General features: G+C 47.5%; 3 protein-coding genes across 13 annotated transcripts; 2 read left to right on the plus strand and 1 right to left on the minus strand.

Moving 5' to 3' along the window:
- The first annotated feature begins 71437 nt into the window (after positions 1 to 71437).
- MTG1 (mitochondrial ribosome associated GTPase 1) lies at positions 71438 to 79973 on the plus strand. Of its 3 annotated transcripts, XM_078605559.1 has the most exons (12): positions 71441 to 71573; positions 72461 to 72525; positions 73476 to 73580; positions 73986 to 74072; positions 74617 to 74673; positions 75235 to 75325; positions 75477 to 75538; positions 76067 to 76163; positions 76734 to 76815; positions 78411 to 78523; positions 79356 to 79462; positions 79810 to 79973. In XM_078605559.1, exons 1-11 carry the CDS (start codon positions 71480 to 71482, stop codon positions 79451 to 79453), a joined length of 951 nt encoding a protein of 316 aa, XP_078461685.1. In that variant the 5' UTR covers positions 71441 to 71479; the 3' UTR covers positions 79454 to 79462; positions 79810 to 79973. The 3 variants fall into 3 exon arrangements, with proteins under 3 accessions (XP_078461686.1, XP_078461685.1, XP_078461684.1); XM_078605558.1 differs by having other exon boundaries at positions 71442 to 71573; positions 79356 to 79973; XM_078605560.1 differs by lacking the exons at positions 78411 to 78523; positions 79356 to 79462 and having other exon boundaries at positions 71438 to 71573.
- Positions 79869 to 116423, plus strand: LOC144726722 (lysine-specific demethylase 4C-like). Of its 4 annotated transcripts, none has more exons than XM_078605556.1 (23): positions 79869 to 79888; positions 85215 to 85394; positions 87577 to 87752; positions 88295 to 88409; positions 89240 to 89433; positions 90146 to 90195; positions 91524 to 91627; positions 92391 to 92528; positions 97279 to 97499; positions 99096 to 99229; positions 100392 to 100672; positions 101096 to 101251; positions 101847 to 101955; positions 103352 to 103527; positions 104600 to 104813; positions 105105 to 105181; positions 105784 to 105839; positions 106494 to 106602; positions 109139 to 109327; positions 109979 to 110149; positions 111870 to 111989; positions 113994 to 114086; positions 114609 to 116423. In XM_078605556.1, the coding sequence occupies exons 2-23, from the start codon at positions 85224 to 85226 to the stop codon at positions 114780 to 114782; spliced, it is 3228 nt and encodes a 1075-aa protein (XP_078461682.1). In that variant the 5' UTR covers positions 79869 to 79888; positions 85215 to 85223; the 3' UTR covers positions 114783 to 116423. The 4 variants fall into 4 exon arrangements, with proteins under 4 accessions (XP_078461682.1, XP_078461681.1, XP_078461680.1 ...); XM_078605555.1 differs by lacking the exon at positions 79869 to 79888 and adding an exon at positions 82018 to 82257; XM_078605554.1 differs by lacking the exon at positions 79869 to 79888 and adding an exon at positions 82250 to 82398.
- A 10030-nt stretch (positions 116424 to 126453) lies between these two features.
- On the minus strand, positions 126454 to 468112 carry LOC144726724 (receptor-type tyrosine-protein phosphatase delta-like). Of its 6 annotated transcripts, none has more exons than XM_078605563.1 (36): positions 467289 to 468112; positions 370381 to 370571; positions 319465 to 319610; positions 314672 to 314825; positions 260089 to 260277; positions 250286 to 250303; positions 242640 to 242750; positions 219461 to 219730; positions 217076 to 217185; positions 215934 to 216408; positions 212572 to 212702; positions 210388 to 210532; positions 208127 to 208561; positions 202660 to 202853; positions 201290 to 201316; positions 190422 to 190539; positions 188184 to 188762; positions 185794 to 185888; positions 183668 to 183924; positions 181684 to 181774; positions 180009 to 180377; positions 178898 to 179058; positions 174604 to 174725; positions 163752 to 163849; positions 162774 to 162897; positions 161126 to 161301; positions 152831 to 152950; positions 151689 to 151843; positions 142937 to 143027; positions 141178 to 141372; positions 137158 to 137336; positions 133857 to 133983; positions 131917 to 132042; positions 130808 to 130962; positions 129481 to 129616; positions 126454 to 126939 (listed from the first exon to the last, which is right to left on the minus strand). In XM_078605563.1, the coding sequence occupies exons 2-36, from the start codon at positions 370469 to 370471 to the stop codon at positions 126871 to 126873; spliced, it is 6039 nt and encodes a 2012-aa protein (XP_078461689.1). In that variant the 5' UTR covers positions 370472 to 370571; positions 467289 to 468112; the 3' UTR covers positions 126454 to 126870. The 6 variants fall into 6 exon arrangements, with proteins under 6 accessions (XP_078461689.1, XP_078461688.1, XP_078461687.1 ...); XM_078605562.1 differs by having other exon boundaries at positions 185794 to 185885; positions 319456 to 319610; XM_078605561.1 differs by having other exon boundaries at positions 319456 to 319610.
- Positions 468113 to 576716: the final 108604 nt, after the last annotated feature.

Below are 576716 nucleotides of genomic sequence, written 5' to 3' on the forward strand. Positions count from 1 at the left end.
ACATGCGTATCGTGATTGATTTCGGTTGCGTATTAAACATTAATGGGACACGTCGCGGCTCGGAAGGGGATTGATGGGTCTACGGTCAACAATACAACAACAAGTTTCCGAGTGGGTAGCCAAAGGCGGGGGGGGGGGGGTCCAAGCAGGGAGATGGAGCCATACAATCCGCTCATTGTACAGCTGCTTGCTCATTGGGTTGTTCCATCGCGGAACAACCCAATAGATGGCGAAGATTTGTCGGAGGTTTTCATCCACCAGCGGATTGACCATGCTTTCTACGGCGGCGGCGGCTGCTGCTGCTGCCGATGATGATGAGTAAGCATTTGCAAACAATTTGTCGACGTTTCGGACGACTGATCTAAAGCACTGCATTCACAATCTGTTGACAAACGGACTTATTGTGGCTGAGGCTATATCACATTCATATACGCCGTTCGCTGTGTCGTTTGCTTTAATTAAGCTGGCTATTAACGGCACGGATAAGCGTATTTAATTTGCTAAGCTAAGCACACAACCACCTAAACATATTAGACTGTTGTGGCAAATGCTGTTTGCGAGCACCTATTAAGGCCGGAATGGCGTGGGTGGCCGTGGCTATAACCACCCCTGGCAGCCTCTGTCTCCCCAGTGCTGATGTTTACACACAGCAGCAGGTATTTATTTACGGCTGAGTCTACCTAAGGGGAGAGGGTCCGGGACCGGTTCTCATATACAGTCCTATATGCAGTGTGCATCGCTCGCTAGGGATGCCCAGCAGTCGCGGCCGGCAACCGAACTCAGGTTTGCCGTGTTCAGCATCGCGCGCGGTGTGCTAACCACTGCGCCACCGCTCCTAACCGCCCCCCCCCTCCGCGTCCCCACCCAACAACACACGCTCACATGCTCACACACGCACACAACAAAACAACGGTGTGTAATGCTCACAGTGCGAGTCGCGCTCATAAGAGGCTGCATAAAAAAGGGGCGGGCGGGGGGGGGCGGGTTTTAAATCAATCGTCCGGAAAATCGGAGTATCTGATGGATTGTATCTTTAATTGAAAACAGGATTGGGAGTGTTAAAATCACGTGGATATATCAAGGGTCAATCGATAGCGCCTGGCAGTGGCGCCTTCATTCATCACTCGGCGGCCGCTCTATCCGTTTAAAGCGCAGCCGTCTATGAAATTGGCGCAGGTAAATTCCGCCAGCGGTAATGGCGAAAGTATTGATTTGTAGCGGCTATGTGTTTGTTATTTTGACAAGTTACCACCCACCAATTCTCTCGCTGCCTCTCACTCCCTCCCCCCCCCCATTAGCCCCCCACTAACTTCGCCTTTTCCATTTCGTGCAATCCCCCCTCCCTCCCTCCAGTGCACGCAATGCCTCCGAGACAGAGAGGACCCCCCCCGCTCTCTGCTATGTCAATAATAAACCAATGAGATCTTAATTGGGATAATGAACACACAGCCCTCACGGATATGATGCGATGGGTGGGGTGGGCGGTCAAGGGGTGGAGTGGAGGCGCAGCGGTTAGCGCACTGCGTTTAGATTCCGTCAGAACCTGAGTTCCATTCCTGCCCACGTGCTTAAACTTCGGTGATGAGAGGGTTATGACCTCGTCACTGAGCGATCATCTCACTTTGTAACCCCCTTTGCAATGGGTCGTGCAGTATCAGGAGTAAACTCATGATTGCGATGGTACACCGGTATTTGGCACATCTGACCAGCATGGTGAAGTATGGTCAAACAACGGCTAGTAGTAGATTAGCAAAGGTCTGTAGATTGTAGCATGTGATAATAATAATCATTATTACGATGATGCAGGTTCTTGTACGCAGCTGCTGTTCGAAAAGAAACGTGTGTCAAGCGTAATCGTGACTCTGTATCTGACACAATGAGTGGCGTCGTGTTCTTTTTTTAACGATCTCCTAGGGCGCTTCGAACACCGCATCGCAGGACACGAACGCGGTCTTGCAGAGTGCGTGCGCCTAGCACGAGAGCCATCGGAGCATCGACTTTTTCGGATCTCGGGCCTCAAAAAAATGTATCGTCAGGAGTTCGGCAGGCAGAAGGGTCATCCTGCAGCTCGCTCTTCGATTTCTCTGCGTCGCCAGCGAACCAAGTCATTCGCCTTCCGTGGAGTGTGATGCTCAGACCGATAAAAAAAAATTGGACAAGGCCCAGTGCCAATGACTCGTACACCATTTATTGCACGCTGGTTGTAATGCACAGAATGGTGAACACGTGGATTTAAGAACGTTCGCAGGTTAAGTACATCATTAACGCTGTGAAATAAAAAAAAAATAGGTTCGCGGACTCGGGCAGGACGCGTCGCTTGGAAGGAACGACATCCGCGGTGATCGTGAAGAGAGAAGGAACGGCAGCCGCCGTGAGATGGAGCGTTGGGAGTCACTCGCCATGAGATGGAGCGCTGAGAGTCACTCGTGTGCACGCGCTTGGGTGGATTTTTCACACGGCAGGGAGCTTGGGAAAGCGTTCATCCAGCAGTGGATTGGCCATGGCTAATGATGACGATTTGGAGCTGCATGAGACTGAACTGAGAATCATATTTTTTTTTCTTACACGCATCAACAGAAATGTGGAATTATCATCACTGGCACACTGTTGGTTTTTTTGCGTGTGGGTGTGCAGGGAGACACTCTGACATGACCCGGGTATGAACACCCAGGTGGCATTGTGCATGTCTACTGTTTTTATCACCTGCTATAATAACACATGCATTGAAAACTTGGATAGTGACAAACTGAGTGGAATATAAGCTGAGAAGTGTGTAAAGAAGCGTGGGGAGGGCACATGCTTGGAATATCACTGTCAACCCATAGAGAGGAACACATGGATCAGAGAACACATGCGAGTCAGAGACAACTTCTCATTGACCGATGAGAAAAGTTCGTACGCCTGGGCAGTCAGCACACGTGGCTCGTAGGGATGATACACGTGGCTCTGTCGTTTGGACTAACGTCGGAGTGGTCACCAAATGGAGGGAACAACTCTGAATTATGTGTCCACCACGGAGTTGGAGCGGTTAAACCAGCTCGTGTGTAGGTGCTCGATGGATTGTCGCATCCCAAGAAGATGAGAGATGGAGATGGCTCGGTGGGTTTCTTCACCCAGCAGTGGGTAGATCATGGCTGCTTCATACCAAACAAAGTCATTTAAAAATGGCGAAATGACAGTAGCAGTTGAAAGAGAAGAAATTCCCGAGTGGGCGTCCGTTATGGAGATGGAGCAATGGAAATCCGCAAGTGTGTAGGTCCCCTGATGGATCGTTGTGTCGCGAGACCCTGAGAGAAGGTGAGAGGCTTGGGGAGGCTTTCATACAGCAGTGGGTAGATAATTGTTGATGATTATGATGATACATGGTTCAGTAATTTGAACATAAAATCATATTTTTCATCTCGAGAAAAAAAATACCTTAGCGTTTAAGCCATTTGGATTTGATCAAGATAATGTCCTTTATTAAAAGCTAACAATCGTTCAAGAAAGATCTGAGCAGTACAAGAACACGCTCAACAAAAATCAAACTTACAACATTTACATACCACAGAAACTTAAACAATATGCAACTCGAGAAATGTAACAATCATAATACACTCACAATACGGATTGAATGTATAAATTACATCTGGAAATAATTTAAAAACAAAGATCACATTTTCGAAAATAAATTCAGAGTGCAAATTTAACGTTTGAAAACAAAAACTAAACGAAAGACAAAAAAAATATCATGTAAAAAAAATCATCAAAATATAACTGCAATAACACATGAAGAAGGTAACATGCCCGTTACGTTACATTTCAATGTCCACAATCAATCGAGGCAAAAAAAAAACATTTTTGTCGCGGTAGAAACCCATTTCGTATAACCGGTGTCATATCGCAGAATCGGCGGGGATCATGACGGATTGTCGACGAGTACCCATTCAGCAGCCGATTGACCACCACGACCACCGCTGTCAAATTGGTGTCGAGCCGAGCTAGCGGCCGCGACATCGGCGGCTCTCCACTGGGTTCCTTCCGCCTTCGGACGCCGCACGTTCAGTCGGCCGCCGCGTTGCAGGCAGGCGCACAATTATTGTCTGCGGAAAATTACAAAAGCACGATAAGAGAACGAGAGAAGAGAGCGATGGAGAAATTATGTTGGCGAGTGACCCCCCCCCCTATCCTTTAACGCGGCATCACGGAGCCCGATCGATATGCGTCCCATCGCCTCGCACGCTTCGCGCTTTTAATAAACACTTATCGATGAACGCAACTATCGGAAAGCGTAAGCTTTAGCAAGACACACGCAATACTGACCTCCTCGGTTTTACCGGACGAACCGCTTTCCAGCCAATGCGACTCCACGGAGGGCCGATTCCCAATCGCTTCAATGTAACGCGTACGTGCACGAGTGAAAATGCAATCACCAATCATTACACCTTAGGTTAACTTCAACGTATAAAATAACAGCAAAAACAGGTTTCATGTTCACAATGATAATACTGTCCTTTAATACAGCGACGTTCATGCTAACAACATCCCATAATGCTGTACATTAATTATAATCAAGGACAAAATCCCATATCTAGCCACTACCAAGCAGACGAAGACCCTACTACTAGATGAAAATGAAAAAGAAGAAATAAACGAATAAATGCCACCAAAACAACAAGCACAAACGGCACTCATCAGCGAGCCATAGCTGGCAATACGGCTGCCAAAGTGCAGTACCTGCTGTGGTGAATTGTACCACTGAATGAAATAGATCGATGGTCCAGGATTACCTTTCCTCTTCATTCTTGCCGTCTTCTAAGTTGCTCGTGGAATAACACTACTAATTCAAAAACACGCATTCACAATTCTCACGCAAGAAGACCGTGTGGAGTTACTCATCTTCAACTATTATTATTGCTGACCAAAATCGTGGAAATTCCACATTCCCCACGACGCTGTGGTTCGCTCCGGCACATCAGCCGCCACCGTTGCAATGTGGGCACCACGCAAGGCTCGATGGGCACAGCCCGACAGCCGACCCGGATTCGAACTTGCAACCTTCTACCCGCGAGCCCCACGTTCTAACTGCTGTGCCGCTCTAGCCCTGCGGAATAGTGCCGTGGGGTGGAGGGGGAGCGGGGGGAGCAGAGGGGGGGGGGGTCGTAGCAGCGGGCCAGAAGGCAACGCTATCCCCTCGTGTGGCCAGCGGGGTTTCTCCAGGTTCTCCGGTTTCCACCCCACACCAAACCCGAGCGCTCATTATTGGAATTGGCGAAACGTCCGCAGCAGTGCAGGACCATTCTGAAAAAGAACTCACATTCAAAAGTCACCGAGACTCACCGCGACTTTAATTGGCGGATGTTGTCGTTGTTGTTGCTATCATTACTGTTATTATATTTACTTTATTATACTTAGTGTATTTTTGTTTCTTCCTTCGCTAATCGTTGCAAGCGAAGGGAAAAATTGGCTGTCGCGTTGCGGGCAGTGGTGGGTGGGTGGATGGGGCTGTCCAACGGCGGTGGTGGTGGCGGGGGGGGTGGAAATCCAGATGATTCACACCACAATGTGACACTAGCTTACGTACAATTAGATATAGTGCACAGACGCACACAGAGCACAGCGTCCACTGTTTTAAATTTGTAACTAAAAATCCTGGATTTGTAAAGCGTCTAAGTGTGACCGCGTCTCAAAGCGCCGTTTGGACATTGCGCAAACAGTGGGCAGGCGTGTGATTAATTCGTAGATGGACGAAGGTCAAGTCATTGGCGGAGATGACTCGACAAGCACGGATGGCAGAGGGAAGCCGAGTTGCAGAACTTTGGTGCAGCAGAGGACAACGAGTGACCTCTCACGGAGAGAGGTGGTTGACTGGGTTGGCCTCGACAGAAAAAGTCTACGTCGCTGGAGCGGAGAGTGGAGGTGAGAGGTAGGAGACAGCATCGAGGGTGGTAGAGTGCGACGAGATGGGATAGAGGTAGGCAGTTGAGGGTCCATGGAGGATTTTCTAGACGGTGAGTGTGATCTTGAAATGTATCCGGCTTTGGACTGGGAGCAGGCGGAGGGATTTGAGTATTGGGGTGATGTGGTATCGAGTCTGGGTGCAGGTGCAATGTCTGGCATAGATTAGGATGTTGGCATTGGGTAGTATGCTGCACTATGAACCGGCAACCTGAGTTCAATTCCGGACCACGGGTGATATCACCGGGTGAGCGATATCTGACCCAGTGCTGTTGGGCCCACGCCCTTCACCAACCAGCACTGACCAGCGTGGTGACATGCGGGGCAAACAACTTCCACCCAGCAGTAGCATGGCTAAAGGCGGTAGAAAATAATTCCTATTATTAATATTATTCTAGGGCTTTTGAGACGGATACAAGAGGAAGTCACGGAACGCTTGACTGTGGACTGACTGAAAAAAAAATGCAACTCCCACCAAACGTTTGCAGCGTTCTTGACAAATCTTCAGATAACACATCATCAAGTGTGAGGGCCGCCACACATTTGACATCACGATGATGATGATGGGGGAGGGGGGGGTGTTGTCACGTGTTGTCTATTGTCGGGGGGCCGCACGTCAGAGGCCGCACTAAAGGCCACCAGGGGCCGTCAGCGGCCCACGGGCCTTGCGATGGAGAAGGCCGGTGTAGAGCGCGGGGGGGGGGGGGACAACCCCAGCGGCTCAGCCCAGATCTCCCCCGCGTGGCTGTACCCCGCGTGAGCCACGTCGCCACGAAGGTTGATGTGACATGAATCCCGCTCGAAAAAAGAAAAAAAAATCTGATATTCTCAGAAAAACATCGAATTTCACCTTGAAAATGTGGAGCACTATCTTGGTAATAAACACGGCCCAACACTTCTCAAGTTCCAATGTATAAGTACATTTTCTACAACGGTACACCGCATTTCAGTTTGTGCGATATGATAAAGCCATGACGAACGCACCGGGATAGGAGGGGAGGGGGGTAGGGAGGATGCGGGATGGGGCGGGGGCAGGTGGGAGCGGACATCACCGCTCCGCCATAGCGTTGCCCATGTCTCCGTATGGTGAGAAAAATACGTTCAACGTACAGAAGCAACGTTTTTTGTGCTACATATTTTATATTGACACGTATTCATATTGACACGTTCTGTACTCCCCATTAATGTACCTGTTACGTTGTTTATTTAATAAATTATTTGTCAATATACTGTCTCATTCAAATTTTTATTAACCAAGTGTTCGTTAACGTTTGAGACTGTGCTGACTGTGTTTGTTTATTTGCAAAGTTTGGATGCGGAGTGAAAAAATCGCATCTCGTGCGGGAGGTGCCTGGTGGATTACACTGGTCAACAAAAAACAAACATTTTGTTCTGGCCTGGACTTTTGCAGCTGCTTTAGACTAATTTCAGGGTGCTGATTCCAAGTCTGATCTCAGATTTGCTCTATCACATGCCATTTTTATGCTATCGGGATACCCCATTTTCATTGATTTTACCCGAAATTAACTCTGTCACTTATGATTGCAAGTTGTTGCGAGTCAGTGACTGCTTTAGTGTTAAAATATGGTGCTGTATTTTTAGGATAGTGTGTTTATAATATCATTTTATGTAGATATCCACATTTATTTAATATTTTTCTTCTGCAGTTTTTATTTAAAATGCAATATTTGATATCTCAAAAATCTGATGTGATAGACAAAAACTGATGCCAGATTTGAAATCAGCACTCCAAAATAACCGTAAAACCGTTGGAATACCTTATGCCAGAAAAAGTGTGTTGACCTGTGTTATTGCATCGCGGCGATTGTGTGGGGTGGCCTGCAGCTTGGAAACTTCTTCATCCAGCAGTTGATTGAGCATGTCTGCTGCTGGTGCTCATGACGATGAAGATAAATGACTGTCAGCTCAGGTTCTCTCTGGCTGCATTGGTGAGCGAGGCGTCGCCCCTATTGATTAATGTAATGTTCACCTCCATTTACACGGAGATAAAAGCTCTGCAGTTCAACATCTGCCAGCGTTGACGAGATAGGAAATCCACCTCGATTGGCATTCGACTGGGACGAAGAATGAACGACGATGGTCAGAATGGTTGACCCTCCCCCCCCCTCCACCCGCCAGCACTTGCTATGAAACAAGGTTTAGAAACACGGTCATTCACAAAAAAATAAACACAAAATAGAGTAGTCCGCAGAGAACCAAGGAGAAGATGCATACTTGTAATTGCCTTGGGAGATAGAAAGAGGAGAGCAACAATTAGCACGAATTATAGAACATGCACGGGTTAATAATTACACTGTTCTGCCCCGTTCTGAGACAACAGCGCTAATTTTATTTAGAGAGGAATATTGCCGTTGTTGTTAGAGACATTGCGCTCACCGCAGAGAACTGTAGCGACACGACCGCACTCTCCGATAGCCGGCGCCGAACTGTGCCACACGTCCTCCCGCATGGCCGGGATAAAGTTTTATTTAACTTTTAGTACGGCATCGGAATGGAATCGGGAGAAAAACTGATGACGTACAACTACGTCATCGTTTTGGGAAAGGGATAATGAGTGGGCTTGGGCAGAGCCTGTCGCCGCAAGAGATGATGACTGATGGTCAAGAAAAGTGACAGAGTCACAGCCGAGGAATGTAACGCATCCGAGAGGAAACGTCCCCCTCGGAGATGGAGCGGTGAAATCACCTGGTGTTTAGGATTCCAGGTGGAATTATTAAATCGTATTGTGGGAGGTGGTGGCGGTGGCTTAGATACACGTTCATCAAGCAGCAGATTGACCATGGCTGCTGATGTTGACGACGTCGCGTTGTACCCGCCGTTTATTGATTTTGGCATCACACTCTTCAAAACAAAAAGTGAACAAAAATGTCAACTTAACAAAACCTGGTTTCACTTGTTATACACAACTGTGCCATATTCCAGCTTGACAGCGAGCACCAGTCACTCAGTCATTCAATCAGACAGGCACGATTTGAAACATCTTGTTATAATACATGTGTTTGTTGTATTTGTTTGTATGTACAAAATAATTACATAACAGGACCACGAGAGATGGCGAAGGCTTCGGGGGTAGGTGGGAGGTGGACCTTCGTCCAGCAGTGGAACGATCATGGCTGGTAATTATGATCAATTACAATATTGCAATGTGTATGCCGACAAATAAAAAAACATTGTTCCCAACTGATTACCGCAGCAATGGTAATAAATGATAATTTCATTTCGCGCAGATCATAATGGCAAAAGGAACTTGCGAAAGGAAAGGTGATCCCATCAAGGGTCATCTTACAGGCCAGCAGGGATAAAGGAAACAGGAGGAGAGAGGGGGGGGTACAACCACGGAATCAATTGGATGACGAATGAAATAGCGTGGACTGATAAGCTAGCACAGCACCAAATGATTACGAAGCACTTGCAAAAGTGGATCGAGCCGCATAACCACTGCGGGTTTTAAGTGATCGCAAATGACGATGATGATGAGGATGACGAGGATGATGAGGATGATGAGGATGATGAGAATTAATGAGAAAGAGAAATGAGGGTTGAGCAGCCGGCGCGTTCGCTGATTTCGGGCTCTCCGCTGTGGTTTTTCGGGTCGTGCCGTTCGTATTCTTAGTTTTTTTCGGTAAAGTCACGTAGGTTTCATCTTCTTGGTTTTTTCGGTAAAGTCACGTAGAAGGGAAGTAATAAAATAATAAAAATAAAACATGATAAAAATAATTCTCACGACGTTTCGGCCACAACGCAAGCAGCCGTCCTCAGGTGAAGACCAGGTCTGTCGGAGAGACAGCATCTGAACTTTTTTTTCTCTTTCAAACGCTGTCTCCCCGACAGACCTGGTCTTCACCTGAGAACGGCTGCTTGCGTTGTGGCCGAAACGTCGTGAGAATTATTTTATTATGTTTTATTTTTATTATTTTATTATTTCCCTTCTACGTGACTTTACCGAAAGAACCAAGAATATGAGTCCCTGCAGTCACGAAAGCTTTAAATCGACAAATCACGTCGGTTTGTCAGGGGGAGCCGCCACCACGTCCGACGTGTCGCTCCAACCGTGCCGGAGAGAGCTTCACGCAGTTCCCGAAGAAGCTCCGAATGGTTCGGGTTTTTTTGTTGTTGGCCGAAGAAGCTCCCGCGGCACTTTGAGAACGTGAATGTTGAGACGCGCGTCGTCACGGACGAACCGTGTGAACCCATCGGGTAGAGGGGCCGCCCGCGCAAAGCGCGACGGGGCTAACAAATAAAAAATTCTCCACCAGTAGTGGCTTTTAGCGAGTAGATTACCGGGCTCGGCCACAATGGACCCGTTTCAGACACAAAGATGCATTCGAAGGGGTTTCCCCCCCCCCCCCGGCTCGCCTGACTACACAGAACCACCCACGAAAGTGAGCAAACAGCCAGGTAGCCGGGGGAAAAAAATGCAATCGTTTTCTCTCGCTACTGCTCATCGAGGAGAGAGGCTGGAGTGGCTTGAGAGTGGAGCGGCAGGTATTCACGGCCGGGCCGATCGCCCCCGGCTTGCTCGCCTCTTAACGGCGCTCGGGCACCTAAGCACCTTGGGTATGTCCACAAGGTAATTCTGGGCCGTCGTCTGTGAAGTTTAAAAAAAAAAGAGTCCGCCGTGTTTTGTGTTTTTTTTTCTCTTCCCTCCCCTCCCCTACCCGCCCACCGCCAGGGTTTTTTACGTTTTATTTTTTACGTTTTATTTTTAACGTTTTATTTTTAACGTTTTATTCTTGACGCTTTCTTTTTTACGTTTTATTTTTTTACGTTTTATTCTTGACGTTTCATTTTTGACGTTTCATTTTTAACGTTTCATTTTTAACGTTTAATTTCAAACGTTTTATATTTACGTGTTATTTTTTACGTTTTATTTCGCCCCCAGCTACGACTTTAGATCGCTGCATCGCGGCAATTGTCAGTAATGACGATGGCTCATGGGGAGGCTTTCATTCAGCAGTGAATCGATCACCGCTGGTAATGCCGATGCGAAGTCGTGTACCAATAGTTGCACCGACGGCGGCAGCCGAAAGGAGGGAAAATCGCTCGGGATGGATGCTCTGCCGCTAAGGTGGAGCGATGAAACAGACTCGTGTGCCCGTGGCTAAACAAATCGTTGCATTGCAAGACGGTGAGAGATGGCGTCGGCTCGGGGAGGCCGTCATCCAGAAGCGGATTGATCATGCCTGGTGACAACATCGAAAATGGCGTCATCGGAGGTGACTACTTTGGATAACACAATATCATTAAGCCATGAACAGATGGTGATATAATTTTTTTTTTAAACATTAAAGGTGTAACAGTGCATGGTGCAACATCAGCTCTTCAGACCATGACACGCGCACCGAATCACGTGTGGGAAGATTCAATGTTTTTAAATTTTCCTCTGTTGCTGCAGCCACAATTGCGGCGCTATATTCACCCCAATGTTTAACAAGGGAAAGGTAAGAGGCGCGGCCCTCGCAATGACTTGTTCACGCCTGCCTACAGAAGGGCCTTCCACTGCAGAGGAAGGGAGAGCTCTGGGCAGCATCACGGGAGGGTATGTTGGCCTTCTCTTCCACGCTGGCCAGAACAATTTGGACGAGGTTGCGGTACCGACAATGTACCCCACTACACGGGATCTGCCCGTGTGCTGGGGTGGTGGGGGGGGCGGGTGATTTTAAGAATCGAACTGGCCACCTTCTTGGATTGCAGGGCCAGCGTGCCGGTCATCTGCAGCACGGCAGCTACGCGCCGCGAGCGTAGATTGATCGTGAATCTTCCGACAGACAGTGAATTCGCGGTGGAGAAATCCAACCCCAATCGAGTGGTAACGTTGAGTCTGTTCGAGCAGACCTGCCCTTGGCAGCCTTGGGCAATTGTGACGGATAAACTTCCCTGCCCAGCCACATGTCACCTCGCTGGATTATTAACCCTGCGCGGGCCATCGATCAGCCGCCCAATTTTTAATGACCTGTGAAATAAACTATAGGGAAATAAACTTTTTTTCTGTGCGCGCGCGCGTGTGTGTTTTCCCCCACTTTATTACTTTCACTCAAAGTGTTTATTTGGAAGGAAGATATATGACCTCCTGTGCACCATAACCCAACGCACGCCTTCGCGGCGGGTGATGGAGATGCTTGACCGCGGAGGTGATGGAAGAGGAGAACAGCTTTATTGATATTACCCCAGTATTATTAGCAATACACTATTATTATTATTATTGCTGCAGCGGTACTATCATTATTACGTGGGAGCACTGGTGCACTGTGCTGAGTCCCCGGCCACGGCGAACATCAGTGGCGAGTGCAGTGGTTCTGAGCTCCCTCAACCCCCCCTCCCTCCCCACCCCTTACTTGACCAACCGTGCACTGACCTGCATGTTGAAGTAAAATAACAACCCCCGTGAATGACGCCACTTTGTGGAGAGGCATTTATCCAGCAGTGGATTGAGAAAGGAATTATTCAGTGGGGTTTTCATTGGAAGGCCACGGATTCAAATCCCGGTTCTTGGGTCCAACTCCACATGCCTTTAACATGCAATTACACGTGACTTGGTGAATGAAGCAGCACTTGCTGTGTACGCTTGGTTCATGTCAGCTTGTGTCTGGTTACACCACGTAGTTTAGCGCTTCCAATAAAATGTATTATTTATTTGTTTTATAACACACACACACACACTTTGAACTTGAAAACACATTAAGAGGTGATCTGGTCAGCGGTGGCTGAGTAGGCCAATATTTTTTGGAAGAGTAGGCCAAATACCCTCCAGCAGGTGGCTGAAACAAGTATATAGCATGGGCTGCACCTTTAACCAACTTTACCTCTTTACACACTACTGTCTCGCTTCGAATAGACAAATCCCTTTGATCCATTTAGGGAAGCGTGTTTGGTTTGTGCGTGATTGACTGCGTGGCTTAGACCGCGCTGCCGGGCAGTCCACTTCTAAAGTGCAATCGACGTCACAGTAGAAATGTACTTAAAGGGGCTTTTTGCTACTCCGTGAAAGGCTGACCAAAATATACACCGCGTGCCAAACATCAGCTCGCCGGGGCACGCGAGTCAAAATCCTCGGCTTATCGAGAGCTCAGCTGTGAATTCAAACAAATGCCTAATAACTGCAGAGCCCCCCCCCCTCCCCCCAATAAAAATGAAGCGTTTCGTTATCTTTTGTAAACTAGCAAACATTCGGAGAGAGAAAACTAATGCGGCAAGAATCGACGTTGGAACTGAAAAAGAGGCAGAACTGGGGAGCGGGCATGAATTTGCGAAAATTTAATGCAAGATTTAAGACATCATTGAAACCGATAATAATAATAATAATAGTGAGTGGGCTTTGGACGGGACACATGGCGAGAGGGAACGATGGTTGAAGGTCAAGAATAATTAACGGGAGTGGGAGCCAAGAAACAAGGACGCCCATCGAAAAATACACGAAGCGATAAAATCATCTCGTGTACAGGTGTCAGGCGGACCTTTACGTGGCAGTATCGTGAGAAATGGCAGCGGCTTGGGGAGGCATCCATCCAGCAGTGGATTAATTGACCGTGGTTGATGATGGTAACCTTTGGCTTTTAATTGGCTTGTCATCTAAACAAATTGGTTGGCGATACTGCTTTGGCAAGAGTGCAAAAGCACACGTGACGAAACATATGAACTCGATACGTGTATCAATAACAATACCTAGGCGATGTTTCAGACAATGGCCCAAAATGAATGCGGTACGCTGAAGGGCCATAGCCCGAAACGTCGCTGATTCCCACCCCCCCCCTTCTTAAGGCGACAGCGTTATTGACAAATCCGTCGATTATTTTTTATTTCATAAAAAGCTGATATTTTATTTGCATTCATCACCATTTAAAATCTACGTGCACAAACATCCGCTAGGCGCACGTTCACAAGAAAAACAACAACAAGAAGGGCGAAGCCTTCATCTAGCAGTGGATTGAGCAAGGCTGATGACGACGATGCTGGGCCCCACATTTGTTTCTCCAAATCCTCTGGAAGGCATCAAGCAGGCGGGGGGGGGGGGGAGCTGCCTCTTCGTCGTTCAGGGGCGCTCTTAATGGGGCGCCCGGCGACAACGTGGAGAGCCGTGAAGAGAGGCTCTTGACATTTCACCGAAGCCGCTGGCTGTGTGCGTCCAGCGCAAGCAAACGCCAGCGAAGGGTGGCGCGACTCTGGATAGAGAGAAAGTGCTTCTCGCTGCTGATTGCCCACTCGACGGCAAGCAACGCAAATAAACTTTCTTTGTTCACCAGCAACAGTTTTGCCTTTGTTTGGAGGCGATCGCTTTGTCGTGTCCAGATTTCTGCCAACTCCACCACCACCACCCCAATCCTCCCACCACCCCCCCCCCCAACTTATGTAACGCTACATTACATGGATTAAAAACAAACAAAAACATTATTTACCTGCATCATTAACACCGACCACAACAGTGAAAGAAAATGTCACGGAACTTTATAAAAACAATACACCAAAGTCAATTCGTTAATATACATAGAGCGGACGATGAGTGACTGATGTACCATCATTCTAATGATGTTCGAGACAGCGCTAGAAAAGTGACTCGCCTTATGAGAGAAAAACATATCGAGGAGGCTCCTCGGTAGGTTTTCTAATTCATGCTGGAAAGTTTCCCCAGCAACTGAATGTTGAGTTCCTGAATAAGCTCCCAGCACGTGGTGTGAAACGTCGGACATCACGCCGAATAACACCCGAAAAGACGGCACAGAACTCTGGAAGGCTGATGTCTTGGCCGTGTTCCTTCTTCAGGGCAGAGAGGGAGAGGACAAATCCATGAACTGGCTTGAAGTGTGGTGACGGTTTAAGTTGAACAAATGAACAGTTTTGAATTGACATACGAGCGGTTTTCTATTGCTTAACATTGAATATCAAATAATCATTCGGAATAAGCAAAAAAATATGAATTTATTAAAATGTAGCAAAAGAGGTAAATTAACGATGAACTACAAACTGCCAACAATTATAAAGTTATCAGGTGAGGCCCACTGGGCCTGTTTAGCTCTTTTTGAGAAACGACCTGGTCACACAAATGATAGCTCAACGAAGTGGCAGCAAAACAGCTCGGAGGAGTGAATCGAATTAGTTGAAAATGTAATTGATACAATTTTTTGAGATGAAATCAAACCAAGATGCACACTCGCACACATTCAGTCACGAGGGCACGAGTAATGCTGTGTGTATCACGCCAGACTGCCGTTGCCTCCATTAAGGCTGAGTCGACTTAGAGGAAGGCCCAAGAACCCCTTCGAATTATCACGACTGCTGCTATCCACCGTCACCCGTCATCCAAATGCACCTTGCACACCAATCGATTTCATTGCTCCATCTCTTCGGCGAACGTCCTCACGGATACGTTCCATTCCATTGGCTGCCCGCGCCCAATGCCTTCGTCTTGTGTCTCTGTTTCTCCAATTCCTCGCGGATAACCGAGAGTAATTGGAGTTATAAATGAGTTTTTTTTGCAGACCCATCTACAGCTCCCGCAGATAATGGGAGCCGTGTGTAATAGGGGTCATGGATAAAAAGTTCTTCTCCGGTGGATGCATTCGGATGGGATCAAAACAATAAATAGCTGGAGATGTCTTCTTCACACATATAGATGGGCTACATGAGATGCGTTCATCAGGTTAGAAAGGAGTACGACGGCAGGAGATGTGTTAAGTGACATTCAACAGACGGCTAAAGTCATATTCTTCAGAAGACAGAAGAGTGATGTTGCTGCATTGGGATGAAAGAACGATGATGAGGTGTGTGGTTATATTCAGAGAGAGAGAGAGATTACAGTAGAGTAATTAGAAGACGGGAGAGATATACTTTCAGACGACACGAGAGATGTGTAGAGAGACCACGAGGCTTCGTTACCATATTATTTTCTGTTTCAAGGTTTAAGCACCCCACCAACTCCCACCCAGCTGTGTCAGGTCATCAGAAACATTATACGCTGGGGCTAGGTATACAGATTAAGTATTTCGTATCGTTGTGTGAAATAATTAGGTTAATGGACACACATTGTATTTCAAATAATATATATATTTTTTACAAATTAGTGCTATTTGTACGATTTTTTGTTTATTCCTATTAGCAATCTTAATTTCAGTTGATATTTGGAGTAGCCATATATATTTTTCTCACCAATCTAGATCCCCTTGCGTGTGTATTTTTAACTTCTTTCGCACTGTACGTAGCCAACCGTGCTAATCGTAGGTGCCGGGGGAAGGAATTCGTTTTCAATCTAGATGATTTGAAAGTGCATACCTCTCGTGGATTCCTAATGTTGGAAGGAAGAACGTTCCAGACGGCCGCAGAAGCGCATCTGAAAGCGTGCGGTGCGGTGCAGCGAGAAGGACCGGAGTTCCCCGGGATGGATGGTTCATGCTGTTTGACGAGCTCAGAAAGGTATTGTTGTTCATTTGTGGCAGGCACTTTGCGTGTAATGAGTGCGACCATATCCTACTTGAGGCCTTGCGCGTCTTCCTTCTTCTCCTGCTGCTGCTTATGCACCGCCACTCGCGACGCAGGGTGATTGTCACGGGTGTCGAATCCCCGGCTGGAACTTCACGGCGTTCCTTTTCGCCGATCGAAACTCCACGGCGTCAGCGTCTCGCCGTTGTGTGATGTTCTTCATTTTTCCATTTTTTCTTTTGAGCTTCGTATTCGAATGCCATCCGGCAAGGAAACAACGTGACAGCACGGCGCAAACAACAGGTCCAAGTAGCACGTGTCATGGCAAAGGTGCGACGACGATTAGGAAATTGATGGTTATGACCAAATAAACATACGACAGACATGCGTTCGATGGGATTAGTACACGTATGAATCAGGTAAGGCAAAGGTGCAACATAGTGGGCAAAAATACCCACTAGAAACTCCTTCTACAGGAGGCCTTTCCGCCCTATTCTTTAATGCCAGCCAGACATCTTGAAAGAGGTGGGGAGGTTACCCACACTTTACCCCACCACATGTAACTGCGGGGAGACTAACTGCGGCGTACCCATTTGTATTGCCGAGAGCACAGAGGCTGCGGCGAGATTTGAGAAACTTTCCGCATTTTATGTCAACTGCGGCGCCAATAGATCGAATCGAACAGCGCGCTGACCGTTACACAGCAGTGGCAGCATCGAGACGATAACAAGGACACTCGGGAGAAAACTCGCGCTTACAAGGAAGCTTCGCATGAACCTCTAAAACAAACCTACTCGCTGTCCTGACTTTAACGGGCCACCTCGTGGCTCCACAGATGGACGCCGCCCTCATATGACGACGACAATGATGACGATGACCGCCTTACAAACCACAAATCTCACTGCCAGAATCATGGATTGCAGGAGCGGGCCACCCCTTTCCTGGCATGAACACACGAGGGTGGTTCGCGACAAAAGCGATGCAATTTTTTTTGCCGCGCAAAACTCATTGGGGCTAAAGAGATCCCGTCATTTGGCGGTGGATAGAGAATGAGCGAGAGTGCGTACGCACCTCGCTTAACACAATCACAAGTAGAATTTGATCTGCTTTTGCCGTCCGGGTCACCGTGTGCGTCCATCACGGTGATTAATGGGTACAATTCGGGCGAGCCATAGCAACTGTGTGCGAGTCACTTTGTTCTAATGAAAAAGACAAGATTTCCATCGGTGGCTTGTGCAAATTTTCCACTTTTATAAATTACTAACGCTCACACTCATCGGCAAAGCACAGCGATACACAGGCAAAGATACCCTGCTGTAGCCTTCAATGTTGAAGCAAGTGCTGTTAGCGAGCACCTATTGTAAAGGCAGGCACGGCACACGAGGGGGTTTTTGGCCAGAACCATGTCCGGCCGTCTTTGTCTCCCTGGTGACGATGTTCACACACCGCGCCAGCTATTAATTTGAGGCTGAGTCGACTGTTATTGGTCGTGGGTGGGTGTTGAACTCAGGAAACCGGGTTTGAGTGCAGTACGCTAACCATTGCCCCACCGTTCCCAATAGACAAACCACACACATAATCCACACAAATGCAAAAACCACTCACACACAAAAAACACACAAACAAAATCTACACCAAAAGTATACGCATACACAAATCCCACAAATCACGCACACAGAAACTACACACACAATCCACACACAATCCACACACATCAAAACCACATATGCAAAAACCACCCAAACCGTATACACACAAAAACCACATGGGAAACATAAAAAAAAATACATTTTAAAATCAATTATTTTACATTGATTACATTTTGCAATCATTTACTACGTTAAATATTTCTCCGAACCACACACATCATTTCGTTAATGTAAGCAAAATCCAATCCTGACGGGGTGTCCAGTTTCAGTGACTCACAATTATGTTCCGCTCACCAGAGAACGCCATGCCGTTGTTGTACACAACAGACACAAACGAATACGCAACGCAGTTTCAGCTAAAATATCAACGATGTAGTTGCGAAAATCTCGGAGTATCAATCTTTTGGACAATCGTCTTGCCAAAATAAAACGGTCAAGTGGCCCAAAAAGCCACTACGCGATGCGAGAGGTCTTTGAAAAGAAGGTCCCTATTGACCTCTGCGGGATGCTGCCAGCGGTGAAACGGGTTGGCACTCTGGACTTGCAAGCTATTGAGGTCGCTGGTTCGGTCTTCCGACGTGGCAGTTGACACACGGGGCAAGTTTATTTAATCGCCCCCCCCCCCCATGACCCTCACCTCTTGTACACCCAGCCGTACGAGTGGCGATTACCACAGTTTAGTTGATGGGAAGGTCACGTGTGGTGGATGAAAGTGTGGGTAAACCCTCCTCTTCCAAGACACGGTGGTGCCGTGCTGACGAGATGTTAACTACCACGCCTGGTATGAAGAAGGTTGTGGGTTCGATCCCGACCCTGAAACCTGCTGCATATTTGGAGTTTGCGGTGTCTCTTTCTCTCTCTCCCATCATCACGGTGGCTAAGAGATGATAACTACATCGCCTGGTATGAAAAAGGTCGTGGGTTCGATCCCGACCGTGACGCCTGCTGCATATTTGGAGTTTGCATGTTCACCCCATGGTCGCGTGGATTTTTCTCCGGGTCCTTCGGTTTTTCCCTCCACATTTAGAATCAACATCATGCGTTCGAGTATTTGGCTGCTACAAATGTCCACGCGATGATAAGCGACTTCTTTGAACTCTCATTTGTGGCCAGGTCGCTTCTGATAAAGAGCTACGTAGCTCAGTGGGCCTTACACGGTACGAGGGCAAACGGACAGTCAAGAAGCGTGTTAAAGGCCTCCGCTTGGTACAGGGAGGCCTCAATGAAGACTCATTAGGGCCAGATAATTGATTGGTACAGAGATTCAAACGTAAAAGACGAGGAAACGAAGGTGGACTGTCGGGTAACGGTTGACAACCCGTTAGAGAAGGAGGTCGAGGGTTGGCTGAGTTTAATGGGGTGAGCGAAGTTTCTAGAAAGAGGGCTCGAGGGATCTAAAAGGGGATAACGCAAGGGCAAGGGACGCTTGGAGAGAAGAGGCAGGTTCAAGCATCAAGAACCGAAGTCGGGGCCTAGGGAGAGTGTCGGTGTCCACAATAAAGGCTCTTGGTAAAGCAAGATCGTGTGTCGGCGTCACTACACCTGGTTAAAATAAATACAAAATAAATTCTACGTCTGGCAAGCGTGGAAAAGTAGGTTAAAAACAAGTAAACCCTTAAAAACAAAGTTTTTCACTCTAAATCCTTTATATGCGTGGCGGCTAGAGTCCTCTCGTCCTCTGGCTTGAGATGGCTGCAATCTATGGGTCAGATGATTGTTTGCCAGTACTAAGCAATTGGTAATTAAATATTTAATTTGTTTTCCCTAAACAGTGTAAAATTTTGGAAAAAAATTTTCAGGAAAATTAATTGTCACACACAACGAGTCTGTGTGGAAAATGTCAGCTCGATTGGATCACGGGAAGTGGGTTAAAAAACGAGCGAAAGATTTGCACGGTCCTAAGCAAGCAAGCGAACTTAATATAAAGGATTCAAAATATATTCGCCTGTGGAGGACGCGGGGATCGATCCCGCGACCTTTGGCATGGGAAGCGAGGGCACTACCAACTGCGCTACTCCGCCACGGCCTGTGGAGGGGTTACGCTCTGGGCTCTTATACTGTGACGTTCAGCCAAAGTTCTATTTGAATAAATGTAAAATAAAATTTTTTTGCCTAAAAAGTGTAAAATTTTAGCATTTTTTTTCACGAACATTAATTGTCTGTCACAACGAGTCTGTGTGGAAAATGTCAACTCGATTGGATCACCGGAAGTGGGTTAAAAAACGACCGAAAAATGTCCAAGTCGTAAGCAAGCAAGCTCGCAAGCAAGCACGCAAGCAAGCAAGCAAGCGAACTTAATATAAAGGATTTAAAAAGGTCTGGAGGGGCTTTTTAGAGTTCTTTCTAGCGGATGACTTCTCGCCAGCAGTGACGTGAGCGAGTAGTTGCAAGGCTGCACCTTTATTATGAGTTTGAGGTTCATGGTCAATTCTGGCTCATGATATCAAGGTGAGACTTTAGTAAAAACAAAATGAGCAAGGACGGTGTTTTCCCAAAGCTTGTGAAATATAGGAAAAAATTGGAGACATTTATTTTTTGTAATTCAAAATATAAAGCAAACACTGCCACGATGTTATTGTTCGAGCTGGATTTCTTTTCGCGTTTGATTCGGCCCCAATGATGTCCACCCCACCCGCCCACCCTCCCGCCTCAACGACCGCACTTGTTCTCACGCCGCGAAATGTCAAACATCTCCGTCAATTTTAAAATAAATAAATAAAACTTGCTTGGGTTTTTCTTTTTTTTGGGAAAGAACCCAAATCAAAGGCTCCGGGACGGCTGAAAAAAAAGAACATTTCTGCCTCTCTAGAGCACTCGCCGAGTCTCCGCCACTCGGCCTCGAAACGGCCGTTACGGCAAGAATTTAAAGTGTGAAAAATCTCGCGGCACGGCAACAAATACGAAGTTCATAAACACGAACCGGGCGGCGCGCCGTTAGAAACCCGCGGCGCTTGCGGTGGGTGGAGGGGAGACGTTTTGTTTGAGCCCATCGCTTAGGGGCCATCCATTGAGTACTACGCATGGAGGGGAGAGGGACGGGTGGTTAACCCAAATGCGTACGCTTGCGTATGGCGGCGGGGGGTCTACTGACAATGTACGCATAGGAAACGAGGGGGGGGGGGTGAAGCCTCGATAATAATTTGTCTACATTGGATATCAAATGAGTTAGATAGTCCGGTGGTGGACGATCTGTTTGCTTAACACACGTTAATATATTAATCCTTGATCGTTTTTGCGTGTATTAAATATTGGCCGTTCTATAGGATTCGGGGGTGGGGGGGGTTCGTCAGGCGTACTTACGCAGGTGGGGGGGGGGGGGTGAAAGGTCCGCGTGCGTACAGGGAGGTGGGGAGGGGTCAAGTTTTGACAGATGTTTGCGTACCTACTCAATGGATGGCCCCTTAGCAGACACACGGGAAAACGGTGCGAAGTGAAACAACGGCAGACGTCAAGAGTTCTGACCCTCTGACATTTCTGGGTTAGAATCGAGCCGTGCATCTGGTTATGACGTCCCAGGTGACCACCACTGTGCAGTCTTCATCCTCAAAGTCCTTTTAACCAGATCCACAAAAAAATCTCAGGGAGCTCCGAACTTGGCCCATTCCCAGGCAACAACCTCAGAATTGCCCTCTCTGCTCTTTGAAAATAATATCGGCGATTACTACTAGTTTTGGTGACACGTCCTTCCACGTTACTTCCCCGCGTGACTAGATTGCCACTTTGTCTCTCGGCTCGGGTTCGGATCCCTGCCTCCCTTCCCCACACCTCCTTCCACAATTTCATATTACTCCTAGCTCAGGAGCAGTCAATGAGCCCATTGCCCTGGTCCTGGTTCCCTCTGTAACAATCTCGGCGGACACATTCGTGAAGCCCCGTCAAGTCCCTCGTGACTCCGAGACTGCTTCGTGAATTCTGGTGGCGACATTCCGCAGTTGCCCGGGCGGAGGAAGATAGAACATAGTAGTAGGTGTTTACCCTTTCAACTGGTACAAAAACTGACACCTTTATACAAGGCATCATGTTTGCAATAACCACAACACAAGCAGTCAAAATGCAAACAAAAAGAAACAACTCTGATGATGATAATGATATGCACTGTTCTTGAAGTTGATTGGTCCACACCCGAGACAGCTTTTCTTAGAGCCTAGTCTCCATTGGTGTTGGACCAGATGACGCCAAAATGCGTACAACTCAATAACAGTGCACTATTAGAGTATTGAGAGCTCGGGATAAGCATTTGCACTATGAGACATCTCATTTCCCAGTGGCAAAATATAGTAATAGGTTTTTACCCTTTCAACTGGTACAAAAACTGACACCTTTATACAATGCATCATGTTTGCAATAACCACAACACAAGCAGTCAAAATGTAAACAAAAATAAACAACTCTGATAATGATAATGTATGCACTGTCCTTGAAGTTGATTGGTCCACACCCGAGACAGCTTTTCTTAGAACCTAGTCTCCATTGGTGTTGGACCAGATGACGCCAAAAGGCGTACAACTCAAAAACAGTGCACTATCGGAGTATTGAGAGCTTGGGGAAAGCATTTACACTATGAGACATCTCCTTTACCAGTGGCAAAATATAGTAATACGTTTTTACCTTTTCAACTGGTACAAAAACTGACACCTTTATACGAGGCATCATGTTTGCAATAACCACAACACAAGCAGTCAAAATGCAAACAAAAAGAAACAACTCTGATGATGATAATGATATGCACTGTCCTTGAAGTTGATTGGTCCACACCCGAGACAGCTTTTCTTAGAGCCTAGTCTCCATTGGTGTTGCTGACAATGCGCTCCTCCGTCCAAGAGTTCATCATTGTGCACACAACAAAGACAAAGATCCCCCATATAGTCTTAACAGACTGTTGGGGCAAGTGCTGTTAGCGAACATCTATGAATGCTACGGTGGTGTGGTGTGGCCAACACCACACCCAGCCACCTTCATCTTCCCAGTGCGATGTTTACATTTCCCACCGGGTGCTCTTTGACGACAGAGTCGACCGAGAGGAAGTCCGCAATCTGTTCAGATGATTCGCCACTTGTGATGGCCATGAGTGCGAATTGAACTTGGGTCACCAGGTTTTAAATAGTTTTTTGAAGTCCCACACGGCACACGAGGGGGTGGGACGGTCAGCACCATGCCCGGCCGCCTTTGTCTCCCCAGTTGCCATGCTTACACATCGCACCAGGCACTCACGTGAACACACACACACAAACGATATGTCACCTGATTTAAAATACAGGACGCGTTGACGTGTGTTCAACTCTACACGTTACAGCGCGCGTCTGTGTGTTTGTTTTCAAAGGCAGACGGCCCTTTTGCCAATCCACTGCTAGACGGTACAGCATTCGAGGGGGTGGTATGACTAGCACCATGCCCAGCCACCTTTGTCTTCCCAGTGTCGATGTGTACACGCAACATCAGGCACTGAATTGAAGTTGAGTGGACTTCAGGTAGACCCAGGAGGACAATTTCAGATAATGATTTGTCACTGATGTGCGCCACGAGCCGGGATCCAACTTGGGTTCGCGAGGGTTGTAGCCCAGAGTGATCAGCAACTTCACACACACACACACACGCGCACACACACGCGCACACACACGCGCACACACGCGCGCACACACACGCGCGCACACACGCGCACACACACGCGCACACACACACACACACGCGCACACACACGCACACACACACGCACACACGCGCGCACACACACGCACACACACACGCACACACACACACGCACACACACACGCGCACACACACACGCGCACACACACGCGCACGCACACGCGCACACACACACGCACACACACGCGCACACACACGCGCACACACACACGCGCACACACACGCGCACGCACACGCGCACACACACGCGCACACACACACACACACACGCGCGCACACACGCGCGCACACACACGCGCACGTGTGTGCGACCGCGCTCCGAACGGTAGAACGCGCATGAGATGATAAGCGGCCGTAGTTTGCATGAATGCGATCAAATGCTTGAGCGCTCTCTTATGCTGGAAACATTAAACAGCCATCACTCACGCGTGCCGGCCCTCACGCGGGAGACAGACGTCCTATTCGGTGGCCTAGAATTACGTGGCACTTCCCGCAACAAACGCCCCAGGAACGACTCCCGAGGCAAACCCATCCACAATTTTAATGTTGCACCCGCTAACACCTGGAATTAGATAGTTTTCCCAGAGCAGGGTGATGTATATGCAAAGTACGATTTTTTTCCGTGGTTTGTTTTTATTGTAGCGGCCCCACGACAATGTATGTTGGCAGATACAAACTCGACGGGGCTATTGCTACGAGAAGTTGCAATAGCCCCGTCGAGTTTGGGGGGGGGCTGGAGGGGATGAGCCCCCCCCCCCCCCAGGCCGCCCCCCCCTCGCCACCCGACTGCCCCCTACTGCTGAAGACTCAGCCCTCCCATCTAAATCTAAATTCTTATAGTTGGGTCAAAAAACGTCGGTGCAATATCTGCATAGGGGGTGCGAGCGAGAGCAGAATGCACGATAGACGAAATCAGATCGTATCGTTTCCCATTCTGTTGGGCGTTTAACATTTGTTTAAAGTTTTTTTAAAACGTTGATTGTGTGCCATGCGTGTGCCCACCCTGAGTTTTATACGCTCCGCTCTAAACAAGGTCATGCTAGAGGGCTGAGTGGCATAAACGGAAGATTTGAGACAAATTCGTCATCGTTTTGGGTTCGGATGCCTCGAAAATGCAATTATTTTAATTTAACACAAAAACTGCTCCCTATGCGTGGTCTACATGCAATAACTTAGCGGTCACAATGGCACAAAAATGATAATGTTTAAAATGTTTGACATTTTATTTTCGCAAGAAAATTAATTGGTGGCGTTTACTTGATTTGCAGCGAAGAGAGCCCCCTGTAAAAAATACTGTTGGGATGAATGTTTCCCAAACATAACTTACCACTGTAAGGCAGAGATGACACGTTCTGATTGTGGAACTGTAAGCTATACGTTATTGGCAGAACACTTAAGATCACTCCGTGTGATAGTTGGTGTCTGAGGGCCCCACTATTTTCTTGATAAAACAACAATTACCGTGCGTTTTCTTGTACATTTTCACTGGAGAAGTCGAAACTCGACTTGAGAACATAGCAAACTGCGCGAGTGATAAAAAAACTCACAATGGAATCGAAAAATAAGTCGCGTCGCACCATCACAGCATGAGGCGCGCGCTGTGATCACAGCACGAAGCTGCGATGCTTCTGTAAAAGATCCCCAGTTGCCCAAGACCAACAGTCGCCTGGATGATGCCTCCAAACCGCTCACCGACATGAAAGTCCAGATTATGACTCAAGTGAGTTATGTGCCCACCCCCCTCCCCCCGTCTCCCCCCCCCCCCCCCCCCCGGGACTAATTATCCAGCAACGAGAGCAGACGTCTGCCGATGTAGCCACAAGGTTAAGGGTGCCCGAGCGAGCAAGGAGTGGCGTTGACTCGCCGCATTTATTCCAGCGCCATCGTAGTCGTCGCCACCACCACCGCCACCAGCACGGGACGTTACATTTGCGCCGACGCCCATTTGGTGCCCGTGCGGCCGCAAAAACTTGACACCAGCTTTGCGCGTTTTGTGGCCGCTGGGCCCCTTAATGTGTCTTCCGTAGCATTTTACAATAATTACAGGGGGGCGGTCGACGCAGGAGAGGGAGGGACGATGAGGTTCAGCGTTGCGCTGCGCGGCACGGCCGGGCGCTTCAATGCCCGCGGAAAAAAAAACTAAAACCTTCCGAGACCTTAATTAGCATCGCTGCCGTTTGAGAAGGAGCCGTGGTGGGTGGGGGTGTTGCTCTTTAATTAATGCGTCGCTGGTTGCTGCACACCTCCCCGTCCATCGCGCCATTCGCAAGTTTCCCTCGCAGGTGTGAGACAACGTGCCCACCGTCCAGAGGCGTTACGCTAATTCCGTCTCGGATGGCTCTCACGAATTCTCCCCCCGGCAGGCGAAGGTGTCGCTTTTTGAAGAAACGCGCCCGGCGAAAAGGCGGCGGCAGCGGCGGAGGCGGCGTTGGAGGTGGCGGTGGTGGAGGTGGTGGAGGTGGTGGAGGTGGCGGTGGTGGAGGTGGTGGAGGTGGTGGAGGTGGCGGTGGTGGAGGTGGTGGAGGTGGTGGAGGTGGTGGAGGTGGTATAGGTGGCGGTGGTGGAGGTGGTGGAGGTGGCGGTGCAAGTGGTAGAGGTGGCGGTGGTGGAGGTGGTGGAGGTGGTGGAGGTGGTGGCGGTGGAGGTGGCGGAGGTGGTGGCGGTGGAGGCGGTGGAGGCGGTGGAGGCGGTGGAGGTGGCGGTGGTGGAGGTGGTGGAGGTGGCGGTGGTGGAGGTGGTGGTGGCGGTGTTGGAGGTGGTGGAGGTGGTGGAGGTGGCGGTGGTGGAGGTGGTGGAGGCGGTGGAGGTGGTGGAGGCGGTGGAGGTGGTCGTGTTGGTGTCGTCTCGTCTCGTCTGGCGCGACACCCCGGCCAGCGGGCGTCCTACACGGAACACTTTGGAGAAACTTCGTTGAAAATGACCGGCGACTTGTACGGGATGAGTTGTCAAACTAAACTAAGAACTTTTTTTTTTTTTACCAAGTAAGGCCCAGAAGCGTCCTGGTCACAAATGATAGCCCAACGAAGTGGCTTATCATCACGCGTAAATGTATAGTAGCCAAACACTCGAATCGAATATATATTCTAAATGTGGAAGACAAAAACCGCAGGACGCGGAGAAAAGTCTCACGCCACCACGGGGAGAGAGACATGCAAACTCAAAATATACAGTCGTCAGGGTTGGGATTGAAACCACGACCTCCTGCATGCCAGGCGAGGTAGTTAACATCTCGCGATGTCCAGCCAGCGGTTTTGGCTTTGCTGACTACGTCCGTTAAAAGGGAAATGTAGTTCGTTTAAGATTATATTTCAAATGATGGTTAAAACCTCAATCTGCATTTATCACAAGATTTACAATTCCATCGTTAAGTATAATACAACTGGAGAAATATGCACAATAATTTCTGTCAACCGCACAGAGTACACAAACTACCCAACCTGGAGATACGGAAATATAGTGGCCAAATTAAACTTGAAACGTGTCAACCGTCCACTCCGAGCCGCCCCACGTTTCGCAATTTTGCAAGAAAAAAAGTTGAAGGCGCAGCGCGGAAATGCCTTGCTCACGTCACTGCTGGTGGAAGGGCCCCCACGAGCGGGAGTTCTGAGCTGCTACTCCAGAGGAAGTTTGGTCTACTCTGCCAGGCTCGTCTCGTGAGCACCCACAATTTACCCCACCACACGCATCCTGTCGTCAGTCACACTGGTGGGGAGGGGAGGTGGGCGCTACCCTTTTCGCCTATTATAACCAGAGGCATTGTTCTTTATACACAAAACCGCACGGATATGAGTGTGGCGAAGTATGGTCAAACAACCCCAAAAACCGACATGGCGCGGGAGAGACCTTCTGCCCGCAGTGACTTGAGAGAGAGTTGGATGAAGGCCTCCCCATGAGTCACGTGGGTTTTATTGATCATACTTCAGTTCAGGTTGTTGAAAGTGGGGGGGTGGGGAGGTTAATACATTTTCCGCATTGTTTCAACCGCAACAGCACCGGAGGTGGAATCGAACCGGTGGCCTCGAGATTGCCAGTCCGGTGTGTCAACCGCGACAGCTCGAAATCCAGACCACCGTTTGAACCCGACAGAATGGCCCAGATATCCTGGCCTTCGTGTGCGGGCTCACCCAGTTGACTCTGTTGGGCAACGTGTGTAAGGGCAGCCGGCCGACCACGTGGCTCAGCGGTCGAGCTGGCAATCGCAAGATCACGAGTTCACGTTATGGTTTTTTAAAGGGGTGCGGTGGTGGGTGGTTGACTCAGCCCATCATTCCTTTCGGAGTCGATCAAATTGGTACCACCCCCCGCCATACGAATGTGGAATTTCCACGACTGGCTCAGTGCTGTAAACGGGAGATTAAAACAAAATTCCCTTGAAAGGCGTATTAGTGCAGCAGATAACTTAGACTTTTTCGACAATTGCAATGATTCAGTGTGCAAAAACCCATCGCACCATGGCAGCATCCCACACACACACACACACAAAGATATTTTCGTACTTTTTTAATGCCTCTGCCCCACGAACGCCGCGAGAATTTTCTCTTATCTCGGGTGCCAGCCTCCTCCGCCGTAGAGAAAGAGAGAGAAAGAGACGGAGAGACGCAGCAACCGCGGCGAGAGCGGCTGTTTATGTGCCCGCTAGCCCGAGCCGCGTGCTCGCCCTCGGAATGTAAGCAAGGGTGCACGCCACCGGCTGCCGCTCCCGTGCCCCCTCTATCTCTCGCTCGCATCGCCGCCTCTTGCCCCTATGCCACGCTCGTAGCATTTTCACTCAAAATGGGGGGGGGTGGGGGACGGTGGGTGGGAGACAACAACAACAGAGACCGCGGCTCCAGTGGCGGGCGACACGCTCTGCGTCGTGGTCGCGGTTATTTCTCTCTCGGTGTTGGTGCCTGTGAGCGCGTGCGCCGGCAAAGTTGACGGTTGCGTCGGTTTTTTGGTTTGTTTGCCGTGCACCTGGTGAACTTGGCTACGTACGGTGCGAAAGAAGTCCAACAACTCGTTCAGCGTGAGACCTAATCGCCCAGAATGAGCCCAATCGCGTCAGGCGTGCGTATGTAGGTTGAACTTCTTTCGCACCGTACGTAGCTAACCGTCTCGCAAGCTAAGCAGGTCCGAGCCTGGTTATTACTTGGATGGGAGGCTGCCCTGGGATTACCAGGCAGTCGGACTGTCAGAACTCCAGGAGGTGGCAGTTCAGTGATGGACAGAATCTATCTTCGTGGATCTTGCAGTGTTAACCCCCCCCCCCCACCCCTTGCTAAGTTTGGGTTTGATGATGATTGCTTGTGTTGAGGTCGAAACGTCGTGAGAATTTTTTATTGTTTAATATTTGTATGATTTTATTATTTCCCTTCTACGTGACTTTACCGAAAGAACCAAGAATAAGTGTGGGTTTATCTTCGACTCCTCCTCCAGTTTCCCGTCACGTGAAGCCAAAGTGCTCATTCAACAACAACAACAAAAAAAGAACTAAACATCTAACGGGATATTTTCCGAGTCATTGGTCGGCCGGGGTAGGTTGCACGTGACTAGAAGTAGCCACGCCCATGAGGATGGGTATACTTGGCGTGGTGTGCCGGGTGCGGGACTATTATGAAATTAAACCACTTTGTTAAGTATCCTGAGATAAACATTTTAAAAACATATTTCGGTGTCATAGGCATTATAAAATAGAATCGTAATTACGATTTTAGGTTTTATTTCTTTAGCATTATTATTACTATGAAGTCGGGAAATGATATTAATTCAAAAGAACAACTGAATTGTTTTCTCCTACAGGCAGCTGTAATAAACCGTTCCCATCACGTGTCCACGTCCTTTTGCTGATTGGACGATGATAATTTTGTTATCAGTATCAATACGCTGAGCTTTACATCCATTGAGGTCTTGACGTGTTTGTATGCCAACTTACACAAAAACACATTTTACAATATGCTTACACGGCCTACAAATATTACCCAAAATTGGTCATTGCATTATCGTTATTATCATTATTATTATTCACAAAGTTGTCCCATTGCCATCCGACGGAATTGATGATTCTCGCCCCGTATGGTTATTAACTGCGTCTGTGTCCGAAGGAGGCCCGAAAAACGATGTCCATGTCTATATCCGGGGACAATTCGCGTCTTCACGAAAACGACAGATCTGTATGGTTTTTTGGGGGGGGTCAGAACGGCGATGTAAATGGTTTCAATACAGTGTGTTCTTACGTTTAAAAAACATAATTTAACGCGTACAAATGTGATTAGCACTCGAGTGTTAGAGTTTAGAGTTCACGTAACCTTGACACGCGCGTTAGTTAGTATGTGTGTGAGCGTCTGTGTGTTTCCATGTACACATTTGTACAGTTTAATCCCCGAACAAAGCGAGGCTTCCTTAATTGGCTGGCTTATTAGCTTGCCGTTTAATCGTAATTGCTTCTGATGTCCAGGCCACAGCACTGAAATAAGGAAACAGCATTTCTGTAATCAGTTAATGTGACTGATGCCTTTAAACACCGGATATAATTGTGCTAATTTCATTTTTTTTACTTTAAACAATTTTTAATTCGGGTCTCTGTGAACCTATGAGTCTCTGTGTGAGACTGTGGGTCTCTGCATGAGTCTGTGGATCTCTGTGTGAGTCTGTGGGTATCGGTGATATGGAGGAGGATGCTGCGTACACGCTGGCTGGCTGTTTTATCCACTGCTGGATGAGGTCGTCTTAAGCTGAACCCTCCTGATTCATATACAATTAGATTGCTAAAGACAATTTGACTGTATATTAACATCCTCGGCCGTGGCTGATCATTGTTTTAATGCGGTGGGCTCACACGAAATGTATTTCTCTAAGACGAAGGTACTTTGCAAACCCACTGGCTATCAACAAAGATTCGTTCATGAAGCCATCCATATATACAGACATAGACACAATTTCAACCGAGAAGATGGGTACAAACTCAGCAATCACTGGAAGGACGTTATAAACCAGTTTAAGTCATAACTGTCTGTAATGTTTCTATTTTAGACCTGGCATCCTTTTAATTGGTGGAAGCCCACCACTGGGACCATCACTGCCCACTACTACCACCACCACGAGCAGTAGCCCTTTATTGGTGAAAGCCCACCCACCACCAGTGGCGTCGTGGCCCTCTACAAGTACCATCACCTCTAGCAATGACCTCCGACCTTCAACAGTGTGAGTGTGTAAAGCGAGGTGCAATGATTACTTGGCAGCCCTTTGATTGACGGAAACCCAGCACCAATGCCGTCGTTGACTCTACGAGTACCATCACTCACATTAACATCAGCTGCCCCGCCCACCACTTACATTAACATCAGCTGCCCCGCCCACCACTCACATTAACATCAGCTGCCCCGCCCACCACTCACATTAACATCAGCTGCCCCGCCCACCACTTACATTAACATCAGCTGCCCCGCCCACCACTCACATTAACATCAGCTGCCCCGCCCACCACTCACATTAACATCAGCTGCCCCGCCCACCACTTACATTAACATCAGCTGCCCCGCCCATGCTGCTGACACTTGGGCTACGCCCATTTTAAACCTTTATAAACAGTTTGCCTTTAGAGGCGAACCCCCTTTTCCTGATGACGACCGCTTGTGTTTCGATCGAAACGTCATAGTTTTTTGTTATTTTTTTTTAACCTATCTACGTGACTTTACCGAAAGACCCAAAGAATATGTATATTAATACTTTTCACCTCGTCGTGTAGGTATTGTCCAAATGCAATCGCCGTGTAAAAAAAAACATTATTAATAATCGGTGTTATTTGACAATAATTTAACCACCGTACGCACTATGTTCACATCGTACATTTTTTGGTGGCAACATCCACATCGCTGCCAAGCGACGGCATGGAGGAGACGCCGACACGGCACGCGTTGGCGCATCTCTCCGACGCAGCACGTGTTGGAGCATCTCTGCGACACGGCAAGTGTTGATGCCTCTCTCCGATGCTGCAAATGTTGACGCGTCTCTCCGACGCTGCAAATGTTGACGCGTCTCTCCGACGCTGCAAATGTTGACGCGTCTCTCCGACGCTGCAAATGTTGACGCGTCTCTCCGACGCTGCAAATGTTGACGCGTCTCTCCGACGCTGCAAATGTTGACGCGTCTCTCCGACGCTGCAAATGTTGACGCGTCTCTCCGACGCTGCAAATGTTGACGCGTCTCTCCGACGCTGCAAATGTTGACGCGTCTCTCCGACGCGGCACGTGTTGGCGCGTCTCTGTGACGTGACACGTGTTGGAGTGCTGCTCCAGCCGCGTATTTTTCCACTGTCGGGTGACCGCGGCCCCAAGAGGTGCCTCCGTTGCCATTAACCGCTCGACAGCGCACAATATATATTTATTTTTTTATTCTCCCTCCAGTGCAACATACATTTTTCCCGATGTTTTTCATCTTATCTTTGATTTCGAGTGAACGCACACCATTACAAACATGCTGCAGCGCGAAAGGAAAGGCGAGATGATGCAAAGCGGTGGAATCATCTAAATGATGAACAAAATAAAAACGGTCTTTTTTTTACCCTCTCTGGCAATAAAGATTGTCAAACACCAAATGGATACCCGTGTTTGCATGTTTTTGCCACAAGCGTGTGTGGTAAATGCAGACTTGATGCCTCGCTAGGTGTCGATGTGGTGTTTGAACATCTTCATACCTCCTGTTTTATTGCCAGAAAGGTTAACGCCTATTCTTACATCACTTTTATGCTGGCAAAAATATACCATTGATAATTTAATACTACAATAAGCCAAGAATGTCTGTGTGTCCCGCGCGTGACGTCACTCCACATCGAACAGCCCCCCTCATTAATAATCATGGCCAGGTTACGTCCTCCACATGGACCCCCCCTCATTAATAATCATGAGCGGGTGACGTCACTCCTCGGCGTCAACTTACAACCCTCACTACAAAGGCAGAACCCTCACGTCACGCAATCTCCGTAACGCTGTTGAGACATCGAAGTAAAAAGGACGTCATGATGAACAAGGGATTACAACTTTTAAATGAAATAGGTTTGCGTCACCGCGCCCTTACAAATTGCACACGCATTCACGCAATGAATATCACGTCGCGGTCTGCTTTTCGTTTGCAATTTTCAGATTTGCTGTCCTTGGACGGGCAAAAAACTAGTAATTTAAATGTTTACTCAACGTCCTCCGGATAAGGCGTATCAATGTTTACGCGCATGTACATGTTTACAAGCTTACATGTAAGCACGTGTGCATACGTACGCAGCCTTTGGTGGCTGCGTGCAGCTCACAGGACACAGACGGGAGCTATCGCTGTCATCCAAGGAGGCTGCTAACCTGCGGTTACGCAAGTCTCCATTAATGTCGCATTTATTACATGCGATTGTCGTTACTGTGCCATACTCCGGGATAAAGTAAGGTTGGGGGGGGGGGGGCTGGGTCTTATATAGCTTTGGGGGGCTCCTCTTTGCATTTTAGATTTCATCCCTTGACAGTTTTCTATCACCCGTGGCCGATGATGCCAAACACTGCACTGTTAATCACCTGGGTTATATAATTGCTAGTAAAAAAAATAGGGAATTCACGAACTGTAACGCAAAATCAGAGTTAAGAACGAACAACGCTGACGAATTGCATTCAGCGCGTAGCTCGGTCTCGATGCAGTGAACGACACAGCTTTAAATGCCAAATTACCCATTTCCGTCCTGCCCCCGCACCTCCGATTAGCACGGTTGGCGACGTACGGTGCGAAAGAAGTTCAACGTAACATTTCAACCATTAAATTTCGATGTAAAGCTTTCGTGACTGCAGGGGTTCATCTTCTTGGTTCTTTCGGTAAAGTCACGTAGAAGGAAAATAATAAAATAATAAAAATAAAACATCATTAAATAATTCTCACGACGTTTCGGCCACAACGCAAGCGGTCGTCCTCAGGTGGAGAACAGGTCTGTCTACTTCTACGTGACTTTACCGAAAGAACCAAGAACATTTCAACCATTATGAAGCGGGGCGTTTGAATCTTTGTTGGGCGAGCTTCTGCTCAGAATCCGAGGCCCTGTGCTGTAGCCCCTAAGGCCCTGTGTGAACCTGACCCTGGCCACGCTGCTGTCTTGTTATCTTAGCGAGCGTCTCTACGACAGAAGCGCATCACCGTTCGTCCCAGAGGGCTTTTAAAACCTATTCGCTATCTGTCGCTCACGAAAAGCCGCACCTATGAATGACGTACAATTCCATTTCTGTGTACAAATCGCCATCATCATCATCATCATCCAGTTTTTTTCCATTTTATTTATCAATATTTGTGTTTCTTATCCACAACGGGTAATAGACAATGGTTGAAAACTGTCCTTTCTTGGCACATTGGAGTTTGTCGTTTGTCATTATTAAGTTCAGTTTTACAAAAGCACTGGCTATTCCGGTCCAGTAAGTAACCCTTCCGGTACGCATGCTCTGATGTGTGTTTCCATTTATATTTATGGTTGTAATAACATGCATCATAAAATAACAAGTGAAAACGAACTGCAAGGAATGCACGAATAACTTCATTCAAAAAAAGGCTGCAAAGTTGAAGTCAATATACATATGGTCACGTAGAACACGATCGTTACACAAACGTGAGATGTCTGTTGGAGGGACCCACCCGGATGGAAGAATACAATTAAAATAAATTATTATAATACATCACGCATTTTTATGAATACATTATGATTATTGACTGGCCTTTGTCAATCCACTGCTGAACGAGGGCCTCTCGACCCCGTGTTGGTCGTGACAGTTGTGTCACCTCATACTTCACCGCACTGGTCAGTGCTAGGACTCGTCACCAATATTTGTGTGTTGTTAGCCCTGCCTGCTAATTATTCAGCTTCACATCGCTGAGCGCTAACCACTCTCCCACCGCTATCAGCCCCGCGGGAGGAACACACTCTTTGCCGTAACCCGAACCAACCTCCCAAACAGAGCGTTATGTATTACCCTCGACATTCGTAAACAACCTCAAATGTCAAGTGAACGTTTAAACGTTCATCCGCGTCAATTACGGAAAGGTAATTTTATTTAAAGGGCCTTGTACCCAAAATTGGCGTTTAACAGCTTGTGAGCATGGGCAGCTGACCTCCCCCCCCCCCACACTTAATTATAACGGCCCCCCAAACAGCCACACAGGAGAAAGACGTGTTGTGGGCAATGCTAGGCAGGAGGAGGGGTCATGTTTTTGCGCTCGCTCTTGTGAAAGGTGAGATGCCCGTTGGAAGGGTGCTGCGTAATGAATTAAACATCAGGATTTTATTTCTTTAGGGGCCACTTACCAAATGAATTCGAAGCCCCGCGGTGTTTACGGCGACGAGCGAATGTCACCAATTCCGATCGATTCTTGCGAAGGTGGCGAGGCACGCCTTGGGTCCCGCACACGCGAGCAACAGAGAACGGAACGTTTTCGATTTGTATTCCGCTTCGAGCTACGCAACCTCGGTGGTTGGGGAAGGGGAAGCCACAATAGAATAATGTATTCAATAAATACATTTATTCCAGCCATTCTGAGTCCACAAATGGATGTAGGCTTCCCCGTGCCTCGAAGATCCGGAGGGCTTTCTCGACCACTTTGGTCACTGCGGGTCGGTTGGTAAACACTGGGAGCATAGACTTGGGAGCATAGTACAGTACAACAATGGATGTTGCTGCAGTGCCCTCTGTTGTCCACAACGTAGGCCTCGCAGCAGCCTATAGCACCTGTTTTGTGCATGGTATGCAGGAGGTATTGGGTTCGATCCCGATCCGGGCGCCTGTATATTTGGAGTTTGCATTTTATCCCCGTGGTCGCATGGATTTTGGTCTCCGGTTTTTTCCCTCCACATTTAAAAACATACATTCAGGTTATTGAGATTATTTGGCTGCTATACATTTCCACGTGATAAGCCACTTCGTTGAGCTTTCATATGTGGCCAGGTCGCTTCTGAAAAAAAAGCTAATGGCTCAGTGGGCTTTTACTTGGTAAAATAAAAAAAGTTCAGTTTTAGTGACTCGTCCCCACTGGTCATCTTTGAAAAAGAGCTTAATAGCTCATCGGATTCCTCCAGTTAAAATAAATATTCTGAAAAAGAAGGCGAGGGCAGAACAGGCACCAATATCGTTTGCCATTGATGTTAGCCGTGGCCGGGAATCGAACTCGGGTGGCCGGGATTCACAGCACACTCCAGGGGTGGTGTGTGCTGTGAACCCCTAAAATGAGTTGTGAACCCCAGTGACAATTGTTGGAGGTGGCCCGGACACACCACTATGGACTTAAGAACAAGGATGGAATTGGTTCAAACAACAACCTAAAAACTTAATTTCATTTCGAGAAGAATATTACCATTCAGACTCTGTCTTCTCGACAGACCTGTTCTCCACCTGAGGACGGCTGCTTGGGTTGTGGCCGAAACGTCGTGAGAATGATTTTATTATGTTTTATTTTTATTATTTTATTATTTCCATTCTACGTGACTTTACCGAAAGAACCAAGAAGATGAATATTACCTGTGTTAATGTTCATGAACAAATGTTTGAGGCTATTTAGTTCCATAAAAAAAAATCAGCTCCATAACTGACTCGCACGCAAAAAAGAAAACATTGCACGCAAACACAGCCGCACAAAGGCAAAGTGCTTTGCAATTTGTCTAATTGGCTTTGTGAAGAGGCTCAGTTTGAGATAAGGGGCAGCTTAGGGAAGGGCAACCATTGCTGATTGATTCTTTTGGCTCAGAGCCTCAGGGCTACACATGTTCACAATTACCAGGGGCCTTTTCATGGCCCTTTAAACTGCCTCGGTCTCACCCTACCCTGCCCACCGCCACCACCCACCCCACCCCACCCACTCCCCGGCTCCATCAGTCGCCCCGGGGCGATGCGTAGCTCCGCTTGTCATCGTTTGAGCTCAATATTTACTGCTGTTATGTGTCCATCCTTCTTCTTCTTCAACACAATTACGTATACGAGCCGAGTGTTTCCCCCGTAATCAAACTCGGATCATCTCCGTTTGCACTGGAAATTCCACATTTCTATGGCGATTTGTTGGTATAGTGGTCACAGTACAACGTCGCACATCCTGCTTTACTCGTTGTCGAGCGAGGAATATGCGGTCATGTGAAAATCTCGGGCATGTGAACGTCCGTATTGGTGCACCATTGGGCGGTTAATTGGTCACAAGGGAATGTTTTGTGTGGTGACGACGACCTGCACGACCACCAAACCACTCCGAATGTGCCGGAACCGCATCGGACCTCGGAAGGTGAGCAGGGTTGTGGCTGGTTAGTACTTTGGTGAGAGCCTGCCAGGGAATACCAGGTGTTATGTACGTACCGTACGTTGAACCTCTTTCGTACCGTACGTAGCCAACCGTGCTAATCGGAGGTGCGGGGGAAGGACAACGAACTGAACACAAACATTGGGCTGTGAGGTGGCCAAGCGATGGCAGCATAGCAATAGATTATTGCATCAATCTGTGCGGAGCTGTGGGTGTTGTCCCCTCGTATGCGTGGTGGGTTTTGTCTGGCTTCTCCGGTTTCCTCCCACACGAAACGAGATTCTCTCGTGTAGGGGATCGGCCAAACATCTCAGTGTAGCCACTCCTGAAAATTATCCACGGTGTCCAGGCGACCTTGCGAGCGTTGTGAGATTCACATGCGTTTGTTAAGTGGCCCCAAGACATATAATTCTGATATTTAAATTCACCGCGTTTGTACGCACGCTGAACTTCTTTCGCACCGTACGTAGCCAACCGTGCTAATCGTAGTTGCGGGGGAAGGACAGCACACTAGATACAAAACATATTTCTAAATACATGTAGCTTCATTAAACTGTTATCACCATTCAAAGTCCCCATCTTCATGTTTTGGTCTTGTCATCAGAGTGAAATTATGTGCAGTTCTGACAAATGATGAATTGTGGCCTGACTATTTAACACACTGCGTTTAGAACGACGCATCGGCCGTGTCCGGCGTAATGCCTTGAGTTTAATTCAGTAATGGTCGTCAGTTGAGCGGCAGTCAGTTTCTTTATTTTGCAAATAATATATCTTTATAATTGATAATTGCCCACGTGCGTCACGTCAGGCTGCAACTGAAGCTTTTGCCATGTCAGCGAGAATTTGTGTTCTAATACCTGGGGTGTTTGTGCTAAATCTGACCGGGGAGATCCATCACTACAAAGCGCCGTGCGAGCAAAATGTCAAGAGGATAATGTTTTAATTCATGCTCCTGATTACGATGTGTGGCTTCACTCGCCCGGACTGCATGATTTCCCAGTCATATGGCACCACTGCCAGCTTATATGTGTAATTATCTTTTTTGGTACAATTAAAATAATAATTTAGGAAAACCACACTGAGTCACTGGCCTCTTTTTCAGGAGGATCATTGCTGCTGCGGTGGCGAGATGTTAGCTAGCTCGCCCGGTACATAAGAGGTCGTCGGTTCGATCCCGACCCTATCGTCTGTATATTTGGAGTTTGCATGTTCTCTCCATGTTCGCGTGGATATTTACTCCAGGTCCTCCGATTTTTCCCTCTACATTTAGAATCGACGTGGCTGGTATAAATTTTCACACAATAAGCCACTTGGTTGAGCTATCATTTGTGGCCAGGTCGCTTCTGAAAATGTATAATCTAATATCTCAGTGAGTTTTACTTGGTAAAATAAAATAAAATTGTTTCGTTTAGTTTAGCCGCATTGGATTTTTATTTTCAAATGTTTTCAACCATTTAATGGTGAGTGTTTACGCAATTGGAATGTGGCCAGAGCGCCCGGAGAAAACCCAGCAATTGCCTTTCAAGTGGGTGATGTCTGCAACGAGAAGTAAGCTGGCACTATTTGGGCACATGTGTAGGATGGACAACAGCGTTGAAAATCAAAAGTGTGTTTTTTTTCGGGGAAAAATGGAAGGAACCGGAAAGAGGGGAAGAGCTCATAAGAGAACGGCTTGACGACGACGACGACGACATAAGAAAAGATTGGTGCCAGAGAGATGTGGCACGACTAGCGAATATTTGGCACAAGACCCGAGGAAAGTGTGGAAACAAATAACGGCCTATCTGCGCATGGATCGTGATGATGATGATGATGACTGCAACGAGACGTTGATGGCCTTTTGCGTTATTCGATGGTGGTTGATGAGGTGGCTGTCGTAACAAAAAAGGCACACGACTGTCGATCCCGTACGTATATACAGGGTGCTTCAAAAGAATGTCAACACTTACATGGGACTATTGTTTTGAATGGGAAAAGAGCGGATTAATACACTGTAACATGATAACAAATGTATGTTAACAGTTTAAACATTTCAAAGAGTCTCCACTTGTTCGCCATCATTGTCAACACATGCCTGGAATCTTCTCCAGCTGGTCTTCAGAGCCCACAGGCAGAATTTCTTTGTTGTATTGTTGCAAATTATCAGAAGTGTTAACATTTTTTTGAAGCACCCTGTATATAAAGTACAGGGCAGATTGCATATCCAACTTGCTTAGGAATGATGTATAAGCACGATGTGTAAAAGGGACGGATTTGTGAACGTCGATTTAAAGTGACAGTTACGCCACGCGGTACACAGATTACGTTTTTAACAAAGCCTGCCAGCTGATGCAGAGCAAATATATTTGATATCTCGTGAAAATCGTCGGTGCTGGTTCAAAGCCGAAGATGCAAACTCATAACGTTACGGGCAAATTGCAACATAACAATTCCCATTTAAGTGCCCGTATTTATGTGAAAAGTCTCGATTTTTCTCGAAGTTTAGTTTCTTCATCACAATGTGCGTCATCTGGCTAATAGATGCGAAGATATTCACACTCTTAGCGATTTGATGAATTATTGGGATTCGATTTGTGAACTAAATATTTCTATAGTACTGATAAACTCAAAGGTTACCCACAAACTACTTGATTGGGATTAGGCATTGCGATCATTGTCCCCTGCAGGCAGGCTGATTGGCAGGTCAGGTGCCGAGTCACCTTGAGCTCACAGGGAGAGCTGCACCTAGGGGTTTCAGTTTAATTTATTTGGTATAGCCCTGTGAGCCATTCGGCTCTTGAATCTGGTGCAACCGCAACAAAAAAATAAACAAAAACATGATAAGTGACTATGCGCAAACAGAAAAATCCAGGAAAAAATTGCAAAGTCTTCCAGAAAAAAAGCACCGTACACCAACTCTGTGCAAAAATCCCAGTGGGATGCAAGTCAAACAACAACAACAACCACACGACAACTTATATTAAAGCCATCATTCTAACTCTGTACTACAACAAACATGGCCAAACCAAAAAAAGTTTTCTAAATCACCAAAATAAAGCCATAAGCAATGTAACAATGATAATAGGAACTTTGGCCTAAATTTCACAATAAACGACATAAACAACATGTACCACCAAACCCTGTATTCATAGCTGGCTGCATAAATCACTCCACAACAGCAGGACCATCAGTAGAGTGCCCTTTCGAATAGGGGCTCCACGGTGGCGAAATGTTAACTACCTCGCCTTGTATGCAGGAGGTCGTGGTTTCAATCTCGACCCTGACGCCTGTATATCTGGACATTGCATGTCTCTCTCCCCCGTGGTCGCATGGATTTTTCTCCAGGTCCTCCGGTTTATCCCCTCCACAGCTAGAAACATGCGTTTAAGAGTATTTGGCTGCTATACATTTCCACATAAAGCCACTTCGTTGAGCTATCATTTGTGGCCAGGTCGCTTCTGATGAAAGAGCTATATAGCTCAGTGAGCCATACCTGCTAAAATATAAAAAATAAGTTTAGTTTAATAGTTTCAAATGTTTGCGAGGGGATATGATGTAGGGCACTACACCAAAATCAAATCAGTATCTCAAAAATGTTAATACATCCTCGCACCTATGATCCCAGAAGTTCAACGTATACATGCATGGTTCATGTGAACCAACTAATCCCCAATCCGTCGCCCAATCAGGTGTCCCAATGGCAGGGTGAAGAGCCTATCGCACACAACATTTACCAGTCGATTCCAGCGCGCGCGCTGCCATGCATGTACGGTGGGTGAGCTCAAGTTTCCATGTCAATCGACGAATCGATGCAGCCTCATTCCGACTACGCTACTTAATTTTAACGAATTCCATGATTTGAGATTATTATTAATAAAATAAAAAGTATTTTTTTACAAACAGCGCTTCGACGGAGAGCAAGGGAACGTTTTGAAAAGTATGACGAATCTGCAGCCGAGGGTTCACTCCTAACACCCCCCGCCCCCCCCCATCTTCCCGTCACGAAAGTTGATGAATTCATCAGCCGATGGCCCCCATCAGCTGCCCCGATGCAAGGGTCAAGTCGCTGCTCCCTTGAGTGAGGTCATTAGTTTTGGTGCCGTGCTGTTAGTGTCCAATAGATTTCAGCGGATCGTAGCTCAATGTCGCGAAAAATGCAATGCTACCTGCCAACGGATGGACATAAAACAAAACTAAAAGTCTTTATATCCCCCTTTGATTCGCCCGTCTCCAAGTGATTCAGGCTCACGAGCATCGATTTGTGCAGTGCTGCCACGTGTGTGTTTCTATTATGGCTCTCTCCCAATGCAATATTTATTTGAAGATTTTATATTTTTTTACGGCGCTGCCGGCGTAAATTCAACCCTGACCTCCCCCCTCTCTTTCCCCACCACCCCCCGACACTTCCTCATTGCTTTTTTTTTATTTTATTTTTGTTTTACCTCTTCCACTCACAACACTGCCCCCCCCACCACTCTCCACCTAGCCCCTCCGCCCCCGTCCCCACATCTTCTCCCCCTGCTCTCCCCAGCCATTGCCGTTTCGTCCAGGCCACCACCGTCCACCAACATTGCATTCGTGCAGCGATTCATCACCGCTCAGGAATTTACGGCGCCGGTGCTCGTGAAAAGCAATGAAATAGTTTTTTTTTTGTTTGTTTATTTATGCCTCTCCGCTCATTTCCATCACCGCACGGGGAGTTTATGGCGTTATTTTACCCGGCGGTTTGAAAGATTTAACCTAAGCATCCAAGTAATAACCTTTTGTGATATAACCATACGTGATGCGAGGAGTGAGTAATGCTTTTATAACCCGTGTCAATCCCAAAGTGGCAGTTCGTAGGATGGAAAAGTGTTTTATGATGAGCAAAGGTGCACTCGAGTTCCCGCTTCCATGAAAGAGTAGAATGTTTTAGCGGTTTGTTTATTTATATATAGAGAAATCCTACAATGAATGGTTGTGTAATGTTTGATTACAATTCTTCAGAATAACCCAGAAAATGAGCGCTACGTGAGAGAAACTACAGTACATCTGCATGTTGTCGTTGTTCATAGTCGTCGTCGTCATCATCGACGTCAGCCATGATCAATCCACTGCTGGGACGAAGCCGTCGCCCATCTCTCGCGATCGCCTGCGATGCGACGGTGCACCGAGCCAGCGACGCGCGGGCCGATGTCACCGCTCCGTCTGCCCGGCGAGAATCCTTTTGGCTGCCACTCGTGACCATCGGCCGTCATTCGCCTTCGAGCGACGCGTCCTGCCCAAGCCCGCCGCGCTTTCCCCTAACCTAGCGATTGACTTCGATCACCCGCGCGCGTTGTCCTCGAATTACCACGCGTTCCATCCGAATTAAAAGCGTGCGTGGGATTTACTGCACACGGGAACACCTCCGAGTCTTAATATCAAGGTGGGTATTTTTGGCCAACGCAACGCATGGGTCTTTGACGTGCGGGTAAGAAACTGTAGGACCTGGAGAAAACACGCGGCAAATCAGAAGAGATGAAATCAGAGCTCAGCACCATCTCCTGGCCATTCTCTCCGCCCAAGGCTACAAATAACCGGCATTCCCAGGTAGTCTCCCAACAAAGTACTCACCAGGCTCATACCTGCTTATCTTCTGATATCCGATTAGCTCAGGCACACTCAGGTTGCTTTGGTTGTAGCGTGAAATTACTTGCGTAGGTACGTAGATAAGAATGTATGCATGTTGAACTTCTTTCGCACCGTACGTAGCCAACCGTGCTAATTGGAGGTGCGGGGCCCGTGATACGTACGTAAGTAGGTAATGTAAAGGAGGGCGAATAGATTATGATGCATGCGTTCTTATTTAAATGATGTGGTGATAAACGCTGCATCGTATTCACGGAGCGCCCTGTGCCGTATTTACGATCAGCGTGTGTACACTTGTGTTCGGAGCCATCTATAGGATGGTGTCAGCTGAACTCATTGTAGTAATTGCCCCGTGTTATTTGCTTCATTGCCCCCTGCATTGTTTTAATTCGGAGACCACGACAGAAACATTACAGCCTTGTGATTTATCGCGGGGGGGGGGGGGGCATTGATGCAAACAATTCCATTAATATTTGTCCAGATTGTTGTCATGATATTTAAGTGGTCGATGGTTTGATCTAATTTAACGTCGGACATTACGGCACCGGCAGAAGAAGAAAAAAAAAATACCGAACGGGAAACGATGACAACAAATGAGTAAAAACAATCGGGGCATAAAGCACCGTGCGGAGGAAGTCACTTTCATCAGTGTTAGCATTGTAATAACGCGAACGTCATAGATTACGCCGCAGAAAAACTCCGTGCGGCAATGATCGCAGATAAATACCGCACTTAGACGAGAGCAAGTTTTATCGGGATTTGTTTTTTTACAGCCAAATGGTGGCGCAATGAAACGCACGGCAAATATAATTTTTCGCCGCAAATTCCGTCGCTGAAATCAGTTTGCGCGCCGTGCTGAGTCGTTTTTAAGAAAGTGCAAATCACGTCCGCAGCCGGAATACATTGCACAGAAATTACGTTTAAAAAAAAAATGTCAAGATGAAATAGATCTAAAATTAAATGTACAAGAACTAATTAATCATTCGCAATTATTTATAGGTAGAAAAAAAAGTCTACGGCATACAACAGAGATCTAAAACATTTTTAGGAAGGGAGCAATTGCCCCTATTGCCCCATCCCACCCCCCCACCACCAAGTCCTCCCCCCTACCCCCCTCGAGCCTCTGGCTGAAATTTCGCGGCTGCTGCCACTGCGGATTCCTTTCCGATTGCGTTTCGTTGGCATCGGTGTCTCTCCCACGTGGGTCGCACGACGGCTTTTGTCCGGGTGCCAGTCGCCAACACCTGCGAACTGGGGCGGCCCTACCCCTCGAAGATTTGATAAAGCGACAATTTCTAACGAAGCGCGACTTCACAACACACAGCGAGCGTGGGATTTGTGACACGTCAGGTGTTAATGCCCTCATCGTGATTGGCGGCCTGCGTTTGCGCGTGCAATTCGCCTTCGGTGTGAAATGTACGTGTACGTGCGTGTGTTTTGTGGGGGGGGGGGGTGGCGCGGGAGCGGTGGCGCAGCGGTTAGCGCATGCCCCCCCCCGGCCCAACTCCCAAGATGTGTCTCTGTGGAGAGAACTCTTTTGTTGAACAGTCACCGCACACAAGCAAAGATAAACTCTCCAACCGTCCCAAACACACACTTAATGACAAAGATCTCCCTCCAACATAGGCTTTCGGGACAAGTGCTGTTTATATTTCGATTTAAAGCTTTCGTGACTGCAGGGATTCATCTTCTTGGTTCTTTCGGTAAAGTCACGTAGAAGGGAAATAATAAAATAATCAAAATTAAACATAATAAAATAATTCTCACGACGTTTCAGCAGGACGGCTGCTTGCGTTGTGGCCGAAACGTCGTGAGAATGATTTTATTATGTTTATTTTTATTATTTTATTATTTTCCTTCTACGTGACTTTACCGAAAGAACCAAGAAGAAGTGCTGTTTAGCGAGCACCTTTGTGGGCCAGCACGGCACTCAGCGGGCTGGTGATGCCAGCAGCACGCCAGGCCGTCTGTGTTCTCCCCATTGCTGATGTTTACACCACTGAGTCAGTTACCTATTAAAGGCTGAGTCGACCTTGGCGAGGGAAGATGGGTGCCTGGACGAGTTAGGATAATCTCTCAACTCGAGCTGACAGTGAGTGGATTTCGACGCGGGTCGCCAGGTTCGCAAAACTAATTTTTTTTTTATTTTGTACCAGGTAAGGCCCACCGAGCTATATAGCGCTGTCAGAAGCGACCTGGCCACGAATGATGGCTCAACGAAGTGGCTTATCACGTGGACATTTCTATCAGTCCAAACACTCAAAACGCACGCCTCTAAATGTGGAGGGAAACGCCCGGAGAACCCGGACAAAAATCCACGCGACCACGGGGAGAGAAAAAGAGAGACACGCAAACTCCAAATATACAGCATGCGTCAGGGTCGTGATCGAACCCACTACCTTCATGGGCGACCCCTGAAAATTAAGCTCTGGTCCGCTGCCAGGGTTATCCTGGATGGCTGATGGGAAGCGTGGAGGAGGGGGGAGGCATTAAATGAGAGCGATGGGGGGTCGGCTCCATCTGTGGCCGCGGCTGACAAATCGTGCCGCCCGCGTGCTCCGTGTTGACCTCACTCGGATCCGCGTCGCTGCCCAGGTCATCGTTATTTACCGACACAGACATCGCGCATATATATTATATCGGCCCGGGCTGAGCCGCAACGCCACCGGGCACCTCACCTATAGGCGTCGCCGATATGTGTGTGTGTGTATGCTAGGATTAAGGATGATGGCTGAAATTTCTCACGGAATATTTTTTGGGTTAGCTGGTCAGCTGGGGGAGGTGGCACATAAACTAACAGCGGTGGTACCGACCCAGATAATGCCCTGCTGAAATTTAGCCGTGATTGTGTTTGCAGAGTAGGCACACACGTGAAGCCTTCTCTGTTCATCTATTGCTGTTGGCGGGGCACCCCATACCACGCGGGTCAAGGAGTTACGTGACCATCCCTCACCACACTGGGTAAGTGTGGTTTAAAGAGGGCACATCTTTAACAGGGGGAACTGATAACGAGGAAATTTGACTCAACTAAACGATTCTTATTTTAGCAGTTAAGGCCCACCGAGCTATATAGCTTCATTTTTTAGAAGCAACCTGGCCACAAATGATAGCTCAACGAAGTGGCTCATCATATGGGAATTTATAGCAGCAAATTACTGTAAACGCATGTTTCTAAATATGGAGGAAAAAAACCGGAGGACCCAGAAAAGAATCCACGCGACCACGGGGAGAACATGGAATTCCACATATACAGGAGTCAGGGTCGAGGTCGAACCCATGACCTCCTCTATACCAGCCGAGGTAGTTAACATTTCGCTACCGCAAAGCTCTATAGAGATATATCCACTCAAAGCTCTATAGAGATAAATTAATAGATCTATTTATGTAACTGCCACATTCTGTCTAATTCACAATTTTTAACAAGCAGGTTGAGAGGTTTCGCAAAATCCGTGATCCACCATCCCTTGCCCCCAAGGCGCCAGATGGAGAGGCGCGCACCGCCATGTTCATTGTGTAGAGGAGTAAAATGGGGACGTGACGTCAGGTGTGCCGTTCAGTGCGATGACGTCACGTCTCCTAGGGTACTTAAGGGAGACCCCGTGACGTAAGCGGGGTCACTGTGGGAACGGGTAGAGTAAGCAGGGTGAAGAGGGAACCAGGGGTAGAGAGAGGGATCGAGTGGTGAGTCTGGAGAGAAGCCCGTGGTAGCCGTAGAGGTGCTTCTCTCTCCGCTCGGTGGAGTCGGCAGAGTCCCCGATCCGACACGAGAGAGAAAGACCGGAGCTAGCCGGCAGGGACCCAGACTCAGAGTAGGAGCCCTAGCCCCTGGGAGTTGTGTACCCTGCTGTGTAGTATTGATAAGCTTTAATAAACCCTGGCGGAAGCCCTTAACTTACCTCCGTCTCCGAGTGCGTCCGTCGGAACTTCTCTACAATTGTTAAGGGTTCTCTTTATGGGGGGGGGCGATGATTTGATGCGTGTGGCATGAAGTGTGTTCAGACTTCGTGGGGAACGGTAGTGCAACGGTTAGTGTGCTGCACTTCAAACCCGACGACCCGTGTTCGATTCCCGTACACAGCCAACGCCAGTGACGATTATATGAACCGGTCCTGAGCCTCTGGTGGGGTCGACTCAGCCTCAAATGCGTGCCTGGTGCGATGTGTGTGTGTTGAACTTCTTTCGCACCGTACATAGCCAACCGTTCTAATCTGAGGTGTGGGAAAGGATAACAAACTAAACACGAAAACAAGTTTTAAAGGAATGAGTTGTTAATAACGATTAAAAGTCCATATCTCGGGTGGCTTCCTCATATCAGAAGGGAAGGGCGCATTGAGACGGACGCAGAAGCGAGCCTAAGGCCGCTGCGACGATGGCCGGAGTTCGCGTGATTTGTGTTATGCTCCTTGACGAAACATCGCCACTAGGAGAGAGACAAAGGCGGACGGGCGTTGTGGTGCTGGCCACCCACCCCCTCGTGCGCCGTGCCGGCTTTCAGATGCGCTCGCTGACAGCACTTGCCCCAACGGTCTCTCGAGGCTATACGCGAAATCTCCGCCTACTTTAGAACAACATTTCGATATAAAAATGTAACCCCCGACGAAAATTTCACACGTTCACATTTCCTTTTAAGTTCAACGTTGCCCGTCCGTCACTGCTCGCCGTTACAAAGACTTAAAAGCCTCGCTTGCCCAACTACAAGGGGCACAAAGCTTCGCCGCTAAACGAAACAGACGAGACCATTCCAAACTTTGTCGGTGTCTGGAACTTAAAAGAGCTCTATATGTGCGTGTTGTTTTATTTTTTGTCACAAAGATTTCACCACCCCCCCCACCCCACCCCCCAAAAAAATGACTGTGCCCGCCTTTGTCGATGGCTTTATCCTTTATATAAACTAAAGCTGTTCGGAGGAGGTTTGAGTGCATCAACCGCTTTCAAAGCATCACCTCTCCGCTTTGTTACATGGGCTTTAAACCAAAAAAAAAACCCCGTTGATTGTCGGCCACGAGAAGGAGCCACGTACTGAGGAGGAGCTGCCCCCCCCCCCCGTGCTAAAATACCCACGACGCCAGAGAAGTCCTCCCGACATCGGAAGAGAGTGCGCGCGCGTGTGTCAGTGTGTGTCTGTGTGTGTCTGTGTCTGTGTGTGTGTCTGTGTGTATCTGTGTTGGGGAGGAGCGGTATTGTCGCGGTTGGCGCTACGAACCCGGCGACTCGGGTTCGATTCCCGCTCACGGCCAACACCAGTGACGATTTTCTGAACCGGTCCTGGGCCTCCCCTAGGTCGACTCAGCCTCAAATGAGTACCTGGTGCGATGTGTGAACATCGCCACTGGGAGACAAAGGTGGCCGGGCGTAGTGTTGGCCACCCACCCCCGCGTGTGCCACCGTGCCGGTCTTCATAGGTGCTACTCGCGAACAGCACTTGCCCCAACAGTCTGCTAAGTCTACACGGGGTATTTTTGTCTTTTTTGGGCGCTCCCCCTAGGGCCCCCGTCGGACCCTTGAAAAGGGAACCCTCTCTGTCTCTCCGGTCGCCGGTTTGGCTACAGTGAGTGTTTGTTTGAGTTGCCCGTTGTCATAACTTAGGAAGTGAGCGCCCATTGTTGTCTAAAGCCTCCAATCCATTGCTCAAGGTACACGTTTTGTTGCGTCCAGTAGCCAAATTGGTTTAGCCAGATCCATAATCAATTCATGCGCTGTATTTTTTGTTGTGTTGTAAAGGACGGTTGCTCAGCCATGGGTCGCAAAAGCGGCCGGAACGTCAAGTAGCCAGCAACAGACGCTACGATCGAAGGTTTAATTAAGTAGTCGTGAGAGTAAATACGTTTATTGAACTGCGCCAAGGTATGATGCATTGTTCTCAGATTTTTTTTTTTACGTAGACCGAATATACAAAATAATTTCTAGACGAAGCTTTATTTATTCATATGTATATATATATACAGCAATATGGAGTAAGCATAGACTTCAACAAACACAACATTAATTTTGGAGCGAGTGATGGCTAATGAACCTGACCACTCGAGTTGTATTCCCATGCCACGGCGAATATGAGTCCTGGATGCGCGCGCTACTACCTCCACCACCACCACCATGCGAGGATGAGCAGGCGCGACGTAGATCGTTCTAATCGAAAGATGTAACGATCCACCATCTCTCTCGATCCACCATCTCGCCAACGTAGACGCCGCGGTGGCGAGATGTTAACTACCTTGCCTGGTATACAGGGGGTCGTGGGTACGATCCCGACCCTGACGCCTGCTGTATATTTGGAGTTTGCGTGACCCTCTATCTCTCTCCCCGTGGTCGCATGGATTTTTCTCTCGGCCCTCCGGTTTCCCCCCTCCATATTTATAATCAACGTGCGTTTAGGGTGTTTGGCTGCTGTACATTTCCACGTGATAAGCTACTTCGCCGAGCTATCATCTGTGGCCAGGTTGCTTCTGAAAAAGAGCTAGAAAGCTCAGTGTGCCTTACGTGGTTAAATAAATAGAACATAGTTCAGCTCTCATCAAAAGACCGTGAGATCGAGATGAAGACAGCTTGGGGTGGCCTTCATCCATCATCATGGCGACTGATGATGATCAAAAGAACTCAAAATCCAGCGATTGTAGTGCGTGCGGATTGCTAATTCGCTGTTATTGCCCACGGAGCACGCTAGACACCACGTGGCGATTGACGCCGCCGGCACCACCACCACCATCATCCCCACCACTATTATTATTATCACCATCATAACGCGAAGTGAAACGCTGTTGGGCGGGTTGGGAAACACGAGCTGGCGCGGCGAGTCTGATTTTGTACTCAAAAAAAATATTTGGAAACAAGTGTAATTACTCCACAGCGGTTTCCGTGGCTTGAAGCTTTCACACAATGAGGGTTGAGTGACTGGGACGTGCCCTCTGCTTGAGAAAGTACCTGTTTGTCGACAACTCGCCGATGAAATTCCTCCTATTTCCTCCTCCACTACCGGCCTTCAACCTGGCAGAGCTGCTGCCCGAGCGCTGCTGTGTTTACTGTACGGCTCCGGTTTTGACTGCGGGAGTCGTCTTAGCTGCGAGCTGTAACAATCGAGCGCCGAGTGCTTTCGTGGCTAAGCGTATCGCGCCGAGAGATTCCCCATGAAGTTGGAGTCACCGCGGCTGTCCGCTTGAGTACACGGCGGTTGGGTCACCTCTTGGTCAGAGGAGTCTTGTCGCCTTTGAAGTCACCGAGCATGAGAGTAGCAGAGCGCTGGGATGAAGAGTTTGGTGCACTCGGCTCATCGGATAACGTCAAAATTATTGTGAGGGGGGAAACAATGTCAAGAGCTGGGATGTTTATATTACTTAAGATTTGATTGCTGTACCGATAGCACGATTTTATTACTCGATTAATCTCGTGAAAAGTGATCATTCGTGAATTCTACAAATGATAGGGGAATCATATCATCATGCTACATTTAAGATAATGAAGTGAATACAGCTGTACGAATAAGATGGACAGTTGAGAAACAATACCACCGAAAAAGTATAAATGATATGAAACAAAAAAAATCGTGATTCATGAGTCGACCCACGACCCAGGATCGGAGCGTTAATCACTCCGAACCTGAGAATTTCTCACCCGTAAAACTTCCCTAAATTAAACATAAAGTCACATAATTGTTCCCACTGCAAATACATTCCATAGTCTGCAAATGTCCTGCAACACAATACAAACCAAAGCTCTGAACCCCCCCCCCCTCCCAGAACCAACAAACAACACACACCAAAATGTTCTGGCATGCAATAAACATAACCCCACAATTTTCTAAATGAGTCTATTTCCAATTTTTTCACGGGCGGATGAACTCGCGGCTCAGTCTAATTCCACGGGTCTGTCAAAAAAAAAGGTGGGTGGGTGGGTGGGACTCTGAAGGTGGTTAAAATCGCGATCAAATCACTCGATTTTGCACGGGTCACTGGGTGTCTGTGCGCGCCGCACCACACCGCTATGAGTTTTTATCTTGGGAGGGGGGGGGGGGTGAAGCGGGGGGGGGGGGCAAAGTAAGGACCGTGGACATTTGTAGACATTCCATACCGCCCGAGTGTTACGTGCGATAACGTACATTTTTTTTTTTAAGCACCAGGCACGGACAAAAAAAAAATGTCAAACAAAAGTTTCAATTACGCTGGTCGGCGAGCGCGCACTTTATCCGAATGAGCACTGACAATTGGATTTGCAAGCTGTTTAAATTTAGACCCCCGAGGTATTATGTTCCCGATTAATGGTGCCAGCTGCAATGTGGCATGTACTTATTATTGAGGAAGGACGGGTGGTGCTTTGCTTTGGTGGGTTGGTGGGATTGGAGGATGAAGGCAGGAGAGAGGAGGGGGGGGGGGTGGGTGGGGGGGGAGTTAGGTGGTGTGAGGGGGGGGGGAGTTCTCCAGGTACCCATTGCAAGCGGTCTGTGGGGGCAATTTAATGGGAGGAGCCGATTGGGCATGAGGGTGGTAGGGTCACACAGTGAGCAGCACCTGGGTGAACAACGCACCATAGGAGGGCGGCCTCGGCGTTATAATAATACTTATATAAAATCATTATTTATTTACCCATTGACTCAGGGTCCTGCATTGTGAGTCACTTATTTATTTATTTACCTGCCTTCTTATTTGTGCCGGAGAGCCACGCTGGATCGTAGGAGTCTTTTTTTCAGCAGGGACACACATTTCATTTTTTTACTTTCAGATGTTTTTAGCAAATTAATAACGACGAGTTGCGTTTATTATACAAGTGGGGGGAGGGGGGGGGACCCCGAAAAAAAAACCCGACGTGTGCGAAGGGCAACACTCAATCCCCGTACAGATTGAAACAGATGGCGATTAGTCCACTTGCTGTACTGCAGTCTCCTGGCGAGCCAGGGTACGGCACCTCCCCGACACCCGCGGGAAAGGGAGGTTCCCAACCCTCGCTGCTGCCTCCACAGTGCTGGATTGTAGAGGCCGTGTCATGTAGCCACCATTGCCCGCCTATGTTTGGCCAACATCAATGACATCGCATGTTTTTTTTCGCGATGAGAGAAAACTGGATAACGTGACCGAAATCCATGCCGATGAAAGAAAAAAAGGTAAGTGACGGGAGGCACAGTGGCGCTGGTTACACGACCAGATGTGAGAGTTGCACAAATTGTTTCACAAAAAAAAAAATCAGCTACGCTGCATCGTGGCACTCGGTGGCTTCGTCGGTCTGGACCACGTGTCGGTGTGCGCCACGCTTTTGCTCCACGTGCTGGGAGCTTCCTGCAGCACAGCCGCCAAGAAACGCTACGCAGTACAACGCGTATCATCGTCAGCCATGCTCGATCCGCAAGATGTCCGTCACCTCTCACGACCCTGCGACGCGATGATCAACCAAGCACTTGCTCGCGGGGCTGATTTCATCGCTCCATCTCCTCCGTGGGAGCTGTAGACCGCCGCTCAATCTCCTCTGTGAACGTTGCGTAAAGCCGCGTGAAATGTAATTTTGTAAGAAGACGAACATCGCAGCGTCGTGAGAGATGACGGCGGCAGCGTGGGGGTGTCTTCATCCAGCGGTGGATTGCTCATGACCGACGATGACGTCGACGGATGGAAGCTTCTAGACATCTCCACTCGAATTGAAAGACCCGGAGAGTTTCCCAGAACGGTGAGGACACCTCGGATTCAATTACCGCTCTTTAAATTAAGCAAAACAACAAAAAGCAACCCCCCCCCTCCCATTTAAGGGGTATGCATCCAATGCCCCTTGTGTGTGCGGCTCGTTTGGTCTGCGTGTCCACACAGGTCAAGCTCACAGCAAAACAACCAGCACCAAACAGCGTGGCGGGTCGACCGTTCAACTGCGGCGAGGGAAGCAGCAGAAGGAGAGGAAGGAGGAGGTGGCGGTGGTGGTGGTGGAGGTTGAGATGGTAGCTTCAGGAGGTGCGCGCGCGGGATGCTAGGAGATACGCGAGGGCAAGGACGCGCGTTGAGAGCGAGACGCATGCGGAGGGACAGCCACAGGATACGCGCTCTTCCTGGCGGTTTGTTCTCCGCTGTCGGCGGCGACAAAGGGCAAGTGTGTGACTTGCGCTGCTACTTTGAGGATTACACAGCCCCTGCGCGTTTGGGCTGCGGAATGCGCTAAGGAGCTTTGGAGGCACCCGGAGAACACACACAACACACACACACACACCACACACACACACAAAAAAGCAAAGCACCATCTCATTATGCGCTCCGCTCATCGCGGGCCGATTTTGTTAAGTGGGATTAAGCGAGCGGATTGCGGTAGTTTGGAGAGGGGGCGGAGGTGGCGGCTTGCAGCAAGGAGGGGGTGGGGGAGCCGGGGGAGTGTGGGGGGGGCTGAGACAAAAGGGGCCCCGAAAACAAAAGCGGCGACGGGACGAGCGGCGCTTTGACGACGTGAAAACCAACACGAGGAGCGCTTTTATTCGCTTGCGTTTGAGGGCTGCCCGAGCGGCCCCCTCCATCCCCCCTTTGAATTGTGTCCATAGACGCCCGACCTGCATTCACCAAAGATACTCCATGTTGCTGCGCATTCAAGCCGTGTTGCCTGTCTTCACAAAAGTCTTGCGTAACTTCGAGTTTTCAGAAGGGCCGTGCGTGCGCGTGTGTGCTTATTGTGGTGGGGGTGGCTGGGGGGTAATAATAATACCCCCTTTTTCTGGGTGAGCGTCTATCTGTCGTGATAAGTCCCCTGTGTTTTGTCTGAAAAGTCTCGTGTATCTGATGGAGATGCCCTGTTGAGACACAGGACACAAATATGGACACATGATATAATAATGATTTTCGCTCCTTTTGTCAATCCACCGCTGGATGAAGGTCTCCCCCACGCCGTCTCGGTCGTGGAGGTTGTTTGACCATACTTCGCCACGCTGGTGTGTGCGAGTCCGTGAATGGGTGGGGGTGTGGGCACCCAGGAACGCCACTGATGTTATCCGTGGCTGGGATTCGAACTCAGGTTGCACTGCCACCCCCCCCACCCGCCCCATGGTCGCATGTTGGCACGTCAAGATTCATTTGCACAGGGATTGTGAGCTGTCCGGACAACCCCGCATTACAGAATCTGCTCACTGTTTACACTAAACTGCAGGGTAAATACCACTCTTCAGTTGAAATATAAAGCGATGTAATACTAGCATTTAATGGAATGTTGCATTCACTACGAAAGCTGCCCAGCCACACGAAGAGTGATGGCGATGTGATTGCTTTCGGAACTTCCCGCATCAAATATTTAGACTTATTCAATAATCAGTTCCATGTAAAGCCACGTGAGAGCCTCTAAATGCTATCATCCCCCCCCCCCCCCCCAAAAGAGACCTGAGACAAAGAAAGATAGCAACGCGGTGAACGTGTCAATAAAATTTCAACAGCAACTAGAAGCATGACGATGCATCGATTCGATACTAAATATCGCACCTCCGATTAGCACGGTTGGCTATGTACGGCGCAAAAGAAGTTCAACATACATCGATTATTAAGCTCATGGTACAGCAGCGGATTGATCATTGCTGCTGCTGCTGATGATGATGATGAACATGTATCCTCCTTCACAGTGGAACCCCGGAGACAAGTCGGCGAACCATTCAGATTCCACACATCCCAACGGAACGGTCAGAAGAGGAGGTGTCTTCTCTTTAGAACCGTGCGGTCACCTCCTGAACCGCCCCTCCCCCCACATCCCCTTCCCAGCAGCCCCCCCCCCCCCGGCCCCCAGCAGCACCACCTTCCGGCCCCCCTCTCTCCCACCACTACCCCACCAGCCTCCAACCTTCGTGCGTTGCATATTTACACTGTGCAATTCACAGTCCGAATATATTTACTGCCCCTGCGCATTGCTGTTGTTTTGTGGAATGTGAAATATAGACTCTTCTGAGCTGAAGTTTAGGCAGAAGGTGGCATAAAATACCTTCGAAAGTGCCTTTAAATCCCCGCCTTTGTTAATGGAATTGGACGACAAATACCAATGAAAGTTGTCAGACCGAGGTGGAAAACTTTACCTGGGCTGAACCGGTAACCAATCAGGTGCACGGCCCGAGTGTGAAACCACGCAAGCTGTACACACACACACACACGAGGGAACACCTCACCTCTTCTCGCATTGAAAGTTTACAGGCTATGGTCAATACACTGCTGGATGAAGACCTGCTCCCCAAGTCGCGTCGGTCGTGGGTGTTGTTTGACCATACTTCACCACGCCGGAGAGTGCGGGGTGCTGAAGGTGGGAAGGAACCAAGGCCGGTGGAGATATCACTCACCGCTGATGTTTAGCCGTCGCTGCGAATCGGATCAGGTTGGAAAATTTAGAGCGCGACATGCTTAACCACTGCACCACCAACCCCATTCTCACATTAAACATTCACAAGTTCATCTTTTGAAATGTGCTATTTTTTTACCCTACATTGGTATATATTTTGTAAACATCTACATAAACAATAAGACCAATAATAAATACATATACAGATGGAGCGGTGGTGGAGTTGTTAGGGCACCTTTGTATTCATTGCGAACATAAATGGCATTGTGGTTGTGAAATGATGCTTGACAAAAAAAATCCCATATGCTGAACTTCATCATCACCACGGTACTGAAGTGACACATCTACATCGAATGCACCGGCATATACGTTCAACTAATCTAGCATGGTCTCATTCACTACCAGATAATGGAATGTGCACCTTACAAGAAAAAAAAATTTGCAACCCCCATGGGATAACTCACTTATCTCAAAATTATCGCGGGGGCCATCTGCACGCATGGCATTGTCAATGCTCGCCGAGCACGTGACGCGGATTGGCGGCTCCGGTCACCGCACTCCGAGCCGAGCGCACGCGCACGTCTCTAGCGGCCGAGGTTCGTCTTACCCAGTCGCTCGATACGGGCCGTCGGATGAATGAATGGTTTCCGGATAAATCGCGCACGACTCAGGCTCAATGCAGACATTGGGTGTGGGTTACGCGACACTTGGTCTGCCGCAGTATTGGAAGACGAACTACTCTTGGACGACGACACGAGGTGCGATTGCAATTGTGCAGATGGAATTTATACAGAAAATTCTAAATATCGACAATACCGCCACCGAGTCTCAAGACTCGCTAATTTTGAGGAGGCCGCTGCATTGGGATGAATGGCCGATACCACTGGTGTGTGTTCGTTTTCATGTGGGAGGGAACGGGAATACCTGGAGCAAACCCATCGCACGTGCGAGGGGGCAACGCTCGATGCTCCACGCATTATTTAAGACATTCATGGCTGTTCTGCCATCTCACTGACACCTCGCAGCTCAAGCCTCCAACGGCTGGTGATTCCAATGAATCTCCCATCTAATCACCGAGCGGGGAAAATTCTTCTTAGCTTACAACCTCACAAGATCGGGCGCATTAAGGGTGATTTGGTTGTGGACAAGACAGCACGTGGTCTCGGGCAGGACACGTCTCTCGAAGAAACGATGGCCGGTGGTCGAGACGAACGATGGATTGGCAGCCATAGGAAGAGGTTGCGTGCAGGAGCAAGCGGGATTTTCGCAAGACCACGAGATTCGTCAGCAACCTGGGAAAACCTTCATCCAGCAGTGGATAGGGCACGACTAAATGATGCTCGACGGTGACGTTGACCTAATGCACGTTGTGTCAAATTGTTATACTGCGCACTCACGGCATTTCCTTGCGCGGCGACACACAACTCGCTTTAAAAAAAAAAAACTATCAACATTATTAATCCAACCGACCAATTTAACGCTCGGCGCCTTTACCATTGTCTTCCTAACGCCTGGGCCACGGGACGCAAATTTGCGCGCCCATCTGCCCGGTCTATTGTGCGCCAACACCGCCACTTATTTGACCCTCTTTTGACCTTGCAGCAGGGGGGTTCGAGGGTTTGGTGGGGGGAGGGGGTAGAGTGGTAGAGGGGGCGGGGCGGGGGTGGGTGGGGTGTGTGGGGGGGGGTTAGTGGGGGCCGACCACATAAGGGTTCGCACATGAGGCCAAAACACTTAATATCACAGCTGGGTGCAGCAGTCAGCTTCACAAAACACACAGGCCGTGCGTGATCGCATGCGGCCGGCGGAGGGGGGGGGCTAGTGGGTGTGGGGGGGGTGACCCCTCCTTACGTCTCTCCTAAAGCCTCAAATTCCAGCGCAACTTTGGTGCTCGCTTCAGCGTGTGTTGCCGACGGGTGTCTATTTAATTTATTTATTTCTCTCCACCCACCCCCATTTATAAAGCACCTCCTTTCAAGGGCGCGCTAACGGCTTAATTCTTTGGCAGAGGGTGATTATTCGGGTTTTTTTGTGGCTGCCATGCCTACTTTAAGCAGGGGGGGGGGGGGAAGGAATAATAATAATAAAATAAATCTCGTATGAAAGCGTGCCCACTGTTGCCTCGGCTATGCTAATAGGAGAATTGTATTTATGTCCGAGTTGTAAAACAAGCAATTGACTTCCAATTACCACTCGACGCCGAAAGGACCGTTGCTGCGAGCTACAAAGCACCGAGGGTTGAAAACAAGTGCATTGTGATTGCGGTTCTATCGCGACACAAACAGGGGTCGCGATTGCGAGAAAATGTTCACACTCGCGCGTGCATCACCTCGAATCGGGAAGAGAAAACATTACTCTTAGGTTTTTTTCTGTAAGGTCACGTAGGTAAAAAAAATAATAATAAAATAATAAAAATAAAATTAAATAATACTAAATGAAAATAAATCAATTAAACATTGCCAAGTCCGTGTGACTCACGTCACCATTGTAGCGTTGACCAGTGGTATCATTTAGCGATGCATGTTCTTGCATTGTCATCATAAACACGCGTACGTGTACATACACACGCACACTGAGTCGTCCCGTTTTCTCTGAATGTTCTTGATTCATACGATTCTTTAATAACATACCGTAATTATCTATTTGACATGTATGTTGTTGCGGCAGAAACATGGTGCTCTGTAATGAATTCTCACGGTCACGCGTGCTTTTTTTTCTTGAGCGTGACAGACAGCCATCGCCTTGCACTTGCTATCGTATTTATTTCGCTGATTATTTATGGGGGGCGGGGGGGGGGTCCCTCTCAGCGTGGAACACACTTGACACAGCGGCCATGCAATGCGAGCTCGCCGGATAAACTCATCGACGGTGCACAGACAGCAGGGAAGGGATCTTTGCGATCTTAAACTACGAACGATTTTTTTTGGTTAAAATATTCTACCAGGTCAGACCCTTGTGAGCTATACAGCTCTTTTTCAGAAGTGACCTGGCCACAAATGATAGCCCAATGAAGTGGTATATCACGTGGAAATGTACAGCAGCCAGTAAATACTCTGAACGCATGTTTCTAAATGTGGAGGGCAAAACCAGAGGGCACGGATAAAAAGCCACGCGACCACGGGGAGAACATGCAAACCCCAAATATGAAGGCGTCAGGTTCAGGATCGAACACACGACCACCTGTATACCAGACAAAGTAGTTAACTTCTCGCCACCGCGATCTTCTCTGCACGGTGTGTGAGGTCCTTCGCTCGCAAGGCCCAGCCCGACACCGGCACGATTTTTAACTAAATTCGCCGCAGATATAGGCTCCCAGGAATTTGGCGGTTTCTTATCTCCCTATCGTTGGCTTGGTTGTCGCCTCGGAAGGCATGTGATAGGGGATGGCTCATGCCCCCATGGAAAAGGTACCGTCTCACCTTTCCCACCTGCAATGAGCCGCGCCGGGCAAAGGCAGCCCGGCTGAGCGGGCCTTTGGGTGACGAGAAGAAAAAAAATGTTGGTTGAGTAACAGTTTCTTTTAATTGTCATAACACGTAAAGAACAACCGCAAAGGTGACTGAGCGCCGAGTAGGCTGAACGGATAATTGTAAATCACACGCGCCGGGCGGGATTGATTCAGCGGGTAGGAGCGGGAATGCCAAAACATCAGGTCGGTGCGGTGAAAACGCGTGGGAAAAGATGTCTTAAATCGGAAGGATTTTCGTCAATCTTTGGCTAAACGTTTTCGCGCGGGGGGGGGGGGGCACTGGAAGGTTTTCAAAATAATGTTTCTTTAGAGATTCACATGGTCGGGCTGTGCGAGCCCGCGGGTGAATGTTCTCGGGATTTTTTGGCTCCGTTTGAAAATGTTGGCATGACGGAACTTGCGTTGATACTCGTTCATTGTGCCTTGAGCTGCTGTCTGCGGGTTACGAACATGATTATTCTTTTGTCATTTTCGTCGAACTGGGGGTTTTCTTCCCAAATGCATTAATTTCTCTGGACTTTTTTTAAAAAAGATGTAGCATTACTCTAGATGTAAGAAAATAATACTATATCTCTGTAAACAAAAAAGTCGACATTAACGATTTTTTGTTAATGCTAGTATTCTAAATATTTTTGTAAGCGTAATCATAAAATTTAACGTAACTGGTGTCTTAAGCGACGCAATCGTTGCTCAAGCAACTTTCCAAACAAACTGGCAGACATCTGAAGCATAGCACTCGTGAAGATATTTTTTTTCCTAAACCCGAGTTGTGGCTTCGACTGCCACAGGTGACGAGCGCTTCTACAACTCCAGAAGCGATGGGCTCGGGGCTTTTTGTTGCTGTTTGTTTGTTGTTTCCGATGCCCACATTTAAAGCCACATCGGTGCTCTCGTACACGCTTGCCTCAGGTCACCTCAAGCTCGACTCTACCTACAAAAGAATCGGCGTGCCCCGAGTCGGCGGCGTAGCACGATTGGCCACGTAGGGTGCGAAAGAAGTTCAATGTACGCGCGTGCGTAGCTGTTGGTGAACTTAGACCAGAGGGGCCCTCGCTCCGGGCTGCATAGAGGGGAAACACAGGATAGGAGGTAGCGGTGGGGTGGGTTCCATTTCATTTCTTGCACCAGGGCCCATGCCAACCATGCTACGATACGGCCTTGATGGAGGATAAAAGGGGCCAGACAAAACTGTCTACGTAAGGAATTACGACGTAATTCGCTACTTGTTTCATACATATGTTATTTTATCTGAACCCCCACCCCCAGTATCAATTAAGCAAAACAAATGTTAACACAGGGCTTGCGGTGAGGGGGGGGGGGAAACATGAACTCATGCAGCCGGACGGCGTTTTTACAAAAAAAAAAACATTGTGAAGACCGCATTGGCAGTGGTACAAGAGCGCCCATCACAGAAACTCGACACGTTCATCAATAGCACTGCGCCAAAGACGAGGACATTATAGCTCTCTGCTATGATGAAGGGCCATTGCCCGAAACGTCACTTATTCTATTATCTTTCCTCTTTGGGACAGTGGGTCTTACCTGGTAAAATGAAAAAAAAGCTGACAGTTGTTCACAAAAATGTTTGTTGTTGTTGTTGTCCTTGATTATTTCCCGAGACTTCACCGGCTTTACTCTGCAACTCCCAGACCCCCGTGGTTCCCGAGTGCCCCGCGGTGAGATGGCGCACACTGCCCCCCCCCCCCCCCCCCCGTTCATCCCCTCCTCCTTTGGGGGGTTCCCAGGCTTTGTTCTCAGGAGGTTCCACCACACACACAGGTGCGGCCCCTTTCTCCTGCCCCCGTGGCCTGCGGCGGGGCCTCCGCCGCACTTGCCCTTGCGTTCCCTACCCCCGGGACCACGAAAGCCCCCTTTTTTGCTCTCCTCCGCAGGGGGTGTGGGTGAGGTTGGGGTGGGGGGGTTGGGGATGGAGGTGGGGGGGTTGCCTGAGGATGAGGGTAGCCGAGTTACTCGTCTGAGTTGGCGGCGTGACTGTTGAGCGTGCAGATTGTGAAGTTGCAACGGAGAAGCCCTGACGCCGAGCTACAGCGAGAGGAAGCATTGTACGGGGAGGGCATTTAATTACTTCCACCAGAGCCCATGCCAACTAGACTACTATATCACTTGTCCGGGTGATCTTCCTTTGTGTTTAAGCGACGCCGTTCAGACGCTACCCTCGAGTAAGGGCCCAATGAATGCGCGTGTTGTTGTTGTTAAATCATCGGTGTGCCTTCACAATTCGGATCGACCCGATCTCTGAAGCAAAATTCACGAAAAGAGTTCGGCGAATCGTCGGGAAGTCGGCTGACCAACAGCGTGCGATGTCCTGATTTGCGGATCGGATTCTACTCAGTGTCAACAGGTCTTGTCGGATGTAGAACAGTTGCAGACGTCACATTTTATTTGTTAATTTATTTAGCATTAGAGTTGTCAGGAGCTGCAGGAGTCACCATTCCATTATTGTAGCACCTGCCAGGGCTTAAGGATTTGCTCGGCTGCCATTGCAGTCGGGTCTCGTTAGTGGCATAATGGTAACGAGCTTCTGATAGGGTTACCACCTGTCCTGGATTTCCCAGGATCTTCTTTTTTTAGGTAGGGTTTCTCGGAAATCCGCAAGTTTTACCGGGACATAAAAATGATTTTTAATTGTCATTTCCAGAATAATTCACCGCTCAAGACCACACATTTTCATGCAATCCTCCCATGTTCCAGGACTTCTGAGATACTCTTCTGCCTATAATATATCCTGGCTTTTTGTAACTCAAAGGTGGCAACCCTCGCTGTTGTTGACTCTGGCAGAAAAAAACTAATTCCACATGTATGCAGGGCTTTTGGGAATGATCACTTCACAATGCCTGGCAGATGTAACACAAACAGGAGCTGGACTGATGTTGTCCGGGTGGTCGAGGGTCCTTATAACGTACCAAAGCGCTGAGCCGGGAATGCTGGGAACCTGGCTTTCAATCTGGGCAGCTTCCCTCTGGTCAATCAGGGTTCTCAGGTCTCCTGGGCTGGTCTCAGTCCAGTGGGTAGTGACCGAACAAAAAAAACCGTCGTAAGTCCAAATTTTGGTTCGACACTTTGTTCAATTTATTTGAGATCTGAGAATAAAGAGTTTCCCTTTTTGGTGGCTCAGAGGTCAAAGCACTGAGCTGGAACGACTGGGATCTGGGGGTTAAAAACCAGGAAATTACATCTGATTAAAACTGGTTCTCAAGTGTATTGAATTTATGGTCTCAGCCTGGTCACAATTTACTTTTAAAAGGCCATTACATTAAATTTGGCTCTGCACTAATATGGTTCAATTCCAGCTCAGATAATTAGAAATTATCAGGTTGTCCGTCATGCAATGGACATTACTCCGTGTAGCAGGGTGAGATGGGAGGGGGAAGCGTTTTCCCCTATTGTGTGGACCAGAGGTCACTGGATGGCATCTGCGAAGTAGTTCTGTGAAGTCTGCTTCTGTGCGGCCATTTTCTAACACAGAGTCACACTGCTGTGCGAGAGACACAATTGCATTGTTTGACTCGTGACGCGACGCTGACAACACCCTTTAGTATAATATTGTGGGGTATGTATAGAAGGTGTGTATCTCTCGCGTGAGTAAATGGGGGCCCATTGATGTGGCTTGAGAAGTAGCTCATGTGATGTCATCCTCTGAAACTGTGCTCTGACATAAGGTCGTATGCGTGTTGCTCATTTTGGGAGTTTTGTGTGGAAAAGTCATCATCCCGGGGACGTGATTCAAGCAGCAGAAGTATAATTGTGAGGATAAACAACAAAGAAAACGACCGTGGTAAATTCGTTGAAAAAAACCCCCCACCTAAAACCATCACACCCAATAAACATCCGAAGTGGCAGTGAGAATTGCCACACACACGCACCGCATATAAACATGTGGGGAGACAAAAAAAAGTAAAGTAGAAAATTGACAAAGGGAAAAAGAAAAGTCATTCACGGCAACTTTTAATAAACTGCGATATCGGCGAGATTCCGTCTGCTGTATCTGCGCACATAACGCGTTTGTTTGCTTTCTCACCGTAAGTTTACAAAAGATACCTGTTTTCTTACTGGACGCCTCGGTGAGAAAGCTGGCTTGTTTGACAGGCCCTTACCCCTCGTCGCGCACCGCCCCCTCGATAAGCCCCACGCGCGCTCTCGCAGGAAGGAGGCGATAATTATCTCTCGCCGATAATAATCGGCTGCGCTATTGCGAGCCACACACACGCACACGCACGCTTGCTGTGGCGACTGCGAGCATAGGTGTCTGCTGGGTCCAACGACACGCGGATCGGCTGGCGGCTGGCGGCGGTTGTGGGTGGGTGGGTGGGGTCGTCAGGTTGCCTGGTAAGGGGGGCAGACAGGACAAACACGGACCCGTGTAACCCAAACACGCCCCGCGGACACTTTGTTTTCTTTCGCATTGCAAGAAGAGTAAATTCGAACGCGGAGTTCGTGGCGCATTCTTGTTTTTTTTTGCGGAGATGATGCGCTATTTGGTAAATAGCGAGTTGCCATCGTTCTGATTTGCTGTGTTTTTTTTATTTGTTGAGGTTATTTGAAATTGCCGGGGGTTTTTTTGTTGCTGAACACAGGCGCCGAAGGCTCAGAACGCCTTGCGTTCAGCAACAAATAGCACTGTTGGAGGTGTGACCGATAAGAGATGATACGGTTAGGGTAATTCGTTTTTTTATTGCCGGGTCTTTATTTTCTTTTGGTTTATTTGTTGCTACAGAACCGATGATATGCACCTTTAACAAATTGCTTTGGGTGCGGTTTCAGACAAGGCTGCACTTTAAACACCGCACATCTTTAAACAGAAGTTTGCTTGCGAAGTGAAAGGAACAATACATTTAACGAGGAAGATCTGTAATGCACTAATAATAATGTTATCTGATTAATAGCTTCATCTTGGCATTATAAAAAAAAACATAATTATTAATGATAATAATAAGATACATTGTTTGCCTATCTATAAAATCTAATATTTTTTGTCTCTTGGAATTTATTAGTTTCAGTGAAGCAGCAAATTTATACATTCAGATAATTAAATTGTGATGATTAATTTGACCACAGAATGCTGATAATAAAATATATATTTATTGAATGTACATTAACTTCCCCCCCCCCCCCCCATATTTATAAAAACAATGCAATTATAATGGTATGTTTTTACCCTTTTAACTGGTACAAAACTGACACCTTTATTATTATTTTAATAAAGGTGTCAGTTTTGTACCAGTTAAAAGGGTAAAAACCTACCATTATATTTTGCCACTGGTAAAAGAAATCTCATAGTGTACAATGCAATTAGTTCGTTTTAATATAGAGCACCTATTTTCAACCACTTCTCAGAAGACATTGTGTAAAACAGTGGTGAACGATTAGGAATCTAGTTAAACTATTGTTTGTAAACAATAATAATACTAACTTACTGCCCTTTGGCAATCCACTGCTGGATGAAGGCCTGCCGAGTCATTGGAATTGTTTGACCAACCCGCTGGTCAGTGCGGGTTGCTGAAGGGGCGTACGCTGACCGTACGCTGGTCAGTGCGGGTTGCTGAAGGGGCGTACGCTGACCGTACGCTGGTCAGTGCGGGTTGCTGAAGGGGCGACCATGACTACCTCACATATCACTCGACACAGATGTCAGCCGTGTCCAGGAATCAAACTCAGGTTTTCTGAGTTCTTGGTGCAGTGCGCCAAACCACTGCGCCACCTCTCTCCCGTGTATCGTGTGCATAAATATAGTGGGGTATCAGTGAACCACGGTGGAGAGATGTTAACTACCTCGCCTGACATACAGAAGGTCCGTGGGTTTGACCCCGACTCTGACGCCTGTATATTTGGAGTTTGCATGTTCTCGCGTGAATTTTACTCCGGGTCCTCCAGTCTTTCCCTCCTCATTTATAAGCATGCGTTGAAAGTATTTGGCTACTATACATTTCCACGTGATAAGCCACTTCGTTGAGATATAATTTGTGGCCAGGTCGCTTCTGAGAAAGAGCTCTAACGCTTAATGGGCTTTCCCTGGTAAAACACAAAATTGTTTAGTTTTTCGTTTTAACACTTTACTGATACCCCCACGAAAATAACAAGAGGTAAGGTATGGAGAAAACAATTACAATTCTTTAAAAAAAATGAGCACAGCTCCCACTGATCTCAATATAAGCTATCTTATATATAAAGACTCTCCACTATGAAGCTATCGCTTTCAAAATATTAAATCATCTTTTGAGAAGAAAGTAAAGACGGGCATTATCAATCAGGGGCGTGTCTATAAATTGGATCACCCTGTCTTATAGACGAGATAAATCAGTTATAGGGATAGAAATATTGGAAGGTTTTGATACGAGCCTGCCCTGGAACGTTAAGCCAGTTGATGGGAATGCACATTTGGGTCATGGGATTGTTGATTTTTTTTTATTTGGAGCCACGATTGGCCCTGTAAAACATCGCTCCCACGGGTGCAGATGCTATCAGCACTGCTACACCAGTACTATGACCGCGTTGGGCAAAATAGTACGAGGCATTTACTGAGAAATCAAAGATATTGCGCAAGTTAAACCATCACTAGTCACGAATAATCATAACCAAGCGGGTGGAAAGATCGCCACCTGGAAGAATATGGATCTGCAAATGATAGGTTACTAAATAAATTACTTACAACCATTGTATTGAATCAACTTTGCACAAAGACACGGTTGTCTTGCATGCCAATCTAACCGACTCCATATCTGCAGTCTCGTATGTTTAAAGTGTGAAGGTAACTTATACCCTTTAGCGGGATTCCAGTGATAGAGATGTGGGTTTTTTTCTTCTCTTACAAGAGCAGCAGATGACGTTAAGAATTACAGAACGGGCATTTGGTCTTTCGGCATTTAAAATAGGGAACAGCTTACCCAGGAATATAATTAGAGCACCCACGATTAACCAATGTAAGACTTTAGTCTTAAGCACAATCGATCTTTTCGACCGTATTTATTCTTGGTTGTGGTGCACATCGTAAATACTATTCTTTTTGAACGTTGTATTCAGTCTGCAATCTCGATTTAAAGCTTTCGTGACTGCAAGGATTCATCTTCTTGTTTCTTTCGGTAAAGTCACGTAGAAGGGAAATAATAAAATAATAAAAACAAAACATAATAAAAATAATTGTGAAAATTATTTTATTATGACTTTACCGAAAGAAACAAGAAGATAGTCTGCAATCACTTCCTTTGCTGAGTAATTGTCAAAAAAATAGATACCGCTTTGTTCTGATGCCTCGATATGTCCTGAATGGGAGATTCGTTATAAATAACTGAAACATAAACAATGATGATGATGACTTTGGCACAAAACCTGACACGGTAATTGACGGAGCTCGACCGGCCAGCATAGGATTTTGGTTGTGACTGCAACGACAATCTACCACACGATTCTATTCGTTGTCTGATTTAACAGACAGTCGAACGTAGCTCTCACTTTGTATATGCGGGTCTTGGTCAGGTCGAGTTGAGACGAAATGGGGAAGGAATGTCTTGCGTGGAGGAACTGCTAAACAAGCGTAGGCTTTTCTTGAGAATGTATTTGCAACAATAGAAACGAAATATGGCATTGTGCCATCAGGTATATTTGAATAAAAATGGAAAGCACGTATGCTTGTGAATTTGTATGTGTGTGTGTCCGTGTATAAACAGCATATACGCAATGCAACTGACTTGTTGTTGCAATTGTGCGCAGTCTCATCACTCACAAACCCACCCAAATGACACAATCATTGACATGGTTAAGGTTATACTTGATGGATTTGAATGGTTAGGTCTGTAACAATTAATTGATTAATTGAATAACATCGATACTTATGCTTGCAATATATGCATTGAATCGTGCGTCTAAGAATTGCTTTTTTCATATCATGTAAACAAAATGATAACGAGGTCCTTGCAGTGACAGAAGTTACTGAGCGCAATTGATTTGAAACACAGCGTCGTTAGGTGGAAATATATTCCCCTTTAGTACACCACTAGTGTGGCTACGGCCCTGGCACTGATGGATACATTATTAATTGTGGGCCCTTTCGAAGTGGAAGATTTAATGTGGCCGCAGGCCGCCTTAGGTCCACGGGCCACAGATTCCCCACCCTGTCTAAACGGAAACCCAAACACAAGCGCACACACACGCACGCACCTCGTATCGACTCGTGTATCTAGGCCGAGACCCTTATTCAGCCAGAGAGCGCGGGTTATTTGCCTATCACATGGGTATATAGATATTTTTTTTTCTCAGCTAAGGCAAAGTTGTCCAGCTTTAACGCTCACATTCGATGGGCGTTATGGCACGCTCTAAAACGACCCTTGTGACAGGTGGCCTGAACACGTTCGGTAAACACTGCACACCTTTTCACATGAGGCCAGCTTGTTTGTGAACCCACCTTCACCCGTCACATCAATTCACACACACAAAAAAAGAACCTGATGGAATCTCTTCACACTAAACCTTTAGCGAATGTCCCTTTTGTGACGCATCCTTAGTGGCAAGTTGGTGCAGAGCGCAAACAGCTTAGCAAGTGTCAAATAAAAGTGCTTCTGCTGTATACTTTGTGCATTTTGTTAAGCATAAAAACCCGGTAGGCGGCTGTCAAAGTGATTTTGGATAAAGCTCTGCTTCTTTGCACATTCTTGGTCATGGAAACTCTGTTTAGAGGTACTCCATTTTAGAAATAGTATTTTGATGGTTAATGTTATAATAATAATGCCAACTATTTACCCAGACAAGTCGCCTCACTGACTCTCAAGACATTTTCAGAAGTGCCCTGCATTTGGATGTTTGGCCAATATCACGAGTGAGTCTTTAGCATGTGAGGATATCCGGAGAAAACCCACCACGCATAGGCGGTGGCGACACTCAGCATTGCCATATCCTGGCCTCACCTCGCGCGACTCCATGCCTACAACACCTGTCCAGCTCCGTTCGAGTACGAACCAGACTCAGTACTAACCAGACCCTGATCAGATTCTGAAATGTAACTAGATCAGGTGCATTCGGGGTGATTTGGTTGCAAATATATTTTACGATTATTTTCACGATTAAAATTGTATTCTTGAATGCGATGTGCTCTAAATGAAAGCGTATTTCCGTATGATCTTTGATTGCATTCTCAAAACTTTTAAAGGCCTCAAAATTTGTTTGTTTCATTTTGTTTAATATGTATTCTGTACTGTGGGGACAGCAGTAGTGGAGTAGTTAGCGCACTTAGCTATGGATACGGCGACCTCAGTTTGATTTAAGGCCATGGCTAATATCATTGGCCTGTAAGTGATACCTGAACCAATCCTGGCTTGCGTGGTGAAGTATGGTTAAACAACCCCCATGGCCGATATGGTGTGGGGAGATCTGCATCCTGCACGCGACTAAAAAACAGCAGTAAACGAATATTAGTATTACTACAGTAGTGTAAAACAGTAAAGCAGCTGTTCTGTATGGCTTTTTTTCCCAAGCTGTCTCCAGACAAAAACACTCAGAGCATTGGCCTCAGAAATATGATGAATTGTCGTGGTTCAGGGTCGCGATTGATTCAAAAATCGATTCTATTTTTTAACAATGTAGTGACATGTGGCGGACTGCTGCGGCTGCAGGGATCGCATGACAATCTTAAATTACAACATTCGGATCGTAAAACACCGATTTATTCTTTTTACACACGAGAATCAAGGCACGTATTGTGAGTTTTAAGGATTGATATTAATCAGTGAATCCATGCATCATTACACCGCCAATGTAAATATAGAATAGTAGTGCATGGCTGGGTATGAAGACATTTATTTTGCATTCATAATAACAGTGAAGCAGACATAAGGACTGCATGTCCCCCATTGCCCTTGAGTTCAGCCAGGTTAGGACAATGTGAAAACAAACATTCAGAATTCGTTTTTTTTTTATCTGGAAACTATCATCTATGTTTCTCTCTGTTCCTCATACCGCATTTATTCTGTCCCGTTTATTATTGAGTGTATGTAGTTGGTTCATCCTGTGACGTTTGAGCAATTTACTTCTGGGTCTGCCGTTTCAAAAGGAAGGGATATTTTTTTCGCGGTTGCACAATGCGTTTTAAACGCAGACGCTTAAACAAACTTCTGAAAGTTGAAAGGACACGCTTATTGTGTCCGGTGCAAGGACCTAGCAGCCATCGCTTGTCTGTTAACGTGCCAACACACTGCGCGGACGAGCAGACCCCAGGCAGGCACGCACACAAACACCGCTCTCTGTGTGTGTGTCTATACTCCCTGCTGAATTTCCATCCATTTCAAAGCTTGCAATGGGTCACTACCGACATTACAATGGATCGATTGCACTGCAAAGCAATTTATGCTTTTCATTCATCGTACCTTTTGTACTTCTTTAAGCAAGCATTCCGTAGATATGTACCGAAAGCGCTTCAATAACAGCAACATGACCACCTGAACTGGTATCGGATGGGTATACCTGGTTATTCCTAGTGTGCCAGAGTTCACTCTGGTGCGGGTAGTGATTTGAATAAACACAAAACATACAATGATGGCAATGTGTCACACGGCAGATGACACTTTTTCCGATGTGAATTCAGTACAGTTAAACTGACTCCGTGCACACAGAAATGCTTGTATGGGTGAATGGATTGTTTGTTTAAATTAGGTCGTCAGAAAGTCCAGTAAACGGGTATCCACTTGGAAGTGAGCATGGGACAGTGTAAACATTTTTAAGCAACTCTGAGCTGGTGATGTAAATTTCACATTCTTGTGGCAGGGACCAATCTCTTTAAAGGGTACAAATATAAAGTCGTGTAAATGGGCAGTCCGGCAAAATTCAGTTGTACTGCACTTCTATAACACCGCACCTATGATCCACGCCTTTACCAACCCATACTGGCCAGTGTGAAGTACAGAATAGTCAAATAAAATCCACGTCCCGCACAGCGCTCATCCAGCAGTGGATTGACAAACGGATCAATGAATGAGTCAGGCTACTGGTAACTGAACTGAAACATGGACATGTAAAATAAAATTGGAACTGCGTTGCTGGTTTTTTTGGTGTCAATTCCACATTCCTATGGAAAGAACCAGTTTGTCACAGGCCTACCTCTAAGATTTCAAATAGTATAAATGAATGAATGCATACATACATGGATTAATGAATACATGAAGATATACGTTCGTTGAACTCATGCACTTCATGGTGATGAACAGTATGGTAGTTAAGGGTCCATGTTATTATGGCGAGAACCAGTATATCCAACACGCCACCATGCAAAACACAATAAGGTCCTCCATAACCACCAGGTGTGAGCTCGTTGAGAATCACTGTGTTTTAAACACACTCTTGATTAAGTGTATCAATACATGAACAATTCAGTGCTCTGACACATGCGTTCGTAGATCATTAAAACTCATATGAATGAGTAAATGTAGAGTACCGTAGTTTGCTATGGCTAATGGTTAATGGGCTGTTTGCCCGTATGAATGTGTCACTCGTGAGAAAATGTTTCTGCAGCTCAGAGTGGCGCTCTGGCGGCCTCTACAGGCAATACAAATGGCAAGGGACCACTGGGAGGCTGGGTCAAGGGGATCCCGGGATACTGGGTCAAGGGGACCACGGGGAGGCTGGGTCAAGGGGATCCCGGGAGGATGGGTCAAAGGGCTGGGTGGGGAGGGGCTGGTCACCCCGTGGTGCCCTTATAAAACTCAACGTTTGACCTACTCACGCCGGCTTGTGCCCGCGCTCACAGTCGGGCATATTTGCGGAATACACCACGCCGCCATTGACCCTGGCCATTGACCGAGCATCCCAACGTTCCTACCAGCTCCCTCTGAAGGACAATGTGTTTGACGTGTGCAAGCGCGTATCGTGGGGGGCCAGGGGGTGCGTTAGCTCCCCCTACGAGTTGGGGCCCCCTTGACAACCACCATCAGATATGTTTTCAAGAACAGTGGAAGAAAAAAAACGAAACTCATTTAAAACCCTGTTTAAACAAATTTTTTTTAATGAAATTGCGTCCACATAGAACTTTTCTGGGATATTTATTGTATTTGATACCGGTTAGTTATATTGCAAAAAGAGGTAACTAACTGAAGTGGCTGCATTTTTGCGAAGACGGAGCGCCCCCTACAGCGTTAAATGATCGACACCGTGGGCGCAACGACGACGTGGACTGTGGCAAGTGGAGCCGCGATATATAATTGCCTCTCGGTGTGTCCGTGCGAGACAAATCACAACAATGGGGCCCCATCTCACACGTAATGCGTTGAGTTTGTTGTTGTTAGTTTTGCTGCCAAACCCCATATATCACCTTATGACAGACCAATTCACACCTTATAGGTCACTCCGTGCCCTTATAAATCTCAACGTTCATCCTACAATGTCCCATCACAAGGGAGAAACGCAAACAAATAGACAAACAAAAGTGTGTGTCCGTAATTGACACGGCTGTACGCCGTGTGGACCTGAAAACTCAATTTCCCTGTACAAGAACACGGGGAAAACCCGTACGGGTTGACAGCTATTAGATTGACTACTTTTATGTTTTTTCGGCAAAGTCACGTAGGTACAAATAGATAATAAAATAAAAATAGTAGAAATAAAATAATAATAATAGAAATACAATTTTAGTAATAATTTTATTTCTATTATTATGAATCCTTGCAGTCACGAAAGCTTCAAATCTAGAATTAGATTGACTGATTGCCGCACACCCCCTGGTCTGATAATAGCGTGACGACGCCACTGGACGTAACGAGTTGAGTTTGTTGTTGTTAGTTTTCCTTGTGCCCCACTGCCACCCCAATACTGTATCACCAAACAGATTCTAGATTTGAAGCTTTCGTGACTGCAAGAATTCTTACCCTTAGGTTTTCTCGGTAAAGTCACGTAGGGAAATAATAAAAATAAATAATAAACAATTATATTCTTAGGTTTTTTTCGGTTATTTTTATTGTACTTTTATTAATTGTAATTTTTACTTACGTGACTTTACCGAAAAAACCTAAGAATATGAATCCTTGCAGTCACGAAAGCTTCAAATCTAGAAATAAACAAATATTTTATTTCTATTATTTTTTCTTATTTATTTTTATTATTCATTATTTACCTACGTGACTTTACCGAAAAAACCTAAGAGTACCAAACAGATTGTCTAGCAGCGGATCGACCATGGCTCACGATGACTCCTCCCCCTTCTCCATGTGCCTCCTCCCACTCCGAAGCCCGCACCGGGAGGATGAGGCTGATCGCGACTCTGCGCTCCTTCAGGGAGGCCTTCGACTTCGGCGGACGGGACGTGGCGTCGTGGTTCCCGCGGCACATGGCGAGGGGTACACATTCCACATTCTCGTGTCGGGGCCGTGATTGTCCACAGCGGCGAGGACGCGTCTGTGGGGGGTGGGGAGGGACGCCGCCTGCAGCCGGGCGAGGCGCGCCTATCGTCGGCATGAGTAGCTAGGAAAGGCCGTAGGCGCCAGTTGGGCCTGCTCCGGATGATTTTAAAAGAATAAAATGTCGAATACTTTTAAACTTTGTGACAAGTAACGTGTGCTTCTCTGCAAAGCTGGGATGCTGTGAGACTTTCAGAATTCAAGAACCGAAGTATTAAATATGAATTTGTGTGATGCTGTTCATTTGCCCTCTGGAGTAAGCATGCTCGCAAAGATAGTTTAAGTTAATTGATTAGGTATAGCCCTGTGAGCCATTCGGCTCTTGAATCGGGTGCAACCGCAAAAAACAAAAACATGTACAAGAAAACATCTTAAAGTGACTATGTGACCAAAGTGCAAACAGAAAATTCAAGAAAAGACAGCAAAATATTGCAGAAAAAGCACCGTACACCAACACTGGGCAAATATGCCAGTGGGATGCAAGTCAAACCACAAAAAACACAAGACAACTTAGATTAAGGCCATCAGTCTAAACCATTGCCAGCCAACATCACCTACTTTTAACATGTGCAATCCTTTTTGTCAGTCCACTGGCTTAAAAGGCCTCCCCGTTTTGCGGGCTGAACGTGTAATTTGACCATACTACACCACAGTGGTAAACGCGCGTTGAAGGATGGTAACATTTGCACAAGTATTGTCCACATTGATCTCAGCTTCGCTTTCCAGATCTGGCGAATTGCGTGTGAAATTGGTCAAAGTATTGTAATGCGTTGCTCCTACCCATTTGTGTATGCAAAGTGTGTTGTGTTATTTTTTGTGCGATACAGGTGTGCGCCAGATGAAGTCCATTCTACACAAGGTGGATTGTGTGGTGGAGGTGCACGATGCGAGGATATCCTTATTAAAGAACGACGCTTGTTATCATTACCCACACAACATAGCTCAGACACGTAAAATGTAGCATAGCAGAAGTAGTGTGGAGTATTAGTTCAACATCACTGGGTTTCCAGTGATTTCAACCAAAGGATTTTGAACGTAATTATAATGGACTGTTAAAGAACATTTTAACACGGTGAATGGGAATAAGAAATGTTTATATTTTAATAAACAGGCAGGTGCATTCTACTAATTCTAATCGGGAAAACTGTGTGTGACGTAGCATTACACTGTTTAGCTTCATTCAACACAACCTGGTACATAAGCATCAAAATGCAAGTTCATGAAAACGTATCTCAAGACACTTAAGAGGACACTTTATTGTGTCCGACGTCTGTATATTTGAAGTTGGCTTGTTCTCCCCGTGGTAGCGTGGATTTTTCTCTGGGTTTTCTCTCCACGTTTAGAAAGATGTGTTTAGAGTATTTGGCTGCTATACATTTTCACATTATAAGACACTTCTTTGGGCTATCATTTTTGACCAAGTCGCTTGTGAAAAAACTATTTAGCTCAGTGGGCCTTACCTGATAAAATAAAAAAAATAGTTTAATTTGGATATTCAGACAATTCACATGTTAAGTATTTTACATGTTGGATGTAGACAACAAAGGACACTGATGCATATTCAGAAATAACCACTCCAGGTCAATTTAATAATCAGTTTATTTACTGCTGTATCTTCGCCACTTTTGCAGCGCAATGGATATGGGAATTCTACAAATCTGTGGTATACCAATGCTTGCCCCCAATGTGCTGGATTATAGATGTGTGCTACTTGGCCTGGCAAAGCAGATGGATGCATATATTTCCGAAGTTGAACTGGTGAGTTCCTGCCAGATGAAAATTACAGTTTAGTGAGTAAATGTGGAATCTTAGAGTAAAAATATTTCCTTGACAGGAATTCACATTCCGCTTTCTGGCCGGAACCTGCCTCTTCAGGAGGACCTTTCTGTGCGTCCACACCTGCTTGTTCTGAACAAAATGGACCTAGCAGACATGACTCAAAAACAGGTGAGTCATTCTACAAACTTATTATTTTCCAAGCAACAGTGCAACTGGCTGTGCAAATGAAACTATGGACCATATCGTAAACCATTGTAGTCTGTGCTCCTTCATTGTTGGAACAGCAAAACTACAGGAACTCTTTCCTGAAGTCTTCTCGTGGCTAGAAAACCTTGACATTGGCATTAGCTCCTGAACATATTGCCATAGGCAAGAATATAAATAGAAGTGGGTACATGTTATTTCATTAATCTTTTGCTTTTATGATTGCATATGTATTTTCACTTGTATCCAATTATGTTTTTTATAGAGTGCTCAAAGATATGATTTCCATTTCTGTATAAGAATGTGCTATGGTTACAATGCGTAACATTAACTCTTGTAAGAGCATTATTGCATGCCTTGTGCGTGCAGAGGGTCTTGCAGGAACTGGAGAAACGAGGTGTATCCAACGTCTTATTTACAAATTGTGCTGATGAGACAAGCTTCAGCCTGCGTAAGGTATGGTGATGTACAGAGACATTCAGAAGGGCAGGACACATATACTCTTATATTTTGTTATGCTTTAATACTGTGTAAGAGCAGTATGAGCTGGATTTGTTGTGAGGGTTATTTTTAACAAAAGTTGAAAGCTTTAATGCATTCGCTCTGGGACATGGGGTCTAGATAACTCGTAACGCTCCAATGTGAACAAACCTTCTGCTCTCAGGGACATACCCTTTTTAAACCATTCAAATTACATCAAAAGGTTTCCCAAACTTTGGAAACACCAGAGCCAAAATTACTGTTTGCAAATATGCGAATGTATTTTTCCTTTATGACAAATGAATGTTAAAAAGCATTTCATAATCCATGCATCTGCATGTATTTTCTTCATTGTTTTAACAGGTGCTTAATATGCAATTTAAGTAAGATGAACATTATTTGTTCATTCGTCAATTTTGCGTTCATTTTGTCATGCATCAACGATTGCCACTCAGTTACTATTACTGTACTGCGCTCCAGCAAGCCCCGTTGCCAGTTGCAAATTTTCGTTGTGTCCCAGGTGGTGCCGGCGGTGAGCAACCTGATAGAGCTGAGTCCACGCTTCAACCGAGTGGAGGTGCGGAACCTGTCGTGCCACATTCTCACAAGGGACTCGAGCGGGTGGAACAAAATATATCTAATTTTAATGCGCATGCTCCCCTGTGGTCAAGTTGTTGCAATGGAGATAAAAACATGGAAAATGCGTTTCTTCTGTGTAATTGTTTAAAATAAATGAACATGAAAGTGAATTCAAATGATCTCAAATGTATGCATGATTAATTGGTAAGAAATTAATGAGGACCATTTTCATGTTTTTGTGTTTATGCAAGTGAAGATTTCGCTAGTTAGGATGTTTATAATGCTTGTGTTCTATTTGCATATGAAAATACGTTGTTCATACAACGTGTAATAGTGCCAGCTCCCCCAGATGCATGGCCATTCGGTGGTAATAGGTATTTGAACCGAGCCTGGATCTTTTCTAGGTTGAGCCAGCCAAAATAAGTGTTTCATGTGGCTGAGCACCATTATCACTCATTATCTCCTTGTGTCACGTGAAGGCTGATGAAGTGCCTACTAAACAGCAATTCCCCAATATGTTGTCCTGGCTAAAAGTGATGTTGTCTTTTGTATCTGTCAGGAGCAAGACTATAGTCTGATGGTGATAGGAATACCCAACGTTGGGAAGTCTTCATTCATTAATGCACTGCGAAGGCGTCATTTAAAAAGAGGTAACATTCATACTTGCAATGATTTTGTTGTGTTAACTTACATAATATTACGTGCTTTTTAGTCTGCTTAATGAGTCGATTAAAAAGTTACAACTTTTAGAAAAACGAGCTTTTTTAATTTTAATGCTCTGTTTAATTCTTTGTCTCTTAGGAAAAGCATCTAAAGTTGGTGGGGAACCTGGAATTACAAAAGCTGTTCTCACCCGCATTCAGGTTGTTTTTGTTATTCATATCTTCTCCAGTTAGAACCAGACTTGCAAATGCATATGCACAGCCAGTGGAATGACTTGCCTGCTCAACAATCACGATTGAAGAATCCATTGTTTTTCTTTACATGTGAACGGTAGCGCCTCTAGTTGGCTGCAGGAGTTGATGTGTACGTATGTATATTGAACTTGTTTCTCACTGTACTTAGCCAACCATGCTAATCAGAGGTGCGGGAGGACACCAAACTAAACACCAAAAATGTCAATTCAATACAATGTGAAAATTGCAAGAAATATATTTTAGCACACTTCATGAGTTGAGGTTGATAATATATGAATGCATCACCCCGTTGTTCCACTCCTACATATCGATTGACAACTAATTTATTTAGCATTGCTTTTTATGTTTAGATTGTTGTCCTTTCCCCACCTCCAATTAGCATGGTTGGCTACGTGTGATGCAAAAGAAGTTACATAGAGTGCATTCATGCACACGTGTAAATGTGGGCTGGCTTTGATGTGTGTGTTTGTGCAGGTGTGCCAACAACCACAGATTTACCTTTTGGACACACCAGGAGTGATGTCACCACGTATCAAAAATGTTGAGGTCGGCATGAAGCTCGCACTTTGCGGTAATAAAGCTTTCAGAACCAAAGTATACTCTTTTTATTCTGTTCTTGAAGATGGTGAATCTAGCATGTGTGGAGTGGTTTTAGGTCCTGTTATATACCTACCCAAATAAATTAAACTCCTTGGGCCACCATCTCTGAAGTAGGTCTGCATATGAAGGACGTTTTTGTACATGAACCACCCTTTTTTTGAGTCGAGTGCTGGATGAGGGCCTTCCCCCCACACTGCGGTTCATGGGGTATTTTTGACTACACTTCACGCTGGCCAGTGAGGATTGGTAAAAGTGGGGAGCATAGACTTGGGAACTTCGAACAGCACAACAATGGAGTTTGCTGCACTGTTCACTGCTGGATACCTCATCCCCAGAGCAGACAACAACCTGATGTGCACCCAAACAAGCACTAAGCACGCTCTCAACCCTGACTAGCTTTGGATTCCTCATGAGCTCAGGCAATGATTGGGCCATAGGCAAGGGAAGGGAAAGATGGTTATTATTATTAGCAAAATGGTGACTTGGTCGATGTGTGATGTGAATCTGCATGCTTTTTGTACCCCCTTTGCTGTTGGAGTAGGCACCATTCTGGACCACCTGGTGGGGGAAGATGCCATTGCAGACTACCTGCTCTTCTCGCTCAACAAGCATCAGCTGTTTGGGTGAGGTCATTCAGCATTGTTCTTTGGGCTGGCACCATGGTCTAGATTAATCGTCAACACAAGGCATGTGATGATTGAATGAAATGACTATTTGATAAACATTTTTTTTTATCTTTGTCTTGTTTTTTCCCAGCATTCATATTTTTTACACGTCTACACATTTCAACATTAGCATACATGTTACAGCATATCATTTGTCACTGGGGTGACGATTCACTTCAAGAATCGATTCTTTTTTTGCCACTTCACTGCCTCTTATATTGTTTGTGTTATATCCCACATGCACTTTGTTTTCTCCATTCGTCAAAATGTTGGATTAACATCTATAACTAGCTTGTTTGCCCGTCCTAGGATGGACGCTGTAATATTTACTAAAAAATTGAGCAGAGTATAATTGTATCTTGCGTAAATGTAATGGCAGTGAATCTTGCACAAAAGTATGTCATCAAACACTTAACTGCATTTCACTGCAGCACTGTATATAACTGACCTTCAATTTGTTCAAATTCACTACTCTGATACTTTATTCTCTTCTGCTTTCGGTCACTGGGGTTGAAATAAATTGGAATTCGATCAAATATCTGGAAAATCACCGAGAAATGTCTATTTTACCATAATGTAGAAGAATGAATTAGACTTACCTTTTGTCTCAAGTGCTGAATAAATAAATAAAGGCACGAAATCCACTTCGTTGCTGCATATAATTATTTACTAGATTCACTTTCAATAAAGAAACGTCAAACTTAAAGCGCATTTGCAAAATTATTTCCGCTCGACCTTCTGCGAGTGTAAAAATCCACCCGCTCATGAATATTAATGAGGGGGGGTGCGGCATGTGGAGTGACGTCACGCGCGTTACACACAAACAGACATTCTTGGCTCATTATAGTAGTAATGCATTGTTCATAATTGATTCTTACATGCACGATTCAATACATTTCAAGCCTAGTTCAGTTGGCAACTTGAGCTCATATTCCAGGATATGTGAAAAAATAAATACAACATAAAAGATAGTCTTATTCATAAAGTTGTCTGGTTAAGTTTGATTCCAAACGTATAAAGTTTGACTTAACTTTCCTGACTGCAGGAATTCATATTCTTTGGTTCTTTCGGTAAAGTCACGTAGATAGAAAAAATAATAAAAATAAAGTGAATAAAAATATCACAGAGTTTCGATCGAAACACAAGAGGTCGTCATCAGGCAAAGGAGTTAGCCTCTAAAGGTAAACTGTTTATAAAGGTTTGGGGATGGGCGTAGCCCAAGTGTATCAGTAGCACCAGGAGCATGGGCAGTGCAGCAACAATGCCAATGCAGCAACAATGCCAATGCAGCAGCAATGCCAATGCAGCAGCATAAAATAAATCATCAGCAAAAATAATCCTTTTTTTAAATTAAACTAAGCTAAAATTACGCAGGCCTTTGCTTTGTTCTGGAAATGTTGTACCAGTCCAACCTGTATCTTTACAAACCATTTGGTTGTAGCTCAAACTGGCATTAATGGCAAACAAAACACCGACATTTGTAATTGTACTGTAATGTTCCTACATGGTAGCATTATGTTGAATGGTGTTTTGGCCATGTGTGTGGTGGACAGGTACGTGGAACATTACGGGCTTGGGGAGCCGCAAGATGACTTACAAACCGTGTTGAAGCACATCGCTGTGAAGCTGCACAAAACACGCAGGATGAAGGCCCTAACAGGCGTGGGTGAGTGGTGGCACGCACCGAACTGCCACATCACCCGGCGCTGCATGCCTTCCCGTCCCTCCGAGGCACAGCCACCTGCAGTGTGAATTGTAACTCTTAGGTGTTACAATATAGGCTTAATGACGCTAACCTATTTAAAGACCACGGGATATTCAGAATCTTTTCCTGGAGAAATCCGGTGAGCAATGAAGCTCTTTTTCACAGATATCCAGTCGGGGCAGGTCAGAGTTTCAACAACAAAGAATACAAAACAACTATAGGACTGCTAAATGTAGGAAGGATAAGCAAATCACAAAAAAACTTCTATAATAACAAACAGGCTTGTGTTATTAACAACGTTTAGTTTGCCTCCTGACATGGTTTACGATTTTCTGTAAAACGAAATGATCTTCCAAACACTAGCCAAGTTAAATTGTATATCACAGCATATCCATAGAAGTTGAGTAATGTAATTTCAATAATTGAATTGTATTCCTTAACAGCTCATTGGTGTTTGTGTACTTTGTGATATATGCCTTGTTTCCACCATAATCTATTAATTCAAGCTTTTTACGATTCTATGGAATTTATCAAATGAAAATTAATCTTTCTCATTCACAAATCCACCACAAATGCATTTACATGAGCAAATCTAAAATCCTGTAAAAATGTTTTATCCCAAGGACACATTTTTTCAAAGGACTTTATCCAAACCATGAATCAAATAAACGGCAAGTATTCAAATAAAAGAGTGAACCTAATATCAGGTAACTGTGTACACTGTCGCTGTTTGCTTTTTCATGTTAAAGTGACGTAATAACAACATTGAGCACTTCCCCTTTTACCGTTGCAGGAAACATCACTATCACAGTTCCCAACTACAGCTTGGCTGCATTCAATTTCATCCGGGCATTTCGTAATGGGCTGCTGGGACGTATCACATTGGACTGACATTGGAATGTATGTGGTTCATACTTAATGCAAATGACCGCCTCCTGTGTGAGCTGCATGGACTTTTGTATGATTGTTACACGTCCCTGGAAGGGATGAAGATATAAACTACGGAGTGGCAGGCAAAGGATGGAAAGCATGGAAAGCATTCCAGAGTACATCCACCGCGGAGTGTGCAGTTTCCGCGTGAATTATTGCAGGACAAATGATGGTGTTTGTTAGCAAAGGGAGACCATCATTCAGCTTTGGTGTGATCCTAGCTGATGGTGATAATTAATGGTTTGTACCTTTCTGCTTCTGCTGACGTGACTGCTTTTGGTAGACATCTGAATTTTAAAATGTTTCTCCGGTAATAGAATCCCGGTGCTGAAATATAAAGTCAAGAAGCAACACGTGGAGAAAGGCTCTGTGACAACTGATGTCTTGCATTGATTGGTAAGATCATAGATGGTTTTGGTAAGAGAATACTTGTAAGGCTATATTTATTACAATATATTAAAGCGAATTTTTTTTACATTCACAGTTTAATGCGTACATGTTTTGGCACGGTGAATGCACGTGAACAAACGGCACAAGCGTTGTGGTGACGTCACCGCCACTTAGTGGCGAATGGCGGTTGTTGCATATTTTGTAAAAGATAGAATCTAAATAAGTTAAATCACATTTAAGTACAAATCAAACTTTTAATCACTGTAAAAAGAACAGTCCACTAACGTTCAGTGCATAGGAACGTAATACCGCATTCGCATAACACCTTTCCCTGTTTTTTTATTCATTTGGGAGTGTTAATTCCGGTCGGTGGGCGACACATTTTTAAATCCTTTATCCTTTATATTAAGTTAACTTGCTTGCTTACGACCGTGCAAATCTTTCGGTCGTTTTTTAACCCACTTCCCGTGATCCAATCGAGCTGACATTTTGCACACAGACTCGTGCGTGACAATGTATTTTCGTGAAAAAAAATTCCTACATTTTACACTTTAGGAGTTTGTTTTCATATTTAATTACCAATTGCTTAATGGTGGCAGGCATGCATCTGACCCATAGGTGGCAGCCATCTCAAGCCAGAGGACGAGAGGACTCTTGCCGCCACGCATATAAAGGATTTATAGTGAAAAACTTTGTTTTTACGGTTTAATTTTTATAACACCGAACTCATGCGTTGTCGTAGAGCATCAAGGTTACAACAGTACAGCACACGTGTAGATTTGAAGCTTTCGTGACTGCAAGGATTCATACTCTTGGTCACCTACGTGACCTTACCGAAAAAATCGAAGAGTATCACACGTGTAGTCTACTGTAAGCAGAAATAAGTTGTTTTATTATGTTTTATTTTTATTATTTTATTACTTCCCTTCTACGTGACTTTACCGAAAGAACCAAGAAGAGAAATAAGTTCGTCTCCATTAAAAAAATCCTTTTTAAAAGTAACAAAAATAGTTTTATTTTGAAGTGCACTAAAAAGTAAATACAGTAACTCTATTGGACAACGGGAAGCGGACGACATCTTCATTACAAGAGACACGTGGCCCACGCCTGCTGCTTGGGCGAGGCGATTCCAGATTCGGGACCACAGCGTTTTTCACCTCCACACAAAAATATATAATTAATATGCCGTCCATGAATTGTTTTTTATTGCTTGAAAGGCAGCAATTATTGACGAATTGATGCCGATCTTAATACAGGCACGTATTGTCACCGAATCTGAAGTACGTGCCAAATTTTGAATTCTCCACACACCTCCACACAAAAATATATAATTAATATGCCGTCCATTGATTTTTTTTGTTGCTTGAAAGGAGGCAATTAATTGACGAATTGATGCCGATTACGTGTGCGTGTGCAAAATTTTGAATTGATTGGACAACAGGACGTAGACTAACTTTTGATTATAAGGTTTGATTTCGAAGTTTTAGGTTTGGCCATGTTTGTTTGTTGTAGTACGGAGTAAGACTGATGGCCTTAATCTAAGTTGTCTTGTGGTTGTTGTTTGACTTGCATCCCACTGGGATTTTTGCACACAGCGTTGGTGTACGGTGCTTTTTCTGCAATATTTTGCTGTATTTTCTTGGATTTTCTCTTTGGACTTAGTCACATAGTCACTTTAATATGTTTTCTTGTTCATGTTTTTTTTTGTTGCGGTTGCACCCGATTCAAGAGCCGAATGGCTCACAGGGCTATACCTAATACATGAACTTGACCACGACACAGCTTTCAAGTTCAGTAAAACCTTTGAAAAAATAACCATCTGCCTCGGCTTTCGCAATATCCATGAATTTAATTACATCGGGCACACGTTCAGGTTTGAAGGTGCTTATCTCACGCAGCATTTTGAATAATGGAATCCAGAAAAAAAAAATATATAACACAATTGAATCCAAGCGTACCACTGAGTGTGTACAGGAATGTTCACACGCAAAGCATGTTTAGTCACGTGACCCCCATCCGCAAGCCACGTGACCCACCAAAAAAACCGAAACGGGCATTGGCCTCAGCGCGCGCATGCGCAGTGCGGCTCCGTGTCGGTCGGCGGAGGGATATAGTTCTGCGTAAAGCGCCTTCCTATTTATCCTCCATTATCCGACGCCGCGGCTTGGTTCGGGTAGGTCCTGAAGGGTCCTAGACCACCATCGTCCCCCCACAAAATTAACGTTAAAGTATTGTGTTCCTCGTATATAGACGATTCCCTCACCCAGGAGTCGCCGCCGTTGAGGCGGATAATTCCCCGAAGAAGCTGCGGTACCCCTTTGGGGGGGGGGGGATTAATTCTCTCGTGCGGACGGACTCGGTAGCGTCGAGTGACGGTAAGTGGGCGCATCTATCAACGTAGGCGGCGTGAGCTCGCTGTCGTCTTCTGAAACGTTCATCGTCTAACACGTTTTCATTTGAACACCGTCGTTTGAATCGGAGCTTGAGGACGCGAGTCGAAGGCGACTTGCGGCTAGGTAATAACATCGAGAGACGCCCAAAGCGGTTGCAGTCTTCCTAAGTCGAGGTTGAGGGGGGTTAGCGGACTAGGCCTCTACGGCCTCCTCCGCGTTAACTCCTCGCGTTTGATAAATCGACCCAAGTTCAAACGTTTTGCAACAATCGCGGGGCGACGCGGCTTATTTGCGTCGCTGTCGTCTCGCCGCCGTTACTTTGTCACTTGAGAGAGAGTTGCCTTTTTGTTTAACGCTTTTTGGTACGAGGATTGGACTGAGGCCTCCAGGAAGAGGCTTGCGAGTGCCAGCCACGGGCCCTTAACGGGAGATGTTTTAAAAACGAAAACCGGCGGCATCGCTTAAGAGTGCGCGATTTGTTCGGCGACTTTATACGCGGTAACGTTTCGCGTTTGTTGAAGAAAATGTCATTTGTTTTTGTTTGTTATCTAGAGCGTATAGAGTCCATATTCCTGGTTCTTACGGTAAAGTCACGTAGAAGGGAAATAATAAAATAATATAAATATGAAACAATATTGTTTCCCTTCTACGTGACTTTACCGAAAGAACCAAACATATGAATTCCTGCAGTCACGAAAGCTTTAAATCAAAATTTAGTCTCGAGTCCCTTTAAACGATTTGGGGCTCGCGGCGCGGCCGCCATTGCGAGCCGAACGTAAACACGGCGAGTTCAGTGCCCACCCACTGCGGATCCACTGCTTGATGCCCAAATCCCCTCGTGTTTTTGCGCATCGTGTAGGTTGTTTTGTTGGCCGTACCTCGTGTCGTTCTTTGCAGGTTGAAGTACACGTGTTCTCTTGCCTTGTACGAAGGAAAGTGACTTGTTTACACGCGTTTGTAAGGGGGTATGTGACCTTATAAATACGTGTTAACAACGTCCATGCTTATTAAAGGATTTTCCTTTAAGATGCCCATGCAGTGTATGTACATTTTAGCGTGTGCGTTATTTTTTATTAGATATGCTTATCCATTCATTAGTTTACAGTGTGTGTAGTTTTGTGTGTCCACGTTAAGCGTTACAGTTTAGTGTATTTGAGTTACTTATTTAACATTGGATGTAACATTTGAAGACTTTGTTTTGTTGACCAATGAGGTTGCTAGATTTCAGTGCAGCCCATGGACTATAGTATATACAGTAGTAACGGAACAGTAAATGTGGGCCCATGTCCTTGACCACCAGGATCTACTGTGGAGCTGATCTGCCCAATGACCACCGGCTTCTAATTTCTAAGACTCGTCCACTGCGGTGGTGGGCGTTCACCTAGGAGCGCATTCAAACCTGGTCTCGGCTAGCTGATTAAAGTTTCAAGCAAGATTGCCATCATTTATTAATAATACGGCGCCAACAGTTGCAGTTGTTAATTTCGTCGACAAATATGTACCAATTTAATTCCCAACTATACGATTAATTTGTTTCCCTGAGGAAATTCGATTCAAATATGTATCCTCGCGAATACAACGGCCTCTTGGCAGGTGGAGGGTCACGTGTATCTAAGTACAGTATGTATAATCTACATACATTTCGCTAGGCTGAATAGAAATTTTTTTGTTAGCGTGGTTTGAATACTATCGAGTACAGTGTATAAATTGGCGGCTTTAGCTTTGTTAAGCTAAAGCTAACATCGCCATCGGCCATTGTCAATCTACTGCTGGATTTAGGCCACGCCACCGAGCACCTGCCGTATATACGAGTTGTTTTAATAGTTAATTTATTCTGCTAATACTCTTTACGCTTGATTTACGAATGATTTTGTTTAACGCAATGCGCAGTGCTTGTGATGCAATGCCCCCCCCCCCCAACTCGGCTCTATTGCAACACGGCGTGTAAATATTTCAGTTGTGTTACAAACGTAGGGAATACTAAACCCACAATAGTGAGTTATGCTGTTGTCACTTTTTCACACCATTGTGTGCGAATTTGAACAGAGTAGCTTGAAACAGTTATTTAAAGTTGTGCTCAGAACTTGCATTATCCAGTGACCCCCCCCCTGTTGGGTTTTAAACGCCAGAAAAATTGTCCATGTATTTATTGAACAGCCCTTCGGTAGATGAAAGGACATCAAATGTATACGTATTTCCAAAAACGTTTCGTATTCCAAAAGAGGCTACAAATGTACACATTTTTTTGAATAAATGCCTTTTTAGGACGCAGTTGAGTAAAAAAAATAAGGTGCACGTGTAAGGGATCCCCGTACAGGTCCCATTTTGATACTTTCAACAAGGTCCCAGGTCCCATTTTGGACGCATTGTGTTTGATACAACGGGTCTATTGAACGGCACACGTTTTCAGCCCCTCTCTAAGTTACGTACCCAATGTCCTTATCCAGTCCATTCAAATCGCATTGAGGGGCGGAATTGTGATGCAAAGTTGTGCAAGGCCTGTTGGCAAGAAGAGTAGCTCTGGAAACGTTGTTTGACAAAGGACCAGTGGCGCCACTTGGTGTGCGGTGTTAGCATATTTACTTGTGTATTAGAACGTCTTGCGTGCACCGTATGTAGCCAATTGCTAATTAGAGGTGCGGGGGACGGACGAGAAACTAAACACATAAAACAGATAATTGATTGATAATGATTACTTTGATGGCTTGGGGGGAGGGCCCTTCATCCAGCAGTGTACCGGTCATAGTTGATGATAATGTTTATATACTCGCCATATTCCCAAGAGAATAAGGCAGGATAAGTAAAATAACATGACAAAATAGTTCAACCAAACGTTGCTGACTAGATAAGTAATTTAGGGTGGTGATGGGTAATGTGTATTTTTTTTATACATGCCGTGCATTTGTTTTAATGCTTCTCATCCTCGCCGTGTTTTACAGGAGGGAGCTATGGCGTCGACAAGTGCACCACCGAGCACGATGGTGCCGGAGAGCACTGGCCCACCCAATCCCAACTGCAAGATCATGACGTTTCGGCCGACGCTTGAGGAGTTCCGCAACTTCCCACGCTACGTTGCCTACATTGAATCGCAGGGCGCGCACCGCGCCGGGCTCGCCAAGGTACCCACCCAGGAAGTTTCCCCCCCCAGCCTGAGTTGAGCATGGATTGCTATGTCCTCCATGCGTACGTTGGACTTTTTTCGCACCCTATGTAGCCAACTGTGCTAATCGGAGGTGCGGGGAAGGACAACAAATTTAAACACACTGAGCAGTTCTAAAGAAATTAATTTTCAGTCTAGATTTAAACGTGCATAGCTCCAGTAGCTTCCTAATATTGAAAGAAAGAGTTCCAGAAGGCTGCAGACGCAATCTAACACAACAATTATTGTCAATCAGGAATCACTATGCTGGTCTTTTAAAAATGCATTCTGTTAATTACAAAAGTTTAATCAGAGTTACATTTAGCTAGGGTTTAGATCCATGAATTGAGTTTGGACACAATAAGAACCTCATTACCCTCAAGTCGATTTGCATATTATCTCCTATGCATAAAAATGCAAACTCTCCTTGTGCCCAATTAAATCCATTACCTGACATCACTGACTACCCAACTTCAACTACCGAAGCTTGAATATTTTCTTAAGAGTGCTAGTTCAGCAATATGTTCAGATTTACCTTTGATGATGGTGACATTGCAAATACTGCACAATGTCATATCTATTAACTGTCTGCTCTGTCTTATAATAACAATATACACAGGAAAGCCTCTCTTAAGTATTAAGACTTTACATTGTTCTCAATTTCATTAATTAGTGGCAAATGGTAGTACAGTAAAACCTTAGATTGCAAACATAATTCGTTCCGGAAACGTGTTTGTAATCCAAAGCACTCGTATATCAGTTGTGATCACGTGACGCTCGGCAGACAAAGCATATACACGTACTACTCGTATTGCAAAACCTCGCTCGTTTATCAAATTAATATTTTAAAATTTTGCTCGTCTTGCAAAACACTCGCAGACCAAGTTACTCGCAATCCAAGGTTTTACTGTACTTGCTAAATCCATAAAACCCATATGTTAGGGAATAACACTCAAAGCTCTGTTTATTCATGTATCCATTACTATAATGCCATCTGGGCACCATACAACGCAAGCCTTAAGCATGTGGTATTCCCAGGCAGTATTCCATGGTAAGTACTAATCAGACCTGCTTATCTTGCAAGATCTGATGAGATTAGGCACATGTTTATTTTGGTCAAAGTCAAGGTAATGTTACTTTTCAGAGTGGTGATTTCTAACATTTTCTTTCATTTACCTATAAAATGAAGGCATAATACAAGGCAATGAATGAAGATGTTATGTTGTGCTCTATGGCGTGACTGTACAGTTGAACACACTTAATATAGCTCTAATGTCCTGGGATTAAATGAGCATCACTTGGGATAATAAAATGAGCTTGCGTGCTTTTTCCATTCTGCCCAGCCTGTTGTGCCCAGTAGATTTTAGTTAATTGCATGGAAATGCATCCCTTCACATACATATGATATCTGCCAACTTAATCAAAAAGAGTTTCTTGTATTTTTGGTCACCCTCAATTCCACTAAACATCAATTTTCTGTGATTTTTATCCGCAATTTTCGAAATGACATTGAATTTATCGTGGTTTTACTTTGCTAGAAATTGTGTTTTTTACTCTACTTTAGAAATAATACTGTAGACCAGAAGCCCACAATTCAAATGATGGTGCGTTTTATTGGTAGAATATCTGAAGTGCAGACTGTCCAATATAAAACACAGATGGAGTGGTAACTTACAAAGAACGATATATTTCACTGCACCAACACATAAACCACCAATATTGTGAAAAACTATTTTTTATATGAATTGTGGTCAACTGATAGCAGATCACTGTGGTATAGTGGTTGTGACAATCACTCAAGCACTGGCTTTTAAACGTTCCACCACATTGTGCCAGACCTCATGCATGTATGCAATATATATTTGGATGTTTCTTTCCGATGTTAATTTTGTCACGTGCACTTTTTGTCAAGGATTTTAAAAACAGTAATGATTATTCGCATAATTGGGTGTGCTAAAGAAATAAAAAGTAATTGTCATCGAGTACCAGAGAATTGTGTTTTAAAGATTTGGTAGTAATATAGTGGTGAATTTTGTCAGTGCCACGTAGAGGTTGGTGTGCAATATTCCGTTACTTGTGAGAAAATGTTTAGGAAAGCTGCTTGCCCATTTGTTTCATAGCTATATGGATTATAATTGTATTTATCTGATCCCGTTTCACAGGTGATTCCTCCCAAAGAGTGGAAACCTCGAAATAATTATGACAACATTGACGACCTGGTCATCCCGGCACCGATCCAGCAGGTTGTAACAGGCCAGTCTGGCCTGTTCACACAGTACAACATTCAAAAGAAGCCCATGACTGTTGCAGATTACCGCCGTCTCGCCAACAGCGACAAGTGAGAAAATCTTCAATGTTGTCCATAACTCATTGAGTGTTCTTTTTATCATAGCTGCCTTGGGAATGAGACACGTAATTTGTTTTTTGCTGCTGAAAGTCTGTCATAATTCAATGTTGTGTTCGCAATGCAGTTGATGAATTGTGCTGCATATAACAATAGTTGGAATTTATTTCCTAGGGCTTTTTTTTACATGTACAGAAGGTTTTTAATCCGAAAGTGAGATTGAATCCTAGCACATATTACACGAGCAGGCAGAACTTGGTGTGATAAGTCACAATGATTTGTGTGTATATATTAGTCAGTCTCAGAATTTAATCTCGGAGGATTGTAAAAAAAGGCACAATAGAAAATTTTCACGTATTAAAACGTAACTCTAGTCTGTTAAGAATGTGTGCATCAAAGCAGTATGATGAAGGTTATTAATAATAATGTTTTGTATCGGGCTAAGATGCTCTGGAAAGTAAAGTATGGATCTAGATGTGTGGCACTTAATCATTTCAAATGTCATTGCTTAACGGTGCTCTCCTTTGCTGTTTCAGGCACTGCACACCAAGGCACCAAGACTACGATGACCTGGAGCGGAAGTATTGGAAAAATCTTACCTTCGTGGCACCAATTTATGGTGCCGATATCTGTGGGTCTCTTTATGATGAGGTACCTGTGCAAATGCATCGCAAAATTTTCCTAAACATGTACCTTTTGAAATTAAGAAGTTCATCTTATATCATCTAGGATGTTGTCTTTCATCAAGGATATGGGTAATTGAGCATCAATGCACCCACTAACTTCTGACCCTCTAGAACAAATACAATTGCAACTTTACAGGGTAATGGTTAACAATAACTCCATTAAAGTAAAGTGCAATTCAAAGCAAATGCAATCGTCTCATATTTTGCATCCTGGGCTCTTCGTCACAACTTTAAAGCTTTGTTAATGGGAAGAAGACTTAAACATTAAAGCCATGCATATTTTTTTCTGCATGAGCTGTCTTGCTGTGAGATTTTCATATGGTGACTACAGTGACATCACTGTTGTGAGCTGTGGCAGTTGTACTTGACTAGATTTTAACATCCGAAAAACTAATCTTTCATTTAATTAGCTAATCCACGCATGTCAGACAGCATGGGAATGCACAACCTACTCATATATTTACCAGGAGGAGCAATTCGTTTTTTTTGGGTTGCATCTTCCTTAAAAACAGAAACGGTACCATATTGAGTTGTGTATTAACCATGCTCCCTCCAGTAATACAAGTATCATGATGCATGGACACCATTATGTTAAATAATCAATTCTATATTATGTAATATTTACCGTCTTATTTATTTAAGTTTGTTCCATCACATTTGTACACTTTGCTTCATTTGCATATCCATCATATTTACAAAATGCATGCATCATCAGTAAAGAACTTGCGAACGCCCAATTTCATGCATCGTGGGTAAGAATAATTTAATAATTGAATCAATGTTTTGTCATCACAGGATGTGGAGGATTGGAACATTGGTCACCTGAACACAGTCTTGGATGTTGTGGAGCAGGACAGTGGAATCACCATTGATGGTGTTAACACACCCTACCTTTACTTCGGCATGTGGAAGACCACATTTGCCTGGCACACAGAAGACATGGATCTGTACAGCATCAACTACCTGCATTTTGGGGAACCCAAGTCCTGGTACACAAACTTATTGCTACTTTTTGGTTGCCTTTCTTACATTTATTCCAGTTGTGTGATCAAAGGCATTTCTTGAGATGGAGAGTATCCAAAACTGAGAATGGCCCGTGGAAATAGATTGTAGAACTGCTAAAATCCGTTCAAGTCTCATCTTTATCTAGATTGTCTATTCACGTACACTCTGCTGCAGAGTGTTTATCTCATCAACAAAACGTCATCTATTGATAAGATATCCGGTTTGTTTGGAGGGTTTATACTGTATCTGAACACTGATCTAGTACTGCTGAGGTCTTGGGTTGGAATCTACAACCAATCTGTTTTCATTGTAGTGAGTTAATGGCCTCTCCCGTTGACATAATTGCATGTACTACATTTGTCTTTGTTTCATAATACTCTACATCTTGGGGATTAAAATACTGGGTTTCGTTGCCATGTGGCATACAACTGTTGCAACTATTTATACTATGATGTGATGCACAGCTTTCTGTGCAATTTAGTGGAAATTGCTTCTCGCAACATGACGTTGATATTGCAATTGGACCACCTGGAACACAAAGCTTAGTTGTGCATCTGCAAAATAAGAGCATCCCTTTTTTATTATGCTGTTCTGATGCCGACAACAGCAAGTGTGTAAAGTTACGTGTTGTGGGAAGCTGCTTTGAATTTCTGCAACCCAAGGCTCACTTAACCCCCTCTCCTCCCCCCCTTGCAGGTACGCCATTCCCCCAGAGCACGGGAAACGACTGGAGCGTCTTGCTAAAGGTAAATCAAAAGCTATCGACATTCCTCCTCTGAAGTGGTGGTGTACTCATTGACTGTTATGGGTGTAATGTAGACCTGGGATATCCAATTATTTCAGTAGTTTATTACTACATTAGTGGTCCGCTGGATGGGAGGTGATGGAGCAGGACATGGATCTGTCATTGGCAATGTCGGACGCATCGCAGGGTGTGACTTACAGGGGGTTTCCTGCATTCAGGAGAAAGGATGTTGGGGCAGCTGCCATTTTTAAGGGGGCTCGAGTAATTTATCACAAAAAAGTAGTCGATCAAAATGTTTTCTTGGATCGACTAAATCCTCATCTATCGTCTTGTCCTCGTCATACTTTTGTGAGCTCAATTGCAAGACTTAATTCCTGCAAGCAATGACCTCGTAGTTGGTTGAAGATGATATTCGTTTTAGGAATTCAGTGGTGTTCTAAGTTACTGTGAATCCCATGGGCAGCACATCTAACCAATTAATATGTATAGTGCTCAATCACCACACAAATCAGGACAGAAATTAGGACTTAAGCCAGCCAGCACTGAATAAGACTTCATTGCATGTGGTGCATCAGACGTTACAGAAACCCATCTAGAAAAAGAGGATGCCCAAGGGGAACTTAGATTAATAGCATAAGACTGGGCGTGCTTTTATGTTTAGTTTTGTTGTCTTTCTCCGCACCTCCAATTAGCATGGTGTGCGAAAGAAGTTCTAGGTACATACAAATCACAACCACCTGATCTATAAGAATGAGCACCGGACAAGGTGGAGGGAAATCAAAACCAGTGTCCTGTCGGTAGACAAGACGTGACCTAGCGGTAGCGTATATTTAAGCTAACCCAGCTTAAATATACGCTGCCAAGCTTGGCGGTGTTCATTCAGACGCTGTCTTTCCGACAGACCTGTTCTTCACCTGAGGACGGCTGCTTGCGTTGTGGCCGAAACTTCGTGAGAATTGTATTATTTTATTATGTTTTATTTTTATTATTTTTGTATCTCCCTTCTACGTGACTTTACCCAAAGAACCAAGAAGATAGCAGTAGCATGTTTATCGCTTGTTGCAGCGGTTTACGATTCTTATTCAACGGCTACCTTATTGCAGGTGTACAAATATACGTGTCGTCTCCTTTACAATGGGATTATCATATTAATAATGGTAAACAATAACAACTTAAAAAGTATGCTCTTCATCAGAGGGAATGTAATGTGCGCTTAAACATATTTTGTAGCACATTCACCGATTTCAGCATTATCGTTTGGAGTAACCATTAGTTCATATTCATTGATTGCTAATCGTCCGCGTCAATTACTGTTTGCCGTGCATGCAGGGTTTTTCCCTGGCAGCTCACAAGGCTGCGATGCCTTTCTCCGCCACAAGATGACGCTCATTTCCCCTTCCATCCTACGCCAATATGGGATCCCCTTCGACAGGGTGAGCATTTTGTTCCACTTACTCATTCTGCCTGTTTTTATACAGCGTGCACAGCTGCTTTGTTACACTTGGTGAAGTGCTGTCTTAAGGCAGAGTACTTGAAAACTATGCATTAGTTAATTTGCTTCACAGCTGTGTGCTAAACTCCTTGTGGTTGAAAATGTTAAAATATGCAGGCTTTGGTTTACTGTAAAAGGTGCTCGGTGTGAAATAAACTTTAATAGTAATTTTCTTTGCATAACATCTTGCAGTTAAGATGAGTTGAGTTTTTAAATGGTCAGTTTAAGTGATTCCATTATGTTTTTGTAACTTGATCATTCAAATAATGTATGGAGCACAATTATTTCAGTCTTATTTTTCACAAGTGAACTTTTAAACTGAACATATATATTGTGTTGTTTTGTCTGCTTATTTAACTTTTGAATGTAGTCTATATTTATATATATGAATAATAAATGTCGTCATGCTCTTCTGAGGATATTATACCACATTCACCATTCATTTTTTTCCCCTTTACATTGCCAATTGAAATTGTCACCACGGTAATTCATCAGCAGTTATGTAATTTGAGCAGTTATTATTAGGACAATCCCCCATGGGGGAGACCATTTTCAAATGCATTGCCTCTTAGTTTCATAATATAAGTAATTCGTTTAGCATTGGACAGCCAGTTCTTGTAAATTTAATTGCAGAACATATCCCGGCATATAGGAGTGCTTGCGATTTATTCCTGGAACCAATGTGATATATTTTTGTGTGACAGGTGACCCAGGAGGCGGGCGAGTTCATGATAACATTTCCATACGGGTACCACGCCGGCTTCAACCATGGCTTCAACTGTGCCGAGTCCACCAACTTTGCCACATTGCGCTGGATTGACTATGGCAAGCAGTCGACGTTGGTGAGTGTGGGCCGTAGGTGTTGGCACTGTTAGCTATTTTTTTTGGTGGTTTCACATTTCCTTTGCCAAACAATTGTGCAGAGCTGCTGGTGCACAAAATCTGACCAAGCATGCAGATGTGGTAATTGCTGTGAGCTAACGTGAAATTATACGGTCAATATCATGAGCAGCTCGCTTTCATTTTTGTGCTGTTCGTGTTACAGTGGTTGCCATTGCAGCACTTGTTCCCTAATGCAATAATTTTTTTCACGGAAGTAACTACTATTGAATATCAGGGAAATATACGTTAGGTTGGTTTAACACGTAGGCTTTCGCGACCAATATCCATAATACAGTTTTTTTACAACATTTACGCAAGATTATTTTGATTTATAGCTTTCGTGACTGGTGTGTTGCAGTCGAAACGTGAGAATTTTATTGATTTTTATTATTTTATTATTTCCCTTCTACGTGACTTTACCGAAAGAACCAAGAATATTATGGATACCTTTGGCTATATGTGTGCAGCATTGTACGGGAGTTAAAAGTGAAAACTATGATTGTAATATACTCCTGTGGATGGTTTTCACAGTTGTGCTGTTTTGCTCCTTGCGCTGGGGGAGCTTTGGGAAACATTGATGCTAATATTTTACATTTTGATTTGTATTTGAGATGCAGTGAGGGCATTTTCCCACTGTGTGGCAGCAAACACCACCGAATGGACACGTGCACTTTAAAATAATGGCAAATGTGTACACCATTCTGTCTTGAGGCAATATTGGCATTCATTTGTTTTGCTGCTTGTTGGCGATTATGCCGAATATCATATTTGGGGTTTGGGAGCTCAAATCAATCAGGTTTGGAGTCCTGGGCATCTTGTGAATATTGCTCACAAGTTCTTGCTGCTATTTATTCTCTTAAATTATTGTTTGTTGCTCATTACTACTTAGTTGCTGTAAAAATATTAACTAATTATACTATTATATATGAACACATTGAGCCTTGTTTTATGTGGGTTATTTTCAAACTTGTATATATATTTGGTTGATGTGCCACTTTTCAAAGTCCAAATTTTAATTGGTTGATGCTTTGTTGCATTGTGTATTGCGAGTGTTGTTTGTGGCCGTATGTTGCCCTTTCCATTGAGTGTGTTGATGTACGCAATGCTGATCTGTGCGTTGCCGTTAGTAGTTTAAAGGGATCCTCCCTGGGGAGGTTTCGTCTTGCCTGGTTGCAGACCACTGCTGCAACCTGAACCCCCTGGTTTGTGCTTTTAGAGACCTCCGTTACTTCATTTACTCGCATATCTTTTGCCCTTTATTTCCTCAGAGAACAAGTGCCTCCTGGATTATTTAATACATTATAATACTTCCAGTGACCATTTTTGTCCTTTTGAGATGATGCGTAAAAATGTGCAGGCCTGCCCAGCACACTTTGACGATTATATTAATTCGTAGCATGTGCACCACGTGCGCCATTCAACACAAATATGGAAATTGTACTGATTTAAATAAATTAAAATTCATTCAGAATGTATCAACCACCATTGCACAACATGAATACAATAAATAGTCATATCAATCATCAGAATAACAATAACTTGGCAAAGTTTAACGATTTCATATGCTCATAAGCTTCATTACTTGCAAATCCGTTGAATTTTGAACTTGATTTTCAAAGCTCATTGGTTTCTAAGGCTCCTTAAAATGATAGATCGTTGTACTTAAAAGCACAAGCAATGAAATGGAATTGAGAATTTGCTCATTCAAATGTGATACAAACTTTGATTCATGCAACTATGTGAAATGAGAATGACCAAAATGTTTTCACATTTTAATCCAGTATGGTTTGATAAGTCGTTCGTGATTTGCTTTTGATGATTTTTTGGAGGGGGATGGGAAATAAAAAAAACATCATAAATGGTATTATGAACTAAATGAAAATTTTAAATCCCATTTTCGGTAAGTCTTCTCAAATGAATAAAGGTCCCGAGCCAGCCTGTCAAGCAAAGTGTTGCACAATCAATAATGTTCAGAGCTTGGAGCAGGTGACATAGTTGCAAAGCACTTAATGTGGATCACTTTGTTGAAGTGAAGTCTCTAAAAATGAGAACTATGGTAATTAAATACCACAAGATCTTGGAATTTCATTAATGTGGAATATTGCTTATTTTAGTTGCTCATAAAACTTGAGGTAATTTGCACAAGGAGAGGATACGAATCCAACAGTGTCGTTTTCATATGTTAGAATTAAAACTGCAGTATTGTTACTATATCTTGCGACATATTTTTCATAGCAATGTAATTGCTCAGAGGATGCAATAATTTTTTACAATTTGCATCTTGACTAAAACATTATTGGTACAAATGCGTGTTTGCTGTAATGAACACTTCTTGGAAAGGCCACTCTTAAGCTCCCAAGTGCAATGCGCAACCACCAAGGGTCCCCGTGGTTTCATCTCATCATGACCTTTTTTGTGCGGTGCCTTCTGTGGGATAGCATGTGTAACGCAAACCCAAACCGCAAGGTCGCCCACAATTAGACTGGAAGGTGAACGGGGAAGGTAAATGAGGGTGGGAATTATTGGAAAAACAAACCCTAAACATCGATTATCTCGAAATCCCTACAGAAACAAACACAGCCAAGAGTGACAGCCTGAATTATCCATTGATAATGCAAGGCTAGATGACTCAGTTATTCCTAATGCCCTTAGGGAATTCTTATCTTTTACTGTCAAATAACAGTGTTATTAACGTTCCCTGCAACTCGAGTATGGCATGATAATGTGAACCCCGGCGTGCCAGGTATCGACAAGAAACCAAAGAAATTGGTCGAAGGCAAAAATCGATGCAGCGAACCCATTCCCACATGGCTATCACATTACCTTAACTTTTCTATAAAAAAGTTTTCTTTTAAATAATGTTCCCCTAAACCACCGCCACCCTGGTGAATATCCCTAATTTCAAGGTTTTGAAAAATCATCATAATCCAGTCTTTCACTCAACTTTAATAATACCTTATAACTATACTTGCTTCATTGAAGCTGTTATTTTGTGTTGCTGTGGCCTGCTACTTTAAGGGTTTGGACATGCTGGCCTATATTCTGCAACGTTGTCCTTTTTGTCCCCGGCATGATGGGTTTTGTACAGAGGGTGGCCTTGTGTTGGGGTGAGGTCGACTGCCCACGCATGCAGCAATACTTTCTGCCTTGTGCTGACAAGTAATGAAGGATAATATATCTCGGCAATTTCTCCGATGCTGTGCACTTTCACGAACTGTCAGGTTTGCATGGCGATGGGAATATCCACTCTTCAAGCCTCCTAGGAGATGTGTGAGAATGGTACTCGGAGAGTGAAAGGCACGCCATTTGGGTAGTTATTGTTAGCAAATGGTGGGCAAGTGGCAGTACGGGCTTTTATGACCTGGCCACTTTGTACAATAGGACCATTACCATTCTAAAACATCAGTTTAGGTTTTGTAGCTGTCCAGGGCTAGGATTGTGGATAAGTATTTGTTGACCTTTTATTTTTCTTATTTTCAACATCATTCCTTGAAAGTTTGACTGATTCTAAATCTAAAAAGCAACGATTTTTTTCCAGACTGGAATTTATACATAGAGGCACATACTTTTGACCTTTTTTGAGGTTATGCTTGGATGACGTCCAAGGCTTATATTGGAATATAAAATCTACGCAATGTCCCACAGCTTGGTTGTCTGCATAGTTTTTGCACAAGTATTATGTCTGAGTTATAATACGAAACAAAAATTTGATTAACTTCAGTCATTCCACAGCTCGGTCGTTCCAATTAATTTTCTTTCAAGGTTGTGCATTTTTTGATGACACTGCCATACAGTGGTGGGCTGCCCTGGAAATAAATGAAAAGTCCATAACAAAGCAAAAAAGTTAATTAGTCGGTCCTGGAATGTGATGTGGGTCTGAGGATGGGAAATGTTTTGTCATTTAGTTTTCTAATACCTTTTACAGGATAGGGAAGTGAACTGCCTTGTCTTTTTTATGTTGCGTTTCTACAGATAGCGCAGTGTTGCATGGCACACATTTGGGTTTCACGGCACATTGTCTAATGTTTGATTTTGTGAACTATGTATTTTGAGGATACGATATCAATTTAACATAATTTACTCCTAATGGAGGGAGCTTGCTCACAACTGACCCTATTACTCAGTCAGTGGGAAAATAAATGTCCTTTGTGCCCTTCTTCAAGGGCTGGCAGCTCTACAGGCAAGTTTCTCCATAAAAACAACTGTTTTGTGGCCTGCACTATATGACTGGAATTTTTTCAATTATTCCTCTTAATTTCTAAATGTATGCCAGTGTGCAGCATACCATCGTGTACACCAGCTTGTAAATACCAAGTTATTTCGTACTAAATAAAAATTGTAATAAAATAATACGGCTGAAAATTAATGTCTGCATCCAAAGGGACTCGTGTAATAAAAAGAGCTTGCTTACATAATTGTAATATCAAGTACTAAATCAATGTCGAGTAGAGAATTTATTTTTTCAAGGACAAATTTATGGAAATACATCTAATACATGTGCATTCATAAATCTACCATTTCTTGCCACCTTTGCTGGCCTTTATAATCCAACTCATTGTTTAATGTGATTTTATTTATTGTGTGCAGCTCCTAATGGACTTTCTTATCACATCATTGTTCTCACAACAGAATAGAGTGTTGTGTTGTCCTCTGCCCAATTTGTTAATGTGCTTCACGTGGTCGTCGCCACACTCCTGTCTGTGCCTGCAGTGCACCTGCATGAAGGACATGGTCAAGATATCCATGGACATCTTTGTGCGCAAGTTCCAGCCGGAGAGGTACGAAATGTGGAAGCAGGGCAAGGATCAGTACATACTGGACCACTCGCTGCCTACCCCCGAAGCCAGTGAATTCCTCACTGGGAAAGTATTCAAGCTGGAGGAATACCTCGCCACCTTCACGCCAGTCAAGAGGAAGAAGAAGAGGGAAAAGTGAGTTTGCTTGCATTTTACACACTCGGAGCAAAAAGTGCTACCTGGCAGCAGGAGTAGTTGAATTTTCAATCATAGCGAGTGAAATGGAAAAATAATGTAATGGGATAATGAGATCATGGTAAATTTAAAGAAATATGCATTTCCAACATGAAAAATATTCAGTTTAGAGTCAATATTTTGGGCCGTAGAGCCAGTCACTTTTAATAATTTATCCTTTCGGTACAGAAGTCTGCACCGGTGCCTTATGTCCAGGTTCTATTCACCAAACAAAATAAAATCTTGAGTAATTTCTGACTAAGTGGGTAACGTATTGGCATATTCTGCAGTATTTGATGAAGAAAACTCGAACACCAATATTTTTCCCAGCCTCAAGCTTCCACAATTACTCAGCTGCAGGCAGCACAACTTGCATAGTTTGGAGTTGCAGAGAAAATCAATTCGGCATTTTTTTCATTGCTTTGTGCAATTTATTGTTTAAAGCATTGTTAAGTTTCTGTTTATTTTGCACCCTTATCCCCCCCACCTCCATTATTTCTTATTTTATCCTTCACTGTGTCAACACCTCGGTAGAATGTGATTATAATTCTCAGGATATAAAAAGTATCTTGGTGTCGTGAAGGATGTGTTTGATGGTGTTACATGTTTGTAGTGTTATACAAGTCATTACAATCTAATCAAAATATTATGGTGGAATGGCTTAATTATGTTAACCGCATTGTTGTTTGATCAAAAGTCAATATTTTTGTCCCCAGAAAGAAACCTAGATTAAAATTTGCATGTGAAGAGGAGTCTGAGAATTGTTCAAGCACTTATTTATTACTCCAACGTACAGCAACACTCTTTCCAAAACCAACCCCGAACACACGTCCCACAGCCCCTTTTAACCCCTCCATCTCCGCCCTCACTCCCAATACACATCCGCGTCGGGCACGCCGGTGACGTCGCTGCCCTTTAACCCCTGACCCCCGTCCAGCGCATTCCCGCGCGTGTGATTGGTGCGTGTTGTAGTGAGAGCGGAGATGTCGCGTTTGTGTGGTACGTGTCTGTGAGGGTGGCTCGCAGATCCCTTACACATGCATAGCTCTAGGCAATGAATACAGAAAATGTGTGGTCCCTGGGTAAAGCACAGATAATTGATGTGCAGTCAAAGTAATGATTTTAGAAATGTATTTGTCAAAACTTGGCCGTTTAATTGTATTTCATATCATGTTCAAGTAGTTACTTACATCAGGAGTATGGTGGTGCCTAATTATTTGCATCAAATTGTTTGCAGCACTAATTGTGTTGATGGGAGCTATTTTCTTTATAGCCTAAACAATATTCGAGCAAATATATTAAACGCAACCTATAAGTCAATATATATTGGTTAAACTCTGGAGGCAGGCTTTGTTTACTGTCATGAGTAAAGAAGAAGAGCAAAAACAATCTTCATATGAAAACGTGTTGTTTTTAAATAAGCTGCCCATTATTTGAGCATAAATCTAATGACTCAGAATGGTAATTAACTTTATTCAGTTGCCAAGCACAGTCTTGAAAATCGCGTGACTGCTTCACTTAATCCCTCGTGTTTTTTGCCGTTCCGTGCAATCGCAGCCCGCTGCGCTTCAAGACTGTGCGTGCGAAGGAAGAGGAGGAGGATGAGGACGAAGATATTGATGACACAGAGGTGAAACTGGAGCCTGTCGATGTGAAATCTGAAGACGAAGACAAGTGGGACCCAACCTGGGGTGAGGGCTGCCGCTCATTCGTGTGCATAACGCAAGTCGTTCTTGTCTCAGATGGCATAGCATGTTGAGTGACATTGTGTCATATCAATTGGAGGTTAACATTTGCGAAAAAGTGTTTTGTCCTGCATGCAAAGCTTTTGGAGTTCGTCGGTTAATAGCTGATGTCCGTAGTTGGTAAAATGGTTTCAGGGGAGAAAATGGTGAAAAGTTGTTTTGGCCTACTGCACATGTTGTCCTTGTTTACTGGACATGTGAAAAAGAGCTTCATAGCTCATCGGATTCTTCCAGTCTAATTAAATATTCTAATAAAGATTATGTTTGCAGAGCACTGATATAATGTTGCATTGCTCTCCCCACGTGTAAATGTATTGGCACCGACTGATTCTGGACATGTAAATATCATTAAGTAAATTAGTGTAATCCCTCAGCCGTTGTGTTTAATGGATCACTTGCAGGTAATTACTGAAGTATCTGGTCTTGTATTGTAAATTAAACTCCACTAGCTCTTTATATTCCCGATTCATTCATAACTCGTTTATGTAATATATATAGCTTTGAATCAAATTGCCTTATGGTCCATACAGAGCAGTACATTGGCATGACTGGTAAAATTAGTTGCTTTGGAGTTCTCTCAAGGGATCTAACAAAACAACGCCCCTCCATTTGTTAGCTAATTAAACAATTTGATCATTTCCTGGCTCGCATCACCATGAATACACATAGCCATGTCTCGGACATGCATTGAGCGTGTTGGGCCGTAGCCGATTGATGGTCCAGCCTTGTATCAACACAGATGGAGTTCCTTATGCTCAGGGATTGAGCCAGGATGCATCTGCTGTTGTACGTGCTGTAGTTGACGGTAAACAGGTGTCTGGTGATGATGATGAATGTCAGGCTTTTTCTTTGCAAATGAGTCCTACAAATAAATCTAACGTACATTAAGTTGGCAAGCATACCTGTCAACAACAGACCCTATGTAGCCACAGTACACAAGAAACTTAACTTTTTACTTTCCAGCTGCAGCATATGCACATACACACAACAGTTATTTGATGTGCTCTTTAAGCTTCTTAGCTCAGTGGGCCTTGCCCACAATAAATCTAACCAAGGTAAAATGAATGTAATGCAATGTTTCCTTGCTGTTATGTTACCGTCTTGGCAGATTTGGCAAAGCATATTGAGAAAACAAAAAAGAAACCGCGAGAGAAGCTCCGTGGGAAAGATGCTGCCCCCCCAGGAGGCAAAGCCAAGAAGAAGCAAAAGGAGTTCCCCGTGGATACGCTTCCAGAGCCTGTGCAAGTGGAGGAAGTTCCACAAACTAGTGATGGCCCTCAGAGCACAGCAACGGTGGAAAAACCGAGGGCCAAGCGCAAACTGCTTCTCACACTGCAACCCAAGGTCACCAAACGGGTGGTGTTCAACAAGGATGCTTTTGCTTACCAGGTACGTGGAGTGGAAGCCCTCATGTGTGTGCTGGGGCAAGAACGTTGCCCCCCCCCCTGATTTGTGCGGTTACTTTTGGTTATGGGATTGTGAACGAGTGTAGAACTTCATTTGTAAGATTTTATTATTCGTGTTGGAATGCGTTTTGTTACTATGGACATAATGTGGAAATGACTTTTTTACCCGAAGTAGTTACGTTGTAACCTCTATGGTGCTTAACATTTAATTATGCCTGGTATATAAAATGTGCTTTTCATGTAAAATGTGTTTTTCATTAAAGTTTCACCTTTTTTACATGTTTTGCATTCTTAACATTGTTCTAGTTTCCATTCTCGCATACAGTACGCACACTCGCTCGTCAACACTGTTGTTTACAGGATTGAATTGCCTTTTCATCACTTGCTGACTTTTTTGTATTTTCAGGAGGAATTCATGCAGTTCACGAGCGGAAAGGTAAAGGAGCCGCGTAGAGAGGGCGAGTCGGCCACAGATGCGCTTGAGCTGCTGTCCCCCGGCGAGCTGAGTGAGGGGGAGGCCATGGTCATCGAAGCCTGCATCAACCCAGAGGATGTACTCAAGGTCACCTGATGCCTCCCATATACTCTGCACTTGCACATGTCTGGAAATTATATTTTACTTTCTCTTGTGGCTGTGCTTAATGCACTTGTGCATCATGCCAGAATGCACCTTTTATTCATCTGTTTCATATCTGAAATCCTATTGTAATTGATGTCTTCTCAATAGGCATGCAATAATGCATTATTTTGTCATTTTAATTTTTATGCCCATGGTGTGTTTTGAATGTTGCCTGTAAGAATCAATATTTGATTACATGACTCCTGCAGTTACTAGAGGTTGCTACATTTACCTTGACATAAAAGAAATGATTGCATTGAATAGATCCCGAATTTTAGACACTTCATATTGTCTATGCAAATAGGACTTAACATAACTACTAAATCCCTGTTTCGTCGATTTTTACAAGGGGGCAAAGATTTACACATCTCTGAAAATAAACTTGAGTAATGATTGTGAAATTTCTAATAGTGAACACGCCTGTTGTTGGGAACGAACGGGTAAAAACAATGTCCTACAAGGTGGACAGTACCCGTGTAGGACCGCGGTTGCTGGTTGTGTGCTGACGTTGCCGGTTGTCGGGTGACGTTTCATCCAGAAGGTGATGGCAGCCAAAAAGCGGAGCAAGAGCCGGCGGCAGCCCCTGAGCAAGCTGCCCATTCGATTCCCCATCTCCGTGGTGAAGCAGGAGTCACCCAGCGATGAAGGTGTGAGGCACTCCACAGTAATTCATTTTCTAAAGCTGTGAGATTGATTGATAATTAATTCAACACTCACAGAGTCACTCCAGTCACTCGCTCGCTGGCGGTCGGTCGTCTCGTTACTTTAAAAAATATATTTTTTATTGCTGCTGCCATGGATTACTGTTCTTCCACCCATGTTAGGACTGTCTACTAGACTGACTGTTTTGACTCATCCATACTGTGTGCAACTATTTATTGCAGGTCCAAACATTTTTTTCCTTTCGACTTTTTTTTTCCTCACACTGCTCTACTTTGGAATTCCTCCCCATTGTCTCCTTTACTCGAATTTTTCATGACCTTGGTTATTTCAAGAAATATGTAATCTCTTCTACCATCAATGGTGCTGTTTGTTACTGGTTGCCTGGCATTATATGCCTTTGGGCCTGTGTGAGGGAAACTGTTGTAAAAATTCTTCCTGCTGTTTGTTTTCATGTGAGGGGGGGGGGGCCTTGACATTGAGGAGGAAGACTGCTCTTTCCACAGTGGGTATCATTGAATGTAAATGGTGTGGATGTCTGCCTGATATTGCGCAACCATCAACATTTTGCTCTAGCAGAATTTTGACTTTTCTGCTTGGTGGCTGGAGGCAGTGGTGGTTGATGAAACTCGGTCGGTTTACTGAGCATTGGCAGTAACTTGAATCTCCTTTTATGTGAATTTGCAACCAATTGGTAGTTAATTTAGCAATCTCTTTCTGTTTTCAGTCTTTCTTGCTTGTAATACAATGCATTTGAAACAGGTCTGTAGAGATAAAATATAACCAAGAAATAACTTGTGCAGAGAAAAGCTGATTTCTTAAGCTATCATCATACGTCATTTTAATTTTGAACTGCAGGTAATTGTATGCAAAATCCTTGGCAGCATAACTTGTAAATATGGTGTTTATTTTATTCTGAGATGTGGGTTGCACATTTTTTTATCGTCTTATATCTAAAGTTTACCTGTGCTTGGTGCAAATTAGGTGTGCTTTCCCTGGTGTGTTTGAATTATCGTTTGTGTGCGCGTGTCTCTCAGGGTGCACACTTGGAAAGGTTTTCCTGTCTTTTTGTCTGCACTTGATTAATGTGACCCAATCTTTGAAATTAAGGTTGACCCACATGACCAGAAATTGGGGCTCTCTTGTGGACTTTTCTACAGGAATAATGAGTGTCTTTGGAAAATTAGTTATTTGGGCAAATTAAGACCTTATGTTCTGTCATTTCTCTGTGCTGCCTGTTTAAGTTGTAGTAAAGTAACATAAACACATCTTTGACATCACCCCTAATTTGTATAAGCCGCGAATTCTTCCCCCCAGTATCAAGTGCCCATCCCATTGGCCTACCTTGTGCTAACGTGTCTACAAACACAACACTCCTCGCAGAATTGCCGGAAGTGGTGTCCGAGGAGGAATCGGAGGCCGAGTCGTGGGCACGGCCACTGGCGCACCTGTGGCAGACCCGGCCGCACAGCTTCCTGGCCGAGCGCGAATACAACGCGGCAGCAGCTCGCAATGAGCCCTACTGTGCCATCTGCACCCTCTTCCACCCCTACTACAGGGTAAGGCGCCTATTTTGCCTACCCACACACCACATTATTCACTTGGTACTCTACGCCTCTTTTCATAGCTGCTATGAGGCTTTGCATTAAGGTTTTTGTTGAACATGCACTGCTTTTGCCAGTTTTCTCTATTAAATGTGAAGATACTCCTGTATTTTTTGAAAAACAAACTTTTATTCCTTATCACATTGATTAAATAATTGGAAATAATGCTTTTCATTCCCTGTAGTCTTACTGAAAGTTATCCTCAGGTGTCCTTCTAAAATTTTCTTTGGACTTTCAATAAAAAAATTATTTTGCGCTCAGATTTCCTCTGCATTCTGAGAAATAAAAAAAATTGAAGACCTTGACTATGCAGGTATATTGTAAACTCAATACACTTTATGGCCCAATACAGAGTAACATATTCGATTCAAAAGATACATAAGACATGGACATTTGCCTTTTTAAGAGTCATCCAGAGTGCTGGTCTCGGGAGTACAAAAGTGCTTAGTAACCCAGGCATTCCATTTAACCCCTATTGACATTCTGACCACATTGCCTGCTGCAGTAACAATAGCATTTAACAACACAAATTGGAACATGAAGCCATGCTAGAGATAGCAAGCCTTGTTAGCAGCATGTACATTGGTGAATAATTGGTTAGATTGGCTTTTCCAATCGATAATTGTATAGCCACATTACACATGGATGTTATTTTAACGGTTGCTTTGAGGTGCGGTTGCTTTGAGGTGCAGTTGCATTTACAATCTGCCTAAATCCAACGTGTAATTATTTAAAATGTACTGTTTCTCTTGGAAGATGTTTTTAAAATTTGTTTTAGAATTTTCATACGGGGATGGTATTTTTATTGACCAGCACGAATGTTTGTCAGATTATTTTACACTAGGAATAGTTTTGTTACCTTCCTGTTGGTGAAACATCTAGTTGCTCTGAGCAAGCCCGAGTCTAGAATTGTTCTACTTCTGTAGCACCCAGAAGCACACAAGCATTTTACGTGCCTACATGTGTTTTTCATACGTACTTATATTACATTTTCGCCCCAACAAAATCCACATTCGTATGGCTTCAGTCGGAAGCCGAAGAAGAGCCCCCCGAGAGTTCAAGCACCACTTCTGGGACGAACGTGCCCACCGTGGGCATGCAGACAAAGCCGCTCATCCCCGAAATGTGCTACGCGTCGTGCGGGGAGAACACAGACCCGCTGCCCGGTGGCTCTCTGCTTAACGAGGACGGCACCAGCACCCTCATCTCCTGTGCAAAGTGTTGCCTGCAGGTGCACGCAAGTAAGAGTTCTCTCCCTCACCCTTTGCTCACCTCTGTCTTGTCGACTGTGTACATCTCTCAACCTAAAAAAAACCCCAGCTTTTTGCGAGTGGCACTGGTGCTTGAGTTTTTGTTCGGCGCGGCACGTTTCTTGTCTGTGTGCGCGTGCACGCGCGTGTGAGAGAGTGCTCGGCTCGATTAGCGGCGAGCTTTGTTGTGCTGCCATAATGGCGGTGGCTGGCCTCCCCTGGTAATTGGTTTTTGCGTGCTGTAATGGTGTGCCGTGATTGCTGTGTGGTTTGCCGTGACAGGTTGTTATGGGGTCGGGGCACAATCCTTGTCAGATGGCTGGAAATGCTCTCGATGTGCTGCGGAGGCCTGGACTGTGGTGAGTCCATTTTACTTCTTTTACTAAAATCTTTTAGTCTGAAGTTACATTGCAATATTCCATCACTGAAATAGTACCTCCACTTAAGCATAAACCTCAATAAAATATACTGTCATTTGAATGTATTATTCTTTAATGTTTTCATAATGTCACAGTTAACCAGACTTGATGTCAGTATTGGAGGTAGTATATATTTTAATATTTGTTTCGTATATGTTAGGGTTAGGACCTGCAAAGGAGAGGGATATGTTTTCAAGCCAAATTTGCATTTTATTACATTCTGCTTTTATACAATTTACCTCTCCAGCAATAATTATTTAGTGCTCAATCGTGGTATCACTTAATGCTCAATTAGCTACAGCAGTGCTTATGAGTGCAAAATGCAACAGATGTATACTTCATTCGTGTACAATTTTTATGTAAAAATGTTTCAACATCTAAATTGTATATATTTCTTAAATCAATTTTTATTGCTTTGCCAGGTTTTTTTGGTGTTGAGATGCCTATTATGGATGTCCCTTTTAATGTGCAACTGGTTGTTGCTACTAAAGCCGTTCTTTTTGCAATTATTGTGTAATTTGTGCTTGTTTGCTTTATCTTAGGATTGCTGCCTGTGCAATTTGAGAGGAGGCGCCCTCCAACAGACCACAGACAACAGGTACGGAGCAGCAGCCGTGGTCTCCATAGGGCCACATCACGCTGTACCAAACAGCTCGTATACCTTAATATGTTATGGTAGCAGAAGTCTTTAGTTTGATGCATAGTGAACCTAGTCGCACCGTTCCGCAGGCTATAAACATAGCATATTTAGTAATATACACGGTCCAAATCCATTTAGGTGCAAATACTTTTCGTCTCCGAAGTGTTTTAGTGCCGCTTCTTCAATTACCTTTTGTGATTCAAAACAAACATATGCTTAATGGGTTTTACGGATTGTAAATAAAACAGTTTGATTCATTTTCATATATGCCTTCCTCTGGGTAAATAATAATTTTGCAGGTTTTACATTTTGATTGGCAGGTATTCTCGTAGGACAGTAATTTATTCCTGATTTTAAGATGTTAATTATTTTGCACTTTGATGCTTGCGATTGGTTAGAAGTGCAGTCCATGTGGAATTTGCGCGCACCACAAGACGCACGTCGATTTGAGTTGCGCTTGTGTGGCCGCAACACTCGGATGTGATGTCTGGCAGATTTTGTTTTTTTTGCGTGCAGTTTTCTGCACCCGGCTACCACGTTTGATATGCTCCGTTGTGGTGTGGGTGGGCGTTCTTGACAAGCGGGTGTCGTATGTCGTGCGACCATTTACAGATGGGTGCATGTGATGTGCGCGGTGGCAGTGACTGAGGCGCGCTTTGTGAATGTAATGGAGAGGAGACCAGTGGACATCAGCCGCATCCCTCCTCCGCGGTGGAAACTGGTACTTGTTTTGTTTTACTTGGTTTCTTATTGATATGCTATCGTAAGGTGGAGCAGAGCAGTGCGGGATGGTGGTTAAGCGCACCCTTACCATGAGCTCGATGACCAGAGTTCGATTCCAGTCTGCTATCGTCAGTGGTGAGTGATATTTGAACTGGTCCAGGACAACCCCCAGCTTCATCAACCTCTACACTGACCATTGTGGTGAAGTAGAGTCAAACAACCCCTATCATATTTCACATGGGCAAGTCTTCATCCAGCAGTAGATTGACAAAGGATTGTTAATGCAGTAAGGCTAAATTAGATCATCATACTCGAGTCGAAAAGCATTTTGTTTAAACTCAAATACAACCCAACATGCTGAACCTTGGTACATTTTTAGCTCATGGTGCTTGAGCATTTCATAGCTCAGGTTTACAATGACATCTCGGTTTGCATGTAGAGCAGAATTATTTGCAGTTGCGGAAGACAAATCTGAGCGTTCATGAGGCTGAAAATGTTAAAAAAATTACTGCATCTACAACATATTTGTCTGTACATGTGCGTTTGTAAACAGCTGGCAAATGTTAATGCTGCAGAGGAATTCTGCCAACCATTAAGGGACAGGGCCTGATTAGTGCACAGACGTTGGCAATCCAGTTCACGCAGGCAGGGAGAGCTCGCCGGACATTAAATGTGCTTTTAACCTGGAACGCACCCAGTTACAGATCCTCTTTAATCAGAGCAAAGTCATTAGCATCCGACGCCGTCTGTCCGCCACACTATGAGCTGTTTTGCAGCCCTGCTTTGGAGAATTTCTGTTGAGCAGCTGCTGCTCTGCGCGCTTGCCTAGCACTCGGGATGCTTTGCTTGCAAAACTAACGATCGTTTTAGCTCACTGTCACTGTAAAAAATTTCATCGCTTTTTTATGTAGTCACCTTTTAACCGAAAGACTTTGTGTTTTATTGGCTGCCGTTAGCCAAATGGAATTAAACTGTTTGTGGTGCACGCTGAATCTTGCTGCAGGTGATGAAAAATAAATGGCCAGAGTTGTTCATCTTTGTTTTACTTGCGTAAATTTGGTCGGGTTAATCAAAATAGACACCACCTAAATCATTGCCTTGGTGTATATTTTATGTTTCAGGGCTATACAATTGAGGCCAATAAATATGCCCTTTTAGCCATCCTCAAGGAAAACTTTCTGATTGCTAGTCCTCTTTGCTTCCCCGTGTGTGTGGCTATTTGTGGGTTGTTGGAAACTAAGAATGTTTTTTTTTATACAAATGGTTTGTTTTTATAAAGTAAATTTATAGGATTGTTAGTAAGAAGGCTATTTTTGCACTGACGACTTCAATGCACTTACTGTTTGGTAATTAATATATGATTGTCGTAAAGAATCTATTTTAGCATTTTTAATAGCTGTCTACGGAGACTTTGCCCAATTGAGTGCCGTTGGCTGCCTGTCAGGCTTGTTTTGCATGACATCTAATCCTTTTCGCTGCACGTTCATTTGGCTTTCACAATTTTGAGGACTAACATAAATTATCCGTAGATTAATTTGTTATTAAATGGTGCCTTTTTTGAACTGTGTGTACTTTTCCACCAACTCCTTGAGTGACTTAAAAATGTAGTTAATACCGCCGCTGTCTGCTGTGGCTCATGCTCGTTTGACATTTAGCTGTCAGTAACTCCGCTCTTGGTGTGTTTTTGCTGTCTTTTCTTGGATTTTCTGTTTGCACATAGTCACTTAAAGATGTTTTCTTGTTCATGTTTTTGTTTGTTGCGGTTGCACCCGATTTCAAGAGCCGAATGGCTCACAGGGCTATACCTAATAAATGAACTTGAGCGGGTGCTCTTTTGCATAGTTTCCAGTGGTCATGTAGGCACCATTTTTGTTTTAGTGATAGTCATAGTCTGTGGATTTTTTATTACATCATTTTCTTGGTCTTAGTTGACTAAAGCATTAAAAAACAGTCCACTTATAAAATGTTGGTGTGAGGGGCACGCAGGTTCCCCGCCGAATATTACCGGGTCGTTAATTAATTAACTTGGTGCACTTCTAATACATTTCACTCAATATTCTTAGTCTGCGTCCTCATTCAGACAAGTTAACGTTGTCCCGTTACGACAATGCTTGGGTCTTTCGGTAGTTGTAGTCATCGTCACGCTTGACAATATTCTTGGTCATCGTTGACTGAAATAAAATGTACGTTGACATATACGTAGCCAACCGGAAGTGTGAGGGAAAGGCAACAAACAAATATTAACATGTGCTTATCATTTTCATAACTTTTAATCGATTCATACATGCCTGTTTGATGACTAGCATTGTGAGCATAAGTATTGAATTCACCAAGTGACTTAGGCATGTTAGCGCATACCTGGTGAGCAAGCATTTATAGGACGCAAGCATTTATTGATTTGTGAAACTACCAGACAAGTGTCAAAAAGCATTATAGCTCATCGGATTCCTCCAGGATAAATAAATGTTCCGATTCTGAACTCAACAGAAAAAGCAAGTTGTAAAGAAATAAAAAAACAACGTTGCCGTTTGCAGAAATGCATCTTCTGCCGGAAGCAGCATCGGAAGGTGCAGGGTGCGTGCGTGCAGTGCTCGTACGGACGCTGCCCGACGCCGTTCCACGTGACATGCGCCCACGCTGCCGGCGTCCTCATGGAGCCTGACGACTGGCCGTACGCCGTCTACATCACGTGCAGCCGGCACAAGACTGGCACGCAGGGCACGGTATGAGTGGGTGGGCGGGGCGGCTAAAGGTCCTGCTTATCTCCACGTGTGAACGCCGTGTTTCTGGACTGTAGGAATGTAGCACGCACGTAAAAGCTATTTACCCTTCGCTCTGGCAATTTGGTTAATTGTTGTAATTTAGTTTTTTGTCTAGCTTTTACAAATTCCTTTTGTACTGTTTCTATTTTTCTTTTTTTCATGGAGTTTTGTTTACCCAAGTTATATGAATGTAGACATTACCATAGCATTTGCATAATTGGTCAGCAATTCTCACACGCTTGATTCATGGTGGGCATTGTGAGCGTAAGTGACGATTTTAATGAGCGATCACTCCTGTGATCAAGAATTTAAGAGGCAGGTGTTTCTTGATTTGTTAAACTCTGAAGTCTTTTCGGTTGTGAGGTCAATTATTGGCAGTACTGAAGGTGGTTTAGTAAGTCCATCTATGCAGACTTTTAAGTGTTATTAGAATCATGTGGTTGTATTTTCTCTGGGACCTGCTCTTTCCTCCATATGGAAAATACTCCAATGCAATCGACCAAACACCCTAATGCAATGGCCTTCCTAAAATATAGTCTTGATGATATGCTTTCATGTGGGATGTTTGCTGCAACATATCTGTTATTGAACAGCCACGTGTTTTGCCAACAGAAGAGCAGAAATGCTCTGCAGGACGTAACCGTCGGACAGACCGTCATTTCCAAGCACAAAAACAGCCGCTATTATCATAGTAACGTGATTGGCTTGACCACGCAGACCTTCTACGAGGTCAATTTTGATGATGGATCGTACAGCGACAACCTTTTCCCCGAGGATATAACGGTGAGAACGCTGCGAGAGGAGTGATAATGTGCATCTCTTGGCACATACAATTCAATCACGGGAGAATGATGTTTCTTTTGGCCTGCTCTCTTTTTAGCTAGATAACGTTCATACCATTTAATAACGTTACCAAGTTGGTGCGTTTCTGTACTTTTATGACACAGCCCTGATAGACTCCTGGAAGTCAATGGGCGATTTACAATGACAGCTTGAACATCCATTTGATAATCCACAACTCCAGCTTAATTCCTTAACATTATTCCTTAGTGCTTAAACGACTTAACGTCATGTTGTTCTCCAGCTACTCAACCTATTTTTCTCTCCTGCACATTATGTCCCTGGACTCGCATCCCATTGAACAGGTCAATAACGTTAATTATATTGGAGTTATCTTGCACTCAAAACTGTCCTTGAGGGCCCACATTGATAATGTGCCCAATATGATAAAAAAAAACTAAAATTTGATTCCTCCATGGAAATAAACTGCCATTTCGTCATCCACCATCCTCTCCCCATCTTTGACTATTGTGACATCATCTACTGTCTATTCTTCGAAATCACTTTAAAACGTCTTGTTCCATTATACCACTGGGTCTTCTGCTTTGCCCTTGACGCCCCCGATAGAACGCATCATTTCAACCTCTAGATCCCTTTCAATTTATCTCCTCTTGACAACTGAAGAGACCACCACTGGGCTCTCTTTATTCTAAAAGTCCTTAAACAAATGTGGCAAATATCTAAAGCACCTCCTAATCTGATAAATTCCCAGTGGGGGCAGCCTCTTCCTAGTAAAAAAAAATACCAGTTTTTATAATACTAGGTTTGGTGATGCATCTTTCCACACTGCCCCACGTTATTGGAATGCCCTTGTGTCTGAGCTCAGGTTCGGCTCCACAAATTCAAATAAACTCGGAACTCCGAATGCACAGTTCGGTTGATGCACCGGTACCCAACCCATTAGCTGTTACTTCTGCATTCCCGTGATGGTTACGTTGTTTTATTCGCTCGATTGTGTTTGCTTAGTCTTGAGTGCATATTATCTACAACCATTTACTACATCCTTGTTTTTGTTGCAATGTTTCTGTTTTGGTGCGGTATAGTTTATTTCGTCAATATTGTAAATTGTTCTTTCAGCAGTTTTTGCCTGCACCTTGTAATGTTTTTGTTCCTGTCTGCACAACTTTCAGAATCAGAATATTTGTTCATACTGGAAGAATCCGACGAGCTTATACATCTCTTTCACTAAATAGGACATTCATGAATTGTACTAGTCTGTTAAAACTTTTTTACCAGCTTGTTTAAATTTACTACTTGAATCCTTTTTGCGTTTTGACGAGTGCTATACATTTTCAATCATACTAAATACATGGTGATGAATGCCCAGAGCAGATTGCGCTTGTTTTTACGATTTAATCTAAGAAACAGATTACTCAGATTTATTAGCATTTTATTGCCACTCAGAAAACATAAAATGTAAATTAAAAAGGGGGGGGGGGGTTATACTTCAGGAAAAACAGAGGCGACAATGTGATTGTATTGCTGCTCTCAACGAGTGTTATCTTGCAGTGTAACAACAAATATGATTAATGAGTTGTGTGTCTTTGTTGCCGTGAGGTGGGCAAGCTTGTTGCTGAATGTTATCATGCGGGGTGGGGTGGGGGGAGGTGTTGAGCGTGGTTTCTGTAGTAAAGTTTTTTTGTTGCTGGTTTTTGTTGTACAGAGTCACAATTGCCTGGTGCTCGGTCCGCCTGCGCCTGGCGAAGCAGTTACCGTGCGTTGGACCGATGGTCAGCTGTACGGAGCCAAATTCGTCGCGGCTCACTCCATGCAAATGTTCCAGGTGAGAAGAAACGTTTCTCTCTCTCGGGTGTTTTTTTTGCGTGTGGGGAGTAGTGACGGGCCTGGTTAGAGCCACTATGCCACAATGCTTGTTTACCTGACCTTTTAATTCATGACCATGGTCCTCTGTGGCAGGTAATATCTGAACTTTCCCTGTCCCCCCCCCCCCCACCTAGGTCTCAAATCGGCATAAATGAGAACTTGGTGTCTGAGCTGGCGCTGCTGAGATATTTTGGGTTTTAATCTCAGCAGCTGCCTGTAATGAAGCCAGGTTCCCACGTGTAGCCAGGCTACCAATAACTGAACAAAAGAATGATTAATTCGTTTTTTAATAATTCGACAATCTCATGCCAAGAGTGTTTGGGGGATAGTGTATCCTGTTCTGACCCATGGAGCACACTGCATTTTTCATCTCATGGCTTAACACTGATGGCACAGTTGGAATCAATTGTGTGTAGAGACATGAGTATCTGGTGTAGCATATGGACATCAGTACTGAGGAGCTTTGGCGACTAAGTTGTTGTGCTGCCCCGTCACTCCATTGCATGTTATGCTGCCCTTAATGGGTGCTCACTGGCACAATTTAGAAAAGTTGAAATCGATCAAGGCAGCTTATCAATATTCCAGAAGAATAAACTTAGTGGCCTGTCTGCTTCCTGTATTGACAAATGTATCAGAATGCATATCTGGACTTGCTCTGATAGACAGGAATAGGAGCACATGGATCTGGGAGCAAGTAAAACTCAGACATGCTGACTCAAGAGAAAAGTAAATGGGCTTGGGTATGACACAGACCAGATTGTTATTGGTGGACAATCGTGGTGATGGAATAGCAGCCGAAGGAGAGAACACAACTGAGAAGATGGAAATTGTGGAGACGAACCTATGACATCAGTTCTTGTGCAAGAGTGATGTGATGGCTTTCATCTAATATTAGATGTACAAAGGCTGCCCTGCACCCTGTATTCTCGTGATAAATAAGTTGTATTATTCTGTGTACGACGTGAGTGTTAAAGCATATATTAATATATGAACTAAGAAATATGATCATTTGCTACAATCAATCGGAATGCATCTTGTAAGGTTAAATCAAAATGGTGGTACATTGTTAAAGGGAAGGAAAATGTATTAATATCGTCAACAAATTAAGTGGTTAGCTGCTCATTGAGAATAGAGGGCAGTACTCCTTTGTTTACAGCACTGAGCCAGTGGTTTAAGTTCTGCATTTGGATGGAAGGGGTGAGTCCGTCCATACATATGACAACCCTGAAGGTCTGATGGGCCGAGTTAACCCGCCCCCCCCGCCTCCCCCAGGATTTGAACCCACAACCTTCTGGCCACGAGCCCCTTCCTGTCCTGCTGAGCCACCTGTCCAGTTAATAATAGATTCAAAATAAGTTTTTTTTATAATATTTGTTATGTTATGGTATATTTATATGCTCTGCAATACAGTTCTTTCATTGTCATTTTAATAACATTTCTTTTATAAACATTAGAACTAATATTTGTGCCTCCCTTGATCTTATTTTCGTTTTAAGTGAAGGTATTCTCTATCAGAGCCGTCTCTGTTGAAACCCCAACACAATTTAATTTCAAAGACATTCTGCCAACAAGAGGCTAGAAGGTTACAAATGGCACTTGATTGAGTGTTAGAACTGTGGCACGTTTTCACATTGTGTGTACAGGTGACAAATTGTGGAAAATTTTCAAGGCCCAAATATTGAATTGTGCCCAAGTTATATTAGCTGTCAAGAATTGCCAATTGTTGTATTGATTGTTCCACTTACGTCTCATGCTGACCACTTGATAATGAAAGCTGTAGTTTGTGTGAAGGATGTCCTTTACATTGGAGCTCCTTGGAAAGCGCTGCGAGTAAATGTTTACAATTAGGCATTTGGGTTTTTTCTGCATTCTTGTTTTTGCCATTTGCTAACAATGATTGATAAGCATGTCATTAGAAGGCTTGGATTCTATCCTCTTGACTTAGAAATGTCATGTGTCACAGGTTGAGTTTGAAGATGGCTCCCAGAACACTGCCAAGCGAGAAGACATTTATACATTGAATGAGGACCTCCCAAAGAGGGTCAAGACAAGGCTGGTAAGATGTGAATTTTGGAACAACCTTGACAAACAACCATGCATTTGCAGACACTCAGCAGTCACAATACAAGTGTTTTTATATAATGATATTTTCCATGAAAGCCTGTGATAAGTTGTATAATTTGCAGTTTTTCCAGCAATGTCCTTTTCTGGATTATCTTTTAAAGGTGTTTGTGCAGAAAAACATGTTTTTTTTTAGAAAACTCACGTGCCTGGGTGATTGATTGTGCAGTGGGTTGCACACCACCTTTCAAACCCAGCAAATTCAGTTTGATTCTTTACCATAGACAACTTTAGTGCCAATTAATCATGGGGCACATCTCGGTCATCTCGCCTTCAAATGATTACACGTCGCAATTTGCAAATCGGCACGGAAGAGACAAATAGCAGCCAGGTATGGTTTTGGCCACAAACACTTCGTATAGTTTGTAATCCGTAAAGTGCTCATTAACAACACTTGTACCGACAGTGTATGATGCTAAACATGTGGTATTATATCGCTCTGTTGGCGTGCATGCAGTCGCAGGCTTCGGACATGCGATATGACGACGTCTTTTACGGCAAGATGGTGGCGCAGGACTCGAAGCGACAACGTGTGCTCAACCCCAAGTACTCCGAGGACTACGTGGAGCACACTGCCTATCGCTCATTCCTCGAGCAGGCCTTCCCTGGCCAACCACGCCCGGGACCCTAGCCTGGGCAAGTAAATTGTACCCCAGGCCAGTAATCAAAATATAAAAAACAAATTCAACAAATATTCCCACATCTTTCTGGAGGAGGTCATCATGCAACATCCAAATTATTTTTTAAACTGCAGAGGCTTGAGACCTTTTCTTTGATTTGGACATGCACATTGCCGTTACGTCATGTTTGGCCCAATTCTCAGGCATCGAAAGAGCCTTGTATAAAAGCCCCTGACCCCTATACGTCTGCCATCCTCTTGTTCCCTCTTGGTTGCCAAGACAATGTCAGACGGAAACCTGTAAAAGATGTCTCCTCTCTGTAGCCCATTTATACTTAATACGTTGTTTTGGGATGTAGATTTATATTGTACAAATGTTCTTGCACATAGGTGCATTTTGTGTGAATGTATTGATACATTAGCTTCTGTTTATTACAGTGCACATTTTTTTGGAACATGTTTAGAAATGCAATTGTCATCTTTACTTCAGTATGCTCTGCAATAGAAACAATGTAAGATTGCGTGTATAGTTCCACCCTGTATAATGTGTTAAACCTTATTTACAGTACATCTTATTTTTTTCAAAAGAAAGTTAACTCTCACGTGTTTTATTTTTCTCATGTATTAAGGTTTTTTCATGTAACATAGTATTTGCAGAATGTAACATAACAGAATGTAGACTGAAAATACAATGTTTTTCAACGTGCGTTGTTTTGGTTTTATCCTTAAAAGAAATCCCTGATTTTGAGATGGTCAGAAACTCACGACTGGGTTTTTACACTGGCATATTTCTCAATATTTGAACACTCTTGGCATTGTACCTCCGCACAGTTTGAGCTTTAATACTGAACTGTCCATGTGTGAATGAGTTTATTAGTACATTTGGAACGTGTGGATTGTAATATAGGAAAACAACTCGTGTCAAAATTGACTACACATTTTTGGGATCTTTGTGTACATGGCCAAGCTTATTTAAATTTGTTTGCATATTTTTTCGTTAACTTCGCTGTTGAACCAGAATATTGGTATTTTATTTAGAACGACTTATGTAGATTTGTTAATTATAGTAATTGCACGTGTAATTTTCCATCCCTTCAATTTTAAGAGCTTGATTTGGCAAAGAGCAATTGTAGAAATGGAGGCTTTTTCAACGTAACTTTTCCAAACAGGAAAGAGCGTTGCCCATAAGGAATATTTAAAAAAGATTAAAACAAAGTCTGGTTCCAAAGTGTTTTAACCCACGTGAAAAAGCACTTATGAATTGGCTGAGTTAGTCTTTTTTACGTTGACCCAGTAGAGCATGCTTTTTGTACATTTTTTCTTGTTAATTAAATCTTTGAAGGCTATTCTGAAATCCAAGATTCATTGATAAACGTGCATATTGAAATTGTGTAGTGTCTTTTTTAACGTTGAGCATTTTATCCAAGGGTATCGTGTGAATACTGGTGGGAAAGACGTTAAAAGGGTATGCAACCTTGGACGTACGATTACCATTGTCTTATTCGGCTTGTAAAAATTGCGACATTCTTCCCATCCACGTGTAAAAATAACTACTATGTGATTGGTAATATTGTTTAAATTCCACATGGCAATTGCTTTCCTATTTAATACATGTCTGTGTTAATAAAGATGATATGTTGGCTTCACATTTAACAGTTTTGTATTGGTCTTTGTAAGTAGGAGCTACTTGCCATCGTAGCTTCGATGAAAATTTCAAAATTAGTGGCACCACACTCATTAACGCCTCTACCCACGTTGAGTAGGTCTGACTGCCATGCCATTCATTCGTTGTTCAATTGCCACACTGCCTGAATTGAGAACTCATTTCTTTAGAACTTATTTTTGTATGAAATGTGTTGTCCTTCGCCCCACACCTCCGATTGGCACAGTTGGCTACGTATGATGCAAAATAAGTTATACAAATTGCCAGGTCACAATTGCTTATTTCCTCGTACTGCTCGACTTTGGAATGTTCCATACCATTGTCCTTTTTTCCACAAGTTCTTCATAACCTTGCTCAATGAAAGAAACTAACTCTCTTACCCCCGTTGTATTGCTGGCCGCCGTTTTGGGATTTCGGATCTGTCCCTGTGCTTGGCAACGGATAAAAAAAAACAAAGTGAAAACCTTGCGCTACAGTGAACTTGATACGAAACACTTGTGTGAAAACAAGTTCTCAATGTTATCAAACTGGCAGTGCTGTCACAAATGTGCACGCTGCTACACTTCCACTCTTTTTTTTCCTCAACCTCGAAAAAAGTTGGTGCTTGTTAAGATGTCCCTGAAACGTTACAGTGACGTATCTGTCCAAATTGTAGTGTGCCGAGTTCTGTCGAGCTCGTGAGGGCTCAACCCCGCGGGACTCCAGGTTACCGAGGACTCGCATGCTTCGCCTGCCATTCCGAGTGGAGAAAAGAGGAAAAAGCCCCGTGCCATTGTGTGCGAGACCCATTGTGCCGAGCGCAGTCTGCTGGCCGGCATTGCTTTGTGAGCGCTTAAGAGCCCACTATGCCAAGAAAATTGCAGGGTTTTATTTGTCATCGGAGGCTGTGTTTGGATTGCCGTCTGCCTTGTAAGAATCTTGTAGACGATGAGATTGGAGCCTTTCACAAAATAGGATCACCAAAAGAGCGGATTAATGAACCCTGATATGGTATAATTTAAAAAGAAATTGCAGACTGTCAATCCACTGCTCGATGAAGCCCTCTCGTGCTTTTTGTTATCCTTGGGGATTGCTAGACCATACTTCACCACTGGTGAGCATAAGTTGGCGACTGCATCACCGGTCCCCCACATTCAGTCTGTATATACAGTTATTCTTAAAATGTTAGCTTATTCTGGAACAAATAATACCCTGTTTTTTGTGTAAAGGAATTGGGGTGGAAATGGGGTTCTGAAATTAACTAGGACATTTGATTTTGTAAAAAAATATCTTTAAAAATAACAGGTCGCTATGTCTTGGTTTCAAAACATCCCAATGTTGGTTATTAAATACGTTTATTTAGCACAAATACGTTGGAAATATTTGTCGTAAAATAAATGAACCAAAATAGCTATTGACCAAAATGTAATAATGCGTTTTAGTGCTCACCAAGCCTATTTACTACATTCATAATTCGTGTAGCATTTTCAACAAAATTACATCCTAGTGATATCTTCGAATTTGCAAAAAAGGCTCGCCTTTTATTTAAAGTATAGGGTATATCACAGCACACGATTTGCACATACACAGCTTCGCAACCGTATACAACACCCTATATGCATTCTGACGAATCCGAAAATTCCCGAAAAATTAGGGGCAATACATGACATTTTGGATGATTTACAACGTTTGGTATTAATCTGCATTTCGTGTCGTTACATTTAACTCACTTTGATTAAATTATGTAAACATGTAAAATGTTTGCATGAACTTTTGTGCTGATGAAACCTTTTCAACTGAACGGTGGTGGTGTTCGCTGCACATGGCCTGTAATCCAAGCACTGGAGGGGAGGGTCTACGAGGGTTGTTGGGTTGGTCGCGCGAATGTTGCGAAACTCCCTTCCCGAGGGCATCGAAGTGCCGTAACTCTGGCCTGCCAGGAGGTGGTACGGTCAATATGAACATCCATCTGCATACCTGTGAATACCTTATCAGTGCCTACCTTATTACAGATCAATTCAGACCGTATTGGTCACTCCGTGCCCTCGTACATCTCAACGTTCATCCTACAAAGTCCCATCACAAGAGAAAAAAATAAACTTTCTTTGCCCGTATTGAAACGTCTGTCCGCCGTATGGACCTGAAAACTCAATTTACCTGCACAATAATACGGGTAAACCCTATGGGTTGATAGGTATGCATCTTTTACACATGTACGGGATACGAGTGTTGCCACCTTCCACGCGGGGGCTTTCTCCGGGTGCTCCGCATCCCTCGCACATGAACAAACACTCGTCCTTGATGGGCTAAAAGATTCGTCATTTGGAGCAGGGGTCCCCAACTCCCGGGCCGTGGACCGGTACCGGTCCGTGGCCTGTTAGGAACCGGGCCGCACAGCAGCAGGAGGTGAGAGCGGTGAGTCCTCGCGTGGCCCGCCAGTTATTTTATTATTGACCACTTCCGTCCGCGCCTCTTTCCCGCACTGCGCACTTGTCTCAGTCACAGTTGTGGTGAGCCCACAAGCTGCTAACCCCTAGCCAACATGAGTAAAATAACAAACATCGCTGGAGAGATTATTTGAAAAGTGGGAAAGACCCAATGATGATGACCCCCCCCCCCCGGTCCGTGAAAAATTTGTCTTCCACGAAACCGGTCCCTGGTGCCAAAAATGTTGGCGACCGCTGATTTCGAGCACTCCACAGCTGGGACATTTGTTGGCACCAGCTCACCGCGTGGGCTCCCTTCTTGCTTGCCTGTCGCTCTTCAGAGCATTTCAAGTTGAAATTATTATGAAACACAAAATGCACACTTGATGTCGAATTCTTTAACAATTGGAATTTAGTGCATAAACAAATGACAATTATTCAATCAACACATTCTAATCCCAAAAATACGAAATTCCAAAAATACGAAATTCCAAAATTGGGAATACATTTTTTTTTATTCAATCTGAAACTCATCCCAAACACTAAGACGAGACGAAGATCCCCCTATATAGCCATTAATCGATTGTTGGGGCAGTTCTGTGACGCAGCAGCACTCCCGGCCACCTTTGCCTCCCCAGTTCTGACGCTGAAACACCACACCAGGTTCAATTATCCATCGTCGATATTGGTTGTGAGCGGGAATTAAACTCGGGTCAGCCGGGTTCTCAGCACAGCGCGCTAACCACTGCGCCACCACTCCCCATCCGTAATGCGCGCACACACACACACGTGCATACATACACGTGGGGTGCATTCTAGAGCTGCGCGATTCGAGTTATTTGCAGGGCAAGGCGTGATACCTCCGGGAGCTCCCTGCCAGCGGTAGGCTAATTACCAAAGCCAGCGCCAGCTCGCCTGTAATTGTGCTCGCGCGCCTCCCTTGCACTGATACCCCCGCCACCATCCCCCGTCACACGCTGGGCTGTGGGGCCTCCCAATGGTAGCCGCCGGTCATCGCCGCTTAACCGCGATCATCCAGCCTCGCATGTGTGCCCGACACCCCGCCGCTGAGTTCGCCGTGACGGCACCAGCGCACCGTTGGCTTGCATCGTCTTCTTCCAAGTCCCATTATTTCGCGTGGTCAGCATTTCGCTTGTGGTACTTTTGTTGTGTGCATCTCCCCGAGTCACATCCAGCTGTCCTTACTTCAACATCCGCAGCCAGGGGCGTCACGGTGGCTCGGAGATGTTAAAATGCTTTGGCTGGGTATGCAGGTGGTCTTGGGTTCGATCCCGATCCCGATCCTGACGCCTGCTGTATATTTTAAGTTTGCGTGTTTTCTCTCTCTCCGGGTCCTCTGGTTATTCCGTCCACATTTAAGAGCATGCGATTAGGGGTTTTGGCTGAAATACATTTCCACGTAAGCCACTTCATTCGGCTATCAATTGTGACCAGGTCGCTTCTGAAAAAGAGCTATAAAGCTCAGTGAGCCATACCTGGTGAAATAAATATTGTTTTAAACAGTTATTTTTATAAGAGACCCAAGGACTAACACGCATTGATGCCAAGACGTACTTAGCCAAACTTACATAGGCTTGCATATAAACCTGTACTCTTGTATTTTCGTCATAGACTTGGCAAATTGCGAGAATTGGCAATCGCCTGATGACGCTGGTTTTAATCAGCAGCGATACGTCGTTAACTCAAATAGTAAATGTGGATTTACTCTCCGAAACACCGGTGTGCTGAAGTAATAACTACTGTAATGATCAAGTTTTGTTCACGTGACGAACCTTACCGATTGTCTGTGTCGGGTGGAGGCAGGTTTACGACATGTCTACATTTATGCGATCTAACCCATAAAATATTTTTATGAATAATAAATAAAATAAACCTCGATGCTCCATTGATTGTTTCTGGCCTGCACCAGTGGCATATCCACAGCCCTTAGAATTGCATCTTGTGTCTCCTCTCAACACATGCAGAAGAAAAACACTAAAGTGTCGGGTTCCCTTCTCTGGGATATTAGTACTAACACATACCAAGGCTCTAATTTATTAATTTCCCCTCCCCTTTCCCTCGGAGATTTTCCCAGCATCCCACATTTACTTGAAACCTGTCAAATAAATACAGCTCTCTCTTTCTCTCTCGCATTGCTGACTGATTAAGGATGGTGATGTCTGCAAGGAATAGGAGGCCCATTAAAGCTTAAAATGGCCATGCTGTGTCCACGAGGCAAGGGAATGGGTTTTGCAATTAACCCAGGTTGCCCACTGCAGCCCCTTGAGCTGACAGTCTGCATGCAAAATGAGCTTCTGGATATGTCATGCCAAGGTGGCGGTGGGGGGGAGGGTGTGGAAGTTCGGGGACGGGGGGGTCGTTGTTTTGGACCAAGTGGTTCACTGGCTGTGTCTTCATCAAGGAGGAAGTAACAGACAACAGTTCATTCTCTCTCCGGTTGTGTATTTTTGTTGTACGTTGGGATTGTGCCGCGTGTCGTTCGGCCACGGTGTCTGGCGTGCGTTGCTCCGCCTGCACGAGACGCTTCTTCGGTAACTGAATTCAGGCTCAAGCCTGCTTGGCTTCTGAGACGTGACAAAGAGTGTGGGGGCGCACGCCCGGTGATTTTATCATTTTTCAAGTGACCTTTACCCCCCCCCCCCCTCCGTCGCCCCCCCCCTACCCCTAGCACCGGTTACATTTTACGTGATGTAATATTTATTTGCCGATTAGTGCGCGTCTGTTTAGAGCACTTAACAACAACAAAAACATCGCCATCGTGACAAGGGTTGTGAAACTTCACACGCCGCCGTGATGTGATTACATTTTTTTTTGGTGGTGGTGGCGGTTGTTGTTGTGGACGACTGCGTAAAGAACGAGGAAGCGGACAACCGGTCGTCATTTTCACAGCAAGGCAGCCCTCGCTGTGACGCTCGCTCGCACAAAACACGACGCTCACCTCAAAGCAACAGGCCCTCCAACATGCTGGCAAAAAAAACGTGAAAAGTAAGAGTCTAAGGAAAACGTCGTGGGCTTTTATTCGTAATGTGTGCTAACGCAAATGGGCTCTGGCATCTGGGGGAAAGGTAGCCCCCCCCCCCCCCCGGTTAACACGAGAACGTGTGGCAGGTGCGCGCCATTGGCGCGTGTCCATTCGACTGCAGGGGTCCCCAACTCCCCGGGCCGCGGACCGGTACCGGTCACGTGTCCTGTTAGGAACCGGGCCGCACAGCAGCAGGATGTGAGAGCGGTGAGTCCGCGCGTGGGCCGCCCTCATTGTTTTATTATTGACCACTTCCGTCCGCGCCTCTTTCCCGCACTGCGCACTTGTCTCAGTCAGAGTCTTGGTGAGCCCACAAGCTGCGAACCCCCGAGTAGCCAACATGAGTAAAATAACAAGCGTCGCTGGAGAGCTTCTTTGAAAAGGGGGAAAGACCCAATGATGATGAACCCCCCCCCCGGGTCCGTGAAAAAATTGTCTTCAACGAAACCGGTCCCTGGTGCCAAAAAGGTTGGGGACCGCTGCAGTAGAGGACGGTACGAGGGGGGGGGGGGCACACGTAGCCGTCAACCCCTTTTCCAGTGTCCTAGCCTATTACAGACCAATTCGCACCTTATTGGTCACGACGTGCCCGTATAAATCTCAAAGTTCGTCCTACAAAGTCCCATCACAAGGGAGAAACACAAACATTGTTTGCCCGTATTGAAACGGCTGTGCGCCGTATGAGCCTAAAAACTCATTTCGCTGCACAAGAATATGGGGTTGACAGCTATTGGGGGCAATGGCTCTGGGAGAGTGCCCAGGCACGGGTCCACGGATTCACAACAACAACAAGCGCCATCCGCCACTAAGTGGTGGGAGGCATCACCACGGCGCTTGTGCCAGGCTATGTGCACGTTAATGCCACGTGAAGTGTCGAACGCCCGCTGGCAGGAATTCACGAGACAGACCCAGGTGCCACGCGTCGACTGACTGAGACGACTGGCCGATGCGCCACCTGTGCCCCCTACTGTGCAAACTCGCTGTGTTTTATCCACTCGGCGCTCCGCTTGTTGTTGTGAGCCACACTCCTCTGCTCTCCGTTGTTGGAGGGCGACTATCTCCAACTGCCCAGCAGCGTCTTTCACGAGACTCCTGCACAGAGGCCGATCTTGACACCGCTGGTACCAGTCATCGGCAAGTCCACTCAGCTCCATATGCTCTTGTACCACACGGACTCACACCCCCACCACCCCACCACCCCACCACCCTACCAGGCGCCCCTCCCCCCCCTTTGCGAGAGACCCCCACACCCGCATTTACATTTAGACACAAAAATCGCGCACGCACGTTCCTTGCCAATTTGCCTTTTTTTCTGATCTCAAAAAACCCCACATGCCATTCATCACACGAATGGATAAATTACTTTCTGCGTTCAAGTGGGTGTGTGTGGGGGAGGCGGAGGGCGGAGGGGGCTAACGTTTTCATACATAGACACAACACAAAGACAGAAGTCAAATATTTACAACAGAGCCTTTCACAGACGCTCATAGTCGATTGATTTTGTTTTTGCTTCAGGACGCGCGACTAAAATGTGTCGTAAACCTTCCCTCCACCCCCCGACACAGCCACCTAATAAAGTTGCCACGTGGATACACGTGGCCAGTTTTTATGGCAGCTTCTGCAGCACACCGGTGTGTCCGAGACCAAATCCACGCACATGCAATAATTGGGTACGGGCATTTCGCTGGTAGTTGCAACCAGCAAGTGCTGTTAGCGAGCACCTACGAAGGCAGGCATGGTAAAAGAGGGGGTGGGTGGGCCAGCACCATCCCCGACCGCCTTCGTCTCCCACGGCGATGTTGAGGCTGAGTCGACCGAGTGAGAGGCCCAGGACCGTTTCAGATAATCGTTACTGATGCTGGCCGTGAGCGGGAATCGAAATCGGGTCGCTGGGTTCGTGGTGCAACGCGCTAACCACTACACTACCGCTCCCCGCATCGAGCACACACAGACACATGCATACACACATAAAAACAAACCATACACAGACACACTAGGAGAGTCACAACTGCGGTTTACACAGCCTTCTATGTCCTAGCAAGCTAGGTTCAACTCCTGTTCATTCACAACAACCGTGACAAAGTGGTACCTGAACTTGGGCTGGACCTCTCGCGGGTTAATTCGGCCTTAAATAATGAACAGCAGGTCGCGGAATGTGAATGGCGGCTTGGGGAGACAAAGGCGGCTGTGCAAGTGCGGCACTGACCACACCGCTGCCCTGGAGGAACGACGGGCTTCTCGCTAACAGCAGTCGCTCCGGCAGTCTTTACGCTAATCCAGGAAACACTTTGTGCTCTTACTATTAGCTCTTTCGGTAAAGTCACGTAGGTAAAAAATTAAATTAAAATTAATAAAAAATAAAATAATAAAATCACGACGTTTCGGAGGCAACACAAGTCTCCGTCATCAGGCGGGATCGTCACAGCCAGATTTGCAGCATTATTTTTTTTATTAATTTTAATTACATTTTTTACCTACGTGACTTTACCGAAAGAACTAAGAGTATGAATCATTGCAGTCACGAAAGCTTCAAATCAAACACTTTGTGGGCAGTGTTTAATTCTTGGCTTGATTTCTATTCAAGAATCCAGCTGATGGTAAATGTAAAACAAAATATTAAAATGCATTTATCCTGCCAAGGCCATGCGTTGCCGTACGACGCTTTAATGACATTACAGCAAACGCTTTTGAATCCAGAACTTTATTACAATACAAAAAAAACCCAGCTTGGCTCATACACATTACAGGGTGTGTGGGCTACAACACTGCGGTGTAAGGCTGACTTGTATAACCGAACAGCATACATATATAACCTTTGTCATAAAAAAAAAATTAGCTCTTGTTTAAACAGGTCCACGCGATAACTCACACGCGCGCGCACACCAAATGCCTTGAGTGGTAAGAGTGGACACTGGACTTGTGGACTCATTGGCGGCATGCGGGACAGGAGCATCGCCCTTGCCCACACGCGCGGTGCGGTGTAGAGCCTAGCGCAGAGGGCCACACTCTGCTCGTCAGGAAAAGAATAAAGTTCAATGAGCTGCTCAGGAAACGTTCAACTAGAAGAGAATTGCGTGTTTGGCTTTCGCACCAAAAGTTTAGGGGTCATCCCAACCGGACTTTTTTTTTTGTATTTGCGGCCATACATAGCCTCTGTGGCACACACGCACGCTTTTGCATGGAGATGCGAATGCTTTTGGGACCGAGTGGATAGACACAGCCTGATCACAGCTCAATGACTTCTGGGTCCAGCAGAAGGAACGGAGATATCGTTAGTGATCAAAAGTCCAACAAATAAAAATGCTGTGAAGTTAACCGTGCAGCGACATTGTCATGTACGATCAAAGATGAGCATCGGAGGGGAGATTTTTTTTGGTGCTTTTGAGGGGACCAGCCAAACAGCGATTATTGGGGATTGTCTACAAAACTGTTGTACACCAACAACGAATATATCGCAAATAAAACAAGTGCAGAGCCACGATTCTTACGCGGCCAACGAATTAACTGCAGGGTTTGTTTGGAAGGTTCGCCCTTCTGGACTCGGGCATCACCACAGGGTCAGATGAAATGTGCTCACACGGACATGGCAAGAGAGGATGGGGGGGGGGGGGTACCCACTGCCCTTACCCTCATCGATCTCCCTGCAGAGCCACGACGGTGGTGGGCGCTGTGCGAAGAGCGCAGGGCAGGGCTGGCGAGCGAGAGACAGGGACGCTGTACCGTACTCCTGCTCCGGAGGATTGTCAGGTTCGCCGTCGACTAACGCATATTTGTTTTTCCCCGTGGAGCGACCGTGAACCATAGCACACGTTTAAAAAAAAATAATACTAAGCTCGACGCGGAATAAACGTACACACGCACGCACGCACACCAAGAGCCCATCCGCCTGTCACCACCACCACCACCAGCGGTCTATCGGACAGCATTGTGTTTTTTTTAAATCAGGGGGGACATACATTACTGTATTATTTATACATTACAGTTACATACATTAATGGCTGAAAAATTAAGTCTCTCTATACATTAGTTTATGTGTGTGTGTGTGCGAACCGGTGTGTGTGTGTGTCCCCATGTGTCGTGGTTTTAATGAACCGCGAGGAGCTTATCCTCACCCCCCCCCCCCCCTTTGACCCCTCCACCACCTCTGCCGCCACCACCACCGGCGCCGCCACCACCACCGGCGCCACCACAACGTCCGCGTGCCCCACCACGTGTCCTCCTCGTCCCCTCGGCTTCACAGGCGTCTTGACAGCGGTGGGGCAGCTCAGCGACCGGCTCTTCCTCGCCGGGAGCCCCGCTAGAACCTCGGAGCGGCGGGAGTTGGGGAGGCGCGCACTTCCCGCTCGACCTTCGCCGCCACCGCCTCCTGCCGCCGCTTCGGTCACCACCACCACCACCCCCCCCATCGCAGCCGCTTGTGTGACCGTTCTGAGGTAATCACCACAAAATCTCGGCCGCCAAAGTTCTCCGCAGTTTTTTTGGTTCAAGAGGTTTTTGTTTGTTACGAAATCTCCACGACAACGCCCCCCCCCCAACCTCCTCCCACCATCCCCTGCCCACCCCCCCCCAAAAAAAACTTTTTTTTTTTTAAAACGAAACAGACGAACGGACGAAACGTACAGACGGGACGAATATGAAAACAAAACCTCTTGCTACTGCTGCTGTTGCTGCTGTTGCTGCTGCTGCTGCTGCATCACTCCTGTCTGCTGTTGAAGGGTGGCGAGGGGCCAGTGATGGTGCTGCGAGAGGCGCTCGGAGTAAATTGCAGGGCAGCTCCCGCGGTGAATTTCCACAGCTGCCCCCGCCACCGCCGCCACCTCCTCCTCCTGCACGCCCAAAGCCGCCGGCCCGGCCCGGCCCAGTCACCCCCCCCACCCCCGACCCACAGTGCAACTCCGACTCCATCGTCGCGAGCGTCGGCTCGTTTGAGACGGCGAATCCGGGACGGGCGCGCGAGGCACCTCCGAGTCCATCGCGCCGCTGACGCTCTCACATGGCGTAGTGGTCGAAGCTGCCCAGGTACTCCAGGGCCGCCTGGTAGCAGAACTGATACTGGTCCTGTTCGATGTCGCACAGAGAGAAAGAGAGAGAGAGCGGGGCGGCAGAGATGGCCAACAACCACAGGCAGGCAATTACTCACGGTGCAAAGTACCGAGCGTCATCCACAAGGAGCATAAAACCCATCCCGCGAACTCCGGTCATCCTCACAGCGGATTTTCGGCAGTCACCGAACAAAGACGGTGGTCACCGCATCGCGCACTTCCAGATGCTCTTCTGCAGCCGTCTGGAACGCTCTTTTTTTCCGACATTAGGAAGCCACCAGAGCTTTGAACTTTTACTTCTAGAGTGAAAGCTCATTTGTCTAGAACCGCTTTTTGTGCTTAATTTGTTGTCCTTCCCCCGCACCTCTGATTAGCATGGTTGGGGCTATGTGCGGTGCGAAAGAAGTTCAACATACCACCCCCCCTCCCCGCCGTCAAACTTATTGTACCAGCTTCATTATTCAAACACTGCCCAACATGTAATACTTTTGAAATTGGGCCTACATGAATAATCACACAAAAATACATTCAATATTATCTGTCTGATAAAAATCTATAAAATACCAAGTTTCGGGGTCTCAACGGAAGGAGCGGTGGGAGGAGGGGGAGCGGAGAGTAGTCACCCCCCATCACCCCCCACAGCCCTATCTTGGATCTGCCACTGCCCAGAGCAGCCTCCTTCATTCGTTACATTTTGACAACTACGCATCTTTTGTCACCCCAGCATCATGTGGCTCGCAGCCATCACCCAGCACCTACTCACTCAACATCTTGCTCCACGTGCACGGCATCCTCACCTCCCTCGACCCAGAATACGTCATCGCGTATTGGGGCCGAGTAAACTTTGGCCCCGTGACCCCTGCCCCTTTATTGTACCGGTGATTGCACAAACCTCCACCTGGCATCCTCCACTCAGGGCTCCTGATCCAGCACATGCTGCCCTTTGCCTGGCCCATCACTACCTATGCCTGTACATCACACCCTTGAACATCACCCCCTTGTACATCACCCCTACCTCTTTGTGTCCCTTCACTGCTGGAAGAGGGCCTCCCCACACTGTGCAGGTCATGGTGATGGTGGGGGGCGGGTGGAGCTACTTGACCATACCAACTTACTGATTGGTGCGGGTTTGGAGAAGGGAAGAAAATATAGATGTGGGCGCATAGAAGTATAGTAGATTCAAAGCTTAATACTGGTAGGAACCTCCTGGTTACACCAGCCCACAGGGGATTATTGTGTCCGTCGTGCAGGGAGGGGCTGGGTGGGGAGGGTGGGGAGGGGCTGGGTGGGGAGGGTGGGGCTGGGTGGGGAGGAGAGGGTGGGGAGGGGCTGGGTGGGGAGGGGCTGGGTGGGGAGGGTGGGGCTGGGTGGGGGGTGGGAGGTGTGGGGCTGGGTGGGGAGGGGTTGGTCACCCCGTGGTGCCCTTATAAAACTCAACGTTTAACCTACTCACGCCGGCTTGTGCCCACCCTCACAGTCGGGCATATTTGCGGAATACACCACGCCGCCGTTGACCCTGGCCATTGACCGAGCAACCCAACGTTCCTACCAGCTCCCTCCGCAGGAATGTGTTTCCTGCAGTCACGAACTTCGACTGTTTCGATTGCAACACAAGCAATCGATGACGACTGCTTGTGTTGCAATCGAAACGTCGTATTCTATTATGATTTTATTTTATTTCTTTCTACGTGACTTTACCGAAAGAACCAAATAGTAGAAGTCTAGTAGTCTATCACATGATAATTGTTTTTTTACCCTTTTATCTGGCAACAAAACTGACACCTTTTTTTACAAGGAGTCATGTTTGCATTGACCACAGTACCTGCGGTCGGAATGCAAACAAAAAAACACAACTCTGATAATGTATGCACTGTCCTTGAAATTGATTGGTCCACACCCGAGACAGCTTTTCTTAGAGCAGTGCATACATTATCAGAGTTGTGTTTTTTGTTTGCATTCCGACCGCAGGTATTGTGGTCAATGCAAACATGACTCCTTGTAAACAAAGGTGTCAGTTTTATTGCCAGATAAAAGGGTAAAAAAACAATTATCATATTTTGCCACTGGCAAAGCAGGTTGCAATAGTGGTACTCTACCACAATTTATTTTTGTTTACATTGCCCTCTGCTGCTCTTCATGCAGTCCCGCAAGCCGTACGGACAAACCTTGTGCATGGCGATCGCCCATCCAGACACAGCCGAGGTTCAACCCTGCTCAGCTCTTGCCTTGATGAGATTGAGCACGGTGAAATATATTTTGGGCGACAACTCATTTGGACAAAAGGCCTAAAGGCCACAAAGTTACACATTGCTCGTCATCAACACCTCGGTTCTCTGGCTTAATTCCAATTCGGAATAATCCGTCAACCTCGGTGAGCGCGAGAAAGCTGCTCTCCCAGCGAGCCCTTGTGAACGGCAGACTGACGGAACGACCCGGGGTGGGACAAATTACTTTTTCTTACGTAACGTAGATCTGAAAACCTTGACGACAGAACCTGCCAGGTGTGACCGTTGCGACGCCGCGGGGCGTGAGCGGTGCCAGCTGGGGAAGGCCTCACCTCGGTCTGTATCATGGCGGCGCGCTGCGTTCGCAGCATCTTCACCGTCTGGAACACGTCGACGGTCCCCTCGTAGCGCATTCGCTCGAGCACGATGCTCAGCGTCACGAAGACGCCCGTCCGCCCCACGCCAGCGCTGCCAGGGGGCACGCGCACACGACAGTCCCGTCCCTCAACCGTGCCACCATCGTCGTCGACGTCGTCGTCGTCATTGTCGCCATCATCATCGTCATAAATCATCATCATCGTGTGTAACCATCGTCGTCATCAGCGTCGTCATCAATCATCATCTTTGTCATAAATCATCATCGTCGCAATCATCGTCGTCATCATCATCGTGTGTCACCATCATCATGATCATCATGATCGTCATCATCGCCGTCGTCATCGCCATCATTGCCGTGGTTATCCAGCCATTGAACAAAGACGGCCACGGCATCACGTGCCTTCAGATGCTTCCTGGAACGTTCTTCCATCTGATATTAGGAAGGCACTGGAGCTATGCACTTTTGCATCAGGACTGATTAACTAATTTCTTTACAACTGGTTGTTTTGTTTAATTTGTTGTCCTTTCCCCACAACTCCGATTATCATGTTTGGCTTTGCACTGTGCGAAAGAAGTTCTAGATACAGCATCGTCGTAGTCTACTGTACATCATCATCAGCAGCAACCGCAGCAGCGTTACCGAAATCATTATCGGCAAAAGCAGCAGCAGTGACATCATCATCATGATCGATATGATCAATGGATGTGCATGTCCAGTGTTAAAAACCAATACACCCTACAGCAACATCCCTTTGGAGGTGGGGTATAAATAATAGATCATATTTATGATGAGGGATTGAATGCGATCATGAAGATCATCAGTAGCAGCAGCAGCCTCAGCAGTAGCAGCGGTGTTGCCAGCACCAAGCTTTATTTACCAAGGCAGGGCCTCAACTTGAGGGCCCATCTATTCCCAGGGTATTTTGGCCCCCTTGTCCACATTGGCCAGATATCTTGTAAGAGGTTAGAAAAGCAACCCATTACCGCTTCACACGCAACCTGCCGATGGACTTGACTGCTTCGGACCCATTGACACTGCTGGGTGGACATTGGTGGTGTTGGTTGTGAAGGGTGGGTGGGGGTGGGTGAATTAAAACAAAAACTTGCACCATCCTTTCAACCGCTGCGCTGAGAGATCGATTTGAACCGGCGAGACCCTCTGGATTGTAAGTCCACTGCGCCTAACCCATTACAACCAGGTGCGGTATGAATAATAAATGACGGTGATGATGATGAACAATGGGCCCGGGGGGGGGGGAGAGACCGGTCGCGAGCGGTCACCTGCAGTGCACGGTGATGGGCCCATCCTGGCCAAACTGCTCCTTGGTCTTGTGCACCTGGCCGATAAAGTCGATGAAGCCCTCGCCCGACTTGGGCACGCCCTGCTCGGGCCAGTCCGTGAACTGGAACTGACGCACGGTGCGGGACTGTCCGTCCTGGTAGCGGGGGGGGGGGGGTAAGGGTGGGATGGGGGAATGAGGAGATGGATCCCAGGTTTCCGCGGCGAAGCAAGGGGTGTGACCGTGGCTTTTACGTGAATAAAAATGTGTTTTTTTTTCCTACACTCGCAAAAATGTGTTTGCGTGAGTTGACTAACTTGTAACCAGTGAGTGTATTACATTAAGGCCAATCATTCATGCTTACATTAAGAGTAATTTTTATGTTGCGTTTAATTCATTGTCCTTCCCACGCACATCCGTTTAGCACGGTTGGCTATGTGTGGTGCAAAATTTTAGCGTTCAACCATGAAACAAAAAATGACATGAGATTCCAAAACCGTCCACAAAAAAAAAATGTTATTCTAATTACGAGCATAAGTAGTGACAATATCATCACATCGCTGTGGAGAAGCAGTGAGGCGTGAATAACTAATTACATGCTTTGCAAGAATATGCCGTTGACTCTGTCACCGCCAGTGGGATGTGTCCTCATGGCTCAATAAAACAATAGCAACTGACATCGAGCAAGTGGGTACCTCCTCCCTTGGCAAAGCAAACTGCGAAAGGATAACCACTGCCTTTGAAAGGAAAGCCTTCTGGGGAATTCATAAAAATGTCTTGGAAGGAGCAATGCAATCATTCGGGTAGTCCTGGAAGGAATAGACACGTTCAAATAATCCAGGCTTACTGAGTCAGGTCAAGTAGAGGAAACTGCAGAGAGTGACCGATCTTCCTGGTCGCATGTCTGAAATATTGCCAAGGACGGTGGCTGGAGGGAGCATTGGAAGGTGCCAGAATCCGAATGGACATCAAACATCAATGACAGGACGGGAACGGAAGCCATCTCGGTTGCAAGACCCAACGACGGACAGAGCGAAGCGGAAGAGACCACCGCTTGAAGGCAACGGTCATGGCTCCAACGGCCCAAAAAGGCGAAGCGATCGAACTCACCCTGGCGTCGGTGACCTTGAACTCGCGCAGCACGTACTGCGGCATGTTGTACTCGGCCATGGGGTCCACCACAAAGTACTGGTAGCGCGCCGAGCGCTCCGCTGGCCAGTACTGGTGGCACTTCTCCTGAGGGCAGGAGGTGGGGGGTGGGGGGGCAGGGCAGGGCAGGGTGACAAGCTGCACTCACACCTTGTAGATTTGAAGCTTTCGTGACGGCAAGGATTCATACTCTTAGTTCTTTCGGTAAAGTCAAGTAGGTGAAAAATTTAATAAAAATTAATAAAAATAAAACTATGAAAATCATTGTTTTATTTTTATTAATTAAATAAAACTATGAAAATCATTGTTTTATTTTTATTAATTTTTATTTCATTTTTTGCCTACGTGACTTTACCGAAAGAACTAAGAGTATGCACTCACACCTTAATTTGCACCCATTTTAAACGTAAACATTTTATTTTTTATTTCACCAGGTAATACGAACCCGCCGGATAAACTCATTGATGGCGCACAGAGAGCAGGGAAGGGATCTTTGCGATCTTAAATTATTAACTAAACTAGATTTACTTTACCAGGTAAGGCCCATTGAGCTCTATAGCTCGTGTTCAGAAGCGACCTGGCCACAAATGATTGCTCAACGAAGGGGCTCACCACGTGGAAATTTATAGCAGCCAAATACTTGAAGCGCATGTTTATAAATGTGGAGGGAAAAACAGGAGGACCTGGAGATCAGGATTGAACCCACGACCTCTTGCATACCAGGCGAGGCAAATAACATCTCGCCACTGTGGCATCATTTTATCACGGCTGGCTACGTAGAGTATTTACAAGGTTCAACAGACATTCATACAGACTTTGTGGTTCAGTTGAGTGGCATGCGTGTCCGTGTGTCCGTGTGTCCGTGTGCGGTGAATACTTGTGGATGGTGTGTTTTACCACTGGCACTTTTTACACCTAATCTTGCACCTTTTTTATTCCATACTTCGCTCAAAACTTTTAAAAGATACATTTTTAAAATCATATAATTTCTTACCTATTTTTTATTTATTCATTTGAATTCTTCATAGCTTTTTCTCTGTTATGTCTTTCACGGAAACGGTGTGTGTTTTTTTATTGATGAAACCCGACGAAAGAGCTTCTGAACTCACAGGGAACTTCAAAATAAACCGAAACAAAACCGAAACTGAACTTGTGCAGCTGCGCGGGTCTACAGGTACGTGGACCGCGGTGGCTGAGGTGAGACGCTGCATCCTTTAATCACAGTTCGCTAAGCGAACGACCTAAAAAGGCCAAACCATCGAGTGGCCAGCGACACAGACGCAGACGTTTGACTTGCAGCTGGAAACATTCGGCGAGTCATGGGGCTCCCTTTCCTGCAGTTTTCCAGCCCCCCTAGCTGGAGTCGGCAGAGGTTACAAAAAATGATGGGTGACCAAATTGAACTGTACGGAAACTTGAAGGAAACAACAGAATAGAGAAATCAACATTACCAAAAAGGAAAGGTTAAATTGGACGTTTTGAATTCACAGTTGTTTAATCATCGTTGCAAAACACGGTTGCACGTTAACAGTTGCTGTAGTTGACAAAACATTGTCCCACTGAATTTGTAATATAAACTAATAAATCTACATGAGTGTGACGGTGTTTACATGGCTTTGTGGGTCCCTGGGTACATGCTCCGACTTTGTGGCTTCGCCAGATTACACGGGTCTGCGTGTGTCTGTGTGCGTGAGGGTGTGCGTGCGGCTGTCTTTTGGACGTGTCATCTCAGTCAGTCAACCCGTGGCACTTGGGGTCTGTCCCGTGACCGCCTGCCAGCAGGCGTTCGACAATTCGCGTGGCCTTAAAGCGCACAGAGCCTGGCACAAGCGCCGTGGTGACGTCACCGCCACGTAGTGGAGAATGGCGGTTGTTGTTGTTGTGCGTGCGTGTGTCCGTACCCGTCCCATCTCTCTAAGCTTAGTCAGCATGACCACGATGGTGGAGTTCTGCTCCCAAAGCATCCTCCAGAAGTCCTCCGTCGTTTCAGGGAGAGGACCTTGTGTGGCGATGTATGCGCCCTGTTGCCTGTGGGATTCAACACCCGGAGACAAACACATAGACAGATGAACGTCCGTCTCATCACTCTGTAACATTCATCAACGTCAGTCTGGAAAGCCCATAGGCAAATAAATGTAATTATTTTGTGTTATACACACTTTTTATTTATTTATTTCGGCCTTTGCGGCTATGGGGCGGGGGGGGGGCTTGTAGAGTTGCCACGTCTGAGGTGCCAAAATCCGGGACGTATTATGGCAAGGGAAATATCTCACAACATGGGAAGATGGGAAAACTGCAGGTCAAACATTGTCTAGTCTTACGTGATGTATTATTAACTGACAAAAAAAATAGTGCTTGAATTGTTCTGGGAAGACGTGTAGATTTCCCAGGACAGCAATCTAGAAAAGAGGACATTACCAGGATAGCCAGGACAGGTGGCAACCCTAGAGACCTGCCCAGGAGAGGCAAAGTTGCTGGCATTTCAGTGTGGTGCATTACACGCTATGCAACTGCTCCCCACACGCGCACACAAACACATAGACAAAGATCCCCCGTATAGCCTCTACAAGATTTTGAGGACAAGCGCGGGGGGCACGAAGGGGTGGTGTGGCCAGAACCACACCTGGCCACCTCTGTCAGCCCGTGGCGATGTTCACACACCAGACTAGTTACTCATTTAAAGACAAGATCCCCCAGTATAGCCTTCAACAGACTGCTGGGGTAAGTGCTGTTAGCGAGCACCTATCAAGCCTGGCACGGCACACGAGGGGGTGGGTGGCCAGCACCACGCCCGGCCGCCTTTGTCTCCCCAGTGGCGATGTTTACACACTGCATCAGGTACTCATTTGAGGCTGAGTCGACCTAGGGGAGGCCCAGGAGCAGTTCAAACAATCGTCACTGGTGTTGACCGTGAGCGGGAATCGAACTCGGGACGCCAGGTTCGAAGCGCGGCAAGCAAACCGCGGCACTACCGCTCCCCACAAGCAAACACGTGCGTACGTGCACGCACGTACACGTGAGCACAGGGTCCGTAAAAATTACAGAACTAACATCTCCACAAAGATAAGTGTGCAGACAAGTGTTCAGCATCGTGCGATTACCAAGGTGCTTGTAAGTCACGACGTTTAATCTCGCCAGGCTGAGAGCATGCGTAACAGTCGAATCTTTCATGACTCGCGCATCACCACCACAAGAGCTAAAAAAAACAACCATACCACCCACCGCAAAAAAAAAAAAACCTGCTAGAAATTTCACAAACATTAGTTGCCAACCCGTGCGATGTAAGTTCTTAAAGACCGACCAACATCACCTCCCCAAAAAGTGCCCCTGTGGTGGAGCTTTCACAAAAAGCCACTTTTACAAAGCAGTAATCACAATATCATCAGCAGCAGGAGCCCAGTTTCAATTACACATCTTTGCTAGGCAGAGAAACTGGCTATTATAAATAGCCGGCATTGCCGGATGCCTTTTTACAAAAAGGCCCCTTCGTTGAAGAATAATTCCGGAAAAAAACACAATAAACTTTGCGTGAACAAAGGTGTTTTTGCACACTTTAACCCTTCTATTGAGGCTGGATGAGCATAAACTAGCACCCAGACTGCCCTTGACCTTCAAAAAGTCCATAAACAACTCCACTTTGAGCAATGGAAAAAAAACACAGCACCTCGCGACCTGTAAAGAGCCATTGTGTAATATAATGGACCGGTTTTGTTGTTGTTGTACACCACATATCACCAACAAGCCCAGGCTTGTTTTTATATACGCTCGTATAGGGGGGGGGGGGCATTCATGGAAAGATGCATTTACGTTGCTCACAATACGCTGCGGTACAATTTAAATTTATACACCGTTGTAAAAACGTGACCGCATCTCGAAATGCCCTGCCGAAAAAACAGGCAGCGTATTTCTTTTATAGAGAGGCAAAGGAGGTAAGTCATAGGCAGAGGGGGGGGGGGAAACGAAATTGTATTTCTTGAGCCTAGACTTGAACAGGGGACAGGAAGTCTGCCGCACAGATGGCTGGGGGAAAGGAAGGTTCCAGACAGTGGGTGCAACAGAGGAGAATGAGCGACCTCCCCCACAGAGCAACGTCTAACTCGGGGGCTTTGATAGAAATGTACGCATGTTGAACTTACTTCAAACCGTACGTAGCCAGCCGTGCTAATCGGAGGTGCGGGGGAAGGACAACAAGAAAGGATTGATTGCTGGAGCGGAGAGTGTACGGAGGGGATTAGAGTGAAACGGGGTGCGAGAGGTAGGCAGGGGAAAGTCCATGGAGGATCTTAAAGATTGGTGAATGTGATCTTGAAGTTGATCTGCTACTGGATCTGGAAGCGGTGGAGGGTTGGGAGACATTGGGGTGAAGGGGGGCTGGTTTCCTGGAGGAAGTGAGAGTGCACGGAAGGGAGTTGGCCGAAATGCCGGAGAGACAAGATGCTTGAGCAGAATTGGTCAGGGAGGGGACTTTGGATGAGAGAGCAATCAGGGTCAGGAGGTCAAGGGCTCTGTGTCCTCTGGTGCCTTTGCTCATTACATCTGATCTTAGGTACATGAGCATATGCCATTTCATTGGCTGCATATAAGAACAGCGAGAATACTTAATGTACTCAATGAACTTATGATTTCATAGATAAGCAGACTATGTCGCCTTCATACAATTTTTTTTTTAAAAGTATTTCGTACACAACCCATCGGCCTAATGGTCTGTTGGGAGTGCATAATTGCAGCGGCATTGATGCTGTGCATGCAAACTCTGGGCCGGTCTTGACACACTGCGTCTCATCAGCAGAGCCAAGCTTGCTTCAATCGGTGCTTGGTGAACCGCTAGATGTTACAGGCAAGGATCCTCGCCTGAAAATATGGGTCCTAGTTTGCACGCAAAAACTACACAGTAATAATCGTCACTTGACATACGGAACAAAAAAGATTCAAACAGATAAGTGGACATCACGTCTCTCCCTTTTCTGTTATCTCTTCTTCTTTAGGCGGAGGGACAGATGGAAGGAGACGTAATCGCCCTGCTCATCCATCCTTCCGAACACATTCTCGACATAACGACGCCGGCGGCAATTCCACTTGAGATTTGAATCGTCTCCGATTGGCACAGTTGGCTACGTTACGGTGAGCGGAGAAGTTCAGCACACGTACATACGCACAGTAAGTTCTAATCCCCAGGTGTGAGATCGAGAGGGGAGCACCCACCGGTATCCGTCGATGTAGCTGGCGTTGATGTAGTCGGAGCCCTCGAGGCCACGGATGGGCTGCAGTGCGACGCGCGTGCTCTCGTACGGCATCACGTTCACCAGCCGGTTCTTGAACTTGTTGCACGGCAGGTTGGCCGTGATGAACCGTGACGTCTGCATCTTGGTGTTGGACAAACGCTGCGCGACGGCGGGGGGAGGAACGGGTGAGGAGGATTCGATTGCCCCGCGCTGACAAAATGCCTCGACAACTCAAAGCGCCCTTGACCTCATCTCAAACATTGAAATTCCCTGCTGCTTTTTTGTGTGTTTAGTTTGTTGTCCTTTCCCCGCACCTCTGATTTGCACGGTTGGCTACGTACGGTGCGAAAGAAGTTCAACATACATACAAGGTGACACCTCCGGTGACAGCTGTCCCTGTGCGGCACGAAATCATCTGAAGCAGCACCGGCCTGCAAAGTTGAAATTATTTTGCCAGAAGTGGGCGATGTTGCCACCTGGGTTTTTCTCTCTCCCAATAGAGCAGTTTGTGAGTAATTGATCAAATGTGGCCCAATTGGGACGATGAAGGGTGGGCGCACGTGGCTTGCCCTTTACCCCAATGGGATCTTAGACGTCCACCGTGATACAGACGTTAATACAGGTGCTTCAAAAATTTGCAACAATGCCACGAGAAATGTGCCTCCGGGCTCTGGTGACCAGGTGTTGACAATGATGGCGAACAAGTGGAGACTCTTTGACTTTCTCAAGCTATTAACATTACATTTGTAATCATGTTACAGTGTATTATCCGTCATTTGTCCATTAAAAACGATAGCCCCCATGTAAGTGTTAACATTTCTTTGAAGCACCCTGTACACCTGTCGTGCCAACTTGTGGTCCATTGCTCGGTTGAGAAACTGAGCGAGAGATCGTTGCACATCTCACGCGCACGCTCGGGGCATGGAGCGAGCGCCACTATCCTGTCGGATTGGAACAACGAGAAGATGGCGTGACCACCCACCGTGCCTGGCTGCTGTCGTCTCCCCAGTGCCGATGCCTACACATTGCACCGGATAAGCCGAGTCGGCCCATGTGACACCCTTAGAGGGGGCTCTGATATCACTTGCCACTGACCGTTCGTCACGTCTTGCAATCAAACTCAGGTTACCGAGACGTGAGCACGGTCTATAACTCACGGGCGCACAATATGATGTTTGCGTAGGACTACCCCTGCCTGCATGAGGCTCTGCTAGCATTCCATCAGCTTGCCTAGCAAGATGATGTTAAGCAATTGTTGCCAGGACGTTTTCGGGTGCACTACTCAAGGGAATTCCCCAGTGGCTGTTATTTTAAACAGAGCCGAATAAAAAATATCCCCCATATATATTCTTAGGTTTTTTTGGTAAAGTCACGTAGGTAAAACATTAAAATTAATGAAAGTAAAATAAAATAAAAATCACGACGTTTCGGAGGCAACACAAGTCTCCGTCATCAGGTGGGACCGTCACAGCCAGATTTGCCGTCACAGCCAGATTTGCCACTTGATGCAGCAAATCTGGCTGTGACGGTCCCACCTGATGACGGAGACTTGCGTTGCCTCCGAAACGTCGTGATTTTTTTTTTATTTTACTTTCATTAATTTTAATGTTTTACCTACGTGACTTTACCGAAAAAACCTAAGAATATGAATCCTTGCAGTCACGAAAGCTTCAAATCTAGAATCCCCCATATAGCCTTTACCAGATTGCTGGAGCAAGTGCGGTTAGTGAGCACCGATTAAGGCCAACCGCCTTTGTCTCCCCAGTGCTGATGTTTACACACTGCTCCAGGTACTCCTTTGAGGCTAAGTTGAACTCGCGGAGACCCAGGACAGGTTCGAATATCCGCCAATGTTATTGGTCGTGAGCAGGGATTGAACTGGGCTCGGCGGGTTCGTAGCATAGTACGCTAACCACTACACTACCTCTTCCAACTCAAATGCGCACACTCTCTCACGCTCAAAAACAATCACACATGCACGTTTATACACAAACACGGAATCGCACAACAACAACAACCGCCATTCGCCACTAAGTGGCGGTGACGTCACCACGACGCTTGTGCCAGGCTATGTGCACGTTGAGGCCACGTGAAGTGTCGAACGCTGTCAAACTAGAGCCGGTCATGAGCACACTGCCCAGGTATGGGAAACTCTCCACTCTCTCCACAATTGCCCTGTCACCAATTGGGAGTTGTGGCGGTGGAGTGTCCGATGGTACAAAATACCCAAGCAGGTGCTTAGTTATGGTGGGGCTGATGGTAAGTCCCATCTCTTAGTGGCAAGCTCCAGGTTCAGCAGCAGCGCCTCCAACTCCTCCTCTGAGTGAGCAGCAATTACCAGATCATCGCCATACATAACATGGTTGAGCAATAGGGAGCCATCCCTTGACCGCACCCGTGCATCGATCAGCCTCCCATTGTATCTGTACCAGATGGAAATTCCTCCGGCACAGCGATTGAAGGCTTCACGAACTACGTGGTCGAAAAATAGATGTTAAATAATCTCACACGCACAAACACACACACCCACACACTCACACACTCTCACACACACTCACGCATTCTCACACGCACTCGCACACACTTGCGAGTGAGCTTGTCGCATATCAAGGCGTGGATCCGATTCATCCGCCACGGGATTTGCAAATTACCCACGACAGCTGCGGATTGCGATTTTAATCCAAATCTAACGCAATTTAAATATATTCTTCTCATGCGGCTCGATTGCATGAACCCAACACGGTGACTGTGGGAGGCACGAGACGGATTATCCTGCCGCCCTCACACGCGGGGCGCACCCAGCGGCCCGCGCCGCTCACACCCCGCGATTGCGTCGCAGCTCCACTCACGCTCTCGAGGCGAACGGCGTAACACAAAAAAAGTTCGCAGGCGCGCTCGCTCGCTCGCGTAAACACGGGCGAGGGCTTGGCGACGCTGCCCGGCCGTTGGAGCGTTCGTGCCGCTCGTTTTGCTGCAGAGGTTTCGCGGCTCCCAATCCAGTGGGCCCGCCCTGGTTATGAACGCGGTTCCGCGCGCGACAACCCGCAATGAGACCGCTGCAACGCGCCGTCCCCTTCACCCGCGGCCCAACGTGCAAGAACAGGCCACTGTGTGCCATTTTCAGGAAAATGACACCGTGATTTTAACTTATTCGTAGGCAGCAAACATCGCATCCCTATTTGGCAGACGAATATGCCCCAAGGCACTCTTGCAAACGAGACTCATCCTGGTGTCTGGAGTTCTCAAACTGGTTACATAAAATAAACTTGAAACTAATTCCTTCCGAGTTCACCTCGTCTGTCTGCTGCGACGAATCATGCCGTTTCGTGGCTACTCATTGCACTCAGCATGGAACACGGGGCTAGTCATACGTCTGCCCCACCTTTATCACGCCAGTGTCAAGAGTTACCGCTCGGGGTGGAATCACAATAATTACAATGCCTACAATTTCAAGCAACCAATGGAAGAATGGTGCATCTACTCGTCGCTTAATGTTGACTCTGGAGCTCAATAAATGTGAAAAAAAAATCAGCATTTGTGTAGGTCACACGTAACGCGTTCACATGATCGCGACGCTGAGCATGCATATGCTCACAAAAGCACAAAGACATCACTGTGTAGCCTCTAGCAGACTTTCGGAGCACGTGCTGTTAGCGAGTAGCAGCAGTGCCTATAAAGGCCGGCACAGCACACGAGGGGGTCGGTGGCCAGCACCACGTCTAACCGCCTTTGCCTCCCCAGTGGCGATGTTTACACACCACACCAAGTACTCGTGCGAGGCCGAGCCGACCTCGGGGACGATCGGTTCAAATAACTGTCACTGCTGTTGGCCGTGAGCGGGAATCCGAAATCGCGTCGCCGGGTTCGTAGTGCAGAGCGCCAATCTCCGCCACTCCCGCTCCCCGCATCGACGAGATCGCACAGACGCGCGCCTACGCATGCACACTCGTGTTGCCCTCCCCATCTCCCCCCGGCCCACCGCCCCCCGCGCGAGCCGCACCTTGAACTCGAGCTCCATGCCGGTGGCCGTGTCGCCCGGCTCCACGGTGCCGAGCCGCTGCAGGTGCGCGTAGAGCGAGCGCGCCGGCACCTCGGTGCAGCCCACGGTGGAGGCCTCGAGCAGCGCCTCGTGCACAAACACGTACTGCTCCTCCGTCTGCACCATGTAGTTCCGTTGCGCCCGCATGCACGTCACCTGCACCGACAACGCCGCCGCCGCGCGTTAACCACCAATGCAGCCGTGGGTTCGATCGACTCTGACGCCTGCTGTATATTTCGAGATTGGATGTTCTCCCCGTGGTCGTGTGGATTTTTCTCCGGTTTCTCCGGTTTTTTCGCTCCACATTTAGAATGAATGTGCGTTTAGAGTATTTGGCTGCTGTATATTTCCACATCATGACGAGCCACTTCGTTGAGCTATCCTTTGTGATGGCCAGGCCGCTTCTGCAAAAGAGCTATATAGTTCAGCAGGACTTACCTGGTAAAATAAAAAAAAATTAAAGTTTAGTTTAGTTTAGTGTGTGCCTGTCTTTGTGTGCATCTCCGTGTGTGTCTGTGCACCTGTGGGTCTTAGCTCGTACACAAAAAAAATTGATTTAATTTCGATTTAAAGCTTTCGTGACTGCAGGGATTCAGACGCTGTCTCCCCGACAGACCTGGTCTTCCCCTGCGGACGGCTGCTTGCGTTGTGGCCGAAACGTCGTGAGGATTATTTTATTATGTTTAATTTGTATTATTTTATTACTTTACCAAAAGAACCAAGAAGAATATTGATTTAGTTTATTAATTCTCCACGCTTTTTTTGTGCCCGTGTCTGCTCGACGGTGCCGTGCGTTATCAAAGCATGGCTTGAGTTAAAGGGGCCTTCCTCTAAGCTCCGTCAAGAACACTTCTGTGGGATCGTGATGTGAAAAAATAATGACCCCCACGGTGGAGTCATTGAGATCCCCAGCAGTGCAGCTTTCCATCATTACCACTACACAGCGGCTTAATTTGCCCATGAATCGCAACGATATGTTAACATGGAAAGCTGCTCTGCAGGAGGCCCCCAAGGACTGGTGTTTGAGAAACGCCGCTTTTGTCGTCCCACTCAGGTGGCGAGGGGCTCGTAATCCGAGTCACGAGAGTTCAAACGCCGGTGCGGATTTGACTGAGGTCACCAAACCTGCTGGGGTCAACGCAATGAGGTTCACCATGTGGCGAAGTTAAGCGTGGTTGTCCGATGGATAAACCGACCCCGTTCGATAGGACAGCGGAATTTCCACTGCTCGTTCAAGGCTGAAAAGCAGGAGATGACCACCGCCTCAAATGCGCATTTTAAAACAATCACTTTCGCTTTGAGTCGAACACACCCCTCAGATTTCGAACGGCAGCAAAAGCTACCAGACCTCTGGGGAAGCTCCACCAGGAACACCCGGTGAGCTGACAGCCCCCTCCCCCCTCTTTAAAACCCCTCCCACTTTGACATAACCACGCCCACCCGCTAACACAGGGGTGGTGGCCTCCCTTGGCTCTTTCTGACATTAATCAATTAATCAAGTCTTTATTTCTATAGCACTGTTTAGTGAAATGAATTGCCATTCAAAGTGGTGTACAGATATATATATTGAAAAAAAACATTGTCAATAGACTAAATCACAAGAAGAATAATGCAAATTCCATCCGGGAGTTTGTTCGCGAAGTCACACAACTGTTAAACAGCGGACAAAGTCAGGGCGACACCGGGGACTGCCGAGCCGGCAGCGTTCGGTTCCCATCACCTGGCCGTAGACGTCGACGGAGTTCTCGGTGCGCATTCGCTCCAGCATCGCGTCCATCACCATGAAGCAGCCGGTCCGGCCCACCCCAGCACTGCACTCCGCAGCAACGCAGACAACGACCCCCACGTCAAGCGAGCACCGGTTAAGGCCGTCGCGGCGCATGGTAGGGGAGGGGGGGGGGAGTCGGGAGTGACCGGCACCGAGTCTGGCCATGTTGATGTTCACGCACCGCACCGGCTACTCATTATGAGGCGAAGCCCCGGTACCAGTTTCTGGCATCGCTCGCCAGGCACACGGCACGGTCTGCGACTTCGTTGCGCACTCATCCGTATTCTACACGCGAATATCAACATTTCGCGGGTGCGATCAACACGCACAGCAGTGCAGTACGCATGCACACAAATACAAAGATCCCTTCCACCCCTGTATAGCCTTGCACCGACTGTTGGGGCAAGTGCTGTTAGTGAGCACCTACGAGAGCCGGCACGGCACACGGGAGGGTCGGTGATCATCACCATGCCTGACCGCAATTATGAAAGATGTTTACGCACCGTACCAGGTACTCATTGAAGGCTGAGTCGACCTAGGAGCAGTTCAGATTTTAGTCACTGATGTTGGCCGTGAGTGGGAATCGAACACAGGTCGCTGTGTTGGTAGTGAAGCGTGCTAAACACTGTACCACAGCTCCCCATACGCACACACATGCACGCACACATACACACAAAAGTACAAATGCGTTTGTATCGGGGGTACATCAGGAGACAAAGTTCCCCCCTATAGCCTTAACAGACTGCAGGGGAAAGTGCTGTTAGCGAGCACCTATGAAGGCCGGAAGGGTACACGAGGGAGTGGGTGGCCAGCACCACTCCGGACCGCCTTTGTCTCCCCAGTGGCGATGTTTAAACACCACACCAGTTACTCATTTGAGGCTGAGTCGACCTAGGGGAGGCCCATGACCGGTTCAGATAATCGTCACTGGTGTTAGCCGTGAGCGGCAATCGAACCCGGGTGGCCAGGTTCATAGCGTAGCGTAGCGCTAACCGCTACACTACCGCTCCCCAAACACATTGACACGTACAAGACAAAACATTAAAATAATGACATTCATTGCTAACAAAATCACTACTTAATTTAAAAGGTGTAAAGGTTATGGAGCTAAGAGGTATTGACCATCTCCCATTCAAATTGCAATCAGTGCCAATACGAGACCTACGCACACGGCTCGGTACTGACGAGCGTGCAGATCATTCTCACGGGGTTGGTGGTGGAAAGGTGTAGGCGAGCCCATCACAGGAGCTTCCAGATTGCAATTCATCTTTGACACGTGGATGAAAAACGCGGGGCACCGACACAGACGACGAAACAAGAGTTGAAGAGGGTGCAGAGACGCATGGGGAGGAGGTGACACGGAGAGACAGGATGAGGGACACGTGGATTAGGTAATGTACTTGGGTTGGAGGCATCTTAGTGACTTTAAAAAAAAATAAACTAAGTGGACTTGTATATAAGTGTCAACTTCTTTCACACCATACGTGGCCAACCGTGCTAATGGGAGGTGCTGGGTAAGGACAACAAACTAAACGCAAAAATCAGTTCTAACGAAATGAGTTTTCAATCTGGAAACGCATCTCGAGAAGGGACGTGTGTATCTACGTTGAACTTCTTTCGCACCGTACGTAGCCAACCGTGCTAATCGGAGGTGCGGGATGACCTTACCACATGTTCAGAGCAATCACATTTATTAATCTATTTCGGCATGGGAAGAGACACTAATGAAAATGTCATTGATTTAAAAGTGACCCAACCAATGAAAATATCTGCCGTGGGGCCTAACACAAAGTGACAGAAAGTGACACAACCTAAATGACAGCCGCAACATCACATGACCTGCAGTCTGGCGTGCCTGCTTATTACGGGGAGAGAATCACACTCCGACGGGTGTTTTCGGAATGTACCGCACGTGTTGGTCAGCACAGTGTCCGACGTTTCGCTCTACGTGCCGGGAGCTTGTCCAGGAAACTCACCAGTTCCTGAAGAGTTCCCCGAGAAGCCACCGGCGATTGGAGTAAAACGTCGGACATCGTGCCGAACAACGCACGTTAAGACCTAAACCAAAAAATATTACGACGTGGTCATCCTAGTGTTGGCGGTGGTGCAAAGCAACAAACCTCCCCCGAAAAACTCAACACATTCATCCGATAATACCGTGGCCTTAATAAGTATAGAAAATGTGATGTTTCAGGCAACGATCCTTCTCCACCAGTGAGGCAAAACACATAAAAACACATCGGAGACACGTACAGCACCACCGCGAAAACGCACGCTGTCGTAACGGCACACCGATCTAGCACAATACCTGAAGTGCATCACCACGCTGACTCGTGAGCTTGGCAATGCAACCTCGGCCTCAGCTGAGGGCTGGCAATGAGCCAGGGCCCGCTGGCATCTCGCGAATAACAGAAAACAAAATACCTGGCACGGCAACTGCTCCAGAGCAGAAATGGACAAATACTAACACGATAATGAAATAACAAGTCGTTGGTGTCTGGATCTGCTCAACACAATAGTGGCTTTACTGATACAATAGCGATGAGAAAGTTCTTCAATAACCCAGGAAAGCCTCCCTGATTCTCAAAACTGTTTATTTAAAAGGGCGCTGTGCTGTTTTGGCAAATGCCCTGAATCAATGGGGGCGTCTTGGCACGTGGGAGGAATCCGGAGAACTCAGGAAAATCCCACGCACACGGGGGGATAACGCTCTAAGCTCGGTACTTTCAGCTTTCCTTGGTTTGGGAGTTTAACGAACCTCTTGCACGATCCACTCAAGCCTTTTCTAAATTGGAGATGGAAAGATGTTAACTACCTCGCCTGGTATACAGGAGGTCGTGAGTTCGATCCCGACCCTGACGCCTGCTGCTGTATATTTGGAGTTTACCCGTCTCTCTCTCTCTCTCTATCCCCATGGTCGCGTCCTCCGGTATTTCCCTCCACATTTAGAAACATGCGTTTAGAGTATTTGGCTGCTATAAGTTTTCACGCGATATGCCACTCCATTGCGCTATTATTTGTGATGGCCAGGTCGTGGACCTTGCCGAATAAGATAAAAAAAAAGTTAAGTTTCAATTACATTTTTCGTGACGCTGACGTCAAAAACCGATGCAATGGGCCGCAGCCTGATGCGCACGTTGGTAGGGTGGGAGGGGGGGGGGGGGAACAGTGGCAGTTGGGGGCAGCGTGGGGGGGGGGGGGTGAAAGGACAGAAGGATGAGGAAGAGCGGAGGTCACAGAGGTCGCGGAGGTCACGGAGGTCGCGCAGCTTGAGTGACGGCAGCTCGCTCGGCGTTTGGTCGCGATCCCGCGTCCAATTCGCACGGAGCGTCGTTAGCAGGTGCCCTCCCGCACCGCCCTCGGCGCTTAATGGAGCGGTCTCGCCTGCACGTTTCCCGGGAACGAGGCGGCCCTGAGCAGCGTGTTTCGGCAGGGAGCACGGTTCACCTCAAAGCTGCCCCGCTCTACTCGAGCGTCGGGGTCGCCAAACGCGGTCGGGGTGGGACGAGTCAGGCGTGGGTTCAGGAATTATGAAGGGGAGCCACGATCAGAGGCAGGTGGTTGGGAGTGCGGTTCCAGATAAGGGTCTGAGCCTCTTCCCAATTTCGCAATTTTTCATCCCGATCGTGCTATCGGCGTCGTGTCTCGAGATGAAGAAAGAATTCGGAACTCTCGCAGAGAGCAGTGCAACCCTTCCTGTGAGAAAACATCACACGGAAGCGGATACTGTAGAGCTACCTCTGAGATTATAAGGAGAGGGGGGGGGGGCAGCACTTTCCCATCCGCCTGGCCAAAGCAAGTAAACGTTTGTAGAAATTGATATCTTTCAGTTTCAGGGCTGGGCTTTTAACATAATTAAACAGATTATTTTTTTTCCAGAGTGCACAGAATAGAACGCTCATTAATGCGTCGCGCGCTAATGGAAAAATTTATACACAAAAAAAAACCGGGGGCACAAGAACACGTGTTCCTTTCATCGCAAAGAGTGATTAAATAACATGCTTTCGTACAAAACTACAATGGCCCGTGCCTCTGAGCGGTCATATTTTTGCAACAAAGAATTATTTTTTTCAAAGGGAGGGGAGAGAGGAGCGGGGGGGGGGGGGGGGCTACGCGCTCATCTGCCGACTCCGCACGCCGTTCGCCAGCGTAACAGCCCAAATTGTTTCCTCGCAGCAGCTGCGAACGCACGACGCGGCGGTGCAAGCGGCGAGCCGTAATTAAACGTGTAAATCGTAATTGAACCGTTACTTATTGCGATTATCTGATTAATACGTCTGGGAGATTTAAATCAATTAATTGTTTAGGTATTTTGCACCTCCGCTCCATTTAACTCGCACTGCCGGGGGTCTCCGTGTAACCCTGCGGGGGGTCCACTCGGTCCCGTTACCCTTAAGGACCCTTTGCTCGTTCTCCTTGATGAATGCCCTCAATTTGCCTTCGAAGCGTTCCGTGTGTTTGTGGTGTTTTTCTTTTTTTTGGGGGGGGGGGGTCTTTTAAAACGTCCTGACGGGGAAATAAAACTCGAGGTGAGAGAGTCGCAAGTGAAGCGGACGTCCCGGACAAGCGCCGGGTGAAAATGAACGGATGGTAAAAACCGCACCTGTAAAATCATCCCCCCCCTCGCCCCCCCCCAAAGAGATTTTTTTTCGTGGGGGGCCGGGATTGGCTGTAGCAGGAGGGGTAGTGATAGGCATAGTGATAGGGGTTGGGGTAGTGATAGGGGTTGGGGTAGTGATAGGGGTAGTGATAGGGGTATGGATGGTGATAGGGGTTGGGGTAGGGGTTGGGGTAGTGATAGGGGTCTGGGTAGTGATAGGGGTTGGGGTAGTGATAGAGGGAGTGATAGGGGTATGGGTGGTGATAGGAGTTGGGGTAGTGATAGGGGTAGTGATAGGGGTATGGATGGTGATAGGGGTTGGGGTAGGGGTTGGGGTAGTGATAGGGGTAGTGATAGGGGTCTGGGTAGTGATAGGGGTTGGGGTAGTGATAGGGGTAGTGATAGGGGTCTGGGTGGTGATAGGGGTTGCGGTAGCCCATGTCGTAGCTGAAGGAAGTGGGCAGGGAGTAGCAGCAGGCTGGGCAAGGGAGAATATATGGGGGTTGTATAAAGGGAGGAACAGAAGACCCCCCCCCCACCACCCCCAAATAAATGTTGACGAAATGTCATTATTCCCGGCCCGTGATATTATTCGAGAATGGTAATGAAAATGTTTACTTTTTTTTTGCATTTTGCTCACACCATTAGCCTACGTGTAACATTTTGCAACTAATTAAACACGCTTAGCATTCATTGTAACTGGTGAATTGTTATGCACGCAAATTTCCACGCAAGCATCGTCAGCATTAATAATCGACATTACACCTGGAGCACAAAAACATGGTCTGTATTTGTTTCTCTCTCTCCTCGCGACTCGATGAATTTTCACAATTCAGGGACCGAAGCTCCACATTCATTTGGTTCCATTTTGGGGAACTCGCACCTTTGAACCCATGGCACACACTATGGGAAAGGAAGTGGAGGTAAGGATGTAACAAAATGGGAAAGAGTAAAAGGAATGGGGAAGGGAGGAGAGAAAATAAAGAGTGGGAGCTAAGAGGAAAAGATGTAAAATTAATGGAGAAACGGGAGCCACGGGTCAGGAGAGGGAGAGGATGGGCAGGAAGAGGCTGCATAAGGGCCTCGACGCTGCACGGAGCGGCATCTGTTTTCACAGTGGGCGGGAGGAATCCCCAGTGGGAGTGGCCACACAGAAGTCACGTGATTCACGGGAGGCTTGAACTGATTTTGATAGAGAAATCGAGATCTTAAGATGTAGCACCCCTCGTGGCTGCCCGGATGACGTGGAACTAATTAGAGGCCACAAAAAGAAAACAACAGATTGTTGCGTGCACGTTGAAATTAATCCATCGCGAAGCGTAAAGATCAATATTTTATCGGTTAATTAACGTAACGTTATGCTCTGCATGAAACGTCGACAGAACGGCATTGTGCTAGGGTTAAATAAATCAGTGTCGAGTTTGTATGAAGCATAATTAATTATACCTCAAGTGCAATTCGATTAATTTATCATCTTTCTAAACAATCACGAGGCTTAACAATAAATCATTATTATAATGAAAGTAAAAAAGCAACCCTTTACGTTGTGCACTGACTTTAACAAAATTGCAGGCAACACTTTTCAGAGGCGGCAGAGCCTCCAAAACAATCATCGCTGTCTGTACAAACAAATAAAGGCGAGGCGATTAGAATGACATTCACAAAAAAATCGTATGCGAGCATGACGGGACACTGAAATATAAACGAAATGACGTTTCTATTTATTTTAAATAATTAATTATCGTTCCCACCATCACCGCCGTCCATAAATATTTTCACGGTCCATCTCACGAGTCGGTGAAAACAAACGAACGATAAACCACAACTGATTGTCAGACGCGGCTCGATGGGACGAAATGGCCCGTGTCTTGGGCAAGGTTACAGCTATCCGAGTTCTAACCGCGACATCTATAAAACACCGTTGGGCGAAAGAGCCGAGGCAATTAATAGCGGTTTACAGGTAACGGCGCACGCTGTGGGGGGTTGGCGCTGTTTATATTCGTGAAAAGCGGTGGGTGGAAACCACCCCACCACCCCGCGCCCAGAACACGTAAATAAGCGACGCAATTCCTTTCCGCAGAAATGTACTTGACTCCCGCTTAAGTGCACACTTTAAAAAATGTTGTTGCATGTCTGTGTAAAAAAAAACGACAAGAAACAACTTGTAAAAATGATTTTTTTTTTATTCTTGGAAATTACTTCGTTTGATAGTGCAATTAGGCCGGCTCATTAATGCATGAATGATTGCCGTAATTAAGGCAACGCTAATGGGTGCAATTTATTGGGAGAGGGGGGGGGGGGGAAGCTGGGAGTGCCGCCACGGTCCGGACTGCACGGGGCGGCCCCGTACCGCCGATTAGCCATTCCACGCTACGACGGACGACCCCTCATTACTTCTTCGCGAGCGGTCCATTTTATGGCAACGGGCAACGCAGCCAAGCGGATGGGTAAAGCGCGGCGCCCGCAAACTGGTTCGCGTCTATCTTGCAAGACCCGGACGCCGTTGCTGTTATCTAAATAAAAGAATAAAAAAAAAACTTTCTTTGAAGAAATGCCACTTCACAGAACAGAGTCGAAGGGCTTCATCGAATTGGGGCACACGGATGCCAGGACTTACGCCCGAAGGGGGGGGGGGGTGCTTACCTATGCAGCACGGTTGGTTACGTACGGTGTGAAAGAAGTTCCACATGCATGCACACGCAATACACACATAGGTTATTCCCACGAAGGTAAAGTGACGAATTCAGCTCGCGCACGGATGGATTTTTTTGTATCACAAGACCATGAGAGAGCTAGGCGATGGCGTGGGGAGGCATCATCCAACGGTGGATAGATCATTGCTGCTGCTACCGATGTCAGCCCCCACAAAGCCGCATTTCTGTGTTGACTCTTGCGGACGAGTATTGATGACGACAATTACACCGTCGCATTCACCACCTCTTTGCGTGAATACATTCAAACACGCGTAAAGCCTCCATCAATTGACGAGACCAAGTACACATCGGAAGTCCACTGACATTTTCTTTGCCGCATGCCAATGAAGTTGACGCGAGAGACGCTGCATTGGGATGCTGTTGTTTTCTTCCCCCCCCCCCCCCAACACAAATGGCCACACCACAGCCCCACACCTGCAACACTCGTGGCAAACTCCTGGTCACCTCGCATCCCAGGACTAACCGATTTCCTCCCCCCACCCCCCCCGTCTCTCTTCAGCTTCCGAGATCCATTGAGCTGGGGGCGATTTGGCTGTAGGATCTTTGTACTTACCGCAGCCTCTGCACCACGTGACGCGTTCCTCGCGTATTGTTACCGAGTTTGGGGGGGGGGACGGGGACATCGACCAAAGTCGGCTTCAACGTTGGCGATGTCGTTGTGCGCGACCTTGACATTCTAACGACGCTGACCTTGACCACCCCAAATCCTCCAACGCCAGGACGCTTCTTCTTCAAGAAGCGGTGGTTAGCGTTGGCTTGGGTTATCGGCAAGGCGAGGCCTATCATCAAAGCAGACCCCTACGCCTCCCCTAGTACGCCGACTGGGTCGACTGCATCTGACCCTGCTGAAGGTACGTGGAGCACACATGCGTATAGACACAAAGACAAAGATCCCTGTGCAGCCTTAACAGACCGCTGGAGGCAAGTGCTGTTGGTGAGCACCTATTAAGGCCGGCACGGCGCATAGGAGGTGGGTGGCTAGCACCACTTCTGACCACCTTTGTCTCCCTAATGGCGATGTTTACACACCGCACCAGGTACTCAATTGCGGCCAAGTCGACCTAGGGAAGGACCGGACCGATACGGATCATTTAATCGTCACTGGTGTTGGCCGTGAGCTGGAATCAAGCTCGTGTTGCTGGGTTCACAGCACAGCGTAGTGCTAACCGCCACACTACTGCTCAACGCACGCACACATGCTATCACTGGGCCACGTAAGTGCCCATACGACGCAAAACCAACATCCGTCATTGTTGCTCTATGCGTACGACCTGCACACTGGTACACACTTCACACGGTGGTTCATGTCGCTCAGCACTTGCTGGCAGGCTGGCTGACTGACTAACTGGCCGACCAATTCGCTGCTTAATTGGCTGGCCGGCTCACTGACCTGCAGTGCACCACCATGGGCCCCACGTCGGGCGGGTTGCAGGCCTTGACGCGCCGCAGGAACGCGAGGAAGGGCGTCGGATACTCGGGGACGCCGTGGTCCGGCCACGCCGTGAACTGGAACTGCCGCACCTCACGCTTCTCGCTGGAGCCCGTCTGGTGAACCGAGGTGGGGGAGGAGTGAGGGGTGGGGGGGGGTGTGCAGGGGTTTAATTAGGTGGGGTGGGGGGAGTTGCAAGAAGGTGGTTCACCTGTGCAGGTGGTTTAAGGTCTGGGGAAATGAGCCATCGGGGATGCGTCGCACTGTTGAATACATCAATGGTGATGCTACGGAAAATGACATTTCTTTCATCTTCACCAAGCCTTAAGTCCTTTTCACGAGGGTCCTGAGGAGCGCGCAAAAAAACCCCCCACTAAAATGTTCGCTATCCGCGTCACAGCGGAGGTTAAACATCCCGTAATGTTATTCCAAACAGGATAAGGCCATGTGTGCCCTGTGTCACGGTCCAACTCTTGACTAATTTGAAAACCACACGGCAACGTCGCCCCAACTGCCAGGCTGGTACCCATCTGTTCTGTAAAGCAAATGGAGACTTGAGGATGCCACCTTCGTGATAGCGTGCACACTATAAGAACGGCATGCATACTTAATGTGCAAAATGTATGTAACGTATGCACGCGTGTATGTGTGTATGTACGTGTGCACGTGTGTGGGGAGAGGTGGCGGAGTAGTTAGCGCACTGCGCTATGAACCTGGCGCCCCGAGTTCGATTCATTCTCACGGCCATAACCAAGTGACGATTATATGAACTGGTCCTGGGCCTCCTTTAAGTCGACCTAGCCTCAAATGAGTACGTGGTGTGTTGCAAACATCGCAACTGGGGAGACAAAAGCGGCTGTGCATGGTGTTGGCCACCCACCCGGTCATTTACCTTCCTGGCCTTCATAGGTGCTCGCTAACAGCACTTGCCCGAACGGCCTGTAAATGCTACACAGGGCAATTTTTTTGGTTTGTTGTGAACGTGCACCTAGCCTGGCACAATCGCCGCGGTGACATCACCACCCCTTTGTGGCTCACGCCGTTTGTTTCGTTCCCGTTGCCGCCGCTGTTTTTCGCGCACCACTGCCACAAAGTGCCCTCACCTTGCCGAGGCTGAAGGTGCGGACGTGGTACGTGGCGAGCTCCAGCGAGTCGAGCAGCGACACGTGTATCGTCGCGTACGTCTCCGCCCCGCGGCTCGGCCAGTACTGCTCACACTTCACCTGCAGCCGGACACGGCACGCCGAGCGGTAACATTGACGGAGCCGTCGGTGTTCGCCGCGCAAAAAAAATAAAACAACGTCGCTACACCGGCACGAGGCCTAAGGAGAAAGAGGTTTGCAAGCGCGCGTGCCGCTGACGTGCAAGCAAATACAAAAAGCGTCTTGGGTCACACGTTTCGTGTCACTCCGTTCCAATGCCCCTCGTTGCAGTCTCGCCAAGGGGACCCCCCCCCCCTCCTCCGGCTGCCCCCCCCCCCACCAGCCGCCACCCCCCCCCCCCCGGGCCGCCCACCCCCCTCCCAGTGGCAGCTGTACTAACGTGGCACGATGTGTCATGCGGCACGTGCTTGCGAGCGCGCGCGTGTCTTCCAGTAGCGTGACCACGAGGGCGCGTGCAGGGGCGAAGGGCTCGCTCTCTCAACCCACGTGACGGGTTGCTGCGATAATGATTGCACGTGTTCTGGGGAAGAAGAGCCACGGTCAGAGCTCCTCTCTCTCGCTCGAGTTGACTTAATCCCACGGAAATGTAGCCTTTGGAGCTATATTAAATTGCTATTGCTATGTCTAATTCTCGCCGAATAATAGAAATTAGTTGGGAATTTCAAACTGCTAATTAATTAACTTTTGGGACCCCCCCCCCCCCCACCGATAATTTGCCTAATTCCCATAATTCCAGCTCTAATGGATTAAGATACATGATTTTACGGAATGTAATTTTCAATAGCTTGGTTGTCCTATAATTGCCACCCACACATCATATGGCATACATTTATCTGAGCCAGCAATAACCTATTATAGTGAAAGCCTTTCGGTGAAAAGCTAATTCAACATTTTTTCAGCGTGCGCAAAAATTACCCCCGTTAAAAAGGTTGCTCTGCCCCCTACGCTCACCCCATTCGAGTGTAATTGCGAGCCCTCTACTTTAGTCTTCTTTATCTCTAATTGCTCAATTTTGTTCCTAGGAAAAGGTCCCCGTGTTGTGCATTCACTCGTGGCTTCGGCTAATTTCCACCTGCGTCATTAGTTCACTTTGTTAAGCGTCACCTGCTCGTGAATCATTCCTCAAAAAGATTTTCAAGGGGTCGGTTGCGGTGTTTTAGTTTTTTGTTTTCATATTGGGCCCGAGATCTCCCCGGAATGAAAGCAAAGTTGAGCGTCTTCACGTCGAAACGATTTTCAATGCTCGCCGAAAAAAACTGCGTGTGACACTCGATGGTCTCTGCATTTTGGAACTGTTCCACATTCTTGCCAGAGGGACAAAACAAATCACGGCAAAGAAACCACTGTCAGGCGATGCCTGGTGTGCGCGCCGTTCTTTTCTTTCAGATATTGCATTTGCTTGATGAGATTTCGGTGAAGGCGAGAGCATAACGCCGAATATATGAAGAAGGCCTGCCGCTACCAGCGACCCAAGCACCTGTGAACTGTGGCTGACGATGGCAGTCAGCCACTGTCTGGTGCAAGGAAGGAAAGGTGCAAAGTTGTTCCGTAATTGATTTGATGTAATGTGATGTTCGCAGTGTTCTCGAGCTGCACATGAGATTAGGGACGCTCCTGGAGACAGGGGCAAAGCCTAGGCCATTGCATCCTCATTGGCATGCGCAGCATCGCCGCAGCTCTCTCCGTGCCAAAGGTAAAGGTGCAGATTTGCAACTGCTTTCCCTGCATCACTCCTGGTGAAAAGGCCTCCCCACCTCCCCCCACCCAAGGGAGTGAGCTCGAGAGGACCACTGCAGGTTTTTTTTTTTTGGCCTAACCTTCTCCATTTTGGCCAGACATCACGGAGGAGGCGGAAGTACACGTACTTGACCCCACCACACAGCACCTACTGTCGCCATTTATACTGCCGGGGAGATCGAACCGGCAAACTCTGAGTTGCAAGTCCAGTGTGCTGACAGTTACAACCACAGTGGCAGCAGCTGTGAAAGAGGAGAGCGTATGTATTTCCTAGTCTATTGGTTCCTATCCGCCCCCTCCACACTCACGTGAACTGGTGGAATTTGTTTAAACACTCAGCCAGTTTTGTCCTCATGTGGCTCATGATTAGAGGCAGGATCGCTAAACAAACACTGCTGTTTTACCAGATGTCATTGGCAAGTGCCCTCTCTCGACACCATGGCCCATCAGCACAAAGAACCACGGCGTCGCAGTTGTTTTATTTCGCTATATCTTACTTAGGCTGCGCGAGGCACAATGAGCTGATCAAAATAATGTCCTTTTTTCCCGCAGCTTTAAACATTTTGCCTTGGCAGAATTGCATTAATTAAGTGGCAATCATCCCACGAATGCATTTTGTCTTAATTAAACAGCGAAAATAAATCCACGACATTCTTCTCGCGCACATATGTAACTCATTCGCTTCGTTCCACCAATTACTCTGTGTCGCGAGAGCGCGCGCCCCCTCGCTGTCTCAGCATGACGAGAATCTGCGCCATCTGCCTGCCTTCAGGAGGTTGTCCTTTTTCCGAGGTAAGTTGCCGTGGTGCCATCACTTCTCGAGCTCGTCTCGTCACACGTCGCCCCACGGCGGTGGCAACTGCAGATTTAGAGCTTTGGCTATTTTGAGCCAAAAAGACAGATGGGGGATGGGGGGGGGGGCAGAGGAGGAGGGGGGGGTGGCGGGGGGGGGCCGTGTGATTTACGCGGGGGGGGGGGGGGTGCATGAGGTAGGAATTATCCGTGGGAGCCGAGGAGTAAAACCGCGGGGGGTGGCGGTGATGTGGAGGCACACCGGTTAGCGCACCGCGTGCTATGAACCACGCCCAACGCCATTACACGACCCAGCTAATTTATCGATCTGCTGCTGGATGGAATGGGGCCTCCCTACTCCGTGCAGAACGTGAGAGTCATTTGACCATACCTCACCACACTGGTCAGTGCGCGCTGGTGGTTGTGGGGGGGGGGGGGAAACACAGCACAACAGTTGGGTTTAGTTGCAATGCCCTCTCTCCTGCCCGCAGCAGCTGCTGCACCTGCATTTGTGTGCCTAGAGGTCGTCCATCCAAGCGCTGTGCAGGGTCAACTCTCTTGAACCCCCTTGAGGCATGACGGGATCAGGCACATTTAGGGCGATTTCGTCAAAGGCCGAACATCGGTGGACAGCGATATCTAAAACGGGTCCAGGAGACCCCACATGACCAGCGTGGTGAAATAGGGCCAACAATCCCTGGTAAGCCGCGTGGCATGCGGAAGCTTTCATTTAGCAGTGGATTGACAACGGGCTATGATTTTTTTTTGTATTATTCTAACTCAATCAATCCCTGGCTACGCTTGAATCTATATCCACATTAAATTCCCGGGGCGACTTCCCAACAGAGCTTTTGTTAATGCGTCACGTAATTAAGCTGCAGCACAGGGGGGCAACGTGAGAACAATAGACCTTATTTAAGCAATTAGGGCCTTCGCACGTGGTGAATTAACAAGCGAGAACGAGCTATGGATCCTCAGTCAACAAATCCCCCCCCCCCCCCCCCACTTTGAGTCTTACTGGTTTGTGAATTTCGACTAAAAATCAGAGGGAGTGCTGTTGGCTCAGGGTGGTGGTCCCTCTTTGCTCGTGCAATTTTCACCCGAGTGGCACTAAGCCGATATTAAAGGCAGAATAATAACGACAGGCCGGCACCCAAATCTCTGGATCAGTGTCCGACCTGGGGACGGTGTGGCCAGAAAAGTCTCGCTCCGCTGATCTTCTCGACTGTCAACACGTTCGAAAACCCCTTATTTATTGCTCTGCGCGACGCCCCGTAATGCATGGGCGTGTCTGTCGCTCGACAGCCACCTCGGGTTGATGACACCGCGGAGGGTCGCGCTACGTTGCTCTCACCCCCCCCCCCCCGCTGTGTTTTCGGGGTCGTGCTGCGTGCTGCGTGCTGCTGCTTGGCACACGGTGTGTCCGGCGCTTCACTCTCCCGCGTGCACTGGGGGCTTCTTCAGGGACTGAAGAGAATCCCCCAGCTAGGAGCTTATATATAAGCTGAGTTGGGGGTGTAAGAAGAGCGCCTTAACAAAAGAATGTGCATATCAAGAGGAATTTAGCATATTCATGGTAAATGCGTAGGAGGTGGGCGGGGGGGGGGGTTTATTATGTTTTATTTTTATTATTTAATTACTTCCCTTCTACGTGACTTTACCGAAAAAACCAAGAAGATGAATCCCTGCAGTCACGAAAGCTTAAAATCGAAATTTAGAATCCCCCAGGACTAGCGTTGTCAACTTGTCCTGCTCTTGCCAAATTTCACCTCCTTTTCGAGGGAGCTGCTGGCCCGTGAAATCTGCAAGTCTTCCCGTGACGTTAAAAGCCCATGAGGTTTTTTTTTGTAGAGTATTAATACACCCCAGGGGCTTAATTTCAATGGTGATTATCAGCATAAGGCACTACCACGAGAGTACAAGCTATGCCTATCCCTAATAATTATACATTAGTGTACCTTATATTCCTATAATACCACGAGGACACAGTAAGTATCACGAGGACAAAATTATCTGAGATAGATAATTCCCAGAAACAGCATTTTGGACTGTTCAGGATGAAATTAAATGCTGAATACACCAAATCAAGGCAATGTATTTACTTGCAACTCTCTTCCCTCCTGGTCGTTGTAGGATTTTCTTATTGACACGGACCGGTTACGGCGTGGAGTGCCACGTCGGGACATCACGCCGCACGGTGCGGCACCCCGACCCGAAAAAACAATGACGGAGGGCTGACGAGCACAGGAGGCGGTTGAAAGTGAACGGATCCGTTAATTTGTGGCAGGCGAGGCATCTGCGATGCAACATCTTGCTTATGGCTTTTCCCATCTTCACACGACCGGTTTTATGGATTCATTTGCGGGTTTTAGAGGCTCGCGTTACGCGGATCATGCGCGGAAATCTGACGGTTAAAGAATGATCACGGCTTCACGGCGCATTGTGTTCGCAGAGGGTGGGATAAACGCACGGTCATGATTATGCGGATGAAGAAAATTCTAATTAAATAATGTGGAACGTGCCATATGCTCGGAAAAATACTAAATGACAGATGGCACCCACAGTTTGCCATAATTCGAGTGCACTTGGGTCAATTTAGGTCACTGCAGCAATACGCTAAGAAGCCCGCGAGTCAACGCGTCGGGAAAAATCGTCGGAGCTTTACAACAAAAACAACAACAAGCGAAGTGGTTTCTGGCCCGAATGAGTCTGGAGCATCTCCTGGAGCCACTCGTGGAAATTCCACATTCCTACGGCGGGGGTGGGTGAATGCATAGGAGAACCGCTGCTCACTTGCGCACGAAGTGCTACTTTATCTTGGTCACCCCCAGAGGAGGGTTGATGCCCCGAGTTGACCTCTGACGGAGATTGGAAGTCACAACTTTCTGATTTCGAGACACCAGTGGTGCCAGCTGGCCGGAGACTTTATGAAATACCTCATCACCTAATTTATCAGCGAAGTACATGTAAAAAATACGTAGTTTGGTACAAGATAAAAAAAATAGTTGCGGTTTGAGCGTGGGAAGCAGCATAATTACCATCAATCACGGCACAGTAATTCGTTACTCCAAATTAAACAAGGCTTCAGCACTGAAGGCTGGGAACTAGAAATATGTTTTTCTTTCATCAGCTAAGGCCAACTGAGCTATGTAGCTCTTTTTCAGGAGTGACCTGGCCACAAATGATAGCTAACAAAGTGACTTATCACGTGGAGGGGAAAATCGGAGGAGCCGGAGAAAAGACCACGCGACCAAGCTGAGAGGAGACATGCAAACTCCAAATGTACAGGCGTCAGAGTCGGGATCGAACCCACGACCACCGGTATACCAGGCGAGGGAGTTAACATCTCGCCACCGTGGTGCCCCTCCATCATACCCACCATTCTAAGAGATTTCCACAAAAGCAGAGTAGCAAGTGCAGGACCAGCTTCTCATCGTCATCCAAAGCCATGATTGATGGTTAGCCAAAAGCCATTGCGAGGCTGTTTGCGTGATGGTTTATGCTTCCTGACGAGATCAGCAAGGTATTGCGGTTCATTTGTGGATAGCACCTTGTGTGCAATGTATGTTCAACTTCGTTCGCACCGTACATCGCCAACCGTGCTAATCGGTGGTGCCGGGGAAGGACAACCAACTGAACACAATGAGAGCGACTTTATAATATTCTGGCTGGCGTTCACGCTGCCAGGATATCAGGCTCCGTTAAGTGACATCTTACCGCACGCGACTCCTCCTCTAGGAGTCTCTTAGTCCTCCCACTCCACCACCACCACCCCCATCCTCCGCCCCCAACCACCATAATTATTTTAAGAATCGTATTCGGACGAGCACAGAACATTCGTTAATTCCGTGGACATTCAACGAGTTCGGTCATCACTTATTGTGTAATTTCTTGGGCAGGAATGTCCCTTCCTCTTGTCACCCATGAGAGGCATGCCAATTTACTGACAAATCTAAGGCCTGCAGTCACTGTGACCCTATATCCAGTACCTCTAGTACTGGGAACACGTGTGCCAAACTGGTGGTAAATTGTCACAACATGTTGAGCAGCTAATGTGCTTCTCATGATGTGAATATCTCAATCAAATTAACTGCCCGAGCGGCATCGTGGCTGGAGCATGATCATCATTTGTTTCATACTGGTAGGAACCATCTGGTTCCACCAGCCCACAGGGGATTATTGTGTCCGTCCATCCGTCGTGGATCCAAAAATGGGAGGGGTTGGGCTGGGTGGAGAGGGGAGGGTGGGGAGGGGCTGGGTGGGGAGGGTGGGTGAAAAGGGGGGCTGGGTGGGGGGTGGAAGGGGTGGGGCTGGGTGGGGAGGGGCTGGTCACCCGTGGTGCCCTTATAAAACTCAACGTTTAACCTACTCACGCCGGCTTGTGCCCGCCCTCACAGTCGGGCATATTTGCGGAATACACCACGCCGCCGTTGACCCTGGCCATTGACCGAGCAACCCAACGTTCCTACCAGCTCCCTCCGCAGGAATGTGTTATTCTTGGTTCTTTCGGTAAAGTCACGCAGAAGGGAAATAATAAAATAATAAAAATAAAACAATGAAAGTCTCACGACGTTTCGATTGCAACTCAAGCAATCATCATCAGGTGGTTTTCACACCCTTCTACGTGACTTTACCGAAAGAACCAATAATATGAATCCCTGCAGTCACGAAAGCTTTAAATCAAAATAATTTATTTCGTTTGTTGTCCTTCCCCGCACCTCCGATTAGCACGGTTGGCTACGTATGGTGCAAAAGAAGTTTAAGATACATACATATGTCTACTAATCGAAGGGGTTCCCATTAAATTCCCAGTCGGGGATCTACTTAACTTGTTATCCCTCTCCCGGTTAAAAGTCAACTACGGCTGTTTATTTAATTGGCGTAGTAATGTGTAATTGTCACGGCTGGTTCAAGGCCCTACACAGGAGATGAGTACTGCCCGGCACTAAATTTTGAGAGGAAAAGCATTTCGACTGGCACATTTTTTTTTATCATCAATCATCAAAAATCGACTTGTGAAATCGGGAAGTGCACTGCTCATTTTGCCTGTAATATCCACAGGCAGATGACCGTTTTTCTCAATCAGACCACAGCCCATTGAGACCACTATTGAAGGGAAGCCATTTCCTTGACGGAAGAAAGACATCCCTTGCAGAAGCAGGAAGTGTTCTAGGGATTCATGGAAAGATACGTTCACGTATACACGAACACACGAACGCACGAAATCAAACACGGCATCCCCTCGTTATTCGCGCGGGATGCTTGTGAATAGCACATTTCGCAGACCATATTGTCTGACGAAACCAAATCTTTTTAATCAATTACCTCTATTAAATAAAAACATAGAAAAGCAATTAAATACACGAACATTATCATAATAACACAAAAAAGTTAATTGGTTACAATAAACATTAAGTAAATAAATATAAATGTTAAATAATAGTTTATAAATTAACTTACTTATGCGCAGCATCATCACTTCGTCTCATCTCTTTCTTTCTCTCTCTCTCTCTCGACGCAGTCGTGTAGAGTTCCCGATGCATTTTTTGCGGACAGCAAGTTCGACAATAGCGAGGGCATACCGTACACACACGAGCGCACAAGCGCACGAATGCACAGGCGCACGTGCAAGCACAGGCGCACGTGCAAGCACATGCACACACAGACACAAATGCACGCACACGCGCAACAGACACGCGCACTTACCCGTGCCCTCTCCTCCAGCCGCGTCATCATGACGATCGTGACGCTCCCCTGCTCCCACACCATCCTCCAGAAATCGCAGGTCGTCTCGGGCAGCGGACCCTGGGTGGCGATGTAGGCATTCTGCTTGCGGTAGCCGTCAATGTAGTTGGCGTTGATGTAGTCGCTGTTTTGCACGCCTGTCATTCAAATGACATCGTAAGCGATTACGTCTATGTATGCGTGTTGAACTTCTTTCGCAGCGAACGTAGCCAATGCAGTCGCACATCTCCCCTGCTTGTGGTAAGGCCTCAATTGGAACGTTACATGGCTGGGTGGACTGTGGTACGTGCATTTGTACGTATGTGTATGTTGAACTTCTTTCGCACCGTACGTGGCCAACCCTGCTAATCGGAGTGTGCGGGGCAAGGACAACGAACTAAACGCAAAAAGGAGTTCTAAAGAAATTCGTTTTCAATTTAGAAAACATTCTGTATGTAACATGAACAGCAGGTCGACCCAGCCACCGTCTAGTTGCTGGCTGGATGACGTCCACAGCAAAGCCGGGGGGCCAGAAATTATGGTCACCGCTGTGCAAAAAAACTAAAATCCACCTCGCTCCTGCACCCATGAATCGATGCCAACTCTCCGTTTGCAGAGAGGAGGCATTTTTGGGTGCGTTCTCTCTATTGGATGCCACTCCTTCATTCGTATCGACCACCGGCCATCACCTCTTCTCGCGAATGTGTCCTCCCAAAGCCCACTCGTAATGTTCTTGGCATTCAGAACAAGCCAAGGCCCGTCTGCACATTCTGCTCTCAAGGAGGTCCGTTGCCCGATACGTCAGCCTACTGTATACATTGCCCCGTGACAAGGCCGTGTAAATGATGAATACGTTGTTGTGCCTGCACGTCTGTGCCAATTTCTGGCAATTGACACCCCCCATTTCCTATCCAACACAGGCAATAAACAAATATTGGTTCAACTTTTAACCAGCTCCACGTGAATGTTAAAATGACTCCTTGCCACAGAGCGGACCCTCCTTCTCCCCTCGCTGTTGTTCAAATAAAAAAAAAAGACGAAGTCAGATCAAATATATCATAAAATCGGTCCCGCTTTGGCGTGTCAAATTGAAATGTTTTTTTAAGACGGTAGATGTGTTGATAATTCACCCCCCTCTCCCAGGCGATCCGATGAATTGTCACAATTGAGGGCCGTTGTTCTATTATAAAAGTTATGTATTTAGGAGGCCATCAGTGGTCACACAAATCCATTGGAAATCAAAAAAACTAAGTGAAAAACACAGATTCTTACTCGAGCGATTCGATGCTCGCATTGAGAGGTTAAGAATCGATGTCAATGTACGAATCAATGCATTGCTGTAACTCTCACGAACGGTTTTAGGCAAAGAAGCAGTCAGGCAGATTGACTGACAGACGGGCATCACACGCACGCACAGACTCTACACAAAGGGTAGCCAAAATATTATGAGAGAACCCCCCACCCCCCATCAATGCAATCTATAAAGCAATAAAGTTGGGATTATTTGAAGTCCCTTATCTATACCGAGAGACAGAGTAACAGGTGCGGTGTTTTATTGCACTGCTCATAAAATCATCTCGATGCGTGGGCTCCTCGCGAGCGGTGACTGTCGCTCTAGACCCCCGCGTACCGCTCAGGCTCTGCAGGATGACGCGCGAGTGGTCGTACGCGATGACGTTGGCGTAGCGGTTCTTCGCCTTGTTCACCTCCAGGTTCGAGTGCTCCCACGTGAACTGCTGCCCGGGGTCGATTGACTGCGTTTGGTGGGAGGCGCGCGGACAAAAAAGACAACGTCAAAGTGCATCAGCGGTGTGGGAGAGAGTGTGGGAGAGAGTGGGAGAGAGAGTGTGAGAGAGTGTGGGAGAGAGTGTGAGAGAGTGTGAGAGTGTGTGGGAGAGAGTGAGAGAGTGTGGGAGAGTGTGAGAGAGTGTGAGAGAGTGTGAGAGAGTGTGAGAGAGTGTGAGAGAGTGTGAGAGAGTGTGAGAGAGTGTGAGACAGTGTGAGAGAGTGTGGGAGAGAGTGAGAGAGTGTGAGAGAGAGTGAGAGAGTGTGGGAGAGAGTGAGAGAGTGTGGGAGAGAGTGAGAGAGTGTGAGAGAGTGTGAGAGAGTGTGAGAGTGTGTGGGAGAGAGTGTGGGACGGGTGTGAGTGTGAGTTTGTCTTTGTGGAGAGCAGTTGCGAAAGTGGTTAGCGCGCTGCGCTGTGAACCCGACAGAAGCCTCCCCTAGGTCGACTCAGCCTCAAATGAGTACCTGGACCGATTCAGATAATGGTAACTGGCGTTGGTGGTGTTTAGTTCGTTGTCCTTCCCCCTCGCCTCCGATGAGCACGGTTGGCTACGTACGGTGCGAAAGAAGTTCAACAGACATCTCCCGTTTACAGCGAGGACGAGTCAATCCATGGGACATTCACCGTTCGCTTCCCTCCAAAGTAGAACCCGGTTTTTCTACCTCAGGGGGATGATGGGCTGAGTCACCCCCCCCACCCCCCCCACCCCGCAGAGCCAAGATTTGAACTCGAAATCTGAGGATCCGGCAAGCTCGCGGTTACGTAGAGGGCGATTTGTCGACGTGGCGGCGGAGAGTCACAGCGCCGCCTGCGCTCGCTCACCTCGTACTCCTGCGAGAACTTGAGCCCGTCGTTGGCTCGGAGCCTCTCCACGTGTTCCTCGAGGTCGGCCACGGCGATGGGCGGGTGGTTCATCATGCCTGGAACATCGCCGCGAGGAGGTGGAGGGGAGAGAGACAGGTGGGACGGACGCAGGTCAGAGGAGCACCGGGTCGGAGATACGGCACGCGGCACAACACAGGTCGGCGGGACACTGGGCGATGGAACCCGATTAACAAGGGCGGCTACGTACGGTGCGAAAGAAGTTCAACGTACATACAAAGCCTAGCTAGCGGAACCCTGGTCAGGGAGACGCAGAGCAACGTGCAACCCGCAGGCAGCGCTCACAAGAAACCGCCTGCAGCTCTGAAGGCAACTTGCCTGCAAAGGAAGGGCACCGCGACACGCATAGAGTGTTCACGTTGCGTTACTTTTTTTTCTTTTTCAAAAAGCAAAACATTAAAAGCGTATTCTTTGGTTCTTTCGGTAAAGTCACGTATCAAGATAAAATAATAATTTATTATGCGGAGGAGAGTGTAATAATAATTTATTATTGTATCTTGATACGTGACTTTACCGAAAGAACCAAAGAATAATTCCTGCAGTCACGAAAGCTTCAAATTAAGTTTGATTAAAAGCGTATCCTGGCCAGCTGGCACAGGACCGTGGAATTTCCATTCAACTAGCTCAGGGCGCGAACGGTGGTGAGCGCCCACCCTCCCTCCCCCGTCCTCGTTGGGACCCATTAAGAGAAATTTAAATAAACTTAACCGCCACAATAATCGTGCTTTATTATGTTGAGTTAATTTGGAGGGCTTGTAAACAGCCTTGCACGGGGTCGACGTGACCTTGATGAATAAATAAACAAGGCTGACTGTTGCTCAACGTGCCTCGTCCTCCGACTACATACAGCGTGGGACATCGAGCTAACAGAGCCCTTTGAAACGCCAGCTTCACTCCTTAATAAAGTCATTTTGGCAGTGATCCTTCAGACATTAGTCTATAGTTATTAAATTTACCCCCGACGGTCGATTGTAAAAGAAAGCAATAAAACTCTTCATTCTTCGCGCCCTGCCCCCCCCCCCGCCCCCCTAATGCCCGTGCAACAAAGCCACGTGGTCGAACTGGCATCGTGCCGCGTGCAATGTCTGGCACCATCCCGGTTGCTTACCACGTCGCGTTCCCAATTTCAAATGAACAGCGAGTGCACATTCAAGTGAAATGTCGTAATTACGCAGAGAAATTCGAGCAGCTTGCAAAAGCGAGAAATGCTTCGCTTTCTAGCGGCACGGTTAATGGTAAAAGTGCAACCCCGAAATGACTTTGCTCACGCAACTTCTAGTACAAGAGCAGCCTCCACGAGAGGGAGCTCTTGAGAGCCTCCTCAGAGGATATGTTTCATCCTCCTCTTCCACGGTGGACAGGCATCCCCTGGAGATCTGACCCAAAAACCTATATTATGAATAATATTGGTCGCGAAAGCCCACGTGTTAAATCCCCTGGAAAGGTGTTGGAGGGGATTTAAGAAACTCGCCCGTTCTTTCAACGAACCGCTCTTGAAAATGAGCCTCAATGGACCCTTACTTGGGGCATAAATATCCACAGCCATTTATGGTGCACGTGTTCCAGGATGCTTGTCTAGCATGGAAGCGTAGTCGAACTACCCTGCAGTCGGGCTCTCTTGAGATCCTTCTAGTGGAGGTCTTCTGGCGGCAGTGGCGCGCGGAAGCAATGGCAGGGCTGCACCTTAACGCAACTCCCAATTTGTTCCATCCATCCAAAACATTTGGGGGTCTGGAATCTTGTGCCCCCCCCCCCACCCCAACTGTAACAAAAACCACAAAAGTGGTTTTAACTTTGAAAGCCTGCCAGTGCGGGCTTTAAGCAAACCCCCACCCAACAATGGGCTAATGAATGAATGCGTGATTGACCGGCAAAGCCATCCCACCTTACACCTGAAATGAGAATTGTATCCAATATATTTGAAGAAAAACCAAGAGGAAACGTGCCACGATCTCCGAGTTTGTGTGGCTTCCACACGACCCACTGCGTGGGAGCATTGCGCACAAACACCCCCCCCCCCATGCCTGCCAAAGTCCCAACAAAAACAAAGTTCCCCGTATAGCCTGAACAGACTGTTGGGGCAAGTGCTGTTAGCGTGCACCTAAGCAGGCCAGAACGTCGTCGCAGAGATACAAACTCCATTTGCCTTCATCCTCCCACAAGGATGGTCAAAAGTTTGTTCCCCCGCCCCCCCTCTTCTTCCTTATTGAACCATTTCCAACGAATTGCACCTCGCACTGATTAGCAGAGTGGGCACGAGAGCGTCGACTTTGATCACCCATCTTCGCCCCCCCCCACTCCTCAAAGGGTTTAGTCGAAACGTCGTGATAATTTTATTGTTTTATATTTTTATTATTGTATTATTTCCCTTCTACGTGACTTTACCGAAAGAACCAAGAATATGAATCCCTGCAGTCACGAAAGCTTTAAATCAAAAGGTTTAGAATTTGTTAATTGCAGCGTTACCTATTTCGTTACTTCTTCCCTCGCTAATTAAGAAGTTTAAGGTGTGGTCACACTCAGCATGCGCCCATAACGATACGTAATTAAACGAGGCTTTCTTAAACAATTTAAGCCCCATTAAAAAAAAACCTGGGCAGCAACATAGACGATGCCCTTCAGTAACCGTCTCTCTCTCTGTGTATATAAACGCTCTCCACTGTGTAAAAGCACGAGCTACTAATTTCCAGACCCTTGGGAGATCACGTGCAAATACAAAATACTCCACAGCAGCAGCAGCAGCAGTAATAATAACAGAGAATTCCCTTCTATTAATGCAGAAAAACGCCTCCCCGAGGCTCAAGACTCAATCAGGAGGGGTGATTGGTCAATCCCATCGATGAGAGTTTTCTGCGTGTGGCAGGAGAGAAGCGACCACAAAACACGGGGGGGGGGGGGGGGTGGTGAGACAGGCGTGATGACACAGATCCGTGCAAATAAGTTCACGAACATCATTCCACCCCAGTGGCTCATGTGCTCATCTTGATTTGTAACTTTGTTTTAGCTCTCCTCGATGTTTTCTTCATTTGTCCCGCGTTTTGCTCGGGGGGTGGGGGTGCACTTTGTTTCCTTCACCACTCATTAATTGACCGATAAAATCTCAATACATAGAGGGCGGCAGAGCTTGGTGAAATTGTTGGCACCATCTCACTGCCTGCCTGTGGTTCCACGCGCCTTTGAGTCGCTCTCTCTCTCTCTGTCCCCAGGGAGGGAGAAAATAACGTGGCGCATTGTGTCTTGACGTTTCTCCCCGCACACCGGGAGCTTCTTCCGTTTCCGAAAACGTGGCCAACAAGACGGGGTAGAATGCAAAAAGAAAACATCGGAGAGCTATTGGCTAGAACCACCGAAAACCGACGCAGTGGTATAAATTTGTTTTATTGAATTTTCCGTGAGCGAGATTGGGTCTTAAGTAGCTGGGTGTAGGAGGGTGCATCTTTTATGCCTTTCTTATTTGTGGTGGTCACTGGATTTGTTTTTTGGCTCACAGCGAGATCCTAATGGTGCTCACAGAATATTGAATTTGTTTTGGTGTTTGTTTACACGGCATGGGCACAGTTCCCGTCACAACGCCGACGCGAGGAGGCATCGGCAACTCAAACGTTACAGGAATTCCCAGCAGGCTTTGCAATAAGCGGACGAAGTCGTCATTCTCGCGCAAATGTTTGCACGCAAGCGAGCATCGTGAGTAGCCACCGGCTACAAGACGAGCTGAGATGAGGCAACAACAAACGGCAAGACAACTGCATGAGCTGGTTTCACCCTTGCTAGGACTCACCAGTGCAGTATGGTCATCGTTTCTCACCACGTACATGTTCATTCGCTCGCCCATATCAGTACACACACGCGCGCGCACGAATGCACGCACGCACACTGAGGGATAGTGGTGGGAATGGTGTGGGTTCACACTTATTATTTATAATGCCATCAATAACACAGATGCACCGTGATGCTGCATCATTAATAAACCACGGCAGTGCTTCAAGATTAGCGCAGCATTGTCGGTGTGACTTTTAAGACTCTCTTTCTCGTAACCCTTTGACCCACTTATATAACACTCCGTAAGACGTACCGCTGCTTCATCATTGAAGAGACACTGAGCAGACACCACCAAAAGCCTTGGGCTCGGGCCCCGGACAACGGCCCACGATTAGACTGGGTTCTCAAGTTGATGGCCTCTGTCTACTCCCTCAAAACTGAACAAAAGCTCCTTGTTATAGAACTTGCGCTTGTTTTTTTTTCTTCTCTTCAATTATAATCAACACTGCAGTTTTGAGACCTATCCATCGCTCGGCTTGGATTGAAAGGTTAACCGCTCGGTGCGGAAGGGAGGCAATCTCCCAAGTAGTTCTGCAACATCAACTTCCAGACGCCGTTTCCAGACGCCGTTTCCAGACGCCGTTTCACTAACTTTTTACCGTGAGGACCAATTTCTTTTTTATATATATAAATCGGCTCGGTATTAACCGCTGCAGAAAAATTACTCACCCGTGCAGAAAGCAATTTTTTTCGCCCTACACTCTCAATCAGGTGAGCAGAGATTATTCTTTGGTTCTTTTCGGTTAAGTCACGTCTAAAAATAAAATCATAAATCAAAATAAAACAACACATTACGACGTTTCGATTGCAACACAAGCAATCATCATCAGGCATAAAAGAAATAGCAACAAAAATCTAACTAGAAAACTATAGACAGACATACAAGCAGACAGACATCACTCTCTCTGTGTGCCGTTGTGATGTCTGTCTGCTTGTATGTCTGTCTATAGTTTTCTAGTTAGATTTTTGTTGCTCACACAGCCGATTTGTGTCCTCTCTCTGTGTGCCGTTGTGATGTCTGTCTGCTTGTATGTCTGTCTATAGTTTTCTAGTTAGATATTTGTTGCTCACACTTAAAATTCTAACTTAGCAAATTTTGAAACACGTAGTCAACCAGGCCATGCGTTAATTGTGTGTTAACCGACTCTCTGTGTTGTATTACATCACATTTCAATATTTTGCTAGGTTATTTAATTTTCGTGTGCCTGTATACTCCTCTCTATGTGTGCCGTTGTGATGTCTGTCTGCTTGTATGTCTGTCTATAGTTTTCTAGTTAGATTTTTGTTGCTATTTCTTTTATGCCTGATGATGATTGCTTGTGTTGCAATCGAAACGTCGTAATGTGTTGTTTTATTTTGATTTATTATTTTATTTTTAGACGTGACTTAACCGAAAAGAACCAAAGAATAATTCCTGCAGTCACGAAAGCTCCCAAATTAAGGTGAGCAGAGTTTAAACTTTAATTTTACCCGTCGGCTATTTTCTCCAAAACCCCATTGTATAATTCCACACTTTGCGTGCGCACGTGTAGGGTGACACGAGGGATTATGCGATGTCACGCAAGAATGGCATGGTTTATTGATGCCAGACAGCTTTGATTTGTAGAGAAAGCGCGCGAGCGGTGCGAGGGCAATGATAGGGCGAGCGGGCGCGTTGTGCCGCGCGTTGTGCCGCGCCGTTGTGCCGGGGCCATCTATAATGCATCGGGCGCTGCGTGGCCTGCTGAGCGCGCGTCGCATCGGGATGTGCGAGCACGAGTGTGAGCGTGCGCGCGCAACATTGCAAATATTTAAAGACGCCGTATATGGCAATAAAAAAATGATCGCCAAAAAGACATTTTCTTGGGAGGAGTCTAGAGGAAATCGTTCTTTTTTTTTGTTAAACTTCACACGGCAAACTTTTCTGCGATTAAGCCCGGGGGGAAAAGAAACCCGTTTCTGCTGACGGATTTGTCGGCCCGGTTATTCCTGCATACGAAATCCATAAAGACATCATCATCATCATCGATATCACACGTTGTCTATGCACTGCTGGATGTAGCCCCACCTACTCACCCCCCCCCCCCTCCCGTGGTGCTGCCTTGCCACACAGTCCCAAGTGATGGTGCTATCGTCCATATCACTCTTGCGTATTCATTACAACCCCATCGCTCGGTCACGGTGGTCGTACAGCAATTACACATTGTTCGTATTGATTTACACCTTCATGTGCTGTGTTGTCAATCCTTTGCTTAGACGAAGATCTTCCCCACGATCTGTCATTCATGGAGGTTGTTTGAGCATATCTGGCGGAAGCACGGCCAGCTCGGATATCACCTGTCATTCATATAACTAGCATGAGAACATTCACACAGCTACTGTGAGACCATTCACACAGCTACTGTGAGACCATTCACACAGCTAACGTGAGACCATTCACACAGCTAACGTGAGACCATTCACACGGCTACTGTGAGACCAATCACACGGCTACTGTGAGACCATTCACACAGCTACTGTGAGACCATTCACACAGCTACTGTGAGACCAATCACACGGCTACTGTGAGACCATTCACACAGCTAGCGTGAGACCATTCACACAGCTAACGTGAGACCATTCACACAGCTAACGTGAGACCATTCACACGGCTACTGTGAGACCAATCACACGGCTACTGTGAGACCATTCACACAGCTAGCGTGAGACCATTCACACAGCTAACGTGAGACCATTCACACGGCTACTGTGAGACCATTCACACAGCTAGCGTGAGACCATTCACACAGCTACTGTGAGACCATTCACACGGCTACTGTGAGACCAATCACACGGCTACTGTGAGACCATTCACACAGCTAGCGTGAGACCATTCACACAGCTAACGTGAGACCATTCACACGGCTACTGTGAGACCATTCACACAGCTAACGTGAGACCATTCACACAGCCACTGTGAGACCATTCACACAGCTAACGTGAGACCATTCACACAGCTACTGTGAGACCATTCACACAGCTAACGTGAGACCATTCACACAGCTACTGTGAGACCATTCACACAGCTAACGTGAGACCATTCACACAGCTACTGTGAGACCATTCACACAGCTAACGTGAGACCATTCACACAACTACTGTGAGACCATTCACACAGCTACTGCGAGACCATTCACACAGCTAACGTGAGACCATTCACACAGCCACTGTGAGACCATTCACACAGCGAGCGTGAGACCATTCACACAGCCACTGTGAGACCATTCACACAGCTACTCTGAGACCATTCACACAACTACTGTGAGACCATTCACACAGCCACTGTGAGAACATTCACACAGCTACTGTTAGACCATTCACACAGCTACTGTGAGAACATTCACACAGCTACTGTGAAAACATTCACACAGCCACTGTGAGACCATTTACACAGCTACTGTGAGACCATTCACACAGATAACGTGAGACCATTCACACAGCTACTGTGAGAACATTCACACAGCTACTGTGAGAACATTCACACAGCTACTGTGAGACCATTCACACAGCTACTGTGAGACCATTCACACAGCTACTGTGAGACCATTCACACAGCTACTGTGAGACCATTCACACAACTACTGTGAGACCATTCACACAGCCACTGTGAGAACATTCACACAGCTACAGTTAGACCATTCACACAGCCACTGTGAGAACATTCACATAGCTACTGTGAGAACATTCACACAGCTACTGTGAGACCATTCACACAGCTACTGTGAGACCATTCACACAACTACTGTGAGACCATTCACACAGCCACTGTGAGAACATTCACACAGCTACTGTTAGACCATTCACACAGCTACTGTGAGACCATTCACACAGCTACTGTGAGAACATTCACACAGCTACTGTGAGACCATTCACACAGCTACTGTGAGACCATTCACACAGCTACTGTGAGAACATTCACACAGCTACTGTGAGACCATTCACACAGCCACTGTGAGACCATTCACACAGCTAGCGTGATACCATTCACACCGCTACTGTGAGACCATTCACACAGCTACTGTGAGACCATTCACACAGCTACTGTGAGAACATTCACACAGCTACTGTGAGACCATTCACACAGCTACTGTGAGACCATTCACACAGCTACTGTGAGAACATTCACACAGCTACTGTGAGACCATTCACACAGCCACTGTGAGACCATTCACACAGCTAGCGTGATACCATTCACACAGCTATTGTGAGACCATTCACACCGCTACTGTGAGACCATTCACACCGCTAGCGTGAGACCATTCACACAGCTACTGTGAGACCATTCACACAACTACTGTGAGACCATTCACACAGCCACTGAGAACATTCACACAGCTACTGTGAGACCATTCACACAGCTACTGTGAGAACATTCACACAGCTACTGTGAGAACATTCACACAGCCACTGTGAGACCATTCACACAGCTACTGTGAGACCATTCACACAGCTACTGTGAGACCATTCACACAGCTACTGTGAGACCATTCACACAGCTACTGTGAGACCATTCACACAGCTACTGTGAGACCATTCACACAGCTACTGTGAGACCATTCACACCGCTAGCATGAGACCATTCACACCGCTACTGTGAGACCATTCACACAGCTACTGTGAGACCATTCACACAGCTAGCATGAGACCATTCAAAGAGCGAACGTGAGACCATTCACACAGCCACTGTGAGAACATTCACACAGCTATGGCCGGGAATCAAACACTGGTCACCGGGGTTCACAGCCACTGTGCTGCCACCGAGTAAAATATATCGTGCAATGAATCAGGACTCTATATATCACTCACACAGCAGCTGGAGAAATTAATGGAAGGAGGAAAGCAATGGTGAGGTTTTGCTGGCATCAACAGCATTGGTCACAATGACCTGTTCGTCTTGACATTGAGGATCATTTTCTCTTGAAGAATAAAATGACTAACTATGATTAACCTCTTATTGTGTGCAAAAGGGACAGATATTTATTGAGTAAAATGCAAAGGTGCAGGACTGACACTGCTTGACCGTGCCATTGCTGGCAAACCGGCTTCCAATCGAGTGAGGTCTAGAGAAAGCCATTAGAGGCTGTTTGTTGGCCGCCGCCGCTTTCATGTTCTTTTTAAAGAAATTGTTTTACAAGATAAACAATCAGCTGGTTTCACGTCTAAAACACAGCGCAAGTGCACAAACTTGCATATTCTTGATGGAAGACCAGCGCAAACTATCAAACGCCTGCAATTGTAATTTCCACAATAGCATCAGTTCAAATAATTATCAATGAAAATTGATTCTTAAGCTCGTGATCACGACCCATCATCAGTCAATGCTCCATCAATGCTTGATGAATGCCTCCCCAAAGGCGTCAACATCTCTCGTGGTCCTGCGATGCCACCATCCACATGGCTCCCGCACACGAAGCGAATCGTATCGCTCCGTCTCCCCTTTTGCGAGTTCTCGCTTCGGGCTTGCCTCGTCCATTAGCCATTGGACACTCACAGTGAAGAGTCCTGCCCAAGCCCACTTTTATCCAGGATCCATGTGTTCCCATCTCTTCGTGTCAACTCCGGCACTGATGTCTCCATGCTTCATTGCACACTTTTCCTCTTTTGTTACATTTTCTTTGTCAGTGTCCCCGTGTCCGATTCATTTGCCACAATCAATGCAACGAATCACGTCATTTTTTTCTCACGAAGTGTACCCCTAAAGGCAATGGGTTCAAGCGAATCGCCTGGCAACTAGAGGCTGTTACCGTGCACCGTAATGTCAATGAGTGACCCGGGCTTTGTTTGAATCGCGATGCTTCATTGAACGATGACGGCGAGGGCACAGCGACATCATTCCCGCTCAAAAATGATAAAGGTGCAGCCCTGAATTTACTCGTACATGCCACTGCTGGTGGATGGGGTCTACACTAACTGGAGTTCTAGAAACCCCTATTTGGCCTACTCTTCCACATACTGGGAGAGGTGGGGAGCACTCGTGCTTTACCCCAGAACACTGCAAACTACAACCCGATATGCAGACTCCATGTCCTGATCGTCTCCTCCTCAAGGAAATGTAGCCCGTACGCAGGAAGTTTGAGGTCATACCGCTCTTTAGAAGCAGGGAAAACAAGTGCAGCATTACTTATTCATCCCTTGACATATAATTTCATTTCCCAACCATTTTCTAGAAGATGCAGCAATGTGGGTGAACGAGCGGCAATGCACATCACGCATCAGGAATCGGGAATGGGTTCTGGGCCAGTGGCGATTATTAATAGCCAGCGAGAGTCTCGTGATCTAGTCCACGATGTATTATTGAGTAGCTCTGTGATGGACCTGGCCACGTTGAGCGGTGAGAGTGTGCTCACCAGAGGTGTGGACTCGAGTCATGTGACTTGGACTCGAGTCAGACTCGAGTCATGAATTTGATGACTTGCGACTCGACTTGGACTTGCATAACAATGACTTTGTCCCACCTATGAGATGTGGACTCGAGTTATGTGACTTGGACTCGAGTCAGACTCGAGTCATGAATTTGATGACTTGCGACTCGACTTGGACTTGCATAACAATGACTTTGTCCCACCTCTGGTGCTCACTGACCTAGTGTTTGTTAACTTAAAACGTAATGTCTCTGTAGCCAGTGCGATCATCCGCGTTTGTTTTTGCGCTCGCCACGTGGTGACGGTGGTGGGAAATTTACACCAAAAATTACTGCCATTATCCCTCTACCACAGGACTGACACATTTACAAACATATCATTTTTAAAAGCCAAACTCATTGATCAAATGATGAGTAATTAAGCTCAGACTTAGATCCGTCTTTTGTTTCGATGGGGATCTCCAAAGTCACCCTCTCGTAGAAACCCTTTCAGCCAGCAGTGGCATGAGCACGTAATCGCAGGGTTGCCCCTTTCACCTGTAACGAGCATTCGAGAGGAAATCACTCCGGATGAGAATGGAGATGCACAGCGACCTGGCGTTTGGTGGTTGAGACGTCTGAGTTGCACTGGATCCGAGTGGTTGGGTGTCGGGATGTCCTTGTTGCTGGGAAAGCCCGTGGCTCCTCCCTTTCCTGCTTGGCCTTCCCGGCGCTTTCTAGATGTGGGTTCATCGTAAAACGCACGCACGCACAGACAGACACGCATGCACGAACAGATATGCGCGCACGGACATGCAGGGACACGGACGCACGGACATGCACGGACACGCACACACGCAAGGGAAGTGTGCACGGACAGACATGTATGCACAGACACGCACGGACAGACACACAGGCACGCACAAGAGGGTGAATTTAATACGCAGACGAACACCCAGAGGCTACATTGTGGTGCCGCAGAGGTCAGTGCAGTAAGAATCCACCGTTGTGCTGTACTTCTATTCTCCCGCATCTATGAGATATCTGAACCAGTCCCGAGTTTCCCTTAACTTCCCCATTTCACCGAGCACCACCGACCAAAGTGGTGAAGTATGGTTACATATACCCCCCCCCCCACGATCAGCGCACTGTGGAGACGCCATAATCCAGCAGTGTAAAGATACATGCACACGCAACAACAACAGCCACCATTCTCCACTAAGTGGTGATGACATCACCACAGCGCTTGTGCCACGTGAAGTGTCGAAGGCTCGCTGGCAGGAGGTCACGGGACAGCCTCCAGGTGCCATGGGTTGACTGCCTGAGATGACCGGCAGATGCACCACCTGTGCACCCCCCCCCCCTACTGTGCCCACTTGCTGTGTTTTAACCGCCCGGCGTTCTGCTCATGCACAGCATGCACATGCAACGACGTACAGCACAGCGACTCCTGTATAGCCAACGGGTGTGATGGCATCATCACCACATTGCGTACGCCGGGGCTAGGCGTTCTAAGGAGCATGGCTGTTGTGGAGTTTTTAGACTGGCACGAGCATAACGCGCGTAGGCAAACACGTGGACACACGAAGAGCCACACACACGCACACAAGCTCTGAAACGAGCACGGAAAATCATGCACACGAACGGCTTCTGCAAGGTTTTCCAGGCATGCGCTCGTTCCCCGCAATTAACGGAAACGCTCGTGGGACTCCGCGCACGTAAAGCGCAGCAGCGGGCAACGTCTGCAGAGCGCCAAGCGTCCGCGCCACCACTCCCGTCGCCGTTTGCGGAACGCCGGGGTAAAATGACGAAGCAGCCGAAGGGAGCGGTATCGTCAGCCCGGCACGGAACGCTGAAGCTTTAGAACTAGCCGCGTTCAAACCGTTACGCTAATTAATTGTATTCTTTCATTGCCGCCATGGCACGTGTGTCCAGCAAAGCACCTTGAAAGGTGGGCGCTGTTTGCACGTGTGCGTGGCCGTTTGTTGCCATTGAGTTTCGGTGAACATCTGTCAGCAGGGAATGCTTTTAATGGCGAAATTTTCGTCGAGGGAGGAACTCATTCACTGTGCATCGCTTACATGGCTGAGCTCCGTTAGTTTATGAATCCTCCCAACTGAAGTGGATTGCATTTTTCAAGTGTGCTCAGCATGTTGTGTCTCTAATAATGGCAAACTGATGGAATGGAATGTTCTCTCCTCTCTTCACACACACAGGTGCACAGAGGCTCACACACACGCAGGTCCACTGACATACACAGGTGCACTGACACACACACAGGTGCACACAAAGACAGGCACACACTAATCTAAACAAAACTAATTTATTTTTATTTTTCCAGGTAAGGCCCTCTGAGCTATGTAGCTCTTTTTTAGAAGCAGCCCGGCCACAAATGATAGCTCAACGAAGTGGCTTATCACGTGGAAATCTATCGCAGCCAAATACTCGACACGTGTATTTCTAAATGTGAAGGGAAAGACTGGAGGACCTGGGGAAAAATCCACGCTACGACGGCGAGACCATACAAACTCCAAATCTACAGCAGGCATCAAGGTCGGGATAAAACCACGTACTCATGCATGCCAGGCGAGGTAGTTAACATCTCGCCACCGAGGCGAATTCTCGCCACAAACAAACGAGCAAAATGTAGTCACACAGTAAATGATATAATACAAACACTACTATCACTCATATATAAATTCAGTGACAGGATGAATACGACGATGATGATGATGATTGAGTAAAAACCCACAGCGGCATCGCCCCCTACTTGGCGACTGCCTGCCTGTGACGGACAGTGCCCCCGGGATAGCCTCGTGCAAATAAGAATGGCGCAAATATCAAAATGTACAAATTATTATTTTTTATGATTGTGAATTCTTACCTTCCTGGCTCACTGCCCAGCGATAATGAAAAAAAAACAGCACACAAGTGAACAGGCAAAGCCCATTAGAATAACAAAACAATACTCTGTTTACTTGAAATGTATTAAATGATGCATTAAACACATGCAGTGCTATGCTCTGTGAACCCTTCTTTTTAACATAAATGATTAACATTAACGTAAGCCATGCGGTGTATGTTCAGGAGGGCACATATGGAGAGAAGACCGGGAACACACTCGCTCGACTTGAACACTGAACAAAACCTCAAAATAATAATTTGCGTCGTCGTGGAAAATATAAGCAATATGATAGCAAAGCAGACAATGTCTCCTTCGCAAATCTGTCTCCCGGCGTACAATAAAAGTATTGCATGCACAACCCATAGGCCCCAAATGGCCTTCTGGAGGTAGCTAATTTCAGCAGCAATGATTAAGCACAAGAAAACTCGAGACCGGTTTCAGCACGAAGCATCTCATCAGCAGAGTCAGGCTTGCTGGAATCAATGTTGGTGAACTGCCAGATGTTAAAATAAAGCACTCTCTCTCTCTCTAGGGCATCGGTCCAAGTCCGAAGCACGGTTGTGCACACAACTCAGAAGAATTGTTAGACGAATGGACAGGGAAGGAGCAGCAATGGCACGATAGGACAGTCGCACGGACCACGAGGGACAATGTGGCTACGTTTCAATGTGCTCGTGGGTTCAAGTGCCTCATCGGAGGACTTCCTAATTAATTTCGTAACCCATTCGTCATGTCAAGTGACATGCAGTGCTCACGTGTTCAATGAGCACAATACGTTCCTTTAATATAAAAATGTTGAATACAAATTTGACAGTAAGGCATTACGTCGAAAACAGTTTAATTTCTTCGGGCTAGCAGACCGCCAGAAAGGACTTTAATATAACGTACAAATGACACATCACAGTCAGCGCCACTAAATTTAATCGAGCAACACCTCCCACCCCCCGGGTGCTTAAGTTTAAGCGAGATGGTGCGGGGCATTCACCGCACTGGCTCGCTGTCGGGGCCTTCATTTCCACTTCGAAAAGAAACGTTCGCAAGGCGTCCGATACGCTGCACAATATGCAGCATGGACAATTGCATTTCCCGTTGTGGCCGATGCGTGGCCCTAATCCAATTAAATCTGAGCTTGAAAATGAGACTCGAAAGCGACACGGGCAGCACCGCAAAATGGGTCAATTTGTAACCTGCCACGGTTGCAACCGTTCCCGAACAATAAAACACCCACCTGGGTCTCTGCGACACGCGCCTGATGAACGAGACACCATCCCCACATTCGCTTTATCTCAAGGGCCGCCCCGACTCCCTAACTCTGCCTAAACGATCCCCTTTCTCAAGTTCCACGGAGATCTGCCACCCGCCCAGCCTGCGCCGTTAACCCTCCCCACCGCGATGCCGTGTGCAGCACCGGGCGCATGACGCGCTCACGGCGTGTTGCGTACACACGCTGCTGCGCTGACATGCGTGCTGAGTGAGTAGGTACGTGACAGTGACGGGCAGCGAACCACGGGTGCGCGCGTAGGTGTGCTCCGGCAAACCAAGGCCTTCCCCGCCCAAGGCGGTCCATCAAAACTGTTTTGATCAATGGGTAGGTCGCTCTCTCTCTATTGTGAACAATGCCTGGAATTCCCGTCCGTTGGCAGTTGTCAATCGCGGGACCTTCCCCGTTCAAGTTCAGGCTCTAGAATTCCCTCTTCTCTTCCGTCTTTGACCGACCATCTCTCTCCCCAGTGAAGTCTCTCCGTCCGCGCTTCTACTAACACGTCATCTCAATTCCCCCTCTGGGCAGCGGAGTCACGCCCATGGTTATTTGCTCTCGTCAAAAGGTGAGTTACCCGAACAGACGAGTAAAACTCCTTCAGTCTATCGAGATGGGAAACGCTTCCCCCCCGTGAACCCGTACGGCGTCCTCGTCCGCCCGACGTACGGCCTCTTCGTTCGACCCGAATCTGCGCCATCGATGGCAACCGGTGCACACGACGGTGACACGACTGCGCCGCGCACCTCTTGTAGAGCAGAATGCCGATGACGACCAGGATGATGATGAGCACGGCGATGACCGGCCCCACCACCCACAGGAGCCCCTCCTCCTCCTCGCGCACCAGCCCCAGTGTGTGCACGTCCAGCAGAGCGGGCTCCGAGTAGGGGCTCGTCACGTAGACGGCCTGCACGCCCGCATGGGAGGGGAGGAAGGTGAGGAGGAGGAATATGAGGACGAGGAAGTGGGGGAATGAGGAGGTGGGGGGGAATGAGGAGATGGGGGGGATGAGGAGGAGGGGAAGGAGGAAAGGGAGGTGGAAGATGAGGAGGAGGAGGGGGAGGAGCAGGGGGAGGGGGGAGGAGGGAGGACGAGAAAGTGCAAAGAGCAGAGGATTGGGTCAAGCGTCGCGCTCCACGTATCCAACGCATGACCCCGAGACCGTAGGTCACGCTCGCTTGGAGGTTTCACGTCACGACTGTGTGAGTCCCTTCACTCAAAAGCCGGCGAGAGACTCGACTGATGCGAAATGTCTCTCTTACCCAATGCTCAGCTGGTTCATGGGAATCGTAAGTTGCACAACATTCAAAACATCAGCACGGAGGCTTGGGGAAAGAGGCAAAGTAGAGCGACCTTAAAGAAGACACGTTTCTTCTTCAGGTCTCTGCTCAAGTACAGACGCAGCTCCCTCCATCGCACTCGATCCCACCAATCCAACCCCCCTTCAGCTGATGGCACTGCACTCCATGCTAGGGTCCTTGAGCTTTGGCTCGGGAAGGGCAGCTGGAGTGGTTCTCCTTACCTCCCTTAACAGGTTTTATATTGGTGACACAGTCAGGGGACAACACCAAACCTTGGGTAACAGCCTGTCACCGAGAATTAGAGACTTAAAGTACGAAATACAATTTTTGATAAAGGTCCTGGTCCAACTTTAATAATTGTCCTCTGTATAATCATCATCATCATCACCATCAGCCATGATCAATCAACCGCTGGACGAAGGCCTCCCCAAGCAGCCACCGCCGCCACCACTCGCAGGATCCTGCGACGCAGCATCCCTCCCAACGGCACCTTCCGTCAACTCTCACGCGACGAGGGCCAGAGACGCATTCAGCGAGCGACAGTGGCCCACCGCACCGGCTCGCTGGCGTTGACGGCCGCGATGAGGAAGAAGGTGTAGTCGCGGCCGGGCTCGAGCCGCCGGTTGTAGAAGCCGTCGTAGCTCCGCTCGTCGCCCAGCGTGAACTCGGGCGGGAGCGACGCGAGCCGCGCCGCCACGTACGGCGCCCACGCTCCGTCACCGCCGCCGGCCGATCGGCGCCGCCGGCGCTGCCACCGCCGCTGCCTTTGCCACTGCTGCCGCCGCCGCTGCTGCTCCCGCCGTTGACGCCACCGGTCGCGGCCGTCGCCGTCGGTGGCCGGCACCGGGAGTGGGAGGTCGAGGGCCGAGCGAGGCCGGCGGCGGACCGCGCTAACGCTGCGGCGGTCCCGCAGCGTGTCGAGCAGCTGCCGGGGGATGCACGGCGGGCGGGCGGGCGGGTGGGTGAGCGGACGAGCGGGTGGGTTGAGGGAGAAATAGGGAGGCGGCAGGCAGAGGTGGTGGTGGCGGGCGGGCGGCTAGGATGCAGCACGGCCGCAGGGAACTTATTCGGCCAAACATCGCGAAAGGACGCGAGTCCTGGCACACACGGTTCTTTAAAAGCATGCGTACGCCCGCCTCTGATAATTTAAGTAGCCCCAAGACGCACGCGACCGGGAACGTCAACTTCAAATCCCCCGAACGCCTTATTAACGGAGATTCTGTCCGTGTGCTCAGAGCATGGACTTAGTGTTCGCGTCCCCGCTGCGAGCGCGAGCAGCTTGCACGTGACATCTGCACCTACGATCACCGTGGTTGGCTACGTATGGTGCGAAAGAAGTTCGACATACATACACATACAAAGGGAGAGCGAATGGGGCGTACAATCATCAGTGCGCAATGTGCTAAAAACGACAAAAATACATTTATATTTTACCAGGTAAGGCCCACTGAGCTACATAGGTCTGTTTCAGAAGCGACCTGCCCACAAATGATAGCTCAACGAAGTGGCCCATCACGTTGAGATTTATAGCAGCCAAATACTGTAAACGCACGTTTCTAAATGTGGGTGGGAAAACCGGAGGACCCGGAGAAAAATCCAAGCGACCGCTGGGAGAACATTCAAAACTCCAAATTCACAGCAGGTGTCAAGGGTCTGGATAGAACCCACAACCGCCTGTATACCAGGTGGGACGCCATGCGGTGGTCACCCAGGGAAAGTTGCAACACGATCCACAGATTCCGCTGAAGATCCGCCCCGACAGTTCACAGCCAATGAAGGACTCTATCGCCGTGGACAACTTCATGGTTGCTGCTAACCGGATTGCTTTTGTTTTCAAACCCGTTTGTTCACCTTTCCTGTACACTTTTACACTGCCTGTCGAGTTTTTGTATCGTTTGTCATTGTAACTTTTTGACCCCCGCGTTAACCGACTGGACATCAGTGAAAAAGAGCTTTGTCGTCCCATCGCATTCCTCCAGTATAAATATTCTGATTCTAATCAGCACAACAATACATCTCGTGCAAGATGCTCACAACTCTCTTTGTTTCTGTTTTGTGACATATATATAGAAAAATGTAGTATCCTCTAAGGGACACGGGTCGTTGAAGATGAGGTATGGAAAACGCGAGAGGCACGGCCGGGCCAAGGGAGCCGGCATGGCTGCCTTGAGAGGCCTAATAGCCCTCTTCACTCCGCACGAAACGTTCAATTTAATAACCCCCGCTCTCACCTTGTCCAGCTCCATCTGGTCAGGCGTGTCCCAAGGGATCTCTGCGCGATTCCCCATCCTCTTCAGGGGCACCACCACCAGGTAGTAAGCCCTGCGCGTGCGCACGCACGCACACAAAGATCCCCCCCCCCCGTATAACCTTTAGCAGACTGTCGGGGCAAAGTGCTGTTCGCGAGCAACTGTGAAGGCCACCACGGCACACGAGGTGGTGGGTGGCCAGCTCCACACCCGGCCGCCTTTGTCTCCCCAGTGGCGATGTTTACACATCGCACCAGGTACTCATTTTAGAGGCTGAGTCGACTTAGGGGAGGCCCAGGATCGGTTCAGATAATTGTGACTGGTATTGGTGGCCGTTGGCGGGAATCGAACTCGTGTCACAGGGTTCGTAGAGCAGCGTGCTAACCGCTATGCTACCACTCCCCCACCTGCACACTAAGAAAACAGACACAAACATCCCCCGCATAGCCTTCAACAGATTGTTGGGGCCAGTGCTGTTAGCGAGCATCGCCTATGAGGACCGGCACGGCATACGAGGGGGTGGACGGCCAGCACCACGCCAGAATGCCTTTGTCTCCCCCCACAAACACACACACACGTGCATGTGCGAGATCAGGTGATGTGTGCCAGTGATATGAAACGTCAATAACACAGTGAACCACAAACTCATTTTTAGATTAATAAGTCCCACAGACTCGGTTAGGAATCACAGAGGAGAGCCCATAGACTTACAAAGGAGAACCCATCGACCACCATAGCAATCATAGCCTAACGTTGAATTCATAAGACAAACATAAGACCCATAGACTTTTACAATGGTGTGCTGATTAAAATTGTCTGCTATCAGATGGAATCTGTCACGTGTAGCTTATTTGAACTCAAAAGTCATTCACCGCATCCTCAATGCATGTATTTGAGAAAACATGAACGTTATATCCTGTGTATGTGTGTACTGATTGGCAGGATGAAAGGTTTTTTTTGGACAGTCGTGAACACTTTTAGCAATACTATCGGTATGGCAATTAAAGAAAAATTGTTTGAATACTACTCCACTTCGTGGCATAAACAAAGGGAAAGAGAAACCCAACTTCATAGCAAACGACCGCTTGCAAAACAAAAAAAACATGCACTTGTAGATAACTGTCCAACGCGGCACAACAACTTTACGTCCACACACAGCGCACAGAGATGCCCTCCGAGATGCGTTTGATATTTTGTGGGGCGTTCGACTATTGGCCAGGGAGTACCCTTTGTTTGTTTGGCTTTTCCCTTTTGATTCATCCCAGCTCACAGGCGAAGGTCAAAGTCATGAGCTCTCTGCCTCTCCTTTTAGGGATGTCAATAAACACCTCCGATGAGCCATTCCGGCTGGATTCAACCGTGGCCACATGGGCCTGGCACTTTTACCTGTGCGTCACTGTGGGAACACGCCGCGCGCGTTCGTCCGCGGCTTGCGTGTGTGTGTGCGTCTATGACGAGTGCGCGGTGCCATGTGGTATACGGGCTGCAGCGCACAAAGAAAAAAGATCCCTCGTGTAGCCTTTAACAAACTGTTGGGGCAAGTGCTCTTAAGCGGGATGGCCAACGCCATGCCAGGCTGCCTTTGTTTCGTTCCCAGTGCCGATATTTACGCACTGCATCAGGTAAGCGTTAAGGGCTGAGTCGACCTAGGGGAGCACCGGTTCAAATGTTCGCCACTGTTATGGGTCGTGAGGTGAGCGGGAATCGAAACTCGGTTCGCCGAAGTCTTAGTGCAGTGTGCTAACCACTGCATGACTGCTCCTGTTCGCACACCCTAAAACAAATACACATGTATACAACATAGACAAAGATCCCCCGGACGGCCTTAACAGAATATTGGGGCAAGTGCTGTATACACGCACGTGCACACACAACACACACACACGCACGCGTGCGCAAGAGCATTAACCTCTGCAACGTCCCTCTCGTGCAAGCGCACTCCGGCGAGGAACGGCGCGCGACCCACCGGATGTGCAGCTGGTTGGACACTTCCGGCAGCGACACCGTCACGCTGCCGTCCGCCGACACCTTCCCGAGGAACGCGGGACGAGCACGCAGCGTGTCGGGTGCCGTGCGCACCGTCACCACCTGCTGCAGCCCGCCTGCCGCGCTGCCCCGGTGGGTGAGCCCAAACGAGTACTCCGTGTCGGGCGAGAGGTCGCTGATGAGCCGGTGCGTGGCACGCTCCTCCATCTCCACGCTGCGGTTGTTGTTCACGAGGATCTGGCCATGGCACGTCCCGGGGGAGCGACATCAAGGTAAACTGTCTGGAATGTCTCCTCCCCCCTTAACTGGTATTTAAGAGCTTGCATCTTGAATCCCTCCCTCACTTGATGCAGCAAATCTGGCTGTGACGGTCCCACCTGATGACGGAGACTTGTGTTGCCTCCGAAACGTCGTGGTTTTATTGTTTATTTTATTAATTTTGTTTTTCATTTTTTACCTACGTGACTTTACCCAAAGAACTACGAGTATATGTCTGGAATGTCAACTGTTTTTTTTATTTGACCAGGTAATGCCCATCCGAGCCATATAGCTTTTTTTGCGGAAGCGACATGGCCACTGGCCACAAATGACGCCTCAATGAATTGGCTCATCACGTGGAAATGTATCGCGGCCAAATACTCTGAACGCGTGACGTTTATTCTAAACGCCGTGGGAAAAACTGGAGGACCCAGAGAAAAATCCACGCGACCCCGGGGAGAACATACAAACTCCAAATATACAGCAGGTGTCACGGTTGGGATTGAACTCACGACCTCTTGTATACCAGGCAAGGTAGTTAACATCTCGCCACCGCCGCACCTGAGTGCCGTCCCCCTCTCTACTCTGCACCAGATCCTGTAGCAGCTGCGCAGTGGAAACACGGCCTTCAAGATTTGCCCAAACAGTGTCGCGCCATGTGGTGGCCATCAGACTCGTGGAGACCACTCCAATGCCTTTCAAGGTAAAACCGGCCCACCTCCTCTGTCCTGCAAACGCGTTCCACCCGGTGGAACGGATTGTTTGCACCCCCATCTTATCCACAACACTCACCCAGCAGTATTCTCTTATGTACCGCTGTGCTGTTTGACCCTTTTTGTTTTATGTCACAAAATTCCTAGCACCCGTCCCTGACACCTGTGCCCAAAATGCTAAGGCAACTTCTTTTCGATCTGCCGAGTTAGAACTCGGCGGTCGGATGCATGATGAGTTCCCTTACCTCCCATTCAAATCGGTGTCAATTAAGGGGATTTATTTTTTGTTTACTTAAAGTGTTTTATGCTACCTTCCCCACAGCTCTCGGATCCTTTTGAATGCACAGAGCACAACTGGCCCAATTACCCTTTCCTGTAGACTCAGACTAATCCCTCGTCCCTTCCAAAGTGGCTTTCAGAGACCACCCAGAAAGCTGCTCTGATTAAGCAATATTCTCTTGAACTGCTCTTCACAGTCTCCTCGACTACACCTGAAACAGGGAGAGGAGAACAAACGAACGAACGACGCTGTGCTTGCTTCGCCAATAGTGATTGGGCAAGTGCTTTAGAGGGGTTTTGAGAGAGGATATTTTGGCCTAATCTTCTGCACTGGGCCAGATGGAAGAGGTGGGAGTAACCCCACCGCACGTGTCCTGCCAATCGACCAACAGCATTGAGAACACCCATGTCCACTGCTGGGTGGACAGAGGATCGATGAAACTCCTCCCATTGTCTCAACTGCCGCGCCGAGAGGCTGGGCCGACGCGACCCCTGGATTTGCAAGTCCGTCGCCCTGACCGTTACGGCACGGCACGGCGTTCTTTTGATTCGTGAGGTTTATACAAATGTGAACGCATCTCAAGCTTCTGCGCGGAAACAGAGGGCACGCTATTTTACAGAGCCAGGTTTGTCAGTCAGCCATTGGCGAAGGGAAAAACAGCCTTGAGATACACTTGAACAGGGGCAGGGAGTCGACAGTATGGATGGTGTTGCTCTGCTACACTTGCAAGCTTAGGCTTAGTTGGCCAATGCGATGCCATCATCACAGCACAAACACCACTCCAAGTGGAGAGCGGTGCATTAAAGGGCAAAGGGGATTAGTGTGGGACTTGGAATCAAGCGTCAGGAGGCTCACCCGGAACGGCGTGCCGTAGGAATCCGGCGTCTCCCAGGAGAAGAGAACGGCCGTCTTCATCACGGCCTTGACTCGGAAATTTTTGGCAAAACCTGCTAATGTAAAACAAACAAACACGGAGGCCAAATCGCTCACGACACTGCCCGACGTTCGCACGCTCGATCTCTCTCTCTCTCTCAAGCCCAACGATCGCCTTCAGCGCCACGACCCGCGTCCAACAAAGATGGGCACACGCTGGCATTTTTTTTTTGACCGAAACGCCGGCCGGAGAGCCAACGTATTCATATTCTTAGTTTTTTTCGGTAAAGTCACGTAGGTAAATTTTTTAATTAATTATTTTACTTTTATTAATTTTAATTTTTTACCTATGTGACTTTACCGAAAAAACCTAAGAATATGAATCCTTGCAGTCACGAAAGCTTCAAATCTATAAACACCAACGTATTCTTTTGTCCGTCTCACCGTCCCCGTCGTTATGGCTGGAGATTGCCCCCCTCATCTTCCTGCCACGTGGCTTCACTCCCACCTGCCTGCATTTCCAGAGTTGGCTTGCGCGGACAAATGCTACGCGACTATATATTGGTCGGGAAGGGCAATAGGCCGGTGGACTTAAAGCACATTTCATTGATGTGTGGAGATGGGAGACAAAACGGAGCTCTGCTGATGCCTCGATGTAGCAAAGCCGCGACATAATTCCTCCGCGACACTGTAAGATATGAATTTTCGTGACATGATAATTACTGCGATAGAAGTTTCCTATAACTTAGTCACTATTTGCCATTTTTATCGCACCGTCTTTGTGCTTTGCTGTACATCCACTTACAAAAAGTGTAATGTTCTTTCAATGTGGTTTACTCAACACAAGCCTAACATAATTATTCCAATTATTGCATCTATAACGCTTATTACGCACAATCCGTAAGGCATAGAGTACGATTCATGAAATAATCAGACCAACGGAAATCACAACACGACGATATTTTGGAAAACGGACGGTACGATTCATCGTGCACCATACGACGTATCACAGCGACCCTGCACAGGATGTGTACCTCTGCTTCCCGCGAGGCTGGCTGGGAGCACAATTAAGTCAGCAGTCCGGCTGTCTGCCCGTCTGCCCGTCTCTATGTAAAGTCAGAGGCGGCTATTGAATGCTGCTATTACAGGCGAACAATAAATCCGTGTTGTCAATTAGAGGCTCAAGGCCACTCCCGGCCAAGGTTAACAGAAAAGGCTCCACATCTCTTCTCTCTCTCTACACCACTTCTGTGCAACGCTCTCGGGGGGGAGGGGGAGTTGCATGTATTATTCAAGAGGAGGGGAGTTGCCTGTAATTGAAACACAACTACACATTGCTGCAACACTGTTTGCGCGCCCTAATACACGTTTCGTCAGCCAAGTACGCTTGGAAACTCTACGCAGCTTAGCCAGTGGGGAGACAAAGAAATAACATATTTGGAAAAATAATCGTTCAAATTAACGTGTAATACATTCAGTGAGTGGGGGGAGGGGGGGAGAAGGGTGGGGGCGGTGGCAGTGATTTGCGACCTGAGTTGGATTCCTGGCACATGGCCCGAATAATCAGCATTGACCAATGTCTGGGTATATGGGGAAGGGCGTTCGAGACTCCAAGGGCAGCAGAGACGAAAGAGTGACCCTGCCATTGGCCGAGACCTTCGTGAGAAATCCTTGGTTGCCGAGGTGTAGAGCGCATGAAGGATAGCAGATGGGATTAGAAGGGAGAGGTCGGGGAGTGTTAGGTAGAGTTGCGTGGGCAGGGATAGAGTGCGACGATAGGGGAGAGGTAGGAGAGTGCGTGTGGATGGCAGAAAAGCGAGATGAGAGGGGAGAGGTGTGTGGCAGGCTGGTATAGTAAGATGAGAGGGTAATGTGCGGAAGTGCGTTGATGGCAGTAGAGTGAGCTGACAGGTGAAGGTAGGAAACCACGTGGATGGGACCAGGGTGTGACATGAGATTAGTTGAGAAGTTGGGATTGTGGTCTCGGATGTGTAGACCTCATGGACTAATTTCTTTGTTGTGAAACCTTTTTCGTTGTTTGTGATTTTTTGTTTCGGTGCCATTTCTAAATTTGTTTACTCATTTTCGATTTCGCTTGGTAGTATGTATGTATGTTGAACTTCTTTCGCACTGTACCGTGCTAATCGGAGGCATTAATTTGCTTGGTAGTGGCTGTATATGAAGATTTGTTCCTCATTTATATAATAATGAATGTAGATGATTACAAGATGCTATTAGCATGAATGACACTACATACAATTAAAGCAGCATTATTATTCGAGAGGTGAGAGGTAGCAAGATGAGCGTCCCCCCCTCCCTTCCTGCCACGGCCGCGTGCGCGCGCCTCCGCCAACCCCTCCGCCCGCTCTCACCCTGGTCGACGATGGCCGTGCGGAAGGTGTTGGTGGGCCCAAAGGGTCCGGCCCCCTTGGCGGTGTGAGCCTGCACCTTCACCACGTACACCGTGTCCGGCTTGAGGTTCGCGAGCGTGGCGCCGGCGCTCGCCGACGACACCGACGCCTCCTCGCGCTTGCTCATCTCGCGGTACGCCAGCGTGTAGCGCACGATGCGTCCGTTCTGCCGGGCCAGCACCGGCGGCTCCCAGCGCAGCTGCGCCGCGCTCGCGCTCAGCCACGCCACCACGAGGCTCTGCGGGATGCCGCTCGGCACGCCCTCGGGCGTGGTGACCCGAGCCTCCCCTTCCTCGCCGAGGCCCGCCCGGTTTTTCGCCGCCAGCCGGAACACGTAGGTGGCGCCCTGGTGCAGGCCGGTGACCGTGTGGCGGTCCTGGCGCTCGTCGAACTCCAGCGAGGAGAGCGGCCGCACGTCCTCGCGGCCGTAGGAGAAGCGGTAGCCCTGCAGGGCGCCGTGCGTCTCGTCCGGCGGCTGCCACGTGACCAGCGCCACCGTGGACTCCGGCAAGGACACCTGCACGCTCGGTCTGTCAGGCACTGGGGGCAGGACATCAGAATCAGAATGTTTGTTTACACCGGAGGAATCCGACGAGCTACAAAGCTGTTTTTCACAGACGTCCAGTCGACATGCGGCGCTTGTCAAACACGAATGCCATTGCGCCTCCGATTCGCACGGTTGGCCATGCACGGTGCGAAATAAGTTCAACATACACACATCGTCGCCGCGTCTGCTGTGGATTGCCAAGCATTCGGCTGTGAACCCAGGTTTTTGTGTTTGTTTATATTTCTTTACGCGCGCTGCCAAAACGCACGCGAGGCGCTGGTGCCATCAAGGGGAAAGAGCTCAGGCCGGATGTTAGGACAGTCTCAAGGGCAGATCCTGGAGGTCGTTGCGTTCACTGGAGCAGCAGTTGCAGCATCTGGTTATAGGGGAGCGACTTGCGGCATCGTCGACGGCTTTTGGCCATGACATCTTGAGGTTTAAAATAAAGGTCCACTGCTGGTACAAAATGTTACGGGAAAAACTAAAACCAGTCGTGCATTGGATTGAATGTGTCAGTCGTTCTAGATTTGAAGCTTTCGTGACTGCAATAATTCATATTGTTGGGTTTTTTCGGTAAAGTCACGTAGGTAAAAAATGTAAATTAATAAAAGTCAAGTACTTACTTGAGCGTGCTGTGAGGCTTGTGTTGCCTCCGAAACGTCGTGATTTTACTTTTATTTTTTATTTTACTTTTATTAATTTTAATTTTAATTTTTTACCTACGTGACTTTACCGAAAAAACCTAAGAATATGTGTCAGTCGTTTTTCATCGAACAACAACAACATTGCTAGGGTAAAAAATAGTTACCCCACTCAAGTTAGTCGCGATCAGTGCTCATTTCCCGATTATAGCCCAAAGCCAGTGGTGGAAATTCCACATTCCCGTGGCATAGGTGGGTCCTTCCATAAGACACATTTCGAGGACGTCACCACAAAGTGGGAGTCATTTGAGCGACAGCGGAGTGATGAAAGACCGAGTCAATTCCTCGACTGTGATTTCTATTGCAGACGAGGCATTGGGCACTTTACTGCTGTGCCACACAGCCCGATCTGCTACAAATGGTAAATGATTGTTTACTGATGGTGGAGTCGCGACACAATGACAGTGCCAAGAGGCAGCAGCGACTGCTGTAGACACGCTATGCCTCTCTGCTGCCCATAAACCCCTGGGAACTAATGCGCTCACAGATTTTGCTGTTATTTCACAGGGAGAATAGCCACATCTTGCCTCCTCTGTGTACGATTCCTCCACGGTAAATTGCCTCACCACATACTCACCCCATGCACGTAAAGATACACAAAGATTCTCTGCTAAGCCCAATAAACTATTGGGACCATCGCTGACATCGAGAATCTGTGAAGCCCGACACGGCACATGAGAGAGGTGGGTGGACAGCACCACGTCCGTCTCCCTAGCGACGATGTTTATACACCACGCCCCGTACTTATTTGAGGCCGAGTCGACCTACGGGAGGTCCAGGACCGGTTCAGATACTCGTCACCGATGTCGGCCGTGAGCGGCAATCGGACTTGGTGCCCCGGGCTCGCGGCGCAGCGCGCTAACCGCGACACCACCGCTCACCGTCACACACACAGACACACACACACACGTACAGACGCACACACACACACGTACAGACGCACAGTCGCACCTGCGGCCCCGGTGCCGATGAGCTTGGCCTTGCTGCGCGCTCCGTCCCCCTTGGCGGTGTAGGCCGTCACGGTGAAGGAGTACGTGCTCTCGGGCCTCAACCCCGACACCACCAGCTCCTGTGCGCCACGTCACGGGGTCGGGGGAAAATCGCGCGCCGGTCAACGGTTCAAGAGGTCAAGGCAAAATTGCGCTCTTCATGCAGAGCTTTACATAAAAAAAAAAACCCGCTGACGACAATAAAAACCCTCGGACGAATAAATCCAGCTCCAGCATCTCGTGCGCGCCCAGGCCGTGGTGGCGGTGGCTACACACGTGGCTGCCCGTCATCCAGCACTGTGGAGGCAGCAGTAGCAAGGGTTGGTGGATCGACATTCAAATGTTGCGAAACTCCCTTCCCGTGGGTATCCAGATGTCATACCCTGGATCGCCAAGAGAAGGCGGTATAGCAGGCACGGACTCATCTCTATCTGCAAGTGCTGCGGACTTTGCAGCGATTGTGAGATGTACTTTTGCATGAATGACCCTGGGATATAAAAACACCGATGATTATTATTACTATAATTTCACAATTTTTTTTACGCGATTTAAAAACATTGACTGTGCCTGATAGGAGTAGTGACGGAGTTCCATGACAACACCACCACCACGCGGGGCAACTCCGACAGCACAGCACAACCCCTGTAAAAAAAAAAACCTACGCAGTGGAAGGGTGCCATGTACCCAGGTAAACTCAAGACCGCACACACACGTGCACATGCTGGTCCAGATGTCTTGCGACCACCCCCTCTCCCCCCCAATTAATTGACCCCTAATATTTTATTTTTCCTTCGCCCATTCATTTCTGTTTTAAATAAACCTCCCTTCTTCATTCCAGATGGCTGATACGAGTTCATTTACTGTTGAAGAAGGGCTTTGCAGCGAGCGTAAATGGGCTTCATGAAATTCACAAACCAGAAACAACCAGTGAAAGGTGTTTATCGAAAGGATTTTAGTGAAAGAGTCAACTAAAGCAGCTCCGGCAGCAAATCTGAAATAACAGAAACGATTATGCAAAGGAAAAACATTCCAGAGGTCAATAAATTGGAGGGGGGGGGGGTCACAAGACATCACATCTGGACCACCCTGTGTAAAAGCATTGCCCCATGCTGGCGCGGCCCAATTTGTTCCGTTTCCGTCGCCACGTTGCAATCCCAAGCTCAACGCGACATTTAACTGGAGCCGAGCCTCAGGGGGGGGGCTTCCTTTCTCTGGCCACGACTACGAAGCGTAACGTCGCGTTCACACCCAGCAGGGTGGCCTGCCACGGTTTTGTTAAATTACCATCCCCCCCCCCCCCCCCCCCACTAGGAGTGACCAAAACAAATTAAAAGCAAAGCCAAGGTTAGCGGGGGCGGTGTCGCAAGGCCGGTGGTGGTGGTGGCGGCAGCGCAGCGGTTAGTGGCGCCTGCCACTCACCAAGCCGGTGAGTGACGAGGCCAACAGTTCAATCCCCGCAGCCACCCCGTGGTAAACACGGCGGGGGCATTCATTGCCCGCTCCGCACAGACATGGATCCGAAGGCAAACGCGTTCGCGCTGCCTGTTGTTGTTATTACCACCGCCGCTGCTGCTGCTGCTGACTGCCGCACTATGAGGTTTCCCCCTCCACGACGCCTGGCCAACGTGGAAGAGTAGGCCAATTTGAAAAACAAAAGCCTCTCTCGAGCTCAGTTTCGTGCAGGACCTTCTGCCGGAAGTGGCGTGCACAAGGTAATTGCAGGGCTGCACCTTTACCGTAATGTGAGGTTTAGCCTAGCTGCGCTGATCTTCACACCGGCTTTCGGCTTTGCGACCGTTAACGTTTAACATTGAGAATTCCACAGGTACATTGGCCCGCTTCTGTAATCCTCATGCATAACATGTCATCCTGACAATCCTGAAAGAGCCTTAGTCTAGCTTTCTTAGCTTTTTGTTAAAACACAAAAAGTAAACAATACATTTTTTTTTAATAATATTTGCTGGATATGCATTTGACCTTCAGCTGACAGGCATGAGCTCTCAATGCAGGTACAAATAAAACGCCGTTCTGTTAATAATGTACATAAAAAAAATGTGGGTCATCAGCGTATCGGATTTCCAGACTAATATTGAGACCAGTCTTATCAAGCGGCATTTGTTCAAGCAAGACAATTCCGGGCAGGTTTAGAGTTTTATACTCTTTGGTTCTTTAGAGTTTTATGTTTGTGTAGATTATCGACGAAGGCCCTGCTGCCTTGTACGTGCTCCCTGCTTCTATCAAAGTCCCCAGCCAAATATTCATTCAACGGGGACAGGTCGCTCTTTCTCCTGTGCTGCTCCCAAGGTCTAGAACTCCCCCCCCCAACACCCTCCAAAAAAACCCCTCGATGTTTAAGACCAATTTCTAGACCTTCTGCTGTGCCTCTCTCTCTCTCTGTGTATGAACTGGGATAAACGAATCAAGACAGTACGCGCCTCTTCCCCCCCCCCATGACACACATCCCATTGCTTTTGTCCCGGCATCTTGAGATGCGGTTAAATTTCGGCGCCGTATGAATCCAAATTGTACCGTGGATTTGCGTAACGTCTCTCAAAGCACTTGCTTGCAGCTGTGCACAGGACACTCATTTAAAATACTACCCCTTCATTTGTACTATTTATATTCATCATTGACATCATAACCGATCGTTGATCTATCCACTGCTGCACGAAGGACAAGAGGGGAAGTATTCGTATTGTCCTATCGTGTGTTTGTTTGTGTTTGTTGTCGTAACGTTCTGACCTGCCCCCCACTGGGCATCTGTGCAACAAGGGCTTCACAGCTCATCGGACTCCTCAAGTGCTAATAATTATATTCTGATTCTTTGACGGTCTTGTGGCGACCGCCACAATCAGGCGTCGCTTACGCATGCGAGGTGACCTCTTCGCTCCGTCTCTACGGCGGCCGCTTGCGAGAAGACGGCCGCCGCCTTTCCTCTCGCCCCCATTTCCCCTTCCGCCACCGCCTTGGGGTGGAGCCGTGAAGTGATGGAAGATTCGGCACTTTCAGCCGCCTCGCAGACTGTCGCAGGCAGCCTTCCCCGTCTCTCTCTCACCTACGTGGCTCTCTCACATCTGCATGGCTCATCTATGTGGCTGTCCCCCCCGCCCGCCCCCGCTCTGCCCGTGGGCCTGCGCAAATTTTTCTCTTTTTTTAACAAGTGAATGCGTAAACCTTGACGGACACTTAGGGATGCGCGCTTGGCAAGGCAAGGTGGGGAGCGGTCAGGGGGGGAGCGGTCAGGGGCAGGATCTAAGAGAAAGACACTGGCGTATATAAAACACCGCAACAAAGTGAGCGAAGAGCAGCAGCAATTCAACGGCTGGTAAAAGAATTCCGCTCGCTTCCATTGTTTCGCCGGTTCTTCTGTTTAGACGCGGGCGCCGCTCCGCCGTAGGCCTCGGCGAAACGGCGGAGTTCACGGGCGTTGGATAAATAAAGAAATGAACAAATAAAATGGGGGTGGTGGTGGTGGTGGGGGGAACGAAGCGCAAAAAGAACAAACGCATAATGAGAAGGTGCGTATAACTACGGGGGCTCAAGGACAACTTCGGCGGCGTGGCAAGGACGAGCGTTGCTACTGGGCGCCGCTGTTCCTGCACGCTTATCGTGCCTCTGTGCAACGAGCAGCTAATCCGTACGAGTGCATATTACGTGCGCGCGTTACGTATACTCGTCCACAAAAGCTCGTCCTGGACCCGCTCCACCCAATGTCAATGAATGAGGCTTTTGTTGTCGTGATGACTCAGCTGCATTGGCGGTGGCGGGCAAACAAAACGACAACAAAATACTCAACGCAGTTGTCGCTAACACTGTGGCCCTAAAAGTAAAAGAGGGACACGTTCGTCTGTTGGGATTTTGTGGACACATTGGTCTTCACAGATGAATATGAGAGTGAACCAGTGACCTCTGGATTCCTCTGCACTAAAAAGTGAAAGGAAAGTACACTGGGATGCACACCACACTCCGAGCGATATTCTCCGCCAAAGCAAGGCCGGAGGAGGCACAGAGAAGCGGACAGTGCCGTCATCACCCCTGCCTGCCTGCCGGCCGGCTCGGCGGCTCGCTTTGGCGGCGTTCCTGGTGGAACACGCGTGCCGGTGCACAAACACGGTGGTCAAATTAACGGGGCCTAATCTGGCCACATCAGCAAGGCACCCTACCCGTGGGGGTACACGGGCAACGTGGCAAATTAGTGCAATTAACTTCCCCCCTTGTCATCTAATCGATTGCCCCGCTCCCCTGGCTGCGTACCCACCCCCCCACCCCATCGTTCCTAATTGCACCGTGCCCGAGCCCCAGCTCACGAGATGCGGGCCCGTCCTCGTAGCTGAAAATGAAATGCGCCGCACTCCATCTTGCCCGCTGCGGTAGCGTCGCTCGGGTGGAATTGGGGAGGATGAAGAACCAAAAAAAAGAACAAAAAAACGACGAATTCCAGTGACTGGTTTTTCGCGATCGTTCCGTAAAAGCTCCCCGATGTGTTTGAGGGGGGGGGGGGGGGGGTTGTGCCGGGTGCTGTTGGGGGTGATGTCCGACGTTTTTCGCCGCGTGCCGTGAACTGCTTCAGGAGCTGCCGGGCAGCACATCGAGCGGAATGAGAGTGCAATCCAGAAAATGCATCAGAGAGATAAACCGAGAATTCAAGTTCTTACAAAACAGGGGAAGAATAGGGTATTTACAAGCTTGATAATCTCTCCAAACTGCCATGAAAGAAGGACTGGTGTTTATACAGGTATTAAAAAGGTATTATATATTACAAGCAAAGCACTCATTCAAATTGCATTGTGCAAACATTTCCATCAGGCCTTCCATAAAAGGGTATTGAGACTCAGTGAGGCTTTGGCCAGGTAAAAAAATTACGTTTTTAATGCCATGTTAATCCACTTCTGGACGAGTGCTCCCTTATGTTATATCCATCATATGGTTGTTTGGCCATACTTCACCGTGCTGATCAGTGTGGTCTGGTGAAGGGAGGTCCACCGTTGGCTCAGCGATCGCTCGCCAGAGATATTAAGCCATGGCTGGGAATCGAACTGGGCCATCTTGGGTTCACAACGCAGTGTGCTAACCACTGCACAACTGCTCCTACCAAAAGTACATTGTGCCATATACATTGCATGATTGCGTATAAAATACACACCATGAAACGATATATATATATTCGGCTGAATATATAAGCCATTCTCTCGTTAATGGAATTTGACAATGGAAACATATCTCTTTGGTTTTCGAACATCTTAACACCTGTCTCATTGTCTTGCCACTGGCAAAAAGGTCCCATAGATGGAATTGGAAAAACATCCCAACGTGCACGGCCCTCTTGAAAAATGTTTTTGCCATTCAGTGGGATTTTCATGGATCCCGAAAGGGCATTAATGGTATCACAGGCCAAATTCTGCCGATGAGACACGGCTGAGTCAAAAACTGGTCCAGGGGTCACCTTGTTAAAAACCAATGCTCCTGGCAAAACCAACCCACTTAAAACGTTTGTGTAACCCCCTATAAGTGAGGGGCATTTACATTGCCAAATTTTAATAATCATATTTGCATACAGCCATTCACAACAAAGTCTCAAAGGCCCTCTCGGCCAATGGGAGCCGCCGCTTACGCTGGGTCAGCAGGCCACAGCGGCAGCCTGCGTCAATATATTGAGGTGTGACCCCGAATGAAGGCCGCCTGCTGAGACACTGACCGGATCGTACCAATCCCTAGTGGGTGAAGGCGAGAAGGGGGGGGGGGAGGGGGTGTGAACGTGTTGTCAGGTATGGAGCTCCCCGAGCCCAGAGCTCCCCTGAGACAGCCTTGGCTCTGTTGGCTGAGGCTGAGTCACTAATAAGGACCCTGCATAAATCAACGGGGAGCGAGGAAGAAAGAACCCCCCCCCAACCCACCCCCCTTGGGGACATGGCACAAACCGGCTGAATAAATTACCCTAAACATTTCGGAACCCAAACGGCCAGCCAGGTTTTTGCAGTGCCTGCCACACATACACACACACAAACACAAATCTATCTGTCTATATATAAAATACAATTCTGTTCAGGTCTGCAGTGTAATAAAAGTACAAAAATGTACCCGTCTATTTCGCAAACTTAAAGCATTTGCCACGCGCGTGAAACACACGCAAAAAAGAACGTCTCAATTAAAATAAAAATAGAAAAAAGAGGAACAGGTAAAAAGAACGGGAAAATGTTTTAATCAGCCTCGCTTGTCGTGTTGCTATGTCACACGGCACACTACAGCCGTGCCAAGTTGTCTCATTAGGGTGCCTAAGTTTGGCACTTTGAGCCGAGCCATCCCCGTGTCCCTCCCCTCCAAGGGCCGCGTGCTGCTCTGGGCTCATCCGACGCGGTGCCCCTCCAGCCACGGGCTGCGCCGCGCCGCGCTGCATTCACAAAGCGCCACAACGCTTAGCTGGCAAGCCACCCCCCCTCAACAGCTCAATAACCTGTGGTGAACTGGCGTAGAGAGCGCATTTAATGACAACCATAAAAGCCCGGAGCACAAGATCGAAGCTGAGCGGCAGGTCTTCCTCACGCACCGCATGTTTGCACAGCGCTCCGGCAAAATATTGACGAGATATGACGCTTCTCTTTCCCGGGATACAACCTGCCGGGGCACGTGACCTCGCCCGGGCGTCGTAAAGCAATGGCGCACAACGGTCCACTTTGAGGGGCCATTAACGGCAAGTGCAATGAGCACCTTTGGACCTGTCCTCGTGTACAATAATAATGCCACCATTACAATGGTAGTGTGTGACATTTCCTCACCAAATATATATATTGATTTTGCAATAGAGGTAGACGAAAGAAAAAAATAGCTGGAGAACAAAATACCAAATGTGCCCCGAGATTCAGGTTAAACGCATCGGCGGTATAAAGTGTTAGCGGCGTAACAGTTAGACATCGTCATCAGCCATGATCTATCAACTGCTGGATGAAGGCCTCCATGCAAGCCGCCAACATCTCTGGCGATTCCATTGCTCCGTCTCCACGGGTGAACACTCTTTGGAGGCATTCCATTTCTCGGCCGCCACGCCATCGTGATTTTAACTTGGGTGGCCAAATAAAAAAAAATGGTGGAAAAAAAATGTGCCCCGCAATTTTTCTTCCAGGGCCCAAAAATCCAAAATCGGAATTTTCAAACGTCTCCAGTTATAATTGTGGACCCAACTATATTCGTGCTAAACATAACATTTCTACGCCTTATAGAAAAAATATCAGTCACTCGTTCACTCGCTCACAGCCGTCTATTTAAGATGCTATGATTGGTGCTATGCACATCACGCTTCAAATGAGGCCTAACAATGTAACCTTTTTTTAGCAATCAGCTCTGCAAATGTTTAATCCATCCTTCACACGACATGCACCGATTTAATTAACACACCCATAATGAGCAACACAAAAACACACCGATAATCGCAGCCACCGCAGTCAAATGTGAAATTTGAAACGCAGCTCAACTTCTGTCGCTGCCAAGCTTTTCTTTAATCAACATCATCAACCATGTTCAATCCACTGCTGGATGAAGCCCTCCCCAAGTTGACAGTATGTCTCATGATCCTGCGATGTAATAATCTGCCTAGCACCTGCGCACAGACTTACAATTTTTTTTTATACAAACTGACATCGCCTCATCTCATTGGTGGATGTCCTCTTGAACGTGTTCCATCCCTTGGCTGCCATTCCGTTATTGTTCTCGACCACCGTCTATAATCCCTTCTAACGACGCATCCCGAAACAAGTGCACTGATTTTTCTTAGCAATTTGAATGGGATCATTGGCCCGCGTGCATTCTATAACACTGGTCAACAAAAAAACTAACTTTTTTTCTGGCCTGGACTTTTTGCAGCTATCGGCATACCCCATTTTCATTGATTTTACCCGAAATTAACTCTGTCACTTATGATTGCAAGTTCTTGCGAGTCAGTGACTGCTTTAGTGTTAAAATATGGTGCTGTATTTTTAGGATAGTGTGTTTATAATATCATTTTATGTAGATATCCACATTTATTTAATATTTTTCTTGTGCAGTTTTTATTGAAAATGCAATATTTGATATCTCAAAAACCTGATGTGATAGACAAAAACTGATGCCAGATTTGGAATCAGCACCCCAAAATTACCTTAAATCCTTTGGAATACCTTATGCCAGAAAAAGTGTGTTGACCAGTGTAATCGATGCGTTCCCTCATCTCTCTCAATGTAATTGCAAGCGGGTAGCTCTCCGCACTGCTTTTCGTAACTGTTCCGCTTTTGTTCGGCGAAATGACAACGCAGTTATTTTCGGTGCGATGCGTCTCTACTCCTCGAGTTGTCCTCATATCCTTGTCTTGTGTCGTGACGTGTTTTGTTATTGCTTGGTCTCTGTCTTCTGGCCGTGGTAAACCAGCAGGTTTGTTTATTTGATGGGGCCTGTCATCTGTCAGCAAGCGGGCGCGACGAGGGCGACCGTGATTCGCTGTCATTGCAGCTCGCGTGCCACCAAAACCCAGGGGAAGTGAGTCCTGATCAGCCCCAGACAGCCGATTACTTCGAATACGAAAACGGGGAGGTGATTGAAGTCACGTGGCACTCAGTGGGACACTCTACGCTGTGTCCACTCCCGACCCTGACGCCTGTTGCATACTTGGAGTTTGTGTGTCTCTCTCTCCCTGTGGTCGCGTGGATTTTTCTCCGGATCCTCCGATTTTTTTCTCTCCACATTTAGAATCAACATCACGCGTTCAGAGTGTTTGGCTGCTCTAAATTTCCCCATGACGATAATCCACTTCGTTGAACTATCATTTGTGATAGCCAGGTCGCTTCTGAAAACCAGCTATGTAATAATGTCATTTTATAGCAGCATCATTCATGCAATTGTATCTCACTGAATCAATTACCTCGTTCCATACACAGATAAGACAAAAACAAAATCCCACTACTTAGCATATAAAACAAATGAATACCTAAAAAAAAAACAGTTATTTTTTCGTTATATAGCTCAGTGGGCCTTACCTGGTAAAATAAAAGTTATTTTTTCTAGTTTATAGTTGTAACCCACGTGCCGATCAACACACGGCACAGCCCGAAACCACATCGTGTGGCTGCTACACAGCACAACCGCGAACACCAACGCAGTTGTTTGTAATGTATTACTCGCGATGTTCCACTACGGTGAGTGAGTATTTATACATTAACTCAAAGATTGCCCAGTAAGTTCACTCCACAGCAGGCGCAGCTTCTTAAAGCCACCCCTACGAGCTTTCTTCCAGGAGCACAATCATCATCCACCCTTTTTTGTCCTTCCCTCTAGTTTTTGGCCCCACGAGAAATCAAGCGCTCCTCCGGCTCGAAATTACCGAGGCACGGCCAAGCCCTGTGAGCTTGTTCTCTCCAAAACTCTAAGACTAAGTGGCGGTTGCCATTACAGATCATAGGACTCATTAGTTTGTACGAGGGGCTGCCAGGGTCATTAGGAAACCCACAAATCCTAGACCTCCAAAAGACCTCCAAGCTTTCGTTCTCCGTCCGTATCAATCGCTCACGTGTCTGCCATAACTAAAACCCATGAATAAAATATCGCCGACTTCGTCTGCATGCTGACTGCCCGGGTCACAAAGACACGCGTAACGGAATTAATAAACGCCGGCGATGCTTGGCTTCGCATCGTCGTCCGTATCGCACTGCGTGCCTCCAGGATTGAGGAACTGGTGACTCCCACGCCGAACGTTTGAAGGGGTGAGTTAACACGTAGTAGCAGTAGTAGGCCTTTCGCGACCAATATCATCCATAACCGTTTTTTTTTGGGTTAGATCGCGTAAATATAAATGTGTCGTTAAACCCGCAGCCACCCGACACAGCCAATTGTCACGTAAACACAACATGGCAATTCGTTACTAGTTCAGCACACTGGTGTGTTGGGAGAGTGAACCCACAACATTTACACCTAGAGTACTACGTGTCGCCAATCATTGCAACCAGCCTCACCAGGCGACAGCCAGAGTTGTGGAGAAATCCTCCTGTTTCGGTCTCAAATAGAGGGGATAAGTGTGATGACGTCACTCGTGAGCCAATCGGGTGCAAAGACTGGGAAGGTGGCGGTATAAATTACAACGGGTATCCATTACTGTACTCTTTGGTTATTTCGGTAAAGTCACGTAGGTAGAAAAAATAATAGATCACGACGTTTCGATCGCAAAACAAGCAACCTTCTTCAGGTGAGACAGAGAGAATATCTGATTTAAAGCTTTCGTGACTGCAGGGATTCATATTCTTGGTTCTTACGGTAAAGTCACGTAGAAGGGAAATAATAAAATAATATAAATATAAAACAATAAAAATTCTCACGACGTTTCGACTGCAACACAAGCAATCATCATCAGGTGTGAAATCCGCAGAAAGAAAATTTGAAAATTTGAAAAGAACCAAGAATATGAGAGAATATCTATCAACCGTTGACACAAACCTGGTACCACGTTCCCAGCCACAGCATTCTCTGCAAACGTGTACAGCACAGTTAATCTACGGCTCATTCTGTTTACAGGTTCTCAGATTCCATTTATCTGTGCCTACACAGACAGCAGACCTTGCCTGTGCTCTTACAATCCCCTTCGCAAGGGAAGTCTAAAGTTTTGTACCCATTCTGTTAGTTGGATTCACGCCAAATATTGCTTCCTGGCACTACTATGGTATTGTACAGAACATACCGTATATATATACGCGGCAGAATAAACTGTGAGCCAAATATATTTACTCATGCTATCGAAACTCGACTGGCATGCTCCCTGCCGCAAGCCACTGAGAAAAGCACACACACAATGTACCCCTCTTCACGTGAGCTACTTACGTAGTCAGCCGAGTCATCCATTTCCAGCTGCACACAAGCAACGAGAGATAAAATGCCACGGTTAATGCACGAAGAGATGCATGCGAGCATATGCATACATAAACAAACGGTGAAAGGTAAAGGTGCAGTGCTGAAATTACTCGCTTACACAACTGCCGAAGGAAGAGGTGACAGCAACCGCACATTAGCCCACCACACGGAACCTACCAAGTGATTCACTGCAGTGTAACCCATTGACACTGCCGGGTGAAGAGAGGTGGAGGGTGACACAAGGAACTCACCACCCCATTGTTTCTACTGCTGTGTGGGGAGATCGAATTGAACCGGTGACCTCTGGATTGTCGACCCACCGTGCTACCCACCGTGGTAGCATCACGCAGTCGCAGAGTGGCGAGATGTTAACTACCTCGCCTGGTATGCAGGAGGCCGTGGGTATGATCCCGACCCCAATGCCTGCTGTATATTTGGAGTTTGCGTGCCTCTCTCCCAGAGGTCGCGTGGATTTTTTTCTCCGGGACCTCCGGTTTTTCCCTGCACATTTAAAATCAACGTGTGCGTTTGGAATGTTTGGCTGCCGCGTTACATGTCCACGTGATAAGGTACTTTGTTGAGCTATAATTTGTGATAGCCAGGTCGCGTCTGAAGAGGAGCTATATAGCTCAGTGAGCTTTACCTGGTAAAATAAACAAAATTCCGTTTTCCATCTCATACTGATTTACATAAAATTTATTCATAACCATGTTAGAACCCACTGACAAAATGGATATCTCTGAAGCACCTCCATGCCTCTCCCCTTCACTGACCTGCACTAACCAGGGTGGGTTCTGTACAATCAAACCAAACCCCTTGAAAGCGGGGGGGGGGGTGCGGAGGAGGCCATGACCCTGTAAATACGCTTTTGTTATTCTCGACCAAAATACACCAGGATGAAATCAGCTCACGTGCCAGGTGCAAAATGGACCACGGCATTCGTGAGGCGGTGAGAGATGGCGGCGACTTGGTGAGGCCTTCATCCAGCTGTCAATAGATCATGACTGATACTGACGATGCTGCTGTTGACGCTGCTGCAGATGATAATAATGCTGATGCTCCTACTGTTATTATTACTGCCGACGACGCTGCTACCTAACCGTTGTCGAACGACCTTCCTTTACGATGTTAGGACACCACTGGAGCCATGCATTTTTAAAATCATCTCGAATGAACACTCCTTCCCCCGCGCCTCCAATTAGCGCGGTTGGCTCCGCACGGTTGCGAAGGAAGTCCAACACGACACGTCGCAACCGCTGACGAGGATGACGACGACGACGACGACGATAACCGACGATGCAGCAAAGGCCCCCGCTGGCCCGGCTGGGAGCCGCCCTCACCTGCTTGTCGGAGAGCATGAGGTCGCGCACGGCGGGCGCCCCCTGCGGCTGCCCGGCCTCCACGCGGGAGTAGTGCACCTGGTAGCCGCGCACCTGCCCGTGCTGGCGGCCCGCCGTGGGCGTTCGCCACGTGACGCGCACCGTCGTCGAGTTCACCGTCTCCAGCTCCACGCGCCGTGGCGGTCCGCTCGGCACTGGGGGCGGGGACGGGTGGCGCGGACGGGCGGACGGGCGGGCGGGTAGGCTCGGTTACAGAGTTGGAGGTGGCGGTGTTGCCCAATTTGACCACTTTTGTTGTCGTGAGATTTTCGTGACTTGTCGTTTTTTTTTTTCCTCGTGAGGAAATTTGGTTGAAGCGACCGTGCGGCAAATCTAGCGCAGCATGCACCAACTTTTAGAGGAACAAACCCACGTGGCGGTGGCCAAGAGCCTAATGCGAGTACATCCAGAGTAGGAAACTGGGACAAGGATTGTGAATTGAATTGGTCGTGAAAGCTTACGTGTTAAACTAGGAAAAGGAAGTCGCACAGTTTTAGTAGCATTTCCCGGTAATTATTAAGGATATATAAACAATGCAATTCGAACTGCTTTTGTGTTCAGTTTGTTGTCCTTCCCCCGCGCCTACGATTGGCACGGTTGTGAATGTACGGTGCGAAAAAAGTTCAACGTACACACGTACAATACTTGGTAAACGTTGCAGTTTAACACATTCTGAGCGGTGTTTGAAACGCATCGTTTTCCAGCCAGGACTTTTATTCTGCTACGACAGGTTTTTTTTCTTCTTCTTCTCATCGTTTGAGAATTGTCTCGCGATGTGACAGCGACTTTCAAAGGGTCCGTTGATCGACGTTCTGCTATCGACGTTCTGCAGTTCACTGGGTGACTTTCCAGTTTAACGAGCTGCCCCCCCCCCCCCCACCATCAGGAAACGGGTTGTGTCCGGGCCAAACGGCCAGGTCATTTATACTTGACGGGGAAATGTAATTTAGAAGAAAATTCCAAACTTTTGCCCTTTCCCTACCACCACCCCTACAAAGAAAAGAAAAGTGCGGTTCCCCACAAAGCGTGTGATGGTTTTATCTGCCGGCTAATGAAACGTATGCACTGTTTGGCGTCTCTTTAATGGCCTCTACTTTGAGCTTCCAAGCCCCGAAGCCCTCTTGCTGAATCGGAATAATCTTATTTGTTGGCCGAAATAAGCTCGGCACAATGTCAGTGGCCAGTGGACAAACCATGCGAGCCGTGTTGAAATTGGGTCGATCAGAGGAAATGTGAGGTTTTCTGACAGCAAGTGTTACACTTAATCATACACACATTCCGTTTTATGATAATAATTATACATTAACGCCATGCTCTTTGGTACAAATAATACAACATGTGCACTGCTGGGTCTCATTGCTTCTTTCAGTCTTCCTCTCCCTCCGTACAATGACCCAGAACTTTGGCGATAGCGTCCAAGGTGAGCGAATCAATGGCAGAGGATGAAGTTTCTCACAGTGAGCCGGCGCAGTTTTACAGCCGACCAAATTGGCCAGCAAGAGCCGTTAAATAAACACAGAGAGACACGCACGCACGCATGCACGAGGAGGAGATGTGCGAGCCTAGGGCGCGACTACAGCCACACGGATGTGCGCATCGATCAACCACCGCCCCTCCCCCCCTTGCTGCCTCGCAACGGCGCTGAAAGGTAAAAAGTGTGAAAGGCCATGCGCGTGGGAGTTTGAAAAAGTGCAAATGGGTCGAGAGCGCGGTCATTGGGAAGGCCGCGGCGAGGTACGAGTGAGCTCAGTGAAAGGCTGCCTCCATCCACCACCCCCCCCACTTCCACCCTCCGCGCCACCTCCAAATCGACGTTTTTTAAAAAATCAAGTTTCCTGACCAGAGGCCTCAAAAGGCTCAACACGCGAAGCGGGCGGCAACAAACGGCGTCATTAGAATTGGCGAACGAGCGGCGGCGGAGGCGACGTTTCTTGCGTGGAGGATTTCATCTTCGAGGCCCGCGCCGCCCAGATGCGTGTGCGCAGTGCCCCACGTGCCGACTGAACTCCCAGCGGCCGTCTCGGTGGGCATCTGTGCCCGCGGTAGCACTGAGCGGGCACATGTTTTTCGCGCGGGTCCTGCGCACCTCAGGGTCGGACACTAAAATGGTCGATGCGCGTGCGGCCCACGACCCCTTGCGGAGCTCCGCGGTGGCAACTCGGGTGGCACACGGGGCACTCAAGCAAAGGGCGACCGTTAGAAATGCAGACGAGGAAAATGAACCTGATGAGGACGAAAATGATTTCACAGCTAAAGTCGGCGTGGGCGGTCATGCCAGAGCCACGTCAATTATCATTTGGCACAAGAGTGTTATTTTTTAAGTATATATAGGCTATTTATACAGAATTATTAATACAAATTTAAATTAACCCTGCTCATATACGGAGGAGGATAAAAATGAAAAACATTAAATGTTGAAAATCTGAGCAAAAAATGCGGCTAGTTCAACAAAGTGGTTTAGTTTCCAATTTATTTTTTTCATCGTCATTGCAAAAATACTTACAGATGAAAATCCGATTAGTTTCGATGGTGTTGTTGATGGCCGGCAAAAGGCATGTTTTGCTTTAATGTGGCAAAGCGCCCCCAAGAAAGGCCGGTGGGGTGGGGGCTTCAGTTCTGATGGTGATCTAATTGCCAAAGATTGCCCAGCGCAAAGGCTTACATTCGCCGATTGTTAAACTGCAAAAGTACGTGTTCATATGAAATGTGAATGGAATAGGTCTTGCATCTGCAATGAAAATTCTTGTTTCGGGGCAGGACGCACAGTGCAGCAGCAGCAGCAGCAGCAAACACAAGTGATAATGGATGGTGCTCCGGCCGGCCGAGAATTTCAGAGCGAAGAGGAGAGAGAAGAGAAAAGATAGAACAAAGAAAGGAGACACGAGTGAGTCGTGGCAAGTGCTGTGCCGAGTGCCTGCTGCATCACGGGCATAGCAAACAAATCAATCTTCTGTTTTGAGGTATCACTGTCATCGCCAGCAACATTTTAGATTCTCGCCAGCCTTGTCCGTAAGCCGTCCACCGGCTCACTCACCACCCTCGACGTCAACGCGTAAACATTGACAGTCAACTCGCCACCGCGCGAAAGAGTGTCTGAGGCTACGCAAGTCTACGAGGCTGCGTGCGAGGCTAGAGGTCTACTTGTCAGTCTATGACACTCTGTATCAGTCTACATCTCAGACCACTGACGCCACGGTAGCGAGATGTTAACTACCTCGCCTGGTATACAGGAGGTCGTGGGTTTAATCCCTACCCCAATGCCTGCTGTATATTTTGAGTTTGCATGTTTTCACTCCCTATAGTCACCTGGATTTTTCTCTGGTTCCTCCGGTTTTCCCCTCTACTATTTAAAAATATGCACTTAGAGTATTTGGCTGCTATATATTTCGACATGACGAGCCACTTCGTTTGAGCTATCATTTGTGACCAGGTCGTTTCTGAACAAGAGTGATATTAGCTCAGTGGGGCTTACCCGGTAAAAATTATAAATAGTTTCGTAAACTGACCGCATAGTATCGGCACTGGCCGCTTCAGGGAGTGATCATGCGGCCTTGCGGTAGCGTGTTTGCCACCGCCCTGGTCATTGCTGCGGGGGTGCATTCACCAGAATATATACGTGGCGCCTGCTTCACAGGGGACGTTAGAGATTCCCCGGCAATCGTTCACACAAGAGGAAGAGCCCGTTGATTGCCGGCGTCGTCGTCGTCCAAATTTCCCAAATGTTAAATATTACCCGCACATTGCTTCAGTTGAACTTGAACACAGAAGTCATTGCCCCCGCCCCAGCCCGACTTGGCGGTGGGGGTACCCCTCCTGAAAGGAAAGTCGCGAGACTCGGCGAGTCTTCCCTGCGTCATGAATAAAACACGCGTGCTAACTCTACTGGCAGCAACTCTTTCGATGTTCCATCAGCTCCGATCCGGAAGCCGTCCGCACAACTGGCTCGCTCGCTCAACCTTCGACACCGACGTTTAAACGCCGGCGATCAACTCCCCCTCGACGTCTGAAAGAAGAAGAAGAAGTCTGCTATTGTGGAGGAGAGCGAGAGGGGGGAAATGGGACGGATCAGATACGAGCGGGGAGAGAGCGCTGCGCCGTCTGAGATGACAGCAGTGGGGGTGGTGGGCGTTTGGCTGAAGATGGTGAGGAAATCCCATCACTCGGAAGGCTAATCAATAACGGAACGGCCCAACGCTAGGGCTGCGGTGCGATAACGGCACGCGGACTTCCATCCTGCTCAAATGTCCACTTTGGAGCACGAGTGCTCGGAGAGGGAGGAGCTATCGAATAAAACAGATCTTCCCCTCGGAGTCGCCACCACCACCGCCACCACCACCGCCACCACCGCCACCACCACCACCACCACCAACCCACCACCAAACCCCACCACCGTCGAGGGAAGCAAAAAATAAAAAGTGCCGTCGCAGCGGAAAAATAGGCGGAGGACGACAACTCCCCGGTGAATAGGGGCCGGGTGAGAATAGGAGCGCACGAGTCCATTAACACTCGCACACACAACGACGAGCTCACACCCGCGGCCGCAGCCACAGCCGCAAACACCGCCATTCACAAAGTTGTTGTCAAGAGCACCGTACAACACGCACACAGAGAGACGCACAAAGGGCATAGATCCCCCGTGTAGCCTTTAACAGACCGTTGGGGCAAGTGTGTGTTAGCGAGCACCTATGAAGGCCGGCATGGCACACTAGGCGGAGCGTGACCAGTGCCACGCCCGGCCACCTTTGTCTCCCTGGTGGCAACGTTTACACATTGCGCCAGGTACTCATTTGAGGCTGATTAAACCTAGGGAAGGCCCCAGGAGTGGTTCAGATAATCGTCACCGGTATTGGTCGTGAGCGGGAATCAAACTCGGGTCACCAGGTTCACAGCGCAGTGTGCTAACCGCTACACCGCCGCTCCCCGCTACACACACGCGCCACCGACAAAGAGACTCACAGACACACACAGACACGCACATGCACAAAAACAGCAGCAGCAGCAGAACGTACACTTGAGATTCAACAGGGAATCGATCAGAGAAGGTGAGCAGGAAGCCTGTGGAGTGAGGCCACAGGGCACGGAGCGTCAGTGACCACCGCCGCAGGGAGCTGTGAAGGGTTCAGTCTGGCTCAGCGGATGCTCTTTTTGAGCGGTCGAGGTCAGAAAACGGAACGGGAATCGGAAAACCGCTCAGCGCAGCGGCGTGGAGCACCGGAGAGAACACGAGAGAGCAGTGCAGAAAGTCGGCAGAGAAGGACTCGGGCCAGGCACAACCGTTAGCTGCAAAGACACCAAGATTAGGAGGGAAAACACTCAAGAGCCACGTTAGAGTGTCGGTCCGGCCGCCATGGCTATGGTGTGGGCGGAGTGGCTGCGGCAGGGGCCGGCTCAGAACAGAAGGGCCCCCCCCCCCCCCACCTTGACGTACCATCCTCGAGTGTGCGTGCCTGGATGGGCATTGACGGGGGCCCCGGGCCAACCACTGTGTGGGCCCGTACCGTCACCTCGTACGGGGCCCACTTGGTCAGCCCGTGCAGCTTCACGCTCCTCCGATCCTCGGGCTGCCACGGCGTCTGGCGCCAGCCACCCCCCCCGCTCGGTCGCCCTCCCGTGCCGTGCGCTTCGTCCCCTTCCTCCCCTTCGTCGTCGTCCCTCCTCCCCGACTCGTCGGCGTCTGCGTCTGTGTGCGGTGCGTCTCTGTTGGGTGCGTGCGCCACGCCTTGGCTGGGCAGCGCCCTGTAGGCGACCGTGTACCCCGTGATGGGGCCGTGCCGGCTGTGTGCGGGTGGCGGCTCCCAGCTGACCAGCAGGCTGCTGGAGCTCAGGGCCACGCACGCCGTGTTTTGTGGGGGTGCGGAGGGGGCTGTGGGTCGGGTTGGGATTGTGGTGGAGGTGACGGGGGGGGGTGTGAGGGGGGAGGGTTTATGGAGAGGGAGGGGTCACCGTGAGTCATGGTAATGGAGGGAAACATCTGAAACCACTGCAAACAAACGCGAGCAACTTTCTTTGGTTAGTAAAATATGAACACGATGTTAATGACCTATGGGGGTGAAAAGTACAAGTTAGTCAATGTTTGGATGACTCATCCTGCAGGTCTGGGGGGGGCTCAACTTTTTTGTTAAGGCTGAGCCTCTCGAACACCCACACCTGTAATCCAAACGCGGAAATTCAGCGCGAAGGACATTGCACTCTCACACGTACATCAGAGACGCCTTGAATTAGTGACTGCGAACATTCGATTAGCATCGCGATTAGACTCCCACGACCGCGCTGTGTCCTAAAGAAAAGCAAAAGCGGGAGCCTTACAATTCCAGTGACGTGAAAACAAAAACATTAAAACCACCGCAGGCGTGGTAGAAGAATAAAAAAAAACTCTGGTTAAGGACGCAAATAAATTAGCGGTGAAAAAACCTTCTTGAAAGATAAACGAAATTACAAGCAAAGTGCCATCATCGTTAAAACCTTCCAGTTAGCTGTGAAATAATTATTTGAATAACAATAATAAATTCAGCGGCAGGGTGGCAGAGTGCACCACTCGCAACAATAAACGCCCAAACGTATCTCAGTGGAGTCATCCAAAAAGTCTTCCGCCGTAACATCCATATCCCTTTAACAGCTAAATAAACCGACAACTTAAATAACGATAAAAGTAAAGCTCTCCATCCCGCGGGCACACCGCATGCATGCTTCCACCCCAAAAAACAAACAATGATGGACTACAATACCTCCCCTGGGCCAATTAAAACGCCTGGTGACGTCGCGTATGATCAAACGCACGGCGTTGCGCATGATTCTCCCGTCCTCGTGTCTCCGCCGCGGGTGGCATTTTCGGCAAACGCTCGTGGGAGCAGAGTTGCCGCTGGGGGCCGCGTGGAGGTCCCGGGGAACTTTTAGCGGGTGCCCGACTCCTCGTGCTCTTCACACCTCTCCCCCTCCAGCCAACACCCCCCCCCCCTCCCGTCATGCATCACCGCTGACCTTTGGCAACCCCCTTCCGTTTGCACGGCATTTAGGAAACAATCGAAACCTGTCCTACTCTCTCAAGTCGCGCCGCACGGGATTGGGGGAGGTGGGGGGGGGGCAGCACGTGATCCAAACCCGCGGGGGGGACGACGACATCGGAGGCACGGAGACTTTGCGACATCCCCGGTCGCGGCCGAGACGCCCGAATGCACCCAGAGGGACGAGGTGCGCGTTTGGACCAGGGGAGTGGGGCTCCCAAAACAAGGCTGCATCGAAAATCACCGGCAGACGCACGTTGTGCATGCACACATGATGAACGGGTTTGGTGATATTGGGGGGGGGGGGGGGGGGAAACTGTTCCACGTGTTGCAATCGTTTTTCGATATATATACGGAGAACGGCGGCACGGCAGTTGCACCTGCAAAGAGGTGCAATGTTGTTTTTGAAAACAATCGCTCAAATTTGCAACATTGCCACGTTGCGGTCTATGACTGAGGATGAATATTATTTGAAGTCGCAGGGCAGCTCTGTGCGCACTCCGTGTGCCATTGCAACCTTTGACTTTGCCACCGTGAGCACGTAGTGGTGGTGGGGGGGGGGGGTGCTATAGCGGCTGTGTAAGCGCACGCCGCAACCCGTCGAGCCGCTGGGCCGCTCGCGATCCCTGCTTGGCCTACGTCCCCAGGGGGGCCGAGCGAGAGGGGGGGGGGGGCGCGTGGCGCGTACTTGACTGCATGGTGCGCTCCGTGACGGTGAAGGTGGCGGGCCCCAGCCCGGTCTGGGAGCGCGCCGCCAGCTGGAAGTGGTAGACGGTGTCAGGCTGCAGGCCCTCACGCAGGAACGTCATGGTGGGCTCCAGCATCACCACCTCCTAGCGAGCGAGCCAGCGAGTCAGCGCGCAATTAACGCCAAGCCGGAGGCTGCGACGATCACTGTCGTCAATCGTCAGCAGCATCGTAGTCATTGGCTTCATTGCCACCATCATGATCGGTTGTCCGATTAGCACGGTTGGTCCATGTACGGTGCGAACGGGGTTCAACATACATTCATCCTCTTATCATCACCACTGTCATGATCATAATCGTCGTCGTTATCATCATTGTCGTTGGCGTCATCATCACCATCATTGTTGTCAATACCATTGTCTTCACTTTATTGCACTTCGGTTTTGAATATGTGGTCTCCCGTGTTAAATTAATTCATAATAACAGAGCCCTTAATTTTCCCATCAGAGTTTCACCGAATCGCAAGACTCGTTTACAAGAGGGCCGGGGGTTATTAGGTTGATTGCTCACACCACGAGGACAAACTTGTCAATTGCTTTTTAGGTGGACGCGGCGAATTTTATATTGCAGTTCACAGTCGCCGGTCGCCGTCCACCTGGAGGACACGAGTTGTTTCTAGACGTCGGGTGGACGGAGGTGTTGGTTCGACAGAAGGGATTTTTGACGTTAACTTTTGCGATCAAATATTTAAAAATATTTTCTTTGACGATCGTCGTCGTCAACACCATCGTCACCCTCCCCCCTCGCCCCCAACATCATCTGGTCGAGGCTGTCTATGAACTCCTTTGGGGACTTTATTCATCAATGAAACCCAAACTTGATTTTACTCTCAAACGAGTAACGAATGGTGATAAATTACTTTCTAAAGTGCGAGTCATTGGTTTAATTGAAATTCCACATTCCTGTGGAGGGGGATGGGTCCATCCAAAGGACGAACACTGGAGGCTTTTCACAACGTGGCAATCATTTGATCAATCCTCAAGGGTCGAACGGGGCAAGTTGAAATCATACTCTTTGGTTCTTTCGGTAAAGTCCTGTGAGTTGAAATCGTCACTATTTGTTCAACATTCAGAGAAAAAAAATCTCATTTCATTTTAATGCATATTACTACATTTCCCATGAATTATACACAAACATATGCACTGACTGATCCACTATCCTAAGCCCGGTGGGAATTATAGAGAATAGCGTGATTGATCAATCTATTATTCAACCAGATGCCTACTATTGCACGGGAGGGCCAGGGTAACAAAACATTGTTATGGAATGTGACATTTTCATTTAATTTATACGTACTTTTCAAATTTGTAATTTGAGCTTTCACCAGGAATACAATAAGTTTGGCAAATGACGGTTCAATAATTTGAACATTAACTTTTATTAAATCAGTACACTTTGATAATTCCCCACACGCTTTGATGAAATATTGTGATTCGGGATCGTGATTTAGTTTAATAATCAATTTCTTGTTTTTAAGATCGTGGCGAGCATAGTGCCAATGACTCAGTGAGGGCGAGTTTACCCCGATAAGCACAGCATATCGGTGCTACGATGGCGAGATATTAACTACCTCGCCCGCTATACAGGAGGTCGTGGGTTCGACCCCGACCCTGACGCCTGCTGTATATTTGGAGTTTGCATGTTCTCCCCGTGACCACATGGATTTTTATCCGGGTCCTCCGGTTTTCCCCTCCACATTTAAAATCAACATCACGCGTTTAGAGTATTTGGCTGCTGTCAATTTCCACGCAATGATGATAAGCCACTTCGTTGAGCTATCATTTGTGGCCAGGTGGCTTCTGAAAAAGAGCTACACAGCTCATTTAGCCTTACCTGCTAAAAAAATAAATAGTTTTTAGTTTTATATGAGTGTAACCCACAATGATAATTGATTCTGCCTCATGGAATGGTCCACAAATCTCTATGATGATAGGAGCACTTGTAAGTGTGACTCATGGAACAGTCCACGTATCTCTGTGATGATAGGACCCCTGTGAATGTGCATGATGGAATGGTCCATGCATCTCTGCAACGACAGCACACCCCTAAGGGTGCACCTGATGAAAGGGTCTGCGTCTCGATGATTGGACCCCTGTAAGTGTGGCCGATGGAACGACCCACACACCTCCTGGTTGTCTCCGTGGCGGATGCTCAGCTCGTAGCTGGTGATGTCGCCATAATGCGGGGGAGTCCAGCACAGCAGAATACTCGAGTCGGACTCTGCTTCTGCCTTCAGGTTCACCGGCTGGCCAGGAACTGTGAGAAAAAAAAGCACGTAAAATTTTATTTTACAGAACAACGTACATAGAAGGGATTCTGCTGTGGCAAGATGTTAAGTTATTATCATCATCATCATCAGCACGATCCATGTAGGTGTCCGCTGAACGTTTCGTCATCTGTTTCCACTTTCCTCTGTCGGTGACTACATTTTCATGTATATGCATACTCGACTCGAAATCCAGAGGTCGCCGGTTCGATGTCTCGAGGTCGGCAGCTGTAGCTATGGGCAGGTTTATTAAATCCCCCCCACCGCAGTCCACCCAGCCACATAATTCGTCGATGGCTATGTTGTGTGCGGTGGGACAAAGTGTGGGTAACTCCAATCCCTTCGAAGACATCGGGGCCAATAGAGGCCTCTCCACCAGCAGGGGAGACAGCGACTTCAGGACCGTTGCTCCGAACTGTTTATTTATATTTATTATGCAAAAAAGTTAACGCCTGCTTTGGCAGTGGTGCACAGGACATGAACATGAAAACACAAGGAACTCAACGACACCCATCGCTCGCACTGCCTTAGCAATTGGAGTAGTTTGCAATCGGAGTAGTTCGATTGCTGTATCAAGTAAGCGTGCTGTGACGGTTCCACCTGAAGATGGAAGCTTGTGTTGCCTCCGAAACGTCGTGATTTTTATTTTACTTTTATTAATTTTTTTTTACCTACGTGACTTTAACGAAAAAACCTAAGAGTATGAATCCTTGCAGTCACGAAAGCTTCAAATCTAGCACAGTCATTGCCAGAGAAGTCTGGTCTCATTACACGTGTCTGCATACAATGCAGCGTTAACGATGAGCATGATATGTATGCTATACAGATCGGTTCAGGACTGTGAAACACACAGAAGACACCAACGCCATAAAACCCATATGGAAAAACATATCAGAGACACCCCGTAGTTCATTTGAAGCCACAGGGTCAGATGGTGCGGGTTTGTATCCACATTTGGGCCACCCCACGCAGGGGTTGGCGTTCCCAGTGCTTAGCTGGGCTTTCTTTGTACCCTGGTGAACAAAACCACAGCGATGGTTACTCGCATTTGAACATGTAGTGACCTACTTGTGTTAAGACCCTTCTGCAAACAGTGGCCAGAATAAATATCCTTTAAAATAGAAGAGAACAAAAGTAGAACCACCACCACCACCACCACCACCCAGCATATAGCTGCCGCTGTATAGTATGTTAGGGCAAGTGTCATTAGCGAGCACTTATTAAGGCCGGCACAGCGCAACGAGTGCGAGGGTGTTGCCTGCAGCGATGTTCGGCCTGTCTTTATCTCCCACAGTGCCGGTGTTTGCACACCGCACCAGATACTAATTTACGGCCGAGTTGACCTAGGGGAAGCCCAGGGCGGCTTCAGATATTCGCCACTGATGTTAACCGTGAGCAGGAAGCAAACTCAGGTCGCCAGGTCGAGCAGTTGCAGTGCTGGTGACCGCTGGTGATAACGACTCCAGCAAGCACACAAATACAGAGGCCCCCCCCCCACCCCATCCCCCGGTATAGCCTTCACAGGTTTTTTTGGGGCAAGTGCGGTTAACGATCACCAAGCGCACACGTGCGTGCGTGCACACACACACACGTAGCGGCACAACAACAAAAAACACCACACACGAAGCAGCATCAGAGACGTGACACATTTTACAAAGTCAATACACAATGACATAGCCCACATGACAAATGATGCATGTCACGCTCTCATACGCCCTTAAATCGTGTCACAACAAAGACCTCTCCCCCCCCCCACTGCCATAGCCTTAATAGACTGTTGGGGATAGTGCAAGCACCTATGAAGGCCTGCACGGCACACGAGGGGATGGGTAGCCAGCACCACACGCCCGGCCGCCTTTGTCTCCCGAGTGGCGATGTTTACACATCTCACCACGTACTCATTTGAGGCCTAGTAAACCTAGGGGAGGCCCAGAAGAGGTTCAGATAATCAGTCACGGTGTTGGCCGTGAGCAGGAATCGAACCCGTGTCGCTGGGTTCGTAGCACAGCGCGCCTATCATTCCGCGACCGTGCCCCACCGAGGATAACAAAGACCCCGACCCCCACTACCCCCGGGGGGGGTGAGTGGGGGTACTCACCCCCCCCCGTTTAGCCCTACACACCACGGCACTTGCGCGCACGTGTATCAAACGAAACAAACAAAAAAACCCCACGCCTTCGTGTGGCACGCGCGAACCCAAAAGCGCACGCCAAGGGAGCAATTTGCGCTGGCGCGAGCTCGCTTGTCACAGCCGCGACGTGGGCGAGGGAGAAGTGGTCCGTGCTCGCCGCGCCATCGTGGCGCCGCCGCTGCCGCGATGGGAGCGGGGTGGCTGACATTTACAAAGGTTAACACCGAGCGGGAGCGCGGCACTTTTGTCCACCCGTTTCACCGCGCGACGCGTTTGTCGCCCGCGCCTCCCGACGACGACGGGGAGCGAGGCGCTCTCTCTCCTCCCTCCAGCTCGAGACGTTAATCCGATGCCTTTTGAGATACCAAAAGAAATGACCCTTTGCGCCGCAAATGGACCGCCTGCGTGCCTCCTCCTCTGCTCCGCGCGCATCGTTGCCCGAGCGTGCGTATTGGTGTGTGCATGTTGGTGCGTGCGTTGGTGCGTGCGTGTTGCTGCATGCGCGCGTTGGTGCGTGCATCTCCCGCTGGAGGCAACGGTGGCGCAGTGGTTAGCGTGCTGGGCCATGAACCCGGCAATCCGGGTTCGATTTCCGCTCCGCGGCCAACATCGGTTGGCGTGAGCATCTCCAATTCGTGCGGATGGCCACGTACGGTGCGAAAGAAGTTCAACATACATTGGTGACGAATATTTGAACCTGTTCTGGGCCTCAGCGCAATACGATGATACTTTGTAAAACGGATATTTTCATTATCGTGGATCTCCTGATATAACAAGATATATTCTTGTTTACATATACACCGCAATATGAAGGTGTACACCACAGTTAGTCAATCACCAGATCGTGTGTGCGGTGGGATAAAGTGCAAGTTTCCCGACCTCTTCTAAGACGTCTGGCCAGCATAACAAACTACTCGGCCACCATTTCCCCTCTACAGGGCATCTCCTCCTTTAAGCGGACGCCTTTCGACCAGAACGAGAAATTGCAGTGCTGCACCTTTGCCTTTAAACGCTTTCCTGCCGTAGCAACCCTAGTGCGTGCGTGGGCACGTGCGCGGGCACGTGCGCGTGCGCGGGTGCTCCTCCTTGCCTCCCATGGTGGTCTTGATGTAGATCTCGCCGGAGAAGGGCCCGTCGCCGACGGACGTGAACGCGAGCACGCGCAGGGCGTAGAGCGCATCCGGCAGCAGCCCGCCGATGGTGGCGAGGAGGTTGTCGTCGACGTTGTGCTTGAGCCACGTGCTCGCCGGCTGCACGGAGTCGGCGGTGTAGTAAACGCGGTAGCCGCAGATCACCCCGTTGGGCTCCTCGGGCTCCTCCCACGTCACCACCAGGACGGTGGGTGCGCCCAGCATGCGCGCGCGCACGTTGCGCGGAGGGCTCGACGGCGCCTGCTCGCCCGTGCGCGCGAACGCCGGCGAGCTGGGCGGCCCGCGCCCGATGTTGTTTACCGCCAGCACCTGGATCTCGTACTTCGAGTTGGGGTTGAGGCCCCCGACCGTGTAGCGGGTGGTGGGCACGGCGTCCGTCTCCTGGAAGGGGCCCTCCGACGACTGCAGCTTGTACTGCGGCGGCGCGGGGGGGGGGGTCAGGCGGGCAGTGGTGGAGATCGCTCGTTCGACGCACGCATTTATATCCGCATAAGATGTGGGGGTGCCCACGCTGCGGTCGATTTTCACAGCACGAAAACCACTACACTACCGCTTCCCACAACCGCCTACCTAATGCACATGCACGCACGCACACACTGCATTTGCAACTCAAGCATGCGGCTGTATGCGCGCCCGCAGGTGAGAAGATGAAGTGAGTAAAGTTGTGGCTGGGTAATGTAGGAATCATCACTGAGAAAGCATGTGGTCTCCTGCGGATGTTAACTACCTCGCCTGGTATGCAGGAGGACGTGGGTTCGATCCCGACCCTGACACCTGCTGCTGTATATTTTGAATTTACACGTCTCTCTCGCCGTGGTCGCGTGGATTTTTCTCCGGGTCCTCCAGTTTTTCCCTCCACATTCAGAATCGACGTGCGTTTAAGAGTACTCGGCTGCTATAAATTTCAACATCATAAACCACTTTGCTGAACTATAATTTGAGGCCAGATCGCTTCTGAAAAAGAGCTACATACATAGCTCAGTGGTCTATACTCCAAACATCCAGGCGTCAGGGTCGGGATAAAAACCACACTTCACCACCAGGGTGCCCAATGGATCGGCATGCTCCATGCCCTCCTCACCTGGATTATGTAGAAGAGGACAGGGTCTGGACTGAGCGAGTCCCACGTCAGCGTCACGCTGGTCGCCGTCGTTTCCGTCATCGTCAACGTGCCCAGGGCCTTCGGCAGGGCTGGAGGAGGTGGGGAGGGTGCAGGGGGGTGGGGGGAATGATGGAGCAGTGGTGAATAGGATAAGGGGAGGCAGTTGGGTAGAATTGGCCGGTTAGGGTTAGGGTCAGAATGCGGGGTTGGGGCACAGATGAGGAGGGAAGAGGTGGGATAAGCCGGAGAGGAAATTTGAGCAGCGGGGCCCGAGGAGGGCAGCCTGTAATTAATTTCCGTTGTGTGCATTTTTTTTGTTATCATTAATCATACAACTGGACAGATTAGTGATGGAAACGCGTCCCATGACGTACAATGAACCGAGTGTGCATGCTTAAACAGGGCCAGATCCATAATTGCGAGCGGAGCGCACCGAATCTGCTGAAGCCTAAAAACATTCTCCCCCATGTGACCCTCTCCCTGACCCCCTGCGTTGCCGTAAATTTGTATCAATCTGTCCACCGCTCGCTCCGCTCCACGCGCACCGTGCTCGTGATAAATTACGATCCCGTGGCCCCTGCATTCGCGCTCCGCTCAGGCTGCCGCACCTCGACACGCCTGTGCCGTGCTGCTCAAAAGGGTTGGCTTGTGTCATGGTTAAGGCCGTGGGCTCTCCTGCACTTTTTGTGCGGCTCGTGTAACACACAGCAGTCGCACTGCGCAGAGCTATTCAGCACCAGGCCGCGTCGCAGCCAGTCATGCTTCAATACGCTCCATTGACTAGATCTTGGAGAGGAAAAAAATAATTTCGAATTCTCTCCCCACTCCAACGCACGCTGACCCTGGTGCCTTGAGGGTGTGCGGTAAAACTGCCACGTTCTCGTGACGGAGACCAATCTCTGCTTTTGGACAACATCATTGTCATCATCAGCAGCCTTGTTCGACGTGCTGCTGGATGAAGGCCTCCCCCGGGCTGTCATCATTTCTCACTGTCACAATCTATCTTGCACCTGCGTACGAGCCGGTTTCATCGATGCACATCCTCTAGGCAGTTTTCCTTCGTTTGGCTGTCACTCCATTGTTCATCTTGACCCACTGGCCTTCATTCTTTCTAGAAAAGAGGCTTTTCGTTTTGGGTTAGATTGCATACATATAAATGTGTCGTTAACCTTTCACCACCCACCACGGCCAATGAGTAAGGTTTGTCACGTAAACAAAACGTGCCAATTCGTGACTACTTCAGCACGCCTATGTGTTGGAGAGTAAACATTTGACAACATTTGCATACGACGTTTTGCTGGTGATGACAACCGGCTTCATCAGGCCAGAATCAACAAACCTTACAAATTGGCTGCGTCGGGTGGTGGTGGATTAACGACACATTTATATTTACGCGATCTAAGTCAAAAACAACTTTTATCATGGATAATATTGGTCGCGAAAGCCTCGGTGTCAAAACGTGATTCTTTCGAGCAACATGTCCTGCCAAGCCCATTTTACCTTCTCTTAACGGTGCCGATGGTGCTCCTGACTTGCGTTTTCCTCTCTCATCCGAGTGTTCACCGAGACCGTGTCTGAGTGTAATTTCAAGCGTGTGCTCAAAACCCGCACTCAATCTACCCAGCCCTGTTTGAGAGATGACAGGCCGAATTGATCCTCAGCCGGCAGTTGAACTTACATCCATTATGATCAGGAGACGAAAGTTCAAACCGCCAGAGGTCACAGCCACACATTGCGCGTTGGGGGTGTCTCCTAGCGAATGGCACCTGGTGAGTATTGGTGACATTACAGACAGGCTGAGCGAACTTCATCCACCCAAGTTTAATCCATCCGGCCGCGCTATAATCATAATTACATCAAAACCACGTGACCACTGGCTACTGACTCAGTGCTGAGTCTACTGTCTGTGCGCTACCACTTATTTAAAAGTTCCGTCATCAGTCAGCCCAATCGGCACTTGCGTCATCTATTTCAATAGGGGGGGGGGTGGTGGGGGTAAAGAAAAACATCCACGAATTTTGTCCAAATTGTTGTGGGCGTATTTTTTGCGACGTCAACTCCAATTCTTCTTGGGGCGCCTGTACCGCTGGCTAACCAACAGCTGGGGACCGCACATCGCGACACGACCTGGCGCTTTCGCATGCCCTTCTGCGGCCGTCTGGAACGCTCCTCCTTCCGACATTAGGAAGCTGCTGGAGCTATGGCGCTTTTAAATCGAGAGTGAAAACTCACTTCTTTAGAACTGATTCTTGTGTTTGCTTTGTTGTCCTTCCCCCGCACCTCCGTTTAGCGCGGTTTGGCCGACGTAGGGTGCGAAAAAAGTTCAACCATACATACGCGCCGCAGCACGTCGCGCCGGCGTACCCTTGACGGTGATCTGTGCCTCCACTTCTATGACGCCCAGGCTGGATATGGCCACGCAGGTGTAGTTGCCCGACTCCTGGATGCCAGTGAGCTCCAGCACGTTGCGCCCGATGGGCATATCAGCCTCCGGCGTCAGGTCCTTGTGGCCGAGCTTCCACTTGACGTACGGCATTGGCGAGCCGATGGCCACGCACGTCAGGTTCACGCTGCCTCCCGGCATGATCTCGTGGCTCGCGGGAAGGACGGAGAAGCGAGGCGGGATGGTGCGAACTGCAGGAAGCAAGAGAGAGACAGAGAGAGAGGAGCCACAGAGACATGCGGATGCACAATGTTCATGCACACGCACAGCCTTTTGTCAATGCATTACTGGGACGAGGGCCTCCCCCCCCAATGCCGTGGGGCGTCGTGGGGGTTGTTCGACCATACTTCGCCCATGCTGTTCAATGTGGGCGACTGAGGGAGGAGTGCCCAGAGTTGGCCGTTGTACGGAACAATACAATCTCGCTGCACGACCCTCAGCTACCCACCACGTGACCCCGCAGCAGCCCAAAGCAACCTGCTGCGTGTATGGTGGCCAGCCAAGCGAGCGCTGTCCAGGCTCAAACCTGCTTAGCTTCTGGAGCTCTGCTTGGGTCGGGCGCGTTCCATGGGAAGCAGAGTAATGCGGAACGAGTGTGCCCTTGACGGGCGAACGTAGGACGGGCGGACGCACGGCGGACGACGCAACGGGGGAACGTGCGATGGGTGAACGCGCGATGGCCTAGGCCGTGTGCGCAAGGGCACAAGTGTTACGTCGGCACAGAGCTGGATTGAGCTGGTTCCACACACAGACAGCCTCGCGGAACGAGGAGTAAGTCAATCGTGCGGCCTCCACGCTGGAGAGGGTAAAGAGTTGCCAGGGTGCATCTCTCGTTCTCGCCGAGACTTTGTTCACATTTAGTGTTTAGAGGCACGCGAGGTTACGATGCGGCGATCGTCGGATTGAAATCGATTCTCACACTCGCGACACGCGCGCGCGTTGAATCTTCGAGAAGCAGTGATTTACGAGTCGCGTTTGTTGTAAGTGGATTGTTAATGCTGCAGGTGGCGTGTTGCATCGGTGGATCGTGAGAGATGGCGACGGTTTGGGGAGGCCCTCATCCAGCAGTGGATTGATCGTGGCTGATGATGATGAGGAGGATCGTGATGATTTGTTGCAAGCAAACAGAGACCCTGGTAGCTGATAGAGATGTTACATTCACCGCAATGTGATAAAAACATCTCTTATCAAGTCATATCGTGACCTCGAATCATGACCCCCATATCGTTACCCTGATCTCGTGATAATTCAGGAATCAACTCGAGGGGCAAATTGTTGCATTGCTCCGTGTCAACCGCACCACTGGCTCGAGACACACACGCTGCCTGAGCTCTGTGTACGGCTACAGAATGCACCGAGCATTAAAAAAAAACACACATTTCCAGACAAAAAGCAAGTTGACTGCTAACACGTGACATTTTCATACATTTTTTTCCTCCACAATACATTATATTTATTTTGAACGAGAGGTGTATTGATGCATTGTATATTGTTAATTAATGTAGATTTTTAAGTGCGAGAATTCTAGATGTCGTATGCAATGGGTCCTCTTAAATACTCTTTTTTTTGGGTAAAGTCATAGGTAAAAAAAAATGAAAACAACTAAATCCTTTTATTTTTATTATATTTTTTTTACCTACGTGACTTTACCGAAAAAAACAAAGAGTATGAATCATTGCAGTCACGAAAGCTTCAAATCTAGGGTCCTCTTAAAGTGATGCGCCACTCCCTGCTCCTGGCACGCCTCGTTAGGCCGTGACCACCCGAATGTGACATTCTGGCCGTCGCTCTGCATCCACATCAGCGGCCGTACGACAAGAAGAGGGCTTCTCTTAAACACCTGCAGTCACTAGGTTCACAACCTGCCATTTGTAAAAGTCAAAAAAGTTCTTAGATCACATCACAAAACCTGAATTGTGAAAATTATTCTCCTCGCCAGGGGGTGATGCGGAGTTTAAGGAGGATGGGGCGCAGGGGGTGGGGGTAGTTATTGGGGGGGGGGGAGGCAAATCTTTAAACCCATAGATGTAAAATAAATTATTTACGACTAATAATTATAATGGCCATCATCAATGCTGTGGATTCAGGTGTCAACATGAATGCCTTAAAAATCTATACTTTCATGCTCTGATATTTCACCTGTAGAAAAAGAGCTGGGGGGAAATTCTGTAATCTGATTATCATTATTTTAGGGATTAAAATATGCTGTTTGAAATATAACTTGCTAGAGGGCATGTCTTTAATCGCGTATAAGTGGGTGAAATAAATAAAACAAACATATCACACGTTAATTATACAACAAATTAGGTATGAAAAAATAACACAGCTGCTCGCTCTCAATGGCGAACTAGGTAAGAGCCAGGCATTTATTTACTGGAGTGAGTGAGTGGCACATGACTGGCGAGGAAAGGTGGAAGCTGTATGCCAACATGGACAGGTCTGACTGCAATTAAACATTTTCAGGCCACTGCGAGAATGGAATAGGTTGTACGTGACCAGTACCCACAGCTGTAAGGAAGAGTTATTCTGGGCGTGGTGTGCCAGTTGCGGAAATATTTTGCTGAATCGCTGCCCTGAGCACACTCGACCGAAGTTAAACGCTGTGTGGGAAGCATTTATATACGTAAAAACGAATCGCCCCAATTAGGTCTGAGCGATGTCTACCGCAAGACCCTGCCATGGAAAGCAAACGCCAGCAGGGCTGGTAAGCGTGGTGGAGCAGACGTTGCCACCGCCAGGCGCGGAGGCGTTTGCAAGGTCACGGCAGCGAGAGCGAAACCCACACACGCACACGTACGGAGGCCCCCGGCGCTGCGTCACAGACGAGGCGTACATACGCGCACGCATGCACACACACGCGCACGCACGCATGCACGCACACGTGGGATACATGCACACAGGACACGGTGGAGGACAGCCGGCCCACAGGCACGCTTCGCCAAGGCCACAGCGAGCAGACGGGCAGGCGGAAGAGACGTGGGGAGTAGGGGGGAAGCATCGTATTTGTTTTAGCAACAACAACAAAAAGAGAGAGAGGCACGTGTATATCCTGAACCAATGATGGACGCACAGTAAACATTGGCGTATTAGCAGGGGGGGGGCAGTGGGCATACAGACGGGGGAGGCAGGTGGACTGATAGGAAGGCAGCGAAATGAGGGAATGGCACGAGTAATCGGTAATGCACGAATCTCAGGGCTGAGAGCGAATGTGCGACCGCGTACGGGGACTGCTTCAAAGGTTACGCGGCCACATTTTAAGACGCAGGCACAAAATGACGCGTTGTTTACCCAATGTTTCAATGCGGTCGGCCACATTGTTAGGGTAAATATCCTAGAATATATTGTACTGGGTGCGGGGAGAGGGGGGCGGGCAGAAGATTGAGAAAAATTTACAGATTTAAAATAAATCCAACCGCTGTTGTGGTGCAACAAAAAAAAGAAGTGATCTTTAAATATTTTGACTGCTCCTAATTTATTTTTTTACAGCGCGAGCGAGCAGACATGCAGAGTGGAGAGTAGAAAGACTGAGAGGCAGATAAGAGGCAGCCGAGACGCATCTTCAGAGCGGCGTCTGCATTTTATCCACGAAACGCAGCTTTGCATGGGCAAGCCCGCTGGGAGCTTGCACAACGGTCTCAGGCGTCGTCTGCGCCCAGGTGACCGCTTTAAGATACGCCCGGGATTCAGTGGGGGGTTTTTTGTTGTTGTTTAGATCATAGAAATAATAATTTTACGGTAGAGTTGCGTGGTTTTTCTTCTTCACCATTCGTGTGAGTTTCATTGAAAGAGCGAGCAGGTGCGTGCTATCCATGCAAAAAGCGCCGAGCGAGTTGGCAGAATTCCAAATCAAGCTGCACATGAATTGCTGATGTGCATGGACGTGTGTGTGTACGTGTGTGTGTACGTGTGTGTGTGTGTGTGTGTTGGGAGCGGTGGTGGAGCGATTAGCAAGCTGCACACCGAACCCGGCTACCCGAATTCAATTCCCGCTCACGACCAATACCAGTGATTATTATCTGAATCGGTCCTGGGCCTCCACTAGGTTGACTCAGCCTCAAATGGGTACCTGGTGCTGTGTGTAAAACATCGTCACTAGGGAGACAAAGGCGGCCGGGCGTGGTGCTGGCCAAACCCACCCCCTCGTGTGCCGTGCCGGCCTTCACAGGTGCTCGCTAACAGCACTTGCCTGAACAGTTTGTCAAGGCTACACGGGGGATCTTTGTCTTTGGCGCCAGCACGGAGCAGTGAGCAGAGAGAAGCATGGTGGGAATGGAGAACGTGGCAGAGAGACAGCCAGACAGGCAGACAGGCAGACGGAGAGGCCGGTAGACGGACAGAGGGAGAGGCAGACAGACAGAAACAAACAGACAAGTCGACAGAACAGACTTCAGACACACAGACAGATCAGACAGACAGGTGGACACCAGACAGATAAACCGAGGCAGGCAGGTGGACAAGCAAGTAGAGAAGACAAATAGACAGATGCCAATCAGAAAGAAGGCGTGCCCGTTTTAGCTCTACAGAACCAATTACCAACCAACACGACAAATCACTCCACAATAACTGGTCCTGTAACAATTACAATGAATCCCCCCCCCCCCTCACAATTCGATCAGAATATTTATTTTCACATCGTGATACTAATCTATGCATGTTTCATTTCTTTAGCGCCTCTCGTGGCTGCCTGACGAACAAATTAAATGAAGACACACATTTTTTTGTTTTGTTTTCACACCCACCAAATATTCGATGGGTTCACAGTGAGCGAGCGAGTGCAAGCACCGACGCTAATCAACGCATTACGCCCCTCATAACAAAACTGATGACCGCAGCAATGAATATCAAACGCACCCCGCTCTCACGGAAGAGCAGAGATCGTTGTGCCGAAGGTCACCCCGTGCACCAAGGGCTTACACCTCCATCAGCGAGACCTTCCCTCCCCTTGCGTTAGGCGTACACCTCTCCACCCCGCTCTCCCATGCGGACCAGACCAGATTGTAAGGAGTTACCCACCGTTCACCTCACTACAAGTAAGCCGAGCCGCAAACCCGCTGGCTGGGGTGACCAAGAGGAGTGACAGATGGGAGAGCTTGCCCCCCCCCAACCCTCGCCCGCCCCCAACCCTCGCCCCCCCCCCCGCCGCCCCCCCGCCGCCCCCCCGCCGCCCCCCAAATAAAACGTTACATCATCACCTGGGTCTGGAATCCGACCGACATTATCTGGAATGTAAGCCGACCATGTTAACACCACTGGACATCTGTGAAAAAGCTACTGGGCATCTGTAAACAAAGAGCTTCATAGCTCATCGGATTCCGGCAGTATAAATAAATATTCGGATTCTGAAATAATACTAAGACAAAAATCCCCCGTATAGCCTTAAACATACTCTTGGGGCAAGTGCTGTTAGCGAGCACCTATGAAGGCCGGAACGGCACACACGAGGGGGTGGGTGGCCAGCACCACGCCCGGCCACCTTTGTCTCCCCAGTGCCGATGTTTACGCACCACATAATTTGAGGCTGAGTCGACCTAGGAGGGGGGCCCGGCACCGGTTCAAATCATCTATATGCACACGCGCGCACAAAAACCCCACACTGGCGAGTGTTCTGCTATCTCTTAACGCTTCAATCCACACAACTCTGAACGCATTCATCACAACGACACTGAACAATGAGAGAGAGAGAGAAAGCATTCGCTTTGCCAGAGGCTCCGTCAGAAACTCCCAGCGAGTTTTAGCAGTAAAACCTGGAGGCAAACATAACCGCTGTTTACTATGCAGGCTGGCTCCAAGAAACAATTGTGACCGGCCCACTCAGGACGCTTTATAAAAAGGATGTTTTTTTTGAATTACTTAAGAAAGTGTGTGCTCCAAAAAAAATCTTCAGTATTTTGAATGAGTATTCAGGAGGACAAAAAAAAAATCGCAGACAGATGCATTCAACTGGAAAAAAAAAACAACATAATGCAGTCCAGAAAAGGGCTGTATATATTATTTCACTTACTTACATAAGTGTGTCTGCTCCAGAAAAAAAAAGTCAGTATTTTGAATGAGTATTCAGAAGGAAAAAAAACCCCACACAGATGCATTCAACTGGAAAAAAATACACCCCCCCATAATGCAGCCCAAGAATAGCAAGCACACACTCAGACACATACATAGTGGGCAAAAACAACATCCATCACCCATTTGCATTACAATTAATCGCTACGATAATGCTTTTCCACACCACCACCTCCTGCTCACCCCCTTTTATTCCGACCTTAACTCACGACCTTCCACGACTAGCCAGTCGGGGCCGCCAGCTACGTCTAAACGTTGCGCGGAGATTGGACTGGCAAAAAATGAAAAAAAATCGCCGCGGAGTCCAAAACCGATTCCCTCAAATGTTATTACAAACGGAGAAGAGAGTCAGGGCGCAAGGGGTCGAACAGCAGGGCACTTAGAGGAGGCACTCCTGTTTCCACCCCTGGCGCTCGCTTGAATTTCAGCGTCTCCCACCGTGGCCATCGAGCGGGAGAGCGTGGCGGTGTGGCCGGGGTAAAAAAAAAAACGGAACCGATTTTAAAACGATGGCGTCAGTGGTCGTCGCACCGCTACAAACGCGGGGAGGAGGGGGGGGCAGCCTGTCACCGTGTCTGTCTCCTGCGTGGCTTTGTCACTCAGATGCTCCGCTGCAACGCCAATGACTGTTTTTTTGGGTCATGTAATCAAAGTGCAATGCGCCTGGTCTGAGAATGAGTTACATTTGCGATGTAACGATTCTGATCTCTTCCTAGCCCGCCAACCTAACAAGCAACGATGAATTGTCGTGATTCAAGGCAGCGGTTCAACTGAACAATACATTGTATTTCCGTGTCATTCGGTAACTTTCTTTTGATGTCTCGTTGACGCACATTATCGTTCATTCATTCATTCGTGGGTACATTCAGGCAACCACAAGTCCACTCTTCACGAGCACAATTTGAAGCATGTGCCGCGATCATGAGAATCAATCGTGATTGACGAATGAATGCAATTGCACTCTCGTCCAATGGTGAGATCACAAAAATATAAATGTGTCGTTAAACCCGCCACCACCCGACACAGCCAATTAGTAAGGTTTTCCACTTAAACAAAGCATGCCCATTCGTTACTCGTTCAGCACGCCGGTTTTGTTGGAGAGTAAAACCCACAACATTTCCAATCCGAGTACGACGTTTCGCCATGTAATTACAACGAGCATCAAGCAGGCAGACACAGCGAGAGCTGAGTTGGTCGCGAAAGCCCACGTGTTAAATCGTACTCTCCCATGTCTTCGGGGCGGTGACATGGTCATGCGTGTATGCATGCATGCATGGTGAGCTTCTTTCACACCGTACGTAGCCAACCGTGCTCGTCGAAAGGGGCGCGCGGGGGGGGGGGCAAGCACGATCGCGTTCGTCGCGTGCTGCCAAGGTTGGCGGTTCGAACCTGGCAACTAGCCTGGTTAATGCTGCGGGTGTATACATCGCAAGAGCCACACGCTGTGGGCTTCACAGTGAACGTTCGAGATACTGCGCCAGCATCAACATAGCATCAACATGAACACATACAACATACATACAACATATGTTGTGCATACATATGTGGATACAACAAACATACAACATACGTATGTTGTACTGTACATACATTTGTATTAATGTATAAACCGTAAAAGCCGCACGCCGTCTGCGTCACAGTGAACGCGGGAGATCCTGCGCCGGCACGGCGACCCGAATTAGCGAAATTTTAAAAAATCACCGAAGATGACTAAGTGCGCGAGTACGTGTCGGGCACGGTACTCGTTGCCCTGCACGTGCTGGGGGAGGAGGAGGAGGCGGCTGCCACGTGGCTCTGTGGCTACGTGGGCTGACATCCACTGTGTGTGTAATTACATATTGTATATTGATTGCGTACCTGGTGCTGTAACTGTGTAAAAGTCACGTGTAAAAACATTCGCTGAAAAAAAAAAAACTTTATTCGATGAAAGACCACAAACAGGAACGGCGGACTGCGCGCTCCCGCGATGCACTGCGTGTCATCGTGGTAGTTTGTTGTCAAAACAACGTCGCGAACACCGATTCTGTCTCTAGCAGTTATGAACGTGGACGCTGCAATGTGGAACACCGCCTTAACGTTCACCGACACGCGCGACGCCACAAACCCAACCGATCCTGCCGCACACCACTTGGAGACCACCGTTAGTTCAGATCCGAAAAGAAGGGGTTGACAGGTGGCATGCGGTTGCTGGGTGAGCGAAACAAGAGTGGGGCAAAGGTCATGGGTGTTCCGCTGAGTGCGGAAAGTGCTTCGTTGATTATTTGGGCTTCATCGCACAAATGTCAGGAACGATGGACAATGGCATATCCAGAGATTACGTGCCACGCTTTAATGCCCAGTAAGAAAAAACACGACTTTTATGATGATGATGATGAATGAACTGAGAAAAGTAATGTTACTTTGGAGTGTCACTCACTCACAGTGGTATCTTTTGGAGAAACTTTTCTCTTTGCAATGCCGATATGAAATAAAATCAAACTATTAATACGAGTCAATTTCACAACGCCTTAGAGTGGAAACTGAATTACAACGCCCACTCTATTGATCGTGACATTTTGTATTGCTCATTTGCCACGGCGCTGAAGAGATTGCCGGCCTGCGAGTTGATCTCTCGCGAAGACCAAGAGGTCACTGTGACCAATGCAATTAATACCATCACACCTCACCATCGCTTCACTCCTTCCATCAGACACACTCAACTCTTGCACACTATTTACTTGTTTTCCAAAGTACCTGTCTGCTCTTACAACATACCATCCATCTGGCTTTCAGGCCCGTCCCCTTGGCAACTGACCACTGGAGTGCCATTCCAACGCCGGTCTCTGTAACCTGCCCTTCTAAATCCTGAACGTGTCCACCCCCCGCAACCCGACATCCCCCCCATCACAACCGACGGCACTCTCCGAGCACGCTCGCTTCTGAAACCTCCACATTTCTCGCCCACCGTGAGCTGCCCCCCCCCCGAATTTCCCGACACCCCTCCGCCTGCATCCGTATTGACAACCCCCCCCCTCCAAATTGTGTTTCTTTCGTTTCCCGTCGCAACCGACCGTACGAAAAGGAGCCGGACGAGTCAAAGGGGTTGTGCTAAAGCGTTGATTCGGTGCCGAGATTAAAAACTGAAATGTGAATCGCACGCGCGCAAACGGCGTAGGTCTCTCGCATTGCGTGCGGGCAGCATCCACTGAGAGACGTCATCTGTTATATGAGGCCGGGAGCATGCCGCTACATGCATCGACTCGCCAAATGTCAACCGCACATCCCATTAGTGGCAAAGATTGCCTTCTGAAACGCCGTGTTAAATCGGCTATTCTGCTACGGCAGACCATAATCCCCGTCTGCTGGTGCATGCGCGCACGCACCCACGCCCCGTGCGTGTGCAAACGCGTCACTCTATATGCATACTGTAGGTGTGCTTTGGTGTATGCCCCGCGTACGAAAGGCGCGCTGGTTTCGTGTGCTCGCGTGCGGAAAGAGTATTCAGTCATCGGCATCTAAAAACTACGCGCCCTGCGAGATGGCACCGGTAAATTTCGATTTAAAGCTTTCGTGACTGCAGGGATTCATCTTCTTGGTTCTTTCGGTAAAGTCACGTAGAAGGGAAATAATAATATTAATAATATTATTTTATTATTTCCCTTCTACGTGACTTTACCGAAAGAACCAAGAAGATGGCACCGGTAGTCTGTGCACTCCGCAATGAACCTCGCGACCTAAGATTGATTCCCAGCCACCGCTGACATCAGTAGCAGAGGTGGTATCTGAACACCTCCCCGCCCAACCTCGTTTCACCTATCGGCACTGACGAGAGTGGCGAAAGCAAAGTACAAAAAAGAACCTGCATCGAGGCATTGTTCTGACAAGCCCCAGGCATTCGCTATCATTTCATTATTGACCTGCCAACCGTCGTCTGTGCAGAATGTTGCACGGCAATAAGGATCCTGTGCCGAGCGATGGGCCGATTTCAACCCCACGAGTTGAACGTTCGATTGTCCTGTCCTCGATCTGGCACGCACCGGTGCTTCGCGGATTCTAATTACAGATAAGTCAATAAATATCGTGGGTCAACTTTGCGGGCTCTTGGCTCGGTATGCGTGGCTTTTGGCATGTGTGTCGAGCGCTCACTTACTTCACTACACGACCACGGTACAGTCTCAGTGGAAGCGTTACCGAATCGGCACTCTCTTTTGGGAGACGAACATTGAAACCCTTCCTTACACGCGGCAGCTAAGTAAAATGAAGCCCAATGTAACGCTGGGAGCCAAGTGCTTTCTCTCATTCTGACGAGTATGGACGAAGATGAACGAAGACACGTAGGGCCGTGGTGGCCGTCGTGACGTATGTACGTTGAACTTCGTTCGCACCCTACGTGGCCAACCGCGCCAATCGGAGGTGCGGGGGAAGGACAACGAACTAAACACAAAAAATCAGTTCTCTAGAAATGAGTTTTCAATCTAGATTAAAAAGTACATAGCTCCGGTGGCTTGGTCATGTTGGAAGGAAGAGGGGTCCAAACGGCCGCAGAAGTGCACCTGACGGAAGTAGAGTTCACGGTGACTTCTAAAAAGTGCGCGTGTTACGCACGCACGATAATTGAGTGTCATGTGCTTATGCAGACTAATGCACGTCAGTGGCACGGGGTCAACAGTAAATCCGGGCTTCGGTTGCGGCAAAAACAGCTGTGCAATTATAAATTATGGCCAACTTAATTATCCCAGCAATATCCTTGTTGACGCCACCCGTGACGTTTTTGATACGTGACCAATATGACCTAGAAATAAGTTGCGGCTCGAACTACTAATTCACTCGCACAGGCTCGCGTCATTTTCTCAATAAAATCCGTCGCCGTCACTTCTGCCGAAGGCAAAACATTTTTCGCCACACTGGGGACGAGGCTCTCCTTGGGCGGCTCCGATCATTCCTCGCGCACGACTGAATGAAGCAAGAGCCGGCAGAAGAAAAGGTACAATTGTGCAGAGGGCAAAGCGGAAGGCACGTCCAACCCTCACCGTCCAGGTTCGAGCACATGCTTTGAAACTCACGTTTTTCTTTTTTACAATTTCAATTGCCCGCCAGCCTCCCCCATGGAGATGCTCTCTCCCCTGCCTCTTGAAATCAAACGCGAATTGGTACCCGGCGCAGTGGCGGCAGTTCCTGGGCACGGTTGTTTCTTGCTCACCAAACCCACTCGTGGGCCCCGGCGTAAGACAGAGAGCGTCTTCCACCAAGTACCATCGTCTAAAATGAACAACAAGCTTTCTCGGCCCCCGAAGGGACGGCCAGAGTAATTTTAGATGAAAAAAAGGGGAGCATGCCGAGGCTTTCAGCGGCCTGCGGCGTGCGGAGCACTTTCAAGCGACGTTAGTCACGGCTGCGTACCAGCAGCCAGGGGCTGGGGAAGCAAGAGTAAGGAGACTCAAGACCCACAGTGCACAGGCCACGTGCACACACACACACTCACACGAAGATACAGATTCCCCGGGTAACCTTACAGACTGCTGGGATGTTAGTGAGCACTTGTTAAAGGCCAGTACGGTGCACGAGTGTAGCGAATACCACATCCAGCCACCTTTGTCTTCCCAGGCGCTGATGTTTACACACCGCAGAGTAGACCTCGGGAAGACTCCAGGACCAGTTCAGCTATTCGTCACCGATGCCTGGCCGGCCATGTGTGGGAATCGAATTTCAGTCACCAGGATCGTCGCACGGCGCGCCAACCACCACACCACCGTCGTGCAACGCACGCGAACGCTCACGTGCGCAGAGGCTCGGGCGCATGACATGAATTGGCAGCGCCGAGCCCAGCCGATGCACAGGCGCGCACACCACGACAACGGCGTTACTCGCGTGCAGGTTGGCACCTGGGTGTCACGTTGACGACGGGGAGGTGGAGCACAGCGTGCGAGGCGCCTGGTGTGAACGCATGCACGTGCACAACCAAGTGCGGAGGGGGTGTGGAGAAGGGTGGGGGGTGGTGAAAGGGGGGCAGAGGGAGGGGTGGGAATGGGGCGTGGATACGCATGCAAGCGCCCAGATTTTAAGTGAACGCCGCAGAGGCAAGCTTAAAACGTGTGCACGTGCTCGCGCGAGCCCAGTGGTGTAGTGCGTTTGCGTACGGCCGTGCGCGTGCACTGATGCACACGCGCGTACGTGCACTTGATGGCGGAAAAAGGGGCCGTTGGGCGAGCGAGGTTGTTCAATGCGACGCCTACTTGAACGTGGCCAGTAGGGGAGGGAGATCGAGCTGGACGCGAACCAGAGAGCGGGAGGAATGAAAGACAACAACGTTATCGCTTCTCTGGGGGGGGGGGGGGCGAAGGTTTTGATGCAGAACACAATGGGGTGACGTAAAGAGGGGAAGAGAGACACACGGAGAGTCAAACATGCCAGTGTCTGCCCTACGCTTCCTGCCCTCACGTGGCCAACACGACCCACACCGTCAGTGGCTGCCAACACCGACGCCACCCTTGCAGCCTACGCGTTGTTCTGCTCGATCTGCCAAGCACGAGACCCTGTCTTTCCTAATCACGCCAGGCACGGTTTTTACTCTGCTTTGACAATTCCCTTCCCATGCTTCTCTTCCCACGTGTGCATTCCGGCATATTTGGCAGTGCGCAGCTACGGTACAACGAAGATACAACTTTGTTCGGGAAACGTTTTTTTCATTCTGGTGTTTTTTTTTTTAATGGCAGGTGACAACCACTCGAGTCACATCAAGACGACAGCCGCGACATGCACGGCATGGCGCGTATCGACTCCTTGCCGAGCGTGTTTTTTCGCGTAAATTGCATTTCATTAAAAGAACGAGTTTTAGTTGGGAACAGATTTTGAGTCGAAGTTTCAATTTTTTAAAAAAATGTAAACCACCCCACGCTAATGTTTGGGAATCCATTATTTCTTATGAATCCGTACTCGACACAGCTTCTCCATCCAGCACTGCAGCCTCCCTCCCTCCCTCGCCTCCCTCCCTCCCCTCATCATCATCCACCACCCTCCGTATTCCCCAATGAGATTCCAGTAAATACTCTCGGCGGGACAAAGCGCCGGCTCCATAGATTGCATCGGAATATTGCGTGCGGTCGATCGAACGCCTCTGCAGCCGCTGCGGCATCGCTGCTCCTGATTATTAATCCCGAGGCTATGGATCTGGAAGGCTCATTAGAATTAAACTTATGTGTGTGTATATATACAGATTGTTCCTGGAGGTGCTGTGGTGTCATGGTTAGGACATTGAAACTTTAATCCAGAGGTAACGGGTTAAATTCCATCTCCCAGCATGGGCGGAAGTTGAAAGAATGGTGCAACTTTCTGAAATCGTCCCCCACCTATGTCCACCCCAACGGTATAAATAGGTATGGCAACGTTATTTTTACCGGCAGTTCTACATGTGATGGGGTGTTGGTACTGCCACCTCATTCGAAACGTCTGACTAGTGGGCCAAAAATACCCCCTGGAGGGCTTCCCCAGAGCTTGCTCTACAGATACTCTCTCGAGCTCCCTCTAACGGAGGTCCTTCCACCAGCAGTGGCGTTGACAAGCAATTGCAGGGATGCACCTTTATCTTTCTTGCACACCGCTTCACAAAAAAGCACACACACACACACGCACGCATGCCTGGCGTGTGCATGTTTTTGTTAGTAATTTTTATTTATATCTAAATTACATTTTCACCAACGGGGTATTTGAACAGAAACGGCGATACAGGCGCCAGATTTAGATCGAGGGACATGTACCGAGGGTTGCAATATATTGCAACACTTTCGCCAAGTATCACAGGAACATCATGGCTATGCCATCATGCACCCTGCTGCGAAACGAGAAGCAGAGAAGCTGGCTCGGCAATATCGATTTAATTTAATTCGCTTCAATGCGACTTTCATTTTTTTTACGGCCACATCATTCATACGAGTGTGGCACGATCGCTAGATCAGAGTAATAAGGCGTGTTTGCTGATTTACTTCCAAAAGTTGTGGCTCCTCCACTCCGTGTGAAGGGCGAGGGAGTTTCCACGGCTGTGGTGATCATTTCGATATAAAGTTTTCGTGGCTGCAGGGATTCATATTCTTGGATCTTTCGGTAAAGTCACGTGGAAGGGAAATAAAAAAAAATGAAACATAATACAATTCTCACAACGTTTCGGCCACAACACAAGCAGCCGTCCTCAGGTGAAGAACAGAGCTGTCGGAAAGACAGCGTCCTAATGAAACACTGCTAAGCTTGGCAGCGTATTTAAGCTGGGTGGGAGGAGCAGAGTGCCTTGACAAAGGAGTTTACATATCAACAGAGGAATTTAGCATTGGCCGCTTGCGCACAAGCGCTTCCACGTCCATCGCCCACCCTTTTGGCCTCGCCCCACCTCCCTCTCGTGATGAGCTCCCCCCTCCCTCTCCCTCCCCCCTTAACTCGCTTTTAAGGGATTACATCTTGAATCATTGCCTCACTTGATACAGCTAATCTGGCTGTGACGGTCCCACCTGATGACGGAGACTTGTGTTGCCTCCGAAACGTCGTGATTTTTGTTTTTATTTTATTTTACTTTCTACGTGACTTTACCGAAAAAACCTAAGAAGAATTTAGCATATTGACGCTAAATAACTGCTTCTATCCTACTACCATACAATAAACCGATGTGAAAAAACTAGGTATAAACTACATCAATATAATCAATGTACTCAATACACTCTCCAATAATCTGAGCTATTAACATTAAGTAGCTGGGTATACACGACACTATATAATGACTACCATATCGGGAACCGATAAAAATAAAAATGTGGTGATCATGTAAATCATTAAAGATCCATTCTCTCGAAAGCACAGACATTAGAGTCAGGGGTTTGTTTTTGTTTTTATTATTATTATTTCTTGCTTAATATTTTTGCCGATAGTTTTTTGTATTATTATCCCCGATGTGTTCTGGGACAGCACATCATGAGATGCATTATCCATTCAGATGTGTGCCACCCTATCCACCATAGATAATATCCCACGGAAGCATGTGCCACAGAGCTATCTACCAAGATATCCCTTCAAGTGACCTCTAGTTGACACAGCAGAGGGAAGAAATGTCACACCTGCTCTGCTACATCGAGTAAAGTCCTTTGCATGGCAGCCAAACTAATGTTTTCTTCTCAGAGCAAAAGGTTAAGCCAAATTAAGCGCAGCACCAGACTTCATGCAATTTTTGTGTGTACAGGTGCAGCCATTGGTGATCAGGCTGAGACCATGAACTTAGTATGACTCACGGACCTGGATTCAAACTCAGGCCCTGACTGGTGCCAGATCAACCCTCTGGTCACCTGGCCGCCTCCACGTGCACAGAAATCGCTGTATTTCCCCATGACATGCAGCAGTGGCAACTCGTGGATTGCAGCTACCCAAGAAACTGTGACGATGCACTCCCTTCTGAACCCTGATGAGTGCTTTAAGCAGTGATTGTATTTTCCCTGCACGGCACTTCAGAGTGAGGTTTTAAGTGGAGATGTCACTTGGGGAAAACTTGCCCCATTAAGGGAGCGCGCACGCCAGCACTCGCTCGCGCTGGGCTGCCCGAGGGTTCGTTGAAACACAACGTTGCTACTACTCGACAATGGCTTTGCAGCAGCGCAGTGCACGCAAAGTTACAGCCCCAAGGAAATTGTCTTGTTCTGGTTCATCTCAGCATTCCTTTGTCTAAAAAGTATTTCGGGATATTATGTTTTATCGCTGAACTTTAACCGTGTCTGAATTATAGCAACATACATGTAATACATGTATAATTTAACGCATATTTTTTGTACTCAACTAAAAACTAATCAATTTTTTATATTACCAGGGAAGACCCACTGAGCTATGTATCTCTTTTCCAGAAGCCACATGGCTACAAATGATAGCTCAACGAAGTGGTTTATCATCACGTGGGAATTTATAGCAGCTTAAGACTTCAAACGCATGTTTCGAAATTTGGAGGGAAAACCCAGAGAGAAATCCACACGACCACGGGAAAAACATGCAAACTCAAAATATATAGGCGTCAGGGTTTGGATTAAGCCGATGCGAAGTAGTTAAAATCTCGCCCACATTTGTATTCCCAACATTTAGTGTAGGGAATCCAAAAGCAGCATGCCTAATACACTTTATGATTAATCTATGTGCAGGTAATGGAGGTTGTACTTTATTTATAAAACTGGCCCTGTGTCAATGTATGCGCACAGCCGCCAGGGTAAATAGTTTTTTTTTAAGTAACAAAGAAGCCCACATAGCCGATGGATGCATGAAAGAGCGGTGACCTAAAAAAAACCGAAAATCCAGAGAAGTAGAAAATCTGAAATATATTTTGAGGAACAAAGTTTGTCGGGGGGAGGGGAGATAAGAAGCGAGGAGTCCTGGCCCAAAGCCGACTTGGTGCTGAATGGAAAGCGCCATGCAGCAGTGAGTACTATGGACAACTTCTCGACAATTTAACCCTTATTTCAGCACTTGAGCGTCACTTCCCCAGCACACAGTAATGCATCGGGCACAGTCGTAGGTCCAGTCGAAGGTCGCCATAGCCGCTCCGACCAATTAACCGCCCACACTTAGTCGTGTTTATGGATGTTGTATCTGTCATTATCTATAGGTGTTCACATGTCTGACCGTTTCATATGTCCGCCAATACCAGTCTTCAGAAAGTCATGTGTGACATTGTACTGCTTTATTCGCAGATTGGCCGTGTCGGGTGGTGGAGGGTTACGACACATTTATAAATAACGCGATCTAAACCCAAAAACGTTGATTATGAATAATATTGGTCGCAAAAGCCTACGTGTTAAACTATACCAATAACATTACTATACCAAACTCGTAGACAGACATACCTATATGACTGCTAGATGGGCATAATGGTGTGTAAAACTAGGCACATAAAGTGTATAGTTTTGCCTCTTGCGAACAAGCTCATTTCATTACTGCATCTCGGCAGTTGGCGTCCTCTCGGACGCATTCCTTCGTTTGGCTGACACTCCATTGGTGGTCTCGACCACCAGCAATCATCCCGTTGAGTCACGGTGTGTTCTGCCCAAGCTCCCTTCTTGTATGTATGTTCAACATCTTTAACACCGTACCAAGCCATCTCACACTACGTAACAAAGTTCCAACAACTTTGTTCCAGGGTTTGTGGACTATGCCCACATCAAAGCACAGAGCCAGCACTGCTGAGATCATGGGTTTAATCCCAGATAAGCCCACCTGTGGTCAAACCATATTTACTTGTGCAGTGACTTTCATCATCTCAGCACAGTAACTTGGGATTATATATATATGTGAAAACACCAAGGGAAAACTTGTCACTCGTACGAACAGCCCATGAGTGTTAATTCTGGTAGATGTGATAATTACGGCGGTGGAGAGTCATCTTCCATGTCGGAATTCAACGAGGAATCTGTTTAAATCGATGAGTATTGCTTTACATGTGACGAATGATGCTTTGGAGAGTTAAGCATGTACAATTTATTTAAATAGATCATGTGCACAGATACTACCCATCGCCAGTAGGGTCACATACAAGACCGCCTGCCTCTGCCACAATGCCTTCATATCCGCCTGCCCGCCATACCTTTCTTCATTATTGACAACTTGCAGCTCGGCACACGGCAAATGCCTGCGCAGCGCGACTCACGACCTCCTCTTGATACCAAGATCCAGGATGGTCACGTGTCTATGCGCCGCTTCTCAGTGGCAGCCCCAACAGTCTGGAACGATATCCTTCTGCACATTCGCAGCATCACCTCAATCGCCTCCTTCAAGAGACACTTAAAAACTCACCTCTACAACCACGTGCTTTCGAGCGACTCTGAGCTTGGCTCCGCGCCTCTGAGTTGCGGCCACTACGTCTGCAAATTTGCGCGCGTTACAAATTGAACTATTATTATTATGACTAGGTGGATTATTATCTCAGGATTATGGGACATTGTGAAGGCTTGGGGAGGCCTTCATCCAGCAGTATATTAACCATGGCTGATGATGATAATGATGATGAATATCAGGGAGCAAACACCGGACCATCGAAGCAGAACAAAAAGAAGCAATACAAACGAGATATTTGAAATTCATCAAAATTATAATCGATTATTAACTCACATTACTGGCCTGAATCATGACAATTCATCAAATCGCCAGTGAGGTGAATCATGTTCTGCCTACTTCTGTGGGTTTGCGATTCACAACTTTGCTGTCATGGTTTGAATGCGACAGAAAATAATACCCCTCGCTCTGTCTTTACGTTGATAGTGCGGCAAGGATAAAAAGGCAAAAACAACAACAACAAAAATACAGCCACACATAAACAGAAAGTAAAAGTGGTCAAGGCTTGACAGCAGGAAAACTGTCCGTCAAAGGAATACACGGCCCTCTATATTCGCACAGGTTGAATAGAAAAATCCATAAGAACCCAGTTGCAGTATTCATTTTGCAATTTAACCTCATGACCTTGTATTCTTCTGCTTTGCCTGTCGATTGCAGTTCGGCAAGCTCCCCATCTGCAATAATAATCATAATGCCCTTTATTTACATGGGAGAGCATCGCCAAGTCTCGATAGTGCTTTTAGGCTGGTTCCCACAATTGAGATGTTTATTTGATGTTTTCTTTCATGAGTGTTTGCCGACGGGAAGAAACAGAGAGGCTGGAGAAATCCCATACCTATGATGCGGTGCTACACACCACACCTCACGACCAGAGCCTCGATGATCACCAATCCATCCAACTGCTAACGAGGTTTAACGCTGCTTCGCTTGTGAAATGAGAATTTGATCGTAGCGACGTGCGATGTTTGACCTTGTATGGAGCCGCGCGGCAGGAAGTGAGCATACGGCTCAGCAGCGAATAAAGTCGCCTGTTTTATGTCACGAAAAGCTTCCGAACAAAAAAAAAATAACGATCCGCAATAAATTATTCGATATTCAATAGGCGAATCCATGAAATGGCCATGGGTGAAATTCAGCTGCCATCTCAAAGCTTAGCCGATGCAGTCCGGAGTCAGCCTCGTGAACGCAGGAAGGCAGCCAGACCTGCAGGCCGATTGATTTGTGTTTCTAATTACGTTTGCAATTCACTTTTACACACCCACAACTCTGTTATTATTATCATCAACTTTACGACTATTATTTACGTTATTAACTTTGCTGCTGTAATTATGACCACATTGATTACAATCAGCGGAGTCAATGGGGTGGAGAGAAGGTTCAAGCAGCCAGAGCGCGCACGGTGCTACGAATGCGGCGAGCGCCGTTCGATTCCCGGCCATGGTCAATATCACTTGCGAGCGGCATTTGAATTGAACCCGGCCTCCCCCTCCCCCTTACCAACATGCAATGACAAGCGTGGCGAAGTATGGTCATCCCCCCTCCCCCACCCCCACTATAGCACATATAGCGTGGATATGTCTTAATTAATGCAGTGGGCTGTCAAATTAGCATCTAGAAGTGGATTTAAAAAGTACAGGAAAAAAAAAACAAATGTCTTTTTTATTCACTTATTAATTCCATACCTCCATCCATTATCTGGAGGATTGGAGGCTGTGGTAGCGTGCGTTTCCTGAGTCTCACTTTCTCGGGTCACCTCTACACTGTGCCCATTGCTTCAGCCGGACATACGTCCCACCAAATCGTCCACTCTTTCAGATCATCGAACGTCCTCAGCCCCATTTACCCTCGGCCACACCTGCAATCAAAAAACCGGCGCCATGCCACCGGCAAAACTTTCACACGCCGCAAGTCCCCAGAAACCCATCTTCCCTCAAGCCACTCTTCACGTGAAGCTCCTGAAAGATGCAAGACATCGGTTATTTTTGCTGTCCGTGCAATTCTCAAGAGGCCGTGCCAGAACCAGAATTGCTATGATGAAAATTGGAAAAATGATGGCAAAGTTAATCGTAATTGCTACGACACTTCAACGTGTTTCCCCATACGTTCAGGAAACGTGGCGGTGCTAATTGCACTCGACGGGCTGGAGAAACCACTGGTTTAGTATCACATTATTTACACGTGAGGCGCATGTGCCGTGTCACCTGACGTCACTCGCGCAGGGCACATCCGTGCGCGGGAACGCCAGGAATCCAACCGACCTCATCATCAGAACACAATTTATCGACCGTGCCGTGTCCGGGTCCATCACACGGCACTCAAGTCTTACCTCTACTACTTAGAAGGGGCATGTGCAGAGATGAGTGAACAAAAAAATGACCCGTTCAACACCTGTATCTCATGAAAACCTGGCGTGACTGGAGTCCATTCAAGCCATTTTAGTGTTGCCTATGATTCTGCACATGGGGCTACGGGGGTTAAGATTCCATCATCTCCAGCACATAAAAAATCACCATGCATTGTGGTCCTGCTATGATTATGCTAATAATAATAATAATTAAATTGTACTAATTTCAACTTGTAGCAACACTGCACAGTATTCACTGTCTCTCGTCAAAACAGACAGAGAGAATGACTCGGAGAAAGCAGGAAGGCAGCCACGGGATGACGCGGCACCAACAATTGTCCAAGCTCTGGAGTCCTCAAGTTTGAGGGTGTTATTTACCAATGAGTTGTAACGACGCACGCGTAAAAACAGTGCATAAGTAACATAATAAAACCAAGCGAAGAAACTCTCATCAAAATAAAAACACCAATTCCTCTGGAAAAGCCAGCGTGGGAAAAAAAAAGCAAGCCGTACGATTTGTCTAAAGGATAGCGACACTCAATCGGCTTCTTCCTGCGCCTCGGCAAAGTGGTCCTCGGTGTATCTTCGCAGAACTAAGACGGCAAGAAGGTGCTTCACACTGAGAATGGCTAACTCTGCTGCTGCTGCTGCTGCGGTGGTGGTGGTGGGGGCGGGGGTTCGGGCTTCAGCCCTTCAGTCTCGGCAGATAAGGCGAAGGGAGGAAAAACAGAAGGGGAAAAAAACGCCTTCTCCCAACCTTGATGGCCAAGCGCTGCTGCACACTTCCTTTGCTGCCGGCAGCTTCATTTTATGATTGCACCGAAGGATTTAGACAAAAAAAGCCCCCCCCCAGAGAGCCCCCCCCCCACCCTCGCCTGCCCCCCCCCCACCCCGACAAAAAAAAAACTGATCTAACTCGCGAAAAATACTTTCCATCAGATAAATGAAGCTGGGACGGCTGTCTCTGCTCACTGGCTGATAACCTGCCCTGGAGAACTTCAGGAATTTCCCCGTCATCCGTAGGGGCCTTCCCCGCACCGCCCCCACTCCCCTCCTGCCTGATAAGGTGCCGGTTTTGCTAAGCCGGTGGCTCCAAGGGTCCGGGCCTCGCAGCAAGGGCCGTGAGCTGGACACGCCGCACGATGCAGAACTCAAATCACTTCCCCCCACCACACAGAACTTAGTTTGTTCCAATATCGTTAAAGTGCCATCGGCAGCTCTGAACAATTGCAATGGCTTTCATGAACCCCACAAGCAAAAAACTCGCTTGGGCCTCGAGACTTGATTTTCAGCGGGGTTGAGAATCATGACGTTTTTGGGCAATTGCACTAACGAGTGTTTGGCATGTAGGAGGAGCGATCAATTACCCGGAGACATCGCATTTGCCATGCGAGTAAAGTAACACTCGAGGATTTTACAGATGGATTCAAGAATCTTTCTTTGCACGGTTATTGTCTGGTCACTTTATAGCTCATACCTACAACTACCTGGCATTCACAGGTAGTCATTCAAACAAGTACTCATCAGGAAATATTTCATCCGATTAAAAAAAAAACACGTGCCCATGTCTCCCATTGCCCACAGAGGGACAAGTCACGAAGGCATTTCATCACGATGTGAATCTGGTCCCATATATCATGACAAAAAGATCCTACCGATTGATGCCAGTGGTCAGTGGCGTCCTCCGAGTGATAACTGCGACTACTGAAAGCATTTCTAATGCGCGCTTCACCTGAGCGCTGGAGTGTACACACTACTTGGCTTTGCCGTACAGCTCTCCCAATCGGTGTTTTTGGGATGAACGGCGTGTGGTTTCTCACCGAACAACACACGGTCCAAACCCAAAAACGCAACCGGAGAGCTATGAGCGCCAGGGTTTATTCAAGTACACACAGAGCACTGGGTTTACAACTCCGCACGGATAACAAACAAAAAAGTGACGACACGTGGCTTCTAAAACCGTGTGCGCACGATTGAAAATGGGTAGGCGGTTACGCATGGAAGAATCTACTTGGCCGTTAAAAGGCATCGGTTTCATAACGACGGAACAACAAAACCACGTCGGTCTCAACTGCTGTGCTGCAGAGCACTCCGATGCGTTTCCGGGTGGCGTCGCGTGTTGCGTGGCGCTGCGGAGGCGACGTTTCGCTCCCCTTGTCGGGGGCTTCTTCAGCGCAGGAAAAGGATTTGAAGGAGCTCCAAAGCACGCGGAGTGGGACGCCGGAACACCGCGCCGAGCGAACACGCGGCACGACAAGGGCGCGGTGCCGCACAGCCCCGTTAGCTGGAACGCGGCGGGCACACCCGTGTATCGAAATCAACATCAGATAATTGATTTATACCGGTGGAAACTCGACGAGCTAGCGAGCTCTTGCTCACAGCTGTCTCGTAGGCCTCGCAGATTTCCAATAGATGACACTGTGGAGCACAACGGCAATATGCGTGCGCAGATGTGAGCATTGCAGCGTACGAAGTGGCCCGCGAGTGGGCGCGGGGGGGGGGGGAACTCCATGGCACCGCCGCTTTACGAGCACCCCAGCGTGAATCTTTGGGCGCGGCAAAACTCGAGCCACCATCGGAGGCTAAGCAACGGGGTGCGCGCTCCGAGAACAACAAGGTCCCGGAGAGGACGAGTGGGAGGGATGCAGGGAGAGGCACGGAGTGGGAAAGAGTGGTGGGGGAATGATGAGGGGGGGGGGGAGGTGAGGGGGTGAAGTGTAGTGCACAGGGGAATAGCCAAGAGGTCATGGAGTGGCGGTTGTGAGCGGGGAGACTTCTGGGGCGGGGGTGGTGGGGAGGAGGCGATGAGTGGCAGGGGGTCGTGTGGCTGTGCAAGTGGTGTGGCTGCCCCCCCCCCCCCCCATCTGACACCGTACCTTTCACGAAGAGGTTGGCGGGTGCCGAGTAGCGAGTTCCCACGCTGTTACTCGCCACGCATTCGTACTTGCCCTGGTCCATCTCCTGGCTGTTGTCGATCTGTAGGGCTCCTGTAGTATATGCAGGGTGCACGCACACGCACGCACGGACAGAAGTGAAAGACGTTCTCCGCGTCAAGTGGTTTCGTCGACTGTTGGGGGGGCCAGGGGGGGGGGGGCTGTCAGTGAGCACACAGCGAGGCTGAGCGGGGAGCACGAGAGGGTGGTTGTGACCGATTTGAAGCTTTCGTGACTGCAGGAATCCATACTCTTTGGTTCTTTCGGTAAAGTCACGTGGGTAGAAAAATAAAATAAAACAAAAAAAAAAATATCACGACGTTTCGATCGCAACACAAGCGGTCGTCTTCACTGGTTCAGCAGTTCTACTGCTGGATTATATTTTTTCCGCTTGTGTTGCGATCGAAACGTCGTGATTTTTTTTTATATCTTTTTTTCTACCCACGTGACTTTACCGAAAGAACCAAAGGGTAGGGTGATTGTGGCCAGCAGTTTGGCACTGTTCACGTTCGCACACCGCGACAGCGATTAATCGAAGGCCGATTCAACCTAGGGGAGGCCCAGAACTTGATCAGATGTCCACAAATCACCCGCGCCGCTGATGCGAAGACATGGCCAGGACTCGAAGCGAGGTCTTTGGTTTGAGAACGCGGTGCCCTGACCTCTGTATCACCATTGCACCCGCAACAACAACACACAAAGGACAAATAATCGCCGTGTAGCCTACACATGCTGTTGGGGCAAGTGCTGTTAGCGAGCATCTACGAAGGCAAACACGGCACACGAGGGGGGGGGGTGGGTGGCCAGCACCATGCCCGGCCGCCTTTTTCTCCCCAGCGACGATGTTTACACACCGCACCAGGTACTCGTTTGAGGCTGAGTAGACCTAGGGGAGGCCCAGGACCGGTCACTGGTGTTGGTCATGAGCGGACAACGAACTCGGCAGACCCGGTTCGTAGTGCGGTGTGCTGACCGCTGTACTACCGCTCCCCACAGTGACACACACATACATGCATGCATACAAACACACACGTACAGACACAAGTCACATTGAAAAAAAAAATTACACATACTTAGCCTCTCTTACATTGAAAGAGTTCCCTCTCCATAGTTTGTCTGTAATAAACTGGGTCCATAGCTTGCATGATCTGAATGTAAATGCTTGTGATGTCTCCCTTCATCAATAGGCTCCATCTTGCTTGTACACGCTGATGAGTTCAATATTTATGACTGATATAATTGTATTTTTTGGGTGTCTCAGACTTTCATTCCGTTTTGAAATTGTGATTTTTTTTATCTTGCCGTTATTGTTAAGCTGTTTACCATTCCGTGACCCCGTGTCTCCCTCGAAAGAGAGACTTGCAGCTTCGATGGGCTCTCAACTGGATACGAACGAAAAAAAAAATTACTGCAGTAATCTTTTTTTCGGAGCATACACACATGACCCGCTCTTGATATACGGATTAGAAAAAATGTCAATGATGAAAGAGAAAAATGGCAAGAGAGAAAAAAGCTGACGAATAAATAAAGATGCGTGGAGACGTGCATGCTGTGAATTGCACTGAGAGACACAAGCAGCAACACCTGGATTACAGAAACACATCAGTTGGAGACGTCGTATTGACGGTTTAAAGCTTTCGTGACTCCAGGGATTCATATTCTTGGTTCTTTCGGTAAAGTCGCGTAGAAGGGAAATAATAAAATAATAATTGTTTCATATTTTTACTACTTTATTATTTCCCTTCTACGTGACTTTACCGAAAGAACCAAGAATATAGATCGTATTGACGGTTGAGAAATGCAAGCGGGCTTTGGCAGGGCACGTCACTAGAATAAATGACTGATGTATGGATGTATGTTGAATTTCTTTCACGCCATACGTAGCCAACCGTGCCAATCGGAGGTGTGGGGGAAGGACAACAAACTAAATCACAAAAAAGCAGTTCTAAAGTAATGAGTTTTCAATCTAGATTTAAAAGTGCATAGCGACAGTGGCTTCCTAACATTGGAAGGAAGAGCGTTCCAGACGGCCACAAAAGCGCATCTGAAAGCGTGCCATGCAGTGACCATCTTTGTTCGATGGCTAGACAAGAAACCGCTAAGAGGATGACCGCAGTTTTGCGTGATGGTTGATGATCCTTGACGAGATGAGCAAGCTAATTGTGGTTCACTTGTGGCGAGCGCTTTTGTGTGCAATGAGCGCGACCTCGTAAAACGGTCCAGGGCTGGTCACGGAATGGAAGCAAAAGGAGGGATTGCGCGCAACAAGACACGCACTGAACAGATAGAACAATGAGATCGGCTGACAATGCAAGGAGGAAGATTAACGACAGCATCGTGGAAGCTTGACAGACGGCGAAGCCTTGGAGAGGCCTTTGTCCAATAGTGGAGAAATCACGGCTTGTGTGCGAGTGAAAAGTAATACGTGAATCAAAAATGTCACTCAATAACGAAGGAAAAAAACAATTGAACCTTGCAATACGGTACATATGACATTCAGGCTTGGGATATCAGTGAATAACAGATTATATAAATTACTGAATTGTACTTTACAGACTGTTGTTAATCCACTGCCAGATGAAGGACTCCCCACATCACGACGGTCATGACTATTACTACAATTTTGATGTTACCAGGTAACGCTCACTGAGCTGTAGAGCTCTTTTTCAGAAGCGACTTGGCCACAAATGATAGCTTTAACGAAGCGGCTTATCGTCGTGTGGAAGTGTATAGCAGCCAAACACTCTGAATGCAATATTCTGAATGTGGAGGGGAAAAATTGAAGTACCTGGAGAAAAATCCACACGAGCACAGGACATGCAAACTCCAAATATAAAGCAGGTGTCATGATCTCCTGTATACCAGGCGAGGTAGTTAACATCTCGCCACCGGGGCGCCCCAAGGTGGAGGCTGTTTGATCATCTTTCACATGCTGGTCAGTATGGGATGGTGAGAGGTTTGGTTTCGGACTGATTTCAGGCTGATAGGTTCATAGGTCACTACCCATTTGCACGTCTCCCCAAGTACGAGTAAAGACTCATGGATGGTTACTCAGAAGCACATTCCCAAGATTTGAATAACATAGATGTTTTAGTTACATAGATGTATGTACATCCCGATAGGTGCATCGACAAATCATTAACCGATGTACAAGCTGGTAAGTGTTTGTACAAATGTAACAGTCAACTAAATGTGCTCGAGACATATATATATATTTTTTAGCAATGAACATAACACTTGTTTTTGTGTTTGCTGCGAGTAAACAGATGTGGAATTAAGGCTGAAATTCTACTCCTAGTGCATCGTGTATCTTTTTTTTGCTGCTGCTGCTGCTGCTGCTGCCAAAATGTCAGCACGGGGTAGCAGCTTTTCCTGAACTCTGCACCACCCGAGTCCCCAGAGCGTCGCGAAATAAAAAAAAATAAACAAATAAAAACAAGAACGACTTTTAAAGCACTAAGAACACAGACGGGGAGAGAATCACGGAGCTGCCCGCATCGCTGTAAAATGTCAAGCGAGGGCAGCGAAAGAAACGCACGTGGAGATGGGGGTGACTGGCAGAAGGAGGCAGCAATGAAGAGATGTGAGAGTCGTGGTGGTGGTGGTGGAGTGGGGAAGGGTATTGAAGACATAAAGAGGAGAATGAAGGAGAGCAGAATAAAATACAAAGTCGGGGGAAGCAGAAAAGAGGCGGCGAGGGTGAAGGAGATGGAAGGAGCGTGCCGACATTCAGAATTAATATTTTTTTAATTGCCAAAATTCATATGCCTGGCTGTGTATGGCTGTAAGCTGCAGCACACAGAGCCTGAGTGGGGTGGGGGGGGGGAGAGATTTGGAGCCATGAGGTGGGCGAGCAGCGACCGACAAAGTGTTGACGACTTCGGGCAGCGCCGTTGGCTGACTGCACCACGCTTCGTTTAATACGACGGTGACAATTACGCAGGGAGTGAAAACGTGGGAAGGCGAGCGGCCAGCGAGAGGAGAGATGGTGGCTTTCGAGCCACTACCCTCGCTGCCTACCTCATCGATCCTTGACCGGCAGAGAGGAGGAAAAGCACTCGCCCCCCGTGTTCCTAAGCTCACCCCCCCCCCCCACACAAATCCGTGAAATAGGGGGCAAAACATCTTACAAATGACCAAGCCGTTACCAAAAGGATGCATGCACCCACCCAGCCATCGCTTTGTGTCGGAGGTAAATCAACCCCGCTGTCGCTGCTGTACACCACCAACTCTCCCCAAAATCTCCCCCTGCTCTCCCCACGCTCTCCCCCACGCTCTCCCCACGCTCTCCCCCACGCTCTCCCCCTGCTCTCCCCACGCTCTCCCCCACGCTCTCCCCCACGCTCTCCCCAAGTCCAATGGTCGCTCCTGCCAACAGCACCGTGAGCTCAGATTGTTTTTCGCCATTAAAGACACCACATTTGCATATCAGTTGCATCCCCCAAATTTATTAGACGTCGGAGATTCATGGTAGGATAGCGTGTATTTGACTTACAAATTTTCGAACAGGTCTCTCAATGCACGCGGAAAACTTAGGGGGCACAATATCCGTCAAAACAAAGCTGCTTGGTGGCGGGGTGGGGGGTGGGAAGGAGGTTTTAAATAATAAACGGTTATCTGTACATCAGCGGCACGCTCGGAATATGAAAGGGAATTATGATTCACTCGTGGGACAATAGAATAATCAGGAGCCGGGTCCCACGCAGAGGCAGCTCTCAATCGGCAGATCTCGACCATTTATTTGTACACTGGAATCTTTAGAGACGCAGCCCCTAGCCCCGTTCCCCAACACCGCCGTCCGATGCAAACGACTTAACGACTCTCTCACTCTCTCTGGCACTCCGCTGGAATGGGGAAAACAAAAACATATCAGGCCCCTGTTCGAGGGTTAATTTGATGCATTTTATCAAACCATCTCGGCTTGCGTGTAGGAAATTAACCGGCGGGCTATTACTATTCATGGGGGCGCGCTGACCCACTTTAAAAATTCCTCACTCAAGACGGAGAAAATTCACTTGAGCGTCATGGGGGAGGATTGATAATGCCGTGGCGGTGGCGGGGGGTGGGTGGGTGCAGGGTGGGAGTAGCCGCTGGAGCAGTGCATGGAAGCGGGGAGTTGGATAGGGAGAGCGCGGAAAAAGGAGAAAGGTGGTGGATGAGACAGCGGCGTTTCTGTTCTCCCTCATTTACTCTCGCGAGCGAGACTTCTGGCTTACATGGGCGTGCACGTGGGAGCGTTAATTGCGCAAAAAAAAAAAACGCTTTGCAACAACCCAAAAAAAAATTATGCGTTCTATTCCCCCCTCCTCCTCCTCTCCTTTCGCTTTTGGTCCGTGCTCTTATCGTGGTTTATTTGAGTCCACGGGGAGGGAAACTCCGGTGGCTACAAACTCAGAGTGGCCGAGTGCCTGCGAGACCCGGGTTGAGGATGCATATTAACACACGCATAGGAAATTGCGGCCACTCACGCACGCTCACATGCACTTAGGCAGATGTGCGTACGCACTCGAGCACGTAGCAGCCCCGCGCGCCGCCGCGTACCCACCGGGCTCGCCTGAACGAGGCTTTTCATGCACCCCCCTGTGTCGGTGGAGAGCGCCGAGCAATACGTCACGGGGACACATGCACACAGCCGGAGGAGGTATTACAACACAGACTTGGAAGCACACAATTCACACGCACACTCACGCACGCGCACACTCACGCACGCGCACACGCACATAAAGATCCCCCGTACAGCCTCAGCAGACTGTTGGGGCAAGTGCTGTTAGCGTGTACCTATGAAGGCCGGCACGGCGCAAAAGGCGGTGGGGTGGCCAGCACCACGCTCGGCCACCTTTGTCTCGCCCAGTGGCAATGTTTAACACACCGCACCAGGTACTGATTTGAGGCTGAGTGGACCTAGGGGAGGCCCAAAACCGGTTCTGAGAATCATCTCCGGTGTTGGCCGTGGGAGGGAATCGGACTTGAGCCGTCGGGTTCGTAGCGAAGCGCGCTAACCACTGCGCCGCCGCTCCCCACGACGCACGCGCACACAAGCACACAACCGGGTAGGGATGGACTCCGAAGAGGGAGCACACTTGGGTGAGCGCGCGTCGTTGTACACGCGCCCTACCCAGGGCAAGGCTCACACGAGCACACGGCGGAACGCGGGGACGCTTTGGAGGGAAGGTGCGCGCGATTACTCTGACGCTGCTCCGCAATTCTCTCGCGTCGTTTTTCAGAGGAGAAACCGCACCGCGTTCAGCAGGGCCTCTGGTTGGCAATCTCGGACGTGCCGTTGGTCGCCTGCGCTCCTCGTGGGGGTTTTATTTTGTTGTCAAGTTTTTTTTTTTGAGACCGCCGGAAAAAAAAAGCCCCGGAGATTTTCCATTTAACAACATCTGCGTGCGTGCGTGCGTGTGTGTGGAGGAAAAAAGGAAAAGATAACTCCAGTTGTTTCGGAGAGTGCCGAAGATATTGCATCTTTGCCTCGGATGACCCCCACCCCACCCCACCCCCGACCCCCCTTCCCCTCCAAGGCTGCGGTGCAATTGCAAGTTCCCACACGCCGTCATGCAAATGACTTTCACTTCTGCATCCAAATCATCTCTCTCTCCTTCCTCCTCCGCCCAAAGCGCACAGGACGAGGGAGAACAAAAAACATCTACCGTGAGATAGCACCAAAAAAATAAATAACAACCACAACGTGGATTTATTATTATGAATTATTAACATCGATACATTTAGTGGGGCGTGGGATTTGTTGGGTTTGTAGTAAAGTAAGCGGAGGACACACGTATTTAAAGTTTACAATAATTCCTTCTAGGCTGTCGCCAGGCGCGGATACAAGTGCGTGCGCGCGTGAGTGTGTGTGCCTGCGTGCGATTGTGTGCGCGCGTGCGAGTGTGAGTGTGTGCATGTGAGTGTGTGCGCACGTACGTGTGAGTGCGCGCGTGTGAGTGTGTGCGCGCGTGTGAGTGTGTGCGTGCGCGCGTGTGAATGTGTGCGCGTGTGAGTGTGTGCGTGTGAGTGTGTGAGTGTGTGCGTGTGAGTGTGTGCGTGTGAGTGTGTGCGCGCGTGTGAGTGTGTGCGTGTGAGTGTGTGTGAGTGTGTGCGTGTGAGTGTGTGCGTGTGAGTGTGTGCGCGCGTGTGAGTGTGTGCGCGTGAGTGTGTGCGTGTGAGTGTGTGCGCGCGTGTGAGTGTGTGCGTGTGAGTGTGTGCATGTGAGTGTATGCATGTGAGTGTGTGCGCGCGGCAGTCCCGCGGTTAGCGCACTGCGATACGAACCCGGCGACCCGAGTTCGATTCCTGCTCACCGCCAATAATTTTGCCAGACATTTGAAACAGTCCTGAAGCCTGCCCTTGGTCGACTCAGCCTTAAATGAGTGCCTGGTGCGGTGTATAAACATCAGCACTGGGGAGACAAAGGCGGCCGGCGCGTGGTGTTGGCCACCCGGCCAGTCTTGTGCCGTGTCAGCCTTCATAGGTACTCGCTCGCAGCACTTACCCCAACAGTCTGTTAAAGACTGCACAGGCGGATATGTGTCTTTGTGCATGTCACAGTACATGTCACTGTGCGTGTGCGCGCAGGTGGTTACAGTTCTCACCTCGTATTGGCGTGGAGCCTGCAACGGGGGCCAGCGTGCGAGAGAAGGAAAAAAACAGAGTGCAGGGTTAGAGCCACGGAGACACCAGCCGGACATAACTCCCATGCACACAGGCAGCAGGCAACAGCGACCCAATCATCCCTCATGCAAAAACGATGGGAAATAAAAAAGATATATATATATTAAAAAAGCAACACGGTCAGGCGCAATCGTGAAGATCCATTAGGATAACGCGGGGAAAATGCTTCGGCCTGGAACGCACGAACACTGGGGGAGCGCACAGCAAAGGGACGCTGGTTAGGAGCCGGGGTGGTGAGTGCGGCGTGGGGTTTCTTTGGCGCTGGGATCGCACGAGCAGGGAGGGAGGCCAGCTCGTGTCGGAGGAAGGAGCGGCGCTAGCAGTAGGAGGCACTGCACTTGGGACGCGGGATGACAAGGTGGGGAGGGATTGATGCTTTTCGGAGAGTTGACCTGAGCAAATCAGAGGGAGAGGCAGGACATTGCTCAGGGGTTGGCGAGCCCCACGCACTCACTGCTCGGTGTGCTGTGTGACAGATTGAGCGCCTCTGGCCAGCGTGTTGCGTGCGCGTTCGACACTTCGCGTGGCCTCAAAGTGCACATGGCCTGGCACAGGCGTCGTGGTGACGTCACCGCCACTTAGTGGCGAATGGCGGTTGTTGTTGTTGTTTGTATATACATCGCGGTGGAGCGAACATCATCCTTACAGCATATTCTTCTTATCCTAATGAGCAGTGGTGATTATATAGGGCTACCTGGAGCGAAGTGTAACCTCATGTGGCCCCCATAAGATACCTTAAATGTTGTCCCCCATTTAGGGGCAGCCTCTCAGGGTGGCTGGGCAGACGGGCATTTAAGTTTACATTAAATAAGTAATCGTCACTGCCAATGTACGTATGTATGTACGTTGAACTTCTTTCGCACCGTGCGTGGACAACCGTGCTAATCTGAGGCGGGGAATGCCATTGGTGCCACCAGACCTCACCCTGGTTCACGTCTTTTTACCAGACTTTAACACCTGACCTCAAACAAAAAATAGCTTTGTAATTATCCCACCGATGGAGTTTTACATTGCGATTGCAGACATCGATGCCCGTCCGCCGTATCATGTGGTGCACCAATTGCGACTTCTCTGTGCCCATCATCATCACCATCATCGTCCCCATTTTCCATGTCTTCACATCACCACTGCCAGTCGGTCAGCAAGAGCGTCGGCAGTATTAGCCTGGGGGCTGTGGAGCCCGCCAGAGCGCAGTGTCCGTTCGTGTGCCTGCGCATCCTGAGTGCGCGCGCGCGTGCGTGTGCGCGCGTGCGCGCGTGCGTGTGTGTGCGCGTGTGTGCGCGTGCACGCCGCGGTGCGAGCGGGAGGTCACGCGCGCCCACGACGTCCGCGGCGCACCGTCGCTCTTGCGGCGCCCTATCTGCCGGCAGCATGCTCACGTGTCCAGGGGAACACGCCCTGTGGTGGTGGTGGTGCACATGCACAAGTGCCCGCTTGCATTGCAGCACGGCATGCACGTGCGTCCGACTGCTCGTGCGCTCGCAGTCTCACGGGGGGTGAAACGATTACATGCTCGAGTGCTCGTACACGCAACGTGCGTTCGTCGATGCACATTTGTACACATTGGGTTTCCTTGTGCAGCAGCAGCAGCAGCATTCCAACACCCACACGTACACAGGGAGGACACTTCACTTATTTCTTTTACACCGATAATGTACGTCGCAAACAAAGATCATTCACGTGGCTTTAGCAGCCCCGCAGTTGTGTGTGTGTGTGTATATATAGCATGTACAAAAACACGTGTATAGACCATACGATGCAACGTTACGAAAGCAGCTCTTTCCAGGAGTAATCAGGGGGCTTGTCGCGAGTCTCAGCAGTGGTGGAGGGGATTCCAGATGCCGCTCACGGGAGAAGGACGGGGGGGGGGGGGAGTTCAGGGTGCAGTTCCACGACCTTGATCACATTGAAGCTCTTCCCCAACCGCTAACTGATTCACCAGCCTCAATTCTATGCACACCCATGGCCAATTAGAAAGCGAGTTTGCGTTGCTGCGGCCGTGTCGTGCGGGCACGTCATCGGGTCTGTGACGCGTGTTATTCAGCACGACGTCCGACGCTTCGGGAGCTTCCTGGGAAAACGACCGGAAATTCTGTGCCCGCGGAAGCTCCGAGCACGTCGAGAGAAAAACGTCGGACGTCCCGCCGAACGTGGCGGCTCGCAGATACGCAGCGCCAGAGAGCAATGGGACGGGAACTCACCGCGGTGACGTCACCACGAGCAGGCACGAGCACCGGACCGCTCTCCGCAAACGATAACTCCCCACGAATGACTCAAACGTGTTGTGGTTTTAACGAGCTTTCACACACCGGTTTAAAATGACAAGTGCGGGAGAGGGGGGGGGGATTTATGTTTAATTAAATTAGCTCTGCGCATCGCTCGGACACCTGCACCCTCCCACCACCTAGAGTTGCCAACTATCTTTGGAATTTTTCCTCCTGGCAATCATCCTCTTCCCCCCCGCCGCCTCCCCCCCCCCATGTAGCTGCCCTGAGGATTCCGTCGGTCTTCCCCGAGGACATTTAACATCCCAGTTTTGTGTTGGCTTAAGACGAACGCACTGACACGAACTTGTCCACCCTTCGGCTACCGTGAGCTATCCCCTCTCATTCTTCTGCCCACGCCCATGACACGGCCCGGTTATCAGCATCTTAGATGCGGGGGCTGCGGCGTTTGGGAAAGCGTCTGTTTTTTTTAGTTTTGTTTATCCACGAATCTACCATAAAAATAGCCATCGCTTGGACTTCCTCTCTGCAGTCACCGTAGCTGGAGGGAGGGAGGGAGGGGGTGGGGGTCCATGTCAGCGTCCCTCCGCTGTGACCGCTGGGCAATGCTTCGTTGGGGAGAAGCCAGCGGGCGCGGAGGGCTCTGGACAGGGCAAACGGCCACGGTGCTGTTGCGCATGCCATGCAAGCCGAACACCGCACGAACGCTCTCCGACCCTCGTGCACTTACCACTCAGGGGTTCTGGGGGAAGGGGTTTGGTTTTTTTGTTGTTTTTAACACAAGACCCGCAACGAGAGGGAGAAAGAAACAGCACACAATGTATTACAGGCCTGCAGAAATTACTCGCAATTAAGAAACGCGTCAAACCGCAAGCCTCCACGACAGATATATGACCTGGGGGGGGGGGGGGGGGGACGTGGAGGAGGGGGGAGGAGAGGACGGGTGGGAGTGAAACATTAAGGCATTGCAAACATTAAAAATTACTCGTCGAAAGCAAGCCGGGGAAGTATTCATTCACATTAGTCAATCTGATGTATGTATTTAAATAATTATGCAATATATAGATATTAGTTGGGGAATGATATGCCGCCTCTATTAAAGAAATAAATCAAGTCCGCTTCCACACCATTAATTTTCTCACGCACGCTTTTTCATATCCAGTACACACGATCGACAGTACAGAATATTTTATATGCAAATCGCGTGCCTATAGTAATGGATTTTTATCGCGTATACAATTTTTCGCTGATGTATTTATTGCATATATTGCATAATAACAGTATGTTATAGTTAGGCTCGCTCACACACACACAACCAACATGACGTGAATGTTCCAGTACGTCATTAATGTGTATACTTCTGTGTTGTATGGTTTATATTACGTGTGTCTTATTTACCGGTGTCAATCAAGACAGCGACGACTTCGCTCTGCACTTAATTGGCTTCCATTCTAGATTCGGGGATTAAAATATTGGCTCGACTGGCACACAATGAACATTTCCCCCAGTGGGCCAGATTGGCTGGGAAAGTGCTGCCCCCCCCCCCCTACTATGTTGGATTCATATGATGACACCCCATAGCACCTTCGAGGTAAAATTTTGAAAAATGTAATTTAAAAAAATTAAATAGTTACAATCGTGAATGTCCTGTACATACGAGCGGACAACTAAGGCCGCATATCTACCCGCTGCTTGGCAAACTGAATTACCCGGTGATGGCCGGCATGAGACTGCCAGGACTGTGGACACATTTTCCAGAATGATGAACCCACAATTTACAAATATTTCATTACATGAAGCAATAAGGGCCTTCCTGCATGCGAGCTGTGTAAATTTTGCCAAACATATTATGACGACGATGTAAATTATAGGATTAGTTGCCCCAGTAAATAAGCAAATTAATAACAAAGCCTTCCACCTTAATTACGTTCAAAGTTTCCAACACGAGTGTTACTGATAATTCAACTTTATTGCAATAATGTTGGTGAAACATAGCACTTCGGTGCTATTTTTTTCCGAAAAACTCAATAAAATTTCTAATTTAATTTCATCATGCATCCAGATATATATATATAAAACCCTATGAGACTGTGATAATGAAAAGTAACTCGTCCAGTGGCGTTCCTAGGAAGCGCTTCATTTTGCGCTGCCAAAAAGTGTTAAGATGTGACAGTTGCATCGTGATTACACGGATGCGGATTGAGTCAGGGCTCAGATCATGCTCGTCTACATCGGCTCAGCGGTTAGAGGGAGCATCGTGCCACTGGAAGGTTGCACGTTCAAAGCATGGTTGGAGCTTCACCACTCAGCTGATCGTCACTCGAGGGTCGATAAAATAAGTACCATCTCGTGGGGAGAGTCAACGGTGGCTGTCCGACGGATAGACATTACCCCGCCGTGGAAATATGGAATTTCCACCGCCAATTCGTGGCTGTGAACGGGAGATGAGCACCGCACGTCAACGCTCACTTGAACAGGAGCACACACTATCTGAAAGGTTCAGTAAAAACGGGCATGCCCGTCTGGGCACATAAACAAATGTGTACAACAGAGCAGGCATGTGACAATTTACCATCTGGTCCTACCTCTCCCCGCCGGGGCCTTGATTCAAGTGTTCAATTAACTATTACAGTACTACGATTCGGGGGGTTGCAGATCAATGCAACAAGACGTTATTTTGTTAGACATTTGATTTTCACACTTTAATCTTGTAACACGAAAGTCGTTTGCAGACACCTGCGAGGAATTGCAAATAATAATGAATCGCTTGTGCGAAATTTCGATGCGTGTTATCGTGAGCACAATGATTCATTGAGATGTGGAACGAACGGAGGGTGAGGCCACGCTGGAGCGGGGTCCAGGCTGCCACGTGGCCGCGCGTGTCTCTCTCTCGCTCTCTCTCTCTCACGCTGTCTGTCAGCAGCGTGAAGGAGTAAGATGGGAGTGTTGTGAACGAAAGACAAATAAAGACCGGATTCCAGAAGTCGCTTCCACGACCTTTATTACATTGGTAGTAATTAATCGCGTGTGCGAAATTTCGATGCGCGTTATCGTGAGCGCAAGGATTCATTGCAATTGATAAACCGATGGATGATTTGCGCGCCTTGCACAGAGTGCTTGTTGTGTGACGGGTAGCATTGACGCGTGGCTCAAATTAAGAGCGGTGCGTGTCACAGACAGTGCGCTGTAGTTTCGGAGAGGATGGGGGGGGCGATCTTTCTGAGTGCAATCTTGAATGGAAAAAAATAATCGAAATTTGGTATATTTATGTATATAGATGTACACCGTGACACCAGCACAACAAAAATGGCCTACTCTTTAGGAATAACGTCATGGGATGTCTGCAGCCCACCGTGAAGCAGAGTGTTTTATGGGTAACACAACCACCGTATTAATGGGGCATTAAACCTAAAAAAACTTCCGCAGCAATCGACAAGCACACTATAGTCAGGCCACGTCACCACCGAATCCGTGGAGGTAATGCCAGTAAAATGTGTGTATGCGTGTTGACATTTCTTTTTCACCGTACGTAACCCACCGTGCTCATGGCAACACACGCACAGCTGATGTCTAAATGATCTCTCCCAGTCATATTCACCTCACAAACCAGATTAATTATGATTTATAGCAATCAATTTCTAAATTAGTATCAATGTTTTTTTTAATACATTTTCAAATTTCATTTTACTTGAACGAGGAGACATATTTTGACAAGAATTTGTATGGAAGGTATAATTAGGTTGTCAAGTTGCCTCATAAAAAAATGTACGAGATGAAAATTGACTTAATGACTGTGAGGGCTCTATTAAAAAAAAGAAACCAACGCTTGCACATATACCAACCCTTGCCCACATTCGTTTGTTACATTATTCACTTATCAGAGTGGAAAAATACTACGTGTTTGCCTCACAATCATTAGGGAAGAATCTCTGGATCCTCCAAAAAAGTTAGGAGTTAATCATGCAGCCTTGCCACTGCTCATGCAACGGTGCCAATGGTCGGATTCAAGTTTGACATGTTATTCAGGCTGAACACCCACAGTAAACAATGCATTAACACCCTCGCAAGGCCAGTGGGAAAAATATTGGCGTTGCGACCGCATGTTCAGAGAGCGTGCGACATTTTTATAACAATTGCGCACACGCGTCCTGCGCATGCCCACGCATGTAAACATACGTCCAACACGGTAATGCACCGCATGCAGGAACAAGTGACTTCACAGATGCATGCAAACTCAACGATCCCATGTATAACCTCTGAGAGACTCTGGGGGGAAAGCGCTGTTGGCGAGGACATATTTCGAGTCTGAGTCGACCTAGGGGAGGCCCGGGACCAGCTCAGATATTCCTCACTGTTCACGGTCATGAGCGGGAATCGAACTCGGGTCGCCGGGTTCGTAGCGCAGCGCGCCAACCTCTCCACTACCACTCCACACTCAAACACAACAACAACAACAACAACCGCCATTCGCTACTAAGTGGCGGTGACGTCACCACGACGCTTGTGCCAGGCCAAGTGCACCACCACAGTGGCTAAACGGGGGCTCTGGACGGGTGCGAGGGGCTGGTAACCCCTCCACCTTCAATTCATTACCACGAAACCACGACTTAAACACTGAAACACACACACATACACACGCGCATATGCATGCACTGTACTCGATAGATGCGAAGGTGGAGACGTGACGCTGTCATAACAACCGTTTTGGCAACACAAACGTAGTGAAACGAACGGAGATAATTAGGACGATGCACCATCCCAGGAGCGTGAAAGCCAACCATCGCGTTTCTGCTCACCATGCCATGTGTAAGTAAACCAAGCAGTCCTATCCCAGAGCTGCTAAGTCGCTTGCCATAGGACATGCGTTCACCCGTCCAGGTGTAATGCACGCGTCACAATGCAAATTTCTACATAAGTAACGTTGGTTTATTTTTTAAGTGCGCTCGGTTATGTACGAAACTAGATACCGTGGCACGACGAATAAATACCAAATGCATTCAAGTGCAGCAACAGGCAAGTTGTCACGAGCCTCACGTTTTTTTGTTTGTCATCACGAAACAAGGTGAAAAAAATATTCGTGATAAAAGCATTTGGCAGTGGTATGCACTCACAAACAATTAAAAACGCAACGCATTCGTCAATATCGAAGCCCTGAAGATCTCTCTTCTACCATTACAGATTAAGTCACCAATTAGATACAAATTTTTGTCTCCCTTCTTGAGGGCAAGTGTTACTGATGAACGTGTGCAGCTTTCTAAACTATAAACAAAACAAATTTATTTCACCAGCTAAGGCACACTGAGCTATGTAGCTCTTTTTCAGAAGTGACCTAACCACAAATCATAGGCCAACGAAGTGGCTTATCGCGTGGAAATGTACAGAAGCCAAATCCTCGAAACGCACGTTTCGAAATGTGTAGAGAAAAACCAAAGGAAAAATCCGCGTCCCTACGGTGAGAGAGACGTGCAAACTCCAGATATGCAGGAGTCAGGGTCAGGATCTAACCCCGGACCTCCTGCATACCCGGCGAGGTTAGTTAACATCCCGCCACCGCGGCGCCCAAACGCAACGGGACGGTCACTCGCGCGGATTTCCGACCACCCCTTCGAGTGAGCGCACGGAGCCCATCGAGCCCTTCACCTGTGAGATCACAAGCGCGAGCGCCCACGGGCGAGGCGACGAGCGAGAGAGCGAGAGAGCCGCGCTGCGGCGGCGCGGGCTTGTGCATGAATTGTGCTCCGAGCTCGGCGTAAGCCACGAAAATTGCCTTTTGTTGCATATAGATAGGCTGGTTACATGACTGGCTGGCTGTGCGTGCCGCGCAAGGGGTCACACGATGCAATATCCCGGCGGCCACCTCCGGCCCCGCCGTCACCGCCGCTGGCACCGTCGCCAATCGTCGCGCGTCGTCACGAGGTGGGTCCCACGCGCACACCGCGGCGCTCGCTGCCGTCGCTCGCGTTCCACATTTAAATATTTCTCCGCTTTATCTCCGATTTTGTCCAATTTTACTCCGGCAACGCGCGGCGCACCCCGTGAGCTTTTAGAGCGGCTGCCACCGGCCCCCGTCGCTGCGAGGCGAGTGCTGCCACTTTTAGATGCTCGCAGCTCGGGTGCTTCGGCGGGTGCGGGTTCGGGGGGATTTTTCACGCTGCTCATACCGGAGTCTCCTCTTCTCCAACAACAACTTAATGCAGTTCATCCCCGACCCAAGCCCGATGTGAGTGCGCACACAAATACATTTCAAAATGAGAAATCGCAGCTCTGCCCCCCCTCCCCTCACCCCCCGGCTCAACACAATCATCAATTCTACCTTTCGCCGGCATTCGCTCGCCTTTCCCACAGGGATTGCGCGCCGATATTTTTAACCTTTTCCAAAATCCAAAAGTCTCACCCAGCAACAGCTGTTGACGATCGAGTTACCACCCGTCAAATCATCAACGCGCCCAGTTTTACTCCGGACGTGTAATTAAAAGGCGGTTAGGTGGAACGCCACAGCGAGACGGGAGATTCGCGGGAACTAATGAAGGCCGCCGTTTGAAAACCGTTGCGCGCCTGCAACCGAGGAGGCGCGCGCCGTTCATATGCGCGAAAGTTTAACGGCGGCTTGGAGAGTCAAAGGGCCCGTGGTGTCCGTGTGTTTCAATTTGCGGTATCTCCCTGCATCTTCAGGAGCGCCCGATCGTCCGCCGCGATGCAACACACCGCGGTTGGCGTAGCTCGTCAGGATAACAGAAATCCGGCAATGCCAGGCGCACCATCCTCCTCCCCTCCACGAGTGCATCTTGGGGGCACCGTTCAAACGCGCGCACACTCCACCTCTCCCACTCCGGCAGCTCGTTTTTGCCCTTTAAAAACCCATGACTGCACTTGCGCCTGGAACGCGGTTTCTCTCTCAAACCTCGTTGGGCGTGCGCAGGGTTTGCGTTGCTTCCGTTGCGATGCTGCCCAAGCAGGATGCGTCCCCCTGTAATTAACCCCCCGGTTAATTACCGCCAGAAGTATTTATCCGGAAAAGAAAAATCGCTCCACTTATTTTACGTTTGCGGCATTGACCCCCCACACGACCGAACATTAAGAGACACGCCGTACCTTTTAATCAGCACACTCCGTGGGCACACAAAAAGACTATTAAACACCTTACCCCAACTTCCCCAAATAATGAACCCGGTAAGTGATGTCAATTTTCATTTGAAGCTTTCGTGACTGCAGGAATCCAAGTCGCGTAGATACGTGACTTGCCCGAAAGAGTACGGTAAGTAATTATTTTATGCGGATAATTGAAATACAGGAACATCAACACTTGATGTCCAATCTGCTCACCACGAGGCACAGAAACAGTTTCGCGGCCGAATGGAGCCCCGCCCCGTGCTAAGGGCCGGCTCGCGTCCACACCACGAGGCAACCGAGTGGTGCCCGTTCGGCCGGCTTGACTCTGCCGATGGGACTTCACAGTCGCGCGCGCGTGCATGGCGGCGGCTGAGCATGCGGCATCTTACCGGCGACCAGCAGCTTGATGCGGCCCGCGTTCTTGCTCGTGTCGACGGGCAGGAAGTCCTTGTACCAGGAGATCTCGGGCTCGGGCTGGCCGCTGACGGCGCACAGCATCGTGGCGGTGCGCGAGCGCTCCACCACCTTCAGCTGGGGACCCATCTCTATCACCGGAAAGCCCTGCGGGAGCTTGTCATCTGTGGGAAAGGCGAGAGGGGGGGATGGAGAGGGAGCGGGGAGAAGGACCCTGTGTTTACCGAGCTCGTATATTCGCAACACTGTTTTCGATGCGATGGTGCTCATGGCCGGGTTCAAGTTTGACGTGTTGATCGGACTGAAAAACGCACAGCAAACAACGCGTAAAAATCCTCGCTAAGGCGAGTGGGAAAATTCTTGGCATTGCGACCGCGTGTTCAGAGAGCGTGCGACCTACTAGCTTAGCACACCAATATTATCAAGCAGCATGTGTTTAAGTGAACAAATGCTTCTGGGTTGTCAGATGTCATTAAATAAAAAGTACTCCCGCCAATCTACAGTAAGAGTACTCACGTCAAGTTTATCGACTTACCTCTGATGCAATTTAAATTAAGTTGTGACACGCTGTACGTGTCTGATGATTGCTAAAGGCGTACCCACATGGGGGTGGAGAGCACCAAATCTAATTAAGATAAAGATCGTACGTGTCCTTGTATGTGCATCGCGCATGACATACAGAGAGGAATGCTAATTCAAAAAAAAGATATAAATCTTGCGCAGAAGTGTGTGTTCCACGTGTGAGTGTGTGTTCCACGTGTGTGTGTGTGTATTCCACGTGTGAGTGTGTGTTCCACGTGTGAGTGTGTGTATTGCACACCATGTAGAGACAGCAATGATTCAATTCAAGATGGAGATCTTGTATGCATGCACGCACGTGTGTGTGTGTCCCTTGCGACAGTGAGCGATGAATCAAATTAATACAGAGATTTTGTATGTAGGTGTGCTGACAACATGCTGTTGAGTGAAGAGTCAAATTAATATAGGGATTTGCTAATAGTATTATTATTTTAATTGCTTATCCAGGAAAGCTTCACTGAAAGATTCATGCTTGATGTGTTTAAATGCCAATTTGCATATATTGTAACTTGGAAGATTTGGACCAAGATGCCAGCACACAATGGACTTCTCTTGTGAATGAAGTCACCGGACCTATTACGTCCATTGTGAAGCGAACGTTCGCGTATTATTCGTGCGGTTATACACCCGCCGTATTAATCAGGGTGGCCCCTGGATTCGAACCGTGAACCCCTGCAACACGAGGCGAACGCACCAACGCCAGGCCACGTCACTGCCCCTGTTGGTGGCATTGACGTGGTCAGGGGGCTTGTGCCGCTTCCGATCATCGATGGGGCCGTACTACGACGTGACAGCCCCGCTTGTGTGGATGTGGGGAGCCAGGAGACCGTGGCTGTGAAGTACGTCAGGGGTGTGCCGGGCGGTAGGGCTGAACGATTTGGGGAAAATATATAATTGAGATTTTTCTGACAGATATTGCGCTTTGATTTGCAATGACATCTTTTTTTAAGTCAAGCTTCAGTTCAATATTCACTTTGTAATAGATTTAAAACATGTGATGGAGCATTACCACATGATGCCGTGAAAATGTTAACTGCTCTATATATTCTAATGCAAGGATGAGAACTTAAAGATATGAATTGCTTGCAATATGTATATATTAAAATGTGTTAATTGAAATAGAACAATCAAACATAGAACAATTGTTAAGTTAAATAAATAAAGTTATAAAAAAAAACAATTCCAATAAGAAAGTAACAGGACTTTTCAAATCGCAAAAAATCGCAGCCTTTGCGATTTGCTAATCGCATTGTTTCAAACTGCGACTTCGATTTGAAATCGATTCATCGTTCAGCCCTACCGGGCGGTACTGGTTGTTGCCCTGCACGTGCTGAAGGAGGAGGCTGTCACGTGGCTCTGTGGCCACGTGGGCTGACGTCCACTCACGATATAACATCGACATACATACGCTTTGATTTAAAAACATTTGTTATTGTGTATCTGGTGCTCTGTGTAAAAGCATTTGCTAAATAAAGCTGCCCCTGTTGTGTGTGCCTGTCTTGACGTGTCCCGTGTGACATAGAGCTGATCGAAAATTAATCATTTGCTTTCTTCGCCGCGTGGGACGTATGAAGCAATCATCGGGAACGCGCAGCATGCAAGAACTCAAATCGGTCTTCGCAGCTGATTGGATTACACGTGATGACGTCACAATTATCCCTTTGAGACTCAAACAGGAGGATGTCTTCACAACTCTGGCTGTCACCAGATGAGGCCGATTGTAATGACCGGCGAAAAGTCGTACTACAATTGTAAATGTGTTGTGGGTTTACTCTCCAACACACCGGTGTGCTGAATTAGTAACTAATTGATTTGGAGCTTTCGTGACTGCAGGAATTACTATTTGGTTCTTTCGGTAAAGTCACGTAGAAATACATTTTTAATTATTTTTTTCTTTCTACGTGACTTTACCGAAAGAACCAAATAGGAGTAACTAATTGGCACGTTTTGCTTACGTGATAAACCTTACACTAGTTGGCTGTGTCGGGTGGTGGCGGGTTTAACGACACATTAACATTTCTGCGATGTAACCCAACGAAAAAAACCCCTCTATTAAGGATAATGTTGGTCGTGAAAGCCTACAAATGTAGGTAGCTTGGTAAACGTGGGAAACAGAAAACGACTATGCCGATGTCAACGGTGACAAGGCCCGTAATCTCCTGTACTCTCAATATTCCTATATTGCAGGATCCAGAACATACAGCCTTGAGTCAACAACTGAAGTCTGCGTGTTGAAAGCAACCGGAATGGAATCCGAACAGCGATGTTAGGTGACTACGTGGGAACGTGGTGCGGAGTATGAACAAGCCTTCACGTCACCGTTTGCACAAAAGGGAATTCACTGACCTCGCCATTCTGCGTGGCATGGAAGCTGGCAATGTTGTAGTGGAACTTACCAAATGGTGCAGGAATTCCACTTAACCACAGTGAACCTGAGCAATTTGCCAGACATACGAAATGGGGGAAAAAATTTAAGTATTTTCATGAAAGACAATGTAAATGTGAAAACTCTGCTCTTTCCGCGATGCTGCCATCTATCAAAGCAGCGCCCAAAATGTGTCAGCGCTAAGCTCGCCACGGCAACTGGAGCTTAGCCCCGTGCAAGAAAAAAAACGAGTTCTGCCCAATATAGCCGCCGCCGCCACCGCCACCACTTTAGTTTCACTACCGAGCAAGACGCGTCATTACATCAGACTACGACAATGAAAGTGGGCCACTGACAAGCACGGCGCACCCGAAGCAGCACTTGCATAACGCGCTGATCCGCAGATCGCCGCGCAAGGCTGGCACGCGGCACTCCGCGGCACCCAGACGCCCCACAAACATCTGCGGTGTGCGTGCCAAAGCAGGGGTGCTCAGGGCAGCACAATCGACCCCTAAGCCACGGGAGACAAACGCTGGCAACCTAAACGGCGGCAGGCGGATACGGGAAATCAGGAGGGCACGGTCCGAGGCACGAGAGAGCCCTGGGCTATTGGAGTCAAGACAAACTGCACATGGCGTATGAGGGATGGATAGGGTTGTAAACATCTGTGAAGACAATGAGCGCAGCTGCGGTCATTATAGCCTGAACAACACGGACTTACGTCTGAGTACTCTTAGGTTTTTTTCGGTAAAGTCACGTAGGTAAAAAAATAAAATTAAAATTAATAACAGTAATAATAGAAATAGAATAAAATAATAAATGATTATTTATTATTTTTAAATAAAATAATAAATCACTATTCATTATTTTATTTATATCATTACTTTTATTAATAATATTTTATTTCTATTATTACTTTTATTAATTTTAATTATATTTTTTACCTACGTGACTTTACCGAAAAAACCTAGGAGTATGAATCCTTGCAGTCATGAAAGCTTCAAATCTAGAATTTACGTCTGAGTGTTTACCGCGTAGCCTTCCCGTGCGCACGGTAAGGCGAGATCTCATTTCTGCTACAGTCCAGGATGGGGGTGCTCAGACAAACTGTGGAGGTTTGGGGATTTGCCCTACTTGCGAATGGTTCGCGGTGGTCATTGGTTGACAGGATAGTGCAAAAATGTCACCAACCACTTTGTTACGCACTACAGGAGTTCTGCTGTACTTGAGCCCCCACTGGTTCTACGCGACTATGGTACGTGTAAAGATTCCTTCATCAGTGATCATGTGACCTTGTTAAACTGACGACATTGCGGGTAAAACAAATACCTTTTTTTGCGCGAAGCTTTGACGTTGTGTTTGTTAAAACATCTAAAAGCTGATTGGGGGGGGGGGTCTGCACACCTGTAACACTAATGGTGGCCAGCAGCTGTTCGCCGCAATGGTTGAAAAGGTGACGAAAATGTGACGCAATTGCACGTGGACCGCACACAACCGATTGCTCGTTTGATGTCTTCCGTGGTTTTCAATTAATCAATGAGTACACTTGGCACCATTCTTAAAGCGTACACGGTATTCAGTCACCGTTTCACAGATGAGTGTAGCCTCTCAGCAGGGGGCGGTGTTGCCACGTGGTTTTACACAATTACGTAAATTGCGAAGAAATAATAAAAAATTGACAAATTAGTTCGGTGACACCGGCGCACACGGCTTACTCTTTTCTCTTCAAATTTTTTAAGTCAACCGTGCGGCGGACAGCGTGCATTTCTGGTTCACACACCGGCAGCGTTAACCAGGGCGGCCGCATGGTGCGGACCTCAAACCCGTGCAGCAAACAGAGCAAACACACCGGCGGCTCTGCCATGTCACAGTAAGTGCAGCCACGCTGATTCAGTAGCAGAAGCTGCAGAGCCTGAAATACCACGGGTGCAAGCACAGGCAAGACAACCCAAGTGATCGGCCGCTGTTAATGAACGGGTACTTTGAGCTTTTGTGTGACACATGAAAGTGAACCTTAGCTCTGTGTCTAATGCTATGTGCCAAGCTGTCATATACAACAAAAACAAAACCAATTGTGAGCTCGTTTGTTGCGGTAGCCAATTATGCGGCATATACTTTAAAAACAAACTTTATTCTTTTAATTGAAGAGAAATGGAGCTGGGGGTCACCCCGAATGCATCCCGAGAAGCTCAATAGCAGGCCTCAAAAGTCTCACAATACAAATGAACTTGACGCGTACAAAGAGATGAACAAAACTCACAAGGTTCCCAGTACACATGACCGGCTCGGAGATTGATGCCAAAGGGCAAAATGATCAATGTAGTCAAGCAAACATGGAAACATCCCCCCCTCTCCTCGCCCACAGACATCATTTATCTTTTGAATGTAATTAGTTATAATAACACATATGCACATCTTGTCCAGATTACCTAAATTAACAATCTGTCTGCCTTCATCTGTTTGTCTTCTCAACGTGGCCAGTTAATCAATCTTATTAAACCGTGTCATCTGCCAGCCTGACTCCTCCAAGATGAAAACATTAATTTCCCATTAAAAAAAAACACACACGTCGAGTTACGCCTCCGACTCGGCGCCGTGTCTGCTGCCGCGTGTCCTGGCTGAAGAATCTCACGGCCACGTGAGCCTTCCCCGCACAAAGTGCGGCCTGTCGCAGAGGCGCTCGCGATTCGGGGGGGGGGGGGTGAGCGAGGATGCCAGCGTGGTGGGGCGAGGTACTGGTGGCGTGAGGGTTGAAGTTCGAGGTGTTTCCTTCTAGTCAATGAACTCCCCGTAGTCAGTGATCTGGTAATATCTAAACTAAACTTTTTATTTTAATTTGACAAGGTAAGGCCCATTGAGCTATATATATATGGAGCTCTTTTTCAGAAGCAACCTGGCCACAAATGATAGATCAACAAAGTAGCTTAGCAATTGGAAATGTATAGCCGACAAATATTGTACTCTAAATGGGCGTTGTTTCTAAATGTGGAGGGAAAAACCGGAGGACCTGGAGAAAAAGCCACGTGAGCACAGGAAGAGAGTACAAACTCCAAATATACAGGTGTTAGGGTCGGGATCGAACCCACGACCTCCTGTATATTAAGCGAGAGGATTAACATCTCGCCACCACAGCGCCCTACATGATAAACAAGATCCACGAACTTTTGACCCCCACTGAGTCACGGGCATGAGGAGTTGTGCGGCACTATAATTATAATAATCATTGGCAACTCCTGGCTACTGACTCGGTACTGAGCCCACTGTTTGCATGCTACTGTGAATCTAAATGTTATGTTATGGGCATCATCAATCAGCATTGCTGTTATCTTGTTGAAACGATGAACAAAAAAACAACCCCATGAGTTTTGTCCAGAATGTTGAGGGGTTGTCGCTTAGCCATATCTATAAAATGTTGGGGGTGTCTGGACACCCACGGCACCTGCAGTGACCACACCCCCGGTTCGGATGGTGGTGAGTGGCTTTGTCATTGGGCCAGCTAAGTTATTGAGCAATCACTAGCCTTCACTGCAGATCACACTAAATCTCACGTCTGCGGCCAACGTGAATAATTCGTACCAGGTGAAGGGTACCAAGCTCCAGCCGGGGACAATGCTGATAACCGGGCCCCATCAGCATGAGCAATTGCTTTCCCAAAATTCACCTACCGATGGAACCACCAAAAACGTAAAAATAAAGCACACGTGCCTTCCTCCAAATAACTAGTACTTTTTGCATTACTTGTTTTTTTGTATTTTAAAATCTTATTCCAATTGTACTATTGGCGTCAAGTCAAGAAATAAAGGATTGTCCATTTGGAACTCGGGCACAGGAGTGCATCGCCCTGTGTTAGAGAATATCCAATGGAACATCAAATCATAGAATATTAGGGGCAATGCAATTAACGTTCTCACGTAACCTGCTACATTGTTGACCATCGCATGGAAAACCTCAAGTTTGAATTCTCGAAATGGGAATTCTTTTGCCGAATCAAATAAACATTTTTGCATTATTTAATGGGTTTTAGTGCAGTCATCAGAGGTGTGGACTCGAGTCATGTGACTTGGACTCGAGTCAGACTCGAGTCATCAATTTGATGACTTGCGACTCGACTTGGACTTGCATAACAATGACTTTGTCCCACCTATGAGATGTGGACTCGAGTCATGTGACTTGGACTCGAGTCAGACTCGAGTCATGAATTTGATGACTTGCGACTCGACTTGGACTTGCATAACAATGACTTTGTCCCACCTCTGCCAGTCATTCGGTTGACTGGACTGAGACCATGACATCACCGCACCTGACTATCCAGATTAATTGCAAGCGGCTATAAGCCTGGATTAAAAACCCAGGAAGTGCCAGCTCAATGTTCTGACCCCTGTGCCCAACCAGTCACCTTATGCTTAACTTTTAGTGGATATAACTGGCCTGCATATTAATTTGACGCCACTTCTTGTAGGATACTTTATCCACTAGAAATCTAGCGCTAAAATGTCTTCTGGTAACATTCGACTGCCAGATAACAGCCACACACTGTGCCCCTCAAACGCAAAAGTGTTGGAGAGTTTGGCATCGCCGCACACTTGCACACATTTAATTCGTCCTTTGGGTACAATGTGCGTACCAAACAATCGTACAATCAGGGCGGCCGGTAACAAAGTGAACTGTGAAATTTTCCTGATGAATCGATGATTGTAAAGCCACTGGGATCGCCTCGTGTTTTTTTCTGCCCGGGTATACACGTGTGCGCGCGCTCCACTCTTCTGCGAGCAATGTTCTGATGAATGCCTCCCTGAAGGGCTTTTGTTTTTGCAGATGCGACGAGGCGGATGAGTCACAGAAGCCAGCGAAGAAAGCTCCTTGGCAAGATTGCGCTACACTGAAAGCCAGCCCCTTTGCCCACACGGTGAACTACCAGCATGTTCATATATACCTAGGGCTCGGTGTGTCTGCGCACTTTGTGAAATACACTGCGAGTGTTCTGCATACATCAAATAACAATTGTTAAAGGAAAGAGTGGTCTTTTTTTCAAAAGGCTTCTGCCATTTGAATAAATTAACTCATTTTTACACTGACAAAATTACGAACGCACAATAGGTACCTATTTATTCATTAGTGACTTGCGGCTATTCTTGGTTAGATATTGGATTAATTAACTATTGGCTTATCAAAATCCATCTTCAGAGCATTGGTTATTACATTATAGCGTTAATAATATATATATATCTTGGTCATGCAGCATGGATTGCTGAATTAAACAAAAAAAAAGTCAGGTTACAGGAAGGCCATTATATTGACACGCACTTTCCAATTAAACAGCGATGCGTTTCACCGCTAGATATCGCCAATTCGTCCTGCAATTATTCAAATATGTTCACAGGTCCAAAGGTGCTTGGAATAACGACAAAAATAAGAAAGTAATTTAATTTTGCGTGAGAGTTATTGTGACAAGCTTCCGCTGACCCGTATTCACGTTTATGAATGGTGGGGGGGGGGGGGTCGGCGGGGAGGGACAGGCAATTGCTCCGATGTGCAAACGGGCCGAGAGAGGCACACAGATCACACACTTGGCGTAATCACACACTTGGCGTAATCACACGCTTGCCTCCGGCCATCGGTCGCTCCCACCGTGTGCAAGTTTTCGGCAGTGTGGTTTTGGTGGGTGGTTGGGTGGGGGTTTGGGAGGGGGCGGGATAAGGAGCTACATCATGTGAAGAAGATCCTCGTCGCCAAAGATAACGGTGCCAATTTGAGTAACGAGAACGGCGTCAGTTCAGCTCAGCTCAGCCGTGCCAGGACGAGAGGGGCTGGGGGGGGGGGAGCCCAACTGTGAAGCCTGCAGCTTTCCTGATGCTCGACATTTGCTGTGAGAACCCACGCTGTGGGCATCTGGCTGGACCATATCCTGCCCATCCCACGCTTGTTTACGGCACTTTTAAATATACATTGAGAAACTCATTCCTTTAGAACACTTTGTTGTTGTGTGTATGTGTTTAGTTTGTTGTCCTTCCCCCGCACCTCCAATTAGCGCGGTCGGCTGGTTACGTACGGTGCAAAAAAGAAGCTCCACATACGGACATACACCCCGAGGCAAGACCTCGATGGGATATTTTAATTAGAAACCAAATAAACAACCTCGAGATGATCGATGCCGTCAAAAAATAAATTGCTATTTTAACGTCTCCGCACATATCAGGAGACCCTGGGCGTGAGAACTCCCCTCCACCGTTTTCTCTCTCTCTCCTTTATTGGCGACTAGCACAGACAAGCCCAAACATCTGTCTCAGGCCATGTTAAAGCATCCATCTGTTTTCGGCAGTTTCCAACGATATCTCATGTTCAATTAACAGTTTAATTAATAGCAGTCCATCATTTCCCCAGCTTCTTGAACATCAATGTGCATCTGTTGCCGAGTGTTAACAGGGGTGGGCAGCAGTGACGCGTGGCAGGTGCCAATGATGCCCACACTTTTGTGACTCTACCCCAACTTTGGATTTACGACTAATCCCATTTTAGAATCAGCTCTTTAGACGCATGACAGCGTTTGTGCAGGTTTACAATTGTTTTTCAATCCACTGCTGAATGAATCATTCAGTTGGGGATATTTGACCATACTTCACCATCCTGGTCAGTGCCAGTAGGTGAAGTCGGAGGCCAAGGACCAGTTCAAAAATCACTCGCCGCTCATGTGAGTATGGGGCGCTGTGGCTGTGTGTAATCACAGTTGAGTAATTAACAGGTTAATATTTGAGCATGGGTATTTTTGGGCAATTGAATGTTTGTTTAGCTCGTAGTATGTTGACCTTCTTTCGCACTGTACGTAGCCAACCGTGCTCAGAAGAGGTGTGACATACACCTATGAAGTATACTTTTTTAAGAAAACATACACTATGTAATGCATGTTCCATGAGGCATGTCAAAGATTTTCACGCTCACGATACCAAACGTCAAATGCGTGCAGTAACCAATATTTTTTTTACGAATGATGTCAGAGATATGCAAATAATACTCGAATCTTCCATATAGGCTAATGGAGTGAACACAACTGTACAAAATAATACGAGAAAAAATTACAACCAATACAAATGAGATGGGCAAAACATCATATTCTTCGAATTGAATTGTAAAAAAAAGTATAAAATCGAACGTTGTTATTTGGTATCAGCGAGTATCCATGCACATGATGAGCTTCACTTCCAATGCTGTTTAAAAAATATGGAGTCAGCCCAGTTCACGAGAGGACTCCAATCTTAGTGGTCGGGCGTGTGGGGCCAGGCACAGCAATTAAGCTAAAACAAGTTTCAATTGGCCACCGCTGCCGCTATCCGCCAAGACAATAAACGACGGCGGTGATGACAACATAGAAACTAAAGGTGCTCGGATGCCTCCATGTTGAAGCTTTGCGAGCAGAAAACTTAAGATACCTTCCCCCACCCCCCAAACTGGTTACAGAACGGCAGACAAAGGACTAGCACGGTTGGTTACGTACGGTACGAAATAAGTTCCACATTCGTACATATTCATCGGTGAAAAAACATAATCTTTCGGTGAAAATGTTAAAAAGGTGAGTCACGAGATTGAATAACATGAATCAGGTGGCCGCTGGGATGAGACGCCGTTCGGAGCACGCCGGAGAGCGAGCGAGCGGGCGGGCGGCTCCCTTAAGAGATGCCGCGCGGCAATCGTCACGCGGGGCCATGCGTCCAAGCGGCAACACCTGCGCGCGTGGAGGATTAAAAGTGTGCCAACAGGATACCCACACCACCCTACGCTAGCGAACGAAAGAAATGCGTGCGCGCGTTAATCCCATGCTGCCCGCTTCCAATAAAGCTGGGCCAGCGATGACACCGGCGGCGTCTCTGAGCGTCGAGTTGGAATATCCGATGATTTCATTGACTATCAATGATGAATCGGATAAGACAAAAAGAGTTTGGGGGAACAAAATAATTCACTTTCGTTCTCCCCGCGTGTCACTGTTTGGGAGGTAATGGACTGGACTTGATGATGCCATCAGTGGCATTGGTTACGTCACGCCGGGAGTGGCTTGTAAGAAGGTTTCCTGCCTTCCGGAGGTAGGATGTTGGGGCTGCTGCCATTTTTAAATCCTTTATATTAAGTTTGCTTGCTTGCTTGCGCGCTTACGACCGTGCAAATCTTTCGGTCGTTTTTTAACCCACTTCCCGTGATCCAATCGAGCTGACATTTTCCACACAGACTCGTTGTGCGTGACACTTAATGTTCGTGACATTATTTTTCCAAAATTTTACACTTTTTAGGACAAAAATATTATATTTAATTACCAATTGCTTAATGGTGCAATGCAATCATCTGACCCATAGGTGGCAGCCATCTCAAGCCAGAGGACGAGAGGACTCTAGCCGCCACGTATATAAAGGATTTATAGTGAAAAACTTTGTTTTTACGGGTTAATTTTTTAAACGGGTCCGGCCACAAAAATAAGTATTTGACGATGACCGATGGATGCGACTGGTTACGAAATGGCAGCCAAAGGAGAGATCGTATCCAAGAATGTGACCACGACAGACATGGAGTGATTAAATCAGTTAATGGGCAGGAGTTAGAAAGATAGTACCATGGGGAGGACTTTATCCAGCAGTGCATCGACAATGGCCGATTAAAATGATAAGTTAAAGGGAAAGTATGTTGCTAAATGTTTCACTTGTGGTGTCTTACGGAGACTCGGGAGTATTATTTCACAGAGGATGAAAGTGGCGGTGCCAGGGACAGTACAATCACCAATGTCCATTTGGACATTGAGGCACATCTTAAATAGGGCGCAAATCATCAACTTTGTGGGCTCCGTTGCTGCTCTCAACTTTCATAAATGGAAAAAAGCAAAAACCCAATGGCATTTCTAAAGATAAAGCTATTTTTTCTGAAATATATCAATATATATGAAAACCACTTATAACTGCCAGAAAAATAAAATGTCACCACGGTTTTATAAATAATTTAAATGGATTCTGATTTTCCATTATTTTGCAAACAATAATGCTAATGCATACCTTTCTTGTTACTGTAAATATTATTTTCGTTATTATGCTTGACCAATTTTCATTGATGACATTAATGAGTGTCGGCTATGCGGGATGAATCAGGAGTACCCGTCGAACACCGACACATTTGATGGCATAACACGCCAGGCTCTACACAGACAGGTTCAAGAATCCATTGGTGAAATGCCACCTCCTTCTCACCACCTTGCTATCCCCAAGTCTTCAAAACATTTGGTTTTCCCAGGCAGTCTCCCATCCCAAAACAAACCGAGCTCAAACCTGCTTATCTCCCTAGATCTGATGAGGTCTGACAAGATCGGTGCATGCAGGGTGACCTGTGACTGCAATGTCCTTTATTTCGCTCGTTTCTCAGCAGACATCACTTAAGAAGAACATACTTTGGACACTCACACTCAAATCGTGCTGCTAAAAGGACCCCCCCCCCCCCTCCCTATCACGACAGCTTACGAACAATATAAATGCTATCCAGTTAACCACGGGGAAAAGAAAGTTTTTTTTTATGTTCTCATCATCGTTAACACAATTGCTGCGGTCGAGATGACTTTGACTTGACTTTGAGACATGTGATATAAAATAACGCCTTGTAATGTCTGCTATTTAGCTCAATCGGTCGTTTCCACTAAATGGTACAATGAAGCCACGTAACCCTCCTCGTCTCGACCTCGCCACAAGGAGCGAGTGGACCCATCCTGCGCTATCTCGCCCGTGCAGTCGTCATGCAGACACCGATGGCCACTGCACTTTCCCTCCAACATGCTGGGGTGTGTAAAAAAAATAACAAGCCCTCAACCGCACAACAACACAAGATCTAACTTTGCAGCAGTTACATTTGTATGTACAGCTTGCACCTGCTGGTGAAATAGGGTTATTGCAGATAAGATAGATGGCGAACAAAGCAAGGGAGCTTAACCGTGCAGATGGGGAGGTGGACGGGTTAGGGTGTTTCTATTTGTTACGGTATTCCATTAGCATCGCCCGTAGCTACATACACAGAGGTATCGCTTTCATTCGCATGCCTAAAATCCCCGGTAATACCATCACACACAAAGTGCGGCAATACGGGGAAATAATCAGCTTCACCTGAGTGAGCGAGGTCTTCGAGAAAGAAAAAAAAACGAAGGCAGCATTTAGACGAGCGATTTTCAAATCCTCGTCGCGAGCCCCTCCTCCTCCCCCCCGGTGTGGTACAGCTTTCTGTGCTTAACCGTCGTGTGCAGCGGCTTAATTCGTATACGTGTAAAGATGTATTTATAAATCATGAAAACGGCACAAGGCCTGCGGTGGAACGTGCTGTACGTGAGCACCTATTAAAGGCAAAGACAAAGAGCCCCCGTGTAAACATCGCACCAGGTACTCATTTGAGGCCGAGTCGACCTAGGGGAGGCCCGGGACCGGTTCAGATAATCGTCACTGGTGTTTGCCATGAGCGGGAATCGAACCCGGGTGGCCAGGTTCGTAGTAGAGCACGCTAACCGCTACACTACTGCTCCTCAGTACCCCAGCGGGAATCGAACCCGGGTGGCCAGGTTCGTAGTGCAGCGCGCTAACCGCTACACCACCGCTCCTCAGTACCCCAGCGGGAATCGAACCCGGGTGGCCAGGTTCGTAGTGCAGCGCGCTAACCGCTACACTACTGCTCCTCAGTACCCCAGCGGGAATCGAACCCGGGTGGCCAGGTTCGTAGTGCAGCACGCTAACCGCTACACCACCGCTCCTCAGTACCCCAGCGCTCATGTTAACAACATGCACCAAGTACTCACTAGGGGAGGTCCAAAATTTGTTCGGACATCACTCACCGATGATATTAGCCATGAACTCGGGTCAATGCGCTCAACAATACGCCGTCATTCATGCGAACTCGTGTACGCATGCACACGCACATGGTAACTACGGAAGAGGCACAGGCGGTGTGTTGCCTGTGATGGTGTTACCAGAGATTTCAGAAATCAGATGGAGCTAGCCACATCACCACTTCTTTTCCACTCATGCACGCAGGGGGAGACACAGGACTGGTCCACCGCATCACTCGCCACTTATGTTAGCCATGGCAGTGATTGGCGATGCGCAATGTCAAAATCAGAATATTAATGTATAATAATGTAGGAAAACGATGGGCTATACAGCACTTTCCCACAGATCTCCAGGACATCTGTACTAACCACTACGCTACCGCACACTCACGTGCATGAGCACGCACGCGTATATGCACGCACGTGCACATTCGCTCAATACACGCTGCACTCTCCCTGCGTGAAGTGCAATTCGCCCTAAATCACGAACTCCCCTCCCCAACGCCCCGTCGTCAGCATTACACAACGACTGCTTTGTGGTCAGGGGCGTTCGAATGGTGGGGGGGGGGGTAGGAGTGAAAGAGAAAAATTGGGAGAGGGGCAAAGGTTGAGGTGTGATGATGAGTGCCAGGGGAGGCACATTTGGGCCCCTCACGCACGTGTCCACGTGTGTAGGTGTGTGTGTGTGTGGGGAGCGGTGGCACAGCGGTTAGCGGACTCCACTACGAAGCTGGCCAACATCAGTGAAAATTATCTGAGCCGGTCCTGAGCCTCCCTTAGTTCGATTCAGCCTAAAAAAAGTACCTGGGCACGGTGTGTAAACATCGCCACTAGGGAGACAAAGGCGGCCAGGTTTGGTGCTGTCCACCCACCGCCTCGTGTGCCGTGCAGGCCTTCATAGATGCACGCAAACAGCACTTGCCTTAAAAGTCACTTGAGGCTATACGTGAGGATCTTTGTCTTTCGTGAGTATGCGGGGAGCGGTGGCGCAGTGGTTTGCGCACGCCACGACAAACCTGGCGACCAGAGTTCGATTCCCGCTCACGATGGATGAAAGTGTTGAATATCTGAACCGGTCCTGGGCCTCCCCTAGGTCGATTAAGCCTTAAATGAGTACCTGATACTGTGTGCAAACCTCAGCGCTGGGGAGACAAAGGTGGCCGGGCATAGTGCTGGCCGCTCGTGCTCCGCTCGTTGCCCTAACAGTCTATAAGGCTTAGAGGGTTTCTGTTATTCTTTAGTGGGAGTACGCTTCATTGCAACGTGCACGTTCATTCTCACAGATAAATAATCTATCCCCAAGGCAGCTATTCATCAAGGAGCTAATCCATCAGCTTCATTTTCCACAATTGCACCAACAAGTACACGCTGCTCGCCTCCAATGTGCAACATCCCACTAACTGGGTATATAAAGGCAAAAAAAAAACCGAACATCGACTGGTGTTTTATTTGCTTCGTGCTGTGGCATCAGTGGCTAATTTGTGGACGCACACCGATGTCTTGTGGGCCACCTTCCAGCAGCGCCGGCGAAGTCTCATCAGGCGAGCGATACAAACGTAATGTGAAGAAGCAATCAGGGGGAAGGTTAATAACATTCCGTGACTCTTCATCGATTGATTGACTTATCGATTGATCCTTTTTTTAGCTGTTCTTCTTCTTATTCTGTATTGCTTTACTTTTACATTCCTCTTCCCACTCCCCGCCTTTCCCCGCGCACGATATGCAATTGAGATGCAACGGTCTCATTGGGAAGAGTACTGCAGGTAGGGTTGGCATGATGAATGACCATCACGCAACAATGCCGCAGGATCGTAAATAACGTGCGATAAATTACTCTGATAACTGATGGCGTCAGGACCGAAGAGGCGGGGGTGGGGTGGCAGGGCGGGGGAAAAGAGCACCTATGAAAACTAAAGGGCAATCCATGAGACATGCACAACTCCACACAGCAGGCCGAGAATGTCAACACGCATGCCGATTTTAACACAGAGCCAGGACACATTTCATTCACTCATGGCTCAATTCGTTCGTGGAATGACTGTGGGCACTGAAAAACCCAACCTGTGGCATTGGTCTGTCTACTTACCCAGCAGTGCTGAGCTTTAGTTTGAATGAGAGCCGCTCTTCTTGGTTCTTTCGGTAAAGTCACGTAGAAGGGAAATAATAAAATAATACAAATAAAACATAATAAAATCATTGGAGCGCTGTCTTTCCGACAGCTCTGTTTCTTCACCTGAGGACAGCTGCTTGTGTTGTGGCCGAAACGTCGTGAGAATTTAATTTTATGATGTTTTATTATATTATTATTTCCCATCTACGTGACTTTACCGAAAGAACCAAGAAGATGAATCCCTGCAGTCACGAAAGTTTTAAATCGAAATAGAGCCGCTCTGTTCGCGATTTAACATGTGGTATTGAATTTCTACATTTGGCTATTGTGAGACTTGTCCTTCAACTTACCGGTGAGCTGAAACTTTTTTACATTTGGTGTCTTGTTGAATGCTTGTACGTGGGACAATTTAATACCTTTTGCCACATCCGGTGGTGAAGTGTCTTTTGACACAAATTTGACCACTACATGCAAAAATCTACTTTGTGAATCTATTAATTAGTGGAACCTCCACACCGAATATGGCTAGCTTCCACTATTAATACACTTGGACTCGCAGTGGTTTAAGTAGGAGCTTACTTTCTCACCAAATATTTTCAGGATCGTTAATAGACTATTAACCACAGCGAGAAGTATATTGGGTATCGTGTGCCGGATGCAAATATATTGTCAGGGTCTTTGACCCAGGCAGACCGGTCTGATATGAAAGCAGTTTATGATAATCTTTAAAGCGTTTACTATTAAATTTCAAAATGCTTTTATCTGTTGCCCTCACAGCTAAATTAAACCCATTAAAGACGTGTAATACGATTTGCATGGTAGGTCCTAAAAATGTACACGGTAGTGGGAGAAAGCTGTTCCATCCTTGATGCATCACAAATCTGAATTTTTTTTATCTCAAAAACGCATCACCATTTCCTCTCCATCGATTTGCTATGATAATCTGGATTCATCGTTCGGACAATGTAAATGTAAATTTCTTCATATCTTGTTTGTATTTTTTGACTTGTGATGAAATTGATCACAAATAAAGTGTTTAAAACTGATATCATACGTAATTGAAATGAGAATAAATCAGGATGAGCTGAAACCTGGTCATAAATAATTATCCCGCCTGCCCATCGTTCTATTGACACGCCACGAGCTAACCTTTAGATTGTGCAAAATGCTCAGATCTGCAATGCTCGTGTAAGGACAGTACGGGGGGATGTGAGGACAGTACGGCTCCCCGTGGCCGTGGTTACTAATTACCGTGACGGGAACAGACAGGGTCACGTCAGGGTAATGTGAGACCTAAATAATGATTGATGCGACGGGCACTGACAGGGTAGTGCAAGGATAAGCACGGACCTGAACGGTCGTAAATAGTCATTGGGACAGAGACAGACAGGGCCAGGTGCGGTGAGAGAGGGTTCGGGAAAATGGGCGTGGCCAGGTCGTGAGGGGGATAAAAGCCAGCTTGGAACAGGGCTCTGGGCTGTCGTCACCGTCATCATCTTGGAGCAGGTCGTCTTCATCATCTTGGATTGGGCACCTTGTAGTCTTGGAAGGCTAGAGTTATATTGTCTCCGTGACTACGACGCGTCCGCTCCTGTGTAGCCAGCCAACTACACAGGGAGCGTAGCGTTGAGTCACAGAAGTTACCCAGGTGCATATAGTCACTGGCGGTTACTCGTTAAGTTATCAGTGAGTCGGTGGACTTTACTCACAATAAATATACATAGAACTGAACCAGACGGTGTCTCTGAGAGCTACATTACACTAGCATTGGAGTTAGAAAAAAAAAGAAAATTTTCGTGCTGCAAAACTTTCGTGTCCCGAGAATGTACACGTATGGCTCTTTAGTAAAGTCACCGCTGGATGAGGGCCTCGTCACACCATGTGGGTCATGGGTCGTTATTCGATCATACATCGGTACGCGAGCTCAGTATGGATTGATTGAGGGTCCTGACCATAATTAATTACGATAATAATTAGAATTTATGTTACATTATAACAACCTGTGCGTTTCAAGATGGCGTACAGGGCAAGTGTACGAACACACACAAAGTGAATTCAGACAAAATAAATGGTAAAAAAAACCCAGCACAACATAAATTTAGAGGGCGGGGGGAGTGTTGGGCGGGTGAGTGGGTTGTTAACAGCGACCAGAAGCACCGCGACCCAACACAGGCGATGATGTGTAACAATTAAAGTGACAGCATCATTAAGGCAACAGTATCTCTAATTACCAAACGGGGGGGGGGAGCGATTACTAGGATGAAGTCGGAAAGGGCAAAAGAGTGGGAGGAAAAGCAGAGCACGTGTTTTTTAGTGCACAATTATAGCAATAAAAACAATCCTCGTATTACGCCACCCTTGTATACTTTTGGTCTTTGCCGAAAGACTTGGGATCATTAAGCACTACGGGCTACGATATATGGTTCAGAAATATGCTCATGAACGATAAAGATGGAACAGAAAATGAAAAGCTGCGTAAAGAAGCATACAGTGAGGGAAAAAAGTATTTGATCCCCTGCTGATTTTGTACGTTTGCCCACTGACAAAGAAATGATCAGTCTATAATTTTAATGGTAAGTTTATTTGAACAGTGAGAAACAGAAAAACAATATAAAAAAATCCAGATAAACGCATGTCAAAATTGTTATAAATTGATTTGCAATTTAAGGAGGGAAATAAGTATTTGACCCCTCTGCAAAACATGACTTAGGACTTGGTGGCAAAACCCTTGTTGGCAATCACAGAGGTGAGACGTTTCTTGTAGTTGGCCACCAGGTTTGCACACATCTCAGGAGGGATTTTGTCCCACTCCTCTTTGCAGATCTTCTCCAAGTCATAAGGTTTCGAGGCTGACGTTTGGCAACTCGAACCTTCAGCTCCCTCCACAGATTTTCTATGGCATTAAGGTCTGGAGACTGGCTAGGCCACTCCAGGACCTTAATGTGCTTCTTCTTGAGCCACTCCTTTGTTGCCTTGGCCGTGTGTTTTGGGTCATTGTTTTGCTGGAATACCCATCCACGACCCATTTTCAATGCCCTGGCTGAGGGAAGGAGGTTCTCACCCAAGATTTGACGGTACATGGCCCCGTCCATCGTCCTTTTGATGCGGTGAAGTTGTCCTGTCCGCTTAGCAGAAAAACACTCACAAAGCATAATATTTCCACCTCCATGTTTGATGGTGAGGATGGTGTTCTTGGGGTCATAGGCAGCATTCCTCCTCCACCAAACACGGTGAGTTGAGTTGATGCCAAAGAGCTCCATTTTGGTCTCATCTGACTACAACACTTTCACCAAGTTGTCCTCTGAATCATTCAGATGTTCATTGTCAAACTTCAGACGGGCATGTACATGTGCTTTCTTGAGCAGGGGGATGTTGCGGGCGCTGCAGGATTTCAATCCTTCACGGCGTAGTGTGTTACCAACTGTTTTCTTGGTGACTATGGTCCCAGCTGCCTTGAGATCATTTACAAGATCCTCTCGTGTAGTTCTGGGCTGATTCCTCACAGTTCTCATGATCATTGCAACTCCACGAGGTGAGATCTTGCATGGAGCCCCAGGCCGTGGGAGATTGACAGTTCTTTTGTGTTTCTTCTATTTGTGAATAATTGCACCAACTGTTGTCACCTTCTCACCAAGCTGCTTGGCGATGGTCTTGTAGCCCATTCCAGCCTTGTGTAGGTCTACAATCTTTTCCCTGACATCCTTGGAGAGCTCTTTGATCTTGGCCATGGTGGAGAGTTTGGAATCTGATTGATTGATTTCTTCTGTGAACAGGTGTATTTTATACAGGTAACAAGCTGAGATTAGGAGCACTCCATTTAAGAGTGTCCTCCTAGTCTCAGCTCGTTACCTGTATAAAAGACACCTGGGAGCCAAAAATCTTTCTGATTAAGAGGGGGTCGAATACTTATTTCCCTCATTCAAATGCAAATCAATTTATCACATTTTTGACATGCGTTTTTATGGATTTTGTTGTTGTTATTCTGTCTCTCACTGTTCAAATAAAACTACCATTAAAATTATAGACTGATCATTTCTTTGTCAGTGGGCAAACGTACAAAATCAGCAGGTGATCAAATACTTTTTTTCCTCACTGTATAGAGATGCATGCTTAGCATTGCGTTGAGAGACAGAAATAAGAACACATCCATGAGAGAACATGCACAGGTTAACGACATCATCCAAACTGTGAAGAAAAGTGGCTATGGGAATGACATTTTTTTAACCAACCTATTTTTTTTTTATTTTACCAGGTAAAACCCACTGCGCTATATATCTGTTTTTCAGATGCAGTGCCATGAAATCAATTTGTGTGTACGTGCATGCGAGGTGGATTATTAGATAGCAGATCATGAGAGATGGTGGCGACTCAGGGAGTCCTGATGGGATTTTTTTCACACCAAGACTAAAAAACTTTTAGGTGGATGTAGGAATTTCGCATTTGAGACCCAAATATTGGCCACCTTGACTTTGACATTCCTCGAAGACACTGGTGTAACCATAAATGAACAGACCGATGTGCACATCACCTACATAAATGGATATCTAAAAACAAGTAGTGCGATTGTGGCCATGCAACCAAATCTACGGACTATATAGTAAACCACTGGAGCCCTCTCGTCGTAGCTAGCAGACCTCAACATTGGCATTTATCTCATTAACTTATTGCCATCATGCACAAGATTAGAATAGGTGGACACATTTGGTCGGCTACATCGCTAAAGCACAGCGGTTACTAAACTTCTTTTTTTTATTTTACCAGGCAAGGCCCACTGAGCTATACAGCTCTTTTTCAGAAGTGACCTGGCCACAATTGAATGCCCAATTAAGTGGCTTATCACGTGGAAATGTACAGCAGCCAAATACTCTAAACGCATGTTTCTAAAATGTAGAGGGAAAACCCGGAGGGGGCCCGGAAAAAAAATGCACGCAACCATGGGGAGAGAGAGACACGCAAATTCCAAATATACAGGCGTCAGGGTTGGGATCGAACCAGGCGAGGAAGTTAACATCTCCCAGCCACCGTCGGCCTGGCAACAAAGGCCGTTGGTGCGGCCATGGAGATATGTTCCACGGCGAGTGGGGGTGGTGCAGCAATCGTCGCGCGGTCATGTGCAAAACAACTGCCTTAGTGCCATTTACAGCATCGCACGCCACAAGGCTTGCAGATGAATACATTTAACGTCAATATTTTTGACAGCCCGAGCTTTTAAAGAAAAAGAAAGCGGTAGTGTGTTTGCTAAAGCATTTTGTCATCTTGACAGCGGCGTTAAGATTTTGCGTCAGCCTCCATTGCTCGAGTTGCCTGTTGGTTTTTTCATTTAATGTTAATGTGGACGTAGTAATGCCTAATACATCTTGGCTTTTGACATTTTTTCCCCCCAGCCTACATTGCTAATTTGTAATAAAAAAATGCAAAATTACACTGTTATGTTTGCAGCTTATTCCCAGCAAAGGCCTATAGATTTATTTAGGTCATAGCGAACTGCATTCAGCTGAATATTTAAATAGCACTTACATGCTCGAGTCACGATAGGATTTCGTAAAAACTGTAGTTCCACTCATCAAGAAATGCATTTCCTCGTGCCACAATCTACGTGGATGGCCCATACCATTTACATTTCCTCTGTTTGACCGATAATGTTATATTTCGAGTGATGCCTACGGTTGACAAGCAAAGGGTTAAAATACGTAAACACCATTTTGCCATGTCCGCTACAGAGGTGTGTGCGAAGATAGGACATTGGCAGTGTAAGTGTAACAAGGCCATATCAGGGGGGGGGGAGGAATATCGTGACGTTTCAAGGAATTGTCATGTTACATAACGAAATGTCACACCGGATGAAACATCACCATTACTCTTCTCTCTGGAGATATGAAATTGATGGCCACCAAACATAGCCATTTTTTGGGGGACAACATTCGCTTTCAACGTCACTGATAAATGGAATGTATATATCTTCATATAGGCACACACTTCATTGGCAATTACAATAAGCACTGTATTAATTTAATGCAGCTGTGTTTGATAATGGTGGAGATGGCGCCCATGTCCAGGGGGTTATAAATGGAATAAATAGATGATAGTCGAGTAGTGGGAAGACAAGTGTCAGAACTTCTGCCTTGTGAGTTGAGGGATTTTTTCAGTTATTACAAGCCAGCTGAAAAGTCCCTGAAACTGCTGAGCTTCTGCGACAAATTAGACCTGTCCCTAAATCGATGGTGTACTGCTATTACAGCAATCCATCTTGCACGGCTGGACTCCACAGACATGCCAGATTCTTCACACACACACACTGACGTCCATGTACATTGTGAACATACATACACACACATATCACTCACGCGCCTGCGTATACACACACACACAAAGACAAATATCCTCCTGTATGGGCTTAACCAGACTGTTGGCAAGTGCTGTTCGCGAGCACCTTTGAAGGCTGGCCACGACACAATATTGACGACCAACCCACGCGACAAGGTGGCTGGCCAATACTGATGTACTCAGTACACTTAAGGAGGTCCAGGACCGGTTCAGATATTCCCCACTGATGTTGATAATAGTGAGTGGGAATCGAACTCAGATTGCCTGGTCCGTGGCGCGATGCGCTGAGCACTGCACCAACCGCTGTCACACACAACTGCACACACAAAACACCAAGCTCTCAACACAGACACACGTATACAGCGCTCGCATTCACGTAAACATACATTCAGGCACACGTGCACACACGCATGTATACACACATGCACACTTACGCCAGTAAGCACTCACACTCTTACAAAGATCCCCCCGTGTAGCCTTGACAGACTGACTATTGGTGCTGTGAGCGAGCAGCTATGAAGGTCAGCACGGCACACGAGGGGGTGGGTGGCCAGTAGGGATGAACGATTAATCGATATCAAATCGCAATCGCAATTTGAAACAACGCGATTAGCAAACCGCAAAGGCTGCGATTTTTTGCGATTTGAAAAGTCCTATTACTTTCTTATTGGAATTTTTATTTTTATTATTATACCTTTATTTACTTAACTTAACAATTGTTCTATGCTTGATTGTTCTATTTGAATTAAAACATTTTTATAAATACATGTTGGAAGCAATTCATATCTTTTAAGTTCTCATCCTTGCATTAGAACATATATAGAGCAGTGGATAGTTTGATGGTATCACGTGGTAATGCTCCATCACATGTTTTAAATCTATTACACAGTGAATATTCAACTGAAGCTTGACTTAAACATTTCGAATCGCAATATCTGTCAGAAAAATCGCAATTAGATATTTCCCCCAAATCGTTCTGCCCTACGAGTACACAGCAACCGCTCCCAACCATTCTTACACGCACCCACACGTAAGCACAGGCTCACAAACACACACACTGCACGCTGCTGATTGAAGCACCTAGCCCACCTTAAATCACACCCACCCCCGTTTCCCATCCCACACACACACAGAGAGAGAGAGAGACCCTTCCAGTGCTCTCAACGGGAGGAGTGTGGGTGGGATTGTAAGAGATGGAGGAGCGGGTTGGGCTGAAGAAGTGAGACAAGGGGAGTTATGCTTGAGAAGGAGGGAGGGGGTAGGTGGTGATGAGTGGCAGGAGATATTTGGTGCTGGGGAAGGCGTTCATCCTCTCTTAAGCATTAACCTCAAAGAAGGGGGGAGAAAAAATATATATACACATTTAAATTAACTGTGCATACATGGGAACCAAGGTATTGCCACACACAGCTCGGTTAATTGGGAGTGAGCGTCTCTGTTACTCGTGGAATATCTTTGCTCACGTGCATATCCATGTGTCACGTGTATTTATTTTGCACCGCGTTTTTTGTTGTTGTTGTTGTTGTTCTTGCTGTTCTTGTCCAAACATGTCAATAACCATGGAGATGTGTACGTCACCGTGTTCGCCTGTGGTGCCTCTGAATCGTATTTGTGACCGTCTCCTGGAAGGGGAATTGCTTTTAAGAAGCCGACATCTTATCCGCTGCCAGTTTCTTGGCTGTATCCGGGCCTGGCTTACACTCGGGGTTTAAATAATGCGTCGAGTCTACACTTAATTATTGATGATCAAGCTCAAGTTACACTCACCGCATTTCGAGTGTAACAAATCAACATGCATGAATGGGTTCATGCCACTCCCCATAGCCACAAGAGGCGATACCTATTCACGGCAATAATACCTCCAAATGCGAATATTCGATACATTAAGTTTCACGAACTTTGAATTGATTACCATTATTTTAATGGGAATTAAAGTAAAGTAATGCATAAACACTGAAATCACGAAATAAACAATCTTCATCGTGTTCCGGTACTATATAAATAAGAATAAAATTACATTCCATCTGTTTCTTTCATTCATGTCAGTGTTTTATTTTAATTTTAATACCGTATAGTATAAAATGTAATATTATTTTCAAATTTAATCGTGTTTGTTCACAATATGAATGAAAGGTACGAAGTGTTTATGGAATAAAATACCGTGTGTAATAAGTTACGAAGGCTGGGAAGGCATTTCATCATCATTCATTCACAATTCACATCACAATACTGCAATGGAGCAAGTGTGAGTTTGTCTCTGTGTCCAGATTCGTTTTCTTTCTAACCCATTTTTGTTTTGAGCACGTAACATTTCCGAAGCGTTCATATTCAATTAAATATCGCTTTTACCTATTTTTTTGTTAACGTCGCTTACAAAAAAAATAATGTTAATTTAAAGTTAGGGGAACATTACCCCCGGTTTACGACGGTCAAGATTTGCGACGCGCGGAGTTTTTTTTCACGACCGTCCATATAAGGCCACCGTCGATTTACGACACAAAAAAATTCATTTACGAACCATCTACCGGCACACATTGGAACGGCGACGTTACCTACTGTGCTACAAAGTGGAGCTTCATTTGCAAAAGGGACAGTAACTTAAAGCAGAGGGAGGCAGAAGAGGAAAGGGTTAACATTAAATGTGTTTTAAACTTTAAAAAAATGTCTGTGTCAATGTCGGTTAATTTTGTTTACCTTCATTACACTCAACACTCTTGCCCTATCGATTAGCAGCACGAAGGGGACTGTTTTATAACATTCTGTAGCATTGACAATGTTGTTTTGAATTAAAATATAACATCGTTGACGTCGTTGTCGACGCCTTGCTGAGAAACAAGAGTAGCTTAGATTTAACTCATTCTAACCGACGAGGTGTTATGTTCAATATACGAAGTTTTAATATACGAACTAAGCTCCAGGAATGCATCCACTGCATATATCGAGGTATCACTGTATGCAGTATATTAAAAACGTTTTAAATATATCTATTCACGACTCTTGAATCGTGGCAAAGGCAAACATATATAAGGATACTCATTGACACTATGAGACCTCCTTTGCCAGTGGCAAAATATAGTAATAGGTTTTTACCCTTTCAACTGGTACAAAAACTGACACCTTTATACAAGGCATCATGTTTTGCAATAACCACAACACAAGCAGTCAGTATGCAAACAAAAAGAAACAATTCTGATAATGATAATGATATGCACTGTCCTTGAAGTTGATTGGTCCACACCCGAGACAGCTTTTCTTAGAGCCTAGTCTCCATTGGTGTTGGACCAGATGACGCCAAAAGGCGTAAGTTATTACGATACTCATTGACACGATTATTAGGATAATGCCCCCGTCTTATAATCTGACTGGTTCTTGGCTCAATCAAGCCTGGATATCGCCTTTAAATTATCCTGAAACCACAGGTAACAGCCAAGGCAACAAGAATAGATTCACTCGGGTGGTCATACGAAGCGTCATTTGATGACATCTTGTAAACTGTACAAACGTGTTAAGTTGTGGGTGAACGCACCTCGTGCACAAGCATATATCTCTTTTCTCTGTCTCCACATACAAATCAAAAATTGTTGAGGCCATCAGAATGTGACTGCTCTGGTGTGAAAGTCAACAGGCCGATGGATGAAATATGCATTTGATTTGTATGTCGAGACAACGGATGTCTATAAAACAAGTGGAGGGGTTTTTTACTGGTAGGAACCTCCTGGTTACACCAGCCCACAGGGGATTATTGTGTCCGTCCGTCCGTCCGTCGTGCAGGGAGGGGCTGGGTGGGGATGGTGGGGCTGGGTGGGGAGGGGGTGGGATGGGTGGGCTGGGTGGGGAGGGGCTGGTCACCCCGTGGTGCCCTTATAAAACTCAACGTTTAACCTACTCACTCCGGCTTGTGCCCGCCCTCACAGTCGGGCATATTTGCGGAATACACCACGCCGCCGTTGACCCTGGCCATTGACCGAGCAACCCAACGTCCCTACCAGCTTTCTCCGCAGGACAATGTGTTTTCTGGGGCCTTGTGGACAATAACCGACTTGCGCGTCTCTCTTCATTTGGCGCAAAAGAGTTAAACCGTGGCGTCTCTGCTCAAGCCACCCCGCACAGATCGATAAAGCATCTCGGGTCTGTCTGGCTAAATTTCCCCTACGTGGCTAATTATCAAATAAATCCCCCTCGTCCAGCGCACAGGTTTATGCGCGTCAATATTGCCGTCTTGCTAACCTCACTTCATTTACCCGAGGTGCACTTTTGAGACGCGCGTGGCAAGAGAACGCTTTAATAAAAAATGTGACTGATGACCAATGATCGTGCAATTGATCAAGGATGTTCTACGTGTGCTGTACATATCGTCTTGTGGACCGGTAGCCTGCGTGGATATGTGCAACACTGTGCAGAGATTATTTCTTTGGCCAGGAACAACAGACTACTTGCACGTGTCTCTAGAGGGTTCCAAAGACTGCATTTTGAGAATGATCCTTGGTCTATGACGGCTCCAACCCTAGGAGAATATTACACTTTTTTTCATTTAAAGCCTGCTTCCCTCTCTATTGGTTCCCTATGATAAAATGGATTCATTACTTGTACAATGTTCCTGAAAATCATTGTGATAATCGCCCTCTTTATCTTTGTGTACATTGATTTGTTCACTTTTTTTTTACTTTAAAATGTATTATTTCTGATATCGCTTATAATCTACGTGTTGAGTTTATTAACGTATTTTGTTAGTTGGGTATTATCTGTGAATAGTTTTTTTCTTTGCTTGTTTATATTTTTTTTCTTTCGCACAAAGGTCTGCCGTTAACATAAGGGTTCAGTGGCTCTCGCATGGCCATACATTGAACACTTATACCAACATACTGAAACAAGGAATATTTCTGGATCAACTGTGCTGGTATTCATATTTAAGGAAGAATACTAAATAAATATTTCAGTAATGTTTTTGTCATGTATTTTTATTATTATTAAAGCGCTTTGATACTTTATTCACGAAAGACGTTGTACAAAAATAGAGATTGTGTACAAAAAGATAAAGATCCCCCATGTAACCTTCACAGGCTGTTGAGGCAAGTGCTGTTAGCGTGTAGCGCCTATGAAGGTTGGAACGGTACACGAGGGGGTGGGTTGGCCAGCACCACGCCCGACCGCCTTTGTCTCCCCAGTGGCGATGTTTACACACCGCATCAGGTACTCATTTAATTTTCGATTTAAAGCTTTCGTTATTGCAGGGATTCATATTATTGGTTCTTTCGGTAAAGTCACGTAGAAGGGAAATAATAAAATAATAAAAATAAAACATAAAATTCTCACGACGTTTCAGCCACAACGCAAGCAGCCGTCCTCAGGTGAAGAACAGAGCTGTTGGAAAGACAGCGTCCTTACTCATTATGTTTTATTATTTATTATTTTATTATTTCCCTTCTACGTGACTTTACCGAAAGAACCAAGAATACTAATTTAATGTTGAGTCAACCTAGGGGAGGCCCATGACCGGTTCAGATAATCGTTGCTGTGAGCGGGAATCTAACCCGGGTCGCCATGTTCGTAGCACAGCGCGCTAACCGCTACACTACCGCTCCAATGTGTACACACACAGACACAAACAATGCACGCTATACAACAGTAAACACCAAATGAGCCAGACATTGCGAACATCTTTTTAAGGTTCTTCTCGTTATGCGAATTCGTAATGAATTAGGAAACCGTTCGCTTGCTTTACGAAATCGTGTTCAACAGTGTAATGCCACGAAATTCTGACAAATATATCACCGAAATTTTGCCAGAAATCAGAGGATATTTCAAATTACATATCCAGAAGCCAAAATATCGGAGCTACTCTGGAGTCGAGCCACAGCCATAGTTGTGCATCATTAAGCCGAGGAGAGCTGTCATTTCTCTCCAGTTATCTCTAGTCGTGCCTTACAAATACTGACAGAATAACTATCCCGCCGTTGTTACATCAACTGGAGCATTACCAAATGCCTTCTGTTTTGACCACAATCCTCCAGGAGAGAGAGAGAGGGGAGGGAGGGAATGGGTTGGGTGGGGGGAGTGAGCTATTGCAACCACACTTCAATAATAGAGCACCATATTCTTAGGTTTTTTCGGTAAAGTCACGTAGGTAAAAAAATAAAATTAATAAAAGTAAAATAAAAATAAAATAAAAATCACGACGTTTCGGAGGCAACACAAGCTTCAGTCTTCAGGTGGAACAGAGCACCAACCGAACGGGTCAACCCTCCGTCCCACCGCTCTCGGTGCCTTTTCCAACACGGGATGAGGCATGACAGAGTTCCCCGGTGACGGTAGCCATGCCGACTAAACAGCTCGGGGTGGTTGGCAGCATTGACGCAAGGCCACGCGGCCCCCTCTTCCACATCTCCCAGCAACACCTACTCTACCCATCGCCCCATCCACAGCCCTCGCTCATCCCAGGAGAAAAGGCTGGGCTCTACGCCAAGTCTGTCCCTCAATGGCACCCACCCCACTCCAGTCGCTCTGCGGCCAATTGAGCCGAGAGCCCCACCACCGGCAAATTAGCTGGCGCAGCGGCCGCTCGAACGTACGCGGTCTTCCGTACAAGCCCGTGACGTAATACCTGTGCGAGATTTCGTGCACACATTTTGTCTTAATCTTGCCTCGGGGTGACCAAGCACGGGTAGGTCTGGATATTTAACCTCGCTATACCTGGCTCCCGTGACATTTTCCAGCAGCGCTAAATTGAATAAAACACAAACACGGGATGGGGGCAGTGCGCACTTGAAGCTCATTAAACTTTCTTTTCGTTTTGCTCTGAACGCGGCGTAAATGTTCCAAAAGGAGTATTGTGAGGACAGCTTATCCCCCCCCCCCACCCCGTGTGTGACATGGGTGGCCTTTCTGTGGTACCAGACAAATGGGTGATGGAAAGCAACGCAGGGGCTTGCTCGCAAAGCACAGCCTTAACTACCGAATAATATTATTTTATTTCTATTATTATTTCTATTATATATTTTTATTTCTTTTTACCTACGTGACTTTACCGAAAAAACCTCAGAGTACCGAAGAATAAACCAACAACACATTTGCATATCACTGCCCAGAGAAAGCTTACACGTTTGGTGTCTCTGCAAGAAAAATAAGGACGACACCGTCTAGAAGATTGCTTAAAGCATATCCAGGGTACCGTACCAGTTGGAGATCACTTAAAGTGTTCACAAGCACCCATGGTTCAATTAAGTATTTGCAATCATTGTGTTTTCAATTGTCCAAGTGCCAGGAATCTTCTCAAATTGTAGACATATTTTGCTAATAAACCGATTAAAGATATGCATGATAACTGACAAATCCAAACAATTGATTGCATACGATTCACTCTGTGGCATGCGTTTTCCTTTTAACAATGTTAATATTAAAGTTTGCAGTGGTTCACTTGTTTTAATGCTAATTTATGTGGCAAGGTGTAGCACTGAGATACAACGTCTCATCTAAAGAACAGCTTTGCTTGACAGGGTAGGGTCAACATGGCACTGCGTGGAATAGATTAGATGGTATATTATACAGAGGCGGCATCCGCTGCGTATTTACGATTAGCAAGAATGGCCAATAAGAACTCGGTAAGTTTGACGAATAATAACGACTTCAGATGAGACAACATTCTTTTCAAGTCTGTAAGTCTTCCAACCGGAGACAATTTCTGCCAAATCTGTCAAAGCCTTTCCCTTTTTTATACAGCCGGTTATAAAAATTCACATATAGCGTTTCATAAATAACCATCGCGACAACCAAGATAAAAAAAAACGGAATTAAGTGATTTCTCTTATCAAATTACTTCATTGTCGACAGCATTCTAGCAAGAATGTCTGAATTGAGGTAATTGAATGCAGCACTGTGGCAGTTGTTAAATTTCACCCACTAATTATCCAAGACGTCCCTTATCTCTCACTCCATCTACTTAAAAAAAATCATCCTTTAACATTTAAAAGAAGAAATAACTGCATCTCATGCTCTTTCGCAATTTCAAGGCGTATTTAAGGTGCACAGCATTTACTTGACATGAGGGGGGGGGGGGTTGGAAATGGCGCAACGAGTCACAACGATGAACGACCCCCGGGCAGAACAACTGCACGGGGCCGCTTGCAGTCCAACAGCGGAGTTGGTGGGTGGGGAAGGGATCGGTGGGGGGTGGGGTGGGATCGGTGGGGTGGGGGAGGGATCGGTGGGGTGGGGGAGGGATCGGTGGGGGGTGGGGTGGGATCGGTGGGGTGGGGGAGGGATCGGTGGGGTGGGGGAGGGATCGGTGGGGTGGGGGGGATCGGTGGGGTGGGATCGGTGGGTGGGGAGGGACCGGTGGGGTGGGGGGTCGATGCGGTGGGGGGGAACCGGTGGGGTGGGGGGTCGGTGGGGTGGGGTGGGTTCGGTGGGGTGGGGAGGGATCGGTGGGGTGGGGGGGGTCGGTGGGGTGGGGGGTCGGTGGGGTAGGGAGTGATCGGTGGGGTGGGGGGGGGTCGGTGGGGTGGGGGGGGGGGTCGGTGGGGTGGGGGGGGGGGTCAGTGGGGTGGGGAGGGATCGGTGGGGTGGGGGGGGGGTCGGTGGGGTGGGGGTCGGTGGGGTGGGGGTCGGTGGGGTGGGGAGGGTCGGTGGGGTGGGGATCGGTGGGGTGGGGGTCGGTGGGGTGGGGAGGGATCGGTGGGGTGCGGGGGGGGTCGGTGGGGTGGGGGGGGGTCGGTGGGGTGGGGGGGGGGTCGGTGAGGTGGGGAGGGATCGGTGGGGTGGGGGGGGTCGGTGGGGTGGGGTGGGGGGGTTGGTGGGGGGGGTCGGTGGGGTGGGGGGGGGGGTCGGTGGGGTGGGGTGGGGGGGTTGGTGGGGGGGGGTCGGTGGGGTGGGGAAGGGATTGGTGGGTGACTCGCTGGCGCCACTGCGCTCAGGCAGCGCCGTGGGGCGGCGTCTCGTGACGACGCCGCCGCCCCACGGGCTGACCCCGAGCGCTCCGCTATCGGGCCCCGCGCAAAACGCCGGGGACATTGGCGTGCCTTAAATGCCTTCACCGGTCTCTTTGTCATCGCATCAAATATTCACGATGTCATTTATTTCGCACCCCCCCTCCCCACTCACCCCACCACCGCATCCACCGCAAGGGTGTGTAAGGGACAGGAATTTGATTAGATCTCTGCGAGGCTATCGCGTTGCAGTCCCAAGGTTTTCTTCTTCTATCCACGAGTAACAAAAATATTACAAGTAAATAAAAAAAATGTGCACTGAATTCATTAATATTCATTATGCGGTGCTAATTTTGCAGATTTGTATAAATTGCAAGCCCAAAATGCCACAGTAAATAAATTAATTTAATATCTACACATTCCTCCTCCATCTCTTTCGCGCGCTCTCTCTTCGCTCCCCATCCAATTTAAAATACAATCGGATGCGTTCAGCAGGCGATCGTGCCTTTTGAAGAACCGTACCACGCAAAGCCACGGCCGCACACATCCCTTATTGCATTTAAGGAAAATGACCTCGAGTAGCCTCTGCTGATGAGCCCATTACAGTTTCTCACACGGAGACAGCAAAAGCAGCGCAGTATCGCTCCCGAACTGCCCAGTCCCCTTGGCTTAACATCTGATTTGCTGCGTCCTCGGCAGACGATGGGCGTGGAGTTCCAATAATAAACAAAACAACGGCAACGTCACCTCATGGAGAGGGAGCACATGGGAACACTTTATGTGATGCAGATGGCAATGGTCTGCATAGGCTTCTGGGATGCGTTTTCTGGTCGTGCCGCGTGTTGTTCTCGGAGTGTACAGCGATACGCTCCACCTGCTGGGAGCTTCCTCTGGAACTGCACCGTGCAGCGAAATTGTCGGCCGAACAGCGCAGGGGACAACCTCAAACCGCACCTTTAGCGATGCAGCACAACTGTGAGAGGCTACATGGCAGTAATGGTGCTGTGACCCCCAACGCGGCAAATGTTCATAGAATTTAAAGACGGTCTTAAAATTATTTTAATTCACGAATTATATATACGTTCATAATAACAAATAATTCCATTCACAGAAAAAAAAAATTGACATCTGAAACGGTCCTAGGCCAACGACCCCAGTCAACGGTGTGTTGATATCCTGTGTGCTGAAGTATGGTTGAAGCACACAGCATCATTCCCGTACATTCAGGGACATTATTGGACGAGGATTAGAATCATCGGAGTATATTTGGAAATGAAATACTTTACAAATGCCCCTAAAAATAATGTTACGCAATTAAATAAAATTTCCACGTATTAGGTTTGCAACCAGTGCATATTAACAGCAATGGCGTCTCGAACAAACACGTGGTGGGCTCTTGCAAAAACTATGGATCGAGAGCTTAAAAGTACACGAAGAAACAAGGCCGGGGATTAAACTTTGGTCAGTGGGTTAAAAGCGCAGTGTGCTAACTACTGCACCGCCACGCCATACAATTATTTAACAATTCCCCAGAGTATATGCATGAATACAGTAATAATATGCATACATATAAATGCTGGGTGAAAGGTTTGATACTGATTATTTTGCATCCACAGCCAATACGATTACAACAATGACAACAACCCACATTTATAGCGCACCCACAACCTGCCAAACATGCCCGAGTGCAGAAGTACACACGAGGAAAACTGGAGTAATGTAATAAAAAAAGACAGAACAATAAATGCATATTAAATTAAATCCAATATCTATGAAGTGCTCCATTTTAGCCAAATCCCTGCACGACTCGAACACGCACACACACAGACACATCACAGAGGCTGACACGTTCCGCCAGAGCAAGGCGCATGTTGGAATGAGAAAGCCACCGATTGCGCCAAGGTCTACCAACCATAAAATAAGCAACACACATGCGAAATGCTAAACATTTACCCGAGTAGTAAAACTGACAGCAGTTTTGCGCGGCGTTCAACACGCTGGCCATTTTGGCAGCGGATTCAATTATCCCCGTTGGGCAAAGGCGTGAACAACAAGGTTGCGATCGAGCCAGTCCGAAGGATGCCAAGTTTTGGCAGAGCCCAATTACCATGAATCGCTACCTAAGACCAAAGGGGGGGGGGGGGGAGATGAATTTTATTACTTCAAAAAAATAATGGGGTTTGGCTAACGTGCCTACCATGTTAAAATGTATAACAAGGCCACCCCTCTTCTTGGTTCTTTCGGTAAAGTCATGTAGATGAGAAATAATAAAATGATAAAAATAAAACATAATAAAATAATTCTCACGACGTTTCGGCCACAACACAAGCAGCCGTCCTCAGGTGAAGACGCTGTCTCCCCGACAGACCTGGTCTTCACCTGAGGACGGCTGCTTGCGTTGTGGCCGAAACGTCGTGAGAATTATTTTATTATGTTTTATTTTTTTCTTATTTTATTATTTCCATTCTACGTGACTTCACCGAGAGAACCAAGAAGATGAATCCCTGCAGTCACGAAAGCTTTAAATCGAAAGGCCACCCCTACTGACACGGCGTGATAGGCGAATGCTCAAACAATAGCGGCGGGCAAACGTTTATGACAACCGACGTGCTCCTGGAACCATTATATGCTGCGAGAACCCCTCTAATCATTTTTCATATCCCCCCCCCCCCACTGGCAATTTTGAGATAACGTACATGGATTTATGAGCCGTCTTGAACGGTGAAGATCAACATTTTTAGTTTTAGCATCTGTATATACAAATTGTGTTAGCAAGAGAAGCCTTCATTTGCTCCTGCATCCTTTCTAACACGTATTATAAACGACTACTTAGGGGTGTCAAACATTTCGCAAATGGAAAAAGAAATGTTGCCCGTAAAAATACTTAACGCTCTATTATTTTTTCATTTTCTGTTGAACACGTTTCTTAGAATACAAAACAGGTGGAAATTTTGACCGACAGCGCAACGCTTATAATGTCCGCTCCTACAAAAGGAATGTGATCTTTGTCAATTGTGGTGATATAATCAATTTATAAACCATTGCCAATTGACCGAATGAACAACGGGTCTCCCAAGGCCATATCTGTCATGGGGGTTGCTTGACCATACCTCACTACACTGGTGAGTATGTATGGTATTTAGTTTTAGTTGATTTTATTTCTACCTACGTGACTTTACCGAAAGAACCAAGGAGTATGGTGAATTTCTGTTTATTTGAGGGGTGGGTGGGGGGGGTTGGACCCAGGATTCAATCAGATATGACTCGCAAATGAAGCTAGCCAATGGCCAGGAATCAAACTCAGGTGGGCCAGGTCAACAAGCCTTGGGAAAACCAACATGAACCCAACTTGAGCACGCTGCACCTGTGGCACGGTTGCACAGTTCACCAGTGGTCGGTGCTTAGTCTCAAGACTCTTGACGCCGGCTCGCCAAACAAAAGTGTTCCCATGCTGATACGCATCGGCCAGTATATTGGATCCCGCATGCCCTTGCAAGAGTGTCCTACCCATTTAGTGTTCCATTGTCCGACTGAACACGCCCATGTGATTCAAGGTCCAAGCGTAAATCAAAGGGCCCTTAAAGCTCAGATTCGTGTAGCTGCAGTGATGGTCTATGATGCTGTAATTGCCACACAAGAGACTTGCAGCAAAAGCGTCGACTTACATTGGATTCGTGTCAATCTCAAAATATTGGACATGCTAAATAACAACCAGCCTACCTTTGTGCAGTCGAGCCTGGAACAATGAAAATCAAGAGAGCTTAATGTTACGAGGCATTGGATCATCTCTGCAAAGCCGCGCCATAACCTCACACACAGTCTATCCAGCTGTGGCATGGCTATTGGGGCTTGCAGGCAGTGCAACTGCACCGAGAGATAAATAAGTTGACATGTTCAAGAAATTTAAAAAATCTGGGTTATGTTATTCGTGGCTCTAGATTTATGTATTTTACGAGAAAACAGGTAAATCACTAAACACATAAATTAACAGCACAACAATAAAGAAGGAATATACCTTAGTCGATACTGCCCTTAACCCACAACGAAGCCAACTGATTCCAAAGACTTAAGCCACCGGCAACGTGGTGTTTCAGTGTACTGCCTGACCAGCTGAGGCATAGCACGGTCGGCATGGGCCCTCGTGCAAGGGCCCATTTTAACACTTTCACGACCAATATCATCCATAAGAGGTTTTTTGGGTTAGATCACGTAAATATATAAATGTGTCGTTAACACCCGCCACCACCCGACACAGCCAACAAGTATGGGTTGTCATGTAAACAGAACGTGCCAATTCGTCACTAGTACAGCACACCGGAACGAAACAGGTGGACTTCTCCACGAATCTGGCTGTCGCCTGATGAAGCTGGTTGCAATTACTGGCGACACGTCGCACTCAGATTGTAAATGTTGTGGCTTAGTGGCGGCGGGTTTCAACGACACATTTATATATTTACGCGATCTAACCCAAAAAACCTCTACAAGGGCCCATGTTTACATTCCTTCCCCTTTGTAGATCGGCGCATGGGCCCCTCTGATCCCATGAGCCCTGGAACAATTTCACTGCCTGCACACCCGATTGCTACGACGCTACAGCCGGGAGAGTAGAGTTGCGAGGGTATACTAGGACACGGCTGTGACGAGGCATCTTATGAAAACGAATCTCTTTTGACTTTCATTGTTCCATTAAACAGCGCTGATGCATTGCAAATGATGATTTAGTGTCAGGCGCATTAATATTCATTAAAATCAATTTAACTAGCAGTACGGCCTAGAATAGGACAGCCCACACCGTTGGCGCACATATTTATGATACTACGTATGTCTATAGGCAGTGGGTGGGTGCTAGGGATAAAACCAAGCAAAAGCTTGGTGCCCTAAACTGCTCAAGAGGTCCCGGATTCATTAAAATAGGAATGAACCAAACATCAGCTCCAATTGAGATCGCAATCAACACGAAAAATTTACATAAACGTATCGATCTTGCCTGCAGACCTCTTCAGTCATCTCACCACAGCACCGTCTCCTGTCTCTGCATCTTACATTCCGCTAAGTTTCCATCTCACCCGAATTTATAGTTCTCTCATCTTGTGTCACTGGCGTCTTTGGGCCGCAATCCATCTCATACGCTTATTAAAGATCACTTCCATCATCTCACTCGGAGGCAGTGCCAGATTATCCCAGTAGCAAAAGTAGCACATGCTATGGGCCCCGCGCTTTTAAGGGCCCCGCGCTTTTAAGGGCCCCGCGCTAAATGCTTTCAAACTATCAATTCCGGTTCAGTGATGCTGGACTTGTACTCTAAGTTATTTCGGTAAAATCACGTAGGTAAAAAATTACATTAAAATTAATAAAAATAAAACAATAATTTTAATGTCATTTTTTACCTACGTGACTTTACCGAAAGATCTAAGAGTATGAATCCTTGCAGTCACAAAAGCTTCATGCTGCACTTGCTCTATTACTATAGTACTATACTGCCTTCAACTTTTATAAACGACTGGGTGTTTAAGGTTGGCGATTTGTTGTATTATCTGGCTGTATAAAAAAATGAAGAAATACAATTACTTTACTATGCAAGGTAAAAATGTTTTTTTTAATATTCATGTTTTTTTTATTTTAGGACCCCTTCATAACATATGCTACAGGCCCCACACTAGCTTAATCCGGCACTGCTCGGAGGTACACATTAGTAAAGAGAAACGCCAAAAATAATTTCTGTTTAGGACCCCCACAGGCCTAGCACCACCATACAACTTTTCTAAAACAAACACCTATTGTTGCTCACATATGAGGGGAGACGAGAAGATAGAATGACTCAAGTGATAAGGATAGCGAAGCCAACCAAGGCAAATCCCATTCACATACCGCTCGCTGCCTCTGATCTTGTTAGCGGGTTTAATTGGGCTGCGTTCAAACAATCCCTCAGGTGGTAAGCCACAAGCAGACACTCGCATACACAGATAAAACAACTTAGCCTTTTACACTTGCTGCCAGGCCAAAAGTTGTCAGTGGAGACTTTTACTGGGAGGAACCCACTGGTTCCACCAGCCCACAGGGGATTTTTGTGTCCGTCCGTCCGTCGTGCAGGGAGGTGCTGGGTGGGGAGGGGCGGGTGGGGAGGGGCTGGGTGGGGTGGGGAGGGGCTGGGTGGGGAGGGTGGGGCTAGGTGGGGAGGGAAGGGTGGGGAGGGGCTGGGTGGGGAGGGTGGGGAGGGGCTTGGTGGGGAGGGTGGGGTTGGGTGGGGAGGGGCTGCGTGGGGAGGCGAGGGTGGGGAGGGGCTGGGTGGGGAGGGGCTGGGTGGGGAGGGAGGGTGGGGAGGGGCTGGGTGGGGTGGGGCTGGGTGGGGAGGGTGGGGCTGGGTGGGGGGTGGGAGGGGTGGGGCTGGGTGAGGAGGGACTGGTCACCCCGTGGTGCCCTTATAAAACTCAACGTTTAACCTACTCACGCCGGCTTGTGCCCGCCCTCACAGTCGGGCATATTTGCGGAATACACCACGCCGCCGTTGACCCTGGCCATTGACCGAGCAACCCAACGTTCCTACCAGCTCCCTCCGCAGGAATGTGTTAAAGCCAGCATAGAACGTGCCAAAGAGGTGCTACTGCGAAGTTTTTTTTTCAGAGCTGGCCTGCGTGGCTCTCGATTGCACATTCCGGTTGTACCACGCATCCGATATTGCACTCCACGTGCCGGGAGCATCTGGAGTAAAATTTCGAACACTGTTCCGAATAACACGAGAGCTCCGGGTCACGTTCACACTAAATTGGCACATTTCGAAAGCCAAGGAGGGTTGAGCTTAGTTCATACCTTGATGGGTGACCATCGGAGCTTGTCAGAGATGTTGTAAGGCATGAAGCTGTGTCATGACACAGCAATTGGTGGGTGCGCTACCCTCACCATGTAGGTGAGGATTTCTCCAGATTTTCCGATTCGTTTGTTTTTCTTGTAATTGAAAAAAAGTGCAACCTTGATCCACAATAATGCATCAAATCGCCGGCTGGGTTAATTCTTTCTCACCTCTTGATATTAGCCTACAGAATTCTTACATTTTCATTAAAACGACAGTGCATACCGAAAGCAGCTCTTTCGCTCTCTCGTATTATTGCAGCCTAATAATAAGCACTTGGGCATCGCGCACACATGCACTACATCACGCACCTTGTTATCCCGTAAGTGCGGGGCTCAATCCCCCCTCCGACCGGCATACCACCTACCTTAAGGTCAAGTGCAAATGAACGGCCCTCTTAACAACCCCTTAATTGTCACACTGAAAACAGCACCGATGTCTCGGAGCCCCATGCTATGGCGTGGATGGGAGAGAGGCAGCAAAATCTACATTTCAGCCAATTTAAGAAAGTGCCCTTAAATGGTTCGCATTTTGAGATCAGCGGGTGTTCCCTGTCAGGGGAATAAAAAAAACCTCCATATCTTCCCTTAAGAGCCGTGCCAAATAAATGACATTTGGGGCAAATTGCTATGGGTGCATAGAAGAATGCATCTTGGTGAACAAAGCAAAGTGGATGTTTCCTCTGCTCGCCAGTTGAAAAACAAAGATTGATTGTGTCCCAACCCGCAAACTGTATCTTCATGCTATGGCCAGTGGCATTCAGGCAAGGTGTTTTATGATTAACCCCACTTTCAGCAACTCGATGACATGTTGTGTTCCTGGGTCACAATTCAATTCAAGTATCAATATTTTAAAAAAAATATTTAATCTCGGGGTGGCCTTCGTCTAGCATTGGATTGGCAAATGTGCTGTCAGCTAAGCCTGTTTTTTTTTCTCTTCCAAGTTGTTCACCCATTCTGAGAATTCTTGGTGGTAGCATGTGCGGGTGTACATGCAGCTGCCCACCGTCGATACAAATTGGAGAAATGCAGACAGGCGAACGAGGCTGGACATTACAGTGGGTGGGTGGGGGGCATGGGAGGGAGGTGGGTGGTCGGGGGGGGCGTTCGAATGGCGCACACGTAAAGCTTTCTGACTGTTTGTCCTTCAGACCCCGTGCACATAAATCACACTGGCAACCACAGCAGCCCATTACGAACGGCCTCTTCCACAATTCACGGGTGCTGTAATCGCTGTCTCGAATCACCCGCACCCACTCTCTCGCCATGGCTCGCTCCGATCAAAAGCATGGCGAGGAATTCACTTTTACTGAACGGTTGGTGGGGGTGGGGAGCAGGGGGATTGGGGGAAGAACCGTTGTTGAAATTACCCCATGTTACTTTCCCTCACCCCCAGCACGCAAACGATTTTATCTTCGGGTCATCCAGAAGCAAGGATAAGATCTTGGTTGTTATTAATCAGCTTGTCAACTCGATAGTGGTGGAAATATCAAGTGGTTGGACAGAGCACATTTTACAAGGCACTCTGCGAGTGTTGGTAAGTGTACTACCCACTGCGCCTTTTATCGCATTACCCTGATTGGTGGAGAAAGCACATGGTCTCTGTGAGTGTGCTCTCCAACCCCGAATAACCCCAAATGCCGCCTTTCTCTGATGGTACTAAGATTACGGTGACTATCGTAAGTAAAGTACCACACTAAGAATCCCATTTTACCACCTTGAAAACAAAACCCAGCGTACCAAGTTGAGACGAGACATATCGAAATTAAAATAAAATTACGAGAAGCCTCTGAAAAATGGTGAGCGCAATTACACTTCAATATTTACTGGGATTAATACAAACAAAACCTCACCTGCATTAACACATTTTACTTGTTCATTAAATGCCCAACTGCTTTTCATGCAACTCATGGAGCAGGTCACGATAGGTCACACCTGACGATTACACTCAGGAACACCCTGTTGCTCGTTTTGTTAATGAACGCACTGCTCAATCCAGTTTGCACTCGCAATTGTCATCGCCCCCCTCCCCCACTTGTCTCACCCGCCCACCTTCAACCTTGCCATCTTGCACACTTGCTGAGTGGCAAACAGAGAGTGGCTGCTGATTGTTTTATCGTGGAGATTGCAGACAGAAACAACCCCAACGATGGGGCAATTTTAAAGGTTCCTCTCACCACCCTGCCAGCGGCCTCACTCTGGCAAAGAAAGGCTGCCCAGTTATTAACTGGCAAAGAAATGCCACAATTATCCCGTCTTCTTTTCACGTGCAATTAGTTCCCTGTGCTCAATTGACTGAAGTGAAATGGCTCGTGCGCGAATCAATCAATCCTCCCCCCCTCCCCCACCTTTGTATAGACACGTGAAAGTCCCACGGAGACAGAATATACATTTTTTTTCTCAGAACCTGGGCGTGCGTGCGTGCGTGCGCGCGTTTATGTGCACATTTAATGCAGAGTCATCAGGGCCTAGGGGCTGAGACCATCTATCTTGGTTTTTTTTCCCTCATGTGGGAATCCATCCAGAGGCCGGAGACGGATTTTTAGTTTCTCGCATATCCACCCGCGCGGGGCCGGTCCAGGACACGCTGGTGGGACGATGTCGCTGGGCTGGCCTGTGAACGCCTGATAATTCCCCAGGAAGAGCTAGAGTCCATCGCCAAGGAAAGGGAAGTCTGGACCGCCATGACTCGTTGTTGTTGTTGTTTGACTTGCATCCCACTGGGATTTTTGCACACAGCGTTGGTGTACGGTGCTTTTTCTGCAATATTTTGCTGTCTTTTCTTGGATTTTCTGTTTGCACTTAGTCACATATTCACTTTAAGATGTTTTTTTTTTCGTGTTTTTGTTTTTTGTTTGTTGCGGTTGCACCCGATTCAAGAGCCGAATGGCTCACAGGGCTATACCTAATAAATGAACTTGAACTTGACTCGACACGCTGCCACGGCGACTCTCACCAGGACAAGTGGACTGAGAAACGAACAAACATATCCACCCACGGGCCCTACTTCGGCTCAGTAATTCTGAGAGTTGCTGGCTCAGTACCTCGACACGGTGAGTTATACACCCCCCCCCCTCCTCCCCCGGGGCAGCCGATTAATTAAATTATTGAGCTGCAAAAAGACACGGTGAGCCGCTAGCCATTTTCATAAATATATACGTTGACACGTCGGGGTGAAAGTCGCACTCAAGGTGATGTGTACGATATAGTTGGTAGCATGTATGTACGTACAGAAATACTAATTAATAATAAATCTACGCTTGGAATTATATTGAGATTCATAAGGCATTCAAACTGTTAATTAAGGAAAGTGAGTGGGTTTGGGCAGGACACGTCACGGCTGGAAGAGACTATGGACAATGTTCTTGGACCACGATGGACTGGCCAAGGAATGGAATGGAATCCGAGAGGATGTCAACCATAGGAAATGGGAGTGATTAAATTAGCCCATGTGCAGGTCTGAAGTGGATTATTACATTCCAGGATCGTGACAGATTGTGACAGATTGAGACGGCTTGGGGAGGTATCCAGCAGTGATCATGGCTGATGGTGATGCATTAATTTCGTGAACAGTTCCGTACAGAAGTTAGACTCAAGGAGATTTTAGAAAGCAGCACGAGGCGAAGATACTTCCGACCTAACACAGCATGCCATCCTGTTCTGTGCACCTAAATGGCTGGCGAATGTGGCATCACATCCACATTCATACACACATGCATGTGGAGTGGAAAATGGGTCACTACGGCGCGTAGTGCTGGTTACTGGCCGACAGAGGCAGTGGCGTCACTAAGGGGGTGCGGGGGGTGCAGGCCGCAGCGGGTGACACCATCAGAGGGGGTGACACCAAAATGACTGGCTATAACATTTTTGTGCAGTTTCAGCAGAAAATTTTTAAAAGAAAAAATATCCCTGTAGTTAGTTATAACATACTTTTTTTTTGCGTAAGCCCAGCTTACATGTACTGTATCAATATATCTACAAGGCTAAAACTCGATGCTAATTAACTTTTTGAACCTTCTAATGCGCTCTGGTCAGAGCTGTCATTGTTACCCAACTACAGTGACGCTTCGAGTCACGTGGTTTAGTCTGCACGCGCTGCGAGCACGCGCTGTTGTTGTCGTCACTGCTCGTGTTTTTATAGTCGCTGATTTTGTCAAATTTTCTGGTGTTTTAGCTACAATATTTTGGTAATTAGTATTTGTGAACCTATATCAATAACTTTTTTGCTCACCGGATTTTCCCCAAACGCATACGTGCCCACAACGCTCTTTTGCTCGGTTTCCCGGTGATGAATAATGCTTATGCGTAATCGGCGTGAGGATCTGGAGGCTATGGAATAAAAAAGCTACATTTTTTTTTTAGCTCAAGTGGCTTGAGACTCGGTCACATTTGACCACAATGGCCTCCTAACCATGTCCCAGCATGGCTCGGAAACATTCTGCGACGCCAGCCAGATTTGACCAATGGCATAAGGCAAACTAATTTGTTTACAAATAATACTGGTACAATTTTAAAACGATACAATCGTCAACGAAAAAAAATACAATTAAAGAAAAGCCACGGACGAATATCGAACTAAATGGGAGTATTTGGTTATTTGTGCACAATCACTGAAGAGCAGTATCACGGAGCGATTTCTTTGCGCGAGCGTTAAGTGGCAATGGAATGAGACTCGGTAATATGGGAGGAAGCCGAGCAGATTTAAGTGAAGTTCAATGGTTTTACCAGAAGAGAACTCAAGAGACCAGATTAGTCTCATTTGCAAGAGTAACCTTGGACCATCACGCAGAAAAATAATACCAGCTAAATGTGGGGCCAAATAATTTCGTCGGTAGAATACCAGTGCAGCTAAATCCACGGTTGTATTGTACCACACTCGAAACCTTCAACAAACCACGCTGGAGAACGTAGTGAAGTATGGTTAAGCAGTCCCCACAACCCACGAGACGTGGGGAGACCCTCATCCAGCAGTGGATTGACAAAAGGGCTCTGCAGTGAGGAAGGAGATTCAGGGTGAGGGCAACAGCGAGGTGGAGCAATGGGAAAACAAAAAGCGAGTCCAGTACGGAGTGGATATGCAACAGAAGGCGAAGGATTCGTGTACTCGAGGAGGTGCAGTGACACACGAGTGGAGAATTGTGCTCTGGGGGGGAAAACGACAGTAACGAGAAGTGAGAGAATGGGCCGTGTTTTCATTTCGCGTCAGCTGCGGCACAATAGAAAACAATGCGGTCGAGCGAGGCAGATGCCTTGTGGCCCTGACATCATCATCTTAAGCATCATCAGCAATGATAAATCCACTGCTATGTTCTGGACTAGCTTTCTAAGTTCATGAAAAAGTATAAGAACAGGTTTTACCCTGCTCTGCGCCAATAAAACAGGAGGTGTTTAGATGTTCACACACCATACTTGTGGAAAAACATGCAACATACTTGGAGCAAAACGTGCAAACAAACGTGCTCTGATAATAAATGCATTGTCCTTGAAACTGATTGGCCTCCACCAGAGACATCCTTCTTCGTGGCCTTGTCAAACCAGTGTTAGATCAGAGGAAGACCAAAAGGTGAACACAGTATAGAGAAATAAAATCTACCCTCGCAAATGTTGCTATTGCCACACGACAGAACAAGAACCCTGCCCAACCGGCTGGATGACGGCCTCCACAATCCGCCACCAACTCTCGTGATCCCGAGGTATTCTAAGCCACCGAGCGCCTGCATGCGAGCTAATCTCTTCGCACCATCTCCTGGTTCACGTCCTCTCAGATGCACTCCGTTCCTTGGCGGTCACGCCATCATGATTCTCGACCATCGGCCATCATCTCTTCAAAGCAACATGTCTTGGCCGAAGCCCAACGTGCATTTCTTGACAGCTTACATTGTGTCATTCGTTGACCCGGACATGCTCTCAAATCTCCACGTATTCCTTCTTGTCTCTCAATGCAATTCCAAGTGTGCATCTCTCCACAATTCCTTACACACACATTTCCATTCCTGTTCCATTTGTTATCGTTAACGAGCGCGCGTGTCCGCACCACACGCGGTGCACAATGATCCGAGCCCTCTTTGGCTAAGAGACGAGTATGCAAGGGTAGCGTGATACAAACGTTGTTTTTATTGCTGTAGCTGTGTGTGAATAACATGCCCCCCCCCCACTCCCTTTGCCCCCTTTCCAGCTTCATTCATCCTAATTGTCGCTCCCCCCCCCCCTCTCTCCCACTCACGTTGTTAATTCGAGATGCAGTTTGGCCTTAACCGTTACCCACCATCGTCTGGGGGGGGGGGAGGTGTCATGGTTATTCTCGCTTCTTGTCCAGCCCAGCGTTTTTGTTTCGCGGTTGTGACGCCGTTTACTGCGTCCGAATTCGCTGCGTGCGTTCGAATGCTCGTCCTGTGCACGGCAGCTTCACTCTCTCAGGAATTCGTCAATCCCCCACCCCTCGCTTCCTCTGCCCTCACCCCGAGCAATCATTCATTCACTTCGTGCTCTGTACGATGACAATGATCAGTGGCTCGGTGGAGTAATAATTTTTTTTTAAAAAAATCTCATTTTTAAGTGGTGGCTGATGTATTACATTACTTAATGGACGTGCCTAATCTGGCTGGGACACTAACATGGACCCAGTGGGATCCTCTTAAGAAGGCCGTTATGGGATCTTTGACGTCACTAAAACAGATAAATTACGGCGTATTGCCTAACGACCCCTTACAATGCGTGGGATTGTTTTTGTGCCCCGAGCAGACACGGGGACATCTCCCAAGTCACGTGCAAGGGAATGCCGCTGCCAGGGTACAAAAGGAACTGGCACATATCATGGGGAAGAAGAACATCGACCAATACGTAAGGGGAGAATTGCACTTAAATTTAATTATCGTCTCGAGCGGCGAATTATTACACAACTGACTAAGGCCAACACTTTTCGTGTCGCGAGCGGACACCTATGAGATTTCCCTCGACTGTGAGCTCATAATGAGGACGATCCTGGCGAAACCGGGACAGGTGGCAACCCTACCTCGTCTCTGCTGCTCCGGCGGCTGAACACAATACCCACAGGTCTCACCCGACAGCCCCCCCCCCCCCCCCCCAGTGATGAATAGAGAACAGAATGAGGAGAACAATCCTAATCTTAATATGCAGCCAGCCCAGCGGCGCTAGGGAAAATATTGGTTCCCGATGTCCAGAGGATAGCATAAATCCAAGGAGGTGCCGTCACAGAACCCGGAGGTTTGTTTTCGTTGTGATGCGAAATAAACCAACAAGACTGCATTGACACTAAATCATTTGTTTTTATCATTGTTGTCATCATCATCATCATGACAATTGTATGCCTGGAAGGCAGGCATTGGAGAGACGGAAAGATTATTGTTAGATTATAGAAAGTATATTTCTCCTGGATAATCCCTTAAAAAAGAATATCTCATTTGGAAGGGTGTTCAGGGTATAATTCAAGCAAAGGACACAATTCAAACTGTCAGTGTGTGGGCTTACGCAGGACACGTCACGAGAAGGAATGATGATCACGAATAGTGACAAGAGTGGTAGCCAAGGAATGGAACGCATCCGAGACCGAGGAGACAGAGTACTGAAATCGGCTAGTGTACACGTGTAGACTGCTGAGAGATGGCTATAACTTCATCCTGTAGCAGAACTATCATGGGCGCAGGATAACGGTGATGAAAATCACACTATTGCTATGAAACAAGCAGCTGTCACCCGTAACAATTATTAGCGCCAAAGCACCCTTGGTTGCAGCGGACCTCATTGAGTCTCTGAAACTAAGCAGGGTTAAGACTGATTAGTGCTTGGATGGGTGACCACAAGGGCTTGCTAGGTGCTGTAGGTTGTGTGGCCGTGGCTTCCTGGGGTCAGCGAAGGTTTGCACAGAGCGATCTTATTCTCCCGGTGGTTGCTGTGGAATTTCCTTTTCAAGGTCAAGCAACAGCAAAATCTAATTTTATCAAAGCCATCTCAATAAGCCTCGGGGGGCCTGGTGCCACTCCGCCCTTCTTGTCATCGCCTCCGCAGTCTGCTCTCAGCGCCACTGCCTGCCTCTCTCGTCCACCGTCCGACGAGCGCAATCGCTCTCCCAAAAGCAAATTACGCTAAGTGAGGCAGACGCCCTGATCCGTTATACACTTCATCGATTGTAGGATTTTTTTAGGGAAGAGAACGAAAGAAAATAACAATGAAAGGATTTTCATTATTAGTTTGTATTACTCCACACTGGATCTGTTTAGAGCAATCGATACGACCTATTATTTGCGCTAGTGATCAACTAAACTCCGGTCCCTTTCCTAATAACCCGTTTCGCACGACACGCGTTTTTGTTGATGTGTCCAAAGGAAAAGGCCATTTTTGAAAAGCACGAGCCCATGCAGTTAGTGCTGCGCTCTATGAGACAGTCGTGGATGGAGCTGAATGGTGCAATATCGCAAGAGGATGCCAGAACCGGTGCTGCGGAATTACTATATATATATTTTTTTACCAGGTAAGGCCCACTGAGTTATGTAGCTTTCATTCAGAAGCGACCTGGCCATGAATGATAGCTCAAAAAAGTGGCTCATCATGTGAACATTTACAGTAGCCAAATACTCTAAACACGTGATGTTGATTCTAAATGTGGAGGGAAAAATCGGAGGACCCGGAGAAAAACCCACGCAGCAAACAGAAGAATATGCAAACTCCAAATATACAGGCGTCAGGGTCGGAATCGAAGTCACAACTTCCTGTATGCCAAGAAAGGTAGTTAACATTTTGCCATCACTGGCAGAGGCCAGTCTTACACTGTTACACAACCTGAAATAAAATCATACCACAGAGCGCACGTACTTAGCATTGTCCCAGGTTTCATTACACACTTCACAGGTTGTTGAGCTCTGTAGCACCCCTAATAGGTCCACCCTGGCAATATTTGACGTGTTGTCTTTTAAACATGTTATAGAATAATTTACATCATCATCCAAATGCACTTTATTTGCCTAGGAAAGCTTCACTGAGTCTCAGTATTTTATTATAATGATCCTGCGAGATTGGTATGTTTGGCCAATTCAAATGAAAAAAAAAATTGTTTTTGGCATTTGGAAGTAACTGGAGATCCCGGAGAATACCCAAACGCACCAGGGCGGTGTCAAATCTCTCCCGCGGCTAGATTCAACAATCCATTGCGAAACTGCCTTCTCGTGGCCACCTTACAGCCCAAGAAAGTTCGATTAGCCGAGAACGTCATATACCTCCCACCCCAAGTGACTGCAGGTATCGCTGATTGGAGACACAGGCGAAATGAGTAGAGATCATTCGAGCAGTGCAAGGGCCCAGAACACACGTGGTATATCCCCTTCAAAACACACGTGGTATATCCATCCTGAACACGCACGCATTTTATATCCCCCTCCGAACACGCGTGTTATACGCCCTCGCAAGAGGAGTGAGCGGTGACTGAAGCAATCCTGTTTTTTGCAGGAAGAAACCTGCTGTCGGTGTCTTATTCAGCAATTTTGTATGGTTCAAAAATGAACAAAGTTACGGTGAAAACGACCCGAGCGTGCCATTTGAGTGCGTTTCACCACGTTGGAGATTTGTGCGGCGCGTGGCTCAGCAATTGTACATTTCCACGTGATAATCAACTTCAATGAGGTATGATTTGTGATGGCCAGGTTGCTTCCGAACAATAGCTCAGTGGATTTAACCTGGTAAAATAAAATAAAATATTACTTTATTTTAACGCTTTGCACGTTGGAGCCCGAAAAACTCTCGATACACTTTAAAGGCTTCATAATGTGATTACGTTAACATAATCTCTAACAACAATTGCTTTCGGGGTCACTACAGTGATGACCATTTAATAATTCAAGGGCCAATTAAAAAAATGCGTAAGGACACCGAGAATATAACATCGCACCGCTGTGGCAAACCTATTACTGCGAACTCAACTGCACCTCCGACCGTGGAGAGGTTCCGAGCACCTGCCGTGAGATGAGCTAAATGAGGCACACTTTGAAGCTTGGAATGAGGATCGCACTCACGGCCCTTGGATTACATTATCACTAGAAGGGGAATGGAGACACAGGCGCATGAGCTGAGTGTTGTGCAGAAGACACGGTGGCCAGCGGAGTGAAGGATAAACTCAAGAGATCAGGACAATGGAAATGTTTATCCACTCAATGTCTTGACGCGGAGAGCTGGACAAAGACGACATGATAAAAGAAGGCTTCTTTTTTTCCTTCCCATAGTAGCATTAAAAAGCCCACCGTTAGGATTTCAAGCTACGAGGGATCTAGTGTCTGGTGCCTGGTGGACTTATCAAGGGCAATCGGAGGTCAACTTAGACGCGGCCACTCAACTGCCAAACTCGTTGCCCTGTCGTGCAAGATGTAGGTGCGTTACTGACATTAATCAGCTTTGAGCGTCCCCCCACGTTCAAAAACACATTCCAGTTCTCCGCTGTGTGTTCGGATTGTACCGCGTGTCGATCGGCATGCAGTCTGACATCTCGCTCAACGTGCTACTGGGACTTCTTCAGGGACTGAAATGAGATCCCAAATTCGAGTCCTGAATCGTGTTCCTGAATGAGCTTCCAGCACATTGAGCGAAACGTTGGACATCGTGCCGAACAAAACCCTGGTAATTTTTTTTTTTTAGGATGGCCATACACGCCATGATTGTTAAAAACATCAGCATTGAATTGCATGCAGATGTCAATTAGGTGCAATTCCTTTAATGCAGGTTGTGGGTTTGGGTGCAGCAGCATCAACCACCACCTGCCACCAAGTGCACCACAAATCCATCTTGTATTCAAAGAGTCCAGGAAGAACTGCTGAGCAAGCACAGCTGATAACTTTAATGCATCATGCACCTGTCATAGCCCACGATAGATTTGTCCATGTCAGGCTGTTGAAACCGCGTCTGGCCGCCGTGACATATCTCCGATGATTTTTTTTGTCCGGTTGCACTGCAAATGCAAATGGCACGGAACATCGGACATCGTGCTGAAGAAAATACGGTGCTTTCTGAAGAAGCAGAAGAAGAATCAGAAGGAGAAGACATCGGATGGAGCGATATAGACCATCCATAAAAACCTACGCAGGAGTAATTACCTTTCCTATAATCTCAGGTCGAGGCTCCCCCCGTTGTTAGAAGCGAGTTTGTAAATGCTCCCGTGCAGGCTTCGCTGTCATTGCTATGTAAGTGGAATCCAATGAAGAGTCCCAAATCACATCAACAAAAGCAGCCAAGGACCACGCAACTTACACCGCGAGGGCATTCACATTACGTTCACACTCAACGCCTGGGTGCCAGAGAGTTTGGGGAAAATCCCGCGGCATATCAAGATGAACATTGAGGCTGCTCGCGCCTTTTGACCCAATCGCCCCCAATGCAATGCGTCCGATCTTGTCAGATCGCGGAGACTTAAAGCAGAGCCAAATGTGGATAGTGCTTGGATTGGGTGACCGCCGTGCATAAAACAAAGAGCCACAGGTTACTGCTGCAGTGCTACATCGACGGCCCAAAGTGCAGTTAAACAACCTCCCCCGCCGACCCCCGATGATTTGCGCGGCGTGAGGGAGGCCTTCATCCAGCGGCGGATTGACAAAAATGGCCTGCGCAATGCATACGTGGACCGAAGCTGCTGCCCCAGAGAGACCCGCAAGTGAGTGGTGAAGCGTAAGGAAAGAGACATGAAAAGGGACCGGAGAGAGAGAGAGAGAGGTGGACGGAGATAGCGAGATGGAAGAGTTGTGCAACATCAAAGGTAGCAGTTCTAAAAGGGGGTGATCAAGAAAGTCTGACAGAGCCCTGTGGATGCGAGAAGTACCCCCCGCCACCACCCCACCACACACACACACACACAGGTACCCTCGAGGCTGTAAAGCAAAGGGGGGGGGGGGGGGGAGAGGATGCCTCAGTGGCATGCACTTCTCAGCGAACGGTTGCAAGCTGTCCACGTAGATAACGGGACGAGGGCGGCGTGAGATGGCGATTAATCTTTCTGTAATGCACGGGGACATGCAGGTCGTGGGGGGGGGGGGCAGGGTAATGGCAGAGGTTTGTCGGGCGACTTAAGGAAGCCGGCGGGGGGGGGTAGCGGGAGGCTTAGGGGTCGAGGGGTTTGGCTTTGAACGACGAGTGCTCTTGTTTGTAGACCCCCACCCCCCCAAGCAAAGGCTTTCTGGGTTTAAAATGTACGCGATGGAAACACAATGGTGATGGCTGCAGAGTTCGGCAAATACCAAGCAAATACAAAAGTCGATGTTTTGGCCGATAAGCTTTAAGCCAGTTTTCTCCCACAATTCCCAGTGTATATATATATGTGGGTGACATTTAATTAAGATAAGGAAAAGTTTTTGGTGCTTATTTTTTTTTATTCCGCTGCAGTTGCAACGTAACGGCGAGGTGCTGTCGACCCGGCATGCTGCCGAACGATGAGCAATTGCAATATTAGCGATGGGAATAAAGTCCATGGAATTGGAAGGAAAAAAGATTAGAAAGGACATTTGTTTTTGTTAATGGGACGTGATTAAGTTAGATGGGGAGCGAGCGATTAGGTGTAAGATTTGTGGGACGAAGATACAAGTGAGCAGCTTAAATGGATGAATTAACTCGCGTTTGCGCTGCGCTCCGTCATGAAGTGAAACGTCGCGCAGATCTCCGTATTGGCAGCTCGGGTTGAAGTTAAAGGTCAGGATTAGACATTCAAATTCAGGGTTGGGTTTGGGGGGGGGTCTGACATTCAACGTTACAGTTCTAGTTGTTGTGTTCGAATTTCAAACTTGAGACGTGCTCGAGATAGATTTAAATCTTGTGGTGCCACAGGGATTGGGAGCTCCCAAAAACGTCTTCTCTGTGCACACATCTGTGCCTCCCTCTCTTTTACACTGTGCTCGTGTCTGTGTCTGCGTTTCTCCATGAATCTTCACTCTGTCTCTCTCCATGTATCTCTCGCCATTTTATTGTCGGTCTCGCTATGTCCCTCTGTTTATACATCATATTTAGATCTGTATCGATGTATTTGTTGTTCAGTCTGTGTGCATAACTCTTTGTACATCTCTCGAAGCATTGCTCTGTTTGTCTCTCCAACACTCTCTTCATGTCTATCTTCATATCTCGTAGGCCTCTCTATGTCTGTCTTCTCTACATTTCAGCATTGCTCACCCATGTTCTCTCTTCACATTTCTCTATCTTCATAACTTGAATGTCTCTCTCTCTGTGTCTGTATTCTCTGCGTTCTCCATAGCTATCTCTTTCTGGCTCTGTCTCTCACCGTTTCTCTCTCTTCCCATCTTTCTTTCGTGCTCTCTCTCTCTCTACGTATCTCCGTATACCTCTTCACCCCTGAACAGTTTCCCACTTAGCGTTGAGACCGTTCTGGACGCGCGGTTGTATATTTTTCTCTGCCTGCTTATTTATTACACTGCTTGCGCGTATATATACCACAGGGTACGCGTCATGGGGGAAATGTCAAGGAAATTGTACGCCGCATGGTGCAAGAGGCTGTAATCGAGACGTAAAACTATGAACTATTTTTTATTTTACCAGGTAAGGCCCACTGAGCTATGTAACTCTTTTTTTTTTCAAAAGCGACCTGGCCACAAATGATAGACCAATGACGTTGCTTATCGTGTGGCGAGATGTTACTTCCCTCGCCTGATATACAGGAGGTCGTGGGCTCGACATCAAGCCTGAAACCTGTACATTTTGAGTTTGTATGGTCGCGTGGATTTTTCTCCGGATCCTCTGGGTTTTCCCTCCACACTTAGAAACAGAGTATCTAGTTGCTAAAATGTCCACATGATAAGCCACTTCGCCGAGCAATCATTTGTGGCAAGGTCACTTCTGAAAAAGAGCTAAATAGCTCAGTGGGCCTTACCTGGTAAAATGAAAAAAAAGTTTAGTCAAGTACGCTAAGCGCATGTTCATTCTAAATGTGGAGGGAAAACGCAGGAGCACCCAGAGAAAAATCCACGTGACCACAGGCATCAAGGTCGGATTCGAATCCCCACGACCTCCTGCATACCAAGCGAGGTAGTTAACATCCGCAGCACCCCCTGGCTAATGGAATCACGAGACGACATGCTTCCTCAGTGACGATTCCTACATTACCCAGCCACAAGTTACTCACTTCATCTTATCGGCTGCGGGCACGGATACAGCTGTACGCTTGAGTTGCAAAGGGCAGTGTTTGTGCGTGCATGTGTGTTAGGTATGCGGTTGTGGGAAGCGGTAGTGTAGTGGTTGTCGTGCTGTGAAAATCGACCCCAGTGTGACCCGATTTAGATTTTCGCTCACGACCAATAACAGTGGCGAATATTTGAACCAGTCCTGGGCCTCCCTTAGGTTGACCCATTCTTAAATCAGTTCTTGGATCAGTGTGTAACCATTAGCACTGGGGAGACAAATGTGACCAAGCGTGGCAGTGGCCACTCGCTCCATTCACGTGCCGTGTCGGCCTTCGTAGGAACTCGCTCACAGCACTTGCCCCAAAAAGTCCGCTCAAGGCTACATGGGGGATCTTTGTCTTTGCCATGTTGTGCAGGTGTGCTGATGTGGCTCGTTAGCGTGCATGCTATGGGAGCATCTAAGGTGGAATTTGCGTGATGAATGTGAATCCACTCACAGGCTGGTGTCCCCCCCAAGCAAGTACATGGCCTTGATGCCTCCCAACTAGACACAAAACTCGACGGTTAAACTACATGACTGTTGAGGAACTGTCATGTGTACTATGTTTTTTTTCTTTCGGTAAAATCACGTAGGTAAAAAAAATAAGTTAATTCACGACGTTTCGGAGGCAACACAAGCTTACGTCTTCATTATTAATTTATTTTATTTTATTTTTTACCTACGTGATTTTACCGAAAAAAACAAAGAATATGAATCCTTGCAGTCATACAATCTAGAATGTCAATTGTGTGTCTGAGTCGGTGAGTTACACGACTTAACTTGAGTCATTTTTATCGTATAGCGTCAAGTGTGGGCTCATTTTGACTGGAAGGAACTAGCGGTTTAAGGTATCGATGATGAGTTTCGGAAAAGATATGATCTTTGTTCGGTAACATATAATATCAGATTTTTTTTAGAAATGTGTAAACTCTCTTCCCATTCCTTGGGGCTTTTCTGAGAGGAAGGAATAGTTTTTTAAATATAATTTTAAGTGAAATTATGGTAACATATGGTGAACAAATGGAGTTCTCGAGGTGTATTTATTTTCATCGCGAAACAAGACACGGAACGATGCACATCAGTTAATCAATTCGGGTTGGTTCCTGGCCTGACAATGCATTGCATTGCACAGTGCGAGTGCAATTTGATTATATTTTATGCTTCTTACATGTCGCATGTGATGGCACGCACTGCACTGCACTCACACACTTGCAACGTGAACAGAAAGATAAAAAAATCAAATGACAACCCCCAAACCTCGATTTAAAGCTTCCGGGACTGCAGGGATTCATCTTCTTGGTTCTTTCGGTAAAGTCACGTAGAATGGAAATAATAAAATAATAAAAATAAAACATAATAAAATAATTCTCACGACGTTTCGGCCACAACGAAAGCAGCCGTCCTCAGGTGAAGAACAGGTCTGTCGGGAAGACAGCGTCATTCAGACGTCATTCAGACGCTGTCTTCCCGACAGACCTGTTCTTCACCTGAGGACGGCTGCTTGCGTTGTGGTCGAAACGTCGTGAGAATTATTTTATTATACAGTATTTTTTATTATTTTATTATTTCCATTCAACGTGACTTTACCGAAAGAACCAAGAAGATGAACCCCCAAACCGTGATGAATCAACTGAATCGGGAGGAGGGCGAGTCACGACATTCGCCGCCGTACAGCTTGACACGCACGTTAGCCAGCATGCTGGACACCCAAAGCACCGGAGCCCGTGACCATTACCACGTGATCAAGACGTCCTCGTGGCCAACGCCGTCGATTCCACCTCCACCCCTCTTTGCCAACCGCTTTCTAGCCTCCCTCCTCCAGCTCCCGCCACTGCTGCGCAGTAGGCACGCGGCCTCAAACACCTGCCGTGACAACGTCTCGGCATCTGCCCCTTCGATGTGCGGAAACATCGCTGGATCTTTAACGTCCGATGCCTTGCAGCGGACGGCGCGTGTGCGGTATTTACGGTTGCACGTATGTTGAACTTCTTTCGCACCGCACGTGGCCGACCGTGCTAATCGGAGCTGTGGCAGTGATGGGTGGGAGGGGGTGGACAACAAACTAAAAACTACACACACCCACAGCATTAACCAAGCCGGTTGCCGGGCTCCAACCACTTACTTGATACAGCTATCGTGCTGTGACGGTTCCACCTGAAGACGGAAGCTTGTGTTGCCTCCGAAACGTCGTGATTTTCATTTTATTTTTATTTTACTTTTATTAATTTAAAATTTTTTTACCAACGTGACTTTACCGAAAACCTAAGAATGTGAATCCTTGCGGTCACGAAAGCTTCAAATCTAGAATACAACCACGAAGCTCTGCGACGACGAGCGGTACAACGCCGAGGTGGGTTGCGGCTCTGCAGGGGGGGGGGGGGAATCGGGTAGAAGAGGTACGGGGAGTAACGAGGTGGGCGGGCGTCCTCACCGGTCGGTCCGACTTGCAGCACGCTGAGCTGGGCGCTGGCGGTGACCACACCGACGCCGTTGGAGGCCATGCACTCGAAGGTGCCCTCGTCGCGCTGCGGCCGCAGCGGCTGGATGCGCAGCACGGAACCCAGGCCGCCGTCAAACTCGATCACCTGCACAACAAAGACAAAGACGCCGCCACCCCCCCCCCGTACAGCCTTAACAGACTGTTTGGGACAAGTGCTGTTAGCGAGTAGCACCTATGAAGGTCGGCACGGCACACGAGAGGGTTGGTGGCCGGCGCCACGCCCCGACCGCCTTTGTCTCCCCGGTCGCGATGTTTACACACCGCACCAGATACTCATTTGAGGCTGAGTCGACCTAGGGGAGGCCCGGGACCAGTTCAGATAATCGTCACTGGTGTTGGCCGTGAGCGGGAATCGAACTCGGGGCGCCGGGTTCGTAGCGCAGCGCGCTAACCGCTACAAAAAAAACAAAGATAAAGATCCCCCGTATAGCCTTAACAGACTGTAGGGGCAAGTGCTGTTACCGAGCACCTATGAAGGCAGGAACGCTACACTACCACTATCACCTGCATGCGCGTGCACGCACACAGGTAGACGTCACAACCGACGTGATACATATGTATAAATGTAGAACTTCTTTTGCGCCGTACGTAGCTAACCGTGCTAATCGGAGGTACAGGGGAAGGACAACAAACTAAACACAAAAAGCAGTTCTAAAGAAATTCGTTTTCTCGAGAACTGCTTCTTTAGAACTGCTGATACGGGAGGGGAGGCTTTACATTCATGCACGCACTCGTTCACCGAGGTGCTGTACCACCGGCATACGCACACACAACACACCTGACAGATATCCCCCTGTAGCCCTAATAAACTGTTGGGGCAAGTTCTGTTAATGGGCATCAATTCAAATGAGCGCAATGCGCGAGGGAGTGGCGTTGCAGCCAACGCAACACACACTGCACGCCCCTGTCTCCCAAGTGCCGACGTTTACACGCTGCCCTGGGCACTTAATTGAGGCTGAGTCGGCCTTCCGAGAGACCCAGGACCAGATATTGGTAATCGCCACTGGTGGTAGCCGTGGCACCGGGAATGGAATCTAGTTCGCCGAGATTGTAGCACAGCGCTCTGACCGTGGCGCCACCGCTCCCCCAGCGCACATTCACACGCAAATGCAAACCCACGTGGAAATCACATTCATGCATGCGCGCACAAATGCACAGCAACGCGCACACACGAACGAGCAGCATAAACATGTACAATCACAGACGATATGTATACGGACACATAAACAAACACGCAGCCGGATATTAATAATGCGCACAGGTTCATTAGTAAATTCACATGGGAGCTTATTATAAACTAGCCTAGACACACAGCAAACCACTAAAGGCACAGCCACATTTGCATGCTTTGCCGTACACATGTGCAAGGGGTAGAGAGATGAACAGGCATCCCAAACATTACCTCGTCAACGGCCATCATCTGCACTGAGAAACAATGATGGACACACACAGATAACAACCGCGTAGGGATAAAGAGATGTGGATACACCACCAACAACAACAAAAATCTTCGGGAGGATGGCTTGCAAGAGCGTACATGTGTACACATACGCGCTAACACGCGAGCAGACGTACAGTGTAAAGGCTCGCATGGGCGGACACATCGAATTACGGACTTGGATAGGCACACATAACAACACGTGCACAACACTTTAGCATTCATTCAGCAGTCCCACACGCACACAGCACACACGGACACACCACGCATGCACAATCGCACGAATATACGCACATAAACACATACACACTTGCACAAGCACACAGATATACACACATACACACACACAAGCGTGCTGATTCAACAAGCCACACAGCAGGCCACACAGATGAACAAGCCACACAGGCACTGTGAACAGTCAATGCCACGGCATGACATAAAAAAACATCTCGCAGCAAAAGGTAAAAAAGAATGTCGCCTGTCGCTTTTATGGGGATTTATTAGCCAAACAACAGCTGCGAATTTTTTTTTTCGATTTAAAGCTTTCGTGACTGCAGGGATTCATCTTCTTGGTTCTTTCGGTAAAGTCACGTAGAAGGGAAGTAATAAAATAATAAAAATAAAACATAAGAAAATAAAATAATATAATAATATAATATAATAATATTTTATTTTATTATGTTTTATTTTTATTATTTTATTACTTCCCTTCTACGTGACTTTACCGAAAGACCCAAGAAGAAAAAAACAGCTGCGAAGTTTAAATCTCTACCCGGATGTCCCATTTTCAGCTATATCCGTGGTCGTGTTTGCTTTTTTTCTCCAGGTCCTCCGGTTTTTTGCCTCCACATTTAGAAACATGCATTGAGATTATTGAGATTGTTTTGGTGCTATAAATGTCCAAATAATGGGCCACTTTGTGGCGCTATCATTTGTGGCCAGGTCGCTTCTGAAAAATAGGTTAATACCTTAGTGGGCTTTGCCTAGATGGATGGGGATGGTTTAATTGTATTTGTATGCGTTTGGGTGATTTGTTTACCTTTATTGTACTTGCACTACGATCGTGTTTTTGTACCGTTTGTTTTGTAACGTTCTTACCTGCCCTTACTGGACATCTGTGATAAAAAGCTTCATAGCTCATCGGATTCCTCTCGTCTAAAGACATTGATTCTGATTTTGACAATCCAGTAACAGTTGCTGACTGGGGAACAACACCGTGAGCATCACCGCAACTTTGGCCACGAAAGGAATACTTCTCTTGCAGGGCAACTGCAGTCATGAATCCTTACACTAACAGAGCCGAATGCTACCTAATTAAAACCCAGTTTTGATTTAATTGTTCATTGCGGTCCATCATCCCACGTTGTAACCGGCGAGCGCGCTGAATGCCAAGAAAATTGGGCTTTGCCTGAACATTTTATCTTCGGCTCTTCTGACACGAAGATGAAAAAAAATATGGGTTCTTTTCTAGAACTTGCTCATTACTTCAAATGAGACACGAAACATTCCACCGTTTTTACAAAGGTATTTACCGGTCCCTTTGATTTAGTCTCACCAAACTGCCATTATCTGTCATAGTTTGGTTATGATCGTCGATGCACAGAGGGGTGACTTTGATCACGAAGTGAAGATGACGCCAGGTAGAGCATCTTAGCGCAAATTTAGCCGGCGCCTCCCGATGAGCACGGTTGGCTACGTACGGCGCAAAAGAAGTTTCAACAAACATGCATGCATGCAACTCCACCGTTGAACGCGCATACAACTCCACCGTGCGCCGAGTGGAAAACCGAGTGAGACGAATGAGAAAGGGCCTGTTTGCGTGATCCCGCTACCATCGCAGGCAGGCAGGCAGCAGCAGCAGCACGGTGACTTGCCAAGAACGCACACGCCAGGCAAACTCTGGATAGGCGTACGCCACAACAAACTCGAGCAGCTAGCTCCGTAAAGACACAACGTGAAAGTGAAACCAGACGACACAACACACGGAGAGGTTTTTCGAAAGCAACGTCACTCAATGGTGTTTCTCGTCAGCCGAAGGAAACCCACAGGGTAGGTTATGAGCGGCACGTTCGCAAGACTTTCGCCACCTGCCAACGACATCAGCCAAACGTCGTCCCATCCTCCCCGTGGTTTCTGCTCCGCTCGTGGTGCCCGATCAGAAATGTTTTCACCCAACCGGCGGGCATCTGCCAGGTTCACGCCATCGGCGCGGCACACGCTGACGAGCCCAGAGTAGGCTGCACCCTCGAAACCCTCCTTCAGTGGGCACTTGAATCCGGCTCTTTGCTTGAGCTTCACCTCACTTTGGGCCCCATTTGACTATTTCCGTGACGACGTCACGATTACGGTGTCGAATCCAAACAACCGCGTTGGGAGCGTGGAGGCTCTCCGCGCCGTTTGCGCTTGTGAGAGGGGGGAAAAAGTTAACGTATTTCGTGACGGAACTTTAGAATAACGCCCGACGTGTAAAAAAGCAGCAAAAACAAGAGGCCACATAGCTCGCTCATGCACACAGCGCCTGCGAAGCATGCACGCAGGCACGCATGCACGCATGCACGCAGGCACGCATGCATGCACGCATGCACGCAGGCACGCATGCACGCCAACACCCTCTCTCCTCTGCCCGGGAGGCTTGAACACCAAAACGTTGGCTTTGCCACCAAAGACAAATCGGTTGCAGCCAATATTAGCAGTGCCTTAACAAGGGTAGGACCGGCAGACGACAGCCTCGGGCAGCCCTCCCGTGGGGGGGGGGGGGCATCGTCAAACTTGGGAACGAAGCAATTAATGGCAGCTGGTGCCTCAACACTGTGCTGGGGCGTTGCAAGGATGGCGTTTTGGCCCAAGGTACCAAAATGTTTAGAGACGACTCTGAATGTTAAGGCGGGCAGAGGGGAGAGCGCTGCACCGTTTTGCTCATTACACAAAAGAGTCAGTGGGTAAATCTCAAGCTAGTTTAATCATCCACAGGTGTATCCGAGGTGAGCGCCGTAGTGGGTGGGCGGTGAGGGAGAGAGGCGACCACCTCGTGTGTGGAGCAGACGAGAGGAAGGGCCATTTCCTCCCCCCCTCTCTCTCTCTCTCCGGCGTGATTTACAACGCCAACCCACCAACGTCCCTCCCAGGGAGCAAAACTCCCCCTCTTCTTTTTACACTCCTCGTTAAGAATTGTTAATCTCGTACGATATTTCGTTTTTTGTTTTCATTTCTAACCCAGAATACACCCATGTGGAGCGACCTAGGTGTGTGAGAGTGCGTAATCGAGAGTGAAACCTACTCCCTGTACCTCGAAGCGCTGGGCGCTGACTCTCTTGCCCTTCTTCAACCACGAGATCTGCGGCCGTGGGTTGCCCTGGGCCTTGCACACGAAGGAGGCCACGCCGCCGGACACACCCGTCTGGTCCGCAGGGGTCCGCGTGAACCATGGGGGGGCTGCTTGGTCATGCGAGGGAGGGGGCAGAGGGGGGGGCAGAGGGGGGCAGAGAGAAAGGGTACTCCATCATGTCCATGCGGTGCTCGCTGAGCTGCATTGGCTTCGGGTTGCTGAACGAATACGTTGTAAGGGCGCGCTCATTACGTACACAAAGTGCTTGCCACAAATGAGCCACAATACCTTGCTGAGCTCATCGAAAGCAGCAGAAACCATCACGCGAACTCCAGTAATTTTGGTCATCGAACAAAGACGGTCACCTCATCGTGCGCTTTCAGATGCGATTTTTGCTGCCATCTGGAATGCTCTTCCAATGTTAAGAAATGTTACATCTACATTAAAAAAATAATTTCTTTACAACTGCTTTTTGTGTTTCGTTTGTTGTCCTTCCCCCCTGCACCTCCAATGATCACGTTTGGCTCAATCACACTTTGCACGTGACGCCTGTGTTGCTCTGATATGAATGGTATGTGTTAACCCAGAACCGCGTTACTTTGCAACAGTCTCATTGGGTCCTTGGCTGGCAAAATAAAGTCTGTCAACTGATCAAGCAGTTAAATATCAATGGTAGTAGATTCTGTAAAAATATATATTATCAAGGTTGCTGAGCACAGGCCTAAAAAAGGCCCAAACACGACAAGTGGCAAGCAAAAAATAGCACTCTTAAGAGTGGCAATAGGTGCATAGGATTCTGGAATTGAGCAAGTTTACACAAGTACTTGAGCAAAGAGACAACGGGAGAAATTCTAAACTTGAGCAGTGCACGGGAAATAACAGAGAGCGACAAATGATAGTGTTCTTTGGGCAAGTCATGTTAGCATGCAACTATGAAGGCCAGAATGGCGTAGGAGTGTGTTGTGTAGCCAGCACCAAGCCTGGCTTACTTTCCTCCCCGGTGCCATTTACAAATCGCACCAGGTAGCCTGCTCATCTAATGCCAACTTGACCTAGGAGAGATGGCCCATGACCAATTCACATATCCATCACTGACGTGGCTGAGAGCAAGGAATCGATCTCAGGTCGCCGGGTTCGGAGTGAAATCTGCTAACGACTATTTGACGCGCCCGCGCACACACACAGACCACACACTTGGAGCAAACAAACAATCAAGCACACGGACAGAAACGCGCACGCGCGCGCCAGCACGGCACACACTGGTTATACAATCCGCGAGGACATCGGTCTCGCGACGGTTTCAAATGGGCACTCCACGGCGACACTGCATTGTGTGTACCGCGGCTGTCACAGCAGCCCCAATGCAGTCGCATTGTGCGGTACCTTTTGTCGGGCTCGAAGCGAGCGAGCGAGCGCGCGCGCGCGCGCACGCGCGCACACGCGCACACACGCGCGCACACACGCGCGCACACACACGTATTGCTCACAGCCAAAATCAAGGGCATACGCACCGCACTGTAATAAAGCAATTCTTACGGAAGCGACCGCCACGCAGGCGTGCTGGTGCACCGGCTGACAGCATGATTGAAGCGTGCGCCGGCGGTGCGGCGTGTAACGGACTCTGGGCTCGTGTACAGTAACGCGCTTTTGTGCAAGAACATTCGTCTTGTTCTGGTACATTAACTACACGTGAAGCGCTCCCCCCCCCCACTTCCACCCGTTAACCACTGGCGATTGGCTTAGCGCAAACGCCCGGCCGCAACGGCGATTTGTAAATCAGCGCGCGAGGTTCTGGCGGCGCGAAGCACCGCTTAATGCGCACGCCGGTCTGTGACGGCACGAGGCAAAACTTGCGCCCGGTTATTTATTTACTTCATTTCTGACTCGACGCGAGGCCATTTGTATGTTAAAGACGTCGGGTTTTCAAATATTTCACCCGGCGCTTACGCGACTGAAGGCACGAGCTTGAGCAACAAACGGATCAAAAAAGAGCACGAAACGCTTGGTCCATCCGTCTAGCGCAAGGGGCAAGGCCGCCTCTTAGAAAATAAGTGCACACAGCCCTGAATTAACATTTTCATCGTGGGAACAATTTACTCTGGGACTGGATGAAAAATGATCGTGGGTGCAGGAGGCACCGGGCCCTCACGAGAGCATCTCACTAGGGCTCTTCTCCTTTTAACCCTTTCCCCGTTGCGAAACGACTGGCAAGTTGTGGGGCGTGGGTCCCCCCGTTCACCGCTGAATCTCGGAACGCGTGAGCGGTTCAGCGTCAATTTTATTTAGAGAGGCATAGCGCCGCTGTTTTTAAAGACATTGTACTCACCGGAGAGAAGTGTAGCGACACGACCGCACTCTACGACAGCTAGCGCCGAACTATACCACACGCCCTCCCGCATGGCTTTGCAGGAGCCTCGGTACGTCTTCAGGTGGGAAGACTTACCAATAAACATATTTTATTTGAGCTTTTCCTTCCACGTATGTGCCAGGTTGGCCACACATCTCGGCCACGCTTGAAAAAAAGAAAAATAATGGTAATGATATAACCCCCTTTACCCACTAAAGTCACCCTGTACCTTGTTTCCATGGGCAGCCAATACAAGTCTTCTCGAGTACAATTCAGTTGGTCCGATCTCTCCCAGAATTCGAGTCGATGGGCAACTTGGGTTGATTCATAGACGAGTGAAGTCCGTCTTTCTCAGAAAGGTATATTCACGCTCAGCCTGATTACTGATGTGGAATTCAGGCCACAAGCTCAAGACGCGACATTTTCTGGGAAAGATTCAGGCTCGTGCCTGAATATTGGCAAACAACTTCAGTAATCTAAAAACATTGAAACAGGTGCGGGGGATGCAACTCGAGTACCTATTCGAGTTCTGTGGTTCGTGGGAAAGGGAATGAGTCTCAATGCCCTCTTTTACAGGAGGGTCCTGAATTGTGATATTTGGTCAATTCAACTTATACACTTGTGGCATGTGGTAGAAAACTGGAGCACCTTGAGAAACTCAAGCATACTAAGATTCAAAAATCCTTGCTATATATCCCCTCATTACTTGGCTTCCTAATACCTCAAATCTACAACACCTGGTATGACCAGCCAGTTTCCCATCAAAGATTGAATGAGGCTCAACAACCCTGTTTGGCTTCTGCGATGTGATGGGATACGATGCATTCATAGTGATTTGGTTATAATGTGGCACTCGTGCCAGTTATTCACCACTTTATTGGCGATTCTCCCCAGCATTTCCACTCCGGCTGGAAGTCATTCCGCTCAATTCCCGTCGCTTTATATGATTGCGAGAGCTGCCCAAAAAAGAAAAAAGCATTGCTTAGAGTTCAAATTCTCATTTCTGTACACCACTGTTTCTAGGCCTCTAGCCCCACCACTGGCAGAATTAATTTGTGAACTGCTGGACTTGCAGGTTAACGAGGCTTACCCAAACTGCTTCATTATCTCTCTCCACTTTTGACTCATTAGCACCGGCACTGTACGGGGTGATACAAGAACGTTGCCCATTTGTGTCCACGGCGAGATTCGCACGGAGAGGCCAGAGAAGCAATTAAAATGGAAATGACACACGTGCACACAAAGACAAAGATCTCCCCGTATAGCCTTAACAGACTGGAGGAGCAAGTGCTGTTAACGAGCACCTATGAAAGCCGGCACAACACACGAGGAGATGGGTGGCCAGCACCATGCCCGGACAACTTTATCTCCCAAGTGGCGATGTCTACGCACCACACCAGGTACTCATTCGAGGCTTAGTCGACCTAGGGGTGGCCCAGGACCGGTTCAGATAATCATCACTGGTATTGGCCGCGAGCGGAAATCGAACTCGGGTTCGCCGAGTTCGTAGCGCAGCGCACCTAGTTGCTACGCCACTGCTCCCCACACAAACAGAGACACACACACACGGAGCCAGGCACATGGAGAGTGGTCCGCTGGTGTGTCGTTACCTCGATACTGGCGGAAAGTTTTTTATTAAATGTATGAGCTGCGTTATGTCACGCAAAAGGGCCGACATACGTTCACAGTGCTCGGCGAGCCCAGCTGAGGGCAGTGTCACAGATTAGGAAGAATTGACCTTTAAGCTAGATTCATGAAAAAAAAAACCCCCACAACGCTCGCAGATTATGCAGTACGGATGTAGATAAGGTAGGAAAGCCAGACCAATAAATAAGAAATAAAATGCAAAGCCACATTAGCAATTACTGCCATCATCTCTTTATTGTGCCTTGCCTCCGCCGCGTAACAGCTCTCCAGAAACCATTTCATTTTGAAGGACCTCGTGAAAATAAAGGTACGGCACTAGCCGATAGCTCGCGGCAAGAAAAAAAAAATAAGAGCCGCCCATTCAGCTGCGGCTCCGTTTGCAATCCGCCCGCCCTCCGCCTCCCTGATTTCCAGCGTCATTTCAGAAAAGCTCGCCCGAGATCAAAGTAGCGGTGGGGGGGGGGGCGAGTCAGAGAGAGTAAAAGTAAAAAGAACGAGATGGATGTGTGGGGGGAGGAGGGGGGTTTACTAAAACAGAGGCAAACAAATTATACAACGGAGATTTTTGCATTCGCAGAAGAATGCAATCAGTGCTTGAGATACATAGCAATTTATACGCGCACACATCTGATGCTGAAACGTGCAATCACTCCGTATTTGCATGATATGCAAATCACTGCTTCAGAACGACAAACTGTGTGCAAGACGCTGATTGCTGATTAAGGATCCGCCTCACCCTTTGTCAAAGGAGTCCACACAACCTCCCGCGTTAGGGATCATTGTTCTTCTGTCGCGGGTCGTGACACCAGCGCTTCAACTATTTACTAAATCTTGATTTGATACGAAACTCAACTTTTTTTTTTGTTACCAGGTAAGGCCAATTGAGACACATAGCTCTTCTTCAGAAGCGACCTGGCCACAAATGATAGCTCTACAAAGTGGCCCATTGTCTGGAAATGTATAGCAGTCAAATACTCGAAGCGCACGTTGATTCTAAATGTGGAGGGAAAAAACCGGAGGACCTGGAGCTAAATCCACGCGACCACGGGGAGAGAGATGCGCAAATCCCAACATACACAAGCATCAGGGGGTCGGGATCGAACCGCCGACGCCTCTGATTGAAGAGCCTTAATTGGTGAAAGCGGTTAGGCCGCAGCAACACGGGAGCAGCCTGGATCTGCTGTGATGGCATCCCGCAGATGCTGGAGCCTCCGGCTCAGCCTGCGGGGGTCACGCGGAATGTGAGCAAGGCCGCTTTGTTACCCAATGCACCCGGGGAAGACTCGCAGACTTCCCAGGACGGCTACGTAAAAAAAAAGAAGAGAGGACGATCTTGGGGAGGGGTGACAACCTTGCGCGACTCGGGTCCTGGAAGTTGACCTTTCGACACCTGTTCGATATAGTTCATGGGGAACCCGCTGTAGAAGTGGAGGGCTCGATTGCACATGGATTTGCCGTGCACAAGTAAAGACAACAACGGCGGCTCGCACAAAACGTGACACCATTCGTGCGCGAATTGGCCACGTTGGCTTCATGCATTAATGAACGTGCAATTGTCTGTCTCGCCACGTGAAAATAAAATGCAGTAACATTTTACTCCGGTAGCCTGGGGGCTTTCGAGACCAGATTTAGTTTTTTTACCCAGCAGCATATGTTTAAAGCAAACAAACTCCGGACCAATTTAATCGGAGTCAGGCCTGTTAAATAAATACTGGGTTCCCTCTTGCAGGCGAGAACACTACGCGGACAATATGGGGACCCGTTCAGCGCACGTTATAAAAATTGCACCAACGCTCATTATGTTCTGTCGCGGTAGACTGCGGATAATACATTACTAAAGAGACAAGGCTTCTGTCTCACCGCATAAATAGAAGTAATATTTTAGTCCATCAGGTCGATGAGCTGATGGACTCACGTGGACGAGTAAAGTGTGTGTCGGCTGATGCGGTTTGGCCACAAGCGCTTTGGTTGCGTGTCAAATAGCTGGCTGGCTCCTGCTGTATGACAGATGGGGTAACCTTGATTCCAGTGTCTCCGAAACCCTCCACCCCCCGCTGTCTGGCCCTACCTGCTCCGTTGCACCCCATTGGCAGTCTGATTTAGAGGCTGCTGTATTGATGCGAGGATGGGCCGATCAATCAGGAGCAATCATGTGTTAGGGTGAGGATCTCCCACCGTGTACAAGGGAGGGGGGCACTGTGAAACAAAGTATGGGAGACCAGCCAGCTCTGGTCTTACTATATACAGCCATCAATTCTCTCTGTTCGGCTCCGCGTTCGTTCGCGTGATTAATAATTAATTGGGCGCCGCGGTGGCTAGCAGATGTTAACTAGCTCGCTTGGTATACAGGAGGTCGTGGGTTCGATCTCGACCCTGACACCTGTCTATTTGGAGTTTGTGTGTCTCTCTTCCAATGGTCACGTGGATTTGTCTCCGGGTTCTCCGGTTTCCCCCCCCCCCCAAAAAATTTGAATCAACATGCGCTTAGAGTAGTTTGCTGCTATAAATTTCCACTTGATAAGCCAGTTCGTCGAAATATAATTTGCGGCCAGGTCGCTTCTGAAAAAGAGCACTGCACCTCAGTGGGCCTTACCTGGTTAAGATAAAATAAAAGATTGTCGTTTTCTTTATCGTTTAATATTTTAAGGAGATTAGTTTTAGTTTTTTTTTATCTCCCCGCAGCTCATTCATTAATGCATTCACGGTGGTGGCGTTTGACACCGCAGGCCGCCACGGCCGGATCAGGTCAGCCCAGCGGTGTGGCACGTGTGTGTGTGTGTGCAGCCGAGCGCGGCAGTAAACCGCAACGAGCCCAGCGAAAGCGTGGGGCACACACGCCGCGTCGCGCCGTACGTACGCGCACCGATCAAGAGCACGTGACACCATGCCGACGTCCGGTCGCAGTGTGTTGCGTCACAATTGGTTGGTTGGGTGTTTTTTTTTAATTTGAAGCTTTCGTGACGGAAAGGATTCATACTCTTAGGTTATTTCCGGTAAAGTCACGTAGGTAAAATATTTTTTTTAATTAATAAAAGTAAAATAAAAAATCACGACGTTTCGGAGGCAACACAAGTTTCCGTCTTCAGGTGGAACCGTCACAGCACGATTCCTTACTTGATACGGCATTTTTTTTTGTTTTTCCTTTTTCCCTCCCCTCCCGCAACAAATATGCAGCGGCAAATTAAATTTCACTTCTGCGGCACGAACGCAGATTTTTTTGTTTTTCAAATTCGCGCAAACGCATCTCGATTTATGTTTTTTTTTAGCATCGAACCACCGGGACCCTCTGAACGCAGCACGAAGGCGCAAGGCCCAGACAACAAAAGCCGTCTTAGCTTGCTTTGTTTTTACGCCAACGCGCCTCTCCCTGCTGCTACGACGGCGCGTTTCAGAACGAAGTAGGTCGGGGAGGGGGGGCAGCCCTCGACAACCCCCAATGATGCCGAGACATTCATTGCCGGAAGGCGTAGAGCACCGTACGGCTCTTTGGCATGTGCAATTTACATTCGGAGTCTTGGCAATAGAAAACATGAGCAAGCTTGAGTTATTGTAGTGACCCCGTCGATGAGACCGTGGGGTCGAGCGGGCGGGCGGGCGGGGAGGTAATTGTCGTCTTCTGCCTCGCATTGTCGTGGCGACGCCTCTGGGATTACGATCGAGGTCACTCGCTTGGATCCGGCCCGAACGCGCCGTGCATGACGCGACTCCTCTACCTTCGACTCTTTCCCTTCCTCCAACGCCAACCAGATGCCAGGAGTGACGTGCAGCGCAGGAGGCAAGGGGGGCCGGGGGGGGAGCTTGTTTGGCCTTTTCTTGGAAAGTCGGGGCGGGGGGGGCGGTGGACGAGCGGGCTAAGTCATGGAATTATGATGACTCACGAGACGAACAACAGCGACGGTAACAAACCGTGTGCCGACGCCGCGCTCAGATCGGCTATGGCAAGCGGTCCGCCCGCGCGCTGCAATTGATGCGGCCGTGTAATGAGTCGCGCGCTACTCTCAGTGGGAATTCTCTGGACGTGTTGTATTTGCGCTAATGCGATGTTCTAAATAAACGGGTTAAACGCGTTTCGCCCGATTGGGGGAGCTTTTGCCACTTTGTGATAGATAGATAGATAAATAAACGAACGCATTAATGAGGCCTAAAGGTTAAATGGTTTCCAACGGATCGCCGGAATGCAGCAGTGGGGGATGGGGGGGGGCAGTGGGGGAAGGGGGGGTAGGGGAGGGAGGGGGGGGGAGGGGGGGTGGGGGGGGGCGGGGGGGCAGGGGGGGCAGTGGGGGAAGGGGGGACAGGGGGGGCAGGGGGGGACAGGGGGGGGGGCTGTTGTTCCAAAGCACCCTTGGCAAATGGAGAAATGTCTGGCAGAGCATCTGTAAAAAATGACCTTCAGCAGGGGAAGCTGTGGGTCTGCAAGCAGGCGATATCAAGAATCAATGCAAATTCTCAATAATCACGAAAGCGTCCAATAACAGCAGGCAGCAGGGTCCATAAAGCAGCACACAATATTTAATTACAAGCGTCAAGAGTAAAGCGCTGTAATTTCCAGCACAGGCCAGCATATATCTTCATTATCCCCGATGATGTTTGTGTTCCATTAGGTGCCTATGTCAATATACTCCCTTATGATACTCATATTCTATTAAATTCCTGGGTCAATACTCTCCGAAAGAAGCCATAAATCACGAGGATGCTGAACAAAGTAATGGAGTTTGCCATGTGTTATCAGCCACGGCGGGAAGCCTTGCGACTGATGGCTGTGGAGGCTCCTGCAGCGATGTGCCGAGTACACTGCAACCGAGGCGATTGCGCGTGCGCGCGCGCGCGCGCGCGTGTGTGAACGGCGGAACGCGGGCAGACCCAGCCGGCGCCGCGCACGTATCAAGACGTAATGTCAGTAATGAGATAACCCTGCCGCGGCGGGTTCGGCAGTGTCTTCTACGGATGGAGACAAATGAATCTCGGAGCCCAGGGAGGCCGAGGTGGAGATGGCAGAAAGGAGGGAGAGGCGGAGGGGGGGGAGAAAGCGAGGCAGGGAGAGAGAGAGAGCCGGTGAACAGTGAACCACGAAGAAAAAAAAATTAACCCGTAAAAACAAAGTTTTTCACTATAAATCCTTTATATGTGTGGCGGCTAGAGTCCTCTCGTCCTCTGGCTTGAGATGGCTGCCACCTATGGGTCAGATGAATGGCTGCCACCATTAAGCAATTGGTAATTAAATATAATTTATTTTTTCCTACGAAAATAAATTGTCATGCACAACGAGTCTGTGTGCAAAATGTCAGCTCGACTGGATTACGGGAAGTGGGTTATAAAACGACCGAAAGATTTGCACGGTCGTAAGCGCGCAAGCAAGCAAGCAATTGAACTTAATATAAAGGATTTTAAAAAAACTGCTCGTGATTGAAAGTGTTGAAAGTGACGTGAGGGTCTTCGGCGTGCCACACACACACACACGGGGCAGCTCGGCTAATGACTCCCATTGCCCCGGAGGAAAATTCCACGTCGGATTTTCCAGCCACAAGCGAAGAAGCACTTATGCGGCTCGTTAAGATAATTGAGATGCGCAGGAGGCAAATTCAAACTCAGCAGTGCCACGCATCCCCTGCACGAGGGAGGGGTCTGATGGAGCCAACGAGCCTCCTTGTAACGGAGGACACAGTTGCATATATATCTGCCCAGGATTCTTTAATTAATCGCCAGTCACCCAGTGCAGTATACGTGCGTGTCATTTGCCTCGGATGCTCGCAAGCCTGACATTTTCACATGCGGCAACGTACTCTGAATATCACGTGCGTACGCTCGCTCACTTCCAAAGCACGGTGAAGCACGTTTCCACGTTTAAAACAGTCGGCAACTTCACGCTCGTGCCTGAACCTATTTGCGTATGGCGTAACCGTCGTTTTGCATCGCCGTTCACGTATCCGGCCTTTCCGCATATCCACCTATACCGCAGCCCCCCCCCCCCCGAGACCGAACTTATCCAGCGGGTTGCGCTGGCTTGATTAGCCGGCAGGGCCAGGCCTGGCGGTTCGTGGCCTAGCATGAGCACGTGGTTGAGCCGCCGCATGGCGCGTGTGGGGGATACGCCACAGAGCTGCCGCTGCCTCTGCTGCTGCTGCTCCTGCCAGGGCCCAGGCAAATAATTCATCGCAGCAGAGTCTTACGTAAATTTCATATGCTCATTGATGCTTTAATTAGGTCGTACACGGATACGTTTGATCCGTGGCACAAGGAATAAATCAAGCTGCTGAAGACATTATTTCGTTCCAAGATGCACTGAAGCAATTGGCTGGACAAATGATTATCCATTGATTCGTAAGCGCTCGTTTGCAAGTACGGCTATTGCTCAGTGTTAAGATTTTGGGGAGAAATAATGCGATGTTGTTGAGGTACCGCAGTTTGATGGTCGTACCGGCAACTAAAACTCATGCAGCACGTGGAACGAAACGTCGGACATCACACCGAACAACCCGAGAACACATCGAAGTCGTAAATCCTGCAAAGTCTCCGTAGTTTCGAAAAGTCCCTCCCCTCTGTGTCAACTGTAAGCAATATAAATGTTCCACTGAAAGGTTACAGCCAGAGTAATTTGCTAATTTCACTCTCTACGTATGCATGCATCCCTCTCCTTCGTTAATTTATGAGGGCGGAATAATGCTATGGCATCTTAATGATCTCTTCCAGAGAAAGCAGAAGGAAGCGACACAAATAAACATTTTCATCTTGGGAGGAAAAACCCCGCAGTTCGGCCTCGTTATTTTGATCTCGACTTTTGGGCAGATATTAGTCATAAACACCCCCCCCCCCCCTTTGAATTGTTTTCACAGAGTGGGGCTTTCAAACGCATATACGCCACGAATGATTTAGATGGCTAAAGACAGTCGCTCAAGCGTCGCCTCGTGAACACTGAATAATTAAGTCGGTGAATAAAATGCCAGTTAATACAGTGCGGCGTACAAATTGTATATATTCTTTCACTTTTATTTTTTATATTTTTTGCCCAGTTGCTGCAACGGCTTGTGCAAAGGATGGGCTGCTGGGGATTGGTTGTGCTGCTGCTGCTTAGGCTCACTGACAAGACACACCGCTGTATCATCGCAAAACACGGAGGTAGAAGATAACAGACAAAGTAAAAATATTAGCAGCAACAAAAAATATTTTTAAAAAATCAAGGATCGCCGTCGAATATTAATCGACGGAATGAGCGCATTTCACAGGAGATGCATGAACTGATGGGAGACATCATTAGAATCGCTTTGGTGATATCAATGTTTTTTTTTGTCTGTTGATCTACCCCCGGTTTTTTTGAGACGTGCAAAAAGACTCGCGCACCAGAGGCGGCGCGGGCACTTTGCAAGTAGGCTGCAATAAGCAGCAGTGCCAGTGATGCGTGCAGGCTCTGACAGTAATACTAACTTAATGAGATGTACAGCCACCCTCGCATGCATCGCCCCGGCTGTTTACAGGGCGCGCTGGCTCTTTGTACTGCCTAAGACACACGGTGGCAGGAACACGATATCAACGCCAGCCTCTTTCCACCGTCCGATGCCGAGCACAGGATCTTACATCGCGAAGCACCGGTTTCTCCCCTTTGTGAGCCTCGTATAATAATCGCACCGCTCGGGCTTAAATTTATGGCCGCTGGACAAAAGTTAAACATAATAAGATTTTTAATACAGTCAGCCGTTAGAGTGGCTCTTTAATACAAATGATATCCACTCCGTCACCATGACACCGGGGTGTTTCATAATTAACTATAAGTCTGGGATGCATTCATCACACCATCGCATGTGCGGTTACGTTGCCACAAAGCCTTTCATCGTCACGGTGATGTTCACACCCAGCGCAAATGTGCCGGCATGTCTGATGTCGAGCAATTTTGCACATTTAACCGTATTCAAAGCTCATTGCACATGCAGAGCCATTGCCATTATTATAATCATTATCTTCATCGTTACATTATGAGGTTCGGACATTGTTACAACGACAAAAATGGAAGGGCATAAGGACTTCAGGTTGTCATAAAGCACTTCCATTATGGTGAAATGATGAAATGTGCACATGCTAAATTAGGCAGTGGCCAAGGGTCAGAGCACACATTTCATTTCCAGAGGGTCGAATGTGTCTTATGTAAGGTGCCAAATGACCTCCGCCAATTATACATTTGGAGCACCCCAAGTAATTCAATGAGTTGCCATAATTCATGGCCACGGGATGATTCAGGAATCGACTCTTTTCCTTCTTATTTGCACCATCATGTTCGTAGCATGAGCATTAGCACACGAAAAAAACTGCTTAATAAAAAAAAATTAATAACACGTGAATTTACAGCCCTCAGTCAATCCAATGGTGTATGAAGGCCTCTCTTTGCTGATGTATGTTATATAGCTGTACTTCACCATTCCGCTCAGTGTAGGTTGGTGAAGGCAGGCTCCAGGACTCGATCAACATATAACAAGTCGCTACTGACGTTCGCTGTAACCAGGATTCAAACTCAGTTTGCCGGGTTCATAGCGAAGTGCAGAACGTCACCCAGTACCGGATTATCCGGGGAGCAAAATTAGCAACAGATGCTACGGGCCCCGCACTTTCAAGGGCCCCGCGCTAAATGTTTTCAAGCTGTCAATTCCGGTTCAGTGATTCTGCACTTGCTCTATTACTACAGTACTATAGCGCCTTCAACTTTTATGAATGACTGGGTGTTAAAGGTTAGCGATTTGTCGTATTATCTGGTTGCATAGCAAATGAAAAAATACAATTACTTTACTATGCAAGTTAAAAATGCGTATTTTAATATTTACATGTTTTTTTATATTTAGGGCCCCTTCATAACATATCCAACAGGCCCCCGCACGAGATTAATCCGGCCCTGACGCCACTGCCCATACAAGTGCGCATGGCGAATGTAAGAGCGGTGGCATTGCCTCGCTCCGGCGCGTTCGCCGCGTGCTGCAGAGGTCCCCGGTTCAAATCCAGCGGTTGCCCTGATTTATACCTGTGGGTGTATTGACCACACAAAAGTACCCGCCATCAGCCCACACACAAGACGCCCGAGATCCTTCGACGTTATTTGCGAGCGTCGCCCACTCTCCGTGTGTGCCCGCGTCGTGCTCCAATATTTTGCCAAATGCAAGAAAGTTTTTTGCCGGCATGTTACTGCTGAGGAATGTAACATCCGGCAGATTGTTGTCCAGATATTTGAAAGCTTGACGGGGATGCTGCCTGGGAAGAGTCGTGAGGCTCGGCGAGGCTTTCGCTTGACGAAAAAAGCGTAAAAGACACACTCGTGAATTGCGCTTGCTTGTGCAACATTGCCAACACTGCACACAGAAAGACACAGAACCAGATAACCACAAAAAAAAAACTATTGAAGTATATTATTGGCATCGTAACCATTTCTCGTGCAAATATTTCGTCATGCACGTGTAGTATTATAATTCGTTATAATAAATAAAAAAATCAACGTGATGTCATATTCCGAAGTTATCAAGCCATCACAGGTGCTTGTGAGCAAGATAAATAAAGGTTCTAGTAAGCCAGGAGGATACGGATATGAGAATCCAAGTATGAGGATCTCAGTGCTCATCTTTATCCCACGGTTATTCCACCACTTGTAATATCACTGTCATCTGCGTTGTCATCTCGCCTATTACTGTCCACTTGCGACTCTGGTTATCGTTATCATCGCTGCTATCACCCTTGCGGTATCGGAGTCACCGCCACTATCATCGTTGTGTCACGCGGCTCGCTACGAGAGACGGCACACGTACGGAGGAGCGCGGCGAAATAAATCGTTGGGGGCGCGAGAGGGGAATGTTGGCAAACCTCGCACCCATTGTACGCAACAAAAGAGAGACGCTTTCATTATTTGAACCTGCAGACCACACTTTTTACATTTATCAGGATTTCGTTTTTTTTTGGGGGGGGGAGGGGGGGGGGTTTGGGGGGAGCTGGCGAAGGAATCGCATACAAGGAATGAGCGAGGGGTGGGGGGTGAATGAACAAGCAGTGTCACTAAAACACGCGGCGTTTGTGCTGCGACCGGAACGGTACGATGGTGATAAGAATGGGCTGCTGTGCGTGTGTGCGCATGCCCATGTCAGCCTATGGGTGTCAGTGTGGGGAGCGGTGGTGTAGCAGTTAGCGCACTGCACTACAAATCTGGCCAACAACCAGTGACGATTATCTGAACCGGTCCAGGGCCTCCCCTAGGTCGACTCAGCCTCAAATGAGTACCTGGTGCGGTATGTAAACATCGCCACTGGGGAGACAAAGGCGCCTTGGCGTGATGCTGGTCACCCACTCCCCCGTGTACCGTGCCGACCTTCATAGGTGGTCACTAACAGCACTTGCCCCAACAGCCTGTTTAGGCCATACGGGGGATCTTTGTCTTTTGTTTGTGTGTGAGTGGGAAGCGGTGGTGCCGCACTTCGAACCCGGCGACACGAGTTCGATTCTCGCTCACGGCCAACATCAGTGATGAATATCCGAACCTGGGCCTCCCCTGGTAAACATTATCATTGGGGAGGCAAAGGCGACCAGTCGTGGTGCTGGCCATCCACCCCTTGTGTGTGGTGTCGGCCCTCGCAGGTGCTCGCTAGCAGCACTGGCCCCAACAGTCTGTTAAAGGCTAGTAGTGTCTTTTGTCTGAGCGTGTCAGCGCACTTTATTTTAAAATATATCTACAAAATGACTTTTTTTTACTTGCTTTTAATTAGTATTTTCTTAACGTGTTATTTGCATTTTGTCTTTGCTAGAAATTTGTCACAACGTGATTTTATTTTGCCGGCAATTTCACTTTTATTGTTCATGCCTGTGTAATATTGTAAATTACGGCGGGAGACCACTTGACGGGTAGCACACTTTATTAACACTTTCCGTAGCCACAATAACACGTGTGGTCAACTACAGCTCACGCTACACGTTCCACCTGGCTACACACACACGGGCTCTCCAGCCCCGTAGCTTCCAGGGGAACTCACAGACCCACCCCAGCCGGGGTATGGGTCACGACCACTGGGTCCCGCAGCCCGGCCCTCACAAGGACGTCCGGCCGCGGGTCCCAAGGTCCCGCCTCTGAGCCACACAGGGTCCCGGCCCTTACAAGGACAGCGGGGCTAGGGGTCTCAGGGCCCTATCTCTTCCTCCTCCGTCTTCCGTCTTCACTGGTTACCCACCTCCCGAGCGCCCGCGCGCATCGCCTTTCATAGTCCTCCGCTCCCGAGGGGGCGGAGCCTATGCGGACCGCGATGTGAGCACCCACCCTAGTCGACCAATCACCACGCGCTGCCACACGATCCCTCACTGCCAGCGCGCATCACCAATACACCTGTAAAGCACTACGTATGGCATTTTTTTTGCACGAATAGTGGTATAGAGATAAAGTTTGATTGACTGATTGTGTGTTGTGCACGTGCCTGCGTGCCTGTGTGTGAACAGAGCAATGAGTGATGTGACCGTTCACATGCTGGAGCTAGATGGGGTTGTACATACCTACCTGCCCACATCAGTGCAATTCGTTACCACTAACGGTGGAGGAGAATGCCTCTCCGAGGTCAATTCAGCCTAACATTTCTCCCCAGTACATATAATGAACACGGGTACTGGGGAGACAACCCCCACCGACCTCATCGTACACTTGACTTAGAATTCCACAGACCCAGTGGTCTAACAGAACGCCTTTTTGCTCTTTCTGCTCGTGTGTGTAACTGTGTGTAGCTGTGTGTATCAGTGTGTAGCTGTGTTTAGCTGTAGCTGTGTGTGGCTGTAGCTGGGTGTAGCTGTGTGCAGAGTTTGTCAATTAACCAGCCCAGTCATTATTCTATTGCTGCCAGCCACGAGAGGGCTTCAGGAGATAGTTCGTGTAGTTTTGCTGTTCCTCGGCTGACTGCAGTGGTTTACTATGATGTTTACAAGTTTGGGATGCACGGCCACCATCGCACTTGTCTTTAGTTTTACATTTAGGAAGGTGACGTGCACCGGCCTGGTGATGTTCTGATGCGGCTCATGGTTACACCGGTGAACTTTGTGCAAATGTTTTGCCAAGGCTGACCCTGCCATCTTTAACATCATCGGAAATAGATTTTCTAAAAAAAAAAAAATGGTAATTGAATTAAAAGTGGTGCAGGGTGTTCCTTTGTGTCTCCCCTGCAAAGCAGGTCTGATGGAACAGCGACACAGAAGGGGGTGGGGGCCAAGATTAGCGGTGCCAAGTTCGCCTTACAAACGTCGGCGTCTTGCAACTAAATTAATTTGCAGTTGTAAATAAATTAATAAATTAAGTGGGAAAATAAATGTTGTGCAGCTCTGCAAGATGAAATTGCTAATGAAGCTTGTGTTTCAAAGTCGATGGTCTTCAGCGTGTTCCCGGCGCGCTCGTTGGTTTATGCCAATTACGTTCGGAAATATCGCTGCCAGCTTTCCTTCACGCAAACAATGTAACCGGAAAATTAAAAATTATGAGACTCGCTGCCAATGAAATTTGTTCAGTCAAGCATTAACTGTAAAACTTGAGGACAAAAAAATATGTTTCTTAATGTTAAGTATAGATCGTAATTTGTTTAGCCTTCTCATACATATATACACACACGTATGCTACAAATGTATCACAAACATGGTTATGTATTTTGTGGATACTGAACCACATGCGCAATAAATCATTTTAAAACAACAACCGCTGTGTTCTTAAGCACTAAATTCTCTCGATGCTGGCAAAGGGAATTAATTGGGTGAATTAATTAAAAGAGTTCTATTTAGCGCAGTTTTTTTTTTACCAAAGCAAAGCATTTATAAATATCCTGCATGAGCTGTAGAAAAATGAAAACACTAGCTAAAATACAGCACTATTATTTTTGTGCTTGTTTAAGCACGAACGCCTCACTGCCAAGTTTTCGCAGCAGGGAACGACGGTTACTTTGTATATTCCAATTGAGTAATTTGCGGGTGATTTTTTTCACATTTGGCGTGCACCAATAATGCCGGTACACAATGGCCTACACTTGCGAATTATGTCACGGAATCCTTAATTCTGACGCACACGGCGAGTATTTTTTACGGATTTATACACCCCCACAGTATTAACCAGGGGAGACGCTGGACTTTAAACTTTGCAACGTGTGAGCGACCACTAGGCCATGTCACCACCTCATTATTAACTTCCCACACTGTGAATTCATGGTTAAAGATCAGAATTTTTCGCGTGGAAATCCCATTATCTTTTCACTGCAGAGTACCACAAAAAACACACACATAATACAATTATCTCTTTTGCAGTAACAATTCAGAATTGAAACAGTTTGGATTTGACACCGTCTAGCCAATAAATGTCACATTTCTCTAAACACGACCCTGCGCCTCATTTATCCGAGCCTGCAATTGTAATGTATCATTTGAAAATCCAGGAGCTGATTTTCTCTAAAGTAAAAAAAAAAGTGGTGACACTTTTCTCAAACCCACTTCGTTGTTTGATGGTTTGGCTTCTGGCATGGCGTTGGGGGTTTGTATCCCAGCAATTACCCCGCTGAATTTTGTTTTATTCTTGTAAGTTTTTTTTGTGCTCTGCTTGGGACCATTTTTGGAAGGAAGAGTGTGGAAAGAGATAGACATGTGAAAAGCAAAAAATGCCAAACGCTGCTATGGGAATTTACAATTGAAATCGGAACAAATACAGCTCTCGGTGGCGTGTGACATGGGCAGCCGTGCTGCATCACGCGGCCCGGCAACATGACATGCAAATGTCACCGATCCTGCTCGGCCAGCTGGAAAAAAAGAAAGTGTTAAACTCTCGCCACGGCGCGTGCCCTTTACACACAAAAAAAACTTCGCGTGACATAAAAGTTTCTGGGTGATGGAAGACATTTCGATGAAGAAATAAATAAGCTCCGTGACCCAAGCTAAAAAGCAAGGAAATTACACGACTGAAAATGTATAAATGCTGAACGATATTTGTAAGCGTAATATGCCTTCATTAAGTTGCTACATTTCCTCTCCCAGGGGGGCCAAGTTTTACCGCAAACGGTTTTATGATGGAATCCCCCAAGGTGTACCTTGGCAAAAGCATTTTTGTTGGACACAAAACTTGTACAATTTTCAGGATTCCCGTTGTTTCGACGGGGGCTTTCCGTACGGAGGGATGAGAAGACAATACGGCAAAAGTGTTGTTGCTGTTGCCTGAAGCTACACAAAAAAAATACAGCGAAAGCCGATGCACCTCTCTTATTATTCAATTAAGATGGGGGAGATAAATGTAAATGCAACTTTTTTTTTTTACAATTTGGAATTCACAATGACGCCCGCTATTTAAGCTCTCCCACAATGCTAAACGTGATTCCGCTACAAAAGATTCAAGCTGCAGGGGATGTAAAGCGTTCGCAGAGTGGATGGTTGCTTGCCGTCCGTTTGAAAGGACCGCTGGCCGACAGGACGATTGCTCACGTTATCAATACCGCAATGATCAAATGGCTTAAATACAAAAAAAAGTCAATAGCTCTCTGTTATGGACCATTAAAAAGATGAAGGTGTAGCACTTGCAAATTGCTTCCTCACGCAACTGCTGGTAGGAAAAGGCTTCCGTAAGACTGGTGGTTCTCAAACTGTTTTGGCCCGCGATGCGAACATTTCCGTGGACCACCCAGCCCCTCACCACCCAGCCCGTCACCCACCTCTCGTGATAAAATAATTCACTTCTCATTCTAAATACTGGCAATACCAAATAATTCATATTACCGGAACTTTTATTTTTTAAACAGCGTTAAGGTTTTTTTAATGGGGGGGGGGGGGTGGGGGGTGGGGTAGATCTTAGGGTTGGGGTAGTTTAATCAGAGTAGTTTACCTTCATTTATTTTTCAATTTAAAATAAGCAAAAGAGGAGTTCATGTCCGAAACAAAAGGTATAGACGGTGTCCTTGTTTCCGGATCAACACCCACTGTGGGCCACCTAGCGGGTCGTCGCTAACCACTGGTGGTGCAGGGACCACACTCTGAGAACCACTGCACGAGAGGGAGCTCTTTAGAGTCCGTCTAGACATGTTTTTGGCCTACTCTTCCACGCTGGCCAAACACGCGACCTGCCGACAGATTAACCTCGGTGTAGCATTTATTTGTTTTGCTTTTGTGGGCAGAGGCGGTGGGTGGAGATGGAGGATGCTTGCACCAGTGATTCAACTACCACAATGGGAAATCAAACTGATGCCCTCTGGATTGCAAGTCCAGTGGGCTAACTATTACAATATGGCAGCATCCCTGGAGTATTATGGGTAATTAGTATTTTACGTATTTTTCTTCATTGTCTCTCAGGACTTAAATCATCCAGCAGCATTAAACAAACACTCTCGACAGGTTTAAACCATGTCATGGTATAAATCTCTTGTATCCATGATGTTTAAAATGTGTTTACCATGAATTGTTCTACAGCATTGCTTCTTGAGCTAAACAGGCCTCCATGGTGAAGGTGAACTGTAGAGCCGGGTAATCCGATTATTTGAGTAGTCGATTACTCTACCAATTATAGGTTAAATTACTCGATTCATCGGACAACAGGAACAGAATTACATGGGGGTCATCGACGGGGCATGGTGATGTTTTTTCACGTCACACTGGGCGTCGCTTGTAATATTCATGTTGAGATTAATCACGTGTTTTTTTACAAAAATGTGCGTCGTTCGCGCAGATTGCATCTCACAATCACTGAGGAACCACAGACACGAGCCAACGCTACCAACATTTTCCCAAGCTCTATGATCCTCGACTTATGAACATATTTTCAGACAATTAACGATTGTCTATGCATGCGGAAGGAACCCAGATCAGCCGGAAAAAAAACCCGACGCGCTCGAGTGGGGGAAACACTCCATCCCATACAGAAGGGGCAGATGATATAAACCCGCATTTTCTGCCCTGTCTTGTAGATTTTATTGATACAAATATTTTAACCGAATCGACAAAACTGTTCCATCTCCAATAAAGTGATCTGGTGATTCAGCAGGACATTCTCATCACGCCTGACAATTACTCATGAGACGTGAACGGGCCAAAGCTGGCCCAGAGTGTCCTTGCTTCAGCAACACATGCTGCTGGATATCATTCAGGTAGGTATTCCAATAATCTTATACGGATTCACAAGTTGGCATGAGTAGCACAGTAGAAATTTCCGACAAAGAGCCACTGAATAGTCTTGACTCAGCCACCAGAAAAAGCTGTCATTATTGGTGCAGGAATAAATATCTTAAAGCAGCGCCTAATTCATGGAAATGAGTTCTAAAAACACACACCAAGTGCTCCAAAAACATGCCAGCGTGCACGGCACAGGCTAACACATGTCAGCATTTCCATATTTTCTTTTTCCCGGTGGTTAGTTTCCATTAACCTCTGCTTTTGTACTGTGGGGGTAGGTTCTCGATCATCTTGCTACACGCAGGGAGCCTGCGCCAAGATCCGGGGGGAATTTCTCCCCCTGAACCCTCTACCCCTCCCCCCTCTCTCCCTCTCTCTCTCTCTCCTCGAGCTCACACAGACGCTGCGCGGGTGTTCGCGGTTTAGATGCGCAGCTCTCCGACGTGGTTCTTCAATCAACGTGCTTCTTAAGGGGCGCCGTGGTGGCTAGGAGATGTTAACTACATCGCCTGGTATGCAGGGGGTAGTTGGTTCGATCCCGACCCTGACGCCTGCTGTATATTTGGAGTTTGCGTGTCTCTTTCTCATCATCATCATCATCACGGTGACTAGGAGATGTTAACTACATCGCCTGGTATGCAGGAGGTCGTGGGTTCGATCCCGACCCTGACGCCTGCTGTATATTTGGAGTTTGCGTGTCTCTTTCTCATCATCATCATCATCATCACGGTGACTAGGAGATGTTAACTACATCGCCTGGTATGCAGGAGGTCGTGGGTTCGATCCCGACCCTGACGCCTGCTGTATATTTGGAGTTTGCGTGTCTCTTTCTCATCATCATCATCATCAGGGTGACTAGGAGATGTTAACGACATCGTCTGGTATGCAGGAGGTCGTGGGTTCGATCCCGACCCTGACGCCTGTTGTATACTTGAAGTTTGCGTGTCTCTCTTCCCGTGGTCGTGTGGATTAATTTTTTCTCTGGGTCCTCCGGTTTTTCCCTCCACATTTAGAATCAACAACGTGCGTTCAGAGTATTTGGCTGCTGTACATTTCCACGTGATGATGACGATGATGAGCCACGTCATTGAATGATCATTTGTGGCCAGATCGTCGCTGAAAAAGAGTGATATAGCTCAGTGGGCCTTACCTGGTGAAATCAAAAAATAGTCTTAGTTTTAATAGTTTAGATCGAACCGCACGCTGTTCGGCGCAAATGTCCAACGCCTCGCCCCGCGTTCCGCTGGGAACTTATTGCAGGAACTGAAAACGCGTCGACGTGAGAGTTCGGCGTCCGAGCGCACGAGGCAACAGCCTGAAAACCGCGTGAGGAGGAGATCGAGACTCGCTCTCTCGCTCGCTTCTCTCACTCCGCCTGCCACTGTGGTTTTTTGTCAGCCTGCCCTTCTCAAATACAATTTGTGAGCCGTGAACCCAGTAACTTTACTCAATGGCGCACAACGCCGTGCCACGTGTACAGCAAGCAAAGGGGTGCCCTTAATGGGACAAGGCTCTCTCCAAGCTTAATTGCACACATTAGCCCGCTGGTCGTTAGTGAACAATCACCTCCTAATGATCCCGCTCACAACAGCGATAAAAATACCTTTTATTAATTATAGGAGTTCTATTCTAGGCAGGCAGTGAGCTGATTTTCTTCTCTGGTGTTGATTAGTTTGGCTGCGGCGTTGTGTCGGTGTGCTGTGAAGGACACGCCAGACAACGCCCTGCGTGTCAATGAAGCCGCGTGCAAGAGGGGGAAACAATGCGGCTGAAAGGGGAATTGGCCATTCGGGTGGCCTCCAATCCGAGGATCGCGACTCCCAATTAAGGCGAAGCGTGCGCAAGCACCCTGCCAGCGCAAATGCTCGGCATGTGGTGCAAATGGACCTCCGATTAGCACGGTTGGCTGTGTAAGGTGCGAAAGAGTTGAAAATACGTACACACGTGGGAAAGTGGATTTAGATCGAGTTAGGCCTCTGACTAATGGCAGGTGTTGGGTTCAAACTGTCTCCACCCTGTACGATCTTGAAGCTTAATTCTTCCATCTCTGTACGGCTGGCCGCCCCTTACTTTCTTCAAGTCAAGAATGCAACGTTTTTTTTTCGTGTCTCTCTTGGCCTCTATCTCAATAGCATTCCCACTACCAGAAGTTCCTTCATCGAAATGTCATCTCGAATAACGTACCCAAACACAACTTCTCTCCTCTGCCTTTTTCTGGATTGTGTTAATTAGCCTTCTCTCTTCATTAGCCTGATCTCGAACTTCCTAATTTCTATACTTTTAGTTTTTTTCGGTAAAGTCACGTAGGTAAAATTTTTTTTATGAAAACAACTAAATTAAATCACGACGTTTCGGGCGCAACACAGCGTCCATCTTCAGGTGAGGACAGACACAGCGAAAGAAACGTCGTGATTTAATTTAGTTGTTTTCATTTAATTTTTTTACCTACGTGACTTTACCGAAAAAACCAACAAGTATGGATCCTTGCATTCACGACAATTTCAAATCTAGAAATTCCTAATTTCTGTTTCTTTCAACTCCCTATCGCCATTCGATGCCGCAACTCACACCTGAGGACAATCCATTCACCCGGTCTTCCTTTTTCAGAGTCCAAATTTGTTCCACAAACAACAAACACCACACTCCGTCTGAGGCTCTTGAGCGTATTGTGAGGGTGATCTTGGCTCAGAAAATGGCCAATGCACGACCCAGCATCAGCAATGTTTACACTGTGACATCCAGGTCGACGAAATGCGAGTGGACATGCCCATTCATCAATAACTTTCAGGAGTAAACGCATGAGCTTTTTGCGGCATTTCCAATTTTGTAAAGGCATTTGAATGGTGTAGCACAGAGGACATGTAGTGGTTAGCACTCCGTGCCGTGAACCCGGCGACCTGAGTTTATGCACGTGTAAGGGAAAACATGGAATTGCTGCTTCTTCAGTGAGAGTGTGCACGTGAGTCAAGTGCAATAATAAGGAAAATTATTTCTTCAATACCAAGATACAGAGGGAGAAGAAAACTTAATTTAGCGGAATCATCGAGAGGCTGGGAGTGACCTGTCAGACAGAGCCAAAACAGAAGTGAATACGAGGGAAAGTCTGTTCTTAGTGAATGAGTTACCGAGTTGAACGGAGTGAGTGAATGAGTGAGCAAAGGAATGAGTGAACAAGAGAACGAATTAGTCAATGAGCCTGAAAGTGTGGGAGCGAGTCAAAGTGAATCGGTGAGTAAGCGAGCGAGTGCACGAGTAAGCGAGTGTGCAAGCTAATGAGCGAGTAAGCGAGTGCATTACCCTATCAGATGAAAAATGACATTTCCATGAGGCATGAATCTTCAATCGGCGTGGATGCGCATAGACTGTTATCGAGTTTCGGATTTAACGAAGCATAAGCCTTGTCTTACAGACACGACAAAGCGCAGGAGGCTAACTTGCCCGGGCCCCACGTTTCTCGAGTGGAGGAAGCTCCTTGCTCTGAGCTGGGGCAGGTTTTTATATTTTTTTTTGGGGGGGGGGAGGTGAAATCAGTCTCCCGGACTGTCGTTCCGGCTCGCGGAACACATCCTCGCTGGGCGGGCGACCCGGCCCTTTGCGCACGCATCTGATTAACCAGAGTGCGCCCTTCCTCGCGTGCGCGCAAAACCCGCAACGAGCCATTTGTCAAAGAGCCGGGCAAATGGATGGCAGTCCTTGTGACCCCCGCAGCCAGCCGAGGATGATGGCAGTCAAGGGGGTCGAATTAGCAGGGCATGCCGGACTATACCACTGATGCACGCGGCGGGGGGGGAGGGCGATGACTCGGGGGGGTATACACAGCAGCCGGCGGAATCCATCGGACCGTACCACTTGAGTCAGAGACAAGATCACAAGTGGATTTTTTTGTTTTGTTTAAAGGAAAATGAGACCACGTTGTCTGCGTATCCACGGCGGCAAGGAGGTGCGTGGATTTGTCGCTATTAAATTAAAGGAGAAAAAATCCAGGTGCGCCGGATGTACAATTACATGGCAACATGCCTCGTAATTCGAAATAGGTCGAGCAAGAGAGAGCCCAACCTCCACTATAACACTCCCCGAGATTCCAACTCCAAACCTCGCCAATTAGAAATCGGCCGTGTTCAATCGTACGACACAGAGCAGACTGTAATCATTAAATAAAACAAGCTCATTTACAAGACATCGAAGGCAGGCACAGTGCATTATCTCTCAAATGGAATAACAAGTCAGGCGTTATTGAAAAATGAAGCCATTAACATATATAAAGCATTACTCGCATTGTAATAAAAACAGTGCCAACATTGCCATTGATATTATAACCTCTGCTCCGCAATGTCGTTTTCATGAAGCTAGAACACTTATATACTATATATTTATGGGACAGTTGGCCTAATATCCTCCATAACTGGAGGTCAAGAGAAACTCGAGTCAGTGGGGGAAAAAACCCAGAATATTCATAATTTGTGCTCGAAATGCTTCGAATCGAGGCTTTTCAATCGGTCATGTTATTTTCTGCTATTTTTAATCCCTTTCAATATTTTTTCTCGCGGCGTGCTCTAACTCCGGGTGTAAAATGAAACGTTCCCACTTCACAACACCTTTCTCCTCGCCTAGGGGTTGGGCGACGTCTATTCCTGCTCAACCCGAGTCCCGAGTTCCGGCGAGCCAAGAAGTGAATGCGAACTCGGCCCACAGATCTTGGGTGCCGCGGCCCGAATTGCCAGCCGACTCGAGTTGCCCCCAAAATCCACGGAAACACTCTTGCCAGGACGGCAGCTCGAGTTCACAACTTTGGAGTTATGTGTGCCTCCGGATAATACGGCATTAGGGCTCTACACTCTGAACGGGTGGGGGGGGGTTAATGGATTCAGCCTTTCCGTTTCACCATCTTTCCTGCATCCGTCCCTCCCGTCAGAATCCAGCCCCCCCACCGGGGAAGCTAATGATCCAGACAGCGGAGCGAATTCTGCGAGTTCCCAAACTCTTCCTTGCTATTTCGGTTTCAAACGCACGCGCTAAATAAATAACTACACTCTTAACCATGGCTAGGTGCGGTACAGTTTTAGACAAATATGGCACTCGTATTTCTTACCGTCGTATGTGTTGTTTTGACACGCGTTGATATGTTAAACTTGCATTGAGCAAAAATTTGCTTCAGTTTGTTGGATTGTTTTTGAGCGTTTGTACGGTTCAGGCAGCGTTGATTGCATTGATCACTTGTCGAGCCAGGTTACCCTTGAAGTCTCAGTGGGTTCTCACCTGACAAGAAGAAAGTCTATCGGTCAATCATTCGATAAACGACAAGAAATAACGACTGCGAAAATCAGCGCCGCAAGTCAACTGTCATTGCGAGCGTCCTACAAAATGAGAAGTGCTCCCAAAGGGCGAGGAGCGAACCAAAGACCACAGCCGGCAACCTTCCCCTCCCCCTCCCGATTGGTGAGAAATGTGAGAGTTCGAGGTGGGGAGATGGGGGGTATTACCCGAGGGAGCCCTGGGCCATCCCCGTTACTCTCTCTCTCAGCTGTGATCAGTGCCGAACCTAACGGCCCGTGAAGCAGCGAGCAGGTGTTAGGAGCCCTCTTTGCCTTTCGCAGCCAAATTAGGCGTTGTTCCCACCCCCACCACTAATTGCTGGAGGGCTTCACTGGCAACGTGTACACATAGTGTCGTGTAAGACGTACAGAGGCGTCGAGGTGGACTCGCAAACCAGAACGTTTGCGGGTTTTCCAGTGCCGGATTATCCTCGTAGTAAAAGTACATATGCTACGGGCCCCGCACTTTGAAGGGCCCCGCGCTAAATGCTTTCAAGCTATTAATGCCGTCACGTAGAAGGGAAGTAATAAAATAATAAAAACAAAACGTAATAAAATAATAATTATTTTAAAATCATAATAATAAAAACAAAACGTAATAAAATAATAATTATTTTAAAATAATAATTATTTTATTACGTTTTGTTTTTTTATTATTTTATTACTTCCCTTCTACGTGACTTTACCGAAAGAACCAAGAAGATGAATCCCTGCAGTCACGAAAGCTTTAAATCGAAAAATAAAATCTATTAATGCCGCTTCAGTGATTCTGCACTTGCTCTATTGTTATAGTACTATACTGCCTTCAACTTTTATGAACGACTGGGTGTTAAAGGTTAGCGATTTGTCGTATTGTCTGGCTGTATTGTAAATGAAAAAAATACAATTCTTTTAATATGCCAGTTAAACATTTATGTGTTTAAAAAATATATAGGGCCCCTTTATAACATATGCAATAGGCCCGCACTAGCTTAATCGGGCACTGGGGTTTTCACGCGACCGGATTTACACGTCTCTCCCCCGCCCCGTTCCCCTGCACGGGCTCCCATCGCAATTGCAAAGTCGCAGGCAGCGGCAGCGATGGTGAGAGGCGGCTAATTGCGACGCCCGTCGCGTGAAATTATTTCAATCCGAGAAGAGAAGGGCGATAAGGCGCTCGCACGAACACGCCGTAAAACGTCAAAACAGCGCGTTAAGTTTCAACAAATCGTTAGGCTAAATTAATAATTAACAGAGGGCGAGGGCCAGAGTGACAATAACACTACTTATCGTAATCTAGGAATTACTACGATATTACAAGGCGATTCGTAGTCGTTGCCTCATATGATCACAATACCTCAACAAATGACAACATTGTATTGTAAATGTATTTAAAAAAAAATCTGAACTCATTTCAAGAATAGTACGTACACGGTTTATTCCAGACGAAGAGAGATGTAAAATGGAGAGCCGGATGGGGGGTGGGTGGGTAAGCATTTTATTTTCCAGATGCTCATTTATTTTGATGGCAAATGCTGTACGCCGTTAGTGGCTCATTAGAATAACAAATGTAGGACTTTGGCGGGACGCAAGATCCGCACACATTTAGGTAATGTCGGACCTCCGACAGTCATTACGCTACATTAGCCGGTGTGCCGCTCATGATGCGGTGCCATTTACCATCGCACATCATCAGAATACAGTCGGGCGCATGCGATCACGGCAATACATCACAAATTACAACGAACGCTCGCTCGCTCGCTCGCACGCAGCTGGAAAGACGCACCCCCCCCCCCAACCTAAATCCTTCAGCAGCGCGTGGCTTCTTTTACACGGCAGCTGTACACAACAAATCCCCCCCAACAAAAATAACTCCATGGCTTTTTCTCCCGCCTGCTTCGATATGTATAATTACAATTGTAAATGTTGTGCGGTTTTCACTCTCCAACACACCGGGTGTGCTGAAGTGGTAAACTCATTGGCGCGTCTTGTTCTACGTGGCAAACCCTTTACCCCGTTGGCCGTGTCGGGTGGTGGCGGGTTTAACGACACGTTTGTATTTTTACGCAAACTAAACCAATACAACCCACCCCCCCCCCCCCTTTATTTTGGATTTGTAATTATATTTGTTCAGCAGGGGGCAAAAGCCTCAACGAGTCGACAAGACTCTTTGGTCAGACAGGTCCTGCTGAGTTTTTCGATAGGAGGGGGCCATGTGATGGGACAGCGCAGGGCGACTATTGCTATTTGTTTCCCACTGAGTGAAATTAGCGAGTAACAGGTACCGGACACCGCTGTTGTTGTAAATGTGTACCCGCGATTGGTGGAACACACACACGCGCGCGCGGCCTTCCAATTGTCGTTGTGTTTGTTAGGGTGGGTAGGGACGTGGCATCCTTTCCACCATCGTGAAGGAGACGCGGTGTGCACCATCATCATCATTATTAGTTGTTGCTGTTGTTTCTGCTTACAGTGAAATGAACCGCACGATCAACGAGGTCTGTACTGACCGCGTAGCTTCGGAACCGTGACCTCCCCTGCAGCAAACGGGCAGAGCGCCTAACCGCTGAGCCAGGTGAATGCGTGGCACGATCCGGGCAGAGCAGAGCAGCGTGGCTCAAGCGGCGTTACTGTACACCGCTGCAATAAAGCGCTGAACGCAAATGGTGTTACATTATTTGGATGCAAATGCGAGCGACCGGTGTGGTTTTTTGTTTCGGTTGGATTTATTATTCAGACCGGTTCAGATCTTTATAACCACAAGGGCCCCACTGGAGACCTGAATGTGCAGCAACGCTGCGCTAAACAGCGAAATGGTCGATTGTTCCAAAGAAGGGCCCTTGAGTCTAGACACTGAGTAAATATAAGCATTCGTAATATATACTGTACACACGATCAGGCATCATTTTGCAATGAGACACTGCTGAGTAAATACTTGGCGATCCATTTAGAGATACCCGGTTAAAATAATTGGCAGAATATACAGGGAGGACCAGGTGTCTTGTGAACCCCAATCAATTGATCCCGAAAAGGGTTTCTTCCCTTTAGCATGTTCATTTATGTTTGAAATAAACCTCACTTTAACAAAAAATGTATTCCGTTTTAGAGAATTAAATGGGGGTGGGTCACAAGACATCAGAACCACCCTGAATCGAGAACACAACAATTTACTTCGGACCCTCTGAGTGTCTAGTCACGATCTCAAGACAGGTACATTAGATTGTACTGGTAGGAACCTCCTGGTTCCACCAGCCCACAGGGGATTATTGTGTCCGTCCGTCCTGCTGGGAGGGGCTGGGTGGGGAGGGAGGGGCTAGGTGGGGAGGGGAGGGTGGGGAGGGTGGGGCTGGGTGGGGAGGGGAGGGTGGGGAGGGACTGGGTGGGAAGGGTGGGGAGGGGCTGGGTGGGGAGGGTGGGTCTGGGTGGGGGGTGGGAGGGGTGGTGCTGGGTGGGGAGGGGCTGGTCATCCCGTGGTGCCCTTATAAAACTCAACGTTTTACCTACTCACGCCGGCTTGTGCCCGCCCTCACAGTCGGGCATATTTGCGGAATACACCACGCCGCCGTTGACCCTGGCCATTGACCGAGCAACCCAACGTTCCTACCAGCTCCCTCCGCAGGAATGTGTTTTAAACACTCTCTCCTATGTGAGATACCGAACCACCGCTTTGACAATGCTCAGTCAGGCTTTTGAGAAGTAGGAGGGTTACTAGAATTCATTAGGTACTATTTCTATAAACGAATCACACTCTTATAATGTTGATACATTGCATAACATTACGGCTTACGGTCCCCCGTCGTCAAACTCTTAAACGCGACGTTGTCTTTTTTTAACAATTGCATTCCTTAGCCACTTATGAAATGTCTCCAGGGTACTATTATATACAGTATTTCTCACAACCTAACACGCCACACACAATTAAAATCGTAAGGTGCCGAGAATTTGTACCAGATTGATAATGTTCATTAATCGATGATGCTTCGGTGGCGAGATGTTAACTACCTCGCCTGGTAGGCAGGAAGTCGTGGGTTCGATCCTGACCCTGACGCCTGTATTTTTGAAGTTTGTATGTTCTCCCCATGGCCACGGGAATTTTTCTCCGGGTCCTCTAGTTTTTGCCTCCACATTTATAAACATGCATTTAGAGTATTTGACTGCAATAAATGTGCACATAAAGCCACTTCGTTGAGCTATCATTTGTGGTCAGGTCGCTCCTGACAAAGAGCTACGTAGCTCAGTGGGCCTTAGCTGGTAAAATAAAAATAGTAGTTGTAGTAGTCGCCGCGTAACTGGAATAACATGGACTACATAATAAACTGAGTACAATTGCTTCTGGTTTTTTTCTACCACATTTCATTGCTAAACGTCTCCGTGACAAGGTTGTGTTCGTAATGGCGACAGGTAAAGGAGCAGCCCCGCAATTGCTTTGCTCACGCCACTGCTGGCGGAAGGGGCCTGCACTTGACGGAGCTCGAGAGGGGCGCCTCTTCAAAAGGATGTCGGCCCACTCTTCTTCCATGCTGCCCAGACCGTCTTGAAAGGAGGTGGGGAGTGTCCACACTTGACCCCACAACACGAGCCCCTGATCTGCTTAACTGTAGTGCGCGCACCCATTTATTCTGATGGGTAGACAGAGGTGGCGGTGGCGGTGGTGGGGGGTTGGGAGGCATTTAAGAAATTCTCATTTTTTTTCAACAACCTCGCCGGGAAATTGAACTGTCCGATTCGAGTGTGCTAACCACGACACAACAGCAACACGCTAGAACGCGTAATTACATGCAAATGGAATGCTACTCTGCTGTACATTATTACACGCGGTAACGTATCGTAAAAACATTACATTTGCCTACCAGACACAACAACTTGCGCGGGCGTGCGCGATATACGAGGCCATCATGGCAAGGGGGGGGGGGGGGGGGGAGAGGGCAGCGCTACACTCGTGGGTGCGCATCGATGCCACCATCGGGTGCCAGGTTGGAGCCGTGGCAACATTCGTGACTAGCAGCAGCAACAACAAAAGAGTGCCTGGGCTTGACTCCCGACTCGAATGCCCTTTGTTGGGTGGAGGTTGCATGTTCACCCCCTCTTCTGCAAAGGTGTCCACCGGGTTCTCCACTTGTTCCTCCCGTGAAGAGAAAGCCACGCATTGGTGTCATTGGTGCCGGACAATCATCCCACAGCAGCAGGACTCTCCTGAAAGATAGCTTTTGGATCTGGAGGGTGGAGTTGTTCTCGATAAATCGGCGACGTCGGCGCCACCGTTTGGATTTGGCCGTCCTCACGAAGCAAACGCCACAGTCCTCGATCACCGGCCACAGCCATCCGACCCGGGCACCGTGTAATGAAAGGCATAATAAAGAGTGGTTTTTACTACCTGAATGTGCTGCCATTAGCAGATTATTTCCACCCCCCCCCCCACACAAAATAACGAACTGGGAAAACTACTGCTGTTTATTCATGCATACAAAATACGAGCGAGGAGGAGGAGAGGACGGAGGGAAAAAAATACTCTTTAGCAGGCAGACAGATCTAAATGTCAGACTGTCATTTATGACTGAATTCAATTTTCCGAGGGCTGAATTGGAATGGAATTTTCTCACTAACTCTTTAGCTTCGCCTTCAATAGGCTCCATTTTGATTTTATACAAATTGTTTTTATTGTAGAATATATTTTTATATATTTTTTTCACTCTCGCCACTTTGTTTTGAAATTAACTGCAGACGTGGGGCGAACATTGTGCATTTTTTCATTACGATTATTACCTCTTTCCAGAATAACTTCCAACTTCTCAAAACGGCTCCGATAAAGCGAGGCAGAAATAAGAGCATCGTTATTGCACGTCACACTAAGCTTCATATTCGCCATTTATCGAGCAATTGCAGATATATATATATAAAATAAATCTAGAACGAGTGTAAATGTATTTAATTACACAAAATGGTAAAGAGCCATCGTTTATTATTCTACCAAAGAAGCACAAATCCTTCGCCACAGAATGTGCACGTTCTTTTGTTAACTCGAAAAACTAGCAGAATTACAACGAATCGCCTCGTCGTGAAACGGCAAGCAATTCTGACACGTGAAAACTTTTCAATGTCCGCAAGAATCTCAATTTCCTTTTAAGTTTCCTCTTTTCCTCCCTTCTTAATGCACACAATTACAAATGTGTTATCCTTCAATTCCGGAAGTGGTCAGGGTCACGGTGATGATTTCCCAATACCAAGTGCCCTCTCTTTCCCCCTGCCCACTTCTTCTTCTGCCTCTTGCCCATGACCACCTTCACTCGCACGACCCATCACTGGCAGCAGTTGCTCATCTGGCGCGCGGATCTGCGGAGGTCTCCTTAGTCCTGGCCACGATTAACCCTCGCTCTGACCCTGACCTCTTGCCAACAACTTGGCATTCAATTAACGGGACGCATTAGCGTGTTCCGTTTAATCACAGGGCACTTAAGGGGACGCATTGGCATGTTCCGTTCGGTCACGAGTGTATGTTGTGTAACTGGCTCCTAAGCAATCTCGTGTATTGGCAAGTTTTAGTCGAACCTGCCAATATGCGTGGTGCGTTGGATTAAAGTTGCTGTTGCTTGCTCAGAGGCAGTGCGTGTGCAGCTTAATGATATTAAAAAAGTAAAAACTGAAAAACAATGCCTATTGCTCATATCTGTTAAGAAACATCTCAATCTGTATAAGCTTTCGTAAGTGAAAGTGTTTTTTTTGTACGTGAATAAACAATTAGTTTTGCCTATGGCCAATTCACCCCCTGTGCACCCAAGTCTCGAGTGTTTTTGGAAGTGGAGCTGAGTGTGAGACTCGACGGCGCCTGGACGCGTCGGCTTCATATCGACTACCCCATCTCTGCCTTGCGCCGCAGAGGGATTGCAACACGAATCCCTTCGCGCGCTGTGCTTCTCATCCTCCCACGCCCATAATCCCTGCCTTCACAAACACGCCACTCAAAACCGGGGTGTGGTCTTCACCAACTTTCGTACGGCTGCTGCTGCTGATGTAGAGATGCAGAGCATCGACTGCAATGTCACATTTAGGTGGTCACAAGCCCAGATAACCGCGTCAGGAGGAGCGCAGTGCCATCGCTGTGATGCCTCCTGCGTGTCTGTGGGTCACCGCTTTGCGCCGTTATACGTTGTACCGTCTTGTTCTGGATGACCACACTCGCGCACTGCAGAGTTGAACATTTTCCATTTTGTGCATCGGGTATCCGCATCTGCGATGGCTTCGTGCAGTGGATGCGGTTTAGGGTGGACCACGAGCTTCGTGGAAGATCAAACCCAGGGGATCTTCTGCGTTGGGTCTTTCACAAGCAGTGTTTGTGAGTTTATTTTGAACTCCAGCTCTCCAAGCTTCACCAGGATGGGGAAGTTTGGGGAGGCCCTGATCCAGCAGTGGATCGACAAAGGGCTCTACACGAAATTTTTTTTTTTTTTCAGATAAGACCACTTGCCGAGGGCAGACGCCTCCGTCAGCCGTTTTTGTACTAAAGCACCCCAACACCTCAATAGCATTTTCACAGCCACAGAGAGATAAGCAAGACACTCAAAGCTCACCGTGGATGCACATTTAAAATGGTGACCTGTTGACTGGCGCGCGGAAGCGGAGAGTAATAGATTTCCCCCCACCCCCCCAATGTCAGCCACACTTCACAAGAGAATGTCCCTGAGGTGTGTGCAGAACATTGCTCACTTGGGAAGGCCTGGTCATGTTGGCGACTTGAACCCGAGGTGTGCACGTGTCGGCACCCTCGAGTGTCACATTGCACCACGGGAAAGGTTCAAGAGGTCACGGACTGACGCCCAAGTAACAAAAAAAGACCAGCCGTCGTTTTCCTCTCGCCGATCTTTCCCTCGCAGCTCGACAGCCCGAGACGACGAAAGCAACCTGCGAAAAACTCTGACGATGCATGCCGACGCATACATAAGCTCCGACTTCGAGAGGGGAAGAGGCTTGTTTGTGAGCGTGTGTGCAAGCATGCGTGTCTTTGTTTAGCATCGAAGCGCATCTGGCTTGGCACGACATCGCCGCGACTTTGTCGTTTGCGCATGGCGGCTTAGTGACATTGCGTGTTAATTTGTGCGCGTGCACGTGTACGACAGGAGTACGTGCTCGAACACCGAGCCTGTGTTTATTTTCTTTCCCGGGGCTCGTCTAGCACGAGTCTGAGTAATGGTCAAATGTGTCATCACGACAATCCAGTGATATTACTGCGGTGTCACTCCTATACGCAATTCTCGCTTCTAACTTACAGCCCCCATTGTCAACCCAACCACCGCGACCATAATCCAACACGCCAGTCAGTGCGCGCTGGTGAATGGGGCCAAGGCCGACTCAAATACGACTCGCTAGTGACGTTATCCACAGGCAAGAATCAAACACTTGTCGCCGGGTTCATGTGCAGTGCCGTAAGTGCAGCACCGCCCCGACACACTGACCATAAGGGCGCCACGGTGGCGAGATATTAATTCTCTCACCTGGTATACAGGTGGTCGAGGGTTTGATCCTGACCTTGACGCCTGTATATTTGGATTTTGCGTGTTATCCCCATGGTCGCGAGGATTTCTCTCTGGCTCCTTCGGGTTTTACCTCCACATTTTGAAACATGGGTTTAGAGTATTTGGCTGCTTACATGATAAGCCACTTCGTTGAGCTTTCCTATGTGACAAGGTCGCTTCTGAAAAAGAGCTATCTAGCTCAGTAGGCCTTACCTGGTAAAATGCAAAAAAATATTTTAGTTTGAAAAATGAATAACCCAAAGGCATGTTCTTCTTAGCAACAAAGCCCCGTACTTGCCTCACGCAGCCCAGCAGACAAGGCGTAGGTAAGCATCTTCAAAAACGCCTGCACCAAAGTATTTTTTTTTGTTTGTACATGCATTCGTTTAATTTCAGCAAAATAAAAAAAATGCTTAATTGACGCTAAAACGCGCGAAGCATTTACAATTTTACAGCGGAATTGTTTTATCCAGGAAAGGAAACGGTAAGTACAGGTTTTCATGGTTAGGCAGCTCTATCCAATTACCATCAGGGGGGAATTACGTTCGAGTCGTGAGAATGCTTGCAGTAAAAGTTGCTAATGGCAGTCGTCAAGCTGACAAGGCTTGCCAAGCGTGCAGCACAAACTGCCTTCTTGCTTTGGCTGCGACTTTGATTGCAGATTAATAATCCCAGAAAGATAATGTCGCTGATGATCAAACACACTTTAAATAGGCCCAAGATCCGTTCTGAATCAAACAAATGCAGCAGACGAGGATGGAGGCAGGCAGGAATCCGTGATCATTCAGCATATCTAATGGGAAAAAATCTGTAAATTGTCATAAGGCGGCGGCTTGCACAACCAATTAAATATAAGAAGATCGCTTAAACTGCAGATGAAGGCTCATTTGCTCAAACAATTGCCTCTCTTCAAGAAAAATATATGTTTTAAATTATTACATAATTCATACATTTGTTACTCCAGCGATGCCTGCACGAAGGGCTGGAATTAAATTACGAACGTTAATCTTTTTAATATACTGGCAACCCGCACATCCGTATGACGTGACCGTCTGTAGGTCTCCCCCAGCCAGCAAAACTTTTACTTTCATATAAAGCCCCCTCTCCATCTTTCACTTGGCTTCTCTGTACTCCATATCCCGATTTATCTCAGTTTCTCGTTTTGTTTTCGTTCAAATCCATTTCTCAATTACTCTGTCCCCTCTTCCACCTCTCCCTCTACATTCCCCCCCACCCCATTCACTCTACCTTACCCACATCCCTGCCCCCTGCGTGTCTCTCTCCCGTTGTTTCTCTCTCACCTCTCACCGTCTCTCTCTTTATTCCCACCTCTCCATTTCCTGTTTCAATCTCGCCTGCATCTCCATAACCCTCCCCTGCCTCCCACTGCTTGTCACTTGCCCTCTCTCTCCTCTCTGTGTTGCTCTCTCTCTCACTCTCTCTCTTTCCTCTCAATTGAATGCCCTTTCACCGTCTGCCTGCCCATCTCCTCTCTCCCTCTTCCTCCCTCCTCTGTCTTCCTCCATCCCTCCCTCATCTATCGCATAATCAAGATATACAAAACCAGGTGGTGGGTGTGGGTGCAGGTTGGGTGGGTGGAGGGGGGGGGGAAGGCGTGACGTCACCCCCGCGTATGCGTCGAGCAGGCAGGCAGACAGGAACCCATCTCGCAATCCAGCCAGAAAACGATGTTCTAACACTGTATAGCAGGGGTCGGGAACCTTTTTGACTGGGAGAGCCATGAAAGCCAAATATTTCTAAATATATTTCATTGAGAGCCATATAGTATTTTTAACGTATAATAAATTAAATATATCTTACTTTTAATGCGACTTCTGGTGCTGCATGGTTTTGCTGATGGCCTTGTAGTCTGGTTCATACGTGGTGAGGTTGAGCTTCATGCAGGCGTGACCCGTGAAATTTATCTTCAAAACTAATTTCTGTTTACTTTAAAATGACACAGTATTATTAAGTAATATCACAAGTATTTTAAAATCAGTTCCAAACTGATTTTTTATTTGTTTATTTTTTAAATATTTTTTTCAACTCAAAATTGTCTGGGAGCCATATGCCGTCACTGGAAGAGCCATATATGGCTCGCGAGCCATAGGTTCCCGACCGCTGCTGTATAGTATACTGTGATGTGATGCGTATGACGTATTGTCGTTCATTTAAATGGCTGTGGCAGCGTCTGTCACTCTTGCATGGGATGTTACCCACTGTCGCCACCTGTCTGTGTCTTCACATTTTCGCGAAGCACTTTGGGTCTGCCCGTGTTAATTTAAATCTTCCCGTATCAGCATTTCAAATGTTATTTGATCGAACTGGGCGCCATCAAATTTAAATATATACAGTTCACGAAGAGCATCTATAATGTAGTCACTAGCATGAATGATCATCATCATGCCATCTGTGGGTTACATTTATCTGGAGATGCTGTGGCATTTAAATATTCAAAAGAACCGACTTTGATTTTATCCTAACCGTGCTCTTGCCAGTGACGTATAAATATCAATTTAGAAAGCCTGGTCCTGCTGATAAGACCTAGAATCTCGAAACCAGTCTAGAGTTGTTTTCCTGATTGTACAAAAGCTGTTTGGTTGTCCAAATGCAGTGTGGAAAGCAAGGAGGCTGATGCTCAGCTCTGTTATTCTCACGTGTACAGTCGGGCATGGAGGCCGGACTGTTGCATTCAAATGAATCATTCATATGATCACCATCCTGAATTCCTGTATACTTTAGAAAGAAGATTGATTACGTTATTCTACAGCCACTTGCTAATCTACCGAATGAGTACGCTTATCACGGTTGGCTACGTACGATGCAGCGAATGAATTCTAGATTTGAAGCTTTCGTGACTGCAAGGATTCATACTCTTAGTTTTTTCGGTAAAGTCACGTAGGTAAAAAAAAAATGAAATAAAAATTAATAAAAATAAAATAATAAAAATCACGACGTTTCGGAGGCAGCACAAGTCTCCGTCATCAGGTGGGACCGTCACAGCCAGATTTGTTTTATCAAGTGTATCAAGTGATACAGCAAATCTGGCTGTGACGGTTCCACATGATGACGGAGACTTGTGTTGTCTCCGAATCGTCGTGATTTTTATTATTTTATTTTTATTCATTTTAATTTCATTTTTTTACCCACGTGACTTTACCGAAAAAACTAAGAGTATGCAGCGAATGAAGTTCAACACGAATGAAGGGCCCTCCTCGCGCCCAGTCGGGCATGGAAATTCGCCTGACCACAGTTCGCAGCGCTGGTCACTACTGCCAGTTGGTAAAGAGGTGGGGGGTGGGGGGCAATGGGGGGCGGTGAGATTTGCACGGGACTGGTAGTGCCATCGTTCGCCACCGGCATCGGTGATTGCCGGCATCATTCATTTCCGGGCAGGTCCATATCTCGGCGCGCCAACAGCTGGCAACCCACCTTTACCAACCCCCCAAAAATAAAGATTACGCGTGTCTATGCATTACATATACACTAAATTTCGATTTAAAGCTTTCGTGACTGCAGGGAGTCATCTTATTGGTTCTTTCGGTAAAGTCACGTAGAAGGGAAATAATAAAATAATAAAAATAAAACATCATAAAATAATTCTCACGACGTTTCGGCCACAACGCAAGCAGCCGTCTTCAGGTGAAGAACAGGTTATATATATATGTACAGGCGCTATGGCCTGTCCTCGGTACCGTCAGTATCCACTTGTGCCTCAGCGAGCAAGGGGAAAACAAGGGCACTAAATCAGGAGGGGGACAGAAGAAGCCAATTCTCTACCGCGCCATGAAAAATAACCAGCCTTCCTGTGCACGCCAGCAGATTAATTATTCCCGACACCTCCCCCTCCCGAACCCCCCCCCCCCCGCCCCCGTCAGCCCGCTCGCAGCCCACCCACCCACCCTCCCGCAGGCTATTTGCATGCTTTCCTCTTTCATTTAGTAAAAAAAAGGTCGTCGCCAAGGTGATGGGCAGCCCATTAATGAAAGCCCAAAATCAAATTTGTTACGTCTGGTGGCGGCGCGCATCTCACCGGGGGCCCCGTTGACCTTCAGAAGCGAGCAGCTGCAAGAAACGAGGACCAACCCCCCCCCCCCCAACACCACCATCACCACCCCCGATACATTTTTTTTTGTCTTCGCAGAAGGGTTGAGTCATCGGGACGCGACGAGCCGTACCAACAAAATGTTGCAGCAAAAAAATAAATAAAGGCAAAGTGTTGGGCTATCATTCGTGATGGCCAGGTCGCTCCTGAAAAATAAGTCGATACCTCAGTTGGAGGCTTTGCCTGCTAGGATCGTGGATGGTTTAGTTTCATTTGTGTTTGATTTTTGAGTGATTTGTTCACATCGCCTGTACTTCGGCGCTACTGTCGTGTTTTCGTATTTCATTGTTGTCGTAAAGTTCTTTACCCGTCCCTACCGGACGACATTTGTGAGAAAAGTGCTTCACACTGCATTGGATTCCTCTCGTATGAATAAATATTCGTCTTCTTGGTTCTTTCGGTAAAGTCACGTAGAATGGAAATAATAAAAATAAAACATGATAACATAATTCTCACGACGTTTTTATTATGTTATATTTTTATTATTTTATTATTTCCATTCTACGTGACTTTACCGAAAGAACCAAGAAGATGAATCCCTGCAGTCACGAAAGGTTTAAATCGAAAATAAATATTCGACTTGTGATTCTGAAGCAAGGGAGGAGGAGGGGTGATGCTACGGTGATGAGCGCACTGCACTGTGAACTCGACAACCTGAGTTTGATTTCACAGTCGTGTCTAGCAACGGGCGAGCAACATCTAAACCGAACCTGCCCACCGCCTCCAACTTTCACACCTCACACGAGCCTGGTGAGGGGTGGCTGAACAACTCCCACGACGGACACAGCATTCTGTCCAGCATTAGCTTGACCAAAGGGGCTGTGAAAAGAAAGGACGCAAAGGGAGGCACGTTGAGAGTGATGCTTAAAGGAAAGGCAGAGTTTGCTAAGGTCATTGTCCGAAAGAAAAAAGAAGTAAAACTAAGGGCACGGGGCCTGGCAATTCTCCAGCATTGAACCCGAGATGCCGATATTTCTCAAATCACTTCGGACAGACACGGAGCATTCCCCACGAGGACACGCTAATAATATCCTGTTTAGCGAGGCAGGCACAACGCATTGGACATGCCAATATCTCGGTGAATGTTAACAGCCAGACACAGGTACCGGCCGCCCCGTGTGATTGATTGCGTGGAAAAGGCATATCTTTTTTGACGGGGGAAGGGGGGGGAGGCTTGCGTTAGATAATCCCCCAAACGCAATATTACACGAGGCAGACGCAGAGCGCACGCGGGGCCCCCCCAGCAGCCTCCAACAATGGACGCACACGTGCGGCATTCCATGGCCTGTCCCCCCCCCCCCCTTTGTCGCCGGTTGACAGGCAGCGAGCAATCGACGCCGCTCGCGTTTGAGGGCGTTTGCGACCGCCACCGCATATCTTATAACCTCACACTTTATAAGCGCGCGCGCCTGTCGTGTTTCGCTGCGCGGCGCCTCCAAACTGCATATAATAGGTCTATTTATACCTCTGCAGCTTATCCCCTATTACCTAGCGTTCTGAACGGGGGTGGGGGGGGGGAGAATTAAACCGGCACAAGAAGCCGATGCGCTTCTTCTTCTCGTGGCGTGTCAGCGGCCCACGCTTACAGACACGCGCTGTCATTACTGCGGTGAGCCATGCAGGCGGTCGGACTTCACGCCCTGCCCTCTGACCCCCCCCCATCATCACGACACTGCCCCCCCCCCGCCACTCACCCACCCGAGCCATGGCCTGTCGTGCCCACGTGGGCAAGGTGCAATTGCAGCCACCGTTGCATTTCACACGTGATTTGTGAACGAGGAGCACTAATTGGACGCGCGTGAAATTGCTAATAATTGTGAGAAGTGCGAGTTAATGCACACAATCCATCCCACCAGGCTCCGATGAACGCACCAGTTCTGGAGGAAGGCAACGGAGGCTGATGAAACAGCTGAGCCCGCAGATAGTGCAAATAATAGTAATCGTGACATTCACACAAGAAAGCCTCACCGAGTCGCATTGGCGCGATTGGATCATTCCTCATCAAGGAGTGTGTTTTTTTTCTTCTTGTTGCATTGTGGGAGGAAAGTGGAGTACCTGGGAGAAAACGCTCGCCTATGAGGGAATAAATGCACCCAGGGTGCACACGCGGACAGAATCCACAACCCACTGCTACACCGCTAAACGCAAGACTATTCTAACGTTCTCTTAGAACGGTTGCGTTCAGTCGCACATCTGCTGCCACCTTGCCATCCCCCCCCCTGGTCACTTCGCGTCCCAGTAGGTTTTGAGAAGCATTATCTCTCCAGCCGAGTCTTAAACACGGCTCAACACAGATAATCGGAATAATTTTTGCCACCGCTTAAAAAGGTTATTGCCCATATGCATGCAAAGGCTGGGATAATAGGAAGGATAGCCACACAGATAAATGGATTATATCCAGATCAATTCTGGTGCAGGATAAGAAGAGCAGGTCGAGGGATAAGGAGCGTTTTATTGTATTTCCATGTGAGAACTCAAGCGTTCATTCAGCGCCGGCGAGCTTCTGAATAATAGGGGCCCCCCCTTGGACAACCATCACTGCCATCCCTCAGTTTCAGTGGCCCTGTCAACAGCCATCCATTAGGGCCCTACTATTTATAAGAGAGATGAAGTGGGCAGCATTTTGATATTTTCGCTCTCTCTCTCTCAGATGTATTGTGACATCGCCGCGCTTTGCCGGGTGAAATGCGCGGCGGCGTTGCCGTGTGCAACGCGCCGTCGACGGAAACGCGCGTGGAACACCGAGCACGGCGGTCCGTGCAAGCTTGACGAATCGGAAACACGCGGCGCATTCGCCGTGGCGGCGGCGAAAAGCAACCGGCAGACGTCGGCCGCGCATCGCGAGCCAAGGCGGAGCAAAGGAGTTAACGCCGGGGCCTCCGAAAGTTGTCGTGCGCGCGCTCCCGTGCAATGTTTACGTCTTAAATGAGCTGCCCGCCCCCCCCCAGCGTTAAGATTTATTCGATAAATAAATAAATGGATGCCTTTAAAAATGGTTTCCTCACAAAGGCTGTCAATGTTCGCCGTCAGGTCTCATTTTCGACGGCCGTGCACTTTTCATCCATGCGCAAATGGCGCCCGCGTTGTCACGAGGCTGTGCCGTGCCTCGTTATTGCGGCCGCCACTGTGAGTGCTCCCCCCCCCCCGGCCCGCCACTTATGATTACCTGGCTGTCAGTTCCCATTCTCCCAACAACCCGTTAACCTGTTTAATTACCTCGTTAGCATAATGGTGGTTAATCAGCGCTCCGATGAAATTACGGCTCGCCCGTGCCGTCCACTCCCATGGGAGAGAGAGTCCTCCGTTTCCCCGCGGGTGCCTGCGTCGCGCCCCGCAAATCCAGCGCTGGCGCCGCCGCGGTTAGGGTTCGTCCCGTTAGCGCGCACGCTCTCATGCTCTCTCTCCGCCACTCTTAGCCTTCCTGCACCCCCCCCCACCCCCCGCCCACCCCCCGCCCACCCCCCCTGTTAATTTTGGCAGTCGGAGCAGAACCAATTTCCATGCCCAACTCCTCCGTCGAAACAGGAGTTTTTGTGCGCAGGCGACGGTTTGAGTAAAACAAAGCTTTGCTACTTGCTTGGCGCAAGCGGGCACCTTTCCATCAGCGGTGCTGGCTTCCTTTTTATGGCTTCCAGCCATGAAAGTAATAGGTTTTTATTGGTTTGCATTTTGAAATTGGATTGTTTCACTCTGTTGAACCTGCGCGTGCTCTTTAGTGCGCGGACTGTGATACGCAGTCCATGGGCGTTAACCCTCGTGGCACCGCTAGCCGCATTTTCTTTTCTTCCCCCCCCCCCCCACTTTAATTTGCACCTTCAAGGGGTTTTTCCTTCGTCATTGCGCCACGACTTGAACAACCGCAAACACAAAGGGCCCGTTTCTCCTGCGGGACCATCAGATGTGCGTTTCAACGCGTTCAAGCGACCGCAAGGCGACGCAGGTGAGCCAGCTCGCAGCTCTGCCTGGCTTAGCGTTGAACCTCAATTCGGAGCAGACGGGTGCCGAGGCAAAGTGTTAAGAGCAGCGATGAACGTTGGGCAGATGGGGGGGGGGGGAGGTTGACAGTGCGAGGGTGCGCCGGCCACGCGGGATTCTGCCTCGACCGCACCCCCCAAACGCCCCCAACAACCTCCCTTCCCCGCGGGAGGCTCGTGTGTCATAGCCTGGATGGATTGATTAGGTACAGATCTCCAGTGACACAGGCCAGAACCACCCCACCCCTACCTCCCATCCTTCTGCTGCACCCCTCCACCATCATCATCCCTCAAGGGTCCACTTATGGTGCCCATATTGAGTGGCTCCATGCATATCCCTGCCTGCACATCCTCCTCCCTGTCACGACCCTGCCGCTTCTCCCATATTCTCAGTCGCCACCTGCAGCCTCTAAGCTTTGATGTATTTACCACTTGTTCCTGCTCGTAGTATTGTTAAAGGGCATCCAAGCAGTTGTCCAGTGCCCATAAGGTACAAGTCAAAACGGTTACCCACACTACTGAGTGAGAGCAGCACTCATTTTGTTAGTTGCAATTGAAGCTAGTTGTAATTACTGGCGAAACGTCGTACTCAGATTGTAAATGCTGTGGCTTGGCTCTCCAACACACCGGTGTGCTGTACTCGTGACGAATTGGCCACGTTCTGTTTACGTGACAAACCTTACACAATTTGGCTGTGTTGGGTGGTGGCGGTTTTAACGACGCAGTTATATATTTACGCGATCTAACTAAAAAAAAACAGTGTTATGGATGTTCATTTTGTTTTTCCAATCCTGACACGGTGGTGGAAATTGCACAATCTACGAACACTCCGATGAATTGGCTACGCACGGTGCGAAAGAAGTTCAACATACATACATACAAACACTGAGAACACACGTAGGCTAATGGCATCATTCCACAGTGCATGAGAGTGAGTGGGCTTCAGCAGGATACGTCAATTGATGGTCACCCACAGTGATGTAGTGGCAGGTAAGGAATAGAGAATTCATCCAAGAGGACATCGAACCGTGAGCAATAGCAAGCATCAGCTCGTGTTAAGGATCTAGGTGGATTGATCACCCTCTCTCACGACCTTCCGCTGTTCTCTTAAAACCCACTTATTATCTATAGCCCACCCTTCCTACTCCTCGTGTTGTCCTCCCCACTCGTACTAACGCCTCACCCCTGTCCCCAACTCTCCATGGGTCACCCAACATCAAGCCGCTCATCACACTTCCATCTTCGTTTATTCCACGCGCAGCGTCACCACCACCGACCACTTCATACCACACTTATCTCATCCACTCATCTCGTTTCATAATCTTGCCAACCATCTTGTACCATAGTTGGATTTAACACTGTACCCCATATTCTTAGGTTTTTTCGGTAAAGTCACGTAGGTAAAAAATTAAAATAAAAATTAATAAAAGTAAATAAAATACAAATAAAATAAAAATCACGACGTTTCGGAGGCAACACAAGTTTCCGTCTTCAGGTGGAACCGTCACAGCACGCTTGCTGTATCATTTACTTTTTATTTTATTTTACTTTTATTAATTTTAATTTTTTACCTACGTGACTTTACTGAAAAAAACCTAAGAATATGAATCCTTGCAGTCACCAAAGCTTCAAATCTAGAAGCACTGTACCCCGTGAGATAAAATTGATACATCGCGGTATCGTGAGAGATGGCAAAGGCGTGGTGGGTGGGGGGGCTTCATCCAGCATTGGATTGACCATAGCTGACAGTGACAGTGGGGGAGAGTAACGAGCCGTGTGGCCAAGCACAACGCTTTGCCGGTTCCCGTCTCATATGAAAAGGCGTGCAGCCGTTGGGCTGATACGTCACGTTCGGTTTGCATATCCACTCCACCACACATCAGAAGGTGGCACCATCCATCTTCAATTAACGATAATTACGTTGTAGCTCTTGCAATATTCAGTGATATCAATCACGGGGAGCTCTTAGAAATTAATAATGGAATGTGTTTGCCGGGCTTCTCTGTTCATGCAGATGTTTTTGTTATCATCATCAACAAGTCAACATCATTAGAGCACGTGTTGTTTTTTTTTGTTCATAAACACAAGCAATTTGTGTGTTTTTTTATCATCCGTAATCCGGGCGCAATTTCCAGCAAAGCCATTTTGTGGCCGGGTGCTCTATTTGTACAGAGAATTAAATCTTGAAATAAGCGCTTTCAAGACGCGGAAAAGCGACGACAAAAACAGCGCGGATTATAATGGACGGCGATTAGCAACTGATGGCATTCATTACGGGGAGAACAATAGGCGGATGCAATCGTGACAGCCGCGAATAATGCCACGGATGAGCAGTTTAAATGCCACAAAGTAAAGCTTGTCAACAATTACCGAGTCATGCGTTTAAAAAGGGACAACAACATCCCAAACCCCCCCCCCCCCTTTTATACGAACTAACAACGTGATTTTTTTTTATTGTCGATCGCTCGTAATATTACAAATGAGGGGCTCCCCGGAAAACAACAACGACGACAACTTGATAACCCACAAAATATCATCGTCCAGCAAGTAAGCTTTTGCTTAAACTTGGTGGCGGACTTGAGTGCCATTAAAATTCAAGGGAATCATCAGCTTTCACCATGCGACCATCTATGGGAAGACAATACAACAACAACAACAACATAAAGGTTGATCGAGGCGGCCAAGTGACGAGTGAGCAAGCGAGAGCGAGCGAGCCACGACCGAGGGGCTCGGTTGCCCCCGTCGTAAGATGGACACGTGGTAGAAGAGTGCCGACGTGGATAGCAATCAGCCCGAGGGCCGAGCGCGCTCTGCCAGGGCGGATCGGGCACGCCGAGGGCAAGCCGAGGCACGTCGAGACACCTCGCTGCTCATCGTCATTCTGTGGCTGTCACGGCACTGCAGCGTGACCGGAAAAGCTGCTCCCATGATTAATCATGGGTCCCGCAAGTCTGCGCTGGAGGGCTGTAAATCAATTGGCTATTGGTTGATGTAGGAATTGTAAATATCCAGAGGTCACCGGTTCGGTTCGATCCGATCTCCTGGCACGACAGTTGAACGGATGGTGCAAGTTTATTTCATACATTCCCTACCCTCCCCCGGCATCTGTCCACCCAGCAGAATGAAAGTCTACACCACAGTCAGTCTATCAGCGGGTCACACGCGGTGGGGGGTAATGTATGAGTACCTACCACACCTTCCAAATTGTCAGGCCAGTGTGCAAGAGTAAGACAATTGCCTCGAGAGGGGCCCCATCGAATACAGCCTCTTTCAAAAGCAGTGGCACGAGCAAGACATTGCAGGGCTGCACCTTCACCTTTAATGAATCGTCATACGTTGTGTTTTCATATATTCTCCCAAGCCCCTTTCGTAAGAGAGATGCAGGTATGCATCGTGGACGGGCGATTGTCTGGTTAAGTGCGTTCATCAATGCGCGATTAGTGGAAGTGATATAATGTATGAGCAGTGGACAACGAACATCGCGACACGAGCTGAAAGGTGCACCGAAGAAACGCGTGCGAGAGGAGCACCCGCACGGGCCAGGGAACAAACACAAATCAGTGCGATGACGTGTACACGTTGTGCAAAGGAGATCACGTGGGTTTGGCCAGCACTCCCCATGGCTGGAGGGGACGATGGGCAATAGATGGAGACTGACTGGGGGATAGGATGGCAGTCGAAACGGCGAGAACACGGCCGAGACGACACCCACTGCAGAGACAGAGCAATTAGAAGGGCATACAGTGTGTGCAGGAGGGCGATGAATCGTGGCTCCACAGGGCCGTCAGAAATAGTGAGAGCGTGGGAATGCCTTCACACAGCAGTGGATAGGCAGTGGCTGATGAGTTTTTTTCATATATATATAACATTGTATTTCATATGAACATTCAAGGGATTCAAGCCAGAGGAAGGTTAATGTCACATGACGGTATTACAAACTTCGGATGGGGAGTCGGTTGCGTGGATTTTTCTCCGGACCTCCACGTTTAGGAAACAATGTACGCTTGGAGCATGTGGCTGCTATACATTACCAAATGATAAGCCAGTCGCTTCTGAAAAAGAGCTACATAGCTCAGTGGGGGCCTTACCTGGTAAGATAAAGCGTAGTTTTAGTAGTTTTTGACTTGAGCATATCGCCACAAGACAGAGAGGGAAGTGGAAATGAATGACGAAATGTGCAGAGGACACCAACGGGCTATCTGCCCATGGAACGTGATGATGATGACGATGATGAAACTTGTTCGCATGACTAAATACAATATACACATTGCATTAGCCGTGAGAATTGTTCACCACAGGTAACTAATGCACTGAAAGCAGTTCAGACGCAGCTTCTTGTGACATTGAGTGCAGTGTTACGCGCAATGCAAAATGCAAATCAAGCGTTGACTTTCCCGTAAGTGTTCCGTGTGATGTCTGCAACAACAACAAAAACACGAAACTGGAACGTTTTGATTACAATTCGGATGTACCGTACCGAGTACCGCCCGAAAGGGCAGCACAATCTCAGTAAACTTTGTACAAAATAGAGGAGGGGGGGGGGGGTGGGGGCACTGCAGGCAAATCAGAGGGATGTGTTTGCCACATAGGTGGCTCAGTGGCAGAGAAAGGCAGAGATGGTGGCGTAATGCGCAGCAATTTAAGATCTTTCACAGCCGTGAGACAGCCAGTCAGAAGCAGGGCAAGAAAGGAAAGGTTTGCTGTGTCCGGACTTGAACATGAGATGGGGGAGTTCACGACTGGGAACAGCCGGGGGGGGGCGGGGGGGGGGGCGGGGGGGGCGGGGGGGGGGGGCGGGGGGGGGGCGGGGGGGGGGGCGGGGGGGGGCGGGGGGGGGGGAGGTGGCGACCGCTGGCGTCTCACCGCTGGCGTCTTCGCTGCCGAGCCCCATTTGTGATGAAGATGAAAGTTTCAATTAGCGCGCGGCGAGAGAGCCTGCAGGGAGGGTTTTTGTAGCTACACCAAACAACCCTGCCCGCTGTGGACTTTGAAGACACTGCGATATCGCCGCACAGGAGCTTGTCGACACGTGGCAGGCCCATCGAAAGAAAGCGTGAGGCCCCCTCCTGCACGTCATGTTGGCAGGACCCCCCCCCTCCCCATCACATACTTACAACAATTTTTTTTGTCATTTTTGGAGGGGTTCTCATCTTTGAGGCCCCCCTCTTCTCACCCGAATCCCCCGCCCCCCCCGTGCACTTGTCCACCCTGCGTGTCAGCGTGTTCCGGTGTCATCAACATTTTAACACAAACCTTAACAAAGCGGCAAAAAAATGTCCAACTGAATGAAGAGAATTTATTTATACTGGAGGAATCCGATGAGCTTTGAATATTTATTTTAACAGATGTCCAGTCGGAGCGGGTGAGAACGTTTCAACAACAAACAATACAAAAACGTGATAGGAGTACAAGAATGGTAAACAAATCACCCAAACACATGCAAATACAACACCAAACCACCCCCATCCTACCAGGCAATGCCACTGGGGTATAGGTTTATTTTTCAAACGCGATCTGGCCACAAAAAATGATAACTCAACAAAGTGGCCCATCATTCGGCCATTTATATGGGTAAATCAGCTCTCCAACAAAAAAATGTATATTTATAAATAAAATTAAAAGCCACTGCATCCGGGAAAACATCCACCAAGAAGATGGAGCGAACAAAGAAATGGGCACGTTGGGCAGGTGTTGGGTTGATGAGTGTATCTCTGGGTCGTGCGAGATAGCAAGGGAGGTTGGCGGAGGCTTTGATTCAGCAGTAGACTGACCGTGGCTGATAATGGTGATGGTGGTGATGATGATATCATGGGACCTTTTCGTCTGCTCACCCGGAGCTACAAATGCTCTGATAGGTGCATTGCCATTGTACCTTTCGCCTTTCGGCATTCTCTGGTCAGACACGGTTGAACCTAGGCCCTAAAGAAGGCTTCTGTCTCTGGTGTAGGCCAATCGGTTTCAAAGACAATGCCTATATTAGCAGAGCATGTTTGTTTGCATGTTCACCACAAGTCCGTGTGGTTAATACAGACTTGATTCCTTGCCAAGGGTATCTACTTGCAGTTTGAACATCTTAACACCTCCTGTTTTATTGCCAGAAAAGGGTAAAAACCTATTCTTATTTTTCAATGATGATGATGATGGTGATCTCCACGGAGCCACTTGGCTAATCACACTGACCCACTCTGGCTTAAATGCCGAGAAACTTCAAGGGACACCCAGAACGAGAATGCACTTCTGCTGTGATCGCGCCTGCACAAACGATTTTAAGGCCAGCTTCAATTTATGCCAAACATAGCATAAAAACATCGAGATTCCTGTAAATGTTTTAAATGGCCACCTGCACTGTGGGCATGAATTCTGTTTAATAAACAGGCCGTTTGCTGTTTTAAACCTATTGCCGTTAAAAATTGTTGTTTGAAACAGAAATCGGTGATATCAATCTTGATTTGAAGCTTTCGTGACTACAGGAATCCATACTCTTTGGTTTTCTCGGTAAAGTCACGTAGTGTAATTTTGTGTAAATAGAGAACAACAACAACAACAACAAAAGTCAAACAAAACCCCTGCGGGTTATGTATGTGGTTGACATTCGTTAATTCATTCCTTCAGGTGAACATCTTTAGCATGCCTGTTCGGAGCTTAATGTTCTGCGTAACTTAGCGCCGTTCTTATTTACAGCACATCCGCCAGTGTCTGCGACTGTGGCATTATTTAGGGCAATGAAGGAAGAAATTAAACACCCCACCCTCCCCTGCCACCCCCCCCCCCCCCCGTGCCATAATTACCTCTTTTCCTCCTCCCTTGCAGCATCTACAATCCCAACCGTGAACGCGTGTTGTGTAATCGCTGCGAAGCGCCAGTTACGCATGTTTCGTGTGCTCTACACGCAATACATAAAAGCCACCGTCTGAGTAATGAGCATCATCTAAAGCCCATCGTTCGCACCCCATTCCCTCCCGCCCCTCTAGCACTAACCCCCTGCTGCTGCTGCTGCTGCAATGGACGGATTGCCTCTGTGTACCCCACCACATCCCAAAGTGTTCCGCAGAAAAATCTCCCCTGGGTTTAGTCAGGTGAGAACTGACTGCGACCAACGCCACTGCCGGCTTGCCCAGGCACGGGCATTCAATCACCGCGTGTGAACCTGCGTGCCCTCGTCCCCACGTGGCCTGGCCATGCTGCTCACGTCCAAAACAACTCACTTTAAAAAGTCCTTGCCGATTCGGCAAAGCGGAAAGGTGTTTTTTATTTTGCCACTTTCGTTACACTTTTTGTTTCTTAATTTCCACAGCGTTACCCTGATTGACCTGTTGCAGGGCATGAGGTGAAGTAGACAATGGCAGACACTGGCCCTTGGAAGTGTACATAACAGAACTACCTCTGAGATTCATTCAAGTGACGGAAGTTGCGGGACCATTTTTATTTTATTTTCATGCAGTCATTGAAACTCGCATTCGAACCAAGGATCTCAGCTGTGCGCTACGACCCCCCCCCCCCCGCCTTGTTACCGAGCACTTTAAAAAAAGCCGTGAACATTTGAAGCGAAAAAACATCATAACAGAAGCCTGCTGTTGATATGCAGAGACTGCGGGCTCAGCTGGAGGAATGATACAGCAAGGCAGGTGGGGGAAGATGAGATGAAAGCGTTTGGTGGGGGAGGGTGGGCTTGGTGTTTGCTATTCCACGGTTTTACAAGTAGCGTTGCCCTGGATTGTCCCGCTAAGGAGAACTCCAGCAGCCAGCGGCGAGCTCGTACTTGAGCGGCGAGCGCAACGCGGACGCGCTAACTTACGCGGGGATGCGTGTTGCAAGCGCAAGCGATCGCACCCCCAGTTTGACGCCGCCAACCTTCGCTCGGATGTTCAATCCACGCGCGCGTGCTGGCGCGTGCAACGCGTTTTGTTCGTGGGATTGCAAAGGGCGTTGCTTAAACGCAACTCGGGGAAAAAAATCACGGGAGAAAAAAAAATACTGGCAAAATAACCGGGCACTGTGGACGTGTTGAGGCAGGTCCACAACACCCGGACAGAAATGCAAAATTCAAAACGTGCCACAATCTAGAGGTCATGGTGGCAAATAATGCTGATGCCATTAAAGGATGATGAGCTTCCTGCAGTCCAGGAGGCCACGAGTGTCCGCGAGGCAAGTAATAATTCATCAAATCCTAGCCCCCCCCCCTTTCCCTCGCCTGGAGCGGGTCAATCAATTCTCTAAATTCTGGGTCATGATTTGATTCGAAAATCAATATTTTTGTCCCGTTTGCGTTTCCTGTCTTGCACGTTCTAAAATGTTCACCCATTAGCCTCGACACAACATTTTCGTACAATCTAAATAAAGTGGATATAATCAATTGTGGTACACGATGTTTGTACCATGTCCTCGATATGATAGTAAACCACGTGCATTAATGCCGTTGCATTTTTTCAAAGTTATGGCTCAAGATTCCAATAGAGTGAAGGGTGGTTTGGCAAGTTGAGGAATGGCGCGATGGAATCACGTACATGCTCTTGGGACACAAAACTTAAGAATAAGAACACCTTGAGCATCAAGATCGATTGTGATGTACTGCCCCTGCACTATAAGTACGCATGTTCAACTTATTTTGAACCGTACGTAATCAACCGCGCTAATCGGAGATGCGTGACAAGGACGACAAACCAAACACAAAAAGCAGTTCCAGATAAATGAGTTTTCAATCCAGATTTAAAAGTACCATGGCTCCAGTGGCTTCCTAACACTACAGGCATCTTCAGGAATTGAAGTGTGGGGTTGCCCGCAGTGGTGAGGCAGAGAAATCCTCCACAAGAGGTCCATCCCTAACGGCCGAGCTCGGATTACGAGTCGCCACGACACCGGCCTCACTCCCCCCCAATACGTCGTCGTAACTCACAGTTGGCGACCGTCAGGATGTTGCAGTGGTAGGAGAGCACCACCAGCGTGGCGAGCGAAGCCCGCAGGCCGCCGGCGCGGGTTCGCGCCATCGCGCGGGTGTCGAGCGAATGTGTGGACGAGCGGGGCCCCCGGCTTCGTCGTCCCGCTCGCTGGTCTCCCGACCCGAGTTGTGGGGCCCTCACGTAGATCCTGAAAAGGGTGCGGAGGGGAGAGGGGAGAAGAGAATAATAAATAAATAAGACGTGGGTACAAAGCACTGAGCAGGCGTTAGCGGTATGCACGTCACGTGCGTTTTTTTTTAAGGCAACAACGACAAAAAAATTGACAGATACCGTGCACATTGCATGGGTTCTGTAACACTTCCATCTGGCGACATGTTACAAGAAAGATGTTGTAATAAATGAAAATATTATTACAAACAACTCAATGCTCATTTCCACAATAAGGGTCTGGATTTTTAAAGGGAGGTCGGGGGGGGGGGCGGTAGCGAGTGGCAAAACTGTTTCAATCAGAGTCGAATTTCTCGTGGAATAAATGTTGGGGTCTTCCAAGGCCCAACCCACTCAGAACTTGTCATCGCGAGGGAAAGTGGTGGGGCGGAGACATTTTCTGGAGCTCAGCCCCAGACAACTGCAGTGGGAAATTAAGCCATTGTATGAATACAGAATAACACTCCTAGATGCTAAGGCCTGTATTTGTCTCCATCAGCCGAGGGTGCCGTGGCCATGTAAACATGATTTAACTTCATTAACTGCCGTTATTTTAGCACCATTTGTCAAAGTCTGCACACACGCATTTAGGAAAATAACCTCAATTTAAATGCTAATTTTGATACATACATTTCGAGGCTGACAGATGTGCTAGAAAATGCAAAAAAGATTTGCGGCGGAACTAAAGAGGAGTTGCTTCAAATTGACAACGCGATTGTCCTGGAGGTGCGGCGGACAATTATGTGCTATGAAGGTCAGAGTGCCGCTTCGCATCCGAGGGTCAAAGGTGAGGCAGCTACTTTCCATGGGCCCTTGGGTCATTATCAGTCTCTTTAGCTCTCCAAATCGATTTTGGCTGAAGCGGAGCACAATGCGCGCTCGTGCAACCGTTGGCTTCTCGTAAATAACGGTGGCGCATCCCCACCACGTGGGTTTTCGCGGTTGCGCCATGTGGGCTGCCGGACGTGGCGGTCGGGATGTGCCACGGCGTTGTGGGGCACGGCGTGCGACGTTTCGTCCCCATGTACGGGGAGATTATTTCAGGAACTGATAAACACATCGATATTGTTACCACGTGCCAAACCACGTGCGGTACAACAGGTAAACACACCAGGCAGCTACACTTACACACCTCACTCTCTCTCCACATGTTTTGCTGCCAGCACACGGAGCGGACAACACGTGGTTCCAACTTCAAAACACATCGGAGAGCTGCAAGCATCCCATTTTCTGCATTTTCGCTCCCACTAATATGAATCTTCACGTGTTATTATTTTGAGGACTTATTATCCACCCGGACATTGATTCATGTCGCTGCCTTGGCCCCTCCACTGTGCTGCTGCACTTGTATTTTAGAACAGCCGCGCATTGTGCTGGGCTCTCCGGGGAAAAGCGTGCGTGTGACGAAGTGCCCACCCCCCCCCCCCTCCGTGACGCGCAGTAGCTGCCGAAAGCTCCCTCTCACCCGACGATGGCCCTCACTAGTGGCAGCATGGCGCCTGCATGTACAACCTATAAACGCGCAATTGCCGCAATTACACGAGACGACCACTGCATTTAGGGCAAAGCAGATCGCATCGCAGCCTAAACGGCAAAAAATAAAAGGAAATCGCAGCTCGGCCGTCCTGCGGCTTTCGGCGGGATCCCTGTAAGTGAAGGTACTCATTAGCGCCAAGACGTCCAATCTACGCTGCGGTCTGAACCGCACTGCCGTGAGTGTGACGCACGTCCTCGTGAACCGGCTCATTAGCTCGGGCGTCCGGAGCCCTTTTAAAAATCCTTTATATTAAGTTCACTTGCTTGCTTGCTTGCGTGCGTGCAAATCTTTTGGTCGTTTTTTAACCCACTTCCCGTGATCCAATCGAGCTGACAATTTCGACACAGACTCGTTGTGCGTGACAATTAATTTTCGTGAAAAAAAGATTTCCAAAATGTTACACTGTTTAGGGAATTTTTTAAAAATATGTAATTACCAATTGCTTAATGCTGGCAGACAATCATCTGACCCATAGGTGGCAGCCATCTCAAGCCAGAGGACGAGTGGACTCCAGCCGCCACGCATATAAAGGATTTATAGTGAAAAACTTTGTTTTTACGGGTTAATTTTCACATCCTCCGCTCAGAACCACTGTCTTCTCCTCGACTTTCCTTGCGCCATCTGCTGCTGCCGCTGAAACTACCTCGACTGTGGCACATTTGCACAACAGGGCCTTCAAGATAGTTCGTTAAATTAAACTCTTTGATTTTGTTCCATTAGAAGCTGCAGAACCAGCCAGCACACTTTCCTTAAAGCGAATGGGCATAAATGGAGCGCAGTGCCTCTGCTGATTAAAACAGTTGCGCTTTTCCACATTGCCGGTGTTTCTAACGGTTCTTCATTCCTTTGCCACAGATTAATCATCGTCATCAGTCAAGACCTATCCACTGCTGTATGAACGCCTTCCCAAGTTGCCCTGCACACGAGCTGATCTCCCATCATGCCATCATGTCGTTCCAGCAGGGGGTCACCCTGTGGTGCTCAGAGCAATCTGTAGGGCTTCCATTTGCGATTTGCCGATTTCACATTCCCCATTGCCTACGATGACATCTGCAACCGGTGTCGTGTTACGATTTCTTTTCCTTAATCGTTTTGCTCAGGCGGGGGTTCTAGCCATCAAGGTGCCATGATCCTGGCTTACCAGGAGAATGCGGTATAGATAATGTAAATTCCACCTGTTCCTTCTGTATGGGATCGAGTGTTGTCCCCTCTCACGCGTGTATTTCCTCCCGCATGTAAAACAGTCAATGATTGGCCAATAAACACCTTAGCATGTATAGAGGATCGCAGAGCTTGGTGGAGAATTTGGAGGCAGCTCACCATATGGCTGCTGCTTATCTATGGTTGCACCTCTCTCTTCAAGAGAGTTAATATTGTACACATTACAAGTTGAAATGATGATTTTTTGAGTGAAATTTTTGGGCATTACCAACCCCTTTCATCCACATTTTGAGTAGTTTACAAAACGTGTTCTGTTTAATTTCACTTTGCATCCCACTCTTTACTGTCCCACTATAATACAACGGATTAATTGATTAGTTTATGTATAAAAGAGGGTTTTACATTATGCATTTTTACGTGTTAAAAGTTGCTTAACTCAGGCCCAAAGACCTTAAATGCAGAGTCAGCCTACAACAGCGAGGCCCCGATGACAGCAGAGCGGATGAGAACCTGTTTTTTGTTATTGTGCAAGGTAACAAACTTGAGAAAACGGACGATGGGAGGAAGTTCCAAAGTTGCTCGGCGCGAGATGGAAAGGATAACATGAAACGTTGCCAAACGTGAGTTGAACACAGTGTGCACGAGAGTAGAGCTCTCCGTTTGGTAGCACGAGCCAATCACATTGGCAGAAGCATTGTGGCACAACGTTAACAGGAACAATGGCTGTGGTAATAGCAATAAAAGAGTGACGAGCAAACGACGGGACGACGGTGAGAGGGTGAATGCGTTGAATGTGGGAGCTTAGATCAAGCAAACATTGAATTCTACCAAACAAGAGTCAGGCAGGAACTGGGGGGGGGGGGGAGGGGGGGGCTCATGACCAAATTTCATTAACAACAACTGAACCGGTGCTTAACACAGCAGTAGTAAATGTTCAGAAATAACAGACACTCCTTGTTCACTGCATTCATTCCTTCATCTTTTATTCCTCGTGGCCCCGTGAAACAGGCTGGTAAACACCAATTTCGAACAGTTAGCACTAAACCCAGCCAGGTATCTGCCTAAGAATAGCACCTTGCACTGAGCGGCACAAACGGTGCCAAACGAGCTCCCTAATTACTGAAGGTGCCGCTGTTTAGGCATAAACCTCTCATTGCAAATCATCAGTGAAAGGAGGAGGGGGTGGGGGTGGGAGGTGGGGAAGGTTGGAAGTGCTACCGGAGTCAAGTTGGGGATTTGAATCGCATTTACGAAATTATTAGCATCATTGCGTGAACTGCTGCATACACAACACGTTAACCTGAGAGCTGTATTAAACTGTCATCTAAATTATAAGTCTTGAAGGCCAAGGGACCGAGAGCAAAATATAACTTTGTTTTTACGTCAAGAAACAGAATGGTAGCGAATGTTGCCGAGGTGCAATGGTGAGTTAATGGTCCAGTTCAATCTCCAGAATAAATGGGTCGACCACGTTCAGTCGAACAGCAGATGGCATGGGGGCGGGTAAAGTGTGCATATGTTCCAACTTTTTTTCAAGACGTCTGTGCATAATGGAAGAGTAGTTTCCATATCCTCTAGAGCAGTGGTTCTTCTTAAGCTGGGGTGCACACACTCGCTGCACGTGCCAGATGCCCTTTCTGGGGGTGCGAGACATGGGCAGAATTGTCAGATTTGTTTTAGAAGGTAAATAATCGAACACATAAACTAAGCACGGGCACGTAAGTACAACTACTTTGCTTCATGAAACCCTCTGTCTTTATTTATTAACATTATGCATTTTTTATTTTACTATTGAGAACCAACGGGGTGCAGCAAGGCTGCAGTCAAGGTTAAGAACCACTGGTCTAGAGGGACCTTCTAGAACCCCCTCTAGTGGAGGCTCTTCATCCAGCAGTGGCATGAGCAGGCAATTGCAGGGCTGTACCTCTATCTCCCAGAATGCAAGCCATGTTTTGTCGTCACCAAGAATTCAATGCATGACCAAGAATTCTCCGCCGCAGTGCTATGAACATTTCTGCACCAACAGAACACCCCTTCATTCAGAGGCAGTGCGTTCACATTTAACATCCGGTAATATACAATCCGGCGGTATGGTTGACTTCACTGATGAGAATCATAATGTTGAAACGGGTCTAAACATTGTGTCTGTAAAAAACTGGTGCTCATGATTGTAAATTTGGAAGGACGGAAGGCTGATGGAATATTTATATTTTGACTATTGTAGTCTGGCGCTACAGAATGGAAGAATGTATTGATACCATTACCCTTAATACTCAACTCATCATCAGCCATGATAAATCAACTGCTGGATGAAGGCCTCCCCAAGTTGATGCCATCTCTCAAGGAAACTCAACACATTCGTCAACAGCACTGCAGTACAGTGCTGTATAATAGGTTACGCGTTGGGTAATGGCCCTTCTTCATAGCACATCAATCACAGCTCTCACACGCTTCCATGAAGTAACAACAACGCACCCCGCACATGCGTTCAACCTGTGCGTGCATTAACGTCATCGCTCCATCCCCGTGGTAAGGTCTACTCGCGGGTGCGCATTCTACCCCTTGGCTGCCACTCCGTTACGGTTCTTGCCCAGTGCTCAACTGACCGTGCATAACCCAGTTATGTTGTTCTCCTGGAGATCAGTCACTTGCGAATGTGACTCCAGGACTCTGCTAAGTCCACATTCTTTAAATCGCGAGGCTCATTACTTGTTAAAGAAGAGCCAAGCTCGTCCGACTTGTCCTTCCCACAGATTTATTTTTCTCACAATTACTTTCCAAATCAATGTTTTTCAGCGTTTGATCGGTAAATTTCCACAGCGGTGTAATGTAATGGCCGCCGCTTCTGCCGCTTCTGGCTGTATCAAGCGCTGGGCTTGCTGAGGCCCGGGGTTCTATCCATTACCGCGTGCCCTTGACTCGTCGTTCTGAGATCAACAGAGAGAAGGGGGGGGGGGAGAGACATGTGTGCGCATCAAAATAACAGCAGCAGCAGCCATTCACAAACACTCTGACACACTCATTCACAAAGATCGCCCACCCTCCACCACGACCCCCATACTGCCCTTAACAGACTGTTGGGGTCAGTGCTGTGAGCGTGCACCTATTAGGGCCAACAGAGCACAGCAGCTGGTCAGCACTACGCCCGGCCACTTTGTATCTCCAGTGCTGAGATGTTTACGCTCCGGACAGGGGTATTCGCTTAAGGCCGAGTCAACGTAGGGAAGGCCCCAGGACTGGTGCAGATATTCGCCGATCCACATGCACGCTCCCACAAGGAATTGTGGCATTAAGAGTCCATATTAGCGCATCAGAGAAGACGTCGCATGGAAGATGCTGTTCATTATCCAAGTCAAACCTTGCGACACATTTATGTTTGAACCCAGCTGACAAGAGGCTGATTGCTGGGAGCTGTTCAAGGTCTAAATGGCAGCATGTTCCGTTAACACATTCACGGCATGGAACGTTCACTTGTTAGCGTTCTGCTTTACCTACATATTTCTTTAGAGCCCTCTGCCAATCCACTGCTGGATGAAGACATCCGCAAGCAGTGTCGGTCACGGGAATTCGCTTCATCAAACTTGACCACGCTGGGTCAGTGCAAACTTGGTGAATGAGGATTGAAATATTACTCACCACTGATGCTAGCCGTGGCCAGGGATGAACTCAAGTAACCGGGTGTGCTAACCACTGTGCCACCGATCCACATTTTTTTTTTTATAAATAAGCAGATCGGGTTCTCAGCACAGTGCACAACACAATCATTTTTCGCATAACCCCCATGCACACCATTAAAAAAATGCTTCTTTCGCTGAAACTACTTGCATCGTGGAGAATTTTAAAATAAAAATTGAGCACAGCATTGCACATCCTCCGCAGGAAACATCATCGCTATCATAAACCTCACAACGGTGTTACTCGATGCTATGCTGTTGACGGTTGCATTCGTGTCTTAAGTGCTCGCCACTGTGCCCAGCAGCTCGAGTGTTTTTTTGAGAAACGGGGCTTCGCGTGCAGTTCACTTTGTGTTTTTGTCACGGCTCCATGCGCAGCCCCCCTGGGGGAATGGTGGGGGGGGGGGGGCTCAGATGCAGATTTTGTGTGTACAGGAAAACCCCACAAGTATGAGTTAACGAGGGTACCATGAATTACAGCAGCAGCAACAACAACAACAAAATCATATGTGCGTGCAATTATTTAATTGAGAGCCTATTTATTCAGCCATACGTGATAATTTTTCCGTGCGTATGTGCACGTATTTCACTGGCTGTGGTGAACCAGGCCCAGCAACGTTCGGATGGACAGACGAGAGGGGAGTGTGGTGTTCCACCACTGCAGCGATTCACTGGTGAGGAGAGCAATCTAGGGAGAGGCACAGGGACGACATTTGGATGGTACAGGGCCCACCCCCAGCCTCTCCTCCTCGTGCGGGCCCGCTCGTTGGGGCGGACGGGTGGGTGGGTTCTGGGGAAAGCTGCCAGGGACATGTCACTTTTCACGAAGCACCAGCAAACATCTTCTCGGCTTGGATGTTGGGCCCTCCCGTTCGTGTGCTTGCGAGACAAGAACACGGCTACCATGGGTGGTTTGAAACGCGCCTTGTCCCGCGGCCACTGCCTGCCTCTCCAAGTCCGACATCACGAGTTGATCCAGGCGGGCTTATTTGCATAACAACAACAACCGCCAATCTCAACTGAGTGGCGGTGACGTCACCATGGCGCTTATGCCAGGCTGTGTGCACGTTGAGGCCAGGTGAAGTATCGAACGCCCGACAAGAGGTCACGGGGCAGACCCAGGTGCCACGGGTTGTCTGACTGAGATGACTGGCCGATGCACCACCTGTGCCCCCTACTGTGCCAACTTGGTGTGTTTTAGCCACCCGGTGCTCCGATAGTTGTTGTGAGCATCGCTCCTCTGCCCTCCGTTGTTGTTGAAGGGCGACTGCCTCCAACTGCCCAGTAGCAGCGTCCTTCACGAGCCTCCTGCACACAGGCCGATCTTGACACAGCTGGTACCATTCATCGGCAAGTCAACTCAGCTCCACATCCTCCTGTACCACATCACTCCATCTAGCCCGTGCCGCGCCCGTTTAGCCACCTCGATCCGGCCGAACAAAAGCTGTTTAGGCATGCGGTGGCCAGGCATGCGGGCTACATGACCCAGCCAACGCAGCCTTGCCTCCCGGAGGAGCTCACCGATGGGACTTTGTCCAGATCTGAGAGAGTGCCTTATTTGCCTTATAAGGCACTCTCTCAGACACGCTTGAAAGACCAGGGAATTATATAACAATAATAATGATTGTTATTATTAAAGAAGTGGGAATGCAGTGGTCGGATAAGCGAGCCCCATTTTTTTCCCCAGCTACAGCAAGCACGCAGCAGCTTTCGTTTGAGCCGAGAGGAAAGCACGGTGTGACAAGCCCACTTGCTGGGGGGCACCCATAAATTCGCGTGTGCATGCGCACTACACGAGCGAGCAGAAGCAAAGTCAGTGGCTGCAGTGTACTTTCATACACAGCGGCCCACTGTGGATTTAATGCGGCACGTGCTATCTCGTGCACGCAGATGACCGTTGGCGAGTGACTGATGTACATTAACATTCGTTTGAAAACATCCGGCACCGATGCAAGCTTATGAACTAGAAAACAAGTTGAAAACCAATTATCTGAATCAAACTCTTGCTTAAAACGTCACCTATTATATATATCCTTTTAAGGCAGTGTTATTGATTAATGTGTCGAGTTTTTTGTATTTATTGTTTTTGTGCACCAAAGTCAACGCAGCATCACCAAATGACGGTTAATTTGTTTTAATCAATTGAGGTACCTAAAACTTTCAGACGTTGATTCGTTCCACTCACGTGACAAGGTCAGTCTAGAGAAGTTCTCTATTGGCTGCAGTCTTGTGTTCACCACTATTCACGAAAACATTGATCCCCATCATCAGAAAATAAAATAATGTATTTCCGGTGTTGGCCGCGTGACGTTAAAGCCGATATAAACCAGACAAAGCCAGTTACCACAACAGTGTACATACCAGAGGTGTGGACTCGAGTCATGTGACTTGGACTCGAGTCAGACTCGAGTCATGAATTTGATGACTTGCGACTCGACTTGGACTTGCATAACAATGACTTTGTCCCACCTATGGTACATACACTGTGCATAATAACGAGGCGTGCATACGCGCACCGAGCGGTGATGTGTTCTGCACAATTAAGAGTTTCCCATAAAATCCTCAAAGCAGTCACATTACACATGGCACCACCGCCGTGCCCGTGCGTGTGTGTATTTCCGTTCCTCAGTGACGTATGAAAATACTTGCTCCCTTTTAGATTGCAAGTCTGGAATCGGGCCACGAAATGCACGAACGTTTCGTATGGACGAAAATCCACAATCCGATTCCTGTTCCAAAATAGTTTTGCTGTTGAGAACAGTGAATGTAAAACCCACGGATTAGACTATTGACCCTGGCAATGCACAATGGTGCGCCTTTGTCACAGCGAGGCAAAGACTCGACCCACGTGTGTGTGCGCGCGCGCTCATGTGTGCATCGTGTACGCCCGTCCTCTGCATCCCGACGACTGGAACCTTGCTCGTCCGAATCCACGGGCACGGCGAGACGACGACGCCCGCGAGTTTGCCGGAGAACAGACATGCAGACGGGGGCCCTAGACGCTGCGTGCGGAGTAACAAGAGGCGGGGTACGCAGATGGGATGCGCAGATTGCGGCGCGCAGACGGAACGCGCAGATGAGACGCACAGACGCGGGGTGTTTGCGGAGAGCTGCATCGTCCCTGGGGCACGGCGAGGCCAAGCTGCAGGAGGCGAGACTTCGCGTTCGACCGAGCAGAGCTTGTGCGGCATGACGGGTGGGTGTATTCCCCTGGCGGTGGGCGGCTGTGGCGGCAGCATTAGCGAGGGAGGAGGAAGCAGCGGTGGCCGAGAGGAGGGACCGAGCTCAGGCTCCTTTGTAAGTCGACACGGTTGTTGCAGTGGTCTCGGCGTGTCCCTCTGGGATTAGAAATCGACGGAGCTCTGAGTGATATCACCCCGAGAGCCCCGACCGCCACCCTCCTCCCCGCGCCGTCCACGCCGCTTGGCCACGTAGGCGATGAGCACCGGCCCGAGAAGTCGCTGCCGGTGGCCAGCAAACGATTAACGCTGAGCATTGAAGCAAAAGGCAATAATCTCTTAATTGGCGAGAGCCATGCGCGGACTTGGATAATCCATCATTCCCTAAACAATGACGGCCACCCGTACCCCCCCTGAGAGCCACGGCACTTCCCCTCCGTCGTGCCCGTGAACTTGACAACGGTAAAGCAGTGTGCATCATCATTTCCCAAATGCCCACTCGGCAAGGCCGCTCGCGATGTAAACTCCGCGAGCGACGGGGACCGCACGGCGTCGCGTCCCATGGGGAGGGAGGGAGGGAGGGAGGGAGGGAGGGAGGGAGGGAGGGAGGGAGGGAGGGAGGGAGGGAGGGAGGGAGGGAGGGAGGGAGGGAGGGAGGGCATGTGAGGAATCGTGGCACTTCCAACGGCCGTCATTTGCTCATTCGCACGACCGCGACACGCCCGCGTCCGTTGGCCTCCTGGCCTTGAAATCACGGACGAAGCTGACGTTTTTCTCGAGATCTGTTTCTGGGCTTTTCCCCCAGAATTTTGCTCTCACCGTGCCACTGGCATTGAGTCATGGAGGTGAAGTGTCCATTTAGAGCTTTCACAGAGCAGCGAGTGCCCTGCTGTGGGTAGAATTTTGCCACGTGAAAGTCAAACCGTCATTTGTTTTCATTCTGAGAGCTGGAATTTATTGCAATCAAACAAAGACGGTGTGTGGTCACCGCATCGCGCGCTTTCAGATGCGCTTCTGCGGCCGTCTGGAACGCTCTTCCGATATTAGGAAGCCACTGGCGCTGTGCACTTTTAAATCTGGATATAAAACACATTTCTTTGCAACTGCTTTTTGTGTTTAGTTTATTGTCCTTGCCCACACCCTACCATTAGCACGGGTTGGCTACGTACGGTGGGAAAGAAGTTAAACATACATACATAAACTCGCTACACTTGCGAATTCTGTTTAAATCGCAGAGACCCACGACCTCAGCGGTGGTGCCAAGGCACGGTATATCCCTGATCCCAGAGCTGTATGGGCGCCCTGGCGTTGACATTTTCTGTTTTAATCAACACGTGGATTGCCATGGAAACAAATCTATCAGTAGGCTCCCCCATGCTGAACGCAAGTCGCTTCCACACGACACCCCACTTCCCCGGGAGAGGCTGCACTCGGCCCCCGTCTGTATTCACGCCCCGCAGAACACGTTGATGGAGGCGGCGTGCAGTCATTTAGGTCGAAGAAAATTAAGTTTTACAGCTCCGTAAAAAAAAACCCTCGCCCCACCGAGGTAAAATGATTAATTTACAAGTTCACCGTGAATTTCCTGAGCGTCTGACAACACAGACATCTAAATGTTTCAAAATAAACCTACCAAAAAAACTGTGAATTAATGCGCAACATTATCTGCTGCTGTTAACAATGTTTACATATATAACGTGCATTCATGCATGGCACCTTTAACCCCAATGCAAAATATTCATGCTTCTTCTCCAAAACAAACAATTACGCATACAACCGACCCACCTCCCGTGTCGCCATGATGTACACATCCCACCGGTTTGTACGGCGAGCATTGAAATGCGCTTTGCATTTGGCAGCGTCTGTGCAGCTCAAACACTCCACTACCTTCTCCTGCAACAGACACCAAACACCCTCAACGACGTGGCCTTCGCGCAAGGAACAAAACCCAAGAACTAACCAAGAGGAGTTCTTCTGTTAAAGCCAGGGCCTTGGGGACTTTTCTGACACTGCATCAGAGCCTCGAACTGCCCCCCTCCACCCCCCCCCCCATCAGCACGCGGCATTGTTCCCCGGGGTACACGTGGGTACCATCACCGTCGAATCGGCGAGTTCAATCGCGACCCCCTTCAAGGGTAGCTAGTGTGGCCCCGCTCGTCGCTCTGCGATGAAATTGGATTTCGCCTTCATCCCGCGTCTGACAATTCCAATATCGGTGGGCGTGAGCACTTTTTTGGCCGATTGCATCTCGCGCCCGACAAGGGGAGTCTCTCTCAGCGGGAGGCGCAGTGCGCCAAGGCCGAGAGCGGCGTTCGTCCAAGCGTGGGGGTGGGGGGGGGCTGGCACACCACACGCCGGGACTGCGCGATCCCTCGGGTCTGAACCCCGGATTACAACCTGGACCGCTTGCCGGAGTCAAACAACCCACGGAAGTTGCTCACACGTGCAGTCAATGCGTGCCAAGGTGTCAGCCAAGCCACATGCTAGGAGTTGGGAAGATGTATCAATATACCCCCCAATGCCATCTTCCAGCATTCCCAATTTTATCCTTCCACCATCCCCTAGCAGCGGAAATGGATTGCCACGATTCGGGGACGCGATTTTTGTTTTTCATTGCGGTGAATGAGAAGCGCCGCTCACGGCTGCAGAGGCGACGTGAAAGCATCACGTGCAACGTGCACAACATATTTTTTTAAAACACCGGTTCTTGCTCATGCGATTCAATGTGTGTGTTGCGAGCTCAAGGTTCGATATTATTTAGTGAACTCGTGCATTGTCATACGTACCAGCCACCTTTTTTTGTTGGTCAATGCATTACCGGTCGACGGCCTCCCCATTCTGTGATGGTGTCTCGTGAGTTTGTTTTGAGCAGACTTCACGACCCCGGTCAGTGCGGGTTTGTGAAGTCGGGGGAGCATAGATAAGAGGGGAAGTACTGCACAACAATTGATTTTACTGTGCTGCCCTCTGCCGCCAGGTACATAGGCCCCACAGATTGAGACCTCGCCTGAATGTGAGCGCCAGTCCTGCATGAGCACTCATCCAGACTCAACCCTGCTGAGTTTCCGAGATCCGATAAGATCAGGGCATTCTGGGCGATGTGATACTCGGCATCGTGACATCCGTATTCAATAATAAAAACCGTGCAGCATTCCCCTTACTGCTATCGTCTTTGCATAAGACGTTCTTGGCCCACAGCAATATTAATACGAGCATGATCCCTGTACAAGTTGGAAGAGCAAATAGAGGAAAAAAATATATAAATTTGACAATAAACGAATAAACATTGTCGCAATGTAACTTCACGTATTCACAGAGTCACGTGAAGAATAACGCGCGCTTTTCCTTTGACTGCAACACCGCACGGGTATTAAGTACTCTCTCCAAAGTGCAAGCAAGAGCAGTAACCAGGTCAGATGAATGATTAACAGAGCAAATTAACAGCTCTTATAACTCGCAGTGCGGTGGCGTGTGATGGAACCGCGTCAAATACGGCGCTCATCAGCACGATCGCAGCTCGCCGGCGCGAGCGTTAGCCCGGCTTTTGCGCTCAAGTAATTTGACAGCGCGCACCCCGAACCTCCCCCCGATGATTTAATTCGACTGATGCATGAGAGATCCCGACCACTAAATCTAAAACTTCACTTCAAACCTGGCCCGGAGATAGCTTTGGCCCTCAGCAGAAACCCCATTGAGCCATTTTATTCAAACAAAGCCCCCTCCCCGCCCAGCCCAGACCAGCCCACAACCGCTAAGAGAGAACACCTCCGCACAGAGATGTGGGGGATGATCGCTGAATAGACGACCCTCGGCCACTCATGTGCGGCTCGGTGGCTCGAGCACAGCGGTTGCGTGAACAAGTCCCCGTCGCACTGTAAGGGCGCCGGAGCTACGGAGAGAAACAGCGCGCAGCAATACCACAGCTGATTTATATATATATACGTGCACCGCTTATATATATCGCATCATCGTCGTCATCATCACGATCCATGGGCAGATAGCCCGTGAGTGTCCACTGCACATTTCGTCATTTGGTTTCGCTTTCCTGTGTCTTGTGTCAATATCGAAACATTTGTTTCTACTGGAGAAGGAATCCGATGAGCCATAAAGATCTCTGCCACCATGCCTTCACATCTGCCTGCCCGCCGTACCTTTCTTCATTATTGACAACTTGCAGCGCAGCACACGGCAGATGCCTGCGCAGCGCGACTCACGACCTCCTCTTGATACCAAGATCCAGGATGGTCACGTCTATGCGCCGCTTCTCGGTGGCAGCTCCAACAATCTGGAACGATGTTCCTTTGCATAATCGCAGCATCACCTCAATCGCCTCCTTCAAGAGACACTTAAAAACGCACCTCTACAACCACGTGCTTTCGAGCGACTCTGAGCTTGGCTCTGCGCCTCTGAGTTGCGGCCGTTACGTCCGCAAATTTGCACGCGTTATAAATTGCATTATAATTAGTATTTTTCACAGATGTCCAGTCGGGGCGGTTAAGAACGTTGCAACAACAAACAGGACAACAACACGAGAGGAGTGAAAAGTACATGGAAGGTAGACAAATCAACCAAAACGCAAACAAACACAACACAAAAAACCATCCCCATCCGACCAGACAAAGCACACCGAGGTCCTTTTATCAAAAGCGACCTGGCCACAAACGAAATGCTCAGGCGGTACCCGAATCTTTCTGGCACCAATCTCCTCTTACGGCCCTTGTCGAGCAAATCTCACGATTACAGAATTATTATTTTGCGTCACGTTCGTGGGTTGCAGGAAATGCCGCCGCGGTGCAATGATTCACACGATGATTCACGCGACGATTCACACGACGATTGAGATGATCATTCGCACAATGATTCACACGATTATTCACACGATGAGTCACACGATGGGTCAAGTTATTTAAATCCATAATAGGTTTTTTTTGGGGTTAGATCGCGTAAATATAAATGTTGTGTCGTTAAACCCGCCACCACCCAACACAGCCAATTAGAAAGATTTGTTACGCAAACAAAACGTGCCAATTCTTTACTAGTACAGCACACCGGTGTGTTGGAGCGTAAACCCGACACATGTATCATTACGCGATATAATCCAAAAACCTCTATGATGGTCGCAAGAGCCCACGTGTTATTTAAATTATTTCAATCTACCCCCCTCCAACCTCCACATCCGTCCACCCAGCAGGATAGAGGGACACGCCACAGTTAATTGATCAGCAGGCTGCGTGTGACGGAATATCATATTAAGAGCTCCCTCCAGTGAAAGGCCTTCCGGCTAGCAGTGGGGTGAGCAAGCAATTGCAAGGCTGCCCCTTTACCTTTAAGTTTACCTCTGGGATCACGAGGGCTCAGTCACTAAACCGGGCGGTTTGTGGTGAAAGCGAGAGGAATCTATCGTCTCTGGCAGCATCGGCCTCCTCCTCCTCCTTCCATTCTATCCCATGCCTTACCACTCCCTCCCTCCCCCGCACCACCCAGCCACCCCACACGCGCGCACGATTCCTTCCCGCCCTCGCTCGCCTCCACTCAGCTTCCCACACATGCTGGCCGTGCCGCCAGATTTACTACTAATGTGCTCGCCATCGATTGCCCTTCCAGCGGGATGACGCGGGCGGCAGCAAGAAAAATGTCACCTCCGCATAAATGATGTGGATGAGCTTTGATACGGCTGGGGAAACGGGGTCCAGGGAGGGGGTTGGGGGGGGGGTGGAGGTGCCACAGTGGTAAGTGTGGGATGGAGGAAAACCCATAAAAATGTGCAAGAATGGTCACAAACCCCTTCGTGTGGGTCTTGTATCCAAGTTACAGATATCAATAAAACCGTAGCGGGAGAGACAAAACGACTTCCGAGTGTGAAAATGTAATTGTGCTCGATTTAAATTTTACGCCGATGCTTTGCTCCATTACAAATGTCCTCGAGGTCATTTATTTTAAAATAAATGTTACGGGTGAGGAATGCGATGCTCCAATCCCGGTGTTACAGTCCTCGGCCAAGTGTCCGTCGACTCGGACACGACAGCCAAAACAAAACACCGCTGACCTCCGAACATAAATGCGCTTCCTTGACGGCCACCAAAAAGCTGAACTCTATCGGACGGCCAATCCAAATGTATCGGCCGTTGTGTGACGAACTCCCCCACCAGCCAGTGTAGAAAAGAAGGTGCGATCTACCGATTAAATACATGTGGGCAACACCTCTCTTGTTGTCGTTTTTTTGTTGTTGTTGTGGAGACGCGTACCCGAATGCAACTTTAGTTTCGGAAATCAGAAAGATTAAGCGAGCGGCTTCAAAACGAACGCGCAACAATTCAACCGGGATATCCAAATATTAATACGCCTGTTGCGGTGAAAAATACAACGGCTAAGGATGAACCACATTAATCATTTATTGTTGTGCTGCCGGATGGATCGGTCTTGAATGCGGCCCACATCGCCACGTGCACACGTGCTCACGAAGCCCTCCAATAACCCACAGTATCATAGCAACCCTGTGGATGGAAAAAAAAACGCGCACCTCTCAAATGGAGCAGAGGGCGGTTGCAAACCTGTGAATAATCGCCAGAAACGCACTCTCCTCTCCTGCCGTTGCTGCTACGCTACTGCCAATCCACACTCGCGGTTTTTTTTTCGTATTATCTTCTGAAGGACACCGTGCTGTGTGTGCCCCCCCTTCCTCTGCTCAGTCTCGGCCTTGTCCGTAGTTCCCCGCAGTGGCGGTTACACTGCTCAAAATTCAGTTCAGATGAAGGGCAAAAATGTGAGTATGCTCTGCAGGTGAATGCACATTTGTTAAGATGCCGCATTCCAGCTCGGCGGCTGACATTGTCGTCTGCTAAACAATGGAAATTAAACTTAATTTGCTCGCGCGCAAACGTGGCACGTCTTGCAAAACAAACAAAAACAGCTTTCGTGGAGGACTGCCAAAGGAAACGTAGTCAAGTTCGCTGCTTCTATTACACACAGAGTCGGGGTGGCTCTATTTATACTTTGACTCGGTGATTAAAATTGATTAAAACGCACATGATACTCACACGTCAAATCGGGCATGTGAGAATCAATTATTTTCTATACATATATGTTGCATGTAACGGTTTTGTGCAACTAGTGCCGTCACAAGTGGCCACATTCATCACAATGTGAACAAAATCATTGATTCTTGAGTCAAATCGTGACCCTTAATCGTGACGATTCATCGCTGGGTTGGGGGTGGTGCTGTGTTGTGGGAGGGTGAATTGTTGCACCCTCAGGATACAATAACACGCAGTGCAGAATGAGTCATTTACAAAGACACGGACAAAGATCCCCCGTATAGGTCTTAACAGACTGTTGGGGCAAGCGCTGTGAGCAAGCACCTATGAAGGCCGGCACGGCACACGAGGATTGTATGGCCAGCACCAAGCCCGGCCGCCTTAGTCTCCCAAGTAGCGATGCTTACACACCGCACCAGGTACTCATTTGAAGCTGAGTCGACCTAGGGGAGCCCCAAGACCGGTTTGAATATTCGCCACTGTTATTGTTCGTGAGCGGGAATTAAACTCGGGTCGCTGGGTTCATAGCACAGCGCGCTAACCCTACTGCACGTAGATACGTACACTCAGATACATACACTCACGTACAGACATTCACAAGATATTTAAAATACAGATGACAATCTGGGACCCCGATCCTGATCCTTTCCTCTACCCTGCTCCAATACCCATCTCAACCAACAACCAGTCTTTCAAAAAATGTTCATCTTCATGTTAATCTGTAGAGAGTCGTGCAGAATGTGATGTTTCGGATTTCAGACGTGGCTATGCACATGGTTGTAATAATAATAATCGTGGCCTTTAAATATGAATGCATTTTTTTCGTGGATTCTGGCATGTTTAGCCAATTCGATTTGGTATGTAAGAAGGAAACTGGGGTTCCTGGAGAAAATCTATGCACGTGAGGGAATATAACCCTCAAACCTGCACACAGATAGATACCACAATCCACTGCTACACTGCCAAACAGAAGACTATAACGTTCTTTTCGAAAGTTGGCGCTCATTGCCTGGCTAAAAGCAGCCAGTCTCGACCAACCCTATGCCAAGAAAAGCCGAGTTGAACGCACCACAGGCGGAACAACCGTTCAGGAGCACGTATCACTGGGCAAGAATTGTTTACCGGCCCAGCTTGGTACCATAGAATATGGACACACGTGGTCGAGCAGTCCTAAGCCTGGTGCCAGCGCTGCCATTAAAGCAGCGCGCCGGTTGAGAGTCGGACTACAAGTGCCAAGCCGATTTCGCCTCGCACGCACTCAATTTTACCGAGCTGCTTTACGACTGCTGGATCCATAGCAAAGTGCCTTTTTTGAAGGCCCATTGTCATCTGGGGATGTTAATATAAGTCAAAGCACCGAGAATTATCGATTTATAACTCTTGACAATTGCGTGGATGGAACACAGAGGAGCCAATGCAAGCAGAGCCGCTTGGTCCCAATCAATGAGGGATGTTAAGGGAAGCGATCTGTGAATAAAGACTCACGCCACAGCGGGCAGGGTGGCGCGGTGGCGCGGCACCCCTGAAGCCCTCTCAAAGATTGGGGCTTCGGCGGGTGCCATCGGCCGCTTTGAGGAGGAGAAGCAGCAGCCTATTTCCAAAGCTGTCAATAGCTTGCCCCTATCGACGCAGACCCGATCCCAGATGTGTACTCCGCTCTCAATATGGCCACGATCCGCGACTGGCTTTTGCAGCCTTGTTCTTGCAGGGAAGGCTAATAGAGACAGGGGTAATGCATCCGCGTGCCGCCAGTGTATCCTGATAACGCTCGCCACGTGAGGAAGGAATGGAAAAATCGTTATCAGATCGCCTTTTCCGCCAAAGTTTGTATTTAGACCTAACCAGAGCCCATGCAGGACACAGCACTCTTATTATTATTATGATGATGAGTAATATCGCTGTCATAGTAATTTTATTTCAGGCGAATATGGCTCTCGGTGACCAGCATTTGGGCCTGTGCACGAATAACTAAAAAGCCGAGATTATTAGTTGCGGATTAATTCACCAGTGGGTTTTCTTTATGTTCGTATATGCACCATCCAACATAGCTCATCCTGTAACTCCCTATTAAAAATAATAATACTCATCTTCTATTGAACACCAATGCAGGTATTCTTCGATATACGATCCTTCGGTGCACGACATTTCACGTGAACACAATTGACGGAATCAAAGTGTCCGCGTTTACGAAACTCCACTACGCGGCACGCGCCCGTGTGACGATCGTCAAACGAAGAAGCCGCACGGGGAGGCTGCGTCGTCGTCCATCCGCGACAGCGTCACGGTGTCCCTGCAGCGCACCCAGTAATTCCCTACGCATCACCCCTCCGCTCACCGCAACATGCAGCAGCAGATCTTTTGGCGAGTTCCTTGAAAATGAAAAAAATGCTAATTTGTTTTGAATTTATTAGTATGCAATCGTTTTTACAATTATGCTTTTTTATTCTTATTTTTGTATTGTCAAAAGTAATGTAGGCGTGTATATTGTTTAGGTTCGACGTAGAGTTGGAATGGTTGTCCGATACACATTTTGTTGTATTAAATTGATGGGAAAATCCATTCCAGTTTAACGAAATGTTGTTTTCCGCATTTTTTGTTTAAATAACGCATCCCCTGTGTAAATCGAGGGATGGCCTGTACTGGTTTCCCATGCTGTTTATGCCGTCCCACCAAGCTCGGCATTTTTCGGTTCGGTTCGGTTATTCGCATTGTTCATCGTGCATTAATCGTTCCCGGCGCCATACTATGCACGTGATTTCACCATTTTTCCAAGGTACTTACTTCAGTAAAATAATAAGTCAAGATGTCTTGAGGCCATTAAGTGGCAGGCGATAGCAGAAGTGCAAAAAGAGACCATAACGCAATTACCACACCTCACTGCACCACCACCCCGCACGGTGATAACCAGAGTTTATGGTAAGTACTGAACAGTATTTTTTATTTGGCGACTTATTTTGAGCATTATTTATTTCATAATAAAAGTATCGATTTTCCATTAAATACGTGATTTAAAAAAGGTCCGCTGCATTAAAGTGTGATTTTATTACATCTTGGAGCCGATGTTATATTTTCCATCGGAAAGAATCTCCAATCATAGAATGGAAATAAATGAGAAAATACCGTTCAATGTACGGAATCTCGTTTTACGGATAACTTTTCTGGAACGCATCTGTTCCAGCTGGAACGTAATTACATTCCAGTTGTTTGTTAAAACAAAATGATAGATAATGTTAAATCTGGACCTCATCGAAAAATGAGGCAAATATGATTTGAATTATATAATTTATTGATCCACTTCTCAAAATAAACCCAGTGATGGTTTACTGAGAAATTCTTGTTACCGATGATGACAACGACTTCACGCGAGAAGGCACCCGAAGTACCGTTTCCATTCCAAAATCATCCATTGCAAATATTCCTCATTTTACAACTCAACAAAACCCAGCGCAACTAACCCAACACCGTGAGCTTACAGCTCCCACACCGTCCTCCATTTCCCACACGTCAATGCACCCACTGTCGGTGCAGAACGCGCGCACGCGTGCGCGAGCGTTCGTGAAGGACTCTGCCCCCCAGCTTGCCTCCACACGATCTTAGAGTCAAAGTACAAGTTGCAGGTGGGCACTCTTTATTTTTATGGCCCGGATTCTTCTGCGGTCGGGCCCATTCATCCCACGATGTGCGTCGCTGGCGGTTCAAACCGCACTTGAGCTGAAGTTTGTGGCCAAAGCGGCACTCGGGCGACCACAGAGGGCTATTGATCCCGAAAACGCGAGGGCTCCGCGTTTGATATGCAAGTCAGCATGTCGGCGTATTTATTGCGGAAACTTTTATGGACGAGCTCAAATGAGCGATCCTATTTAAAGATCTTCATTAATCAAACGGATACAGTCGACCAGATAGACAGCCAGCGCTGCATTTAATTTGCATCGTACTGCAGTTTTAATGCTTGCGGGCTGGTCCATACACGGTTTCCCATGACCCCGATATGTACGTATTCCGTCTCAATTCCCTAACCCTTCCATGCTTTAGTGGCTTCAGCCAGTGTGCGTCATTCATTCCTCCTGTCTGTACACTGTTAAAAGTCAAAGATCTCCCGTATAGCCGTTTACAGACTGTTGGGGGAATGTGCTTTGATTCAACACCTACAAAGCTTGGCACCAACTTGATTTGAAGCTTTCGTGACTGCAGGAATTACTCTTTGGTTCTTTCGGTAAAGTCACGTAGAATGAAAATAAATTAAATAATAGAATACAACGTTTCGATTGCAACACAAGCAATCGTCATCAGGTAGAACTAAATTTGAGAGAGACAAAACACAGACACGGAGACACACAGACAGACACACAAGCAGAGAGAGACAACACAGAGAGAGACACACAACATAGACACAGCGTCCAGACGGTGGTATGACCTTATATCACACCAAGCCACCTTTTCCCAGTGCTGACGTTTCCAACACCGGTCTGATATCGCCTGATATTCTGCATGGCCAGGCATGTATACAAAAATCGCCTGTTTGTGGCAGAGTGCACAAACCAATGGGCCACCATTCCCCATTCCAAAACACAAAGATATCTCGAATATAAAGGAGAACATTGGGGCAAGTGCAATTCGCAGGCACCTGTGGAGGTTAACATGGCACACATGGGGATGACTGGCCAGCTCCACACCCAGCCACCTTTATCTCCCCAGTGCTGATGTTTACACAATGCACCAGGTACTAATTTAAGGCTGAGTTGACCTTGGGGAGGCCCAAGATGAGTTAAAATTTACACCACCGATTTTGGTCATGAGCGAGAATTGAATTCGGGTTACTCGATTCAGAGTGCGGTGCGCTAATCAATGCGCCACTGCTCCCATAACAGAAGTACACACACGTGGGTACAAAGACAAAGATCCCCCGTATAGCCTTAACAGACTCTAGGGGCAAGTGCTGTTAGTGAGCACCTATGAAGGCCGGAACGGCACACGAGGGGGTGGGTGGCCAGCACCACGCCCGACCGCCTTTGTCTCCCTAGTGGCGATGTTTACACACCGCACCAGATACTCATTTGAGGCTGAGTCGACCTCACACGTGGGTACACACACACACACACGCATCCTCTTCTCTGGCTCGTGTGTCCTGCGTGCTCTGTCGACATCATAATGGATGTGATCTCGGCAGGTCATCAATTGCAGCACTTTTTTTCCCCCCTTCGGCTGGACCTCTCCACTCCGATATACACAAGTCCCTTGGGAGGGCAGAGACCCACACACACTAAAGAAAAAGCGGTGCGTGCACACTGCACCAACAAGCGTGTCTCTCTTCCGCTCTACGATCAACCCTCGTACAGTTCGCGCGAAGCCATGGCAGCAGATGGTGAGGGAGTGGTGTAGGATGGTCAGTGCACTGTGTGATGAACTCCGCGACCTAAGTTCGCTTCCTCCACAGTGGCTAAGGTCAGTGGGAAGTGACCGTCATTAAAATACACAACCTATACACTGCTGGATGAAGGACCCCCTTTCCCCCTCCAAGCCATTTTCAGAAACTCACCGTCTCAAAATGCGTGCAACTCCTGTACAAGGGCTGGTCTCACCACGACACTTCTGCAGCGGATGTCCTCGCTTGGCGTGTTCCCTCATTGTGGCTGCCATGAAGGCATGATAGGCAGGAGGTCGGGGGTTCGATCATGATGCCGACGCCTGTTGTATATTTGGAGTTTGCATGTCTCTCTCCCCGTGGTCGCATGGATTTTTTTCTCCGGGTCCTCCGGTTTTATCCTCCACGTTTAGAAACATGCATTGAGATAATTGAGATTATTTTGGTGCTATAAATGTCCAAATGATGGGCAACTCTGTTGAGCTATCATTTGTGGCCAGGTCGCTTCTGAAAAATAAGTTAGTATCTCAGTGGGCTTTGCCTGTTAGGATGGGGATGGTTTCGTTTTATTTGTATGTGTTTGTGGGACTTGTTTACCTTTGTAGTACTTTGCACTCCTATCATGTTTTTTTATTGTTTGTTGTTGTAACGTTCTTACCCGCCCTGACTGGACATCTGTGAAACAGAGCTTTATAGCTCATCAGATTCCTCCAGTAAAAAATATTCTCATTCTAATTCACTCTAGTTGTTAGTGTGTCAAACACTGGCCGCCCGTCTCGGCTAGAGATAGGTCCTGCCCAAGCCCAAGAACTATTCTTAACATTTAATGTAATCTCCAACTTATTCCGATGGGCGTGATCCACTCTGCCTGCCAGTGTAACTCCAAGCACTCGTCTTTCTACGCTTCTTTGCACACTTCTTCAGCTTTTGTTTTATTTTCATTTGGCAATGTCCATATTTCTGATCCACATGTTAGCAAGCCGTATTCTCATTTTCCATGCACACTGTTGCCGGCGTATAAGATGATGATGGTTTTGTATAATGCTAAAAGCAGTGACGATGGTTAATCATTCTATAAATTAGGTTTTGTAACTCAGTGAAAACTAGTTTTTTCCAGTCAATCCCGCCATCCACTGGTTGTTTATTATTGAATACATTTTAACAAAATCCCGTTCACCTTGACCGTGGATGGCCTCCCGGATTTTAACAGCAACGCCTGCATTTGATTGGAGGACCCCAGACGAGAGAGCCTCACCAGGCAGTCAGTTGAAAATGCCTGCAAGTCTGGGACACAGTTAGGGCGCCCTGCCGCCACACAGGATGTCTACTCGGATTGGCAACCTCCATGCTGGCCGTGTCAGCAGATCCAGCAGAGGACCGATGCCTCTGTAGCCACCGGAGAGCGATGAGCAGCACTGCCGCCTCTCTCAGTCTCTCCGGATCTTGGCATTGGCCCTGGGCCAAGGGAGAAAAGCAAAGAGGAGGCCGCTGGTTCCACTGCGTGGTAAACGCATCCATCGCCAGCACCTCCCCCCGCCCCGGTGCAAACGTGCACGCAGAAACCTCAAGACCTGGCAGCGAAGGTGAAGATGTCGGCGTTGAATGGGCCGGAGGGAGCCCAACCACACTCCCCAATCGAGCCAGACGCGCCCGAACGAGTACTCTCACATCGATCCCTCGCCAGGTGGGTCACCGTCGGAGCCAAGTGCGCGGCCTTTGCCCAACTCGGCAGGCTTGAAGCCTCTTCCATTAGGAAGATGAAATTTGGGTGGGGGGGGGGGGGCAACTTGCCAGCTTGCCACCGCTGCTGTGGTAGAAGAAGACCGCTGTGGTGTTCTCGTATTGGGCTGGGACCGGCCTGCTAAGCAACTGCCGCCTAAAACGTTGCCACGGTGACAGATGGATGGTGTGCCGTTAAAGAAGGTTGGTGCTGCCCTTAACAAGGGTCGGCCATCTCCCCTGCTCTGGTCTCGTCTAGAGATGCGCGTCCCGGCTCCAAGTCCTGGCATCTGTCTCTAAGAAAACGTCTGAAGGTGGGGGGGAGAGGGGGGCGTCTTCCAGTGGCTGTCCAAACTGGAGGCTCTGCTGATTGCTCCAAAAGGCCAAGTTCTGAATGGCCTGGGGCGTCAGCCGCACCACCTGTCAGAGGTTGCCTTGCCATGTGTCCCAGCAGCATAGTAGAGTCCATTGTATAGGTCTCATATGCCACCTTGCCCAGGGAACGACCTCTGTGGTTGATGCCATATGTCCCAGCGGATTTCCCACTCCCTTGCCTGGGGCGCTACGTTTGGCGGCGAGAGATCAGGCGAGCCCCGGTTATTAGGAGCGCTTTCCGATCCGGAAAACTGCATCACCAGCCAGATATTGGTGCACAGATTGTACAGCCGCTGGGGGTCAGCAACAGAAAGCCCTCTCTGCATGGTTGATGATTCAGCCGTGTGTCTCCAACAGCGAGATTACTCTGGCTGCATCCCCTTGAAGCATGGTCACCGAAGTGGCTCTTGGATGAAGGTTGTTGAGACAGGGTTCGCTGTGAATCTCCCTGTCGCTGATATCAGCTCCAGGCCGCACAGGCAGTATCTGAGGACACGTTCAGGCGCCATTTTGTGATACGGAGCTTAAATAAATATAAGTGGAAAAGAGGAATTCTGAAACTTCTACTCCCTCAAACTTTAACTTTCTTGTTAAATGTAACTATTTTTACTTGACCAGATAAGTCCCACTGAGCTGTATAGCTCTTTTTCAGAAGCAACCTGGCCACAAATGATAGCTCAATGTAGTGGCCCATCACGTGGACATTTATAGCAGCCAAATACTCTAAACGTGTGTTGATTCTAAATGTGGAGGGAAAAAACCGGAGGACCACGTGACAATGGGGAGACAAACGGGGAGAGAACACTCAAACTCCAAATATACAGGAGTCAGGGTCGGGAGTGAACTCACGAAACTCCTGTATACTAGGCGAGGGATATTCATATTCTTAGGTTTTTTCGGTAAAGTCACGTAGGTAAAAACAATTAAATTAATAAAAGTAAAATAAAACAAAATAAAAAATCACGACGTTTCGGAAGCAACACAAGCCTCCGATAACATATCGCCACCATGGCACTTGCTTTACGCTGCACATAACTTACGCAGTGGAGAGACAAATGCAAGGGCTTCTGGGTAGAGAGTCGGTATAGTCAGGTGACAGTGGTGAACGTCTGCCCCCAAAGAGCCTTCTCTGCACACGTTCTGTGGTCCCGCGGGAGTTTGCTAAATGCACGTAACAAGGAAAGCGGTGGATGGTGGCAACGATAATGAATAATCACCAAATGCAATTTCACCACTTGATATAAATGAAACTAATTATTTGGTGATACTGCATTGTGAGTGGTGCACAATTTCAACAACAAAAAACACATTTGTCAATATTACTGCCTTAAAAGAAACAAATATTTCATAAAATGGGTGATGTTCCAAGCAACAGCTTTTCTTTCCAGCACAGAGAGGCCAGAGAGGCAGTGAACGACGATACATCAATGACCAAGATATTCACAGTCTCTGGCTTTTTTCTTACTCCAGTAAATTTGTATCCTGATAAATTAAAAATACCGTAAAATTTATAGCATAAATACTGCAGAGGATTCACGGTGCGCAAAGAGAAGTCCCATATAAAATGACAAATATTTCACTGCTGCCAAATGGCAAATGTGCCCAGCACGTTTGCATTCTGCATTAGGAGCGTGCCAACAGCGGACTTGCACGGTAGTTTTTTTATTTCCACCTTCCAGCTCGTTTTTTTTATAATATGCTGCGCCGCACACAAAGAAGCTAAATCACAGAAATGCTTTACACACAAGCGGCGCTATACATCATGCGCACAGAGCGCCACACAGACGACATAAATCAATCGCGCGCTGCACCGGGACAGTAGACTGGCGAGCGGGCGGACGAGGGGGAGGGCCAGGGAGCCCATCTCGCCAACCGACTACCCTGGCCCCCCACTTCCTCCCCACTCCTGCACACACACACACCCATCACGCCAACCGACTACCCTGGCCCCCCACTTCCTCCCCACTCCTGCACACACACACACACCCATCACGCCAACCGACTACCCTGGCCCCCCACTTCCTCCCCACTCCTGCACACACACACACCCATCACGCCAACCGACTACCCTGGCCCCCCACTTCCTCCCCACTCCTGCACACACACACACACACACCATCACGCCAACCGACTACCCTGGCCCCCCACTTCCTCCCCACTCCTGCACACACACACCCATCACGCCAACCGACTACCCTGGCCCCCCACTTCCTCCCCACTCCTGCACACACACACACACACCATCACGCCAACCGACTACCCTGGCCCCCCACTTCCTCCCCACTCCTGCACACACACACCCATCACGCCAACCGACTACCCTGGCCCCCCACTTCCTCCCCACTCCTGCACACACACACACACACCATCACGCCCGCCGCACCTTGCCTCCAATTTAAATGATCCCACCGAGTTAACCTGCTCGCGCCTGGCGCGTCCGCGGAAGGCTTGCCAGGTTGCGTAGGCAAGCGCCACACGATATTGTATTAGAAAGAGCGCAATGAATGTATTCATTAAAAAGCAAAATTAAAGTTATCTTAGACATGACTTATTAATTGCAGGTGGGAGGCTAGGGATTCCAATGCTTGTTTGGTCTTGCTCTTATTCACATGTTTAAGTATTTATTTCCAGAAGGAAAACTATTCTGAGATGAGCAACTCAGATGAGAAGTATTATTTAACAAAGTGCCCCCCCCCCCGCCCCAGTGATGGCACGGGCGTCACTCGCTATTGGTACGATAAATGATTGATGCCGTTCACCTGCGCGTGTGTATACGTGTGTATACGTGTGTATACGTGTGTATACGTGTGTATACGTGTGTATACGTGTGTATACGTGTGTATACGTGTGTATACGTGTGTGGAGCGATTAAGATTTACATTCGTCTGCGAGCTGAAGCTGGAACGTAGCAGTCATCCCCGTGCCATGCGGGACCCGTAGCCACACTTTGGAGGTCGCAGGATGTCCAAGGATGAGGTTCGCTCGTCCGGTTAGTGGTTTGATTACAAGATAGGATCGTTCACGATGCAATTTTGCTACGCGCTAGACGAAGACTTCTAATTCACTGGTTGCATGAAATATATACGTGACCACTGGCTAACAGACTCAGTGCTGAGCCGACAATTTGTTGGCTGCTGTGCATTTGAAGGTTCTGTCCTCGGCACAATCAGCACTTAACGTTCCTTTGTTGAAAATAAAAAAAAACTGGATTTGTGTGAACAAAAATGTTGCACTTCCTCTATATTATTTTTTATTATCACGGACGCCGAGCACAATCCCAGAAAAATCCCAAATCGCCAAGCGGCTAGCAACAAACAGCACTATTGTGGGTGTAATAGATCACAGTTGATACCTTTCTTGAATTGAGCAATGTTATTACAACTTTTAGGCACGTGTGAATGTGCTTGTGCGTGTATCGTAGACGACCCAAAGTGGCGGTGCCATTTCCGGTGCCCTCGTTCAAATTGCCGCTCCGAGGCGCGCGGGCACCGTACGCACGTTTTTCTGCAGGAAAGCCACGCTTCTCTTCCACGCAAATATCTCAAACCTCCGCCAAAATCACCTCTCGAACGGGCTCACACGCGAGAGGACACAGCACGAGTTATAAATGCACACATCTGCCAATCAATAAAACCACAAAAAGCACAGCTTAGATATGTTGTTTAAATATCGATTACACTTAGTATATCCGAAGCTAGATTTCATGAAAATGTCAGATTAAAACAAAGTGATGCTCTGCTGAATTGTGGCTATGGCATGCATTTTAATGTTGTAAAAAAAAACTCTAGCAGACAATTTGAGAAACAATCCTTTGAATATGTAATAACAGCCTACCTTTGTATGTTAGTCTAAAAACACGATATATATGTCACACTACTTATATGGCAAACTACTACTCTCTGCTGCGCTTAGATGCTTTTGATGTAAAAAAAAACTGATCAAGTCGTAGAACGAGGTGCATGTGGCAAGGCATGCTTCCCTTGGGCTGGAAAAAAAACTCGCTAAACTAGTCTGGTAACAAATATCCATTCCAGGACATAATTCCAAATCTTGGTCTCTGCGAGTTCTCTCTCACCTGGTTAAATAATTGAGCTTGAGCCCTTCATATTTGTTTAATCACTGGCACATTGCATATTGAATGCGCCCCTGAAAGAACATTAAAATATCCACTCAAATAAAGTCTTAATTTCTTTTCTTCTCTTCTTTTTCACAAACAAACGTAATCAATAAAGTGAAAACAATTTCCGTGGTCAGGACTGCAAATTCCCAGTCTCCCTAACAAAAATTACACTGGCTCAATGTGTTGTCACGTTGTAAATAAAAGTGTGAATCGATAAGAAAATATTTTAAACAAAGCAAACCACAGTGGAGGCACAGCATCACAACTACAGTCGAAGACCTCTTCACCGCGGTGACATGGGGGACAAAAAAAAAACATCGCGGATCCCGTTATTTGAAATGTGATTCGCAAATGTCTTTCACTTTCTGGCAAAATTATTAAAATAGGCTATTCTACACTCTGGTCCAGATGTCTTGTGACCCGCAACGAATTGACCCCAATTTTTTCTCCTTTGCTTATTCATTTCCGTTTTCACACCCCCATTAGTATACAAACATTATAGTTTAAGATCATTAAATGGGGGGGGGGGAGTCACACGACATCTAGACCACCCTCTACAAAGCAGGATTGTCAAGACTCCGCAGATAATCGTACAAAATAGGAAAAGATTAGGGGTTTGTATAACAGGAGTTTTTGTTTTCTTTCCAGAACCCCACAGCTCCCGTGGTTATACGAGCCACGCGAGTGACAGGATCGCGGATGAGAGGAGTTCTTCTGTAAAAGGAGGTTGCAGCTAAAAACAGTTAATGTGGGCACATCTTGTTAAGTCTACGAAAGAACAACTCCCCAGTTCGATGCAATAAATCCCCGCCGCTCTAGACACCAAATTGAGTGCTCCCATTTACTGCAACCCAAGTGTGCATTTCACTCTCCCGTAACCTGCCGTTAACGGAGCCTCATTTGCATTTTTATGACCTTTTCCAACGGCATTCAATTTTAATTACTTTGCACGCGGTGGCCAGCGAGGGTAATCAAACACGAGTCACATCATGCGAACACATTCCGTGGCGAGAAGTTCTCTCAGGTGCGGGCTCACGACGCGCGCACACAAACGCGACGACAAACTTATTTGGAAACTGTAGTGAGCAAGCTGGCTTTCTCGCCCTCAAAATTGCACAGCAGATTCAGATCGCCTGCGAATCTTTGTCGTACACCCTCATCCACCCAACACAGGCAGATGAGTAAAGTTGCCATGCGAACAACCACGCCGATTTGTTATTGCGTCAGCACGCCAGTTCTTACAACAATAACAAATTACATCAGTAAAGTCACGTAGAAGGGAAGTAATAAAATAATAAAAACAAAACGTAATAAAATAATATAATTCTCACGACGTTTCGGCCACAACGCAAGCAGCCGTCACCTGAGGACGGCTGCTTGTGAGAATTATATTATTTTATTACGTTTTGTTTTTATTATTTTATTACTTCCCTTCTACGTGACTTTACCGAAAGAACCAAGAAGATGAATCCCTGCAGTCACGAAAGCTTTAAATCGAAAAATTACATCAGGCCATCATCAGTGCACTGCTGGATGAAGGCTTCCCTGTGCCTGTGGTGGTGAGACGCTATCTCCCTCCCCCTGGTATGCAGGAGGTTTTGGGTTTGATCCCGGCCCTGATGCCCGTGGTGGCGTGGATTTTTCCTCCGGGTCCTCCCGGTGTTGTCCTCCACGTTTAGAAACACGCGTTTAGATTCGTCTTCTTGGTTCTTTCGGTAAAGTCACGTAGAAGGGAAATAATAAAATAAAATAAAAAAAATAAAACATAATAATATAATTCTCACGACGCTGTCTTCCCGACAGACCTGTTCTTCACCTGAGGACGGCTGCTTGCGTTGTGGCCGAAACGTCGTGAGAATTATTTTATTATGTTTTATTTTTATTATTCTATTATTTCCCTTCTACGTGACTTTACCGAAAGAACCAAGAAGATGAATCCCTGCAGTCACGAAAGCTTTAAATCGAAATTTACGCATTTAGATTATTTGGCGAGTGAAAATTCCCACATGTGATAGAAGCAGCCACTTGGGCTATCATGTGTGGCCAGGTTGCCTCTGAAAAAGAGCGAATAGTTCAGTGACCATTATTTGATTAAAAACATATTTAAAAAATACTGGTCGTAGGAATTATTTGTCCATATCAGAGTGAGTTGGTGAAGTATGGAAATGGGTGCAAGATATCGTAACAGTACTGAAGTGTGATAATTGGTTCTTTACCCTTCTATCTGGCAACAAAACTGACACCTTTTTACAAGGAGTCATGTTTGCATAGACCGCAATACCTGCAGTCATAATACAAACAAAAGAACATAACTCTGATAATGTGCACTGTCCTTAAAGTTGATTGATCCACACCCGAGACAGCTTTCCTTAGAGCCTAGTCTCATATGGGTTGGACCAGATGACGCCAAAAGGCGCACAACTCAAGGACAATGCACCATCAGAGTATGAGAGCTCGGGGCAAGAATCTACACTATGGGAACCTCATTTGCCAGTAAAAAAATATGATAATTGGTTCTTTACCCTTCTATCTGGCAACAAAACTGACACCTTTTTACAAGGAGTCATGTTTGCATAGACCGCAATACCTGCAGTCATAATGCAAACAAAAGACATATGTTCATTAAATATGTTCTTTGTACGACTTTTGCCAGTTTCATACCTTTTTTAAAATAATTGGACCATCCCTCATAAGCGTGCAATGGACCCGATTGAGCAGAGGAGTCTTTGCAACATCTGACAGATTCGTGAAAAATAAATAATAACGTCAAAGACGCCACAATGAATAAATGTTCTGTCGGCATACCGCAATTCTTACAACCTACGAAAGAATACTTTCTTTTTTTTAGGCAGCCTAGATTAACTTAAAATGAATGCAAAAAACCACACGAAATTACAGCATCAGCAAAAAGAGTTCGCCGAAGTGGGCGCTCGCCAGTCGTGAACTTGGCGAGCCCTTTGTGCAGAATCATCAAACGAGAAGAAAGCGAACCGAGTTGATTGCAACTCAGCGTCGGGCCTTGATTGCACAACGGAACCTTAGGCTTCAGTGGTCTGATGGTAATTGGCTGCAAGTGGAATTCCTGGCTGTTGTCTAGATTCTAGATTTGAAGCTTTCGTGACTGCAAGGATTCATACTCTTAGTTGTTTTCGGTAAAGTCACGTAGGTAAAAAATTTAATTAAAATTAATAAAAATAAAATAAAAATAATAAATAATAAATAATCAAAATCGCGACGTTTCGGAGGCAACACAAGTTTCCATCATCACTTGATACAGCAAATCTGGCTGTGACGGTCCCACCTGATGACGGAGACTTGTGTTGCCTCCGAAACGTCGCGATTTTTATTATTTTATTTTTCATTTTTTACCTACGTGACTTTACCGAAAAAACTAAGAGTACGTTGTCTCGATGTCGACGCGCCTTAGCCGGGTTGGCGGAGTGTTGTGGGTTGTCTGTTTGGAGGACTGCATCATTGCAGCGAGGCGTCAGTGGCAGCAGGCAGTTTAGGTGCAAGCTGTGCACAAAATGCTTTCGCCTCAGACGTGCATATTACAGATCATCATCATCGTCATCATTGCGGTCCATGGGCAGATTGCCCCAAAGGTGTCCACTGCGCATTTCATCATTTGTTCCCACTTTCCTCTTGGTCGTGTGCCAATATTGTCAACTCTATCTGGCACCAATCTCGTATGTCGTCAAGACAATCTCTGCTAGGTCTTCCTCTCTTTCCGGTTTCCTCCAACGACACATCTTTTTTTTTTGTTCCTGCTGTTGTCCATCCTACATATGTGTAAAGTATTAAAAATACAAAATAAAACGGCAGAGGGGCACTGGATCCCATAATGTAATGCGCCGCAACTGTTCAAGCATTGAAATGAGAAATTATATTCCGACACAGGAAGTAATTGGGAATGAAGTAAGTTATTTTGCAAGCTTCGGAAGAAAAAAAAAACAAAGCTCCTCTTTCTGCATGAAATAAATAAAATATAAAATCGTAAATCATCAATCCAGCGGAGTGCAGATGAGTGTGCTGAATGAGGGATTATTTGTCTCCCACGGAGGGCAGGGCTTTAGTGGTGCCGTTGGGTAGAGGTCAAGAGGAAAGTTATGGGAAAAATTAGGTGACAATCAGAGAGAAAGTGCGTACGCCTGTTTCTGTCTGTGTGCACACATATGTGTAGAACTCGCACAATCCAGGCTGGTGAACCCAGGATAAATCGTCGGCAGGCCAGCCTGAATGTTTAAAGCTTGTACAGGTGATTCTATAAATGGGTCCATGTCCTACAAGCATTTAGAAGGCATTTCAGAATGGGTCCATGTCTCACAAGAAAGGGCATGATTGTGGATGAGAAGACCCGGGGCTTTATGTGGAGCGACAGGCCAGCCAGCTTCCACAGTGTTACGTAGTCAATGAGAAGAGAACTCCGCTTGACTGGTTCAGATTGAGACCTCCATTGGCAAGCCAGAACTGGTCTCAAATACACTGCCCACGTATTGAAACACATCCCACCATGCCCAGAACAACCATCTTACTCATAAAGAGTTGATTGGATGGAGTGTTTGATGAAATTAAGTAAACAGGCAGGAACTTTTTTTATAGTTGGGGCTGATGACAATACCCTACACCTCTTTACGGCAAGATCTATGTTCAGCAGCAGAGCCTTAAACTCAGGGCATCAGCATACGTAATATAGCTGGCCAGTGAATAGATGTCCCTTGACTGCACTCGATCAGCCTCCCATTGTACCTAAGGGAGGGACATTTCTCTGCTACCGCGACAGAAAGCTTCTCAAACTAAGTTTTCGAAAGTTCCGTTAAATAGTATAGATGCCAGAGAGCACTCCTGCTGCACCCCAAGTTGAGCAGGATATGGATCCAACTGCCAGGCAGCAGCTTTACCTGGGCCTGCCCATCATCATTACAGATGATGCACTTCTGACCGCGAGCTATCCACACGGATTGTGTTGGCATCTCATTACATGACATCAAGAGAACAATTAAATCTTGATTTGAAGCCTTCGTGATTTCAGGAATCCATTCTCGTTGGTTCTTTCGGTAAAGTCACGTGGGTAGAAAAATAATAGATCACGACGTTTCGATCGCAACACAAGCAATCGTCATCAGGTGGGACAACCACGGCAAGAAAAAACTGCTCAAGTAGCAGAAAAAACTGCTGAATTAGGCGGCAGTTTTTTTTTCTCGGAAACAACTGCTGAATTAGGCAGCAGTTTGTCCTTGCTGTGGTTGTCCCACCTGATGACGATTGCTTGTGTTGCGATCGAAACGTCGTGATCTATTATTTTTCTACCCACGTGACTTTACCGAAAGAACCACAGAGTAAAAGAACAATTGTAATGCATAATGGGTGATCATTTACGGTCAATCCAGAATGGAACTGGGGGTCAAGCAAACAAAGCTAAACGCTATCGGTGAGTCAATTACTCTTTCTGATGTATCACCTTAAAGGTGAATAGTTGGCATCATCGAGGAAAGCCAACACCAAGCGATGCTGCTTCTCTCAGTGGGAATTGGCATTTACCGAGCCTAATGTGCCACGTGATGGCCGTGTCCCACACTTCATTTGGATCTGTGTCATCGGATTGTTCTGCAAAGGCAAAGGCTCCTTCTATGCAAAGGTTCTGCAAAGGTTTGTAAGGCTGTTGGGATAAGTACTGTTAACGAGCACCTATGAAGGAGGAGGTGTTGTGGTGTGACCAGAGCCACTGATATTCACACACTGTAGGGCCGAGTCAACCTAGAACCTTGTTAAGATATTCGCCGCTGATGTTGGCCGTGAGCAGGAATCAAACTCGGGTCGCCAGATTCGTAGCACGGCGCGCCAACAGATACTCGGCAGCTCCCCTCCTGCTGATGCACGCACTGACACATGCACGTATGAGGGAATCTCACCCCAACACGCCCGGTCAATGCTGTGCATTGTGCTGGGAAGGAGGCAATCAAAACATGTCACCCAAAAAAAAAGCCGTACCCTCAAAAGGCTCCACCAATATAGAAATTGTATATCCCACCAATTGGTTTTCTTCTCATCGCACTTCATTTTCCTTGACTTCTATTTTGTATTTTTCATTATTCTAACATTGTTATTATTTATTACGGACAATCACGGATCGTGGCTGTACCTCGCTCTCCATTACTCACAGCACACTAACCTGTGACCCGCAAACCTTGGAATTTGGGAATGAAATTAAATTAAATGCCAAGGTGGGTTTGTTCTTGATTCTGCCGCAGACCTTCGGTAACCTGTAGTTATGACACGGCACGCTGCACCTCTGGGACCACCCCCTGCCAGAAAATAATCTTGCCATCGTTGGCTAAAAATAAACTTAGCCGAATTGTCCAAATAGATTTTAGTATGAGTGGCAGCTAACCATATAATTTATTTGGTTTAAACGCTTTAGTGACATCTCCAGAGCCAACGCCAGCACTGAGGTCCACACTGGGTCTTCGATGTGGCAAGTGGATTTGACATCTAATCACAAATTCATTTTTTTATCGTTAGAATGCAGCACTGTATCCGTTTCCAGAACAGCCACATTCTGTGCTAGAGTTTTTTTAGCATGCGGACTAAATAAGTCGCAGGTTACGCGTCGGTTGATAAAGGTGACGGTGGATCTTCTGCTATTGTCGATGAGCTTTTGGTTTAGCATAAAAATAACTTAAAAGGAGCACCAGCGTAACCACGTGTAAACGAATCCTCTGCTTGAAATTCTGTGCCTATTACTAAGCACCGGGACCTTACAATTGTAAAATCTATTTCGAGGCATTACAATCTCTTTATTAAAATTATACCCATTGCGAAACAATATTTCCTGTGCAAAGAAGACCTCAGTGACAAGAGGAAAGAGCCATTACTTGTATTATATTCTAAATGTTGGAGTTTAACCTGGCAGTGATTGCTTATAGTAAAAGTAAACCCTTGCCTTATAAGCAAACACTGCTTGTGAAACTAACCACTTATGTGCTATTTTATTTGTGGAGAGAAGACAACACGTTGACAATAGCATTATTTTCGTGGAGTGAAAGTCAGCATCTTTGCAAATATTAGTACAAGCGCAACATGAATGCCATGACAATTATCAATTTCTCACCTCGCATTAATTTCTATTCACAACACTGAGAAGTGAGAAGTCTGGCTGCACACCATTATCACCCTGTTTTTTTCTGTAAAAACAGCTCCGGCAGAAGGGTCCTCAAGCAAACCAATTATGAGGCTAAAGTCTTACCAGCTTTCTGCACTACGCACGTCAATGTCAACATTTATTTTGCATAAAAAAAGCTGTCAGAAGCCAAATAAAAAAGACAATGCTGCCACACTATTACTCGAAGCGCAAATCCTCAAAACTTGCAAAGGTCTCCAGAGACAAGGCTCCATGCTTCTGGGCTCAAACATGGGCCCGTAGTTGACACGAATGTCAGAATCTTTATTTAGACTTGAAGAAATCCGATGAGCTATGAAGCACTATTTCACAGATGTCCAGTAGGGATATCATAGAGTCGAGGCTCTTCTACCAGTGATGGCGTGAGCCAACAATTGCAGGGGATGCTGTCGTGGTGCGATGATTATTAAAGTGTTAAAACTATTGAGCGAATTTTTTTTAATTTTAATCAGGTAAGGCCCCACTGAGCTATGTGCCACTTTTTCAGTAGAGACCTGACCCATGTATGATAGCTCAGCGACGTGGCTTGTCGTGTGGAAATGTATAGCAGACAAATACTCTGAACGCATGTTTCTGAATGTGGAGGGAACCAATGGAGGACCCGGAGAAAAATGCATGCAACCACGGGGAGGACATGCAAACTCCAAATATACAGGTGTCAGGGTCGGGATCGAACTCACGACCGCCTGTATACCAAGCGAGATAGTTAACATCTCGCCACCGTACCGCAAACTAGAGGTCACCGGTTCGACCTCCTAGAACGGCATTGGTGAAAGTTCAAGAAATGCACCGCCCCACCCACCCCGTCTATACCCTGTAAGCAATGTAAATTGGAACACCACAGTCAATCGTCAGGCCGTGCGTGGCGAGATAAAGTGCTGTGGGTACTCCCATCTCTTCCGAGATGACTAGAAGAGCAGGCCACATACCCTCAGCGTGGGGCTCTCTAAAGTTCTCTCTAGTCGAGGACCTGCCACCATTGGTGGGGTGGGCGAGCACTTGCAGGGCTGCACCTTTACCTTTGCCCCATTTTACAAGATAATCCCTGGCCCATGGCTTGTGATGGACAAGCACAGCACAGCTGAGAGATCAAGCCAACCACAATCCCATCCGCCCACAGACATTAGATGTTGCGTCATACCCCATGCACCCGTAACAAGGCCCTTCTTGTAGTAAATATTAAATCCCTCTCAACTTCAATGGGAGCTCTCAAACTAGTACAGGATTAAGCTGCTGTGGGTGTTTGTATTGCCATGCAGGGTCATAAAAAGTTAAGTTAATTACAACTGAAATGGCAAAGTACTTCTCAGCATAGTAATAAGAGAGGCTTTTTAGCTTAGTAAAGCATCAAGTAATGTGTTGAATAACCACAACGCTGGTTGTACACGGAGAGCGAGTGCAGCATCACGACACGAAATGCACTATACGTAATGAATGGATTGTCGTGTCAATTTGTGCTCGGTGGGATTAGGAAATAATAATGGCCAAACATTTATATTGCATTCGAGTCGTTCTCGGAATCGCGCAAGGCGAATTCGTGCGTACAGGGTGTTCACAGAGGTACCATTCACTCATTAGTGAATACTTTTAATTAGACAACGGCGTGTGCTCGGTCGATATAGCCAGAGACATGTATGCTTCGTAGTACGACGATTTTATCGGACGAGTCTCTGTCATCTAAATCTCCCCATGTCTGCCATGGCGCTGGTGACGATCATCATATGCCGATTGGAAAGGGTCCCAGGTGTCCGCCAATATTTTGGGTGCGATTGCCTAGAATGTTCACGTTGTATGCCGTTGAAAATCACCGAAGCTTTTTTTGGTGAACAACTTCAACGTAAGCAGAAAGGAATACATATCCTATCATTTCAACCGCGCAGTGCAACGATTGTCTAATTCATCCACAGCAGCTACGATTATTCCACCTGGTGGATGAAAGTGGCCCCAAGCCATGACCATCTCTCACAGTCCTGCCATCTAACGATCCACCTGCATACCAGCTGATTTTGTCACTCCATCTCCACAATGGATGTCTTCTCGGGCACGTTCGCTTCTTTGGCCACCACGCCACCTCGAGTCTTGTCCCCTGGCCGTCATCTCTCCTAGAAGTGAATACTGCCCAATCCCAAATGCGTTTCTTAAAAGTCAATATAATGTTTCTAACTTGTGTATGTTCTCTAATCTGTGTTCCTCTTCTGGACTCTGAGTGCAATTCCATTCATCTCTGCACACTACTTTGAGCACTTTTCACGTAAAAATAAATTTAGTAAGAATGTAGTTTCTTACATTACTCATTTACATGGCATTACATGTTCATCTTATTCTTATTTTCTTAGTTTCTGTTGCAAATTCCACATCAAGTAATACACTCTGATTATATAAAGTATTTAACACCGTCCATTGCATACACATTCGTGTTTTGTTATTTATTATTAATTTCAGGTTACCAAAAGTTTCCCCTGGTGTGTTCTTATCCGCTACTTTATTTTCTTTGCCTTGATCCACAATCTGACTTCAACAAGTGCCCTGGATACACAACAGTCTGGTGTTCTGTCCAGTTGTGTCCCTCCAAGAGACACCCTTGATCTTTGAGTGAACTTGCTCGACATGACTGTTGTTTGCGAACCAGTCTTCCTCTGAATCCTTAATCGTAGATATCACCTTGATGAACACGCCTGCAGAATGCTCCGCTCATTAATACGAACGCACGCTTTTGGCATTTACCACTCGTGCGATTGTGTGCTGCATTGCCGAGTGCAGTTTGGTTTTCCGAAGGTGCAAATTGTTAGCGTGAAAAGAAACAAGCAGGTGTGACTGCCAACTTAATTGCCCGATAATGAATGATAACCTCAGCACATCTCTTCTTTTTAACTGCTCTCAATGCGATTATTTCCACACTAAACCAGTGAAAACATCCCCTCCTGACAATCCTCCTCGCAAATCCTTTCTCTTGTTACAATTACGATGGCAACACATGCAAGCCCTGGATGATTCTTCTAAAACCGACTGATGTTAGTTAGGCTTCGCCATTTGACGTGGAAATGTATCTATGCACTTTGAACGTATTTCGCACCGTACATCGCAAACCGTGCTCATCGGCCATGACGTGGCATCAACGAAGCAACTATAAATACACAATAAGCAGGCTGTTATATAAATGGGGGGGAGGGGAGAGAAAGCACCGCTTCAGGAACAATAAAAATGATCCTATAGCATTCATTGCGGCGATCAAGGAGTTTGAGAAGACGTCCACCGAGGAGATGGAGTGATGAAATCAGCTCGTGGATTGACCATGGCTGATGATGACGATGAATAACACAAATGTAAAATGCCCAATTGTCACCGAGAGGAGAGGAAGATCGACGTTTTGGCTGTGACGGCCTTCTTCAGGATATATCCGGGTCGACAGAGCGTGTGACAGTCTTCATTTGGTGGTAGGGTCCGGTGATGTGTGCACAGATAATGGTCTCGCTGGAGCGCAATGAGTTATTCGCATCCGTGTTTGTTGAATGCAATAGCCGGCTATAGTGTGTGGCTTGTCCTTCTCAAGTGTGACGCATTTCCTCACCGTGTGAACAAAAAAAATCCATTTAGGGAGATGAACAGTTATCCGAATGTGACTGTTTAATTAAACCTGTTTTAATGCACAGGACCATGAATATAAATAGGGCCTTGCAAAAATAAATGCGTGCATTCATGTGTGAATAGGTAGAGGGGGGGGCACGGAGTGAAGTGGAATGACCCCCCCCCCCCCGCCACTGTTTAAAAAACGTATTATGCCAGATGTGTAAACACACGAGTCATAACACTGAGCACGCCTCAGCATTTCTGTGACAGACACACACCTACACACACGTGTTCGCACCTAAAACCTGCACACCTGTAACGTCTGCCAAGGGACCGTCCATAAGTGACGTCACGCACCTAGTGGGGGGGGGGGGGGGATCAAACATTTGTGACGATGTGTGACGAGAGGGGGGGGGGGGGGGTTGAGAAATGTGACGTCACATCAAAATGCGCAACTTGAAATAAATATAGACATCACGTTCTACTTAATTAAATAGACTTTTTAATTAATGTTTTCTCCTACAACATCAGAGTGCAGCGCCACATTAAATACGCACTACAATGACAATAGTTTAAAGCGATTTGAAGCGTGTTTTATTTTGAGGCGGGGGCAGAGCTTTGTGACGTCATATTTGAGGGGGGGGGGGGGTCTGACTTTTTGTGACGTCGTGTGACGAAGGAGGGGGGGGGTAAAAAATCGTCTAAAATCGCGTGACGTCATTTATGGACGGCCCCCACGGCATCGGGTTTACAACAACAACAATGCTCGTTTCGTTCCGAGCCTTGAGGACAGAACACGTGGCACTGTCGGTTGGTCAAGCGCGGTGCGAAAGAAGTTCAACGTACAAACGTACACAGATGAGATATGTTTCTGCCATGACAAAAGGAATCTGTGCGATTAGACTCACAGGCTGTGTGCCGATACACGACAATTTTCATCGACGGGGTTAAGTGGCGAGGTCAGGAACAACAACGCATCTCAGTCGTTCCCCAAGATGGTCTGCCAGCCTTCGACGTTATTATTTGCAACTCGCCGTTTTGCCCGTCCAAGGACGGGTGGTATTGCAGTACATCTGAAACTCGCAAGCGAAAAGCAGACCGCGAATTGATATTCATTGCGTTAATGCGTGTGCAGTTTGTAAGGGCGCGGCGACACAGACCTATTTCATTTAAAGGTTATAATCCCTTGTTCATCCTTTTTACTTTGATGTCTCAACAACGTTACGGAGACCACGTGATGACGTGAGGGTTCTGCCTTTGTCGTGAGGGTTGTGAGTTGACGCCGAGGAGGGGGGAGGAGGCGCCTCTACCCCCCCATGTGGAGTGACGTCAGCAGCTAATTATTATTAATGAGGGGGGGTATCCATTTGGAGGACGTCACCTGCTCATGATTATTAATGAGGGGGGCTGTTCGATGTGGAGTGACGTCACTTGTGCATGATTATTAGTGAGGGGGGGGGGAGTAACTCCATGTCGTGTGACGTCACCCGCTCATGATTATTAATGAGGGGTGGGGGAGTGTCCATTTGGAGGATGTCACCAGCTCATGAATATTAATGAGGGAGCTGGTCGATGTGGAGTGACGTCACGAGCGTTAAGGACAGACATTCCTGGGCGATTCGGTATTAAGCTGCGAATTTATGTGCAGGTTCACAGAAACAGGAATTTCCCACGGCTTCTCAGTGGCCTTTCTGGTGCCCAATCGATGCTGTGAATTTTATGGAAAGTGAGGTTAAGTAATACGGAAGTCTGGCAGTGAACACGGCAGGTAAGTGTTGTAGATAAGATGGGGGGGGGGGGAAGATTGCCCTGGCTTGGATGTGTGCAGGGAGGAAGAGGGCCGGTTGCCAAAAAAGGTGTTGGACTTCACAAGTTCGTCGACCAAGGGAAAGACCCAAGACCAGATGGTGGGCTACTGTTTGGGCCGATCTGGGAGGCTGCATGTCTGCTGTGCAGCAGCAGCGGAATCTGGTAGCGAGTGGAAAGCATTGGCAAGGTGTGGTGGTGGCGGTGGTGACGGCGGCGGCATCAACGGCTTTTATAGACCATGATGAAATCTTGACGTTGAATCGATGAAAACCACCAGGTGACGGGTCACTCCGAGAAGAGCGCTTTCTTCGGAGAGCGCACACACACACACACCCAACTTTGGTGCCGGAGCATCAGCGTCGCGTGGATGCGCGGCGCACCGCTCAGCGAACCTCGAAGCTGTTCGCCGCGTCAAGATGCGTGGGCGTTCGCGAAAATGCCGTTGGCATCTTGGCAAGCCGGAGCGACGAGCGATATACGAGGGCTTTATATAATGACAAGATGACTTTACATTTTTTTTTTGCTTTTCCTCACCGCCATTTCTGCATGAAAACAGATTTATCGAGTGCTCAGTTAGGGTCACGCGTGAAGATAAACCAAGTCACTATATGCACACAAATCTGCGCCGGAAACTATTTTTTTTTTGCTGGAATAATAATCACCGTGTTGAATTGAAATGAGTGATTAAAAATCAACGTGACTGGGTGGAGCGGTGGCTCTGAGTTGGATTCCCGGCCATGACTAAGTGCCAATTGGTATCCTAATTGGTGCTGGGTTCCTCACTTCACCCCCCTCACACTGGTGAAGCATGGTCAAACAACCCCCATGACCGACATTCGTGAAGAAGGCCTTCATCCAGTAGCGGATTTAATTAAGGGGCTAAACGTGTATATATGTTTCCACTTTTAAAGCTCTATTGCTCTGTACTAAAATGCATGAATGGGACAAATGAGCCTTCCATTTACTTTTACCCATCCAAGGAAGCACGACCCTCGATCCTCCAATTTAATGTTCAGACGTAAAAATATAAATGTTATTTTTTTCTTTTTCGAGCACTAAACACCTCATGTGCAACTTAGTATCAATGCACAGCCCTCTGGGTAGATAAAGAGAAGAGCAAAACGCAATCACACCGAGGCAGCACGGAGACGTTGGAAACGGGGTGGGGGGGAGAGCCGTGACAGCTGGGCACGGTGCAAAGTGAACGTTGTGTGCATCAAGCCAAAGACGATAGTCGTTGTAAAGGCAAGGTCAATCCACTGCTGGATGAAGGCCTCCCCAATCCGCCGCCATTCTCTCATGAACCTGCGATGCAACTACCCGGCTAGCACCTGCACACAAGAGCTGATCCAATCGCTCCATCTCCTTGGTGGGAGCGCTCTCGGATGACGCAATTTCATTCTTTGACTTATCTTACCTTATCTATGGTTAAAAAGGGATGGGATTTTTGGAGTGTTGGGGGGGAGGGCGTGTCAAGGAAGGGTGATGACAGGAAAAGGGCGGGGCGAGGTTAGAAAGGGGAAGGATGGTTCAGGTTTTAAGGACGAGGAATCTTCAGGGAGGAACGGGAACTGGTTTAGTGACGTTGGCTGCCATTTCACAATTTTTCTCCATCAATTATTACCAAGAGTATTATTTTGGTTCTGCTTGGATATTGCTCAAGATGCGGACGTAAAAATAAAAAAAATTCACCTTTAAAAAAGTACAAACGCGTGTGCTCTCCAGAGGGGAGCGCGACTCTCGGAAGAGCAAATCACGCTTGGGATTTAAAGCGAGGACGACGCAGGACTCTCCAGAATCGGCCCTCGTGCGTGCGCACGTGCTTGTGCAGTCACGTGCCCGCTTGTGCAGTCACGTACCCGCTTGTACAGTCACGTGCCCGCTTGTGCAGTCACGTGCCCGCTTGTGCAGTCACGTGCCCGCTTGTGCAGTCACGTGCCCGCTTGTGCAGTCACGTGCCCGCTTGTGCAGTCACGTGCCCGCTTGTGCAGTCACGTGCCCGCTTGTGCAGTCACGTGCCCCGCGTGGGTTTAAACTGATGTTGCGTTGCATGCGTGCGTGCATTCTGGAAGGGGTTCCTTTTGTGTCGACCAACGATTCACGTCATTGCTGGAAGCGGTCCGCTGTGGTATCCATCGATAGATGCCCGCCCACCCAATGGACCCCTGGGCCGCTAATGCATCCCGGCGTAGGCGCTCAAAGACAGCCGACACGAAGAAATGTACACACGTTCAAGCGCACGTGGCGACGCATCAACGAGGCTTCTCCGAACGAGCCAATATTTGCATTGTGCTCCCAGAAATCTCTCCCCGTGCCCAGCAGAAACTTTCCCCTCCACCATTGAAAACCGCACGTCCAATGCATTGTTTCCTTTTGTGCATGCGATACGTATTCATTCTACCGACTGGATGCGTTGCGCGCTATCCCACACTCTGCGCGAAATTTTAGACATCCGCCACTGCTCGAGATAAACATGGCGTTAGTTCGTTATTCAAGTGCTGAATAAATGCAAATCCTTATCTTTAGCAACAACAATGAAAGAAGCAGCAGCAGCAGCGAAATCACAAACCGTTGCCATTATGCTGAGCGTGCGTTATGGAGCTGCACGTGAAAACTTCTTGAATGAACGCACTTCTTCCCTGGTGAATCCAACGGGGACATCCAGTGGTCTATGCGCACACATGCATTAATATTCCACAGTGTGTATGTCCTTTTGGATGGCATTGAAAGGTCCAGGAGATGTGTTGTTCGTCTCGTATTACGTTTCCCAGCAGCTAGCCACGGTGCTGGCTGGACTCTAACATTATCCCCTCCTGCAGTGGACTGAGCAGCACCGAGAGATGCTCGAGATGAGCAGTGGCGAGGCATGGTTTTGAACTTTGCACAACTGCACTGCTGTTGTATTGAACGTGGCCCAAGATCTGTCCCGCAAAGCAAGGGAAGCCTACGCTTCTGTGCGGGATGAATGGGCAGGAAGCTCTGTAAGTCAGATTATTGACGCTGGTCAACAAATTTTTTTTTCTGGCCTGGACTTTTGCAGCTGTTTTAGACTAATTTCAGGGTGCTGATTCCAAATCTGATCTCAGATTTGCTCTATCACATCTCATTTTTATGCTATCGGCATACCCCATTTTCATTGATTTTACCCGAAATTAACTCACTTATGATTGCAAGTTGTTGCGAGTCAGTGACTGTTTTAGTGTTAAAATATGGTGCTGTATTTTTGGATAGTGTGTTTATAATATCATTTTATGTAGATATCCACATTTATTTAATATTTTTCTTCTGCAGTTTTTATTGAAAATGCAATATTTGATATCTCAAAAACCTGATGTGATAGACAAAAACTGATGCCAGATTTGGAATCAGCACCCCAAAATTACCTTAAAACCGTTGGAATACCTTATGCCAGAAAAAGTGTGTTGACCAGTGTTATTAACGCTGGTTTCAACAACAACAAAAATTATTCACCAGATTTGTTTTTCCTTTTGCTCCTTACATTCCCTTTTTCCTGCCTGGGCCCTTATGTTCTGGATTAAGCCTGCAGTTTGAGAAATGGTTCCAAACGGAAAGAAATCTCAATTTGACTACTAATATAAGAATGCATGTCGTCCGACTGAACAGACAGCCAATGCACTCGGGCTGTCTGGAAGAGCACACACAAATATTAGAAGGGAAATTTCAACCACATCTGAACAATATCCAAGCCGAACCAAGTGAATAATTTTGGTAATAATTTATGTAGAAAACAAATCTGAAATGGCAGTCAAAGAATAAAATGCATCATCTGAGAGAGCACGTCCACCGAGCAGATGGAGCGATTAGATCAGTTCATGTGCAGATTCCAGCTGGATTGTTCCATCGCAGGATCATGAGAGATGGTGGGGGTTGGATGGCGGGAGTAGTGGTGGCACAGTGATTAACGCACCACACACTATGCACCTGTATCACGTGAGTTTCATTCCCGGCCAAGGCTAACATCAAAGGCAACTGAAACGGTCTGCGAACCTGTTCTGGACACTCGTGACTAACCCACGATGACCGGTGTGGTGAAGTATAGTTAAACAACGCCCATGACTGACATAGCCTTCGCCCAGCAGTGGTTTGACTTTAATATTATGATGGTACGCCAAACTGTACATCCACACACGCAAGCTCAGTATACAAAGCAAAAAAAACGGTTATACATCGCACCATGCATTTCCAATCATTGCTTTTATGGAAATGATACTTTAATTGGGGAGTATGTGGAGTCGTATTGAATTTTGGAAGTATTAATATTTAACTATTCTTGAGATGTGTAATGAAAATGCTAATTTGCATTTCATTTTTTATGCACACTGATGAATATTTAAAACCCACTTAATTTAAAATTTTAACATCTGGGCTTACCGTCGTCTCACAAACAAAGTTGACGTGCGTCGAGGTCTTTTGACGGTTTGCCAAGACGAGGTGGCAGGGCGTGGGAAGGATTTCACTTTTATCATTCTTTGCCCACTGACTTTGAGAAACCCTTTAGTAACACACAGACCTGGGTGGCAAACAACTTAGCCCATTTTTTTTCCCTGGTCACCTTGAATACAGATGGAGCAAGGGACGGCCAAGAGGCGAACCCGATTAAGAAAAAATAACTGCAATATTATATTCACGGCTGGCGAGTTCAAATCGTGCGCTCGACTCTCATTGGTGAGGAGCTACCCACAGGCAGAGCCGACGTAGGGCGCACAATCCGATTGGACCGTGGAGGGTCATTCAAATCAGATTGGTCATCAGGGTCATTTGAAAGAGGCCCAAGAAACAGAAAAATGCAAATGAGGGATCGGTCGGGAGACTATTGGCAGGAACGATGGGGATTGGCGCAGAGTGCACGCGCTCACGCGTGCACGTGCACACAAAAAAGGCAAAGATCCCCCGTGTAGCCTTAACAGACTCTTGGGGCAAGTGCTGTTAGCGAGCATCTATTAATGTCGGCATGGCACACGAGGGGGTGGGTGGCCAGCACCACGCCTGCCCGCCTTTGTCTCACCAGTGGCGATGTTTACACATAGCACCGAGTACTAATTTGAGGCCGAGTAGACTTAGAAAATTGTCACCGGATGTTGGCCATGAGCGGGAATCGGACGCGGGTCGCTGGGTTCATAGTGTAACCGTTACACTACCGCTCCCCAGCATGAATATACATATGCGCACATACCCCAAGGCAACGCTCCATCATTACAGAAGTGCAAATAGAAGTGGTGTGGGATTGGGAAACGTTAATATAACGTCACGAGCAGATGCCGGAAAATAACATAGCCAGAGACAAGAGCGTTTAATTACAGAAAGCGAAGCAATGTACTGCAATCTTCCTTGATCGCTGCAGAGAATTTAATTTTGTTGTTATTCCATTCATTAAGCGATTCATTAGTGGCAATAAACTTGATACATCAATTACGTGGGAAAGTTACGCTTGTGGGGTATCATCCTCTTTCTTGTGCTCCCTGCGCTATTCCTCTAAAGTCTTGGCGTCTATCTCTCTCAAGCTCGTCTTTTTTTTCCCCGACACCAAGCCCGCCCGAGGGGCATTGCTCGTAATTCCTACGAAACTCGAAGAATATAACCCCGCCACCGATACACCGCACCCATTAACAACACGAAGGAATGCCCGAATAATCAATTTCGCCAAAAGATTTTAGACCATGAGAAAAAAATAAAACATTGTCCAGGGATACACGACAATGGCATCGCATGTAACGGGCCCACAAAGCCAGAGTGGAAAGTGACAATGCGAGTGGGAGAGAATAAAACCACCACTTCACACTTCTAATATCGGCTCAGAATATTTTACTCCCCTGCTCAAAAACCCCGTGTGGTTTGATTATATTTGCCAATATTGGATTCAGCTTGTTTTGTTCATGGCTTGCTTGTTTGCTCCGTCCTTGTTTCTCCACCCACCCCCCTTCCCCCAATATTTATTGTACCACTTTCCCAGAGCAAACATCGCCCTGAACGCGCCCCGATTATGTCAGCCCTTGGGAAGCTAAGCACGTTTTGGGCCTGGCTAGGCACTTCAATGGGCGACCACCAGGACCTATCGGTTTCAGTATGGAGTGCTTCCGCGTCAAGGTGGCCAGGAGATGGCAGTGTTGTGCGTTACCTCCTCGCATGCGTGGGTTTTCTCTGGGCAATATGATTTTTCTCCCTAACATGCCAAACACTCACGAGTGGTGGAATTTGCCAAATATCACAATTTAGGACCCTTCGGAAAAGACTCTTAAAACTTGGTGAGGCTTTCCAGGGAAGGTATTTGACATTATTATTCATATGTTCTTGTTGCTATATGAAGGAGCATGAAATGAATAATGAGAAGATCCGGTGTGTGGGTGTAGAAATCTGGACCAGACCCGTGGACCGCATTCTGCACCTCGGTTAAAATCAACGGAGGCATTGAAGACATCATCCATTCAGCTTCCCAAGAGGCTGTGCTTTGGCTATCAGACCTAGACGTGAATTTATGGGTTTGCTATACTCATCCATTTCCAACAAGAATATTACTGCAATTGTAAATGTAACATTAACATACAATTTGAATCAACCGTAAATCACCATGGATGCATTGCCATTTGACACGTACATCATCAGTATAAGAATCGACTTTCTGTTCAATTGCCCCCAATTTTTTTTCCGATTGTGCACATCTACTCTACTTCATAAAGTGTCCTTTTAGATCTCTCCCAGAGCAGTCCAACCCCCTGCCCCCCCCCACCACTCTTGTGCAGGACATCAACACTGATAGCCAGAGCGGAGACTCAAACTCAGGCTACCGAGTTCCCAGCAGTGTGATGATCACTGCGCCACCACTGCCATCTCTTTATCTATCGGATGTCGGTATTTTATTGAGTGGATTTTTTTTTCTCATGAGCATGCTATGCTAAGAATGAACCTCGCAGGATTATCAGAATGCCGTGGACATGCCTAAGCCTCAGAGCACCCGAACAGCGCAAAAAAACAAACAAATACCGACCCACTATTTCATTCCATAGGTAGAGTACTATTGCGAAGGATTTTTTGCGGTTACAACAACAAAAAATACAAAAACATGATAGTAGTGAAAAGTATAAGAAAGGTAAATAATTCACCCAAACACATACAAATGAAACTAAACCATCCCCATCCTATCAGACAAAGCCCACCGAGGTAGTAACGTATTGTTCAAGAGTGACCTGGCCACAAACGGTAGCTCAACAAAGTGGCTTATCATTTGGACATTTTTTGCAGCAAAATCATCGAAATATTCTAAACGCATGTTTCTCAATGTGGAGGGGAAAACAGGATGACCCGGATAAAAAAAAAATCTACGCGACCACGGGGAGAACACGCAAACTCCAAATATACAGGCGTCAGTGTCGGGGACCGAACTAAAAGCCGTTGCAGAGTAAGGAGAGCAGACTGCTGAGATGAGGACACTAAAGCAAAGCACGCTGTGACCAAGGATCCGTGGCTCTATCGCCATCACGAAGGGAAGAGGTGTTCAGGGTTAAAACAATACATCAAGCCGCAAGACACGGGCGGGCGGGCGGGCGACAGAGGGTCACCAGAAGTGATAATGACCCGTTAATTACCCCCCCCCCCCATCTCTTAATCACCAAGAGGGAAGGAAAAGAAAAACAAATTGCAAGAATTTGCATGGAGCCAAAGTAGCTTCACCGCTGACATATTGTTGAGCTGCCTCACTGTTTGCCTGAGCATTTATCATTTTTTATTGAGGTCATTTATAATAAAGTCATTCATTTATTAAGACAATCCTTACCTAGCCGAGAATTGTTTTCAGGAGGGTACTGCATTTTGGGTGTTGGGCAAATGCATTGTTAAGCGGTTGTTTTCTGAATCAAATTAAGGCCATCCATTTCGCCTAGATGACGGTATTGTGGTTAAGGTGACATGAACACGTGACCGGGTATCCCACTGCGAGAAAAGGTTACCATCTCCCAGATCGACAGGCCGATGCGAGCATTCCCTTCCCAAATGGAAAATGAAAGAGAGGCCACAACTGGGCGATCGTGGCCATGCAATCCCAACTATGAACCACTACAGTCTACACTCCTTCAACGGAGAAATAGCGCAAACTTCGCAAACTCTCTCCGGAAGCACTCTCGTGGCTAGCAGACCTCGACATTGCAACTTAGCTCCTAAATATATTACCATACATCTAAAAATCTCATCATCATCATAATTTTGCTATTTATATTCTAATACACACATTAAGGACTTGCCCGGAAATGAGATTAGTAATTCTTACAACAACTACAAAATCAAGATATGTTTTAATATACACATAAGAGGATAACACTCGCAGACAGTAATCACGCACCAACTTTCTGCGGTTCCATCTCCTGTCCCACAAACAGCCACCCCACCCCCCCCCCGGGGTGGGTTTTGAGAGTTTCACAAAAGCTACGTGTGATCCACCTCCTATGCCGCTTGCTCGCTCCACTGCGGGCGTGCCAGCGATTTTTGTCGCCAATAAAAAAAACGTTACTTCGCGAGCAGCATTGGACGACGAATTGTGCACAGGCATCGCGATGTGACACTGCGAGCCGGGCATTCATAACGAGTGACTCGACAGGCCGCAAGGGCGCCACAGCACAATGGGATTGCGTGGAAGGGTGGTGGTGCCAGCCACCACCGTGATGAAAAGAAAATCATAATTTGCGCACCGTGCGTCCGTGTGTCAGGTTACGTAACGCGCACAGCATGGGTGCAAGTAAAGCAGTGTGCCTGTGTTCCACCTTGCTTTAATCACCGACATGAGCAAATAAGCGACACAGAAAACTGTCAAACCACTGACTGATGAAAGCTTCCCCAAACTGTCGGTCATGGCGGTTGTTTGACCGGGACTTCACATTGGCCAGTGTGGATCAGTGGAAAAGGGCCCCCCCCCCGCCCCGCTCAAGACTCGTGTCAGATATCACTCGGCACCGACGATAGCCACGGCCGGGAGTCGAACTTGGGTGGCTGAGTTTCGTAGCATGGCGTGCCCACCATTGCACCACAGCTCCACACCACAAGCAGTGAAATTGGTTCACTCTCGAGGCTCGACATTACAGGCCTGGAGTAACATCCTTAGATGTGGCTCCCTCTCGTTTTTTTCTAAGCCAAGGAAACAACGACGGCCACCGTCGTGTCTGCGATCCGATGCAATTCAGTCACAAATCACAGCGCACAGTGTCTACTTTCAACAACAAAAAACACGCCGTAGTACTGACAAAAGCTATGTTTTTTTGTTGTTTTTCAAACGTGATGCAACTTGAATGCGTGCCCTTGAAGGCCCGACTGCATGATGCCAGCCAAATATTTACCACAAAATGAAATTCTGCATCAAAGAGGTAAACGATTCACCATTTGGCCCATGGGCGGTTTAGCATGGCTGCTGCTTTTCGCAAAACCTCGTGAGAAAAAACACACAACAGTAAATAGAACAATATCCGTGACACAATAAAGTACAATTTGTTTAAATGGTAATATACATTCCACACCAAGTGGCACTTGAAACATTAAACGTTTTTCAATCAAGGTGGTTAGAAGTTTCAACAAGAAGCTGTACACATCTGGCAGAGCACTGCTTAAGACCCCTTGCGGTTAGTGCATAATTCAGCGTTTCTCACATTCAATGAGAAATGGGCCAGCCAGCTTTGTGACCCGGGCAAGTGTGAGCTTGTGCAGCCAAACTTATACCTTGGCTTACAGAGCTCACTTTGTCGAGGAGAGCTACTTTTGAAAAGAATCGTGTGACATCGTGAGGTCAACTCGGAAAAGATGCACGGTCAGAAGTGTTTCTCGCCAAGGTCAACCTTGGGGTCATGTTTTTTTGGTGGAAATTTTTATTTTTACTTTTTTGGATAGCATAAGCTAACTCAAGCGTACATTAAACCTTGATATAAACAAACACACAATATATGACCACTATGCTACAGCCATAGAAGGGAAGGGCAGTTGCGTTACGGAGGGGTTAGAGGGAAACAGAGAAAACCACAGGAAACATACAGCCGTGAAGCATCGGCGTAAGAAGCTGGCTGTGCTGGTCCGTACTGAGAAAGCCCCTGAGCCACGGCTCCGATCCGCTTTCTAATGGGCATGGAACACACAGCATTGGTGTGTTTGCTTTGTTCTAAGCCAAACACATTTGTGATGCGTCTGTATGTGTTTACACTGGTGAACGAGCACATAATGCAGAGTGAGATGGAATCTCAACGGCGAGAGGGAAAAACGGAGATGATAATAAGTGAAACCGAGTGAACCGAGGAATGGCACGCTTGAAAACCAGACACAACGCAGCTTGAGTGCCAATCGGGGAAGGCTCAAGCAGCGCGCCGCATGCCAGGATGTTAAAAAGGACCCCCGAAGGCCCGGTTACAGTGGCACTTGAAACCGGATTTGGAAGAGAGTCGCCACCGCACGCGATAGCCAGCGCCAGGCAACAGCAGCCCACCTTGCGAGACGACACGGGAGCGTTTCGCAGCGTGGCGCCCGCGGTAAAACAAAATATTCCCCGTGGTTCGACCGGCTGGTGTCGATCCGGTGTGTTGAAGGCAACCCGTGTAACAAATCCCACTGGTGGACCAAGGCCTTCCCGTGCCCGTGTCGGTAAGGGGGTTGCCACAATTTCGATCATTTTGCTGCGATGAATGTCTAAATGCTGAGCCACCTTGTCGAGCGTGTGGCCATGTGGCCAGATTGCTTTTGAAAAATAAGCTCATACCTCAGCGGCATTGTCTGTTGAATTGTTCTGTGTTTGGGCGATTTGTTTACCTTACTTGTACTTTGCACTCCTATCATGTTTTTCCGTGTTATTGCAACGTTCTTACACGCCTCGACATCTGTCAAAAAGAGCTTGATAGCTCATCGAATTCCTCCAGCATAAATAAATGTTCCGATTCTGACTTCTGGAGGTGAAAACTATTGGCACATTTCATGGGAAAAATAAGGGGAAACTGAATGTAACTGACGAAGAAAAAAACCGGGACGTTTGTTTAACGTTCTGGAAAGACTTAAGATTTCTCAAAACAGCTGCCACCGAAACAGGTCAATCATGTGGCAATCGGGACAGGTGGCAACCCTACGTGTTGGTCACGTGGGTTGTTTTGACTATACGTCGCCATGCTCGTCAGTGCGGGTTGGCGAAGGAGAGGTTTACGATGTCAGTTGCCTTTGATTATAGCCAAGGCCTAGAATTCAACGAAGGTGGAAATTGTGTCATTGCACTGCGCTATCCACCGTAACCAGCACTCCCCCCTGGCAGCGATGCAGGGGAGGATGGGACGTGCAGGAGGCACAATGGGCAGAGTGGGAAGGCAGTAAGACAAAGTGACAGGCTGCTTTCGATACCCTGTAATCAGCGTATTGAATTTCGCAACTTGTGATCATGTATCATTAGCCGAGTGAGAGGGAGAAGGGAAATAAATAAAACGTCTGAAAGCTGTATATTAATTTTTGATTGTAAAAAAATTTTGCAATAAATATTGCACCTCGTCTTCATGCTGAGTGTGGCAGAAATTGATTTCCTGATCATTAGGGCAGGAAACATGTTCTTGATTAAATAAACGCATGAAGCGTGAGCATTATTCAGCCGCAAGTGTTATGAAACCCAAGTGTGACCACTAAATTCAACCCGAAAAAATGTGTTTGTACATCTTACCGTTTGCATGAAAAAGTGTGCGTGAACTCAACAATCAAACCAGAGACCACATTCGCTCAGCCCCCCCGGCAAAGAGAGAACTCATTTAACTGGTTTTCAATTACGGCTTCGCTTGATCCGATCCCTCGTTCTCTCCTCACTTCTGTCTTCCTGTTAACCGTTTAAATCCCCGAAACAGGGGACTTCATTAACTGTGGTTTGCGTTGATTTTTTTTTATATCTTTGCGTTTTGCGGGCCATATGAGTGATGGGTGACAACATATGGTTGATCCATATTGTATCGAGAGCTTAACGAGTTTGGCTCTCTGTCCATCTTATCTGTCCTTTTCTAGCGCTCAAGAGTAGCGCCTTGGGACGAATTATACTCTGTGCCCCTCATTTCAAACGACCAATCATGACATCCCAGCCATACATTGTGGGAATCTGTGTGACCGTACCGTGTTCGATCCGGGGATCAATCTCAACTTGGTATTCAACTATCGATCCTTTGAATCGAAGTCCTAAACATTGTCCCTTAATGCCAGTCTGCCTCAGTGCTATGGGCCAGGGCAGCTTCCCGTCACTCATGTGTATTGGTTTGCAAAATGTATTAACGAGGGCAACCTTCACCACATTACAGCATCTCACTTGCACAAGATTCCCCCGGTGACAGCCTCTTCAATTATATACATCAGTCCAACAACGACAAAAACGTTACTCCACAGTTGTGTTTAGAGAAATGTTTAATTTCAACGTGGTGGATTTACTTTATTCTTCAATCCAAGGTTGTAGAAACCAAAGATATTCACGGTGGAGTGTTTTTGTAACTTGAAGATTGAGTCGTAAAAGCATCACGTCACCGGAAACCAAACCCAAGTGATTTTCGCCAATTTTTCCAGTGCCTTTTTCATTTCTCGACGCAAAAGAAATAAAATAGCTTTTTTGACAAAAAGCCCAATTCTGGTGCACTTTCTGCAAAATTGCACAGATTCGAGTAATGTCGGTCTGGGATTTTTCCTACAGCCACTTTCAGCGAACGGAGTACAACACAATGTGAATATAGACATCAATGTCTTGTCAATCACCCCGTCATTGTTCCGCCACATAGAGCTGGCAAGTTATTGCTTTCTCAGGACCTATCAAACGATAAGGCCTCACTCATTCTTGCTCTCAATGCAATGCTCCACCAAGGGCAAGGGCTATGCGTGTATGTACCAAGGAATTCAATTGTGTGTGTCTCGTTATTGTTTAGCAAAAAAAAACTCAGAGGCAAGCAATCATTCTGGAAATTATTCTGGAAATTATTCCTTCACCAAGAATAAATGCAGCAAATGAATAAATGCAGCGAAGCAAGCGACAAAAGCATATCCAAAAAACATTTAAAAGCACCTTCCCCTAAAAGACACCCAGCCCCACCTTATAGCCTTCGCCGACTGTTGGAGCGAGCGCTGTTTGCGAGCAGATCCGACGATAGCCGGTACGGTAACACGTGAGTGGATGGGTGGCCAGAACCGCACCCCCTAGCCCCATGCACACACCCAGCATTAGTTTTGCCTGTATACACTTTGCAGTAGTCTTGACACGTACGACCTGTACATGCATACCTGTCAGGGCTGAGTAGAAAAGCTGTAAAGACAAATATACTGGTGGCACCATAAGAGTCAGAGCCATCTCCTGAATGATCAATTGTCAACCCTTTCTGGGAGGTTTACGAATGATCGCCAATAGAGAAAAAGGCTCGTCTCTGGTGAAGCATCATGGAATACTCGTTTCGTATTAACTCTTCAATTAAAATAGATACGTTTACCCCCATGTTAGTTGCTGTTACGGCAAGCAAACCCTCTCCCATTTAGTTCACGATCCTCGGCCAGATATTGCAATTGCCAGTACCACCTTAGGTGTCATCGCTGCAGTGGTTGTAATTGCTTAATGTGGCCACAAACAGTGAATTGTGTGATGACCATTTGTAATGAGTGGTGTTGTTAAATAACCTCCCCCGCCCTCACCCCTTTATTTGCCACGTAAAAAAAAATCGACATGGCTAGAGCTTTGCTACTATAGGCAGTACCAACTCTGGCCCCATGGACTTACACTTTTTGTGTGTGTGCACAGACTCCCAAATAAAAAAAACCCGAGCTGCGATGAGAGTCGGGGCGCAAAAGCTCGAGGAGGATGCATAGGTTGTTCTTCTTGTTTAAATCCCACCAGCTGGGCTCCATTATACTTACACCTGTCTCTGCAGGTGAGTGGATTACAAAAAGGTTTGGGGGGAAATGACTGACACCATGCAATGAGGCGACGGTAAAAGGATTACACCTGACCTCAATGGCAGACCCATCCACCCTTTATTCCAATAAAGCAATCTCCAACACTTTGTTTCGGGCACAGTGCTCTCGCTCACATAAATAATAAACCTACCGCAGAGCATGCACAGAAGGAATTCCGGCTTTGCATGGTATGTTGCCTCGCTCGCTCGCTCGCAGATTCGTACAGTTTAAAGTGCGATTTAAAACAGGATCGTCGACTTTCTCGGCGGTATCTGCATGAATGTGATGCTTCAGCGCAAGCGTGCACGTGCGCACGCGTGTGTGTTTAACTCCTTTCGCACCGCACATAGCCCCGACCGTGCCAATCAGAGGTGCTGGGGAAAAAGCCAACAAACTAAAGGCCCACAAAAATCAGTTCTCAAGAAAATGAGTTTTCAATGTCGAGTGCACGCGCGTGCACGTGTGTGTGAGGTTGTAGTGCAGCGGCGGAGCGCGTTGTACGAAAAAGCTGGCTCACCCGCGTTCCATCCCCGCTCAAAGCCCCTTGTCGGGGCAGCCTTAAAATAAGTTCCTGGTGCAATCTGTAAACATCAGCAATGGGGAGACAAAGGCAGCCGAGCCTGGTGTTGGCCACCCACTCTTCGTGTGCGGTGCCGGCCTTCATAGAAGGTCGTTCATAGCACTTTCTCCCAGTCGAAGTCTATGTTGGGGGCGCCTCTGTCTTTTTCTGTTGTGCCTATGGTCGTATATTCGAAGTGCGTTGGCGAGTGCGCGCGTGCGTTCGCGCGCAGCCAAGCGTTTGAGTGGGGGCACACAGCAGCCTGCCGATAATCCTTCACGTCTCCACGCACGACCTCTCAGGGTCAGTCATAAACTGGAGCTCGCGTGTGTGAGCGTCACGACGCCAAAGGGCATGTGTGTGGGGACGTGGGGCTTGGTTTGTGCATCCACGCAACAATGACGCGTGTGTGTGTGTGCTTGCGTGTGTGTGTGCTTGCGTGTGTGGGGGGAGCGGTAGTGCAGCGGTTAGCGCGCCGCGCTATGAACCTGGCTACCCGGGTTCGATTCCCGCTCACGGCCAACTACCAGTGATGATTATCTGAACCGGTCATGGGCCTCCCCCCTAGTTTGACTCAGCCGTATCTGGTGCGGTGTATAAACATCACCACCGGGGAGACAAAGGTGGTCGGGCGTGGTGCCGGCCACCTCGTGTACTGTGCCGGCCTTTATAGGTGTTCATTAACAACACTTGCCCCGCAGAATATCCAGGGAATACGGGGATTCTTGGTATTTGTACTGACACAGTCAAGATCAGCGATTCCTCTTTACAAAAACATAGATTTTTGTACCAATCGTGCGCCTCCCCGAGATCTGTAAACACCGTCACTAGGAAGACAAAGGTGGCCTTCATATGGGCTCCTAAACAGCACTTGCCCCCAAAGTTGTTTAAGGCTATACGGATTGCCTTTGCGTGCCAGTGCTGCAATATCCAGCAATGCCTGAAGCTCAACCGGTATGGCCAGACAAGCAACATCACCAAAAATATCTATATATAATGAACATAAACACGTTTCTCAAGAATTTCACTGCTGCTCATTGGACCACGGATTCTCTTGATCTGATTAGGCATGCATACTCCCCGCAATGTCGCTCTTGAAATGTATTTGGCCCGAGGATATAAAAACACGCACTTGCGTGTGCAAGTGCGTGTTTTTGTACAATCGCACAAGCGAGCACACGAGCCATTGAGCATGCATGCGTGCAGTTGTTAGTCCATGTGTGAGTGTGTGTGCACACATGCGTGGGGAGCGGTAGCGTAGTGGTGAGCGCACTGTGATCAAACCTGATTACCCGGGTTCAATTCCTGGCCACAGCTCACACGGTGATTATTTGAACTGATGCCGAGCCTCCCCTGGGTGAACTCGGCCTCAAACGTGTACCTGGTGCGTTGGGCCATAAAACCTCAACAACTGGGGGCAACAAATCGCTGGGCATTGTGTGCTGGCCTTGATAGGTGCTCACATACGGCACTCGCCCCAACGGTCTGCGTATGCTTCACGGGGAATCTGCGTGCGAGAGGTTATGGCAGACAGGCAGGCAGACTGACTTTCTCTCTCTCAGAGACTGACCGAGCCAGTCATGATGTGAAAGCTGGCGCCCTGAGCGTCGTAGTCGAATCGAGCTGCATCCCTGACCATGGCACGGAATCGTCCGGTGCGCTCACAAACCCAGTTTCCGCTCCAGTTACCATCCCACCCGCCTTACTGCACGGAGTCGAGGGAGATTTTTTTTTTACACACACACAGAGGCCCCCTCTGGAATGCTCCCATCTGCACAATTGCCCTTTCGGAGCGTCAAAGCGAGTGTTGAATGCCACTAGTTTTCACATTTGGCGGTTCCCAGCGCCATGTGAAAACAGTGCGATGCCGAATGGCCATTTGAGCATTGTTTTGGTTATTTGTGAGTATGTTACATTTGCCGTGTTGCACTGCGTGTGTGTTTTGTGTATGTTTTTTTAAATATTTATTTGCACCGCGTCTATTTCACGTCTGCATGTACGGGCAAGCGCGCTAGAGCGGTACGGTTTAACTCGCGATGACGTTAATTACAAGGTGCTATCCAAATTAACCACGGCGCTTTGCATCCAAACACCCTGCGGTACGACATCCCTTTGAGTGGTTTTTTTTGTTGGTCTTTTGGACCAAAATTGGTCCTGGGAGGCCTCCTCAAGCAAGACACAAGCCCCAGTGTGTGTTCTTCCCGTGGATAAAAGAATAATAAAAAATATAATAATCTGGCTTGGTGAGAACACAAGCTGGCAGATATGCAACGAGCACTGCGCAGAGCCAGAGTGAAATGCGCTTCTTTGCAATCCGTTCTGGCGTGTGGTCAGCGCGCTCGCAAGAATTTCATCGACTGTGGTTCACGGTGAACTTCGTGCACACACACCGCACACGCACATATACATTGCGGGGCCATTCACGACATCTGCCACGGTAAAGATGTGCATCTGGAACTGCTTGTCCATGCCACTGCTGGTGGAAGGGGCTCTTACCGGGGAGAGCTTCTCTAGGGTATTTTGTAACGTAGCGTAAACAGTCATTTAAGGAATGCAGAAAATCATGCAAATAGCGGTTCTGACACGCATCGCCGTTTGTCTCATCACTCCGTGTTCATTAAATGAATTTCAAGGTCTCTATCAAAGTGGTTGTGGAATTTAAGGTTTTTTGTTATTTGAGAATTCCACGCGACAGGGGGCGAAGCCTTGTGAAAAGGGCGGTCGCCCTAGCTTCTCTCGGCCGGGGGTTCATATTCACCGACGCTGAGGTCGCCCCGAGCAGCAGAAGCAGCAGCCGGAGCAGAAATCCGACAAAATAACGGTGGTGCCACTCCATGGAGGCACTCGTACACACAGTCAGACAGAGCCGTGTGTTTGGCCATCTCTTCGAAGGCATGGGAGTGTACCTGCACTTTATCTCACCAACAGAGATCCTCCAATTGACTTACCGCGGTGTATCAATCTCGACTGCTCGGGCCAATCAGTGCACTTATTGGTATTTTGAGTAATAGCATCGAGATCAATGTGCAATCGGGCAGCAATTACTGTTTTACATTAATTATTGTCATTGCTGTAATGAAAGTGGTATTAGCTGTAGTGCAACTTCGATTGGCACGGTTGGCTACATGGGGTGCGAAAGCAGTTCAACATACATATTTCAAACAAATGTAAAACTCCCATATCCCCTGCCTTTGATGCTGCTAATCCTACATAATGCACGGGCATAAGTAGTACTAATCACATACCTGCATTTCCCATAAATATGATAAATTCCTCTTGATATGCAAATTCCTTTGTCAAGGCGCTCTCCCCCCCTCCAACCCAGCTTAAATATACGCTGCCAAGCCTGGTGGTGTTTCATTCAGACGCTGTCTTTCTGACAGACCTGTTCTTCACCTGAGGACGGCTGCTTGCGTTGTGGCCGAAACGTCGTGAGAATTATTTTATAATGTTTAATTTTTATTATTTTATTATTTCCATTCTACGTGACTTTACCGAAAGAACCAAGAAGAGAAATGTATCACTCGCCACTGATGTTAACAGTGACCGGGTTAGTTAGTGCTGTGTGAGAACCACTGTGCCACTGTCCCCCCCCCCCACCCCTGAATACTCAATATACAATGACACAATAACTCTCACGGCAATCACGTACAATTTTTTGTATATTAAGTATTCCATCACAGGATCCCGAGAGAGAGAGAGTGGCAGCTTGTGGGTTGTCTCCATCTAGCAGCGGATCGACCACGGCTGATAAGCATGATGATTGTGATAATAAAAACAAGAAGCTATTCAGACATGGGGGGGGAGAAAACACTTTATTTATTTATTTTGTATGCACACCCAGAGAAATAGGACAAATGCCCACCTATCTCCCCATACCCTTTGTGCACTAATAGGGCCCCTGGTGCTCGCACAGATGTTATTCCCAAGTCCACATGGTAACCCGGACCTTCATCAGTGCACGCACAGCCTCCTCGCTCCCTAGTGGGAAAAATGCATTGTTGCCATAGCGACACGGAAATGTAGTGCACTTTCAGTGACCCCCCCCCCCTAGATCAGAATATGCCGACAACTTTCCTGAAGGAGTAATGCCTGGGTACAATACAATGATGCAATATGGATTTATACAGCATTCAAGTAAATAATAATAATATAAATGACCTTTTCTTCAACCAAGCAAACTGTGTGCGGGTACTCCTACCTCTTCCAGGATGTCTTGCCAGCGTGGGAGAGGAGGCCAAAAACCCTCAAAGTGGCTCTACAGAGCTCCATCGAAAGTGGGCCCTTCAATTAGCTTTATCCTCTGTCCAGAAAAAAACACCAAACCTCACCGGGGCTTTTTTTGTTTTCAGATGATCCTGCGTCGCAAGGTTTGGTCAATTGCATTCGTACGTTTTATTTTATTTTACCAGGTAAGGCTCGCCGAGCTATATAGCTCTTTAACATAAGCGACCTGGCCACAAATGGTAGCTCAACGAAGTGGTTTATCATCACCTTGTGGGAGTTTATAGCAGCCAAATACTCTAAACGCATGTTTTTAAATGTGGAGACAAATCCACATGACCACGGGGTGAGAAACACGCAAACTCCAAATATACAGCAGGCGTCAGGGTCGAGATCGAACCCACGATCTCCTGCATACCGGGCGAGGCAGTTAACATCTCCTAGCCACCGCAGCGAGAGTGTTCCGCCATGGTAGATGGAAACATACGTACCCTGGATAAAACCTACACGCATGAGGGGGATAGCATTGAAGGCTCAACCCACTTGCTGGAATTGCCATCTGCTGGCCACCTCGTAAGCGCAGAAGTTCTTGGGGAGTTTCCCAGAATTGTGTGAGCCACCATCCCCTCGCCTCCACAAAGCGTGGGGTTTGCGAGCGCCCCAGCTGGTCTTTGGGCAACCGCATCTTCAAGAGGCAGCGCTTGGAATAGCGGGGAACACTCGGCGTTCCGCAGTTCCCAATGACACGAACGTTTAAAGAATCAGTTTAAAACGCTAGGCCAGAATTCTGTCGAGAGGATTGAAGCAACAATGCTAAATGCGTGTCTTGAACTTTGATATCATACCGTCACATCTTTGACAGCCCTTCCCCCCCCCCGAGTGGGGGGAAATTTAAGGTCATCAAGGGAGTTGCACGCTCATGACTTGCATCTTTAGATTGTGTGTTTTTAATTGATGAGGCTTTTAAACTTGTATTACTGGAGAAGAAGAGGGAGGGGGAAGTCACTCGTACATTTTTCGCATGAAGCGAGAGATCCAGGCAAGATGCGAGAAATCAATTCAAGGAAACTCTCAATTTAAAGCTTTCGTGACTGCAGGGATTCATCTTCTTGGTTCTTTCAGTAAAGTCACGTAGAATGGAAATAATAAAATGATAAAAATAAAACATAATACATTTTTATGTTTTATTTTAATAATTTATCATGTTTTCTTTTTATTATTTTATTATTTCCATTCTACGTGACTTTACCGAAAGAACCAAGAAGATCAAGGAAACTCGTCCCACTTTTCCAGCGGGATACAGGACGACGAGTTGTTGTCTTTTTCTTTTTACTTACAGCTTAAATGTTTACCGTTAAATACTGGAGAAACCAGAATGACAAACAGATATACAATAACAAAGGGCACACATAGCAGCACGTGTCACGCAGTGTTTAGGATTGCTAAGACGCAGTGAAATTGCCTAGGGCTGAGAACAGAGTAAAAGCCCCGTTAATAAGATGCAAACACACCACGGCCACAACAGAGAAGTCTTGATTAAAAGCAGCACTGTGCACTGAAATAAGTGAACACATGACCGAGAGCAATTGCAAACAAATGCACTGTATATACAAAATACATAATCACGTGTCCTAAACTGTAGAATCGAGTGCTGTCTGTACTGGTATCCAGACAGATTCGGGTAAAGGTGCATCCCTGCGATTGCCTGCCCACGTCACTGCGGGCAAAAGGACCTCCACTCAGAGGAGATCTAGAGAGCCCCTCTATTTCGATGGTACTTTGACCTACCTCCTTTCACGCTGGCCAGACCGTCTTGGAAGCGGTTGGAGTACCCATACATCACCCCGGCACACGCGAGCTGCCGAATCAAACCGAGTGCAGTGTTCATATTTCCATATGCTCCTGGGTAGAGTCAGAGGGATTTAGAGCTAAACGTACACGTTGTTTCATGCTTGCCATGCCGGGAGATCAAGCTGGGGGAATTCCTCTCAATTGCACGTCCAGTATGGAAACCATACCAACCGTGGCAGCATCCCCCATACTTGTATACGCTTGCACAAATATACGTCCTACGCATATACAAAGACACTCACGTATGCATCTCTCTTAGATGTGTAATGTCCCATAAACCCATTGGCGAGACCACATCTCTCCGCCTTTGAAAAAGAGATAACCGAATCTGCCCCGCACAGCACTTTCACAAACGCTTCTGCTGTAATCGAAAAAAAACACAAGTCCTTTGCAAGAAAAGTGTTCTCCTAAATGATTGCTCTTACCTTTGCTTACGGATTGCATTAGCACATCCTGTGGTTACTCCCGATATGTCAATTGGAAATAACTACTCTTTATTAATGCTATAAAATAAGCCATTCATAGCAATGCGTGGTAATCTTAAACACCTGTGCCTTTGCTGTTCACATGTTGCACGACAAACGTGTTATTTCATTTATTCGCTTTGAGACGGCTTATTTATAAAAAAAGAAAAACACGTTTATTTTGGTGTCCCATGTTTATTTAATTAAATCACGCGTGTATATTAAGGTTACGTAATATCTCACTGTGAAATGGTTCGCATCGGTCGAGATGATTTAAGATGTACAGTGCCGGGAGGAGGGGATGCATCGGAATGAGAGGTTTTGGGAGCATTCTGACCTTGACCTGTGACCCCCTCCGTGATGTGAAAATCGACATCGCGCGAGGTATCGTGATCCTGGGCCGTCCCAGAAATTTTCCATCAACATTGGTCAAATGGTTGAAGAGGCAGCGTGGAGAAAGCCTTCGCAGGAAAGCCATGAGAATGTATGCACACTTTGCTCCAATCATTCTTTTAGGCCGGTACAAACATTGCCAATCACGAATAATTCAAACGCGTTGACGAGCGCTGCTCGAATCATTGCAATAGTTATACCCGAGACACCCAGACGCACACGCGAAGACAATGATCACCCGATTTCCGTAACGACTCTGAAGATACCTGATATGTTAGGCATGCCACACGAGTACCACGCCCAGTCGCCTTTGTCTCCCATTGTTGATGACTAATCATGGACTGCACCAGGTACTCATTTTACGGTTGAGCCAATCAATGAGGCCCAGGACAGGTTCAGATGCCACTTAATATTATATAGAGCCTGGAATCGTACCCAGTACACAGACAAGGACGACAAGCGCACACACACGGAATGGCACGTACACATACACACACACACACGGAATGGCACGTACACACACACGGAATGGCACGTACACACACACGGAATGGCACGTACACACACACACATGCGCGGAAATACGATCATATGTTCATTCAAGATTCGCGAGCTGAGTGCTACTGGCGAGCACCTATTAAGACTGGCACGGTGCACTTGACGGGAGTCTGGCTCGCACCACACATCACCACCTTTGTTTCTCCCGCCCCCCCCCCCCTATTGGTCGACTCGTACAATTTGAGAATGAGTCAATCTAGAGGGAGGCCCAGGCTAAGTCCTGATAGCACTTGCCACTGGCTGGCACCTACCGCTGGGAATTGAACTCAAGCGTCCCTGGGTTCAAGTTTCTCAATTTAAATCACCGTGCCATGCTTCACAAAGGCATAGCCCCCCCCCCTCTCCCCCCCCCCCCATAGCCTTAACAAACTCTTGGGGCAAGTGCTGTTAGCGAGCACCTGTGAAGGTGAAGAAGACACAAGGAGGAGTGGTGAATGCACTTTGAGTTTCATGCCAGAGTTCTGGAGTTTGAAATCACATGGAGTTCCTTTCCCCATGTGTTCATGGCATGCAGCTGGGGCATTATAAAGTAAGGTGTACCAGACGAGGATACGTGTCTCCTACTTCAGATATTTCACAGCGTTTCTCTTTTCAAAGGAGGGGGGAAATTTTGTTCCATTTGCCTTGTGAATCATTTTCAAAATTACCCACGAGAACATTGCCACTCAAATACACCGAAAACTACACTTGCAAGGGAATAATCACTCTATCTTCAAAGGGAACGTTCCTCCGAGCAATTTAAACTTTCCTTCAATATGAACGTGCACATACGTATTGTTTTAGAGTTCGGAAGACAATTCATTGAACTTGTGCCCGTGTCTCCAATGAATTGAAAATATGTTGTTTCCAACAATCTGATGCCCCTTGAAACCCGACGTTAGCTGGCAGCATTTATTTAAGCAGCAAACTCCGAATCGGTTTTCACTTTCTGGCTCTCAGCAGCAGAATCAGGCTCGGTCATGAAGAAAATACCACCGGGTCGTTCAGACGTTTTGAGAAGCCCAAAATAATATATATGGATGTATGCAAAGTAGACCAGCGCGGTGGTTAAAGCAAGGGAAAAATTTGTTAAATCCCCCCCCCCCATCTCGCCCTCCACCCAGCAGTAAAAACGGGTACACCACAGTTAAATCGATCAGCAGGTCACGTTGTGTGAGATAAAGTGCGGGTATACGTCCGTCTCTCCCAAGACGTCTGGCCAGCGTGGGAGAGTGGGCCAAAAATGCCCTCTGGAAAGGGGTCCCCTGGAGCTCCTCCCAGCAGGAGGCCATTCCGCCAGCAGATTATTTGGCCTCCACATTTATGCCATCTTTGCCCCGCCGGATGTCAACGAGGGCCCCGCAAGAACAAATGGACGTGTACGCGCGCAGCACACGGCGGACACAACTCATGCGAGCACGAGCAAGCTGACCACTACACAACCCACGGCAAACTTTTTTGGGGCACACAACGGGGACGCAGCATACCCCGGGGGGTGGGTGGGGGGGTGGGAAAAGCTCCATGACTCCGACCTAAGACAGAACGTCCTTGACTGCAGACGAGTACCCTGCGTTTGGCCGGCTTCCACGAGCGAGTCAAAAAGCGGTCCGGATTTTCGGGAGAGAGATGGTGCACGCGCGGGCAGAAAAAAATGGGAAGCGCGCCGCAACCCGCCTTTTCAGAGAGCTCACCTGGGCCCACCTCCTTAATGAGCCACCTGCTCCGGCGGTGGCACTGGCCGAGAGACCCGGCGGGTCGGGACGCCGTGGAGCCACGGCACCATCTGCGCGGAGCGGCGGGCCGGAGCACAGAGAGTGCCGCTGCTTGGGAGTGTCATCGCTCGTGGCCCGCCCGCCCGCCCGCCGGCCTGCCCGCCGGCTCTATCGCGACAAGGCCCTCGTGTAAATGAGCAGAGGCGCACTTCACTGATGTGACAATAACATGATAAATGAGGCCAGACCACCCCAGCCTCCGCCCCCTCCACCACTCCCCCCCCCCCGCCGCCCGCGAGGACAAACTGAAAGTGCCCCGACGTCAATTTTTTTTTTGCCAGATGTGAAAATTAAACGGCGGCAAAAGCTACGAGTGGTAATGTAAAGCTACATTAAGTGTTTTGTAACACTCAGATTAACAGTGGGGCTTTTTGTACAGCAATTTACCAGCGTTTTTTCCTTTAGCCTACGATAGTCAGAATGTACTTATTGTGACCGTCTCAGCAGTATTCAAGGTTAGACGGTTATTAACAAAATGTTCATGAACACTGCATTATAAATTTAGGTCGACACATTTACGCAAAATTTAAATCAACACCGTCTCAACCATATATTTTTGGTGACCTATTATGACACCACCCCACGGCAACAATTGACAAATGCACAATATCATAGTCCCAAGATTAAAGCATTTGCAATTCAAATAACCGTCTGACCAATAGCATCACGATACTGCAAATGTTAATGAAAGGTGACTGCATTGTTTCTCTGGGTCCCTGGAGTCTCACACGTGCCAATCATCGCATTCACCCCATACCTCTCCGTGCCCTTACACCAATGTGAAGCATCCAATTAAACCGTGGTTACAGGCTCGTACGGCATTTAGACGAAGGAGACGCGCAGTCTTGCCGGGCGGCGTAATTTTCACTGTGCAAGGCTCCCGCTTAATCACGGCTGTGTGTCGGAGAGCGTTGAGAACCTGCGAATAAGCCAATCCACCACTCACGACTTTGCCTCCCACAGTAGGTGGGATGAAAGAAAATGATGACCAAATAGTATGACACCTTTTTCAAAAATATCTTCTGAACTAAACTATTTTTTTTTCCTATTTTTACCAGGTAAGGCCCAATGAGCTCCATAGATGTTTTTCTGAAGCGACGTCGCCACACAAATTATCGCTCAACAACGTGGCTTATCACGTGGGCATTTACAGCTGCCGAATACTGTACTCCAAACGCACGTTCCTCAATGTGGAGTGAAAAATGGGTAGGACCCGGAAAAAAATCCACACGACCACGGAGAGAAAGACACAAAACTCCAAATATACAGCAGGCGTCAATTGCTCGGGATCGAACCTACGACCTCTTCTGAATCCCGACAAGCGGTTCCTTAACTTGCCGCTTAAGACGCGGCAAAACAATTTCAATTTCAACTCAGACGAGAGGACACGTCTGCGACGGGCACGCCGTTGCCTCAATTGGTTTTGCAATTGTCCCAGAGCATCTTGGCGAACACAAGCATCGGGGCACATACTACAGCGGCATAGGTGAGGATGGTAAAGAGACGCATTATAAATTAAACAAGGCGAACAACGCGAGACAAGGACATGCTAGGGCGGCCCGCACACGGAGCGACGCAACATCTGCGGAATCCTGATGAGACTTGCCGGCTCCCTTGCTATTTACTGCACATTCGCTCATAAAAATGCCACTATGCCTTCGCTATGAATCTGTTTGAAGAGGCGCAACGTGCTTTGTAACCCGAGCATCACACCCTGTCATCGCCTCCTCGCCAGGTGTTGGATCAGACACGTTTGGTATATCTGGGCTACCACCAGAGGTTATTTCACAACCGTCGTTCACAACAACAACAACAACACAATTGGTTTCCGTTGACCTTTCGTGTCACATTTGTGTGTACATAGTCCGTCAATCTCGACTAGCTTGATCATATATCTAATATCACAGCGTATGGCATATCACACATTGGCACACACACACACACAAAAGACAAAGATTCACCGCACGTAGCCTTATAGACTTATTAGGGGGAGTGCTGCTATGGGGGAAGGGGGGGGCAATTATTAAGGCCTGCGAGAAACACGAGAGAGTGGTTCAGTCAGCAGCACATCCAAGTCGTTTTGTCTCCCCAGTGCAAATGTTTACACAACATGCCAAGTACTCATGTAAGGCAAAGTCGACGTAGGGGAGGCCCAGGACCGGTGCTTTTGGCACTTGGGCACGTGACCCCGGAATCAAAAACGGGTCGCCGGGTTCAGAGCGCAATGCGCCGACCGCTGCACCACCGCTCAACCCACATGCAGACAAGGCCCCTTTCAAATGAAAACAGAGATTGTCAAAGAGGTGATGCAAGGAGCCAACGCACACGCAAACACACACACACACAGCCGCTGTTATATAATGGATGCCTGCCGTATTCCGTATGCATCAAAGCGAAATCACAGGCGCCGATGGCACGAAGAACACATCATTCCTGCACCAGGCGAACACGCGGCTGAACGGCCTCAAGAGCGTACGACAGTTAAACTACGAGTCAGGTGAATCCGACTCAAAGCCAACGCACACACACAGTGCGGCTTTAATTGTGCTGCCTTCCATTGTGGTTCGTCATCGTTCCCGCGCAAGTGGTCTGGATGGCCATCGCAATATTTATCACGCGTCACCGCAAACTCGAAGATGATTAAGGGGGCATTTGACCGTTTTCCCCCAAAGATTGTATCAAATCACATGTAATTGGGGGCTTTATGGAGACACAAAAGCGTATTAATGGGTAAGCCACAGTTTGTCGATCGGCAGAGCCTTGTGTGTCGGGGTCGGGTGCAGGCGAGTCTACACCTCTTCCAAGACGTTTGGCCAGCGTGGAAGAGTAGGCCAAAAGTACCCGCTCGAAGGGGGTTCTTCTACAGAGCGCCCTCTAGCGGAGGCTCTGCCGCCGGCAGTGGCGCGTCGGCATGCACTTGCGGGGCTGCGCCTTTAAATTGCACGTATTTGTTTGAAGGTGAAAAGAGACCGAGTCTGCCTCTCCTCAGCCAATGGTACGGGTGCAGGAGTCAAGCCACTAAGTTCACGTGGCTGCGGTATACAGGTGACGTCAACGGGCTTAGACGCTTACCTCTCCCCCCCCATATCCCTGTCGCCACCGGTTGGCGCCTGATAAAAGGCACGACCCGTCGGCTCACAGCCAGCCACGTGGGCTCAGGGCTGCGGGAGGAAGCGTCTCCTGGCCGGCGTTTGCCCTCGCGGGATTTCACGGGATCAAACTGCCCGCGCCTTTTGCTCCAAAGAACTCGTTGGTGCTGCGTTCTTGGAACAATGGGAAAAAAAGAAAAAATTAACCCGTAAAAACAAAGTTTTTCACTATAAATCCTTTATATGCGTGACATCGGGGCGGCTAGAGTCCTCTCGTCCACTGGCTTGAGATGGCTGCCACCTATGGGTCAGATGATTGTCTGGCAGCATTAAACAATTGGTAATTAAATATTTAATTTTTTTCCCTAAACAGTGTAAAATTTTGGAAAAATTTTTTCACGAAAATGCATTGTCACGCACAACGAGTCTGTGTGCAAAATGTCAGCTCGATTGGATCACGGAAAGTGGGTTAAAAAACGAGCGAAAGATTTGCACGGTCCTAAGCAAGCAAGCGAACTTAATATAAAGGATTAAAAAATTAACCCATAAAAACAAAGTTTTTCACTCTAAATCCTTTATATGCGTGGCGGCTAGAGTCCTCTCGTCCTCTGGCTTGAGATGGCTGCCACCTATTGGTCAGATGATTGTCTGTCAGCATTAAGCAATTGGTAATTAAATATTTTAAAAAATTCCCTAAACAGTGTAAATTTTTGGAAAAAATTTTTCACGAAAATGCATTGTCACGCACAACGAGTCTGTGTACAAAATGTCAGCTCGATTGGATCACGGGAAGTGTGTTAAAAAACGACCGAAAGATTTGCACGGTCGTAAGCAAGCAAGCAAGCACGCAAGCAAGTGAACTTAATATAAAGGATTAAAAAAAAAGAGGCTTTCCGACACAAGTCAGCCATAATGTGGCGTTTGCGATAGGTTGTCAGCACCGGGTCTGTGTGTCCATGAATGCATTAACACGGCTTGAATCGCGCTTATCTAACCGACTGTAGCAGGTAGTGAGTCAGAAATGCTGACTCCATATCTCATCATTTTACAGTTGGTGCCACCGGGACCCATCTTAGGCCCTCCACTGGGTTTGATATATATATTAATGATCTGTCAGCAGCGGCTATAAAGAGAAGGTGCACCTGCATGCAGCCAAAGGACACAGCTCTGCTGGGCCAGAGTGGCTGTACCAATGCTATTACCGATCTATGCCGCTGCATAACCATGACCGGCAGTCTTTGTAAATGGACACGGGAAAAAAAAATACCGTCGATTAATCAACAATAAACCATCCGGGATCAATTACGAAAATTGTAATTGAATTATTATTGTTGCACAATCTGGGCTCTTAAAAAAACGTACACATACGTAAAAAAAGAAACATGAACCCAATCACATCATGATTATTTTTTGTAGACTTTGCCGGAAGGTCGGGGACGAAGCTCGTCTGAGCCGTTTGACTTTCCGAGCGGCTAAAAAGCAGCGAGCGACGGCGTTCGCAATGCCTCACAACGTTGACATCTCAGACAGCCAGGCGGCTGTGAACAATTCGCACAGGAGATCACCGACGTTAAACCAAATTTTATTTTACCAGGTAAGGCCCACTGAGCTCTATAGCTCCCTTTCAGAAGCGACCTGGCCACAAACGATAGCTCAACGAAGTGGCTTATCCTGTGGAAATGTATAGTGGCCAAAGACTTGAAACGCATATTTGAAACGCAACCAGAGGTACCCGGGAAAAAATCCACTCGACAACGGTGAGAGAGACATGCAAACTCCAAATATACAGCAGCAGACGTCAGGGTCAGGATCGAACCCACGACCTCCTGTAGACCAGGCGAGGCTGTTAACATCTCGCCACTGTGGCAAACCCATTAAATGAGATTATAATATACCTGATGGTGGGACAGTTGGAAAACAGTGGAGACGTTTCTGAAATAGTCCGTTGCCTCTGTCCACCCGAGTGTATGAAATGGGTAACACGACAGATGAGCAGCATGTCGTGTGTGGTGCGGTAAAGTGTAGGCACCCCCACCATGGAAGAGTAGGCCAAATACCCACTCGAGGTAGCTCTCTAGAGATCCTGCTAGCGGAGGCCCTTCCGCCAGCAGTAGTGCGAGTGAGCACTGAGTGGGCTGAAACCTTAACTTTAATAATCATTTAATAATAAACTCGTGACTTAAAAAGTGTAACCAGAGACAGATTCCCTAATGGACCGAGGAAGGGAAATCCACAATCGTGGAGCCCGGCTGCATAAAGCTCCATCTCCTACAGAACAAAGTCTGGTCTTTGGGATAATGAATAGACCAGAATCAGCAAAACTATGTTTTCACAGTGGAATATAAAACTTAAGCAGATTGGTGAGATATTTAAGTGCCAGCCCATTCAAGGCCTTAAACGCGAGAAGAAGAATCAGTGCAGCAAAGAAAGAATCGGAGTGATATAGTCAGAATATTTTGATCTGGTTAAACCCCGAGACTTGTAATCTATGTAAACACTTTTAGAAATGCCAGCAAGTAAGGAATTACAGTAATCCAACCTTGATAAAAAAAAATATATATAAAAGCATGCACCACCAGCCTATCAGCATCAGGAAGGGACAGCTTGGGTCTTAGTCGAGCTATCTTGCGTAAATGAAAACACGAGATGTTGGTGATATTACGTACGTGGGCCTCAAAATGTCAAACTGGGGTCTAGGATAACACCCACGTTTCCGACCTCAGAGGAAGACTGAATAACAATCCCCTCTATTGCCATACCAGAACCATCCAATTTTACGCGCTTGATGTGGAGGGCCCAACAACATAATCGCTGTCTTATCACAATTTCATTTAAGAAATGTTAGGTGCATCCTCAGCAATACAATGTCACAGTACGGAAACTGAAAGTATGGTATCAGTCTTGATTTAAAGCTTTCGTGGTATCAGTCGTATAGTCTTTAGATAAATCTGCGAGCCGTCAGCTTCAATGTGGCAATTCAAGCCACGACGACGAAACATTTGACCAAGTGGTAGCAGCATATACACAGGCTGAACAACAGAGGCCCTCCGGTCGCCCAAATCTCTGTTGGACAAGTATGACATTAGCCAACAGAGAGCAGTGCCCGAGACACTTCAACAATTGTCAAGACGATTTAGCGAAATAAAATTGTTGACAGAATCGAAAGCGGCACTAAGATCCAGAAGTGCTAAGATGGCGAGTGCACCAGAATCGTCAATCATTAATAAATGGCTGTTACCGTACTATACATCACTCTAAGGTCCGACTGAAATGGCTACAACAACTTAAATCCTTAAACAATATCTTTGATCTGCTGAGCGGCCCACACGGCTCAATCATTTTCGACGAAAAAGGTCGGTTAGATATTGCTGGTCTATAATTTGCTCGACTTGCACGGTCCAGATTTGGTTTCCGAAGTAGTGGAATCAGGGGAGGCGATTTAAAAGCACGAGGTGCCACTCTCTGCTTAAGCTGCGCCCCTTGTGCACTGTGACCCACAGGGCCGGGTGTTAAGTCCTGTCCAGAAGGGAGCCGTAGCCTCTCCAGAAGTCGTGTCAATCTGCAAAGTGCGAAAACGATGCGGACGCCAAAAGCCCACCAAGGGTCGCACAGTAGCCACAGGAACCTCACAGCAATGTCCTCCAGCGCGCTCAAGGAAAACAAAGACAAAGATCTCCCCCCCCCCCCCCCCGTATAGCGTGAATAGACTGTTGGTGCAAGTGCTGTTAACGAGTTGCACCAATGAAGGCCGAAACGGCACACCAAGGGGGTGGGTAACCAACAACCACGCCTGGCCACCTTTGTCTCCCTCGTGGCGACGTTCACACACCACATCGGGTACTCATTTGAGGCCGAGTCGACCTAGGGAAAGGCCCATGACCGGTTCAGATAATGGTCACTGGTGATGGCCGTGCGTGAGAATCGAACTCGGGTCGTCATAGCGCTAACCACAACACACAACGCACACTCACTTGGGCACCACACCTCTCTTCCCTGTTGGGAAAAGAAGAAATAAAACCTTTTCCAGAGCTTCAAAGGCCAAGCAAGGGCTGTTTGAGTTCCCTACCAGCTAAAAATAAATACAGTAAATACCCTTGTTCACGTCAGGGATGCTTTCCTGAAAGGTGCGTCGACGAATATCGAAACGACGTCAATCCAAGGGACTTACAGGGTAGTTATTGGTGGGTGGTAGTGGTAGTGTTAGTGGGTGGTGGTGGTGGTGGTGGTGATCGAGGCGAAGGCTGAGTGAGAGGTGACGTGTAACGAGAATGGACGGACGATGCTGTGGGGTTGAGGCGACGCAAATCGGGTAGTGGTATTAATAATAAAGTGACGACATATTTGCGAAATGACTTAAAAGGCGGAGATGTAAAGCTTGGTATTACTGTAGATATATGACAATAACGTTACCATTAGGATCACTCAAACTCTGTCTTCTCGACAGACCTGTTCTTCACCTGATGACGGCTGCTTGCATTGTGGCCGAAACGTCGTAAGAATTATTTTATTATTTTAATTTTTATTATTTTATTATTTCCATTCTACGTGACTTTACCGAAAGAACCAAGAAGATGAATCCCTGCAGTCACGAAAGCGTTAAATCGAAATTTACACACTTAGTTGTTTTTGTATATAGCCACGATTCCGTCTACTAACTCGAGTAGTTTGTAAAAAGCAAACTAAATAGTAGGCTAAATACCCTCATAAAAATGCTTGAGTATTTCCCTTCGCAGAGTTTATTTATGTAAAAAATAGTTGCCAGTGCCAATTATTTACACCGAGTCTGGAGTTATTTGAACAATTCCATAAATGGGTGTTTGGCTTCACTTGGGAAGTAACCGGATTACGCGGAGAAAACCCAACAAACACAAGGGGATAACACTCAAATCTGCACACCCAGAGATCAATCAATCGAAATTAATTGCACATAACGACTGAGCCCGTTTGTAATGGAGTTTAAATGAAGACAGTTGTAATTATATTGGGTATTTTTTTTCCCTCTCAAATACTGGAATAATATAAATGCTTTAACAACCGACAAGACGTCGCCCTTTTTTTTCCTTAATTAAACGGAAATAATATTCCGCATTACGGCCGAGCGAGATATAGTATTACGAAATATATCCTAACAGAGGTGCAAATAAACAAAAAGGGAAAAGATGTGAATGGAGAGGGGGGGGGTGCAGGGGTAACTTAAGGACATCGATAAGAAGGACTAACCTCAGCCCGGTTTCATCAGCTCACTCGAAAGCGACATCCAAGAGGACATCTATGAAACGGGTTACCGAAACTCTTGAAGGAATACATCTTCACCGACATCCCTCGACAGGTGACGAAACGCCTCCCTGTCCGTGTTTGTCTCTCCACGTGCGACGATTTCAAAAGTATTTTCGGTAGACATCCCGTCGAACAAGACGGCCTTTCCGCAGCATCGATGAAAATTATTATGTTTTCGTGTTACCCAACGTCTCGTCACTCCAGCGTTCTGCTTTATGCGTATGAGCGATGGGGAACAGCGATTGGCTTATGTAGATGCGAGTGATTAAGCCACTCAATGGCTCTGTTTGAGAGTTCATAGCGAATACGTGCTCGGAAGAAATCAAAAGGCGCTTTGCATGTTTGCGTCAAAGTAAGGTTTGTACACAACTATGCGATCAAAAGCAATGGCACAATGTTACGTTAGATGGCGAATCATCGTCAGTGAAGCTGTTGACGATTTTAAATGGTTTCAACGACTTACCAGATTTATAAATGTACCAATCAATCAAATAATTAACACGTTGTCAGTTCTGTACGGTCGCACAGAGTATACGGACTTAGGGATGTAGCCACTATTACCGTACTGTTAACATCTCACATCGAAGTGCGCCTCCATTGAAATTACGCGTTTCATTAATGAAAACAACGCCGTCGTAGTAAAAAATTAAGCCGGGGCGCAATAACCTGGCCGACGTGGAATTCTCACTTCAATCTCGCAGCCGCGAATGGAGTTGTGGAAGAAACCTCCGGAGCATTTTGCGTGGTGGAAGGGCCCTGGGTTGGCACGCCGAGCACCACGGCCACTGCCACATTAACGAAAGCAGCAGGCTAGGCACTTGGGGTAGCCCCCAATCATCATCGCCGAGGGGATTGGCCGGTACCACCTGGGGGGTGGTTAGATGCTGCCACCGTGAGTGGAAAACTTCGTGAATAGACCGTTTGCATACTCTTTGGTTCTTTCGGTAAAGTCACGTAGGTATGAAATAAAATATAAAATAAATCACGACGTTTCGGGCGCAACACAAGCGTCCGTCATCAGGTGGGAAAGCGTAGTTTGCTGCTGAGGCAGACCATTTTCAATGTTTAAAAAAAAAATATTCCCAAAACTATCTCTCCAGTGAAACATTACAACGGTACACTTTCGATTTAAAGCTTTCGTGACTGCAGGGATTCATCTTCTTGGTTCTTTCGGTAAAGTCACGTAGAATGGAAATAATAAAATAATAAAAATAAAACATAATAAAATAATTCTCACGACGTTTCGGCCACAACGCAAGCAGCCGTCTGAGTCTGTCTTATCGACAGACCTGTTCTTCACCTGAGGACGGCTGCTTGCGTTGTGGCCGAAACGTCGTGAGAATTATTTAATTATGTTTTATTTTTATTATTTTATTATTTCCATTCTACGTGACTTTACCGAAAGAACCAAGAAGAACGGTACACTTTTTAATTACCTTTTGCAATAGCTACCATGGCAAACTTGCTATCGTGCATATTTGCGATCCGGAGATAAAATTGCTCCAGAAACACATTGGTAGCATTAGCCACCCTGGCAGGTACCGATAAACCAAATTTGGTCCAATGGCTCAAAGAACATCCGAGACCATTGTGGTTGAGGGTTGTGAAACACTACCCCCTTGCTAAATCATCACGCTGCAAGGAAAGGCTGCGAGGAGTGAATGGTAACTCAAATGGGATCTTAGGCTAAGTGTTGAGGAAGAAGCAAAACATCTTCTTGGTTCTTTCGGTAAAGTCACGTAGAAGGGAAATAATAAAATAATAAAATAATAAATAAATATAACGTAATAAAATAATAATATAATAAATATTTTTTTATGTTTTTTATTCCCTTCTACGTGACTTTACCGAAAGAACCAAGAAGATGAATCCCTGCAGTCACGAAAGCTTTAAATCGAGAGAAGCAAAACACTTTTTTCTTTTTTACAGCTCCTTGTCTATCCACTGCTAGGGGGGTTGCTGGGCCATACCGTGCCACGATGGTCGGTGTGAATTTAACAGGGACAGCAATGAGTTCAGATGTCACTCACCGCCGGAATCAAACTCACGTCTCGCAGGGTTCACAGTGCGGTGTGCTAACCCCTGCGCCACTGATCCACCCTAAAGTATCTTGAGCATAAATTCAAAAGGAAATGTGTTCATGTTTGAATGGGAACATTAAACCAGTTTTTTTCCCCCTCCCAGCAGAAATCTGTGGGTTATTTTTCCCTGTGATGGCCATTCCAAAATTACCTTGGGAATATTATTTCACATCTGTGTTCAGGTGCCCTCTGGGGCCGTCCTGGTAGAATTAGTTTCGCGTCTGCACTACGCACAAGGATGCCACTGTGTTGCTTTTTAATACAAACATTGTTATGGGTTTTTCAGTCTCATCAAAAGTTCTGACACCTTTATAAAAATTATTTTCAAAAAGCGTCTAAGGTGCCAATTCATGCGTAAATAATGGAGGAAATTAAAATAAAATCACAACTTAGTGGAATCTCATGCCAACCAAATTTGTTTCCCGTTAAATAAAAACAACAAATACTGCAAATTTGGCCAGAAAAATACAGAGCCACCGCAACTTTTAAACAACTGTCAATTTCTTAAGATTCGTGAATGTGGGCATGGTTAATGCTGAGACCCGAAAAAGGCATTGAGATGCGCACGTAAAAAAAAAAAATGCTGCTTTGGCATTGCTCACAAAAACGATCGCACTGGCAACTTTCGCAGACACACTATATCGCTTTCCCAATACATTCACGGCAGAATCAGGTACAAGCTCAGCCTCGTCTCACCACAACTCGGCTAAATTGACCCCCGTGTGCCTCGCGATACGCAAAGTGAGGCCGCCTCGACCAGCACCGGAAGTCCAGGCTGGTGCAGGAGCGAACGAGCGATGGATGGACACACAAGGCCCGATCCGTGCATTGGCCAATGTTCATTTTCACTCAATTGATGCTTGAAACGACGATTTGTTTCGGGAATTGCATCCAGATGTAAATCTGCCCCATACTCTATTACTTATATAACAATACTAATAATAATTTTCCATCCTATATCAATCCACTGCTGGATGAAATCATCCTCAAGCTGTGTCAGTCTTGGGGATTATTTGACCATACTTTCAGTTTCACTCTATTGACGCCAATGACGTCGACTTTGCCCGGGAGTCAAACTTGGGAGGTCAGATGAACGGTGCGGTGTGCAAATCACCACTCCACCGCAGTGACTTACTTGCATAGCAATAATTTGTTGGTAGAGTGTATGATGAATGTGTTATTTAAAATGTGTATATAGAAAATGTCTCAATCGTTGTTGGAAATAATACAGTTTCCTGGACCGAATGCTGTAATGCGTAATTTGTCCTCTTGATTATAATTACATATGCTACGGGATTAAAAGGGAGTATACCAATTTATAAAAGCGGCTCGTACGTTTTTGCTCACCCAAAGTAATTGTTCTGGTAAGCCCTATATAGCCTCATTTAACTTTGACTGTATCATTAGCAGTAACGGGAAGGAGTGGTGACATTTGTTTTTTTTGTGTATATAACTATGGGCCAATTTAAAAGTGCAATCATCACCTTAATTACGTTTTAATGTTTCTTTAACTTAACGGTGTGGCACGAGCCAACTTTTTTTTACAGGAAATTGCACAGTTTATATTTATCATGATGATATTTGCGCGGTGTTTTCAACGCCTCATCGATGATCCCCGCCACTGCTCCGAATGGCTTTGATCTGCCAAGGAAACTGCGATGGCTCCATCAACCGCTTAAAAGGACTGGTCTCGCTGCACCCACACCTCCTCTCCACAAGTGGATAATGAAATTCTAGATTTGAAGCTTTCGTGACTGCAAGGAATCATATTCTTAGGTTTTTTCGGCAAAGTCCCCCCCCTCAACTTGCTTTTAAGGGATTACATCTTGAATCATTGCCTCACTTGATGCAGCTAATCCGGCTGTGACGGTCCCACCTGATGACGGAGACTTGTGTTGCCTCCGAAACGTCGTGATTTTTTATTTTATTTTTTCATTAATTTTGGAGAAATAAAGACAACCCAGAATGCGACTGCGGCCACCCGTACCAGACTATCGGACCATATGGTGCGCTGCATCTCTACGCCCCCAACGGGAGCAGCATTAGTCACGCTGCTCCCGTTGCCATCACGTGACTCACAGAATTAAACTTGGACGTGCGATTTACGAATGCTATACGCTAGAAGAAGAATGAGGAGGGAGGAGGAGGAAGGAGAATAAGAAGAAACGTATTGTGTAACGCAGCTGCTTTTGCATCGCTTTCCATTTGGATGTATCTACACATCCAGAATTGGACAGTTCCCCCACTTGCCTACCCATCGCTCCACTGGCCCAGGCGTCGATTCTTGACTGGTTTTTTAATTCTCTCTATTGCTGATCTCATTCATCATGCTGCCGTGAGACTCAATTATTTGTGGACAATTTGGAGAATAATGCGAAAGGTCCCTGGGGACAATTCAGAGTCGCGGGTCATAAGAGAGCGGACAAAAGTGGCGTCCGGGTTGATTGTTCCACATACGAGGAGAATTGTGGAAGTAAGAACCGGGGTTTTGGAACCCACATTGAACGCGCGTTAATTTTCCCAAGGCATTCAAAAGGGGATTCGGCACTGCAGATATGGACCGCGTGTGTACGGTTTTGGGACGGGGGGGGGGTCACGTGACCCCGACCGTCAGAGGCACGGGCTCGCAGGGGCTGGGTCCGACATCTCAGCTCGCCTAATTAGCTATTCACTGCGAGCGCTCGTTGGAAAAGCACAACCCCTGTTTGCTTGCGCGCGGATGCTTACAATCCCACAGGTGCCTCGTGAATGAGAGCGGCATAGCGTGTGCTTACATCGCGGCCAAAATGAAATCGGACGCCACGGTGAAAACCAACGCTGCCGTCACAGACTGCACTGGAGCCTCACAATAAAAACAAAGATCCGCGGAGCCTAATGACGCCGCGCCGTGCGCACGCACGCGACATAATAAGCGGAGTGTCATTACTAACGAGCTTTGTCCAGGCCTAGTTGCACCAACCCAGAGGGAAATATTCAACGAAGCTTGCAGTGATACCGCCCTGCCCCACCCCCGATATAGTTGAGCCGCGTTCAGATTAAACCAGGGCACCACACGCGGACAGACAGACAGACAAGGCGGGCGGGTGGGCAGGCAGACACAAGGACGGAGAAATAAACAGACGGACAAAGAGATTGGGCTGGTCAATGTGTCCGAAGCCAAACATGTACACAAGAAATAACATTTTACAAAAAAATAGCAACAAGTTTCACAACACATAGTAGCATTAGTTAAAACATAAACGCTTCTCCAATTTGAGGGCTTTTATCCGGTCTCCTGGGGGTCAGTGGGACGCCTCTAATAGACCCCGTCTAATTTGGTTTTGTTGAACTTGAATAGGTTTTCTCTGTCGTTTCAAGAACCACACTTCGCTGTACCTCTTCATTAAAAACACATTGATTTATGTTTCTTCCACATTAATAAGCAACACTTCAGATAAGAGAACACCTCTCAAATTTCATCCCTTTCATTTCAAAAGCAGTGCATAATGGAAGAAAAAAAATCGCGTTTTGCAATCTCCATCGAGTTAATAGAAAATCAGTGAAACTTCTAAACACGGAAAAATTGCTGCTCACATCTTGGAGCGAAAGAACATTGCATTGCTTTAAATTTCATTAAATATGCAGATTTTTTTTTTCTGAAAATCCAGTACCTGCAATTACTTCCCATAGGAAAGGTTAACATTTAAATAAACCAAAACATTGGTTCTGCGTGTAGTGATTTATATTAGCCTTAATGATCTCAATCAGCACCTTCAGGTTTTCTCTGGGATGGACTGTTCAATGCAACGACTGTCCGCAGGTCAGGGGTGCCTCTGTCTTGATTGAGCACGTTATTGATGCATCTCCAAGTGGTCATGATGGAGATGGAGTCACTGCCGGCTGCAGCAGTAATTAACAAGAAACGTGACCAGCACAGGAATCAGGAGAGCCCCTGCTAAGCGCATTTCTTAACAGGAGCACACGCGCGCGCGCGCACGCACGCACAAAGAGCGGACGCATGCACACGCAAGCGCGCGCACAGAGCCGCGCACGAGGTAAGAGCGCATATGCATGCGCTGCGAGGCTCGCTAGCAATCAGAGATCACAGCTCAATCAGTGGAGGGGGTGACCCCTTGCTCACTCCTGCAGGCCACCCAATCTCCGTTCGCCGTGCCCCACGCGCATGTAAAACAGCACCCGAAACACTGTCTCGCTTTTCCGTGTCCCAGCAGCTCGCTCGAGCATGGGGAGAGGGAGATAACCGCCGTCTTAAGGATCCTGAGCGAATGTGGGAGCACGCATGGGGAATCACTCAGTTGCCAAATCCGCACGCTGTTTTTTTTTTTAAAAGAGGCCCACAGTTGTCCCACAAAGGTCAACCTACGAACGTGCCTCGCTCTCTCTCGTCTCGTTTGCTTTTGTTCCTCCTCCTGGCCTCCTCTATGTCCGCCAACCCCCAAACCAACGACGTGGGTCACGGTCGTGCGAACGCGCGAGTGCGGAGAGTTTCTGCTCATGCCGCCTCTCCAGGTCACACGCACAGATGAAGGTCTCCCCGGTAGAGCCCACATTGGCTGTTAGCGCGGTTATCCAGCGCCTATGAAGGCGGTGGGTGTGTCCATGTCGACACAATGCACAAGTTTACTCATTGTAAGGGTGAACTGGCCAAGAGGAGGCACGGGACTGATTCTGATCAAACTCACCACTGATATGAGGCAGTGGGAGGAATCTAACTTGGGTAAGTTGGGATTGTAACACAGTGGGCCAACCACTGCACCACCACTCCTACACAGACTCATATATTTTCAAGTTCATAATAGTGTGGTGATAGACGTGAGATGCCCACATAAGAATAACCCTGCACCAACAATGGAACACACAAAGACAAAGATCCCTCACATAGCCTCTACAGGATATTGGGGCAAGTGCTGTTAACTGATGAAGGCCTGCACGATACACTAGGGGGTGGGTGGTCAATAGCACGCCCAATGTTTACACACTGCACTTGGTACTCATTTAAGGCCGAGTCGACCTAGGGAAGGCCCAAGACAGGTTCAGATATTCTGTTAACAATATTGGTCATGAGCTGGAATTGGACTCGGGCCGACCGGTTTGTCGCAGAGCAGACTAACGACTTCACCACCTCTCCCAGCACACACACACAGCACCATGTATTCTCACAAGACAAAGATCCCCCTTATAGTCTTAACAGACTATTGGGGCAAGTGCTGTTAGCGAACACCTATGAAGGCCGGCACGGCACATGAGGGGGTGGGTGGCCAACACCACGCCCGGCCGCCTTTGTCTCCCCAGTAGCGATGTATAGACATCGCACCAGGTACTCATTAGAGGCCGAGTCAACCTAGGGGAGGCCCACTGGTGTTGGCCGTGAGCGGGAATCGAACTCGGGTCGCCGGGTTCGTAGTGCAGTTCGCTAACCGCCACACTACCCCTCCACCTGCATGTGCACGATGGCGAGAAGATGTCAGTAAAGTACTAAGACCATAAACACTGCTGCACCAGCGCTGCGGGGGATAGGGCCCACAAGAGGCCTACCTTTTGGCTCTGGGCAGCACCACCTGCCCACTCTGTTTTAAGCGGTCGCGAGGGCTTTCAATTTTCCCATTCCGAGACGCATGAAATGTTGAAGGTAAAATTTAGCCATAAAAATAGTTTAGACTTAAAATGGAAAATAAAACCATGGGGTTTTCATGCAATTAGATTTACTGCCTTTTTATAGTGCCACACAGGAAGGTGATACGCAGCTGGAAGCTCCATTTAAAAGACAGCAGAGCCACATCAGCATTTCTTTAAACCCTTTCCTTGCCAGCTTGAGTGATTCCATCTGTGAGAAGTCACAGGCTCAAGCTCCAAAGGAACCCGACCTCTCTCTCTCTCTCTCCATAGTTATAGTTTTCATTTACTGTTCATGTGATTTGAAAAATGTGTTTTAGTTGTATCTCCCCGTGTTCAGCGTTGATTTTATACGTCCTGCACATGTTTCAGTATGCATCCGGAAATTAAGTTTGCAGAACCGCATGCATTATGTGCAAATACATTTCAAAACATTCCATTGATGTTGCTGTTCAATCCCAAATTTAGGAATTCCATTGGGATGTTCGACCAATACCAGTTGCACTGTATGTTTTGCTTTAGCCAAGGGATAACACCTAGAACAAACCCACACACAACAGGGCGAGAATATACACACTCCAGACAGAAAAGGCACCCGAGTTTCGTATCGAACCCAGGTCCTTCTTGTTGCAAGGCACAAAGTGTTCCCATTGGGTCACCCTGGCACCCAAATTGCGTGTCCGATTTGAATGGACAAAATCTCACGTTTCTTACATTATCATTATTGTTGTTGTTATTGTTATTTTGAATTATGTTATGCCTGAACAATAATGCACACTTCGGTCCAGTATGTATTTTTATATCAAGATGGAATATTCAAACATACAGTAGAAGCGTTCTTTATTGTCTAAAACCAAAAACGTCTTGATTACCTCTAATGCCACACACAACTTCCTACATTTTAAAATCCTGTATCAGCTTGGTAGGTTTACCCAGGATGCTGGGACAGAACACAAGAATGGCGGTAGTTTCTTGGAGCCACGATGAGTGAAAAAGGGTTAATGTATCATGTGGCCCAGGAGACAATTGCATTAAGCCAGACTCACTTTTCACTAAAATATGTGCCAGTAGAAAGGATTCAAATGCATGCATGCTAATGGTACAATGCAATTACTGTAGAGCACTTAACGCATTCATCAAACAATGTTATTTTAATTTTGGAATTAGGGCTTAATTAGTATTTGTCCTTGCCTAATGGTCACATTACTTTGGTTCAGACAGCGTTTCCCCTTTAAGTGACGAGCATGTCTACCTATAATTCAAAATATGAACGTTATCGCATGTGTGTTATACATGCAATGTAATGCGAGAGGCGGCTAAAACACGTTCCGAACGTGATGCTCTGAGCTTATCCAATAGAATTGCTTGATTTAATGCCATTATTTTTAAGAGCCCGTTGAGACCAGATGTCTCTCTCCCTCTCTCCCAAGGGGAAACCTGGGTAAAAATAAATGCATCGACACAACAAACAGGTTCGAGTGCAACAGTTAAAATGAAAATTTAAACATCAGAGGAATATCACGTGCCAATTTTGTGTCCAATAAGATATTATGACCACTGCCATCGAGTTACCCGTGAGTCTATATTTATAGTATGTGCATTAAGGTACAATACACGGCATTAAACTAATTGGCAATTAATTCAAAAAGGTTAGCCAAGGTTAGTGCATGCCTAGTTAATGCTAACATAAGGTCAGTGCAGGTGCTCTTAATTCTCTGCTGTTTAGATAATTAGCAATTCATTATGACATGTATGATGCACAATTTACTAATCAGTAATTCATAGGCAAATATCACTACAAACAGGAAACAAATCATCTGCCAGTTGTTGTGTGTTTGTGTAACCATACTGGCCTCTTTGGAAAGGCTTATTAATCTATGGCACTGCATTGGCAGTGGTGCACAGAGCGCAAATAACGAAAACTCAGATGCATTCATCAACAGCACTGCCGGAATGAGAGAGGAGAGAGAAAAATTGTACAAAATGCAACGTTCCAGCCAATGGGCCTTCATCACAGCAGAGATTGGAGTGGGGGGGGGGGTCCTTGCTAAAGCAGTTGTTGCTCATGGCGCGCTGAGCTTTGTTAGGCGCGGGCACGGGACACGGCCACCGCCAACACAAACAGGTGGAAGCAGACAAAGCACCGAACGCGAGCGCAACCTCCGCTGCGTTTAATCTCAAGGCCGAGCGAGCAAGCAGGCAGGCGTGAAGCTGGCCGCTGGCTTGACCCACCGATGGCCCACCGATCAAATGCCACACCACTCCCCGCTCCACTCCCACGCGCCCGCTGAGGGCTGTGCTTGCGGACACAACCAACGTGTGCGGGAGCCACAAGCGAGAGACAAAGTTGCCAACCCCCCCCCCACCCCCTACACAGACCTTTGAAGCGAGGAGGAGCCATGCGCTGGCACTGTCACCGCCGCCACACACACGCACACGTGGGTCTTAGGCCACAGCGCCAAACGCGTGCCGGCCGGTGTTCCGCGCCGTAATCGGGTGCAGTCCTCGTTCTCCTGTAACGGCGCGTGTTGTTTTCAAGACGCGGGTTGGATATAACGCGGTGAATGCATTGCGGAGCACGCGTTTTCGTGTTTGGTTATAACGCGGATGCGAATTCGATGTTACGCGATTGAATGAACGGAACTACGTCGTGCGTGTGGGGATAAGCGGATGTACGGCTGCCTCACCGTAGCATCGCACGGGTCGGGATACTGCTGGATGCTTGTAGATGCTAACCAAGTGCCTCAGTCTCTATTTCAGCTCATGTACGCATCTCACGTGTAAACGCAGACTGTGTTTTACTCCTATATTATATGTTATAACGCGATTTTTCGATAGCGCGGTGTTCTTCATAAATGCAACTAACCGCGTTATAGGAGAACACACTGGACTGAGTCAACCCATAGGAGGCCAAAAACTAAACTCAATTTTATTTTACCAGATAAGGCCCCACTGAGCTATACAGCTCTTTTTCAGAAGCGACCTGGCCACAAATTATAGCTCAACGAAGCGGCTGATCATATATAAATGCATAGCAGCCAAATAGTGTAAACGCATGTTGCTGATTGTAATTGTGGAGGGAAAAACCGGAGGACCCGAAGAAAAATCCACGTGACCACGGGGTGAGAGAGACACGCAAACTCCAAATATACAGCAGCAGGCGTCAGGGTCGGGATGGATCCCACGACCTCCTGTAGACCAGGTGAGGTTAGTCAACAACTCGTCATCGTGGCGCCCAAAACTATTTTCTGAAATTTAAGTCGGGTAGCTGCTTACATAGTGCAGTGCGCGAACGGTTTAGATCGCTACCACTTCCCACTTCTAGAAGAAAAGACCCCGCATACAGCTTTCAACAGACTGTTGGAGCAAATGCTGCCAATAAGCAACGTGTTAAGACCGGCACAAGCTGGGGTGGTGTGGCCAGCATCACAATTGGCCACCTTTGTCTTCCCAGTGCTGAAGCCGACACCTCAACAGGTACTCACTTTCAGGTTGACCTGAGATAGGTCAGGCCCAGGACCAGTAGTAGCACAGTATGCTGACCCCCATGCCACCGCTCCTTACTACACACACATAGAAGCACAAAAGTTGCAAGATCTCCCCATATAGCCTTAAAAGATTGTTGGGACAAGCGCTCTTGGCGAAAAACCGATGAAAGGCCAGAATGGCACACAAGGGGGTGGGGGGAGGGCCAGCTACCATACCATTGGTCTCCCGAGTTGCACGTCTGAGTGGACCTAGGGGAGGGAGGCCCAGGACAGCTTCAAATAATCGTCGCTGGCATTGGCCATAAACTCAGGTCGCCGGCTTTGTAGCGCCATGCGTAAACAGCAACACAGCCATTCCCCCCCGTATTAGAAGCATACACGCCATCGAATAAATACAGCTGCGTGAAATGTAAAAGTTCATGTAAATATTTCCCCGCAATAGCCTACGCTCTCATGCAGAAGGCACCAAGCTCACGCACGCGCAAGGACACATGCAGTCACATGCCATACGCTCTCTATGTCTCTCTGTAGCTCACTTTCATGTAATGCCCTCTAAATTGGCCTCCAGCATCACATAAAGCAGGATCAGACCTGCCCATCACGCTGCTATTCGACTGTGCTAATGGCCGGAGTATAGTCACCATTTACAAAAGCACTGCCCCGTATTTGATCATAACCCACCAAATTACGAATCGGATTCATACGTATTTGTTGATCCATGAACTAATGACCTAATTATGAGCTATCACCCATCCTAAGCCCCGTAATCGGCACTTACTTGACATTACACCCAATTGTTGGGCCGCGAACGTGGAATAATCGCATGTAATTATCCATCGCGAATGGCAGCGCCGAACTCAAACGCACACAACTGTTTTCCCGAGCATTAATTCCGCTTGTCCTATTATTTGTGATTTGCCGCCGTGCAGCGGCACCGCTGTGTGAAGAGGCACGATCCTTCCCCCCCCCCCCCCTTGTTTCACACAAGCGAATGCTTTTTTTTTATTTCCCAGTCTCATCGCATTGCTTATACTCGCGAGCGGCTGCGATAATTCTCCCAGCAGCCTCGCCGCACAGAAGCCATAATCTGCCGGGCGCTGACATACAAAGCAACAAAGAGTCTACTTTCACGCGGCTCTTTTGGCCCCCCAGCCCACCCCTCCGGGGAGGAAAGGCGTCGCCGGCGTTTGCGCATCGCCAGCGACGCCGGTCAAGCGCGGCGGCATCGGTGCGCCGGCCATCAACGGGCACGCGGTGTTCGTCAAGAAGCACCGGGGGGCTCAACCACAGCAATGTGGGAAGGCAGCAAAGGGAGCGGAGGGATGGAGCGGGCAGCCGAGGCGCAGCAGGTGGATTGGGGGAGAGCGGCGCCGTTGGCTCATCTCCCCAGGTTTCGCCGTCTCACAAGGGAATCCAGGCACTGCACGGGACAACGAAACGAGGGCCCGACAAAGCCCACCAGCGGCCGCATCCGTCTTGGCGCGCCTTCCACGCGCGACTCCACCCGGTGCGCTTGCGGCCACGGTCGTAGAACTGCGCTCACGTCGCGACTACCCGATGACAGATAGCACTTGCTACTATTTACATATAGACTATGCTGTACACAGTCCATGTCCAATCGTGATATCCTCAGGAGGTTAAAGCAACGGAGGTCTGAATTAAGTGTGGATGCTAATTCAAAGATCGAGGTTATTTTCTAAGTCTCCCAAGCCAGAAGACCCATCATTGCATGGAGTGGGAGGCTCGGAATCCCTGCCTCCATGTGCTTCCTCAACCTCTGTCGCTCTTTTCAGCTCACATCTGCTATCCTCACACCTTCCTTCCATATCACCCTGAGTCTCCACTCGACTCCCTTCTGCCCTGCACAGGCATCTCCAATGGCACTTCCAATCACCAAGGATCGAGATTATTTTGGATTTTTTTCAATGACTAGGCAGCATCTTAAAAACCTGACACACATGACAATACTTGGAATCGATCTGCGGTTCGATACCTTGAAAGCTAACCAGCGACTGCCGCAGCGTTGCGAGCAGTGGACATGAATTCAACGTAGAAGAGCAAACCAAGCACTCCCCATATTATCTTAACAGACTGCTTTGTGACCATCTTTTAATGCCACCATGACAAGGCGGCAATTTGGCTAACACCACACCCGGCCGCAATTGTCTCCCCAGTGCAGTTATTTGCACAACGCATCATGGTACAGGACTCATATGAGGCCAAGTCTACCTAGGGGGAGGTCCAGGACCAATTCAGATACTGGCCAATGATGTTAACCACCGGCGAAAATTGAACTCGGATTGCCAGGTTTGTGTCACTCCTCCCAATGTAAAGGCATGCGCATACATCACAGGCACCACGCGTAAGATTCAGTGCCCTTCCAAAAACGTGGCTATGTGTTAGACAAGTCACGTAGGAAAGCATAATGCCGCCCTCCACTTTCTTTATAACGGACTGTAGTTTTGAATTGAGCTCGACAAAACAAACAAAAGTCCTGTAAAATATTTCCGGCATAACTGAATTTTATAACCGAGTTACCGAGCAGTCTCCCACCATGCTTGTTGATAGCGAAAACTGCACACACCGAAAGTCATGGGTTTGTTGTTTTAACTCTAATTCAACAAAAACTTTTTATAAATTGTATAGCCTGTGTGAACGCTCGTGTAGCCAAGTGGAAAAAAAACAACCACACACACAAAACTAAAAAAAACGTAAGCTCCATAGGTCAATATTGAAGTTGAGACAGCATAGTGGTGGCTGGGAAAACGTCCTTATCAGATTATAAGCTCTATCAACCTATTTGTGGCAGCCTTGGGTTTATACCGTGAATTCACGGGCTATGTTTTTTTCTCTTATCACTTTCGCTCCATGGGCTGCAAACCCAATCCAGGAATTAAAGGAACACTGGGGCCTCTCAGGCGTGACAATATTTCGGGCTCGCCTGACCTGGACTGCAGGTCTCCACCCAAAATCCGTACTACCACCACCATCACTGACCTTACACTCCAGTCTCCTAATCCCCACGGGCCCGAATGCTGCTACCTGGTTTGACTGTTTATTATCACGGCTATGGTGGAAAGACCTTGCTCGAGCCCGATAGAGATGAGTTGCAGATTTTTCCAAGAAAAGTAATTCAAATTTTTGTATTTTTAAGGACAATTAATGATGGGTTTTTTTATATAGTGCATTCTTGAAACATTTACCATGTCTTTTGCTCAAGAAAGTTACATGGCCAGATGCCACATTAAAGACAGATTGTAAGAACATGGAAGTGATGTAATTTTCTGACCTTTTTTGGATCTAAACAAAAATGTTTTCGTTCATCCAAAAATGTCTCATCGAGGTGCGATCATCAGATTTTTTTTCAGACAAATCAGGATAATTGAGAAAACGTGTCCCTCGAGAGCATGGACTCATCTCGTCACAGATAGCGTGGTCAGAAACCTCCGTAAAAACCTGAGCCACCATAAATGGCCACCGCTACGGAGAGCCGAGATCCTCGATTCTCTCTCGCCCAGCTCCGGCGATGCCGCACGACAGAAGAGCGCCAAGGGGACACGAGTCCGCCGTACACAAAAAAAAATTAAGAAACAAATTGAGAAAACGTACGGGAGACCACTGTTTGCAAACTGGGAGCGCCTTGTTGTGTGCTTCCTCCAGCCAACTCCCCGAGTGACCAGTTGGCCCTGGTAACCTCCCCACGTCCATGCACGTGGGATTACAGGTGGCACCTCTCCCAAGTGACCTTAAACACGCCACTATCACGGGGGAAAAGGTTTGCCTAGCCGCTGCAACACAACGCGCTTCCTCGAGACTCGTTGTTGCCACCTCGAGGAGGTACAAAAATTCCAGGCCTGTAAAGTGGGAAGAATATCTCGCGGTAGCAGCAGGTGAGAACTACACGGATGTTGCATTGTCACGAGTGGTGTATTATCATGCAGCTAAACAAAAAAAACCGGGGCTTTTAATCTCCAGTTAAGGCTTTCAGATTTCCCAGGACAGCTTCCTAAAAAAAAAAGTCTCCTGGGAAAACAAGGACAGTTGGCAACCCTTCTCGAAGACTCTCTTTCTCAGCAGGGCCTGTTGCATTGTTTTTTTTACAATTCCAATAATGAGCATTGGGTTTTGTGTGGGAAAAAAACGGTACACCCAGTGAAACCCGATGCAACAGAAGGCGATTGCACTCAGATATTCACGGGGATGGATTAAAGAATGCAGTGATTTTCTGACATATCCTAACCAACCTGCAGCCCAGGCAGTCTTATATCCAAGTACAATCTACGTTGAACCCTGCTTAGCTTCCAGAATTACGAGAGATCGGCACATTCATTGTGTCTACCTGCTTCTTGGGCAATACGGTAAGTCAGCTTAACACGTAGCAGGCTTTCGCGACCAATATTATTCATAATGAAGGTTTTTGGGTATAGATCACGTCAGTATAAATGTGTCTTATCCCTCCACCACCCGACATGGCCAGTAAAGGTTTGTCACGTAAACAACGCGGCAATTAGTTACTACTTCAGCCCGCCGCTGTGTTGGGGAGTAAATCCACATTTACAATTTGAATTCGTGACAAACCTTACTGGCTGTGTCGGGTGGTGGAGGGTTACGACACACTTATACTGAATAAGTGCGGTGGGATCCCGAACCTCAGGGTTTTTTCTCTGGGTCCTCCGTTTGTTCCCTCCACATTTAGAAACATACGTTGAGAGTATTTAGCTGCTATACATTTCCACATGGTACGCCTCTTCATTGAGATATCATTTGTGGCCAGGTCGCTTCTGAAAAAGAGCTATATAGCTCAGTGAGCCGTACCTAGTAAAACAAAAATGAAGTCTTTAGTTTCATAGAAATCGTGAAGCTCTACTTTGCAGAGTGAGCCTGACAGCTCACAACAAGCACAATAATAGTATACAGGGCCTACCTTGGCTCCTCCCACCCTCAACCAGTATATATACAAGGACTGTTTTCTTGGAATTTATCTTACTTGATACAGCTATCGTGCTGTGACGGTTCCACCTGAAGACGGAAACTTGTGTTGCCTCCGAAACGTCGTGATTTTTATTATTTTTTTAATTTTACTTTTATTAATTTTAATTTTCATTTTTTACCTACGTGGTGACTTTACCGATAAAAAACCTAAGAATAACAATCACGTTTACGCAGCCCGGCTGGTGCTAGCGTAACCTGGCAAGGCCCCTGTGGTTAACTCAACCCAAGCCCACTTGCACAGTTTGCGAATCAGGCTGGCCAACTTCTCGGCGGTCGTGGGAATACGGCATCACCTGTCGGCAAAGCGCAGCGTTTTCCCAGTGGCGTCGTTTCCTGGCGATGGCCCAAACAAGCCATGGAAAACGGCTGCTCTCGGCTACGCAGAGCACGCGCTGGGGATAGCGGAAATCTCAGGGTCCCCGTGCAAGCCCCAGCGAAAACCACCTTTGGGGGCTCCTGCAAGTCACAGCATTTCATTTCATGTATAATACAATATACACACATGTGCGTGAAGACTCCCCTCCTCCTCCTCCTTCTTTAGCTGTATAGAGCACTGGGGTGGTTGTATGGCCCGGTTGGCGTGTAACATAGCATCGATTCGTCAATGAAGAAAAAACGATTAACTCTTACGGTGACGATAAGTGAATCGAAAACACCAACGTTAAACGCAATGCTCATGGAGCAAATAAAAGTAAAAAAATGTTTTATCAAAATCATCCATTCTTGCCATCAAATCGTTGAGACCCAAATCGTGGAAATTAATCAATCAGTGGTGGAAAATATGGGGCGAATTTCCACATCCTGAGTGCCTTGCACCATGCTCCTTTGGCTCCCCAGTGATAATGCTCCCCCCTCTTCGTGAAGTTGTCCAGTTCGCAAAAAACAATCGTGTGATGCGCAAGGGGAGACAAAGAACACAGTGCAAACTGAACATCAATAGTCTCGAGCGAATTTTAGCCGCCCCCGTTCCCTTGTCACGACCACTGCGGGAGAGACGGGACGAGCCGGCTACACACAAGCACTCAAAAATTGGGCCGAGTCCAACTCTGGGGCACAGACCTGGGTCATTAAACACGTCGTGCTAAAAGGGGCATGTTGGATATTTCGCCCCACAAAGCAGTGTTCTTCTTCACGATGACCGTCAAGAGACACTGGCAGTCGAGGCAGCAGCAGCAGGGGGGAGGGAGCACCAGCTACAGAAGAGGGAATTTTTCAGACGGCTGATGTGCAATGAGTCATGATCGGCAGGGAAGACAAACAGTTGATATATTCTCTCCCAATATAAAAGCTGATATTCAAGGTGACCAGGCAAGCTCGAGGTCGGAGCGCCGAACAGACACGGCAGAGATCGTGGGTTCAAATCTGGTGAGCCGCCATTGATTAAGCCCAGGTCCCCCAAGTGTCGAGTCCAGACCGCTCGCTTGCCGATGATCTCGCCAAACACGAAATTTGGTTTTGCACTTAAATTTGGCTAAATTTCATCTGTGAGAATTAAAATAATCGGTTTGACAATTTTTTGTTTGTTCGTAAACCAGTTGAAGGGTGCTGCCCCCTAGTGTGGATAAGAGGTCACTGAAGTTCTCAATTCTGGAATATTTACCAAAAATGCCACTTACAGCACATCAATATTTTGTTTCTGTGCCGACAGCACTGCCATTTAGAATAAGTGAGGCAGCAGTGTTCGTTCAGCGTGTCTGACTGATAAGACCCCAGAAGGTTGAAACCAGCCCAGACTTTGCTTATCCACGTTCTGTTGGTTAGTAAATGTCTCAAAAAAGCCACTAAGTTGATAAACAAAATATACATTGTATGTTCACTTGGAGACAATGGATTTTTGCCTTCTTCTTATTAAACACCATACCACCAATGAAAGCAAAAGCACGTGCCCAAATGAAGAACCCGAACATAACTGCAGGCCGACACGCCAGAAACGCCTGACACGCGATTGAGTAAACCGACGGAATGTGGTGATGGATTCGCGACAAACCGTGGCGCAGTCCCACATTGTCGGTGACGAGCAGGCGACGATTTCCCAATAAAATAAATGGAGACAAGACCCGTTCCCGCTTCAACACTACAAGGGAATCAATTGCGTCCATTGATTTTCTACTAATATACAGATGATAATTTAAAGCCATTGTTTACAACTCTCGTCGTGGATAATTAATTAACGTGTTACAAGGAGAAGGAGGAGGGGGGATGGCTGCCAATCGCGATGATGAACACTCCCGGGGCAAGATGTGACCGATAACGGTAACGAGTTAACGAGAGGAAGATGAATCCGCTAATGTGTGGAGGCCATGTGATTGAAGAGCGAGCGAGCGAACAGATGCCGTGGAGAGGAGTCCCCTCAAGGGAAGGGACTTAAAATTCACAATTTCGCGATGAAAGCCGAGTGTGCCGGGGGGGGGGGGGGTGGGAGATGAGAGGCCACCAGGAGTGGTCACAGACAAAGACAAATACCCACCCCCCCACCTCTCGCTTAGCCACAACGGACCTGTTGCGACAGGCGCTGTTAAGCAAGCACCTAATAGGGCCACAGCACGGTGGATCGCGAGACACTGCCCCCGTCGAGGAGTTAATGATGGCTCGCAACACCGGGCTTGCAATCCGGAGGTAAGGCGAGTTGGGGGGGGGGCGGTCGCCGATTCGTCTCACCGGTGCGGCAGTTTAAATAATGGGCAAAGCTTCTTAAATCCCGCACCAACCCGGACCCCCACCACCGCACAAGCTGCTTGGTCAACCAGCAAGCGGTGTACGGCAAATAGGGCATCGGTCGATGGGGTTGGGCGCGTGCGGTGGGGTAAACATGAGGGAGAAACCTCCCACCTCGACGACAGCTGCCTGGCCAGTGTTGGGTGCAAGACGAGGCCAATATGCTCGAGAGGAGCTTCTCTGCAGCTGCCTCGAGTGGAGACTCATCGTCTGCCAGCAGTGAAGTGCAGTGGCGTGAGGGAGCACTTGCATGGCTGCGCCTTTGCCTCCGACATCACGGTCGGCCGGTCTTTGTCTACTCTATGTAGATTTTTTTTTTACATTGTACCGTTTAATTCTTTGTTGTAATGAAGGAGAGCGCTGCATTGAACTGAATGAATGCAATATGCGAAAAAAGATGTTTAAACGATAAGATCACGATCAATGATAAATGCAGAACGCAGGCGCGTAATTTAATTTTATGCACAATGAGCACGCGTAACAGATTGAGAGGAAATAATCAAAACAGACAATTATGAATAGATTAACACCTGATTGAATATCACCAAAAACAAATAGACTGTCCATATGCTCCACGTTGCACACAATGTCACAGTAAAAAAATATGATAATATTCTAATGACAAGGGACACGTACGGACGTGTATGCGAAATGGTCACATTTTGAGCAACGTGGCAAACGATATTACTGAACGATACAGCGGATAGACGATAAACAATAGGAGGTGGAGAAGAAGGCCAAATACAAACGAGACGCTGCAACAACAGCGTTTGTAAAAATAAAAAAAATTGTGTGTATTATATTACGATCGTTTATATTTATTTGACATTTGGAAAGGAGACTTAAAATTTGCGGTTGAGTGTTGCCCCTTCAACAATAGCTCGTGTGTCATCATATTTATTCCGTAACATTAATCATTCTCTTTTACGGTATATCCTGCGAAGTAACACAATTCTGTGTTAACCCTGCGAGCCTTTTTATTGTTACAATTTCTGATATTTTATTATTCATGACAAACTATTGTATTCTAATTCAAACCCACTGTTTAAAAACACACAAAAACATGGAATGCGTTGGATATGGAAAAAAAAATCGATTTACGATTTCGTTCCAATCTTTTAAGACATCGAGTTTTCGACATTTTATGGAATTGGTTACATCTCAGCATCCTGAGATATAGCGGTGGCTTGAGGCAATGAATTGACCAACGCTGATTTAAATGATGAACACCACGGCGCTGTGGTGAAGACTTAACCCCAACGATGACATTTCAAATCAGCTCATCATCCCTTAGACGCCGATATAAGATGTCGACAGCGGGAGCCGTATGGATGTACTGGCCTCCGTCATGGGAATGTAGAATGCTCACGGGTAGCTCAAGGTTAAATGACGATGGTCATAGCCACACTGCGTTCGGACTCGGCAATCGGTCGTTGGTTTTTTTCTCTCGCGTAGCTTCAAGCGTCCCTCTCGTGCGCGTTATACGTCGTCGAGTGAATAACTGAAGTCGATTGTGACTCGCGCACGATTCTTTGCGTGGCGTGAGTCCCACCCAGAGACTCGTCAAACTCGACGCGTCGCTGCTTTCCCACTGCGCAGTGCAATGCAATGAGCCTGTATGGTGTATACAAGCTCATGCTTCGGACGATGGTAACACCGCATGCTACACGTATTAATATGTATTGCAGTGGCAAACCAAAAAACAAAAAACACCCATTTTCGGCTGTTTGGACAATAAATCAACTGTTGACGTTTCGGGTGTAAGGCCTTCGTGAAGCACACGCACGGCCTACACCCGGAAGATATGTGTGTGTGTGTGTTGACATGTTCGCAACCCTCGGTGACGTGCTTCCGACATAGTTGCTTCATTATTTACTGCCTTATTTTCATTAACCAGTGCATGAGAGATCGCCAGTGCGGTCCACTTACGTGCACTGCGAGCACGGAGCACGGTGAAATATGGTCAATCCCAATGACGCATATGAACGTGGGGAGGGCTTTAATCCAGCAGTGTATTCACTGCTGTCATAACGAGCGGGGCCGTCGCGGTTCAATTAACCGCTGTTAATAAGTCGCGATTAGATTTAATGTTTCTATATTTAAATGCCCGTTAACGTAGCGGCCTCTAGTGGCCGGATGGATCACATGAACCAATTATTTAATACCGTCTACAAAAATATTTTGCACGCTGTTGTTCATCCACTGCTGAAAGAAGGTCTCTCTACCTCGCCCGAAGTCGATCTTGGGGATTGTTGGACCATACACCACGATGATCGCTTCGGGGTGGTGAAGGGGGGTGGACAAAATCGGTTCGGATAACACTCGCCACTTGATATTCGCCGTGGCATGGAATTGAACTCTGGTGGCCGGGTTCACAGTAGAGCGCGCTCGCCACTGCACCACCAAAACATAAAGAATACCCAAAAAATACGTCTGCAATAAAATGTGTGTATGTTGAACTTCTATCGCACCGTACGTAGCCAGCCGTGCTCATCGGATGTGCGGGAGGTAACAAACGATGCGTTGCATCTATCCTGAGATTAAGAATCGACAGCGGTGAGTTAAATCGTGGCATCTATTGTAAATATAGTATCGGCATATTGACAAACTGAGACACGGTTCAGCTATTTTCACCATCTCTCGTCGGGTTCATTGGGAAACATACATTTTTATTATTTAGGATTTGGACAACATGCCTGGGTATATTGGCCGACGCAGTACATTTACGATTGCATTTATATCCCAAGATTGCAGATATATACGTCTGTTTATCTATAAATCTCTCACGTGCAGCAACGTGTCGTTATGTGTGAAAGCTGGAGAGCAATTAAGTAAAAAAAATGCACGCTTGGAATGCAGTGTTGCTTACCCGGAGCACTGAAGAAATGTCCGTGAAATGTAAAATACATTGCTCGAATACTCATCGTCCACCCACACAGAGACAGCGGACACGCACAGCCACGCATACCAACACGGAGACCACACACACACAGATTGTGATACGCGCGTCTATGGTGTGTTCGATCACCACGCACCGCCATCCATCCAGTAAACACACGGCTCCCGTACAATGTATGTTTTATAGTTTGTATAAGCAATCTATTTATACGTATACGTAAACGTATATGTGTTTTACTCCGTGCATACGCTTCGTATTAGGTATTAAGTGTGCCTGTGTATATCTACTATGTTAAATGGTGTCTATGTTTAGGCTATATTTACGTTGTACAGGCTAGGTATACATACGTTACAGAGACGATGTACACATTTCGTTCGGCCATGTATACGCCGTGTACATGGTGTGTACGCACACTTTGTCAGTAGTGCGTAACACAACCCAATCACACCTGGAACCTTCGCCCGCGCCTCCGATCAGCGCGCGGTGCGAAAGAAGTTCAACGCACACGCACACAAAACAACAACCATCTCCAAAGTGTGTGAACACGCCCGCGTTGAACACGGTGGCCACGGCGACACACTTGCTGATGAGGAGCACGACGACGGGAGACAGCGCGTACCGAGACATCGCGCGTGCGGCAAACCCCCAGCGCAATCACATTGGGCCCCTGCAGGAGCAGGTTGAGACTAAGGGGGGGGGGGGGGGGAGTCGAGGAGAGGGCAGCAAGGCAGCGATAGAGGTCACTTCTCGGGAAGGAACGACCCGCGTCAATTCCAACCAGCAAACCGCCTGAACCGCGGCGGCTCAGATCTCATCACCACAAAAGCAGAGAAGGCAGCAGCCGCCGCAGCGAATTTATGTTTTGTTGAACAGCGTTTGCGAAACGCCACCGGGAACAAGCAAGACCCCGGGCGGTCGGGTACTACCAGCAGCTGGGATGTCTAGCTCGGAGCGAATTCCAAGAGTTGTGGGACCAACCACCTCGCCTGGAACCTTCACATCACACGTGGAGGAGGCACGCTTCATTCACTCCGAGCCGGAGCTTGTGCGGGGCTGAGCTCTGGGAAATAAAATGTCACGAGAAATAAAAATTGCCTTTTCGGGGGGGCGGGTGGGGGGTGTAACAACTCCGCCAGCGAAAGTGCAGGCACCGGCCACGCTATTGCTCCCCGTGCAGCTTTGTTCCGTGTGGCCCCGTCACTCCGTGCAGCCTTCGCCTTAAATTTACCGCTTTCATTAGCGGCCTTCAGTCGGTGCGCTCCGCTCGCGTCTCTCGGCAGCGACTCCACCACCACCGCGCTGCGTTATGGCTCCGCGCTGGGGTCGTAAGTCATCCTCGGGACGGGCACTAACCACGAGCCTTGCTCGCTGGGTGCGCTCTGTCCCAGGGGCTGCACCACCACCACTGCCGCCACCACAAACAGCCCCACCCACCCCTCCTTGCGGCTACAGGAGGCGACGTTTAAAAGCCCCAACCGAGCCAGCTCGTTAGACCCGCTTTTCCGCTCTGCGCCCGGTTCTTCATGCGTAAATACGCATTATTAAATAAAGCGGTGGCCAAGTTCGCGTTTCTAAATGGTCGCGCGCGCGCGCGATGGTTATTGCTCCTACTGCTTGCGGTATCTCGCATTCTAAATTCGCATACAGCCAGTGCACTACCATCACCGATAGACGACAACACAACGCGCGCGTGTGTGTGTTGTAGTGCGCGCAGTGCTTCGTTTTTAAGCCGGGACAGTCCGGAACGCTGTTCCGGAGGAATGATTTTGCTCACGCCACATGCATCTCGCCTCATTTTTGTCCTCCGTAGCCTACTGCGGCGTCGTCCGTGCGATCATAGAAATGCAAAGTGCAATAATATCGTTTCATTACGGTTACGCGTAACCTTGTTCCCTTAGTGGCAGAGTGCCTTACGCCGACAATCCCGACCACAAGACCGTCTCGCGGTGCTCCAGAAAACATCGAGTGGCACACTGAGCCCCGAGTGCAACACAGCGGCAAAGGTAATGTTGCAGAGGGAGCACAATGAGTAGTGTTGGAGACACGCGGTGAGGACATCGCACGCGCGCACGCCAGAGCCGACTTGCGAATGCCAAGGGCGCTCACCTGATCCCGCGCGCCTCGCCGGCATCGTCCGCGTCGGGATGTCTTGCTGCTGCTGCTGCTGCTGCTCTTCTTTTGTATTCCGTCGTGGGCTCCTACTCGAGGCTCCGGGGTTGCTCAGCGAGCTTGTGCTCGGCTCCCGTAGCGACTGGCGAGTAATCCGGTCTGATCCTCGCCGAACTGCTGATCCCTCGACAACAGATACCTCCCTCGCCTCGCGATCACGTCCGGCGCCGTCTTGCGTCGCCAAACTTTCTCTCGATTCACTGGCTCTTCCTCCTCCTCCTCCGCTCGCTCATCCCCGCAACCATCTTCGTATTCATCAGTATCATCATCGTCGTCGTCGTCGTCGTCACAGGTAAAGAGGTGCTCGTTCCATCCCCCCCCCCACCCGCGCGTTAGCCTTGTGATGATGCGAGACGTGCGCGTGTCTGTATGTCGATCTCGAACAGTTGAGAGTAGTCAGTAGTCGCAGCACTGTTCTTCTGCACGTGCGGGGGTGTTGATGTTAAAGCTGAACTCCAGCACCGCTCGGTGCTGCTGCTTCCTCCAGTGCCCCCCCAACCCACCCCCTCGTTAGTCTCTACAGGATCCCACCTCTTCCTCCTCTTTGATCCCCGTCTCTGCTGATGCGCGCTGCTGCTGGCAAGCCTCCACTATGGATGAGGAACGCGTGCCGGACGGGGCCACACCACACCGCGCTGCTTCGGCGCTCCGCGTTGCTCCCTCCGCGATCCCCGCGTCTCCGTCTGCCCCCACACTCTCTCCCTTCGCTCTTCACGGAGCAGCAGCAGCAGCCGCCCTCCAGCGCCGTACAAGGCGCGGCGGGGGCGTTCCGAGGGCCGTCTCGTGGAGCGACGCCTTCGGACCAATGGAACGGGGATCCGAGGCGAGTCGTGACGTCCCCACGCACGCGTGCGTAGAGACAAAGACGGCGGCGAGGAGGAGGAGGTTGGGAGGCGTTTAATTGCGAGCCCGCTCGTCGGCTGTGCGATGCCTCGTGCACGAACGGGGCTCATAAGCTGTGCCCTGGCTCACCATCGTGCTAATTATCTGTGTGCTGGCTCAGTTGCGCCGTGGCTCATCAGCTGTTAAGGTGACTCATGCTCCGGTTAATCAGTATTGCGCTCGGTGAGTATCTCACTCGGCAGCTGTGCGCTAACTCATGTCTACCGTGACTCATCATCAGCTGTGAATTGGCTCGGAATTTTTTTTGCCTTAGTCCCTCCACGGCTCATCGTGAGCCGGATCTGTCCGGGTCAGAGACGCGGACAATATCTCCGCGCCCGGAACACCACATCCAGTATACCGCTCGCTACGGCTGTGGCTACTCGTCACGTGCCTCCACCTCCCGGTCTACCGGTGACGCGTACAGATCAAGCGAGCCATGGGTCAATTATCTTGCTGGCTCGTCCGACTAATCAGCTACATGCCGGCTCATTATCTGACGACTCATCCGTTCCCTGGCCAGCCGCCAGAATCATCATCTGCTCGTTGGTTTATCGCTCGCGCTCTTCTGACTCATCAGCACTCTGTTGGCACATCATCTGTTTGCTTGGCTCATCGTTCCGATATCATCTTCTCCCCCCCCGGCTCCTCGCCTGTTCGCAAGTTGTATCGGTTGTTCCCTGATGCATCATCTCTAGCGTAGTGAATCGTTTCTTCTCTTGGACCATCGTCTCTGATCGATGGTTCGCGTTGCGTCGATCCCCCCCCCCACCCCCGTCCCATCGCCTCTGCACGCGGCTCATCAGCAGTGGCCAGCTCATCATCTACGTGACGCTATCAGATGTCGGCTGATCACATCACCGATGCTCTGGCGTATCAATCACGCGTCGTCTCGCTCGCCCCGCTTGCCCGCCAGTGACCACTTCGATGTTGCCGCACGTTCACGACGAATGTCATCGACAGCTTCTGTTAGCACTGCGCGCGCGCAGTCCGCTGTGTCGATCCACTGCTGGATGGGGGCCTCCCCACGCCGTGCGGGTTTTTTTTATCCGTGCTTCATCACGCTGACGGGTGGTTAACGGCAATGAACAAAGACTTGGGAGCATAGACGTACGCTACATCTGTGTTTTTTTTTAATGTGTTACCATCCCCGAAGCTGACACCGCTCAGCCCCCCAAAGCCTATAGCACCTGTTACGCATTTTGTCCGACAAGCCCAGAGCGCTATCCAGGCTCAGGCTTGCTTAGCTTTCGAGACTCGGCGAGGTTGGCCGATTTGTCCCGAGACACATCTGAGACTCTGCACAATACACACAGAGGGGGGGTGGGGTGGTGTGGCTGAGTGGTGCTTAGCGCATTGCGCGAGCGATCCCAGCCACCTGAGTTCAAATCCCAGCCACGGCGCTGCAACAACAGCAACAGTGCCTCGTGATGTCCGATGCGGTCAAAACCCTTGCACCCCCCCCCCGCCCCCCCACCTTCTTTGCGAATCCGCATTAACCATCGCGGTGAAGTATGGTCAAACAACTCTCCAATGCACCAGCATGGGGGATGTTTGCGTTCAGCGGCGGCTTGACAACATCGTAGCTGTGAAAAGCCTGGCCGCCTTGGTGGCGATAACCATATAGACGTGTTGTATTATACTGGTAGGAACCCACTGGTTCCACCAGCCCACAGGGGATTATTGTGTCCGTCCGTCGTGCAGGTAGGGGCTGGGTGGGGAGGGGCTGGTCACCCCGTGGTGCCCTTATTAAACTCAACGTTTCACCTACTCACGCCGGCTTGTGCCCGCCCTCACAGTCGGGCATATTTGCGGAATACACCACGCCGCCGTTGACCCTGGCAATTGACCGAGCAACCCAACGTTCCTACCAGCTCCCTCCGCAGGAATGTGTTTTAGACTTGTCGTATTATATGGACATATAGTGTTGTATTATAAAGACTTATTGTATTATATAGACGTGTTGTATTATATAGACGTGTTGTATTATAAAGACTTGTTGTATTATACAGACTTGTATTATAAAGATTTGTCGTATTATCAAAACTTGTTGTATTATAAAGACTTGTATTGTATTATGTCGACGTGTTGGAACAAGCGCTGTTAAGGAACGTCAATTCAGGACCGGCGCGGCACACGAGGGAGAGCGGCTCGGCCAACACCACGCACGGCCACGTGTGCCTCTGAGCAGTACACACGCGCACGCGTGCAGTATACAGACAGAGATGTTGGGGGCAAGTGCTGTTAGCGAACACCTACGAAGGCCTGAACGGCACACACGAGGGGGTGGGTGGCCAACACCACGCCCGGCCGCCTTTGTCTCCAGTGGTGATGTTTATTACACACCGCACCAGGTACTCGGTTGAGGCTGAGTCGACCTAGGGGATGCCCAGGACCGGTTCTGATAATCGTCACTGGGTGTTGGCCGTGAACGGGAATCGAAATCGGGTCTCCGGGTTCGTAGCATCAGCGCGCTCACCGCTACACTACCGATCCCCACACAAACAGAGAGACACACAACAACATCAACAGCAAGCGCCATTCGCCACGAAGTGGTGGTGACGTCACCACGGCGCTTGTGCCAGGCTATGTGCACGTTGAGGCCACGTGTTGTGTCGAACGCCCGCCGGCAAGAGTTCACGGGGCAGACCCAGGTGCCACGGGTCAACTGACTGAGACGACTGGCCAATGCACCACCTATGCCCCCTAGTGTTCCAACTTGCTGTGCTTTAGCCACCCGGCGCTCTACTCGTTGTTGTGAGCGTCGCTCCAACTGCCCAGCAGCGTCCTTCACGAGCCTCTTGCACAGAGGCCGATCTTGACACCGCTGGTATCAGTCATCGGCAAGTCCACTCAGCTCCACATCCTCTTCTACCACATCACTCCATCTCTTCTCTAGCCCGTGCCGCGCCCGTTTAGCCCCCTTTATCTGGCCGAACAAAAGCTGTTTAGGCACGCGGTGGCCGGGCATGCGTGCTACATGACACAGCCACACACACACACACAAGCAGACACGGGTAACCGTGCAAGCAGTCGTGGTTGTATATGGCAAGTGCGAATATCGACGCGCCGGACTCCATAAACGTGCTGCATAATTAATGCACTCGTGTTGCGCCGTCGCTCGGACAGGCTCCGTTTATTCAGCGCTTATTTCAGAGCACGTAGGTCTCTATGCGTGGCGACGATGCAAAGAGATAGACCGGCGTCAGCAAGTCGTCTGCCCGTGTCTCTCGCCTCGTTCTCCTCCTCTCTCTCTCTCTCGCCCTCTTGTCGATGGAACCCCGCAGGCGTTGCGAGCGGCTCTATCATCAACACCCCTCCTTTGAGCTGTAAAGAATCTGTTGTAGAATTGTAATTTTTTTTGGCAGCATTCAAAAATAAGGGGACAGTGTAGCATTTCGAGTCATTTCAGCCAACTTGGGCCAAAGTGTGCTTATATTTGTAACTTTCTGTGATTACACAGTAACTACTGAAAATTTTGATGCATAAAACATCACAGTTTTGCTAAATTTATAATGTTTATGTTTAATTTTGCTTCGTGCCAATCCGTGAAGTTGAAGCATAGTTTCTACAAATGTGCCATATTTCATGGTCTACATTCACACTTGAGTATATAATGCACCAAAACCTGTCTCAAGTGTTTAGGTACATGTATAAATGTCAGTTTGAGAGATATTTTGTGTTGCTAAAATGTATATAAATAAAGTTACAAACAAAACCAGCAGCATAAGATTTTAGTTTTTTCCAATTCACAATTATATACATTTATGGATTGTGACAAAAAACTGCAGGGTATTTTGCGGAGAACTTTTAACATAAAGTCGATAATGGTTTTGTCTATGAAAAAAAATCATTTAAAAAGTAGTGCCCAGGTGTGGGAACGAAAATCATTTTCTAGCCACTTTTTCCTAGTTCACCTTATGGCCTATCCAGAGCAGCCACTACGACGGGGACGTCAATTCAATGCTTGAGATTTTGTTACTCCGTTACCGCGTCGTTTGTTATCCCTGCTGGGACATCTGTGACCCTACTCTGGACATCTGTGAGACAAAGAGCTGTATAGCTCATCGGATTCCTCAGGTATAAATAAATATTCTGATTCTCATCGTTGTGTTGGGAAGGGCCTTCTCTTTGTAGACTCAGCCCTCTTGCCAATATGACACCACGCTGTAGTGTGATGATGATTATCAGGACGCACATTCATTTGCTCGGGATGGTTTTTGGTTTTGTTTTGCTACGGTGGTTGTTGCTCTTTGGACTCACCATGGGACCCCCGTCGTGTGAACGGAGCGCCCTTGCCAATAACTTGGACACGCGACATTTTACAGCAAAGCCGACAACACCGGCTTGGGTGCTAGCTTGGATTAGAATTCCTTCGCACAATCCAATCGTGAAGTGTGGCGGTGGCGGTGGCTTGCCGAGGCCTTCATCCAGCAGCGCATTAGCCCAGGGTGAACGAGAGTGGTTCTGCGTAACCTGATACGTCTGATGATATCCCACAACAACAGCAAAAAGGTCTGAACCGGTCAAGAGTTAGTTTGTTGAAACAAAATGCTTGAGTGATATTAGTCTGGAAAACCCAGGCTGATGGAATGTTAAAGAAATAAAAGTATCTTCCTGGTTCTTTCGGTAAAGTCACGTAGAAGGGAAATAATAAAATAATAAAAATAAAACATAATAAAATAATTCTCACAATAAAAGTACTTTCGACTAATGTGCAGAAACGGGACGGCTCCCTTGTCACGGGGAACGTGATCTTACCGCTGGCGGAGAAGAACGAATCCTGATTGAACGTAATTCTCATTTACATTATTGGTGAACTTCTACAACAGGTGATGCGGTAGGCGAGGGAGCTATTGATGGCGTTTACATGCCTCGCGCACGGAAAAATGTAGCATCGAGGGAGGGTCTCCCCCTTCCTCTGTAGCTCTCACAGTCTAATAGCTCTCCCTCAGCCATCCGTGCTGCCGACTTCACGCATCTGTTTCAGTACAGAATTACGACTCTCCCTCCCCTCTCTCTTATGCTCATTACTCTTTTAAGCTGTGAAGTCTTCCATAATGATGTAGCATTGTTCTGGAGTGTAATGGGTTTGAGAGGAGAAATTTACTTTCAAAGTTGATATAGTGCATTTTATATGGTGTTGAAATGCACCGTTTATCGACAGTAATATCTGACAGTCCCGTAATTCATTGTTATATGTATCTTTTGATTTCAAGCTTTCATGACTGCAGGGATTCATATACTTGGTTCTTTCGGTAAAGTCACGTAGAAGAGAAATAATAAAATAATATAGTTATAAAACAATAAAAATTCTCACGACGTTTCGACTGCAACACAAGCAATCATCATCAGGTGTGAAATCCACAGCAAGAAAATTTTCTTTCTTTACCGAAAGAATCAAGAATATAGTTATACGTATCGTTTAAACGTGTCTTTTCGTTGTTGTTCATACATTTATATTCGTAGTGCTTGCATTAGAAGTGCCTTGGTGGCGACACCCGATCTTGACGTCACGTCGAGGACATTCGCTGGTGGAGAGAGGGTCCACAGCTGTGGCCACGCCACGAGGCGCAGTTGCTGACGCGCGAGAGATGAAGAGGCATCCTTTTGTTGTTGTTGTTGTTAAAAAAAGAGATACCTCTTCTTGGTTTTTTCGGTAAAGTCACGTAGAAGAGAAGTAATAAAATAATAAAAATAAAGCATAATAAAACAATTCTCACGACGTTTCGGCCACAACGCAAGCAGCCGTCTTCAGGTGAAGAATAAGAACCTGTCAAGCTGGGAGCTTATATATAAGCTGAGTTGGGGGGTGTAAGAAGAGCGCCTTAACAAAGGGATGTGCATATCAAGAGGCGTAATAAAAAACCAAGAAGATAAATTCCTGCAGTCACGAAAGCTTTAAATCGTAAAAGAGATACGTTATGAAGTTTGCCGGGTTTCTGTGAGCTTCGGTTCTTAACATCACGCTGTTACAACCACAACAACAACCAGGGAGCTATCCCAGCCGTCGGCCAAAATATACCGAGTGGTCCAACATGACGTCGTCGTTCTTAAAGCATTGCTTTTCGAGCAAAGCGACTCATTAATCAACGTATGGCACTTAAAGACCAGGGGTTTTTGTTGTTGTTGTTGCTGTCAGGCAAAGGAACTTCCCCCACGCGTAATTGCAGTGGGAGAGAGAGCACCTAGTTTTTTGACGCGAGCGCGCACGCGTGCGAGCGTGTGTGTGTTGGCAGTGGCTGAGCTGCTGGTGAAAATGTGGTGAATCTCAAGTGCGAGAATGCGCGTTTAATTGCATCAGGTTAATTAACGGTTTGGGGGGGGCAGGCGATGTGCGGGGGGGGGACCTCAAAGCTCGCACGGAGCCGCACTTATCCCGTAGATGGCTCTAGGTTTTTAATATATCACATGCAGTCGTATGTATTTATTTTTGAACTTACTTATTACGTACAATTTGCAAGCAAGTTATTGTAAAAAAAAATGGTAACTACAGAAGCCGATTTAAGAAAAAAAAACTCCCCGTGCCGAAATGCGTTAAGGCCCTGAAGCTTCGCGAATTTTCAAGAGGTTAATGTAAAAGTTGGTGAAGAGAAAAAAACCAGTTCAGCATAACAAAGGGATGTATCTGATGTTTAACATTTTCAGTTGTGACTGAAATATATTTTTTCAAGTGGAATATCTAAAACAAAAGCACAGCTTTTCAACCAGTTATTTTATTTGACCACAAACATTACTCGTACATACATTAAATGCCACCCCCCCCCCCCCCATATATCAGACTACCATCTATCTATATGTAAATGGGGCAGCTGTACAGAGGGGTTTTGATACGGTTCTCTGCCGCACAGGTAATTGGGGGATCAGCTGCTGTCTGATGTATTTAGAAATTCATTTCCTGCACGTCCACGCATCACAGGAGGGCACCGGACAACAATGAGGGCTTCGAAAATGTTTTTTTTTGGGATTCTCGCTCGCACACTCTTTGCTTTCTCTGTGTTGTTGCCGGTTATGTGACGCACACGAGGCCTACTGCTGCTGCTGCGGCTGCGACTTAAGTGCTAGCGCTATCTCTTCTGGCATCTGCAAATGGACCTGAACGAGGCCTTAACTTGCCCCTGATGAGGGCTGGTGGCGGTTGTTCCCATCGCACGCACACACACTGCACGCATACAACGCGCAGCACACACGAGTAGCTGGGGCTCGCTGCACGTGGCTTGATTTGGTACACGGCGCTTGTGCCCACGTGTCCAATTTAGGAGCATCTTGCAGCTCAGCAGAGGGAGTTTGCACTCTCTCCGTGCCTGAATGAGTACTGCTAGAATAGATTTTTTTTCCATAATGCTTCGTAATCATGCACTTGCTTGGATGACGGCTTTCCCAACGCCATGGCCACCTGCCTCACAATCCTATATCAACTACACACAAGCTCATTTCATCACTCCATCTCCCTCGGTAGACGTACTCTTGGATGCGTCAATCAGCCATGAACTTCTTTCAGCCACTGCTGAATAAACTCCCACCTCCTCCCTCCGCCCCTAAACTCATCACCATCTTTCACGGTCTCGCTAGATTTTAGAATGCGCTTATTCAGATTAATTGGAGCCATATTCTGCCCAGACGAGCGAAAAAGGCAGATTATTGGGGCAATATAATGCATCTCCCACAGGATGCACAGCGGCCACGACCGCGATTAACAACCAGCGCTGGCACTGCCAGCATACATAAACGCACACATGTACAGATAGCGTATTAATATGTGTGTAATTATCTGAATTCATTTTTACGGCAATCAATAAAAACACATAATGCATTTTATAGCTGAGCTTTTTTTTTGTATTATATCTTGGAAGATAAAAAAAAAATCAGCGTTGGAGTTGAGCGGAGTCCCCACGTTATGCGTCACAGTGGCAGGATGTTAACTCCCTCGCCTGGTGTGCAGGAGGTTGGAGGTTCGATCTCGATCCTGACACCTGTATATTTGGAGTTTGCATGCTCTCCCCGTAGTTGCGTGGATTTTTATCCGGGTCCTCCGGTTTTTCCCTCCACATTTAGAAGCAAACGCTGAGAGTATATGGCTGCTAAATATTCCCACGTGATAAACCACTTCGTTTAGCTAGCATTTGTGTTAGGCAGGTCGCTTCTAAAAAAATGAGCTACATAGCTCAGTGGGCCTTACCTGGTTAAAAAAAAGTTATAGCGAAAATATGGAGGTCGGCAGCGGCCGATAGATGTACGATTTGGTTCGTGCTTTTGATATTTTGTAAAAAAAAAAATGCCTACGATGGTCTCCAATGATTATTTCCCTTCTCCTCCCTGTTTACAAGTGACTCATGGTGCTTGTGAGTTTAGTCTACGCGTAGAGGTCGCCCGGGTTGCGTCAGATCTCTGAAGCTTAAGCAGCGTTGAGTTTGATACGTGACAGCACGATTGACCACCACGTCTGTCAGATTGAGCGCAAGTCCATCTTCCGGGGGAGGGGGGGGGCTACGATTCTGGCAGCAGACGACAGTGCAGCAAGATACATTGTTGCACCATACTTCTATGCTCCCACGTCTGTGCTTCCTGCCGTCGCCAACCCGCACTATTGATAGGCGGTGATGAATTGATGCCCCATGACCTGCGTGGTGTGTGGGGGGGGGGTTAGAGGACTCCATCCAGCAGTGGATTGATTTAAAAAGGGTCGTATAAGGTACACGTATAGGTTACAAACACTGGTCCACTCTCCTGGACGCGCTCCACAAAAACTCAGACCAGTTTGTTAACCCGTGCATTGTGCTGCCGGTTGAAATAATCGAGTATTGCAACTCCACATAGAGTATAGTGGGTTTGTTTGTCTATTAGCCCATGTGTGTGTTTTTCTTTCAGCAAGGGAGTTTGTGCGAGGTGGTTTCTAATACCGTGAGATTAGAGGTGCGTGCTAAAAGTTCAATTGACGCTCATTTCTATCTTGAGCTTTTAACAGGTTTAAGATACGGTGCTAACATCCAAATTGAGCAACTCTGGCTCAGACAAAGGCTGGGGTTTCTCTCTGCAGAGACATTACAAACGATACCTTCAGCAATATTGCATATGATCATCCCGTATTTCTAATGCTGTCAGCTTACAAGCAGTGCCGCCGCCTATGCTATCAACAGCGTGCTTATGGATGGATCCCAAATGAAATCACCTCGTAACACCACGGGTCCCTCCAGTGGCCTAATGGTCTTTCCAAATGACTTTTCTGCCGCAGAGCAAATCGTTTCACAACTGTTGCCTCTTTCCGTGGTCCCTTGCCCTAATGAAATACCCCAAGTGGTGGCCTCAATAATCATCTTCAATTCAATAACTCCCCAACAGGGTCCCACAAATTGTCCGTCGATGCATCAGCAGCTTCTTTCGGTGGCAAAAAAAAGAAGAAAACACGAAGCTTGATCACAATTCTCATTGGCAGAGGCCAACATAATTTCTGCACGTGCTCCATTCACCACGTGATCACTCGGCACACGTGTAGTCCATCCACCACGTGATCACTCGGCACACGTACGTCATACGATTCCACCGGAACGGCGTGCAACTGAAATTGTCAGGCCGCTCCACACTGGCCCAGTGTGGTGTGGGTAGCGGTGGTGTAGTGGTTAGCGCGCTGCACTACGAACCTGGCGACCCGGGTTCGATTCCCGCTCACGGGCCATCACCAGTGACGATTATCTGAATCGGTCCTGGGCCTCTCCTAGGTCGACTCAACCTCAAATGAGTACCTGGTGCGATGTGTAAACATCGCCACCTGGGAGACAAAGGCGGCCGGGCGTGGTGTTGGCCACCAACCCCCTCGTGTGCCGTGCCGGCCTTCATAGGTGCTCGCTAACAGCACTTGCCCCGGCAGTCTGTTAAGGCTATACGGGGGAGATCTTTGTGCGCGTACATTAAGGGGAAAGCTGCTTTGCAACGCTTGGTTGCTTGAATGTGTTGTGTAAAAAAAAAATAAGAGTTGTAAAATAATTATAATGAAGGAATCTTTCAATTACACGACTGGGTCCTCTTCGACAACGAGACGGCGTCCAGGGAAGGGTGTCACTTGTCAAGCGCGATATTAATTGGGCAAGGTGATTTATTTGATTATTTAAATGTTCGTTCTGGTGGGTCACGAGGTAGCGACGATGCATTGCATCGTGACGGGCTATCGTGTGTGACCAGCCTCTAGTGGGGAGCGGTGGCGTAGTGGTTAGCGTGCTGCGCTACGAAACGAGCGACCCGGGTTCGATTCCCGCTCACGGCCAAAACCACGGCGACGATTATCTGAACCGGTCCTGGGCCTCCCCTAGGTCGATTCAGCCTCAAATGAGGCCTGGTGCGGTGTGTTGTAAACATCGCCACTGGGGAGACAAAGACGGTCTTTATAGGTGCTCGCAAACGGCACTCGCCCTGACAGACGGGGGATTAGTGTTTTTGTCATGTATTAATAGGCGCTCGCTAACAGCACTTGTGACAATCTATAGGGGAATTCTTTTCAGGTCTCAGCCCCCATGTACGTGCTGTGTGTGCGTTTAACATGCGTGTCCTAGCTTGTGATTCGTGCGTTCCACATAACACGCGCCCGTACACTGATCGGTGGAATAGAAGCCGTGACCTTGTAATGGGCACGCGATTGTGGGAGCGTGTATTTAACAAAGATTGCATGCAGCATTACAAACTCTTCCCGAGCCGACATACCCCCATGTGCAATTGCATGTGGCTTCTTTCGTCGAAGATTAATGGCGCATATTGTTTTGCTAACAGCCATGGAAACGGTGCAATTGAGAGAACATTTATAACTCGTAGTTAACTCGAACCTATTTGACATCATGGGTTTTTTTTCTCTAAAGAGGTCTAGCGGACATGGCCGAGAAGACGCTTAAGTACAACAGTGCACAAGGCAACCAATGCATTTCCTGTTAAGAACCCAACTTCTGCCTTAGTTTTCCCCCCCCCATCCAATTATTGCCCAAACCGTGAGTTAATTGCACTCTTAATTGTACTGGTATCCGTTGCACATGTGTATTTAATCCACTGCTGGATGAAGGGCTCACCGTGTCGTGCTAATCGTGGGGCGTTGTGTGAACTTCATTCGCCATGCTGATCATTGCGGATTGGTGAAGGGGGAGGGGTAAAGGGAGGGGGGGGGGCCTTGGGGGTAGTTAATAAATCACTCTCCCATGATATTAGCCGTAGATGGATATCGAACCCAGGTCACCGAAATAATGATGTTCTCCGCTGTTTCACTGCCCCCCCCCCCCTTTCCACTTTTAATAGGTACCAAAACAAATCTAGTTTATAATACCCCTTTCACTACAAATACATATAATTGCTCGTATAACGCTGAGTCTTGTATAGAGTATAGCTTTCGCGTCGCTGACGGCAGAATAGTCGCAATGTACACACCAGGGACTTGCGGTCAGGGGAGGCAGGGGAGGCAGATCATCACCTGTCATACTCCAATGAAAATAGCTGTTACAAAATAAAAAAAAAAATGAAATAAAATTATTGTAAGTTTTTTCCACTGATCTATGTTATAAATGTCATTTCTGACCGATTACAATAATTTTTATAGTCAAAATCGCCAAATTTGCGGAGCTCTGCTGAAATACAGGAAGAGACGAGAGGTGAGGCAGCAACGAGCTCAGCCTCCCCTCTGATTGCGCAACCCCTCAGTAACTGGATGGAGCGCGGGCAATAAGCGCGTGCCTGTTACTATCTCAGTATGTCACCAATGTAATATTTGTCGAACCCTTCATTTCATGACCTCGCCTTCCATACTCAAGGTAACTTATTTCACGTATGTGTATAAAGATATTTAGGCTCGCTGGTCTCGCCATGAAACTGCAATGAAAAAGCACCAGGGGAGGCAGCTATCACATCTGCCTCACTGAGGGGGATGTGTCTAACACGCCCTCTCAGTGAGGACACGCCCCCTCAGTGAGGCCACGCCCCTCGGTGAGGCCACGCCCCCTCCGTGAGGCCACGCCCCCCTCCGTGAGGCCACGCCCCCCACGGTGTGTGAATCTGGCTCTGACACTAGCCAGTGCCTCCCCAGCCATTGACCTCACCGCACGTCACTGGTACACGCAGCGTGTACGCAAGTAGCGCAGGACAGTAACTAAAAGTTCAAAAGTGGCAGCACGCGGGGGTAATGCTTGGCCCCTTTTCCTGGCCCCAGGGGTCGGCAAGCCGCGGCTCCGCGTGTGGCTCTTCCGAGACGACTTCGTGCTGCTATTCGCGTGCATTGTGGCTCTTGGTGTATTGAGATTGTTGAGCATTTTTATTGTTTTGGGCCGAATTCGAAGGAAATGGCTCGTATTGTTGGCCGCTCGGCATCATAACCACCCCCGCCGCCCCAACCCGCCAGCACTGAGCACCAGCTTGGCAGGGAGAGAGAGTCAGGCACGATTGCCTATTCTACTTGCGATGCACACCCAGCGCACGCACGGGGTGGTGCAGGAGCAGTGGCCTCGCGTATTTGACACGGAGTTCCCCCCCGCCACCCACTCCCCCTCCTGCCCGTGGGCTTCCCGGTGCAGTTGCACCGCCTACGCGCTGGACAGCCACGACACAGGGCAAAGAGCCTCAGCGCCGGACGCGAAGGAGCAACGGGGACACTCCTGTAGCCTCGCGTAGACTGACGTACGGCGCGAAAGAAGTTCAACATACGTACGTGGACGATTAACGTCCCTCTTTGGGGCCGTTGGGTGAGTGGGATGGGATCTTGTGAGCGACATAAGCCGCGAAATGTCTCGCATTTCCCACGCGCTCTGTTCAACGTGAATTGTATAGACAACGCGTTGGGGGATGTGGGACGGAGGCCTGTGATCTCAGAGGGCTGCATCGAAAAGGGGATGAAAGGGAATGGGGGTGGCGCTGGGGCTGTGTGATTCCCAGTGACACAGTTTCATTTCAGACGCTGCAGGGCTTCGAGACGACTATGAGTGGAAATATTCTGGATGTTATGCACAGTGTGCATGAAAAGAAAGCGCTCCAGACGCAGACAATTAAAGTGCAGGAAAGCGGACGTCCACTGTCCAAGAAGGGCTGTCCTGGCAGGAGACGCGAGATCAATAAATAAAGAGAACGTATGTGAATCTTGCGATAGATATGACTCGAACATTTTTATTTTACAAAAATGAAAACGGCGTATTGCATATGACGTGGACGGGAGAGGTGAATTAGCGGGATGTGGTGAAGCGACCCTCAGTTGGGCGTTTGTGAAGGTAGTTTCACTTGAAAGGAGAACATTTCGAGGAAGAATTTCCAGAGCGAGTCAGGAGAGCGGACGGGGAGAATGGACCGAGTTCGGATAATGACCTCATGACAGCGGTGCAGAGAGTGAGTAAAAACAACAGAGACGCAGTGAGTGACAGCCAAGAGAGAGAGAGAGAGAGAGCTCGACTCGGATTGAGGCAGGCTCAGGCATAGCAAGCGAGGGGTGAGAGCAAGCAGGAATCTCTCACTACTGCCCTGCTTTACCTGCAGCCCTGGCTCACAGCCTTTATTTCCCAAGAGAGACGCGGGACTGCAAAGATAACTCCTCCAGCCACTGGCGACATTAATGCCTTCTCCAGAGCAGGGGCCGGTGCATCAGTGCAGCGAGGAGGTATATAATGAGTAATTAATTAGCTGTGGGGGGGGGGGGGGAGGAGGGGTGGTATTTCTGAACGAGACACGAACCACGGTTTATTTGCTTATTTCATTTCATTAGGATCACGTTCCGCAGGCTTTGCGAGACGCTCATGGCAGAGGCCGACCCGCGTAAAGATTTGAAATCCCACGGAACATTGTGAAGAAATCCCATGCGATGGATTTGTTTTGCAAAAACACGTCTCAGGATATATGCAAAACCGTGTTATTGGTCTGTGAGGAATTTGACACCTTAGCACAACGCTCTTTCTAGAAACACAAGAAAAGATCCTATGCAAATTATCCTTTTGAAGAAATCACATCGTTATATGCACCTTTTGAATAATTTTATTTGGGCCAATTGCATGGGGGGTGGGGGCACGAGGGGGCAATGCCCCCCACCCCCCCCGAAACTGAACGCCAGGAGCGTATCTGCGATTCATTAGCACAACGCAAATCAACGTGGTGAAGGAGACAAAACACAACCAGCGTATGAAAACAAATCCCCTTTCCTTTATCTTAGAACTCACTCGCTAAGAGCCTTCTGGGTGTCTTCGAGTACGCCCGATGAAATCAGCTCGTGCTAGATGTGACGTCGCATGATCTCGTCGCAGAATTGAGAGGTGGCAACGAATTGTGGAAGTCTTCATCCAGCAGAGTGTTGATCATGGCTAATGTTGATGATGATGATGATGAGTAACCCGGCGAGATGCGGTGTCTTGTAGGTGGTAGAGATGTAGCGATGCATTGATTCATCGATTCATAGTCATTCTTGAGATCGCAAATACCGCACGTATTATAATCGATGCTCTTTTTGCCGCATTGTACATTGTATACGTTGAATGCAATAGGTTGACCTGACCCGACCCTTCACTGTTGAAGGCGAGAGTCACCACAATATTAAAAACGGAATGGATCGTTGAACTGCATCGCAACCCTGAATCACGACGCCTCATCGAGTCGCCAGGGGAGAGTGGAATCGCTGCGCAAGAACCTGGCTGGAATTAAAGACAACTTCATATCATCACCATTTTTTTTGTTTGTTTACTTACATATGACATTCGGCCATAAAATCACCGCGCCCTAGAGTTTATTAAACTATTATTGTAACAATTGCCAATGTTATTGTGCGTGTCTGCGAGCGATATTATTTCCCCTTCTCATTTGATGGTTTTGTTTTCGTAGAAGAGAACACTCGCTAATTAGGGAGAGGAGCCAGTTGAGGTGGTCCGGGCACCTGGCAAGGATGCCCCCCACACTCCCCCATAGACTCCACCTGGAACTCTACCGGGCAGCAGCAGCAGCAGGAGCACGTGCCACTGGGCGAAGACACCAGGTAACGCTGGCGGGACGATGTCGCTCGGCTGGCCTGAGAACGCCTGGGACTTACCCAGGAATAGCTAGAGACTGTGTATAGTAGTGTAGTGTATGGTAGTGTATAGTGGTGTATAGTAATGTATAGTAGTGTATAGTGGTGTAGTGTATAGTGGTGTATAGTAATGTATAGTAGTGTATAGTGGTGTAGTGTTTAGTGTATTGTAGTGTAGTGTATAGTGTAGTGTATAGTGGTGTGGTGTATAGTGTATAGTTGTGTGTAGTGTATAGTGGTGTAGTGTATAGTGTATTGTAGTGTAGTGTATAGTGTAGTGTAGTGTATAGTGATGTAGTGTATAGTGTATTGTAGTGTAGTGTATAGTGTAGTGTATAGTGTATAGTGGTGTAGTGTATAGTGGTGTAGTGTACAGTGGTGTAGTGTATAGTGGTGTAGTGTATAGTGTAGTAGTGTATCGTGTCGTAGTGTATCGTGTAGTAGTGCTGGAGTCTGTCTCCAGTGAAAGGGAGTTGTGGACCGCCACTACTTGACACGCTGCCGCCCGCGAATCTCACCATGACAAGCGGAACTGAGAAACGAACGAATAACACTGAAAAAAAACCACGTGAGAACGTATAGCGCCTCTATATTGCACGGCAGACGAAGTGATATTTTATTAAAGGACCAGCTGCCATAATTTTCATTAAGGTCGAGTGAAATCCGCAGGTGGAGCAGACTGATAATTCACCGTCAGTATCAGCGGCATGCATCTTCCACTCGTGGGCCCTTTAAACTGCCACTCCTCCACCCAATCACGCTTCCCAACCCCATTCTCCAATCATCGTTTCCCATCTCTCGGGCAGATGCCTCTTCAGAATCATTTTTTGAAATGTATATTTAGACTGGAGGAGGGGGAATCCGATGAGCTATGAAGCTCTTTTTTTAACAGATGCCCAGTAGGGGCGGGGGACAGCAAGTTACAGCAGCAAACAATACACAAATAAAACGATAGGAGTACAAATAAGTAATTTTGTTTTACTTTTTTAAAAACACGCTTTTATGAAATGTACTAGTAATGGTAAAACTCCACGACTCCAGGAAGTGGCCCCGAAACTTTCCATAACGTGAAGGACCGTGGCCAATTACAGCCAACGTCAGTTTACCGTGGACAATTAGACCCAAGCCGAAACATAACATGTAAAAAATATTGTTTAAAAATATGTATTTTTATATAGTATTGTCATCCGTATGACATACGCATACCAAGTTTGCGGTCGATACCACATTGGGAAGTGGGTTAAAATTGAGTTACAAGATTTGAGGATACAACAATGACAACAACGACAACAACAACAGACAGAGTTAAATTAAAGCGTGTAAATAGAGAAAAGGTAAGCAAGTCACTAAATATAAATACTGTACATAGTCATGACATTAACTATCTAAGTCTCATGTATCAAGTTTGGGCTAGGCAACACAAATAACAACAACAACAACAAAACAACAACAACAAAACGGTCCCAGACCACACCGAGATAAAAAAACAGGAGTCCCCCAATATACAGGGTGCTTACAATTCGTTTTTAACACGTACATGGGACTATCGTTTTTAATTTTAAAAAAAAAACGGATAATATACCGTAACATATTTTTGCATCTTTCGGTAAAGTCACGTAAATAGCTTCAAAGAAAATAACAAAATAACAGCCTGCCTCAGCAGCTTTCCCGTTCTTTTTTTTCTCCTGATGACGATTGCTTGTGCTGCGATCGAAACGTCGTAGTTTTTTGTTATTTTTGTTATTTCCTTTGAACCTATCTACGTGACTTTACCGAAAGACCCAATAATATGAATTCCTGCAGTCACGAAAGCTTTAAGTGAACACTGTAACACGGAAACGAATCTATGTTAACAGCTTCAAAAAGTCAAATAGTCTCCACTTTCTTCGCCATCATTGTCAACCTACACCTGAAATCTTCTCCAGGTGGTCTCCAGAGCCCGAGGCACATTTCTTGCGGTGTTGTTGCAAATTCTCGGAAGTGTTAACATTGTTTTGAATCAACCTGTAATAGCCCATTAAACATTGAACTACAGATATACAGGTAAGAAGGATCAATGTTACGAGCCACATTTGCAAATGTGGCTGTTGTTATCCAGCACTAATCTTCTGCTTCAGGATATTTTAGTTCGGTTTTTTTTTAGGAAGGTTCACGATGTCGAGGGAGAAAACGAGGTTGTTTCAAAACGATGGAGTCTGCCTCTTCTCCCTGCCCTGACACCTACCAGCGGGGCAGATGTAGGGAGCCAGTCAATGTTTGTGCATGCGCGTTGAATTTCTTTTGCACCGTACGTAGCCAGCCGTGCTCATCGGAGGTGCAATCTCAACGTGACACCTCCACTTGCTTCCCATTGCCCTTCCCCTCCCCCCCACCCCTCTGCATTAAAATCAGGTTCAATGCTGCTCGCCGAGCAGAGACGTATGCGAATTATGTGATACAATTAAGAATTGATTCGATCGATTCTTGTTGTGCGTGGCGATTTCAACATATGAAATTAAATTGACGCTCCCCCCCTCCCCTCTCCCAGTGTAGGTTATTGAGGTGTAACGTTGCAATGATTATTTGATGGCAAGGGATGAATCCTTATTCACCCGAAGAGTTCAACGTGTCAAGGTGCAGGCCTGCAGTGGCATGCTCGCACCGCTGCTGTCGGCAAAGGCCTCCCCCTACAGCAAATCCGCGACAATCCCTCTGGTGATTATTTCTGACCACACTCTTCCATGTCGGCCACACATCTCATACTCGGCGATCACACCAGTGCTTTGCCGCACCCAAAGAGACCCCGCTAATCACTGCGGCGAGCCTATTTTACACTGCTGAGCGGACAAGGGGGCTTGAAGATCTAACTGGCGACTTCTGGATTTGCGCGAACCAACAACACCACCGGGCGGCATTCAAGAGCGAGGATCGCAATAACACACCACAGCATTTGGCAATGCCTCACTGGCCATTCTGTTTCCATATAGGGTAGCACATTGGCAGAGTGAACCTATCTTATCCCTCGTTTCAATTACGTGCAACAACTACTTTGTCGGCACTCCAACAACGCCGAGGGGGCAGACCGTGCGAGGCTGTTAAATAAACCCGGTGCCTAATGAACATTCACGCGTTTGGCGACAATGCAGCGCGCACACGTGTACCCGCACATGGGTACCCGCACACGCGTACCCACACACGCGTACCCACACACGTGTACCCACACACGCGTACCCCACACACTTGTACCCGCACACGCGTACCCGCACACGCGTACCCGCACACGTGTACCCCGCACATGTGTACCCACACACGCTTACCCACACACGTGTTCCCGCACACGCGTACCCGCACACGCGTACCCGCACACGCGTACCCACACACGTGTACCCCACACACTTGTACCCGCACACGCGTACCCACACACGTGTACCCGCACACGTGTACCCACACACGTGTACCCACACACGTGTACCCACACACGTGTACCCACACACGTGTACCCGCACACGTGTACCCACACACGTGTACCCACACACGTGTACCCACACACTTGTACCCACACACGTGTACCCGCACACGTGTACCCACACACGTGTACCCGCACACGTGTACCCACACACTTGTACCCACACACGTGTACCCACACACGTGTACCCACACACGTGTACCCCGCACACGTGTACCCCACACACTTGTACCCGCACACGTGTACCCACACACGTGTACCCCACACACGTGTACCCACACACGTGTACCCACACACGTGTACCCCACACGTGTACCCCACACACTTGTACCCGCACACGTGTACCCACACACGCGTACCCCGCACACGCGTACCCACACACGTGTACCCACACACGCGTACCCCACACACGTGTGCCCGCACACGTGTACCCCGCACATGTGTACCCACACACGCAAACCCCACACACTTGTACCCACACACGTGTACCCGCACACGTGTACCCACACACGCGTACCCCACACACGCGCAGGTATGTGCGCGCGCGACTGTCAAATTGCCACACAGCATGCAAGCTGCGACATCACGCAAAGCTGTCACAGCCCGGTACAATATTTTAAAATCCATCCCCCCCCCCCCAAAGCGTAGTTGTGGCTGGTTTTTCTTTCTCTCCCTTGTCTGGTTGAGGTTATACTTAATCGTGGACATGTTCTCTCTCAACTGAAAAAAAACTGAGTGGTCTGTGTTTACCCGTTGCACTGTGACAGCCAAATTCGAGCTGTAAAACTTTGTGACACATTGCAATTCAGACGCAGCCATTCCCAGCCATAAAGTCACATACTGTAAAAACAAAATCGAATAAAGATACGTATAAAAAATGTTTATACAAGTAAGTGTACGTTTTAAGGCACACATCTCATTCAATGTTTTGTCCGTTTCCCGTTTAAAATTGCAACTGTCCTTATCATCTTCATGCCATTAGACGAATGATCTATTCAGAACTCGCACAGAGCAATGCAGCGCCCTGTGTATTAGAAAACAGCCTGCATAATGAGATTTTATAGGGCTACTTCCAAAATGCCTCCAAGTTTTTTTTTCTAAGGGGCACTATGACAGTCATATTTGTCACATGGCAGTCAAACAATGTTGTTTTTTTCAAACGCGGAGAAATGCGATTTATCCAAATGAGGTGAAATCCAAATGTAATGCAAATGGTCTTTGTTTTTGTGCAATTATTGTCTGAAACCCATCAAGATCACTACACCTGAAAATGTGGATTCATCAAGGGTGGCTAAAACCCGGATTCAAACTCATCATCATAGTGGTGCTGGCTTATCGCTTAGACTCCTGAATGACCCATCCACCTCAATCACGTAGAAACTCGGTTTAAAAACATTTACAGATCTGTTCAACATTGATCTACATCACTGAGCCTATAACCCTAACTCTGACTCGTGATGCACGTGGCCGTTTGTGTTGCGCTGTAAGCATCGGTCATACATCTGCTTGGTGTCATCCCGACCTTAAAATTGTGACCTTGTTCAGGACAATAAACCATATGATAGGAAATGATTGCTCGACTCGTTTGCTGAAAATGCGCACTGAAGAAGATGCGTTGTCACATTGGCTCTCCCAACGTGTTTTCGGGTTTTGAATTCAGCGGAGCAAAATGTTGTCCACCATGCTGAACAACAAGGGTAACAACACACACAGCTTAAATATACGCTCCAAGCGTGGTGGTGTTTCATTCAGGCGCTGTCTCCCCGACAGACCTGGTCTTCACCTGAGGACGGCTGCTTGCGTTGTGGCCGAAACGTCGTGAGAATAATTTTATTATGTTTTATTTTTATTATTTTATTACTTCCCTTCTACGTGACTTTACCGAAAGAACCAAGAAGAAAAAAACACACACAATCTGAGAGCCATACAAGGTGGTCGGGATATCTTGTGGACCACATTTAATTCTCTAAAACTATCTTTTTTAAAGTAAAGTTTATTTAAAGCAGACATTAATATGCAACGGGCAAAAATGTTAGGGGTCAAATAATTGGGCGTCACAAGACATCTGGACCAACCTCTACAGCACAACCGGCAAAACCGACGCAGTGGTTCGTTACATTGTCAAAACTCCATGGCTCTTACTGCCATTCATGACCTCTTAACACTGAAATCACCACTTACAATGTAAACGATAAACTCCCGACTTCGCCTCTACCCTCCCCCATCCCCCGGCCGCAACTCGACCGCTTTCCTGCACGCCCGTGTGGCCACGCGGGCCACATCGTGAATTTAGAGAGGGCCCACCCAGTGACGCGGGTCCATCGACTCGGCGTCGCTCTCTCAAACCGCATCGCTCTCATTCACGGCGAACCACGAAGTCGCAGAGAAATTGGCGCACAGCGCGAGCTCCAATTAGCCACCGCCGCCGCCTCCGCCACCCCCTTCCACTGACATCTGACAGCGAGCCAGGGGCACGCCGAGGCACATTGCGTCCAGGTTCACAGACAGCCACGACGGGAAATTTCTGTCGTCCGACAAAGCGAATGGTTTTCCCGGTGGCGACTAGGGTAGATTACAGATGGGAGATGTGGATATCGTCCACCGCTTTGTCACGGGCCAAAGGAACTCTGCCCCGCTATTTTTTTACGGCAAGATATGTCTCTAACTACAGTTTATAATTGATTATAATCAATTAATCCCGCGCTGGATAATTATCCGGCTGCTTACAATATTATCCGGCTGCTTAAATAAAATTTTCCATGGCTAATAACTACAGAAATAAAAATGGAAAATGTGCACATTGCGATCCGGCGAAATGTGCGTTGTGTAATTCGGCATTCGCCCAAGCGCCGGTCTAAGGGCTGCATCAGTCCGGCGATCATCAAACACAAGTTGTGGGAACAAGAGCGTAGTAGTGCTACGTACATCACCCCATGCAGAGCCTTAGATTGGAGTGGTAAGTACGGTACAGCAGAGTAACTTTTTGCTACAGTATTTGTGTCTATTTGTATTTTCATGCCAATTTCATATTGGTAAACAAATTGAAAACACTAAAAAGCATGTACACTACACCTAAAAACATTATGTCATAAAATAATGTACGACAATGTGATATTATAAATTATAATGATGTTGATTATCCGGAGTTTTGGAAAATCCGGCGCGCCCTTCACCCCCAAGGAGGCCGCCGGATAATTCGATGATCGACTGTATAATGCAGTGGAGTTCCTCTGATCGACTTCATAATGCAGTGGAGTTCCTCTTATCGATGATCGACTGCCTAATGGAATGGAGTTCCTCTTATCGATGATCGACTGCATAATGCAGTGGAGTTCCTCTTATCGATGATCGACTGCATAATGCAGTGGAGTTCCTCTTATCGATGATCGACTGCTAATGGAATGGAGTTCTTCTTATCGATGATCGACTGCATAATGGAGTGGAGTTCCTCTTATCGATGATCGACTTCATAATGCAGTGGAGTTCCTCTTATCGATGATCGACTGCATAATGGAGTGGAGTTCCTCTTATCGATGATCGACTGCATAATGCAGTGGAGTTCTTATCGATGATCGACTGCATAATAGAGTGGAGTTCCTCTTATCGATGATCGACTGCATAATGCAGTGGAGTTCCTCTTATCGATGATCGACTGCATAATGCAGTGGAGTTCCTCTTATCGATGATCGACTGCATAATGCAGTGGAGTTCCTCTTATCGATGATCGACTGCATAATGCAGTGGAGTTCCTCTTATCGATGATCGACTGCTAATGGAATGGAGTTCTTCTTATCGATGATCGACTGCATAATGCAGTGGAGTTCCTCTTATCGATGATCGACTGCCTAATGGAATGGAGTTCCTCTTATCGATGATCGACTGCATAATGCAGTGGAGTTCCTCTTATCGATGATCGACTGCTAATGGAGTGGAGTTCCTCTTATCGATGATCGACTTCATAATGCAGTGGAGTTCCTCTTATCGATGATCGACTTCATAATGCAGTGGAGTTCCTCTTATCGATGATCGACTGCATAATGCAGTGGAGTTCCTCTTATCGATGATCGACTGCATAATGCAGTGGAGTTCCTCTTATCGATGATCGACTGCATAATGCAGTGGAGTTCTTCTTATCGATGATCGACTGCATAATGCAGTGGAGTTCCTCTTATCGATGATCGACTGCATAATGGAGTGGAGTTCTTCGTATCGATGATCGACTGCATAATGCAGTGGAGTTCCTCTTATCGATGATCGACTGCATAATGGAGTGGAGTTCCTCTTATCCGTGACCATTGGGCGACATTCCCTGCTCCCGATCTGTCATCTACCCGCTCAGCCACCGGGGGAACCCAATCGCTCGCCAGCCACCCCGCAACTTCGCCAGGCGTGGCATGTGCCACGCGCTCCAGCAATTAAAAATTATACAGGAGTTAAATTTTGATTTAAAGCTTTCGTGACTGCAGGGATTCATATTCTTGGTTCTTTCGGTAAAGTCACGTAGAAGAGAAATAATAAAATAATATAAATATAAAACAATAAAAAAATATCACGACGTTTCGACTGCAACACAAGCAATCATCATCAGGTGTGAAATCCACAGAAAGAAAATTTTTCAAAAAAGAAAATTTTTCAAATTTTCTTTTTCACATTTTCTTTCTGTGGATTTCACACCTGATGATGATGATTGCTTGTGTTGCAGTCGAAACGTCGTGATAATTTGTTATTGTTTTATATTTATATTACTTTATTATTTCCCTTCTACGTGACTTTACCGAACGAACCAAGAATATGATAGAGGAGTTGTTAGCAAGTAAGGATTTGTCCTTTGATTTTTATTCGACGCGTGTGCGGCGATAGCACAGTCATCGATTGAGGGTCGAATTCGAACCGTGTGTGATCGGCATCGCGCTCGCTGAAGGTGAATGCCTTCAGGGAAGTCGTGTGATCTAGACGCAACTGCGCACAATTCTGTGAGTTACTTTTAACTGCTTTGCCGTTACTTATTGCCAATTATGGACTCAGACTATTGTCCTATCATCTCATAGTGTCCCTGTCACACAATAATATGCTACACAGTGGCATTGGGGGTCGCAAAATGCCGATTTATTACGAATAACCCCAATTATCCGATCGAAATTAGGGATTTCGAACGAATCATTGGGGGGCACGTGCTACCTCCCCCCCACTGGCTCAGCCAGTGGGCATGTGGCGAGCGTGCGGCATACCGCCCCCTGCTGCATGCGGCATGAACTTCATCATAGGCACAGCCCATGTCCAACGCCGCGCGGTTATATATTTGTTTTATTTTGGGGGGGTGGGGGTGTGGTAGGTGGGGGGGGGGGGTACGGAAGACGTTTGGGGGGTTGGCAGCACCCAGGTGTCGGTGGAAAATGTAAAACGATGATGGCCGTTTTTCGTTTTGTCGTCAAAGAAAGCGAGGGGCTGCTGCTGCTGTTGTGGGGGGAGGCTCGTGAAGGACGCTGCTACCGGGGCAGTTGCAGGCAGTCGCACCCTCCAACAACAACTTGACGGCAGAGGAGCGACGCTCACAACAACGAGCGGAGCGCCGGGCGGTTAAAATGCAAGCAAGTTCGCACAGCAGGGGGTACAGCTGGTGTGCATCCATCTACCGGTCATCTCAGTTAGCCCAACCCCTGGCACCTGGAGTCTGTCCCGAGACCTCCTGTCAGCGGCGAGCATTCGACACTTCACGTGGCATCAAAGTGCACCTGGCCTGGCACAGGTGCCGTGGTGACGCCACCGTCACTTCGTGGAGAATGGCGGGTGTTGAGTATTGGGGTGGGGGAGCGGTGGTGTAGTGGTTAGTGCGCTACGCTACGAACCCGGCGACCCAAGACTGATTCCCGCACACGGCCAACACCCAGTGACGATTATTTGAACCGGTCATGGGCCTCCATTGGGTCGACTCAGCCTCAAATAAATACCTGGTGCGGTGTGTAAATATCGCCAATGGGGATACAAAGGCGGCCGGGCGTGGTGTTGGCCACACAACTACCCCCTCGTGTGCCGTACCGGCCTTCAGAGGTGCTACTCGCTAACAGCACTTGCCCCAACAGCCTGTTACAGGCTACACGGGGGATTTTTGTCTTTGGGGTGGTGATGGGTGGGGGGTAGCAGTCTTGGTAATAGTTGTACTGTAGTCATGTTGTTTCCCCAGCCAGGTGTAGAACACTGGATGGGCGTTTAATGGAATAAAACACTCGCGTAAAATTGAGTTAGCATGCGAGATAACCGCATTTGTAATTTCGTACGGCTGATGTGCCACATGCTGATGATAAAATGACCTTTTTTGGGGAGGGGGGTGGGCTGGGTAGCATACGGAATGTAGTATCATATAGAGTGCTTCATGTTTATTTTATTTCACAGTCAAATGGAATTATAAATTCCGCTCCATTATATGACAGCTGTAAAGTAACAGGGCATAGGAATTAGTGCTTCTATTAATTACCATGCAATTGAAATGTTAATTAGAGCACGGATTAATTACACCGCAAGTTGATAATCTTTGATAATTAAAATAATGCTTCAATAATGGCATCCTGCGCTAATGTTAGGAATTCGTCACGGGTGTTTGTTCTGCCGCCAGATATCATATTCATGGTTTTGGAAGGCGAGGGTGGCAATGGAGACCACAGACGCGATGGCAATCTCTTCCTTTTTCCTGTAAATCAGTGGCATCTCGCAATCCTAACGAGTGCTTTTTTTTACTACAACAACAAAAACCTCGCTTTGGCTTAGATATGAGCAACAACAGAAAAAAAGCCTGAACGTTGACAGGTAAAAATGACAGCGGTACAAGCAGCGCATTAGCACCGGCCCCTATGTAGCATACAAATTATCTCCGAGATCACCATTATAATTCAGCATAGCCTGGTTGCCTTCCTCTCCCAAGGTCAGCAGAAAATCCTACACAGGCTTAAACACACACACGCGGCGTCGTGGCGTTTTATAGTGTTCGCTGCACATATCGTACGTGTGAAATATTTTGACACAATGGAATTCCGTAAAGAGGTTTAAAGGATGTGTTTGACAAACGTGAAAATGGGTTTTTTTCTCCGCCCCCCCCCCCACTACTCTGTCACCACGGTTTCTTTTCGATTGTAAAAATCTCACAAATGGTAAGCTGACCCCGTCGTAATATACAACTTGAGCCTTGTTAATGGCCAGGCCTTCGACACTGGGTGGAGTTTTTACTTTTACAGATAGTTATTAAGAGCTGTGTTACTGTCATCGACAGGAAAAAAACATGAGATCATGTTTCTGCTGTATGTCCTTCTCCTCGGAAATATTGCCTTGTTTTGGCACAATCACCATGAGTGCCGTCCCCTCCACCGATCATATCTGGATTCCAATAAACGGCGTCCGTTTCACCTCGACGACGGTATCAGTTGTGTCTAAGGTAACACGACAACGCCTGCGGCCTCGGAGCTGGCTACCTTTACCCAGCCAAGAGACCATCACTGCAGCCTGTTGATGTTTTCTGATGCGGCTGATGGTACATCCTTGTCTTCGAAGACACTGGGTGTACCAATCAACCGCATCAGAACATCAACAGGTCACCACGGTACGTCCGTGGCCATGCAACCCAAACGATTTTCTAGATAGCAGAGGTCGCAACCGGGTACCCGATACCCGTACCCTACCCGATACCCGGCTACCCGTATCCGGCCAGGTACGGGTACGGGTACCCGTTTGCGACCCTGGTGCGGCCGGGTACGGGTAAGGAATCAAAACCCGTTTGCGACCTCTGCTAGATAGTAAAGCACAGCAGTTCGTGCTCCCTCAATCGGGGAGGAATAGCAAGAGTACACAAGTTCTCTCCCGAAGCCCTCTTCGTGGCGAGAAGACCCCAACGTTGGCATTTCGCTCCTGAACATGTTGCCATCGTGCGCGGGAATAGAATAGCGCCGACCCTTTGTCACGCACGCATCCTCAGACATACTCTTAGTTTTTTCGGTAAAGTCACGTAGGTAAAAAATGAAATACAAATTAATAAAAATAAAACATTAAAAAATAACAAATAAAAAAATATATATTTTTTTATTATTATTTTTTTTTCATTTAATTTTTTACCTACGTGACTTTACCGAAAAAACTAAGAGTATGAATCCTTGCAGTCACGAAAGCTTCAAATCTAGAATTCTCAGACATGTTCATTGTGAACCCTGCTTGCTAACAGAAACACTTAGGAAATTCAATCAACCAGTTTACCAGAGGTGTGGACTCGAGTCATGTGACTTGGACTCGAGTCAGACTCGAGTCATGAATTTGATGACTTGCGACTCGACTTGGACTTGCATAACAATGACTTTGTCCCACCTCTGCAGTTTACCACGTGACAATATGATAAAGTGACGAAATAAAATATGGCCTTATTCCCCCAATACGGACATTTGGGCCAGAACACCGTGAGATTTCTTTCCGATCTTTGATGTCAAACTTCCTGGTATTGGTGACCTGCGAGTCACTCTTCAAGCGAACTTGAAGCAGCAACTTTTTCGCGACAATTAAATGCGTACAACGGAAAGGCTCGGGTGAAAGTGCAGCAATTTTGCATACGATTCAATCGCCTGGCATGTGGCCGATCTTGGAAGCTAAGCAAGGGTTGAGCGTGGATCGTACTCGGATGGGTGACCACCACGCACCAAACGGTTGTTATGGGACCACGGTGCTATTCGCTGGGCAGTGCAGCCAAAGCCACTGTTGATCTGTACTTCTATGCTTCCACCTTTAGCCAACTGCACGGACCAAAAGTATGTTAAGATACTCCCCCCCCAACCCCCGTCCACGAACTCCATCCAGCAGTGGGTTGATGAAGGCACCGCACTCGTACGTGTGTACTCGCACAGGAAGCGTAAAGTGGGAGCTCGTAGAAAGAGAATGAAACGGCCGCGTGTGTATCACCCGCGCACAACGAAATAAACCTTTCATTGCCATCGCGTCACGGGATTATCGCGTGAACGTCTGACAAAGTGTTTTCTGGTATATATTCTGAAAGCAACTCAAACAAAAAATGCTCTATTACAGAGGGAAGAAGAAAAAGATAATTTTTGCTCATGAGTGCTTAATAGAAATGTAATGTGCCTAGTTATCCCAAGCTCACTAAGCCTGCGTTAGATCATCCAAACAAGCTTAAAATCCTCTTCCAAGCCTCCAGCAGCAGCACCCTGTGCCGATCACTCTGTGGCTATAATGCTTGCTGTGTCTGCACCCTGCAGCGATCCAGGTTGCCGTACACACTGCCGCTTCTTTCCTATATCCCACCCCCTACCTGGGTAGCACAGCGTTGACATCAGCTCCACAACAGATGGCGCAATCATTTAGAGGTGACAAGATACATGGCATCTGGAACCGCACCAAAATATCGCTGCGGTACGAAGGGGGACTTCTTAAGCTGACTTTTGGGTTTGAAATATTGGATCAGTATGGTATTTAGAATTCAAGGTGGCACTTTCACTAAGCTACACTCCCTCAGGCGAGCATGCCATATAGGCAGCCATTCATCAATCCATCCAGTCGTCCGTGCAAGCCGGCCTGCCAGCCAGCCGTCAAGCCAGGCTGCTGATCAACCGGCCACCACTGTAACAACAATTTCCAGTGTCCAATGAAACTCGGCTGACTATGTAAGATGCCAGAGAGGCAATACACCCATTGATTTTCACTTCGCATCAAAACGATACCAAAATAATATATTAAGTATCTGCCCACCCACCCCTCACAACCCCGTGGATCTCTGCGCGATGATTCAATGAATAATGCCGGGCTTTTGTTATAATCGACTGTCCACCCCCTATAATCACAACATCCATGCAAATAAATTAACTTATGCATTATGTCCTCAACATGTGCCACCCCTTCCATCTGCATCCCCCTCCCGGACCATCCTCGCCATCCCATGTTTTTGAATGTCCTGGGTCTGCCACTGTTTACATTTCCAATTTAATCGACAGCTGGTCCATGGCTCAATGGAGCCTGCTGGCCATCCGGCCGTGGGGCAGAGAGCACTGTGTTTCACTTTGTAATGTTTTGACTCGTGTGTTGCTCTTGACGGGCGAGCCTGAGAGACACGCCGTGTTGTTTTGCCGAGCTGTGTCTACCAAGAGACCTGAAACCACTGGTTTGTGAGACAGTTTATGAAAATATTCACTTCTTAGAAGGAGTAAAAGAAAACAAGCGATTGGACACACAGTCAGAATATATGGGCATTTTTTTTTGTAAACACCGGCTTGGGGTTTTCATTATTTTTGCATAATTGATTTTGCACCGCTTTGAAACAAACACACACAACTGTGGTAATAATATAAGGTGGCCTGATGATGAAAATATAGCAATGGTTTATTGAATCTATTTCGGGATACTTCGAGTGTCGGCGCCATCGTGTCCACGGATATTTCAAATTGTCCACCCGGTTTTCTCCAACATAAACAAGACAAACACTTGTTTTATAATTTCAAGTGGCCAAACGTCTCGATGCCAGAATCCCCCCCTCTCCCTTTTTCAACGAAGAACTGAGACTCGGTGAGGGTTTCGCCTGCGTGAATCTGACGATGTTTTTTTTTGTCTCCGTTTTACGATGCAGAGAGAAACGGGGTGAAGGCAGCTTGAAGAGCGCGCACATTGGCGCTGCTATTGCGACCTTATCACACTCCGTCCTGTCAAATTAAAATGTGCAATTTTTTTCCCTTTTTTTTTTTACCCCACGCGCTGAATCGTAATCCCTTCTAAGGTTACCGCATACGACCGTCTCCTTAGTATTCAGCAAAAAAAAAAAAGTGAAATTATGCAAATCTTTTAACTTAATTTAAATTAGCGGCAGAATTTAGAATTAAGCGTGAATAAGATTAATCTGATTTTGTTGCTCGGATTCAGCACATCGCTGCGTCGAGGTGTCCCTCTGTGGGGACGCGTTCGCTCTGCTGCGGACGGACTGTGACAACGACGACGATTTGATTTGAATCCGGACGGGGGGGGGGCGGCCCATTCTTGCTCTTCTTCTCTCGTCCTTGGCACAATTAGAGCCGAGGACCAAGAGATTTCAGTGATAATGGACGCCGTCATCCGTACAATGCTAGGTAATTGCTTTCTTCCGTCGCCCCAAAGGTAAAATATTGTCTTTGCTGCCCGAGTTGGCTTATCTGCATGAGGTAAGTAAGGCACAAGCGCAGCGCGTGTGACATGCCTCTGGCGGTCCCCGCGAATCTGTGCCTGGCGGTGACGGGGCGACTGTCTTAAGGGTTGAAATGCCAAGTGGTCTTCTCGTTCTCGCCAACTCAGAGGGACATCGAGGCTCAAGGAAATGCAGTCACGTTCAATGGTTTGTTTTGTGTGTGTGAGAAGGGGATGCTGCTGGTGCTGATGATGATGATGATGCAAATGATAAAGGTGCAGCCCTGCAATTGCTTGCTCATGTGACCACTGGGGGGAGTGGGAAAGGGGAAATGGCTTCTACTACAGAGGGCTCATGAGATCACCTCCAGAGTGTGTTTTCGTCTACTCATCCGTGCTTGCCTAGACGGCAGTAACCACACTCTACCCCACCACGTTATCTGACTGTGGATGGAAGTGGTGGGTATCGCGGGTGATAAATGTGCCCATTGCTCGAGTCGAAACCGATGAATGAACATCATGGCAGCATCCCTGAATGTCGACACATGTGCACATGTGTTTATATAAACATGTGTTTATATTAACATGTGTTATGTAAACATGTGTAAGAGCTACAAACCGAGGATAACTTATTATTATTCGCAACATTAAATGGTGCCTTTGACTGCAATCCCATAATCAGTCTCATTCCTCAGTGGTCATCCCTTCTCGCCATATCCTGAACAGTCAATAAATGCTCAATTTTCCACCTTACAGTGGAATTAAAAGATTGCCGCTCTGCAACCTGTTTCAGCTTTTGTCCCAATTTGTCAATGTCCGTGTTTCTGATCTCTCTGCTGTTAGTGAGTAATAGGCAATGATCGATAGCATTCTTCTTAATGCACATCGGAATATTGCTTATCATTACCAAATTAGGTTTTCCATGTGCACTCCATACCGCTCTTGTTTGTGTATTCATTTGATAATGTTTCATGTTTGGGTTAGCCCAGACTGTGAAGTTAAATGTTTGAACGTTTTGCCTTCTTAAGAGTGCAGAATCCGAAAATAATATCAGATTTTAAACAACTTTTTTCGTCTTCAGGTACACTCTGGAAATGAGTGTGATTCTGAAGCCAATAAAAGAGCATTTCAAGCGTATGACCTCTTACTAGATTAAAAAAAAAAATGGTGTTAATGTAATTAGAAATAATTAAAACCTCGCTTTCAGATGCACTATTGTGGTCGTCTGAGACGCTCACCCGTCCGATATTAGGAAGCCCCTAGAGCTACGCACTTTTAAATATAGATTTAAAACTCATTCCTTTAGAATTGCTCTCTGTGCTTAGTTTATTGTCCGTCCCCCGCACCTCCGATTATCAGGGTTGACTACGTACGGTGCGAAAAGAGGTTCCAACACACGGTGCGTGTTGACACTCCCGGAAGAAGGGCTCTCTACACCGTGTTGGTCATCGGGTTTTTTTTTAACGAGACTTCACCGTTCTGGTCAGTGTGGGTTGGCGAAGTTGGTTACTCGAACCAGTGCCGATATCGCTCACCACAGACGGCAGGCCATGGTTTGGAATCAACTTCAGGGAAGCCAGGTTCCAAGTCCAATGCGCTAACCACACTGCCACCCTTCACCCCCCCCCCCCCTATGTTTGTATTCTTAACTTAATAGCGATTATATTCTTTGGGTCTTTCGGTAAAGTCACGTAGATAGGTTAAAAGAATATAACTAAATAACAAAAAACTACGACGTTTCGATCGCAACGCAAGCGGTCGTCACCGCTTTTGTTGCGATCGAACCAATTTACGTGACTTTACCGAAATACCCAAAGAATATGAATTCCTGCAGTCACGAACGCTTTAAGTCAAGATTTGATAGCTTATAATTATAGTCATTAAATCACGATCATTAAAACAAGGATCTAAGAATTATGACTTTGACAATGAGATAATTACGAACATGATGAAAACAGGTGGACAATGTCAACAGTGGAATGGCGTAGCAATGCATCTGTTCGTCAATTAAGCTCATCACACTCGCATCGAATTCCATGGGTAAGAATCAACGTTTTTTTATTGGTATAGGTTTATGTAATCGGTTCCTATGATCCCACGTAGCCACGAGTGGCCGCTACGTGCACCAAAATAAATATATATTTTTTTAAATCTCATATCAAATCGTGGCCCTGACTCACTGGCAATTCATCACATCGCTGAGGGTAGCGAGAGGTGGTAAATCATTACACCTCTAGTTTGTATATGATTTGGTATTTTACAGCGTTTCCAGAAATAACATGTCAGTGTTCAGTCATAACAATATAGTTTATGATGCAAATAGCCGTGCCTTCTCAGATGTCTTATCTGAAAGAAAAACAACTATCTCTCTGTGTTATAAATTGGTTTATCGTGCAATTGTGAGGAATTACCTGAAGTCAACGAAAGTGTTGTGTTTTTTTTTTACAGCGATGGATTGAGTGAGATCGGACTGTTGCGTGACGGGCCGCGAGGAATGCCGGCGGCTTGAGGATGCCTTCATCCAGCAGTGAAATTATTCATGGCTAATAAATGATGATGATGATATAGCCAAGAAATAATCCCAAAAAAATAATTAAAGCAATCCACACGTGAATTGATTATTATTCAAAGAGCGACGATTCCCCTGAAACGGATGAGCTTGCCAGATTGTTTTCTTTGAGAAAACATTTTCCTCTGTTATTTTTCACATGTATCCAACACTCAAAATCAAGAGCAGTTGGAAGGTGGCGTACGACTCTTTTTTTTTTCTTTGGCGCACGGGGAAAGAGAAACGATGTTTGCCGTGTTTTTTTTGTTCAAGCACCTTCTGATGATGTTGCGCAGAGCAGCCTTCATTCACAACGGCGAGGTGGCGTTGTTGGAAGGCTAAAACGGGATGACAGGTGCAATTGGCTTGGTTTCCGCGGCCAGGCTGAGCAGCAGGTTTGAGAGAATAAGGCGAAATCTATTGTGGGATGGCTGGAGGAAGCGTCGAATATTGCTGTTGTTGTTGTTGCTGCTGCTTTTGCTCGAGGGTCAGCAACGCTTCACCACGTTGGGGCCCTAATTGGGAGCCTCAAATACCAAGCCCCACCACGTCATTCCAAGTGAGTGACATCGAGCGTGACGTTTCGCATCTCATCGGCGCATCAACACGTGCTTGTTCCAATCCAGCACCGCATTTGCACTTAGCCGTTGCTAATGTCCTTGCCGGCACTCAGGGTGTGGGATGCTAACGACTCTCCAGTGCTTATATATCTAACCTGGGCTGGGATCCATGAGCTTAATTGCCTGGCATCTGGTTACATCCCCTGGATATTTACAGGCAAGCAGGCAAGCACGCATGCACACACACGCGCGCGCACACACACACACACAGCAAACGCATCTGCAGCACCTAACCTACCCACTAGGATTGCCGCGATATTCTTTTAGCACGATACAATGCAATCAAAAAATGTCAGGATAGCGCGATTATTGCGATGTCAATTTCCCGTAACTTTGTAATTATATTTCACACTTTTTTTCTCACTCTTCTGTTCTCTGCTTTGAAGTACATCCATCACGAATAATGGTCACAGACGCTCTTAAGCTTCAGTTCACGCAACTTAAGCCTGCCATGAGTCTTGTTAATCATTTAATTTTGTTGAACATTTACAGTGCACGTGCTATCATTTTTACAATCTAGAATTACTGAAACATGTCGTGAAAATCTTGACATTTTTTTAAAAGCACCAATGTCATTGTATCACACTGTATAATTCTGCAAGCTCTTACTTTACAACTTTCGTCACTGAGTTCGTCATTTCGTAAAATAATCCGTCAGTATTTTTTAAAAAAGAAATATGAAGTTAGAAATGATCATCATGATATAACGATATTTATCGAATCGATATCGTCATGTAGGAGCCGTCCATAAATGACGTCACGCACCTAGGGGGGGGTCAAACATTTGTGACGATGTGTGACGAGGGAGGGGGTTTGAGAAATGTGACGTCACATCAAAATGCGCAACTTTAAATACATATAGAATTGTTATAACAACACTAATTGTTATAACAACACTCCTACAAGTGCAGCGCCACATTAAATACGCACTACAATGACAATAGTTTAAAGCGATTTGAAGCATGTTTTATTTTCAAAATGAAAATATGGTTTTGGGGGGGGGGGGGCAGAGCTTTGTGACGTCACATTTGAGGGGGGTCTGACTTTTTGTGACGAGGGGGGGGGGGGGTCAAAAATCGTCCAAAATCGTGTGACGTCATTTATGGACGGCCCCGTTTCGTAGATCTTACATCGTACGACACGTCGCACTATCCTCTACATCGCACACTACCATCGCATAACCGCAGTTCGCACGACCCCTGCTACGCACGCAAGACGAACACGCGGCAAGCGAACCCGAGCCACCCACTTCCGCGGAAACCCGCGTGCCAATGATCGAGATCGCTTTCTCGAGATCGCTTTCTGCAGGCCACAATCACCGCGGGGATGTACAAGGCAAAACTCTCACTTTACACGGAAACTCAACACACACCCAGGGCACCCTTCTCACGCCTCTCCGTGACGCGCCTAGGGGTCTCCCGAGGACGACGATCGATACACGGGACACTGTACGTCCGTTTACTCCTACGACGCGTTTTTGCTTGTGAGTGGTTTTTGGATTGGTGAGATGGAGAAGGCGATGATAATGCGGAAAAAGTGGGGGGGAGGGGAGGGGGTGCTTACAGGCACTGCAATGTGGTTTCGTATATCGTGTCTAAAATGTAGCTGCATCTCAGCGCGATGATCGAGCAATCCGATGTTTGAAGGATTTCCATCGATTACCGTACTCCTCGCGACGTTTCATTGCCGAGGCTGATCGACGAATCGTCGCCGCGCAAGGAAAGGCGGTGCACGGAAGGAGGGGGGGGCGCGGTGAGTATTGCAGAGTAGCCACTGAAAACGTAGTGATGTTTATTTAAGACGCTCCCGCAGCCTGAAGAGAAGTTCTTGAGCCATGGGGCTCGGAACAGGATGGCAAGGAGGGGCATCACGGATGTTTAGGGGGGTGGAAGGGAAAAAATAAAAAAAGTATATTTAGTTTTTATTTAACTTTTATTAATTATTTTTTTTTTTACAAAATAATTAATTTTGTACCTACGTGACTTTACCGAAAAAACCTAAGAGTATGAATCCTTGCAATCACGAAAGCTTCAAATCTAGAAGGGTGGAAGGGAGTTTAAACAAAAATGCAGTGACCTCCCATTGAGCAGAGGCCGACAGACAGGGTGGGGGGGGGGGGGTGGTTAAAAGGAGGCGTTTGTTGCTAGTGGGGAGCCCGTGGCGGGGATCAGAGCGAGAGGGTCTTGAGACGCTCGGCGGCACGGCGAGACGCGGTGTGCGGTGGAACTGCGCTGAAACTACCCCTCCTGCAGACTCTTCCACCGGATAATAAATAATTGAATCTGGCCATGGCTCACGGCATGCAGGTGCGACGGTGCAATGCCAACGGTGGTCTCGGTGGCCCGTTACCTTTTTTTTTCGTATCGTGTTTTTTTTTTCTCCCAAATTTAATTGCGCCATCAGAGAGTGTCCGTTCGGAATGTTCGCGGAGCAGCGCAGCGCACCGCCCGACTGTTAGAGAACGGCGGAAGCAAAGGTCACGGAACTACGTCCGAGGACCCTGTCCAGTGGGCCCTATTTGTCCATACACTAGGCGGAGGGGGGCTGGGGGCGGCACATTTTCCCACCAGCACTACTCCATAAATGTATTCATCGCACGATAGTAAAGCCATTATTGATATGAATCATGAGTGCGATAATGTATTCACGTCAAGCGAATGCAAACCACCCAATTGAATGTCGCGTGCAATCACTGGCGACAGGGCTGAGATCATCGGCTCGCTATACCCGAGCCACCTGATGGGATCGTTGTGCGGCTGAAACCCACTCATTGTAAGCCCACCTCAGTGGCTTTGGCTCAGTGCTCTGAACCCCGAGCCACCCCACCACCTACACGGTTCATCTTCAGACCACTGGGGTACAATTCGCGTGTTGTCGGAGCACTATTTAACTCTGGCGGATCACCCCGCGCGCATTTTTCAATTGATTCTGCCAGGGTGGATCAATCCACCAAGCTTAACGGGTCCTTCACAAACATGGGAATCACACCCACTGAGTTTAAGATGGGCCTCCACAATACCTCTACGTTTTACTCGCCACCAGCGCTGGTAGGCCCTGGCCAATGAGAACACGCGTTGATGTGGCTATTAAGCACAAACATGCATTGCATTGTGGATATTAGGCAATGTATGATTCATCGCCCTCCCCAGTAAATCAATAAGTGGCCATGATTCGTGGTTATGATTTTTGTTCAAGAATCTATTCTCTTTGTGTGTGTGTTTTTTTTTCACCATCATCGTTTTTTTATTTGTACCAAGGCGCACAGGCAGTGCATCTCGAGAGGTGCCAGAGCAAAAGGGATGTTTGAGATTAGTTACTCAGGAGTAAAAAAAAAAGAGTTGTTTGCAGACCAGCTAAAGTGTTACCGTCTCATTTGCATTTTCACAATTGCACATATTTTTCATTTCACATTTAAACACTTATATGCTACGTTATTATAAATCAGTGCTTCTCAACAATTTCGGTGCTGTACCCTCGCAATGCAGACCACTGGTCCTCAAGAACCCCCCCCACTCTGCCTCCGCCCTGTCCACACAACACACAGAGAAATCACCTGTCCACAACTCTGGCTAACCATCGAACAAAGACTGCTGCATCGCGCTGCGCGTTCACGTGCGCTTCTGCGGCCGTCTGGAACGCTCTTCCTTCCAATATTAGAAAGCCACTGGAGCTATACGCTTTTAAATCATCATTTATATTGACAAACTCATTTATTTGGAACTGCTTTTCGTGTTTAGTTCGTTGTCCTTCCCCGCACCTCCGATTAGAATGGTTGGCTACGTACGGCGCGAAAGAAGTTCAACGTGCACACAAACACAAAGAGTCGCGTGTACAAAAGCCAGAGTTAGGGTTATTTGCTCATCGATGTAGATACGTTTTGAAGAGGCCTTGGACATGTTTTTTAAAGAGATTGTCTAGTGTTTGAGGTGGATGGGTGATGCCAGGAGTCTAAGCAATGAGCTTGAATCTTGGTTTTAGCCACCCTTGAATAGATGCATGGTTACATGCCTCGTGGATATTATGTCGATACATTCAGCAATATTGTTTATATTGTGTGATTGTTGAGGGTTATATTCAGCGGTGTCCTCTGGTAGAGGTTAGCGTGTTAGCAGGCATTCTGCGTGATGATGAGCTCATTCCTTCACTTGAGAGCACAGTTGGGCTGCAGTGATAGGCATCGGTGTTGAATGGAGCAACTCTGAGTTGCTTTGTTCATGTTGGAATTCAATAGGCCTCAATTAGCATGTAAGAATTCCACTAATTGCAGAACTACACTGAAACGATCCACAAGATCACAAATGTCTTGTTTCGTTTATTAAGCATGGACACATCGCGCTGCATGGGTGGAAGTGTCAGCGCGTATTTGTCTGTGTTCGTGTTCACTAATGCTCATGGCTGTGGAAGTAGCAGTGTCACATTACAATGCAGGGCTTACTTATCGGAATGTGTGTTTTCATCGGAATTTATTCCTAATTTCTTCTTTTTTTCTTCCACGTGCAGGGAAAATTATTCCCTTTGCCCTTTTCACATGAGTGGAGGAAGCATTCCACATGCAAAACGGTTTCACGATTTGAAACTTGTCGCGCGGGGTACTCCACACGGCACGGAATAAAACATCCTCCACACGTAAACGGTGACGTTAAGAGAGCAAACTCAATCATCTATTTGAGATTAATTTACGTATTCGCCCGCACTTGCGATGCTACCGTGGCGACGTTATTGGTTCGCACAAAGGGACTTGCAATTCAGAGGTCGGTGGGCTCCGTTAGTTCTCCCGGCGGGACGGCCGTTGAAACAGCGGCGCAGGTTTCTTACATCCAACCTGGCCTCTTGGCCTCGGCGGCACGCATCGCGCTTACAACGACTGAACAAATGGATAACCTGTGTCACATTAACACCCCGATTGTCATGGGCATTTTTCAGGATAAATGCGCCCATGAAAAATGTACGACCCAAAACATTTCATTTGAAATATTCTCTATTTATTGGCTATTTTCATCAGCGGAAGCCACGCGAGTTTCTACCGGCCGCAAATTAGATTGCCATGGAAACATCAAATGCTATCAGGCAGCTATCTGGGCCCTTTAAAGAGGCCCTGCTGTGTGTCCTTTCTGGTTACGTGGCTCCGTAATCCAATTTTCGTGTTTTTCCGCGGTGTCGGTTTAAAACAAAAAATCACTCTCCTGTCCAAAGCGTGTTTTTTTTGCCTTTTGTAGCTCAGTCACATATGATGGGCTGCTGGCTAAAGAAAAGAGAGAGCCACATTGGCATTTAATATTTTAGCAGCGCTAACGCCACGGTGTGATTTAACCCAGACTGCTGTTCTAATATATCCTCAGCTTTGTACTGTGTCGAAAGTTATTATACAAAAATCCATTTGCAGAGAGTGTGCCTGGGTACATTTAATTGAGTTCACTGCACAAATGAGTCGGGCCACGTGATCGGGAAGGCGGTCGCCAATCGGTGGGGTGGCCACAGTTTTGGAGCGGGGGAATTGGAACGTTAACCCCTTCTTAACTACCGCTGCCCATGTTAGCAGTCGGGCGGAACAAAAAAAGAAGAAGCAATTTTTCTGCTCGGAGGGAGCCAAAGCACCTTGGCTTCGTACATGAGTCGTTACTAAACAAGGTTGCTTTACGCGTGTAAATGAGCATGAGATGACATGAAGCTGCACACTTCACCAGTCTACTGCGGGTATCGCCGAGGCTCCTGATTGAAACGGAAGATGTTTTGAGCCCTCGCTGATGATGTACAAAAATCCCTTTGTACGACGGGCGTACCAAGCCAGCCGTTAACGAATGTTTTTTTTTTTGACAATCGCGCGTGTTTTTTTTTACCCGCTCAACACGCGCGCCTAAACGTCAAGAGCCCATTTGTCCAAAAAAGTAAGTCCACAACGCCATAAACGACGACGACGACAACAACAACAGCAGCAGCGGCAACAGCGTGCCGCTCCAGCGGACAAGCCGACTGGCTTTTTTTCCCCCGTGGCAGAGCCCCTTGTTTTTGGCGAGGAAGCGTTAGTATTCCGGTCATGTCGAGAGCTCGGTCAGTCTCGCTCCTCCTCCCAATCTGTCGCTCACCACCACCACCACCACCCATGCCGTTCCCCTGCCAAGCCCTCGGTGAGTTGACAGACGTAACAACAACAAAAAGACCCGGCGCTCTTACGCCAGTAAGATCGGCACACAAACGTTTTTTGTTTAAATCTGCCACACCTCCCACCCCAACACAATGCGGGGCTCCCAACGACCGCATTGGTCTCATGTTGGGGTGGTGGAAGGAAGGGAAGGGGAATCACCCCAGGGAACAATTCGATTTGAAAATATATATAAATATATATTTGTGCAGGAGTTGTGCTAATACACGGGTTACAGTTATCTGGAAATTATGAGACAATAGCTGTAGCGTGCGGAATAGCCAAGTGTGATTTCACAGAGCTTTTGTGCATAATTAATGTTGTCGACTGAATATATTTGTGTTTGTTTTATTCCTTTGTAATTGCGCTGTATTGCTCGTCTTATTGCTATTTGTTTGAAATTAATAGCGCTGGGATACTGGGTATGTTAATGTTGCTCTGGATATTTCTCACGGCACGGTTTTATAAATATTCCTCGGTCACATGTTTCCCTTTGGCTATGCAGCCACTCTCATTGTGTGTGGGTTCTGAAAGTGGCATAGATGCAGCCCAATAATGACACATCTCCCCAGGGCAAATACAAACAAAACGCGTTCACTTAGATGTATGAATAGAAAGTTCGATCAATAAAAAAAATACTCTAACCAGTGCACGTCTGGAGAAACATTTAAAACAGGAGCGTCTGAAATTAATAGTTCGTGTATATGTTTAATGAAGAGTAATTAAAACAAAATCAAAGTCTGTTATGAAACAAAAAGTTGAATTCATCTGCAGGACTTCTGGGATTTGTACAACTATTGTCCCATCCTAATCTATGTTTGTTAATTAAATAGATAAAATACGTCAGATGCTATACGGAAATATTTCCCTGCTTTTGAAAACACAAATTCAATAAAGCCAAATTGGCTCGCACATCTGCATCCTGAACGCAATGTGATTATAATGTGTGCATTTTCAAAGCCAACACCGAGGGAACTAGGCATTTGTTTACGTGGAGCTCTCTGTTTCAGCATTATTTTACTGCATTAGTGTTCAGGACAAGGTTTAGTTAGTTTCATTGTCACGTGCGGAAATTTCATAATTGTTCGTGCCATCCCTTAATGTGTTGTCAAGATTATTTTGGTTAGAAAATAAATTGACGCGAATCAGGTAATGGAGGTTTCGGTATTCCGAATGCATTTAGTCAAAATACTTTCCATTTCCCTGATAGCTTTGTTCATGGAAATTCAAAATCCATTTGATTTGGGATAATGGGTCATCATGGGTGAAATAAAGAAACCTTTTAGTGGGAGGTTTATGGTTCCAGACTAAACAGCCAGACCATTAGTTGTCCACTTTTTTTTCCATACAGCAACACCACCATTACTTTGGGATTGTTAAGTAGATTTAATTTCATTCATTTTTTTACAATGAATTGCATACATCAAGGTCTTCTGTGGTGAACACACAGGACTTTTCTTTGCAGATACAGTAAAACTAATTATGTCCACGTTCTCTATATTATTTGAAAGACTTAGTTTGTCCTTTTTTGGTTAATATAGTAAAACGGTAGAGGTGCATCCGTGCAATTTCTTTATCATGCCACTGCTGGCGGAGTGGCCCTCACTCGAGGCAGCTCTATAGAGCCCCTGTAGATGGTATTTGGTAGAGGTGGGAGTATAATGACAAAGATCCCCCTTATTGCCTGAACAGACTGTTGGGGCAAGTGCTGTTAGTGACCACCCATGAAGGCCGACACGGCACACAAGGGGGTGGGTGGCCAGCACCATGCCCAGCCACGTTTGTCTCCCAAGTGGCGATGGTTACACATCGCACTAGGTATTGATTTGAGGCTGAGTCGACCTAGGGGAAGCCTAGGAACGGTTCGGACAATGATGTTAGCCATGATCAGGAATCTAACTCGGGATGGTTTAACACGTAGGCTTTCCGCGACCAGTATTATCAACAAGAGGTTTTTTTTGGAGTTATCGCCTAAATATAAACTCGGAACGCCGGGTTCACAGCACAGCTCACCACACACATTTTGCCGATCGACTAGAATCACAAACATCAATTCCTAGTGGCAAGTCCTGCCAAAGCCCACTTACTTTTCTTCACAATCTGAATTGTCTTTAACATGGCATAAATAAAGGATATGCGTGTATGGGCTCGTGATGTCTGGGTCGTATTGCTCGCCTTATGCCTGCCAAGATTCTCGCAGTGTGAACGAGACGTCCAAATCACTGCCAGGAGAATTTGTGCAGACTCCACTTTCCACACCGCTATTTGTAAGAAAATTGCCAGTCGTGGAGCAAAAGTATGAAAACTGGAGATGCTAATTGTGTGTTTGTTTTCGCTGATTGCATTACATTTGGCCATTAGCGTCACTTTACAAGAATTAATATTGGCACGGAACACAGTTTTTCAGAACATTCATCACCGGCTAATGAATCAAGTGCTCTCTGTGTAATTTCATGCTGCCCTTTGCCCTCTAACCCTCCAGGCTTTTAGACATGATTTTTATTTCCCAATGCCCAGTGAGAATTGGCACGAAATCCTAATCCTTCAACATGTATCTGCTTGTCCCAATGGATGATGGAAACGAAGAGTATTGTGTGGCTAGGTCATTCCCACCCCCTAGATACCGTGAACCAGAACGGACAACCCACCAGCAACGCGGGAGGATGCCCTCCAGACAGCCAGACTCCCACGCGAGACGACCAACCACAATCAAACATCGCATTCTAACAAAAACACTCAAAGTGTAGTGTTTAACATGCACCACGTCCAGGCAAGCTTAGCACTTTCACAGTCCAGTGGTAAAAATGAAAATAACATTTCCTGGTGCAGGTGTTAATATCGGGTAGGGGACAAAAAAAAACAGCAAAGGCGGCATTGAAATGACAAACAAGGAGCCAGTGAAATGTGTTCCTCCTTCGTCTACCTTCGACTACCTTTCCAGATCAGATCACACCCTGTCCCGGCGCTGACCCTGTTCCAGTCTCACCCTAAACCTGTCCTGGCCTCTCAAGGAACAACAAATGGATAAGATGTGTCTCCCTCTTCCTGTGTCTCTCAGTGTCCCCCTGTTTATTGATTTAGTGAATGTTATCTCGCGCGACTTCCCACAGTCAAAACACCAGATACATTTACAATATATATTCTTTGAGTGGACGTTAGCCAACATAGCCACAGAGCTACCTTGTTCGCCTCTTCCTCCAGCACTTGCAGAGCAACCAGTCCGCCCGGCACAACCCCTGACGTGTCCCCGAGTAGCTCACTGTCTCTCAAGTGCCTTCCCATCTCCCTGTCTCTCCCAGTATCTCTTCCCGTGTCCGTGTCCCTCACCATCTCTCTGTGCCTCGCAGTCTCTCTTCATACTGTCGCCCCTGACGTGCCACTGCATTCTCACGAACGTAGGTCAACAAATGACCATGGATGCCTCAAAGCACTTGGTGGCCTGATGTTGCACTCAGCAAGGGCCGATGTTGCACTCGGCAAAGTCATGTTTTTCACAAAGTAACTGCTCCGCCCTGATCTATATTCGTTGGGACACTGCATTCCAAACTTCACAGAGATGAATATCCTGTATACCACGAGCACTTGCTCCACTTAGGGTCCACCTTAAATCTCATCTGCACAAACCATGGCAGATGCGGGTACCGGATGCACAAATGGAAATTTTAAAACTGTACAGAGTGCGACTGTGGTCATCCAGAACAGACCGTACAACATATAACGACTCAATTCCCGACCCACACATACGAAGGAGATGTCACGCTGCGCCTGACGCGTTTATCTGGCTCCACCACCTGAACGCGACAGTCGTCGTTGCTGCTCTGCATCGGCATGCGCCACGCGAAAGACGACTTGCTCCACTTTAAAAAAAAATTCCTTTCACTTGGAATTTTACGTTCAAAATCGGGGGAGCACACAGCAGCAGGCGCTGCCTCCCTTTTGCCCCCTCCGTGTATTTCGGGAACAAGGGGAGAGTGGACATCGAGGGGAGGGACGTGGGCTAGCGGGCAGGGCTAGGGAGCGCAACGGGCATGTGAGAGAAGCTCCTGGTAGATCGTAGGAAGAGTGACCACTACATTATTCGTACTCGTATATGTCCGGTCATTCTACGCTAAAGTTAAGTGAAGCTAAAGGTGCAACCCTGAAATTGCTCGCCCACGCCACTGCTGGTGGAAGGGCCTCCACTAGAGGGTGCTCGAGAGAGCTTCCTGTCGAGGGAATTTGAAAAAGGTGGGAGTTTAAATTTCGATTTAAAGCTTTCGTGACTGCAGGAATTCATCTTCTTGGTTTTTTTTCGGTAAAGTCACGTAGAAGGGAAGTAATAAAATAATAAAAATAAAACATAATAAAACAATTCTCACGACGTTTCGGCCACAACACGATGTTTCGGCCACAACGCAAGCAGCCGTCTTCAGGCTGCTTGCGTTGTGGGAGTTTCCCCACACTTTACCCCACCCCATGCGATCAGCTAATCGACTTCGGCGCCGAGAGTCCTACCCAAGTTAATCAAACTTAATTTTAAACGCTGTTCGGAAACTTGATTCAAGAGACCTTCCTGTCCAGACCTCCAGCCACAGAGGGTCTTGACTGACCGTGGATGATGGGGATGGGGCAGAGAGCTCAAGTCCATGGAGTCCTAATGGCTCACCATGATGCGCGGGAACACACACGTCGATTGAAAACTCATTTCTTCAGACATAGATTGAGAACTAATCTCTTTAAAACTGCTTTTTGTGCTGAGTTTGTTGTCCTTCCTCCGCACCTCCGATTAGCACGATTGGCTACGTACGGCGCGAAAGAAGTTCAACATATGTTCGAGGGGTACACAGTTCTATTATTGGGCCGGAACTGGGCCATTCCTGGGCCAAAACTGTGCCATTCCTGGGCCATTCTTGGGCCAGAACTGGGCAATTCCTGGGCCAGAACTGGGAAATTCCTGGGCCATTCTTGGGCCAGAACTGGGCCATTCCTGGGCCAAAACTGGGCCATTCCTGGGCCATTCTTGGGCCAGAACTGGGCCATTCCTGGGCCAAAACTGGGCCATTCCTGGGCCATTCTTGGGCCAGAACTGGGCAATTCCTGGGCCATTCCTGGGCCAGAACCAGGCAATTCCTGGGCCAACAGTCCGGTTCCCAATGGGGCGTGGAAAAGATGCACGAGAGATCCGGCAGGGAGACGAGGGTTCTCAAAGGGGTCCATGTTATTTCTCGAACCTGCTCTCCACGCTCGGGAAGCGCAAGGGTCGTAACTTTTTGCGAAATGTGCCGAGTCGTGCAACTTTGAAAAACCGTTTGAGAAATACGAACAGTTGGTCAGCCGCTGTAGAAGAGTGCCGCAAGAAACAAATAACTGCATGTCGGACAAGACATCTTGTTCTTGCGAGCGAGTTTGCATTGAGTTGATCCCTGACCTCGCACAGAGAACATGGAGAGAAATCGCAAGGTAATAAACAAAGAAGAGATGTGTTTGTGCTTAACGGATCTACATCATTTTAGGACATTATATACGATGCCACAGTTTGCACATTCCGTGTCTGTGACTGGTCGCGGAAACGCGTGTGTGGGCCAGCGCTCGGATCAGCATCTCGTGAGAATAGGTTACACAGCGTGAATTTCGACCCCTTTTACTGCGGAGTTGAAGTCATGGAGCCAATCATTTACAAATATTTCCCGGAACATTGCTTGTCCCTGCGTACAAAAAAAGTTTTAAAGAAAACACCAGCAAGATAAACACTTCGATGTGGAAGAACAGATAATTGCTGAAAGCTCCCTTTTAACTGAAAAGTTGTATTTGTTAAACATTATAGCCGACTGCCGTTGTGCATGCAGCTCCTTGTGAGAGAGGCAGACTCCAGTTGAGCTGAACTCACAGCAGCGGTGTAGCTATCGAGTGTGCAGGCGGTGCAACTGCACCGATGGCCGACAGGCAAGATGAGCCGGGGCGCATGGGTGCTGGCACGCCGGGCTTACGAAGAGGCGAAGGGAAATTGAACAAGGAGCCCGGTTTCATTACTTCCACAAAGGTCACATGCCAACCATGTTATAACACTGCTCCACAAATATAACGACAGCAAAACCCACATCTCAATGCCGTACAAAACATCGCGCGTGTTTGTTTTATTCCATATGAAAGAAATCGCCATTCGAGTAGTCTGTGATGACGCATTTTTGCATGCTTATCAGCTCACACTTCCGCTGTTAATTAATAATGCCCCCTCGCGAATGGCTGGAGGTGCCTTGTACATTCTCTGTAATAAAAGATGACACTACAATTTCCGACATTCAATACAAACAAAAAACAATAATAACTCGGGGTCTTGTGCGTGTGGTTTGTATTAATTTAGTTAATAGGTGCTCACTAACAGCCACTTCATCAACAGCACTTGAGGTTCAAATAAAATCAGAAGTGGCTTTCCGCTTAATTGATCGGGCGATGTGCCACCCATCTCCTCTTAGCAGCCCTGAGCCAGCGGTGGAAATTTCACAAGCCGATGGTAGGATCAGTATCCCCATGAGCCAAAGTACTCTATTTCACCATCCCTCAAATGCGCACATTGTGTTAATGTACGTTGAACTTCTATCGCACCGTACGTAGCCAACCACGCTAATCGGAGGTGCGGGGGTAAGGACAACAACCTAAACACAAGAAGCAATTATACAGAAATTAGTTTTCAATCGAGATAAAAAGCAAAGTCTCTGCATTTATCTCCACGGGACGCAGGAGTCAGGCAGGCTTGGGTAAATCACCCACTTCCTCTGTCTCGGCTCTATAGGTGCTTATCAACAGAGCTATCTTCAGGCCACGGGTTGTTTACAGAAACACAATTAGAGATACAATGCAGGATTAGCTATTTTATGTTCTGTTTAGTGGCCTTCCTGAGTAGCTGCAGAGATGGATCCAAAAGCGCCGCTCCCTTATCCCCGTGTCTGCGTAACAATCCCCATTGTTCCCACTCAATGAAAAAGAGAACACTAAAGGGGCTTTACAAGGCCACGTGCTTTAGGAGGAAAGTAATAATATCAAACATTGCGATTTTAAATAAACAAGCCAGCAAATCAAATTCTTGCATGCACGGCTCGTTTTTTTTTGGTAAATTGAAAGCTGGGTGAGCGCCTCACTCTGCACGTTGCAGGCTGTGAGTGAGGGATGCATTGACCATACTTCACCATGCTGGTCAATGCGGCTTGGTGAAAGCGGATGTATAGAACAGTAATTTTCTTTTCTCCACTGTCCTCTACAATCCACAATGCATCTTTGCACCTGTCACGATCCACATGGTGGTCGCCATCCAAGAATTATTCAGGCTGTGCTATGAATCGCCATGTCCTGGTAAACATTAGTGGCAAATGACATCTGAACCGGTCACGAGCCCTCCAACCCCCCCCCCCCCCCCAATTGTTCAGGAACGTGCACTGACCAGCATGGTGAAGTATGCTCAATCAACCCCCAATGACTGACATGGAGAGGGGAGGCCTTCATTCAGAAGTGGATTGGAAAAGGCCTCTAATATATATGCTCAGACGAAGGAAAAAGCATTGCAATTATGTGCAAAGATAAACATATATTATTTGTGATGGAGGCTGAAGTGTTGGCATTACCCCCAGCCAAAGAATGGCATCGCATGCTTTCTGTTTCTGTTCATAGGTAAGAAAGCGTTGTGGCTTTCTCAATTGCCTGCACTGGTCATACCTCTTTGGATGAAATTGGAAACCCACACTAGGTCAGCCGAGCAGGTTGACCCGGGGCACACTCAATGCACGTGCTCCCACCCCAGTGACCCGGGTTCGATTCCAGCCTCTGATGTTGATATTGCAACAATTTAAAAATCCGCTTCTGCACTTGATGATGACCTCCCTTGGGTCAACTCGGTTTGAAATGAGCACCCAGTCTTGCCTTCCTCGGGAGCACGGCAGGCAATATATTCGCCTTCTTCTCGGTCACAGAGCCAAGGCAAAAGTTGTTGCTGGCAACGCTCTCGAAAGGCATCCGGTTTGTTGTAAATATTCACATACAGCCCGTTCATCAATTCACTGCTCGATGATGGGGTTCCCAGTCATATAGGCCCTGGGCGTTGCTTAACCATACTTCACCCCGCTGGCCAGTGTGGGTGAAGGTGGGGGTGGTACAGAATAATGAAGTACTTTGCAGCACCGCCCTGTTGTTCACCCATCTAAGAACTGTCAATGTTAAGCCCTGCTTAGACTTTATAGATCTGAGATGATAGGGTGCATTCTGAGTGATTTGTCATAGTCCCGGTTTGTTAAGAATCGTAATTTTTACTGGACAAGCAAATAGAGGCTACATCGCAGGAAGATCTCCTCGACAAAATGAAACACGTCATTTGGTTTAACTAATTGGAGAAGAAACCAATCTCACGAGTATTAAAATCTGTCATGGAACTTTAGCTTACTCGAAAAAAATGTCTGAGTTAAATTAATCTCTACGCTGCTGCTATAGGAATAAAACATAAAATAACCCATGAGATTTCTATTGATGCCAAGAAATTTTATTCCGAGACGATAATATTATAATCCTCAACTTTGAGACGACTTTCAACTTGTTTTTGTTTTCAATTCAATTGCTATTAATGCGTAAAGAAGGCCCCACGGGAAATTTAGAACACGGTAAGTCGTGTTTAGGGCAAGCACGTGGTAGTGGAATTAATCCAAATGTTTTTTTGTGCCACGACCACCAAAAAAAATCCAGCCGTTAAAATTATTGACTATGTGATCTTCCCCCAGCACCACAATCATTTTGTGTAATATATTTTTATGTACCCCTTAGGAAGGATTTGGTGTTCATAAAACAGCAATGGGCAAATACAAGCACCTGTGGCACTGCGACCGATAACAAACAAACAAAAAACGCTCCGCCAAAGTGCAGCAGCGAAGATGGCATCGCTTTGCGTGTGCGTAAAGGAATGGGGGCGACGATGCCACCAAGTGTAACGATGATGCCACCGAGTGTAACGACGACGATGCCCTCCCTCTCCCTGGCATCACACGCGCGGGGACTTTCAGTAAACAGCAGCACATCAACAACATGCCTCGGGAGAGCGCGTGCCCCTCTTTTAAAGACGGCGCGGTGACTCGCAACGATGCAATGAAACACGGCGCGGACAGAGAACGGTCCTGGTGATAAAAGACAACAACAGCGTGTCCCAGACGTTGCGTTGCTTGCAACCGCGTTGTACCCTAGAGTGTGAGCAATTACACAGCGGCAGCGTTGCTATCAGTTTTTGTTATACGTGTGTGAGTGTGTGCGTGCGTGCGTACGAAAACGTGTACACACACGTGTCCCACCTGACAACCTTGACTGGCCCATTGTCTAAACGCGCCTTGGCATACATTGCTTTGTGAGCAGTACTTGGCTGGACCTATCTGGGTGTGTGATTGTCTGTTCGGTGTTAGGCGCTCACCAACAGCACTTGCCCCCACAGCCTCAAACGGTTATTCGGGGGATCTTTGTTTGTTAAAAAAAAAATCTAAATAACAATAGATATTTGCATCCACATAAACTCTATTTTATGTACGCAAATTGATCAAATAATTGTATTGATATTTGATGAAAATAAAACAAATGACCTCCATTTACATAGGGAATGGTGGCACTGTGGTTGTTGGTGTTTTAACGATGAACCCAGCAGCCCGAGATTGATTCCTGGCTATGGGGAATATCAGTGGTGAGAGATACCTGAATCCGTCCTGAGCCCTACCTTCTTCACCCATCCTCATTCATCAGCGTGGTCAAGTATGGTCAAACAATCCCTATGAATGACAGCAATACTAAGCATTGAGCCGTCCATCGGTTACCAAACGTATATAAATCGATATGATTCATAATTTTTGGACATTGTTTCCATATCAATGTCAAATCTACACGTGACTAAAACTCTCCCAGAAAAAAAAGAAACACATATAGTGCATCCTCACATAAAGCCATTCCATTTTGATGCAAAAGGTTAGTGCCGTATGTGCAGTGGTGATTAACTTTTGTCATGAAACATGCTTTCTATTAGATTGCATTTTATTAGCTGAAAATCCCATTGTGACCATGCGTACCTTTTAGGTCATTGGTTTCATACCCATTCTCTGGAGTGCCGTGGTTTATTGTTGTAAGTCCCAAATAGAAACAATCAGCAATGATCTTGGGCAACCTGTGCAAAGTCCAGATCAGAATTCATCTCAAAACGATCCCCCCTTTTACCCTGGCAAGCCACACTGAGCGTCGTGATTCTTCTCAAGCGGGCCTTGCGTTTGGATGTAGGAGTGTTTGACTCGAGGGAGGAAACCGGAGTACTCGGAGGGCCCCACCCCCCACCACGAAATGATAGCGTGCAAATAACAAACACAAGCTACCCTTGCATAGAGTCAAGCATTCATTACTGCACTGCCATCTCCTGGCCGCCTTGCAACCCAAGCCTACAACAGCTGATATTTCTACTCAACTGTTTAACTTTTATTTTATCAGGTAAGGCCCACTGAGCTATATAGCTCTATTTTCAGAAGCGACCTGGCCAACACAAATGAGAGCCTCAGCCAGTCTCCCAACAAAGCGCCGATTACATTGAACCTCCTTTAACTTTCAAGATGATACGAGAGAGGGCACATTCACGAGGAGGCCTCCATACATTGAAATTTGGGCAGCACTGGACCATTCATGGAAATTCCACATTTTGATTACCTCGGATTTCATTGTTGACTCTTCAGTTCCACCCCATCCACTACCCCCCCCCCCTCTCTCTCTCTCTCTGCCCCTTTCACCTCTGACCTGTTTCCACTTTGCCTGGTCCATGAAAAACGCCAGACAACAGGACGTGCGTTGCGCGTGCGTCACGGGAGGGCCGTGACTGCCGTAGCGACAGCCGAAATCTTTGCACATTCGCATCGGAGTACAAAGCCAACCACCCCACCGCACGCCTCCTCGCTCACGACAGCATTTTGTGGTGACAAATTGCTCACAAAAACACAAATCACTGTGAGCAAGCGTCTTAATTGCGACGTTATTAAATTAGAGACTGAAACGGTTCTGTTCTGTAAATTTCCACGTGCCCGACTCATTGTCAACAATAATTGGCCCATCTTTAATGTAACAGCTGCCTGGCGAGCGCGTGTGACGCTCGAGTAAAAGGGGAGCGGAGCCGTGTGAACACTGCCGCGCTTTGTGACCAATAATGTCAGCCTTGTCACCTCTCGTGTGCACAAACGCACGTCACGGCGCACATCGGTTAGGCGCGATGGCTGTTTTTGCCAGTGTGTGCCTGCGTAAAGAAAAATAAACAGTAATATGTTGGTTATACAGGTAGGAACCACCTGGTTCCACCAGCCCACAGGGGATTATTGTGTCCGTCCGCCCGTCGTGCATCCAAAAATGGGAGGGGTGGGGCTGGGTGGAGAGGGGCTGGTCACCCCGTGGTGCCCTTATAAAACTCAACGTTTAACTTACTCACGCCGGCTTGTGCCCGCCGTCACATTCGGCCATATTTGCGGAATACACCACGCCGCCGTTGACCCTGGCCATTGACCGAGCAACCCAACGTTCCTACCAGCTCCCTCCGCAGGAATGTGTTTAGTATTATTGTTGTTATCACCATATTCTTATTAGAACGGTTGTCTCCCCGAGAACGAGACTCACCGAGTCTCACGTTTCTTCTTCAAGAGGGTCCTGGCCAAGGTTTTGCTGTCGGGGGGCGATGTTGTTTTGTGTAATCACAATTGATACATGCACTTAGATTATCTAGATTGTTTTGCTGCTATACATTTTGACATGATAAGCCACTTTGTTGAGCTATCATTTGTGGCTGGGTCGCTCCTGAAAAATACGCTAATAGCTCAGTGGGCTTTATCTGAAAATATTGTTATTATTACATTTTTTTGTAGATTTTTTTTGTTATATTATTTGTTTACCCACCATTCCTTTGTACTCCTATCGTGTTTTTGTGTTGTTTGTTGTAACGTTCTGGCCCGCCCATTACTGGACATTTTTGAAAAAGAGCTTCATAGCTCATCGGATTCATCGAGTATAAACACATATTCTGAGTAATATGGAGGTGATGTCAGTCATTTGGCCGATACCAGTTAAATTGTATTTTGTAATGTGTGCTATGGGAGGAAACCGGAGAACCCGGAGCAAACCCATGCAGAACAGGTAGGGAACATACAAACTCCACACAGAAAGGCACGCAAGTCGGGAATCGAACCCAGCCTCATCTTACTGGGAGGCCCGATTGGTACCACTGCGCCACCCTGGCACCCAAGAGGTCGATGCTAATGACGTAATTATCCAGTCAGTTATTCGTTTATGCAATTATAATTTTCCTATTTATGCAAGATTACACACATCCATTACCTAATGAGCCGAATAGCGGTTTAAAAAAAAAAAAGATCACATTATATTTTGACAGCCAATTCCCACTGTCAAACATGTCAATGAAATTGAAACTTTGACAACAACATCAACAACAACAAACCCACGAGCACAAAGCGAATCGCGCAACGCGGCAGCGTCGGCGCGCACACCGTGCGAGGCCCCTTTTGAAGTCTTAACATCACCGCGACACACGTGCTGTGCTGCAAGGCGGAGCATTAATCCGCCTTTGTGTGTCGCGTGACTCCGGTGTTGACGGAGAGTAATGAGCTGTTTGTTGTGGCCGCTGGGCAGAGGGCAGGCCAGCTGGGCGAGCGAGGGAGAGCAGCCTGCCGCGCAGACCGAGACGAACGGCTGCTGACCCCTGAACCGTGCCACACCAGCGCGCTCGCTTAGTAAACGGGAAGCGGCTTGGTGCTTCGACCACCACCACCAAAAAAAAGAGGGCCTTCATACCCAGGGGGGTACCTCGAGACCCATCATCATTTCTCACCTGCACGAGTGCAATCGCATCCAAAATCATGGTTTCGCTTGCCACATCTGGGAGAGAGGGGGGGGGGGTTGGTTTTGGTTGTGGATGGGGATAACGGCGCACGGCGGAGAGGCGTGCTTTCACGGTTTGATTGCCATGATTGAGATTGTGTTGCCTGTGGCAACTGTCCAGACGCGCGCGTGTGAGCGTGTGTCTCTTCCAAAGTCTCTCGGTTTCACTTGAATTCCCCGAAGTGGAGCTGTATTACAAGGACCGCTTGTGAGCCTGTGAGACACCTACAGCTCAGGGCGGCGATCAATTCCTCATTCAAAAAAGAAGTGGACCAAAAGAACGGGACAATTAACTACATAATTAGGTAATGGTAAAGGTGCAGCCCTGGAATGTCTTGCTCAGACCACTGCCAGTGGAAAGGTCTCAAATAGAGGGAGCACTAAAAAGGGTTTCACCTCCTCTTTGTCACGCTGGCCACGAACAAATTTAGCCAACATATTCTTAGGTTTTTTTTTCCGGTAAAGTCACGTAGGTAAAAAAATTAAATTAATAAAAGTAAAATAAAAATAAAATAAAAATCACGACGTTTCGGAGGCAACACAAGCTTCCGTCTTCAGGTGGAACAGTCACATCACGATAGCTGTATCAAGTTATTTAGCTTTTATTAATTTTAATTTTTTTACCTACGTAACTTTACCGGAAAAAAAACCTAAGAATATGAATCCTTGCAGTCACGAAAGCTTCAAATCTAGAAATTTAGCCAACATTTGTCCTATATATATAATTATATGTATATTTCTATTTCATATCTGTCACGTGATTTTAAAACAAAAAGTCTCGCTGTATCTTACAACCTATCCAGGAGTGCGATAAATGGGACGTTGGGTCAGTAGGCATGTTTTCCATGTAAGAAGAAACTGAAGTCACCAGAGAAAACCCAAGCATACGAGGGAATAGCACTCAAAGGCCCCAGAGATGGGTCAGGACCTACTTGCTGTACTGCCATATCCTGGCCTTTTCAGAGTTTTGCGAGTCTCACAAATCTATGTGTTCCAACCAACCCTTGTCTCAAAAAAGTGCTGGGACGTACCAACGTGGCCCATACTAGAAAAATCCCGAGTATGTTGGTACCAGGTTCCATATTTGATGAACAGGTATTTACATATTAGAATGTAAGCAGAAATGATTATATATATATAATACTTTCTAGGCACATACCTCACCTTTGTGCTATGTTTTGTTAGATCGAAAGCATGCTAAAAAGTAGCATTCCTATTTTTCTTGTGCGCTGCCACAAAGCCCTTTGCAGCAGAAGTCTTATATCAGGCATTGTTTCAAAAGTGTGGACAATAAATTTACTTGCATCCTCTGGTTTCAGGGGGGGGCGGGGTGTGCTGATATGGTATACTTCCTCTTGCAAAGACAACACTGCCGCATAAAAACAAACTTTTAAGACACATTTACTGGAAGCAGCCAGAGATACCACCGGGCAATTCAATGCAAAACAGAACATTAGATGTCCCCCCCCCCCCCAAAAAAAAAATAATAACAAGTACAGCTCCATTCTGTACAGTCAGGGAAACCAATGTTCACAATTAGCAACGTTATTGATCGACCGACAAAGCTCGCGAGGCAACGAGCCTGCCACTCAATCACGCAACATCTGTATTAGCAAATAATATCGCCCCATAACCACCAACAAACCCATTTATCCCACTAAACCGCGTGATTCAATCTCCCTCCGTTTGATGGCATTTGAATGATATGCGCGAGGTGCTGGGCAATCACGCGGCACGTCAGCGGTGGCCTTCTGTGCACACGCAAAGAAATGGATGGAATTCCGCGGACCGAGGCGTCGATTCATCAAGCCCGTGGCTTTCCGAGAAAACGCACGCGGATGCAGGTCACTGAAAATTACAGCCGTAACAGTACCCGCAATTTTTGTTGAGCGCACACAACCACCGGAATGTTGCACGTGGCCTTTCTAATCTCCCCCCCTTCTCCTCCTCCTCGCCGCCGCCCCAAAAAAAACACAACACAAATTTGTTTTATGGATGCATTGCAATGCAGGGCACAGTTATGTGAGGTTGTGTACGCGCTAGCTGAATGGAACGAAACATAAATAGCTGCTGCTTAAGCAGTTAAGCATACTGTGGGTTCCGTAGTTTGTAAAAAAAAAAAACACGAGCTTATAAATATAACACAACACTTGGATTAAACTTAACATGAAAGAAATGAAAAAATCACTGCTTAAGTCAATAAATTCTTAGCAAAGCCTGTTATCCTGTTTTAAGTACTCATTTATTTACACACACCAAGTATTTTCTGTGTAAGTTTGCAAGCATTTACGTTAATATACGAGTCGGAAAAGGCTTCAATATGACTTTAATTTATAAGCAAATTGCACTGCAACTTGGTAAATCAAAATACTTAAGGCACGCAATTCAAACTTAGAAAATCAGCACCACCAATATTTAACACGACCATATTTTGGTGAAATAAATTGCCCCCTCCATGACATTTTCAATTCACACGCCGTATTGTTTACGACCATAGTCAAGCAAACTCAAGGACGCGGTAATAGATTCGAAGATTAAAACATTTTTGCTCGTATTCATTTCATTTGTTTATATTTTACTTCACAGTTCCACAAGCACACCACGTGATAAGCCACCTCTCGTTTGACTAAGTTATGGCTTGGACCATTTAGAAAAGAAAAAAAACACCCAGCGACGAAAGTTTGAAGTGCACGTGCTCGTTTTTTTGTTGTCTCTGCACTTTCCCACGAGTGTTTTGTCGTACATCTTGGGTTTGTGATCCTCCTCCTTCGAGGCGGCCTGCGTCGACACCCCAACCTTCCTCCTCATTAGCAAACACATTTCTCAGCTCTGGCTATGCCCTTGGCTTCTCAGGAATATTTCGAAAGGATCCTGCCTCGTGCACTGTGTAAATACATGAAAATTCATCTTATTGGTTCTTTCGGTAAAGTCACGTAGAAGGGAAGTAATAAAATAATAAAAATAAAACATAATAAAATAAATCGAAAAATACATGAAAATTATTACCCAGGCTGGGCCCGAATATTGGTACAGGCTTTCAAAGCTTTCTCCCGAAAGCAGAGACGATTACTCCAGAGATAACATCGTGGACATATGCCTCTGAAAGGAATAAAACGAGGTATCGCTGTCTTCCTATATATTTTTATTTACCGTACATAGGGAATTGTATTCATTGTTTATCCACAGAAGTCGTCCATTCATCATTTCCATCTTTATCTGGCCCAGTAGCCAGATAGTCAAAGAAGAAACGAGCCCCACTTTGTAGGAAGTCAACAGTGGTTACCCTACAAAAAGACTGACCTCCACCATATAGAATGTATACTTTTTTTAATAGAGATTATTTTGGGGGGTTAGACCACGTAAATATAAATGTCGTTAAATCCTCCACCACCCGACACAGGCAATTGGTATGCTTTGTCACGTAAACAAAACGTGCCAATTCGTTGCTTGTTCAGCTCACCGGTGTGTTGGAGAGTAAACCTCTAACATTTACCTTTCGAGTCCAACGTTTCGCCAGTAATTATAACGAACAGCATCAGGCGAAAACCTACGTGTTCAACTGAAATTTCTACTTTTGAAATGCGGTGATGAACAGGGACTTCCCTCAACGTTGTGCACTGTAAACACGACGTACAAAAAACAAAGCTGAATCTTCATGTACAAGAACGATGTTTTTCTTTTTTTCACCTACGTGACTTTAGCGAAAAAACCAAAGAGTAGAGAAAGAACGATGTTGCAAGATGTTTGTCTTGTTCCAGCTTGTTACAGATACACCTCGATTTGCGGATTAATTTTCGTCATCATGACTGGCACAGAATCCTGAGACAATTTGGTTCATGAAAGCAACGCGCATTCTGTGCATGCGATGGCCTCTAACTTATTGCTCAAACGGGGCAGCAAGCAAAAACATTGATTTTCGAGATCTTTACTGCTGAGCTTTGATTTTTACATGAATAAATCAACTCAGCCGATTGCAGCGGACACAAAATTAAGAGGCCAAATTGTAGCCGCACATTTTCAACTCAATCCTGTACCGAATTAGACTGAGCCACAGCATTAATTTGAAACACAATACCGCATTAGGGGGTGGGGGGGGGGCAAAACACGACATTAATCTCGATTAGAGAGATAGATTGGTGGCCTGCGTGTCACGGTGTGCGGCGCAACGATACGTCTGGATTACCAGCGAATACACTTCCACACCAACGGAGCTTCCATCTCACCTGTTTATTAGCAATTTCCCCAGAATCTGCACAATCATTACTTTGGTTAGGAATCCTAGTTTTGCAAGCTGTTCCGTCCCTGTAACACGCTTGCAAACAAAGACCACCCGTATAGCCTTTAACAGACTGTTGGGGCAAGTGCTCTTAGCTAGCACCTATGAAGGTCGGCACGGCGCACGAGGGGTGAGTGGCCAGCACCACGCCCGGTCGCCTTTCTCTCCCTATTGGCAACGCTTCCACACTGCACCAGGTTCTTATTTTGAGGCTGAGTAGACCTAGGGGAGGCCCCGGACCGGTTCAGTTAATCGTCACAGGGTGTTGCCCGGGTCGCCGGGTTCGTAAAGCAGCGCGCTACCCGCTGCACTATCGCCCCCCACTAACACGCTTACACACACACACAATCGAGCAGAAACATGCTCATGGGACCCAGAGCCGCTCATTGGAAGGCTTGAATTCTGCGTTACCGTTGCACGGTAAGGTTGCTAAAGCTAACTGTGTGAATGCGCCGTATATCGGCCAGTGTCAATCAACAGCTTGATGCACGCATGCCTGTCTGTGTGTGTGCGCGCATCTCATCTCAGTAAACCCGTGGCACCTGGGTCTGCCCCGTGACCTCGTTGCCAGCGGGCGTTCGACAAAGCACGTGGCCTCAACGTGCACATGGCCTGGCACATGCGTCGTGGTGACGTTACCGCCACTTAGTGGCGAATTGCGGTTGTTGTTGATGTTGTGTATGTTCGTGCGTGTGTGTGCGCGTGTAGTGGTTCGCGCTACGCTGCGCTACTCACCCGGCGACCATTATCTGAACCGTTCCTGGGCTTCCCCTAGTGTGAGCGTGCACGCTTGCCTCAACAGGACATGAGACTAAACAGATGAAGTTCATCGTCGTGCGCGTGCATGCAAAACGTCGTGCGTGTGTTCGTGCACCCAGATCCATAGACGCGGGTCGCCCAATGCGGCGTCCGTCGCAATGCACGTGGGTGCAATGGCGCTCGTTCCGTTCCTCGACGGCGGTCATCACTTCCAGTGTAGTGCTGCGATTTGGGTGAAGTGTGCATCCCCCCCCCCCTCTCCGCCCCCCCCCCCCCAGGAATCATTCGGGTATCACTCTACACTGCTGTTGGCTGTGGCCAGGAATTCCACTGAGTTTGCTCGGTTCGCAGTTGAGCTTTCGAACTATTCCAGCAGTCTTCTTTTTGTAATTGTAAGCGTGCTGTTTTGCCCGTGACCAATTCACCCCAAACGTGCCCAACCTCGATTTAAAGCTTTCGTGACTGCAGGGATTCATCTTCTTGGTTCTTTCGGTAAAGTCACGTAGAAGGAAAATAATAAAATAATAAAAATAAAACATTAAAAAAAATTTCTCTGAAATTCAGACGCTTTCTTTCCGACAGACCTGTTCTTCACCTGAGGACGGCTGCTTGCGTTGTGGCCGAAACGTCGTGAGAATTATTTATTATGTTTTATTTTTATTATTTTATTATTTCCCTTCTACGTGACTTTACCGAAAGAACCAAGAAGATGTGCCCAACCTCGTTCAATCTCAGAGCTCAGCAGACGCAAGACCTCGTTGGTTCTCAGCATGGATGACCATCAGGATGCAGCAGGCGTCAGACTGCGTGGCAAGTCCGGGTATATGCCAGTGCGGAGCGCCGTTCCCTGGGCACGTGTGTGGGTTGCCTCGGGTTGCTCCGGCGTCGTCCTGCGTGAAGGCGAGCTCGCGTTAATCGACAATGGCGAAATCATCCCAAGTCGGCAGAAACAGAGCGGTCTTGAGCCTCGGTGAGGATTTCACGGGTAATCATAATTGGCGTTATTAATCTTGTATTTACCGAAACCAGCTTGCGCCTTTGAATCCGGTGGTGCAGCAGTGTAAAGCCCAGTCACTGCCCTTGTCCGTGCCCCAAACGTAGCATTTGCAAACAGATAAAGCCAGCCCCAGAGGCGCAGGGGAGATTAGCACAGGAAACACTATTTCACAATAACATCTCTGGGTGCTGACATTGCCAAGTCACAGAAATGAATTCCGATTCATCTCCGAGATAGGGACCGGGCTGACGCAGCCAATGTCAAGCGGAGCAGCATCGCGCTCTGCTTGCGCACTCGCTTTGGTGTTTACGTACTTTGGTACTGACCCCCCCACCCACCCATACACTGATTGTTGTACCGTACATCTATGCTCCCCGCCATAACCCCGTGAAGAGGTGGCAGTGGCAAGTGAAATGTGAACCGTTACGATTCCACTTCACCCCTCGCCCCCGTCCTGACTCATCCTGACCAGCGTGGTGATCTAGGGGCCTATAAACCCACGCGCGGTGGAGGAGGCATTCATCCAGCAGTGGAACGACAAAAGGCCTGCACATGTGTTGCTTGAGAAAATACAACAACAACAGCAACAAGCAGCTACGATTGAAGACGTCACTCGTTGGTGGTGGAAAGTAGTGGTAATAATAACCTTGCATATTAAAATGTGTTCTGTCTTACGTACACACAGGATATCCATTACGGTATCATCCATTGTATTATCAGTGAATTATGATTAGACGGGGAGTTTGAACTGTGTGGTTGAAAATGTTTGCAGTGTAGTTCTGATATCTATGTAAGTACAGGGTTTTTTTTTATTCTTCAAAAATCTCGAGTCATCTTCAACAGCAAATAACAGAAGCATCCGAAACAATCAGAGCCGACATGTTGGCGCCCGTCCAGGACTCTCAAATCTCGCTACGATGTGAGTAGCCAACACCGAGTCGGACCCTGTGAAGTTCAGACGGGGATAATACTCGTACCAATACAATCTCTATACGACCAAACTACCCGGCTAAAACAGCAGTTCAATTGTTTAACTCGTTTAAACAGACGTTATATTCGGGGGTATGATTTGTTGAATCACAAACAACTGTTTTATCAATTAATTCTAGATTTGAAGCTTTCGTGACTGCAAGGATTCATATTAATAAATAAAAAGTGTGCCGTTCCTGGCCCTTCCCCCCTCAACCATTATATATACGGAGTGGTATCTCTTGTAATCTCTCATTTACTTGATACAGCTGTCGGGCTGTGACGGTTCCACCTGAAGACGGAAGCTTGTGTTGCCTCCGAAACGTCGTGATTTTTATTTTTATTTTACTTTTATTAATTTTAATTTTTTACCTACGTGACTTTACCGATAAAACCTAAGAATATGTTTAATCAATTCCTGCACTGTATTCTTACGATGCACACGCGTCGAATTGTTTGCACGAAAAATGTATGATTTTCGATTTCTTTTTTGACGTTAACATTGCACAGCTGATTCACATTGCCCCACGCAGAGACGAGAACCACGCCGTACTTGCGCACCACAATGCGAAAGAACCGATTATAGCCGAATCGTGAATATTCTCGAGGGATTTTGAGCCATCGCGGAGTCTGTGCGCCCTTCAAAAACGCCCGGGCCCAAGGTGCGAAAGAGTAGGCCAAATACCATCGAGAGCATTTCTCTCATACAACGTATGCCACGCATTTATATTGTGTGTGAAGTTATTTATACACAGGGTAAACAAACACGTACACACATTGTGGTAAGCACCGCGCGAAGAGTTGACCTTTACCTCCGCGTGTGTATAAATACGAGTTCTATTTCCAGCGCACAGAGGCTGAAATCCCCCTTCGGGGGACGGAATAAAACTTCTGGCCCAACCAAATTACTTCTCCAGCCCTGGCTACCTTCCAAAATCAAGTTCCTTCGCACACAGCCTGGAGAGATCTCGTATTAAAGCACAGGTCATTTGCCATCTTTAAACTGGAAGGCATCCCCATTTTCCTCGGGAAAAAAAACACACACACACACACACACCTCTATTTTTAGCAGGTGCTCTTTTTTACGGCAACGCTTCAAACAGAGGATGCTTTTTGTTTGTTTGTTTAAAAAAAGAATACACAAGCTACAGGTTTAGTAATTGAGGTTAGTTAATGGACGTGGGTTGGACGTATACAAAAAAACAGACTGCAGTGTTCATAAAATGGGAGAGAATCGATAGCCGGATAGCCCATCCCAACACGTGGAAATCGTCGCTCGTGCTCTATGAACCGTGACAAACAACAATCTAGACCGGTGGCTGCCACCAAAGGACAGCACTCAGAAGATTTGAACGTGGGGATTTTTGTAAAAATTTGCACCAGTCCCTTTAAAAACAATCTATTCAAAAGGCCCTCTCTCCGTGCGCGCTAATCCTTTAAAAAGAATAAGTGCTTTTCATGCTTGTTGTGTCACCTTGTTGTTGGCGGTGTGCAGAAGTATTAAAACGTGCCAAAATTCAAGGAATATAAGGGGGCAGGGCAAACAGACGCACCGATTAATGAGGATGCATTGCATTTTTTATTTTAAATAACATTTAATAGATCGCGGTGTCAGTGGTGCAATAGCACATGCTGGGCATGAATTGGCAGCCCTTTGTCAATCCACTGTTGGATGAAGGCTACTCCACGTTTCAGTTGCTATTACTACTATTTTTACTTTACCAGGTCAGGGTCACTGAGCTATATAGCTCTTTTTCAGAAGCGACTTCGCTACAAATGATAGCCCGATGAAGCGGCTTGTCGCGTGGAAATGTATAGCAGCCAAATATTCTAAACTCTAAATTATGTTGTTTTTTTTCTAAATGTGGAAGGAAAAACTGGAGGACCCAGAGAAAAATCCACGCGACCACGGAGAGAGAGAGAGAGAGAGATGCAAACTCTAAATATACAGGCGTCTGGATGGGGATTGAACCTACGGCCTCATGTATACCAGGCGAGGTAGTTAACATCTCGCCGCCACGGCACCCCAGTTTAAGGAATTGTTTGGCCATACTTCATCACACTGGTCAGTGAAAATTGGTGAGTGACTCCACCAATCCGTACTGGGGGGTTGGGACCAGGTCATATGTCACTCGCCACTGTTACCACTCTACCGGAAGAGTGGTATCTCATCAACTCTCACAAGCAGACTTTGGGCTTGGTTAGTACCAGAATGTGCCAGGCGTGGGATTGTGAGGTGGCCAGGAGATGGCAGTGCTGAGTGTCACCCCGTCTGTTGCAACTTTGCTTTTCTCTCCAAGTTATCTGATTTCCTTCCACACGCAAAGCCAAACGCGTATTCACGGTATTGGCCAAACATTCCAATGCAGGATGCTCCTGAAACAGAGCCTTGAGAATCCATGTTTTTTTTACTTTAATTGTGTCACAACTGAAACATGGAAAATAAGCGAATATTTGAGGCGAGAACAATAAATTTTATACGCGAATATATGTATACGGTATTAAAATGTACACGTTCGTGTTTGTTAACGATGACGGTGGCAAAGTTTAACTCTCGTTTTGTTTTTGTCCATGAAAGCATTCGTGCCACCATGACTTGGGGCCTTCACAGCCCTAATTAAATGTGTATTCCAGCTCCTCTTAGCCGACGGCAAAACAACAGCTTGTGTTCTCTAAACGCTCCGGTATCTTAACCATTTCACCGGCAGCTGCCAAAGCGCACAAGATGAAAAGCAACGGCACAATTATTCTCCCAGTAACTTATCCCGCGGTGATTTTACAGCCGCACCGCAGAGTGATGGATTTCCATGCTTTGGACCCGTGCGAAAATAATCATGCAAACGCCGATTCTTAAATAAATTCCCTGCAGTTGTCAAAATGTATCTGAGCACAGGGCGTCGGATTAAAAACATTTTGTTTTTAATGCCGCGGGTGCAAGAGTTAATTTGTTTCACTCCTTGTGCTTGTGGGCATGGCTGGCGGGTTGCATACTGCACATACTGAAGCAGACTAATTTTGGACAAAAAAATAAAATTCGCACTTTTATACTTTGAACGAAGATTGTATTTTTGCCTTTTTCTTGGACAACGTATTACGTGCAAACATGCTTCCAATAACCTCTCGTGCTACTGGCTATGTGAAAGCTCCTAATGATTGTCTGGTTCAGACCGCATTGCATGTGTTATGACCCGGAGGTTGATGCGTGGTATTTTGTTTGATCCAAGTGATAAATCGTAAAAGTCAGCTTAAGGAATGGTCACATGTTGAAATAACCATAAGGGCTGAGCGATGAGTTGGAGGGAAAGCACGCAGTGAGTCACGTTTGCAGTACGCGTGAAAAGTGGCCATTCGTTTGGTGCCCCTCTTACTGTCGTTACAATGAGCTGCTGCGATGGCTGAGATTTGTGTCCCGTTTTGATTCGCAGCGTTATTGTGATAACAGAGCTCTTGAGCCAGGCGTCGGAAAAAGGCGCACGCCAAAAAAAAAAGCGCTGTGCAGTGTTCCACAGTCGCGGGTGTTTTGCGTCATGATTACGACCGTATTCAACTGCAGGGCACAACATGTACACATGCTTCTTGGTTCTTTCGGTAAAGTCACGTAGAAGAAAAAAAATAAAAATAAATAAAACATGATAAAATAATTCTCACGACGTTTCGGAGGCAACACAAGCTTCCGTCTTCAGGTGGAACCGTCACAGCACGATAGCTGTACTTGATACAGCTATCCTGCTGTGCTTGCTACAGCTATCGTGCTGTGACGGTTCCACCTGAAGACAGAAGCTTGTGTTACCTCCAAAACGTCGTGAGAATTATTTTATTATGTTTTATTTTTTATTATTTCCCTTCTAGGTGACTTTACCGAAAGAACCAAGAAGATGAATCCCTGCAGTCACGAAAGCTTTAAATCGAAATGTACACATGCATTTATTTATATCGCAAAAAGTGAAACGCATTGCCCATTTGTGAAAGATTCTTAGTCACAATTGTAAAAATCCATATGACAAATGGCATCACATCCAAGCCCATCCCATCCCACATCAAAGTGAATAGTCACAGCTTTGATGTCTACACTGCAGTATTTTATTTTATAATTTCTGCTAAGAGTAATTCGCCATCATTATTATTAGCCTCTTAGTTTCCTAAATAGCCTTAAAAGCATTGAACCACTGGGACTTCACTCGGCCCACGAATTGAAAACAACACGAAGACCACTCTCATCGGGCTGAGAAAGCATTCTCTCTCCTTGGCAGACACTGAAGGCTCACCATTCCACGTCGAGTGCGCAGTTCCCCAATGTCATTGACCGGCGGCACAAAATCATTGCGAATTTGCGTCGCCGACACCTGATCTGGCATTGCCTTCTACGGGAGGCCAAGCGGGCAATGCGCAGGAGCCTGCGCTGCCATCGGCAGTGGATTCGCGGGAGGTCATTCTGCGCCGCGTCTGTCTTGCAGGGCCACGTGGCTCTCCGGCGTCTGTTTGGATCTTACGCCGCTCGTCAAACGAGAGGAGCCTTGCGGCTACGCATGCCTGAGCTACAAAATGCATCTGGCCAACGGTGGCAGTAAGATAAACAACAGCCACAATGACGACGGCACAACAAACTAACAATGCTACAAAACGCACAAACATGCAGCAATGTCCGAGGTAAATGCATTCACGCAATCAGTGCTGTGGCTGGTCAACACAAACTGGTTTTTGCTCCATATTTGTTTCTAGGCCCCCCCCCCCACTCCTCATCTCCCCCCCCGCCTCCCTTCCACCTCCCCCGCCCCCCAATAGTTTCACGGGTGAAATTAACCGTGAAAAGTCACTTTCTTCGAGTGACCCGATGCGAAAATCTGCTCATTTCGCACAGGACCCAGCTGTGTGAGGCAGCGAAATAACAGAGACACGAGTGGAAGCACCTGTAATTTGCCGCGGCTTGTTAGTCAACGCATGCCCCCCCCCCAGCCCCGAACAGACGCCCAACATCGGTGTTTAGGTCAAATGACGGTGAAGCCAAACAGCACATCGGCTGCCCGGCCCGTTGTGTTTTCTCTTGGCCGGTGCGTCACTTGTGCGTATGACAGCTCGTCAGATGCTGCGGGCTCAAACAGAACCGTATGAATTATTTAAACCAGATCCGCCCCCATTCCCCCCCCTGCACCAAGCCAACAATCTCAATGTCCATTACACCGTTATTTATTTATTTGCTTTTACATTCATTGCTTCATGCGCACACGTGGTCATGGTGGGATTGCTCATTACACGGGCAGCATTTTCGGCAGGCGAAGTCGGCTAGCGCTTTTGAACAGTTTTGCACGCACGCACGCACACACACACACAAAAGCATAATGCAATCAAAGGGATGCACAGCCAAGGAAGAGATGTATGTAGAGAGAGAACAAAAAAATGGTATTGTAAATGGAACCCGTATAGTTTAGCTCCTGTTTGATGCCAGCTTATTGTTCTGAATATTTTGAGATCCAGAGGCACGGCACAATCGGGATCGCTTAACATCGCTGTGTCAAGACTTAATTTTCACGTGTGAACTCAACAATTGCAAAATTGACATCACCCCTAAAGATTAGGATTCTGAGGGCGAAATCATAGCATTGATGAATAAATTGCACAATGAAACGGGCAAATTTACGAATTAATGTACTAATTATTTTACAATTTAACAAATGGTTACATGAATTGACTGCACATAATTGGTGTATTAATTTCTAAAATTAACCCAATTTTAATATAACTATTGCGTTTGTACGAATGCTTTTAAATGTCCAGACATGATGACACAGCCTTGGATCCGTGTGAATGTGACTCTTACCCTGGCTATAAACGAAGTCAAATGAAGGTCGTGTCTGTGTATGTGAGCGAAGGCCGCAACGGCCATCGCTTCATTATTAATCACTTGCACATTTTGTCTGGGCCCCGCGCCCCCCCCCTCCCCCTAAACGACTGCACACTTGTTCGTATATCATCACAAATTTAAAGAACACCGCAGTAGATCGGTGAGTGCGCACGCGTGCGTCCGTCCGTGCGTGCGTGTGTGTGTGCGCGCGTGCGAGTGAGCGAGCGGTCGTTGCAATTTTGTCGTAACAAATAATTATCCGCAGGTGCAAAGAAAAGAGGCAAGCCTTCGCTGCTTTTGGCCATTAAATCCCCTTGTGAACGTTTGCAGGATGCACGTCGTTGATAACGCCACTCGGCATGCCAACGGCACCAAGTTGCAATTGCTCTGGTTTTCGTAGGTTTTTTCGGTAAAGTCACGTAGGTAAAAAATGTAAATTAATAATTTATATTCATTTCAAATTTTTTTTAACCTAAATTCAAATTAATAATTAATATTAATTTCACATTTTTTTTTCCTACGTGACTTTACCGAAAAAACCTAAGGATATGAATCCTTGCAGTCACGAAAGCTTCAAATCTAGAAATTAATATTATTTTTTTACCTACGTGACTTTAGCGAAAAAACCTAAGAATATTAATCCTTGCAGTCACGAAAGCGTCAAATCTAGAAATTAATATTAATTTTAATTTTTTTCCTACGTGACTTTACCGAAAAAACCTAAGGATATGAATCCTTGCAGTCACGAAAGCTTCAAATCTAGAAATGTATATTAATTTTAATTTTTTACCTACGTGACTTTACCGAAAAAACCTAAGGATATGAATCCTTGCAGTCACGAAAGCGTCAAATCTAGAAATTAATATTATTTTTTTACCTACGTGACTTTACCGAAAAAACCTAAGAATATGAATCCTTGCAGTCACGAAAGCTTCAAATCTACAATTGCTCTGGTTGTGCAGCGTGGAGCGTCAACCGGGCTTTGAGATTCACCGCGGACCTGAAGCACGGGCGATAGTTCGTCGCGTGCTTTATTATTTAATAAAAGTGCGCCCGACAACGTATCGAGCTTCGATGAAATAAAAACAACCCATCATGAGAGTATTGTGCCAAAGTGTTTTGATGCGGGTACGAGGATCTATCAGTGAAGCTGAGCCTTTAGCAAGGAGGAGGGGGGGGGGGAATTAGCCCGCCGATAAGACAAAGATCCCCCGTGCCGCCTGTAACAGACTTAAATTTCGATTTAAAGCTTCTTTCGTGACTGCAGCGATTCATCTTCTTGGTTCTTTCGGTAAAGTCACGTAGAAGGGAAATAATAAAATAATAAAAATAAAACATAATAAAATACAATTCTCACGACGTTTCGGCCACAACGCCGAAAAATACAATTCGTGAGAATTGTATTAAATTTTTATTATTTTATTATTTCCCTTCTACGTGACTTTACCGAAAGAACCAAGAAGCTGTAACAGACTGTTGGGGCAAGTGCTGTTAGCGAGCACCTATGAAGGTCGACGCGGCACACGAGGGGGTGGGGGTAGCCAGCACCACGCCCGACCGCCTTTGTCTCACTCGCGGCAATGTTTACACACCGCACCGAGTACTCATTTGAGACTGAGTCGACCTAGGAGAGGCCCAGGATCGGTTCAAGATGATCGTTACTGGTGTTGGCCTTGAGCGGGAATCAAACTTAGGTTTGTAGCCCAGTAGGGGAGCGGCAGTGCAGCTCACTGCTGCACTGCCGCTCCCCTACCGATATCCAAAATCGGAAGGACGCTGACACACAGCTTTAGAATATGTTGAGCAGCTGCCATTACTTCATTAACCGTCTTATTTGCCATGTATGGTGACTCGCACCTGGAACAGAGCACCGTGGAGGCAAGAGTTGGTGGATCGCAGAGAGATCTGCGCGAAACTGTGAAACCCCACTTAGCTGCGAGGTGGCCACAAGGTGGCCAGGAGATGGCAGGACAATCAATATCTGTGAAGCTAATTCCCAAATATTCCCAGGATGTCTCTGGGCACTCTGCTCCACTTCACTTGCCTCCCACATTCAAAACCATTCTTCAGAATCATAATATTTTTTGAACTGGAGGAATCCGATGAGCTATGGAGTTCTTTTTCACAGTTGAATTAAAATGATCCCTTTGAACAGTGTTTAAATTTTAATCATGCGCATCTGAAAAGCACATTTGAATAATGTTTTTCGTAGTTTGTGATTGATTTTTTTTTGCCAGCGAGAGCCGGTGCAAGGAAATTATCTGACGGCTAAGTAAGTAAACAAACGATGAAATTCCCTTGCATCGGCATCTTGCCAACAACATCTGGTAACTCTGCAGCATTTGTTTAGCAGGCTGGACTGCTGATGAGAGAGTCGAAGCTACCGAATCATGTTGGTCTGGCAAGCCAATGGGTCGATGGACTAAAACATAATTTAATTTATACGAGGAGACACAAAAACGAGTTCTGCTCGTGTATGCTTTTTTTTTTACCACAATGCACCACAGCGAATTCGTTGGAATGCAATTTAGTCCCGGTATTGTTTCACAATGTGACGCATATCAACTATGAAAACCCATGCATTTTGAAATCATGCAATTACCGTTCTCAGCAAAGAAAAACAATTCAATATTTAATCTAAGCAGTAAATTTGCGGCGCTTAGAAAGCACCTCGGGACGATCGTCAATGGCAATGTTTTGCGTGCGACAGCGCTCCCCAATGTGGGCTGACGTTTCAGGAAGTGGCCCTTCGTCGCAGAAGAAAGACCATTTGCCGTAATTACCGAGAGCGCGTGCGCCATCGCACTCGGCATCACAAAGGGAATGCACCTTATTCCCCCCCCCCCCCCCATTTTTCGTTGCGCTGGGGTTAATGCCCCGTGCCAGCCTTTTGTTCAATCAGCTCGCTGCCACGGCAACCGAGTTTTCAACTAGATTCTGTCAGTTGTCATAGCAACTCGGGCTCTTCAGTCCTTGGAAAGAGCCGAGCACACGAGCGCAGAGGACCTGAAACGGCGATTTGCGACCCAGGGTTTGGACGCTCAAAGGCACAAATTGCTGAAATTGTCTCCCAAACGTATATATATAATGCAGCATAATTAAAGCACTAAATTCATCAATAAATGTATAACAACCGCTATTTTCTTCCATAGCTTTGAACACCGATTATTGTGCATGTGTAAGCGGTAAACCATACACATGCAAATGATTGGTTGCTCAGCAAAAAAAAAAATACTCATCCCTCTGTCTGTCTCGAATTACGTTAACTGCTAAAATACTGTATTGATTTGTGTCCGTTATCCAATCAATATTAGTCCAATTGTGAATCTGGCGTCATGTCATGAGACTAAGTTTTCATTCAGGACTCTTCCAGAGCAGTGCATGAATCTGTACGTCGGAAAACAGCCCCCAGAAAAAGATATCACAGAACTACTTCTGATCATCCCTTCAGTCACCTTTTTGATCCACACACTAGGGGCTGCAGCTTCCCACACATCTTCTCGTGATGTGATTATCTCATTGTCGACAACTTTATATTTTTAGTTTTCAGTGACGGCATTTGGCCAAATGAAGTGAAAATGAAGTGAAAATCTAAATGTAATCATATTTGTTGTGTGTCCAGTCAACGGTGACCTGATGACAAATATTCTCATTGAAACGTATCTTCAATTAATATACAATACAAAGGCCTGAACACAAGCCCCATTGGGTTGTCACCAATCCCTCGCTTCACATTCAGTGGCGCGTGTGTGTGTGTGCGCGCGTGAGCTCACAATGCACAAAATATAATAAAAAAAACCACGATGCTCTCTCGCTCGTCCTCACATTTTCAGTATCTTTGATCGTCTACAGGTGCGGGGCCCACCTGTGTGTGTGCCCTCGCCCACAACGAACATCAACGTTTGAGATCGTTCATGTCAGTGTGAACACCTGTGAACAATCGCTCGCGCAATGTCGGAGGAAGAGAGCTGGCAGTGAGTTGAATTACTCGTCGCAGCACCTGCCCGCGTGCTCACCATGCATCCGTGCCTGGCGGCGGTTGTTTACGTGTTGATCCTCGCGCGCCAATTGTGCGCCTTCATGCCCGCACGCCAGCGCATGCCATGTGGCCAAGGTGCCGGCCGATCTAGAGCATTCTAGATTTGAAGCTTTCGTGACTGCAAGGATTCATATTGTTAGGTTTTTTTCGGTAAAGTCACGTAGGTAAAAAAATTTAAATTAATAAAAGTAAAATATAAAATAAAATAAAAATCACGACGTTTCGGATGCAACACAAGCTTCTGTCTTCCACCTGAAGACGGAAGCTTGTCTTCCACCTGAAGACGGAAGCTTGTGTTGCCTCCGAAACGTCGTGATTTTTATTTTATTTTTATTTTACTTGTATTAATTTAAATTTTTTACCTACGTGACTTTACCGAAAAAAACCTAAGAATACGATCTAGAGCAGTTTGTGAGCACAGCGGCCATTTATACGGAGCTTGAAACTGCAATTTCACACTAAATATTCCTCCGAGCTGTAAGCCCATGCATGCAGAATGGCCCAGCCAACTGAAAAGAAATATGTTTTTTTTTTCTCCGTCAGATTACAGCTTGTAAGTCAATTTTTTGTATATCGTACAATCTCGATAAAATGGGAAGGCAAGCCACAATCTGCCAGAGGCAGCAGGCACACTCTCTCGAGTTTCCTTATCCACGCAGCCCGATTTGTGGGTTGATGCTCCTCATCAAGTCTTCCCACCAGCATGCACCCCCCCCGCCCCACACGCTCTCCTCAATTGCTGTAATGGTTAATTGGTCAATTTTCCATTCATGAACAATTTCGCAAAAATTGTCATGGGAACCCATGAAACCACGTGGTGCCGTCGCCTGTTCAGGGCCCTCGTGCCAATGGCTCGGCTCCCAGGGATGGTCTCCCTATTATTGTCAGGGCTCCGTCGCGTTCTCCAAACTGAACGCCGAACATCCGGCTCGGGCGAAGCTTTTATCCTCATCCCCGGTGGTCACCATGGTCGCCCGAGAAACTTCACACAAAATAAATCGCCAACAGCTTATTTAGGGGAAAACGTACAGTTTTTGCTTTGGATATTTGTGGATAAATGGAGACGAATGTTAATAATTTGATCGTATAAGCCATGAAAGCCACGCATATATTCGTTGGAAGGGCACATCCGTAACGCACATGTGCGTGTGAGTACCTCGGGCAATCATCATTGGAGGTGAATCCGTCATCAAAATTAAAGGGGAAAAAAAAGAGTTGAACAAGATCGAGATCGAGTGTCTTTGTAAATATGAACTTGAGAGTGAAAAGCAAAATACCAACGTTGCCCAAGAGGACATTTTCAACGCAGTGCATCGCACTTGCTCTAACATGCGGACCGAAAACAGGGACACTCACAACGAAAATGTAAGGCTAATTATAAAAGCTCGCAAAAAGCATAAGTGCACGTTTTGTATGATGCTGAGCGACTGAAGGAGCTACACTTGACTCACGTAAGAAAGTACTAATGAGAGACATGATATTGACTGTTCGGAGAATTGAGTGAGCTTGGAAAGGACACATCGTGTGCGAGAAGGGATGGAGACTGATGGACGAGACTGGTCATGGAAAGGCAGTCGATGGGGAGAAAACATGCATGATTGGAAAACCAGAGTGGAGGCCAGCGGACACGTGGTAGCGAGCCATGTTAATGCCATTGTCGAAATGTGCGGGATCCCAACGCCGTGTAAAGCCTTCATCCAGCAGTGGACATGTCATAACTGATGAGTTGAACCATACTTCGCAATGCAGGTTGGTGCAGGGTGGGGCCTGGACGGGTTTAGATACCACTCGTCATTGATGTTAGCCATGGTCTGAAATATAACTAAGGTGGCCAGGCAGGATAACAGTGCAGTGTGCTAACCACTGCACCACTGGTCACCCTGGTCATTTGTAAGCATTACTTTACGTCGTTACAATGCAATTAATTACGCATAAAACAACGCATCTACGGTGCACGAAGGACACACGGCCTGACATGTACGCATGGCGAATTGCATTTAACACTTAAACAAATTGATTATTAAATTGTACGTGAAAATTGTCAATTGCAATGGCATTTAAAAATGTGCGCTCTCTCAAATCGTGCACTCTGCAATTCGTCAAAATGACGGAAGCTCCTGTCAGCCATGTGCGCACACTTATCAAGCAAGCCCCAGAAACACTCGCTCCAGTGCAGCGCGTGGCTCAGTGAAACATGCACAACATCCTTCCTTACTTTAGTAAAATTACAAATTGCCCGTCAATGCGTTGAGCCGAAAAAAATCACAACTGCAAGACCCTCCTGAAAAAAGTCTTGAGATTTAGTGAAACTTTTTTGGGTAAAAAAACAATAATAAAACGTGGGCGGGCAGAGTCGTAATCACCGTGCCTCACAGCAACAAGGACCTAGGTTCGCTTCTCGACTGAGGTTCCTTTCTGTGTACTGTTTGTACGTTCTCTCCCCCTGCTCTGCATGGGTTTCCTCCTGGTTCTCTGCTTTCCTCCCAGAGCTAATAACGTAACACAGAATCTCACTGGAGTTAAAGATCCTCAACATCCCAGTTGGAGGACCCTCCTGATATCGAATCTTCAGACTCGCTTTCCCAGGTAAAGAAATAACTAAGACAAAGATCCCCCGTATAGCCTGTAACATACTGTTGGGGCAAGTGCTGTTAGCGAGCACTTATGAAGGCCAGCACGCACACAAAGGGGTAGGCGGCCAGCACCACGCTCGGCCGCCTTTGTCTCCCCAGTGGCGATGTTTACACACTAGCTACTCATTTGAAGCTGAGTCGAGCTAGGGGAGGCCCAGGACCGGTTTAGATCATCATCGCTGGTGTTCGCCGTGAGTGGAAATCGAACCCGGGTTTCCGGGCTCGTAACGTAGCACGTGAACCGCTATACAATCGCTCCCCAAAAAAATAGCACATATACACACATATATATACACATTATTATTAATGCTTAACAGGAGTGGTGGGCAGTTATTAGCACACTGCACTATCAATCGAGTGACCCGAGTTATATTTATGGCAGTGGCTGACAGTGGACTGATATTTGACCCAGTTCTGGGTCACTGCCTTCATCAAGTTTTACTGACCAGAGTGAAGTATGGTCAAAAACAACTCCCATGGCCTTGCACAACATGGGGAAGGCCTTCGTCCACCAGGGCTGCATATTATTACTTAATATTTAAAAAGGCAATGACTATTGATTAAAGTAAATGGGTACGTATTTACAATACAATTTTAATTAATGGAACGTGAAAATGCCAATGGCTTTCAAGATGCTGTACAAATAAATGGGGTGGAAACCCCATTTATTTGTACAGCTCATGTTCATTTGTTTCAAAGCATTTCTAAATTGTGTTTGAGCAGGATATGAAGGGATAGAGTGCGGGGGACGGCATCACGGTGGAAGAAAAATTGAAGGTGCAGGAGAGAGGAGAGAGGAGGAAACATACTCTTAGTTCTTTCGGTAAAGTCACGTAGGTAAAAAATTAAATTAAAATTAATAAAAAATAAAATGATAAAACATTATAAAAATAACAATAATAAATATATATATTTTTTTAAATTAATTTTCATTTCATTTTTACGTGACTTTACCGAAAGAACTAAGAGTATGAATCATTGCAGTCACGAAAGCTTCAAATCTAGAGGAAACATTTATCAGCCTGAACTTGAACAATCCAGAAACCCCTTTCTTATTCTTAGGGTTTTTTTTTTTAATTTTGATGTTTTACCTACGTGACTTTACCGAAAAAACCTAAGAATATGAATCCTTGCAGTCACGAAAGCTTCAAATCTAGAATTAACCCCTTTCTTGCAGCGCTGACGAAGCACCACAGCTCCGAACAGAGCCTCGGCGTCCCTTAAGCCGCGGTTATTGGCTCTGACATTTCAGAATCAACTGGTGGGGAGGGCAGTGTGTATTACCCCTGGGGTCATCAACACTGCAGTCCATGACTCTTCATCTACTCCAATTAAGCTCCCCCACAGTCGGTTGAGCGCACAATTATCACCAATCACCTCGGAGGATGCAAATGCTGGAATTCTCCTTGACATTCCTCGAAATAAATAAATAAGCCCTTCCATATTAACATGCAAAATGCCGCCGAGGCTGCGAAATGCCTGCAGTCTATCAGGCAGGCTATTATTGTCTCCAAAATAACAAACAGGGGTTGATAGGCACTGGCTAATAGTTTAATAACAAGTCATGCTTGTAGATACCCTTGAGATTGTTATTACTGATCTTGATCGTGACTGCTGCTGAAAGCATTTTCCTTTGTATGGTTCCCTCAGCTCGATGGTGTCTGCAGCACCAAAACGACGGTTAAACCTCATTAATACTTGATGCGTTCTCCGAGAAAGACCTTCACAGTGGGGTTCCCCCCCCCCCATCCGGCACATGATCCTCGCATAACGCTTAACCAGAGGCGCGCGTCGGGCCGTGCAAACACGTGGTGGGAGATTGACTTCTCGAAAGAAAAGAAAAAAAGCCAATTTGTCTAAAAAGATGTACATTTTGAGAAGATGTGAGCACGTTTCCGGCGCGCTCGAGCGGGGGACGCGCACCTCCGTCGTCACGCACGTGGCAAGCCGCTCGCACGTGGCAAGCCGCTCGCACGTGGCAAGTCGCTCGCACGTGGCAAGCCGCTCGCACGTGGCAAGCCGCTCGCACGCGCGCGCGCACAAGCACGGCGCTGGAGGTAACGCGCCCGCCGCAACTCCCCGACGCGAAACGGACGTCGTGGAGTCTTGCGAAGGTGTGGAGCGGCTGACAAGCGGAGGGAGGGAGGGAGGGGGGCAAACGCTTACTCATCACCACCAGGTCGTCATCGTCATGGCAGTGTTGAGAGTAAATTGTAAATGCGGTCAAACGGTAAAGGGTGCACAACCGGCAATTACTTGCACAGGTCACCGCTGGCGGAAGGGCATCTTGCTAAAAGGAGCTCGAGAGAGAGCAACGCTAAAGAGTGATTTTGGCCTACTCTTCCATTGCTGGCCAGATATCGTGGAAGAGGTGGGAGAAGCCACGCGTGATTGCACCACAGGAGACCTGCCGATCCACTAAGTGTGGTGTGCCCATTTATACTGCAGCTGGGTGGACAGAGGAGCGGGGATTTAATAATGTCGCCAATTGTTTCAACTGCTAAACACAAACTTGAAACTATTTTTATTTTACCAGGTAAGGCCACGCTGAGCTATATAACTGTTTTTTCAGAAGCGACCTGGCCACAAATGATCGCCCAGCGAAGAGGCTTATCACGTGAAAATCTATCGCAGCCAAATACTCCGAAGGCACCTTTCTAAATGTGGAGGGAAAAGCCGGAGGAGAGTCCACGCGACCACAGGGAGAGGGAGAGGTCACGCAAACTCCAGATATACAGCGGGCGTCAGGGTCGGGATCGAACCAGATCGAACCAGGTTGGGATGAAATGGAAGAGGCAACCTCTGGAACTCAGGTGTAGCATGCCAACCATTGCTCACACGCAGAATCCCTGTAGAGCAACTGCGCAGACGATATTTATATATCTATAATACGGGGGGGGCGGTTTGGGTGAGTATATTCTTGGGTTTTATCGGTAAAGTCACGTAGGTAAAAAATAAAAATTAAAATTAATGAAAGTAAAATAAAAAATAAAATAAAAATCACGACGTTTCGGGTGAGATCGCGTAAATATATAAATGTGTCGCAAAACCCGCCACCACCCGACACAGCCAACTAGTAAGGGTTGTCACGTCAACAGAACGTGGCCAATTCGTCACTAGTACAGCACTAGTGTGTGGTGTAGTGTATAGTAGTGTGGTTGTATTGTGTATAGTAGTGTAGTGTATAGTGTAGTGTATAGTGTAGTATACTAGTACAGCACACCGGCGTGTTGGAGAGCCAAGCCGCAACATTTACAATCTGAGTACGAGGTTTTTGCCAGTAATTACAACTAGCTTCATCAGACGACAGCCAGATGTGTGGAGAAGTCCACCTGTTTCGCTGTAGATATATATATACACAATGACGTATTCCTTTCAGGGAATCGTTCCATTGGCACAACATCACGATGGATGCCCAAAGGAGCCAATGTTTTTTGCTCACGGTGATCGTTCGGTGCCCCGTGAGGGGGCATCCAAAGGGCAGACCACTTCGACCTGCGGCAAAGGGGCGCGGAGAGGCACGGGGAGGCACTAAAGTGGTGAACCGCACTCGTAATTGCCGACGATTATGGGCCCTCAAAGCCACACCACTAACTGCCTCCCGCCGTAGCATCCCCCTTCATCATAAATTCACAATTCGCAGCAAAGCCGGCCGTCACCGCGTTTTGCCTTTCAATTTATAATCGTAACAACAGGAAACAAAACACTCAACACATTCGTCATTTACACTGTTAATGGCCTTACACAAAAATAGTTTATAATGTGACGTTTTAGGCAGTGGCCCTTCTCTACAGTACATAGAGAGGTCAGAGATATAGTCACCCATACGTTTACAAATAGCATCGTGTGTGTGTAGGTCGACTCAGCCTTCAATGAGTACCTGCTGCGGTGTGTTAACATCGCCATTGGGGAGACAAAGGCGCTCGGGCGTGGTGCTGGCCACCCACCCCCTTCGTATACCGCGCCTGCCTTCATTAATAGCACTTGCCCCAACAGTCTGTTAAGGCTACACGGGGGATTTTTGTGTTTGTATGTGAGAGGAGTCACACAAAGGGCAAAGCAGAGGATGCTTCTCTGCTCACTGCTCCGCCCTCTCTCACCGACCCACCACCACCTCCTCGTCTATCTTCAAGTTTTGTTGATGTTGGCAGAAGCACAGCAACAAAATAATAATAATTATGCCATAAAACTTGTTTGGGCTTTTGTTCGGTTTGTTGTGTATTCTAATGACATTATTGGTTCGTAGATGTGTTTTTTTTCTCTCCTGACTGTGTCTTATTACTTATAAATCCGCGGAGGCACAATAAAGGTGAGTGTTGTTTGTTTACAGACGCCGTTTCTCTCGAGAGGATGCCTCTGCGTTTTCTCTCCAAGTTAAAGAGGGAAGAGGCCTGGGGGTACGCTGATTTCAAACACGGACGTGGTATGTATCACGTGTTAGGTATTACGTGGTATGTATTACGTGGTAGGTATCATTCATACCCTCTAGAGAAGTGGTTCTTCTTAACCTGGGGTGCACGCACCCCATGTGGGTGTGAGATGCCCTTCCTGAGAACCAGTGGGATGCAAAGCTGCAGTACAATTTAAAAACCATTGCTCTAGAGGGGCTCTCACAAACTCACTCGAGCGAAGGCTCATCCAACAGCAGTGCTGTGAGCAAGCAATTGCAGGCCTGCGCCTATACCACCCGTTTATCTCATTCTAATCCGGGTTGATGGCACTCACTTGCTCATAAGAAGGGGTTGGCGGCTCGCACGAGGATGGAAGCGGTCTGTATGAACCCACTAGAGTCCCAGTTGTCTTGTTGTTTTCATCCGTGCAGCTCGCGTCAGCCAGCCTTGGTGTAAGAAAACAAGAATCCAGTTGGTTTTTGCACCAGAAATGTACGGACAATCATGAACCTGCTTATAAATAAAGGTCGTTTAAAAAATGAATACTGATTCCCTGGACGGCCAAGCAAGCTGTAACGGAACTATTCAGCCCAATTATGAAGCTCGTTTCACAGAAGAGAGGGGAATGGCTCCCCTCTCTTCTGCGTTGATCCCGTGATATCAAAACCCCTCTCTTCTGCGTTGATCCTGTGATATCAAAACTGTTTGAGGGCAGTCCAACTGGCTGGGGGTAGGGAACTATGCAGCCCAATTATGAAGCTCGTTTCAATTAGTGGGGGCTCCCTGCCCCCAGCCAGCTGGGCTGCCCTCAAACAGTGTTGATATCACGGGATCAACGCAGAAGGGAGAGGAGCCATTGTGGTCGTCTATTGCTTCGATCAAAAAAATATGTTTGTATTAATTAGGAGAAGAAGAGACTGAACAATATATTAGAACTTCGGATATTGTAAATCCAAACCAAAACGTAATATTACATTTCTTTATCTATCTTAAAATGCACAATCACCTCTCCTCCAGGGAGGGAGAGGAGGGGAGGGAGGTCCATGCCAGTGGAGCCGTACAATAGGGCACAGGACCCAAGCTGTGGTGTGGGCCATGCCAGGAACAGCTCGGCACGGCTCAGGTTAGGTTTCTAATTGTCGTGGAATGGCAGCAGCTGTCAGTGGGGCCTTGCCGCGCTGTTAGCACGAATGTTGTCAGAAAGAGTTCAAGCCCTGCTCTTGCGTTGAGCCTGCGAGAGTCGGTGCCGTGCGTAAGGAGCAGTCTCTCTGACAATCTCTCGTTTCAAGAGACTTCCACGGCAATTGCGAACGTTCGAAATAACCCACGGCCTCCTATGGGCGACCGTACAGGTGTGTGACATTTAAAAGCGTAACCAGTTTTTTTTTTAAGAGAAAGGCCAGTTAGACCCAAAGGCTCAGCACGCCCCCCCCCCCTGCTGCCTTATAATTTCAAGGGTTTTACTCTCACCAACGAAGCCAATGCCCCCCCCCCTCTCTCCTCGATTCTCTTAAAAATTCACGAGATGCAAACTTTGTGCTATTCCCCACCACGAACGCCTGAGTGGAATTCCGCAAACGCCTGACTGTTCCAGAACGTGTCCCATCGTCGTTGTTGAAACGAGCCAACGGAAGAACCTCTCCACCACGGCGGCGCATCTTGTCCTTCCAGCCGCCCTGAAACGTTGTTTCTTTCTCTCTCCCTCCCTCGAAAACGAGCACCGTTTGCGTCCCCTCTGGATCTGACTATTCCGTATGCGGCGTAGCACAATTGCAAACGGTTTGTCACCTGCCACGTGGACGACCTCGAGGTGGTGTGAACGTATGCGTCGAGCCAGCTTTAGAAATGTTGATGTCTACCGTGACCCTGTAGCGTGACCTTGGTCCGAGTGCGGTGGGGGGGGGCGATATATAAAAACTGAGTGTGAAACGAAATTTGACAAATGTTAAACGCTGAACAGAACGAGTCGCGATTCGATCTGCTTTTCTCTAAACGTGAATTCTGCTCTGACTCTCACCTCGTGTGTTTTTTTTTTTATATGAGTAAAGGCTGTGAATGCCGATCACTTTATTCTTGTATTCATGTACGGTCTACATTTTGTCACGGACTCCTCCAACTTCTGCCGGCCGTTTATACATCATCACACGAAGCTGGAACATGTTGAAATAGGGAGACCGCAGCAGATCAGCCACTGTGTGAAGCAGTCATTACACAGTATTGAACATAGTCATTGACTCACTAAAAATGTTTAGAAGGGGGGCTGAACCTTCAGTATCCCCCCCCCCCCACACACAAACTAATACTACAGGGTTGGTGCCTAACGAGAACAATGTGTGTTAGGGCTTATTGATGGGTTCATATCTGTGTGTAGTCAATTGTCAATCAAACATGGGGGGGAGGGGGGATGTACGTCGTGCCAATATAATATCGTGGATACGTAGATTCATCAGGGGCCGACTCAATTATCTGCCCTTGCGATGCAATGGTTGATCGCGATTCAGGGTCATGAATCAAGGATCAATAATTGGTTCGTATTTCACCCAGTTTGTCGCAGATTGTTATATCCACATCATGTGATGGAATGAGATGAAATCCATTCCGAAATTTCACTGGGCAGTGCTAGGGAACGGCCCGCAGAAGTAAATGTCACAGAACTACTTCTGAATATCTATTTAAGTGACTTGTCCACGCCAATGCGAGGACTTTCCCACCTGCCCTGCTCCAGGTAAAAACGTTCATCACACGGCATTCCAACTGATAACGTTCAATCTTTCATCTAGAATTTGGCCAAATTCAGGGAAAATATAATGTTACGGTCTCAGTGATGATGACTGAGGCCGTGAAATCGCTAGACTTGCAAACCCAGGATATCAGTCGTGGCAGCTCTGTGCTCTGACCTCTGAGCCAACTGGAACCCTCTAAGAATCCATTCTTTCTTTAGTATTGTGATAAATGTAGTGGCTTCCAGTGGCATGAAGGGGTCACGTGAACCTATTACTTACAACATACAGTATATGAATTGAAGTGCATCGATTCTCACGCACGTGATTCGATGCATGAATCGTGAGCTAGAGAATCAATATTGATCGATTAATCAGTGCGTTGTCACCTAGCCTGCTAGTTTAAATTCATAAAATACAGGCCCATGGTAATAAATAATAAATGTGGTTTTCCTATTGGTCATCCCTCACCTGTGGCATCCCTGAGGGCACCTTTCAGTTGTGGGTTCCCTGCAGAGGATCTTGATTCAGTCCTGTTTCAATATCACCTCTCGGCATCCTCCACCAGTAATAAGACAAGTCTTGAACGCTCCAATCTTGTATTAATCTCTCTAACTTTCGCCAATTTTTTGTTGTAGGGTGCTGCATCCTCCAATGCTGCGTCTTCTGTCTTGGTTCTCATGCGAGCCACCGCACGGCGGCGTGCACATTGTGCGAGATAAATATATTTGACACCCTCTTATTAAAATGTATTTCATCTGGTTTTTTTTCTCTTCAAGAACATGGTTTTTAAAACTACTGCACCATGGCAGGTGTACTAAATAAACACAAATCATAAGTACCCTTTACCGAAAGACACAATTCCAAAAAATATGCACTCATCGTCATAATACAATGTTCTTTAAACGTGTGTTTAAGTGAAAAATTGTACACTATTGTTGTACTAGGTTTTTTCACACGTGGAGGAATGTTGTTCATCAGGCTGGCTGTGGCACTGTAGAATCCCACAATGCTATTCGTTCAGCTTGGACGTACCTTTCAATCGAATTTCAAGATATACAAACAATCCTAAACTCACCTCAGAAAAACAAATGGAAATAATGTGTTAAAGATGAAGGTGCAGCCCTCCAACTGCTTGGTCACACCGCTGCTGGCCTTAAGGCCTTCACGACAGGGAACTCAAGAGAGAGGGTTTCGAGAGAGTGTTTGGCCTATTCATCCAGACATCTTGGCACACGTCGGCGTACCAAACACCCTACACTGCTGCACTCATTTATCCTGCCGGGTGAAAAGACGAGGCTCGTGCACCCATGGACAATTCTTCGTGGTGCCCTTTGATGCATCGCAAACACTCATCGTCGCAAACTAGGGCCCTGTACAACCCTCGAGTTCCATCGTAAACCACCGTCAAAGCCTCGAGTGAGCTCGGGTGCAGGGCGCGTGTCAACGGCACCGTAGGTCGCCCTGTTGCCCGCTCGCTGCCGAGTTCCAGCGGCTGTGGCCGGCGGCGGTTGACTTCATGCAGCCGATCCGATTGCCACAGAGCGGCAGACATCCACTTCCACTAATCACGGCCGTCATTGGCAGCTCTGTGCTCATTAGCTGGCCTCGTCGTGGTGCAAACGACCGGGGAGATATAGTTTAACGTGTACAAACGAGGTGGACCAGGAGGGACATACTTATAATGACGAATGTGACAACAAGAAAAAAAAGCTCACTGCATTGCACAAAACAGCAATAATGGCCACTAAAATGTGAGGTTGCATGGCACTATGTGATATATATATCCCAGTTCTTGCTGCACCTTGCTTCAACGAGAAAAATCTCCACGGTTAGATTTCTAACCTTGGAAAGTTATCACTGCAGCAGAGGTGTTATTTACTAGAGCAAGCCAATAATCCTGCACAGGGTGCCTGAGCAGCACAATACATAAATCTTCCAGTGTTGTGTGGATCGGGGGGGGGGGGGGGGGTGGTGGCTGATGGTGGTGGTGGGGTAAGAGGCTCAGCCCAGAGTATGAGCAAGCAAAATTATTGTAAATTACAGAACTTACTGCAACGGGGTTTCGGATCGAGCTACGCCCCCCCCCAACCCTTTGCCAACGCGAGATTTACCGCGGACAGAACTAAGTGCATCGGGGGGAAACATTCGTAATGCATTAACTTACCGCCTGTGCCGTGCATATTAAACCGGAATAAGGTTTCCCCTTGGGGGTCCCGCCTTTTGCCGTATCCATGCACCCTTCCCCTCGAGAGAGAGAGAGCCCTGCATTACCCCATTCAGTCACGGGAGCGACCCGCTAACATGATTGAATCTCTGGAAGGTGCCATTCTCTGTAATACAAGGATGGGGGGGGGGGTGTGGAAATTGGCTTTCATTAGAATCGACCATGTACTGAGAAAGGGCTCTGCAAATCAATCCAGCCGGTGCGTGCTGCCTGAGTTTCCCCCCCCCACCACCACCACCGCCACCACCACTGCCACCACCACCGCCAGCCCTGCGGAAACAATGATGCGAGTGCCGTGCGTGCAGGAGGACGGCGCTGCTTCTCATAGGCCCCCTCGTTAGGACCTTTTGTTGTTGTTGTTGCCAGGACCTAAGCCCACTCGCGGTCTCCTCCCTTTTGTTGGTTCCACAACAAAATGCAAATGTTGACCTACGGAATAATTTTTTTTTTAAACCAATTTCATTTCGGAAACAAAAGCAAAATGAGCGTCGTGCAGTTCGCCGCGTGACTTGCCAGTGCCGTGAAGAGATGTGACACTGCGGTGCTGGGCTTCTAATCAGCTGTCTCTGCTTAGCACCTTCAGTTGCTGAATTTAACTCTCTTTTTTTGGCAATCGCGATGGGGGGTTGGTTGTTTTTTTCTACCTTTTTTTTTCTCTTTTTTTTACCTCTTCTATTTTTTCGGCTGTGTTTTCAGAAGTAGGTAAATGGGCTTACGGACTAAAGGATGTGGTGAAAACCAGGATGTTTTTTTCTCAAGTCAGAGGGCAAAGGAGGTCAACAAGCAATGCTTTTGTGTTTTCGTTAATGGAAGCTCATCAAGGGTGATACGGGCCTTTGTAAGATGGCTAGAGGGAGGCTTTCTAGACGATGCTTTGCATGCACAGGTGCACATGGCTCCAGTATCCAACAAATGCTCTTGCCATGCAGAGCACGTGATTTTTTTTACGTCAGGTGATTTATGCGTGGGCTCAAGTGTTCCCAGTTCTCTCTCTTCCATCAGAGAATGACGCAACTACTCCAATTTTTGCCACGTGCAAAATTGAGGGGCCATTTTTATTTCGTGTGCAAAGCGTCACAGCGCGAAGATTTTAAAAACATATTTTACCTTGACAACTGTGACTTTTAAGTTACGATGAGTGTATGATTTTTTTTTTACAAAATGTTCACCTCACACTGAACATAGGTGCGGAGTATTCTATGCAAATTAATAGCAAGCGCTATTCATTCATGTAAATGCAATTAATTCATCAATAGCATGCGCTTGCTTGCTATTTTACTTTGTGCTCCGTGCACCATCTCTTGTTCAAATCCTCCCTCTCTGTGAGAGTTCCACATCGCCAGACGACGTTTAGGGGAAAACAAAACAAGAATCAAAAGGGGGTTTCCCTCCTGCTTCTTACTCGTTATCGGTAAATGGTTCGGCTAATGCTAAACCGACAGCGTTGAACAATCGCGGGCAAATTGAGAGGCACCTATGCATGCCTAACCAGGTGCTTAACTGCACAATGAACGGAGTAATTGTGTTCGGCTCTGCCCGTTTGAATCGAGTTATTGGATATGCAGTGTCGCTGCATTTAAGGCTGATGGTTTAAATTAGCAGCAGCGTAATCAGAAAAATGATTAACATGTCTACCGCCGCATAAAATACAAGCGTAAGGAGCTGCAGTGTTTTTAACCTTAGGTGTGGCAATACTATTTATCCTATAATTACGCCCGTAAACACAATATATTCATGTAAAGAAAGCAAATGCCCCATTTTATATTCATTAGTCATGTTTAGCGGCGCACTCATTTGTAAAGGGCGTTAGATGAGGCTGCGGTCTTTTATGTGATGATTATTATATCCTTTGGCTTTGTACACTTTTGTTATTTAATCATTGCTTCGCCTGCCTTTGTTGATTTTTTTTGTCATAACTAAAATAAATTAAAATGACAACACCTCAATTTGTATGGCCTAATGTGCCGACGACTGTGATCCGTGTAACGGCTCCGTGAAACTGAGACAAGCTGAGGTTGGTTTGATGTCTTGTCGTCAGAGAGCGACCTTAACCCTTTCACGAGAACGCTCACGGAGCATTCTCTGTCCAAACCGCACGGTCTCCCATTGGCACTTTTCACACTTGCCAAAATTCCGCCAAAGTTAATCAACCACTAAAATGTAATAATCTGGTTTCTCTATCAGTCATGAAAATGTTGCACTTTCCAATTAGCGATGCTACGCTACTGATGAGTCCTGTGCTACGGTGTCCAGGGCCGAATGAATGCAGAATAATAAATGTTTTAAACAAGAGATGGTTCATACTCTTTGGGTCTTTCGTGACTTCACCGAAAGACCCAAATGGTATGAAATCCTGCAGTCACGAAAGCTTTAAGTCAAGATTTAAGAGACGGTTAATTTTGCCGATTTATTTTGAGAAAAATTACTGATGTTTAGCGGGGCCTTACAGCCATAACAGTGAACGATTATCACAATCATCGTCAGCCATGGTCAGTCCACCGCCGGATGAAAGCTTCCCCTAAGTGTACACCATCTCTCCAACGTGCGTGCATGGTCATTCACTTTGCACCTGCACACAAGTTGATTTTATCGCTCCATCTCCTCAGAGTTCGCCCTGTTGAATGCAATTATATTCCTTCGCTGCCACTCCGTTAGTATTCTTCGCGATCGGATGTCATTTGTTCAAGCAACGTGTCCCGAAAAAGCCCAATTGCATGTCTTATCGGATTCAATTACGTCTTAACCTGTTGTGAACTCTTTAATTTGTGTGTTCCTATTTCTGTCTCTAGATTTCATTTCAAGCATGCATCGCTCCGTGCTTGTCTGTGCACTTTTAATGTTTCGTGAAATGTTAAAGCTTTTGCTTCATTAATTGTCATCTACCATGTCTCTGAAACATCTGTCATAGCAGGCTGTACACACTGATTAAAAATTTTCCTATTTAGGCCCGTTGCTACCAAAATGCCATGAGTGCGTTTATTTCAGACAACAATCTTGATGAATTAAATCAAATATATGTTTTCAATATACAAACAGCTCAATATTATATATATATGTTATGAATAAAGCTTGAGAAAGGACATCAAAGAGCGGCTGCCACCTATTAGTAATCCCCTTGAAAATCTGCAGACTTTAGATAGCACATTTCGCATATATTTACACAACCTATCATCGCCAAAGAAATTCCATTCCAGTATTTGTATTCTTTTAACACCAGCTTCACTCTCTAGAGTTACCGCCACCGCCGACCCCGCACACCCCCCTTCTTCGTGTTAATCTCTGAGTTGAGAAAAAACAATGTTAATAAGAAAAAGTTCCATATCACAGCGTCGACAGACGAAACGCTGCTAGGCGACTCTTGAGGTCGACCACGCGCGAGCAAGTGTCGTTTGATACACTGAACCACGTGGGTCGCGCCCGGCTTGACCACACGGAGATGTGTCAAGGCAGCCGGCCTCCGCAGATGCTCATAGTGGAAATGACTTCGAGATGGGCACAATCACAGGGCACCCATCCTACCTCGCTCTACAGGCAGACACAACACTACCGCACTCATGCCGACCTCTTCTGAATGTTTTACCTGTGCAGTATGCGGTGCACTCTTAAGCCTCACGCACGCAATTCCTCCAGCGAAGGGCTGATATTCAAATTTAGACTTGGCTTTGGGTGGATTTCATTTTCTACCAACAGCTGCTCCATCACTTCCAGCGATAGGTCAACATTGGGTGGCGCTTTAGACCCCCATTTAAATGAATTAGCAAAACAATCCACTGTTTGTTTTTGTTTAGGAAAAAAAATGTCGTGAAAGCACGACTGGCACTGCCCGAAGAGACAAAGGGTTCTCATGTTCGAGCCATAAAACAAATGCAATGCATTAGGGCCTAGGATGAGATTAAAACAATATATTCAAAGTGAAAACCTCAACACACGCTTGACAAAATACGTGTAATGTCCGGCACGGTTTGCTATTTAGCCGAGACTATTTGTTTTTGTTATTGTGAAGCAACTGTAGATGAGTTTCGGGGGGTTAACACCGACGATTTCTGGATTGTGTCTCGAAATCTTGGTTGGTTGGTTTTTTTCTCTCAATTTTGCACTCCTATCGTGTTTTTGTTTTATTGTTTGTTGCTGTAACTTGCTGACATGCCCATACTGGATAGCTCATCGGATTCCTCCTGCAGTCTCAATAAAGCTTACAAATTTGTGTCACGAGGGTACATGCCGGGCACGGTGCAGATTCGAACGAAATCCAAAAAAGCTCTTTGTCCATCCGCAGCTTTAAAAAAAACAAATCTGACAGCCGCATTAGAAAATTATTATTTTTTGTGATTAAAATATCAAGCGCTTTTTTTTTTGCTAAATTCCTCGCAGGGACGCTTAATGAAACAATGGCCCCTGAAATCCAATCAAAAAGGTCCACCCCACGCTGTCAGCACCCCGTTGGTGAAGATTCGCACGCGCAACGGATTCCACTGGCGCCTTTCGGTTTGTGCTGCACAGTCGCGTTTGAGCACGTTTTTTCAACAGTCCATTCCGTGGCATCTGTGCGTGTAACAATTTAGTAATTTATTCTTATGATTATAATTGCGATAATTTCTTCTGGGAAACGTATTTTTTTTAAATAAAAGGCCATCTCTCTCTCTCTCGCCGGTAAAGGATATACCGATCATAGAATGAGAAGGTACGGGCATGATTGTTCTGCGCAGAAATGGTCTCTGGCAGAACTGACCCACTTCATGTTTACCTCCCATGCAGCCGGTACGTTCCCCACCGTGGGGCTTTTGCGACACGCGCGACCACGTGCGTCGGTCGTGTCCCCCAAAGTAACGCGGACGGCGTCGCGACGAAATCAAACTGACTCCGTCGACTCGGTTGCGATGGTACAACGTCGCTAATCTGGCAAAGTGGATCACACCGAGCTGATAAAAAAGTGAACCTTGGCATTACACACCCAACAAGTGCACCGTGCGGCAGCGAGGGATATCCGAACCGGCTCTGAGCCGCTGGACCCATGCCCTGGCCTCCCTTCATCAACCTGCACTGAGCAGCGTGATGACAGTGTGGTCAACAAACCCCATTTTACCAAGAGACATGGGGAGGCCTGCATCCTGCAGTGAACTGACAAGGGGCGAAACCGTGGTCATTACCCTTATTTTAAAATGAAATCTCTATAAAGAAGGTGATGATTGAGAACAAAATATTATTGTTTACAACATTCGTAAGTTCACACATGCAGGGTGTAAATTGGAAACAGGAAGACGTGGCATGGTGTGAATAAACGGGTTCGTCTTTTTTGGGCAAATGCGCTCACTCCGGCATGAATTCACTCGCCGCAGTCCGCGTTGCAAATGGAACCATCAATTTTCATTACGTATAAAAAATATAATGGCGGTCTTTAATGCTTGCCGGAATGCCTAATGTCCTTCAAGTGAAAATGTCTCTCTCGAGCACAGGTATGTGGCATGGACATGTGAGTGAGCCCCGAAAATTCTGGCAGCATGTATGTACGTGGAACTTCTTTCGCACCTCGCGGGGAAAGGACAACAGACTAAACACACACAAAAAAGCAGTTCTAAAGGAATTAGTTTTCAATCTTCGATTTTAAAAGTGCATAGCTCCAGCGACTGCCTAATATCGGAACGAAGAACGTTCCAGACGGCCGCAGCAGCGCGCATGAAAGCGCGCGATGCGGTGACAGCATTTGCTGCCGCTCGCGATCCTGGCATCTTGCTCCCTATTCATATTCTTAGGTTTTTTCGGTAAAGTCACGTAGGTAAAACATTAAAATTAATAAAAGTAAAATAAAATACAAAATCACGACGTTTCGGAGGCAACACAAGTCTCCGTCATCAGGTGGGACCGTCACAGCCAGATTTGCTGCTGTCCCACCTGATGACGGAGACTTGTGTTGCCTCCGAAACGTCGTGATTTTTATTTTTATTTAATTTTACTTTTATTAATTTTAATGTTTTACCTACGTGACTTTACCGAAAAAACCTAAGAATATGAATCCTTGCAGTCACGAAACCTTCAAATCTAGAATATTGCTCCCTCTCCCACATGATGCCCTGTATCTCTATCATCTCAACATTACTCTGCCTCACCCCTCCCCCCCTGTCTCGGCCACTAGCATCCCCCACACTGAGCCTCTCCCTGTAGGTCTGCCACTACTTTACGCATACTACATAATGGGTCTCTTTAATTGCACTTCTTTCTATTGCACAAACAAAGGATTCATTGTTCTCAATGCGTACCGCTAAGCATAATTACAGGTCCTTTCAACATATCTTAAGGATCACACAGGCACCATTCTTCGCGCATTAATTACACCTTTGCCATACGGCACAAAGGAGGGCTTGGCAGCCTCACCTTGCGTCACTTGCAAAGGTGCACGGGGGATCGTTGCGTGTTGCCATTATAGTAATGGGGCCGGGGCCAGTTGTTCGTCGCGCACGCACAAGGGCGCGCTCCTCGGGGACAAGATTCTAATTCTGGCAGGGATGTGGAGAAAACAAAGAATGAGAAGGAGGGCACACTGGCTGGACTTCCACGTCGCCAAATACGAGGAGGTGGCAACCGCGAGCGTGCCAGTAGGCGAGTGGACGTTCAATGCACGAGAGAGTGCGCAGAGAAGGAGGCAGCTGCTGCTGCTGCTGTCACATCTGCCACTCGGCAACTCGGAGAGTCGACAGCAACCGCCTTTGCATTCTTGCGAATTTAAACCGGGGAAGCTGCATTCACGGAGAATACGCGATCATTTCCATTCGTATACGCCGAGACAAATAAAACCATCGCGTGCATTAAAAATGCAATGCCGTGATTTACTTTGTGTTTTTTTTTTACGACGTGGACTGCATTAACACTCCCTCTCTCTGCCTCCGCGCCCCTCTGTCTATTTAAGGCCACGCCACAGAGACGATCTCCCTCTCTGTACCTGTGTTACTCTATCTATGTATCTTGGTGATATCTGTCTGCTTATATGTCTGTCTATAGTTTTCTGGTTACATTTTTTGTTGCTATTTCATTTATACCTGATGATGATTGCTTGTGTTGCAATCGAAACGTCGTATGCTATTATTTAATTTATTATTTTATCTTTATACGTGACTTTACCAAAAGAACCAAAGAATAATTCCTGCAGTCACGAAAGCTCCAAAATTAAGATCAACACTGCTGTTTGCCAAATGCGTAAATGCTTCCCCATTTGCGTTTGAAGATTGCGCTTGCACTGAAGATTATTCGGGGATGCTGCCGTGGTACAATGGTTAGCACGCTGCACTGGAAATCCGGAGGTTACCCATTTTGATTCAATCTCCTGGTGTGGTGGCTGAATAATGGGCCGGTTTCTTAACCCCTTCACCCTGCCTCTCGTCTCCCCAGTAGCATAACAGGGAAGTCGCAGTCGATCTTCAGGATGCTGTGTAGTGGAGTAAAGTGTGGGTATATCCATCTCTTCCGAGATGTCTCGCCAGTGTGGATGAGTAGGCCTACTACCCTCTTGTATGTATGTTGGACTTATTTTGCACCGTTCATCGCCAACCGCGCTAATCGGAGGTCCTTCTGTGATCAGTCACTCAAGCTACTTATTGCAGTTTTGCACCTTTAGCTTTTGCAAGTTTCACCTTGTTAACAACTGGTCGCAGGTAAGCCGTGCTATTCTATGGTGGCGCTCGTTTTGTGAACGGGGTCATGTGGCTGCTTCACCTGTAAGCCCTCGTTATATGCAATGGGATTCGATACAGTTAATAAGTACAAAGTCACACTTTCATCAAATGAATGAGGGCAACAACTATCCATTATGGACACATGAAAAAAAAAACACGGTCCACAGCTGGTGCATCATTAACATAACAAACCAAATGCTCTGACATGAATATGCTTATTTAATTTTCCAAGTGGCCGCGGGCAATGATTTTGGCACGTGCAATTCAACTACCAGGGCGAACCGCGCCGGAATTAATATACGAATAACGTTGTTTGTTTCTTCTCAAATATTAAGGCGGGATCGCAAAGAACACGCGCACTGTTCGTTTTATTTTAGTTTCAAAGCAGTTCGTCTCCAGCACTTCTCTTCCATTTCATCCCCCCCTCCCCCCACTTCTGGTGTTACATGAAGCGTGCGTTGACTGCAACCGTTTGGGCGTTTGTGCGTACGGCCTGTATTCACTCTCACATTCATTGTCTCGAATATTTCTCGATATTGTTTCTTTTCCTAAACGTTCATTTTTTAAGTCCGTCCACCGTCCCCCATCCAGGAGATCGCTTTCATTTCTGTTGTTCTACTTTTACCGTAATGTGCGTGGTGGTGCAATGCGCCACTCTTATTTTGACCGGGAGACAAACGCGGCGTCCTTCGGTTCATATCAATTATAAGAACAACATTTTCATTTTATATCGCATCGCTCCTGCAATTGCATCGCACAGCATCAATTAGCCCCTTACACAGATGGTACAAAAACAAAGCCCCACTAGTTAGCAAATCAAAAACTGAAAGATGAATACATGAATAACGATGAAATAAATGAAAATTAAAAGGAAAGGATGTGTCACGCATTGGACTGAAATACAGAGCTTAATGTCGCCGACGTTACAAAGCTACAGCTACGCCTGAAAAACGTTGTGGCTTTTGTCTCAGAGTAAGGTCATGAATAAAAATAGTAATGTTTTATTTAACAAGGAAAACCCCCAACAGATTCACATCTCATTTGCAATGGGTGTCCCTGGCAAGGTGACAGACACACTTTCTTTCCAAGCAAACTTCACAAAATCGGCTAAACACAGCTCGTTCATATAGCTCATTAGAGGAGAATAATATTGTTCAAGTGAAAGCAAAACATTGTTTTTAATGAATAAGAACATTAACCGCGCGAGGTTAGCTGTGATACACCCACACTCGACAGTGTGGATGTGTTCAACAGTGACGCCCAGAACCACACTCACCACTGATGTCACCCATCACAGGGGACTCAATCTCAGGTAACCGAGTTTGCAGTGCAGTGTGGCTCACCACCACTTTCTCCCCCCCACCCTCTGCCTTCGCTGTTGTAAAGCCATATTCATAACCCTACAGTTCATAGATGGCACATACGTCGGTTAAACACATCCATATGCTATACACACATAAACAAAGATAAATATATAAAAGCCCCTATACACATACAGACCGTCAGGGGCACGTGCTGCTATTGGGCACCTATTAAGGCAGGCACAGCGCACGAGTGGGTGGTGGGCCAGAACCTGCCACTGCTGCCTTTGTCTCCCTAGTCTCTGATGTTTACACATCGCATCAGGTATTCGTTTAAGGATGAGTCAACCTCAACGAGGCTCAAGCACCCGATCTGATATCACTCGCCTCTGACATTGGCTGCGGCCAGGAGTCGAATTCAAATTCGGCGGATTTGCAGCGCGGTGCAGTGCTAATCGCTGTGCATCCACCCCAAACACGCGCACGTACAACATAGATGGAGGTTTATCCCATACAAAACCAATTATAGAGTGTACTAAAAAAAAAAACATTTTAACTGGAACGAGACGCAAGCAAGCCCGAGTACCGCCATTCCTTCCCTCGGCAAGACACGTTTTCTGATTGGCCCAGAGAGCTGTACGATGGTACAGAAGTGCGTTTTTTGTGAAACAAGACGGGAAAACCATTCCCGATAAGCGAGCTCCTCACTCGTGATAAATAAATCATCGCCGGTTGCCGACAAGAGAGACCAGCGTTTCCACCCAAGTGGAAAGGTAATCGCAGTACACGTCCATCTTTCATCCGTTGCTATGGATACAGACACAACATTTTTGTTGTTTCTAAATTAATAAATTAAACGACGTGAAGGTCTCAGACACAAGGTTCCTGGAAATTAGTCGCCTCATTTCTAGGTAATCAGCTTCTATGCAAGTCCGATTCGTCGGTCCCGGTTAGCCCCCTCTAATTGCGAAAATAAAAAGCAACGCCTCATTTCAATGCGGTTGATGGAACGTGTCCCAGAAAATCGTCCATCGGAGAGATGGAGCAATTGAAGCAGCTCACGAGGAGGAGTGAGGTGGATTATAGCAACGCAATCGTGAAATATGGCAGTGGGTTCTTGTTGTGTATGCCTGCATCCGGCAGTGGTTTGCCTGAGGCTGATAAGGACAAAGAGTCACCTGCGTGGCATACACATCCATTGTGGTTAACACTACCACGAGATAACGCCCTTCTTCTTTTAACCCTCTGCTGTCTTGTTTGTTTGTTCAGGTTGCTTTGCGTTGCTCTCTGAAGAGGCTCCAAGGACACGGGGCCGAAAGGTCCGGACATCGGGGCCGAGCGACACCGGCGGTACGACCCCAAAACGACCCCATCGCGGGAGGAGGCAATGCAGCACAATCAACGAAACACCGACACAAGCTCACACTCCCCTAACTTTCTACGGGTACAAAGACCGTCTCCCAACTAAATGACAGGCGCTGACTAAAGCCATCGCAACTTCACGCAATGCGTAGAGACTTTTAGATGTTTTTGGTGTTGGTGTTGTTGTTTAAATCCGTTTGCGAAATTCGCCGGTCGTGCACCGACCATCGCTGCCGGGGGGAGGGCAGGGAAGCCCCGAGAAGGCAACGCCGCCCCCCCGCCCCCCCCGCCCCCACGGAGCGAGTTGTGTTGCTGGCAACTCGTGCCCTGTTGCTGGCAAATCGTGCCCTGTGGGCATCGACGGCGCACGGAGGGCTACTACCTCTGAGTCTACAGAAAAAAATGGGGTTTCTTGTTGTTAAATCACGGAAGGAAGAATATCTCACGGTGCCGGAAAAAAGGGAGGAGAGCTACATGTGAACGGATTGTCTTGGGTGGTGTATGATCACACCAACTGCCAAAAAAAACTGGGACTTTTAATGTTAATAGGTGATTTTCCAGATTTCCCAGGAGAGGTACCTCAAGGGCCCAGAGGGAAAACCTTGACAGTTGGCAAAGCTACACGCAGCTGCACGGCAAGCCTCAAGCAGCCACCTGTCTCCCGCCCCCCCATTCCCGCCCGCCCAGGTTTTTTTGTTCCTGATGTCACTTTTCCACGACTATTAGAAAGCAGATCTGGGCCGTGCCGGGCTGTTGCAGGAAGGGGCCGGCAGAGCTCGATTCCCGTCCCAACACCTCAGCGTCCACGTGGCTCTGTCGGCTCAGCAGCTCCCCCCTTTTGTTATTTTCATGCAAGGTTTATCTTACACTTTTTTTAGCTTCTACTGTCGTCATCTAAGTGGGGTTTTTGTTTTATTCCGAAAAGTTACATGGGCGTGAAGTTGTTCCTAAGTGCAAGCTGTGATGAGCCGAATATCTCAACTTCGGTGCTGTCACAGGTCGAGGGGCAGCTTTCAGCGAAAGTACACAGATGGTCGCTTACGAAAGGAAGCCACAGGGTCCAGTTAAATATGAAGCTATAAACTATATATTTTGTTATTTTACCAGGCCCACTGAGCGAGAGCTCAGAAGCGACCTGGCCATAAATGATAACCAAACGAAGTGGTCTATCACGTGGACATTTACACCAGCCACATACTCTATAGCTAGGACGACGTCGGCCTGGTTACAACCTGCTCGTGAAAATCCGAGTCAAGCCAAATTTCCCAGTGCAAGAACCAGGCCATCCCATCGGTGATTAAAACGTAACCAGCCAGCACACGTGACTGGCGCGCCGTGTGCGTGCACGGCCAAAAATAATACGCCAGCACAATCACCTGAGCAGGGTGCTCGATTCCCTGCATCGCGAGTCACGTCGCATGCATTTATTTATATTTATTTATGATTCATACGTCCGGTATGATTGATACTTCTCTTGTACGGGAAATCCAGCGCTTGGATTTCAGACAATGAATGGGGTTGAGGGGGGCTCAAATAAGGATGAATAAACTTGACATCAATGAACATCATCACAAGCCATCAGACAGCCAAAGGTCAGCCAAGTCCTCAGTGCAAAAATGTCAGCAAGCTGCAAAACCACCCTCGACTGAAGAGAATGGACTCTGCACAGCTCTCCGATGCGTTGTTCAGGTCGCACCACGTGTTGTTCGACGCCAAGTCCGACGTTTCAACGCTGCCGTACACGAGGACACAATTTGCGGCCGCCACGTGGTTTACAGGTGCCGCTACGACCGAGCGCATTCGCGGAAGCTTACGCACAACGTTCTGCATCGCCCCCTTTCTCCGGCGAAGTGATTGATGCTTTTGTCAGACGCACCAAGGGCGGCTGGGTGGTGTGGGCGTCGAATGCCGGGGGCCCTCTGGGAACTGCAACCGGCAGGGCAGACGGATGGGATGATGTCGGGAGCAAGGGCAGGGCACGTCACGGCACTGCTAAATGCTCTGCATGCGCGACAGACGACTAATGTTCGGGCAATCCATTCAGCGAGTGGAAGCGCGCCCCAATGTATAAATCTGCCAAAGTGAAGCAGCTAACGTGCGCCGGTTTGCAAGACTCCCCAAGTTTTCCAAAACTTACAATTTTGCACGTCGGTAGACACTTTAGGGTTGTCAATAAGCGCCCGGGTGAGACTACATCATTCGCCGAGCTCGATTTGCTGTTTGAGCTACAATGGGTGTCACCTCACGCTGCCCCGAAACTTGCTGCGGCATTTTATTTCGAAAAATGCCACTCGCATCGAAGTCTTCATGGACGCGCGTAATTCTGTGGGTTTTACCTGGTGGGAGGGTGAGAAAAAATGAAGCATCTCGACTACATCCCGCTGACATTAAGTTAATTTAAATCTGAGGCAAAGCCAATATAAGCCGCGTCAGTAATGACTACGCGTTGTAAATTGTGAGCAAATGTTTCATCACGCACTGTAGAGGTAAATGGCAGAAATAACATGGCACAAGGTCAAGGCTTTGGAATTATTTGCAGCGTATTGAAAATGTACCACCAAATACTCGCCGCGGACTACATCGACGAAAGGTGAAGCTGCCGTTGCCATTTGGAATTACATTGCTGCGAAAATTAATTCCTCGGAGGAGGCTGCAGTTGAACGAGCACGCGGAGACACAAAGCCGGCGTCTCACTTCCGCGACACTTCTCTGTGCCCCTCGATGCAAGTCGGTGAAGTCAAAGCGACACTTTTTTTTCTTTGTTTTGTTGCCAAAAAAAATGTCCACGGTTTATTACGATTAGGCAATCAGCCTAAACGTCATGGTGCAGTCAGTCAGTGTTCTTTATTTAACTGGGAGCTATGCGATGCGTCCATTAAGACACGTGAAACGTTGCCTCTGTCGGGGTGACCTGAAGTGATGTTTTACAGGACTTCTCCAGACAATTTCTTCAAAATGTATATCTACCCATGTCATGATAGGGGGCGCTCACTTCCGCATACTCTGATATGATACTGACACATGAACGGTTAACCCGACGTAATTTAGGTAAAAGTATCTGTGCTGGCATTTAGCCAAGTGTAGGAGGAAATTTAATTAAACATGATTTTTTTTGCACAGTCAGCAGCTTGTATTGTTCAGAATGAGGATATCACATGTTGGGTAGGATGTTGTCACTTTGCAGTTCCCAGCAGAGAACTGCAATTGCTTGCAGGCAGAAATGAGTGTAAAGATTTAATGAAGCCTTCGTGACTAAATAATAACAATATTAATAATATATTTTACGGACCAAGCCATCAGTTTTAAAATATGCACTCTGAAGGCAACCGCGCCCAGATGAAGCAGAGTGTCCAGGTCACGATTCGCTCTATAGATTTTGCCCGTGGAAGTCTTAAGGGACACCTGACAATCACCAGCATCGCCTGTACTCCGCGGACCACTCCACTCTACTTTCAGCTCTCTCTAGCACCCTCCACCATGCCACGGGCGCGTGAAAACTCTCATCGTTGACTTGAGTGGAACACTTCATTCTATTCCTCGTAACATGGAAGCACGGCAGGTTCCTCCATCACTTGGTTGGGCCACATTTCAACAGACGTCGATGTGCTGTCGCACGCGGCAATGAATTCGTTCAAACTGCACCCAGACATGTGACCAGCTCAAATGGTGACCGATGGCAAGGGATGGCGATGCAGAGAACGCGTTTTATTACGATTATTAGGTGCAATTGAGAACAGCCATATCAGACATTGGAACATCTAATAGGCATAACCTTTGCTTCACTGCAGCTCGAAGACTCAGTCCTACGAGGCGCGTGGTGAGGTTAGGAGATGCCCATGTGCGAGCTCGGCATTTGAAAGCCTGAAGACCAGAGTCGGTGCTTTCGCTGACAGTATTCAGGGAAGCAGTTCCATATCCGGACAGCAGAGTGAAGGGAGCTTTCTGTACAGGGAACATCTTCCGGTAGCTGGGGCGAGGAGGGGAAAGGGTTCTTCCTTCAAAGGTGACAAGATAAAGAGGAATAGCACAATTTAACCGGACGTCAAACAATCGGACTGGATGGAAGCTATCTCAGCTGAGAGACGCGGTGATGGACAGACGAGAAGCGGAGGGAAACGAATACGGGGAGACCACCGCGTGGAGCTATCGGTAAAGGAAGCGGTCATGGCTCCGACAGCCCAAAAGGGGCAACAGAGTCGTAGGGGAAGATATACCCCTCGCAGAGTGCCTTCCACGTGACCTCTCTCGCGAATGCTGGACCAACTCTCCTTTGTCCGACACGCGATTGTTTTCTTTTTGTATTGTCAGTCCCGTGCAAGTGAGCGCCCGTCGTACAATTTCGCAGGATCGCGACAAAGAATGATGGAGTTTAATATGAGTTTTCGGTTTGCCGGCGCTTGTGCGGCATAAACTAGCGTGAGCGGCGAGGACGGCGAGTAGATTAAATACCACCCGGACAACTCGTCCTTTTGCCGGAAATGTTTCCAACAAATCGCGCGCGCTCAAAGCACCAACAGTGACAAACGGCAGTTACCGGCCACAAATTTAATTCCGCAGTTTGCCGAGCCTTCCGTTTTCTCTCACGCTACCCCCTCCCCCCTCGCACTCTTCCCAACTGCAAGTGCGGGAACGCGTAAATCTTCAAATGGCTGCGCGCGCGCGCGCGAGCACAACGCACGCGCGCGCGTGTTGTGCACGCGCGCGCGCGCGCGTTGTGCTCGCGCGCGCGCGTGCGTTGTGCTCGCGCGCGCGCGCGCGTTGTGCTCGCGCGCGCGCGTTGTGCTCGCGCGCGTGCGTGCGGGCGCATTAGCGGCGACGCGCCCGCGCGCTCAAAACAAATTTGTAGCGGTCGCTTATGGCGGCTTTACAATTTGGACAGCCGCGAATTCAATACATCAATATTTGAACGGGGTACATGAAACATGCACGCGGTAGTCTTCAGCGGTGTCACACCCTGCCAGTCGAGCTGTCGTTTTCGTCGGCACGCAGACTCATACATTGGTTAAAATCAGCGAAATTCAAATTAGCAGTCTGCCGGTAGGACACACGAGTACATTATTTATACGAGACGTAGTGCATTTTTTACACGGGTGAAGACCTACATGTCTTGGCGTAACACGCGCCGCCCTAAGCTCCCCTTGTTGAGGGCAGCCTATTTTCCACCTCGACAGTCCGGTGTTTGTGACATTGGTGGGTAGGGATGATGTCAGCATCGGAGAAGGGGGTGCGTTTACTGGTCGGTATCACCCCCCCCCCCAACTCAATCACACGCACGACCATAGGAACACACAGATGGCTGCTGATGATAGTAATTTCCTGAGTGTGCCTGTCATTCATTCAGCGAGGTGTGGGGAAGGGGGGTGGGTGTAGAAAAAGGACTGAAACAGCTCATTTATGTAGCCGTAATCACTCGGGGTTTTGAGGCCAGAGTTATACACCGGAGCCCATGGGACAATTGCACAACGCTTGGTAATCTATGCAACGCATTATGCATTTGAGTGCCACCTACCCACTTACTGGCAAAACTCATTCACGTTAATGGGAGTCGTGCCGTCTAAAAATAAAAAACGGGGTATGGCGAACGTAAAATAATTAAATAACACGCTCCTTTAATGTATAAGACCACAATGGACGTTGAAAAAAAGGCGTACGGGCGTCACGTGACCGGCGCCGTTATGACTGCCGCCAATGTGACCGATGTTGCCTTGCCAGTGGTTGTTTTTTTTCTTCTTCTTCCAAAAAGTGATCCTTTCCCTCCCACCCGGAGACAAAAAAAAACCTGTCACACTACAAACAATATATCTATATGTTGAATTCACAAAGCGTTGTGGAAATGCAACTTCTCCTCGAGACGACCGCGTGCGCACACACACACACGCAAAACACATTGGGACGCGGGACCACGTGGGGACAGCAGTTGTTGTGTTCAACCAGAGGAGAAACTCAAGACACACCAGAATAGCTGCATTTGCACGAGTGACCTCGATGTGTACAATACTTGCGGAGTTTTTTTTTAAGAGACAAGACGGTGACTTGTTTCAGCACAGATATATATCAAGCCCCAGCAAGCAGCAAAGTACCAATTCGATTTAAAAAGTAAGGCATCAATCTTGTTCGAATAGATTGAAAACAAATTCCGGACCTGTTGCTGTTTTTTTATTGCTCATACACCAATAGCAACAAACAGTGCAAACTGCTTAAGACCTTTCAAACAAGCAACCTTCAAATATTCACGTCAATTCATTGATCCTAACCGGAGTTCTCAGGACGTCCGTCGCAAAAAAACACACAGCCGTTGGCTCTCCTTTAATGCCCGCGTGCGCGCGCACTGTTTTGAGGCTACTGGGGTCACCCCAGCGGACTTGAGGCGAGAGGGTGGCATATGGGCTGACAGGCGGAGACACGAAAGCAAGGGAACGTGCCAAACAGAGCGACACTGTGAGATTGGGGTCACGCACAGTGCCCCATCACAGCCCCCCCACTGCAGTGACAAAAACATGCTGCACGGAAGGGGATGCGAGAGAGGAGGATGCAGAGCCAGCATGCTGAGCCGGAGAGAAGGGGGTGAGGCGGGGGTGTGAGAGCGGGCTGGGCATGTGAGGGGGGCACCCACAACCTGGTGGGACCGACCCCACCGTTGAGTGTGGAAAGGCATCAGGCAGGAAGTGCGCGTCGTCAAAACCGATTCCATTTTTGTCCCCCCCCCCCCCCTCAAACCTTGTGACTCTGCTGGTAGAGCTGCCACCTTTGAAATACAAATAACCGAGACACAATGGATGTGAATTGCAAGCAGAATTTCTCACGATTCTGGAGAAAAAGCAGACAACCGCGCGCGAAATTGACAAAAAATTACGCAACTTTTAAAATGTTTAATGCTCAGGGCAGATTTTCAGATTTCCCTGGACGGAGCGCTCTAAAAGGAAGACGATCCTGTGCCAAAAAAAAAACCAAGACACGTGGCAATGCTCGCTGCCGGTACAAGTCGAGCGAGCAGGCGTGGACGCAGACGCGTGCGCAGATGCGCGCCCGTGCACGCGCGCGCGCGCCCGCGAGTGGACGCGTTCGATCCATCTGGCGCGGAGCGAGCGCGTCGGATAAGGCGATGCTCATTACGCGCAAGAGAAGGCGCGGTCCGGCAAAAACGCAGGGTGACGCACAGCCACGCAGGCCGATGATTGGTCCCTCGCCGGCGCCTGCGATTCGAGACAAAGGGTCCCTTCGTTTAAGCATCGTCCGTTATTTATGAGACACTATTAAAATTGTAAGAGGTCATCACATTACGACACAACAAGTGGTGCTTGTGTGCCTGTTTGAAATGTCACCGCATCTTTCTCAGGCTCTTCCTGTAAGTGTCACAATCCATTGGAGCAGCAGCGGTGGCAGTGATATATACACCACCGTAAAACATTGTTTTTCACTAAACTGTGTCTACTGGAAGAATGACGATGCTGTGATTCATTGATTAATATTCATTCTTATGCTCGTAATACGTGCATTAAATAGTGTGTGCAAGAATCAATGTTTTTCAATTTGTGTATGATGTACTTAATGGGGTCATATCACCCCTGCCGCCACTAGGCTCCGAGTGGCTATTGCATTCACCGTAATGTTCATAAAAATGAAATCAAATGGCAACCGTGAATCATGACAATTCTTTCAATTACCGAGGGATGTGAATCCTCACCCCTCCACGACTTCCAAGGTGGCTGTATGTTGTGCCTGGAGCAAACCTGTCCACTGCATAATATAACAAAATAAATAAGCAGCCAATCAATATACCCCCTTCACATATCTGTTCCTCCGTATAAAAAATAAAATCAGTATGTATTACACATCCTATCAGCCCCGCGGCCTTCTGGTACACAATTTCAGTAGCATTGGTTGAATACAAGCAAACTGTGGACCAGGTTTCGACATTCAGTGCATCATCAGAAAGTCAAGCTTGCTTGAACCCATGCTAGTACATAGATTGAAAACTCAATTCTTTAGAACAGTTTTTGTGTTTAGCTTGTTGTCATTCCCCCGCACCCTCGATCAGCACGGTTGGCTACGTACGGTGTGAAATAAGTTCAACATTCGCTTTCATGGCATGATAACTTAAATATCTTCTTGGTTATTTCGGTAAAGTCACGTAGAAGGGAAAAAAACATAATAAAATAATTCTCACTGTGAGAATTATTTTATTATGTTTTATTTTTTATTATTTTATTATTTCCCTTCTACGTGACTTTACCGAAAGAACCAAGAAGATGAATCCCTGCAGTCACGAAAGCTTTAAATCGAAATATAACTTAAATAGCCGAGTGCTATTGTTACGATCAAAAAGAACCTACATCCCTTTGTCAAATCCACCGCCGGATGATGGCCTCCCAATGTTGTCGTTGTTTCACCATACGTCACCACACTGGTCAATCTGGGGTGGCGAAGTAAAAGAGCCCAGGAACGGCTCAGATATTGCTCACCACTGAGGCGGGAATGGATCTCACGCCGCCCCGGTGTGCAGCGCTAACCGCTGCGCGACCACAGCATCGCCGCTACTATTGCCGTTGTGCATTATTGATGTCAGCAGCGTGCAGTACTAGTCTCAAGCTGTCAATAACACACACACACACACACGGCATTGTGCTCGTCATTTCAAATTCCCGCGCAGACGTGTCGAGAGGGGTCGCTTGATTTGTACCACTGCTGTGTTCATTTCGGTAAAGTCACGTGGGTAGAAAACAAATATATAAAAATAAAAATATATCACGACGTTTCGATCGCAACACGGGCAGACGTCCTCAGGCGGAAAAAATCATCCAGCAGTGGAACTGCTGAGGATGACCGCTTGTGCTGCGATCGAAACGTCGTGATATTTTTTATTTTTTTTTATTCTACCAACGTTACTTTACCGAAAGAACCAAAGGGTATGGATTCCTGCAGTCACGAAAGCTTCAAATCAAGATTGTGTTAATTTCGCTCAGTCGCGGTGCCTCAGAGCGAATATCTGAGATTAAAGCAACCACTCACTCCTTAAAAATAAAAAAAACCTACGCACCAAGGCAAGCTGTCGTTCAAGTGTCAACTCAGCGCATCCCCACCAATCCCACCCCTTACGGCGAAATATGAAAAAGGCAAAGGTGCAGCCCTGCAATTGCTTTTGTTCACGCCACTGCTGGATGGAAGGACCTCAAATACAGAAAGCTCTATCGAAAGCAACCTCTGGAGGGTATTTCTGCCTACTCTTCCACACTCGCCAGACATCTTAGAAGATGTTCGAGTGCCCACATCACAAAGTGATCTCCCTGCTCAAATGAGCAATTAAGTTGGTGACCATCTCCTTTTCATAGTCCAGAGCCACTGCTGGAAATTCCACATTCTAATGGCAGGCGGTGAATCTATCCATTGGACAACCGCTGTTGATTTTCCCCGCAAAGTGTTACTCTTTTTATTTACCACGGAAGAACGATTGGCTGAATCAACGCAACAGCCCTCCCAACCACGATTTGAATTTGCAACCCAACCTGATTGCGAGCTGTTCAAACCACACACTGAGCCACCTGGCCCGGTGTTAGCTGTGGCATGCCCAATTACACTGGTGGGTGGACAAAGGCGACGGGAGGGGGGGGGGTGAGGTGTTGGTGGATTAAAGAAACCAGGTAGAGTAACAAGCCCTATTTGGCATCCGCGGATCGCACGCTGAGCAAGCAGATGCCGGTTTGACGTCATTTGCGCCGTCCCTCCACCACAACCACCGGCGATGGACGAGAGGGCCGGGGTCAGGTTCACGCGCGCGCGCGGCTATTCCCGCGGAGCGCCTATCGTCCCCAGGTGACCCATCAAGCAGGCTGTGCGCGTCCTGGGTGTGGATGCCGGCTTCTCGTGGCCCGGCGCTGCTAGCAACAACAACAACAATATACCACCGCACACTGATTTGAAGGCAGCTTTCGGTGAACTTAAAAAAAAAAATTAACCCGTAAAAACAAAGTTTTTCACTATAAATCCTTTATATGCGTGGCGGCTAGAGTCCTCTCGTCCTCTGGCTTGAGATGGCTGCCACCTATGGGTCAGATGATTGCCTGCCACCATTAAGCAATTGGTAATTAAATATTTTAAAAAAAATTCCTAAAAAGTGTAAGATTTTTGGAAAAAAAATTCACGAACATAAATTGTCATGCACAACGAGTCTGTGTGCAAAACGTCAGCTCGATTGGATCACGGGAAGTGGGTTAAAAACGACCGAAAGATTTGCACGGTCGTAAGCGCGCAAGCAAGTGAACTTAATATAAAGGATTTAAAAACATTTTTCCCCGTGACTCAATTTTTTTGCATTCACGTATCATGCACAGACCCTTGTGCCGATCTACTGGTGGGTGCGGGTCGTGTTGAGTTGCCACATCACCGTTTGAGACTAGGCTCGAAAGAAAGATGTCTCTGGTGTGGACCAATCAGTTTCAAGGACAATGCATATATTATCGGAGTACGTTTTTTGTTTGCATTCTGACCATAAGTATTGTGGTTAATGCAGACATGATTCCTTGTAAAAGGTTTCAGTTTGGTGTTTGAACATCTTAACGCCTGTTTTGTTGCCAAAAAAAAGGGGAAACCCTATTCTCATCTTGTTGAGTTGTTTGATGCAACCTCAACACGCTGGTCAATACGAGACGGTGAAAGTCGGGAGCGTAAATGTGGGGCAATAGAAGTACAATAGAATGTTGGGTTTTGCTGCATCGTCCACCATGAATATAACCTTCGCATTTGACGATGTTTAAGTTTGTTTCCATGACCTTCTCAATTTACACTAATGTTTACTTTTTAATGTTTATTTATAGCACACGTGTTAATTCCCACGGTGTGTTAGTTCCTTCTACCGATCTCATAGAGTTTGACTGTTCAGTTAGCACCCCCATACCAAGGCTTCAACTCAAAACACCCAACTGTGATTAAGCCACTCGGTGGTGAGATGTTAACTACCTTCCCTGGTGTACAGGTGGGTGGTGGGTTGGATGCCGACCATGACGCCGGTATATACAGGAAAGCCACCCACACGGATGCCTAACTAAAACCTGACTCCCACCACCATCCATCCCAGGAGAATTCCCTCATCAAAACTCTACACCATAGAGCTCGATGTATATCCGACCATCATCACCTAGCCAGTGAACTGGAACACGTACACCAAGCTCCCAAGATGAATGGATATTTAGACTACATAATCCAGAAAGCTATCACCCCAACGGTTTGGAAAAAAACATCTGAGAACCCAATCAAAACCATCACCTTGCCATACATAGCAGGAGTCACCAAAAATATTTCCAAAATCATGATCAAACACAAGATCCAGGTTCGATTTAACAGAGCATGTAAAAATTGTGATCTGATCCCATCTGTGAAGGATGTGATCCCTGACATGCAATACCCCGGCGCCTACAAACTAAGCAGTGTCTGCGGCATTAGTTACATTGGGGAAACTAAGCGACATGTCTCGGACCGTGTTCGTGAACTCAAGGCAGATCTGAAACACGGTAGGACCAATACCTCAGCCGTGGCTGATCCTTGTTTCAATGCGGTAGGCTCACACGAAATATATTTCTCCAAGACGAAGGTAGTTTGCAAACCCACAGGCTATCAACAAAAATTATTTCATGAAGCCATCCATATATATAGACACAGACACAATTTCAACCGAGAAGATGGGTACAAACTGAGCAATCATTGAAGGACGTTATTAACCAGTTTAAGTAATACCTGGCTGTGATGTTTCCATCCTACCTTCCGATGTTAGTTGTTATTTTCGGCTCCATGATTTTACATCAACAGGTTAAACAATTTATCACACTAACACAGCCACCTCGTGCGCTGACGTGGCAGGGTCTCTGCGATCTTACATTGTCATTGTTGCTGCATTGGCAGTGGTGCACTGCCGATGACTCTGGATGCCACCGATACACTTGGGCCACGCGCATGCCCAGACCTTTATAAACAGTTTGCCTTCAGAGGCTAACTCCTTTGCCAGATGACGACCGCTTGTGTTGCGATCGAAACGTCGTAGTTTTTTGTTGTTTTCTTTGAACCTGACTACGTGAGTTTACCGAAAGACACAAAGAATAATAATCTGGGTTTCATCTAAATTAGTGTTACCTTTTTTGCGCTGCAACTTGCATCGCAGCAGCCGGTGATCACTTCCTATGTTGAATTTGTCCAGGACAGAGATGCTTCTGACAATGGAGAGTGTGTCCATTAGAATCAGGTCAACCTCATTCCTAAATTCACCCTGTGGGCTCATCCACATCCATCCATTATAACAATTTTAGCGACAAAAATAACAATGATTCCCCCTGCCAATAAAAAAAACTAATGCTGCAGGGAGAATTAATTATCCGATTGACCATAGGGGTTACATGGACGGCACGAGATGTCCCTCCTCAGTGTAATTTACACGAGATGCACCTACACCCAAGTGAGTGTGCGTCGCTGATCAGACAGGTGCTCTCCCAGAGATTAGATTAATGACAACGGTTAAATGAAATGCCACATTTCAGAGACACTGATTTTGCGATGAATATTGATCACGGGTTTTTGTTAAAATTAGCGAGTGCTGCAAAATTGGAGGCTTATTTATTAAGTTATACGCATTAGGTCGACAACATGCATTATATTTTATCAAGCTGTCTAATGACGTGTCTGGAAAGCCATGTTAAAGTACTTTATTGCATTCGTTTCAATACGGAACATTGCCCCTTTCATAATTTCTCGAGTTGTAAATTGATATTGATTAATTTGTAATTTTACTCAATATAAACCAATAACAAGGCGGGTGATGCCACATTCAATCTTCGCGCAAACGACACTCGGACATTACTGTGAACACCACTCATTAGTGGGCTTTGTTTTGGTTTTCCAACATTGGTGTGAATTTTCTATCTTCCTCAATTCTAATCCCATTGTGCCATCGGCACAGCGATGAGATGGGAAAAAAAATCATTGAAACCATCGCAGTGGCAGTGTGTTAGAGCACAGCCCTGCACGCAACTATGTATTATCACATACTAATCAAACTAAACTGTTTAGTCTCAGAGCTGCAACGAAACCAACTTAACCCGTTCCGAGACGTCTGCAAGTTGCAGGGTGGGTGTCCCATTCACTGCTGAACCTCGGAACACGCCAGCGGTTCAGCGTAGAAAAAATTACAGAGGCATAGCGCCATCGTTTTTAAAATACAATTGTACCTACAGCAGACAACTTTAGCGACACGACCGCGCTCTATGATAGCTGCCGCCAAACTGTGCCACACGCCCTCCTGCATGGCCTTGCGGCAGCCATGGTACCAGTAAAGTCATTGGAATGGAATCGGAAGGAAAGCTCAGAAAAGGGTATATTGAAAACCCGAATATAACCTGTTTTTTTTATTATTCGGTCATTGGTGCCCAGGCTGAGACCATCAACTGAGTTCTCAGCCACCCGGGCCACGTCCATCAGATAGCTTTTCGTTGCTCCTAACAAAGCAAACTGGAGTAGGGAAGCATTCGCGGCACTGAGAAAATCCACCTTGAAAACAACTCCGCCATGAAGAAAGTTACGCGCCTTTGCAAACGAGAGCCAAACGAGTGTCCCTTTTGACATCGTACGTAAGCTCTTAAAATAATCAATTAATTCAAGCTCTATAAAGTAGTGAAACATCCAATTTTTCAGGAGCCAGATGGCCCCCAACCGTCCTGGTTTTCCCCCAGGATCGTCCTCATTCGGAAGTAGCTGGTGCTGGGTAATCCACAAATCTTCCCGGGATGTTACAAGCCTCGGTTTTTTTTGTCCACTGGGTAATAACACACCAAACACGCGCAAACATATAACGTGCCACAGTGGCACCTAACGAGTGTGAAGTCAACCTTGTGTTGAGTAGTAGACGGAGGTACTCGGAGACGGAGGTTGAGTTAGGGGCTTCCGCCAGGGTTTATTAACAAGTATCACTATAAAGGGTTCCCTCTTCACCCCTTCCACTATCCCCGTTCCTCCAGTGACCCCGCTTACGTCACGGGGTCTCCCTTCAATACCCTCTGAGGCGTGACGTCACGTGCACTGCCCAGCGCGTGCGACCCCACGTCCCGTGATGTCACCGCACCGGACAGCGCACGCGACGCCACCACTCTCCTCTACTCCTCTACACGTGTATAGAAATTACAATCGCTTCCCCCCTGGCTGTAGAGCGGTGTGGATCCTGATGTGCTGAGACAAGAAAGGAGCTGTTTGCAGGTCGTTCCTGTAAAGGCCCGGCATGACCCGGCTCTGTTTTCTCATAGTTCGTGGACACATGACATCAACTAAATTGGGGAGGAGGGAAGAGAGGTGACTGTTGGTGGCCAGTCATGCGGCGAGCATTGCCAACTGTTTAGATGTTTCCTTTTGGGCCACCCTCTCATTGAGGTAGCTCTCTTGGGAAATGCGTGAGTCTTTAATTAACTTTATAAGTCCCAGGATTCTTTTTTTGTATCAGTAATCCATCTGCTCAAGATATATCTCGGGTTTTCTGTGGCTCAGAGGTGGGTGACCTGCATTACAGGTGTGCTGCGTTATCTTGGGAGAGAACACTTCAAACAGTCTACGCATTACCTGTGCCTTCCTAGCAAGCACGTGATTTGTTACACATAATGGATTTTTTTCTTCCTTAAACGTCAGTGAAATCATCACAGCAGCGGCAGCCATTCCACACACTTGCTATGATCATTTTATTCCATTATAGTTGTGAGATTGGAGCTTTTATGTACAAGACAGAGGGAGGAGGTGGGGGGGGGTAAAAACGACTACTTCAAGAATCGGCCATTGTTCAGAGTGAGGAGGGGTGTAGGGCGATTCGAAAGCAAAAAGTCAATTAAACAATTCTTTAGTGGAAGAGTGGGGAATTGGAAAGGCAGCCTTTTAATAAAGTGAATTATTGTAGCGCCGCAAATTTGATTATGAAGGCTGCCATATGCTCTCTGTAATTACATGCACGCAATTAGAGGGTGGAGCGTGTCAGCCTCGATAAGGCGAGTGGCTTGAAAGGTTATCGATTCCTCGCGATTCCCACAGCATCGGAGGTGTTATTTTACTCTCTCCACACTCACCCCAAACCTTCCACACACCTTTCTCTCCCCAGTCGCTTCCCCTGCTGCCAAACTAACACTTCCCGTATCCCTCATCTCCCCTAACCAGGGCTGCTGGGATAGGGGTCAGGACAATTTTTTTACAGGTGTCCTGGGATTTATGATGTTTTGGGGGCCCAAAAGACTGTCTTGTGGGAGCCTGCAAGAGCATTGAATGGATCCAGATGGTATCGGTGAGGCTTTTTGTATATATATATGTATATATACAGGTCCCATTTTTTCGTACACTCCTCGGTCTGTTTTGTCTCGCTGCAGGCCTGTATCTCACCCACCCACCCCCAATCCTCAACACCTCTGCACGCCCATTCAATTAGCAGTGCCCAAACACAGACACCTGCCAGTATATGTAGCAAACGAAGATGAATTCACTGAGCTGGTCGACTCCCCAAGGCTTTCCTGCAAGCCTGGGGAGAAGGAATCTGCACCATCTCACCACACCGCCATTTCGTGCCACTGCTGATGGTTATGGGGTTGTTTTTTTCCCGCCTCCGCGGCTCACAGTATCTTCAAATAGTTTCAGTTGGACCAACTCACAACATTTTAAGGCGACTGGAAACACTGCACCTTTGAACTGGGAAATTGGACGCATTATTGCGCTGTTTTCTTTTTGTTTTGTCAGTAACATAGCCGTGCACGAACGCTAAATGCCACGTGGCACAACATTATCCGAAACACTGGACAACTCTGGAGGAGATGTAAATATGGAATCACCACTCACACAACGCAGCCGTCACGTTTACAACGCGCGCCATATGAAACATCAGACGCCACTTTAAATAAGCTAACTATCTGTCTGAATTAAATTAATCACACTAAAGGGACCATTTAGCAAACAAGTAGCATCGAAAACATTTGTGTGAACTTTACACATCTTAAGTGAAAAAACAGCACTTTTGGGATAAAGATTCCAAATCTCTGTAATGCACAGCTTCACGTGTGGAAAGATTCCAAGTCCCAACAAAGGAAGATTTGTAGTGTTCAGCTGCTTGTGCGAGGCTGGACATGAACTTTCACACTTAGTATGCAGAGGAAAGTGGTAACATTTGTGCCGCTGCATCTCAGAAACCATTTCACACAGGTTACAGGCCATTGTCAAGGACTGACGTGAACAGACAAACAAGGGATTGAGCTCCCTCCAACTGCTAAGAGAACACACTGTGTGTGTGTGGGCATGCATGTGCACTGTGTATTTGTGTCTATTAGAAGTGGCAGCAGCAGTGCAGAGGTTAGCACGCTGCACTACGAACCAAACAACCCGAGTTCGATTCTCGCTCACGACCAATAACAGTGGCGAAAATTTGAACCAGTCCTGGACCGCCCTCTAGGTCGACTCAGCCTCAAATGTGTACCTGGTGCAGTGTGTAAACATCGCCACTGGCGAGACAAAGGCTGCCGGACCTGGTTCTGGCCACACCAACCCCGTATGTGCTATATCAACCTTCGTAGGTGCGTGCTAACAAGCCAACAGTGACAACGTTTACACACTTTCCCCAACAGCGTATGAACGACTACATTGGGGATATTTGTCTTTGTGCAAAGTGGTGGTGGCTGCACTGCACTTAAACCCGACGACCCAAGACAGATTTTCGGTCGTGGCTTACATGAGTAGCAAATGATATCAGAACATGCCCTAGGCTGAGTTGGGCTTAAATGAACATGTGATGTGGTGTGTTCAAATTAGCACTGGGAAGAGAAATGGAGCTGGGCACGGTTGTAAAAACACAAACATCTCGTGTGCCTTAACAAGTGCTCGCGAACAGCCATGACCCCAATAGTCTACAGGGCGACGTGGGGACGTCTGACTTTGTACACGTCCATGTGTGTGACAATGCACACCAAATGCTAAAGACATACAGGGCCCAAAAAGATCGTTAAATTCAGAAGCCAATCACAAGTAGTTTCAAGCAAACACACTTCTTGGTTTGATTTGATCATGTAATAATTCTCACTGGGTGTGTATATATATTTTTTACACGCACATATATCAGAAAAATCAATGACAGCACTACGTAAAACGGAAAATATCATAATGTTATATTGGTCCCCAGTCAACTGGGATAAAAATGCGAACTGCCGAGCGCTATATAATTATTTTTGGAATGTCCGGAGCGAAAGTAAAAAAAAAACAGCACAAGTGCAATGCGCAAGTGTTTTTTTTTTAAACCCATCCCACTGACCAATATATATATATTTGTTTACGATTAAAACTTTTTTTGCATGACTACATTGGCAATGGTGCATAATCACAAATGACACACTACATATTTGGCAATAAGCGCCGACTCAAAATAAGTGACGTTTTAGGCAACGGCTCTTCTCCAGAGTGGACAGATAATCTATACGACCAAAGACAATACGCCACATTGCGGCTCCAAAGAAGCTCTCACACCAACTACAAGGA

The sequence above is a fragment of the Lampetra planeri genome, chromosome 24 (assembly GCF_965212315.1).
Source record: "Lampetra planeri chromosome 24, kcLamPlan1.2.h2, whole genome shotgun sequence".
NCBI lineage: Eukaryota > Metazoa > Chordata > Hyperoartia > Petromyzontiformes > Petromyzontidae > Lampetra > Lampetra planeri.

Coding starts and splice junctions, on each gene's coding strand:
- MTG1 (XM_078605559.1), top strand. CDS start 71,480: ATGAGGCTGATCGCGACTCTGCGCTCCTTCAGGGAGGCCTTCGACTTC. Junction 73,581..73,985: donor CAGACATGACTCAAAAACAG/GTGAGTCATTCT, acceptor TTGTGCGTGCAG/AGGGTCTTGCAGGAACTGGA. Junction 75,326..75,476: donor AAGGCGTCATTTAAAAAGAG/GTAACATTCATA, acceptor TTTGTCTCTTAG/GAAAAGCATCTAAAGTTGGT.
- LOC144726722 (XM_078605556.1), top strand. CDS start 85,224: ATGGCGTCGACAAGTGCACCACCGAGCACGATGGTGCCGGAGAGCACT. Junction 100,673..101,095: donor AGGATGCTTTTGCTTACCAG/GTACGTGGAGTG, acceptor TTGTATTTTCAG/GAGGAATTCATGCAGTTCAC. Junction 101,956..103,351: donor GGAGTCACCCAGCGATGAAG/GTGTGAGGCACT, acceptor CACTCCTCGCAG/AATTGCCGGAAGTGGTGTCC.
- LOC144726724 (XM_078605561.1), bottom strand. CDS start 370,471: ATGGCGCGAACCCGCGCCGGCGGCCTGCGGGCTTCGCTCGCCACGCTG. Junction 202,854..208,126: donor GGCACGCACACTCGAGGATG/GTACGTCAAGGT, acceptor CCCCGCCCCCAG/TGCCGAGCGGACCGCCACGG. Junction 126,940..129,480: donor CCGCCATGATACAGACCGAG/GTGAGGCCTTCC, acceptor GACATCGAACAG/GACCAGTATCAGTTCTGCTA.